This window comes from Amphiura filiformis, chromosome 9, assembly GCF_039555335.1.
Source record: "Amphiura filiformis chromosome 9, Afil_fr2py, whole genome shotgun sequence".
In the NCBI taxonomy this organism is placed as follows: domain Eukaryota; kingdom Metazoa; phylum Echinodermata; class Ophiuroidea; order Amphilepidida; family Amphiuridae; genus Amphiura; species Amphiura filiformis.
Genome location: NC_092636.1, coordinates 60,760,490 through 61,288,620, shown reverse-complemented (window position 1 = coordinate 61,288,620; position 528,131 = coordinate 60,760,490). Strand labels below are relative to the sequence as shown.

Genomic DNA, 528,131 nt, shown 5'->3' with positions numbered 1-528,131 from the left:
CATCAATCTATCTATATATCAATGTACCCCAATTAATTTATCTGATTATATTTATTCCACATATGAATTGGGTTCTGTCTTCTAGGTTCAATATCTTTATTGGGCTATTCCATTTAAAATCCACACTACCACTGTGTATCTTCCACATCGGGAATATGAATTTATGAATGCATTAGGCAGCTCCATTTGAATTACATACACCCTCTGAGAAATATTCAACCTGAATCTTCCACAGAGGGAGGACGAGTTTCAAATAAGAGTTTGTTAATGTACTAATTCCACTTGAAATGCATACTCCCCCTGTAGAAAATATTACCAAAATTCTCCACAGGAGTGTGGACTGTAAATGAATTAGCCAAGTTTATCTTACTGTGTGCTGAGAGAAAGGCGAGTACTTTCCACGAACACTTGTATATCGATCACTTACGTAGACCTTGGTGAAAAGAAGTGCTGTGAAAAATAATGTAGCATTAGTTTGGTAGAATCATACTGTATGGTAGTGTCTAAATTGTTAACAAAGCTCTGGTCCTGTGTCTTTTATGTGTTATGAAGTATTGTATTTGGACACCAACTATGAGCTATGAGAATAGTTAAGACACTGCAGAGTAACAGTGACTGATTGTATCATTATAATGCTTATAATACTATCAATCATGAAATGGGAGGTTATTTTTAAATCCAAGGCTCATAAAATGAACTGTTTACATTGAGCTCAACAATATTCGTTGGAGAAAAAGTGAGGTTTTCCCGAAAATGCATTCTATAAAGGGTAAGCCCGGTACAGCACTTCTTTGAACCAAGACATTCATTTCTTAACTATTCTTCTTGTGTGTGATTGTGTTCGAACGTGTATTCCACCTACCTTTAAATTGTACAAAATTTACCAGATTAAAAAAAATGATAGAAAAGTGATATTGGTAACCACCAGCTTTTAATGTATAGAAATAAAAAAAAAAGTATTGTAGTTATACAGAGCAGATATCTAGCTTATGCCAAGATGTTAAATGAGGTTTAATAAGTTGATTCAGTTTTCATGTCAACATCACAGGTATTCAATAGTGACCATCCTTTATTTACTGGAGTCATTTGTTAAAGAGGGTACGGTGGGGAAAATGCTTCTTAATTCTGGGAATTTACCAATAGATTCATAATTATCTCATTACTAGCAACTCATGATGTTTGTTAGTCAGTGTCAAGTTAATTCAACTTTCCAAACAGCAATCTTAGACAAGAACTTAATGAACTTGATTTTGAACACAAAATTTGATCTTAACTTGGTTTTAACTGATTGTGATAGAAGTTTCCATAAATGTGCAACTTTGAACAGTTTTGAATATCTGTACAAGAAGTGTCATCTGACGAAGTGCAAAGTGCAAACATTTGGATTAAGCATGGCAATGCTACCTATCGGAGTATGTTAACTGCCCAGGCACTTTATAAGTCTCAGAACATGAAAATTAAAGTGGGTTTTGAAGTTTAAGTGCAAGTTTTTGAGGATTTGGGTTACAAATCTAGCAAATGACTCAATCAAGAATGGTCACACATCACATTTTGGGAAAAGAAAGATTTGAGTGATTAAAATAGTAAAGTGTCATCAATATTTTTATTACAGTAAATTAATTTGAGCACAAAACTTATCAGCATCATCATCAACAATTATTTCATCTACTGTAATAGAATTTGAAATGGGTAAACAAATACTGGAATTATGTCTGGAATTACTTAGAACTTCATTTGGCATCTTTAAACTTTAGAATAGGAAAACAACAAACTGTTTCTATCCATTTTGTTAATAGAAAATAAAAAACTTGATGTTTGACGATTATGAGTAAAATATTTATCTGTAACTTACAATGTTGTATATACATATGGTATTTAATGTTGTACTATTAGTCTGTAATGCAAGCTGCATCTTGTTTGTTTCAGCAGTGATGCAGCTTATAATCTAAAGTTTACGGTACTATTTCAAAACGTATGCATGGTTATTTCTCATGTTTTCTGGTAATACTGTTACTCTCTACGTGCAAAAGGATCTGTTTGAACGAATGATTATCTGAGAAAAATAATTGTGACTCAATTTGTGCACCAACGTAAAGCTAAAACTTATTTGTAATTGATATCGTGTGGTGGGTACAGTTTGTGACTAAAACGTAGTGGTTTTAAAAAAAACGGTGCTGTAAGAAAACAATGGCCAACTCGTGCAACGAAAGATATTTGTAACCATGCAATATCTGGATTGTATGCAACTACAATATTGGATAGAATCAGTGATGTTGTCATTTTCCTTTTGCTTATCTTGCATTTATTGTGTCACTATCAGTGTACAGTCAGAAGTGTTATAACGCCAATAAATGTTGCCAGTCAATCCGCACATATATAAAATCTATCAGTTGTGTGTGTGATTTATTTTGTGTCGTCTTCAGGAATACTTTTTTGTCAATAACTGACCTGACATTTGCTGTGGGAACTTCTTAGGTTATAGCCAAAGAAGTTCATTTGGCAAGTTTAAAAAGCTTGCAACCAACATATTTTTGTCATGTTAAATTTGTCTGCCAAGCTGTTCAACCCTCCAACCAAAAATGTTCCTATAGAATATGTAGGGGGCAAAAATTAAACAACTTCCAAATTCACTCAAACATTAATATTCCTCTAAGGATCACAAAATGTAAAATTTGTGCATATTATGTAGTTCCCAAATTATGAGGCTCAACAGGTCCAAGGTCAGAGTGTTGATGTTGTACAGGAGTTCTAAATCAAAGTTGCTCTGATTTTCATAAAATTCCAGGCAAATTATTCCTAAAGTTTAAGGATTCAGGAAAAGAATAGTTTGTACTATCTGTAATGTAAAGATAAACGATAAATAAAAACAAAGGCCACTGAATCCTACTAAATCCTACTGACCTTTTGCAGTGTAGCATACTAACCAGCCATCGCAGAGAGTGCAAACCTCTGAAACCTAAGCTAGATGAACAATTGCCTCAATTTTATGAATATTAGAGCAACTTGACTTTTGACCCCTGTACAACAAGCAGATTAACCTTGGACCTTTTTCTTATCTATAGGTGATACGCTCACAAATTTTACATTTTTACATTTCTGTGGGACCAGACAAATAATGTGACATGTTTGAAAGTTTAAATAAAGTTGAAAGTTTAAATAAATTTTAGCCCCTGTACCATCATGTAGGGGGTCTTTTTTTAGGGTCCGAATCTCAAAATACTGCTTGGCAGACAACAGATTCAAATTCAACATACCCAATATAACAAAAATAAGCTGCTTGTCTGCTTTTACGCAAACTTGCAAGAGTATGCTAAAAAAAATTTGATGTAGGGAAAACCAAGTCCTTTAACAATTTACAAACAAGATGAAAATTGCTAACTCTTAAAGTTTGTTTGGCTAATAATTGGCGAAAATTGTTCTTTTTATTACTGCACGCTTCAATTAAGTCCCAACTTCTGCGTGCATAAATTCACATAAGAGTGCCCAAGCCACGCATTAGACAACATGCAAGTGCTGCACCCAACTTTGCACATCATTCTATATCAATACATGATGTCACGAGTCTCATTTTGTCTGCCAATTATAAACCTAACAAACTTTAGCTGCATCAATCAGTGAGATCACAAACTTATTATTTCATTTGAGAAACAATATTTATTGCTATCAATTGTGGTGTAAAAAATCCATGTTGCTTACAAAATATTTAGCTCATTTACAAGTTACAATTTGAAATCTTTGGGTTACCACTGATACTGATCCTTATTATTTTACTGCAAGGAACTTTAAAATACATACAAAGAGAACTCTGTACATGTTACTATTATGCCACTAAACTTGAAAAATTATGTTTACAAACGTGCATCTTTCTATTTTTCCAACTTCAAACTAGCATAAGTGCCAATGTTCTCTTATATTTTGTACACAGTTGTTCAAGGTTTGTTCTAGCATGCTGAAACTTCCTTACAATGCATTATCATAGTTTATACAATCATTTTTTATTTTGCAATACCTTTTCAATCTATGATTTACCTGCATGGATTTGAAAAGGCTTTTTATAAGTTCATCTTATAAAAACATTTTACTTGTATATTAACCTTTTCCTATTTTTGGAATTTTTTGAATTCTGTGATACAATCCTCAGATAAAAAAGAAGCTCAATTTAGGCAAGTATAAAGTATAAATTTTTTTTTTTTTTTTTTAACTTAAAAGTATAGCACAATATAGAAGAATGGACGGATCATATTTTTGTAACAAGAAGGCCTCTGTGGTCTATTCAAATCAGACTATATACAATGTACTACAGCTTTATATCTACAGTCTGTTGTGAATGAACAAGTCGGTACATAGTTCAACCCGGGGGTTACATATTACTTTTTGATGGGTGTGCCCTACCCCATTTCTGCTGTTACGGATGATGATTTTCTGTGAAAACCCTGAAACCAATGGAGGTACCCCCTCCTCCCTGGGAGTTCAATGATTTGCCCATAGTTTGCTACTGGTAATAATGCATACATAGTCACAACATACATTTTACATGCACTGGGAGCAAAACACAAATAAAATATCAAGATCTATACACTTGACCTTAACACTTTGAAACATTATACTTCAGAATTTTGCTCAAAGAATTACAGTAAACAAATAATAGCAATTTGATCAACTTTTCTTGTTCACTACAAAATATTAAGGCACATATAATGGACGGAAGATTATATTTAGATACTGTAATCAAATGGACGGAATGCTATTTTGTGGCACATTTACTCTTTGGTCTACTGAAGTTGTTGGCAAATGAGTTCATAAAAAGGCAAAAAATGAGTGAGTCAGAGTTATTACCATGTGTGTATTTCCAATGATATCACCTGCCTTAAATATTAACAATAATTTAGTTTGAATAGCATTAAGGGGGAATAATACCCTGATTTTCATCAGTACCCTCTTCTTTTTTTTCTTGCAAATTTATGAAGTACATAAATATGTTCATCACCTCATGTCCTGAACTTATAAAATATATCTACATACAAAGTGCTTTTAAACCATTTTAGTAAGTCATTTTAGCCCTATATATTTTTTGTTTACTGTATCCTGGTAACTCAGATGTGTGTTTCATAACAAACCATAATTTATTCTATTCAACATGTTCAAGTAGAGTACATGAATAGAATACATTAAATCCTTTGTTATACTCTCTATAGAAAATCTAGTGGTGCATGCAAAATATAACACTGAATAAATTAAATAAACACTTACACAATGGATGCATAGTCATTAGTCAATTTAATACTATAATGTGTTGTTAGGAGAAGAAAAGGCTATTAGGTCACCGTATGTCAGGTTATAGGTCAGTTGGTTCAGGTCAAATTTAAGCATCAATTTTGAATACACATGTGAGAGTCTGTGATATCATAATGAGGCATAATTTTGATATTCTGTCTTTAACTGGATATATATCGAGAAGTGCAAGGTGGATATACTACTAGTAATATACCTTGGGATGTTAATGGTGAGTACAATTTAGAATGCCTAGTTGAGATGGATTTCACAAATAAATATAAAATAGTTACCAAAATCACAAAAGTTAAGCCTACGGAAAACTACCCAATATGGTGGTATAGGTGACAAGAAATACATTTTTTTTTTTTCAACATTGCTGTAGTATGGTTGTGGTAACCTGTTACCTATGGCTTAATTAAGTTTCAGTGAAATAATGTCGCAAGTTAAAAATACAAAATATAGCTCAACATTGAAAATAGAAGCATTTTAACTAGTTCCTTTTTGATAGTTGTGGAGCACCAAGTTCATGAAGTCATAAAAGAAATCAGGAACCACTTATTCCCATTTTACATATCAACTTTATTTCCCTAATGTGTTAGCAACACATATCCAAAATTTTAACGAAATCCGTTGATAGTAAGCTTTCCAAAATGAAGTGAATTTAAATCATCAGTGATGTACCACCTTTTGGCTTCTACCTTTAAAAGCATGTAAGCTACGTTGATACCGATGCCACCAATAAAATGAGAAGATTTGCCCCTTCATTTTGCATACCACTTTGTCCAATTTTGTGTGTGTAATTTCTTCACAAAATGCAAAAAAATGCAAAAAAAAATCAATGGGTGTAGTACCCCCTTAATTTGTTCTTCAATGCTTTTAATATTAAACTGCACCTAACTAGTGTGCAAATTTTAGTTGAACATTCGGTGTATCATTTTGATCCACTTTTTTTTTGTCTTTTTTAAAATTCCAGTTATTGACAAAAAAATTAAATAAATGTTTAAAAATTGAAGACTGTAGTGGAAGAAGTACTAACATGTTAAGAAAGGTCTCCATGAATAAAATGGGGCAACTTTTTTAAATTTGTACATTACAAGAATTGTTAACACAACTTTCAAACAAAAAGAATGATGTGAACATCCTGTTGAAAATTGCCAAAACAAAATGGCCGGTGCCCCCAATCAGGCTTGGTACACCCTTAATTGAATGACTCACGCTATGCCATTGAACTACATGTTTAGACTTAGGCACTTCTTCTACTATGGTCTTCAATATGTCTAATTCATAATACTGTGGTTTAAAATCAAACCTAGTGTGAAAATATTTGAAATATCAACACTACCTACAACTATAGAGTACCGTATTCATTCCAATAAGTGCCCAGAGTGCTTAACAAAGTCATTTTGGGTGGGCGCTTATTTTTTACCTCGTTTACCTAATTTTTTGTAAGGGGCGTTTATTAGAGACAAATTTACGTATGTTATACAAGTGTACTGAGACGTTCTAATAGCTATTCTGATGCAGAAAATGTTTTGCAAGTTTACGCAGGACTTGTAGTCCTGCAGCTATTTCACTGTATCGACATCTATCTGTAACTTCAACATGAATGGTACCCTTGCAAATTGAAAATACCCTAGGTGGGCGCTTATTGGGACATGGGCGCTTATTGGAACGAATACGGTACCTAAATACTGATTTAAGCTGTTACCCACATAGCCCAAAATTAGTTAACATGTTAGCAAACCTCTTGTAAAGCATTTTGATTTGGCAAGCAGTTTTAACTGATTACATTTGACCAAAAAAACTTTGCTATGTACACTCCTCACAGATGACTTACACCCATCTCTCTGACAGCATAATGCCTAACAAAAAAAAACCCACTTAAACAAACTTATAACATTACACCTTATGGCTCATATCACAAAAGATGGCTAACTTAAGTTCTGAAGTATAGAATTTTAGATCATGGCATAAAATGCATGTCAGGAGTTTTCCCTGCTAAGGCTAGATCCCAAATTGGTTTTGCATTATTATGTTACCCAGGAAGTTGGTGATGAAAAGTTTCAGCAAGCTTTTGTGGAGCTTTTTTCATTATTATTCACAGGGTTGTTTTCTTTTTCATTAAAAATATTAAATTGGTTCCAGCTTTAAATCCTCAGCAGGAACAGTGGGTGTAAGTCTTGTGAGGTAGGACCATCTATTCATTCAATTTAGATTTTTAGAAATAAAAGTTGAGCTACAACTGTGATACAATTGTGAAATACCCCACAACTGTAATGATTATCCTATCTATAATATTTACATGAGATTCAAATAAAATGGAGTAATAAATGAAAACCCTATCAGTGGACTAATTCTATGCACAATATAAATGTAAGGACTATACTAATTAACAACTTGTGTGGATCTCAACCATTCAATATTTATCTTATTGATACATTTCAGCCTGGAATATTACTATGGCCACCTCTGGACTCTCTTAAAGAGATTCTACTTGTGAGGAATTAAGGCACAAAAAGTGTGATATAGGCCATTGCTGCCCTGTGAATTTTTGGATCAATTTTGTTATTGATAATGTGGAGCTATTACCGAATAGGGCTCAAGTCTAGCAAGTTGCATCCTATTCAGTAATTGTACCGATAATGTCACATTACTCATTTTAGTGTGCATATTTATTTTGTGAATGGCTGTTAACTTTTGATATAATTATTTACCCTATGATTGCAAAAGTATCTCAATACAATAATTAACATTATTATGTTTTGAGGAATCCATGTGTGTGAAAATTATTGGCTCCAAAACATAATAATGATGCATTACGAACAATATTTTTTGGTCTCGCTATGAGTCTTGTCCAATATTTTAAAACTCAAAGCTCAACCATTAAATATGGGCTCCATTGATTCAATTTTATATCAAAATTAAGACAAAAAATATACATGGCAGTACTGGGATAGATCGCATGTTGCATCTGATCTCTTCATATATGTACCCATCATGTAATAATTGTGTTATATTTACATCTACAAGGAATTGGACAAGAAAACAAGGGGGGAAGCCAGATCATAAGATGATTTCGCTTTACAAAAAGCTTCTTACCACTGGGGGACAAGATTCATCTTATATTGGATGCAATTCTAACAGGTGCAACACCCTCATCAGCCTACATATAGAATAACCATGTCACCCATTTATTACAATAACACCAACATGTTAATATCATCAAACTTGGAAAGCTATTAAAATAAAATAAAAAATCTTTATAAAACCCACTTTTTTCTCAACATGAACATTTTGTAATTTAACAAAATAATGCAATGATTAAATTCAGTAACTATTAACATTTGTACACAATTGCAGTTACCATTGAGGTAAAGCAATTTCTCACAAATAAGCATGTGTGCGCTCAATGCACTGCAGTGTCAAAGGAATATACAGTCATTTTGCCTGCAATCTCAATTTTAACATCCTTAAAATGTTCAGTGCTTGTGGACTTGTGGAGTGATCCTAACCATGCTCTGACCGTTTTATGTGTTATCAACCAAAGTGGGAAAAGTGCCAAATTTGATTTTCTATGCCAATTTGTTTTCTTCCACCATAACCACTTACCCTAAACTTCCAAATCGATGAAAATTGCATATTTAATTTCTAAAGACACAAACTAGTAAAGATTTAAAAATTTGAGTCAAGAAGGATCAAAATTTGACTTTCTTTTCAATTTTCGATTTTTTACGGTATATTTTTAGTTGCAACTTACGTTAAAAATTCTTTCAAAATATCAATAAATGGTCTAACACTTCGGATGCCCAAATCAAATGACTGTAAAATCCCTTTAAGATCCAAACTCACAAGAAGTCCAATCACTGCAAATATATAATAGGTTCAAGACTTCTGTTGGGGTTGGGTTTTATGTACATAATGTCTGCCCTCAACCAGGCCTATAATATTAAAAGTTTGTTCATTTACAATAATAGTCTTTGGTCTGATTAGGAAGATGACAAATCAAAAGCACCAATTTCATATTTTTAATTTAATAAAATTATTTTCTTACAATTTTTTTGTAATAAAAGTTCATATACTGTACATACTCAACTTTATAACAACACTTTTAAGAAAATATTTTTCATGAAACGTAATACTTGAGTAGAAAGCCTTATTAAAATGACAGTAAGGAGCTGTGTTCTTTGCTCTTCATTATAAGAATGGTTTTGGTTGCTGAGTTTGTGAGTTGTCCTTGCGTACTTGTTTGGTTGCGTTCATGCGTGATATGGTAGCTTGCGTGAGGGGTACTCCATATGGTTGTAGGTCTGGTTGTGCTGGTTTGTCAGAGCTGAAGTGATGTGCGAACATCTGACCTGTTTTGCAAGAAGCAAAAAGAAACATCCACAACATAAGTTCATCAGGATTGTCAATTTACACTAATATGGAACAACAAATTCTTGTACACGGATTGAATACAAGTACCGTATTCATTCCATTAACCGCCCATGCCTCTATAAGTGCCCAACCAGCGACTTAACTACACATGATCCTCTATCATTATGTGCAGGATCCATGCATGCAACTACTTGTGTATCAAACACAGCCATCTGCACACAAAGTCCATATCCTGAACCATTTTTTACATATATAATTATGTAAACAATATAAAAAATAAGGGCCCACCCAAAACGACTTTATTAAGCACCCTGGCCGGTTAATGGAATGAATACGGTAGTTGATGTTACGTATTTCAATGATAGTTTCTCAAATTGGAATGACCAAATTTCTGATTGAGCTTGGCATTGATAGCGCTGTCTGTTGTTTAGGAGCTGATCATCATGTGGAATATCAAATGCACTCTAACAGCAAGCAGCGGACAATGAACAGAAGAATTGGTTACTCAATTTGAGGAAATGCTAAGCGTGAAACTATAATTCAGGTAGGTGACCATCAGCTATTGTAAAAAAAACACTTTTTGAGCTAAAAAGAAAGTTATTATACTGAAGCAAAAGAAACCTCTTGTTAGCTTACTGTACAGATGTGCAGCAGTTGACACAGCATCATGCAAGGATGTTAATATGGAGGATATGTTTGTATTTGGCACATAGATGATTAACCTAAAGATGCCTTAGTTATCCCCATTATGATAACCTGCCTCAACCATGGATGTGTTAATTAGTATCTCATTCTAATAATGGATTAGGGCTGTAAAAAAATAGTCCCCCAAAATTGCTTGCCTCCCTCCCTCCTTTGGCTGTGCCAACAAATCTTTGCCCCCCCATTTGATGTGCCAACCCCACCCCCTTGACATGACAAAAATCTTTGGCCCCTCCCCTTACACATGACAGATATCGAAAAACCCACATTTTAAACTTAAATTGTCTTATCATATCATGTGAGCGCAGTGAGTAGGAAATTTTGAATGGGTTCCTAACATTTTCCCACATCTCATCAGGGCATAATGTAGAAACGGTGACCAAAACATCTGTGCCAAAAATTGCTCGCCTCCCTTCTTTCTTGACCTGCCAAAAAACTCTTGTCCCCCCTTTTCAAGCTGCCAAGAAATGCTTGCCCACCCCACTTCTTGGCCTTCCAATATAAATCTTTGCCCCCCCTATAATTCACCACCTCATGGGTACACATAATTATTCCACCACCCCTTATGAATCAAACACTTCAGCTGTATTTGATACTGTTAAAAGTAAAAAATCCCCACATGCAAAATCAGGGTTGATGATCAGGCCCATAGAACAGGGTTTTTTTTTGTTGCCTATAACTTGCACTTCTCCAGTTTCATATCAACATAATATTACATGTTATATTTAGTATAGTTGCTAAGCAACAAGTACATGTGAGTGTCACAAAACAAATTCACTCACCTGGGGAAAGTCAAATTAGGGAGTGAATTATGTAGCAATGTCATGCCATGGAATGTTAACCAACAATGTATATGAACCAAAATGCTCCCATTTCCAATGGTAGGTCATTAACCCCCATTTAAATCATTGCTCAAAATTTGACCTCAAATATGAGATCCTGTACTTAAAACACATGCAAATGTCATTCATGAGTGTATAATCGTATTGGGGTTAAAGAACTGTGTCATGACAGATGAGCATGTTTGCGATGCCATTGGAATCACATCTGTGATGGAATGTAGACATAGCCATGAAAGTATTAATAAAACCCATGTACACCCTAATGTCAAAGTCAAACTGTACAATCTCATGTTCCTTGTGAAATGTAAGGAATGATGTGTATTTTATTCAAGGGGCATTGCATGATTCAGCATCTCGCTGTGTTAAACATAATCTACTAGAGCCCTTTTCATATACATTGGGAATCCTTGTAAGATAACCTGTTATTTTATATAACTATGCAAGATCAGGGCAAATATTCACTGTTTCAATTGCTTTTTGTTCAAATCACTTGCAGGGCTATTATTTTATAGATTTTGTAAATTCAGTGTTCTGCCAGTCTTATTCAAAAATCTTTTACATTTTGTTAAAAATGGCTTCAAACTTCAGCTCATAAAGCTTGTAAAACAGGGGGATCTGGGGGAAAACTAACCCCCACCCAAAAAAAAATCAGTGATAAAATGACTAAAAATGGGACAAAAATTGACAAACGGGTCCTTCACGAAAATTTGGCTTTGCCCCCTCCCAATAATATCTTGGCTAAGCTACTGCTGTAAAATTTGACACATAGCAACATGAAGTAAAGAGACCTTGCATGTTCTGTTACTAATATCCTCAAAAAGCAGGTACTACATGTTGTTGACAATTTTCTAAATTAGAATTGTTTCAAAATAGTCCGCCAAGTAACTTCCCGGTCATGAATTGAATTGATTTGAATATGGAACATTACCCGAACAAGCCCTAAAAGAGAGCATGCATGAGTGAAGTGGATAAACTCTATACACTGTATACCTGTTCCTACTTTGAGCCCTTGATCGAGTCTTTCTTGCTGAATGTCCTTTTGGAGCTTGAATTATTGAAAAAGAAAATCAACATTCTTTTGACCTCAATTATTGAAAACCAACTTATAATTTTAACAAATTCTACAAAAAAACATGCAAGCTTTACAGATATGAATATTGATCAGTAAGAGAACAAACCTTTGTTTTCAAACTATTAGTATTAGAGAATTAAAAGTTCCACATTATGCAGAAGAAGGAGAGGACATGGTCATTGGTAAAGTTTTCTGGTGTTATGAGTTACAGAAACACACAGAGGAAAACTGACATGTCCAGAATGATTGATCACTTCACATTGGATGCTATTTGCCAAACATCAACCACAGAAAATGACAAGTATCACATCCTGAAGGAGGAAGATAGGACAGGGACTGGTATTGGATTGTAATCGGGTCATAATTACGAGTTATATGAACACACTGAGGAAAGCGGATAAGTCCAAAAAGAATTGTCACTTCAAATTGGATGCTATTTGCAAAACATCAACCCAAGATAATGACAAGTATCACATCATAGGGAGGAAGACCGGAGAGGCGCTGGTGAGGGATTAGAATCTGATTGAAACAGGTCTTATGAGTTATATGAACACACTGAAAGCGGATAAAACTCAAAACTTCAATTTGGATGCTATTGGCATTGCCAAACATCAACCCAAAGAATACACAGAGGGAAATAGATAAAACACTTGAAAAATCATCATTTCAAATTGGATGCTAATTTTGTCAAACATCAACCCAATAATATGAGAATCTTAACATCTGGAAGGAGAGGAACTGGACAGGCAAACATCAACCACAGATAATGACAAACATATCACATCATGAAGGAGAGGAGCAAGTTAGGCATTTGTAAGGGTTTTTTATTTGACTGGAAACAGGTCTATGAACACACAGGAAAACTTATGTAATCAGGAAAAAACCAGAACTTTAAATTGACTGCTATATATGCGAAACAGATACAGGTAATGTACAGTGGGATAGGTATTGGTAGGGCATTGGAATCTGATTGGAATGTCTTAAGAATTACACCAACACACATAGGGAGATTAACAGAAAGATCCTGAGAGCATCATCACTTCAAATCAAATATTATTTGACCAAACCTCAACAATTATAATGCTCGGGAGGATAACATGCTTCACATCCTGAATGTGGAGTGTCTCGAAGATACCCTGTGGTAAAATTTGAATAATGTTGTTAATTTTACCCACATAATTCTCCAATAACATGACACATATTTAATGTTATCCAATGAGACCATTACCAACAGTGAAATGCAAGACAACCTCAACAGTTTAGAAGATATTAAGTAAGAGCACAGCATTTTAATTAGTGGGTTAAATCCAAATGACACACAAATAAGTTTATCATCTTCTTAGTAAATTAGCTAGCTTTACACTACAAGTAGAAACAAGGTTTTTTGGGGAAGTGTAAGAATGTTCGTTAATTGGGTGTATTTAATTCAGATGGAACTTCAGCACCTAGGATCAGAATTAAGAGTAAGAATAATATATTCAAACTTAGAGAGCTAGTAGTTCTTGATTAATAAAGTAATAAAATAATAATGGTTTACATGCCAAGGGCTGAGTCTGAATAGCCTGCTTTCATATGGCTTCTGAACCCCAAATGTTTTCATTTTGATATCTTAAGGCTTTTATTATTTGTCCTATTTAGGAGGACATGGCTTTAATAATGTTCTTTGTAGAACTGATGATAGTAATACATTCCTGGTTTTTGAGAAAGAAAGTTTGGTTATATGAAGCTACATGTTTATGTTGTTGTGGGTTAGTCATGCACTAAATAGTATGAAATGCAGTTTTAGACCTACCACCAAAGAATGGATAAAACTAAAAAACATCAAACACCACAGTACTGTTTTCAAATTAAACTTTGGTTGGTAAAGTTGTTAGCGTCCATATTACCATGCATCCAATTAAACACATCAAACTAAAGAGCATGCAAGCTAAGCACACTGCACACCAATACTCACAGAATTGATTATATTCATGCAACACAATGGATGCGGATTAAAACGGTTTAGTGCGCATCAGCAGGCTGTGACTTGCGCTGATTTGGGCCCAGGAATCATGCTTTGTCTTCACTTTTGGCCCCGCTGACGATACCGTTTGTTTAGCAGGGGAGGACTTAGGTTTGAGTTTGGGTTTGGGCTTAGGTTTAAGTTTGGTTTCGGTTTCTGGAAAAAAATGAGGGTGGAATTTAAGGATGGAAAGTATTGTTAATACTCAGAATAATATGAAATGTTGATTATGGGATAAGGTCATACAGAAATGAAATAATATTTGGTAAAATTCATGAAATAGGACAAAGAAACTTAAAAGGAGAAAGAAAATAATTGTTCTTGTTACTTTCAAGCATTACTCCTGTTTTGTATAACTTGCTTGTCTAGTCATATGTGGAATACTTGTTTGGGTACACAAAATATCATAAAACATGCACCAATTTTATACCAACATTTACACGTACATGGCGAATTACACCACACAGGGTGCATGCTGCATTGGGTTAACAAAAAACACCTACCGCCCTCAAATTAAGTTGGAACGTATAGCTGAAAAAATATGTGTAATCCAGAAATCAACTTGACATATTCATCAGGAGCACATCAAGGATTTATTGCAAAGATGATATGGGCTATTACTGAAATCCTGACAGAGGTACCACTTAGCACACAGCTTCCTTGTACATGCCTGTGTGTAAACAATGGATTGCATTATAATTCAATAAGATCCATAATTAGCTTGGACCAAACTATGAAAAAACTTAACTGAATTTTGAAAAATAACCATATTAATTAATAGTAATACAATGAGCAATGCGAAAAGAGAGATGAAGAGGGAAAGGAGAGTAGTGGCCTAACTAGAGTTTGTTCAGCTTATAATTGGCGTACAAAATGAGACTTTTAACATTGTGTATTGATATAGAATGGCACGTATGCTTGGTGCAGCATAGTTGCGCAATACGTGACTGGCACATGCTTATGTGAATTTACGCGAGAGTAAGTTAGCAAGTAAGTAACATAAAAACATATTTTTGACATTTATAAGGCGAACAAACTATAGATGAAATGAGGGGAGGGGGAATGGAGTATCAATGGTGTGGACTCTGCCTCTGGATCCTCTCCCCTTGAACCCTCCACTTCACTGGAGGGTTCCACTTCACTGGAGGGTTCCAGGGGGCTATGTTATAATAGCAGGAACTCAAGACCATCTGCCCCCTGAAGCCACTGTATGAGAGGTAAGATGTACAAGAAGAGGGATATGGAAAAGAGAAAACGAAAGGACAAGTGAAAGAACTGGGCTCCAGTATTAGTTATTTGGAACAAAACATTATTATCTCACTTATTAATATTGGGATTCAAACCAACTATAGTTGACTGTTAAATTGTTATCAATCAAAAGTTACAACCAACTGACCAAGTGCACCACTACTGAGAGTAGCTATCATATTAAAACATGCACACTTTTAAGAACGGTGCTGTTCACTATACTCTCAGGGTGAATTTGGTCAATAGTTGATCATCTGTTAATTAGTTGACACACTAAAGAAAGAATGCAATTTACAAATTTCAAAATTGTTATATAGTTTCTTTGAAGCAAATAAGAAGCATGTAATAATCATATTAATATATACCAACAATTGCATCATTTACTACTTAAACACAGTGGCGGCACTATGGGTGGTGGGGGGCAAGGGGGCATTTGCATATTTTAAACGATTCTCTGAGTACTGACTAATTATCATATTGGTAAACTGTGATGTAATACCAAATTTCACAGGAGGGAAAACACTTTATAAAATGAAGCTGGAATTTTACAATCCTATTTCAATTAATATCTTTTGGATGTTGTTATTTACAGGTCATCTCCATGCAAAGTTATAACAATTCCTGAATGTTAAAACCATAGTCATTCATCTCTACCTATGTTTAGATCATAGAAAATTGACACACTCTATGAGGGACTAAGTCCAATGTAAATACTAAAAATTACTTGTAGTGAGGAAGTAACTCTTGAGCAGTATCTTAAATAGATCTTGAGGCTTGCCCATCAAGGTTTAACCTTACAAATATGAACAAGCTTAAGCAGACAAGGGGTTAAAATTCAAATACATGCGTTACAATTACTATGGGCTTATTTTGCCTGTACCAAGAGCAACCCCTCCCTGTTCCAAATGGTGAGTTGATGGATGGCTAGATAACATCCTGCTCTAGAGGCCCCTGATTCAAACCTTACTTGAGCTTGATTTCCTTTATACTCTCAGCCCTGTGTTACACTTCCACGAGGAGGTCTACGGGGAGAATTTCCAAGGTACAAGGTAATCATGTTTGAGGCCTTAACAGGATGTTGACATGTTAAATACAGCATAATTTATACAAATATCAGTGCACTTACTTGCAGTCCTAACAGGCTTGACTTTCTTCTGCTGACCACTGCTACTTGATTTGACCACCACCTTTTCTGCACTACCCTGACCACCCTTGTAACCTTTGAGATATCTGGCTGACACAGATTTCTTGGCCGTAGGGTATCCTCGAGGTGTTGTGCGGCTACTTTTCTTCTTCAGTTTTGATGATTCTGTAGTTTCTTCTGTGTCATCATCATCATCTTTCTTACTTGCTGGGCCATCACAGAGCCCTTTAGCTGCTGCACGGGCAATGATGTCTGCTGCACTCAGTGCCTCATCCTGCAAGACACAATTGGAGAAGTAAATACAAATGTGTGTATTAGTCATGGTGTGTGGGGGAATGGGTCGGGTGTGTATGGGGTAGGGTGTGTGTTTGTGTGACAGTGTTACATTGGGGTGTGGGTGTATCATAATAGTATGATAGGTAGGGGTACCAGGGTGTTTGCCTGTAAACAAGGATACACACAAGACTTTTCACATTTAAACAGTGGATCTAACTGCATACAACCACCATCCTTGGTTCACAGGGGTATGTAGTAGTGTTCATGTGGTAGGATATCTGTATGTTTCTGTATAAATTTATTTCCATTTGTAGTAATCAAACCATTAAACATCATTCATGTTAGCAACATTAATATCCCAATGCACACTCACAACTTAAATCACAACAGAGAACAATGACATGGGTGGAGTCCAGTAATTCAATGTTTTTGACCAAAAATCACAGAAATCACATCAAAATTTGTAAAAGTAGATTAGTAAATTACACAGTGCATATAATGTGCCCCCACCAGAATGGTAGGGTCGGTCAAAGAATAAACCAGACTCTAGTGCGTGAGTGCTTACTAGTATAAGATCGTAACCACACTGCACCTGTATACTTGGTAGAGCTGCATCTCTGACTGATGCTAAATATAAGGTGTATCTTGAGCTATAAATAATAGCAGTAGATGACTTCCTGTACAGCGCAAGGGTCTACCGTTGCACCCTATATAAATCTGTGGTATTTGTTTTTGGTAAATCGATCAGTAGAAGATTTGAAGCAATATTCAGATGACTTAATTGATCACAATGAAATAGTCATAGTCAATTTGCATCTATAGATGGCACTCACTCTTGCAAATCAATTACTGATGGTTTTATCAACAGGTGGGTGGGCCATATAGATTATTCATCAATGAAAAAGCTGCCATGTTAGAAACATGTGCACATTCTTGCATTCTCAAAATGATATGTACTGAAAAGATTACTGCATTATCTTGAAGCAGCTATTATATTTTATCTATAGAGATTACTTTTACCCGCTCATTAAGTAAATAATTTTGTACTGGAAGTAGTAGCAATGTAAATCTGCTTGAGGCAATTGTGACCAGATAAAATCAATACATGGAAGCTGATTACATTTGTTCTCTCTTTCCTCGTTCTGTCAAGTGACACAGAAAAGTAGGGTCTTCAGCAAATATGATTTACTGAATTAACAGTGATCATGACCATAATATGTGACCGTTGTGGGCTGTAATGTTGGCATTTTCACTTCTTTATATATTGAACATGTAGCTAGGCAGTAAAAAAACCACTAAAAGCAATGTTTGGCTTTTATGTGGAAAAACACGATTTCGCAACCTACATGACCGAACCTTGATCTTGCCTAGCGATGACCGTATTCAAAACTGGGATTGGTCAATTCTCAACAGCTGTATTTGTGCCGTAAGTGTATGGTCTTTGCGTAGTACACTTGATGCAAATATCTGTACGTACCTAAGTTGGCTCTCATGATCGAGATATTTTGCCTACAACAACATTTCTAAGGGTCATTTGCAATGAAAAAAGCACCCATTACTACAGATTTTGCTCTAACTGTTGGCCAAATTTTCTGGATTTTTTGGCCCTTGCCCTCAAATACAGACCCAATGTCTATTAAAGGAAAGATTTTTCAGCACGTGCAGAGCATCTTTTAAGCCTATGTGACCCTCGCTCCATTTAAGACCCATAACATATATTCATTTCCTTGAAAATAAGTAACACAATAGTGAACATTAGTATTCTCAGTAGCACCAAATTAGTACAAGTGTTAAAGAAGGTTCATCATTCTCATCAACAAACACTTCCATAAACAATATTTGAAAATACCTTGACAGTATAGCAAAACACAATAAAATGCATACATGTAAGTAATCCAAGGGGGTCTAGTTTGTTGTTAAGTGCAATTCACAACAAGAAATCAAGTTAGTATCAAACAACATCACAAAAATCTTACCAATCTTTTTCCCTATAATGAAATAAAATAAAATATAAGCATGCAGTATGAAATATGACATACAAACAAAAACATAAGCTCAGATACATGCTAGGAAACATTGCACACTTTTGCAAACTACATCCAGAGTTGAAAATATTTTGAGATATAAACAATGGATTGCATTTCTAAGTATCATGTAAAATTGTTAGGCTGATATTTTTGCCTCTAATTTACTTATTTAAAATTACAAACTTGCATACTATTACTAGCATTACTATTAACTCATTCATTCACTCTAGTTTACTCATTCACTCACCCCACCCCCTCACAATCCTCACTATTTCTAACTCCATCCCTGCCTCACTCAATATATCAATCACTCACAACCCCTACCTAACCCATTCCTTACTCAATAAATCAATCACATTCCTACCCTCACCCATTCTCACTCACTCGCTTGCTGACTCACTCATCCACTTCACTCAATCAATAACTTTCTCACTAATCAAACTCACTCAATCATCAACCTCATTCATCCACCTACAATAGAATAATTAAGCAGCCTACCTCTCTACTTAACACTGCCACAAAGCATCCACCCATAACCTCCGAAGGCTCAATGGTCAGAAACTTAGTAGACTTCTGTGTGTCTAAATCCCTTGGTGTAAGTGGTATAAGAGGCGGTATCATCCTGAAAGGCATCTTGCTGGGCAGTCTGGCATTATTGCTATAATCCATCACTTTAGTCACCACATTCTCATTTTCTTCTGAGAACACTGAACAGGTTGTGTAGACCACTGCTTGCACCTTGGGAACTGGAGAAGAAACAGGGGTGAATTGTCAAACAAGCCGGCTACTAACCTTTGTAGAAAAACAATCTTTTTTATTCATTACACTTTCTGCATTTTCAATCTAAACCATGCGATCAAGCAAAATCAGTCGGAACTCAGAAATATTAACTTTTCAGTTTCTTATAGGAGAGTAAAAATCTTTTACAGAGCTGGATTTTGCAGAAAACCCCATTTAAATTGAACAACCAGTTCCAAAGATATGAGCAATTAAAGAGATTTCAAAACAAGAAGAAACAAAAAGAAATAGTTCCTTTGTTTGGCTATATCTCAAAATCAATCCGGATTCCGACTGATTTTGCTTGATCGCATCACATATGCAATTATTGCTGTTATTGATGATATTTCAGTTAAAATTTACTTCCATTTACTTGTTGCTGTTATTGTTGTCTTCACAGAATTCAATGATGAATCAATTTTAGCAGCAACTGTAGTTGACAACTTACATTTCATAACATGCTTGAGTAGGTCCATGTGCTTGGATACTAATTCATCTAATTTTTCTGCATCAACATTGTCTCGTGAAAGCTCCTTGAGTAGACTTGCATCTGCAAATGAGTAATAGAAACAACAGAACTTGTGACAAAAGGCTCATTATAAAACTGTAGAAGTATAGTAGATTACACAGTGCTTGAAATAAGCAACAACAATGTCTGTGGGCTGCTTAGGCCCTTGGCTATATATTTTGGTGGGCCCTCACAATTTTTGCTATCCAGAATAAAAGGTTTTTTAATGGTTTAATTGAAAAGTTATTGGATTTTCAAAAGGATATCTGTCAGAGATTACAAAGATATGCTTAAGTATAGGCTAGAAAATAATAAGCAAAACAACTGATAAAGTGCACTACAATTTTGTGCTTTATGCTATCATCTATGCTTCCATGAAATAACAGTGAAATGTCCAGTCCACAGCCTCATTTGACTGATGTTAAGTACTTCTAAACTAAAGTGACACATTTTCCATGTTCTAAAAGGTCAAAATTCAATTTTCTATTCCATTTTCTACAAATCCCTACAATTCTCCAATTCTATGGAATTTGGTCAATTTCCAGAAATGCTTGCTACGCCAAGAAGTAAATAAACAAATTTGGGCCTGAGATGTCTCTGCATATTGGAGATCCAAAAAATAGTTTATTTCAATGGATTTTAAGAGTACTATGGGCCTAAAGGCAAGTAAATAAAGGATTTGAAGAAAATATCAGTAAAAGATGGGGTTTGCTTGGGCCTTTCACTGAATGTACATTCAAAATAGGTGGAAATAAGCTTTATTTTGTTTTCTATTCCAATTCTGTAATTATTTTTTTGTTTCTTGCGCCTTACCGTCTCCTTCCTGTAGCATATACTCCACTGGATTTGTAATACCGGATCTAGAATCTTGAGGTGTGACAAGTACAACTTTGACATTCTTGAATCGTGGATCTGTATGTTGCACATCAAATATACTATCTTGTATTAATTTCACATCTGTGAGGTGGGGTTAAGGATTCAACATTTTTGAAATAAATAAAAAATGCATAATAATAATGTGAACATTGTGAAGAAGAAATGCAATATTCAGCTTACATAAGCTACAAGTTTTTATTGTATTTCTGTGACCAATTTTGAATTATTGTCCTGCAACTTTAAAATAGCCAACACAATTTCATGGCTTTATAGAGCAAAGTAAGATCTTGAGTAGAAAAACACAAGCTCTGCCCTCTTTCAACAGATCATTTTCAAGAAAAAATAACAGATATGAATTTTTTGAAATGTTCTTTAGACTCAATTCACAAAAAATCATAATTTTAATAAAAAATTAACTCAAAATATCTTTTTCAAATATTGCGCCCACAAAATTGTTTGGCGACACCTGCCTGTAATACTGAATGAATCTGGCTGAATGAAGTGCCCAGAATGAGCACACAGGGCAAGACAGTGACTTTATTTTACTGGTATTTCAACTGCTGTTTTGTTTACAACGTGTTTGAAGTGACTTTCATGACTGTCTCAAGTACACAATGACACAGCCTCTTACATTCTCTAATATTTTGAATAATCACTTCAGTGATAGGTACATGTGTTGTAAAATGTGTATTTTACATATTATGGCCTGCTTGAGGGGACTGAACATCCAAAGCTCTATATACTTACATGAAGTATACAACAAAGTAACATAAACATTTCCTAAGTAAAATATTGGAATACTAAGTATAAAAATTGTACTATTAGTATTATATTGACTTATTTTATAGGCATAATATGACTTACTATATACAACTGCCATGGGTTTCATAGGACCCTGCATACTACTACTACTAGTGTCTTAACAACAACTGAACTAAAGGATACTTTCTATTTCTAGTTTTCTCATCTGTCCATTGACCTGATCCACTCTCGATTGACCTTTAACCCCAAATCCATAGACAGTGCACTGATCTTGAGTGGTAAGCGATGCCACATGTGCTGTCGTCCAGCCAGACCCTACATTGGTATGAATGATATCGTCTCCTTCATTGAGCAGCTGCTTCACAGAATGTGGTCCCAGACAAGTAGTTTTGTCCTGCAGGGGAAAACGTAATTAATAGTTGAAATAATAAGACAATGTAAGGTTTCAAATGTGAGTGAGTGCCCTTGCATACGATGTAACAGGGGAAAATATTTTTTTAGCATGGTGGAGGGGAGTAATGTTATTCACTCCAGAAAATTGATTTCAATTAGAATCCAATTCAATTCTTCAATGCTCATAATTATTTCAATTCCAATTCAATTCATGCCCAAGACAAGTCATTTTTATTTAATTCCAATTCAATTCCAATGCATTCATTGGGCTATTATAGTTGAAATCCACACTACACCTGTGGAAGATTTTGGAAATATCTTCCATAGAGGGGGTATGTTTTTCAAATGTAACTGGTCAGGGTTAATTATTTTGAAACCCATACCCCCTGTATTATGCCTTTACCTATATCTTCCACAAATGGAGTGAGTGTTTCAAATGAAAGTTACCCAATTGTCTATTTGAGTCAAAACTTATACTCCCTCTGTGGATGACTTTTGCTAAATCTTCCCTAGAGGTAGTGTGGATTTTAAATGGAATAGCCCATTGAAATGAAAATCACCCAAAATTCATTTAAATTAAATTTTAATTTTAATGCATTGAATTAACATTACTCAAATTTCCAATCCAATCCAATTCTTTATTGCTCACAATTATTTCAATTCCAATCCAGTTTAATTCATGCCCAAACTTAGTCCAATTCAAATTCCAATGCGTTGAAATAAAAATTACCCAAAATTCATTTCAATTAAATTCAATTTCAATGCATTGAATTAACATGAGGGAGGGACAAGGAGTTTTTGTCAAGCTAAAAGGGAGAAGGGCTAGATATTTTTGACAGACTGTGTTAAGAATTCATCACCCTCCCCCATAGGGATTAAATATAATGATTGTGTAGCCCTAAAAGAATTCTTATTGAATGCTTGTCTTCAGTGTTCAAAACACCACATCAAAGATTAAGATGACTGCTAAAGAGATTGATTACATACAATTGTGTCCTACATTCTTGTGACCAATGTTTTCACACATTGGGACATAAGCAGGACACACAGCACCATGATATAACAGTTTGCACAGACAGATAAGATTCATTTGCTTTAGAGATTTTAATCGTGAAAGCAACTGATTTCGTGTAGATTATCACCATAAACACACTTTTGTGGCTCCGTAATAGTACTATCAAAATTGATCGTGGCTGGCTCAAGGAGCCTTTTTATCATCTGATGTTGTTGTTTCTGGTTTGTTGTCTTTTGATCATGATATGTGACCTAAATAACTAACCTTATTAATCATTCTAGATTTCACCGAGCAAATTATAACTATATCTAAAATTAACAGGCACATAAATGACCCATTAATACCATGTTTTTTGAAAATATAAAAAGATTAAAACTGTTTAATCACAGGAGCTTTCTGTCTGATGTCAAAAATATGAGACACTGTATTTGGTTTCATAATTTCCTCAGAAGACTATGTCCAGAGGCCTGCCAGCTGAAACTGAAATACCTTCAATCCCTTTGCTACATGTATCTATGTACATCTGTTCCTTTTGCTTTTTACAAAAGGTGATTGGCACTGGTTTTCAAAATCGACTTTCAAAACCAATCAAGTTTGATTGAGCTTTTGCACTTTTTAATGCTGTCAGGAAGAAGCTGAGAGAGTATCAAAATCAAAATTTGGTATTTTCATCAACATATAGATTCTTTTCACCATGTTTGGTCCTATTAACCTTTCTACCACCAAATCTAACACCCTGCATGCCTCAGCTGTGACAAATGGGGGAAACACAGGGCGCACATCTACCATTGTGGGGTTAGGATTAAATTTCATTGTATGCATTGGTGTCAATCCCAGGGGATGTGTCCCTCCCCACCTTTTGGCCAAATTACCAATTTTTTGTTCTTTTCAGCCAATTTTGACCGGGTGTCCCCCCCACACACATTTCAAGCTGGATTAGCGTTAATGGTATGAGCATGGCAATCCAAGCAAGACCCCCACACACACCTAGTAATACACCTATCTCCTCCTACCTGTAATACAAGCTTTCCTTCTTGTACCAGCTCATGTGATGTGAGATCCTCCTTGCAACCTGAATGGAATACTAGTACATTAGGACAATGACCATCCAAGGCAAATGTATTCTCCATATCTTGAATACCATCCCATGTCTTAGACATGCTGAATCCTTCTTCCCGCAGGGCTTCTGTTACCTCAGATACACTGAAAGATAGATATCAGAATGGAAAATATGCATAATTTATTTCTATAAACCAAGCATTACAAACAACAACAAAACACAAAACAAAATAAAAACAAAAATACATTTCTGAAGGCCAGAAAGTTGTAGAAATAATATGAAATTTCAAAATTATCAAGCTTCTCTAGCTCTGTAAGGTCCACTGTCACCTGAAGAATCCATGTGGGTTTTTTTTGTCTCTAATAAATGTATTTAGCATTTGTCACCCAAAGACCCCTTTGTTGTTAAATCATATCTCTCATTGACCACATGTTTCAAAGGTTTCAAAATACATCACCGAAACACACTATTGAAGGGTATGTCATCAAAAGATCCCTATTTTTTACAGTGTAACCAGTCAGAATTAATAGGTAAATTTTCACGGGAAAATTTTCTGGACATGTGACACCCATGGGCGCAGACATATCAGCATTATGGAATGTGACCCCGAGCACAGCGGGTATTCTTCCAATGTATTTGAATAGGAAGAATTCGTCCTTTGATGCAAATTAAGTTACTTGTCGCAAGTTAATAATGTTATGGTAAGAGTTTCCGTAGATAAATATTTTTTTCCGTAGATAGATATTTTTGAAATTACGTTTTGATGATATTGTGAAAAAATTAAGATAACATAATATTCAATAAATTTGCAATGCACAAATTTCTATCAAAATTGCAGTCAAAAATACTATTCCAATTCAAAATTACTAAGACTTGAATAGCGAGGTCACCGCCGGGGGTCAGAGATCAGGCTCGAGGTTACACTCACATTGATACGGATTGGTCATGTGTCCAGAAAATTTTCCCGTGAAAATTTACCTATTAATGTTGACTGGTAACCTATCATCAAAAAACTCCTACTTCAGAGGTGCCCAAGCTAGGCATTCTTTTGTCACTTTCATAAAGAGCCTACCATTTTCTAAATCACATACAATCTACTGTTAGAAACATCATCACTTTTGGGAAAGGTCAACAAGAAGTTTCGCGAAAAAGCAGTGGACCAAGTCACTTGTGATCATGCTACCAGCATACAGTAAAAGCTAAAGTCGTGATTACTTTTTCAATGGTTTTGTCAAGCCAAATTAATATCTCATGTTCTGCGTCATTATCCACTTGTCTTACGTCAATTTATATCAGATTAATCAATAGTCACGATGCTTGTTAAACATTCATGTTTCCTCAATACTGCATTGAGCACACACAACTACCATATCATACATGTGTGCAGACATGTATCCCTTATATTACAGTAATTCATCGTTTATTCCAGGTAGAGTAACTAGACTTAATGAGAAATCTGAACACAGCAATATTAGTTATTAGTGAACAGTTTGTGAAAACATCCCCAGTGACAGGATGTGAAAGGTCACTGCTATAAAAATAGTCAAGTTTTGAAATTGAAATGAGTACTTTTACTAATTAGTTAAATTATCACATTCAACCTAATCAGCGGCCCAGGCTCATAAGTCAGTCGGTTTTGGGGGCTATTATTTAAAAACAAAGAAGTCAAAAGACAGTGTAATGAAGTCAAAATCAGTCATAATCCGCAGTCATGAGGTGTAATTTAGATATTTGATCTATTTGACTGTTCACATCAAAAAGGGGCCAATTAGACATGATATTTTTGTAGGGGGCGCTTATATGGGGAGGGTTGTTAAATAGATTGAGTACAGAAACGCAAGCTAAAAAACTCATTAACAATTTTATCTATTGACTTATTTACCATTTATCATTTGATTTTCATTTCACTCCAAAAATTTAACCTTGTGATAATGAAGCTTAAATTACATATTGATTTCCAATGTTTTCTGTTCCTGTTATACCGTAAAATGATTTCCAATATTTTTTGTCAGTATCTTTTTCTTCTTTGAAAGCACACATACAGCAAGTTGACTTGGCACAAGAATTTCATGGAAATCAGTCCGCATGTGGATTGTAATTGATTGGCAGGTGATCTGTGACCCCCATTGTTATTTGCTATTATTACTATGTGCAAAAATATTTTAAATACATGCTCTCTGTGTTTTAATACCAGTGATGAAGTCTAGTAAATAATAAATCTATTAAGGGGGTACTACACCCCTGCCTAATTTTGTGCCTATTTTTGCATTTTTCTCAAAAATTATAGTGCATTGAGGACAAGTAAGATATGTATATTATAGGGGCAAGGACTACAACTACTGCACTGGAAATTTTATTTCAGCACAGTCAACAGTTGTGGAGTAACAGTCAAAAATGAGGGAAACCCAATATTTGATCAATAAATCAATAACTACATGCTTTGAGTTGCTGAATTTTCAGTACAGTAGTTGTAGTCCTTGCCCCTATAATATACATATCTTACTTGTCACCAATGTGCTATAATTTTGAGAAAAATGTAAAAATAGGCACACAATTGGCCATGGGTGTAGTACCCCCTTAAAATGCATTTTTTGTACAATGTAAATATTGCAGATTTGCCATATTATTGTACTGAATATGGACTAACTTATCTACAAAAACAGTAATGATACAATGAACAAGTAATTGCAAGAAATCCTGAAATCCATTTTATCTGACACGATGTACACATTGCTTGACATAAATGACAATTTGTGTGATTCAATGAACTCACCTAGTTTTGAGTTGATTAACCCATGCATAAGTCGGCATATTTGATCCTTTCTCATCCCTCTGTCTTATATTCTCTGGCAACAAACACTCTATACTCGAAGCTTGAAACTTGATACGATTTCTTGCCAATGAGGCATTTAACTTTGTGCTAAAAGAAAGCAAGTCTTCTTCCAGTTCTTGCACGTATGGTATACATGCTTCGCCCTTCTTGTACGGACGTTTTACAAATTTCCTATTCAACATGTCACACAGAATTACCATAATGATGGAGTGGTTCTCATCAATCTGTTGGTAGATATGCAGAACAGTGTGCATCATTCATTAGTTTGCATTTTTTCACAATTTACAAAAAAGATATAAAATAAAGGTACAAAACCATTGTCTACATCACATACTATACCTGGGGTACTATACTGCCAATATTAACTCAATTAATCTACAATCATAGGAAAAAATGTTGGCCCACGTTGACTGTCTTTTGTACCTCAAATTGGGGAAGGGTGAGATACAGGGGAATTCTCTGTGCATCACATGTAAACACTGCGTGCATGTTTCAATCACCTCTCCAATATTGATAGTGCACACATTTCAATTGTTTAGAACAACTGTGCCAGCTATTTTTTCCAAGATTATAGATTCTAAATTTTGACAGAAAGGAAAAGGCTCTACTTCAGGGTTCGCAGGTTTTTGCCGCAGGTGGAAAAAACCGCGGTTTTAACCGCGGTTAAAACCACTTGGCAAAAACAGTTTTTGCCAGTTTTTGCCAGCAAAATGGCAAAAACTAAAAAAGTGATCTATAGTTCATTTTTTTTCATCTCAAAACAAATTATTAACTTACAAAAATTATTTCCTGAGTGTAACAAGGTCAGATTTTGTAATTATAAATAACATATTAAGAAATTAAAGGTATGGGTTTTCATTGCTCAAGTGCATTTAACCGATATGTGGCAAAAATCAAATTTAAAACTTGTTCCTTTTAAGGACTTGATAAGACAAAAAACTATTTAATGATTCACTAAAAGTTTTGTGATACTGTTTATGAGCTTAATATTTGAGTGACTATATGTGAGTTTTTGCCATTTTTTGCCACTTTGCCGGCAAAAACAGGTTTTTGCCGGCAAAAACCGAACCCTGCTCTACTTTGCAGCGGTGGAGGTACATAAAACAATTATACAACAAATTTTGAACAAAAAGCAAGTCTTTGGCACAATCAATATTCCCGACATCCGACTCAAAAAAAAAAGGTTTCCACTGAAGCAGAAGCGAAACACTAGAATATGAAACATAATTATTAACCCTAACACTGAACCCTGCTTTTTGATATCAGAAGTCAAAGAAGATACAAAAAAGAGAGAAGAAGAATTTTCACTTGGCACCCCGGATTCAACCTTTGACCCCCCACCGCATGCCAACCACACGATCACGGACCGGTAGCTACGGGTTATCGCTGCCCGCCAGCAATTCCGTGAGCATATAACACTTAGGGTGATTGCGTCATCGCAGACCCTGGGATTCATGCATGCGCAGAATTTTTCATCGTGGTATTTTTGGGTGTTAGGGTTAAGGATGCAAAGTAACTTACGAACTATTTAAGGCAGCATTACCGTAATTACACTTAATCCCAAGACTTGTTAAGGATTTTTCAAATGCAACATTAAACATTGATTACATATTTTTATCTTTGCAACATGTAAGCAACCAGGGACTACAAATAAGTTATCCAGACAAGAGTATATTTACATAACTGTTGCAGGTATTCTATTGATTACCTTGTTCTGTCTGTATGTTGCACATTGTACATGTGTCAAACAGGAAAAAGGAACAAAAGTACTATCATTGATTTTAGTCAGCAACAAATATGCCCTACAGTATACAAGCATACTTTCAAAAATCAAAGACAAAGAGTCAGAACTACAAATTCTAATTCTAAGGTTGGTTTTTCTTCACTGTAACAGAAATGTGCTGTTATCTTGTAATTAACAGATAAAATAAGATATTTCAATCAGTGCAGTCATTCTTGGTATTGTTGCCCAGTAGAGTTTGATTAGATAGGCCTACATGATTATTATGCACCTATATTGTTCCTATTTTATATTTTAGCAATGCATGTGGTATAATAGTAAACACAATGTATTGTGTTTTAAGCCACATACATGTTCATAGTCACATACGCCTTTATTTCATCAAATTCAAAAATAGTACCTTTCATCAGGTTGGCAACATTGCAATGGCTACCTTATTTTATACCAAAATCACAATTGTATCAGATGAATCTTCGGCGACAAAGAAAACAAAACATCCTGTTAGAACAACTACAAGCCCGACCGACCCAGAATTTGCATTTTGGAGATTTTTTGCTGTTGTTAATTTTGCTAAAATCATGTAAAATTGGCCTTGAAAGGTCCATCTGCCCGTAGAATATGATTTTTTTTTGACGCCTTAGCACTACTTTTGGGCTTTGTTGCTTTAGTATATACTGCTATTCAGAAAGGTTGTGTCAGGAACACGCTTCGTGCTGCTACGTGTCGCTAAGACTGTGAGGGCCACATCAGACTGCGACTGGTTGAATCTATGCTCTCCTTTTTATGTATTGCCATTCTTCTTAAAATGTGCATGTGTGTGTGGGGGGTGGGGGTGGAGGTGTGTGGTATGTTTTCAGTCTTTGCATGTTTGCATGTGTTTATAAGAAGTGACTAAAGTTTAACATTCTTCCACCTACCACAGCATCATAGCTATAATACCCACTTTCTGACAGCATGTCTTCTAATAAGCCTTGATCTACAAAGAAACAAACAAAACGTAATAATATCAATTCATAGTATTAAAATTTACATATTCTGAGGTTATTAGCACAAAAAGAAAAGGGAAATTTGATTGCTTAACAATAATTGTTTTAAAACTTAACGAGGTATTCAAACCGTTATACATACATGCTAATTGTAAGTAAAATTAATGACGCATTACTGACACAATCATTCAGGAAATTTATTCCCATTGAGAGGCTTCCTTCGACATCCATCATATTCATCAACACTAATACACATGTCACTTGTATGACCCACCCTAGGACCCCCGGGGGATGTGCGTCATGGTTGGGTCATTTACCAACCAATTAGTGGCGCGGGTACGGTCATTTACTCAATATATGCGTCACAACATACCCCGAGAGGTGCGTCAGTGTCAGTCACTTTACCTAGGTGCGTCAATGGTTAGGTGCATCAGTGTCAGTCAAAATACCTAAATGGTGAGTCAAATTTGCGTCATGAGGACAGTCATAATCCTTAACATGTGCGTCACAATTTTGACGAGGGGCTCAGTCATTGTCGGCAAATGTCTGTCATTGTTTAGACGCACATGTGGGTCATGGTATAGTTAAATCCGACGCACCTTTGTAAAGTGACTCACCATCCCCAGGGGGTCATGGGGTGGGTCATACAAGTGACATGTGTATAAGCTAGCAATGATTGGTTTACATTGAAGCTGGCTTACATTGTAGCTCTACTGTAGACAATCTGCATACTCAAGTAAGAAACAGGTACCATAGTTCATTTTCTTGTATTAAACCTTCGTTCATAGTCAATATCATTTTGTGTTTTAAAATTCTCTACAATTTATTTTTAAAACAAATCTCTACATTTATTGAAAGATACTGAAAAAATAATTACTTATCAACAATACAAGAAAGACACAATTTCCATTTTTGCAAATTTCCCTCCAAACAGGCTTTGTTGCAATTTTAAAGATTATTGACAAAAAACTCAAAAATACTCCTTTAAGAAGGATTGGTCTTTATATCCATCAATCACTACCAAAATCCACTTATAATTGACTTCAAATGATAATTTATTTTTCTTTCAAGTTGCCACATGATGTAATTGATATTGCATGCATAACTTGATTTGTAATTGTTACAAGTTGTACTAATTGTCAAGTCATGATGCATACATTATTCCGACAGTACATCTACATGTATGATGTAATATTATTGACCAGGAACTTATTAATTATTTGATTTTGGATACTGAAGACTCAAGAGATGACCCTGATCAATGACCAAAACAAATAGTAATTCAAAAACAAAATCATTATTCACAATGTAAAAGCTTTCACCATATCAATTTTCTAATGAATTTTATTGTTTTTGCAACATATTTTGCCTGTATATTCTTCGTTTCACAATTGGCCCCCTTGGCATGGTTGGATCTGACCACATTTCTTGATCAGCAGGGTATAGATAGGACTTGAAAAGTGCCCATCATTTTCAACATTTCTCCCTGTCCAAAATTTGACCCTAAAAACATAACTCTGCCCCATCGGGGGGTGGGGGTGGGGGGATCCGTTCAAATAGTTAAATTCCTATACACATGTATTAGCCTTGATTTATTAATCTTGTTTGGAGTTCATAGAAATTATTTAAACATTATTTTTTGAGTTTAGCATTATGTTGCAGGCAATCTGCTCGTCCAGAATGACAGTTTGACTGGTGGCTAGCTAACACCCTGCTTATCACTAAAATATCAGTGACGGAAATTAATTTGTCTTCAAATGAACAATGACAGTTTACCAAAAAGCAAACAAAATAGTTCATTTTGATTTTGCTTCACAAGCTTTCTGACAAAATGAAGAATTGAAAGTATTTTTTATTCCCAATTTCCCATACACCTAGATAAGTAGCATCAGGGGTATGGACCCCGGGGCCGGGGTATGGACAATTTCTGGCAGGAGGAAAGATAAAGTTCTTCTGCCAAGTACCTAGTCCCCTTCACTCAATTTTACAGAGCCCTACAATTTCACAGAGCCCTACGAAATCAACCTTACATTAAATTCAATAAAATACACCATCACAAAGGGTAAAGTCAGTACAGCAAAAACACTTTAGTCCAAAAACCAAACACAGTATTGATTACGAAAACTACTCCATTCCAAACCAAAGCAAAACAAACAAAACGTAGTGGAAATATTGGGATTTGGTTGAGAGCAATGTGGGCAAACATCTACTACAAGTCAGGTGTTATCCATCCTATTTGTTCTTATTTTTGATATTGACAAAAAAAAATTAATTAAAAAGCTAATAATTATGTGATCCTTTCAACCAAAGTATACCTCAAGTTGAGGGGACAGTTGATTTAAAGATAAAACCCAAGTTAGGTTTTAAACATTTTCCAAGAAATGATGCAAAATAATGTTCAAAATCTTAATTTTATCATTGAACTGAAAATGAATACAGGTTTTACTAAGAAATTATTCTTTCATCCATAGTGTGGTTAAATTGTGCTTTCTGCACTTACATCTAGAAGAATTCAGAAAAGAAGCTTTGATCAAATGACACTTTTGTCAAGCCATTGTAATTCATTCATCATTATAATCTCACATTTTGTCATAAAATTAACTGAAGCTTTAAAAAAAGGGTTTCCCTGATTTAATTGCTTTTGTTGAAAGTTTTCTTTCATAAAATTGTTAATCATGTGTATTCTTGATGAAGCTGTTTGAAGCTCCCCGCTCCATGTGAAAATGTAAACCCCAAGGCAACACTAAGGGTGTGAGTGAGTCCCGGAAATTCGAGTCCCGCCCGAGAATCCTAATACCCGGGCAGGAAATTCCCTGCCCGGGTGCTAGGATCATTCATGGGGTACCGGGCACAAAATTACCTGAAAATCACAACCCTAGGCAACACCTGTGAAATACAATCTTCAATCAAGACAAAAAATATGGGTCAAAAAGGGTGTCTCCTCCAATTTTTTTTTTAATCATAACAAATTTGTAATACAATCCATTTTTACATTTCCACATACCGTACATAAAACCAAAAAACATTTAATGTTGAATTCTCATTTGTGCTAATTACTTGTAAGTCTCAGGTGTTCTCCATGACACATTCAGGCAGCCACAAAGGCCTATAGGTTGCTATGGATCACGACGCAAGAGAGGAAACCACATACATGAGAAGTGCCTCCAGGATCACTACAATTATTTTCCTAGTATCATTTTGCCATTTGGAATGTCACCACGATGTGAAGTCTTGATTTTTTTTCACAACACTGTCTAGTATTATAATGCCGACTCATAAATGAAGTCCTTATTCAACAACCTTTCACCTTCCATATGGAAGCCAGGTGAAGAAAATATTTTGCATTAAAGGAGGATGATACAAAACTGTCTCTGCAATGATTCACTTTATCAAAGTTTTAGACATGTAATGCCTATATGATGTTTGATGTTGACTTGGCTATGTTTGGGTTTTACAATGACTGCATTATTGATTGTCCTACATGTAAAGGTACTATTTAAAAAGACCAGTTTTAGCCAAACTGCAGTGGGTACTCTTTTAGAATGATTAAAATCATTTACACTGATCTTAAAGGAAATGGTCAAGGAAGCCAATAATATTTTGGGTGTTGCGGTTCTTGAGTTATTAAAGGCTAATAAAATGAAAATGTAAGTTTTGAGTTGGAAATGACACCCCATAAATCAAGCCTTGGGAATGGGATCTACTTTATCATTCCTCTTGTGTGTCAGCTTTATTTGTCATCAGATTTTAGTACAGAGCCATCCATATACCAAACTTGGCCTAGAAAAAGGGGACTGTAAATAGCTGAAATGTGCCCCCATCTGTATGGTCATTTGTACTTCAGGAGCACCCCCTCCCCTGCCCAGAAAAATATTAAGTCCTATCAATCATACCCAGAACCCACTTGACATGCTTGTGGTGGCTTGGTTGGAGGTGCACCATATTTGTGTACCCCCCCCCTCCCATACAACCTGGGTAAAGGGTTTTGTATGGTTTAGTAGGGTTAGGTTAGGGTTTGAGGAGGTGATATTTCATAAATGGTTGCCAAATAATTGCTTGCTACCCCCTTTCAACCTGCTCCCTTGACCCCCCCCAATATTCTCTCATGATATAGTAATGGTTGAGTCAGCAAAGACATTGATGTTTGCATCAACTACATAATACAAGGTACATTTATTATAAAAGCATTATGCGCTACCCTGTTTTGTGTAGCTCCTAGAAAAAGAAGCTGTCCCTTCCTCAGCTCTGGAATAAAAAAAATAATTTAAAAAAAATATATATATTATAGGTGTTGTAGTACTCACATTTCAAAGTTGAAAATGCCAAATCATAAATTTTCCTCTTCACTTTCTCCTCCATTTCTGGTAAATTGGGAGGGTCCGGATTTGGCTCAACCTTCCGGGTCAACACCTCTACCTTACTCGGCTGTCGTAGACTCGCAAACACCTGACTTGCATAGTGGTAAATCGGGTGATACACATCAGTACTATCTCCATCTATGTGCATGGAGAAGATGCACTCCGATAAGTTCTTGCGCTCAACGTCCATGTTCTTGCTGGGGCTTGAATCTCCAGCCGTAAAGACGCTGATAGCTCGTCTTGGTGGCCGAGCTCGAGGCACTCTGCCATAAGCCTGGCTGAGTAATGCCATTATCTCTACTGCTGATGGCTATTTATAGGAGAAGTCAGCACTGATTGGTTGTGGAGTGTTGCCTATTGTTTGCTTTACATACAATTCATGATTAGGTACTCCTTGGCTTTTGCTCTTTGTTAGCTTAAGACTACTGGTATGGATGACCATTTGTTAGTTGCCTTTGGTTACCGCAAGCTCCTGGATAGGTGTGAGATTAGCCCGGTTGGTTGTGCTGTAATGCTAGGATCTGTGGATATGGAGAAGACAGATTGAGTGGTGAATGAAGTATAGAGGGGGCTATGATAGGTATTATGTGAATTAAGAACTTGGCAAATAATTATGATGTGGTTACATGATGATTTACCAACATTAACATGTATTCTGATAGGGTTATTGATCATGACAATGTCATCAGGGACTGTCTAAACATTTGCGAGTTTTTGCGGAAAAGGTTTTCACTACAAAAAAACCACAAAAAAACCCAATAAATTATACTATATATCAGAAAGGGAGAAACAAGTATTTTGCTAAATACATTTAAGTGAACTTCCTGACATAATATTAAAAAATTTCTCGGAAAGGTGTCAATTTTTCATTGTTTTTTTAGCAAAATTTGCTAAAATTTTCCAAAAATTGATTTAATTTGGGGTCTGTTTTTCCATTCAATAAAAGTTGAGTCATTTTTCGGAGTCAAAGCTGCACATCCCATCCAAACCAAAGTTGAGAACCCCAATTGGAAGAATTGTAAATGTTTTGCTATGATTTGTTGAATGGAGACTAATGAACTCCACCACTTACACAAATTAGATGTCTCATACATGTGAATTGTCTTTCTCAGAATCAATGGTCATCTTTGTCCAAAGCTATAGAATTACTCTCATTACCATTAAATGGCATTTAGCTTGGATCAGGTACATTGCTCTCATTACAGCAATATAAGATAACCTGAAGGAGGTATTGGTTGGTTGCCATGGCTACTATGTAATCAAGCTGTCAAAGTTGTTGGTCATTGTTGTTGCAAAATAATCACTCTTGTTTTGCTTTGTTTTTAGGTAAGCTGACTCGGACTTTCATCAGAAACAAAATAGTGTGGATATGGTATCCACATACCTTTCCTCTTTTTAGTCAATGAAGGAAGTCTTACAAAAGTATACAAACTTGTGTTTGTTTTATTCTCTGATACCATACTCTTTACTAGCTCAGGCATTTTTGGATAATTTTGTACCCAGGTACCCGACGCATTTTTCGAGCGGGGTAATCGGGAACCCAAAATTGCAAAACAATTTCCATTTTTTGCTAACTGCTAGGATCATTCATGGTTGACTTATTAAAAAAAAAGTCAACCATGAATGATCCTAGCATTTAGCTAAAGCTTTTTTTTAAATTCGAGTATAATCCCACCCAATTTTGAAATATTTTCACCTAAAAACCGGGGTGGGACTATACTCGGACGAATACAGTATTTTTTCAGGTTTAGACCTTGACCTAAAGCTAAATACTACAGGATCATTCATGGTTGACCTACAAAAAAAGTTTTAACTTAAAGTGTTTTTAATATATGCAAAGTGATAATTTGTGTTCATGTCATACTAATTAATGATTTTAAAATGGATACAAATTCAATGCATTTTGATATCATTAAAAGAGTTTGACATGAACACAAATTATCACTTTGATATATTAAAAACACTAAAAAAAATTTTAATTTTTTTTATTTTCAGGTAACCTGATGCTAGCTCTCTTAAATGGGTAGTGAAATCTCGGTTGGGTACCCCAAAACGCGACCGAAAATGCCTGCCTTGCTCTTTAATCATATTCTTCATATTCAAATTAAATAAAATCAGTGATTATCAGTATAAGTATATCAGTATTATTGTATAAATAAAATGTCAATTAGGCCTTAAAAAATGTTTGTCTCAGGCTTTTCAAATTTGATTTTAACACAATAATGTTTTCCTCTGGATATTTTTTGATACTTGCTTTTTGTTTGTTTTTACATTCGGGAAAAACATTGAAAAAGAAATTGACACAACAAAGTGGTATAACATACAATAAAAAAAACCAGGAGGAATCAGCATTTTTGTAACAAGCAGTGTTCAGAAAATACTTAAAATGCAAACAATTTGCTATTTTAGTGGGACTGAACAAATACTTGAATATACACCAATCCATACTTTCAGTGAGAAAACACAATTCACTCAACATGATCATTCATGCTCATTTTTTAATATTTGTGTGTCTGATTTGATATGGCTAAAAAATTGCAAATTGTAAATTTTAAAGAATTTCTCATTCCTTAAATATTGATAGGGGGTGTAATTTCTAGGGTCTATTGAATTACCTAATTAATACTATCCTGTGTCGCTATCAGCTATCTGCCGATGCTATAAAATGTACACAAAATGTATACTGTGTTGCAGTCTACTGGCCAGACCACAGCACAGCACAGCCCAGCACAGTTCAGTGCACTGCTTTTGCTTTGGTAAGACTGCAAATACAGACAAAACTTAATGAGGTGATCCCTGAATGATGATTCTTGATATTTTTAATAGCACTTAAATTTCACATCCACTGAATACTCTCTAGGTTGGGCTCTACATGTAGGTATGGGGACTCGGCGAGTATTATTTTATTATTGATTAGTCCTTTTTCCATAGGGAAAAATGGGAAGAGAGAACTAAGAGAGGCTGTAGAGTTTCCTATAAAAAATATGTGAGAGGGACATGACTATTAATTTTCATGATTAAAATAACTTTGATAAATTTTGTATGAATAAATCACTTGAGTATTTGCCCCCTGAAGAGATTCAGTAAATTTAAAACCAGGATTTAAAGGCTCACTGTTTGAACCAGTGAAGGAAGTTCAAACGTTTTCAGTGCGGGGCAGTGGCGATGCCAGGATTTGTCTGGGGGGGGGGCATTGAAGGGGCAATTTCAAGGGGCAACATCTACAAATTTTGCGCAAAATTGCCGCAAAAAGTGGAAATTTTGGTAATTTTGAGTTTGTTTGTTTATTTATTTATTTATTTATTTATTTATTTATTTATTTATTTATTTATTTATTTATTTATTTATTTATTTATTTATTTATTTATTTATTTATTTATTTATTTATTTATTTATTTATTTATTTATTTATTTATTTATTTATTTATTTATTTATTTATTTATTTATTTATTTATTTATTTATTTATTTATTTATTTATTTATTTATTTATGCTTCATCACTGGCTCATATACAATTACAAAATATATTATATAAATATTGCACATACTAATCAAGACAAGGTAAAATAGAATAAAATGCCAGCGAAAAGAATGGGACAAACAGGTGCAAAATCACCTCTAGGACCATCCCACCTTTCGATTTTTGAAAACAAATTATGGGAAAAAAAAACAGAAAAAAAAACCCATCACAGCCCCATCCCAAATTAAATAAGCCTGCAATTTGAGCATCTGCAGTAGGAGCTCCAAGAGCATGTTTTCTACTGGGGGGGAAACAGGGGGGAAACAGGGGGGAAAGAGTTCTGACTTGTTGGGCACTTGCCCCCTTTCAGGTTTGTAGATATGCAGCAAGAAATATTTCTTTTAAAGGGAGTCTCCAGCAATCATAATAACATAATTACCAAGCATGAATCACATGGTTTAGACGAAACAAACTCATATTGACTATAAAACGAATAAAAACAGTCGGCTCTCAACAGTGACGTAATGGTTATTTGTGCTCAATTGTCGTCAGCCTTCATTGTATTACTGGGACGTCAGTGCACTCGACAATTTTAGCGCCCAGGCATTTTGAATATCGCTTATTGAGAGACAGATGTTTTTATTTGTTCTTATGGTTACTATGAGTTTGTTTTAATTAAATAAAACTATGAAATTTGTGCTTGATAATTATTTTTCTTACATATAAGGCATAATGTTGTGATTGCCGTAGACTTCCTTTAAACAAATTTTCTTCTTTTTTTTCAATTTTTGTTAAAAAATGCACTTACGGGTGTAATTTTGATGTATTTACCACGAAAATGATATTTTCCATGGGCGTCGCCATAACACTATATTAGTAGAGTCGTAAATCCCTCCTCTCTACAGGAACACCATTGGGAAATTTAACCGGATTTCAGGTGGTGAGCACCATGTATTCTCTAAATTCAGTAAATTTCTTTTGTCGGCCGTGTAATTGAATGGGATTATTTTGAAATTTTAAAACGCTTAAGGTGGTACTACACCCTTGATCAATTTGTGACTATTTTTGCATTTTTCTCAAAAAATAATAACACACTGGTATCAAAAGTTTTGTATATTATAGGGGCAAGGAATCCAGTTACTACACTGGCATTTCAGTGACTCAAGACAAACGGTACGTTATTTATGATAAGAAAAGAGGTACCGCTAGAATGTACCTCATTTCTTAACATAATGAACCCGGGGGCCACTCAAATATGACAGTGTATGCATGTGTGACCAATTTTTTTTCGAACATCCCCTAAACAAGTTTTCCTCTGTGAGCAAAATGACCCCCCAAGCGCGCTTTCCCCCCAAATTTGACCCCCAGAAACAAGTTTTTGTCTAATTTTGACCCCCTAAACAAGTTTTTGTCTAATTTCGAACCCCTAAACAAGTTTTTGTCTAAATTTGACCCACTTTTCAAGTTTTGATGGATTTTGACAACTTGAACAATCTTTTGTCCGCCTACTAACATGTCATCATCATCATCATCAGTCGGCTGCGGAGCAGGCGACTACAAGCTTTCTCCAACTAATGCGATCTTGGGCAAGCGAAACAATTTTGTTTGGCTGCAGCATCCCTTCAGTGTCTCCCAGGAGGTGCTGGACATACTGTAAGTACAGTGTCGTCCGTCCCGGTTTCCTCTTCCCATGTGGTGGAATATAAAGCGCATATTCTTTCACAGGCTCGCCATCTTCAAGGCGCAGTATATGGCGAGAAATTTGAGTTGATGAATCTTGACTCTGGCAACCAGTGGAGTGGTGTTGGTCAGGTTGTAGATGGTTTCATTTGGAATCCGATCCACACGCTTGATGTTTAACATGACTCTGTAGCAAGATGTTGCAAATGCATTGATCTTGTTTTCCATTGAACACTAAAGTCTACCCCTCCTAGATATACCCTCCCCGTAGGGCCCCTATACCATAGTACCATACCACTTTATATTTAATAATGAAACAATGAATTCAGAGTGTACCATGAGGCCTTCAGATTAGTAGCTTGTTACATGAATCCGATTGGATTCTCGTAAAGTAGTTTTGTAAGAATATAAAATACCAATATACAGCGTAATTTATCCAGAGGCAACGTTATGAAGTATTCACATCGTATTTGGTTCCGAATTCGGCACCTAAAGTTGATTATTGTGTCCTGGTATTGTGTGCCCTTTTCATGCTTTCTACCGCAAATTTAATTTCCTGAAATAATCCAGAGAAGGGGAAACTCACAAATCTACCAGCAGGAGCAGTAAATAATGTGAGGAATCTATAAAAGTCCTGAAAATCTTTTTGAAATACATATTTTCTTCTACCCGTCTATCCGCTGAACTATATACCCATCATAATTCAAGCAACATTTATATGACGTCATTAATTATGCACATTTTTAATCTAAACGGTATTTTACGAGGCCATGGTTAAATATACATCATGAAATATATTTGCATAACACAGTGACACTCTAAGTTTGGAGTATGCTGTAAACATTTCTACGAACGGGGAATTCCGGCACTGGAATAAACTTTTTTCGGGATCGGAGTTTCAGCAGATTTGAAAAGTGGATTAAAATGGTACCCTAAATGTGTTACAAACGATTTTAAAACTACCCCTTTTCATGAAAATCACTGTTTTTTGCCCCCTTAACGCGACACGCACGTAACATGCTCAACCAAGAAAAAACACCCCTTTTCACACATTTTTTTTTGGTCACGCATGCTTACGAGAGCGCACCACCAATGATTGCGCCATTGGATAACACAGGGAAATACGCACGTTTGGATGGCGTTTTGTCACTGCAAAAACGTAATATAGATAAAAAGTTTGGTATCAAATTAAAGCTTATCACGTGTAGAATATTATTCTTTTAACAGAATATATTGGTGACCATCTACTTTTTTTGCTATTTGGCGCAAAAGAAAAAAAAGCGTGCAAATTTAACCCTAAAAATCACTCAATTTTGAAACCGGACGTTGTTCAAATTCGCCAAAACTTCACCTCTGAAATAAAATATTGGGATTTTTTCTCAGATTCCTTCATGTAGACACTTGTCGGAAGCAAATGAGCTGAAAAAGTGCAAATTTTGACATTATCTTTAGAAAATAAAGCCGCAACAAGCTGAAATAAGCGGTGGACTATTTTAACCGAATTTCACTGGTACATAAATCGTGGAGTGATTTGGTGGTGCGCCCTCTTACATCATTAAATTTGAGTGCCACCCCGATAATGAACCATTTGTCTTGAATCACTGAAATTTCAGTGGAGTAATTGGATTCCTTGCCCCTATAATTAATATACATAACTTTTTTTACCAGTGTGTAGATATTTTTTGAGAAAAATGCAAAAGTAGTCACAAAATTTACCAGGGGGTGTAGTACCACCTTAAAATATCACAAACAGGTAGGCCAATGTTAATAAATAATATTAATACAAGCTAAAACCGTTGGGGTTCGATAATTAACCCCACAAAACTAACCTTCAAATAAATACAGTAAAATTTGATTAGTACTGGGTGAGAGTCGCTGTGACGGTTTTAAATTCGCCATGTTGGTTAGGCTCCGATCACTCAGTGTGCAAATTGAACGGTGCATACCAGTATTCACGGTAGCTGCGAAATTCAGTCCTGATTTACTTCCGTGTTCCGCTTGTATGGAAAGTGACAAGTGCCATACGGCTGAGCAGTTTTGCAGTCTCTCTCTGTATTATGCCACTCGCCGCCTGCCCGATTTTAAAGTTTTTTCACTGACAATTCACCTTCAATAAACGCCCCCCTTTTGGAAAAATGCAATGCCCCCGGGGCATTTATTACAAACAATATGGTATGTACTACTTCCAAGCTCTTGCGTGCTCTAGGGTTCATACCACTAAATCCGCCTGTGAAGCGGTTTCCGGCAAAAGTTTATCACGCCTATAGTCCCAACTTTGCATACAAATTGTGCAAAATCGGTGCAATATTAACAATTTTAGTGTTGAAAATCGTGTTTTACTAGAACTTGTGAATGTGATCTCTACTAATTTGAAAAGAAAACGCAAAAATTTGAGTGATGTTTACGATAATGAGCGCATGAACACACAAGGTCAAAACGTGGTTAGCAGTCGGACGTAAACACGGGAAAATCGGGCCTTTTTATATAGCGCTAATTTTCTCAAAAAGTAGACCTAAAATGTTGGGTCATTTTCAGATATGTTATGCAGAATTTTGTTCTGATTAAAATGATATCAAATATATTCAAAGCTAGAGGTAACTCAACTTATGGCCTAAAATGTGACCCCTATTTTGCACGTAAAGTATATGGAAAGCTATTTAGTGTTATGTACCCTTTAGGAGCAATTCCATGCGTTTTCTGCGCGTCTTTATCTATTTAAAATGCACGCGAAGAAAAAAGGGGGGGACATCAACAAGCGCGTACACGGACGCCGCCAGGTTTTTCGCTGTACGTGAATTTGCAGCGAATAGGCCTGCTTTTATTTCCAATTTAATAAAAGTTCCGATTTTGGTAGAAGTTTGAAATCTTTTGATATGAATAAAGAAGAGTTTCAAAATATTGAAAACATTGTTTATTGGTGTTTAAAGTACAAAGAAGTTTTTGAATTTCATTGTTCTTTTTTAACTAAATATTTTGTCATTTATACTTAAGTTTTGGCCTTCAATTTTAATAAAATTGCATAAAAAAATAGATTTAATATTTAAGTTTCTAGTTTGCTTTATTTATACCACTGTCCAGTATTGTAAATTGTTATAACATTCAAAGTTAAATTTATAGAAATGTTTAATTTCAAATAGCCATTCATTACATTTGCCTTTTGGACAAAACGGGTTAAAATTGACGCTGGGGGGGGGTAGGCCTACTTGATTGACATTTCTCGTCTTTCTAAATATTCTGCACGTAGTGAGAATGTTTTAATTTTGAAGTTATGCACTTGTAAAAGATGTTCAAAGAATGTTTACTCTTAACATTAATTAATATCTTCATGAAAATGGCAAATCGGCAACCATTGTGCGTTCACGTGCATCAAAATGACGAAAAATGGCAATTGTCGGCTATCATGCTTGTGTTTGAAATCGACATCCTGTCTAAAGTATAAAAGAAAATAACCCAAAATTTCTTTAAATTAATTCAAAATATAGTGAAAAAGACCTAAAAACAATGTTTTGGCCTCTTCAAGGGTTCATACCACTAAATCCGCCTGTGAAGCGGTTTCCGGCAAAAGTTTATCACGCCTATAGTCCCAACTTTGCATACAAATTGTGCAAAATTGGTGCAATATTAACAATTTTAGTGTTGAAAATCGTGTTTTACTAGAACTTGTGAATGTGATCTCTACTAATTTGAAAAGAAAACGCAAAAATTTGAGTGATGTTTACGACAATGAGCGCATGAACACACGAGGTCAAAACACGGTTAGCAGTCGGACGTAAACACAGGAAAATCGGGCCTTTTTATGTAGCGCTAATTTTCTCAAAAAGTAGACCTAAAATATGGTGTCATTTTCAGATATGTTATGCAGAATTTTGTTCTGATTAAGATGATATCAAATATATATTTCAAAGTAAGACGTAACTTCGACTTATATAGCCTAAAACGTGACCCTTATTTTGCACGTAAAGTCTATGGAAAGCTATTTTGTGGCATGTACCCTTAATGGGTATTTTTCCAGCTTTTGGCGGCCATTTTGATTACGTCACAGTTGGATCCCTCGCCCAAGTTCAATTTTTCTAAACTTTTGATATATTATTTATTAGACCTGATACTGCAAAAAAATACCAAAAAAGCTTCTGTTGCAATTTTTTTAGGGTTAGGGTAGCTGTGTCATATTTTGACCCTATTACTAATCTATTTTTACAGAAATGTTATAATATGGCTTTAAGTAAAGAAAAATACCATCTTCCAACTTCCAGTACCGTATAGTAACGTGTCAACTTCCAGTATAATAGTCCCTGGTGGACTCTTCGGGAGTGATTTCTGTAAGGTACCCTGCTAGAGCAGATACGAAACAACCCGTGTAATTCAGACGTCAGAGCAGGGAAAGTACTATTTTTAGCCTATGTCCCATCCTACTATCACTCAAACAAGGAAATCTCTTCACAAATTCACTCACCTTAATTTCTTTGCGATCCTACATCATCAGTTCAAACAAACATCTAAGTTTCCAAAAACAACTCTTGTCATTCCTCAAAACTACATGTAACTTCATTGATAAAAAAAATGAAATCCTACTATTACCCGTTATTGAAAATTTTGTTCGATTTATGTCAACCAAAAGAATGCACGAGTCGAGTTCAGTTGACCAAAGTGGTAGCTCCTGGTCACCTCAGATTCATATCACGCATGGCGTAATGACGTCAGTATCAAGCTTCTCATTAAATATTCATGAAACCGACCACGTGGTCACAATCGGTGGATCGGAGTGGTTGGAATTAACGCGACGTGCTTGACCTTGTACAGGGGGTCAGAGATATCGAGATATGCATATTCATGTATGAATGGCTGCTGCTGGCTAAACAGCGATGCGGATATAGTATTCATCACCGGGACTGAGAAATGCGACATTTTCGATGTTTGTACCGGGAATTTCAGACACGGAGACTTCTACAAATTCGTCCAAAAGGTAAGGTTGGGGATCACATTTTTAACTATCACTAAATGTTTCGGAATTGAGGTAGACTAAAAAGTAGACCATTTCGGGGACTGTAATTGGTGTAGATGTCACATTTTGAACAGTGAGCGATAAGTGACCAACTTGGCTTTCAGCACAAGTATTGGGCCTTGCCCTTGCTCAGTGTGGTACCCTGCATAAATCAAGCATGCAAGACATTTTTAGGTGCTGCGCACCCTTACCGTCTGAACATAACGGTTTAATATTACGACTGAAATATTACTAGTCATTACGATGTTCGTAACACAGTACGTATATGACACGCGAGATGGTCATACACACATCAAAGGATCATATTCATACCGTAGCACAACCGACGGAGCAACACGAACCTGTCATTGCGGTGTATTGCTGGGCTGCCTTGGCAACATCGCGTCGCCCGGCACTAGAAAATTCCCAATTGTTTGCTTTTATTTTAGTAGTTCAGCTCAAAAAATATATAATAAGGGGACATATCTCACAGTAAATGCTTACATTTTATGGAAACAAAATACTAATCTATTTTTATGGAAATATTTCAATATGGCTCTCAGTTTGAAATTAAACGTCAACTTAAACTTTAGCCATGCAGCGGTGATCGACTGGTAAGCTTATAAAAACTTTCACTTGTCCGACTTGGCTTGGGGCCTAAATTCACAGAAATATAATAATGAAGTCGCTATAGACTCACCGTCATCAGGTCAGATGGATGAGGTATTTACTGAACTCATCCGTTCAGGTTCAAATCAGTCAATAGCAAAACGACTGAGAATGGATTTAAAACGGAATCCCCGTGAAGACACATTCGCAAAACTTCTTTTATCCTCCATCGATTTGACAAAATGACGTCATAATTTCCCATTATAACCTCATCTCTGTTGAGCAAATATCGAACTTTCTCACATGCAGAGTGCTGGTGCACAGTATGGGGTTGAGATTGTTGATGGTTACTGGTGTAAACAAAGATTTCCGTTTTGAAGTCGTGAAGTTGTGTCAAAAGTTTCTTCTTTTGGCAAAACATGGCTGGGGCAACTGAAAAATGAACCACAAAAATGAAAGTAGATCAGTAGATGTACATGTAGACCCTTTTAAAGCCTAAAAAAATAGAGTAAGAGTAGAGTAGAGTAGAGTTCCGGAGTAGATAGAGTATAGTAAAAAAAAAAAAAGGCCTATAGTAGAGTAGAGTAGAGTAGAGGAGTAGAGTAGAGTAGGGTATAGAGTAGAGTAGAGTAGAGTAGAGTAGAGTAGAGACGGTGGAGTAGAGTAGAGTGGAGTAGAATCAGGGATCCTTGGTAGAATAGACTACCCGTTAGTAGTCCACTTGCCCATTGTGCATAAGGCCAAATAAAAAAATAAACATGTTTCACGTCCCCTCCCGCTTCCTTTTTTTGAGGTTTCCTCAAATATATTTTTATTTTTTGAAATTCAGTAATAACTTTTCAAAAAATATGTCTAGGAAGTTGGGATGCATTCTATAGCCTTGTTAAGATACAAGAAACACTTTAGGAAGGTTTTGTGATCATTAGAGGGGGTGTAACTCTCAGAACAACAAATAAAAAAGGGCCTCCTCCTTTTTCCAGGCATTATTGTATACTAGCGGGATACCCGCGCTTCGCGCGGGTCCCCGCTAGATGAGTAATCAGTAAATGGGGGCGTTCACTATAACAGGAAGAATTTCTGAACAGGTAGAATCATTGAAAAGGTACATTTTATTTATCTAAATCTGTCTCTCCTTACATTTTCTTTTTTAGTTTCTTCTGCTCAGCTTTATTTATTTAACCCATTTAACCCCGTTCCCATTATTTTCTAAATCTATTCTTTCTTACATTTCACTTTTAGCTTCTTTTTTTATTTGCTGCTTGTGATTTCCCGTTTCCATGTTTTTTATTTAATTCTGTTCTCATTATTTTGGCTTCCTTTTTTCTTACATTTCCTGATTAGTTTCTTTCCTTCTTTGTTTCGTTCCCGTTTAATTTAGTTACTTTCACCCCTTATCATAATCACGTGAGTGACCCGTCCATGTACCTTTTTGTCCTTTATTTTTCCTTCTTTCCGTATTATCATGTCCACTGGTCTCTGGCTCGCAGTCGCGTGGCTCTGCGCCGTTTACGCGCCCATTGGCGTAGTGCGCATTACGCACGAGGCGCCGACGCGCTGCCGGCCAGCTGCAGTGACGCGTAGGCTGACAACCTATTTTCATAACAAAAACCCGTTTTACCCATATTTTCACTGTTTTTGCAGCCAATTCTTGACCGTTTTCAACCAAATAAAGTTTAAACACGTTCCCGTATATTCATCGATCTCCCGTATGAATTTGGCGACATTTGGATCGAAACTGGCGGAGCTTTTGCGTGGACACACATACAACATTCCCCTATTTATAGTAAGACTAGCGGGACACCCGCGCTACGCGCGGGTCCCCGCTAGGTGAGTAAATGGGAGCGTTCACTAAAACGGAGGAATTACTGAACAGGTAGAATCATTGAAAAGGCAAATTTCATTTATCTGAGTCTGACCCTCGTTAAGCCTAAGTTTCCATTTTAGCTTCTTTCTTTCTTTTTAGTTTCTTCTACATGGGCCAATTTTGTTCCATTTTTTAAAAACATTTTGCTGCTAAGCTTGCAAATTTCCGTTAGCATGTTTTTTATTTACTCAATCCCGTTCCCATTATTTTCTAAATCTGTCCTTTCTTACATTTCCCTGTTGACTTCATTTTTTATTTGCTGCTTAGCTTGTGATTTCCCGTTTTCATGTTTTTTTCATTTATTTAGTTCTGTCCTCAGTTTAATAGCTTTATTTAAATCATCTAATTTTATTAGATTTTATTATTCTTTCCTTCTGTAGCCTATTTTATTCCCGTTTTCATTTTCTTACTGTGACTATAACTATAGGCTAACCCACATACTCGTAGGCCTACCTGTTTGTCCTCATTTTGTTTTCTTTTTTAATTACAGTAGGCCTACCTCTTCATGTTGTTTGTACTTTTTAACACACATCTTTTCCCCGTATTTATTACGCCTACGGTCGGTCGTTCACCCGTATTATCATTCATTGCGCGACTCTGCGTCGTTTACGCGCGACATGGCGTAGTGCTGCGTTACCCGCGCGCTATCGCTGCGCTACGCGAGCGGCTTGGCATTAGATACGCCCGTACGACGCGCATGGGCTAGCTTGACAACTGACTCCCTTTTTTGTTTACCCAGCATAGCAACGTACCACATTTTCACTGATTTTGAGGCCAATTCGTGACCGTTTTCAACCAAATAAAGTTTAAACACGTTCCCGTATATTCATCGATCTCCCGTATGAATTTGGCGACATTTGGATCGAAACTGACGGATCCTTTATAGCATACATAGATAGATAGATACATACATACAACATTTCCCTATTTATAGTAAGACTAGGCGGGACACCGCGCTACGCGCAGGTCCCCGCTAGGTGAGTAAATGGGAGCGTTCACTAAAACGGGAGGAATTACTGAACAGGTAGAATCATTGAAAAGGTAAATTTCATTTATCTGAGTCTGACCCTCGTTAAGCCTAAGTTTCCATTTTAGCTTCTTTCTTTCTTTTTAGTTTCTTCTACATGGGCCAATTTTGTTCCATTTTTTAAAAACATTTTGCTGCTAAGCTTGCAAATTTCCGTTACCATGTTTTTTATTTACTCAATCCCGTTCCCATTATTTTCTAAATCTGTCCTTTCTTACATTTCCTGTTGACTTCATTTTTTATTTGCTGCTTAGCTTGTGATTTCCCGTTTTCATGTTATTTATTTAGTTCTGTCCTCAGTTTAATAGCTTTTTTTTATTTAAATCATCTAATTTTATTAGATTTTATTATTCTTTCCTTCTTTAGCCTATTTTATTCCTGTTTTCATTTTCTTACTGGGACTATCTATAGGCTAACCCACATACTCGTAGGCCTACCTGTTTGTCCTCATTTTGTTTTCTTTTTTAATTACAGTAGGCCTACCTCTTTGTACTTTTTAACACACATCTTTTCCCCGTATTTATTACGCCTACGGTCGGTCGTTCACCCGTATTATCATTCATTGCGCGACTCTGCGTCGTTTACGCGCGACATGGCGTAGTGCTGCGTTACCCGCGCGCTATCGCTGCGCTACGCGAGCGGCTTGGCATTAGATACGCCCGTACGACGCGCACGGGCTAGCTTGACAACTGACTCCTTTTTGTTTACCCAGCATAGCAACGTACCACATTTTCACTGATTTTGAGGCCAATTCTTGACCGTTTTCAACCAAATAAAGTTTAAACACGTTCCCGTATATTCATCGATCTCCCGTATGAATTTGGCGACATTTGGATCGAAACTGACGGAGCCTTTATAGCATACATAGATAGATACATAGATACATAGATACATACAACATTTCCCTATTTATAGTAAGACTAGCGGGACACCCGTTAGATGAGTAAATGGGAGCGTTCATTAAAACAGGAGGAATTACTGAACAGGTAGAATCATTGAAAAGGTAAATTTTATTTATCTGAACCTGACCATCTTTAAGCCTACGTTTCCATTTTAACTTCTTTCTTTCTTTTTAGTTTTTTTTCTACATGGGCCAATTTTGTTCCATTAAAAAAAAAAATTCTGCTGCTAAGCTTCCGATTTTCCGTTACCATGTTTTTTTATTTATTCAACCCCGTTCCCGTTATTTTCTAAATCTGTCCTTTCTTACATTTCCATTTTAGCTTCTATTTTATTTGCTGCATAGCTTGTGATTTCCCGTTTTCATGTTACCGGTATTTATTTAATTCTGTCCTCAGTTTAATAGCTTTTTTATTTAAACTTCCTGATTTTATTATAGCTTTTTTCCCCTTACATTTCCTGAAGAGTTTCTTTCTTTCCTTCTTTAGCCTATTTTATTCCCGGTTTCATTTTGTGACTAAGTATAACCCACATACTCGTACAGCCTGTTTGTCCTCATTTTGTTTTCTTTTTTATTTGTAGTAGGCCTACCTCTTCATGTTGTTTGTACTTTTTAACACACATCTGTTTCCCGTATTTATTACACTACGGTCGTTCACCCGTAATATCATTCATTACGTGACTCTGCGTCGTTTACGCGTGCCATGGCGTAGTGCTGCGTTACCCGCGCGGTATCGCTGCGCTACGCGAGCGGCTTGGCATTAGATACGCCCGTGCGACGCGCAGGCCTAGCTTAGTAACTGACTCGTTTTTGTGTTTACCTTGGATAGCAACGGACCACATTTTCACTGATTTTGAGGCCAATTCTTGACCGTTTTCAACCAAATAAAGTTTAAACACGTCCCCGTATATTCCTCGATCTCCCGTATGAATTTGGCGACATTTGGATCGAAACTGACGGAGCCTTTATAGCGATACATACATAGATAGATACATAGATACATACAACATTCCCCTATTTATAGTAAGATGCTAAAATAGCTTTAAGTATGGGTATTTACACCAATTTTGCAATAAAAAATAGAAAATAAAAAGCCCCCTCTTCCTCCTTTTTTTCGAAAACCCGGACGTGAAACATGTTTTATTTTTTACTTGGCCTAACTACTCTGGATATTGTATTTAAGCTTAAAACTCTGATTTTAATTAATGTGTGCACAGTTGATAGATTTTCACATCTGATCTTTTCAGTCACCCTACTCCCTCTGTTTGTTAGCTTCCCAAGTGGATTTTTAACCTGGAATTTCGCGATTAATAAGGGACCATTCACAAACACTTGTAAGGGGGGGCCTGATGCAAAAAGGGGGGGGGGGCTGAAAAATTTTGACCCTTCTAAGGGGGGCCCTGAAAAAAAATGGCCACAATTTTTTCTGGGAAAATTGAGTTTATATGCTTTTCTATGGGGTTGAGCGATAATTTTCATGTCAAAAAGGGGGGCCCTGAAATGTTCGAGGTCTGTAAAGGGGGGGCCCCGAAAAATTTTCGCGATAAAAGTTTTTTGCATCAGGCCCCCCCCTTACAAGTGTTTGTGAACGGTCCCTAAACTGGCAGATTCTAAAATCAGAATTGTTCAGTATTGATTGAAGTGCCAATACAATTATTATGACATTGTGATATGTTGCGTTCAATAATAATACGTACACTTTACTTTTACTGTCACTAATATAATTATATAAACTTTTTCATAACAATTTTATACTAGTATTTTGATGTAATAAATGTCAGTACAATTTCGAGTTCAACTGAATGCTTTCATCATGATTAACATTAATAACATGCTTTTATTTATCAAAAATCGACTATGGCATAGTCTATTGGTAGAATGGAGTAGGGTGGAGTGGAGCATATATGGAAAGGTTTGTATACAAAAACGATTCTCTTATAAACCATCTATGCACAGTTTCCATCTCGATACACCTGAGCACACATTTTCGTCTAAGAGCAGTGAATTGTCTCTCTGTTGAGCAAATATCGAACTTTCTCACATGCAGAGTGCTGGTGCACAGTATGGGGTTGAGATTGTTGATGGTTACTGGTGTTTAAAACAAAGATTTCCGTTTTGAAGTTGTGAAGTTGTGTCAAAAGTTTCTGAAAAATGAAAAATGAACCACAACTGAAAAATGAACCACAAGTCAAGAATGAATGTAGATGTAGACCCTTTTAAAGCCTACAAAAATAGAGTAAGAGTAGAGTAGAGTAGAGTAGAGTCCCGGAGTAGATAGAGTGTAGAGTAGAGTATGTCTATAGTAGAGTAGAGTATAGTAGAGTAGAGGAGTAGAGTAGAGTAGAGTAGAGTAGAGTAGAGTAGAGTAGAGTAGAGTAGAGTAGAGTAGAGTAGAGTAGAGTAGAGTAGAGTGGAGTAGAGTGGAGTAGAGTGGAGTAGAGTGGAGTAGAGTGGAGTAGAGTGGAGTAGAGTGGAGTAGAGTGGAGTAGAGTAGAGTGGAGTGGAGTGGAATCAGGGATCCTTGGTAGAACATGGTGTATGGAGTGGAGCATATAAGGTTTGTATACAAAAACGATTCTCTTATAAACCATCTATGCACAGTTTCCACCTCGATACACCTGAGCACACATTTTCGTCTATTAGTAGTGAATTGTCTCTACACAGTACTACACGGTTGAGTGCATAACTGTTTTATGCAAAATGTAACTAATGATAATTGTATTTTTATCATAACTTTGTTTATGTCTTATAATGATACCTATAACTAAGGTTCACTTTTCTCAATACAAAATCAAAATGGAAAATGCATACTAAACTTTGATCATACATGTACGTAGACTAGACCCTTGGCTACTATTTTTCTGGAACGTAAACTTTGGTTTTGAGTTTTGTAGATGATCCCTCAAAGAGATGGCGCTATGCAATTTCCGCAGTTTGCTCTCCAAGTCAACAGAGGGCGCTAATCACTTCATCGCAGAGCTCTGAAAATGGCGGAGAACAAGCAATCCACACCAACCAAAATGAAGAATTCGGATGAAAATCCGGCATCTGAAGCAAATGCTGACCAAGGGGCGTTTAAACTCGGAGACCTTGTTTGGTAAGCTAACTCAACATGTTAAATTTAAGGTGATCAACTATGTAGATTTTGTGAAATTTGTGCTCAAAACTGACGCACTGTTCTTCTCTTTTTTTTCCAGGGCAAAATTGAGCAGCTTCGCACCGTGGCCTGGCCGTGTAAGTTTACATGTGAACGAAATCCGTGTTTTTAATTTACTTCCTATCACGACTTAAACTAAATTTCAATTAAAAATAGTACGCTAAACACTTTCTGTGATATATAAGGATCGTTTCTATGTATTTCACGAGTAGATTAGAGTATCGAGATCGCCACAGTGAAGTGATAAATGTGTTCATAATTCGGCAATATTGCACGATGTTCGTGCGGAGGTCCGCGTCCCCACGCTTTTTCAATGGCACTCAATTATTGGCAGGTCGGCCATAACTGTGTGTGAGACTGGTGGAAGTCGAGGCGGGCCTTTGGCTTTGTTGTTTACTTTCAAAGCAGAATTTTGAAAGTCAATTTGGTTGACTTACCAATTGGCAAGGAGTGCTTATAAAGTTGTAATTGGCCAAATTGTAAACTAATTGAGCTATTTATTCATGATTTAGGGCTAGTTATTGTCATATTGAAAAAATGTATGTTTCTCTGAGACTGAGTCAAGCAATACATTTTGAAATGGAATCTCAAAAAAAAAATTCAGGGTTTAATTTTGAACTCACAAATCAGAACTTTTTATCTGTATCACAGCCTTATAAGTTGTTGATTTAATAAAATGTAAAAACTAAAATCCATAAATTAATTTTTGTATTTTGTTATGGCGTCCTTGAGGTAGGTCCACACTCCAAATCTGAACTTCTTTATTTTTATTTATTTTTATTTTTTTAAATTTCTGGAATTTTTTGAGAAATTGGGGGTGGAACTTTACTCGCGTCAGTATGCTAACATGGCTAATGGCCATTGATTGGCCAGGTAAGACCAAATAAATACCTTTAGCTGACATTTTGTTTCAAACTATTGGAAAACTGATAGACCTTCAAATGGCTTTAAATTTGAAAGTCTTAAAATCCAGGTGCTTTCGGTGCCACTTTGAAAACCCAGACGAGAAACATGTTTGTATTTTTTCCTTAAAATTTTACATTTTTCTCTCTCTCGTGCCTGTATTCAATGTTGATTGGATAGCCCAGCCTAGATATGTGTATTACAAACATGTAGGCCTAATTTTTTCTCAATGAAACTGGTCAAATTCAAAACCTGATCAATATGCCTCACCTGGCACTCTTGGTTTTTACTGGCAAAATATTGCTACTACACCATCAAGAGTTTGGAAAGCTTGTGTTGTATCGTTTTGTTATTTTATTTTTTATTATTTATTGATCATTTATATATCAAGTTATTTTTTTATTAATAATATTATTAAATTTAGCCATGTTTTTTTTAGCCTGCATTGTTCAACCTGCATATTCAGCATCATTTCAATTTCTCACAGATTGTCAAGCCATGGAAGCATGTCAAGAAACCACAGGGAAAGAAGTCGCAGTTCTTTGTTTACTTTTACGGCACAGAAGATCAGTAAGTTTGTACCCGTAGTTCATGTTGTAAGGAATTTACTGCTGTGTAAATTCTAAGAAAAGTTGTTTACCTGGATATTAAAAAATTTACGATGAAAGCAGAGATGCAATTTCAGCGAAAATCAGGTAATCAATTTTTGCAATGATTCTCAATCAAATTTGTGAACTTGCGGGGTATTGGAAGTATACGTAACATAATTCATGTCAAGCGACATTTGGCCTACAGTGGTGGGCAATGGTGGCCCATCCGTGCCATAACTGACAACTATAATATGTTTCTAAGTACCCTGATGTGGCAGTGACGTCAACGTGTTGAGGCAGCCGTTTCCCGCCCGCATATATGTGGCGTGTGCGTACGTCACAGTCATCGCTTTAAGCATCCACTAGCTGTGCCTAATGAAATGCGCACTGACGTCACTGCCACATCAGGGTGAACATGGTATAGCAATCTTGCCCTGACCCACAACGCTTCCCGGTCCCCATCAACATGTCTGCCATACACAAACCCTTCTCTCTTTTGCCCTTTGCCACACCCAAGCCGCATGCACATATATATATACCGTATTTCGTCAAATAAACGCCCCGGGGGCGTTACATTTTCCCAGGGGGGGGCGTTTATTCAAGGTCAATTTTAGAATGATAATTTCCGTTAAAATCATTAGGTAAACTAAAAACACGCGCTAAAATGACTAACTATGAACTAGAAACACTGACTTCTGGCTCACTTCCGGGTTTCTGATCCAGATTTTCGCCAATTATTGACGCTATTATGGACCTACACAAGATAGCATGGAAATATCAGCATTTTTAAACATCTTGGTTGAAAAAAGTGGTGGGGGCGTTTATTTGAGGGGGGCAACTATTTGACGAAATACGGTACCGTAAACATTTCTAACCCACCCTAATATTACAAAATAGCCCCTCTTCAGCGAGGTGGAGGTAGACAGCACAGGGCACCTCCAATCAAACCCAATAGTGCTAGGCAGTGTTGCCAAAACTTTTCAGCGTCAAGGCGCGCGCATTGACTCGCCAGGCATGATAAAGGATTCTCAAGTAGCCCAATTTTTAAGCTTCAAAAGAGCGCCTAATAACGGATTATTTGGGCGGATTTACCCAATTTAGAACGCATAAAACACCCAATTGGGCGGAAAAGCACTTGACTTTAAAACTTCCGGTACTTGTTGGGAAATTACTGACCGATCAATAAAGGGTCACAAAACCCACTGTAATTGCAATTTGGAGCTGTCAGAGACTCAAAAACTTTATAAATCGGCTAAATTGAAAGGAAAATACATCAAATTACTGCCGCGGCCTGAGATTGGCAAAAGTAGCCCAATTTTAGACAAGTAGCGGCATGCTTTTTTGAGTAGCGGCAAGTGATCGCCAAGTAGCCCAATTGTGCGCCTAAGGCGCGGCGTTGGCATCACTGGTGCTAGGGTTCATTAACTTTACAGTAGAACTTGAAGTAAAAAATAGTTGGTTATTATTCTTTGCAGTGCTTGGGTGAAGGAGGATAACTTGAAGCATTATGCAGAGCATAAGGAAGCCATGTCTAAAGCCCACAAAGGGGTCAAGTTTAACAAGGCTATCACCGCCATCGAGGAAGCCATCACCGAGGAGAAAGAGAAGAACAAAGTGAGCGTGAGTCATCCCTCCCTCCTAGTTATTTTTTGTTTTTGAGTTTGTTTTGTTAAATTGTGATTAATTTATTCGAGTCAACCTGGAAAACTTGCTTTTGGATTACACCTGTAGGATTAACTTGTCGCATGGGATCTGATCATCAAGTAACCTCCTCATCGAGATTTTCTGGTTGACCAGATTAAATTAGTCACAATTTGAAATTTCTCCCATATGATTCAGAGTATACATTGTTTCTGTTATAGTCTTAACATTATTTATGTGATATTTTATTTATAGTTAATGTTATGAGCCTCAAGTAAATGGACAATTTTAGCATTTAATTTGGAATTTTAGTGCCAATGACAGTACACTGTACTAGGATTTTCACTACCTTACATTGAATTGATTTGTAAATTTATTTTACTTATTTTAATCCAAAGAGAACCAGACAAAATCAACTGGGCAAGCCCATGTAATGGTGGTGAACAATAGGCCCATTCAATCACCAATCAATAAAATACAGTAGGCCTATGCAGTCACTCAAATCACTTGTCATCAAGTACATTTGTTACATTGTCATCACTCAGTTCATTTTGTCTCGTATTTTTTCACAAATATTGGTAGAATGAATATTTTGTTCCTCAAAACCTGATCATTTTGGTACATCAAATTAAATTACATTTCAACCGCCACTACATTGAAGCTAGCTGCAACATGTGCGTATTTATTGCCTGTGTGTGGCACCAAGTACTGGAATTACTTTGTTGTGTGGTGGATATGAGCAGGGCTCACAAAATACGGTGGTGAGGGAGGGTTGATCCACCCCCCCTTCTGTTCTAAAACGGCTTCTGTAAAATGAGAAACACGCAATTAACTGAATAAAATAGCTGTAATAGCCTCCATAAAAGTATTAATGAAATCCTGGTCACTTTCAAAAATGCTTCAGTTGCAGAGTTTATGTAAAATAAGCCCGTCAACAAGAGGGCAAATTATGTGCTACAATTAAAAAGAAACTGATAAAAACAGCAGCAATTTTGCTACCAGTGTTTTTCTGCTACTGCAAAAATATACATTGGCAACAAAACAACAAGAAAATTGTAGCTTGGAGGACTGAAAATTGCAGATAAAATGGGGGAACCCACAAAAAAGTAAGACTTCCTGGAGCAATTCTTCGTTCAGGTTGACCATCCCCAAATATTGTATTTGAACTCTTCCTTCTTTCAAATCCCAAACACTAACACATCTCACTGTTGTGTTTAAACATACTAACATCCCACTTGCTAAACATCGTTACTGCACTTTTTTTTTGCGTTGGCTTGCGTTTTTTGCTTTGACAGAAAGCTGCGACGGTATCCCCTTACCACCCAGAAGATGATGATGAGATCTTCCCTCCCAAATCCAAACCGATGAAGGATTACTCCAGGGAACCATTGTCAGGAGGGGGCAAACTCAAGGTAGTGTGGTATAGCTGCTTCAAGTCTTGTGTTCATTGATTTGTCGCTATGCATGGTGTATGCCAAGTTGGGTCTTGTATTCTTTGATGTTTTTAATGTAATGCATTTCACATTATATGCTGCACATTGATTTTGATACATTTTGCTTTTAAAGTATGAGTCAAAGTTGTTGGAACAATTTGTCTGATTTGCAAAAGTAGAGTTGTGTTAATATGCATGCCTAAAAATGAGCAAAAAGTTTCTAGAATTTTGCTTCAGCCTACACTACATTACTACGATTCCTCAAGTAACATTTTACTTCCACACTGTGTTGACAAATTGAAATAGGATGTTATGATGTTTAAGTTGAGAACTGTTTAAATGTCATAATTTATGAATCTATTTGAATGTTTTATTGTGTATGGCTCTGTCTCAACCCAATTTGTCCAAATTGGGAAGGATGCATTCCAGAGGAGAGAAAAAAGGAGAGAAATTCAGAATTTAGAATTCAATATGAAAGCTTTAGGATTTGAGTGAAACAATATACATGTGATTACCAGTTCTGGGCACCACTATGGGGTCATTATTTCTCAAATCACCCAAAAAAAATATGATTTTACACCTCACCCCCTTCAAATTTGTTCAAAATTGGTATACAGGGTGATTTTGGCTGTAAAGCTCAAATTTCAAATTTTAGCTTAATCGGACGTCACAGGTTTTAAGCGCTATGCCCGCCCATTTTGGCGATTTGGCGAAAAATGGCGCGCCCATCAATATTGTTGCGACCATATCTCCGTAACTGTAGGTCCTACTGAGCTGAAATTGGTGTCATTTTTTAGCTAATCTCTCAAAGAATCCAAATCTACTATCATTTAGTGTGTAGGAGGAAGCGAAAAAATATGACCTTTTTTCTTGTATTTTGACCTTGAATTTGACCTTGTTGCCCACGTGTGGCGAGGTGAATTTGCGTTGGAATTACACCTCCATATGTTGTCTACATAATATCAAAAAATTGGAGGGTAATATTTTTGTTTTCTTGCTAGGCTTTCATAAAGCAAGCATGTGGTTGAAAAACTGTAATTTTGTATGTAGGCTCAGTATATTGTACACATGATACTATTATAATTATGCCAATTGTATATAGGCCTATAATGTACATGCATTAAATACATATGTTTTCACCTGCATGCTTGCTTTGTGAAAGCCTAGCAAAAAAGCAAAAAATATTACCCCTCCAATTTTTTGATATTTTGTAGACAACATAGGGGGGTATAATTCCAACCCAAATTTGCCTCGCGGTCACGTGGGCAACAAGGTCAAATTCAAGGTCAAAGTGCAGAAAAAAAGGTCACAAATTTTCTCTTACTCCTACATACTAAATGATAGCAGTTTTGGATTCTTTGAGAGATTAGCTAAATAATGACACCAATTTCAGCTCAGTAGGACCTACAGTTACGGAGATATGGTCGCATAATATTGATGGGCGCTACCATTTTTCGTCCAAATCGCAAAAAAATGGGCGGCATAGCGAAAACCGTGACGTCCGATTAAGCTAAAATTTGAAATTTGAGCTTTACAGCCAAAATCACCCTGTATACCAATTTTGAACAAATTTGAAGGGGGTGAGGTGTTTCCCATTGGGTGAATTGAGAAATAATGACCCTATGGGGTTATCATTCCCAGAGTGCAGTTATCATTCAGGCATGAATAGATTCTCAAAACATTTCTGGAAGTGAGGTATTTCAGCATGAAAAGAACAAAAATATTTTTAGGGGTCGTTGTCTAAGTCTATTCTCCGGACGAGTCCCATAAAGTTTTATTGCCACACACAAGGGCTTTGATTTTCAGTGTTGTGTTTATTGCCACTTTTCATGCCTGCATTATTCAGCCTGTAAAACTACTGTGCGTTCCATATGACAACCATATAAGACCAGTGTATCCACTCCACAAATGTCATAAATATGTGCATTGCAAGTGTATGTTATGCGTATGCAATGACTTGTTACCATATTTCCTATATTAAACGCCCCTCTCTATTAAAAAACCCTTAAATATCCTTGCCATATCAAAACGTCAACGTCGTGAAATAGCATGGACATAATATTCATTGCCAAATTATGGTAGAATTTTCATTTGAAGAACTAAATCAATTTTTGCACTTAGAAATGCAATTTAGTAGTGACAATTACATCATGATAGGCCGACTAGAGACAAAAAGAGCTGTTAAATGATCAAATCATTCATCAATTCTGGGAGGGAGCAGTTAGGAACAGCTTCGTGTTCACTTGTACACCTGCAATGTCTGCAACCTCAATGTTAATTTATCCATTTCTGTCCATGTATTTAAGTGTTTGTGTATGTTTGTTATAAGTTAAATAGTTTGGCTCAAATTCTTGAAGTTGAAAGTTGATAACAGGGTTGTAGCTACAGTGGGTGGCCCGCCCGGGACTGATACTTGCCGCCCGGTGCAAAAAAAATCTCTTTTTTTTAAACAAATGATTTTTTTTCATCATAAAATTAAAAGAGCAAAAAAAAATATTCAGGAGGGTTGATGCCCTCTGAGCTTATTTCCTGATCTCTCGTGTTCTCTAAAAAGATTGTGCCTGAGCCAGCACCCTATAATTGGATAGTAAAATTACCCGGCACTCAACTTATGCTAGCTACAACCCTGGTAGACAGTTAAGTTGTGAAGTGACCAAATAATATATATATCCATGATTATGAACAAGGGTACGATGAGTCAAGGTTGTAAGGGATTAGGGAAATGACTGTCTATTATTAAGGGTATACGATGTATTGTTGGTCGAAGCAGCAAAAAAATGTAGTTCACAGCATCTTGCGAATGGTAGTGGGCTTTAGCAAAAATTGCATTGCTCAATTCATAGCGAGCGTGTAGAAGAATTCATATATCACTGATATACTTTTGTAGATCCTGTGGTTCTTGAGTTATGTTGTAAAGAGGGCTGAAACAACACCTTACATAACTCATTAACAACAATAAATTAAGCAAGTTTTCAAACTATAGATTTGTAGAATGAACTTTTGCAAAACACCACAAAGTGTTCTTTTTCAATAATATATTGATTCAGATAATGAAAACCAATTTTTTGGCTGCTTCGACCAACAATACCTCGTATACCATTAAACATGTAGTTTCTCCTTATTAGCTGAATGGTCATGTTGGTTAGAAGCCTGCAAGAATTATTGTAACCAAACTGTTGTCCATAATTCTTTGGTTTTAATAAAGTGTACTTGACAAGGGTGACAATCGTAGTTGAATGGAATGTTTGTATAACACCAATGAAGGCAAAGTGCAATATGTAAAATAGAATTTCATTTAAAAAAAATTAAAAGTGTAAGTTGAATATCATCTACTTTATGCATAGTTAATGAGTTCAAGTTTACCAAAGACTGTGAACAGCAGTTTAGGTGCAAGCAAGGCAAAAGAATATTAGCCAGGTAGTTATCCATCACAGTAATTTCAGGCCACAAAGGAAAGGATCATGTAATATTTCTGCTACTGAGTGATCACGTTCATAGTATAAATATCAATTGCATGGACCGGTTGCAGAATTCAATGCCTTGTGTTCTAGTGCTTACTTTCATGTAAAAGTTGTCACTGATGATGGATGCATTACTGGCTAATATTAAGATGCATTTTGTTTTCAAAGCTGTTATGTTGTGGCAACCCCCTGCATGTTTACTGCATTTGTCAGTTTGGTGATTGCGATTGTGGTGACGCTTGAACATTATTCACATACAATTATGCCCAAGTTCTGTGCAGGCACATAAACACTGACAACCATTGGACATCGACACACCCTATTGAGTTTACTATCCAACAGCAGACACATGTTTTTGAGTTTTTGCCAGTTTAGTTTTTACTATCCAAATACTGACTGACCTTACACTCCCAACAGAGGTCAGTGCTTTAATTTGTTTTATGATCTAGAAACACTGTTCAGGAACCACAGACATCCACACCTGTAGAGATTTCTTGTGTGTGTCTCATTTGCCGGTGCTTGCAAAAACATACATTCCTGTTTCCACTGGTATAAATGGAAGAGATCTAAATTAAGTAATAAACAGCAAAAATTTGACAAAAGATGAGCATAACAGGAGAGGCAACCTGTCTTGCAGTGCACACCTCCTAAGATAAGATCTACAACATAATACATTGACATACATGTGCAAACACTCACACACATTAATGCATGCATAAGCATACAACATGCACAGCACCTTGAGCGCAACCCAAACACATGTACACAATCTGCCAGCTGAATGGAAAGGCAGACATGATGAGGGGTCCACATGATAACATCTTGGGCCTTGCCTTAATCTGTCTAGCTTCGCTTACAGAGTGATGAGAAAGACAACAAGAGAAAACACAAGGAAGTGGAGAAGGAAGAAGACTCTGATCCAGAAAATGAAAGAGAATTCAGGAGTACGCCGAGGAAAAGAGGTCGAGGTGGGAGACCACCAAAGACAAGTACAGATGGAACCTCTGCTGCCCCTAGACCCTTTGCTACACCAAAGAAGAGGGTAAGTATATCAAGACTGTTGAGTAGACATTTGTAGATAATATTATTTCATCCTAAAATAAGACCCCATTTCATATGTAAATACCCAATTTTCACTTTCATTTCATCGTTAATTAGACTTTATTTATTAATAGTACACCTCCCGACTAAATTGTTTTTTCTCATTTGTGTGTCTTGTTTACTACTGTAAATGTACACCATTTATCAGAGCTGTTTTGGCACTTTTTGTTGATGAAGTGTGCATACTGTGTAAATACCGAAGTGGGGAGCTGATTAGGCAATTTTATTGGCCTCATGAAATATTAGCACCCTGGCATGAGCCGCATTACCAGTTCTTGTCACACAACAAACATGGTGTGCGTATTGGCGTTTGCAAAAGAACACATACTCACACACACATTTAAATTGAATTCTTAAATGACCAATAAATTTTGTAATGTTTCCAATTTCTGTTGCAGGCTACTACAGGCACAGGTACACACACACCAGGCAGGAAATCTAAAGCAGAGAGTCTGTCATATCTTGCACTTAGTCTGTATAATAGTTATCAGAAACACTTGCCAGATAATGAAGAGAAGCCAGAAATCAAGGCCACCGAGAAAAAGTAAGTATTCTAAGGTTGGGTTCTCACTATAGATATGTGGGCTCAGACCTACAATCTTGGAAAAAAGTCCTTGGAACGCTTGGTACACTCTGTCGAAATTCTGTGCAGAATTTCATATGATCATGGAAATGATGTATATTTTGCCTGGGAACAAGCATGACATCTACAACAATGATTTACCCTTCCCCTCTCCCCATCAATCAATGTTGGAACACATTGGGAAACCGCTGAAGACATTGGCATTTCTCAACATTGAACGGTGGAGAGGGGGTGAGAGTTTTCCGTTATTTACACGCAAGCGTTCCAAGACTTTTTTCGATGATTGTAGGTCCTAGTCCACATACAAGTGGACCGAGTCTACATTGATTTTGCATACTCACTGAGCGATAAATACACCAAACCGCTGTAGTAGTAGTGATAGGCTGTACTGCCCAAAAAAAGGGGTGATGTTTCAAAAAGCTTAGGGTACCAGCTGAATTGAAGCAGCTAATCCTCCTGAGCATTTTGACACCTTTTAAAAAAAATCGGTTGAAAAATGAGACAGTGCCGGCCAAAAAACTACGCATAAGGGGGATTTCTTGGGACCCCCCCTATTTTTCACTATTTTGACAATTATGGGCATTTTCTTTGCTGTTTGTTGGATTCTAATGATTATTTACATGATTTTGATATATTTATGCAATTTTTACACAAATCGTATGTTTTGATGCAAGTTTAAGAGCCAATTTGGGATGTGAGGGCGCTGTTCAGCCTAATAGCTGTTACGTATCCCCCCTACTAAAATTTTATCATTTCTTATTATCAAATCAAAGTTACTGATAAATAACATCTTCTGTCCAAATTTGAACTCTCAAACTTATTTCACTTGTGCGTGGTACCCATTTGAATATGTGTAGAGACGCTTCCATTGACTTACATGTGATACAAAGTTCGTTGACCCTGTATATTGCTATGGGCAGGTTACCCTGTATTAAAAATTAGTGCCACGGCCACACCAAATGTGATAAATGGCTGAAAATTTCAGAATATGGACGATTGATGATTATCTCTAGTATGATTAACTTAAAAATCAAAAATGGTTGCGAAATGGGTCGCTAAAAGGTAAAGCGCCCTCACGGCCTAATTTTACCCAAAATCGTTAGTTTTAAGGACACTAAAAAGTTTCATTTGACACAAAGTGCATAAATGACCTTCCTGGACCTAAAACTATGTAAGTAGATACCAAAAATGCATTACATAATCCTTAATGTGATAAAATTCCCTTAAAACTAGAAAATAAGGGACAAATCTGCCCCCCCCTTGTGTGTCGTTATTTGGCGGCACTGTCTCAATTTTGGCCGATTTCAATAAAATTGGTGTCAAATTACTCAGAACAACAAGCCGCATCAAATAAGCTGGTACCCTAAGCTGTTTGCAACTACACCCTTATACAGCCTATCACTAGTAGTAGTGACTTTTGATGCATTTTGTGAATTGTACAGGGATGCACAGTTGTATCCTATTTCCACATAAACTTATGATTTCTTGACTTAAAAATGTAAAACTTTTGAAGATTTGTGCGAGCGACATATGAAAAATAACGAGTGGCAACTTTTCATGTTTATTCTTCTGAATTTTGCACTGTCATTAAGCCAGGGATAATTTTTTTTTGGTTTTGTAGTGTCCCTGAACCTAGACCTAAATGCTAGGATCATTCATGGTTGACCTAAAAAAAAAAATGCATGATGTTTTGTGTTCTTTATGAAAATAGATAATTTGTATTCATGTCATACTCTATTAAGGGCTGGGGTATGAGCGTTTGGACAGTATTTATTTTGGGACATTAGAGCACATCAGACATATCGAATTGCATTCTGAATACTGAAGAATGTCATTCTGATATCAAATAATTTTGGTTTTTGAAATTACGCAATTAAATGGCAAATCATTAAAAATTGATATTTTTGATATTTAACAGTACTCGAAGTAAACTTTATAAATCTGATGATTTATACTTAACGTGTATGTAGGTGGGATGAAATGCCGACGATCAATTGAAAATTTTGACCTTTTCGTATTGAAGATATGGATTTTTTTCCCAAAACACCAAAAAAAATGAGGTCTTTTTGGGAAAAAATCTATATCTTCAATATGAAAGGTCAAAATTTTCAATTGACCGTCGACTTTTCCTCCTGCTACATACACTTTAAAATATATCATTAGATTTATATAATTTACTTCGAGGACTGTTATATATCAAAAATTTGAAAAATATCAAATTTTTATAATTTGTCATAAAATTTATATTATATTGTGATTTTCAATAAATGAAAATTATTTGATATCAGAAAGACATGCTTCGTATTCAGAATAATTCGATAGGTCTGAGGTGCTCTCATGTCCCACAAAAATACTGTCGAAACGCAATAAACGCTCATTTTAGATCCTTAATGATATCAAAATGCATTCAAATTCAATGCATTTTGATATCATTAATAGAGTATGACATGAATACAAATTATCTATTCTCATAAAGAACACAAAACATCATGCAATTTTTTTTTTTTTTTGTTAATCATGAATGATCCTAGGATTTAGGTCTAGGTCCAGGGACACTACAAAACTGGGGAAAAAAATACCCGCCCGAAAAATGTGCCGTGTACCCGGGCACAAAATTACCCGAAAATCACACCTCTACTGTGCATGTTGCTGCAATAGCTTCGTCGGAAATATATTTTCGCGATCCTATTTTGAATTATTGATTAATTCTAGTTGATATGTATACATTGCTCCTACCTATGTGAACATAACTATTGGCCATTTGAACAGTTGAAAACAAAAAAACTTGCCCAATATTGTTGACCTATAAGGGAGATGAGTAAGTAAACAGGGAAATGAAGTTCCATTCCCATTTTAGAATAAGGGGAGTTTGGTTGAGTAATTATTAAAATAATATTTATGATTAAGAATGTTGATTCTTTACTGTGTGATAGCTGACAGGCAGGTCCAATATATTGAGTAGTGGATGCCTGTGCAGCAAGAATGTTGCAAAGGGGGCTGGGAAAATGCTAGCCATCCGTGTGTGTGTCTGTCCGTGCGCCCCTCCATTTGTGCACCCAATAACTCAAGTGATATATTTTGATCTAAGCGCATTTGTTCTGATTTTTGTGTTCAAAAGTCCAAAAATCAAAGCAGTCCGATTTCCCCAAAAATGCATTCTTTTTTCTTTTCTTTTTTTTTACAAAAATTGAAGGCAAAAAGAAAATATAGACCCTAAATTACTTGTCATTCAAGGTTGGAAACCGGAGAAATACTGCTAGTATAAAAAGATATTTTTTCAAAGCTGGGTACATTCTAATGACTTTTGCTTCTATTGAACCCTGTCTGTCCAATAGAAGCAACAGCAACTTCATCCAGCCTAAAAAAACCTTTTTTTTGTTTTTTTGTAGCAGTATTTCTCAGGTTTCCAACCCTAACCCAACCAGGTCTCACTAAAGCTCACTATTAAAACTACTGCTTGTGCGACAACGTGCATACATATTCCATGTGATGCGATGACACAATCAGCCTAAATCATTTTCCCCCAGGAAATCACTGGCCGGGTCTGGGTAACCCCCGTGGCTACAGGAAGGTGAGCTTGGCATGCGAGGGGTCTGAGGTTCGAATCCGGGGTACCAAGTGACTGCTGTGTTCATCTTCTCTCCTTTTTCGTTTCTTCTTTCCCTTCCGATAGCTAAAAAAACATGGGTACGGTTAGGGTTAGATAACAAGTAATTTAGGCTCTGCAGCTTCTTTTTTCCTTTCAATTTTTATGCCTCCACCGCGAGGCACCCCGGCGAGGCATTTGGTCTCATATGAACAGTTCAAATCCTATTGCAACCATTATTATGTTTTGATGAGTCCAAGTGTGTGAAAATATTGGATCCAAAACATAATAATGATAAAATTGGATGCTTTTCGCCCAATATTTATTGGTCTCGCTATGAATTTTAAAATATTGGACTCGACTCCGTCTCGTCCAATATTTTAAAACTCATAGCTCGACCAATAAATATGGGCTCAATCGATCCAATTTTATATCAAACGTGGGTCATAGAGCTCTGCACTATGGGAACCCTTATCTATTGGTGGTGATTAAAGGTCAAATATACATACTGAGGTTATTTGAGGTCAACTTGTAAAATACCATTATTTATTTACTTTTGGTTTAAAAATTTGGTCTCATATGAACAGTTTAAATCCTATTGCAACCATTATTTATGTTTTGGTGAATCCAAGTGTGTGAAAATATTGGAAACCCAAACATAATAATGATAAAATTGGATGCTTTACGCCTGATGCTTTACGCCCGATCCATATTGTCAATGGATCGATTATTGTCAATGGATCGATTTCCAATCCCCACCCTCTTTTGTATGCAGGGGTCCCTCAAGGCTCCATTACTCGGTCCAATTTTATTTACATTATATTCTCAACCACTTTCCGGCGTCATCATCCAGCACAACTGCTCTTTTCATAAGTGCGGATGACACGAAATATCACAATGTGGCATGCCTCAGGACTTTGTGTCAACTAAGCTGTCCATTCAAGAGTGTATTAAAGCTGTTTTGTGTTGGATGGATAGTAATAAGCTCATGCTCAATACAGATAAGACAGAGGTTATCACCGTTGGTACGGCTTCTCGTGTTAGCCAGATTGAAGATAATACTATACAAATTCTGGACTCTGATATCACCTTTCAAAAATCTGTTAAGTACCTCGGTGTGCGTTTAGATCAAACTTTGTCTATGTCTGAACATATCAGCGATATTTGCCGTTCCTCATTTCTATCTCTGAGACGTATTGGCTGCATTCGACCTTACTTGTCTGATAAAGCAACATCATGTCTGGTTAATTCAATAATTCTGTCGCGGCTTGATTTCTGCAATTCCATCTTGACAGGTATCACTGCTGATCAACTTAACCGTCTCCAACGCATTCAAAATTGTGCGGCCCGTCTCATTGTCAAAAAAAAAACATGAGCATATTACACCAATCCTCATCGAGCTTCACTGGCTGCCCGTCAATTGCCCATCCAATTTAAACTTGCTATTCTGGCTTTCCGTCACTTCGATGGCACTTTACCACCATACCTGTCATCGGCGCTTTGTACTTATCAAACTTCCCGCTCCCTTTGATCATCCTCTGAAAAATTACTCAAAACTCCTCGGGTTAACCTCAAATCAGCCGGTGAACGCTCATTTCATTTTGCTGCTCCAACTGTTTGGAACTCGCTTCCAAACAACCTTCGTAACATCCCCACACTTTCTCAATTTAAACGTCAGCTTAAAACCCATTCCTTTCGTCAAGCTTTTCCGGATTCACAGAATTAATTGCTTCTTTGTTTGTTTGTTTTTCATGTGTTTGCGCGCTCTGAGTTCCACGGAAGATTTTGCGCCTTAAAAGAACCATTCATTATTATTATTATTTGATATTTATTGGTCTCGCTCAGGGGTCGCATTTAAGGAGTTTGCGCGTCCAGGGACTCATTATTTTTTTATTTTGGCCATTTTGGACTCCTTAAATCACAAGTTGAATGTGACCAAAGGGTCCAATAAAAACTGTATGGACTCCTTAGTTTTACGATGCACATAGGCGTAAATCAGTATAAGAATCGTCGATCAAAAGTAAAAAAATAAAAAGATCAGTAAATCTTCCAAATCACCATAGGCCAACGATACTAATAATTTCACTGGAATATTTGACAAGTTCCAAAGTTTAGAATTTCGGACAGGTTGACTCCTTAAATTCTCATTGGACCCCTTAAATATTGGTTTTGCAGGTACCAAAGGGTCCAGAAAAATTAAATTGGACCCGTTTATTATTTGTGCTTGCGCTACCCCTGGTCTCGCTACACCTATACGAAACAGTGCTGTATCGAATGATGGTTTAAATACCAAGATTCACTACATTTAAATATATTTCTGCTCCTTTTTAGTTGAGCACTTTATCTGTAGTGATGGTTTCATCCAAGTTTACTCTTGTTATATATTATACATACATACATACATACATATTTTATTTATTTCCATATCAAAATACATGCATGCAAATTTAACAAAACGGCAAAATAGAATTTAAAAAAGATGGCGGAGATGTAACAAAAGGCAAAAGCCTGAATTGAGCATTACACCACCGTTACACCATATTAGGCTAATTAATATAATACTAGAATTACAGAAATTAAGAATTACACTCAAATACATATACATACATTTACACACACACCCCAACAGATGTCTCAAGCAACAAAAGCAAGGTAATGTAGGAAAATAACTCACAAAAATAAATCATTTGATCAATAAGTCAGAATTACGGATGTGATAAGAAAAATAGTTTCAACAAATCCTAAACCAATTATATACATGTACCAAATACTGATACATAATTTACAACAAAGATATATTATATGCTTAGATTTTTCTCCATGAGAAAAGACGACAAACGCTTTTTAAAAGAATTTAAATTTCGAGCCGCTTTAATATCATGGGGGAACGAGTTCCAAAGTTTCGGTCCCAAAGTTAATACAGATTTAATTTTGTGTATTTCGAGTCTGTAATCAGTCTTGTTTCTCGTATCATATTTATGAATACTTTCCAATTCTGTAAATAAATTATCAAATGATTGAGGAAGTAAACCAGTTTTATACTTATACATAAATATACCCAGTTCTTTGTTGTACAATTCGAAAATATTTAAGGTATTGTAGTTTTCAAACAAAGGCTTTGTATGGCATAGATAAGAGCTATAACTCATAGCTCGACCAATAAATATGGGCTCAATCGATCCACTTTTATATCAAACTTGGGTCATAGCTGCACTATGGGAACCCTCATCTATTGGTGGTGTTCAAGGTCATATACTGAGGCCAAAGGTCATTTGAGGTCAACTTGTAAAATATCAATAAATATGGGCTCAATCGATCCAATTTTATATCATTGGGTGGTAGCTGCATTATGGGTACCGTCAAGTGCTGGTAGTATCCAAGGTCACAAAGATGTCAAAGGTCATGTGAGGTTGTTTGTTTGCCACTCATACAGTATGACATTCAGCTATTATAATATATTTCCGAAATTAAATTGCCCCATAGTGGAGGTATCCCAGTCAACGCCTTGCATCGATAACTGTGACATTTCTAGTTTTAAAAAATAGAATCAGTTTAAAAGGGTTGGCAAAATGTATTTTATTGCAACCACTAATGGTAGAATGTCCAGTGCTTCAAGGACAACCTTGTATTTCCATCTACCCTCCCTATGCCCGTAAAGGGCAGGGGATCTTGTTTTCTAATTCGCTTACAAATCAGATAAGAACGATGAAAACAAATTTTGTCCTTGTCTTGTACAAACAAATATTGACAGACTAATGGAGTTCTTATTAAAACAACTTTTACATCTCATTCTACAAGATTTTATGACATAGGATATATCTTGCATTATCCATTGCAGAATTGGTTTTATTGGGCTTGGCATTATGGGTACAGGAATGGCTATGAATCTCATCAAAGCAGGTCACAAGGTCACCGTATGGAACAGGACAGCATCAAAGGTAAGTCAGTGATTATTTTCAATGTTGACTGGCAAATAAACAAATTTCAAATGATGATGTTGTTGTCAGGTGTGGCACTACAAAAACGGGATCCCAAACCTCCCATCCCATGGTTATCAGAATTGGGGTCTGAGAGAATTTTATGGGGTTCATTGGACCCCAAATCTCTCCAAATTCAAAACATAGTGTCCAATATGAATACGTATGTGTAGGGTGTCCAGCTGCAGCTCATACAGTAATGACTGCCACCTAGCATCTGCGGATTTGCAGGCCATCAAATTTGGTGGAGTATTCTTTGCATTTAAAAGGAAATCCTCACATCACTCACTTGTATTGTGGAGGAAATTATGAATATAAGGCATGTCTTGCTTACATAATACTTCTTACAAAATGGGAAATATTATTTACCATAAGCATTTGAAAATTTAACTCCATTCATACTCTGACTACATATACCATATTTGTTCCAATAGGCGCCCATACCCCAATAAGTGTCCACCCAGGGTATTTTCAAGTTCAGAGATGCCAGTCTTCCGTTTTTTTTTTGTTTTTTAATTTTCAAAACATTTTTGCCCAAAAAAGCAAGTTACAGGCCCTAAATTACTTGTTATTGAAGGTCGGAAACCGTAGAAATTTGCCAATTTTTTTTACAAAGTTGGATAAAGTTTTACATTTTGATTACTTTTGCTGCTATTCAGCATCGAGTGGTTACGTAATTCTCTTGGTTACCGGATCACGCTACTTTGGTATGCCTTCGAGTGCCATATACTTTATGTGGTTATCATTTCGATCGTGGTTCATTACTCTAGCGCGTGATCCCGTTGACATAGTAACATTACGTAACTTCGATACTGAATTGAACAGTCAGGGACACATTGAATTAGTATGTGTTGCTAGCTGTTCAATAGAAGCAAAAGTAATTAAAATGTACAACTTAATCCAACTTTGTAAAAAAAAATTGGCAATTTTTTGGGTTTTTTTAGTAGCAGTATTGCTCAGGTTTTCAAACTTCAATAACAAGTAACTTAGGGCTTATAACTTGCTTTTTTTGGGCAAAAATTGTTTTTGAAAAGAAAAAAAAGGGGGTTGGGGGTCAAAAATGTGATGAATCATCATTTTCATATTGCGCATTATATATATATCAATTTCAGCCAATTAAGGGTAGAGACAATAGAAATTTTTACCAAAGGAACATATTCTTGTTTATACCATGATATTGTTGTATCTCAATACTATCACAAGTTCAGCTGTGTAACTTACCTAAAAAGTGGTTCTTTTAATTAAAAATGCAATAAATAAAATCACTCTGCGCTTTTAGTACTGACCAGACTATAGTAATATTTTTAAATCACTCTGCGCTTTTAGTACTGACCAGACTATATTTTTCCGATAGAAAACGCTTTACAATATTATGCAATACTAGCAGCTATTAATCATGCTTCAGTGGGCAAGTACCTCGAGCTTTAAATGGTATTGAAATTTGTCTTGTCCGGGGGGAATTCCATAATAGCTCAGTGGCGTTATTTTCTAGGATGGCGAAGGTGACTGATGCGTAGTAGGCCTATGTAGGGCTGTAAAAAGCCTGTTCAGTAATTTCATCCGGAGAATGTAGAAATCCATGAATCAGCCAAATTTAGATTTTAGCACCTTGCCCAGCACCTTTGTTAGTTTCGATGTGCAAACATTAAGCCCTGTATTAAAGACAAAATAAGTTATTTTACATGAATCTGTAATTTCTGTACATAGTATGTAAAGAAATCAGATATTATTATTATATTCGGTATTTTATTTTTCACATATCGTGGCCAAACGGCCAAATTACATGTAAAATTACTTATTTGAACATACATATAAATATTAAAATATTAAACACTTTAAGAAATTTTAAAATACATCAAAAATTGCATCTATAGGGAAAAAAAGTATTAGATCAGAAAAGCATCATATTGCACGCAAATATTCATTTGACCAAAATACTATTGCACTATGAAAAACATCAAAATATACTAAAATCCAAAATATGTCAAACCTATTATAACAGTACTGTTGTACCAGACTATAAAAAGCAATCATGGCATTGGCAATGAAGAACAATCCCAAGAGGAGATAACTGATTTAAAAGATTAACAAAATATAGGACAGGGCTCAGCATTTGAGCGGGCTTAAACTTTATCAATACTGCTGCTTTCCTCGGTTCTTGCCAAAACGTTTTAAAATATCTAATGACAATTTTAATGATTTATCCTTCACTTTTAGGCATTTTATATACAATTTAAATTTGTTTTACCATTTTATACTTTCGCTGGGATCACTGAATTAAGACCCCCCCTTTCGCTATCACCCAGATCACATGGTTTGTCATCCACCCCCCCACCCCACCCCCACACACACACACACTTGTTTCCCATTGGATCTATCGTCATCCTGATTCAGACGCTTTTATTGTTTCATTTACAACTTTTATTATATTTATCACTGATTATGTTGCCGAATAGTCTTTTGAAATTAGTAGGCGTCATTAGTAGATCTCATATAATTGAAGTGCTCCCCCGAATAGCAAGATAATGACAGGCTTATGCTTAGTTTTGACATGTAAGAATACAAAATGATTTCCAGAGTTCTTAATGGGGAGTTATAAGCTCCATTGCAAAGTGAAAGCAGAGCGAGGTGTGTGGATGTGAGGGGCATGCATGTGTTGTGTTTATGGCCCGGGTTTTATGGGGGAGGGGTGGGTTAGGCAATTAACATCTGCCTGGTATCATTCAACATTTCTGATACTGTTACGGCTTGAAATTTGAAGGCAGCGGGACTTAAGATGCTCTCAGGAACAACTTTTACCACCTGATGAACAATCTCAAATGCTCTACTTTGCACCAACATGACAGTATAGATTAGGCCCATGAAAGTCAATTCCGAGTTTATCGTCCTTTTTTCCAGGTGAGGTGACTTTTTCATTTTTTACTATTTCATCAGATTTCATTATTGACCTATAAAATGCCTGTTGATTTAAAGCCAAACTCATACATGTGATTTATAAACATGTTTTTATATGGGTAAGGACTAGGAAAGTTAGAAAAGAGCCTGGTTTTGCTTCCAAGTTATGAATATATGTTTTACAAACAAAATATATGTTTCCAATTGCTAAAACTGGTGAAAACACTGATACTTTGGAAATAATGAATTATTTTGGCATTTTTGAAAATTTGACACGGGCATTTTTGGTTTCCAAAAAGTGACGCGGCGGGGGACGATAAACTCGGAATCGACTTTCACGCGCCTTATAGGAAATATATTCCATAAGTTAATGGTTTTATAGTTTATTATTTCGGTTTACCAAAAGTCAAGAAATAATATCAGTAATAACTGTAAAAAATGGTTTTATGTCCATTTGACGCCAAAATAATGGGATGAATTAAAAAAAATAAAACGCACTATATATTACATCTTGGAGCTGTGCATAGTGATAAACTAAACCAAAAAACATATATAGAACTCACGATAATAAACTCTCTTTATTTCCCAATCATTTATCTAATGTAAATAACAAAGAGTCGCTTATTATTATTACTGAGCACAGCTGTTGCACAATTGATCAAGATCCATAAACTTCTGAACACATTACAGTAGAATCAAGGACGTTGGTTCGAATCAATTGTTTCAAATCAATAGGACAGAATATGAATTCCAATACGCCACGGCATTCTGTCAAAATCGGAAAGGACAGCATGACACGTTGTAACTAGATGTTAAAGTATGGCTGGTGGAGTAGACAGTTTTGCAATATTTTCGCCATTTTACAAAATACAAATATGCTCATAAGTTTGCCAATAGCAAAGATCAAGGATCTGGAATAAGTCATAGTCGAACCGGAATATATTTGCCAACTATGTTCTACGTTTGAGGTAAGTTCATAATGTTCTTCATAGCAAGAACAGAATAATCACTGGCAAAATGCAACTTTTTACTAAAACGCCATATTTCGCGATAGTCCATATTTACATGACTTTGGCGAACACTTTTGATTCTAGTTTAAATTCTACCGATAGCACAGTCGATCTAATGTTATCTGCGGTTAGAGGACAGTTTAGAGAACTCTTTTTGCTGGTTGTTTGGTTAAAAAACCATAATTTTTAAAATATCGGGATTCAAGCAGGCGACCCGCATGGTGTGCAAAAGACGTTGCAAATTGTCAATGAAAGAGCTTATAAATTAAAATCACGGACATTAAGCTCCACAATAGGCATCTACATTCCAAGCGGAAACGCTTTTCAGAAATATACCCGTCTTTTTTCAGCAATCGCTAAAACCTAAATATGCAATTCCAGGCGATTTGTAAAAAATAGCGTCAGCATATTTTACTATGAATTTGGGACACGAAACAAATGCTTGCATTGGTGCCAGACCTATTATAATGATACGATAATTAGGCCCCCAATAATGGCTTTCATTTTAACCGTTATTTATTAAACTGAGATTTTTACTTTTTGAGAAATTAATGAATTTATCGAAAAACTTTTCGGAGAACGCTACTTTAATGAACCCATCCCTTAAGCCATGTTATTAGGCAAAAAAATAACTTTGAAGAATGCCTCTTATGTACAAAAGTATAGGAAACTGAACATTTAAAACCACTTTTTTAGGATGAAGGAAGCATTTTTTCAAAAAAGTCTAAAACAAGTTTTTATGTCAAAAATGGCCTTTTGGGGTGCTAAATCTGCTAACATTGCCTGGGCTTAGGTATAATTTTGAGAAAACAAGCCAAGATAACAGCCTTGAAGAAGATTGCATGTATAATAGATATTTTTCAAGGCTGTTATCTAGGCTTGTTTTCTCAAAAATAACCTTATATTTTAATCCATTTAAATGTAATTTTCCCCTCAGAAATGTCTCCTGTAGTGTAAAATGTGTAGAAACCCTCTGGCTTCACCCCACCGCGGCCCTTGAATGGACCCCGGCCGTATTACGCGAGCGCTACACTCGCTTCGCTCGTTACGCTTCGCCAATTTTCAGGTTTTTTGGCAATGAGTCACTGGCATCTCTGCAATTTGCTAAAGGGTACCATTCATGTTGAAGTGACTGATAGATGTTGATACAGTGAAATAGCTTGAATTCATGTGTAAACTTGCAATACATTTACTGCATCAGAAAAGCTACTAGAACGTCTCGGGACCCTATAACATAGTAAATTTGTCTCGAATAAAAATTAGGTAAACCAAGTAAAAAACAAGTACCCACCCAAGCTTATTGGAATGAATATGGTATTTGTAATGACCTTTTGCATCACCCGATTTGGCATGAACATGAAATCCGGTTCTGATTGGCTATTTGAATCACATCATCATCACATTAGTGCCTCATTCACAGGTCCGTCTGCTTAGCATTGTGAGATACAGGTGTAATTTTACGCAATTGGTCGGCCAGTGCGATAGATCTTTGTAGTAAGTAAAAACAAGAAACGTGTCAAGTCAGCCACATGAACATGGCCATTAGACCCACCCCCATTTGGTATTTAATTTCACCAGTAAAATATGGAGGAAGGAAATAGCCTTTAGCTTGAGAAGGATGAAATATAACAAAGTGCGGGTAAGACTATTTACATTGTATGTCAGTGACTATGTCCTGATATGTGATATGTACTGTCTTGATAATTATATGGTGTCAAATACCCAAAATTGATGACAGTGTGCTAATGTCATTGCAAGTTTCCAAGAAATCTGTATCGTCTCGCAAAACAAAAGTGACAAATATGACAAGCTTCATGCCCTGAATGCACATTGTTGATTCATGCAAGCCAAGCAAATAACAACCTGGAAATAAAAACACTAATATCGCTAGTGAAATAAATTGCCGTTTCCCAATTTCAACATGAAATCACAGTCTAGAATGCTGTTTGTAGCACAAGAGTAATGTGTAAGAAGAGATCAGAACAGCTCAACTTGGTACAAAAACAAGCAATAATCGATCAAGATTCTTGAATTTTCTAGGTATATTAAGCTCTGCTTATTTTCTTGTGCGTAGAGTGGGACCCCATAAAGTGTTTTTTATGTATCCAGGGCTACAAATATGATGGGATCCAGTGCAAACCCTATTATTATTTCTTATACGGTTTAATGTTTTGTGAAAATATGGTGTGCACTTTGCAAATTTATTGTGCAATTTTTTAATAATTTCAAATTGTTTTGAAAGTGTCCGGCCTTTGTTGTCAACCATTCTTGACATGTAATGGTTGACATGTTTTGGACATCCAATAGAACTTTTTTGTGGCCAAATTTGTTATTTTCTTAATGTTCGAATGGCCAATTTATTTACCGTTAAAACGTTTTGCCCATAAAAACGGAAATCGACAGCTTTACATTATTTAATGCTTTTGTTTTTCTTGCTTTTTTACGTTTACACATTTAACAATTGTTCTAAATGTTTCAACAACTTCCAGACGTTTATTATATAAGGACAAATGAAATGAATGATACACCCCTAACTCATTCCATTGCAAGGATATTTAACCATTTACACCTTTTGAAATTGAACATTGTGTAAAACCTGTGGTATTCACACATACTTGATTGACTGTGAAAAGTATTTGTATTCTTTTATTTTTCACTTCCCCCACTGCTGAGTCATTGTCAATGCAATAAGTTACAGAGGGTTTTCACAAAAATACTGATGATGACCTAGAAGTGTTCCATGGTCAACAAGTCTGTGATTGCTATTGTACATTTTGAGAACGAGTAGTACCACTGCAGAAAGCATAATATTGCCAAACTATCCAGTTACCATGATAGAATTGCTTTATTTTGTGTGGTTAGTAATTGCAAGATTCATGTTGCTGCAGTTGGCTAATGCAAACATTTAAGATTTTCTTTCAATTATATATATTAAAGCTCTTGACTTGTAGATTACAAAACTGAAAATTTGGTTTCAATCAGACATTAGGTTATCCAGATATGGCCTGTCAAAATGGCATAAAACCAACAAATTGGCAACAACTTTCTTTTTTTTTTTTTTTTTTCTTTTTTTCTTCTTTTTTTTGACAAGTCCAGTTGCCAGGTAATTTTCTAATTATATACATGCATGAATTATGAACTCCCCATTCAAGAAAAATACTGCACTAATTTTTTGGGATTAAAAAAATATCCTGTTTTGCCAAGTGAAACATAGCTAAATCCTAATTAGTTATCTTTTAGTTAGTCCTAACTAGCAATAAAAGTCAAACTTTAATATTTGGCAATTTTTGGAAATAAGGGCCAAAACCATGCTGTGACAATCAAGCCCAAAGACTTGTACTAAGACTAATTTCAGTTTATGTGCATTGTAATCACAGTGCATTGTAATTTTTGGAAAAGACATGAATCATGAAATTAAAGTAACACAAAAAAGTGAAAATTAGAGCAAATTTTTGGCATATACTCTAGATTTTGAATGCTTGATATATACGCTGTTCGTGTGCGTGCTACCAGTACCACGTGGTGTGATGATGCAATCGCCCTAAGTGATATATATAGGCACGCTCTAGGCCAGCCCAAGACCCGTGGCAAAGTGTCGCCGACCCAGTGCTTAGGATGCGAGGGGTCTCTGGTTTGAATCCCACCCAGAACCTTCAACTTCTTTCTTTGTTTTCTCTCTTTATTCTTTCCTTCTTTCCCTTCCCATCGCCAAAAAACCCTTGGGGCGTTAGGGTTAAAAAGTTAAAAGTTTGAAGAAAAAATCTGACTTACTTACCCTATTTTTTTATGTTACGCCAATCAAACAATTTATTTTTTGAGGCCTAATACCATTGTTATATTATTTTAGAATCAGGTTACACTGCATGAAAGTAGTTCTGAATATGTTAAATATTTTATCCAGATTGTTATCAAAATACATATCATGTCTAGACATAATACATACAGTATAGGCCTACAGGTATCACTCATAATACATACATTCTAGGTCATTGGTTGAGTGCCATTCAGTATGTATTACCATCAGCTTTGCTTTTATCAAACAAAAGATTTTCACAATGCTTATGCCATGCAATACATACACCATTTTCACCCCGATGTGGCAGTGACGACAATGTTATTTTGCTCACACATCTATGCAGCGTCTTTGAGGGAACGCTAGCGATTTGAGGCTGCGCCCAATGAAATGCACGCTGATGTCACTGCCTCATCAGGGTGAAAAATGGTATAGTAAACATTGGCCAAAACACGGTCCGGTGACAGTTTACAGGGTCCAGACAGCATCTTCAAGAAATCATTGTGGGCAAGAAATCCTGTGTGTTTCTACTGTTACCCATTTGGCAAATACGGAATCTTGCTATAAATAGCGAAATGTCGGGTGTTTGTTTGTATGTCCATGAAAGGCTCCATCAGTTTAGATCCAAATGTCGCCAAATTCCTACAGGAGAACGAGGAATATACAGAAAGAGTAATAAACTTTATTTGGTTGAAAACGTTTAAGAATTGGCCTTAAAAACAGTGAAAATGTATATCTTCAATACGAAAGGTAAAAAAAAGGACTGTTAAATGTCAATTTTTAATAATTTGCCATAAAATTTGTATTCGCAAATGTCAAAAAATCAAAATTATATGATATCAGAAGGACATTCCCCGTATTCAGAATACAATTTGATGTGTCTCATGTGCTCTCGGGTCCCACAAAAAATGCTGTGCAAACATTGCTATTGTATTCTTCAGGTTTTGTCCATGCAATTTAGCGATCATGACAACTACCACTGATGCCATTATGGGGAGGGGGCATTTATTAGAGAGAGAGCATCTATTACAGACAATAAGGTAGATTACCATTTCATTACATGCTGTTTTTACCTAGCCTGGGTCCTACCAAATATTTTGTGGCTCCTTTGTCACCTGAATTAGCTGTGTAGCTAGATCAGTCAATTGAGCAGTTTAACATGCTCATATTTGACACTTTCCCTCTTACTTTTGAGATGTAAACAATGGCAGGGAGTGATGAGTCATGCCCACAACATGCCCCTTTTGGTATGTGCGCAATCATAGTCTCAAGCTGAATCAAAGCCAACGATTTCATTAAGAGGCCGACCAATCAAACAACTTACCTTAACGAGGCCCCAGAATGTTTTTGTGTGATGGAAGCCACAGACCATTGAGCTTGGAAGTTGTATGATTGACCTTCACCCCACTTTGTATGGATGATTTGTTCATGTTGGTCATTAACCTTAACGAGCATGGTGTTTTAATTAATGTGTTTTTAACCACAAGCTAGACATGCCTTTGTTTCTTTTATCAATGTAACATATACCTTATTGCCCTGGGACTATTAGGCCAAATAAAAAATAAAACATGTTTCACGTCCCCTCTCGCTTCCTTTTTTGAGGTTTCTTCAATTTTAGTTTTATTTTTTGAAATTTAGGTATAACTTTTCAAAAAATATGTCTAGGAAGTAGATATGCCTTGCTAATATACAAGAAACACTTTTATAAGGTTTTGTGATAGTTAGAGGGGGCCTATCTCTCAGAACAGCAAATAAAAAGAGGCCTCCTCCCTTTTCCAGGCATTATTGTACACGCTAAAACAGCTCTAATTATGGGTATTTACACCGATTTTGCGATAAAAAGTCAAAAATAAAAAGCCCCCTCTTCCTCCTTTTTTTCAAAAACCTGGACGTGAAGCATGTTTTTTATTTTACTTGGCCTTGCATCACATGCACTTTCAATTCAAGTTTGCCAGCTGGCTGGCGGCCCCACTGGCGGCATGGCAAAATATCTAGATGAACAGTTTTGTCCTGCACCAGTGCAGTGATACACAAATGTGCAGACTTAGGATTCTCTAATAAATAGTCAATCTATTTGGGTTTGGAAATTCCTCTGGAATTATTGTCATTTTTAATAGAAAAATACTGCTGATCAAAAGATCCCTTTGTCCTCCCTTCCCCTATGACTATGCAGTGGCAAACATGAATATACTGGGGGTGAATGTGCATAGCAATGTACTGACATTGAGGATTTACAGGCAATAATCACAGACCTCCAAACACATCTAATTAACCAGAGAACAATAACATGAAACATGACTGGGTCAGGATCAATGTCAGATATGGTCTAGGCAATCTGAACACAGCTGAACTTTGAACATAATTGCCAACTTGCTGCTTGTATGGTTTGGGTACTGTTCTCATAATTCTAAAAAAATATGTTTCTCATTATTATGGGATTGAAAAAATGTTATTCTGAATTTCAAATAAAACATAGCTCAATTCTAAAGTTTGTTCGGCTTATAATTGGCGAAAAATGTTGTTGTTTTTGTTAACTTGTGCTTACATAACTGGTGCGCGCCAGTCAGGCATTTAATACGTAAACAAGAAATGTCTTTAAAAAGACAATGCCACGGATGAAGACCATGTTTCATAATTTGCATTGATAGTCCATGATACAGGCTGAATCAAAAAGAAGTAAACTCATGTTTGATGGGCCGTAACTCGAGATCTGCAAGGAATCTGCTAAAAATAAAAATATCACTGGAAAGAGCAAATTCTACACGTCTAAATCAAGAAAAGAATTATTGAAATTGCTCACAGCAAACTAAAGTTATACTCATTTGAATACAACCACCCATTTTTGTAGCTGCACATGGCTGATTGACTTTCATCCATTTCAATTTCGACGAATCAGCAAAGTGCTAACAGGATGCTGCACCTAACTGCGTCCATGGTTTGAGTCTCATTTTTTCGCCAAATTTAAGCCGAACAAACTTAATTGCAACTAATTTCCAAATATAAAAATTTATTGCTAGTTCAAACAGAAGCAGGGGCTATGTTTCATTTGGCAAAACAGGATATTTTTTAATCCCATATAATTAGTGGTGTATTTTCTGGAATCAGTAAGACTGGTATCTGCCAAATTTTAGTTGTGAGGTTATCTACTCCACTTATTAAGTAAGGTTCAAAATATTATCAAGGGAGTTCAAAGTCAAAAGTCATTATCTGAAGTATTCTGACTTGGTTTGTTCCAAATAGATTTATCATGTGGGGCAAAGTGCACCAACTAATAGCATAATCTTGCATACATTTTTCATAAAACATCAGTCTGCTAGTATACAAATATTAACTGTCTATGAGTGTGATGGTCAAAATATAATCCATCTTACCAGCGAGTCTAATGGAACAATTCATCTTTCACCGAGTGATTATATTTCGACCATTACACAAATTTAAGACCTATATTTGTTTTATATCACTCATACATAAATTCTGTTGCTCAAAAATACTATTTAAGATAGGGAATATATTTTTTCATCAACATAACACCATTGTGGTGTCTACCCCATAACTTAATCGGTGAGTCTAAGAGTCAGTTCACGGTTTGGCGCTGCATGCGCTACGGCGCAGCACTATGATGGTAAAAACTATCACATGGAGAGGCTGATGGTAAAAATGAAAAATGGCTATCAACCAATAAACTGTCTAGAATTTATGTATGAGTGATATACCGTACTGACGCGAGTATAGTTCCACCTTAGAGTAAAGTCCCACCCCCAAATTTTCGAAAAAATTTCAAAAATTCAAATTCAATGCATTTTGATATCATTAATAGAGTATGACATGAAAACAAAGTATCAATTTTCATATTAAAAACACAAAACACTGCAAAATTCAAAAAAAAATTTAAATTTTTTTAATTATTTTTTTTAGGTCAACCATGAATGATCCTAGCATTTAGGTTGAAATTTTTTTGAAATTCGAGTATAGTCCCACCCCCAATTTTGAAAAATGTTCACCCCAAAGCGGGTGGGGACTATACTCAGCGTCAGTACGGTAATAGCTTCTTAAATTTCTTTGTACTGATTGCTCGGTGACTGCCCAACTTAATGAGCTATATTTATGAAAGGTATTTTCTGCTCAGAATTCACAGAATCTGCAAAAGATGGATTGTCTGTGGTATAATATGGGCCCAAAATAGAGTTGTGAACACTAACGTCTACTTCAGTTAATATTTCTTTGTTTCAGAAACTATTCAATGCATAAGAAAGAGAATTTCATAACAATCACTTGGTGTGAAAATAAGCTTGATTGATTCATTGAGCTTCTTTATTAATATTTGTTTTAAGAAATATTAAAATGCAAAAGAAAGAAAATGCATACATGTAGGGTCTATAAAAATTAAAATACATTCATAACCTCATGAATTAACATGAAGCCTGTGATCCAATCAAAAGAAATTGATTGCCTGATCGCGCACTTATTTCGCGGCCATTAATAACTCGCAATGACTCCTGGAACACAGTGATATGCGCTACAACGACATATGCACGTGCGTGTGTGTATACGCTAAGCGTTATGGCAACACACACCCCTACCCGTTTACACCGCCAAACGAGGACAGTGGGACACCTAGCTTTTCACTGTGGTCATGTGTCTTATGGTGGGACCCCAAAATACCTGGTGACGTTACATTTTTCTCTCTTTCTGATTTAACTTGTTGTCACAGGGCTATTCTTGGTCCAATTGCATCAAGTTTGGGCTCATTATACAGCCTGATTATTCTAATTTTCAAATATGTTTCTCAATTTGGAATGCCAATTTGTTTAATTAGTGAAAAATACCAAAATGTTAACGAAGATAAACCTGGTGGATAAGCGGTGGAGGATAAGCGGTGGAGGAGTATGTGCATTCTCTATGGGAGACATGGCATCTTTTTTAATTTTAAATTATATCATTGCCAAATTGTGTGCTATACTTGCAAATCATACCTCAAATGAAAGCTTGATCATTCATTATATTCAGCTATTAATTTGATCTAATCGTGTTTACAAGTATTCACTGAGAACCGCAAGTCACAAGAACCTCAATTTTTTCTATTCACTTACACACAAATGTCAAGATTTTCAGTCACAACATGCGTTTTGGCTTTCAATTGTTGTATCTTGAGAATTATACACCCTAAGATAGGAAATGTATACATTTTTGGAAAGCTTTTTACCCCAGGAATCCAAATATGCAGTTAAAATAAATGTAGGATACACTCTAAAGAAAATATTTTCAAAAATGTAATCAACATTTTGTGTGTCAAGTTGCGTATATTTCCACACCCTGTATCACCACTTTGGTCATTCATAACATAGCAAAAGTATAAATTTTATTCAAGCTCATAGTGTTGCCTGCCACAAAATTAGATTACATTTGAGGTATTCCATATCAGTAGCAAATGCAATAAATTATAAATTTACTAGTAAAATTAATTTTTTTCATGATATCACCATATATATTTTCTTACACACCCTGTATACCAACTTCATTTTTGCATAGTTGGATTCCTTGGAACATAAGCTTTCCAAAAATGTATAGTTTTGTTGGTGTGAGATGTATAGTTTTAGACATGTAACAATTTAAGTGAAAAGGAGGACAAATGATCAAAATCAGTGCTTTTAACGCAAATGTGCCCCACCATATGACACATGACCCTGTACAACCGAGGACCTTATACATTTGACTTTTTGTATTCTAATCGTGGACATTCGTGTGAAAACCTGACAATTAATCGACTAACCGAGGACCTCGACACATTATCGGCATTGGGGGACCTACCCCCCGTGCAATTTTGAGCTGTATAGCGCCCTCTGCAAGCGTTAAAATAATGAGGACGTCCTTGTTTTTGTGTGTGTCTGTAGTTTATAAGTGAAATGTCAAGTGGGTGTCCGCACGCACGCACACCCACACATTGCCTTTGTGCTTCTGTGATTGGTAGCTCTTGTTGTTGGCGCTAATGTCAAGTTTGCCCGGTCGATTTTTTTGTTAGGTAGGTTACAACAATAATTAAAACTGTTTATATTTGACAGCAATTTGTGGCATAAAATGCCATTTTGATTTGTTCAAAATATCAGTTACGACGGTAATGAATGACAATAATAACTTTGCACCATCTATTTTTGAGTTCATACAAGTGTGAAATTGTTGGGTTTTATTTTGGGCCTCTGTATTTTTCGGACGGCTCCAGACAAAACCTTCTAATTTTACATGATTACATCAAAATAGATGGTGCGTACTGCGCAGTTATTATTGCCTACATCAATCAACAGGTTCTTATTTAAAAAAGTCCAATTGCACCAGTGTTTATGCATATTACATTGTACTGTTTTATGCTGTAATACTAGCATTTTCTATGAATCGATTTTTTGAAAAGTAACTCTTACTGGTAGTTACAATTTAATTACTATTGTTTGCCCAATGTGTGCAAAATTTACTTACAGAAATGTGATGATGTCACTGGCTATATCATGTATAGTAAACTAGAAAAGTGCACACAAAATCATCAACATTTTAACATGTACCAGCATGTCAAACCTACAAATGAGGGTAGAGTGTAACCTTAAATCTCAGATAAAAATATCACATTTCAACCTATTACTATGTGACCTACATACAAATGAGATGTGTATTGATCGTTCTGCAGTGTAAATGATAAACGCCTCCTTTAAAAAGTACCTGGGCCGCAATGAGGCTAAGTAGTAAGTACCCATGTAGAATGACACCAGCACTCATCAACGTAACTACAATCAGGCATGAGAATTTTCAGTTTAAAAACTGAATTCAGTTTTTTTTATAGTCAAAATTTCCGCAACTTTATTTAATTTCAGCCTGTTTTTGGTACTTTTTGCCCAATTTCACGCGCATTTTCAGTTTTTTCAGGTTTTTTTAGGAAAGTGCAGTCTCATGCCTGTACAATACAATTTGATGACGATGTAGTTCAATATAAATTCATTACTATACATTATTATTGATAATATCTTGGTCTTCATTTTAATCAATACATTTCACATTGAGAATGTCATTAAAATAAATCAAATGCCTTCCGTGTTTCGGATGCTTACTACAAACATTGCACAAATAAAAGTAGGGTGGGCTAATATTGCATTTTATCATAAGTTACTTTCACCTCCTACTCCTGACGAGTTATTACCAGCAATCTGATGATGTCCATTGCTGGTGGTCTGACTTGGGTTAATTTGTGGAAATGGTACACTGTGTCCAGACATAACAGACACTGCCTCCTCATACGAAGGTAAAGTTGGCGTATTGGGTGGAGCAGTCGGAGCAAGGGGACTGCTTGGCTGCGTTTGCATTTCACTCGCATCCGTAATGCATATTGTGGGTACCTCATTAGGCATCACCACTGCGAGTCTCATATTATTGTCATTCATGTCACTTGTTGAGGTGGTTTGTATGGCAGCTGGCGTACTTGAGGTGTCGCGAGAAGCTTGTAGACGCTTGCGATAAAGAACGGTAACTATAACTATTGCAACGGCACAAATAGCTATTGCTATACCGAACACCAGCATGCCATATTTGTGAAAGTTTGATTGTTTGTTATCTTGATAAGTTTTTTTGTCCACAGGTTTGTTAGGTGGTGGTGGTCTTGGTTTAGGTCTCCCCATCTCATCATTTGCCAATGTTATACTATCAGTGCATTTTTTATCAGTCATGTGCTGATCTTCGATTATCACCTGAACGCAAATGTTGTATTTAGTTTCTGGTTGTAATCTTTGGATGGTGTACGATCTGGTCCCGGGTTGAACTGTTTCAGATTGAGACATGTACATCTGGGGATCACTAGACGCTCTATATGTAATCTTAAAGCTGGTAGTTCTATCAAGAGGGAATTCCCACATGACATTTATAGATGTGGACGTGACTGGTGATGCATGAACGACCAGATGCCTATCCCGCATAGTTGCCCGCCTCTCACAATTGATCCCTATATAACCTCTCATACATGTGCATTGATAACCAAATTTACTTGTAAGTGGAATACATGTACCTCCGTTTTGACATGGAAAGCTATCACATGCATCACGTCCATCTCGCTTCCTTCGATGACTTGGACATCCCAATTCAGTCAAAGCTACAGAAACGCTCTTCCCACGCTCTGAGATGGGTGAATGGCAAGCGAGGCGACCGGATCTAATTGATTAAAAATTTGCCATGCCCGTGCCAGTTAATTTTGTGAGCTAACTTGCAATCACAATGTAGTGGAGAAGTAATTAAATCATCTTCTCCCACATGCAACTTGTCATTGCCATCAGTTTTAGTGTGTGCTCTGTTGCTATGGTGACGCAACTCAGTCTGTTCTTGTATTGTGTAGTCGGCAAATAAACTTGCCTCATTATCACCGCTCTGTACCGCTTTTTGCATTAAAGGGCAATTCCACATTAAGTTCCAAGCCATTACATATGACTGTGTCCATTGATAAGCAAGTGCAGCCATCAGGACAAGGATGTGTTGGCTTTACCGGTGAGGGGACATAGCGACTTACAACACCGGTGATGAAAGTTAGCTGCAGGATGGTGAAGCAGCACCCAACTAGTCGCATCATTTTTGGAGTGGCAGTAAAGATCATCATTCATGTAGTTCAGTCAATCATCTTTTCATAAGTCTGCAAGATATAAACAAAAATAAGTTGTCAGAGAAATAGACATTTTACATAGGAGTAGGGCATGATTATCAAAAACAGTGATATAAAAGATCCCATTCATTGAACTTCAAATTGTTCAATGCATAACATATGCTGGAGCAAGAGGGAATTTTAAACTTGTTAGTTTCGTGTGTTAATCAAGTTTTAAAAGAAAAGAAGGGAAAAAGCAAGAAGCTTTCCAAATTGAAGGGAAATGAAATGAGTACCAAAATGAGAGGTTAATTGAAGAGGTGATGTGGAGGGTGACCCAAATTTGGTCTTTATTCCAAACTTACCTAGATGTCAACAAAATCCCATATCCATGCCAATGCTACATATTACCAATACAGTACAACCACACCCCAACCAAAATTCTGTTGATTTCTCCAATAATCTGGAGTTTGAATTCAACCGTACATTTCAATACATTCCAAGCTATGTTTGAAGCATGGTCAATAATGCATCAGCATGGTCTGAAATCAGGGATGTGTTTGCCATATCAGAGTCAGATACCTGATGCCTATGGTGCCTCATAAACAAATAGACATGCTTTGTCAAGTCGACAATTTTCATGCAAATTAATTTTTGTGTGCAAAATTAATGAAACTGCAATATTTTTGTAAAGGACACTGACATTTTATTTGAACTTGTTTAGATAGGCCTAATAAATCATTCAGCAAACATATGATGTATAGTTATAAAAGTTATTAAATAAGTTAAAGAATATACTTAACTCAACAATCGTAAAAATGTTTGTCATGTGAAAAAATACTACTCAAGGAACATGATTTGTATTCAGTCACATGTTGAGTTAAGCAAATTCTACATAGAGAAAGCAAATAAAATGTTTGGTCATAACATAAGAATTGTCAGTAGATGGTATTACCCTGCATAGATATGGTGCTAGCCTGTGCCTGGTCTGCAGCTTCACAAATCCATTACTGCTAAATAGCAGATGTATTTGCACAAAGCGGTGTTATTTACCTGACGTAGTGTCACGGTATTAAATTATTGCATCAATACAATGGCAACAATTTGTACCCGAGGGAAATTGAAACTAGAATGAAACTTGAATAATTATAGACAAATCTGAGACAAAATCAAGTGTTCAATTGTTATAGGCCCTAGCTACATAGTCTATTTTTTATTTTTACATCAGAATCTTGTTAACACAAAATTGTTTGTTTGAAAAATTTATGATATAAACACAAAATGCTTTGCAAGTATTTTAAACATTATAAAGACCTGATGACACAAAATCCTAAAACACAAACCGAAAATTCACTTTAAAACATTTTACATTATGACCCAGTTCAAACAGGACCCTTCCAAGGCCTCCTTTATGTTTGGACAAAATAATATGAACCCCAAATAATGGAAAGTGGGGAACTCTACATAATTACATGTTGACCAGTTCCGAGGCTTTCCATGAATACTCCACACTGGTGTATGGGAAATGATTTGATCTTGCTGGAGAAGATCTTGCTGTAGATTAAATTCAGACTTCGCTCTCCCCATGGTTCATTTAGAACTGGGTAAATGAATCATGAAAGTACTCCGTCCTTCGGAGGGGACGTTAAGCCGTCTGTACCGTGTGCAGAGAGCCTTGCCTGTACATGTATTTCGCAGCCAGTTTCGAAAAGAGTAGGGTGTTAACCCCTGACTGTTCCCAACCCGTCCCGGTGTTCAACTGGACCCCAATGGAAATAAGCTTCAATAGGCTTTCTTGGGTCATCCAGGGTTGTCAAACCCGAACAAATCAACTCAAATCAAAAAAATCTGTGGACATGTGTCAGTATTGAATTGTTTTTGACATAGGATGTTTGGAAGAACAGATGCCCCCATTCAGTGCACAGTATTTCCTCCAGATAACATCCCACTTGGATCATGGAATAAAGTTTGAATTGAAACTCAAAAGTAAATAATGTGATGTCCTTGACTAGGAGTGTATGTTTTTACTGGGGTTTGTGTAAAGATTGTTTTTGTGCCCCAATATTTGTTATATGCTGTGTTTTTATATAGACCCTACATACTAGGCACTTGTCCACTATTCAAAGTGACCCAAATAAGACAAGCCATGCCATTTCAGCCAGGACATGTTGGAAAACCTTCTCACTCTTGTTTATGTCAGAAATTACAGATTGTTCTTTTGGGGATTTCTAGGACTAGGAGTGCTCTTCAATAGAACATTACATCTTTTGCATACAGGTTGTTTGCAACAAGAAGAATTGATAAACTTGACCTATACACGCCTGATCGGACGGAACATAGCCGAATACCGAATAGCGTATACCATATACTCCTATGTGAACTCGGCCTATTGCATAATATTTTGTAATATTATGGGCCAAAGACCTGAATGTATTAAATAAACTTGATGAATAATCAAGTTTCCCTGACCTTTCATGAATATTCAGCTTTTCATAGTTGCATGTAATTCATTGGAATATTATTAGTGTTACAAAATGAGCTTGATGCAATTCCCAAATGATACTGCTTGATATATTAGCAAATCCTTTTGCATGTTTGTATGATTTTTGTGACTCTACAATGAATGAAATAGTGAATGGCAGCTGTTAGGGCCGCATATTCAACTTCTTACCCTTCCTGAAAAAAAGGTTTGTTTTGTTACCCTTCCTGCTTCAGATGCTAGTCAAAACAGAAAGGGTCAAAAGATCTGTTCCCATGGATACGTACCTGACTTACCGGAGGATTTTACTTGGTAGCCTCATCATCCCCAACTTGTCTCATATTGATACCAGTTAGAAAACCCTTGTATTTTTTAAGCAAAAATATACTCCACATAATAGACATTGACCAGGTATCAAATTAGGCCCTTTGAATTTAATTCTGAATTATTTTTTTACTGATAATGAAACTCCAAAAAATAATGAATAATGAAAAAGTTACAATATTTGCCTATTTGGTTTCTGAAAATATTTAACGGGGAACTTAGAATCAAGTATGAAGGGCCTTACAATATGTAATACGTTTGCAATCAAGATTTCTAGATGTGGAGTGTTAATTTAATTCTACCTGATTCAAGGCATGGAAATAAATATTAAAGTGGTGTGTACTGTATTTACAGTCTGTAAACCAAGAGGCTTGTGAATAAAAATGATTAATTGCATCAATGAAGACATGTTTTCCTGTACCATGTTGTACCAGCCTGCCAGCCAGTCACTATACTGTTTGCAGTTGGGTGACAAATCAAGTTCATTTCTTACACGCTCTGGTTACCATGGTTGTAACTCCCTATTATTATGTAATTGACTAGATTAGCATTGAAATTTTCACACTGCAAGCTGCTAAAGAACCAAAGTGGGAAGGGAATCCTTTTGTGTACAGGTGTATAATGTAGCTTGTACGGAAGCTTGAAATCACAAATTATTTAAAACAAGTAGAAGACCAGTCAATCTAAACAGATTAGTGGTGTCACCCACCACTATTTTTTTTTCACTTTTATACATGAAAAAAAGATGTCCCCTGAACATCATACCAAAAGTACACTAAAATATAATGCCTTCCATGGGTGAAGAAAACTGAAACTGGGAATCACAACATTAACATTGAGCTGGAATGTTGGGTCATACTCATATCTTACAGGCTGTCATTGAATGTATACAATAACCATGGTATAATCCCATATTCTACCTGGCTACCACTTAGTACCTGTCCCCAAAGGTCAGATGGAATCATGGTAAATAAATACTGTAAAACCACTTAATTTTGGTAGGGATTTAATTTTCGCTAATTTTGCCTTAATTCACTAAATTAAATACCTGTTAATTTGACAGAACAGTTTCCGAATTCATACTTCAACTTGCAGGGTATTTTCTCTTGTTTTGGGGTAGAATTTTCATCTTACCTTTCCCAACAGAATGTTGCAATTAATTTATGAACGAAATATGTCTGTTTTAATCTCGGAACTTTAATGCAAAATATGAAGAAAATTATTTTTATTTGCGAACTTTGATAAACACGTTTTGCAATGGGCGCGGCCATCTTGGATATCCCACCATGCCCTTGTACATTTGTTTTGTTTTAAAACTTTATTTTTTCATCCTACAACACTAAAAAATAATATTTTATTATTAAAAAAGACATTTAAAAATATTCAGAAGTTATTTTGACACAAATAATGCGAAGGAAAGGAAACTTGTGTCAAAATAGTCAATGTCACTATTTTCTATGCATTGAATGTATCAACACTTGAAGCAAATCAATCCCCCAGCAAGTTGTACGTGAAAGTTTAAGGATTTTGGAATTTATATGATCCTTGTCATGATAAACGAAGTATGTTAATGATGTTAAAAGGTAACAAATAACAATTTATGCCATAATATTATGATATAGTTAAATTTAGTAATATTCAAGATTTAATTTGTTGAGTTACACTGTACTAAGGGTTGTCGAATTTGGCACTAGTTACAAGTGTATTTTCACAAATGTAATTTCGCGGCAATTTAATTTCGCGAATCTGAGGTGATCATGAAATTAAATTGCTCATAAAATAAACTTGTTTACAGTACTTAAAAGCTACCTTCTAGAACATCCTTGGCAAACACCAAGAAGCATGCAATCAAGTGTTGATAATGAATGAAAACTGATATTTTGAATATATACATGTATGTATTCAATTCTGCTGCCCAGATTCTACTTTAAATGTACCTCTATCTTACATAATGTACCTGAAAGCAGTATGTAGTAGCGACATGCTTATTATTTATACCAAAGCTTTCCCGTTCCTAACCAACCAACTAACCTGTCAAGTTTGGGGTCAAAGTCCATGCTATTTCAGGCACAGGTAGGCATCATATAATATCAGCAGGCAGTGAGATATCACATTCAATCACAAATCAACTCTTATCTCACTGGTGGATTTCGGCTAGATATTTTCAAAAATTTAAATTAGCTGTTATAACAGACCCTACGGTCTATGGTTGTAGTGATAAAATAAAATGGTACCTACTTGTTCCAAGTTCTTGAAGCTCATGTGGAGATGACAAAGCATGGTCCATGGCATATACAAAAGAATTGGTGACACACATTGCACTGATTCTAAAGTTGAACCATTCAGTGTGCTCAGTCTTGGTTATGAATGGGTTCATAGTTGTGGTCGGGATATTCTATTATTGACAAAGGGGTGGCAGTATTTGGGAGTATTTCTGAATATTCTGATTTGGTATTTGCACAAACTTTGTACAATTGAAAAACCAGGATATAACTATGTAATGTTTGTTCAAGCGATTGTGAAAAAAATGTATTTGTTTGCTTTTATTTAATTCATCCCTGAGTATAGATGGTTGCACCAAAACAAACTTTCAACTCAATAGCATGATGGGGCCATGCAGTACCAGTCTCCTACTGTAATAGGATCTGTGATTAAAAATTAATTGACATGCTGTACACACCTGAACAAAAGGAACCACTTTCATGGGGCATGACAAGTCACAGTATTTGACATGCATCATAGACCCTGAAAAAAAGTAGATGCATGCATCAATTATTTCATGTATAAAGTATAGGTCTAATTACATCTTAGGAAAGTCAAGTAGTTGGAGGAGAGCATACAGTATGCATAGTGACTTGGGTTAATGAAATGCAGTAGGCCTACAATGTAGTAATTTTGACATAAGAAATGGAAAATTCAAAAATATTCAATGGGAAAACACTGGTGGCCCAATAGACCTTTTCAAAGAAGGACCTTTTCAAGAAGGACCTTTTTTGTTTGTTTTTAAGTAGTTTGTTGGACAAGGGTCATGCATGGAAGGCAATAAAGAAATTAGTTTTGGCTCAATAAGCAATTGGATACAGGTGTCAGTGAAATTGGACTTGCTTAAATGTCATAGGTCATTATTATTACTTGCTCCAAATTAGGGTTGGCGATTTAAAAAAAAAAATCAATTTATTTGATTTAAATCAGATTTTTTTTATTTGTATCGATTTTGTTTATTTCAAGAAATACTATGAATACCAAAAGAGACCTGTGGAATGCGATTCATTTGATTTAAATCGGATTCTTTTTTATTTAAATGGAGATTTTTTTATTTCAAGAAATGCTATAAACCTTAACCGGTATAAAGCCAAAAGAGTTCAGTGGAATGCTAGACATATGCACAATCCTATCAGATATTTACAACAACAAAAAAATCAAAATGCGTTTTCAGATGTGTAAGTTTCAAAGAAAAAATTTGGTAAAATAATGGGAAAAAACCTGTTGAATTCTGCACCTTGAAAATGATTTTTTAGCAACATCATAGATCTAGGTATTTGATTGTAGAAGCATTACCAATGAAGTAAAACGTCAATTCAAGAAAGAAATTGACTTAAATCAAAAATGGTAAAAACTGTTGATTTAAGGTTACACGAAGAAACGTATAAAAAACGTATAAAAGACGTATAAAGTTGTTCTCTAAAACAGAGTTTTCTCAGTAATCAAATATCGCAGCGAGTGAAATGTTGGTGCATTGGATGTAGTTTAACATTTTTGTGTGTGTTATATGCAAATTTTTAGAATAAGTTTGAAAATCCTTCGTTTAAAGCATTTTTACGCACCATGTTCACAAGATCAAAACACGTTCCATAACGTTTTTTTTCAAATGTGCGCCCGTATAAATCCACGCCGAGTGATTGTTTTCTTCTTTTTCGTATTGTACTACAAATCGATCAAAGAAATAATGTTGCCATGGGGAAGAACCAAATACAGTACCGATTAAATTTTAAAAGCCCTTTTGGGGGAAAAAATTTGGAGAATTTGCTTGAGAAAAAGCTGGTTTGTGAAATTATCGATATCTTGATTACGGGACCATAATTTAGACATCTGAATACCTACATTATTTCTCATCATTCTGCCAATTGCTATTCCATTTGATTTTCACTCCAAATTGAAGCTAGTTTTGCAAAAACGAGTTTTTCTCCATCGGGTTCGTCCAAAATTTCAGCGCCGACATGCGTGTTTATTCTAAGAGCCATTATGCGGACGCAATTGTAATCAGTCAAATTATAATTATATATCCCCTGCGAGGACAGTCAATTGTGTAAGCTGATGTGTGGCCGAGCGGATAGAGCGTTAGACTTTGAATCTATTATGATTAATTTTTGTGGGTTCGAGTCCCCGTGTGGCTAAAATTTGTTTGTTTTTTCTCTTTTCTCATTTTTACTTCTGTTCTTCCCTCTCTTCTTTCTCCTTTTCTTTTTTCATTTCTATTTTTTCTTTCTTTCTTTCTTTTTTATTCACTATTTCTTTATTCTTTCCTGCTCCTGTCGCTTTTATAGTTTTTGTAGGCCTATCATACTTGGCAGTCGGGTTTGACCCCACCCTTTTTATTTTACCCCACCCTTTTTACTGAGGCACCCTTTATACTGAAAATTCCTGACCCCCACCCTTTTTACTGAGGCACCCTTTATACTGAAAATCCCTGACCCCCACCCTTGATTGATTCGCTGACTACAGTGATTGATTGTTTTTCACTTTATTAATTCAGAAATTTGTAGGCCCGCTAAGTCTGTTTTGTTGAATATTCCCAAATTCAATTTACAAATTCTTGATGTTATTTATTTATTTCATCAAAGATATCAAGGCTCTATAAATTTAATATCAACACGCTTTTCTAGACGGTGGCGTATCTTCATGGGCGGGCATAGGGCCAGAGGAAGTGCCCCCAATCGATTTTAAAATTTATGAAATCCTCATGAAAATTGCGAACGGCTTGTGCCCCCGCCGCATCACGAGCTCCGGGCACGAGCAGAGCCAAGTTTCATGTCTTGACCGTGGATCGATATTCTATTATAATTATTAAAGTAGGCTTACCTCCCGCACGCTTGTTCATTTTCTGCATGGCTGTTTCTGTTATGAACTTACGCCCCTCTGAAATCAAGCGCATGAAAAACCTTTCGGCTAACCTTAACATATTGAATTAACATGCATTGCTAGAGTGTTCAATAGAACATGTAGAAGCAAAAGTATTTAAAATGTGCAACTTTACCAAGCTTTGAATAAAGTTTTTTGGTTTTTTTAAATAGCAGTTTTTCTCTAGTTCCAACCTTGAATAACAAGAAATTTAGGGTCTATAACTTAAAAAATAAAAATAAAATGCAATTGCCCCCAAAAAACACAATCGCTGCTGTGAATACCGCAATCGTGTTTTCCGCCGGTGCTTATCCTATTGCAACCAAACTTGGGTCATAGCTGTACTATGGGAACCCTCATCTGTTGGTGCTGATTAAAGGTCATATACTGAGGTCAGAGGTAATTTGAGGTCAACTTGTAAAATGCCATTATTTTGAGACTCTTGGTTAAAATTTGGTCTCATATGAACAGTTTTAATCCCAATCAGCTGCACAATGGGAACCCTCAGTTGGTCATATACTGGGGTCAAAGGTCATTTGAGGTCAACTTGTAAATTCTTAAACCCACTACCTTGTAGACATGGGCACAATTCGTACCATTTCTCCATAAATGTGTTAACATTTGCCTAATCCTAATTCTGAGATTTCTTTTCAAAGATTCAAATAATCCATGCGGATGTTGTACTGGAAAAAAGGGATTTCATTGTTAGTACACTGTAAACCATTAGGGTTACATGACTAAGTCAAACGTATAGTCAACTATGGCCTGGTGATAGTCGTCTATTGTGTTCGCAAAAAACATAAATAAGGGAAATATTTATATAAAGCTAGATTCACAAAATCATTTTCCATCTGTAAATTGGTTTACATTATATCGATTAAAGTTTATTTGTTAGCAGAATTTAACAATGTTTTGTGTTTTGGGTGCTTGTGTTATGTGTTATTATGTGTTATTAGTGCATTTTGGGCATTATAACTGCACACTTTTATTCAGATTTTGAAATAAGTCATCACAGCCGCGGCTATTTGTTGTAGGCTACTAAAAAGGTGAAGTTTAACATTGTATGATTGTGATTTCTGGCATTGGTATGAGATACTGGACTCATAATTATTTGATTCATCTTTCATGGCTTGATTAGTGATAATTTGAAAGTATCTTTAACAACTAGATATCTTTTTGTGTGTTTCCTCTCCCTCTGCAGTGTGAAGACTTTGTGAAGGCCGGTGCATCACAGGCAGAAAGTGTGTCCGATCTAGTCAAACAAACAGATATTGTTATATCCATGTTATCAGATTCAGAAGCACTCAGAGCGGTAAGTTTGTTTGTTCATTTACAAGCTCATTCTTGAAGGGACAAATCCATCATTTGTAGGAAATAATACAGAAATGAGGTTTCACAAGACTAGAAGAGTCCATACTATTCTTTGGCAAAGGCCTAAAATCAAATATTTCATTATTAAGCATGTGTGTTTATGTATTTAGTACACATAATCAACACAACTCATTGCCTGCATATCGCAAACAAGCGGTACACTATTTCCCTTCTAGAGTGAAACGTAACAAGCCTGGTAGAGTATGCTGCTCTAGCTATTTCTGTATATTCTAACCCAATGTCCAAAATCAATCTTGTATCATGCTTCTTGGCCAGCAATTGAAGACAAAAATCAGTGAGTTATCAAACAGCAGTAGTGAAGGTGCAAAGGTTACCAGTCATTTTCTCCCTGATGAGCAGAGGAGATATCTTACACTTCCCATAATGTATTATCAAATTTCAAATTTCTGTACTGATTTGCTGTCTAGTGCAACATGGGTCATAGTGACAAATGTACCTTAATGAACAGAGCACATCCAGATGTTTATTTCTTGACTATTGACCCATGTTTAGTCAGTCTATTCTCGCAGGGATGTATCATGTGGCAAAATGATTCTAGGAAGGGTAAGATGTCTTCTGAGTTTTGACCATTTAAATTGCCATCCTATCCAGTTGACACACACACACCCCTACTTGCATTTACCCTCATGCCCCCTCCCACACACACACTCTCCTGCAAACGAAAATGTTACATATTTTTGAGGAAACTGAATTTATCATAAATTTGTTTTCTTTGTTTTCTAGGTTGTATTTGGAGAGAATGGTATATTGGATGCCATGCAAGCAGACAAAGCCTTTGTAGATATGACAACAGTAGATATTGGCACAATAACAGGTGTATCAGAAGTAAGTACTCACATGCTTGTCAACATTGCTGGATATTAAAGTTTGTTTGGCTTATCATTGGTGAAAAACATGACTTGTAACATCGTGTATTGATATAGAATGGCGTGTATGAAGTTGGCGTAGCACTTACGCCAGTTGCGCATTGCCTAATTTGTGACTGCCACACGCTTGTGTGAGTATACGCGAGCATAATTTGGGACTTTATTGACACCTGCAGTAACAAAAACCGAATAATTTTCACCAATTAAAAGCCAAACAATCTATAGCAGATTCGACCCATCGTGGGACGTTTTTCCAACAAATCCAGGCTGCTGGTCAATCATCTACCAGTCATGCATAGCGTGATATGCATGATCGCCCGGCAGCCTGAATTTGTTTGAAAGACGTCCCATCTGTTGAATCTGCTATAGTAACATGATCTGATCTGATCACACTAATTGGCAGTACAAAAATTAAGTTATAGGCAAAAATAGGAAGCAAAAATACAATGAAATTATAAAAAGTTCATAACTTTCTTGCCCTACCTTGACCTATGGCGTTCACTCCAACTTGGGGTTGAGTGGTGCCGTCTGCTTCATGATGTCCTGTAACTTTGCAACCAAGTATATATCAGGGACATCATCAGTATGCTTAAGTACTGTACAAATTTGTAATGGCATTTTCAAAATTCAAAATTTTTGTCGCGTATAGATGATGCGGCATCTGTTTACATTTGAAAATAAAAACAGCACATTTGAGTATATGGGCTTGTATTTCACATTGTTGCATCACTTGTCACCATCTATATTGCCAATTCAATTTGAAATTGAAAATTATGGAAAGCCTTGCCACTAACTTTTAAACAAAACATGTGTTTTGTTATGATAAAGTAGTGGGAGACCCACCATTTAGAAGTTTGGTAAATCCCCCTCCCTACCTTCCTACCAAAAGAAGGGACAATTTCTCATCTAATCCACAAGTTCCACACTTCCCTTCTATTAACCAAAATTGGCCAATTCCGTTCCCCCTCCTATTGGACGATTAATGAGAGCAACTAATTAACAGCGTAGCCCTTTAAGCTCTTTATCAAAAGTATCTTTTGGTACGCAGACATTTTGCAATAAAAGTGAGACTCACAAGTATGAAAGTAGTACTTTACTCCTGGATCTGGTAAGAAACCTGACATAATTTGAGCAAAATGCAGTTGCCTGAGATTTTTTTTTTAATTTAAAATTTATTTAGCTTTGCCAGTCATAACTTGCCATTGTAAATGTTCATCTGGACTGGTAAGATGCAAATAATGCAACCTTAATGATAGAAATTGGGGTGGTGAACGCAAGATGTTAGATAATAACATTCACTGCTCTTCACCATCCAACTAATTAGCTCAGTTGGTAAAGCATCGGTCTGGTGATTCAAAGGCCCCAGGTTCAAATCCTGGATGGTCAGTGAATTGTTTCACTGGCTGTCATTTATGTAGTAAGCCATTTCTCATAAATGAATGTTTTTAGTGTTTGTTTGTATTCTGATATTTTCTTTTAACTCACTTTGCTATGTTACTAATTAATGTTTGCAGGCTATCACAGGTAAAGACGGTAGATTCTTAGAAGCTCCCTTGGTAGGCAGTGTACAGCAAGCTATGGAAGGATCATTGGTGGTGCTAGGTGCTGGTGATAAAACACTTTATGATGATTTACAGTCATGCTTTGAAGCTCTTGGAAAGAAATCATTTTATCTTGGTAAGTTACAAGCTCAGAGTTGGTGCAAGAGGATTTTTTTGAAGTTTGTGTATGTGTGTGCCTATATGGCCTAGCTTGGATACACACATTCAAAATGAAGTTATGTTTTTATAGTACTGCACCTATATGGTCCACTTTAAATGAAAGATATATGGGGGAATTAGAGGCAAATGTCTTGGATTTGAAGGAGTGAAACGTTTTGGCCCACATAGGCACATTGCCATGTGTGTCTTACTTTCTCACTTACGTGTGTGTGTCAGTTATTGACTGATGTCCAACTGTAGATAGTCTCCAAAAATGCATGTGAACCCTATGTCCACCCATAGTAGACCCTTGCTTGTGTACTTGATGAGGATGAAGAGGGAATAAAGGACACGGCTGGTACTTGATCCTTAAAGGAAGTGTCCGGCAATCACAACATTAGGTCTTATATGTTAGAAAAATAATTATCAAGCACGAATCGCATGGTTTTATTTAAGTCAAACTCATATTAACCATAAAAACGAATAAAAACAGCCGTCTCTCAACACGCGATATTCAAAATTACCGCGCCGAAATGTTCTAGAGCAGTGACGTCATGGTTATTTGTGCTCAATTGTCGACAGGCTTCATTGAACTATTGGGACGTCACTGCTCTAGAGAATTTCGGCGCGGGAATTTTGAATATCGCGTGTTGAGAGACGGCTGTTTTTATTCGTTTTTATGGTTAATATGAGCTTGTTTGAAATAAAACCATGTGATTCATGCTTGATAATTATTTTTCTAACATATAAGACTTAATGTTGTGATTACCGGACACTTCCTTTAACCTTGACAGTTTTCAAGATAGCTTGAAATGTGTCATGAATATCACTTGAGCTCTCTATCATAAGATTGCTTAGATTAGAAAATGCAGCGCAATGTCCATCACAGTAAGGGTTGTAAGTGTATAATACACATCACTGATTATGTGACAAATTCTGCCACAGTAGTAGAAAATTATGTGTTTGGCTGCTTCAAAGTGTTAATGCACAATGTGACTAGATTATATAAACAGTAACAAATAACATGTTTAACATGGCTGTGTCATTTGTATAGTAATTAAATTAATTGTGGCCATTGTGGAATGCACCTGCACTAAGCCTATACCATGTTGTACACAGTGCCACATGTACAGTGCAGTAGTATGCCTGTGTGGTGTTGTTTCGGAGTTTCATGCGAACCAGGTGTTCCACAATGGCCACAATAAAAAGGACTTTAGTTTGAAATTACACTATTAAAGGGATACTGTGAAGGGGAACATCAGCCATGGACCCACACTATGTCCATACTTCTATAATTAGTTGCATGTTTCTAATCCTGTTTATGGTGTCTCACCCCCCCTGCAGTAAATAAACTGGATAAGGTATTTTCATGTTGAAATAAGAGATAAAGGGTTGTGCAATTATGAGCCCGGGGGATTTACAAATATCGTACCAAAATTGCTTCCCCCCTTGGCCTGCCAAAAATTGCTCCCTCCCCCTCGGTCTACCCAAAATTCTTTGTCTCCCCCTCCCTGTTTACACATTTGCAAATGTGCTTAAATTGTCTACATATATGATGCAAGCGTAGCAATCAGGACATTTGGCATATTGTAACGTTTTTGTACCGTCTTTCCTATGCCTTTTTAGAGCATGTAATTTAAAAGGTGTCCCATAAATGTGTGCCAAAAATTGCTCCCCCCCTCCCAGCCTGCCAAAAATTGCTTGCCCCTCCCCTCTTGGCTGGCCAAAAAATCTTTGCCCCAATTTTACCATATCCCCCAGGGCTCTTATCTCTGTGTCTCCTTAAGAAACCATCCATCCATCCAGAAGTGTTGCAAATATAACTATCCTCCAATACTTGTCTAATGTTGTTGCTATCTATCTATCTATCCCTCCCCATACAGGTGATGTTGGTAATGGTGCCAGAATGAAGCTTATTAATAACATGATTACAGGCAGTATGATGTGTTGTTTTGGTGAGGGCATGTCACTGGCAGAGAAGGCAGGTCTTAATCAGAGCAATCTTCTTGACATTCTTAATCTCAGTATGTTATCTAGTCCATTGATTGCAGGAAAAGGAAGAGGTAAGAGAAATCCTCGGGTAGCGCATGAAAGTAACGTCACACAGTGGTTCATATGACTTTCTTGCACTACCCGGGAAAATCACAATGGCGATACAATTTTTTTTTGCTTTACAAAGCTAAGTTTGGAATTAAAATGGAGGAGGACGATACAAGTTAAACGCCGGTGGGATCTGGTTCCTCTGACAGCTCGGTAAACCAAGCACTCAGCCATCTGGCCCTTGAATGTAAATTTCTAGGAATGGATCTGTACATGTAATTTGTTATTTCTCTCTTTATTTGAGAGGTGGGTTTTCGTTTATGGTATTGGTAAACTTTACAAGTATAGAAAATTGCCCCTTAACCAAATTAACACCATGATTGTTGCAAGAATCTTGGGTCAAATGCCTGCCTGTTGTGAATAAGGGACTAAACCAAAAGTTTGATAAGAGTCCTTTCGTGAGGGGATCAAATTATCTGATTACATTGTAAAAAAAAACTAGTTAAATTATTGATTATTCATAAAAGTTGGCCTTTTGGGTTGGAATTTGAAACTAAAAAAAACTCCTCAGCTTCCTAATGAAAACACCTGAAGGCACCTTCATTCATATTTATGAGTTGATTTGCTTGAAATATCATAATATTACATTACAAGTTTTTGAACCCAAGTTTGCCAAGTTTTTGATCACTTTTATTCGGAAAAGTGAAGATGAACATATGTTATGACTTGCACATATAACACTATCTACAAAAACTCTTTGTGCTGTAACTTTAAAAGGCGGAAATTGAAATAAAATGAGTAAAATATTTAGTGGTATTTATTACTTTGTATTTTTCCATTGTTCTTGCAGCTATATTAGCCGGTGTATTTCCTCCAGCATTCCCATTAAAGTTCCAACAGAAAGACATGAGGCAAGCCTTATCACTTGCTGAACAAGTAGATCAACCATTACCAATCACAGCAGCTGTAAATGAGGTAGGTATCAGTAAGACGTGAGACAAGTTTTATCACTTGCTGAACATATAGATCAACCATTATCAATCACAGCAGCTGTAAATGAGGTAGGTATCAGTAAGACATGAGGCAAGCCTTATCGACATGAGGGAAGCCTTATCACTTGCTGAACAAGTGGATCAACCATTACCAATCAGAGCAGCTGTAAATGAGGTAGGTATCTATAAGATGTGAGACAAGTTTTATCACTTGCTGAACATATAGATCAACCATTATCAATCACAGCAGCTGTAAATGAGGTAGGTATCAGTAAGACATGAGGCAAGCCTTATCACTTGCTGAACAAGTAGATCAACCATTACCAATCACAGCAGCTGTAAATGAGGTAGGTATCAAAAAGACAACGAGGCATGCCTTATCACTTGCTTTAAGGTGGTACTACACTACACCCCCTGATCAATTTTGTGACTAATTTTGCATTTTTCTCAAAAAGTAACTACACTCTGGTAACAAAAGTTATGTATATTATAGGGGCAAGGAATCCAATTACTTCACTGAAATTTCAGTGATTCAAGACAAGTGGTTCATTATATATGTTTTTCTTATCATAAATATTGTACCGCTTTTTAAAATGCAAAAATAGTCACAAATTTATCAAGGGGTGTAGTACCACCTTAAACGAAATTGGTGTAACAAAGGCAGGTCACATAGACAGTGGCGTATTTGGGCCCCCGCCCCCTAGTGCAAGGAAAAAGGAGGGAGAAAGGAAAAAAGAGAGGGAGAGGAGGGGCAGAGAGATGGGGATTCCATACGATATGCAATACCATACGATTATTATCAATAAGCCTGGCAAAAATTGTCTATTTGGGCCCCCGCCCCCCCAAGTGCAGGGAAATTTGGTGGGTTTGGGCCTCCGCCCCATACAGGCTTGCCCCCCTGGAAAAAATCCCAGCTACGCCGCTGCACATTGAGAGCAATTATTGCCTATCACAGGTGCTGTATATGAGATTACAATATTTGATTGTATTTGACTATTATGACGGATCTTGCGCTGCCGTTGTCATTACCTAATCTGAAGACCTTGAATGATAACTGACAAATCATTGATAAAGGTGAAGGATATTACTTACTTACTCTTACTCCGTCGACTCTTGCTGTCGGGCATCAATGATGGCTCGCCATAACCGCCTGTCCTGCATGCTGGTCTCAATTTCTGCCACTGTGTATCCTGTGTCTTGTTGAAGCAGGTCCACAAAGGTCTTCTTGGGACGTCCTTTGGTTCGTTTTCCTTGGGTGGGCTTCCATGTTACCAGATCAGATGTAATCCTCCCTTTGGCTCTCTTACAGTGTCCCGCAAACCGTAGCCGTCTTGTGCTGATTTTTGAGGTCACAGGTGGAATGTCCCCATACAATTCCTTATTGGTCATATGCATTTTCCAGCTCACATTTAGTGCTGATCTTAACATTCTTGTATAGCAGCCATCCATTGCTTTGCCAATTTTCTTGGTAATGGTCCAGGTTTCACAACCATACAGCAGGACGCTTTCTACAGTAGCTTGGAATAGGTGTGTTTTGAGGTGTCTGGGTAGAGACGATTTCCAAATATTATTGAGCTTGTTACATGCTTTCCATGCCATTGCCTTTCTTACTCTGATGTCTTGCTCAGTACTCCTGACCCACGACCCCAAGTACTTGAAGTCTTTTACTTCTTCCAGGAAGCTGCCATCCTCGGTTTGGATTTCAACATCTGTTGAATGGTTGTACACCATGAATTGTGTTTTCTTCGCATTCATGTGTAATCCCACACCTGAAGTGCAGCGTTTTCTACGCTTTTGAGCAGTTCCTGTGCTTGGTTGGCAGTATCAGATAGTAGCGCAATGTCGCTCTGCGAAGTCAAGGTCAGTTATGTTCAGTGGACCAACTCGTCGGCTTTTTCTAGGTTTTATAGTGAAGCCTAATCTCTCCTCCCTGCCGTCTATTGCAGATCTGAGGCAATAGTCTAGGACGATGATGAACAGATATGGTGCCAGCGTATCACCTTGTAACACACCTGCTAAAATTTCAAATTCATCTGTGTCACCATCTGGGGTCGTCACTTTAGCCTCTGTACCCTGGTAGGTGTCTTCAATTGCATTCACAATGATATCTGGGATGCCATAAGCTTTCAAGATCTTGATCATTTTCCCTCTGTGGACGGTATCGAAAGCTTTTTGAAATCAATAAATGTTACCACTGCAGAGAGGTTCTTTTCTTCAATGCCCTCAATAATCCTTCTCAAGGCAAGAATCTGCTCAGTGGTCGATCTCTTTTCTCTAAAGCCACATTGATTCTGTCTGAGCTTATCATCAAGGTGTGGTCTGATCCTGTTCAAGAGCATCCTGTTGAATGTTTTAGCAACTATTGAGCTTAGGCTGATTCCCCTGTAGTTGGCTGTTAGGCTGAGATCGCCGCTCTTAGGTACTGGGATGAGGTTCAAGATGGACCACTGGTTAGGTTTCTGTCGGTTTAGTAGTACTTGATTGCAAAAATCAAGTATGATTATGTCAATATTGCATCTCTTGATCACCTCTGGTGGAATACCATCTTCTCCATAACTATTGCCTTCCTTAATAGCCATCTTTGCTTTCTGGTATTCCTCCATATCAAAAGCATCTGTTCTGATGGGTAGTTCATGAAATATAGTTGGTATATCCTCATTTTCCATTGTCACTTGTGGTGGATTCCCTAGTAGGTTCTTGAAATGGTCATGCCATTTCTTCAGTCTTTCTTCTTTGTTGTCATCCTTTAGTCTTCCACTCCTTGCCTTTTTCCTACCACTAACACAATTGATAATACCCCATGCTAGTTTATGTCTGTGGTTCAGATTGGCCTCTTCATATTCCTTCAACTTGTTCTCTATGAACTCCCTATTTGCTCTTTCATATGCCTGGTCTAGTTCATCCTTGCTCTGCTCAAATTCTAAATGAGTATCTTTGGTATTCTCTTTGACGTGTCTCTTGTTGACTTCTGTTAGGTGTTGTCTAGCTTGTTCTACTCTTGAGTCAAAGCAAAGTGCTTTTCTTTGCTTCTTTGGTAGTTTAGGCATTACTTTTCAGCAGCCTCCTTGTTGGCCTGAATCAGGTAATTATATTTTTGTGTTTGGTCTGCACAATTATCATCAGATAAAACAGAATATCTGTTTTTAATCTCCAGAGTATACCTGTCCTGAAGTTCAGGGTCTGTTGCTAGTTTGGCCCAATCATATTTCACTCTCTTTGAAGGTGATTTGTTGTTGGCTCTTAGACTGAGTCGGATGTTTGCAGTCACTATCCTATGATCTGAACCTGTGCTTGCAAAAGAGTTGTAGGCTTGTGTGTTAATTACACAATTTGTCCACTTCTTCCTGATTAAAACATAATCCAGTTGTGCTCTGAATCCACTCGGCAGCACACATGTCCAAAGTTTTGACTTCTTCTTCTGAAATGTGGTATTGGTGATGATAAGGTTGTTCTCCTGTGCAAACTCAAGTAGGAAGTCTCCGCTTCTGTTTGTGTTTTGGTGGTATGCAAATTTTGCATCATCAAGTCCAATTCTTGCATTAAAATCTCCTGCAATTATCAATACGCTATGAGCAGGTACAGATTTTGTAGCTGCATTCAGCTGTTTGTAGTGTTCTTCAACATCTTCTTCATCCGAGACGTTCGTTGGTGAGTAGGTAGTAATTATGGTAGTCTTTGGATTTCCACCCAGTGTAACTTGTAAAATTCTTGATGTTATGAATCTGACAGATAACATGGTTCTCTTAGCAGATGAACTAAGAAGAATGCCCACTCCACCTATTGATGCTCCTATCTTGTTTCTGTAGGCAGAGGCTGTTATCAGTTGGAAACCTTCTGGGAGATCTTCAAATTGGAGTTCACTGTTGTCGCTGTGAACTATCCTGTGCTCCTGGATAGCAAGTACTTCAATTCTGTATTTCTTGGCTAATGCACATAGTTCAAGTTGTTTGTGCGGGTTTTTCAATGTCCTTGTATTCATTGTAGCAATATTAATTGGTTTCTTACATTTCAGAAATTGGGCTCCCCTGCTGATTCCGCCATCAGTTGCCACCCTTCCAGTTGGATTTGAGGTACCAACGTCATGACTTCCACAATTGATGTGAAGGGCTTCACCAGCAGGAAGATTTGCAGGGGCTTTAACCCTGGTGCTTTTAGTTTTCGCCATCATAATGTCTTTCATTTGCTAAATACTGTTGATGGTCGCAACTCCTATCAACAGGTGTCCAGTGGCCGTTGAGAATGAAAGCAAAGATTCCTTCTTCATCCGCCCTCAGCACTTGCTGCTTCTGTCTCCAACCAAAAGCGTCAAGTTGTTGCTCAGGTCTCAGGACTCCCTGATTTTGTTCACTGGCTGTTCGATGAATTACCTTCAAAGCACCCTTTTGCCGTTGTAGAGATTTATATCTCTAATCCGCCTAAGGTAGTGGACTACCTTAACTATTTAACCCATAGCTGGGACAAGCGTTGGTGAGCACCAGAGCGTATCCACACGCCGGTGGGTCATGCATACTGCACCTCTAGGGCCGCTTGTTGCTCCGAGATCCCCTACATATCTGCCTGGGGTCGCAAGATCCCAGTTACCGGTAGTGACCGGCGTGGAGGTTATGTAGAAGTCTTGAGATAGGAGAGGCTATGTACTGGCAGGAGAAGACTTACTCAATCTGCTTCTCTTTTCACCTTTCGGCTAGCCAGCGGCAAGTTGGGTTCATCCATAGTATAGGAGTGTTTCAAGCAAGCAAGCAAGAATCAAAGCGAAGCAAGGAGACGGAGAAGGTAAAGGATAGGTAAAGGATAGGAAGGGAAGGAATGAAGGATAGGGAAACAGCAACTACAACTACTTCTACAACTACAACTATATGCACTAGACGCATCACTAACTCCTGTGGCAATTTGCCACCCACCACCATATATGAATAGTTTATAATCAGGCATGTCTAGCAGTGTGCCAAAAATATATTTTACCTCTCCTTGAAGAGCTGATAGATTTTAAATGATCTCTTACATAAATCTTGCAGTTGAATGAATTTTAATTGACCATTTTCGTTTCCCTTATTGTTGCAGCTTTACAAACGAGCCAAAAATATGGGTCTTGGTGACAGTGATATGTCGGCAGTTTACAAATCGATGTCCAAGTGAGCCCTGTGTAAAATGAAGGAAAACAGAAAGTGACTGTTTTTGGAGTCTACTCCTTGTGAATACCCCTTGTGTTGGGGGAGGGAGTGGTATGATGGATGGGACCTCCCTAGGGTTGTCAGCTCTCATTTCTATATTGCAAAGTATGAAAAAAGACAGACTAAATTGTATTTATTCCTGTGAACTGCCAATCCTGGGTAGCGGTCTCGTATTCATCGTCATCGGACAAGGTCCGTCTACAGAGTGGCACCAGCGAAGTCATCCAGAGTGTACCACAGGTATCCATTTGTAGAACCAAGTTTTAACAATGACACTAAGTGATGAAAATATTTTTAAAAATTAGTAAGTGATTTTGCTGTCATTGTAGATACTGTTTTTTAATCGCAACTTTCTGTTTTTCAAGAAGTGTTAATGTCCTCCATCTTGTACGAGTAGTTGTGATTGTATTGTAGAGATATGTCAGTCAGTCTCTCATACACCAATGTCTGAGCCTGAATTCTTTACCAATAGTCTGTTTCCCCAAAGTGTATGTGCGTGCCAGTATTTTTATGGTTGATGATAAAGAGTTTGGGCTAGCACAGTTTGTCCCCCAATCTGGCATGGGGAATTTCTGTATAATTTTGTTGAACTGGTAAATTTCTGAGATACCAACTATCAAGGAAGAGAAAGGTGGCAAGACTCATGCTGAAGAAAGCTTTTGCTGGAGATATATTACAAGGATAAGTGGTAGTTTATTTTTGTGAATTTCACGAATAGCGGTTAGATTACCAATTTGACCACACATAATACAATATAATAACATTGTTAACTTATTAATTTCACAAAAATACCACTACACACAAAGGTCCACTTTATCGAAAATCATGTTATTTTGCCTTCAGTTATTTTGAACCCTGCTGCTTACTGTTTAAGAGGAAGAAAGCCAAAGAAATACATGCAACCAAAATAAAGCATCTGTTATATAATTGTATTCCTTCATGGCAAATATTCCTTCGATGCCAAATATGGAAAGTTAGACTTGACTTTTGCTGTACAGCAGCATGTTGTGATCTAATGGGGAACTGTACACATCAAGAAATCACATTTCTATCTCCCGCAGTAAAGGATATGGCACATAAATATACTGATGTGCATACCTTGGCTGACCTTGTGGATTTCCTGTTTCATATAACCATATGGGGGGAGAATGGGATATAATGAGATTAACTCAGTGCAGACATTGTCCTAAGGAGATATTATTATGCAATACTCATGTTCCATGATTGGCATTATCAGGCATGAAAATTGTCAGCGTTTTAGCTGATTTCAGTGTTTTTATGCCTCCACCGGAGATGTTATTTGTTATTGTTTTCAGTGTTTTTCAACCTATTTCTGAAAAAAGTAAAAATCATGGTTTTCAGTGTTTATTTCAAGACCAGTTTTCATGCCTGCGTTATTCTGGACTGCAAATGAAATTTGGTTACATAATGATCATAGTTGACAACCTCCCCAAATACTACCTATTTCAGTGATTTGATGACAAAGCTATATTCTACTCAGTTATGATTATTGAATCCAATCTACCAATATTCAGTCAAATTGCTTGTAATTGTGCAAAAAGGTTAGCATGGATACATGTTTATTAGACACAGTGGTCCGTATGCACAAAAGATACATAGACCTGGTCTAAGTGGAATTTAGTCCCAGGAGAAAGGACATTTTACTTTACATTTTAAGTTATTTTGTATTATTTTTGAAGTTTGTATTTAAATCTTTAGAAATTGCTAGCTACTCGAGGAAGGAAATAAGAGTAAAGGACAATTCCTGATGGGACTAAATTCCACTTAGACCGGGTCTAATTTAAGACTCGGTCTAACTCTTGTGCTTTCGGCCCAGTGTGTCTTAGTTGAAATAAAAGGGATCTTGGGGTTGATTGATAGAAGTATGTCAAAATGTTTTATGTGACTCTGTGCTCTCATTACTTGATGAGACAATGTATACACCATTCAATTTGCCGTTCATTTATGGTAATAGGATATACAATTCACAGATAACATCAAATCACCAGAAAACAAGACAATCTCATATTTTGTTTTGAAAATGCACATTTTTAGTCTGTTCTCATTTGTCTGTTTTTGGTACCATGAATATGAACCAACATATGTTTAGAGTGGGGATACAATTAATCGTCTATTTCACATATTGATGTATCATCTATGTAATTGTAAAGAGCTTTATGATATGTCGTTATGTGATGTGAAATAGACTTAATTGATGTGTGTGAATTGGGCTGGTGAAGCAGTTTTCTATTCCCCATTGTGTGCAGGGATTAGCCACCCATAGTCCACTTTATGAGTTTGAGTCATTTCTGATCATTTTATTCTTATCAAACCTGTATTTCAGTTTTGGAGATCCCTGCAATAATGTTATGTCCTTGCTACAGCCCTGTATTTCCCTTGCAAATCTAGGGAAACATTGTTTCCATATGGTTAGCAATTCTGTTTATGGCAACTATATTCTTACTTTAAATCAACATCATTTTACAAAAGGATACTAAATAGAATGTGTTTTAATATTTACATCAACAAACCAACCAACTGTTGTTAAATGTAAGACATAAACTTGGAAAATAGGCAGGATTTCATTTTATAAAACAATTGTTATAAACTGCTGGGATTAACGTTTGTTGACTTTATGAACACAAGCCTATGAAACTTGGCAAGTATATAGAAAGGCTTGGTTATGGACTCAACAAGTATTCGCAATGTATCCACACTTTTATTTTATCATCATTATGATTGAGTGTAATGATCTTACCATGAGTGTTTTTAATTTGTTCTTAAATATTACTTAAATTGTTTTAAATCCACGATGTTAAGTTTGATAGGATATACTTGAATCAGTACCAAAATGAGGAGAAATGGGCACTGGGCAGTCCTGGAAAAATAAGACAGCCGCATTTCCCTCAAGTTTATATATTTAGTTTGGGAAAGCAAAATGTTGTGTCCAATTGGCAAAATTCCCCGGAAGCAGTTTTATGGATTCACACACACACACCCCAGGTGTATTGCAATACATATAATTTACTTGCGGAGTGACTCTGTGAGCCAAAATAGTATCATTTCCAGTGGCATAACTTTGAACCTTTATAGGTCGGAGGTTGACATCAAGTTGTAGAGTATGAGGTTATGTACCAAATATATTCAAAGGTCATTCATTGAGTGGACAAGCCTATAAAGAACTGTCTTTATGACTGGCATATTGGACATGATTTGATCCACTCAGGCCAATGTGAGACATTACCAGGGACAGGCGATTTGCGCGGAAAAAAATAGCAAATTGCGCGGAACTTTTTTTCAGTGCAAATCATGTATCTCTGCCCACAGGAAAAAAATAGCCAAATTGCGCGGAATAAAAGTTCTGCGCAAATCGCCTGTCTCTGGACATTACTAACTCAGAACCTAAGCGCATTGATGCTGAAATTGCCAAGTCCTTGGCATACTTAGTTGCACAGTTATAACCTTTTTTTATATGTCTATTTTTTATGTTTTTAAAATAATTTTTGCACCTTTTGTCTATATCTCAAGTTCATTATTGCCAACTTTGGTATGATTGGATCAGATCATGTCACATATTGTAGACCATCATGCAATCAGATGGGTACAAGGTAGAAATGAATTGCCTTAATACAAGGATAAAGATTAACCAGTTAAGTACTGATTCTAGTATATATTACTAGTACTACTGGGTATATCAAACAGATGTTTTATCCATTAGTGTTTTGTTCATTTGCTTGTTTTCTATTTTTCCTCAGTTACTATTTTCAGTATTAATGGTTTTAATGATGAACAATTCTGATAAAAAGCATACAACGAACACCTGTGGGATGCAAACTAATTATGCGTACAAAAGCATTTTTTCATCCATAACCATCGCTCTCTGTCCTATCCGTTCCCAGGGCATTTTGACATATTACATAAGAAATCATCCTTACGGATATAGCATAGATATCAGTATACAAAGTTCAGTTGTGAAGTCATTGATAAGTAGATTATATAAGGAAGCTATATTATAAATAACAGGTTGCACACACAGTTAAAAGGCAGTATGAGCATTGCCAATTACACGCAGGTATTGCATTTCACTTAGGGACCAGACTGATTCATATCAGCCTCCCAAATCAAAATACAGTAGCTTTGTTATTTACTTGTTGCCAATGAAGAGTGTATTGAGAATATGCATCAAAGGTACACTGCATGTACCAGATTCTATTGCTGCCGACCCCAGAGGTCTGGTAGTTAAGTGCCGTTGACCAGTTTTAAATCTACTTTTCATAGTTCATGATTTACTAGTTAATACTGCATGTTTACTTTCTGAAGTAGATCAATTTAAAACCCCTGCCAAGTGAAAAGTAGTATCTATTATGTTCATTATATGCAGATATTACATTAATACATGTTGAGTGTGTAGAACTACTGATCATTACACAAAATTGTTTGCTGTATTTAGGCTGCGATCACATAGAAGTATCGCTATACGATATATGCTCATTCGATCTGGCTGAGTTCACAGGAGTGTACTATGTGAACTCAGCCTGATCGAATGAGCGTATATCGTATAGCGAATACTGTAAACAGTATACTTCTATATGATTGCAGCCTTGGGGATCCAGAAATATTGCATGCATAGCAGTATTATTCTATCCTTTCACTTCTATGTAGAAACATGCTCATTTAAAATGGGTAATGATTAGAGAAATACAGTGCACCCACCCAAATGAGATGATAACACCAGAATTATGCAGGATCATGATGGGATATGCCTAATGTATAGAATTTAGCCGGTATGTAATATGTGGCATCAAAACATGACCAAGGATGCTTTGGCTTAGTTGCACTGAAACTTCTGCATAACTGACCATTCATGCTGCTGGATATCATTATTAAGTAGACTGCGTCTTGCGCTGTGTATACGATCATTGCGATGGTTGTGTTCCATGATGTTATGATGTACGCACATTTTTTTGGAAGACCTGTAAACCAAATTATTTCCACCTATTGCATACTGATCAAGGTAGAGAATAGTGATTAAGACCATCTTAAAATAAGGTTTCAAAGCTGACCTACTCATTAATTATCAAAACCATTTGCATTATGCTCTGATCTTTTACCATTCGTTTTCTTTTTAAATGCAAAATACCAAGCAAAATTCAGTTTTATTGCACTCAACTGTCCATTTCCTTTGTTCAAAACTTGTGTGATCAATCTCTTGTATGTCTGTCTTTTGTTTTTATATATTTTATCAATCATTTGACATTCAGAGGCTTTTATTTGAAATGATGGGGTCCAAAAACGTGACTAAAACCATGCAGTAATACTTCAAATATGTAATTTAACCAAAAAGACCAAAATCACATTCCACTATGGGTTTATATATAAAGTTAGAGACATACTTTTAAGATGGTTTGAAAACAAAATGCAACTTTATTTTTATGTAAGAAATCAAATTATGCAATTTGTGAAAACTTCATCCATATTCAGGGATGTCAATCTTCGGAATTCCTGAAATCCCCCCCCCCAAAAAAAGGTAAATGTACAAAAAAATGGAAATGTAAAAAAAAGGGGTTTTTTTGGGGGGGGGGCGGCATTTGCGGACATGGGTGATGAAAATTCATCAAAAATGGAGCCAAAAAAACTTTTAGGAAGGGAATGATGCCCTGCAGCTTTACCCCAGGACAAACCCCCTAAATGTTGCCACATGCATGCCCTCGGCCACCTGTCCATGGATCAGATAAGATTTTCAGGAAATTGATATGTTGGCCATTTAGGTGCTATTGTGAGTGTAAGGTTGAAGTCAAGAAAAGTATTGGGGGAATTCTAAACAACCTTTGACATAGAGTGTAGCACAGCCATTATTTATTTGTTCTTTAGCCTATCTGTGATTTATCAACATTGTGAGGATGATTAAGTGCTAATTCAAACATGCGTTTTGTTGGTGAAGGCCAGGTCACAAATAATAGCACACACAGTACAATTGACATTGTTATAATCTGTTATGTGGATTACCAAACAATTGATTCACTCAAATATGTCTTTTGTATGCTGTAGAATTGTTACAAAACAGTCATTTCATAAGTTCTGAATTTGACAAGCAATTTGAGTTGGCTGCAAAACTGAATTTTAGGGAAAAAATCTGAACAAATAGTTTGCATTCTTAAAGTTGTTGTGTGATAATGAGGTTGATCTACAGCACAATTTTGAAAGGGAAAATAACAATTGGGCTATTCCAGTTTGGATGCATACACCCCTATGGATACACAGGGGTGCAAATTTCAAATAGTCTCCCATTCAGGTAACCCCATATGAAATTGGCACTCCCTGTATGGAATATTAAGGTTGTGTCTTCCATAGGGGGTGTATAGATTTTAACTGAAATAGCCCTGATTTGAATGACGTATTTACATGCTGCAGGCAGTAGTGTTTAACACAATCATGTAGAATTAGTTTTGATCATCAAAAAATTGTCGCTTCAATTATTTCAAAATTGTTATAATTAAATTGAATGTAAAATGTTGACATTTGTGTCAGACGAAATAGTTTTTTTGTGCAAAGCACAAGCAGTATCTTTATAATTGAATGTAAACATTAATCATTTCCTGCAATGCGTAAAAATAATTAGATCATGATTTAAATTATTTATTTCAATTCATACTTTGTGTCCCATGCTAATGCATGCATGTGTGACAAAATAAGTCTTGTAATTAATGTTAGACGCCTTGCGTCAAAAACTGCAACGTTTCTAGTTTTTCATTGAACATTCTTATTGCTCATTTAAGTAGTCTGTCAAAGACTACTCAAGATTGAGGGGGACTAGGGGATCTAGAACTAGCCCATCAAATAGTGAGCGAAGCAAGAGTATGCAAAATAAAATCATCAAATTGGAGTGTCAATTCCTGAGTTGGTTGCTGGAAGCAGACTTGCAGAAGAATATTTACAATTCTTTGAATTTTGCTTGATTGCATCACATATTGTGACCATCTCTTAGGAGGTTAGGCTAGCTAGCCCCAAACTTGCTCTATCATATCATGGATGTGTTCATGTCATTCATGTTATTTGTGCAGCCTGGTATATGCCCATAGTGTCCAAAATGTATCAAATTTTATAAAAAGGGATACAGAGATAACAAGTTTAGACATTTGTCAGATTTCAGGCATTCTCTTTGGATCTTCCCTGTACAAAAGTATATATAGGGAAATACACTTTTTTTTCAGGCAATGTTGGAACAGTTTCAGGCATTTCTGTCAGTACTTGCTTTCATCCTTGGCCAGATAACATGGCAGTAATTTTTGCCAGTATTCACCGTAGAAGTGATGATGTAACAAGATTAGCAAAGTATTCTAGGCAATTCAAACCATTCCTTATTTGGTTTATTTGAGACTAGTTTTGTTAAAATCAGAGAATATTTCCATTTTTGGTCCCTGTGGATCCAAAAATTGATCACATCCACTACGTAAACCTAACCTGGTAGTGGTTAGTATAAAGTAAAGAAAGGCTGGGAGTCAACTGTGGTGTATCTTAAATATTGGAAATGGAATTTGTTGGAAGAAGTTTTAAAGTCTGTGATTGTGTAAGAAGCATGTAATGGACTTGTTTTGTACTTTATTTTCAGTGTATTTTAGCTGCAATCTGATCATGTGAATATCAAAAATGTAAAAATATGATTATGCCCCTATTTTGTCGAAAAGTGTCATTGAGCAGTGGCGGCCATTTTGAATTGGTATTTGTACTTTATCATCATCATCACTGTAAATTTATTTGTGTACTTTGTAGATCTGATCACTGCGACTACTTGTTTTATTGTCGCCTTGTACTATATATAATAGCCCTTTTTTATTTTTTAGTGCGTGTGGTTATACTAATGTGTTTGATTTTTTTGTCTAGTCGGATAAGTCCGAAACTTGTGATCATTTTGTGAATGAAAGACAGAAATGATTCAAATGAATAAAACTGCAAATTTCTTGTATAAAAATGATATATTTTTGTCTTGTTTGTTTGATATTTATGCTCAGCAGATTTGTGTACCAACGTGAGTAAATTTAAATGAGATGGATCATGCATAGTTAGTGCATGTTGAGGCCAAAATGTGTACGATGGGTGTTTACTGTTATGCTTAATTTATACTCCATTACTTTGACAAGAAAGTGAATTGCTTTCAGTTATCGTTTTGCGCACTGACCACTAGCCCTGCTATAGACGAATCCAACGAGCCAAGTCATGGTCAGGATTTTGTCGGCCATTTTCGGGTCCCCGCATGCACCAAACAGGTGTTGTGAGTGCCCAATTGGGTGGATTAAACCCGCTTAAAATTCGATGTTAGATTCTTTCGTGTTGTAAACTGTCATCATTCTTTTGTCTACGTGTAACATGGGTGATAGAATGCAGTTTAAAATACCCTTCATGGCCGCATCATTTCACATTTTAGGTGAGATACTAGTAGTTGGGTCCCCATTGCAGCTATGGCTGCCATTGAGGTGCAGGAATGCGTGAAATTGGATTCGAAATGTTGATCATGGCAATAAAAAAAAACCCTGTTTTAAATCCAGAGAACTGCTAAACCACTGAACACCCCCTCCGCGACAAAAAGGCCCTATAAATCTTCCCAAGATTCGTAAAGGGCCTTTTTTCTCAGGTGGAATGATCACTGCATTTTGGCAGTTCTGGTAGTGAGAAAAATATGACATTTCTTCTGATATCATAATCTCAACATTTCTTCTGATATTAAAAGTGGGTGGGGCAAGAGGCTGTCGATCTGGTCACATAGGCCTACACTGAATACCAGAGTTTTACTTCAGTTGCATGCATCTAACACAATTTTTACATCAAAGATCTTCCAAGTTTGTCTTATTGTTTATTTGGAATTGCCTTATGGGATTGGTATAGGACAGCATTGATTTGATTTTTGAAATACTCAGTCCTACTATTATTGTTGCATGTTCAGTATTTCAAAATCGGGGGAAAGGAAGGAACATATGCAGGAAGGATATATACAGTGGTGTAAGGTCACTTGGTATTTCCTGAATGAAGTCAAATTGGGAATTGGTGAAACCTTATAGTCCAATAATTGTTCACAACTGTATTAAAAGGTAATTGACGATTTTAATTTTAACGATGCAAAAACTAGAATGATTTGAAGGTGCACGCAGAAATTTTAGACATTGTTTTGTATTATATCTTTCAAAGTAATGATGATACCGGCACGATGATGACCAACTAGCACAGCAGAAATTTCTTCGTTTTAGAACTTAATAATGTGTAAAAAAAATGATCAAAAATTTGCCTTTTTCTTTTAATTTTGTCCAAAATTTGGAATATTTAAAGGTATTAATACATCAAAACATACTGTCTGTTCAATTAGCTTAGATTCTTGTATTTTTAAGATATTTGAAAAAATAACAAATTTTGGTCTAAGTCATCAAAGAAAAGTGTTAGCACAGCCTTAGACCCAATGTGATTTTAACTTTTCAAATTCCAAAGTTCAATTTAAAACCCCATTTCTTTTCAATTTTGCCTCATTTTAGGCAGTTACTTGGGTCCACCAAAAGGGTTCGCGACCTTTTCACAAATCGAGTGGGATGGTCCATTCTCAACTTAGGGCATAGACCCTATCCAATTCAGCAAAACAATCTGTCCTGCCATTTCAATTGTTATGTCGTTCCGGTTATTGGATAGGGTCTATAGGTGACGATTGTCCACATGTTTTTGTTGCACGAAATTATATGCGCGAATACGTTTTATGCATAACATTATGTTGAGCATTATCTTTTTCCTAAACAATGACATTAAAATTATGGATTTCGTTCTTATTTCAACTGGTTTACAATGTAAATTGAGTTTTGTTTAACACCATCATTTCTTTCCAATAATAAATATAAATACGCAAGGAATGTATTTATATAAGCTGGGCCTATTCTGGAAAACCTTAGTTCATATTCACATTTTTATAATAACGTAATGATTCAACGGTTTCAACATAAAAAAAGTTAGGCCTACTGGCAAATATATCTATTTAGCTGGACCTGGGGTAGCGCTAAGTTGCTTTTTGGGGTCCCGGACCCACCAAAATAGAGTTGGGACCCCCTGTTTTAAAATTTTCTGCAAGTTCAGGGGTCCCTGCAGACCCCCAGTTTTTCAATCTAGCGCTATTACAGACATACTATTTATGCTGCATTTGTGAAACTCGGACTCACCAAACTCTACTCCGGACCCCCTACTTTTTAATTTTCTGCCAGTTCGGGGGTCCGTGCGGACACTCGAGTGTTTAGTTCTAGCGCTACCCCTGAGCTGGACAATACTTACTGATGCGGATGGTCGAATACTATATCTCAGCGCATCTAATTATTATGACATTCGTCCCCATTGCACTAAATGGATTGATTCAAAAAAGTTTATGGTACCTGACGTTCTACGGCTTTTTATAAAAATATCGCGGGAAAAGACCAAAATTGAAAAGAAATGGGGTTTCAAATTGAACTTTGGAATTTGAAAAGTATAAATCACGTTGGGTCTAAGGCTGAGCTAACACTTTTCTTTGATGACTTTGACCACAGTGTTTTAGTTTTTCAAATATCTTAAAAATACAAGAATCTAAGCTAATTGAACAGACAGTAGGAACCCCTTGACCAAGTTTCAAGGCAATAAAAGTACAATGAAAAATGCATTGATTTTTAGCAAAATATTGGTAAAACTTAATGAGGCTTTTCACTGATTTTAGCTCATTAACTATGTTGATTATTGATAAAAACAAAAGGATATAAAGAAAATATAAACTTCGATGTACTATGGAAAGTGTATGTCCGATTTGCTTCAAACAAACGGCATATTACAACGTGCTCAGAGCATTTACTAATTTCTAGAATATGCCTTAAATACTACCTTAAGAGGTGGGGTATGAGCGTTTGGGCAGTTGTGGGACATGAGAGCACATCAGACATCGAATTGCGTTCTGAATACGAAGAATGTCCTAATACTATTAAGGGTAGACGAGGTATTGTTGGTCGAAGCAACCTAATAAATCGATTTTCATTATCTATATCAATATATTATTAAAAATTAACACCTTGATGTTTTGCAAACGTTCATTCTACAAATCGTATACTCTGCAAACTTGCTTAATTTATTGTTGTTAATTAGTTATGTACGTTTTACAAAAGTGTTGTTGTTTCAGTCCTCTTCACAACGTAACTCAAGAACCGCAGCACCTATACAAGTATATCTGTGATATTTTAATTCTTCTACACGCTCGCTATGAATTGATCAATGCAATATTTGCCAAAGCTCACTACCATTCGTAAGATGCTGTGAACTACCAAATCACAACAGTTTAAAATAATTAATAACCTTAAATAATGTTAGTACGTGTAGCCTACCAGTGGTTAAGCTCATGTACAAAAATTAGCTAATTATGTATTTGAATGGGGTTTTAACTTAGTCAATATTGATGTTTTACCCCGCAAATGCCCCTATTGTGGCACCGTACTTCGGAGCACCCTCGTGGAGGGAGGCTCAGGATCCGCAAACCTAGCTGTTAAACTGCTAATATCTAAATTTCTAACTCAAATTTCTTTAAAATGTCACGACTTTACTTCTATTTCTATAACATGCCCTTTTCATTTTGGTGTCTTGCATTTTCCTTGAAGATTATATTTGTCTTGAAGTCGAATTTTCATAGTTCAAATCTAAAATGTTCTAATTTTGGCTTGCTTGCGACACCCACTTGATGCACAAAACGCTTCATCCAGTCAATTGCGCTAAAAATAGTCCCAATTTCGTCTCTTGCTATACCTATAATAATACAGGATTGTTCCGATTGTACCTTTACAAAATAATCTTGAAAGTCATGTTCCGTGCTTTGGTTTTCTGTCTGATCGCACGTATGACGTCACACGGTGACTTCTGACGTAAAAACTGTCTCTTAATGCAGCAGAAGATTCAGCTGTATTTGAGATTTGGGCAATTTTCACACATTATTTTTTTCTACGTAATTTATCAATACTGATGGCGTATGAGCTGACAGACAACGTCATTAGATTATAAATTAAACATTTAAAGAACAAAAACCTACTTTATAATATAATGGATGTCTACAAGTCGGCTAAAATGTGATAAATGACTTTTCTTCTCTTTTTGCATGCACTCAATTCTATAATGAACTTCTTGATTAATGGACGATTAAAACACACCAGGCTATTCAATAACATAGGCGACTTGATCAACCATATCCAAATACTAAAATGAATTGCAAGTATAGATTTCCTACAATTTTTATCAACATGATCAACTTTATTCCACTTCAATCGGTGCTTCAACAGTTACGCTTCATCCACCAAAGGGGTCAAATCCGACATGAGGAAATTTAACCACAAATTCATATGTTTGACCTTATTTTGTCAATAATCATGATAATTAAATAAAATCAGGCCAATATGCAACAAAATAGAATAATAATAAAAAGAAACAGACAAAAATGTCAAATTTTGGATTTTTCGTTTTTCTGTAATGTGTTCCAAAAATTTGGGGCTTTTTTTTTGTGGGGTGTGATTTTCTCCCAAATTCCCTTGGTTTTACACCAAATCTGTGTTTATATTTAGATTCCTTGACTAATTTCCTTTCCAAAATTCTATACTTTCATATCTTGCACGGATATTTAACATGATTTTGAGATGTTTCTGAGAGTGCACATTAGCCTCACATTCCCCATGCATGATAAATCTAACATGTCTCCTGTCGATCTAAAGTCGATTTTTGAAATACCACTTTAAATAAACAACAACAATTCCAATACTCTACATAGAATAGTGTTCATGAAATTCTTCAAAATACGCATCATAATTCATATTTTGACCCATGCACATCTTTACACATCTTGGTGATAATCTTTGCTTGGAAATTACCTTGAACAGGTTGAAATCGACATTCCCTTTTAAAGGAAATTTGTTTATTTTCTTATTTAGGTAGAGAGCTAAGGGAGTGTTCAGGAATACCTTGGCGTGGGCTGATAAAAGGGGAGGGGCCAAAAAGTTTTAGGTCTCAAAAGGGGTTGACCAAAATGTTTTGTGCTCCCTGTAAGGGGATCAAAAAGTTTTGCACACAAAAAGTGCTGATAAAAATAATAATAATCTTTTTAAAGTAATAGAGAAATCATAACATGATGACTAGGCCTACTATTTTTATTGTTATTATGCACTGGTTTTAATTACTTTATACAGATTGATAACAGTTAGTGCTAAAAAAAGTTTAAAATGACTGAGGAGAATTTTGAAAATACCAACAAAAAATTCGAATTCCTGAATTTTGTAATTTTTTTCTCTCGAGTGCAAGAGCTTCTTCTTTGAATGGTGCAAGAGTTTTTTTTTCTTGCATGCTTGAAATATACATACGTCCAAACGTTAGTTGTGTACATGATAATCTATTTATTAAACTAGAGTACCTGTAGCTGTAAGAGCACCTGTAGCCGTGCACCGTGATAGTGCTCCCGTGTGCATATGGAGAATTACTTTCACCAAGTTTAAGCCAAATCAGACGAAGTTTGAAATGTAGCTCCTGGATGACCTTTGACCTTGGATGACCTTGATTTTAAGTTTGGCGTGTTCCCCTCATATAAAGGATTACACCCACCAAATTTGAGCCCGATCGGACAATTGAAATTTGAACCCTCTGTGATGACCTTTGACCTTGGTTGACCTCAATTGTATTTTGGGCATGTATTCCCCTCGTATCAAGGATTCCACCCACCAAGTTTGGGCCCGATCGCACAAAGTTTGAAATGTGACCCCCTCTGTAATGACCTTTGACCTCGGTTGACCTCAATTGTATCTCGGGCATGTATTCCCCTCGTATCAAGGATTCCACCCACCAAATTTGAGCCTGATCGGACAAAGTTTGAATTTTGACCCCTCCGTAATGACCTTTGACCTCTGTTGACCTCGATTTTATGTCAGGCATATATTCGCCTTGTCTCAAGGATTCCACCCACCAAATTTGAGCCTGATCGGACAAAGTTTGAATTTTGACCCCTACGTAATGACCTTTGACCTCGATTCTATTTCAGGCATATATTCGCCTTGTATCAAGGATTACACCCACCAAATTTGAGCCCGATCGGACAAAGTTTGAAATTTTGACCTTGACCTCCGATGACCTTTAAAACTACCCCATAAACGTGGAATGCCCGATACCTATCTATATCCGAAATATGGGAACGACACCCACCAAATTTGAGCCCGATCGGACAAAGTTTGAAATTTTGACCTTGACCTCCGATGACCTTTAAAACTACCCCATAAACGTGGAATGCCCGATACCTATCTATATCCGAAATATGGGAACGATGCGTCGAAGCGCGGCGAAACGCATAGCCGGATAGACAGACAGACAGAGCTCATTATTTTATTAGTACTAGTGCACCTGCGGCTATGAGAGCCCAGATGCTGTGAGAGCACTGGCATGATAGCGATACTATTTGACCCCAGATGACCTTTGAACTTGGATGACCTTGGTGCAATTTTTTTCATGCTCCCCTCAGTCATACGAAGGATTCCACCTATCAAGTTTAAGCCCAATAGGGCAAAGTTGAAATTTAGCCCCTACATGACCTTTGACCCCGGTTGACCTCAATTGTGTTTTGCGCATATATTCCCCTCGTATCAAGGATTGCACCCACCAAGTTTGAACCCGATAGGACAAAGTTTGAAATCCATGACCTTTGACCTTTGACCTCGGATGACCTCCATATAATGTTTTTCATGCTCCCCTCATACGAAAGTTTGAGCCCGGTCGGACAAAGTTTGAAATTTGACCCCTCCCTAATGACCTTTGACCTCGATTTTAGTTCGCGCATTATATTCCCCTCCTATCAAGGATTCCACCCACCAAGTTTGGGCCCGATCGGACAAAGTTTGAAATTTTGACCTTTGACCTTGACCTCCGATGACCTTCAAAACCACATGGCCAACATGCTTTTCCCGATACCTACCTATATGCGAAATTTCAGCGCGATGCGTCGAAGCACGGCGAAACGCATAGCCGGACAGACAGATAGATACAGCCCGCTTATTATTTTACTAGTGCACCTGTAGCTTTGCAGCAATGCATTCTGGGTAGACATTACAGTGCATTTCAAATTGGGCAGACAGCCAAAAGCTGAATGAAACTTGTCCATAGTTGCCCATTACACATCTTTGTATCCACTTGCTGCTGCTTTTGCTATCCAGTTGGGGTATTTTGCCCCTAGATGACCTTTGACCTCGAGGGGCCCTTCGAAAACCACCCAGTCAACATGCTTTCCCGTCACCTACCCATATCCGAAATTTCGGCTCGATGCGTCAAAGCGCGGCGGAACGCATAGCCGGACAGACAGATAGACAGACAGATAGACAGATACAGCCCGCTTATTATTTTATTAGTAAAGATTAGTATAGATAGATTTCTAACACACAAGCAAAAGCTCTGATACGCAATAAAAAAGCTCTTGTCATGCAAGGAAAACCATTCAAATATGAAAGTTGTTTATAGGAATAGTTCCAAAATTCTTTGAAATGTTATCCTTTATTTTATTAGTAACAACAATAGCAATTTTGATGCAAAAAGAAATTAGGGTTATGATTAGGTCGCTTATAGGGTTAGGATTATGCTATTACTTCCATGATTAGGCAGTGGCATAGGCCTAGCAAGGATTTTAGTGTGTGGGGGTGTTTCAAAGCCAACTTTTCGTCCCCGTTTGTGAGGATTTTTTGTCCCATTTTTAGTTATTTTAATTTAAACCTGAGGTTTAAGAAAGTTAAGTAAATATTAGTAACACATTCATTAAAAAAAATGTACAATAACACAAAAGTAACTCTGGAAACGGTAACATTTTTAAAACGTGTGTATCCCTCCTCCGAGATTTACAGCAAGAGTCTGCAAGACCAGTAATAAAATACATTTTAACTTTGAAAAATTAAACCAGCATCAAATGTTACTGTAAAGTATGCGAATCTGCTGGGGGACCATATATGAAATGATTTCTAAGTTCTCTTATTGAGCTAAGAGTTGAAAATAAAGACACCCAACCACTTTTGTCACTTAGGGCCTATTTTCAAAATTGAGGCTTAGTGTTCAGTTGTCATAGGATCATAGCATATGCAGGTTTAAAATGCTTCCAGTTAGCAGTTTTTCTTATGCAAGCAATTTCTTTTGGGCATTTTAAAGAAAAACATTCAAGGGGCATTTCGTGATCCACAGCCTCATCCCTCACTTTTCGCCAAAAAGTTGAGATTTTTATACCCGGTACCAATAAAACCTCTGGCTACATGATGTTTATGTCCAAAAATATTCTTGCAGATTCGTTTAGCAAAAATATCGCCAATTGCGTTCTGGTACACCAGAACGAAATTACAACACGGTGGCCTATGGAGCACGTGTATTGACACATAGATATAGATGCATAACTCGCAAACGCAAAATCGGAATCAACTGAAATTTGGGGATACGATTTTTTTGTGTGGATATCTACTGAAAAAGTAAAAAGAGAATGATAGAATCACGAAATACTCCTTTGAATTTGAGTACATCACTGAAAACGAAACTTGGGGTGACTAACTAAGGAAAAGTTAGTTAAAACAATGTCAAGTACGACTAACCTGTAACTAATACGGCTGGACTGGACTAAACTATATGTTAGTAGGTCAGGATACACTAGGGACTTAACTATCAAAATACTAGTTCAACCTTGACCTACTAATATAATAAATTAGTTCAACTAGACCTACTAGAGCTTACTAGGGACTCTACTAATATATTGGGGTGTTCTACTAATGGGCTCTACTATCAAAAACGATGTCAAGTACGACTATTTTTTTAATAGGGCATTCTGTACTAATGTTCGACTAGTTCAGCTAACTGAACTAGTCTGTGGAACTAGCCCAATTCTAGCCCGGTAGAAGTGGTCGAAGATATGGAAACTTACGTTTTATTGACCTTTTTTCCCAACCTTGTATTTTTCAATAACTTACAAACCGTTTTAGCATGGTTAGAATTTGAAAAACAGATTTGGCCCCGTTTTTTGAGCCCTGTTTTCTACACACGGCATGATGAAGGTTTCCACGAATTCGGCAGCCATGGCAGCCTCAACCATGCATGTACAAACCCACGGTCCATGATCATGACATTTGTGTTCCGATTTACAATCTCATTTCAAATTCTAACGGTTTTAAGTTATTCAAAAACAAGCTTGGGAAAAATGTCAATAAAACATACCTTTCCATTTCTTCGACCATTTCTAACGGGCTAGAATCGGGGCTAAAATGTCCATCTCAAGACGCTAGATGTGCTATGTCTACAGCTGCATGTGTGAAATGTCGTCTATAAGCTAGTAGAGACTAGCTCTACTAGCTTAATTTGTCATAAGAGTCATGTCATGTGATAAAAAGGGCGGTAAATTCAAGTTTAGTACAACCCTTGGTACGGCCCACAAGCATGATTCGTTCTACCAATTCGTAAAGCCAGAAAAGTTAGTTGGACCAACTTTTGCGGTGCAACTAATTTTCACTTATTAGTAAAGTACCATCATTTGGCATAGTTCGGCATGTCCGTACTAACAATTTCCCTCACTGCATGCTGTACTAGCCAAGCATACTAGATGGACGTTTAGTCCGACATTAAAAACTAGTTTACCAGGGGAAACTAGTGGTCCTACTAAACAAAAGCTTAGTTCAGCTTACATAATACGAGTTTTTGTTTTCAGTGCAGTTCTTATCTGCACCGATCTTTTCTTTGCTAAAGAGCACTTTTTGTGTTGGAATGGAAGCAGCTTTTTTGTCAATTTAAATAAGCAATATTTGTCTTTATGTCAATTTCAACTGAAGTGACCAAATGGTATGTTTTATGGTCATTTTTATCAGCAACAACTGTTCTTGAATAATTACGCGGTCATTTTGACAATGAAGTTTCAAATTACAGTCTGTGTAGTAATAGATCCCACTTCACGTCAAAAAGAAATATACGCCACTGAGAGATAGAGTTGAGGCAGAACTTTTTGAATGACCCTCGTATACAGGGAAACACCCCTTCCGCTGTTGGTCACGCCCATGTCAGGGTTAAGTTTTAGGCCTGTACCGTCTCATGTAGAAAGAATTGCCAAAACATCGAGCATGGAGAAATAAATAAACTTGAATTTCTTGATGGATAAAGACATTCAGAAGTGAATTTATATAAAAGTAAATCCATAATATTATAATTCAAAACGACTTAGGCCTACTGGCCTTAAGTTATAGTAGGCCTATATTAGGGTAGTATCCCAGCTAACCAAATAACGTTCTCTGAACGTTTTGAGAGCGTATCGTTGACGTTTTCTAGACGTTTCGATAAAACGTTTTTAAAACGCAATTTTGTTGAAGGTTTTTGACGTTCTAAAAACGTTATTTGAGACGTTCTTAAAACGTTTTCACAGCGTAAACAACGTTTTAAAAACCTTTCTTTCTGTCACTCAGGACGTATCCAGGACCTACAGAAAACGTATCGGACGTTGTAGTACGCAACGGACGTACTACAAACGTTGTAGAAACGTCCAAAACGTCCTGAAAACGTTATAGGAACGTAAAAAACATATTGCATATTTTGTTTTTTTATTGTAGGACGCACTTGTCACCATCAGAAAACATATGTTACGTTTCTACAACATTTTTAGAACATTTTAATGACGTATAGACAACTTTTACTAGTACACTTTACAAAAGTACCAAAAATACTATACATAATACAAAACTATAGGTTCGGCTTCTGGAAAAAAAATACACGCGGTCCATGGCAGTTTTACAGTGACCAATTGACGAAAACTCCGGACGAAAACTCTGTAGTATAAACACGAGAACCGTGTGTAGTGATACGTCTACCATGACGATAGTATAATGTTTCACACCAAGGTAATACGTATGACCTCAACAGTTCCATGTTCGACAGCAGCAGCATCAGCTTCTGTATTTTGCCGGCAGGAATATCCGCATGATCCCGGGTAAAATAAACACGATAAGCAGAAACACACCATTGTATGCCTATACCTGTTTGGGATAATTAATATTATGTTGGTACCTTGATATTACATGTATACAGTATATTACCGCCAATACATGTACCAACAAGACACTCGCATCACAAAGACTACACCACGCTTTCCGTTTTCACAGGGAAGTGGTATAGTCGGTAACACAAATCAAGGAAAAAAAACTTCACTATAGGCCTACCTGAAGTCCTGAAATGTCATTCCTTGGAAAATGTTGATGTTTTGATAATATAGCATACTTAGAGGAATTATTCCCGGAGCCATGTGTCACCGTGAGAGCCCAGCATACATAATAGCACAGTTTATATCATACATACATGTAGGCCTACACGTTGTACTGTACACAGTACTGTGTTTTGGTGAGTAACGGTTAAGGTCAAGTTCAACCTGTGACATTCATTCATTCATTCATTCATTCATTTATTTCCATATATAAAAATATACAACTACATCAAAAATAAAAAAACACAATATGGCGGAAAAGGCAGGAAGGCCAATAAGGCCTGAGAATTGCCTTTCCCTTACGAAAAAAACAAAACAAAGATTATGAAATCAACAAAAATAAATAAAAATGACTAACAGACATGACAAATTACAGTGCTCGAGAATGGCCTAATTGTACTTAGAGATAAGTTTTTGTTTAAGGTGTTTGCGGAAATGTTTTATGGACTTTGAGTCTTTAATTTTTTATCTAGAGAGTTCCAAAGTATGGGCCCGCTCGTTCGAATGGAATGGTCGGAAAAAACTCTTTTATTTTTTGTTAACTGGAGATCATTATTTCGTCTTGTCTGGTAGTCATGGATGTCAGAACGTTTTGTAAAATACTCATTAAATGAATTGGGTAACTCATGTATGGAATTCTTGTACATAAATACACCAAGTTCAAGAGAATACATATCTTCTATATTTAAAATGTTGTATTTGGCAAATAAAGGTCTGGTATGACTTCTATAATGACTATTAGAAATTGTTCTTATTGCCCATTTTGGAGTTTGGTCAGTTTATCTAAATAAAGTTTACATGTATTCCCCAGATTAGAATTCCATAATTGAGGTACGGCAAAATAAAAGTACAATATAAGGTATATAATATTCGATCAGGAATAAAGTGTTTTAATTTGTTCATGATACCAATATTTCTCGACAAAGTTTTGGAAACGCAGTCAATATGACATTTCCAGGTGAGGTTTTCATCTATTAAGACACCTAAAAATTTGGTATGTTTCACTCGGTCCAATAGTGTGTTGTTTAGGACGATGTTTAAATCTTGCTGCACTTTGACTGATGTCATATGAGGCGTTCCTAATAACATATAATTTGTTTTGCTTGCATTTACTGATAACTTGTTTGCTCTAAACCAATTGCTTACTTCTTTCAATTCAGCATTCACGACATTTGTTTGATTCTCAATATTTTCATGCGAGTAAAGGATAGTGGTATCATCAGCAAATAGTATAAAATCCAGAATATTAGAGGTACTAGTGATATCATTAACATATAATATAAAAAATAGTGGACCTAATATTGATCCTTGCGGAACACCACATACAATATCTTTAAGTTGTGAGTCACACGTGTTGTAGGATACATATTGCTTTCTATTACTTAGATAATTTGTAAACCATTCCAATACCACACCACGAAATCCATAATGCTCTAATTTATGAAGAAGTATTTTGTGGTCAATTGTATCAAACGCTTTTGATAAGTCTAAGAAAATTCCAATAGTTGCTTTATTTTTGTCTACTGCTGTATTAATTTTATCCACCAGCTGTAATATAGCCATATAGGTAGAGTGGTTGGATCGAAATCCAAATTGTTTGTCATTAAGGATTTCATGAGTATCTATGTAGTTAACACATTTATCAAATACAAGTCTTTCTAAAATCTTTGAAAAACATGGTAAAAGTGACACTGGTCTATAATTGGAGAAGACTTCAGCTTCTTGTTTTTTGTATATTGGTATAACCTTAGCTATTTTTAGTTTTTCAGGAACAATACCTGTTGAGATTGACATATTAAATATGCTTGTAAGAGGTTTTACGATTTCCTTAGCTACTCTTTTTATAATGAAATTTCCTATGTTATCATTACCAGCACTTTTATTTTGGTTAAATTTATCAATAATTTTTATAATATCCATTTCCACAATTGGGCTCATGTACATGCTACTAAATCTTGGATCATGAAGGTAATCATAATATTTTTGTCGGAATCTTGAATACTGGATGCAAGTTCCGGGCCTACATTACAAAAAAATCATTAAATTGATTTGATATATCGTCAGAGTTTGTATATATGTTGCCATGACCATCCTTAAATTTATTCTGGGAAGATTTCTGCTTTCCTCGTCCAAGAATATTATTTATTGTATTCCATGTTTGCTTCATATTATTCTTGCTATGTTCGAATTTCAAGAAATAATATTTTCTTTTAGCTTTACGTATAAGCATGTTTAATACATTTTTATAAGTTTTAAATTTTTGAAGTCCATTTTGACTTGGGGAGTGAAGATATTGTTTGTATAATTTATTTTTCTTATTGATACTTTTTAGTAGGCCTTTTGTTATCCAGGGAGACATTGGTTCCTTCTTTCTATTGTTAGTGCATTTCTTAAGTGGTACGCATTCGTTATATAACTTATCAAAAGTTTCTAGGAACTTATTGTAATCATCATCTACATTGTTGTTATCAAGAACTTCCTGCCACTTAACTTCTGATAACCTCTTTTTAAATTTTGCAATATTATCGTCAGTGTGATTCCTTTTGTAAGAAATTCTTTTAGAATTATTAGATGGACTAGTTTGGGTATTACGAGTTGTTAACACAGTTGGTAAATGATCAGTTATATCGGTAACTATTATGGAGGATTTAATAATATTTTCATCATTGGTTAAAATATTATCAATTATTGTTGCAGTAGTTTCAGTAATCCGTGTTGGTTTGTATATCGTAGGTAATAAGGAATAGGAATAAATGAGTTCAAGATAATCATGAGTAGGTCTATGGGTATCTACCTTTAAAAGGTCAATGTTAAAATCTCCCATGATATAAACTGATTTTTCTCTGTATTCAGTTTCTTAAAGACGGGCTCAATATCTGTCATGAAGTCATCAATAGACGTATGTGCTCTATATACAACTCCGACTACAATGTTCTTAGCATTATTACATTCAATTTCAATAAAACAGGATTCGTAATTACAGTTTGCAATACAAAGATCTTTTCGTAGTTTATAATTAATTTTGTCAGATACATACATGCATACGCCACCTTTCTCTCTAGCAATTCTATTTGTATATTCTACTTTATACCCAGATATGTTATAAAAGTCATTTGGTTTGTCTTTAAGGTGAGTTTCTGATATCCCAATTACACTAAAGTCATTTTTCAATATATTAATGCATTCTTTGAGCTTTTCGAAATTTTTGATAGGCTTCTAATATTAACATTTAGGAAACTAAATTTGCCAATACTAGAATTAGAATCTAAGGAAAAATGTTCAGGGGTAACATATGAGCATTCATGACTCCTTTCCGTATCATCATTTACTACATCGTTATATCTTTTTTCCGTTGAATTACAATCAAATCGTATAGGATTAAAAACCATTTTATCATATTTTTTAGGTCTACCTCAGTAACATTAAATTGAGGATTCTCGTTTAAGTCATTTGCATCTTCTTCAAAATCAAAATCACGAATAGTGTTGTTTGAGCACTTTGAGCACACCCACTCCTTAGGATTTAGACATTTTAGTTGTTTTGGCTTGAGTTTTGTACATTTTTTGTGCACATATCCCGTACACATTTGGCATGATATATCTTTGTGGCATTTTTTACTATTTTCGAGCACACAACACAGACATCACGAGTATTTAAATTAGAAACAGACATAGAAAAAATTATATAAATATACACAAATATAAATAGATTAAAAAATCAAAGGTTTATATAAAATGAAATAATGAGGATTGCTAGTGTGCGGATAAGGTTAAGCCGATTTTGAGGCGTTGCCACCGCAGCCATTATATTTAACATATTCAAGTAGTAAATTGTATGAAGTTTTTAACGGGTTACTTGAGCTTCTTCTACTATTGATTTTGCTTCACGAAGTTGTAGATCACTTTTATTGAAATAAGCGCAAAGCTTGTCAACAAATTATTAACGAATCGAACATGTATCGATATATAATCAAGTTAACAATTACATTTGTGAGACATATTTTATTATACAGTTCTACATGCATGATGATTGTATTGCTTTTCAAATATGAAAACAAAATGGCGTGCTTGCCAGTTTTCCAATCTGAAAATAATATGATGTACAGAGTTCATTTGAAAAAAAGAACTATGTACAACTTTAAATCACTCTCTCATTATAAATACATTAACATAAGCATAGTTTAAGTTTTTACATGAAACCTCTGTATGTACGTATACTATGAGTCAATTAGACCTCATAAATCACGAATGGATTTTTTTACTGAACAATTTAATATATACATCAACAAGAGTATCTATATAAGATATTTTTCTGTTAAAGTTTCATTTCTAATTCAGACATAATTATAAGTGCCTGTCAGCTATCTTCCTGATCTCCTCGACAGTTGAAACTTTGTATTTGATTTTCTTGCCCCCGTCTTCCACCAGAATTGTGCATACCCCATTCCATGTCCACACTGATTTAGCTTTTTCAACGTGTTTTGCCATGTCTCTGGCCTCATTGTATATTGTTTGGTTTGTTTTTGTGAGGATTTCATGTATTCCAATTCCTGTGCCCTTCAGTGATTTTCGTGATGAGATAACCTTTTGCCTAATGACATTTCTTGTGAACTTGACCTCAACTGGTCTCGGGGCTGCTGTGTTTTGCTGTTGTTTAGGTTTTGCAATCTCCTGGCATAGTCTATATCTTCTTCACGTACTTCTACTCCCGTTTTTTGGGCTATGTTTTTGACTACTTCCTACATTCCATTCCAATGCGTGGGCGCTATTATAGTCTTGAGGTCAAGACACAAAGTGAGAGTGTGCGTATAATTATAGGCACATCATCTTTTTCCCGGGACCATTTTAAATCTTTGATCGAGGCTAACTTCCCTTTTTTACTATTTGAAATGTTTGGCATATATAGGCATAGAACTTTTTATGCAAATAAATATATGACTAAAACTAACTGAATCGCAATAATTATTAGTTTTAATTTATATTGACTCCATAGGCCTATGCAAAATGCAAATAAACGCGTCATCTTCATGTACACCGTTTTATAAATAAATTAAAATCAAGTTTCTACTTGTAGAAGTTAAAATTCTTCTTTAAGACCTACATTCAATAAAATTATTGTACATTTCCAATTAATATTCTATCGATAAAACTTACGAAACGTTTAACAGACGTCGGCGCAAAACGTTTGGCGAATGTTGCAGGCGAATGTTTTATAAACGTCATGAAATAACTTAACAATTTATTAAGTTCATAAAACGTCCTGTGAACGTCCTAATAATACGAAATTAAAGCGTCAACATTATAACCAAATCACGATGTTTTAAAAACGTTTTAAAAACGTTTTGGGAAGACGAAGACGTAAAAGACCTAACCAGAACCTATTAAAAACGTTTTGTAAACGTTTTGTGTTTGCTGGGATATGGAAAGTTGTATACTGTTTCGGATAAAATTGTTTATTTAGTCTGATTTTTCTCGAAATGCAACTTTTGACAAGTGCACCGCGTGATCGTGATGGCCATATAGGATTCAACATAAACAGATAAAAAGTTGATCAGCTAGCTCATCGTAAAATTATTAGGCATTAGCCACTGCGCCGAAAAGTAGACCCACGTTAAGAGTGATATAGTTGATCTGTCTGGTCTATATTTTGTGTGCTAAAGAACATAGACATAGTAGACATAGTATAGGACTTCAATTAATAATTTGTGATGCTTCTGGCGAGATGTCACAAGAGAATTCTCGAAATACAAAATATAAATATTAATCCGCGATTACGAGCTGATCAACCTATAGACGAATCCAAATCCACGCATTCCTACACCTGACTAGCAGCCTTTAGTTTGGTAGTCGGCTACAATGCACCCAAAATGTGAAATGATTCGGCCTTGGCGGAAATTTTAAACTGCATTCCATCACCCGTTTTACACCTTCCGCGAAAACACAGGTAGACAAAAGAATGATTAAAGTTTACAACACAATAGGCGCTATAGTTCCCTTCGGCAAAACACACAGCTTCTACATGGTCTATTCGCTGTTGAAGCGACAAAATAATGAACTTGCGAACAAAAGGACTCCTCGTCCTTGCATCTTCTCTAGGTGTTAGGCGGCTTTTATTTGCACAATGGGGCGCTCAAAACACCAGGTTGGTGCTAGCGGCTACCCAACTATGGCCGACCAAATCCTGACCATGACTTGGCTCGTTGGATTCGTCTATAGGAGGCTCGTTCTCGAATCTTGCTGCCATGCACTATTACTATTAGGCCAGTCAAAATATGAAATCACCCCGGCTCACATAAAAACATATAAAAAGTCCAAGTATAGTGGAACAGTGCCTAATTTGCATGAATCCAAGATGTCCGGCATTGTCCACTTATGAGGGGGGGGGGGGGTAATTTTCAGTGGTCAGATAGGCCTACTAATGTATTCCTCTCGTTATAATAAAAAAAAAAAGTCTCAGATTGCTCCGTTTGCAACAACATTAAAAAAAAAAAGAATAGTTTGCCAAATCTCAGGTGGTTTGTTACTTTAGTAACATGACCAAAAGGATCAAAATCCATTGAGCCCTGTTGACCTTGATCTATTTTATGATGTTATCCTCCCGGGTTATCCTATGTAACAAAACATCCAAGAATGAAACTGTTCTCATTTTAATTCATTTTTAACAAAGGAACCATTTAATGAGACCGATTGGATGAAAATTGGAACATTTTTCAATAATGGACACATGCGGACCCCAAAATTTGACTTTCGACCTTCTTCCATATAACTTAAGAACTGTATGTCGGAGACGTCCCTATACTTTTCTGAATCCTTATGATGAGAGCAATGGGCTATTCCAGAAAATAGGTGCACACCCCCTATTGAGGAGTAGCTTTCATCCAATCAAAGAAATGTCCGGATTTCCAAGTCTGCTTTCTGAAAGCGACCGGAATTCCAGTTGCCAATGTCACTTGAAAAGGCTTGGAAATCCAATTAAATGAAGGAAAAATCACGGAAATGTTTAAAATGAACTCTAAAATTGAAGATTTCTGATTTTTAACTATTTTTCTGCCGGATTTTTTTGCCTTTGGACACTTTAAAAGCCTAGATTTCCAACAATCACGACTGGACAAAAAGTCCGGAAATCCGAACTCCTCTATAGGGGGTGTGCATCTGTTTTCTGGAATAGCTCAATACATTGATATTGTTTGACCAACTTCTAAATTCCACCCCGGCCCCCGCATAAGCGGCCATTTTTGATTTATGCAAATTAGGCACTGTACTTGGAATTTCGGAAACTTTTGATGTGTTATTTAAGGTAGTATGATTATATGAACGGCTACAGTGTCATGCACAGATTTGCTTGAAAATAATTCAGAATGTAAAATGGATAAGAAAAACTCACCTGCCAATTTTTTTTCCAAAAGAGCGTTTTTGACTTACGTAATTTTTTGTGATTGGAAAATTCCATAGACTTTGCACATGGAGTGTTTTTGGCATGTTGCCAAGTTCATCAAATCCGCTCAATTTATGAATATAATTTGTTTAAATGTGATTTTTTTCCTCCTTTATACCTACTGCATAAATCTGTTTCTTTATTTATGTTATTGCAAAAATGCTACTTAATAAAGACAGTCATTTTTCCCAAGATTTTAGTCTTAACAAAGGAGATATTTAATGGTAATGTTAGTACTTTTTTCAATTTTCTTGATTTTCTCTAGAAACATTAAATTACTTAAATTCTAGAATGTTTTTTGAGCTAACTATAGGTCCAATTTCAACAAACAATGTGTCTTATGAAAGGTAATCAAATTCGCCAGCTTTTTAAAATTAAATGTTTCTATGTCAAGTTAAATGTGTTTTTAAATTTCCCTAAAATAAAAAATTAAAAAAAGATTTTTTCTAAGAAATTAAGCACTTTATCAAAAAAAGCTGTGGAGAGAATTTAGATATTAAGATTATATACCATCCTGAAACTTTGGAAACCATAGCACACTCCATGTAGGCTAAAAAAAAAAGAAAAGAAAAGAAAAGAAAAGAAAAGAAAAGAAAAGAAAAGAAAAGAAAAGAAAAGAAAAGAAAAGAAAAGAAAAGAAAAGAAAAGAAAAGAAAAGAAAAGAAAAGAAAAGAAAAGAAAAGAAAAGAAAAGAAAAGAAAAGAAAAGAAAAGAAAAGAAAAGAAAAGAAAAGAAAGAAAAAGAAAAGAAAAGAAAAGAAAAGAAAAGAAAAAAAAAGAAAAAAAAAGAAAAGAAAATTAAAGGAAAGAAAAAGAAAGGAAAGAAAAGAAAAGAAAGGAATGGGAAAGATAGGAAGTCAAAGAAAAATGAAAGAAAGGTAGAAAAAAGAAAGAAAAAGAAAACAGAGAAGAGAAGAGCAATAAAAAAAAATATATACATGATACATAATCTCTTTTTTCTGGTCTGATGTGATGCAATTTTTGTGTGGATTAATTATTTTTTATTTTTTGTATTGAGGTGTAGATTTTTTGTTGTTGACCAGATGGCGAGACAATTTTTCCCAAAAAATACCCCCACCTTACATCAAGTGGTGCATCCCTTATATTGAAATATTTGCTTATTTATTTATTTATTTATTTATTTATTTATTTATTTATTTATTTATTTATTTATTTATTTATTTATCTATTAATTCCTTTATTTTATTATTAATTTTTATTTATTCATCCCTGATGATTTTATTTGATCCTGGGGATTTGATCATAGAGTGATTTGATGCTACTTTTGATAAATTGGAATATAAATTACATAAATGTGGGAAATTCCAATACTTCAGCTTATATTCTGGCACCCTGAAATTTGTCTAAGATCATTAGAACCAGAACTAAACTTTCATTGAAAGAGAAAATATTTGCTGAAAGTTGTGAGTTTTGTACAATAAATCAGTGAGTTTGTTGATCTGCCATCCAAAGCTCACACAATGTTTACAATGTTTACAAATTTTACGAGCAGCTGCAGTGAAGTGTCTCTAGAATGTAAATCACAAATTTACCTAGTTGTTGATAAATATTTCTAATATTGATTAATGAGAACTTTAAATGCCTTAAAATGCTTTTTCTGGAATGATATATTTGCTCAAAATATTTTAAAATTGAAAAAAGAGAAAAACTTTAGTATAAAATCATGAAATTGATATAAATTTAGAGAAAAACGTTCTCCCATTTATGCTGGACCATTTTATCATGTAAATGAGCCTCGGTTTCGGGTCAGACTTCAGTAATGGCGACTGAGTTATCGCTGTCTTTCGGTAGCACTTAGTTTCTTCTCGTAACTGGTTTAACCTATTCTTCAAAGCTTATTTGAAGCTTTTCTTCGTAGATCTCTTCATATCTGGTAAAGTGTTCGCCTGCCCGTCCAAGAAGTTCTTCGTGTGTGGTACAAGTTGTGTAGCACCATGTAAATCCTAAATGTTTTCGCCTACCCTTTCATTCAAAGGGGTCGGGCTAGTTTTCTTACAAGTGTTGAACAATCAACTTCGTTGATGAACTGATCAGATCAGCTGATTTTGGTAATTAATTATTGACTGAAAACATTTAACTTTTTGGTTGAACTGAAAGATACAACAGGAGGAGGTTGCTATTTGTATAGGAGATTGGTTTTATTTGAGGTAAGAAATTCGGTAAATGTACAAATCAAAATGTCAGTCACAATCTTTGAATTGATTTCATTCATTCAACAATATTATTATGACATGTCTGTGCATGAGACTTCATTAAGTGCATTGTGTGCACAGTCATACTGACACAGTTATGATAAATAATCAATATCATCTGTATTATGTTGTAGCTATCTCAGAATTACATGGTTTTTGAGTATGCGCCCTTGACCTTGCAGCAGATATTTCCTGCCGTCATTTTAGAATACATGTAAAGACCCATTCATTCAGTGATACCAGCGCAAGTGTAAAATAAAAAATTCAAAGTAAAAATATATTGCTCAAAAGTGAAGGATAAGTCATTTGGTAGTTGAAGCCCATATAATTTAGGGCAATGGGATTGGGAATGAACGTTTTAGTCTAGATTTGTGTCTTGTCACTTTTTCAAATCAAATGCAGCCGTTTTTCATTATTCATTATTACGGTACTTTTTAAAGTGAATGCATTGAATGGGGGTATCGTTCATGACTGCCCAGATCGAAGCTATAGGTCGGTTTATTCGAGAACTGTAGCTTTTAATTTGCACACAATAGTTATACGCATTCTATGCTAGAGTCCTTTGCTATCAATTTTCTGTCGGACAGCGGTGCAATTTTGTGCACCGGAGGATATTTTATACGGTTAATGTTGAAATTTGGATGAAAGTTATTTCGATGAGTCAACTGAAGTCAACTGTATCTTTTGAGCAAGATTTGCCTATTTTCTAAAATTTTGCTGAAGTGTAATTTTAGCAACATTTTTGATGCAATCACCTGTCATGATCGCCTCTGTTTACTTCTGAACTTGTTGCTTTACACGGTGTCATGCTTAAATAGCGAATCCGACTAGATTTTGAATGCAATGGTCTCTAGCCTAGAATGTGAAGCTATCGGTGAGCAAATTCTTGGCTAGACTTTACAGATCCGATCCGAGTAGGGAGACCCTACATGTAGGTGCCAATTATTGTGTACCGTATAAAGCGTTCCTACATACACGCTATATAACAGCACGCGTGATTGGTCGAGAGTGTCCCAGATGTGAGATTGGGTAGGGAAAATGAAAGAAAATCATTGTAAATGTTGGTTGTAATTTTTTGTTATTATTTTGATGAAATAAGTATGCCCTTGTGCCGCAAGCGGCCCCTCGGGCATAAACAACCGTTTAGTCATGAAAATATATGAATTCAACCCGTAATTCACAAGCATCTTGTTAATCCAGAACTGAATGAAAATTTCATGCGGTACACGACTACACGTAGGTTTTGAAGCATGCGGGATTGCGGGTGGTGGATGCAAATCTTTAATTCCCATGGCCTTATATACTGTCAGTACCGGTATATAAATTACAGATTCGTGTAAATGCTTATTTTGTCTTAAATACACAGCTTTCGTTTCGGCTAACGCTAGTGGCTCCGCGATAAACACACAACATGCGCAGATAGCGCAGTAAGAAAGCATACACACGCCTTACATTGTGTACACGCTTCGTACGCTACATGGACGTAATGTGCATGTTCTATCTTGGCCAAGAATTACTTTTAACCTATAGTTCATACACTGCAATCATGGCAGGGCACCTTTCATGGAATAACACAATCGTGACCTAGCCTCCTAGCCTAGTGATGTGATGGCTGTATTTGAAAACTGTTATTGGTCACTTTCTCAAACGGTCACGCAACCAAACTACAGCTTTCTAAATGATAAGTTACTCCATCATAGGCTTATGCATATATTGTATCAATATCATTATTTACATGTTAAATTGGTAAGTCTTGAGTACCGTATGGCAAAATGCGTTGTATGCGCGACACAAATATGTCACTAATTAGTCCGAAGATTCAGTCCCAGAACAAAATATTCACTTACTGACATGATCGTGTTCTGGGCCTGTATAATTGTTTCTAATTCTAATCTGATTGTTGATGGCAAACTGGACAAAAGAATTACATGGGAACACTTCACAGCTTTTTAATCCCTATTCATATGGTAAAGGATTCCCTCACAAATTTTAAATGGTGAACCACTAAAGGGTAGTGTTGAAGAAAATTGTTTAAAGTTTTATAGTCATACTCGTGTACCAACATGGAGTACACAAATGTATACCATTACCACACAAAATTTTAAAAAGGAAGGAAAAGTGGGAGGAAAAGAAAAAAATAAGGAAGGAAGGAAAGAGGAATGAAGGGAGGGAGCATGGGAGAATATATAGAATAATAGAATATAGAAAGCAAGCAAGAAAAAGAAAAAAAATGAGACAATAAAGCAAGCAGGCAAGATAGTTCTAAAGAAGAGAGCGAAAGAAGTGAGCAAAAGAAGTAAGCAAAAGGAAAGAAGGAAGGAAGATGCCATTATGTGTCGCCAATGTTGCTTTGAGGCCATAGTTACTTTCAACTTTGAATGTACACCAGTCCTTCTCAAATTCTTGGCTGAGCGAGTACATCTACTACAATGTATATACCGTAAACCAAATGCACACAAAGTCATCTTGGAATGGTTGGGAATCAAACCCAGGACCTCAGTGGAACCAAGTGAGGACAGTCTAACGTTAAAAATCTTTCTCTTGCAATGTTCATGTAGGTCAAACCTTGCATTGACTAAACTACGGTTCACTAATTTTTTTTTTTTTCAATTAAAAAATATTATCTTGTATAAAGAGTTCACAGTTTGCTCTCAAATAACCGGGTCCACTTTTTTATGCTGGTGCTGGCAGCTGGACCCATAGATCCCATTTAGTTGAAATTTGCGGGTCCCAAATTGATTTTTGTGGGTCCAAATTGCACTTATGTACAGAACTTCAGAAACACCCGGAAATGTTAGTTTATTTTTTTTTTAAAGTTAAGTTATGTATTTTCAGTACTGGTGCAAATAATAAATATTAAAGTTTGCCGAATTTGGCACCCAAAACTGACCAAAGTCGAGTCAAATTACTGGGTAAAAGACGACTTACATGATTGGCATACCTTTCTCATAAAGAACTATTACTACGGTACCTAATAACATGCACTACTTAAATCATCTAATTATTTGGTTATTTTGTTATATTTGCTCGGTTGAAAATACAACTACCGTGAAAACATGTTTTCACGATGTCACCAGGAATTGGCTATGTTTTGTTGACATTAATATTGTAACATAATATTTGCACGATCCGAAAAAAATTGCAAGTCAACCTCTTCCATAGTTCCCCTCGTATCGCTGATCAAATATCTAGACTGTGCATGAAATAGCGATAGGGTGTATATTATGTTGCAGTGATTTTAGTAATTGTATGTAATGTAATTTATGAATGAAAAGTTGTTAAAAAAATGTGCGGTGAGCCGATTGAGCTGGGTGTCGACTGTCGCACAATGACGATCTATGATGATATTTTCTATTTCTTGGAGTTGATTTTTTCCAGGTCCAAGCACAGCCTGCTGGACCCATTCAGGTTATATAATCTTACTTTTTCCGGGTCCAGTGAGTTCAAAAAGCGTCCTGGATGCAAAAATGTGAAAAACTGTGAACCCTGCTTGTATATAATATAGTTCTAAAATGGGAATAAAAGTTATAATTCCATATTCACCACATTGGGAAAAGGCTTAAAGGCATGTTTTCTTTACAATTAACTGTCACTAAATTCACAGACTTGGCCCAATTCTTTGACTCTAACCGAACCAAAGAACCAAACCGAACCAAAGCAAAATTCACAAATGGGCACGGAAAGCTTTGCCAGCCAAGGGACATTGGCAAGCGATTCCTGCGCGTGTGTTTGGCACCCAAGGAGTCCGTGTTCCAAAACTGGATGCAAGAAAAAAGTTTTCTGTTCTTCTTGTTTCTTTCTTCCTTCTTTCCTTCCCAAGCACCAAAAGGCCCTGTTTTGGGTTAGGGTTTAAAAGCTTTCAAAATCATGCGTACATGTATAGACTAAAATATCACTCCTAATTTCACTCCTTTGTCTTAAAAGTAATTATAAAGATGAATATGAAGCACAGTTTGAAAAACAGCTGAATGCAATGATGGAATTTTTTTCACTTACAAAGACAAAAAAAATGGAAAAATAGTAAAATGCCTTTACGATGATGCTTGTATTAAATTTGCAAAACCAAGCCCATGTGTGTGAATTGTACATCATTTGTGTCAGTATTGCATTGAACGGAATCCGCCCAATACTCCACTGCCGGCTGAAAAGCATGTGCCAGCGGTGTGCTGTTGTTATGAAAAGTTTTAGTTTATTTTTTTTCTTCATTTTTTTGCACGAACAGCACAGAGATCAGAGCTAGATTGCAATGACATATATGATATCAGTGTGTATTTGTGTGTGTTGGAAAGACCTCTAATTCCCATTCCAATTCTCCAGAATTGGCCAAGTATAGACAACCAACAGGCTAATTTTGAACTAGATAATATTTTTTTATTCCAAACAATTATCGTTTTTTTGGAAATTGGTAGTTTTGGCAATTTATCATAGCTAGGGGATATATGCAAGATGTGTTATTCCACCACTCTAATGTAATTATTATAAACAGTTTATCATAACTCTCATAGCATGCTGGTAACACTTACAAATGGGTCCAGGCAGCTGGTTGAAGTGTATGGTGATGACCACCAATTTATCAATCACTTGAGACACACTTTGGGTAGGCTAATTCAATCAGGTCAATCAGGTCATGATAACTATGCCTCATTATGTAAAGCCAACCTAACACTATTTTTAGACAGGTATCCTGTAAATACTTAGTGTACTTCATGGACAGCCAGGAAGCAGTACGTTTCAGACCATCCAAAAGGCCTCACACAGCCAGCTTTGAAAAACAAAATCCTTGCAGGATGATAAACCAAATCGCTCACAGAATTGGCAACATTTACTACAATTATGTACGTATGCATATTTCTGTTTAGGGAAAGTAAAATGGCCCAAATTTCTCTGTTAAATTAAGGAATTCCTCATCCTTTCATAGCTCTATTGTGTTTGTCCGAAGTAGCCGGATGTTTTAACATTGTTGGGGTGGGGGAAATGATAAGAAATAGCTGAAAAAGTTAGGATCAGGAATTTATTTCAACAAGATAATGTTAACTGTATCTTGACCCATCTTGTACCTCGCATGGATCTACAATTGATGTATTGAATGGTCACATTCAATGTATTGTACATGTACTGTATTTTGTGTGATCTTAATAATTAGCATTGCTAGAGGGGAAAATGACCAGAACAGCATCACCTTCATCATGGTTTAAAATGTAATATTATGCATACCTGTATTGATTACGAAATGAGAAAGGAGAATGAATTTATAGGTGTGAATAGACCTGTGAATTATTTGATCTTCTTTGATTATTCTTTATTGCCTGTTGGGAATAAAGATGTTTGTAATATTAATGTTAAGGATTCTTAGCCTATTTTCTTTGGGTATAGTTTGCTTGAATGACTTTATGCCCTGGGAATGACCTATTACCTTCATCTTGGGGACTTCCAGAGTTCAAGTCATGTGATGCTCTATGTGTTGATGTTTTATATGATGTTCTATGTGATGCAGTAGGTTGCATTCGATGGACATGAAAGGTTAGATTTGTTGCTTTCTTTCTTCCAGCCCAGGGGTTCTCAAAAGGCAGCCTGTGGACCAGATCCTTATTATGCTGACCAATTGTGGTTCTGAATTATACAGTAAACATAGCTAAACAAGATGCATTTGGCAGCTCTAAAATATACAGTAAACATAGCAAAACAAGATGTATTTGGCAGCTCTGAAATATACAGTAAACATAGTAAAACAAAGTGAATTGGGCAGCTCTGAAATATACAGTAAATATAGCAAAACAAGATTTATTTGGCAGCTCTGAAATATACAGTAAACAGCAAAACAAGATGTATTTGGCAGCTCTGAAATATACAGTAAACATAGCAAAACAAGACAAGATATATTAGCAAAACAATATGTATTTGGCAGCTCTGAAATATACAGTAAACATAGCAAAACAAGATGTATTTGCCAGCTTTGAAATATACAGTAAACAGCAAAACAAGATGAATTGGGCAGCTCTGAAATATACAGTAAACATAGCAAAACAAGATGTATTTGGCATTACTGAAATATACAGCAAACATAGCAAAACAAGATTTGGCAGCTCTGAAATATACAGTAAACATAACAAAACACAATGTATTTGGCAGTTCTGAAATATACAGTAAACATAGCAAAACAAGATGAATTATTCAGCTCTGAAATATACAGTAAACAGCAAAACAAGATGTATTTGGCAGCTCTGAAATATACAGTAAACATAGCAAAACAAGATGTATTTGGCAGCTCTGAAATATACAGTAAACACACCAAAAACAAGATGTATTTGGCAGCTCTGAAATATACAGTAAACATAGCAAAACAAGATGTATTTGGCATTACTGAAATATACAGTAAACATAGCAAAACAAGATGTATTTGGCAGCTCTGAAATATACAGTAAACACAGCAAAACAAGATGTATTTGGCAGCTCTGAAATATGTAGTAAACAGCAAAATAAGATGTATTGGCAACTCTGAAATAAGTAGTAAACATAGCAAAACAAGATGTATTTGGCAGCTCTGAAAAATACAGTAAACATAGCAAAACAAGATGTATTTGGCAGCTGTGAAATATACAGTAAACATAGCAAAACAAGATGTATTTTGCAGCTCTGAAATATACAGTAAACATAGCAAAACATGATGTATTTGGCAGCTCTAAAATATACAGTAAACATAGCAAAACAAGTTGTATTTGGCAGCTCTGAAATATACAGTAAACATAGCAAAACAAGTGGTATTTGGCAGCACTGTAATATGCAGTAAACAGCAAAATAATATATATTTGGCAGCTCTGAAATATGCAGTAAATATAGCAAAACAAGATGTATTTGGCAGCTGTGAAAGATACAGTAAACATAGCAAAACAAGATGTATTTGGCAGCTCTGAAATATACAGTAAACATAGCAAAACAAGATGTATTTAGCAGCTCTGAAATATACAGTAAACATAGCAATTAGCAAAACAAGATGTATTTGGCAGCTCTAAAATATACAGTAAACAAAGCAAAACAAGATGTATTTGGCAGCTCTAAAATATACAGTAAACATAGCAAAACAAGATGTATTTGGCAGCTCTAAAATATACAGTAAACATAGCAAAACAAGATGTATTTGGCAGCTCTAAAATATACAGTAAACATAGCAAAAAAAGATGTATTTTGCAGCTCTGAAATATACAGTAAACATAGCAAAACATGATGTATTTGGCAGCTCTAAAATATACAGTAAACATAGCAAAACAAGTTGTATTTGGCAGCTCTGAAATATACAGTAAACATAGCAAAACAAGTGGTATTTGGCAGCACTGTAATATGCAGTAAACAGCAAAATAAGATATATTTGGCAGCTCTGAAATATGCAGTAAATAAAGCAAAACAAGATGTATTTGGCAGCTGTGAAGGATACAGTAAACATAGCAAAACAAGATGTATTTGGCAGCTCTGAAATATACAGTAAACATAGCAAAACAAGATGTATTTGGCAGCTCTGAAATATACAGTAAACATAGCAATTAGCAAAACAAGATGTATTTGGCAGCTCTAAAATATACAGTAAACATAGCAATTAGCAAAACAAGATGTATTTGGCAGCTCTAAAATATACAGTAAACAAAGCAAAACAAGATGTATTTGGCAGCTCTAAAATATACAGTAAACATAGCAAAACAAGATATATTTGGCAGTTCTAAAATATACAGTAAACATAGCAAAACAAGATGTATTTGGCAGCTCTAAAATATATGGTAAACATAGCAAAACAAGATGTATTTGGCAGCTCTGAAATATACAGTAAACATAGCAAAACAAGATGTATTTGGCAGCTCTGAAATACACAGTAAACAAAGCAAAACAAGATGTATTTTGCAGCTGTGAAATATACAGTAAACAGCAAAACAAGATGTATTTGGCAGCTCTGAAACATACAGTAAACGTAGCAAAACAAGATGTATTTGGCAGCTGTGAAATATACAGTAAACATAGCAAAACAAGATATATTTGGCAGCTCTGAAATATATAGCAAACATAGCAAAACAAGATGTATTTGGCATGGCAGCTCTGAAATATACAGCAAACATAGCAAAACAAGATGTATTTGGCAGCTCTGAAATATACAGTAAACATATCAAAGCAATATGTATTTGGCAGCTCTGAAATATACAGTAAACATAGCAAAACAAAATGTATTTCGCAGCTTTGATATATACAGTAAACATAGCAATACAAGATGTACTTGGCAGCCCGGAAATATACAGTAAACATAGCAAAACAAGATGTATTTGGCAGCTCTGAAATATACAGTAAACATAGCAAAACAAGATGTATTTGGCAGCTCTAAAATATACAGTAAACATAGCAAAATAAGATATATTTGGCAGCTCTGAAATATACAGTAAACAAAGCAAAACAAGATGTATTTGGCAGCTCTGAAATATACAGTAAACAACAAAATAGGTTGTAAATGTTGCCCTCAAACACAAATCTTTGATATTATTTTGGCCATCCGTGGTCCTTGAGTAAATATAATTGAGAACCCCTTATTATTGCCACTGACATGTACGGTATCTACACTTGCTACCATTTAGTTTGGCACTAGCTAAAGTGTGTGGCTTGTTTATCATCTTTACATTAACAGGATGAGGCCAGGATCTTGTGATGTTATCCCTTAGTTTGCAATGAGATGTCAATGTTCTATAGCTTTTCATGATGTAATTCAATCAGCCATTCAGAACCCCACTGTTCACACAGTGTAGGCACAAATGCACAACAAAAAAGTAATTTTCTTTTAATCTATGTTGTTAAAAATAAATTGAATCCTAAAACACATTTTATAAGAATATGAAATATATATGGCAATTGTGTGGTAGCGCTTTAAGATACCATCACAATAGAACCTCCTTACATGTCTACTTATTATGCAGCAGACATCATCTCACATGCAAACAGGATGTTATAAACCAAGGTGTATGCACCACATTAAGCGTTCTGGATTGTCAAGAGTTGTCATTTTTGTCTGGATATTACCGTATACATATCAAGGGATTAGTGCCAGAAAGCCTTAACTGCAATAGCTGCCCCATTATACATTCTGATAATTTCTGTATTCTGTATTGTACGCATCTAAAAAATTGATACCTGGCAGCTATTTCAGATAGGGCCTTCTTGCCCTAAACCCTTGATATATCAAGTTGCTGAGCACTGTATTCCGAGTTGTTAACCAATTTCTTTTATTATATATTATGCTGTCACTTGTCACAACACAATGACAAGGCTTCCTCTTATACTTGGTGTGTAGTAACATAACATGTACCTCGTAGGGTCACACAGCTCCAGCTTTTTGATTGGTTGACTAGTTGGCACAAATTAGTTGCGACTATGCCAACTATGATGACTATCCTGCCATCCCATGGCAAAAGGGCATAACTTACGTATTGATCTTTTTGAGATAATGGACAAAATCTGTTGATTGCTCCCATAGACTTGTACGTAAACCATATCAAAATGTGATAACGCCTATTATACATAAAATGAACATTGAATAGGCACAAATAAAGTACTGGGAACCTTGGTCATGGATGGGCTGTCAGTGAAGTTATTGTGATCATGTGGCAACAATTTCCATTTTTAAAAGCGGTGATTTGTTGAATTTACATGTTTTTTAACAATATTTCAAACCAGGTTACTTCTTTATCCATTTTCTACTCCTGATTCCGTTATTTTTGTCTGCTTTCCAAATTACAGATGTTTTAGTATATATCTCCTGAGTCTGAATTTTAGTAAGTTAGTGTAGCCTTTATTTTAAACTACATTGTATCAGTTGCACCTTTGATAATTGCCTGGCATCACAGATACTTAAACACACATTTGAACAGGCTCTCTACATGTGGTCGCATGTCATGAATTGGTCATCTTTTGTGTAACATATTGTTTTATGATAAAAATATCACCAATCTTGATTCACTTCAACACAACTTTTAATGAATACATTTTAGACCATTAAAAGTATACATTTCTGGAAGGCTTATATTACAAGGATGCCAAATCAACAAAGTATAATATCATAATACAGGGTGGGTAAGAAATATACAGGGTGGAACATCAACAAAATTAACATCTTTCGAGTCATGGTAAACCCCATAGTTTCTTTTTTCTGAAAGCTATGTAGCTCAAAATAAATATGGATTCAGAAAGACATTGCATGGGCCCTTCCAACAAATTAGGAAGAAAGAGTTTGGTATCCCTTGCGTTAAACATACAGTGTGGTCAAAAATTGAAAAAATAATTTTACAATTTGTATGACATTATCAATCAAAACTTTTTTCCTCCATGTCTGGCACTAAAACTAATAGCATAATTGAATTCCTCATCAAATTTCCTTAAAAATATGTGTACTTTTGAATAAGCAGGGTGACTCGGGCAAGAGATAGGCTATTTAGAAATGTCGGAGCATTACGTACACACTTTGTACAGTAACATATAGGGAAAACTGTCTTAATTAGTATTTAATTAGGCAATTAATTAGTTACATCTTTTGTTACAGTTGATCTACTATGAGGTAGATTAACAATCCAGGATGATATATGTGCAATTTGGTGTCCATGCTAGTTGTACTTTTTAAGATACAAAGGTTTGAAGTTTGCCATATTTTCACAATTTTGTGTACAACAGTAGGTGGCTCACCCGCCCCTGTTCCTCCATTGACACATCGTACATATTGAAGTATAAATCTCAAAGTAGTTGTCTAATTGACTTGGGGTTTTTGCATTTGACAAAGAACATAATTATCTACAAAATGACACCAAACTTTCTAAAATAGGTATCATACTTTTAGAATAAACTAAACTTGAAGTGGGAAGAAAGCATTTTCATGTTACGGCTCCTCCATTTTTGGGTGACCTATTTGTGACATGCGACCATGTGCATGTTTGTATATTAGCCAGTAAAGATTAAATTAAAGAAAAGGTCAATTTACTATATGTTTATAACTTGCATATATTCACCTTGATTAAGATAGTGAAAGAAGATTGAAATATTTCAGTCTATTACATTATATTTTGGTATTCTTATCTATTTTGAAACATGAAATGAGTTAGTTTTCTCATCAATACCTTAGAGCCATACATGTATGCATTATGCATGTACTTAGGTGAAAGTTGTTATCTAATATTAAGCGGAACTTGAACAGGAAAAACTAGCAATGCATGGAGTAGGGTTTGATGAGCTACAATGTATGAATATTACCATCATCATATGTATAGCGAAGGTAAACTTGCACGTATTATCTGTAACACAAAATTATTCATGCATTTCACATGGACTTGACCAGTTTCTACTTGCTAGTAATTCAGCCACATGGTGCACTGGAATTCCCTGTAGTTGTCAAATGATCTAATAATACTATAGGAGGACACTGGGAAGGAGGAAATCCAGGAATTTGATTCCTTTTGATTAGAATAATTATTATCCCAGGTAGTTGATATGCCGGCGGGCAAGTTCAATTCACTTGTTTTTTTTGTGTTAGGACCTCATTGGAAATATGTCTGTAAACATGGCTTTCAAGAGGTATCCTGATTTTTATCACTTCAAGTACTCATTTTGAATGAAGCTTTACATTTTCAGAATGTTTTAAATAATTGTATTTAATTTAACAATTATCATATTGTATGTTGTTGATAAAAATCTAATAAAATCAATCCAGTTTAAATCAACCAATCAAATCAGCACCAACAAGCTAGTTAATATCAAAGTTTTTACAAAAATGTAAGTATGATGAGCACTGGTCATAAAAATTGTCTGTCCTACGCTTTGTTTAACGTACAGATATTACAGATGAAGGCCTTTAAACATTATACACATATTGTAAAATAACATAAAAACTTGTATAATAATGAAATTAATGTAAAGCAGCCCATTGAAAATCAAATTGATTTTGTGAACTTTTAAGCTTCCCCAATATCTGAAGAGATTTGAGTTTGTATAAAATTTTACAAAAATAATACCTTTAGGGTAGAAAGCTTTGATAAATCTGCAAAAGTATCATGTTACTAAAGACGACAATTTTGTATTCATGAAATAAATGTAACAATGAATAAATAATGTTTATGTTTTACATTGTGATTTGTCTTGCTACTATTAGGTGACAAAGTCATATCTGATGGAGCTGTGTCTTGATACTTGAATTCAGCATAACATTGATTATAAAGAAAAGCATTTAAAGTGACATTTTATAACTTTGGAACTGAGAGGGAAAATGCTATGTCTGATAGTGGCAAAATGGGCCTTCCACCATAAGCACTTCTACTGTTACTACAAGGGGTGCTTAGTGGGGGTTTGGGTCCTGACTAAAGGGGCTTTAAACCCTTGCTCCCCCCTCCTGCATCAAACTAACCCTTTTGGGGGCAAACTAGCCATTTTTACTTGCACCATTTTTCTTGGGACATGCTGTATATACAGTGTGATGGTTTCGTTTGCGTAAAATTATTCTTTCGTGTAGGATATGCGTTAACAGTAATGTACTGCGCAACATATCTCTGTGGCGTGTAAATCACTAGCAGAGGTGAAATGATATCAGGCATGATCCCGTTATCCATCTGATCAGATCACTGTAACACACAGGTTATGTGACGTGATCTAACAAATGAGTAGCTCAAACCGATTTTGAGATAACTGTCAATGTGGACATTTTGGCTCCACATTTATTTTGGTGCACTACATATTATTCTAAGCAGCTACATGTATCATGAAAATAACATACGAGAATATATTCATAGGGCAATGTTTAGAACATCCAGACCGACCCCCAAGTATGGTACTTGAAAAATGTGTCCGGCCTTAAATTAAAGGTTTTTTTTGTTGCATTATGGCACTTACTTAATGAGGAATGAAAACAACAGAGGGTTGAGAACCAGGAAGAGGTAACTCATAAAATGGCATTTTAAGAAACAGGACTTTTTATAAATCTTTTACGGTTCATAACCAGATAACCGTAACTCATGAGTTAGCGCCCACTAGCGGGTAACAACCATGCTGTTGTGTTGCTAGTTAGTGCCAGAAAGCTGTAACTTGTGAGATATGACTTTCTGGTTCTAACTGAAAACTGCCACTTTGAGATACAGCCATAATGGAATTAGTGCTTTAGTTTCTATAGGGCCAAGGCTTGTGATTCTGAAAATCTGTGACCGAGTGGTAAGGTACCAAATCCTCAAAATCACCAAAATGTGAGTAAAGGCTTTTTATGATTCTCAACTCTCATCAGTTGTTTTGTTCATTCATATTATGTGCAGTATTTTTTAACCACCAGGTGGCACAAAAAATGCAAGAATTGTTAGCATCCCTTAGTAAGCACTCAGGGAATGGTATTGGTTGAGCAGTGACAAAGTGCAAGGTTACAGAACGATACCGGTAAAGATAGCTAACATACTAGAGAGCTAGAGACGACTATACCAGCCAGCATATGGATGGATGTATCTATTTACTTGCTATGATAGACATGATAGACAGAGGCGAGGAAATGTCAGCAGCTTTTATTTCTGTAAGGAGTCAAGCAGAGTTTAATGAAACTAGTGATAGTTAGTGTGTGGGATAAACCCATATACCTGTAATCATCCTTATGTAATTCTCCAAATGGCTTCAAATTTATTCCTATATTTTTGATGAACTGAAACAAGTAGGTATTTAAATAAATGTACACAATCTGATCTGATTGTACATTGTAGAGTTACATGTACTTGTATCCTGCAATGAATATGTCAGAACCAGTTTTTTTAAACAACTTATATATTTCGGGGCTTGCATGAAAAGAAAGCTGAATTTGGAAGCCATACTAAATATACTAGCAACCAGAGAGCACATATCGCTCCTGCACGTGTCCGTAATCCTAACTGCCCCAGGGGTTACAAAAGGCTACACACAAAGCGTCTGAAAGCACAAGTATCCCACATGATCCAATTGCATAATCATCCGAACGATGCATCAAAAATGTTACCTGGCCAAAATACACATGCATGGCTTGCTATCCCTTGTCTTGTGCTCCGCATCCGATTGGTCTGTGGTTCAAACCTGGACAGGAGAAAGCAACATTTCTCCTTGTCTTCTTCCTTCTTTCCTTCCTTCTTTCCTTCCGCTTCGACAAAAAGCCTCTAGGGCGTTATGGTTGAAAGATGTATTGATTTCAACTTCAATCTTAGTTGATTATTCATTCATGGTAAACATGCTAGGATATTAACTAGTCTTTCTCTAACACTATCCCATACATTGATACCAACCCATACCCCAACCTAATTTAGAAATGTTTGCTTCTCTTCCTTTTACGAAAAAGAAAATCATTTTCTGAATTTACTACCAATTCTGACAGAGTAATTCACCCGTACTTCACTCAGTACCAAGAGCCCTTATCAGTACTATACAGCAGGTTAAGTTCATTACGCCAGGTTGATAAATGAGTTCTTGCATTTAGGCCTTTACTGTTTCACATTATGAGTAGGCCCCAGGAGTAGGCCTACATATAGACTCATTTCACCAAACTGATGATGTCAACATAGTATCTTTACACAGTGACAGTAGGTCTCTGGAAACTTGGATTTGGAAGTTTGATCCTACTTCTAATTGACAATTATATGCTGTCATACAACATGTTTGTAATAATGTCCTTCCCTTAGTACTAGGCAAGTGATGTACATGTCTGACAGGCCAGCGTTCCAGTTTGTGTGTATTGTGTAATACTATAGGTAGGTCCTATACCTTGAAATGGCCGCCAGACAAAAATATGAATCATATTGGTCTTAATATTTTCTATACTTGTTGTTCTTGATGAAAGACATACTAGTTTCTTCTTGTTATAAATGCAAATTGCCAGTAGGGTATGTTAAGTTTATTTTGTATGACGTACATTGTTGATGTCAATGACAAACCCCTTGATGATATATGCATTGACCAAGGAAAATTATATCATAATTTTGAGAATGATATTATATTTTCATTGCGTTTCTCATTAGGATTTCTCATTACAGCGAGTTAGAGCAGTGCCTGACCTAGCGGTGTTTGCACTCAAACATTGAGAAAATAAAGCCCACACTCACAGGGAAAGGTATGGGTTCAATATTTGAGATCCCAAGGCTCATTGTCATGGGTTTTATTCCCCCCCCCCCCCATGTGCATGATTTTTCCTGGGAGGGGGGAAATCTTTTGTTTTGGCCTATTATTATTCATAACTCAATAACTGCAATACACATGGAAATATAAATGTGACCAAAATATAAATGTTTCAAGTTTGCTTGGGGTTCTGAGAGTCAAAATCCAAATTGTCTTCATTTTTCTTTTGGGTTACACAGTTATGACAGGATCTTGGGTCACATGAAGTTGCACTGAAGTTAAAATGAAGCAAACCATCACATGTCAAAAATATCATCATAATACCATAAGATCAATGTGTTACCCTGCACAAATAAAAACTGTATTTTTGAAGCAAAATTACCAAAACTGGTCAAATATGGCCTGAAGGCTCTGACCTGCCTTAATGATACAATGAGTTTGCTAATGTTGTAAATGGAAATCTTTGAATTCAAGGGGAACGTGGTATTAGTAGTTAGTATGGTTTGTTGTGGTAACAGGGAGTATTTTCTCTCTGTAAAAAGGAGAAAAACATTATAAATAGCAGAGCTGGAAAGCAATTTCATGCTACTAATGTATAAAAGCATTATTCAGTCAGTTTGATTTGTCACAACCTTGACAATAAATCTCTTTTGTATTTAAGGCAGAATTGAGTCTTTATATGATGCAACTACGCAAGTTGAGTCGTACATCGCCAAAATCAATTTTGAGATAAATTTGCTCAAGTGTTGAATTTCTGTTGTGTTTTATTATTGTCTATTGTGTGAAAATATTATATAATATCCTCATGAATGGAAAGGTCGTGTTTGGCATATTGTTACATGTTAGATGGGGGAGACACATGAAATAAATAAGTGAAAATTGATATTGACTGACAAGTGACTTGTTTAGCTTAATTAATCACATCACATATTATTTATTAGTACAAGGGAACAATGCAATTTACAATTTGAATTTCTGATCTTATTGTTCCACAATAGGAAGATCACATAAGGCTGACAAGTGGCAGGGACAAATGGATTGGTCCTATGTGATGTAATCTTTGTCAAGACTCTTCGCGATCGAGGGGGGGGGATGAAGCGGCAAAGGTGCATTGAGCCACAAAGTGATGAAGAACCACTTTGGTTTTTGAGAGTGTGTGGTACCTTTTCCTATGCACAGACTTAATGCAAAAGTGAGATTTGCTCCGGGATCTTTATGGAATAAATTCCATGATAGAGGGTTGGCAAACATGCTATGCTCCTGGAGCTCTTGTGCAAGATATCTCAAATATTTGATAATGGTTAATACAATGTATATCTGAAGGCGCCAATTTTTTTCCTGACAGTGCAGATATTTGTATGCACAGAGATAGTAGTGCTTATTTCTTTTGCCAAAGGAAATTCGAAAATGTGGTTTTGCTACCCATTGTTCTCATTCTTGTCACTAGTTTTCTGTAACATTACTTGCATTCCATTGACATGGCAACATAAATTGGCTGAAGTGTGATGTATGTGTATTGTTTACAAAAAGAACAAATTGTACATGTAAGTATAAACGAGATCTGATTGCGTTCGCCTGCGACCGCGAGGATGCACAGCCAGCAGTGACAAATGAGTTATGACCCCGAATCTGTGAGAACCGGAAGTGATCCCTTAATTACCTTTGATAAAATAGGATGTCATAAGGAATATTCCTGGTGAATTTCAGCTTAATCGGAACTTATACATGGATTTTGATTTTTTAAATTTATGATTGACCTTTTGACCCCTTAATGACCTTTGACCTCAATGAAAATAACAACACATGTACACCGACAAAATGCATTGTTCCAATTTTAATTAAAAAATTCTACTTTGTTTATTTGTCGAGATAAAAATTCTTACAGTTATTTAGCTAAAAACAGGAAGTGACCCCTTAATGACCTTTGACCCCAAAATATTATATTACTCTGGTCTGTTTACATTTTGAGATAAAAATTGTTTAAACTTTTTTGATAATTTTGGTTTTGACCGAAGTAACCCCTTAATGACCTTTGACCCCAAAACTGTAGACATCCTAAAGACCTTGGCTAGTAGCGATGCATGTGTGCTAATGGCGACTCTCTGCTATGTAATTTGTAAACACAGTGATTTTTTGAATATTTTTTACAAAATTTTCAGACTTTTACCGGAGTGACCCCTTAATGACCTTTGATTCCAATTTTGTGGTATAACTTTTAGACACTGGCTATAGGTGATATATGTGTGCAAGTGCCGTCCCGGTGCTATGTAATCTGTGGAAGGAGTAGCATTTTTAGTGAAAATCACGGTTTTGGCCACTGACCGAAGTGGATGACATTTGATCGGAAGTTGATCATGTGACATCTGTGGCACCACCCAATAGTCCTAGTGACCAACTATGATCAACATGGCTGAAAGCATGTGGCTACGATGGCTGATTTAATGATGTTGACAGAAAGAAGAAAGAAGAAGAAGAAAGAAGAAGAACGCGGAAAAAAGAATGCACAGCGCCGATGGCGGCTGTGCAATTGGTATACATATGTAGGCCTATACATATGTACACACAATTGCTTTTGAGGCTTATTATTTTTCTAAACATAATTATTATTATGATTTTGTTTCACACACACACAAACACTTAGCAATTCCTTCTACACCTTGATGAAGTCAATTATTGCCACCACATTACTTGGAATTTGAATGCAATCTTTCTATGAACACTGGTATAATTCATAGCCCCTTTTGGAAATTCAAACTTCAATATTAACATGTTCAATAGAGTTCAACAAGAGCTGCTCCCATCCAAAAAACCGTGACGCTAAAGGGCAGATCGGTGATCATCGGTCACTGGGGATGTGTTGTGTTTAATGGAATTGCAATTGTTTATCAAAAAGGGAATACAAAGCAGTCTGAACACTGATATTAAAGTGAAAGTAGATATTATTCTACAGCACAGGCCAGTGCTAAACCAACCCTGCAGTAGCTCAGATACCTGTATGGTTTGTAAGTTTGGCTTAGTTCCGGATGCTTGTAGTTGTATTTATTAGGTCAGCTGGTGAACCATGAATTAGCAAACAATTAGTATGTATCTGTACGTGCAAGTAAGTTGTGCAGGGTAGATATGGGTTCCAAGTTATGTGCATTTCTTGATATGTTTTTAAAATGCACCAGTAGTAGGCAGTGTTATTGTCAATTTACTATATGGAGAAATTTTTATCATAATGCTCTTTTTGGAGTAATAAAACAATTTTAATATATACCGTATTTAGTGTCTGACCGATCAGGTCCTTATCTGAATCGGCCGATTGACCGATCAATTCCCTCTTTGATCTGCCGATTCGATCACTGATCACCGATTACCAATTCCCCAATTGTAAACAATGGCTGCCATCGCCGTGAGTAAATTTCACCCGTATGTTGAAAGGTACTTGAGTCTTGTACATGTACGATACGCAAAGTATTACCATATAATTATGTAGGCTATGCTCTGAGCACAAAAACACACTCCCGTATTCATTTAAAATACTTAATTTGACCATGATTATTATCAGTTCAATTTACCTTTTCCCCCTGATGTCCGAGTCCGTCGAATCATTCGATCGATCGCCCCATTTTAATATTGTGTTTACGTTCAAGTCAATGTGAGTTTTGCACTGCGGCCGTAGCTCTCTCAATCTGACATGCACGTGTTTAACCGGAAGCACAGCACTGTGACCGGAAGTAAGAACTACGTAGTTCTTACTTCGGGTCACAGTGCTGTGCTTCCGGTTAAACACGCGTGCATGTCAGATTGAGAGAGCTACGGCCGTGTGCAAAAACTCACACTGACTTGAACGGTATGATTATAGGTTTATCGCCTACAAAGCTTGTTCTTTTGCTAAATTTACGCTTGATTTAACTAGTTTATTTGAAGAAATATACCAATAAATGAATACTTGTTTAAAAAAGCTTCAACAATTACTTTCATGATATTGGGTGATCGGTGCATTACATCGGCGGATGAAGGAAAAATCGGCCGATGCAGATCACTACCGATAAGCTAATAATCGGCCCGATTCGGAAGCTACCGATCAGATCGGTCAGTCTCTAACCGTATTCATTCCATTAACCGCCCATACCCCTACAAATGCTCACCCAGTGACTTCTAACCAGCAAACTGTTAGGCCCCTATATTATGAACCATAGTCTGAATCATACATATTGATGCAGTTGTTGACCTGGTGTTTGGCACAAGAGGTCTCGAGTTTGAATCCCGATTAAAACAAACAATTTCTTTATTCACCTTCTCTCTGTTCCTTCCTTATTTCCTTTCCATTTCCCCAAAAGTATTTTAGGGTGGACTGTTAGGGTTAATAAAATGCCACTTGTGTTCATTTGTTTAGGGGCAGTAAGTAAGTGAAAATGGTGAAAATTATGGACGGCCCCTAAGATGACTCCAAGTTTGAAACCTTCAATAATTAAAATTAAAATTTTATTGCAAATAGGACATTGTGTCCATAAATATTCCCAGTGTTTGCAGGATTTATGAAGGAATTTTCACTGAATCCATCTGACTGAAATCGGATCTAATGCGGTTCTTGAAAACTTTTAGATTAATTATTTATCACATTTAAAAGATGTTGAATAAAAACCATGTTGAGATAACATTTAATCATGTTCACATGGAGAGTAAGAACGTGACATAACATGTAAATTAATAACATCATTTACATCAGAACTAAGTGCAAGCTGATAAAAACATCCGGTGTTTTAGAGGCCTAGCGTGACATGATAGGAACATTGAACACGCAACATATTTGGATTCACTGACAGTGAGTGTTATGTTTCGCGTCAAATGCAAATTATATGAAATTTAAAGGAGCACATTTGGATCAGAGTTCACACTTAAAGTTATTGATAATTTTGATGACTGCTCTAATATTGGACTGCTGATGTTGTTTAAAAAGTGGTCTGCTAACTTTTCATCCTCCCCCGCTCATTTTTTTTTCAAATATATTTTGCAGAGTGGCTAATGATTCAAATTTTGATCCTAGCATCCTAATTTTATGACATTTTTTCAGCAGATATCCACAAACAAAAACTTGTTTCCAAAATTTCAGTTCATGCATTCTGAATGGCCAATGTGTTTCACAATGCATGTTTCATATAAGTAGGCCTTGTACCCACAGAGAGAAAAAACATCTGAATTGATTGCAAGACTGTATGTATCTAAAAAATGAACATATCAAGCATATGTTTATTTAGAGAATACTCATATAACATCACTACATACATGATGATCCTGTATCAAAAGAAAAAATGGCACAATTTTGCAAGTTATTCAACTCACAGCTGTTGGATTCTGATGTACAGAAAGCCATCAAAAATATATAACTCAACAGCATTACATATTGGCAATAAAATTATATCACTTCCGTACATGTAATGCAAAGTTGCATAGGCAAGAGTTTGGACATAAAAATTGTGCATTATTATTTAAGTATCTGTTTGCAATATTACCATATTACTTCGTTTATTAAAAACCTTGAATGATGGTTAAAGGTGTGTGTTTTCAACATTTTTTGTCATAAAAACTGAGATTTTGGTATCAGAAGAAAACTGAATATTTTTCTCATTACCCGAATAAAATATAACGCCTGCTGCAATACATTTCATTTAGATGGTGTGAGCACAAACATGGTAGAAAGTGGTATCCATCATTAGAAGTATTCAAGCATATGGAGCATTGTTATGGTACATATTTCTCATGTTTCTCATATCATAACTCATATGGAGCAATACAACTCAGATTGTTTAATGTTAGACCTGTAAGATAGAAAACAGATAATGAAAAATTATTATTATGCAAAGTACAATAAAAAGAGATTCATCAGGATTTAGGGTTTAGGGTTAGCGAGCCTTATTCTATATTTGGACTAGAGAACCTTATTTCTTATTCGGACTAGCGAACCCTCGGACTAGAGAACCCGATATTCAGACTAGCAAATCTTTTTTTAGAATTCAGACTAGTGAATGGTAAATTAGTGTTCAGGCTAGCGAACCTTCAGACTAAGGAGCCTTCGGACTAGGGAACCTGTGGACTAGAGAGTTGTCACCCTTTGTTCATTGGTACATTTTGTCATTATCGACCCATGTTGCACTAGATCAGTACAGAAAATTGAAATGGAAGAAATGCATTGTGGGAAGTGAAAGATATCTTCTGATCTTTACATAATGAACACCTGTATAATTATGCCAACCCGCCCCGGCTACCGGCATTTTAACAAATTGAAAAGGCATTTTCTAATAGCGAACAGGGTCCGACTCTTAGGCATGTATTAATGAAAAAGTTGTCATTTACAGTAATAATACCTGAAAAATAAAATTATACAAATGATACATTAGCGCATGCATGATAGGTCACTAATACTTTGGACTATTAAAACTGTGAATCAGATTATTATGATACAGGTTTATGTGATTAGGTAATAGATCTTCACAATACTGATTGTAGGCAAGATCCTTGTCAGAAGATTGGTGTGAAAATGGACATCTGTTGGATCACAGACCATTGGAGGACTATGGTTGGATGTGATACTTGCATTTCATATTGCCAAGTCATCTTTCTTTGACTTATTCATAGCCATGTTCATTGTAGATGATTGTAGGTAACTACTAACTTGTAGCCAAGCTTGAAGCTTGTAGTTTTAGTGCTTGTGTAGATCGCTCATTGTTTATGAGCTACCTACAAGTTACCTGCGATGATTTAACTACAAGATTTTTCTACCTGACTGATTGTCATTGGTAGTCATGGTAGTAGCCATGTGGTCAAGATTATCATCACATCAATATCGAAGGTAGGGGTGAACTTGTTAGTGTTACATGCATTTATGTTGATGACCGCTATGATGGCAATGTTTAACAACCAGGTTTTTACATGTCATTTTCTGCGATACTTGTAGGGTCACCACAAGATGTGCTACACTTCCCGCAAATGTTCATATATTTACCATTGTTAGTGCAAGCTCCCTCGAAGGCAAAATGGGTTACGGTCGAAGATAATTACCGTGTGGACGTGCATCGTTGTTTAAGTGTAAAAATTTGTTCATCGTAGGTAAATTTACCATATTTAATTTTATGAGGAGAGAAAGACAACAGCTGACAAAATGTTAACCACATTGCCAGGTATGTGCCCACTCTGCTACGATAAGCAACTTGTAGCAGTGCTAAAAGGAAACTAGGGGTACAAGTCATTGATCTTAGGTGCTATAGTGACTAAAGTATATTAGTCATTGACAATTATTTTCTGATGATGAGTCACTTGAAGGATTCAACAGTGTTGATGTAAAGTGTAAGGTCATGATCAATTTTAAAGTGATTTAGTTATCATGTTAAAGATTTGCAATATGTGTGCTAAATTTAATGAAGTGTTGGAGCAAATCAGCTGTATTTTTATACACAGTATTTATGGATTTCGCAGGTCAAAAACTGAATCTTTTACAAGTACCTTCAGAGGCTCCAGAAGATTTTGAATATGGTGGGGGGGGGGAAATGGCACCTGGCCCAATTTATTGGGAGGGCAATGGTACTTTTCCAGAGCCACCAAAATTATTCGGGGAAGGGGGCTGGGCCCCTTGTTCAGGAGCCACTTACCTTTCAGATGAACATGATAGTAAGAAAGTGGAAGTAGTCAAAAGTATTGCATATATATCTACTACATGTATGAGCATATCTGTCATGAAGTAGGCATTTGCATTTTTGTTTATTTCTGGTTGGACGCAATATACTATGTTACGCTACATTTGGTCTGTTTGTGAAATTTGATCAACTTCATTATTTGACATAAATTTTCTTCACATTACTATACTACTGGCCTTGCATTTTTTCTCCCATCATATGTAATGGCTGATGGCAAATGATTAAACTTACCATTTCGGAGTGTAATCTGCAATCTTTCAATTTGCATAATTCCTTTTCATGTAAGATGGTTTGCAATGTCGATAAAGACGATAAAGCAGAAAAAATGGTTTGTCGTTATTTAGCAGCAGAAAATGGAAAAACCCTATGTGGTATATTTGTTCAGTTATATGAGCTATGCAGGTTTTCTTTTGTAATTTAATATTTGGTCAATTTTCCCCTTCAACCCTCCCCCAATTTTTTATGACATTTGAAAGCAAGAATAATAATCTCAAATTTTAGATTTTTGCATTATTAGTTGGTCAAATGTTTAAAAATAAGCTATGCGAGCTGTGTCAGACCCCTCATCGGTGGTCAGACAAACCTGTTCTTTGTAGCCTAATGGATTGACACACCCCTTTGAGTATGTAGTAGTCATTGTGTACTGCCCTCTGTGAGATATGCTAGGTGTATCCCTCTGCTCTTGCTCAAGTGTCCCAATGACCTTGAGGAAGTTGCAGGAAGTTTCTTGTAAATCATGGAATTTGAGGGTAAAACTCTGTAAGTTATTTTTTTAAAAATTTATACTTGAATGTCTCTTGGATTATTTTAAATTCATCATTGTGATGTTATCAGAGTCATAGAAATATGCTTTTTTTATTACTCAAGTAATTATTTATTTGTTTATTCACTTCATTTACATTTTAATTTTTATACATATCATTTTTGATGACAATTGTTCATATCTTACCCCTTAGACAGAGAATATAGAAAACAAGCAGCATAAAAGGTCCATAAAGTAAGAAATTGCCATTATTTTGTTAAACTTACATATGAGCATTTGATTAGATAACAACAACATCTCAAATGACCCACACCCCCACTTGTGATAATATGACGCACTTTAATTCTCCAATCACCACCTAACCTCAATAATTTTTCTTGCCTGTTGTTCCAATCTATTCATATCCTTAAGCTTTGACCACAATTTATGATTAGATTCAACAAACAAAAACAAAAATCCATGGATTTATATAGTGCAGTTTGTAGTTTACACAGAAGTTGATTTACAAGAATCAACTGAGATCAGAAGGATACAGCTCTATCTATACAGGTCCGGACCCTAATCAACCTACTCACATAATAACCATCACAGCCAGGATCAGCTCCCAGAGTTTTGTAAGAGTAGTCCAGAACAATTACAATGTAGCTGTAGGTTCCTTGTCCAGTGGAATTTAAAGCTAGCATATAAGTTTTTCCTCAAGAACAGAAATGGGACATTTCATGGACTCAAACTTGTTCCTTCAAGTACTCATGATGCACCAGAATCTAGCACTTCTATAGAGTGAGTTAAATGCATTATTGGATGAAAATAAAGTAGATAATTGTGTGGATGAGTGTGATCTCATATTTTGGTGAAATGCAATGAATACTGAATGTGAAAGAAAGACCTATAAAAGTATGATGGAAATATTTTGTCTTATTTCTTATGCATTGTGTTGGGCATAATATGTACATTTCAGTGAATTCATCTCAAGTTTACTGCATCAATTTTGGATGAAAATGATTATTGATACAATAAAAACATACTATAAACTCATTCAATTGTGAAGAAGGTATTTCAGGTGTCCCCAAACGAATGAAATATTGATGAGTGTACTTAACCCCACCTGATTAACCTACTTAGTACATGACTAGAGCATGTAATTTGAGTTAATGCATTTGGTCTCCCTTGCCAGGCTTGTAAGTTGTAATGATTTGGTTTGAAAAAAGGCCTCTAAACAAGAATTTTGAGCAAAATATTGCTCCAAATTTGACCCCCCTACTGGTACTACAAGTTGATCTAAAATATAACCTAAAACAGGTTTACACATTCAAATAACTTAAAAAAGAGATCCCTAAACTCATTATTTCACAAAAAGACCCCTTTTCACTCATTTTTTGGCACATATGTGTACACTAAAATACCTAAGTGCCCCCCCCAGTTAAGGAACTGTAGTTATTTTACTAAGGAAAATCCTGGTTCATCATACTACAGATCCTGGAGAGATTTCCTTTCTAGGATCTGTGATTGCACTGCTGATGCAAAATATTTCAACTGACCTGGGAACTGACCATGCAATGACCTGTGTATCAGAGCATTGCACATCATTATGTCCAAAGGAGAGGAAATGCAGGAGATATGCAGATTTCCATCTTCTCGCCCTCTAAAAACCAGTCACTGGTCATTTGCCAGCATCATTATCATGTGGTTTGGTTGCTAATTCCAGTCCCAGAACTCAGTCACCACACATGTGGCGAAATCTTTATTTTTCGCTGGTTAGGACTGCAAAAATGATAGAGCTGATACCTGATAGGCTTATTATAGCTGTGTTAATTTTCATAATTTTACTTTTCAATTCATTTTAAGTCCGGCGATGTATTTTTGCACAATATTTACAAATTCAATGTGCATTTATAATATTAATAAGAATATATATTCTGTTAGTGTAAGTAAATATATTTTCTAATGCATGGTGCAATATGTACTTATACCCTCCTACACATACTTGTGTCTTTGTATTAAAAAGTCCATACTACTAAGGACGCCCACATTTGCCATAAATGGAATAAGTACTCTTTTGTGATATAATAAATCCTTATGATTTTAAATTTCCTTATATAATAATTCCCACAAAGACATCAATATTGGAATGTAAAGTTTCATAAATATGGGTGATTACAGATACATAACAACACCCCCACCCCTTCTTGAAATCGCCTCCAAATAGGGACACTGTTATGAACTGGGAACTGATTGATCATCAGCAGGGAAGGTCCATTCTTTGGAATGTACACAATGCCCCCCCCCATTTAGCATGTTTGGAGGCTATATCCTCTTCTACACTTGTTGGCAAACACACATCACATTACTAGTACCTGCATATATTTTTGTATTCTAGGCCAATATAATAGCTGACATGATATAGGTCAAAATTAGGTTACTGTTTACTTATTCATAGTACATTTGCTGTTACTTTTCTTCATGTTTAAAGTCGATCTCCTCAATTTCCAATAAATTAATATAATAATTTCAAAGTATAATCTGCTCTCAGGCACTCTCATTTTCCACATCGCAGAATCTCAATGAGTATCGCATCTGGCTTATAAATCATTTGCTACATACATGACGTAAAAATATGGAATTGGTTCTTAAAGCGTAGGCTTCTATCGTCATTATTTATTACACAAGTGTAAGGTACCATCATTGTTTACTCTTAAGTTATTAATCATAAGTATCAGTTTTCCAATCGCTAGTATCTCTAACACGCTCACTCATCTGTCAGGACACAGTTCTTTATCATGTTGAATCACAATACGTTTGTGCATGCATAGAATGACCTTTGAATGTGTTGGGTATTAAAACTCATACTCCATGACTTGAGGTCAAGTATTGAGATATGAGTGTCGAATGTAGGTTAATGAACTGTGTCACTGGAATGAGACCGTTAATGGCCCGTAGTGAATTTTGTGTTTAATAATAAGCCTGGTTTTGCTATTCAGCAAAATCCAATAATATAAGAAAAAGATAATAGTACATGTAACAGTTTTATTTTTTTGTTTAAATTCATTTAGAAAAAAAACCAATCAACTGTGAATACAATAATAGTTGACATTTTCATATCCATATTAATAAAATCTAAAAAAAAAGTAAAAAAAATCATATGTGACACTTTAATATCCATAAAAAAAAAAAGTGTCACTTATCCATATGGTTTGATGTAACCACCACATCCATTACAATTTTAGATGAAGAGAAATACATTGTATGCATCAACCATCAATTTTATTATTTACTGCCAGACAAGCGGTGTTATTTGCATTTAACTCAATTCATTTCCGATTTTTAGCAGTCTCAGCAATTTCTATGAGATAAAGATAAGCATATGGTTGGTTCTGTTGGGAATGACAGATGTATGCACAAGATAATAATTAGTGAGGCGAAACAATATGTACAAAGCAGAATTATGATATTGTTACCAATTTAAAATTTATGATCAGAAATATGACATGGTATCTCAATGCTACATCAGAAATGGGTTTAAATGTCTTTATTTGATTTGTTTTGATTTAATTCAGTCTTTCAAGGGTAGTCAAAAAGAAGAAAAAAATGTTTGCATGTACAAATCCAGTTCAGCAGAGTGGACTCATTTCTTATATCAGTATCTAGGACCCTTCAATATTTGATATTGTCCGAGGAAATGCTCTGGAGTGCTTCTATGGCAAGGGGTCTGATACAGGGTATCCAAAAATAATTCACATGTGTAAAGGAACTATATTGACATATTATGACAAAACTAGACATTGATTTACAAGAGACAAATCCATGCTTTCATTACATTCCTCTTACATCTGCCACAGATTCTTCACAAGTGTGTGATGTAAAATGCTATGAGGAAGCATTATAGCTAAATGACCACAGTTGCCAGTATAGGGTGAGTCCACACTTGGAAAGTAAAACTTAACAACGGACACGGTAAGGTGTAAAAAACTCAAACATGAGTGTCCACGGTTGGTTGCATGCTGGGGTGTGTCCATATGTCAATGTGTATGTTAGAGACGCACCGATCATGATCGGCAGTTCTGAATCGGGGCCGATATTTGCCTAACTGGTTCTGAATCGGGACCGGCAAAAAAGTAAACATTACCGATTATTGCTACCAATCACACCAGCAGCTGCACCAGCCTGCTTTTTAAGCTTTCAAGCTCACAAATCAACTTACGTTGTACAGATGGATATAATTCCTTACCCTGGGTCCATAAAATTTAAGTTATTTAACAAAAACAAAGGTGAATTCCGGGGTGAATTACATGCACATCACAATGCGCGAGCCAGTTCTCACGCTTGTGTTGGTTTGTTGCTGTTTTGGTCGCTGTTTTGCTGACATGACCTTGGGCCCGGACCTGGGGAAACCCCAACCAACTTCGGCGCTCCTGTCATAGTACTATGTGTGGCGATCGCTCCAATTTAATTGAGAATGGCTTACAGCGCAAAAGACCCCGGAAACCAGCACACCCATGTGGCCTCGACGTTTTGCCATGAATGGAAATAAGGGCTGTACCATTGGGAGGGTAGGGGTGTTTTGAAGAAAAAGAAACGACAGCAGTATTAAATATAATTATTTGAACAGAAATGTGAAAAATAAATAAATGAGATTGAATTATGGGTATAAATGGTCATCGCTGATGCAAGTATGACTTGATGTGTTCGTATCGACACAAGAACAATACTAAATCAGTCTACCGAAAGGCCGAAGTAACCAACACAGTGGCATGCATGCCTCCGAATTCGGAAGTCATGCACGTAATTGTACTAATCTGGTTCTGGTTCTGAATCGGCCGATCACTTAGCAACATAATCGGTAATCGGGCAACAGAGGCTGATCGATGCTTCCCTAGTGTATGTTGAATTCATTGTTGTGTTTGTTGAAGACCTATGGTTTGTGCAAAATGTATGTCAGGGGGTCTAAATAGCTAGCCACCTTTCCACCTGTCATTTTAGAGGGGTAGTTTGCTCCTGGGACAGGCAACATTAATGCCTGTGACATTGCTAAGTTCTAAAAATAATGATCAAATAAGTTCTGTGAACTCAAAACATGACCAGACTAATGCAAGGTCCATTAATTAGTGGGTGAGGTATGTGCCTGCCTACTGACAACAACACTTTCACCTGTACTCTTCATTCACATTAATTACTTAGCATAAGATTGCATACAACATCTTTGAAAGTAACATGTCTTTTCTTTTTAACATCTTGCTTGGAGTTTCAATTTCACCTTGCAAAACCAAAATACATGGTGCATTTCAGTTGCAAGGTGCTCTGTGGTTTTCTGCAACAGGCGGTTGCTTGGGAAATTGCAATTGTTTGGGAAATTGCATGTGTATATGGCCATGATAAATCAGGCTATAGCAATATTTGAAATGGCACAACCCCCAGAAGGTGCAGGCCTGGTTTATGTTTTCAGGATCTAAAATTGGACAGGCAGTTTCTGTGAAAATGACAGGCACTTGTCAAATCCTAGCTAAGCTCCTGACCAATACATTTAAACTGTATGTATGTTGAACATGTTTTCTACAACTGTTAGGTCCATATGGACTAAAATGTGCTAGGGCAATTTGACAACCAATGTCAATAGAAATCAGTGACGTAAACAAGTAACATCTGAACATTGAACAGTGACATCAACCTTACCTATGCATGCTCTATGGCTATCCCACATGTTAAATTAGTCTTGACCAAGACCTTGATATTTAAACCACTATAAAACAACCTGTTCTTCCCCAATCAAATATTTTGTGCCATAAGTGATATAGATTCTTGAAATTGCTCACAAATATTTTGTTCCTATATACTTGAAAAAAAAGTATCAATATCGCAAAAATTACATACCACAAAAATGATGGTTCTTTCAAATCACAAAAATTTTGTGCTACAAAATTATTATGCTCTACTTTACAGTATAGTATTCAATGTCATTGGCAAAACAAATGCATTTGGAAGTCTTAAAAGGGATGTGACTGACAGCTTCATGTCCCATTTTCTTCATCAAAACTGATATTTTGGTATCAGAAGAAAGCTCATATTTTTCTCACTTCCCCAGTAAATGTAACACTTGAAATAATATAATAATGTTATTATTGTTTAGATGGTGTGAACAAAAACATAGAGAATTGTGGTAACCACGCCGGATGTGTATGTGGCATGTGATATCCTATGTGGCATTGTTAATATATTCATGTTTTTGCTTCTCATATCAAAACCGCTGAAGCAATACAGATGAAAATTTGAAAACATTGTTTTTAATGGTAGACCTCAAAAATATAAGATAAAAAACAGAACATGAAAAGATTGGACCACACCTCTTTACAGAAAATATTTGATGACTTTTCTCTGTTCAGTTTTGCATTAAAGTCATATTGTAACATTTCCATAAATATAGATTACAGTAGTATTTATTTTCCATAAAATGTTAGCTTTTACCGTCAGATATGTCCCCTTTTTATTTTGAGCCGAACAACTGAGGTAATTTACTTCCAGCACCGATGTCACCAATGTATGTCACTCCTTCGGTCGTGTTACGGCACGGTCCTTTGATGTGTGTGTGACAGTCCCGCATGCCATGTATGCGTACTGTGTTATGAACATTGTGTATGCTTTCGACAAATATTTCCATTGTAATAATAATTAAACAACGGTTCCTGTGAATGAAAGAAAAGTTAAACCAATTTCTCACGACTTACTTGTTTAGCTGTGGTGGCCTGCGGCCGACATCCATCGACCTGTGTTTTATTAAAAATCTCAGATTTTGACAAAACTACAACACGAGAGTCTTGATTTTTGCAGGGTATGCTGGTCTAATGAAGTACATAATAATCGTGTAAAAAAAGATTTTTGAAAAATATTGAGGGCATGCTCCTTCAGCAAATGTTACAATATGGCTTTAAAGAGGCAGCTAGGGGTGGTGGTGCACACTTTTCCATACTGCTAGAATAAGGCCATGGTCAATGGTGTATTTTACAATGTTTTTATAACATCCCTAATGCAACAGATTGGGTATTTTGAAAACAGAATAAGGCCATGGTCAATGGTGTATTTTACAATGTTGTTATAACATTTGTAATGCAACAGATTGTGTATTTAAAAAAAAGAAAAACATGTTTGCGCAGCATGATTGCATGCTCCCTCCAGGTAAGCAACTCATTTTGAAAACAATGATACCAAATCATTTTGCTGTTGGGTTTACCATGTTTACTGCTGCTGTCACCGAAACTAACCTTGAACCTACAGGTCACAATGTTCCATTTACCATTATCTGGTTTGATTGACATGCCTAATTATTAATACTTTATGTAGGCCTGTCAGTAACTTCTATATACTTAAGGTGGTATTGGATGCATTTTCTAGAAATAAGAAAATGCTTTGAGCATGTTTTAAACAGATTAATTGAGTAGGGTAAAGTACACCGATCAATATGCCTTTTGTTTGGAGCAAATAGGACATACGGTTTCCATAATACATCAATTTATATTTTCTTTGTATCCTATTGTTTTTGTCAATAATCAATATAGTTAATGAGCTAAAAGGACTGGAAAGGCTCATTAATATGTAATTTTGCCAATATTTTGCTAAAATCAATGCATAAATGTTCAGGGTACTTTTATTTTGCATACTTTTGCCCTGAAACTTGGTCAAAGTGTTTCTAATATGTTCTAATGTATCATATTCTGAACCCGCCCTCTAATTAGCATATTTGCATAATTAATGAGCTAATTTGCATAAATGCTAATTAATTATGCAAATATGCAAATTAGTGGGCGGCTTCACTATATAATACATTAGAACATATTAGAAACACTTTGACCAAGTCTCAGGGCAAAATTATGCATAATAAAAGTACCCTGAACATTTATGCATGGATTTTTAGCAAAAAAAAAGAAAAAATTATATGTAAATGAGCTTCTCCAGTCATTTTAGCTCATTAACTTTATTGATTATTGATAAAAACAATAAGATACAAAGAAAATATAAATTGATATATTTTGAAAACCGTATGTCCGATTGACTCAAACAAAAGGCATATTGATCAGTGTACTTTGCTCTACTCAATTAATATGTTTAAAACATGCTTAGAGCACTTTTATAATGCCTCCATAACTACCTTAAGGGGGTACTACACCCCTCGATAAATTTGTGTCTATTTTTGCATTTTTCTCAAGAACTAATAACACACTGGTAACAAAAGTTATGTATATTATTGGGACAAGGAATCCAATTACTACACTGGAATTTCAGTGACCTAAGATAAGCGGTTCGTTTTGTATGATAAGAAATAAGGTACCGCAAGGATGTACCTCATTTTCTATCATATATACTGAACCGCTTGTCTTGAGTCACTGAAATTTCAGTGTAGTAATTGGATTCCTTGCCCCAATAATATCCATAACTTTTTTTACCAGTGTGTTATTAGTTTTTGAGAAAAATGCAAAAATAGTCACAAATTTACCACAGGGGTGTAGTACCCCTTAACCCTTCAGTCATGCTCTGGTGATTTTCCTAGGTGAGCATGTTAATTCATGCTTTGCCAATTTTTAAGCATTTTACCTGTTTATAAAATTTGTGATGTGATTATAAAGCTTCTTTGCATAAGCCTATGCACAAGAGGAATATATATAAAAAGCATAACAATAATACGGTGTGAAAATTTCCACTTTTACCAAAGTACCCATGAATCATGAATATTGTGATTGTATTCTACTGGTAGGCCTTACTCTGCTGTGGTGTGATAGTTGTGGTGGATATGTGTTCAAGTCTATACATATGGAAAGACTGTGGACTTGGTATAAGTCTAGTAGAGTGGATTCCCTAATTCCCAGTGTTTTCTTCATGAATGGGCAGTTAGCCATACATAACTGAATGGAGTGGGTAACCAGCCTGTGACTTCGCTGTGTGTTGTTCATGGTTCATACAGCATACACAGAGAGCAACCAGCTGGTTGTATGGCAAGTGCATAAGGCATAAGGGGTATGCCCGACCTGATTCATTGAATGACTGACAAGGAAATTCCTTTCCTAAACCTACTTCCTGGAAGTTTAGATAAACACTGACAGCTATTAAAACCAGCAATTTTAACTTTGAATACATGTACTGTAGTGCCTGTGTCTTCATTCGTCAGCTTGTGATAGGACATTTCTACACCTTTCCAGTTTAGGATCTTCAGGAGTGATAATATTTTGGAAATGCCAGTAAAATTGGAGAATTTGCTGATACAGGTAGATTTGCGGTGTTGCTGGGTACTGCCTGGATATAGATAGGGACGAAGAAGCTGTCATCAATACTTAACAAGTTAGCCAAACCATGACTTGGGGAATTCTGTGTTTACTGTTACAGGGGACATTCCACTGAACAGAACTGCTGTTTGGTTTGACATACTTGGTGCATGGGATGATTGTGGCTTTGTGGAATGCACCTTAAAGAATATGTTTTGAACATACCACACTATGTTGTCAAATGAATATGACATCTATAAATGGTGAAATAGTGGTCTAGTTGATTTGAAGAACTCTTGTGACAACTATTATAATCAATATAATTACCAACAAAACCATGAAAACCTTGGGAATAAAACTAATCAAAAGTCCTTGATAAATTGCATCTATTCTATGTTCTACTTTATATGTTTATACGGATAAATGTAGTGCATTTGGATTCTACAAACTGTAACTTGCTATGTACACATGAACATGATTAAAATAATTCCAAGAATTGCAGAGGAGGTGGCCTTGAGCAGGTATTTGGCAGTCATGAAAAAAAGTTTGCTTGGATTTAACTTATGATATGGAATAAACAGGATGTATTTCTGTGTGTGACAGTTTCTTGTTACAGTAGTTCATGTAGGAGCACAGACATAAAATTGTTACCCTTGAATTTCCTATCACTATTCAACCATAATTGGCAATATCTCGTCAATTTATCATGATGGGGAACTATATCAAGTTGTGATATTATCTTTTGATAACACAAGAGGTCATCTGCATAAGAAGCGATATAAGACACTGATTAACAATAATGAACTTTGAACATGTAATGGAGGAATAAACCTATAGTTGGCATCCAGTATTCCCTACATGATCATGTTGTATTTGGCATTGCTTTGACACTTACTGACCTTATTGTATGTGCAACATATGGATTTGACTGTTTACAGCTAGGGCAGGGCCAAGTGTAAAGGAGATTTTCATTACCCATTAGAATTACAAATGACTGGCAACTAATCATCACTTTACTCATCTTGAATGTTTAGTTGAACTTAGCTGTGTCCTCATGTAAACTTGACATGCATATGTGATGTTCTGGTTGACGCCAGCATCTGTACAAGCCACGTGTGATCTGTGTAAGTTGTATACACACTGTCTGAGTACTGCTATACAGTTGAAATGGTCAAGCTCATCACTACTATATTACTAGTTAAACTTCAAGGAGAAGATTGTCGGACTTCTTGTCTCACTATATGTCTTTTATCATTGAAAATTCAATTTGGAACCAGAAATAGTCATTGATTTGACATAAAAAAGCATTCAATGATGCAGAGAATTTGTGGATTTGTGATATGATCTGTGATGCATGGACAACTTGCAGGGAAGCAATATTTAAATTATCATTTAAAAAAGCTGATTTCGATTTGGAATAAGGGATAATAAATCAACCATGTTCAGTCCAGAGTTTTTACACTACCCTGGTAGCCATGAGTTGCCTAGAGATTTTATGGCATTATTTCACGACAGGTAAGTCCAATATGAATATTTTGTAGGTCTAGATTTTATCAGGGAAGTGATTTTATGCATATCGTTAAATTACAATACTTGCTATTTCAGTTCAATATGTCGTACTATTTATTGCTCCTCACAGTACCAGTAGGCCAAATGTCTAGAGGTGGCCGGCAAAGCCTATTGATCCATGTGACATTCATGTTTAGGCCATGCACTTGTGATTCTGACTGCATGGATACAGTTTTGGCCATCCAGGCAGTAGGACCATAGCCAGTGTGTTTTAACATTAGCCATAGGCTAGTATATTAACAAACCATATCATCTATAATTTGGTTCACCTCAAGTTCAGTTGTGACGCACATGCGTATTTTACTCGCCGCAGTATCGAATCATGCGCATAAAGATGAACGCGCTGAGTGTATACGCACACGTACAGGGGTGGTTTATGAGCACACAAGCGGCGCAACCGCGAAAAAGCATTGACGTCACTACCGAACTTGAGGTGAACCAAATTCTAGGTGCGCAAATGAGCCTGTGAGTTCTACTTGGTACACCTATCATTATTATGAAAGAATAAATGAACAAACAAACAAATGAATGTAGAAACAACAAAATCTGAATTAATCCATCAAGGTCACAGGGTCTGTGATCTGATAATGCTTTTATATATTTGGGTGTTGTTATTAACTTTGCATTGGAAAATTGCTAATTCAGCAATGGTAGTATCTCTAATCTATCAATATATTGTGCTTGATTTGGACTGTAATATCACACCAGACATTTTGCACATATTGCATTTTCTAATAATAGTAATATGTCTGACCGTCTGATTACACCATATGGTTTAGGCCTACATGGTTTGTCCTTTTACTAGTCAATAGCTAGCTGTTCTATGATCTGATGTAGATATATTTGTTTCAATATGAATTTCCTACATACAGAGTAATGAATTGGACCTGTGTCATCAAGATTGGTGCTAAATAATAACATTGACAATTGAAGTTTGGTAAATAGATGCTGGGAACAGTTTGTTTTTGCAATAGTTCTTTTCAATAGAAAGTTAGGTTCACATGGGAATATCAAACAATTTCTTTTTGCAGTAGTTCTATTCAATAGAAAGTTAGGTTTGGTCATTTGTTTCAAGGTTCGGATATGGTTGATTGGTCATTTGAGACCAATGGCCACAAAGTTTCACCTTTTGAGCGTAGACCCTGGATGATGCTTTGAGATAGTAGACAAGAAAATCCTCAAAATATTAAATCTTTACAATGACATATTTATAATGGTGTTGCTTGTAAGATGGTAAATAATCAGTAAAATAGCTGGGAAATCTTGTTTTCTATTGTTTGTTGAGAGTTTCAACGGGCCACATTTCAAAATAAGCTCTTCTGACATTTGTGGTGGATTTTGAAATATGCCACACATTGTGTTACAGTTGCATTGAAAAGTGAATGAGGCTATATGGCTATGTTTATGCCTACTTGTAAAATTGTGTTGAATCCCAATATTACCATTCTAAAATTTTGCCTCAAGAAGTTGTCAAGATATCAGTAGGCCTCAGACTGGCAAGTTGCAAAGTATGGATAAAACAGCAGTTTAATAATACAGATGTATACATACTAAATAAATGGTGACTGCAGCTATGCTGCAAGCACAGATCCTGGAATGGAAAGCTATTAGAACCAGGATCTGTGCTGCAAGGCAGTCTAGCAATCAGCTGATTATTTGACCTCTTAAGGTCATGGTAATGCTGCATAACATTTATCACCAGATGACAACATGGGACATATGGTAGATGTATAGGGCTGATTTATGGGACACTTCTACTGCAGGAAATGTGTGTGGAACCATTTTCATTTATAGTTATACCATAGATTCTATATAGAAGTAGAGTCCATGGTTCATACGTGGAGTCTGTGGTTCATATCATATTATTTGAAATTTGGGGACTACTATATTTGGATAAAATCCACAAATGAATTGATGCTTCTGAACAAATGTTACTGTCATTCCAAGAGCTTTGTCTAACTCCAACCAAAAACCTAATTGTAATCCTAACCAAGTTGACCCTATCCCTAACCTAGAAAAATATCCTAACTCTAAACCTAATCACAACTAGACAGTCATAATCTCAAAAGTGTCATTCAGGGATGCAAATTCAGCAAGAATCAATCATGCCTATTTCACATGCATTGTAAGTCTCACTTGATTCTCACCAGATGAGTTTGTGCGTGGATGTTTGTGAAAATCAATGTCAACGAAATGGCCATTTGGATTCAGAATTTTTGTTATTCACTGTCATATTGCATGTTAGTAACTACATGTTCGTAACCATTGGTTACTGCTCCAAGCCTGGGCTCATACATCTGTTCAATTTTGATATGCCATAGGCTTTGTGTTGTGATCATTTCGATTAGTGGTTCGTAACAAAGAAAGGGCGAGCCAGTTGGCCTAGCAACGGTCATATTCTAATGTGCACTACGACAGCGAATATCTTGGTGTTTTTTTAAAGCTTCCCTTCATTTCTGCTATGTTATTAATTATAATCTGCTTCAGCATTGTTCAGTCAACTTCAGGGAAGTGATATTCAATTATATTTTAGGAATGTGTTTTGGTCTGGTTTTAAAAAAAATATAAACAATACAAGTCTGAGTTGTACATGTATCACTGACATAATAATAGTCTTTTTTTTTCATAATTACTGTCCAGACCACTGTCTGGCCAACACCTGTTGCTTTATGTTGTTAAGCTATGTTTACAAACATACTGAGGTCATGGTTGTGTTCTACAAGTACACACCCCCATGAAGTATAATCTATGTTTACAAACCTACTGAGGTCATGGTTATGTCCTATGTTATGTCTGGACATGGTCTGGAGTAGGCCCACTCTCTGGGTGGGTCTGTTTATTTTTAAAGTTATGTACTAAAAGGGTGTGACAAGTGATCTCCCATGTGACTTGTTATGTCTGGAGTGAAACATGGGAGTGATACATGGGTTTTGACTCCACTCCTCAGGAGTGGTACTAGGCAGTAAAATTACCAGGTATGGTACAAAATAAATGGTGACTGCAGCTATGCTGCAAGCACAGATCCTGGAATGGAAAGCTATTAGAACCAGGATCTGTGCTGCAAGGCAGTCTAGCAATCAGCTGATTATTTGACCTCTTAAGGTCATGGTAATGCTGCATAACATTTATCACCAGATGACAACATGGGACATATGGTAGATGTATAGGGCTGATTTATGGGACACTTCTACTGCAGGAAATGTGTGTGGAACCATTTTCATTTATAGTTATACCATAGATTCTATATAGAAGTAGAGTCCATGGTTCATACGTGGAGTCTGTGGTTCATATCATATTATTTGAAATTTGGGGACTACTATATTTGGATAAAATCCACAAATGAATTGATGCTTCTGAACAAATGTTACTGTCATTCCAAGAGCTTTGTCTAACTCCAACCAAAAACCTAATTGTAATCCTAACCAAGTTGACCCTATCCCTAACCTAGAAAAATATCCTAACTCTAAACCTAATCACAACTAGACAGTCATAATCTCAAAAGTGTCATTCAGGGATGCAAATTCAGCAAGAATCAATCATGCCTATTTCACATGCATTGTAAGTCTCACTTGATTCTCACCAGATGAGTTTGTGCGTGGATGTTTGTGAAAATCAATGTCAACGAAATGGCCATTTGGATTCAGAATTTTTGTTATTCACTGTCATATTGCATGTTAGTAACTACATGTTCGTAACCATTGGTTACTGCTCCAAGCCTGGGCTCATACATCTGTTCCGAATTTTGATATGCCATAGGCTTTGTGTTGTGATCATTTCGATTAGTGGTTCGTAACAAAGAAAGGGCGAGCCAGTTGGCCTAGCAACGGTCATATTCTAATGTGCACTACGACAGCGAATATCTTGGTGTTTTTTTAAAGCTTCCCTTCATTTCTGCTATGTTATTAATTATTTATTAATAGGCTAAAATAATCAAAAGTAGGCCTACACTACTAATAGAAAGACCCCTAATGTAAACACTCTTTATTTTGTAATGTTGTTGGTAATGTAGTAGACAGGGCTATCAACCATATGCAAACTGTTATGGAGCAGTTTTAATTGACACATATCCCATTGTTATTACATAAATATGCGTTTAATGCTTGTATGTCATTCAAATTATTATTAAAGACCTGGCTCCATTGACGCATTTCACAGTGATGCGTGGACTAATTTACATCATAGTATCCGAGTATGGATGAAGGGACAACACAATGATTAATTGTGCAGATAGTAATTACTCCATGGGAAAGTAGCCATTGATGTCATTGGTGTGTACCTCCACATTAATATAGTGTGCTCAACAACAAATACTTGCATTTATAGGTGACTTGATATTGCTGAAATCATGGAAATACTATAAATTAATTATTATCAATACTTCAAATATTTATGCCTCCACCGCGAGGCATACTGTGTTTGCAATGTCCGTGCTTCCGTCCGGATGCTGTATCTCGGGCATGGATGGGCGGATTGACTTTTTTTGGGTGGGTTTGAAGGTCATATACTGAGGTCAAAGGTCATTTCAGGTCAACTTATAAATTTAGTCTCATATGAACAGTTCAAATCCTATGGGCATGAAACTTGGTGGGTACAGTCAACATTTAGAGCCAAATTTTTAGAAGGTCGTTTTGGGGTCATCTGGGGTCACCCAGGGGTCATCTGAGGTCAAATTAGTAAAAACTGTTGTATGGGCATGGAACTTGGTGGGTACAGTCAACATTCAGGGCCAAATTTTTGGAAGGTCATTTCAGGGTCATCAGAGGTCATCCAGGGGTCATCTGAGGTCAAATTAGTACAAACTATCATATGGGCAGGAAACTTAGTGGATACAGTCAACATTTAGAGCCAAATTTTTGGAAGGTCATTTTGGGGTCATCTTGGGTCACCCAGGGGTCATCTGAGGTCAAATTAGTGAAACCTATCATATGGGCAGGAAACTTGGTGGATACAGTCAACATTTAGAGCCAAATTTTTGGAAGGTCATTTTGGGGTCATCTGAGGTCACCCAGGGTCATCTGAGGTCAAAGTATGAACAGTTTAATTCCTAATGCAACCAAACTTGGGTCAATGCTGCATTATGTGTACCCTCATGTATTGGTGGTATTCAAGGATTTAATAACTGTTATAATAAATTTAAATCGCCCCATGGTGGAGGTATCCCAGTCGGCCTTGCGCCGAAAACCGCTGACGTTCTAGTTATATTTTGGTAATATTAACTCTAATAAATTAGGGGTTCATTAAATAGAAGTGAGGGCATGATTGATTGTTTATACCAGAGGCAGCAACTCTGATCATCACTATAAACAGACAGGTAGTCCCCTACTCTGTTTCCTTTCTGTTAATTATATAGGCCTTGATCTTTTTGGTAAATTTTTTTTTATCTTCAATACCTAATGTCAAAATTTTGAAATGATCGTCGGCTTTTCCTCCCAGCTACTTTTACTTTGAGAACTGTTAAAATATGAAAAATAAAAAGATATCAACTTGTGTATTATAATAATAAAATGTGTATTATTTCGCAAATTTCAAAGAAACAAAATTATTTGGTATCAGAATGACATTCCTCATTTTCAAATTGCAATTTGATATGTCTGATGTGCTCTCATCAGGTCCAAAAAAAACCTATGAAACCGGGTGAAAACGTCGCTACTCAACAGCCCTCGAATTAAGGATCTGAAGGGGCACAGCAACTTTTTTAGGGCAAGTTGATAATTGCCTTGGATTTTCACTGAAAAGGCAAGGCAGCACGGCAATTTGTAATATTTCAAAAGGGCATCATGCAGGGGTGTGATTTTTCCGGTTTCCGGATTTTTGGGATTAAAAAAATTCGGATTTTCAAAAAAAAAAAAAAAAAATCAATTTTTTTTTGTCGCTTTTGGAGTGGCCCTGGACCAAGAGCTAAATGCTTAACAGAGATGTCACATTTCCGGAATTTTCAGTTTCCAGATATGAGAAAATCTCCCAATTTTAAAATGAAAATTCCTTAGAACCCTGACTGGATGATTTATAGACACTGTACTGTGCAAAAATGGTGATGCAATTTCTCATGTGTATGTGAATGATATGATACTGGAAGTATGTATTCACAGATAATAAATGTTTTTATACTATAAAGTGAAGTATTTTAACAGTTTCTCATTTTTGCATTTTACCCCATGAAATTGCATCTCCAGTGGTGCTCAAGTGTGTAAAACCCTCTGGCTTCCCGGGGCTTCGCCCCTCGATCCTCACCAGGGCGTTGCCCCTGGACCCCACCAGGGGCCCTTAAGCAGGCCCCTGGACCCCCGGCCGGAACATGCGAAAGCTCCACTCGCTTCGCTCGCTCCGCTTCGCAATTTCATTGCCTTGGGGGGTTTTATCAAAAGCACCAATCACACCCCTGATCATGGCAACTGTTGAAAATTTGAGAAGGGCACCAAGGCAATTTTTCAAAAGCGAATAGACGCATTGCTGTCAGCTGAATTCGACACCAAAGTAAAATTTGACTCTCAACTTTACACTATGACTAAAACTAACCTGATTGCTCAAAAAACCTGCTTAAATAATACAAAGCAATCAAAAATCAACAGTTTAATTTACTTAAATTTTGCGATCCCTAGTTCTGAGCTGCAAAACTGTCTCAAAACAGCGATGAAACAGCTGTAACCGGTAATAATATTGATCAAATTCGCGGGATAAAAACTATTTCGTTCAAAATATATCAAGAGATGGGCTCACATGTACAAGATAAGACAATACCGGAAGGGTATCGCCGTCGGTTTGCAATTTTGAAGTCAATGTTGCCCAGCGCTCGGATTTTGTTCACGACACAAGGAAGCTTAGTTACTAACAGCGTTTCTGATTGGTCGAAAGTACGCTGAAGGTATTTCTCTGAAAAATGAAGTCGGATTTCTAGCAACCAGATAATGTATAAAAGCCGATGTGATTGGCTGAATATGTAAGCTTCTTAGCTTACGTAGGGGTAATGAATATTAATTCACAACAAACTATTCTGTATACTGTGATTGATAGCTGGGTTGCGATGCTCAAAATAACGAGCGTGTTCTAGATTTTCGATTTAATTTTCCACAATTTTTCGGGTTTTAACCAGTACTTGTTAATGATTTATAATGAAGGGGCAGGGCTGGGGCACCGACGGCAACTTCATTAGAGGGCACGGCAAGTGACTGCCGTCGGTAAAGAACATATTTTGAGGGCATTACGGTAGTGGGTTGGGTACCCACGGCAATACTCAAGCCCTATGTAAATACATCAGTTAATTTTTGTGCAAGAATAAAGCAACAAGCACAATTGCTACTGTATCATATGAAATGTAATTCATTGAATATTATTCCAATTTTATTTTCCGAACTCCTAAAGCGGCATGGGCCGATGAGGGAATTCCCAAGGTGTGTTATTTTTTCCTCCACAAGCCTGTTGTGCAACGATTCTGTGGATAAAGCACTCATCTATTTCACCTGTTCAGCAGGTACAGCAAATTGATAAGTAGATCACTAACATACTCCATCTTCAAAATCAACACAGAATACGATCATTCATAGGATTCCAAACATGATAATCGACAAGGACACAGTTCTTTAGCCTCATTATGTTTGCATATTCATAGAATGACCTTCTTTATGTTGGATGCAAAAACTCCTACTCCACAACTCAAGGTCAAATTCTGAGCTGTGATAATGAATAGAGGTTCATGAACTGTGCCACTGAGAGTGAGACTATTATTGCTTGCAGTATTACGTGGATGCCCCTTCTATTAAGCCAGTACTGAGCATGTAACATATGAAATAGAATGCCTGAAGGTGATACAGGCAGCCCTGTTTATCTGAAATTGTGGTGTTCCATTTTGGGGTTGTGCTCCGGGGTCACTCCCATTGTGGCCTGTACACCATCCGCGATAATGAAAACGCGTAAAAGGGTCGTTTTTAGTGGGTAGGCACGATCCAAGCAGATCGCGGTTAGGGTGTCAAAAACATGAAAAATTGGAAAAAAGGGTAGCAAAATTGCAATTTCTAAATACGCGGAAATGAAATTTAGGGTATGAAATTTGATGTTAGGCATGAAATCCCTGTTTAGGGTGTCGTTTTAGCCAAGGGTTAAATCCTTGTTTAGGGTGCTTTTCAAAAGTTGATTATCGCGGATGGTGTACAGGCCACAATGGGAGTGACCCCCGGTTGTGCTATCCTCGCCTTATATACCTTTCGGATAAAAAAAAGACCTACGTGTTATAACTTGTTGTCTCCTTGCAACGGTTCATCTTTTTGTGTCTGTTAGAAGTGACGGTATTCTTGTAAACTAGGATGCTCGCAGGCTCACATCGTTACGCTATTCAAGTTGAAATCCATACACCCTCTGTGGAAGACATGGCCACAATCGCAATCTCCCATACAGGGGGTGTAGATTTCAAATGGAGTCACCCATTCAGGTAAACCCATTTGTAATTCACACTCCAGTTGTGGAAGATTAAGGTCATGTCTTCCATAGGGGGTGTATGACATGAATTTCAAATGGAATATAGCCCAATTTTTTACCTGGCGTAAAGAGATATATGTTAGTTGAAGTAATGACCTGTATTTTGATGTACTTTTAGAATGTGACTCTTTTGCATTTTATGCATTGAAAGTCGAGTCTGGATGTCACTAGTTAAGATTTGAGGACACTGTGCGAGGCTAGCAAAGTTTATACAGTAATTGTTTTAATTGTAGGAATATTACTTTTGTCATTTATTATGGACCAAGTCATCATTTTATCTATTTCTTGATTTATTTGAAGTATTACTTGCATAAGCTTGAGGGATGTTTTGAAATATAATTTGCAAACATACAAAATACATCTAACAACAAACAAAAACATTCAAGTAGATTTGAATCATTCAGTATTAAAGAAACAACAGAATATAAATGCTTAAAATGGATCTTGAGCTGAGACTAGCTAGCCATGACAAGAATGACTGCTGTCTTCATAAGACATTTCAGATGCACGTCATTAATAATTATTGTGAGGATTCAGAGGAAATGGGAGACCCCGTAGATGTGCACCTTTTTCATCAAAAGGTTTCTATTTGTTCCATTTGTTGATAAATAGTGCATTTATCTTATATACTTGTACCTTTTTATGGCTTCTTGCTATATTTTTAAATTCTCATGCACAGCTTCTTGTAATTCCTAATGCTTATTTATTTAATTGGTTTGAGGTGTTGTAAGGATGCAGTAGATTTGTTTTGAAGCATTAATCTTAAGCAAAAGTAAATATTTTCAAAGCAATATATAATAGGCCTTAGAGTATTTATTTTTACAATTTTGATAATAACAGCTAAATTCAATATTATTTCCTTATATTACTCAGAAATTATTTTTGAATGAACAGGATTTTTAGGTGTGTGAACATTTATTGCAACTACGAAATTGAAAGCATTTCCTTTTTACTGTGAATTCAATAAATGCAAACTTCCAAGTCGCTTTGATATTTTTTGTATATTTATTGCTTAGGTAGCCTAGTGGATTTATAAGTTGCCATATCTGTACAGTTGTATTATTATGTTTTTTTGTCTTTGATATAACTTTATGTGGTTGTGTATGTGTGCATATATTGGTGAGGTGGTGCAGGGTGGAGAGGGGTGGGGGTGGGGATGGGTGTGTGTGTGGGTGGAGGGGGTATATTGCGTGTCCTTTTCAAAATTCATAATTCTTTTAGATACACAAATTTATATTGTATTGAATCTTGTAGTTAGTCCTCTGTATTTACCCCAGGTTATTATTGTACATTCAGGTGGTGTTTGAATGACGTGCTTGATGCATTCTCAGAAATCATTCAAAACTTGACCTTGTACATCTGTACTAATAAAACAGAGCTCTCGGTCTATGGGTCTGTGGATATCTCTGTCTTTACTCTAGGGGAGTGAGTTGGCAGAAATATGGCTAAGTGGGTTATAAGGTCAGGGGAGTGAAAACAATTATGTTCAACTGCAGTAGTAGTGGAAACATACCTCTAGCAGTCACTAGAGAATAGTTCAAGTAACACATGCATGCACCGTAATGTCTACCCAGAATTCATTGCTGCAAATTATTTTTGAATTTCAAACTTTGTCCGAATGGTCTACAAATGGTACAGATTTGTCATTTCTGTCTGTTGGTAAGGGTATGGAAGTGGTTGTGTAAGCCTACCCATAATGCAATGTGAAGTGGTTGTTTACCCATAATGCAATTTGTAAAGTTGCTCCAATCGGGTTGTAACTCGGGGATAGACACCCCGGGAGTATAAAACCGCAAAGGTCATCTAAGGTCAAAGGTCAGGTCAAATTTAAAGTTCCTCTGATTGGGCTTTAACTCGGGGAAAATAATCCCTACCACACTGCAAAGGTCATCCGAGGTCAAAGGTCAGGTCAAATTTGAAGCTACTCCAATTGGGCTGTAACTCGGGAAAATGATCATCCTCAACACTTTCGGGAGTCTAAAACCGCAAAGGTCATCCGATGTCAAAGATCAGGTCAAATTTGAAGTTGTTCCGATTGGGCTGTAACTTGCGGAAAATAATCCCTGACTCCCGGAGATTATAAACCCGCAAAGGTCATCCCAGGTCAAAGGTCAAGTCAAAGTCTAATTTTAAGTTGCTCCGATCTACAAAGCTCATCACCAGGGAACAGTTTGGAACATTTAGCAGGAGTTGTGTCAAAGGTCAAGGGTCCACCTCCCCCAACTTCATTTATGGTCTATCAGTAGACTATCACCAGGATGTGGCTCTAGTTATATATGTTTAGCTGGACATATTGCAGAGAAGAAGAAAAAAATCCCACTATTACTTTCTCAGAAAGAAATAATTCTCATTTTCTGTTTATACACATTTGCATGTGTAGAGTACTGTCATTGGCACCTGGTTGTAAGTATTTGACAGAGGAAGTCCGTTTTTAAGTTACTTGACAACGTGCCAACAAATGATAGCGTTTTTCTCTCGTTGAACCTGTACAGCCTGGAGGTCAACAGTTGATCGGTTTCCTTATAAGGCAATGTTGCATTAGTATGCATACTCAGTCTGTGTCGGTTTATTTACATAAGAAGTGAATACTAAATGTTTTAGATTGTGTATAATAATTACCTGGTGAATTTATGTTAACTGTAGCTATTTTGGCAGGTTGTTGGTTGGGTATCATAGTCATAGGTTAGGTTAATATCATCATGATCTAATGTAGCATTTTAAAAAGTAATTAAAAAAAAAAGCATTTTAAATTGCAAACACTTCATCAACTTGTTTATATGCTCCACTTTATATTCAACCTAAATTTGTTTATGTAAACAAGATTCAGTAAACAGTGATGATATTAATTGATGATTTAATTTGCAGTGCTCAACTTTCTACTGTCTTTATTTTTTATTTTTGTTGGTTTAAAGGTAGGATTTTATAGAGAACTAGATTTCGCGGTTCTCGGGTTGGGCGGTTCTCGTGATAGGCCTATCTCTAATTACCCAACACCCATTACCCATATAACCCCGTAGCTGTGAACCGTCCATGTTCTTTTTTGTCCTCCTTTCTTTTCCTTTCCGTATTATCATGTCCACTGGTCTCTGGGACGTAAGTACGTGGCTCTGCGTCGTTTACGCGCGCGATGGCGTAGTGTGAATTACACACGTGGCACCGATGCGCGCGGACAGACGGACAAACTCTCTATCATTAGTATTATGATGGGAAGTAAAGGTTTGAAGGCAACATTTGTTTTACATGCTTTACTTTGTAATTGTATTGCTGGGCCAAAATTGGGACCATAGATGTTAAATAACTGTATTCGGAGATGGGAATGGTGAACTTGGTGAAGGACAGGAGAAAAAGGTCTTGTCACATTCCAGTATTGTAATTCAGTGCTGACCTGACCAGGATGTGGGGTGCAGTGCATTGGGGGCTAAAATGTGCACCCCCCTCATCTTAGTGAAAATTTGGAAATATCCTGTTGAAAATTGCAGAAAAATGACAGATTTCCCTCAATCAAAGTCTCTCTCCCCCAAGCTATGCCACTGAAGAGGAAAGGGGCCTGTCATGTTGTATCATAATTTTGTTTTGCAGAGCAATCACACACATAGAATTCCATATTTATAGTAATCAGCATCATAGATATGCCACTTGAATGCAAACTATGATCTTTATTTCAGTTGACGTGCAAGGCACTTAAAATTCTAATCTTGGTAATGGAAATAAATATAGTGACAATGTTATTGACACAAACAACAGGGAATCAGATTCCATCAATAGGAAATATTTTGCACAAACAGCGCAAGTGACTTGTGATGTTTACATATTTGTAGGATATTATAAATATCCAGAATATGACATTATAGCCCACAAGGCATAACAAACTTATTAAATAATGTTAAATGGTCAGAGAAACTATGTGAGTTGTTTTTCAGGGTCTGTGGAGAAGTCAGATAGTATTGCTACCATTGATATTGATTGTAACAGAAGAGATACAGTGTACCCTAAATAATGATGTCAAGTTTGCAAAAATTTATCAGAATTGTGGGTCTGAAAGTGACATATCTGTTTCTTTTGACAAGATATAAAGATAATTTGGTCTTTTAAGAGTATACTTAAAAGTATGTTGATTTATTTAAAAGTGTGTGTTTTACAGTGTGAGATGTGCAGTGAGGTTTTAAGAATTGTGAGGCATAGGCTAAGTACCAACAGGGTCTTGACCCTCTGGTAACACTATTTACATAGTAAAATATTGTTTTCTGATTGGGCTTGTAGCCAGTCCAAAAAATAAAAAAATTTAAGGAGCAATTTGTTTCTATATAGTATTGACGACAGAACTTTTCTTGAGTTAACCTAAACCTACATGAAACCATATTTTAAATTTTAATGCCTCCATATCCCAACAGCATGATAGCTCATACATTTGAGAAGTTGAACAAAATAACCAAATAATAATAATTTTGTGGGAATAAGTTATGCTTTCAAGGATTGCTAGTACATGCTGTTTTGTTTGAGTTCAGCTACAAGTGGAAAAGGGGATTCCCCAAAGATGACTCAATATTACTTTGTAGGGGCAGCCCTGGTACAATTGTAAATATGAAGGAATTTCCTTTCTCCCCAGGTCCTTAGTAGTACAGTATTCCATATGTTGATGTACACAGTGAAAGAGGAAATTGATTACACAATCACCCACCATTTAGCATTGTTAATTGTCCTGATTGATCAACACTGCTTTATCAGCTTGCTCTGTAATAGGTAGGCTAATGTGTAACCATAGACAGTAGAAGGTGTAACACAGTTTATAAAATAGGAAGTAGGACCCGGTTGCTTTCCCTCCCTTAAGTTAATAGCTCTTGTATTTCCTCCGACTTTTCCCTATTACATGATGATGAACATGAAAATAATGAATTACATGTTTGAATCGGTGATCGGTGGGTGTATGTTATTTGTTGTGTGGGTATAGGATGCCATTTATGTGTAATTTATGCTTCATGACTGTATTGTGATGAAACTCAGTTACTATGATGAGGAAATTGTGTGCATTGTATGAAGATTGAGGATGAGATGTTTTATCATGGGTATGTAATATGATGTCTAGTGTTGAAAGGTTCATTCTGTTGGTTTATAATGTTAAAAAGCTTGTTCTTTGTAATTCATCTGGAACTAGGCTTAGTCTGCTATCACATTTAGCTACACAGACAGTCTCATGAGAAAGAAGATGGCCAAGAATTTCTTGTTCAATCTAGGTCTGTCAATCTCTTGATGTGTTATGAAATAATGAATCTGCAAAGTGCTTACTGCTTCATGTTATATAAAGACCTATAACACAGCTTAAATCCAAGACAGGTTTCTGACTGATTTTGGCTCGTAATTATAATTGGATTTTCAATATTTACTTGCAGTAGGTTTGACACCTAGAATACTTGAAAGGCCGCCTTGCAAAACAAGTCCTCTGGATTATATTCTACGCATCAGATTTGAATTCTTATTTATTCATTGTATTGTGATCTTTTTGTATTTTCCAGTATAATGGCTGAGCGAGAAGGGGAAAGAGAGATGGAACGACGGAAACGTCAGGCTCAGCTGGAGAGGAAGCAACAAGCAGAGAAACTAGAAGCTGCAGAGCAACATTTTGTTCCTATCTTTTCCGCACCTGTCAGGGTAAGAAACAGAAAATAAGAGTGAGAGAAAAGCCAAATAAAGCGGAATTTTTTTAGGGTGGGTGGGGGAGATATTGGACTGTCAATCTCTACCCTCAAGAAAATACAGACTTAGATTGTTTTGTTGTTGTTGAATTGTTTCAATCAAGAAAGAAGACCTTATGAGAATCCCCCCCCCCCCCAAAAAAACACAACCCAGATGTGTGCAAAAGAGTAAACCTTTTGGTGGACTTGGGTTCAAGGTGTGTTGCACTGCCTTCAACCAGCCAGTGCACCCTGTGTAACTGGTATTCTTGGCTACAGGCCTGAAGGCATTGAGGCAGTGGATAAGGATGTGCTACTGAAAATTTGAAAGAGGATCCATCGATATACATGTACCAATTTTGCAGGAAATTTGGACCTATCGCTAATACCAATAGTCAAAATTTTGACCAAATTTAATGCAAAGTGCCAAACTTTTTTCATAATTTTGGCAATTTTCAAAAATTTTGGCTACAGTTCTAAGGCAAAATTGGTATATTTTTAGGAGGAAATTAGGAAAATAAAAAAAGGGGATATACCAGATGGCCAAAATGTGACCCATCTCTGCAGCACATCCCCATGGTCATTCACACTTACTATTAGTACCCCCTGCCCTGGGATATGATCAAATGAAATGAATCCCTGAATGCTAAACTATATAAAAAAATATACCTGTCACTGTTTTATCTGAACAAAATAAATCAGATGGTTTTAAAAACCATTACATCAAATATTTTACCAAAGCACATTAGCTTGAGTGCATTAATCGACCAATTAACCCAATTACCTTTGAAAATTTTGAAGTACCCTATAAATCAGCACATCAGGCTAATAAAATAATTTGTCTGTCACATTTGTTTGTTGACACTATTGATATATGAGGGTACAAAGTGCAACTTAGTATTGCAATTTAGTTATTTGGGGAACCCTTTGCTTTGATGGTTTTATCTATTCCTACCTTTCCTAGTCGTCCAAATACAGGCTATTAGATATACTTGTTTTTCTTTTTGGGGCGCCCTCTACGGAGGCGTCCCACAATATTGGCATGTACTTGTGAGTAGCTTCTAATTTCAGTCTTACTAGATTTACTCCGCAATTGTTGTGCTATTTTGCTAAAATTATGCCCTTGCTCAGAAATAAATCCACAATATGCTTGGATTTGATTTTATTATTGTTTTCTGTTATGCACAGGATAAAATGGTGTGCGTATATTCTTTGTTTAAAAGACCAAATTAATGGATTTGTAAAAACACCAAATAAACCGTGACCTTTGTACCTTTGTAAGGCTTTTAAACTGGTTTAAAAACCAGTTTACCGCCTCTTAGAACCCGATAGACAGTGACCAACACTATGGACCACAATAGCCTAATCTCAATGACATAGTCCAATAACCTCAATTAAAGGCCCTTTCAGTGATTTCACAGGAACATTAAAAAAAATGGAAATTTGTCAGAATTGCTTAGAAATAAAGAATAAGTCTACAGAATTTCATTAAACCACTTTTCCCCTGAATACATCGACAAGTTAGTCAAAAACAGAAGTTTTAGAAAGGTTTTCTACTTCAACTCAGATCGACTCGAGAAAATCGAGATTTTCGTACAGTCGCCACCAATCGACTGGAAAAACTTCCTAGTCCAGTGTTTCTAACACGGGGAAGTAGAGTCTAAATTCATGAATTGATTTAAAACAGGCGCTTCATTTTTGTAGTAGAAAACAAAATAAGCAGTTAAAGGTCACGAGGCAAACTAACGGTCAATTCAAATATGAAAAACAGTTAAAATTGTGTATTTTGTTTAAAATAGTAGCTACTGATGTAATAAGTAGTAGAAACAATACATAGCAACGTGTTAGTGCAGTGGAGAGTGAGCTTCTTTTCGATCTCGTCGGACTTCTTGTACTGTCAGTATCAAAAGTCCAGATTCATGTAAATGCTTTATTTTGTCTAAAATACACGGCTTTCGACCGAACCACTAGCAGGCTATGTTAGCACATCTATGCCAATTACAAAGGTACCAAAATCTGAATTTTGATGATTTTTACGATCGTCCGGATGAGCAAATCACTGAATGGGCCTTTAAACAATCATAGTGCAAAATTTGACCTAAGTTGCAGAGTATGAGTTTTTGTACCCAAAGTTTCAAAGTCATTCAATGAATGTACAAATGTATTGGGGTTAAACCGATGGCCTTTGTTTGTTAATTACCATAAAATCCATATTGTGGTTATTCTCAAACTACAGTTGCCAAACTTACAATATGGTGACCCAATAATATGACTTTATTTGTGGATGAATTTTGCTGTAATCAACGGAATCTGGCGAATGATTCAATTCCAGTCCAGATTGATACCAAACACATTAAAAGTTGGTACATTTTGATGAAAATGTGATATTTTCTTTTGAAATAATGCTGGGCTTTTCTTCTTACCAACAAGAAATCGTCACCATTGCCTATCACTAGGATCCACAACATGCTCATCTATCAGGGCACATTTCTTTAACCCCAATACAGTTGCATATTCATTGAATGACCTTTGGAAATTTGGGTACACAAACTCATACTCCGCAACTTTCGAGGTCAAATTTTGCTCTCTGATTGTTTAATTGAGGTTATTGAACTATGACATTGGGATGAGGCCATTGTGGTCCATAGTGTATGCATTATTTTTGTGATGACCTTCAAGATATGATGGCTGGCTATCAGAAACAGAGATAAGGTTGTTTATTCTACCAGAAGAATTTAGGCAGATATGAAATATACTGGATATGTTTTTTATTTAGTCAATAGTCGTTATCAGGTGTTAATTCCAATGATATACATTTACAGACATGCTGCAGCCACAGCATGGGATATGTTTGATCAGGGAATAGATCCATTGTCCACAGGGGAAGTCTTATAGATAATATTATATCCTGAATTTAAATGCTATGAATGATATAATTAAGATCTTAGACATCAATATTGTCTTTTCAACAGAAACAAGAACTACTTTTAAACAAGAATTTGTCTTTAAAAAGACAAGTTCACGGATCAGGTGTATAGTACATGTGCTTTGAGCTACTTTGGTCTAACATTTAATATTCATATCTAACCTACTCTGCACTTATTCGACAATAAATAAGTGATATGAGGCTTAATAATGATACCTGCATCTTGACTCTAGAAAACAATATTTTTAAAACCTCATTTTGCATTTAGTTTTTAAGCCCCTCGAGCCAATGTACCTACAGGATCTCATTTTGCATTTAAGTTTTTATTGTGTTGCAAAGTAGCAAAACTTTCTTTATAGGCCTATATGGCGCAATTTGTGCCTGGAAAAGGCTATCCCTCTTACAACCTATCAACAGGTCTGATTTCTATAATGAGGTGTCACCGGGTTTGCAAGAGATAATAATACCAAATCTAAACACCATGAAATTCACCACATCACGATCAAGCTCACATTGGGCGCCCCATTCCTTTTTTAAAGGAATTTTTATGTTGTTATTACGTCAGTTCAAATTTTATGACGTCTTCTCTTAAAGTAACATGTAGTGCTGTGTTGAAAGTTAAATTTTAAATGCGGATTTGATAAACATCTTTCTGATTTAGTTGTTGGTCACTGGGCAGTAAGTACTTACCAGTATTCAAATTATGTTATTTCACATAAATTTTGTGCTTTAAATTTGCTGATACTAAGTGAATTGCATAGACTAACACTGTCACATACATAGTATCATGATAATGCTTTATTTATAGAGAAAATGCAGAAAGCATGCACTTTTCCACTTAACAATGTTCAGGATCCAATAAGCCAGATTCCTGCATAAAGCTATTTCATAGTATAGGCAGAATATCTGCATGGTAGTGTAAGAATCCTGTTTCAATGTATATTTGAATGTAAGCATTGAATCAATCTAATCAGTCAGTGGAAATCTCTTGTTTACCTGTTCTTTGAACTGTGAAACTTGATACCTCATAAAGAATAAAACTAGTTTTGTTTTGATACTGTTTTAAAATGAAACTTGCATGATAGATACTATATGTAGACATCATAACATGAAAATGTTGTATGTTTTGATGCAGGAAATTACCAAAATGTACTGACAAAAGATAAAAGCAGTTACAATGTCCAGTCTTATTAAAGTCCAAAGTTAACAGGAATGAGGTCAAATAGAATGGGATCATTGAAAATCTATTGAAGTATCTGGAACATTTTTGTTTTGAATACAGTTCAGTATCCGAAATTTTGGCTGGAAAATATAACTTTCTGAATGATGAATAGAAATTATGCATAAACCTAGATTTGCATGACCCTATTTCTTTCCTGTCTTTATGAAAGCAGATCTGGATGACAAATGATAATTGAAAATTTTCTAGTGAATTTGAATACTACTAGTTGTATAGTGAAATTTGTTGATGATATGTCAATTATTAAAATACATCCCCTGCTTTAATTGTTCTGGAGAAGATATGTCAAAATCAATGAATATGATTGGCTGCAATAGAGCCACTATAGACATTTGGCAATTTCTGCATAAATCAGAGATGTCACATTTCCGGATTTATCCGGATTTTGGGGATTAAATTTTTTTTTTTAATTGTTTTTTTTTTTTTTTAATTTCTTTTTTTTCGCTTTTGGAGTGGCCCTATTGTCTTATCTTTCTGCTTCACATATATCAACATCAGCCATATTGTCCATGTAATAAAGCCAAAAACTTTTTTAAGAGTGTCTCTTGTACATAAAAGTATAGGAAACTGAAAACTTTAAAGCATGTTTTCTGGAAGAAGGAAGCACTTTTATTAAAAGTGTAGAACAAGCCAGGAGCTTTGAACTGTTCTTTTTACCCTCTGAAATGGCCTTTACTGTGGTGCTAAATGTGCAGAAACCATCTGGCTTCGGGGGGCTTCGCCCCCTCAACCCCTACCGGGGCTTCGCCCCATGGACCCCACCGGGGGCCCTTAAGCATATTGCAAATATAATGCCTTTTTTTCTCATTGGTACGTCGTAGAACTTACCACAGTCTATGCATGCAAGAGTCAAATTACACGCACAGTGAGTGGAAAGTGACCAAGCACACAGGCAACGCACACTGGAATACCAAAGTCGATCTAATTCAGAAATTTAACTTTTGCTTCTCCTAAATGATGATTGATCACCAAAGTTCTGTGTTATTCCCAAAGCTAACATCTTATATCTGTAAATACAAACCGAACCAGGTCAATACCCCATTTCTTTGCCAAGTTCTGACCTTGTAAAGAGTGAAAAATGAGAAAAATTATGACTTTTGACTCCTTCCTCCATAGAAAGTATTTCACACATGTTGTGTTTAAATCCAAATTTGCTACTCTTGAACTTTTGAGTATTTTTATCTAGCTAAAAGTACTGAATGTAAACATAACAAATTATCATTTATCGAGCAAACCAGATTGTTACCTCAAGATTTAAGAAAGATACGGCAGTTTTGGCACAGTATGAACGCTGCTTTTGGAGTGTCTGGTACCGTGCTAAGTAGGCGCTGGAAAAAGTCTAAGAGGCAAATGAGAAGGTATTTGCAATATGGGGCCCCCGGACCCCCCGGCCGTGTTGCGCGAGAGCTGCGCTTCGCAAGTTCAGGATTTTTTGGGTCAGCCTGTGACATCTCTGATAAATATATAGTACACAATCTTATAAATATGACACCTGCCAGGGATATGGCAGCTACTGCAGAAAGGGCCTTCTTTGCCCCCTAAACCCTTGAAATATACGCATTGTGAAGCTGAGTAAGGATGGTCTTTCAATTAGTTGTATAAATACCACCACCACAAGCAATCAAGTTTTGGACAGAATTCATTACCAACTATTAAAACTAATGTCTGGCAGCAATTTGATATGTCATCTTTAAAAGAGGTGTCTAACTTTATTAAAATGTACAGGCAATTAAATAAAAAAGTTGCAACTGTCTGAATATCATATTAACCAAATATGTTTTTGTGTTCTCTTTCTCCAGACTCATAATGTGGACGATATAACCACAAGGGTTTTCAACACACTAGGCGAGTTCAGCAATGTGCGCAACAACTTGGTAGATGCTTCCACCCAGAGACATCTGTTGGGAATCCCTAAAGGGCCAATGACACCGGTTGACAATAAAACGCAGGCTAGATTCCCACCTGCTCTGGGGTTGAATGGTAAAGTCAATAACTTGTGTCCGACTGGTGTCACCAAGCAGCCGAACGAGATGCAAACATGGCGTAATGCAGCAGGGGTGGGACAATCCAGACCTGGTCCTGCAGGTGCATCAAATCGGCCTGCTAATTCAGCCTCGGCAGGGCATAAGACTACTGATGGAAATAAAAGTAATGATAACTCTCCGTTCAAAACTCAAAATGCGTCATCTCATACAGCATCTAAACAAGGAGGTAATGATAGACAGAATACAAAAACCTCAGACAAAACAAAGCCAAGCAATCGTGGGCAGTCCAAATCTAGGACTGCAAAGTCAAGTGCGGCTGATGCAAAATCAAGTGAGTCTCATTCCGGGCCGCCAAATGGTGCCGTATATACTAAAATAAAGAAAGAATTTGGCCCAAGAGACTCTTCTCAGCATCAGAAGTATGATGCCAAAAAACAGGACTCAAGGAGAATAGGACAAGATGAACCTGACGGGATGCAGAAGAAAGTTGAATCCAAACCATTGAAGAGTATCTTTGATGATGATGAGTTTGAGAGACCCATTAAGCAGGAGAAACCCAGGCCTAGACTGGACATCCCAAGGATCATGGTTTGTATACATTTATATATGAATTTAGTCTCCTCTGCTGCCAGTTTGATTCCATTCACTCCACACAAACTGTCTGTCAATTGAAACATATGTCATTTCTGATTGGCTATTGGATCTAACATGAAACAGTTAGGTCCGGGAACTTTTCCTTTGTACGTCAAGAGTTCAATGAAGTCACGACTCGTGAATATTAAGTGGCCAATTAACATATTGTTGTGCTTGATGACGTATGACGGGGTGGGAAAGATTTGAGCTAATCAAGAATGGCTTATTATGTTGTCACTGGCAGACGGTTATGCAGAGAGCAAATGGAATCAAACTGGCATCGGAGTAGACAAATGTAGATCAGGTTTAGTTTGTGGACCGCAATCCGATGCCCCTCAAAGAACAAGCAGAAAGCATGCGGTTGCGAAGTGGCCAGTGAACTTTGCTGCTCTATTCCAGCTATCTCTGAGGGTATCAGGCTGGCACTTGATTGCAAGAAGGTCATAAATGCTTTGTTATCATAATGCACTTAGATCCTTCTTGCATTCAACCTGTTAGTCTGGCTTTTGAGCTGGTGCTATCTCAGAGTAAAAGATCTACATATGTGACAAGAATCTATCTTGATAAGAAAGGATTTCTTTCTTGGAAGAGCTGACAAGCATACACAATTATCACACTGCCAGGTGAACCTCAATGATCAAAACTCTATCTACCTATGCTTATCAATAAATTTTCTTAACACATTGAAATATGGCTTATACCAGAATGTAGTTCAGTGTTTTGTGTGTGTTATGCTGCAGCATTTTCTGCAACGACAAAAAATTGCATTGCATTTTCTGCATCGATAATAAAACATGGAGAAGAACAAAGCCTCAAAGAAAGCTAATCACTTGAGCTGAGTGAGAAACGCAACCAAGAAACAAAATTGCAGCAGAGAGCTGAAAATTACTGCCGATAACCGAAAATGTAATATACTTCTTTTCAGAAAAACATTGTACGATTAAACTAGTCTTTACGGCAACAAATTATTTGGTTGAAATCAGTTGATAGCAAACTGATTTCAAAGGAATAGTTTGGGGTAAAACATAAGCCATGTTGAGAAAAAGTAGTTTCAAAAAGACAGTTGATGTTTTTAGATTGCTTACTATAGTATTCATAAAGGACCGTACATAAACTGGAGAATCTTGAACTCTGGTTTAGTTCCAAGTTGGATCAATTTCTGACAATCAATTACAGACAGCAGAAACGTGAAGTGTATGAAAATAACTGTCCAGAAGACACTTGTGTGATGGGAAATGGCAGGCAATTCTTGACTGCAGCCATTGTCATAGAATTTATTGTCTCGTCTTAGCTGCCTCCATGTTCTGTAATATCACGCCCTAGGTGAAAATTGATTTGTATGTAGAACATGTCAAAGAGCCTAATATTTATATTTGCATGAATGCACTGCAAAGTATGATAGAATACATAGGGCTTTTTGCAATATTATTGACAGCAAAGATGTCATTTTCATGTGTATTCTTCATAATAATGTTATTTTCAGTGACAAGGCCTGACATAGCAGGTTCCTGTAGCATTTTACTAGTGCGTTTAATTGAGAATTTACAGTTGAGTATACACAAATAATGTTGTGAGATTCATGTGTTACATGGCCAAGGATACAGTAGACACTTGCAGGTCAGTGACTTTAACTAGAAAGGCGCTGAGGCAGTAGGCTTGTTCAGACGATCGCTTGTAAAGTCGCTTGTAACTATATTCAAATGTAAACTTGTATGTAGTGCCTGTCTAAACACACTCGCATGTAGCTACATGCAAGTTACAAGTGACAATTTTACATGTAAGATATCTTACATGTAGCGAGTAACATTCAAATGTAAGGCCAGTGTGAACAAGACTTGCATGTTAGCTCGCTTGTAAGCATGACCTTGATGACCCAATCCTATTCTGATTGTGTATAATCATGGCATAATTTACCAGTGAAGGTCATTCTTACAAGTGAGTTGGCTTACAAGTAAGTCCTGTGTGGACACACACTCACTTGTAGCATAATTTAATTGCTGGCTCGCTTGTAAGTAACATTCAAATGTAGGCTACCGTCTAAACACACCTAGTGTGGATTTAACACAGTGCACTATACGCAACATAAATCACTGCAGTTAGGCACGTTGTCCGGCTGCCAGTTCAGTAATTATGCACAAGCTTCTAGGAAATATATGTTGGCTTTTATCAGGTTTGATTTGCACTCTAAGTCAGAGCACCCTATGTCTAAATGTAATATAACATTTTTCAGAGCAGTCTTATATGAACACTTGACATAATTACATATTTACCCTCTACATGCTGCACCCTGTGTTTTAGGCTTGGGGTTAGCTTTTATAGTTAGTTTTTGGAAGCTGTTAGTCTTGTAAACAAATTGATGAACTGGGGCTATGATAGAGGATTTATATATGAAAACTAATATGTTATTCAAACCTGCTCAATTCACATGGGCATTTATCCTAAACATGTTTCATGTTTTCATGTTTCCAATTTGATATAGAAGTTGTGATAAGTTTATGGATTTGCAACCTGGTTTTGGCACTTATGATAAATGTCTGTGTGATATTGGCTCTTTTCAAAGGAGTGCTTTAAAGAGGAAGCCCCGCAAGAGCAGTTCTTCTAGGGTGAATCAAACTTGCCTGGTTATCAAATTAATCAATGACAAGGTTATCTCTGAATGTAAAAGGTGCTAATTGATGTTTTAATTAATGTTATTGCATCAATTAGCACCTGTCAAATTCAGAGATAACCTTTTAATATTGATAACCAGGCAGGTTTGGTTCACCCCAGAAGAACTGCTATGACGGGGCTTCCTCTTTAAAATGGGTTAGCTAGACAATGACTTGTCAGCAATGAACTCTTAAAATAAAGAAGAATGACAAGTTTAATTAACACTACAGACGGAGAGACTTCATTATCATGATTATGTAATGAGGGTTATTAATGCCACTTCAGGACATACTGGTCAGTCTGCGGTGTGACCATCGCTTCCCTGTTAGGTCATGACCTGCAGGGTCACTTGGCCAACCAGGACATAGACCTCATGCAAGCTGTCAAAAAACTATTCTGGTTCTTTATGTGTTGAATGTATTTTGCATTGTAAGGAACAAATTTGCAATGTTGTATTTTAACCACTGTTATGTTTCTAAATTTGAGTAGTATTGCTTTATCAGTTTTGATATGAGACACAAAAACATGTATAACAATGTTCCACATACAAGTCATACATTGATACATACTTCCGGTGATGGTTGGTTACCACTTTATCACATTGTTGTTCGCACCATCTAAACGAAACATATCACAGGTGTTAAATTTTACTGCAGTAATGAGAAAAATGTGAGCTTTCTTCTGATACCAAAATATCAGTTTTGATGAGGAAAAAAGGGAGGGGGTGAATGAAGATGTGAGCCTGTTGATCTGGTCACACACCTTTAAGATGAACAAGAAATTTGTCATGATATCATATCCACACACATTTCACCACAATTCTTGGAATATTAATCAATATTAATCAAGACTCAAGAAGAGAAGAGAATACCCTAAGGTATATTCTTCAGTAGTATTAGTTCGCATCAGGATAAGTGTTTCATTGCAATTTCACCTTTGCTTACTCCGATCAGAAGCATGACCCCTAGAGTAAGTTTGTTGGAGTAGCAACGGTGTGCTGCGGACACATGGTCAGAGTTGGGAAATATGTGCAGACTTTTTATTTTAGGCCTAGAGGTTACTGCCGTGTGAATGCGACTTTAAGGCCACATTGCGTCTGTTTTTATCACTGTTGGGCAGTGTTAGCATAAGTTTAGGCCTAGGAGAAATTGCCATGTGAACATGACTTATAGAGGTCAGACTGGGCCTGTTTGTACTTAGTATAAAGAAAAGTACTCATGCCCTATGTTATAGTGTACAGGAAGACAATCTGATAACAATACAGGATTTGTGGATGAAAATAGGCAATGATTATGACACTGATAAGTGTAATGCTGGTTTAATTTTAGTAGAGCGGTGATAAAAATAACTTTGGTAATCTTCGCTAAAAATAACATAATTATTTGCATGACAACTTAAAGTAAGAGAAGAGAAGATAGGACTGAAGAGAAAGTCCAAAATGTTAGTATGAATGGGAGATGTAATGTTTAATTATATGACGGGAGTGTGTGTTTCCTGCACCATTTAATATTGTAATTGAAGGAAAATGTGTCTTTGATAAAATATTGCAGTAAACCTTAGACGAGAGCGTATTTTAACGTACATCCGTATTTACTGTGTTGAAACACACTTGTCTCTGATTGGCTGCTGAGGCGATCTGCTGTTGCCGAGCGGAAATGTATGAATGAACTTTGCGCCGTACGCGTTGTTAGCTCTGACGTTGCAACATCATGGTAGTAAGCGCTCGTCAAAGATTTACTGCAAAATATTATAATTATAATATCTTTGTGGCCTGCCAAAAATTACACCCTCTATGGCTTTCCTCCTTTGGTAGGGGATAATGCTGCTCCCCTTACTTGTATAAGGCTATATGCTTTATGTTTTGCAAACACAGTGAAATAGTTTGTGTGAGAGTTTGCTAGAGGTAAATCGTATAAATTTATATACTGTAGTAAATGATTAAATGTGACACACATGTGAAGAACATTCTTCCAATCTAAATCTGATATTAATGTGCAATGTTAGAGCGTGCCGGTGTCGGAGGTCAGACAAGTTGCTGCTAGGAATTATGTAGGTCTTGGCTTCTCTAGGTGAACATGAAGGATCACATCAAAATTCACCAAAGGGTTGTCATAGGCAAGGCATTCTTGGGAGTTCAAGTCTGAGTCTGGATACATAAATACGGTAGTTGGTTTACCTTGTTTTTGTTTTGTTTGATGCTGTTGTTTGTAGTACAAGTTTCCCCAGGGTAGAAGGCTCACATAAACATGGGAAAAACCAATAACCCATGCAATTGGCCGGATTCGAACGGGTGACATGGATCTTTAGACTCGTTGCTCTAGACCTGTTTGTTTGTTTGTTTGTTTGATGGTCATTCCTTAGACGTCACATACTTGAGTTAACTTTTGTGTATGACATACATCATGTACTCAATACAATTTGTGACTGTAAGGCTTTAAAATGTTTGATATTGCCAACAAAATCTACAAAAGGTTGATTGAAGAAAAACAAGATACAGCAAAGTCTGAATAAAAGATCAGAATCAGATCATATGACATGTAGCCTACCTTTGAGCAACATTTACCTCTTGACAGTATCTTATCTAATTTATAACTTAAGTTCAAGCTTCTACATGTAACTCTAAATGTTCTTAAAGAATTCCATTTTGACCATAATACCGTAGAGGCAGTGCATCATAAATGCATAGAGAGACATTTCAAATGCTCTTTGCATGTTTTGCTAGAAATTTGAAGCTCGGTTTAGCCTGGCTGATCAATGAAATTAAAAATAGCCGTAGCATTAGCATCGGAAGCTTGTCGCTGCATAGTAATTTCACTGAAGATCGGATATCTACTTGTAAAACAAAAGCCATTAATGACAAGTATTGACAAGCATTGGCATCTATTTGCCTGAGGTCCCGATTATAAAGGTATGTCATGTAAAAGGTAATATCTGCTTAGTTACAATTAGTTACCAATAGATACTTTGTTTAAAGCAGAATATACACTTGTTTTTGTGATGCATTGCTTTTTAATTTGCACTATCTGCGATTGATATTGCAGACAATTGAAATATTCAAACTGCCCTAAAAATACATTTTTAAGACATCCATTGATGTTGATATATTGTTTTGAAAATCCATAGGTAGGCTATGATTGGTAAAACAAGCAACATCACATATGAATTAAACTTTTTTGCAAAACCTTGTTGACAAAGTAAACACAGAACATTTGTGCAATTTGCTTTGCTACAAAAGTATAAATTCAACTTTACTTTTGGAAAGCAGACAGATTCAAAGACATTATCTGCTCTGTTATTTACTTGTAGATACACCAATTTTACAATGGAAATGTCTTGTATTTAAAAAATCATTCCGTGTACATTATTTAGTATGTTATTTACATGACACTGTCATTTTACATTGGAAGTAGCTTTACATGCAAAATCACATTAGACATACATGTTGTTGTGAGGTTAATTATGTGGCTTTGAAGGAGACTGGCCATAAGTGTACTGTCTGCAGGTTTTTTCCTGTCATGCATATAGAGCAGGTAAAATAACATGTTGGGCCTATATCAAATATTGTCAAGAAATATTGCTTTATAGTTCATGTTGTGTGCCATATTAAAGTTCATCTGTTTTTTAGCATGTCAAATTGTCATGGATTATGAGAACATGGGTTATGAAAGAGTAATACAAAATGATATTGGCAGTGATGGTTTTTGATGTGGCTTTTAATACAGTATGTATTATACACACAGCTAATTATACATGTACATATACATGTATAGTTTGTATACTTATGGTAAGGCTATAAAGAGTAAGCTCTTACTAGTCTTAGCGGAAGTGAACTTTTAAACGTCTTTTTCACAAATTCGCAGTATAGTGTGAAAAGTAATAATACATTGCTTGTTGTAGATATTCCAAGGTATTCAAATGTTGCTGTCTCAGTTGGACTTGTCATCTGTTTAGTGGTTAATATTCAGATATATGTCAAAACAAAACAAAAAGTAATGTTGTAAAAAGCTGCGGAAGTGGAAGTGAAATAAATGAATTCCCTGGAAGTGGAAGTGAAATAAATGAATTCCGTCAAAGATGCACACATAAAATCACAGATTTCCTAAAAGTAAAAATCTTCATGCTTCTTAGAATATTGTCATCATAAGCTTTCAGAAGGTTTGTTAAACTGAGGAAATTATAAATAAAAAGTTCATTTTCTTGTCATAAATTATGAATGCACATTTAGTTGATAATAGTATTATTATTATTATAGGTACATGCTTGTAAGGAAATTGACTGAGTAATAGGCTATGGGTTATGACAGCGCCGTAAGGGTCATGAATGATAGCTTGAAAATCTAGATAAACATCACCCAAAAAGAACGAAGAGAGAGGAAAAACAAAATATTCACAGCTGTGCTTCCCAGTTAAGCGATAAAGATGGTAAATTAGTAAGAAAGTAGGCCCGGAAAGTAGGCCACGGTAATTCTTTGTAGACATATTCTTAACAAGTGTGAAGCTATGCGTCATCAGTACTAGGATCAAAAATATGCTCATCTGTCCCGACACAGTTCTTTAAACCCAATATGTTTGTACACTCATAGAATGACCTTTGAAGGTGTTGGGGACAAAAACTCATTCTCTACAACTTTGAGGTCAAATGTTGAGAGATGATTGTTGTATTGAGATTACCGAATTGTGCCGCTGGAAATGAGTTTATAGTTCAGTCAGGTGTTTTTCTGAGACCTAATGCTTACAGTAGGCTGAACCATAGCTGAACTAACAACCCAGTTGCATAATGAAAAGGGTTTTTTAAATGGTTGCAAGAGTTTCTTCATATGAAGAATTTATTGTTAGGCTAAAGTGCATTACGGGATTTTAGAGGGGTTGACAAGAACGATTCGGTTACAATTATTTCCCTTTCTTGAAATTTTTTCCAAGGGAGTAACCCTATAGCCAGATTGCCATCTTATGTTTGTTGATTCAACATACATTGTAGAGACATTCTAATAAACATCTACAAATGCAATTTATTATACAACTAGGTTTTCAGTTCAGTTTATGGTCTGGGCATAAATAAGCCAAAAAACAACAAATGCCACAATAGAGGCAGGAATTTGTATTTTTAGAGAGGTTTTATGAAAGTGTTGACTCTTTACACGGTTCCACCATCTTGCTTCCAAATTCACCAGCGAAATGGTTACATAACTCCCTGGTAACTGGATCACACACCTTTTGACTTTGGTAGTACATGCCATAGACTTTGTGTTGCGATCATTTCGATCATGGTGCAGAACTCAAAAGCGTGATCCAGTTGACATAGTGATACGGTAATTGGATTAGACGTAACACTTTGCTGGCGAATAATGCATTATGAAGCATGCATAGGAAAGATGTAAGCAACACTATGAACTTTGCATGTAGAACCTTTTTTTGAAATGACCATGCAAAACCATGACCATGTTCTTGGTGTGCAAATACACGGCCATAAATGTATGCAATGCACCAGAATGCTTTATAAAGTATGCATTGGAAAGATGTCAGCAACACAACATGCACTTGACAGGTAGAACCTCATTTTGAAATGACCGAACAATATGAGGTACTGTGCAAACTTGTCACAAAAGTGCATACAAAAACAGCACCAGAATGCTTTATCAGCAATACAACATGCCCTTGACAGGTAGAACCTCATTTTGAAATGACCGGGCAAAATGAGGTTCTCTGTGCAAACTTATACACAAAATGCATACAATTTACCAGAATGCTCCATAAAGCATGCATAAGAAAGATGTCAGCAACACAACATGCACTTGACAGGTAGAAGCTCATTTTGAAATGACTGGGCAAAATGAGGTTCTCTGTGCAAACTTGTCACAAAAGTGCATACAAAGCACCAAAATGCTTTATAAAGCATTCATTGGAAAGATGGAACCTCATTTTGAAATGACTGTGCAAAGGGTTAATTCAGAAGCAAAGGTTACTTCTCTGCATTTGCCTTCAAGTTCAAGTCCTTCAATATGCACATGTACCTTTTAAGTTTTAGAACATTGTACCATAGGTCAATGTCATATTAATTGCTTTGCATTTATTGTTATTTGATTGAACAGTGTACTAATGAGGTCATTAAATGCATTTAATCATTCTATCTCACAACAAGGTCTTGAATATGTTTTAATGTACATGTACATATCATAATTTACTTTGTTGGAATGATTAAGATGTACTTTCTGTTTTGGTTGGTTCTTTGAGTGGCCATGCAGTCTACTTGGAAAAGAAGGGCACTAATTGACATGCCGTAGAATTCCATTTACAAGCATGCTTCTAAATGAGGTTTTTGACGAAAGAGGCGAAAAGTTGACACCCTCCACAAAAACATTACAATAGATTGTCTTACATGTTTGTACAGACACCAAATAATGTTTTGTGGATGGTTTCTAGTCTGCCTTTCATCTCTCTCATCAAAAACCTCATTTAGAAGCTCGTAGATGGAATTCTACATGGTATTTGCTGAATGTAGGCAGCGTTTTCTTTAAGCATTTTGCTGAAGGGGTATTTTCAAATTTTTTGGACCCTTTCAATTGTGAATTTTTGCTCTGAAGCGGTCCAAAACATAATTTGCCCAAGGGGTATATTTATTTTGGAAGACATTTTTTAACAATATGTCTGTTTTGGAGTACCTGATCTGAGTGATCTCATCTGCGCACCCCGGCTGTGCACTCTATATCACGAGTTTCACTTGCATCTTCATTGGCATCTTTGGTAGTTTCTCCGATTGGTTTCAGAAACCGAAAAAGTGCCATTACGATACAAACGCACCTGTTTGACAGGCCTACATACAGTAGACCATGAAGGTAGTAGATGAGTTAACTTTGTGTGGCAACCATTTGGATTGTGGTTCAGGACTCGAAATTTGATCCAGTTGACATATAGATTTATATGGGATAATCAATGACAAATATGTTTTTCCGAAGCAGCCTTAATAAACATAATGCCATTGTATGAAAAGCCCATCACTATATTTACAGGAGTAATTTCAGGAATAACATTGCTGAGACAAAAGAATATTTGCATACAATAGTAACAATACAAATCTGCCAATACATTTGGTTACCTGCAACCCATCATGTTGTTTTACTATTGTCTTTGAACTCTGACCTCAAGAGATTTGAGTCACCATGGTAACTGACAGCTGATACTAGAAGCAATGAATTAATGTAATCTTATTTTCATTTTGGCATGAATCCATATTGATACTTGCTTACCTCACTAAAACCTGTCACAACAGTGTTGGAATAATGTTAGGAGGTATGGTGATTTGTGTGTACCATCCTGTGGAAAGGGGGAGGGGTGCAAGCATAAATAAGACTGGGTAAGATTTCTTTCAGGTCAAAAATCGGCAAAGGCACACATTTTGGGATCACTTTTTCAATAGAAAAACAATGCAACAATGCTTGCATATTCATAATTTTCTGCTTGCTACACACACATCACATTCAAATGTAAGGTACAAATTTAGGTTCACCATTTGGCATGTTCAAAATGGGTAAAGCTTTTTTGGCACATCAAAGTTGGGGGGGAGGTTACAATATTAATTAGCAAGTGGAAAGGCATCATCATTTGTTTATCTATTTTGTCAAATTCAAATAGATCTAAAAACAAGGCTAATGCATTGGTCAGATTAGTTATAAATCCATGTGTGAGCTTGTACCAAGTATGATTCAAGACAATCGTTGGTATAAAATATTTGAAATATTTAATTTGTTATACCTAGGATTTTCAGCAACATAAGATAGTCAAGATATCAATGGGAATGATCAATGGCAAGATTTGATTTGATGAGACAAATGGAATGTGTAGTATTTTTGTCTTTCTGATAAAATTGAATTAAAGGTGTCAATACAAAATGAAAGGTAACATGTGCACATGATGTAGTACTGGGTAAGGATGGCAAGCTACCCATCTGTCATTGCCTCTTTTGAAATCTATTATTAAATACAATTGTTTGTAAAATGAAATCATACAATGTACTAGTATAAAATGCTATCATACGGACATATGTTGTACCAATTTGTGTGGGATTATATATGCAAACAGACTAGACTAGTCGGAAAAAGAAGTTTGATGATTAGCTCAAATCCGGGGGTCACTCCCATTGTGGCCTGTACACCATCCGCGATAATCAACTTTTGAAAAGCACCCTAAACAAGGATTTAACCCTTGGCTAAAACGACACCCTAAACAAGGATTTCATTCCTAACATCAAATTTCATACCCTAAATTTCATTTCACAGTATTTAGAAATTGCAATTTTGCTACCCTTTTTCCAATTTTTCATGTTTTTGACACCCTAAACGCGATACGCCAGATCGCGTGCCTACCCACCTGCAAATACGACCCTTTTACGCGTTTTCATTATCGCGATGGTGTACAGGCCACAATGGGAGTGACCCCGGGGTTCAAATTTACATGAAGATAGTTACCCGAAAATACTATAATTTCTAATGTGTTTCTTCATGTGGGAAAGCACCATCCCCCTCCAAATGACAAAAAAACCCAGTAAGATGCTTACTCGATTCCAAACCATTTTTTCAGAGCAGTCCAACTAATGGTTAAATCAGTTTTTTTAGGGTCGCATTTTATTATTCACACTAACATTAGTTGTTGGTACTGAAGGGACTCTACAGGTTGTATCAAAATGATTGGTACCCATCTGTTTCCAGTGATTATGGACATGACTGACACATCAAAATGCATATAATATGTTGATTAATGTCATAAACAGTCATAACTATAAATTATGGTCAATGAAGAAAACCTTATGTTGCATGTGGAAGAAGTAGGCTTTTCAATAAACCATCCAAACTGATGGGTACCAATCATTTTGATACAGCCTGCAAAAAAAACACTTTCAGCTCCAGAGGTATTGCCTTTTTTGAGGTACATTTTGTTGACATGCATTTAGACTGTTCAGAATCTTTGTTTATCCTCCAATGCTTACAAATTTCTTCGTTCTTGAAGTGTTATCAAATGAATATTTGAAACTCAATCTTAGTGCTGTTGTCTCTGCAAGATGCAGTGTGCATACAGAAATTGTAAGATGGGAGATGATATCCCCAGGTATTTCTTGATGTTCAAGCAGTGGGCTATTCCAGTTGAAATCCCTCCCCCCTCCATATGGAAGACATGACCTTAATCTTCCACACAGGTAGTGTGAATTTCAAATGGGTTCAGTGTCATCTGCTCCAAAATGGATTATTCCAGTTGAAATCCATACTCCCAATATGGAAGACATGACATTTAATCTCTCATACAGGGGGCGCAGCTTTGAAATGAAGTCACCCATTCAGGTAACCCCATTTGAAATTCACATTCCCTGTGTGGAAGATTTAGGTCATATCTTCCATAGAGATGTACGGATTTTAACTGTAATAGCCCATCTGTCCCCAAATACGAGAGGATTTGTAATTAAATTTAAATTATAAATCAATAGTCTGCATGCTTCAACCACAACTTGAAAGAAAAATCGCCAACCTTTAATCCCACCACTGATATTAATTTCTATGTTCAAATGAATGTTTCGATATTGAACAAATGAATTCTATTGGACTTGAACCGATATGTCTAATTTGTTTACCTCAATAAAAAGTAGCAGTGTCACCATGAGTGAAGCTTTCATTGTAGGAATCCTTGCCTAATGCAATATACCAATAATGCCCATTGTGAGCACTCATTGCCTTTTAGCGTCGGTGAATAGCGCTTCTTCCGCTTGCTTTTTCCACACCACCTGCTGAGAATGTCATTCACAACATAAGCGTGAAGTAATAGATTTGACATAATATGAGATCAATTAAGCAAACAACATATTACCAGACCAGAGCTGACAACATGTCGCTGCCATTATTTGACTACGGAATGGTGGGGGACCTCGTAGGGGAGTAAAAACCAATGTGTACATTAATGTTACTTTTTATTTAATGTTATCATTTTATCAAATGTCTAAATAAAATCCCACCAGCTTAGGATTGTGATGATTTTGACTCTAAATACACTGTATTTTATTATTTACTAATTGTGTCAACTCCCAATTTTGACTTTCATCTCATCAGTTTTAATATGCACCCAAGAAAGCCAAGGACTTTTAAGTATATGTAAGTGTCGGGGCAATAATTATTTTGAATACAGCACAATTAAGAAAACACAATTAAACAATTATATATAATTTATTTTGAATCATAATAAATTAACATTATACTTGTAATGCCTGAACAAATTCATGGCTTCAGAATGTTTTATGTTTTTATATGAATGAAAAAGCTATGTAACTACATGTATCCACTATACTATATAAACACACTGTACTTACTGAACATGTGGTGATTTAAATATAATGCTACATGTACATGATCAAGCAACAAAAATAAGAAAAAAGGTGCTTATTAATACAAATAATTAAATTTGAATATAGCAAAAGAACAGTGTTCAAAGCAGCTTGAAAAATAAACTTGTCTAGCAATGGAATTTTAAGATAATTGGGGTAAGGGTCCTAATTATTACCGTATTGTCTCTAATAAATGCTCTGGGAGCATTGCATATTTTCCAGACATAAGTACAGGGGTTGTGAAGGTTCTACAGTAACCCAACATCGGGGAATATTGATAAAGGTATAAGGGGGCATTTATTAGAGGGGGAGCGTTTATCAGAGACAATACGGTATATAGCTTTTACAGTGGAATACCCCGTGCACGACCCTAACCCGACTCTAATCTAACTCACAGTATGCAGAATTAACCAGAATTATGCCAAAAATGGAAATAATTCTTGGAATAATTCAAAATGACAATTTATTTTACCTGACAAATAACTAAATTTGTCAGACAGATCACACATCATAGCTTGTCATAGCTATTCGCCCTTTGCACAGATCCGCCATCTTGCTACCAAAATGAGGTCCTCCCTACAAAAGCATGTGCCAAAAGTGCATTTGATTCTCGCTCTTTTCTATCAACGCTCAAGAAGGCTTTTGCAAAGCGTTTGCAGCAATTAAAGCACACATTTGACATGCGAACGCTCACGCAACACACACTTTGCGGGTCGAATCTTGTTTTGAGATGACCATGCGATTGGCCAATAGCTAGCTATCCACCCTTCATTTTGTGACATGTAGTTTGATCCTGAGACAGACAGGCAATAAATTAAAACAGTTATATTATAGTGTTGAAAAGTTTTATTGTACTCTGAAATCTTGGTCCAAATCCTAAATGAGGGTGATATAATTGAAGACAGAATAAAGAAGAGTAGTTTGCATCTGACGTCAGGGCAAAGACGCGATGTGATTGGTTGCTGACCTGTGCAACACAGCATATTTGGTCTGGTTGACAGGACATCAGATGCAAACTAGTCTTTTTAATTCGGTCTTCAATTATAGCAACACACATTTGAACTCATGTGCACTGAGCTCCCTGTAGGCTTCAAAAGACTGGTTAATGTAAATTATAAAAGGTAGGCTAAACGTTAGGATGTGTAAATTTTATGCACACATTATTTTATTCTAACTTTATTCTGGTAAACTCTTTCAACACATAGACAAATGATGGACTCACTTTATAGGCAAGACTTTGATCTCACTTAAAAAAAACATTGGCTTCATATCAAAAGTAGAAATTGGACCCGGTAAGAATATTGATTTGATAGTCTTTAGAAAACATATCTCTTCATTTACCTACAAGGCACAGTACAAATATTTGTCTTATGTTTAGGTTTCATGTTCACATCACTAGCCAAGGCAAAAGAGACAGTAAGCATAGATTTGTTCTTACCATGGTAGATTGATATTTTATCATAGTGGCTACACTTTGCTAGGTGACTATTTTTAGATGGTGTTATTTACTGGATGCATCTCCAGCGGGATTTTGCTTGTGGTGCGCATTTTCGTTATCGAATGTAACATGGGAATGGTAGAAGATGATTGGTCTTATAATTAGTGACATTGCATGAGAGCTGCGGTTATTTGCTTGAAAGAGAATGTTTAATTGCGTACGTCCTTGTAGAATGAAATGAAATGAAACATTTGTGAGAATGTAATTGCAGCACAAAATGAATTGAATTGCAAGAAGACGGAAATGATATAAACAAGAGTGGGGTTTTTTTCAATGAAGTGTGTAATAGCTCCATGGCCATGGTTTGTAGAAAATACATTAAATCCAAGTCTAGTATCAATGACATGGGAAACAAATTTGTAGATAAAATCTCATTTTCAGCAATAAGTTATGTAACATTATGGAGAGGAGAAGGAAGTGGTATATATCTTTAAAATGATGTCTATCGCTTTTCCAGGATCTGTGGTAATAGGGTTGCAAGACTTAGTGGACTAAAGTGGTGGCTAGTAGCGGTAGTCACAACTTTTGATTATGCCCAGGTGACAGTCGCCTATCTATTGTGTCCTCATAAGGCATTATTATGGATGGAAGTATATGCATCTCATTGACTTAATTTACACTAACCATGTGGCCATAAAAAGCGCCACCATTATAACAATATTCACAGTAAATTAGTCAGGTTTAATTATTCACAGAATATCTTTTGTTTGTTTCTGTTCACAGGAGCCTAATACTGAAAAAGTGGAAAGCATTTTGAATGTAAGTATATACAAATACCATCATACAGAGTTTTTGCTTACTGAAGGCAGTGATATCATAGTCCGGTACCCAGCATTGAAGCTGCAAATTGTGTTGGGAAATACAAGATGTGTATAATAATGATGTGAACAAGGATATATTTGTATTAAATCAGTGATATCATTGAGTCTGTAAGCAAAAGCACTGTCAAGTTTTCCTTTCAGCATTCCTGTGAGGTGGACGGATGTCATTCCCAACCAATGCTCCCATGAAAGGTTGATAGGGGATGTGGTTTGGTTTGGAGTAGTGGTACTGGTTCAAGTGTTCTCGTACTACTAGTCTACTAGTACCGGCCCGAGTACGGTACTAGGAACATATTTTAAATGTGAGGTTCCCAACCTATACTACATAGAAAGGTTGATAGGGGAATGGGATGTGGTTTGGTTTTGAGTAGTGTTACTAATTCAAGTGTTCTTGTACTACTGGTCTACTATTACCGGTACTAGGAACACATTTTGGGTCAGCCACATCATGATGTAGATCAGGTGGTATGATATACATCATTTGAAGCACAATCAGTGTGATGTTTAGTGGGTGCACTGCAAGTTCAGTGAACTGTTGAGCTACCCAAACTGGTTACCAACAGGTTTCAAGGACTTCCAGTACAAACTGAAGAGTAATATCAGTATTTCCGATACACACCGCAACTCCTATTTTGAGCTTCATTACACTATTTTGCAAAGACTTCCACACTGGCCGACTGATGGCAAAAGAACTAGACCACACCTGCATCACATGATGCTATGTAGATTGATTGGAGAATGAAGTGCTGATGTGATAATGATGCGATTTAATTAGCCAATCAGAACCCTGACTTCATGTTTACACCATAAACTGCACCAAATCGGTCAGTGTGTAAGGTCTTTGCAAATTAGTATAGAAATGTGATGATTGTGACTGAATTGGGTTGTTAGTGGGCTGGTAATGCTGGGTAACAAATTGGAGTATGCAGTATAAACATGCAGCAAATGTAAATGAAACTGAAGAGGTGCATGATCCTGCATGTTCACTTGGCTCCTTTGCACACCAACTGATCTGATATCACACGGAAATACAGTATCTGTGAATACATTACTATAGAATTTGGCAAGGTCCTTATCGTGTGATTATCACATAAAAACAACTAGGTCATATCGGCTACGTAGCTTGATTTTTATGCAGTAAATAGGGCCAAATCGGCAGATTTCTAAAGAACTTTGCCGAAAAGCAGGTACTACTTTTTTAATGGGGAGTTAAACTGCCCACAGAAAGTAGTGTTACACAAGAGCCAATTTTTTGATGAAATTATGACCAAATGAGAAATTCAATGGGTGGAAAAATTTGTTCTGCACATACATTTTGATACATCACTCAATTCCATATGATTTGATTTGACCAAGATTTTACAAATGATAAATTGAGCTATTCACAACTCGAATGTACATTTCCGCCACATTTGAAATTGTTCATTGCTGCATGACAGATTAGAGACTTCATGCTGTGTTCATAATTGAGTGCTTTTCGAGAAAAATTACAAAGAAGATAGATATAGATGGCTATGTCCATGAAGTTTCAATGCATGGTGGTGGGTATACCCATGCAGTTTCAATGCTCTACCACATTATTTCACTATGAAACTTGCACAGATGGTGTATAAATCAGGCCTTCTCAAAGGGTGCCACGGGCCGGATTTGGGCCCCTGGACCCCACCCGCTAAGACGCTCCGCTCGCTACGCTCAATTGATTTTTTTTGGCCCTTCAGCATTATTGTTCAACACAATTTGGCCCTTAAAACAAATTAATTGAGAACCCCTGGTGTAGATAAACCCTAAATAGAAAATCTTCAACTTAGTCTTTATCATCCATTGTATGATAGTTGCATTTGGTGATGGACTAATACTTATAGTAAAATTGTCTTGAGATGCCAAGCTATTTTTATAAATGTTAATAACATTTTCCTCAGTTGCCCCACAGTGCCATTAGCTTTAGAGCAAATGAAAAGAAAACTGATTTGTCTTTGGTCTGTTGGGAGATGAGTTTAGGCAATATAATACCGTCCTGTATCAGGCCAGTGTGTATTTTCAGATGTAGGCTTAACACCCGGCTTAACATTGCCAAGTTCTACTAACGCAATTTAAGAACATTATGCTTGAGCTATTCCTGTATAGATAGATGTCAACACTTAGAAAATAAATGCCACCACCCCAATAATTTAGGATTAGCACTATGATTAGGGTTAGGTTTTAGTGTTACGTTGAAGTTAGCTTTTAGTTTAAGGTTAGGGTTACTTATGATTATGGTTAGGGATTACGAGTGACTTACAACCACTATTGGTAGTTGTTAAAAAGTGAAAACAAAATTGTTTATCAAATTTGTTGGTGATTTTTTATAGTGTAGACCTACTTTGAAAAGCCTACAGGACCTTGCCCATTTTATCAGTAAAATGTAAGGTGTACAGGTACCTCTTTTGAAGTAGACATAACACTTTTCCAATTTGGTATGAAATCACTTTTGGATAGGGCGAGACCGTAAATGCCCAATATCCGTGTGCCTAGTTATATGTGATTGTTTCATATCTAATTAGTTACCTCCCGTAACATTATGCTATTGCTTTCAAACAAGATATGAGGTTATATTTCTAGTACATTTACAACTTCAAAATTTATTAAGATTTATATTGGCATTGAATTTCCAAATAGACACAATTTAACGATTGCATCACAGGAAACAGGTGGATAAATATTATCCAAAATATATGATGTATTCATATTGAAGGAGTAGTTGGTTAGAATAAAACTACATGTTTAGGACTCTATTATGCACTTATCAATTGTAACCCCGGCCTGAGTACCCTGCATATATGGGGCATTCGTTAGGGCATAGTGAAGACCTGATCAGAAAAAAACGTCCACCCCCAGGTGAGAATTTGTATGGGGCTATGGCGATGACTCAACAATGGCCATTTAGGCCAGGAACATGATCTGTGATCTTGTTGGGGACTTCAACATTCCCTCTAGAATCGGTGAGATGGGGCTCACCATTCATAGATCTCCATCTATACATACGGGAGAAATGTATGGATTAAGATAACAGGTCACCCCACACAAACCACTGTACTCAAATCTCTACTCCATCTTCATGGCAGATGTCACACACTTTATGTGTAGGTATCCAGGCAAGATGGTGACGATTTCTGATGGATGAAAATCGTACAATATTTCCACAATCCACTGAAAAAATTGTGTCCAAAAGCAACCAACATGCAGATTAAAGGTTTATGATGTTATTTAAACCTTGATTTTGTGGGGAAATTAGCTCAAAAAGATGGTATTTTTAAGCTCGGTAGACGCAGTGATCTCAAAACACGTCCGACCAGTTCTACCCACAATGCACCAGTTATAAATGGAAGTTGATGGACAGCGATTAAAAGGTTCCCTGTGGGTATGGGGGCCAGGACTTGGTCGGGACTCACACTCTTCAAAGATGCCATGCCCTATATCTAAAATAAAGTCCCTGTCCAGATCCCGTGGGTGACGGGGCACCCAGGGGCAGTATTACAATTCATAGGTGCATTATCTTATCAAAATACTTTAGTCATGTATTAGATGTGGAACTAAAAATCACTGTCTCTGTATGTTCATCACAAAAATTTTATTTTAAAAAGCAGTGCATGTCTCAAAGATTTGTCATGATTGTGGTTACAGTTATATCCTGAGAAGATTGACTTGTCCTACTTAAAGCTTAAATACCTTGGACAATTCTCAGTCATCACATTTGAAAACTTCCCTCTCATTTTGTCTGTCTTCTTCACTTATCTTAGCTTTCTGACAGTTTCTCACCTCACTGGTTCATGACACCAGAAGTTGTAATTTATTCTGGCTGGGATCAATCCTCGCAAGAAATACAAATGTCACTATTTATTAGTAAGTGTAAAAGGGATACATGTGAATGTTACTGGAGGGCATATCACAAGAAATATTTGAAATTAAACCTTATTTATTGGCATTATTTTTGTACAAATTTGTTGAAATGTTGGAGATGTTGTCAGTTATAAGGACATAACCTTGATATTTTTATACAGCGGGCAATTATAGGTGTATTGAACTCTGTGAAGGAATAGTAAGTTTGTGATATTCCTCAAGGATAGCCTAAAAAAAAGAAGATTGATCCTAATAGAATATTATTATAGTGCAGATGTTTTATTCTGATAACTTACTTTGTTTTGATCTACTGTTTGCAATGAGATGTTCTTGTCTGCATAGATATTATGTTCAAGTTGTCTGAAGTTAAAGCCATATTGTAACATTTGCTGGAAAGGACACTCTCAATATTTTTCAAAATTCTGTTTTTAACACAATTGTAATGTAAACTAACATACCCTGCAAAAATCAAGACTTAAAGTGCCGTAATTTTGTCAAAATCCTAGATTTTGAATAAACCGTTTGAACAGCAAAGTTTATTATTACAATGAAAATATTAGTCGATGTTCATAACACAATACGTACATGGCGTGCAAGATGGTCATACACACATATCAAAGGACTAGCACTGCCGATGGAGCAACACCTGCGCTGGTAGTAAATCCCCCTTTTTTTTGCTTTACCTCACTTGTTCGGCTCAAAATTAAAACGGGACATATCTGACAGTAAAAGCTAACATTTTATGGAAAAGAAACACTAATCTATTTTTTATAGAAATGTTACAATATGGCTTTAACCATTTATGAGAATTCATATACATTACAAGTTAAGGTACCAAGTGTTTATTTGTTTGTATCAGATGACTTTCACATCAATTTTAGCATGTGCATGATTTGTTAGTCAGCCAACATGTTTGTATCCTTGTTCCAAAAAATGGCAAAATCGAAAGTTGTAGTGTACTCAGACAAGTTATGCTGTGTGCCTTTAAAGATCAGAAAATTGTGTGATTAGGAAATGCAAACATTGTATCTTTTAGGAACAGGGGTTACAATTTTTTTATATTTTAGGTCTCTTGTGTAGGATTATGTGTGCATCTCTTTCCAGTTTTGTGTCTGCAAAGGAGTGGAGATTGACAGGTTCTGTAAACTGAGCGTAATATATGCTGCACAGCGTTTGATTCATTTTAAAGCTACGCACAGTAATTCTGTCAAAAATGTAGCCTGGTAAATTTGTTTCTGCTGCAGCTTATAGCAAAGTCATTGAAGTAATGAAGGCGCACTAGGATCTTGAACATGCTCATCTATCAGAGCACAGTCCTTTAACCCTAATATATATATGAACATGTTGAGAATGACCTTTGAATGTTTTGGTACTTGAATGGGGTTATTATTTAAGCATAAACCGTGAAGACATGGACGTCATCTGGATCGTAATTTTATAGAAATTACACATTATGCTGAGATCATGTAGGTCTTGTTCACACCTGTTGGATAAGCGTGTTTGAAAGAAGCGCATTCAATTGAAGCATCACTTTGTCTCTGACACAGTTACGACTGTTATTGCAAACCAATTATAGTTACAAGAAATGCCACGGTAAAAACCTGATTGATTTTAAAAGTTTGATGTTAATTAAATTAATACATATATTCACTGTTGCGAATTATCTAACAATATCTGTTACTCGGACATTGAATGGGTTTAACTTGCGTTATCTAAGACGTGGTCTCAATCAACGTCATGCATGCAGGGAGGCTCATAGCACAACATTCCATTGGTTTGTGACTGATAATGCAATTGAGTGGACGAGACTTGAGTTACTGACATTTTCTCACGATAAATCGATTCGATGGTAGGTGTGTAGACTATCTTGTCTTTGTGTTCAGGTGAGCATGGTGAGACGATAATAGCTTCAAAGGATACGCCACTGATGACCGTCCGTGTCTTCACGGTCTATGATTAAACAAAGTGTTGGGAAAGAGACCATTTTGCCTATAGTGTCTCTTCAAAATTAACCTTCTTTTCCAAGATCCAGTGAAATTCAGAATACTCCATATTGTCATTTAGGATTAGCTTAGGGGTACTACACCCCTGCCCAATTTTGTGCCTATTTTTGCATTTTTCTCAAAAATTATAGCGCATTGGGGACAAGTAAGATATGTATATTATAGGGGCAAGGACTACAACTACTGCACTGGAAATTTTACTTCAGCACAGACAACAGTTGTGGAGTTACAGTCAAAAATGAGGGAAAACCAATATTTGATCAATAAATCAATAACTACTTGCTTTGAGTTGCTGTATTTTCAGTACAGTAGTTGTAGTCCTTATCTTACTTGTCACCAATGTGCTATAATTTTTGAGAAAAATGCAAAAATAGGCACAAAATTGGCCAGGGGTGTAGTACCCCCTTAAGGACTGGGTTTAGGATTAGGATTAGGTATTTAAATCAACACTGAGGCATTCTTGAAATTTAGAAGCAAATTTACAAAAGTGTTAGCCATTTAAACCATAACTGTAATCCCAATCAAAACCCTAATGTCCTAATCCTAACCCTAATCTTAATCTCTTCAGGTAGCCATGGTAGCAGCATTTATTCTTAAGTCTTTTGCCGAAAATCATTATAGTCAATTTCAGTGTCTGGACACATTTTCATTAACTACATCAGTCAGTTTACAAATGAAAGTTTGCAAATCAGTTATGATGCATGATATCAATGTTATTGTTTGGATAGGTAAAAAGTTTGTTGTTCATGTGGTATCATCATTCAATCATTGGATAGAGACTCATGTTGTGGAACGTGTGTGACCTAGCCACTATGAGTCAGCGAGTTAGGGTTTGAAGAAAGACGTCAGCAGTTGAAGGGTGTGTTTTCCTGCTGTGTTATAAAGCCAGACTCTTCACTTGCTTGATTCGGCTGGACTTCAAATGAGGGGTGTATTGTGGGTGTCACAGTGTCACTTGTTACACAAAGATTGCAAATGGATTAGATGTCTGCCATATTTAGCCATAATGTAACAATATGTCTTCTTAAAAGTAAAAGATTGAGAGCTAAATCAAACAATGAAGTGTCCCTGTGCAACAGGTGGATGTGTATCTGACAACCTTACCTTCATCCTAATTATAGTCTCAAACCGTTACATGATTTCTTATTCTGAAATTAACCCAATCCTAGATCATCCTAAACCTTCATCCTAAGCCCAATTCTAGTTCATCCTAAACCATACCAATCAGGTTATCCAAAATCTAATCTTTGTTCACCATAAACCTAATCCTAGTTCATTCTAAACATAATTTAAGTTCATCCTAAACCTAATACTAGGTTTTCCTAAATCCAATCCTAGTTCATTCTAAACCGAATCCTAGCTCACCCGTACCCAATCCTAGTTTATCCTAAATCCATTCCCAGCTCATCCTAAACCTAATCATAGTTCATCCTAAACCTAAACCTAGTTCATCTTAAATTAAACCTAATCCTAGTTAAATCCAATCCTAAAGTTTGTTTGGCTTATAAAGCGAAAATTATTCAACTTTTGTTACAGCAGGCATTACAAAAGTCCCAACTTACACTCGCGTAAATTCAAGCGTGCTCCAGTGCGCCCAACTGTGTGCAGAGTGGATAAATGAATTTGCTTCCTCCCGGATTCTACATAGTCCTCATCAATTCCCAATACAATCCTTGATAATCCTAGCCCTAATCCTAACCATATCCACAATAATTGTTTATTCTAACCCAAACTCCAATCAGGTAAACATAAATCTTGAAAATTTTTGTTTTTACTATTATTGGGTCTTTCAGTTATTCAAATGATGCTCAATGAATACCAAAACAGGATGTTTTTTCACATTTTATCTCCCATTTATTGTCACATACCACATACTGCATTGTCAAGAAACAGGTCAGTTTTGTCCACTCCTCTTTAAGCTGATTGTCGTGTAATCTACACCTGTGCTGCCAGTCTAGGACCTTAGGAGGAAACAGGAAGTTGTAGGTAGAGTTTAGACTAGCAAAAAGTGTTTGGATTAGGGTATAGGGTAGGTTGGTTTGGGAGTTTTAAGGCTCCGGTATAATAACTAGAGCTTAATAGTTATCCCTGATCTCAGCTTGTGTCTGAACCAAGGTAGCCATGTACATGATGTACAGCTTTCGCCACAAATGCAAAGTCATTTTCAGGAGTGTTTAAAATTTTGTGCAAAGTCTTTGAATAATGCAAGTAAATTTGGGTTTTTAATGGGGACAAGCGTTCTGGCGGTGGGGGGGGGGGTCCCCATGCCCCCCTGGCACCACCACTGTTTATTATTGCTTACAAATTTATTGATGAATTGTGCTTTTGTGACACAAACGTGTATTAGTCTCATCATGGTCTCATCTAACTGAGATTTCTCAGATCCATATCAAAGATCCTGTCAACTGTAACTGACTAGACTTCTAACTTGGTAGGGTGATAGAGTATAATGATCGCTAATGCTGTATAGTTTTGTTGTGTCAGGGTATTCACATATTTATAAAAAACCTAATGCGCATATTTGCATATTTTGTTTGAAAAATGGTGTCTTCCAATTAATTTGTCAGACCGGCTCGTGAAATGGAACGACCCAGCTAGCTAGCCTTAACCTTATGATTTTATTTCAACAATTGAATACATGAATACAAAAGCCACCTAAGTCCATAGGAAGTGATTTTGAGAGAAAAACCTGTGTATCATTTTAATTCCTTCAGTTAGATTTACGTGCAAATGAGTGGATTAACCTGTATTGGGTATGACGATTAGCATTTCAGGGACTTCATGGGGTTCATTTTAAATTTTGGACTTAGGTGGTTTTTTGAATCATATACAAAGACAACAATGTTAGAATGAGATTACCACTAGTAAGATAATACAAAATAAAGCACACAGGTATGTATACTGTTGATAAGCATTCTGCCATGTAATATAAATCACACACTTTCCTTTATTAAACCCATTTTTTGTTCAAAAGTCACTCTCTAGCAATGAATGTGTTACAAGTGGACTTTTATACATAATGGATTTCAATCAATGTGTTACAAGACTCAAATCATGGAATTGGGTGATTCTTTCATACATGCTATTTTTCACATGCTTAATAGACACAGAGAATGAATTTGAGTTGTTCTTTCATACATATGACAGGCCTATGTATAGCAACAATTTCCCATGCTTAACTCAATTTGGCCAAAGTATGGACTTAGGTGGCTTTTGTATTCATATATTCAATTACATGTATAGGCTGTAAATATTTAGTATAATATCTCATGTTTGCAGATGATGCATTTCTAATAGTTTTCATATATTTTGGTACATTAATTGTAAGTAAGTTAGATAGAACAGAGTACGGTATATAAGCTCACTGGTTTGCCAGCTGTAATGATATTTGGATGTTATATGCATGTAATAAAAGTATCAATAAAAAAAAAAAATTAATTACATGAAATGAAACTGCAAATGCAGCTGGGGAATGGCGATGGTAATGGGCTGGTTGGATCAATTGGATTGTGTACATAGTATATTTTTTTCAGGTCTTGAAAGTATTATTCAATGATTTAACTGTACAAATATTATTCCTGCATGTTCCAGAAATTGATTTCTGAGCATAAATGGGTCAATTTGGTCATATACTAGAGGATGCTTACTTCATAAACATCATGTTGCTCATGTTCATTATGTGATGCATCATATATGTGGAGCAGCCTTGCTAAGGAAAAAATTAAATGTGTGTAATTCTTTTCAAATGTTGAAATTATTCATAAAAGAAAAACTCTGAAATTTGTTTTTTGTTTTACCTTTTAAACGTAAATAGATAGGGTAAAATATTTCCACTTAATTTTAAATGTCATTTTATTAGATTTTTATTTCTGATTTCACAAAATTTCAAAATTGTCAACCATTTAATGATTTTTCGACCACACTGTTCTCTGCTTTAATTAGCTGGATGTGATATGTACCTAAATCAAGATTACTGAATTTCCCTCCAAATACCCGCAGATTTGAGTTCCGAACACTTATTTTTGAGAAATATTCGCTCAAAATGGCAAAACATGACCCTACTTTATTTCATTTTATGTCCTCAAAACCTATTCAAGAGCCCTCATTTTTAGTAAACTGGGGGGGCTCTTACCTACCATAATTATGTTTCAGAACACCCCCCCCACCATTCAGCCCATGTCAAAACCTATTTGATAAATGAAATTACCCAAATAGGTTGACATGTTTCTGCAGACAACATATCGATCATTACTCTAGTATGCTTCAGGCATATAAATTGAGCAAGAAAAAGACATGAGGAAAATGAAAAATAAACCTATTTGCCTCTTGTTGCTACATAACATTGTGTTAGATTTTGTTTATTGTTTTGTGGCTTAACATATATTAATCATTTGCCGTTTACTCGTATGTATGTTGCTTTTGTATCTGTAAACATAATTTGTTAATCATGCTTAATTTCCTGTATGTTGTTTTGTCGTTGCAGTTCATGACAGATATCAAGTCTCCAGTGACGGCTATCCAAACACCCATCAAAGGAGACGCATCCTCTAAATTCCCATTCAGCCTTGTCGATAAGGTAAGGTGCTGGCTGCCAAATATAAAAATGATTAAACAGTTATACACTTTGCCACTCTTTATTATGGGTTTGGGAGAAAAAAATAGGGTGTAAAAGCACCAAAATTGTTAATATTTTTTGCATTTTGAAAAATGATTGGAAATTGTACCATAAATTACGTTTTTTTGGTTTTTTTGGGAAAGAAAATGTATAAAAAACCATTCAATCTCTTGACCTACCCTATTTTTTTCAGCCATTACACCAATATAACACTATTTTAGGCCTTATTGTAAAACAGTTCAGGTGCTTTTGTGTGCTTGACATAGAGATTAGTCTGGGAGAGTGCGGACTCAGCCATGTTTATGGGTCGCTTGCGGAGAGGAAAATGGATACCTATGGATTATTTGCCGTGTCCGATTGTCCATGATAATCTTCAATCTTACATGCATTAGTGTTTCTAATATGTGTGCAATGCGTTGCGCTGATCAAGCGCCCTAAGCGCTATACACACCATATAATACTCATGCTGTAAGATGAAAGTTTGTTATTTGATTTGGGACATTTGCCATAAAATGTCAGAAGTACACAGTTTTGGTATCCATACATGACAATCCAGTATGGCAGATTGACCATAGAGTTATGCAACATGGGGCTTTTCAGAGGGAGTCAAGCTTGGTTATTTTTGTGTTTTGCAATTGTATAATTTAGATGTATTGTACAGTGAATTACCATGAATATTGGTTGTGCCATATGAAGCTGTTTATTTCCAAATTTGCCCAATTTTGGCTTAAAAATTCCCATATTGACTTATTGAAATACAGAATTGCAAATTATTGTGCTTCAAATCTATTTGTCATTACGCCAAAATTGCAACATATGGCTTCTGAGTAAGCAGTGATTGCATTGAACTTTTCTCTTTAATTGTATTTGATTCCCAGGGGTTTACTGTAATGATTGTAATGAAGAAGAATTAAATGGTATCCTGATCCTTTCAACAAGGAATAAATACGTGATAATATTTTTATGGATTCCATACATAGTTTTGTTTTCATTTTATGATGTCATGAAATCTGAATGATATTTTTCAGGCAGCTGGGCAATCCTCATTTGTACTCCTCTATAGCATCTTTCACATATTTCCCTCTAGAGAGAAAAATGATTCCTAAAAATTAGTCGCTACAAGAATGAATGAATGAATAACAGATCATTAAAAAAAGAGAAACATACAAATTAAATTTTATTATTCATTCCTGATACTATAAATAAATTCCGAAATAAATTTATACATGAATAGGTGAATAACAGATCATTTAGAAAAAGAGAAACAACATACAAATTAAATTTGATTATTCATTCTGGATACTAATAAAATATTACAATTCAAAGTGCATTATGGTTGTCAACCAGCTTCATGACATTGACACAAGTGATGACCTATTCAGCTGGCCTGATATTGCCAATAGAGGGCAGTCTAACATAACTTCACTGTCCTATCTGCTCAACTCGGCAATACTAATTAGAGATTCATGAAATGCTCATAGCTCATGTTCAACCTATGTGCTGTGCATGGACCATGTTCATGGAATCGACAATGTGCCAACGGTACAGATATCACATACATTAACCACATACTTCTGAACATGCTTTAGCACTCCGAGTCTATTTGCATTTTATGCAGAGCGGATGTTCAGGTCAAAGAGGTGGCACCCAAAAGCCATCTGAGAAAATTGATTTTTTTTTTGCGTAACCTGATCTTAACGCACCATGTCTGTGATGAATTAGTGCGATATATGATATAGTTGTTGTACATACCATAAATGATATGAAGTTAATCATATTATTGACTCTGATTATCTCCACACTATTATTCCACCAATGCAGATATTGAATGTTTTCTCCTCGGAGGCTTTTAATCACTTCAAACAAAAAAGCATTCCTTCGTTTTTATTAGGATAAACCAATTGATCAACTCCCATTGTTTTTTAATATATCTTCATTGTTTGCATACATAGGATTGGAGTCTGTCTCTATATTTTTTTCATCATCAGTTTAGTTGTGGCAAGGAAAATGAAGCTCGGATTTCAGGAGTTACCGCTCGCTAAATTACTGTGTGAAACCTAAGTCACATGTAGGCTATTCTCTCTCTCCCATACTGTTTTTTTGCCTGAATGTGGTGCACAAACAATCTCAAGGCAGTTTGAATTCAAATATCCCCACTATCATGTTGTCCCAATTCCCTTACATTGTGTTGGGATCAATTTGAGGTATAATCTTTGTACTCTACACTGCTCTAAAACGCATAATCCTCAATGTATTTCATCAGAGAATTTTCTTGTCTCATAAGACGCAATTCTAATGCTATTGATTACTTTAGTAGTATGTACCAAAATAAATAAACTGCCTGATTATTAAAACTTTAGTGTTTACACTTGAGGCAATCAAAGTGCAATATTGAATACATTCTTGATTTAATTTCTGCTGGTAACACAAGTTTTCCAGTTAAAGCTTACAACAAATTAGAATTTCCAATCCCTTTAATTTTACAAATAATATCTACAGATTGATGTTTGGTTTTTATGATAATTTTTTCCCAATCATCAGTCTGTCTTTCAATAATGAGACTAGACTGAATTCATTACCCTCAGGTATTCCTGGCTCACAATTTCTGTACTTCTAAGTTACAACAAATTGCATAATAGTTTCTGTATTGTGCAAGGAGGAAAGAATATTGTAGAGCTCTTACTTAGTACAACCAAGAAAGAAATCTGCTATTGAGATTAGCAACTTCATTAGCGTATCTGGCATTGAATATTGTGTTATTTTTTACCTATCGCGAAGTGGTTATACACAAAGGTACTATTTGATGCACATAAAGCAACACTGACAGTCGGGATTTCTATTAAATATTCAGGGCTATGTGCTTCATTTTTATGGCCTGCTCTGTTCAATTATTCTGTAAGAAGAGCAGGTTTTATCGTGTTTATGGATGTCACATACAAGAAAATTATTTGTTTAAATGACCATTTGAAGAGCTTTGTTGCAAACCCCCTTACATCCACTTGAGCAAATCATCAAAAAATCACTGATATAAGGTGGTTTTCAACAAAAGCAGTTTTTGGCGGGATGCTCATCCTACCAAAAACTGCTTTTGTTGAAAACCCCCATATATCAGTACTGTTTTTGATGATTTTTTGATGTTTTCTCAAAATTGCGCAAGATAGCAGGGAAATTTCAGCATTGTATGGCGAAAATTGATATATTTTTGCTGGAAGATTGATGGGGGCGTTTAATAGAGTAAATACGGTATTAAACTTTCAATTTGACCGCTTTTGTTGTGGCCCAGGTTCAATTCCCTGCAATGCCATAAAAGTGAATGTGGTTGCCGATCCATGACTCTACTTGCAGGTTTTTCACCGGGTTCTCTGGTTTTCCTCCTGCATTCTAAAATCGGACCTCTTTCCATATTTGTGTCCCATCTTTTCTGGTTCAACTTGTTGGGTTATAACTGTCGTGAATTATCTCTGTATTTCTTTCCTTTTCTGCAACTAATAATAATAATATCAAACAGAAGCAAGCAAAATATTGCCATCTGCTTCAAATTATCATTCATACATTTAAGTATATTTGTGTTAGAGAATAAATTGGTGTAATTTACCAGGAAATGCATGCACTTTGGGTTAGTTACTGTAAGCCGGAAATTTTTGCAATGTTTTTATTTTTGTGCTCTTCGCCGGAAAATACCTATCGGCTTTAATGTGAAATTGTTTGTATCGCGGACATAAGGAACTTCAAAACTGTTCCAAACAGTTCAAAAGGCGAAAAATTAATACGGCAAAGATATTATGTTTTACAGTACTTCATTAGTCAATATTCTAAAAGTGTAACACATAGTTTGGGATTGATGGGTTTCTGAATGTCCCTTTAATGAGTGATCAAAATATGCCATTAGTCTCAAGTCTTTGATCTGATCTTATTCGAAAGAAGGCATTACGGTGGACAATGTCACAGCATATCAAGTTTCCTTATATCCTTGTTCAGAGAGGTTGAAGTCTCTGACTCTTATCTTTTGATTCAAGTCATCTCACTACTCTTATAAATCTCTATACATGAAAGGACATGATTCAATCAAATTGCATGCTTTCTACATCAATGCTTTGGGGATTTCTAACAAGGCTCTTTGTGGGGAATTAATAAGATCCTTTTGTTTTAAAGGGAAACTAGAAAGCCTCTTGACCATTTTTTATGAATATTTTTTATGCCTGATTGGTGCAGTTACCTGTGAATTTGGCAATCTTAGCAAAAAACATCACATTTTGCTCTCTCTCAAATGACTCAATTGTTAAATTGCAATGATGTTAGAGATGGTGACGGATGTGTACGTTTGAAATATTGTTTGTGTGACATTTGATATTATCTACAATGTATAATGTAATTTTGGGACTAAATTTAAAAGTGCACACATATTTTTAACCCATAGGCTTTAGTATATATGGTGTAGAGTTGTGTGTAGAACAGTTAATACTGCTAAGATATCCAGCTATATACAGTAATTTATTGAGAGTATCAGGCCCATAACCAGGGGGGCTGGGGTGGACGCAAATCACCAAAGGCCCAAAAAGTCCCATTTGCGAGCATACCGGTGATCGAAAAATAGGGGTGTTTGTGCCTTTGCAATGGCATGCATTGGGTACAATATCTCATACACCACAACTTCAGGTCAATTTTCAGGGTATGATTGGTGAATGGAGGTTATTGAACAATGTCATTGGAGATGAGAGTATTTAGGTCATTTTAGTGGTATCCAATCAGTCACATCAGGTTCTCTAACATTCCCATTTGTCAGGACATGGTTCTTTGACCCCAATATGTTTATACATTCGTAGAATGACCTTTCAATGGTTTAGGTACAAAAACTGATTAATAAATAGGGGTTGTGGAATGATTCTGGTTCATAATGTCTCTCACTCAGCTTCTGTAATTATCAACCTGTGACTACATGTACAAGTGATTGGTTTAACATATTTAGTTGCTTTGCTTGATTTCCTGTGTGGCACCATCCAAGCAGGTCTACCAGGCATGTCCCGGTCTTGTTACGTTCATTACCGATACGCCGCGATGTGGTTAGCTAGGCGAAGAGTTGTCGGCTTGTTGAGGAAATGCATCAACTGCATTAATTAGTCATTGAACATTTCCCATCAGCGTAATGAATGAGTAAGAAGGAATAAGCTGGTTAAAGAATGTGACTGACCTGAAAAGGGAAATTCCCACTTCACATGATTTGTTGACATTTCTTTGACATGTAAAATGGTTTGCCTCTTTTTAAAGCGTTAGTCCTCGGTTTAATTTGTAAAAGGAATTTGACCGTAAAGGAGCTAGAAGGTCACAAAAAATGTTTTCTGGACTTACGCCCTCCCCACTGAATACATGAGTAGTTAATCGTTACCCTGCATTCGCAGCACAAAAATGCAGGGGAATAATTTAAGTGTGGTAATTTGAGGTGTTCTGTATAAACAGGCTCTATGAAATGTAAGAAACGAATTACATATTTGTATAGCTGTCCTGCTTTTGTGCAGCAAGAGTGGGGAGTGGATTCAAGGCCATTCAATCAAGGTGATGTGATGAAATCAGACTGTTCTCCTTTAATGATCATTCGATGACAGCACTAAGAAACAGTTGGCTCAGAGAAGATATCTTACCCTTCCCAGAATCCTTTGCAACATGACGCATCACCTCATTACATCCAATGACACTATTACTTTGTACAGGTTCCCTTTGTTTTCTTAAACATGGGTTGATAGTCAAGAAACAAACATATTTTGCAAGATCTGGATGTGCTCTGTTCATTGAGGAACTTTTTGTCACTATCGACCCTTGTTGCACTAGATAGCAAAATTGAAATTGAAGAAATGCATTGTGGGAAGTGTTTGATATCTTCTCTCTGCATTTTATCTCATGTTGTCTAACCCTCATCTACCGGTATTGCCTAGAAATATATAGTATTACATAAGTAGAATAGTCAGAAGAGGAAATCCTAAATGCAGCTCGGTAACATTGAAATCAATGATTCACCCCCATATTACTATGAATGTTCACTGGTCTGTACTTTTTAGAAAGAGGAAATGTTGAATATTTGATGACAACAAAATGCTCACATTTGTTTCACAAATAAACAAAAACATGTGCCCAACAAGACCGCTGGTCATAACTGTATTATGGTGATTTGCATTTGCCTAACGAATCAGTGGAATCTCACCTGATGTGATGTGAAATAAAGATATGAGTGAAATTCTATTTGTGTAAGGATACACTCAGTCAGGTTAAGTCACCTGAAGACAGGAAGGGACAGTTTGTGTTATACCATGATTCAACATTTGTCAATTGTTTTTACTTCATAGTCCTGGAAAATAAGCTTTACTAATTTAGGTACACAGTGTTTGATAAGAGAATAAATTGAACCAGACAGTTTAGAAATCTCTATCTCGCAAGCTACAAATTCAAGCAGCAATATGCGTCACTGTTTTTTAACTTTTATGCAAATTCAAGTCCATTTCTGACTGCACATCGCAGCACGATACAAAAACGGAAATCCGCACTGCAAAAACAAGTGTTTATATTTAAACACCATATTGTGTTTATCAGAGCAACACTTAATAAACACATAATTCATGTTAATGGTCTAACACTAATGTTCATAAATTAACACTTGGTGTTATATGTTTGTAATATAACACCAAGTGTTAATTTATGAACATTAGTGTTAGACCATTAACATGAATTATGTGTTTATTAAGTGTTGCTCTGATAAACACAATATGGTGTTTAAATATAAACACTTGTTTTTGCAGTGCGAGCCAGGTTTTTACAAGCTCGGTAATGAAAATTCTCATCGCGCGGTAGAAATTTTGGTCCGCGATGGAGTTGGATTTTGTTCAACTTTATAGCATCACGCTAATATCGCAGCCGTGCATGCTTGTGATTGGCTCCTAAAATATCAAGGTCGATAGAATGACCATAAAAGGAGATTTAAAACATTCTTCCCACGATGCTATGATGTTTTAAAAGCATCGCATTGAACTGCGATGTGGAGTCAGAATCAGACTTTTGGAAGAAATTGTGATTAAGTCTACCTGATGGTGATTTAAAAAATATGTACTTCAAGGGTTTGGGGCAATAAGGCAGTATCTGTAATAGCTGCCAGGTGTTATGACATTGAGATATATACAATATAGAATACAGAAATTGTCAAATGGCTGTAGGGCAGCTATTGCAGAAAGCTGGCACTAATCTCACCACTTGTAAGTGTGGGTACGTGCAAAATGAAACGTTAAATGCAATGTGTTGTTGATAATATACCTGGGAAGCAAATAGGCCTAAATACGATAAGCAATATTGACTCTTCAAAAAAAGAAACTGGAAAGATGAGATTTAAAAGGAGGCTGCGGAAATAGTGGGCTACATTTGTAAACATGACTGTCTAATAATAATAAGTTATATTGTACATCAGAAAAGGTGAAGGTTTGTTTCAGAACCACCGATTTTAATAAGGCTGCAAAAATATTTTTAACACACAGGGTGTAAAGTGTCTTTGAAACTGCTGATTAAACAAATGAGAACAAAAATGCTCCAAATTGCAAAGTTCAAGAAAAATAAATACGTTAAAATCCCACTTTACAGTAATTCAGGTGTGATGTTTCTCTTGCAAGAATTAAGAATGAAAATGAAAGTATCATATTAATTTGCATGAAAATTAATTCATTTGACAGATCATATTGAGTGTTTAGTAATAAAGGTATTGACAACTTGATGATTGGTAGCTTTCTATATGATGCATTCTCATCTATCACTGGAATAGACTCATAGAAGATGATATATTGGTGCACTTAAATCAAGAGTTCAAAGAAACCAATAGTATCTGGGATGCAGGCAAAGATGTACAATGAAGATGCAAATGGCGTCTTATTTCTCAGCAGTGGGTAGACCAAGTGACATATTTCTGAATGAATTTTGTCAGATGGATGTAATGTGTCAAGTTTGGTGGCTCTGTTGATTCCAAATGACACAGTATTGTGGCATGTGTTAAAACATGTTGAATTGTGGAATTCTGTTCTTCTTGTGATGATGCAAGAGGAGAGTTTCTTGAGAGTGATGGGGAAAAAGAGCAAAGAGATTGTTTCATATATTAAGTGTAGGTGCTGCTTTTGCCAGTCATAAGGGAAAAAGGGATGTAATGTGTCAAGTTTGGTGGCTCTGTTGATTCCAAATGACACAGTATTGTGGCATGTGTTAAAACATGTTGAATTGTGGAATTCTGTTCTTCTTGTGATGCAAGAGGAGAGTTTCTTGAGAGTGATGGGGAAAAAGAGCAAAGAGATTGTTTCATATATTAAGTGTAGGTGCTGCTTTTGCCAGTCATAGGGAAAAAGGGAGAATGAATGACAAACGAATAGACATTGAAATGTTTCTCTTGGCCGGATTCTTCAAAATGTGTAGTGTTGGTTTGTTTAGAGGTGTTTTTTTGGGGGGAGTGGAGGGGGTTAAGTAACCCTAATTGAAGCATATTGCTGTCCCGGGGTTGCTGTCCCTTTCTTTCATGTGAAGCAGAATGTCCTAATCCATTCTCTAGCAAAGCCCACTCCCTGGGTACCTCCCATGGATCACTTAGGGTACCCTCACCAAATTAATCCGCCACTGTTGGGGTTCAAATAATCCAAAAATTTTATGTTTTAAGAAACATTCTAATTTTAATATTTTATTTTAGTATAAAAATCATCTGTGATGTCAGTTTATAGAGATGGCCTAATTCATTGTCCTTGAGACAATGACACATCTGTCCTGCTGATCAGTCTTAACTGCCATATTAATTGCAGCTCAGTGAAATGAGTAATTAATAAATTATCCTTGGACATTTTCTCCTTTAATAGTTTTTGTTGACTCATTGATTTGTATTTGTGTTTTTGTTTGGCAGATCAAAGGACAGCGGTCAGGACTCAAACCTATCCTGGGTAAGTAGTTTCCATTGCATAGTTTCTTGCCACTTAAAGAGGAAACCCTGTCACAGCAGTTCTTCTGGGGTGAACCAAACCTGCCGTTATCAAATTAATCAGTGACAGAGTTATCTCTGAATTTGACAGGTGCTAATTGATACAATAACATGAAAACATCAATTAGCACCTGACAAATTCAGAGATAACCTTGTCAGTCACTGATTAATTTGATAACTAGGATGGTTTGGTTCACCCCAGAACTCTGGCGGGGCTATCAGTGATTTGCTGAATCAGAATCTTGTCTGTATTAGGCGAATCTTTACAGTACCGTACTCTAAAAGAGTGTTACCACACCTATACATTTTACCACAATATACTCTGAAACGTCTGATAGATCAAAAGTGTCTTAAGGGGGTACTACACCCCTCAATAAATTTGTGTCTATTTTTGCGTTTTTCTCAAAAACTAATCACACACTGGTAACAAAAGTTATATATATTATTGAGGCAAGGAATCCAAATACTACACGGGAATTTCAGTAACCCAAGGCAAGCGATTCGTTATTTATGATATGAAATAAGGTACCGCTAGGATGTACCTCATTTCCTATCATATATACCGAACCGCTTGTCTTGAGTCACTGAAATTTCAGTGTAGTAATTGGATCCCATGCCCCAATAATATACATAAATTTTGTTACCAGTGTGTTATTATTTTTTGAGAAAAATGCAAAAATAGTCAAAAATTTACCATAGGGGTGTAGTACCCCCTTAATAAGAATAGAACTCAAAAATATTTGTCAATTTGGTCTATGCGGACACCTACAGCAACATGCAATTAGATAGAACTTAACATTATTTTCAGCACTGCTATTTTATCAGCAAAAAGAGTGTTACCACACCTATACTTTTTACCACAATATACTCATAATAATATATGAAAATGTCTGATAGACCAAAAGCATCTTAATAAGGATAGAACTCGTAATAATTTCTACAGCAACAGGCAATTAGATGTCAGCACTGCTGTCAAATTTTATCAGAAAATGACCTAATGAGAATGTAATAGGCTTAACCTTTACTTTTAGGTTTTAGGCGCAACCTACAAATTAAGATATTTTTACATTTTCACCGATAATGCCTTTAAGACAGGGGTTGCTAAATCATGCTGCCGGCATGGTATCGATTACGCTATAGAAAGTGTTCTATGAATTGATATTGCACTATCTCTGATCGAATGGAAGTGAAAATAAAACCTATTGGTCTCTGAACTTCTCAGTGTCAAGCCTGCACAACAAAATATACTCAACATTTTCTGTTTGAAAATCGATGTTGTGCACATGAAAATAAAAGGTAAAGTAATGTCAACACTATCCAAAAATTGATAGTTGTGATTGAGAAAAGGTAGAAAGTCAACACTAGCACTGCCCTTTTATACAAAATATTGTTGTATTAATGGTTAGAATAGGTGGCAAAGAAGAAGAGATCATATCAGCTGGGGGAGGGAGAACTGAGAGATGTCACAACAAAAGGGAACTTAAACTGACATAATATAATGGACAAAGTCTCTGTCTAGTTTGTATTAACTTACCATTTTGAAATGGCTTGGGATTTATTAACCCTAACACTGGACCCTGCTTTTTGGGATCGGAAGTCAAAGAAGATCCGAAAAAGTCAAGGAGAAGAAGAATTTTGACTTGGCACCCCGGGATTCAACCTTTGACCCTCGCATGCCAACCGCACGATCACGGTCCGGTAGCTACACGGGTTATTGCTGCCCGGCCAGCAATTCCGTGCGCATATAACACTTAGGCTGATTGCGTCATCGCAGACCCTGGGATTCATGCATGCGCAGATTTTTTCATCGTAAGATTTTGTAAGATTTTTGGGTGTTAGGGTTAATGGTGGGGGCTTGAAATTGTGACATTTGATAAAAATAAAAAAGGTACATAGTCATAGTTATAATCTAGGCCCCATATTTGTTTTATGTTCAGAATTTACTATCCCTGTTTTGCGAGTATATTGATAAAAAATAAAGTAATATGTGATAAAAGTATAAATATTTTCCTGGCCTTGCTTGGTTTTTAGATTTAATTGTATGGGCTGTATGTAATTCTTGTATTAGAGAACATTATTGCAACTGATTTACAGAAGTAACTATTTACAAAATGCAGGTGAAAACGACATCAAAATATTTGATTTGTGGGGCTCTGATTTAGAATAGCTGTCAATCAAATCAATAGTGTGAGTTCTATTTACATAATATCTCATTATAGCAGAGATTGAAGTGTGTTCCTGTTTAGTAAATCAATACAAAATACATCAGGTCTTCAAGTGCATGTGTGACTGTTATTTTGTTAGGGAGCCCTCATTTGACAACAAGTCACCCACCCACAATCATCAGCATGCTAGTGAGAAAAAATGTCCGAGTTATTTCTAGATCAGGAGTTTTTAGAGTTGATAAATGAGAAAGCAATTGAGTTCTTTGAATTATATTTATGTATTAGTGCATAATTTTGATAATGTGGCAGATTCTTATAGTGCAAGTGTATTGCATATATCTCAATATTTGCATCATTTTGGCATTGTTATAATAAAAATGCAATTTGTACCTGTTAGAGTTCTAACAGGTTTGATTTGGGCTATTAAGGTGTAGGCCTATATTAGGGTTAGGATGGGAGTTGAGGGGGATTATGAAAGATATAGTGTAGTCCTTGTGGCAAACATGTGAATGACTGCTGCTACTCTTAAGATATTAGATTAGGGTTAGAGTTGGGTTCAATTTTAGGATTAGGATTACGAAGATTGTTGGGATTAAGAGATTATGTGACCGGTATTCTAAAGTTGCTCACATACAGTAAAGATTCGCCTAATGGCGCAATTGAGCTCCTTTGCTTTGGGGTAAATTTCATGTGCAAATAGAGAGCTCCCTCCTCTAAAATCCAAACAAGAATTAAGGTTCTGTGTCCTTATTTGCTGGTGGGAATTTTACAGGAGGGCGCTTTTAGGTTGTACCTAAAATTCCACTTATGTTAGGGGAGCCCATGAGCGCCATTAGGCAAACCTTTACGGTATTATTTCTAAATGATTATGGAAATTAAAGCCCAAAATTTTAAAAGGAAATATTGAAATATAATAAATTCTCTGCGGTGAGGTAATACTAGGATTATGACTCAACCGCCAGTTTGTAAGGATATGCATGCTACTAAATGGAAATCAATTTATATACAAGTATGAGGGTTCAGTTAATGTCTTCAAGGGCTTGGATAAAAATTGTACTTAGTTGTTGAATCCTAACTGTCATATACTTCTAGGGAGAGAAGGAGGCAAAAATCTAGGGGATATTTTCTTTCAATCATATTTCAGGTGAAATGTGAATTGTAGATCAATGTTTTTGTTATATTGGAATATGTAGTGAAGCTGACATGAATGTCATACACATATGCATAGTAAGAAAGAAATGTGCATAGTAATTAAATTTTCACAAATTTGACATGGATTTGCACAATTGTTTTTTTTGTTGCAAATATTTATATTTTATATTTATTTTATTACCCTCACAACCCATTATTCAAAATGGCACGCTGTGATTTGTTAAAACACATCAAACCACATCGGCAATTAAAAATGTTTAAATAATGGGTTCGGCTGCGCCTCGCCCATCATAAACGTTGTGGTATTTCATGCCATATGTAGCCCAGATATGTGGGACGTGGGTTCCTTTACATTATAGCAAAAATGTCCTGTTAGAGCAGTAATTATCACTCATGTTATTTTCATGCTTTGCTAACATTGAACTACTTTGCTCATTCTTAAATTCATGATTTTTGAGTTTTTGTTCATAGAGAATGTGTACAAAAGAACATATTTGCACATTTTTATTTGCGATCGCGTAAATGGAACTCTGGTCACGTCTGCATTATGCAGCGCAGATTGATCAGCGAATGAGGTGCTGATGTGATGATGACTTGATTCAATTAGCCAATGAGAATCCGATTTCATATTGCATGTAATATGTTCCCAAATTTGCAATGTTCTTTACAAATGGGTGTAAAGATAGTTGATGCATTTAATTTGTTCCCAATTAAAGACATTGGTATACAAGTGAGTGTGTCCTCCGAAGATTATAATTGGTGGACGTATGCGTTTACACATACAAATTACTTGGTAACAGTATGTGGAGTTTGCATTTTAAGTAAATATTGAAAGGTATATGCAAAAGCAGGTCTTGCGAAAACGATCCTTATTAGGTAGTATTTGCGAAGCGTGCTCGGCACATTCGATTAATCCCGCTACAAACAAGCAATCAAACATTGCAGGGGAAAAATGCAGACTTAAAATTGTATCAATGTGTATCAGTGAGATAGGAAGGAAGGTTGCTGTTGCATACATCAGTTTGTATGCCATATTGCCTCAGATATTGGATCTGTTCTATTGAATGCCATTGATGCAGCGCCTCCTAAGCTCTGTCATTTGATTCGAGGTTGCGACATGAATTTATCGCGGCCCTGTGTATTGACACACCAGATCTACATGTGTTTGAAACAGAAGAGAGATACAATGGGGTAATCTCAATAGGATCCACATTGGTTCGCATCAATGTGGTATTGTGGTACAGCCATGGCCTGCATTGCGTCAACAAGGGCGTATCGCTCTTGTTGATTTGAAATGCAGCACTTGAGACATGCTTCCATCAGCCATTGCATATATTGTGCATTTATGCAACAATTGTTTTTCAGTGTATAACCGGGGTGTATAAACACAGTTTAGTTACTGTTTCAAATTTGCACAATGTACATGCTGTATCACAAAGATTGTAACCCATTAGTTTTGATGATTATTGAAATACTTCCATTTGCAGCATTTTGTTCCCTTGAAATAACCAGAATATGTAGTTTACTTTGATAACCTCTTATTCTTATGTAACACATCTAAGTCTACAAATTAGGTGGATCTTATGTTGCATTTTGATGTAACAGTCCTGTCCATATTAAATCACTAGACACTACATGAGTAACAATCATTTTGATACAGCCTGTAGAACAAGGATTTAAGCACCATATTGAATATTGATGCAGATTAAAGTATTGTGTGTGATGTAGACTCATTTGCTTGTGGATGGTTCAATCTCACCAGCTAGCGCTTGAGGCGATATAAGGAACTTTGCCCCATGCTATATGAGTCGATTTTGCTTGCAGCTAGAGTCAAACATGTTCAAGTATCAGATGAAATCATTTGCTGCTATCAGGAAATCAAACGCACCTTGTTATGTATTAGGCCATCTTAATTTAATAGTTTGTCTCAAAGCCCTTCCCAAGTTAAAAACCTAATGCGGAATGCAGGTTTTTTAGAGGGTTTTTTTTTCACTTAAATTGACAAGAATAGATCACCTTTAGGTGTCACTGTGGTCAAGATGAAGAATGAAGAATTTGATTGAGATTTACAATTTCAGATGCCGATGTCAGATGTGTGATTTTTGTGTGGTGGATTTTTAAAAAAATAAAAAGGTGACAAAAAAACCAGAATAACATGCAAAAATTAGGTTATTTTACTTAGAGACAAACTATTAAATTAAGATTGCCTTATATGAGATAATTGTAAGATAATGTCTGTGAGGATTAATAGGAACTGATAAACCCTTTTCCTGTTTCAAGATTCCTGCTGGACCAAATTTGAATAATTTATTAATCGGGTATTCTTAAGCATTTGGGACCAATCAATATATATGCCATGGTGCATTTAGGGGGAAACAGTTTTTGTATTTTCTTCACAAAAACAAACATTAACACATAGTTTTCAGGTAAAAAGAAGGGAATGCAGCGTTTTAAATGAAGAAACTTGAGAAATATTGCAATAACCCAATCTTTTTGAGTGAGTGCGAGGGGGAATCACTGGGCTCGAATTTCAGGGAGGCCACCATTGCCTGCCCTTTTTCAGTTGTAGCCTTGGTGCCCCAGATCTTTGTCAACTTCAAGGCATTCTTCATCACTTGTTGTCTCAGGTGCCATTCTTTATCTTTGCTAAAGGCCTTGAAAATTGGGTGCCCTAAAAAATAAAATTTGAGGCTGGTGGGGGGATGCAAGTTTTTTTGTCCACACTATTCAAGGGCATTGTGATCAGAGGAACAGTCAGCCAGTTCAATCTTCCCCATACCATAAATATTGATTGGTCTCAAATGTAGCATGTTTTTGGACAGCAAAATATTAAATTAACATTGTCATGTTTCTAAATCAAGGAAAACTAAGTTATAGGGAACAAGGTAGGCCTAACTACAACAAAGCAGTCTTTGGCCCGGTCCACATGGCTTTTTTTTCCCTGTTGATTATGATCGGGTTACAATCGTTTTACGAAAATAAATATTATGTGTCCAATCAATGTCATTGGCATACTACAATATTGTGTCATCATTCGCGAATGATGAACATTTCCATCTATGGAATTTTGAACTGGTTCGTCGCATGATTGTGTCATTATTCCGATGAAAAGTACAGGCCTGTGTGTGCAGATTTTGTTGTTGATCATGTTTACTCAATTAACTTCGTAATTGCTGTGGCCTGTATATAAACAGAAGTGATTACGACTTACAACACGATGATGAGATGCTGACCGTGTGAAGTCACTCATCATTCATTTATTATAATCGTGTCATAATCAGGAAACTACGATATAATGAGGAAAAAATACTACATGTAGTGTGGACTGGGCCTCAAACAGCCTCCATATTAATGGGTATTTATTAAGTAAATAATGATCTGTGTAGAATTCAACTTTTCCAACTCCTCAAGGATGTTCTTTTTGCAGCAGGCTACTTACACTTGAGCACGATATCAAGCAATTTGACCGACCGACCAACCACTGCATTATTTACAAAAGATGTATTCACCTCCTTTGAGGGGTCATCATATCCAGAATCCATCACAAGAAGATTTATCCCTGGGATTTGTTTTCCAGTGTAACTCAATTCAATGTTATGTGGCCCAGTGTTCGCTGGAACTTAAAACAAATTCATGTTAAAATTGTCACCATGAATATTATTATAATTTATTTGTAAATTATTACCTTGTATTATTATTTTAACCAATTTTGGGCCATATAGTTTTTAATTTTTAGCAGGAGCAAACACTAAGTCACAATTTCTGAATCAATAGTAAGATTGTGATTTTTTTAGTAAAATGTAGGGAATATATTTTGTCGCAAACTGTTAAGATTAGAAGGATTTTTGATATTTTCTTGCGTCATTCATTCGGTAGAATTGAATTATTCCCGAAGCAAGTCAGTCTCCTGAGGGCTATTGACATCACAATAAGCAACTTAAATGAAACAACAAGCTTATAATAACACATTGTGTGCAGTGCTATGTGCCAGGTAATATTGCTTTTAAACATTAAGTGTGTTCTGAACAATTCGTTTACCAAATTTTCTTTGAATTTGTACGGTAAAAGGGAATGTTCATAATATTACAAATAAATTAGCTGTGGTTGGATATTTCTTTAATCAGAAATAGATGGGAATTCAGTAGAAGCAGTTATGAAACATATGGTCGATAAACAAGTAGAGCTTGTTTCAAATTCAAAAATGAATTTTAGAAAAGGAAGGGATTGTTTTTGGAAAATAAGTAAATTACCCTCTATATGTGTTAGTCCTATGAGATTGTAACCCAAGTTTATCTTTATATCCATCAATATCCATGGAACACAAGAAAGCAAAATTGCTAATGTATAAACAATGAGAACCTCAGTAGCCAAAGCAAAATAAATCCACAGGGTGATTTACCATGATTTTCATTATTTATTTGAATTTTAATACTAAAGAATAGAGGATTTTTTTATAAAGAAAATTGATTTTAAAAAGTGAAGAGGAAGGAACTAGTGGAAAATAAGCAAAATGCCCTCCAGATTTTTTCTTTAATAAATTTTTTAAAAGAAGTATGATTGTTTGATACTTAAATTTACGGAAACAAGATATTGGGAAATATAAAGTGTGTGTGGGTGTGTATGGATTTATGGATTTAATTGAGCAAATAAGTTGTTAGGTGGGCTGATTGTCTAGCGTTTTTCCTCTTTAAAACCATATGAAAATAAATTTTATTATAAATTCACTCCACAATATTCGTAATTGATAAAAATAATGCACTTTAAGTCGTCATATTTTAAAGATTGCACCATTATTCCCCCATGCAGCTTCTTTTCTGCAACTTGTCATATTTAAATGATTCTGTTCGTTACTTTAATTGTATCTTCAATTTGATTTTGTCTTCATCAGATTGCTTTCATGTTTACAATTTGTCAGATTCAGTAGCACATATGTGACCATCCACGTCGAAACGCTCGTAAAGTCGGCCCAGGTCAATTTTGTTTTCTTCCGTGTTTAGAAAATATATATCATAAGCTTTACAATGATATATCATTTGACTTCAAACAATATCCCGAAGCGGAGTTATGGCTTGTTAAACTTTGCTCCTTCAGTAAAAGGGTTCATTGTTTTGGTGCTACACTATTTCTCTTTTCTACATTGCTGGCATTAAATATCAAATGGTCATAATTGGCGGTCACTTCAAATCATCCCCAAGTCAACGAGGCTCAGGAATGTCCTCTCATTGAACAATTGTTGGTTAACCCACCACTTGAACAGGATTTAGGCAAAGCAAACAAAGATTAAAGCTATTTACTATAAGTATAAGCTTATTATCCTCTTCAACAATAGGATTAAAGATTGGTGTTTGACTGGACTAAAATGAGAAACATGTAGGACAATTATTACTAGGTACATTATGAATACAAGCTTCATGCACATTTTGCACTGTAACTTAAAATACAATTTGCCGACTTTACGAGCGGTTTGAGATGGATGGTCACATATGCATATAAAAATATATAAATGTAAATTTTGATCAATTTTACAGTGTTTAGTCTGATTTGGCAATACTCACTGATTATCACTTTAAGGATTATGTTTATTTATTAACATTTTTCAAAAACATAATTTATTAATAACATTGTAAATTAGATGAGTGTCATTTCTTACAGTAATGTTCAGGCACCTTAAACTATGCATCCCATGACACTAAAAACACTGATCAGCACCATGAGAACAGAAAAAAGCCGAATGTAAATTAGGATTGTTATTTAATATGATCCTTTGATTTTTCTATGTTATGTCATCTCATATAATCTCATATAACATGGCCAGGAATCAATAGAATCACATTCTCAAGTGTTTATTAATGGTGGATTTCCATATACAAATGTACATTTCTATCAATTCAGCAAATATACATAATTGCTTGTTTGCTTCAAGTAATAAATCAATTTGTAATCCTTGGAAAAGGAAACCAGCAAAGCGTGATCCAAATGATGATATGTCTCAATGCTCTCAAACATTCGGAAGGAAAATGTTGTTAAAAGGAAGCCGCACAAAATGATTTACAATTTGAGGTTAATTAGCAGTATAAATTTCAGTGATATTTTTGGGTTTTTATATCGACTTCATAGTTCAATGATATAGAGAGAGGTTTCATCATTATTGGGCTGTTCCAGTTGAAATCCATACACCCCCTAAGGAAGACGTGGCCTTAATCTCACACACAGGGAGTGTAGATTTCAAATGAAGTTACCCATATAGGTAACTCCATTTGAAATTTACACTCCCTGTGTGGAAGATAACTTTAGATCAAGGCTTTCATAGGGGGTTTGGATTTCAACTGGAATAGCCCGATGAGTATAGTTAAAACCAATGTAGGAAGTGACAGCCTGTTTGTCCATCAGAGTGTGATTTGTACAATTTCTAATATATATTAGGAATCCACACATTGATGGAAAGCGGCTTGCCCGCCGCACCCTAGAGGCTCTTTGTATTGTTTATAGAGTGGTAATGTTAAAGACAGTGCCAAGCAGTGCTGATTCCCATGCTGGGTGTACTCTCAAATGACTTCATTTCATGAGGATTCTAATTTTACAGAATTAAACAAGTACAGTGAAGTGAATTTTAGGATTCATGGAATTTGATATCACAAAAATGAGGCTCATTGACGATTCCTAAAACAAATTTTCCATGACAAGGGGGCTTTGGAGTCAACCCCCCCTGCAATGGGGTGTTTATGCCATGAAACTTGAATAATGAGCCAATTTTGGTCACATTCATAATCCACTCACTCAGCAATCTCCCCCTGTTTGGTCAGCTAAGCACTCGGCAATCGCCCCTTTCTGGTCAGCTCCATGCCATGGTTCAGGTATCTACAGTCCGTAAACATGCAGTATAATCACGTAAAAAATCATGATTTTAGTATGAAAATATATGCTTTGATCATCTTCGCCGTAGTACCTCTATAGAGGGCGTACTCATGATTAAAATACGAAATTACGTACTTTAATCATCACGATATCGTCGTGATCAAAGTATGGATTTATGTGCTTTGATCATCCATGTCACGGTACATTATATAGAGGGCGCTTGCTGATCAAAATGTGAAATTTCATAATTTGATCATAGCTACTTTTAGTATTTTATTTTATTATAAGCATATTTTTAGGCCTATTTTTTAACTCAAAGTTTCTTGAAAATAATGGGCTACATAGCTCCATGGTTAAACGTTTCTAGGCAAGTCCGTGGCAAGATGTGAATCTCATTTTTTGCATTCAACCATATAGGCCTACAGTGACACCCTGAATACCGTTCTGTAGAATTCCATCTTCCTCCAAATGAGTGTTTTTTTAACAAAAGAGATGAAAGGCAGACACCTCCACAAAAACATTACAAGAGATTGGTCTTTCAATAATTCATGTTTTATACAGCTGCTTGCCTGAATCGGTATAAATGTAGTTGTTCAAACTAATACGGTATGAAAAAATGTCCCCGTAATCACAGATTTTTCTTAACCAATGACTTATCATTTAACACACCCATTACACAACCATGCAGGCTTAATTATTTTGTGATCTCCTACCAAGAAATACGCAAAGCAGCATGGAAGTATCTCTCAATTATTTGTTATTTCTTCGTTAAAGAATTAAAGAAGAAGAAAATAACGATCCAGATGAAGAGGTCATAACTTGAAGTGATGTCAAAGCATTAGCCCATGGCAATTTATGCTATATTATGCACATATCAACACAAATGACTGGCTTGCAAATCACTACTTATGACCGATATGCTTCACCAGTGTGGCTGAAATATTGCCGGCAAGATTTCTAAATGCATCCTCATCTCCAGATGCCAAAGTTCAATCAATCAGTGTAGGTTTATGCACAACTTGCTAGAGGGGATGTGAGGTATGATAATAGTGTGTTGAAACAACATCCCCATTCAACCCGAGTAAACCTTTCATTTATTATCTTTTAAAACAAAGTATAATGATTAGCTAAAGTAAGATTCACTTGTGAGAAGACAAAATGAGCTATTCTAGTTAAAATCCATACACCCCCTATGGAAGACATGACCTTAATTTTCCACACACTGGGATTGCGTATTTCAAATGGGGTTACCTATGGTTTGAAATCTACATCCCCTGTGTGTGAGATTTAGATCATGTTTTCCATGGAGTGCATATATTTCAACTAGAATAGCCTAATAGATCACAATTCTCAGTTGAGTTGTTTCTAATCAAATGCACTTGAATTTCACTTGTAAGGCAACAGATTTTTATCATTTTCTGTTCATATGTAGCTGCTTAGGTTACACAGCTAACTTAGTTTTTTTTTTTTTTAAGCTTTTGGATCAAACCAAAGGATTGACAATGTCCTATAAATGAAACTAGTTTAGTTTCTCGGCCGACCCCTTCCCTTCCAGCCAGAAATGTTACGTAATCCTGAAATGTTGAAAATTGCCTTAAATTCTTAAAAACCGATGTTTCTTTTAACAAGAAATCAAGACCCCCAACAATATGGTTTAATTTAAAAGACATCAATTAGACCCATAGACTAATACAGTCAAAGTGCCTATGCTTTGTATGCTGTGAATTCTCGCATATTCATGAAGGCCGATTTAGATGTATCACTTTAGTCCATAACTAGACCATATATATAAAACAATGCAGCACAAAGTGACTGCAAGCCCAGTCCCGGGCCCAGGCATCCAGTGTGATCCAACACAAAATTGTTGGCGGAACAATGGTCACACTTGTGGCATGCTATCCCCAGTCTAGATGTTGGTCCCTAAGGGGTCGGTGGTTCAAAACCGGGGTGGAGAAAACAACTTTTTTCTTCATCTCCTTCCTTCCTTTCTTCCTTCCTTCCTTCCTTTACTTGTTTATTAGCTTTGCCCGATGCCAGGCAAAACCTAATAATGCATTCAAAACACTAAATTAAAGGGAAGCCCTAACATCATAGTAGAAGTTTGGATCTATAATATCATGAACATTGGGAGCAGAATTACGACAAACAAGCAAGAATTTTGAAAAGCTGAAATTTAATGCCTCTAAACATATAAAAAATAAAGGACCTGGTTGTTTGCTTTGATTATGTCATAAAATCCATTTTGCGATATTCACCTCAGTTTATTAGTTCGCATTTTACGATAAAAATATTTATTATAGCGATCCGATTGATTTTTACCAACCACACGCAAAAAAACAAAACAAAAATCACAAAGTGAAAATAACAAGATCATGTAAACAAATTTTGCTGATACCCTTTAGGATCAGTTTGTGATTTGTTATTGGATTGGCCTGTATAAGAGACAGTAGAACTAAAATTAACTAAGATATGGATTGGGGCTACAAACAAAAGGGGCTCATCTGCAATAGCTGCCAGGTGTCATATTGACAGATGACTGTTCAATATAGAATGCAAAAATTATCAAATTGCATAGGGCAGCTATTGCAGATAGTTCCTTCTGGCACTTCCTCTTTGATATTAGTTACACCAGAATACTTGGGTTACAATTAATACTTAGGTTACACTTACTTGTATGCTGACAGTTTCACCCTTTTATTTCTTCAGGTACATTAAATAAAGCAGTAAAATAACATTTGCATAGAAGTGTAATAAAAGATGCAAGTGTCTATAATATAGTTTGATATAAGGGCATAACCTATATATACATATACCTATATTTTTGATCGGAAGGATGCCAAATCAAGTCTGAATTAAATTTGCAATTACTAGCAATGATAGATGACAAGTTGCTTATAGAAAGAGAGAGACTCCGTAATGTTGATTTAATGCCGCGATCATTGCTGGATAAAGTACAGGAGACACGCTGGCTCCCTGTTCAAATTAATGTCATGTTTTATTTAAAATTTATAATATCCTAGCTTTTGTAAATTGTTGAAATTCTGACAGGCTGAAATGAATGCATCGCTATTGATTATGCATAGATTTCTCCCAATATTAAAATAAGTAATAAATTCATTGGGGAGGACTTTATATTTATTTTAGCATAAAAGATATTGCTTCAAGGAGGAGAGGGGAGCATTTATTTAAGGTGATGAATGGAGGCACTCAGTTTTAACATATTTTGGGATCTTTAAATTCTTGGCAGCAGGGAGAAGGGTGAGCTTACACTTGGAGATCTTTGCCCCTCTCCCCTCCCCCATGACTTGACCGCTTGTACAATTGCCCTGGATTGCATAAGTCTAGTTATGCAACTGGACAGTAGCAATGTGAAGAAGAATATAGACATTGCTGTGACAAGTCGGATATTGCACTTTCAAATCCACAGGGCTTAAGGTTTTTGAGGTATTCATTATTTTTTTAAAGGCTCTATCCCAAGTCCTATGCAAATGTAAGTGCAATATCTGAATTTCTTCAGAGATTGCATTTAAAATTGACCGGATAAGTGAAAAATCTGGATACCTTTTTTTGCATCAAAAGTCACGAAGTACAAAAAATGGGACAAAACATTACTCAATATGGGGTTAGAACACTGATAGTGATATTTGAGTTTCATGCAACATAAAAGATGTCTTTAATGCTTCAGAGTATGAAAATTAAGGTGTCAAAGCGTTAAAAATATGTTGTCTAATGAAGATGACAAGGCCAGATAATAGAGAGATCTGGGCCAGATAATAGAGAGATCTGAGCCAGATAATAGAGAGATCTGGGCCAGATAATAGAGAGATCTGGGCCAGATAATAGAGAGATCTGGGCCAGATAATAGAGAGATCTGGGCCAGATAATAGAGAGATCTGAGCCAGATAATAGAGAGATCTGAGCCAGATAATAGAGAGATCTGGGCCAGATAATAGAGAGATCTGCATAAAAGGTATGTATAAGAGAGGCTAGACTGTACTCTTTTTAATATGTCAGAAACCTTTTTACAAGATGCATTTGTAGACTTTAAAATAACTGCTTCTGAGGTTGGAAATGACATGAAAAATATCTCTCACCGATGACAGGTTTGACATTCTTCATGTAGCTTGTATAAGAAGTCAATTATTTGATCATATCAGATCTAAATATATCTCTCTCTGTTTTTGTAATAATTTCTTGCAGAAGTGAAGGCCATTACACCGTTGGATTCTGGAAACAAATTACACGGAAAAACGTAAGTTACCTTATTTCATGTGGCACATAATATGCAGAATACACCACATAGTGGCTTGATGCAGATTGTTGTAAAAACATGGGGTCTGAGTATGACAGTGGACTCAAAATAATGGGTCTTATTTGTTGTTCACAGCTCAAGTCTTCATGAACACAGCAATTAGATAATGTTTGCTAATTTATGTGCAGCTATGAGACAAATAGTCTGCGATTTTATGTTTCCAGGGCTTCATGTGGCCTTTTACCACAACAACTAACTATCCATTGGATTGATCAGGTGGAACCTAATTTTGAGGCACTTTAAAGAAGAAACTCATTTTGTCGCTTCCAGCAATATATGATACATCAAAGATCTTAAACTTCATGTTACATATTGTAGCCAGTGTGAATGTTAAACAATCTTTAATTTAAAGAAAGCTTATTTCCCAGATTTTCATGTTGAGCATGTTGTATGTATAAAACAAAATAAAATTTCTAATCCAATTTTCCCACCTACGATCACTTCATGAATGATTCACTTTTTTGGTCTGTTGATATACGGTGGCTGATTGCAAGATTGGTGTCACTTTCCATTGATAAGGTATTCACTGCCACAGTAGATGGATCATTCCTTGGTTCATGCTTGATTTGCGGACCTGTTAGCAACCCATTGGGTTTGTGTTGAGATCGTTTTGATTATGGTTCGGAATGTACCGTGAACCAGTTGGAAATGGCTGGGTTGTAATGGGCACTACGGCAGCGAATGGTGCATAGGATAAATGATTATAACCAGTCAGTCTTGCAAATTCAACCAAGATGTGGCAGGCATGGGGAATGTACCCTAGTTCTGCCAAATTTATATTTGAAATCATCAAAAGCAGCCTATTTGGGGTGTTAAATGATAGACATTGGCAACATTGAGATGATGCCATACTTCGGTTGCTTGGTTAGTTTGGAAATTATGGCAACCCATTGTGTAGCTTGCACCTTCTTCAAATCAGCCTATTTTGGTGATAGATGATAAACCTTGGCAACATTGAGAGGATGTCTTACTGGTCTGCATGGTTAGTTTGGAAATTATCGCAATAGGTTGTCATCAAATCAAGATTCTTGCTCAATCAGATGGCAAAGTTATTTGTAAGCTTATGCGCCATCATGCACACTGATATGGCAAGTGATGCATTCAAGGTCGCTGCAGAGAGCTTCATCTTCGCAAAGTACTGTTCAATTTGTGAGCGCAACTATTATATAAGCTGATTTACTGCTTTGGATATATTCTCGTATCTTTCATTTGCTTGATCTAAAATAAAGCTAAATACTTATCAAGATATTAAGTTGGCACACCACTTTTAACAGCAACTTCAAAGTAATTTACGAGTTTTAAGGCCCTTCACAATTAATTCTTAGTTTACTCTTTAAGATTTTTAGAAAGGCAGGAGGTAACTTTTGATTATTAATTACTAATTATTATTTTCTTTTTTTTTTTCAAACGAGTGGTCACAGCCCAATATTAACAGTACATTTTGGCACTAGGGATTTATATTGTAATTATAGATAATTTTATACATTGATAATTATGCAGCTGTTCTTTGTTTGTTCAAGATGATCAAAGTAAAAAATAAGAAAATTATTGTAATTAATATGCCATTTAATAGAGAAAATGTAAGATATAATTGAAATTATTAAATATTTAGAAATTAATTCTCAATTTCGGATGCGGGTGGGAAACAGTAAACTCAATTTTTTTTAAATCAGTTTTGTAACAAATGTCATTTTAAACTATTGTTAATTTAAAATTAATTTCAGCATTTATTTTTATATGAAACACGAGACTACCAAACAACTGACAGTTATTGAAAAATATATATTCCATACTATGGATAGCATTGCATTGTGAAATAATATTCTATGCAGTTGTATAACAAAATTATACCCAAGAAAGCTTATGGCATGTTCTGTGTACCCTATTGAATACAAAATATATTGCCGATATTTGATTTAATAGGGACCCCTCAAGTTCAAGTGTTAACGCACAGAATTTGACACAGACTTTTGGTTGTCAGATCGGATAAATCTTTGGGCTTATGGCTTGACGTTATCCCCAGTCTTTATTCAGTAGATGTACACATTTTAGTTATAAATTGGCTGGTGTATACAATCTATGAGTGACATCTAAATCCCTATTTGAAATATGTGTCAGGAAATTAATTTAACATATTTTGCAGCAATGAAATGAAACACGAGGAACCAATCAGTTTGTACAGTTTGCATGTGACGAGTGACCAGCTGTGATTGCAGAGATTAGTTGGAGAAAGAGGAAAAGCTCTAATAGGCTGACAAATTTTCTTAAATTAATGTATTTATATTCATATGAATATATAGAAGATCATTCTTCCAGTAGTTCAAACATTAATTTGAAATTTGAATCAAATACTGGAAATTAAAATGACCACATAACAATCATAACCCAAACACCTAAGCATATGATCTTTACCCTAAAATCCAACCTAAACCTAAATATTGTAGGGTTCCAGCAGTTTCGTCTTAACATTAATATTCTAGGTCAGGTCATGGGCCATATCAGGTCCACACACTGATATATCCCCTCCCCCTACCTCTGTGGAAACTGATTACTACAACATGAATGTGTTTTTCTTCCTCTCCTCTCCTTTCCTTTTTTTTTGTACCAGTGCTGTCAGTAATATATTTTAAGCTCTTGAAAAAGTAGTTTGAGGGCATGTGTAACAAATGTAGCATTTTTAGTGACATTTTAGACAGCTTGTGTGATTTACGGATTTTAGTTTATCCGATTCAAGAAAACCTAGATTTAAATGACTAGCGTATGTAGGTTAGTGGATGAGGATTGTTAATGGGAACAGATAAAAAGTAACTCAATCTATACGCGTGCCATTTTTCAGGTTTAGCCGAAATTCAGGTTTTCTTAGTTTCCTATGTGTATGTTGTACCGTTTTTACTCGAAATCGATCAGTTTCAGATATTTTGAAGGGGGAATGTATGAATAATAAACGTTCAATGTTTCGATGTTTTTTGGGGTCCTTTTAATGTTTTTAAAAAGCATTAGGATCTTAGTGTCATTTTGTACCCTCATAAAATGAGCTGGATGCTTTGGGTACAAAAAATCATACTCCAAAGCTTGAGGACATTTCGTGAAGCTGTAGCTGCTCAATGGATGCTTTTGAACTTCTCCACAAGACATGATGCTATTTTGGTACATATCGTATTAAATAATTTTGTGATGAAGGTTTTTTGTTGCATTTCTAGCAGACGACTTCTTGCGAGATAAAATAGCATTGATCCGTGTAACATTTTAAGGTCACTGACTAAATTAAGATGTAAATTGCTTGATGCAATCACTGCTGGAATCTTGTATTATACAGTTGCGCTGTTTGGCTATAAGTGCCATTTAAATAATAACAAAATTCTAGATGGGAAATTTAGCAATACTGTAAAGAGTGATATTTTCGTGGTATTAATTGTTCACAATTTGAACTGTTTGAAAAACATTTTTTTACAGAAATCAACAACCAGTCACACCTTTAATGATGATTTCTTCGACATCCTAAGAATTTTTTTAAAAAAGGAGAGTAATTTATTGTGATTTGATAATGATGATATATTATTCTGTAACAGTTGGTTTTACATTTCCAATTCAGTAAACTGAGATTGGGAAGATTGATCATTTAATTTTTGAAGCAGTGAGATATTACTGTTTATTATGAGCGATGGGTGTATAGGTAACATAAGATTGCTGTATAATGATCATGTTGTTATTTTGTTTCTCTAAGCTACATCTGCTCGATACGGAGTAAGTGAGCATAAGCCGGCTGATCAGTCGACATAAAAAGGCGCTGGATGTCAAGCGCAGGTGTTTTAGCGATGGGTGAAACACATCATGGCATTCAAAATAATTGAATTTAGTAGAGTAACCATTCTCTGTGCTCTATTTAAAAGATGGCGAGACATCTCAAGAGTCTTTTCAAGTATGCTGATGTTGAGAGAAAAAAAGATGAAAAAAAATGAAGCAAAAGTGTATTGCCAGTATTGTACCCTGTTAAAAATGAAGGACTATGATATTTCAACTGTCAGTTTTCAATATTACTTCTGTGATTTTCAATGATTTTGACGTTAAAATTATATGAGATATTGTTGGATGATTTTCAATTCTGGGTCAGGCTTCAATATGGAATATTTGAAATATTAATAAGCACAAGAAATTTCAATAAGCTCATCCTGTAGCAGTGAAATGAAAATGATTTAAGCAGATGTGAATTCAAAAGTGTAGGTAATAGCTAAAATATACTACAATTTTAGCCCATATGGTTCAACTGTACTCAAAGAATATTGAATACCCTTAATTAGAAGGGGAGTCTGCCATGTCTTCTTTTATCACATAATATGCCTATATATATATATTATCCCATTATCACATGTTCATAATTCAGTCATCCTAGATGAGTTACTTGCATAGTCTTTGGAAGGGGCTAGCAGGGACCTCTTCCAAATAATTCAGTGGTTGCAGGCTCAAATACACTTCAGCCCCAATAATTCCAGGTAAACTAAAAAATGTGATCAGGTACTCGAAAATTACAGTTTTTGACCTATTTTTTGCCAAATTTACTGACCTCTCTCAGGCACCCCCCTCCCCACCGAACACATCACCAGCAAAATTTGGTTTTGTTAGCCACCCCCATGTTGAATATCTTCTGAAGTCACTGTCTTTTGACCAGCATGCTGTGGTTTGGATCCACTGTCTTTTAGGCGTCAGTGATTTCCTTCACTTTTGATGTTGTTAATTTTGGCTGCCAAAGTGTTAATAAATAAATAATTAAATAAGATGAAGACTTTATATTGACCCTTTAAATGTTATCCATGCATTGAGCTGTGAATATAGCAAGCTAACTGAACATATGAGTACCTAGTACCATTAAGTTTCAAGCTGACAGAACTATTTAACCGTACTCTATTTACAGTAATGTCTGTGTTGACAGCCCTTGTTGGCCAAAATTGCCGATAAATTGACCTCGGGTAAAACTAGCCACTCGCGACGCGACACACAGACGGGGGACTAGGATGAACTAGTAACAACAAAGGATATGTGGACTAAGCATTACAATGTGTAGCTAATTTGTTTGCTGGGGATTTAAAGCCACTTGCAATGTTAGCTGGGCATTTTCCCCCATTGGCAAAAGTATACGGATCTTGAATTAAAGGGGTCAAGCAAGGTACGGGGCAAGGTGACCGATTGCCACGCTCACTTTTAAAGGTCATTAATCATTAATGCAGAGGATATAGTACAGTTTCCTCTTCTGGTTTTCAGTACGTATGTAATTATTGATGAAAGGCTAACTCTGAATCTAGATGTCTAATGCAGGTAATTATCTGTGTACATAATGCGTAAAACATCAGGCTGATTAACTTACAACTGACAATTAGGTGCAAATTTCCCAGGGTCACTTCTTAAAATTTTGTGCACAGAATCAAATGAAAATGCCCATGTGAAGTTTGTCATATGATAATTGATATGTTACGTCGTTTAACTGTTTCAAATCCACTCCCTCCCTCTTCCACCCAACTAAATTTTGGACTCCGAGCAGAGATGTAGCACATTTGAAAATGGAGGCATTTCATAATTACAAAATAGTGAATTAGGCAGTGGCGGCACCAGAAACTTTTCTCCAGGGGGTGAGGGGGTGGGGAGATCTATGACCTGAAGGCATTTGCCTCCCTCTCCATTGGGCCACCACTGCATAACAGGATGGGGAGGGTTGTCAACTGTTAAGAGTCCAACAGTTTTGCATTTGATACTAGGTAAGATTCTGACACCACACAAGTACTATAAGAATGTACCCAGGACTTCCTTATATCAAGAAGGGACAAGAGCAGTGTTGAGGAGGTGAAATCCACACCCTCTCCATACACATAGGCATAAACTGTCACAGACACAGTCCTGACTGAGGGGCTGAAACACTCCATCCCCCAGTCATCAGAGGTAAAAAAAAGGGAAGGGTAAATGGTAGATTGATATCAACATAGCAAGCAAGGTTATAATACATGACATGGCTAGACTGATCTCAAGAGATTGAAGTGTAATTGTGATGGGGTGATATCAAATGATATCCTGATGATGTAGCATCTCAGCATCTCATCCTAGCAAAACAGGTGCTTACTGTCAACTGCAGTTCATTCTATCTATCTCCAGTCATACTATGAGCCAAAACCTCATTTCCAATGGCAAAGTTCAGTAACCTCCATTCAATACTAATAGTTCAATATTTGACCTCAACTTGCAGAGTATGAGTTTTTGTACCCAATACATTCATAGGTCATTCCATGAGTGTACAAGCATATTGAGGTTAAAGAACTGTGTCATGACAGATGAGAAATGTTTGCGATTCTAAAGTCTCCATTCAATATCAGATTGTAATGTTATATAGTGTCATAACTTGTGTAGCTGTATATGGACCAGTATAATACTCGCATGCCTTTTGTGTATTCTCAGTTGTGACAATTGTCTCATTTGATGCCGTCGGTCCTCTCCATTTTCAATTCATATGATCACCTGTACATTTTAGGTTTTGTTACTCATCTCACATTTTTGTCACACCAACTGTAAATTTTGCATTATTCTTCTGTGCTTTAATTTTCTTGACAATTTCATGCTAAAAATGCACTGAAAAGGTGTGCTAAACAGGTGCAAAATTAAATAATGGGTGATGAATAAGGAAGTAGGGCTTATTAGTATTATAACAGAACAGTATTTTATTTGTTATGATTATAGAAATCATAACCTTGATATTTTTAGTTACAGTCACCAGGAAAAAGCCATCCTTTTCAGGTCATCTACTGTAGATAGCAAGCAAGCATAAGAATTACCTGATTGCCAACCATCACATCTTCAACCTTGAGGCCTCGGCTCTATCTAAATTTCTTTATCAAAACAATTTGCTCACTAAATTGACTTTGCCTGGCTGGCTACCATGCTTACAAACATAAAGCAGAAGTACATTTGAATTTGTAAAAGGAAACAAAATAGCAATCGGTTGTTTTGGTGGGAGGCTGATTACAATTATGCAGGGGAAAGAAAGCGCTGTGTGAATAGAGTTTGGCAGGTATTCAGAATCCATTAGAGTGTCTTCATGAACGTAAATGGATTCAGTCATTGAGTTAATTGCCATTCTTTTGTTTAACCCAGAATCTTGACTGCATGCTTACATGCATCATCGGCTTTTATCTTGTCTCTTTTGTTTAGACTCATTTGCATGTCATTTCAAGCTGCATGTATGCACCAATCATGGTGTGTTACTACAGGCAGACTTTCACATATTTGAATTACAAAGAAATTATATATCCAACAGGGCTATCTTAATAGTATGACGTTTATATATTTTTATGTGAGGGCATTAGGAACACTCAAGATTTACCAAAATTCTAAATTATGTTTTACAAGCCTAGAATGTTATTGAGAATTTAGACGTTTCATCTTCCATGCGGAAGATTTCATGAGGTACTATGTCCATCTAGTTGCTGCCCCTCATCAGATAATCCTTCTAGGAGGGTCAGCGGCTAGATCAACGCATGAAATATCTAAATTGTGTGCAACATTCTGCACTTGTAAAACATAATTGTAAAACAGTAATAACAGTCTTGATGAACTTATTCAAAGATCTCAAGATTTGCTATGACAATTGCTAGGATGGATGAACATCTTGGATATTCTGATCACCCATAGACAGTAATTATGTTTTAGGAGAGTTTTAGTATCACACTTTGAAATACTATAGGATCGAATGACATTCCTCAAAATGTGTCCAAAGTGGGTTAATCCATTCATAATAGAGAGATTGCGATTTCCAAACGTAACATCGAACGTACATGGAATCTATTCAAAATCCTGTCACAGGAGAGTGATTTTGAATAGATTCCACATACGTTCGATGCGTACGTTTGGAAATCACAATCTCTCTAATCACAATGAGCCTTCAAATTCACATTTGCTCTCATGCCCAAGTTCAAATGCTGCAAAACTCTTTTTTATAGTATGGCTCAAGGTCATTCGTCCAACATGGAAATAGCATGGGATGAAATCAAGCTATCAGCAATAACAGTGAACCATTATCTTTTAACTCATTCCAATGCAGTAGAAAGTATAGCATTTTAAAGAGAAATCACATACGGCCTTTCACTTCAGATATCATCAACAATCTGGATGAGAGAGTCATGAAGGACTATTCAAAACCTGTAAAAGATACTTTAGTTTATAACAAGTACTCAAATAATAAGCACTGTCATCACATATACTTCCGGGGATCTGTTACACAATACTGTATTGAAAGAAATCCTATAGCTACATGTATATTTTCATATTTTGTTGACCTACATGCACTTTGAGGGGAAATCCCTGAAATCTGTATGAATTTGATGCTGAGAACCAAGGGGATCTCAAACATAATCATCTATCAAGGCACAGTTCTTAAACCCTAATATTGTATACAGTCATACAATGACCTTTCCATGAGGTGGGTACATAAATTCATCCTCCCAAACTTGAGGTCAACTTTTGAGCTGTGAACCTTTTGTATATAGAGATGAGATCATTGTGGTTCATATCGCTTGAATACTGAATAGGCTGAGGGGATTTTGGAAATGCTATTTTGTTTCACTTTGTGCAAATATTCACATATCATTTTCCAAACAGGTAAGCTGTTGGAACTAGAAGTTATTATTTCAGTTATGAGAAAAATACAATTTGTCATATGTATCAAGAGATATAAGCAAATTGAATGTCTTAGACTGTAATGTGTTCTGAGAATATTTCTTTCCTATCTGAAACCTAATTGAGCTGTGTAGAGACAAGCAAATTGTAGATTTCCACTTTAATTTTCAGATGTTTTTCTGACGAGCAGTGCACACTTTGCAGTGTTTACTATAGATTCCGTTTCAAATTAGAGTGAGTCGTGTAGTCGTGTCAGCCGGCTCAAATGGAAGGTTAACAGCGGATTTTTGGACAATCTTATTTGCTTACCTTCTGATTGTGGATTTCAAAGTCATTTATTATGATGTGGTCAGCGACTCCAAGTCATGAGGAGGTTTTTTGATTGGATTTTGAAGTTTATTATCAGAAAATTATTACATTGGACTTGGTGTTGTTGTTTTTTTGCTAGCGATAAGCTTCAACATAAAAAGTTAGAAGATATTTTCTCAAAATATCAAGAGCTATCTCAAAAACCACTAAACCAATACCAGGCTTATTTGTACTCATTTTAATGCATTTTTTATGCTGATTCCAAATATGGTCATGAATGAAAATTTACAAAAAATAAAACTTGTCAACTGCATTCGACACCTGCATTGAAGGTTTGGGTTATTATGTTTAGTGGGGATTAGTGGCAAAGGTAGGAAGGGTTGGGAGGTCAGGCAAGGATGTCAGAGAGGTTTATTGATGTTTTAATTGTAACCTTGACTTGCTGATCTGCTAGCTTTAATGATTTGGTGTGGATCTGAAAAGAGCTGTTTACTGGAAAGAATACTGTAAAAGTGTAATAAAATGTGTTCTTGTTTCTTTAAGAATCTTTCCATTGATTCATGAAAGTCGCTACATTCAGTTTTGTCAGTATTAATGATAGCATTCGGAATGTGATTATGTGAAAAATATCATCTTGGATATGGGTTTAATGTTCAATGTTGACCTATTAAAACTTCTCAAACTTGTTGATATACTCTAGGAATTGTAGCAATGTTATACCCTTCTCTCTAGGATCTGTGTTTGTCGCCATTTGGTGTAAATTAAAATTGCTCCGTTGCCAACAAGTCTGAATCTGTTTCAGAATATCTGAATAAACTGGAGAATTGTAGTTGATAGAAAATATCCCGTAACATACATACATATATTAATGGCCTTTGCATTGAACATTGCCTTCAATTCTGTAGTGTGCTGAGTTGTGTCAGGAAATCCCCTGGTTGAAAGCAAAAAACATAGCTAATTCTGATTCCCAATAAATGTCAAAATCCCTTGTGATATTGGAGCCGTGGGCATCATCATTTATTTTTCATATGTCATCAGTACCAAATAGAGGCAAGTTTAAGAGAAGATGCTTCTGTATAGCAGAATATTTTAAGAGTATTAATTTTGTGTCATTTTAACTGTTCTGAACAGAAGTGTGTTTTATTTATTCAACGTTTCAAGACAGTTACACATTAACACATATCAGTAAGTCAGAATTATTTTCACAGGTTTCTTAAAAGCCCAAAAATGAAATCTCATGAAATTTCCCCACTATACAGCATGGTAGTAAATATTTGAATCGCATTCATTTTGAAAAATAACGTCAATGACAGAAAGAAGAGGGATTTCATTTGGATTGCCCAATTTTAAATCAGTATCAGAACATGTATCCTGAGGGTTTGTGAATCAAGGCATTGTAATCAAATGTTGAAATGAAACGATAATCAGCTTAGAATTTGTTTTTATGTACAAGTACAAATGACATAAAAAAATAGAGTCAACTTTGTGATAATGACAAATTATATGATAATGATTAAAAAAAATGATTTTGCTGTAAGTCTATTCTTGGGTAAAAAAATTAAGAAGATAAAACATAAAATATTAAATGAAGTTGAACTGAAGGTCTGAGATGATGTCAAGATTTTCTGTCTTGATTACCTGCAATCTCTAATGGTTCATGTGTGTTAAGTAGCGAGAAGAAAATTACTATGCATGAATCGCTTAGTTGGCTAAGTATCAGGCTACTTTGAAAATCTTTATTGAGTGTGGCCAATTTTATGTGTTCGTATTTATTTGTATAATTCCGTGGAGTTGATTAAACCCACTTATAGACTGGCTTCAGGGACAATTGAAAGCATAATCTGGGTCAAATTGGACTCCACTTGTACAAATCAGTGCTTTTGTAAGCTTCTAACTATACTTGCCTGATCGACAATCCAAACAAATTTGGTTAAAAACTAGAGCAAATTTTCCGATCAGCGAAATTGTCATATTTGTCGGTGTGTCAGCGTCTTTTTCCTGTATACAGTGAGTGCAACATTGCCTGAGGGTAGAACACGAGAGCCACCACCACATTAGCGCAGAAAACCTAGCTATGTCTTACGCAGAAAAATGTTGCCGTGGTAATGTCGTTGCCTAGCAACCCTCATGTAATCCAGGTGCCTACACATTTTCGCTCTTCACACTTTTAAACTGCCTTGGACAAAGTCATAGACGGAATTTGCGGTGCTATTAATTTCAGTGCTTGGTGTCAGGGCTTATATAATTGGTTTGTGGGGTATTAAACTTAATGAATAGTAGATTGATATCAAGTTGTTTAAGTGGAAATAAACCATAATGAATGTGATACGCAAGGTTAATCTAATAGTTACCAGCTGTGTGCGATGTAAAAATGAAAAATGCAGTCCTTCCATCGGAGAGGAAAGTAATATGATAGGTGTTTGTAAGTGAAAATGTGCGCAAATTCTTTTACGTCAGTGCTCTGAATTGACATCAAACGAGTCCCATATTTTACAGGTTGTGTTTCCAGCAATAGCATTTGTGCATTGAATTTCCTTACAAATTAAGAGAGTTGTTGACTGTTAGGTTTCATTATACAGGTTATTGAACGTGGTATTGGGAATGATAGGCCTACAAGTGTTTATTGGGTTTGTTCTGCTTCCATCAAGTAGTAGATAGGACCGTTCTTCCTCATTGTCACACTTAAAACAATAATATGGTTACTGTAGCCTGCCTGCCAGAGAATCTTGAGATCTTGGGCGGGTAGTTTTCAGGTGATAATGGTTTTCAGAGGTCATATAAAAGCAAAGGGACCTTTGTAGCTATCAAGTGGTGAGTAAGACAATTATGAGAAAATTATACCATTTTTAGGTCCAAAATTGTATTTACGAAACTAGTAGTAAATTAAAGAGGAGAGTCTTGTTTATTGTGAGTTCCATATTGAGCCTCACTATTAATATTATCTCAAACCTATTTCCTCAGTTTTCTCTGTGTCTTCCGGTGTGACAGACAGTTGGTAATGTGCAGGTGTCTGTGCAATGTTCTTCTTGTGTATTGATCCATGGGCACAAACCATTATTTTTTGGGGGGTGTTATAAGTTGTGCTCAGACAGACGTAGAATTCTCAAGAATCGGCGTACTCGAGAATTGTGATTCTGTAGTAAATTCCCAAGTGTGTGTCCACACGCGACAACTGAAGCTTGGAATTCTTGAGTTTCACAATGCCTGATGACATCAGCTCTGGAATTAGAATCGGAAGCTTACTGTGACCTATCTACATGTAATGGTGCACTGAGGTTAAGCTTAGCACTCAAGAATCACAAAATGTATCGTTCACACGGCGGTAATACTTGAGGACCACTCCAGGAAATCGTGAAATGGGCAAATTTAGGGATTGGAATCCTCAAGATATTTCACACGTTTTTGCGCGAGTGTGGACGTGCCTATTAGGCCAAGTAAAATAAAAAACATGTTTCACGTCCGGGTTTTTGAAAAAAAGGAGGAAGAGGGGGCTTTTTATTTTGTATTTTTTATCGCAAAATCGGTGTAAATACCCATAATTAGAGCTGTTTTAGCATATACAATAACGCCTGGAAAAAGGAGGAGGCCTCTTTTTATTTGTTGTTCTGAGAGATAGGCCCACTCTAACTATATCACAAAACCTTATAAAAGTGTTTCTTGTATATTAGCAAGGCTATAGAAAGCATCTCTACTTCCTAGACATATGTTTTGAAAAGTTATAACTGAATTTCAAAAAATAAAAATAAAAATGAAGAAACCTCAAAAAAGGAAGCGGGAGGGGACGTGAAACATGTTTTATTTTTTATTTGGCCTTATAGGCATGAATATTTTCTATCTTTTGTATGTGGTTGTCATTGTAGTGCTCTGTATGCACTTCCTTTCAAATATTGTTGACACCTTTATATTATTGCACAAATAAAAGGTAAGCTTGAAGTGCAAGGTAAATGTTATTACAGTCTGTGGGTGCAATCCCATTGGGTATGTACAATCTAGTACAACTGACTTGATCGCTACATTAAATTGTGAGTGCGCGCATCACAAGCATTGAGCGTATCAGCGCAAACCTATATGTTAGCATAGGTTCCCTCCTTTTGCAACATCCAAATGGAGCCCATGGCTTTTCCGGCTTCACTGCCTCTGTGAATTTCAAGGCCAAGCATGTTTTCTGTAAATAATTCCAGCAAGAAGTTGGAAACATTTCTTATGATTTGATGCCATTATATCACCAGCAGCAATTACAGCCTGAAATAGTGGCATGTTAATATGACCATTGACATTTGTTGAGTACCCTTACTAAGAGAAGAGATCGTGACTATCCCTGCATACAGCACGTGAACGCTACAGCAAGATGTATGACGTCATGGCATCAGATTACATCCTATCTTTTAGCGTGTGTCCCCGCTCAGATACTCCAACTTTGAGGTCCTGAACGAGAGGGGCTAAACATGGGTCGTTAGTGATTTTATGAGAAGATCCCTGTATTATGGGTTTTCCCTGTCCCCGGTATCTTTTTTTCACTAACGACCCAGAAATAACAACAGGAAGAGCAAATGAAATCGTGCTACTGAAACATGCAATAATGGAAGCCAGCGAAAATTTCTGATCAACGAACTGACGAATCGATCGATCGATTTGACCTGGCGCAGATGATAAACAAACCACAGTCAGCTGTTTGTCGGACGTCGCCGTGATATTTTATGCATGTATTTTGCAAGGAAATACCCAGTTCAAATCAAAATTTCCCATTTTTCGGTGAGTAAATCATATGTACAATGGATGTTTTTAGTAAAATGAGCTTGACACGTTCGTTCTTACAGTATTTTTTGCACGTGAAAACTGGTTTGGAAAGTGTTACGATCCCACGTGTGTTGTAATACAATGTACATGATGTGATGTGTATCGAGTGTTCAGTAATATTTCCAAGCAAACGAGACATCATAATATTTCTTCTTCAAGGAAGATTTTCCGAAGAAATATTTGAATTGGGGGTTGGTTTTTAATTCTGAAGAGGGAGGGATGTTTGATAATATAACTTTTACAGCTTCTGAGATGTCGACATGTGAGATGTCACCCCAGTAAAAAACATGATCAAAAAGCTAAGCTGCATGGCTGATTGCACGTAAACAGTACGTGTGATATTCAGGCTTTTGTATTTGAGTTTTTACAAACATGCATGTTGATCGTAATATTTTTTCAAGGAAAGATTTTCCGAATTAGAAATTGGTAAGTGGTTTGGTTTTTGATTCTGAAGAGGGAGGTATGCTTGACAAATCACTTTTACAGGTTTTGACTCTGAGATGATCTCATGATGATGTCCCAACAAAATATTATAATGTGAATTTATACATGTATGTAGGCTACATTCAGGGATCGTTTTTGACTCGGACTTTGGGGTTCTGCAATGATTGTGAGCCGGGGGGGGGTTCAAACGGCTCGCCAAAAATTGCTTGGCCCTCCTCTCGACCCGCCAAAAATCGCTAGCCCCCCTCTCGGCCTGCCAAAAATTCTTTGCCCTTGCGCATATTTTTCGGGATTCCAAAACAAACCATAGGCCTATGTGTTACGAGTGCAGCACGCAGGAAAATTAAATTCATATTTAAGCGATTCAGTACTGTTTTCCTAAGCCTTTTTAGAGCGTTTTATTTAACAGGTGCCCCATGAATGTGTGCCAAAAATTGCTTCCCCCCCCCAATAGCTTGCCAAAAATTGCTTGCCCCCAATTTTATCCTCCCCCAGGGCTCATGTTATTCAGAGATGATGTTCCGAAATAAATAATAATGTGAATTATGTAGGCTACATTCAGGGCCTGTTCACAACCACTTGTTAGAGGTGGGCCTGATGTAAAAAGAAAAAAAATCACATACTTTTTTCAGGGCCCCCTTTCGGACCTAAAATTATTTTCAGCAACCCCCCCTTTTGGCCGTGAAAAATGTATGTCAACCCATAGAAAATAGTGTGAACCTAAGTTCTACGAGAAAAATTAAGGTGATATTTTTAAAGGCCACGTACCCCTTCAGAGGGATAAAAAAGTTTCATTCAGGCCCCCCCCTTTTTGCATCAGCTCCCCCCTTACAAGTGTTTGTGAATGGTCCCCATCTCATGTCATCATAAATAAGGGACCGCTTCAAAAACACTGTAAAGGGGACAAGATGCAAAAAAGGGGGCTTGAAATTTTGTATCCCTCTGAACAGGGGGGTGGTTTTTCTCGTAGAACTTGGGTTCATACTATTTTCTAAGGAGTTGACGGACATTTTCACGGTCAAAAGAGGGGGGGTGAGGGGTGGCCCTGAAAATAATTTTGGATCCAAAATGGGCTCTAAAAATGTGAATTTTTCTTTTTACATCAGGATTCTGATTTAAAATTATACTTTTAACAAGCCTAATTTTTGTTCTTTGTTTATTTTTGCTCTATATAAACAGATAATCAAGATTCGAGAAGATGACCCAACCATGAAACGACGCGACCTAAAGAGGTTTCAGATGAGCCCCGAAAACCGAAGAATGGATACATCCAGTTCTATGCCCTCAGCTTGCAAACTATCTTACCTTCAACAATGTTAATACCAGAAATCACAATCCACTCTCCCTCGAAAGTACCATATACCAGAATGAATTGCTTCCAGTAGGTATTCTTCTCGAAGACTGCACTGCACAACTGGAACTTGCTCTCTTATACATTTTAACTTCCATGGAAAACTGCTGCATTCCATCACAAGCTTAAGCCAAGTGATTTAAACCTAGTTTCTCGTCCACCCTTCTTTGAAAAAGGAAGGAAGCCCTTCTTTTAAGATGACAGATTTTTCCAAGATGGCCAAGTTTCAAGACAGTATAGATGAGTTGAGTGACCTCAATGTTTATCAACAAAGGCAAGGGACTGGTATACCTATATGCTTGAGTGAACCCCATGCAACCACTACACTGTTCAATAGCCTTACAAAATGTATTGTGATGTGTCAGGAGTTTTAAAAAACACAAGCAAGCCTGAACAAAAATTATAAAAAAAAAAAAAAAAAGGAGACAGGTGGGAAAAAGAAACGGGTGGGGACGAGAAACTAGCATTTTTTTACTTGGCATTATCAACTTTAAAATCAAATTTTCAAAGTTTTGCATCTTGCATTTAATGGCAGAGCTTAAAATACCGTCAACAACCCTGAAATTTCACAGAATAGCCTTGTTACAAATATTTATTAAGGCGCCAAACAACAACGTACCATGCTGTGCATGTAGATGGAACATTGAATAGGTAAAAATATTGTTTTGTTGCCCTCCACGACTTGTACTGGTAAAACATCCCAGTGCAAAGGAATACTGGGCTGGAAGTTGGGGTCGGGCAGATTCTTTTTTTTTTTTTTTTTTTTTGCACTTGGATTTTTTTTTTAAATTTTCATGTATTATTTGTACACTCTAAGAAGTAAAGGTTCTAAAAAGGTTCTAAAGTTGTCCTCTCACGAGAACCCTTTGAGGTTCTTTAAAGAACCAAAATGGTTCCAAACCCTTCGAAAATGGCTCCAAAAATGTGATACAGAACCGTTTTCGGTTCTTTAGAGAACCTTTAAAAATTAAAGAACCCTTTTGAGAGGGTTTTTCTAAGAGGACAAAATTTATTTTATTCTATTTAGAACCTTTATTTCTTAGAGTGTATAAAATGTATACACAGGTGGGGAAGGGAAAGTTTAGAAAGTTCAGAAAGAATCCCTAAAATATTGAGCCTATTTTGCAATTTCTAGGAACAAACTCTCTTTTAAATACGGTACTGATTTGCTCAATTTTGTATTTTAACACTTCTTACAAAATTATTCATTGTAAACATTGTTGAATAAAACACACACTCATGTACATTTGCAAAAAAAAAATGCTATTGAATCATTGTGTCTTTCTGTGTGGTGCAATTAGTAGTGTAGCTGCAGCTTGTCAATCGGAAGACCCGTAGTTAGAAGACCCACTATTCAGAAAACCCATTATTCAGAAGGCCCGCTAGCGGGCTGTATCCAACCCTAACCCTGCAAAGGGCCCGGTAATCAGAAGGCCCACAACTCAGAAAATAACAGCTATACTCAGAAAATATTTTCAGAGTAGCGGGCCTTCTGATGAATGGGTTTTCTGATTAGCTGGTCTTCTAGTTAGCGGGTCATTTTAAATGAAAACAAGCCCGCTATTTAGAATTTGACGGGTTTTCTGAGTGACTGTTGCCCCCCCTCCTGGTCGTGTAGCTTGAGTTTTTTTAGAGGGGGGCAAGACAACTTTCAAGGGAGAAAATGATTAAAAATGGGGAAAATGAGAACTTAGTGGGGGGGGGGGGGGGTTAAGGGAGTACCAACGTGGGTGGGGTGGGTAGACTATTTGGCAAACCATTTTGAGAATTATCCTCCTCACCCATACAAATAAGTATATTGCACAGCCCTGTAACTAACTATTTTGGGAATTTTACTTAACATGTTACAGTCTTGGCTAAGACCTGGCAGGACGGGACACTATTCTCTTGTACAATCCCCCCCCCAGTTTTCGTCCCTAACCCCGGTAACTGCCGGAAAGATCACAAAGCATGCATAATCGACTTCTCAGATCGAACCTGGATTTCTTTGGTACTGTGCTCCCCCCGCATATGACCTGACACTGTTGAGATTAACTGTTTTGTAACATCTCGTGTAGATCTCGGTTTTGAGGTGCATTACTTCCCCGCAACAGTCCCGGCTATAACCAGGCAGTGGGGGTGGGGGGCACATTGAGCGGCTACACAGGGCTGTCAATGTCATACATTGTCAAAATAAATATTGTCCACACCCCCTACACACAGGGCCGGATTTACCATAGGGCCAGATGGCCCGGGCCTAGGGCCCCCAAATTTTGGGGCCCCCAAAATTGATCTGTGCAGTGTGCTTCTTCCATTTTAGCCGGAAAACACCAGTATTTGGCCAAAATATTGTACAAAAATTGCAAAATTGTGCGCGCTTTGCGCCCACTAGGATATGAAACTTGAGTGTACATGCCTTCTTCGCAGTGCGTTTGGGACCCTCCAAATTTTGGCCTGGCCCAAGGCTCCAAAAAGGTAAATCCGGTCCACTTTTTTTCTAAGATTTTTGAGCACCGTAACGGGTAAAAATAATCAACCGTCAAAATCAAATTTATTTGACGAACAATAATTTCGTCCCAGTACTAGGCCTTTTCTAAAAGTTGACAGCCAAACCAGGTCCCCGCTATTGCCCGGTGGCGTGGGGGAGGCAGGGTTACAATTTACAGCTGCATTAATACCATAAATGGGAGGAGGTCTGGGCAACAATTATCCACCTGGGGAGGGTATACTAAGTAATTTCCCATGCAATCATGTTGATAGTCAGTTGATGGGACCACTTTGCTTGTATTCATGTGTTTTGATGCTATATCATATCCAGAAGATTTGTTTACATAATTTTCAATCAGAAACGTGCATAGCCTGCATTTTTCAAGTAGGTCCCTACTTCTGTCTGAGATATGAAATATTATTGCATGTATCGTGTACTTGTTTGTGCCACTGTGAGATTCGTAAGTAATGCATGGCGATACGGTAGTGGAATTCGGCAGGCATCGCGGACGGAATCAAAACTTCAGATGGCAATTTTGCTTTATTGTGCAACATTTGGACCTTGCATACCGTGGAATATTTATTGGTATGTTGTTTGCTATTGAAAAATGAGCACATTTCGTGGTCCTTCGCTCATGATGTTTTCAGATTGCTATCCCGGCCGGCCGTGAACTGAACACTGCACAAGTCAGTACAGTCAGGGCCGTGACACTCGTATTCAATCCCTGTATAAAAATTGAAGTCACTTCACGGCAGTTTGAGTGACGGTTGCTAGGGAGTTTGGTACCATCGGAATGTTGATTGACCGTTTTGGGTAGTTTGGTACCATGATTGACAGTTTTGGGTAGTTTGGTACCCAAGATGGCGCCCATCGACTGCCAATTATTCGGACCCGCTCCAGCAAAAAATACAGCTTATTTAGCCAGTCTCGTCATAGGGTCATCGAAGAGAATATTTTCCTAGCATATTGAGCTAACTCCTCAGCTATTTGGTTTTTCACGATATGATAGTAATGGAAAGATTCAACCAAATGTTCGACGGTTTTCGCCATTTAATTTTTTTGGAAACGATGACGTAAACATTGCATCATCTCTTCCACAGGTTATACACTCATACACGCACAGGGGTACTATGCCATCACATGCATTATATCGCGCATAGGCTAAATGACTGACTTCATTTGCGCAAACGAGTGGCTTATCCTATAGTATATTAGTACTCGAGAATCCTTGGTACAGTAGTACTGTTTACGGCACCAGAGATTGCATGCACTGATCAATCGATACCCGATAACAAGTGAACAACGTATCACGTGTGTATCATGTGATTTCACAACTCAAGAGTAGCGACCGCAAAGGCCCACGCAAAGGGTCACGGGATAGGCACGATCTCTTCTCTTACCCTTACTGAAGCAATTTGCTTTAATTTCCTTTAGTTTAATCAATCCGTAGCATCTCGTATTTGTGTAGAGTCAGGGCACCTTGAAACAATTAAGATTGGAAAGTGACAATCCCTGGTGTAATCCACACTGTTCCCTAGTGATAAAAACTTAATCTGTGGATGAATAAGTGTTCTAATGGGCTAGCGAAACCTTTAAAATTGACTACATGATGAGCTTACATAATCACAGTAATATGTTTTAATGAGCTTTAAAATTGGTTGCATGATATGATGATAAGCTTGCGTAATCACCAGACTAAAAAAGAAGGACAAGAACACTTAATTGCTTTTATTTTGATATTAATATTGTTTATTGAGTCATCACATGAGTTATCATCTGAGTTGTAAGCAATGAGAGAGTAGTTCATCATCTGCATTCAACCTTACTAATTGTAATGACACTTTGCTTGAAATGTCCTACTCCAGATTTACCCCGCAGGTGGAAATTTATGTGTATCTTTTATACAGTGCATCAAATATTTTAATTTACAAAGTGAAAAAAAACTTCCTTAAATTATACGTAATCGTATATTATTTGATTGTATCACTAATTAATTGAATGAGTTGTATGTCACTAATATTGCTTTTGAGATATGTTTGGCGTAACTCCGGAATACCCTTCACACCCTATATGTTATTATGCGCTTTATTCCATAACTTATTCCATATGTTTTTAATATATTGTATATGCTTGTTTTTCTCTCGGTGATTGCTGTGTCACATTTGCTTATTGAGGTCTTTACTTCTTGAGATGTGACCCAGAAAAATGGCAAATGTTTTCGTAATTCATTACTTATTACAACATGAAATTAGATTAAATCTGTGGAATTGAAATTAAATTTTGTAACCATTGCTGTAGCCATTAGTAAATGAAAATATAGCAATTGATTTTGCTTTACTTCACATATTTTAATATTGAACTTCAAGGTATTTGTGATTTTACTAAAAAATAATCCACGCATGAAATTGTAGCTCTCATGGACATGAATTTGTCACTTACACATGAACCACAGCATATAAGAAAATTACAATTGACCTTATGAACATTGATACCAACGTTGTCACTTGGGCACTGAATTGGGCTATACTTAGATAAAGATAGCTTTCCAGTCTAAAATGTGCTACTATTTGCAAATATTTGGCTACTTTTGCAAGTATTAAATGTTGATTTTCCTTTTATAAAAAATAGCCAAATTTTAAAGGAATTAGAGTCTCTGACATTCTGAATTGCAATAACAATGGCTTTTGTGACCATTCAGTCAATAAGTACCAAAAGTTTATCAGTCAGGTGTTCTTCTGCCCAATTGGGTGGTTTATGTTATAAATTCAGATAAAATAGCAGGTATTGGGTGCTTTTTTGGAGTTGTTAAAAAATTGCACCACGGCCTGGCAAACCAATTCATGGTGCCTTCGCATTAAAAGGTTTTAGCAACACTGCTTTACATGTATATGAAACCTAGTATATTGGGATATTCTCTCTCTCTTGCAACAAGCCCACCCTAATTGTCCCAGTTCACAAAATCACTTCCATCTGTTTGCAGCCATGCAAGGAGAAAATCTTGACTCTGGAACATTAGTGGTTTCTCTGTTGAACATTTTGCTGACTCCTGTTGAGGGTTATCTTTCAGCTTTCATTGCAATTATAATAGTGAGCACGTTTTAAGAGATCCTGCCTGCAGTTTATTGCAAACCAGAAAGCAACACATTGGTAAGGCAAAATGAATATAGCTTTTGGTATTAACACATTATTTTTGCCACTGGTGTCATTACTATTAGGTTGATAATGAAAACAATGTGTTGCTTTGGTTTTTCAAAAGCAACATGTTGCCCAAGCTCTATTCATATTGGCTATATCTGAACATTGTGTTGCTTTCTTGAAAGCAATGTGTTGCTTTTGAAAGCAACATGTTGTCATAATGGCTTGCGATAACCATTGTCTTCATGAGGGTTCTAAACTGATTGGGGAAGATTGCAGAGTGTAGTACAGAGATGTTCAAGTTCTCCCTCTACAGAGGCAAGCCTGAATTTGTTCAACAGGAGCCAAAAAGGTTTGATTTTCAAATACAGTTTATTTTGATAACCTATTTGTCTCAAACATGTTCTTATTGCCACACACAGAATATTGGTACAAATTACCTGGAGAAATTGATTTCTTGAAGAACAAAAATAGTATTATAATATTGTGATAATTGTCACTTTTTGTACAAATTTATGACAATTTTCTGTACACTTGTGTTGACTTGTGACTGTATCAATCAGATAAGCCGTAAGCCATATTTCCTGTGTAGAAGATAGAAACTTAAGATCTTCTTATAAAAATTAAATAACAATGTCATAAGTGATCTTGCTCATGATATTAATCTCTGACCCCTGTTTCTGACCCTCTTTACAACTATTAATTCCAAGATATTGGTCACTGATGGGTATCTTTGTATTCTGGAACACATTTTTCAGTTCGCAGTGCCAGTGGTCAGCACTTAATTATTCATCCATGAAAAATTCATGTAGAAATCAAATCTGTGGAATTTGGTAGGCTGGCCTTAGGTGAGAGAATATGTGTCATCAAGTATTTTGTACATAATTTACAAGTGGTGACTAAAAAGTGGTCAAGTTTTTTGATCGAAGGTGAACAATTGCTTTCTTACAAGATGGCCTGGAGGTTATCATTGGCTAGGATCTAAAACAACCCCATTTGGCAGGACATAGTTCTGTATCCCCAATATGTTTGTACAAGTATAGAATAACCTTTGAATTTTTTTGGGTATTAAAACTCATACTCTACAACTCGAGGTCAAATTTTGAGCTTTGCTTGTTGTATAGAGGTTATGGAACTCTGCCACTGGCATGAGACCATCTTGGCTCAAAGTGTCACAGAACTTGTCAAATCTGAGACCGGGGAAGATGAATCTGATAAGCTGCGGTTTGACGGATTTTCTGACGCATGTACGCACTGCCAAGCTGTGTGACTTGCATGGCTAGCCTTGGGTGATGCTTGATGAGATCGGCGTTTTCCCTCATCTTTTCTGCAAGTCTGTGGCGCTATAATCACAACATTTACAGCTGTGTGTATGGATTTACTGCTAACATATACAAAGAAGGGTTTAAGGCGATGATGATTGTATAGATTTCTTGTAAGGATTAATTTTCACCTCAACATCTGAAATTATTTACGATAGATATAAGGAAATGTAATTCTTATTGTAAAAGTCCAATCAGCCTTCCTTAAGAATGGCATAATTTGTGGGAGAAAAAAATTGTATGGGCATGATTTGTTGAAATCGTATTCTAATACTATTCTTGAATTCACTTCAAAGTGTACCAATATAATACTTGAATCACATATATAATCACCTCATATGGGGGGTAAATGTACTGTTACATTTCACAATATTTATGTAAAACTTAAAAAAGAGAAAATAAAAATGAAATACTTGGCAGTGCCACCTTAATTGATGCACTGAGGCTTCTGAAATTGAGGGAATATGCACCTGTAGGGCAAACACATTCATGTAGAGTTCAGTGATTTCAACAAGTGTTTAACTCCTTCAGGTGAGATGGGCAGACTTCTGTTCAACTCTGGGAGAACTAAACTAGGAGATTGCAGTATTATTATCACCTGTAGGGCATAGGAGAGGGAAGGGGAGTCATGACCTTGAACAGCAATGGGTGAAAATAGCTTTGGAGGCAAACCCATTCATGTAGAGCAGTGATTTCAACAACTCCTTCAGGTGAGATGGGCAGACTTCTGTTCAACTCACATGGAATTAAACTAGGAGATGGGAGTATTATTATCACCTATAGGGCATCGAAGCAAAGGAAGGGGAAGGTCATGACATGAACCGCAATGGGTGAGAATAACATAGAAAAGTTTGGTAAGGCATAAAAATATAAGCTTGTTTACCGTAGCCAGAGCGACCCTAAAAATCTGTCAACCCAAAAGTTGTTTTTTCCCAATCAATTGTTATTTTTTCACACAAAAGAAACAAATTTCCCATCAAATTGCAAGTGACCCAAATTAAATATTACTCCACAGTGGAACAATATTTCTCTTTTTTTGTGTGTGCTTTTTGTACTTTTTGTGTTTCTTTTCCATTTTCCAATAGCACAAACTACATTATTAGTAATTGCAGAAACAACAGACAACAAGACACGAAACAAAAAACGACTGATTAACCCATATCTTTTCATCGTTAGGGGACGCAACAATACTTTTTGTATTAAATAACAAGCAGAAACGGTGTGATGTCAGTTTCAAACAATATCAACTATCATGTCTTTCTCTTGGAAGTTTAGGAAAGTTCAATCTTAGATATAAACCTATGTAATAGTCGCCACTTTACTGTTTTCTCTTAAGTTGTGGCTCAAATTAAAAATATGGAATAACCTGACAGGAAATTAGTAGTAAATTGTCATGGTTGCAAGGGGAAGGAGTTAGTTATTTGAAACATGGCAAATATTGGACAAATTGTGATGCGGAGGTGTTAAGTCTGTTAAATGTTATCCTATTTATATGGATTTGGGACAGTATGGAGTCCCGCTTCTTGGTGCCAAGTAAACTTGAGTTTGTTTTGATAAGAAAAAACATTCATGTCATGGTGGTTAAAGCAGACATGGCCCTTAAACTTTCTTAGAAAGTGAATTGTCTGTCAATATCTGGTGAATATATATAGGTCAGAAAATGTCAGAATATGTACCGAGAAGACAGGAATATGAAGAATGCAAATCAGAGGTTGTTTACTGTTGAGGGCGCCAGCAAAACACCCCATTGTATTATTATTGATTACTGGTATAGGCACGTAGGCCTAGAACAATTGCATAAACTTATAGGCTATGAAATGGAAGCATTCAGTTCAGAAATTTGTCTTTTGGTTTTGTCTTTTTATGCCTATGGGGTGGCAGGCAGTTGTCTGATAAAATGAAGAATTTCAAAGATAGAGGTGTCACTTTGAATGTTAATGCAATTGCAAAGACCCATGAGGAGGAGGACTTGATGCTTTTCCGTGGGCTACACAGGCCATATAGAAACAGCTAAACTGTGCAGCAACCTGAGCCTTTTTTAAGTGTTTAACCTTTTCACTTCTTTCCTGTAGCTTTGAATGTATAAGAAGGGGTGGGAGGGGAAAATCAGATTGTACTTTGTTGAAACTACATGAACATTAAACTAAAAGTAGGTGATCAATCAGCGGCTCTCATTTGGTCTCTGTTTGTAAAAGGTATGAGGACTACGGAATACATGTGCAAGTGTCAGGGGTGACTTGGATAGGCACACATGATGGTATGTCTACAGAAATGTAAGTGGCTCCTGTAGTATCACTTTATGTAGGCGCTGTTGTTTAGACAAGCATGGGTCAACCCTATAAGATGTCGTTTTTATGCTATGGGTGATCTTCTCTGTGTCTTTTGAGTAAGGTGAGATGTGTTTTGATATTTTGTGGTAGCAGTATTGTAATCAGATTACTCTTCTGCAGTGTGTGGGGTGTAAATATGAAAGTTACAAGCATTTACCCGACCTCCTTTTACATGTATGTGTAGGCCTACTCAATTGTTATCTGTACTTGTCTTTATCTGAATATCATTCAGGGTACAAATTTAGTCAAGCAGTTAAATAATCAATCGCAATTCTGTCAATTGAATTATGTGGAAATTTGATTCTAATTCTTGCAAATATACTTTGAAAAGTTATGAGAATCAACTTTTGCTTACTCATGATTTTCTTATCAATATTACTTTGATTTCCAATCCTCGCATGTGTGAATAATTGTTGATCACATTGTCTTATGCGCTGCCAGGTGAAGCTTATTTATGGGGCACCTTCTTACTTTGTTATTTAGAATCAACTTTTGATTTTAAAATCTTTGTGTGAATCGATTTACAGGTTAGATTTGTCCAAATTCTAACTACGCCTTCCTGTTTTGGCACAACAAAAAAGTATTTCAGTAACAAAAATTGATTTGTGAATATAGTGATTTATTCATAAGCATCTGACAAGTATACAGAAAAAAGGCTCATCCATGATAGGAAAAATTACTTTAAAGTAGGATTCAATTTGAAACATCACATTATATTAAGAGTCATAGCTAGTGATTGTAACTATATCATTATCATTACTAGATGTATTGTGGTAAGATTTCATCATTATTATTTGGTATTAATGTAGTAAATATACTCAATTATTGATGTCATTCATATAAGCCATCAATTATTAGTATTAATTATTTACCACAAGTGGGAGGGAGTCCTCCTATATCCATTAGAAGCATAAGTGACATTTTCCAGTAGGACTGTATACAATTAATTTTCTACTAACAAAGAGTTAGTACTATTTTAAGGCGTTGACATTTCAGGGTGCTCCCACTCATTTAGAAGTCTATAAGCGCCAAATTACCCATACACAGCATGACCATAGTGAAGAAATACGATAAATTATTAATGGCGATACAATATCTTCATTTTGATACGGCAACGAACATGTCTACAATAACTGTTAAAATGATTATTTTTGTAGGATTAATTTTTAAAGCTGAATATAAAAAAAACAGATTTTTGTTTCTCTTTATTTTAATTACATATTTTTTACATAGATTTACAAAGAAAATATACATTTTTCTGCCGTTTTAATTTTGCGCAAGCTTAGAAGAGTGTAATAATGTGAAAAATAATGCAGTGAAAAACGTCTATTTGTACAATGCCTTTGCCAGTGATGGCTCAGATGCCCCATCTGCTGGGCATGACACCTTGATGTTAACTAACACGTGCTATATTACCAATGCAATGATTTGAGACATGATTCTCTTGATGCCACACTTTTAAGGGATATAGATACGCTGTTATACTAATAGCCATGCAATGCTTTGAATTACGATGCTAGGTTAGATTAAAGGAACATTGTATTGGTAATGAACCTGATCGAACAAAATGACCAGGTGGGGCAGTTTTCAGTTTTTGTTCTTTCTTTATTTCTGAAGGCATTAAAAACATACAAACAAACATTCAGTAAAAAAACAATAATAATAGTATTGAAACAATTTATGGGCAAGGGTCAAGCAAAAGTGAAACCATATTTATTTTCCTGCAGGAAAAAAAGGCTGTTTCCAATAAAGGAATACCTGCCCTTAATTTCATAAAAGGAATAGACCTATTTTATTGGCTGCAGTTAGATATCAAATATTTTCAGTGCCAATTTATGATGCCAAATATTGGTAAAAACAAAAATGATTAAAAAAAAATATTTATAACAGCATTGCACTAATTTGGCTTTGGAATTTATTTGATTCTGAACAGGGAAGTATCACTAGGTATTTTCAGTATGCATAATTTAGTCATAATTATAGAAGTATTAATTTTGAGCTTTTTAGTTTGGTTTTTGCAATTGAGCATTTGAATTCAATTTTCTGTACAAGAGTCAATGCTGAATATGATGTTTCGTAACTAGTGCCATAAGTTCTGAGATGCTCTGACTTAATCCACTTGATTTTGCTGTAACTTCAAATATCCCCACAGGCTGTTTCTTTAATTGGCATTTTGTCGATTAAGGAGGAAAATATAGAGAGAATGCAGTGAATTATTTCCACCCATATAGTGTTATAATCAGTAGTAAGTGAAAGAAAAAGATAGTGTACTTGATGTTTGTATAAGGCCAAAACAATTAAATCAAAAATCTCATTTTACCTTACATCTTTTCAGTGTAAATAGGCAGCATTGTTATTGTCATTGTGTCAGCAATTTATTTTAAATCTGTCAAGTGAAGGGGACACAATAAATATCAATCTAGATTCAAAAAGCCATTAAGTCAACTACCATAACTCAACACTTTTCATTTTAATAAATAAGTTATGATTTGATTATGAAGTTATGCTAACAATTCCTGGTTATTTATAGCATTGTAGTATTCTTTGCATTCAGTTAGTTACAAAGGCATTATATTGATGAAGATTGCACCAAGGAATATTGTGTGTGCCTCGAGGGTCTGATCTGGGCCCTTGACCCTTCTTCCATTAGATTTGCTGTGTAGTTACAACTACATGTATTTCTTTTGGTTAGTATTATTTTAAGCACATTTATGTTCACAGTGGTGTGTTGTCAATCAGTATGTACTCAGGGTGCTTTATATTTCACTCTGTTACAATGTGCTGAGTTTCCATCAAGTTCAGTGTATGAAATGTGTATAAATTTGCTTGATTTTATTATAAATGTAATGAATACAAATGACATCCAGTTGTTTGAAGAAGCTGAGCTCTTATTTGTAGGCATATTTACAATTAAATGCTGCAAGGACACTGTTTTTTACTAAAACTAAATCTCAATTTCATCTTTTTATTATTACTTTTTGTAGCATAACGTTCCGACAGCTTTTGAGTTTTCCTATCAAATCATCCTTAATCTTTCAATTTCATTCTGCACTCATTAAACCCTCAATCACATTATGTGCATCTGTATGAAGAGAGTAGTCCTCCATATGTGTATTGTCAATCATAGCACTTCCTCCCCTTAGACTATTTATGATAAATCTTTATTATATTTGTAAGGCAAGAATTTCTGTTCAATGTTGCCTGATAGTAATTCTGTATTTACTATACCAGGACACAAGTGAAGAAATCTTTATGCTCATCTGTCAGGACAAAGTTCCTAAACCCCAATATGTTTGTACATTCATTAAATGACCTTTTAATATACTGGGTACTAAAACTCATACTCCATAATTTGAGTGAACTTTTGATTTCTGATTGTTGATTAGAGGTTATTGAACTTGGTAATGGAACATGATGTTATTTTGGCTTGTAGTGAATATCTGCAGGTGATGAAAGCATGCAACGCATCGGTATTGACTTTTCTCACATAGTAGAGAAAGAAAATGGCATCGGTTAGCGGCAAATTTGCCAGGAATAGACAACTCAAATCAATGCCTGCACTGAATGGACTTGTAAAAAAAAGAGGAAGGAAAAAAGTTGTGCAGATCTTTTTATCTAATTGCCAGGGCTTTTTGTTGAAGCTTTAGAACCATCTAAGTGGGTCCTGATACCTCTCTTCTTTTAAGCTTAATAGTATCTTGCATAAAATGTTCTCCATGTTCAATGGATAAGTGTCTGTACGATTTGACAGGTTTTTAAAGTGGAGCTGTAAATTTTGACGCTGTTTTGAAATAGCTGGTTGGCAAAATACTTTCAGTGTGTTTGATTTTGATGAGTTCAGAATAGGACCGATATTAAGCATTAAGCAGTGCAAATAATAATGGTTCTTACCAAGATTAGATGAAACAAGATCCTCTTTACTTGCTCATCGCTGTTTAGAGCTAGTAATTGATAGCTGCATAATTGGCCTATATCATAAAAGGTGTTATTTTGATTAAGATGCTCATTTGTAGCAAGCGTCTGCAATTACCGCACTCATCACATGTATCCTGTAAAAGTCTTGAGGCTGTGAAATAATTGCAAATTCATCAGTAGCATCATATCTGGAGGCACAGTTTAGTGACCTACATTAAAAATTGAGGTTTAAACAATAACCCCAGGTGTCTTGGGTATTCTTGACCAATAGTGCTGGTCATTTTGTGGAGAGAGCTGCTTGTGAGTCGGTCAGAGATGATCAATGGGCTATTCCAGAAATTAATGGCACCCCCCCTAAAGAAGACATGTGAATTTGTACCATAAATTTTTGGGAATTCCCAGAACAAAATTTTATCCCAAAAATTGGGAATTCCCATTTTGATAAAAAAATGCTTAAAAATATTGGGAATTCCCAGTGACCCTAAAGAAGACATGCAAATTTTTGCCAAAATTTTTGGGAATTCCCATACCAAAATTTTAGCAAAAAAAATTGGGAATTCCCATTTTGATAAAAGAAATGCTCAAAAAACTTGGGAATTCCCAGTGACCCTAAAGAAGACATACAAATTCCCCAAGCCTAAAAAAAGGGGCACTTTTCTTGGGAATTCCCATGTCTTCTTTAGGGTTTCATCAATATGCTGTCCCTTTTTTTGGGAATTCCCACTGTCAGAAAAAAAATGCTTTAAAAAATTGGGAATTCCCGGTGTCCCTAAAGAAGACAAGCAAATTTTAGCCAAAATTTTGGGAATTCCCAAGCCTTAAAATTTAGACACAAAATTTGTTCTGCCCTGCCCTTTATTCAGAGGTGTAACGACCGGGGAGTGTTTCCCGAGAGTGTTTCCCGGGAGTGTTTCATGGTGGAAAATGGGAAATCACACTGAAGCAATTTTTCTTTTTAATTATTTCAAAATGTTTTTCATTTTGTTATTATAAACATATTTGACATATTTCCACTTTCATTTTTCTAAATGCGTTGCGATTTTATATTTTTTCCAGTGATTTTACTTTTGTTTTAAATATTGTTAAAGCGATTTTTGAATATTTCCCAATTTCAATCTTTTTTTAATTGTTGAAGCCATTTTTGTGATTTTACTTATATTTTACCCATTTTGAAATATTTACTGTGTTTTCGCAATTTTGGGACATTGTAAAAATATATCCTGGAATTCTACAAATGTTAGGATGTTTTCAGATTATTTCCTGTGATTTACAATTGTTTGCATTTTTTTTTAAATATTTCCTACGATTTTAATAACAACTTTTTTGGCATTTTTGTAAATTTATATTAACAATTGTATAATTATTTGGGAAGTTTTCAAATAGGCCTATTCCTTGGTGTTTTACCATTTTTATAAATATTTTATGCGATTTAACCATATCTTTGGGATTTAAAAAATTCTTACAATTGTTTTTTTTTTTGGGGGGGGGGCAGTTTTAATCATTTCCTGCACTGTAGGCCCTAACTCTATATCGCCTACCCCATGGAAGAAACACAAAACAAAACAAAATGTGTTAGGTCCTTTTTTCATCAACTTATTTTTTCCCAAAAATATAAATATTATTATGTTAGTTGTTTAAAGTTCTGGAAACTTCATCTCTTTATTGTGTGGTATTGAAATATCAAGTATGACTTTGTGTCCATTGCCCAACATTTAAAAAGACTTCAAGGGGCAAGGAAATTATATTTGTCTGCATTGTGGAACTTTTTGTTTCAAAAACAGACTTTTGCAAAAATATAAATGCTACATAAATTTAAGACAGTATAAACATGATAAACACAGATATCAGAGAACACAAACCCTTGTGTTTGTAGCAACTACCAATATTACATAATTATGACCTTGACCCTTGCTAAGACTCAATGCATAGTCTGCATTGGTCTGTGCAGTATGTGTTCCAATATCTGTGGGTCTTTACATTATGCTTGATGCCTGCAGCATTACCAGAGCATGAGCAGCATTACCATGATTACTATAGTTTCAAAGTTTGATTCAGTGCAGATGCTATTTACATGTTTGAATTTTTATAATGGTTTACTGGTTTTATGCTGTACCGTACATTTCTCTTTTATGTGAATTAATTGAAGTGTTATATCTAGTCTGCTATATTAAAGCATGGAAATAGTAGATCTACTACTATTTCCATGATTAAAGTTAACTTTGTTCAAGTCATTATAAAACTTGTAGCCTAAACCTTTGTCAACCAATTTAACGGCATTTTTGGGGCGCCCTCTACGGAGGCGTCCCACAATATTGGCATGTACTTGTGAGTAGCTTCTAATTTCAGTCTTACTAGATTTACTCCGCAATTGTTGTGCTATTTTGCTAAAATTATGCCCTTGCTCAGAAATAAATCCACAATATGCTTGGATTTTATTTTATTATTGTTTTCTGTTATGCACAGGATAAAATGGTGTGCGTATATTCTTTGTTTAAAAGACAAAATTAATGGATTTGTAAAAACACCAAATAAATCGAGACCTTTGACCTTTGTAACCACTTTGACCTTTGTAACCAGTTTACCGCCTCTTAGAACCCGATAGACGGTGACCAACACTTTGGATTACAATAGCCTAATCTGAATGGCATAGTCCAATAAGCTCAAATAAACAATCATAGTGCAAAATTTGACCTAACTTGCAGAGTATGAGTTTTTGTACCCAAAGTTTCAAAGTCAGGCATCTTATCAAGATCAAGATAGTGATAGTGACATAACAATTAACACGCTTATCTTACCAAGGTCTTATCTATCTGCATGGGGTAATTGGAAATTATGGTGTAGCCTATTTGTTTTAAGGATGAAACAACTGGCTCCTTTTGCATGGAAATTAGAACAAATTACTATACAAGCTGTATCAAAAAGTTTGGTACCCAGCAGTTTTGATAGTAATTGAAAAGCCTGGTTCTTCCAAATGCAATATCGGGTCCCCTTAAAATGATAAAATGATCAGACCATAAATCTTTTGTGACTGTTTATGACATTAATCAACAAATTATGCGGATCCTAGATGTGTCGAGGATGTTATGTTTATGAACAAAACGTTACGTTTGTATTTTCAACATTGTTAATCATTGCTACGTGTATGTTAACAAATGAAAGTTCTGTAATTATTTTAATTCTTCAATGCTAAGTTAGTAAGTATTCTTTTGGATATCATCAAATTGTAAATCTCTAGTCAGATTTTCAGTGTGTTAACAACTATGTATCAAAGATGTTACGTTCATGTACAAAACATTAACGTTCTTATCTTGTAAACATTGTATACCCATATAGCTACTTTTGAAGAATGAATGTTCTGTAATTGTCTTTTATCCTTCATCTCTATTAGATTTTCAGTGTATTAGCAAGTAGATGATGTATATGTATCACAGACGTTATGATGTATATGTATCACAGACGTTATACATTCATAAAAACTTTTCTTTTGGTCAACATAGGGGTAGATCCTCTTCTATACTATCCATCATATACCCCCTGCATAACGAAATTCAACAATATTCAATATCCAAAGCAATATCATCACTACAATATGCCCCAAAATTGAACTCCCCCGCCCCACATAATCGCAAATTGACACGACAGCTTCATTCCAATTCAATTTATTTCATCCAAAACGGTCCTGTGATACACCTTCCCCAATCAAACACATTTGTCTTGCATTTGATCATCTTCTACTCTTCCCTAGAAAAAATCATTATGATACCAAATCCCCGGGACCAAATCTAAACACCATGCCATGGAATTCACCATATCACGTCCAAGCTCACATAATTTGGGCGCCCCATTCCTTTTTTAAAGGAATTTTTATTAAGGAGATGGTTTGGCTATAGAGGTGAAATGTCAAGCATGTCGGAGAACACTTGATGGACAATTTGAAGATCCCGGCTGAATAATTATTATAAAAAATACTTTTGAATTGAGTTCTACCTCAGCAAAAGCCTCAAATTCAAATGTAAAACAATTGTTGAAATATATGAAAAAAATGAACACTTAAAATTCCACACCATATATCATGGTGAAATAATTTGCAGGTTTTTTCTCAAAATGACTTGTACGATATTAAGAAACAAAATTAAATGTTATCATTTATTTCCAGTCAAGAAAATTAGATATAGGCTGTGGAATTGTGCAATTTCTCTAGTAGGTATAAAAAAATATCACTTTTTTTTTTGTTTGACACGTTAAATTTAATGATGTTGGACGGAATTGTATTAAACAATGCCCTGAAAAAATTACCATACTAGTGGTTATTAATTGTTCCACCTTTGAATGATATCAGAAAGTTTAGTGTATAAAAAACACATTAGGCCTACATGTTCATAAAATGGTAACTAAAATGACCAAATAAGTCTTACTAGGGCCCGGCCTATATGTTGGGACTTTGGGGGGCACATGTCATTGTCCCAAGGAGAGCGATATTATTAAGGTGTTTAAAAATATTTTACATTATTTCATGCGATTTTACATTTCATGCGATTTTATATATTTTTCAGTGACTCAGAAATTTTGGCTAATTTTTACAATAATTTACAAACATTTTTTCTGTTATTTCACATTTATAATTTCCTGCGATTACATATCTTTCCTTGTGATTATATATTTTTCATGTAATTTTAAATTTTTTTCTTGTGATATTTTTGGTCAATATGCATTTTTCCCCAAAAGACCTCAATTTTCAGGTGCTTTTGGAAAACAAATATTATTTTAATACGAAAGGACAAAATTTTCAAATGATGGACGGCTTTTTATCCCAGCTACATACACTTAACATATCATTAAATTAATATTTCCAGGACTGTTAAATTTCAAAAATATTTTATGTGATTTTGAGTGATTTCACTTAATTTTATCATTTGTACGAGTTTTTACCAATACTTTACAAAAACATTTTTGTTAAAATGTGTCAATATTTTAAAATTGTTTGTCATTTTAATGCGATTTTCCATTTTCACTCATGTGACATGTCAAATTTGTATTTGTTTACAGCCTATATGGGTATAATCAGAAATAATGGCACCAAAGTGTGACAAAGGGGTCAAAATTACAAACAGTGTTCAGAGATGTAATTGTTGTCTTATTTAAGCAAATTTAACATATCTAATTCAAGAACAAATTTAAAAATTACTTCAGTAATGTTACTAAATATATTTTTTCAACTGGTTTATTGGCAAAAGTAGTCCAAAATCTTCAGAAACATAACACAAAAGATCCATGTCATTCCTTGTTATATTTTGACAAAATTATGCAAATATGTTTTATTTAATTACTTAGACACTAAACTAAAATTGTCATGTAGAATTTTTCACATGGAAACAAAGTTTTGGAAAAAAAATTATAATTTTCATTAAAACACCTAAAAATTTGTGGAAATCATGAACAAAAGTTTTTATTTGTCAACAGAAACATCTTAAATTATTTTCTGTTTAAGTTTGTATAATGCAATATGATGTGCAAAAACTGTGTTGAAGTTTTTAGCATCACATTGTTCTTCAAATTGACGTGAGGATCCATCAAAGTAGTGCTAATGTGTAACACTTCTGACACTGTATATAGTATCTGTATGGCCTGAAATATTTTATAAACTACATTTTCTAAAACAGTCTTTGGAATTTTTTGTTGACAACACATCTATGGCCCTCTCAAAAAAGGCACAGAATTTAGGTGATATACATTCAATTATATTTTTTAAACCCAGCTTGCATGTTTTTGTAACACTCCTGACACTTTGCTACAGTAACTGTATAGCCTCAAATATATTAATTTGCAAATCACATTTTCTAAAGTAGTTTTTGTAATTTTTGGTGACACTATCTATGGCTATCTCAAAAAGGGGCAAAAAATTGAATTACATTAGTTCAATTTTATTGTTGAGCCTATATTATTTACAATTGATTGTCAGGAGTGTAACATTTTGGTCGAGCTATGAAAACCATGTTTTTATGTACATATTTCTTGGAATATGTAAAAGAGTCCAAGAGCAGAAATATTTGGTGTCAAACCACATTTGTATAGATTTATTTGCGTAGCAAAATTAAACACGAATTCATATTCTTGGAATATGAAGGTTTTTACATCATGATTGCAGCAGTTTGGCTTCAGGAATATATTTTCAGGGCTAAAAGAATACCAACAATGCTAAATGCTAATTTCGTCAGAAATTTGAATTATTGCCAATTAATTAATTATGTGTAACACTCCTGATATTGACTATTTAGATAGCTGTAGCAAACATGTTCAAGCAATGGCAAATATTTTTCTTGCTTTTGAGTTCCTATCGCAATGCAAAATAAAATATGAATATTGCCACCTTGGTGTATGAAAAAATCAAGTTGAATTCTGATGTAACACTCCTGACGAGACAGGATTTCTCATTTCAACCCGCTCTAAAAAAACCACTTTGATATCATGCAAGTTTAATTTTTTCCAAGTTTGGCCCAAATGTTGTTTTTACTCAAAACAGACTGAAATGGATTATTACTGTCATCATTACCTTACAATCCTACACAATCTGGCGACAAGTGATTTTTTGGAACATATTTTATTTTTCGCACCATGTAGTCTTCACATGTTCATGAGCGTTTGGACAGTATTTATTGTGGGACATTAGAGCACATCTGACATATCGAATTGCATTCTGGATACGAAGAATGTCCTTCTGATATCAAATAATTTTGATTTTTTGAAATTCGCAATGTAATACACATTTTATGGCAAATCATTAAAAATTGATATTTTTGATATTTAACAGTACTTGAAGTTAACTTTATAAATCTGATGATTTATACTTAAAGTGTATGTAGGTGGGATGAAAAGCTGACGATCAATTGAAAATTTTGACCTTTCGTATTGAAGATATGGATTTTTTTTCCAAAACACCAAAAAAAAAATAGGTCTTTTTGGGAAAAAATCCATATCTTCAATATAAAAGGTCAAAATTTTCAATTGATCGTCGGCTTTTCCTCCCAGCTATACACTTTAAGAATATATCATTAGATTTATAAAATTTATTTCGAGGACTGTTATATATCAAAATTTGAAAAATATCAAATTTTAATAATTTGTCATAAAATTTGTATTATATCGTGAATTTCAAAAATGAAAATTATTTGATATCAGAAAGACATGCTTCAGATTCAGAATGCAATTGACACGCCTGAGGTGCTCTCATGTCCCACAAAAATACTGTCAAAACGCCATAAACGCTCATTCTAGATCCCTTAATCGACTAATACGAAATAATTTGGTACTTAATAATAGCAGATACTTCACAAAATGCCATGAAAACCAATGCAAACTTTAAAATACAAGTACCTATTTTCTTGTCACGCTAACATGTAACACTGCTGACCATATGGGGAAGAAAATTGAGCATATTATTTTTTACATGACAGCTATATGACACTACAAATTGCTATGGTTAAAGGGCCAATCATAGCACACTTTTTGAAAGATGAATTTCTTTGCTGGTCTTTTTCATTTGCATAGCAGACATCAAAAACCAAACGGTGCCATTATTTTTTACTTTACCCATATGTAATACATATAAATCATGCATAACTCACAAACGAAAAATTGGAATCAACTAAAATTTGGGGAATACGGGCTTTTTGTGGATATCTACTGAAACATACCCAAAGTTATAAATAGCTGAAATGCAAATCTGCTGCACATCGCAGTAACACCTTTCGAATAGGGGTGTTACAGTGAAAAAATAAAAAAAGGGGTAATTCCATGAGACTGTAGAAAAAAATAAAAAAAGGGGGTCTTTCCGTGAGACTAGGACAAATTTGGGGTCAAAGTATTAAAATAGGTATAAAAAACGGGGTCATTCGGTGAGAAATTTTCAGAAATTTTGAAACAATGGAGTCTGTTGGTGACAGGTAAACAAAAATGGGGTCATTGGGTGAGAAGCAGTTCAGTTAAACGATACGGGGTCACTTGGGTGAGAGGGAGTTGAAAAATGGGGGTCAATGGGGGTTTTTTGGGGGGCATTACTCTGGGCCATAATTTAATTTGTTTCTTGAGGTGCATGTGGTGTTTCCAATTTTCTTTAAATCTAAAAAATTCTTTATTGCTTTTTGTTTGGCAAATTTTGTGCAAATTTGTCCATGCAGGGTTTACTTGAATGCACAAAACACGAGTATTTACACGTTCAGGCACTTTGTGGACCCATTCAAATCCAAAGTCCCAAAGTCCAACGCGTACAGAATCTTGAAAACGTACGCATTCAAATAATATTGCAAGATTTGAAAAAGAGAAACACCCGATATTGTGTATTTATTCTCTGCTTTTGGCATTTAGGACCTACTCCCAATGTGAAGGGCCCGTCACATTTTGTCACATGTTTTAGTAATTGTGAGTCTCAAGACTTTTTTAGGCCTAGTTTCAGTGGACCGGTGTAACATTTTAATTTTTGCCAATTGAGTTCGGGTCCTTATTTCTGTTTAAAGCAATGATTTAAATAGTGTAAAAACGTTGCACCAAATGGCTTCAATTGGCCTATCATTTTGAAAAATTTTCCATCTCAGGTGAAACATCCCCCTTAAACACCCCTCCTGTGTAGTGGATAAACAAGTGGCCATTTTCGCTTCTGCTTCGACATTTGCAATTTAGGCCCAAAGTTTAACACAATTTATAGGCCAACAATAATCGGTAAAACGTTTTCGACTTTTTTAACTGCTCAATATTATACACAGTAATAATGACAAAATGGTCCACCAAATTCCAAGTTCTGAGGAACATTCCCCTGCGCAGTGGATAAACATATGGCCATTTTCACTTCTGCTTTTGACATTTGCCAAATTATGTTTAACACAATTTATAGGCCTAACATAATAGGGAAAACTTGCCATCCACAAAAGGTTTCATGGACTGCTCATTTCACACATTTTCAGCTTTTTTAAACTAAAATTTTACACATGAATAGTGCCAAAATGGTCCACCAAACCACTTCATCCAAAGGTCTTCATCTTGCAAAAGTTTCTTACTTCTCAGGGGGCATTTTTTACATTTTATTATTTTCTTCTAAAATTGGACCCCCCCCCCCTCTTCTGACTGCTCTAGATCCGCCACTGCTCCAAAAACACACATATTGTTAAAAATGTCTTCAAAAATAATATTATAAAAATACCTCTTGGGTAATGTTTTGGACCCCTTCAGAGAAAAAAATCACAATTGAAAGGGTCAAAAAAATTTGAAAATTACCCTTCAGCAAAATGTTTAAAGAAAACCCTGCATACTACTACTATCAATAGTTGGGTAAATTTGCCATAATTTTAAACAGAAATAATCAAAAAAATGTTGGTCTCCTACCCAAATCAAAATCAAGAACTTCCCACCCCTTTTGTAAATACTAACTAGTATTTTAATTTAATTTATTGATTTTTCTTTATTCTTGTGAAGTTTACAGAGTTTCCTTATAACAAGTCAAGTCTTGGGATATCTTTTATAGAACCTATACATTATACATCTTTATTTGTTCTGAGCTTAGTATTTGAATGCAAACACCGCTAGGTCATGCTCCCCGCCCACAATATTTTTTTTTTCCGTAGTTAACAGTTGCATCGCATACCGTATATAATGTACATTAGTATTATGAGGCTAGATTCCACATTAAATGCCATTATTATTTCCTCTTAACAAAAAGAAACAAAATCAGTGCCGCCGACAAGGGGTTAATGGGGTGTGTTACCCCCGGATCAAGGGTCCTAGGGGGCCGTAAAAATAAAGAAAACATACATTAATGGGCCCATAAAAGCAAAGAAAAGAGACCCCGGGTCCGTAACGGCTCACGGCGGCACTGAACGAAATATATAAAATTCTACCAAGGAATGACCGGGGTTCGGAATCAACAACCTATGGATATACCATAGCTATACCACTATGCTGTGAGTCATTCTGCCAGAAAGGTGTCTGTTTATCATACTTATTGATTACGGAATAAAGCGTATACACAGCGATATATTACTAGTTTTTGAGAAAATTGTGTGGATGAGGCTGTGGATCACAAAGTACCCCTTTAATTTCACCTATTTTAATAGATGTACTGGAGGAATAGCTATTAAAATAGCTATTCCTCCAGTATATCTATTTAACTTTTGACTCCTAATAAAATCACAAACATCGGCAGCTTTTAATCATGTTAATAGATTGGGCATTCCATGTTCGATGGCCAAATATGACCAATTCCAGAACCCACAGCAGTGTCAAGTAAACAGTACAATGGAACAAGTGAAGAAAATCACTGTGTGTGCACAGAAGCAGACAAACAAATCAGAATTGACTAATTCTGTGAATGTTGCTATCTTCAGTAGATAGCAGATGCCTGTCCCAACGCTAGCGCTGCATGGGGTTGCTAAAGCTAAACGCTTTCCACAAAATGTCAACAGTACCCCACAGATTATGGAAAATTAGCTTTTCAAGTTTCCAAGATTTGTCTTGGCACTTCAGAGCCACACCACGCCTAAAATAGAGAAATATGGCAGACAACACAAGTCCTGTTGAAATGACAGCAGTGGTTTTTTTTTCAGTTCTTCAATTGAAGAAAAAAATGTACCTGCCTGCAAATTCTGAAATATTTTGTTCTCATCATATCATTAAATTAAAGGTCATATATATTGCTTGGACAACATCATATCATTGGCAATCTAATATTATGAAGACAATGAAAAATTAAAATTATTTGATATCAGAAAGACATTCTTCGTCTTGGCCTTTGCCTTGGTTGTGTTTGTGTGTGTGTGTGGGGTGGTGGGGGGGGGGTGTACGAAGAACGCATTTGGCTTGATGAATAGGAGCTATTGATATGGTTTGGGCTTATCGTTAGATTACCCCCCAAATAGTACATCAACTCCCATTCCACGCCTATACCAGAATGACTTCAATGTCTTGAGACAATTAGGACAACCACCAACAAGACAGAAAGACCACATGTTGCACTATTCAGGAATGTCTATAGGTGGCCAAAAAGTCCAGTCATTAAGCACGCTGGAAATGGACAAGAATGACTGGAAAGAGAGCGAGGGGACCCAGGTTAATGATCAGGTAGGAGCCAGTATATGAGATGAGCATGCTCCCTCCTAATATTATTTAATTGCCTTGCTTGAAACAAGAAAGTAGCAACTGCTTAAATTTGTCTGTGATCATGGTGGACATTGGTGGCAGGCCTCTAAATGATACCAATTAGGTTGCTCTTCCGCGACTATCAAACTTATTCATTGCATGGCAGGAGAGGCAAGAGTGGGGGAGCTTCAAACTCCAACATCAATTCTGTAGGGTTATTTTTACTCCATTTCTAGGGGTAAGTTTTACTAAAAATAAACCCAGCAAAATGTTTTGAAATTATAGTCCCACGTTGTCTAAAGATTCTTTGAAAGTACCCTGTTTTTGGACTATTTTACCCCTACTTGAAAATTGACACTCCCTCATCAGGATTAGGATTATGGTTTAATTAGGGTTAGGCATCAGTGTTAGGGTTAGGATTTTGTTTAGGGTTAGGGCCATTGTTAGGGTTAGTATTTGGGCGATATTATTAAAGGACAGTCACTACTCAGAAGGTATGCATTGGTAGGCCTACTGAGATACTGGCTATTAAAACACTTACTGACTATATCTATTAAAACCTTATTCTCAGCTACATAATGAGGTTTAATTGGAAGATTTCACCAGCAATTTAATATAACTAGAGATATTAGGCTGTTTTAGGCTGTGGATTAGGCCTACATAGACAAGAAAGATTTGCTGCATTATAGGCCTATAATGCCCCATACTAGTATGACATAATTTTACATGATGTCAATGTGGATATTTGTCCAGTTGGACATGTGCTCACACAATGATAAATTTGGTTGGAATTCCGAAATCTTACATACCATGAAGATGGTTTGATTAGAAAATGGCTCATAGTTTTGATTGAGCAAGTCATAAAAAAATATTAAAATTCCGTATGATTTTTGAACACACTGTATCCACAGATCCTGATTTCCAGGATCTGTGCTGTATCTCAGCAAGGCAACATTACTCATTATTACAAGTTTGAATTTTTAAAGACTACATGTACAATGTTCTTAGCACATTGGTTTTAATACAAGAAGTTTTGATGGTGGTAAATAAGAGAAGAACAAAATTGTGTACTTTTTGAACCAAATCATAACTTTTCCACCCTATATGACATTTGCAAGAATAGTTTTCTTGGGAATTCCCACTCCTAAAAAAAAGTCTTTTTATTGGGAATTCTAGAGAATCCACTTTACGGAATGTCCACTCCTAAAAAGAAACAAGTGGTCTTTTTCTTGAATTGTTGTGTCTTCTTTAGGGTTTTAAGAATTTTTAAGAATAATGACCCGGGGATTCCTCTCCTAATAAAAAGGGCTCTTTTTTTCTTAGGAATTCCCATGTCTTATTAAGCTTTTGAGAATAATGACCCTTTTGGAGGAATCCCACACCTAAAAAAGAGACTTTTTCTTGGGAATTCCCATGTCTTCTTTAGGGTTTTAAGAAATATAAAACAATGACCGGTATGTAGAATTTTCACTTCTAAAAATGGGTCTTTTTCTTGGGAATTCCCATGTCTTCTTTAGGGTTCCCAGAGTAATGACAACCACTTTTGGGGTAAAATTTGCACTCCTAAAAAGGGGAAAAGGGGACTAAAGAAGACATGCACATTTTTACCATAAATGTTTGGGAATTCCCAGACCAAAATTTTATCCAAAAAAAAATGGGAATTCCCATTTTGAGAAAAAAAATGCTTAAAAAATCGGGAATTCCCAGTGACCCTAAAGAAGACAGGCAAATTTTTGCCAAAATTTTTGGGAATTCCCAAGCCTAAAAAGACATCTTTTTCTTGGGAATTCCCATGTCTTCTTTAGGGTTGTGAGAATAATGGCCACTTTTTTTGGGAATTCCCAGAGCAAAAAATGGTGAAAATTTTTGGGAATCCCATGTCTTCTTTAGGGGGTGTGCCTTTAATTTCTGGAATAGCCCAATAGGTGCAGCCCTAGTGCTATCTTCAGTAGATGTAAATGATTGTAAAGCAGTCTGATTACATTGAAGTGACAAGTAATTGCACATTGGCTAAAGATTAAATGAATCCTGCGCCTCTGGGCTGCAAGTTCAACGGGAATCTCACAACAATTGCACCCCTGGTAGGCTACAATATGTGTTATCACCAACAGACAGCAGTATGCTATCCGACCTCGTTAGACTAGCAGTAGTTGCTCAGTTTTCATTTGTTATGTTATCATATGTAGTGTGTATTTGTTGAAACAAGTAAAGCAATAGAAATAAAAGCTTGGTCGAACTGCTAGGTTAAAGCATCTAGGGCTTTTCTAGGCAGTCTTCCTAATTTAATAATAAGGCAATATTTGCCAACTATAGACATACATTTTGTTGTTGTCTTTATTTCATGGCAGTCTTGAATAGGAAATATTTTGTTAGCTTGCACAAATGTGCTATCTTCAGTAGATAGCATTTGTTTTGAAATAATATGGGTTTCTTCGATGTATGTATTTCGCTTCCTTCATGAACTAGTAAGGTCAAGTTGTTTAAAACTATCTTCAGTAGACAGCAATATTTGTTTACTAGTAATGTTTGTTGGTTTGTATGTAACATATTGAGGTATCTTCAATAGATAGTAATCTTTTTGGTCTAAAATTTGTTTATGTTCCATAATATCTGTAGATAGCAATTTTGCTTATTTTTGTGTAATATACTATCTTCAGTAGATAGCAATCTTTTTGATCTAAGATTTGTTTGTGTGTTCCATGCTATCTGTAGATAGCAATTTTGCTTATTTGTGTGTAGTATACTATCTTCAGTAGATAGCAATCTTTTTGATCTAAGATTTGTTTGTGTGTTCCATCCTATCTGTAGATAGCAATTTTGCTCATTTGTGTGTAGTATACTATCTTCAGTAGATAGCAATCTTTTTGATCTAAGATTTGTTTGTGTGTTCCATGCTATCTGTAGATAGCAATTTTGCTCATTTGTGTGTAGTATACTATCTTCAGTAGATAGCAATCTTTTTGATCTAAGATTTGTTTGTGTGTTCCATGCTATCTGTAGAAAGCAATTTTGCTAATTTATGTGTAGTATACTATCTTAAGTAGATAGCAATCTTTTTGATCTAAGATTTGTTTGTGTGAGCAATTTTGCTCATTTGTGTGTAGTATACCATCTTCAGTGGATAGCTATCTTTTTAAACATTTCATATTTCAGTAGATAGTAGCCTTGGTAAACTGGTGATATGTGTAATTTTATGTGTTTTGTTATCATCAATAAATAACAACCACTAGCGGATAGTGATTTCCTTTCTCAAGAAGAAGTAGTGAATAAGAGAACAATAATAGTTAATTTACTTGTAATGTTCAATAACCAAGTAGTTTGTTACAACATAGATGTCATTTGATGGCTTTGCAAATTAAATATCCCACCAATAATTTTAGATTTAATTCAGGCAAGAAAGTACAGCTGTCAACGCACTGCGACCTATCAAAGTATTCTCTTTTGCTATTAAATTACATTAACTCTTGTTTATAGCTACAAATATCTGTTTTAGTAAATCTGCTACAAACTCTTTTGTTTCTTTTAAGCTCATATACTTACAAGAATATCAGTTCCTTTTAGTTACCTAGCTGGGGGGTTTACACCCCCCCAGCTAGGTACTGTAATGCTATCCATTCTTTCTTCTGGCAACAAATTGCACATTTTTTGCTCTAGCTCAGACATGCTTTGACCGATTTTGACCTAACTTGATCACAACCATCATTGACCACGACCATACACGCCACCTGACTTTTAGTAGGTTAAAGGTTACAGAGGGGTCAAATAGGCTAAAAATGTGATTTCAGCTAAAAATTCTTCTTCTCCTACATGTAACATTCTACAATGACGTCACTTGACCATAAGCATCGGCTATACCCAGTGCCCATAGTGTGTAAACAGAATTGGGTTCAAAGGTCATTAAGGGGGCATTACAGGTATATAACCAAATACCTTCAAAATGCTTCTTCTACCACAAATTACATAGCACAATGAGGTCACTTGCACATATGCATCGACTATACCCAGTGCCTATAACTTGTACACAGAATTGGGGTCAAAGGTCATTAAAGGGTAAAATCTTACAATTGCATTATCTGGACATATGTAAGGGATATGTGGCTCAAACTCATTAACAACAAATCTCATGACCAGGGGAAATTTTACAGGGGTCGGGTCATAGGTCACGCAGAGGTCAAATCTTAGAAATGCATTTTCTGGAAATCTGTAAGGGGTATGGGGCTCAAACTTAGTGACAACCAACTTCATGACCTGGGGAAAATTTTGATACATTTGCAGGGGTCAGGTCAAAGGTCATCTTAGGTCAAATCTTAGAAGAATTTCATTATCTGGACATCTGTAAGGGGTTCAAAGCTCAAACTCAGTGACAACAAACCTCGTGACCAGGGGAACAATTTGAAGGGGTTAGGTCAAAGGTCATCTGGGGCTAAATCTTAGAGTTGCGTTATTTGGATATCTGTAAGAGGTATAGGACTCACTCTCGGTGACAACAAACCTCATGACCAGGGGAACATTATTGAACATCTTGCAGGGGTCATGTCAAAGGTCATCTGGGGTCAAATCTTAGAATTGCATGACAACAAACTTGATGACCAGGGGAAAATTTTTGGAACATTTTGCAGGGGTCAGGTCAAAGGTCATCTGGCGTCAAATCTTAGAATTGCATTTTCTGGACATCTGTAAGGAGCACGGGACTCAAACTCGGTGACAACAAACCTCATGACCAGGGAAATATTTTTGGAACATTTTGCAGGGGTCAGATACCTCCACAACACCAACAAGCCCCAGCTAGGTTTGTGGTCTATGACCACCATTTGCCACTAGTTGACTCTGTTTCCTGCTATTACACTGAATTACCTCTTAAGGGAATATTGTCCTTACAGAATATGCTTTTAGTCCAGTAATGTAATTTTTGTTCTTTTTTTCTCACTTTAATACTTTGCAAGTGGGTAGAAGATATAGGATATGAGCGATTTATGTCTAACCAAACACATGGGAAAGACATTATCCACCTCATTATAAACCAACTCCTATGCAACAACTAAATATTACTTTGCTTGTAGGTTGTGCTGTAATCCGTCAGATATTCTGAAATGCATCTCAAGAACTATTCCAACTAATGCTAAGCATGTTTGCCTTCATTAAAATGCAATTTCACATACACTTTAAGAAAGTATTGTTTTGTAATGGTGATGCTGATAAATTTGGTGAAATTTCTTAATAGTACCTGATTGTATTATTATATAGGGTTGTGACATGTTTCATGAGATTGTTTTTGGATGGATGTTGTGAACCATCATCCCAAATATTCCAATCATTGAATGTGTACAAAAACTCATCTCCACAACCTGAAGTCAATATTGACTATGCTTGTGAAATAGATGCTATTGAACTATGCCATTGGAAATGAGGCCATCATAACTAATAGGGATACTACTTGTAGGGTAATGTCAGCCCGAATGTCAGGTGCCTTTAAAGAAGTCAGAGTCATGAGTGAACATATTTTTGATTTTTATCGTTGCAGAAGCCACTTGCGTGGGCGTTTGTGTGTTCGTCCTTGTCTTGTTAGAAAATAAAAATGTCATGTTTTCTTGCATGTTGTGAACTGCTTCAATCTGATAGGAATTACATTTCATGAATGTTCAAAAAGGTGGTAATTTCTACTCATCCACCTGATCAGCTATTGTTGTCAATTAAATTTGAAGCCTTGTATGACAGGTATTTTGAAAAATAATATGTGAGGTGCGTTTCTTTTTATAGGAAAGTTAAATTAGAAATCAGTTGTGTTGAAAGGAGATCTAGAGCAAAATGGTTGAGTGGGTGGTGAATTTCACTCACCAACTACTCGGCAAAAATCTTGTAACTATTTGTAAGAAATCTGCACGTCACCATTTGAGCTATCCCATGGCCTGTAACTTGGTTGAAGCGGCCTTGTTCTCTATAGTATAATGCTGAATGTGGCAGGAATTCAACATTATTTAACAGCCGCAAATGGCAAGAAAACAGTGGTTTATTTATAAAGCGCCAATTATCAAAGCAGTGTTTCTGTTCTCAGTTTTGTTTATCATTCCGACATTTCCAAATGTTAGAAGAAACAGGAAATGTTAGTGGGCTACTGGATAGTGCAAGTTGACTTGCATAATTGTTTTTCAGTCCAGTTGTTAGAAGCAACATTTTTGACTTGTAAAAATATGTTAAAAACCATTTCTCATAAAAATGTCAACTCGGCAAACAGAAAATGTTTTTAAAACAGTGTCTTGGTTTTGGTCAAAATGTCATATTATTTGAAGGTCATGGAAACAAAAATGGTTTGTGAAAAATATTACAGGAACATATCAAAATGTTATTGTGAAATATTTTCTGGCATACATTATAGCAAAATATTTTGTCAACACTTGAATATTTAACATTATGTTAGAATGTTCTTTAATAGGTTTTCACAAATAATTTTGAATGTTATTAAAATGTTTCATACCCTTTATATAACCCGACATTCAATATATTCTGTAAAACGTTTGTGTTTGCTGGGAAATGGTGACTAATTATGAATACAATAATTTTTTATGTTATGTAATTAATTTGATGGTATCCGGAAGGAACATGATGATGTAATAAAACAAGATGTTAGACTTGTGATAATTTGATTCCACCTGTTCTCTCCATTAGCAAAAGTATTGCACCGTTGTGGGGCAGAAGATGCAACATGCCCTCCTCAATCCAAATTTTAATAATTCATTGGAGTACGTTGAAAATTGCAAAATTCCCTTCTCTCTTTAAAAGAAAACAGATGTAATAAAAAGATACCTATGCTTACTATGGTTTTTTGTTTCATTTAAATTATATTTTGTAAATGTGATTAAGAATATGCAAAGAGTTCAGATGTAAAATGCAATAAATGCCTTTTTCAAATGTTTTGAGATAAATAAAGGCTACCAACACATGCCCTTTAATGATGACTTTAAAAGAATTTGTATCTCAATTTGAAAATTAAAATGTCTCATAATCACAACCCCACCCCATCCAGTGACTAAGGCTTCTTTTATAATAAATCAGCCATGTTTACAGCTGATTACGTTTTAGATTTGAGTCTTTTTATTCAGCATACAGGATACCATTAAAGTTGTATGAGGATATCAATAATAACTGGTCACCGCTTATAAACCTAAAGTCATCCAGACTCCGCCAGGCCAGACCTTCCGTATACAAATATGCTCAAAGAGTTGAATTCATTTGATCATTTGCTTGCAGGTACTCAATGAGCCAATATTTTCACATACTGGTATTTTTGTGGTTGCTATATAGCTTCACTAACATTTACGCAGGTTGATGATTCGCAGTTGTAGATTACTTAGTGTTAGTAATTAAACATCATTATCAAGCACATAAGCAGCCTGTTGAATTCGCAGACCTGTGTCAAACTGCAAAATGCGCAAAAATAAAACCACTGTGAACATTTTTGCTTTATACAGTATTTCACAATAAAGCTAACCTATAAGTAGAATTTGTTTGAACTTAAAGACTGTGTTCATTTTGATTTTCTATTAGATTAACAGTACCAGCATTGCTGGTAAATTTACACTGTGTGTTTATATTGAATACGTCAATCAATAGTCATCATGATAATATCATCTCTACTCTTCCTCAAAGTCTATTGCATCTACCTGTATTTCTAAGCCAACTAACAAGAATTTGTATGGTGGGATGAGGCAGCATAGCTAGATCATGTAATGACGTGGTCAATCAATTCTTTGGGTGGTTCAGATTTCTTGCTTTCACCATTCCTTTCAGTTGCTGCATACGTTGCTTGCATTATTGCTATACACAATGCGCCATAATTATTGATTTTCAACCCGTTAGATTAATCTAAAGCCTGCCTTTAGTGTTGAAATATGTCAGAACAGGTTGGTTTACCTGGATGAATGTACTGTATCTGTTTTAATTATCAATTGTCTTGTACGTCACAACAGGTTGATTTACCTTTAATATGGATGAACGTGCTTATATGTTATATTATCAATTGTCTTGTATTGTGATACTGACATTTCTGACAATGCACAGCTATAGTGAGAAAATAAAATGATCAAGCAAAATTATTAATGTTGTGAAATTGATTTGAGACAGTCAAAATCAAAAATACAAGTTGTCTTTTGTTTGTGGCTAGCCTGTTTCCTTAATGTATGCATGGCACTAAGACTAAGACCAAATTGTACAGAATTTGGATAAAAATTACAAAAACTGACAGTATGACCTCATTTAAGTCTAGGAAAGGCTAAGTTTGACCTATTAATGATTTAAAGATGTAGGACCTATTTTCATTTATAAGGAGGAGGAAAGAGCTAAGGCAGAAACAACTAAACAGTCATTCATTCTTGAGCTCACTGGGTGGAAACAACTGTCATTGAGTAGTTCTCAATTTGCAATATACAATGCATTAATTTGATATGCTTTTTGCCGCTGTCTCCCAATGATTTATTGTTTTATTATAAGAACACTGATGTATGCATGGAGATAGACTAGACAGATGTTGAAATCTTCACTTCATCAGTATTACTTGGAAGCTTACAAAATTACTTCAAGTAATGATTTCCACAATTTAAGCGACAATCTCAACACTTACAATATTGTTGAAAAAGAAACACAAATTAGCCTTCCTCTTGAGATAAGTAAATATTCATACATACATACATACATACATACATACATAAAGATATTTATAAAGCGCCTTTAAAATTTATCAAATCGCTGAACAAGGAGAGAAAGGATGGAAAAAAGAAACACAGAAGGAACAAGAAAGAAGCTAATTCATCTGCATTTAATTTACAGAGAGTGACATCCATGTTAAATGTTGGATTTTTCTGGGTGAATACAGGCTGCATCCATGGACCAGATCGTGTCACATAGTTTACACCTCTCACAACATTTATACAAATTTAAGTGGATCTTATGTTTCATTTCTTATTCATAATCACTAGAAACTGATGGGTACCATTTTGATGATACATGTGGTTTATTGTTATATGCACATAATCCCTTCACAAAGAAATATAAAATGAAATAAAAATGGGTCAGATTGTGTGAATTGAAACTAAGAAATCATTAAGGGATCTAAAATGGCGCTTATTATGCGTTTCGACAGTATTTTTTGTGGGACATGAGAGCACCTCAGACCTGTCGAATTGCATTCTGAATCGAAGCATGTCTTTCTGATATCAAATAATTTTCATTTTTTGAAAATCACAATATAATACAAATTTTATGACAAATTATAAAAATTTGATATTTTTCAAATTTTTGATATATAACAGTCCTCGAAGTAAATTATCTAAATCTAATGATATATTCTTAAAGTGTATGTAGCAGGAGGAAAAGCCGACGGTCAATTGAAAATTTTGACCTTTCATATTGAAGATATGGATTTTTTCCCAAAAAGACCTAATTTTTTTTGGTGTTTTGGAAAAAAATCCATATCTTCAATACGAAAGGTCAAAATTTTCAATTGGTCGTCGACTTTTCATCCCACCTACATACACTTTAAGTATAAATCATCAGATTTATAAAGTTTACTTCAAGTACTGTTAAATATCAAAATATCAATTTTAATGATTTGCCATAAAATGTGTATTAAATTGCGAATTTCAAAAAATCAAAATTATTTGTTATCAGAATGACATTCTTCGTATTCAGAATGCAATTCGATATGTCTGATGTGCTCTAATGTCCCAAAATAAATACTGTCCAAACGTTCATACCCCAGCCCTTAAGAGATCTTAAAATTGTTATTTTGTGCTAATGTGTAGGAGTTGCTCAGTCTTGCCACAATCACAAGACAAAATGACGGAATAAGAAAACAGATGACTGCAAACACTTGCATTACACTTAATTATGAAGCTGTCAGCATAGCCACGTCTAATTCTAAGGGAATATATGCTGGGCTGTTATACAATAATGACTAGAATATATTGGACCTGTCAAGCAGTGTTTAATCTATACAATCCCCAAAAGCACCCTTGGCCCTCGTATTGTTTTTCCAAAATGATTACGACGAAGAGCGTGTGCGGCACGTAAACAGTGATGCGCTACAGTTTGGCAAGGTATAAAAAATTGAATTGCCTATGACACCTCGGAAATAATAATGACGCCGAGTGTATGCGGCCAAGTGATTTGGCCCACTTTTTCAGTGGCTGAAATATCAAATTAGGCCACGGTTTACTGCCACTTAAGGACTTATTTTACAAATGAAATTTAGCAGTAAACGACATTGTAACTCTGGCAAGATTATGCATGTGGAAGTGTGTTTTAGGTTAGGACTTATTGCCAAAGTGTTCTCTTAGTTAGAGCTTCTTAGTAAAAAGCGTGGGAGTTAACGCTAGCAAATTGTGCAAATTGCAATTATAAAATGTTGTGGGCAGGTCTACAGGTCCGGGTGTGTGTTGTGGAGGAGTGATGAAAAGTAGCGTGATGTGCTTGGGGTCGGATCTCATCTTATTGTGTTACCAACATTTTTTTTTTAATATCTTTGTAAAACAACAGGTTGAAGCAGTGACTGGTTAAATCTTAATAATTTTACTCACTATGAGTGGAAGTCAAGTAATTATTTGATCAGATCTTGAATTATAAATGTATACGCTGTAAAAATGCAATCATATGTTTGAATATGTGTAAATTGGTTTTTAATGGGAATAAATCAGTTTGTAGTACCATAATATATTCACAGAGCAATATGGTGAGTTTATTTTATTTCTTCAGGTAGCTTGTAATTCTTTTCTGTGATACTATTTTTTTCTTGATTGTCACAGCTAAATATGATGTTGCAGGTGTCAATTTGATGGGTTACCTGACATTTTATTGTTTTAATAATGTAGGTTACTAATAATATTATTGTCATTATTTTGTCATTGGAGCAACCATGCAGATGAACAGTCTAATAAATATCTCCAATTTCTTTGCTAGAACAAAGTGAGCAGGAAACGGGAGGAAATATAGAAAATGGAACATAGACCTAATTTCTGTCAATTAGGGCATAAAAATAGCCATTGGAATAACCAAGCTCAATAAAGGATAGAGAGCCACATGTTTTCATTTGCCATGCATAAGTGGGACACCTTGAATCGTAAATGAAATACTACACCAACAAGTGTAGCTATAAACTAAAACAGATATACCCAAAGCAGGCAAGGAAAAAACTCCTTTCCTGTTTTTGTCCTTTAAAAAAAAGTGGAATAAAAAAAGTATTATATTAACACTGAGCCAGAATTGAATTTGAGTGATTGTAGGGATTCTGTTTAATCCCTGAATTACTGCTGCTTAATAAGCTAACATAGGAGAATTTAGTGAAGCGAACAGAACGTGCCGTGGAATATTTATTGGATTTTGAATAACATGAAAGAATTGATGGTGAAGTAGCCGTGAGCCACTTGAGAAGACATGGCAGAGTAGATAGTAATATACCTGTGCATGTAATAACAATTGGCCATTTCAGTTTAGTTTGGACCAAATTAATTTTGACAACTATGTTAGAGCTCTTTTGCCACATTAGTCATTCATAAGGTGCGCAATAAAATAAGAAATATAAAGGTAATTAATATACTTTAAAGCAAATGTACTTTAAACCATATGGTCTATTTTATGGATCAATTAAAGATGAAGAAAATGCTATGGTTACCATGGTTATAAGTCATGATTGAATAATAATATCACAATCTGGAGACTGGTACAGAGATGTTCGTAGAATTTAATAAGAAAATGTAAAAACAAATAAAAATGTATATTTAAAAAAAATGCTGTCAGCATTAAGTACATTAAAGTAATCAGATCTAATTCAGAAAAATAAGTCAATAACATGATTAGAGTAATAATTAATGACGTTCTATGGCATTGTATTGTGCTTAATTCACAGGGAGACAATATACATTGTACTGGGAGACAATATGCATTGTGATCATTACCATTGAAAAGCAGATGTCCTTTATATCAGTGGAGGTGATTTTCCCATGACAATGTACATTGTTAACTAATTTATTTCCTTAAAGCTAGTAAATTACAAATTATTAATCCAACTTACTTGAACAATGAGATGCAATTAAAACCCAATATTGGATAATATTAGCTATTGAATGATGATGTCATTCCTATCTTATAAATCAAGAAAATAATCATGCTTGATTGGTTTAAGTGGGTAAAGTGTGTGTTTGGAGGTATATCCTATGAAAAGTGGCCTCTGTGTGTATGTTCCTACCTTTAACAAATATTTTTGTCATAGGGGCTATTTTGTGAAATATTGGGGGAATTCACTAATAGCCAACATGTATTTTAAACTCTGTATTTAATATTTACTTAAAAACACAGAGTTATTACCATGAAAATGAAATAATTTTTTGTGCTTATTTACCCAATTTTCCTGAGGGCAATCTTCCGCACTATCTGTCATCCGTCACTGCCTATGTTACTGTATAAGATGAGCTTAAGTTGGTGTCTTTTTCTCTACAGTTCCTCTGTCATAAATCTTTCAATGCAAGATTTTTTTTATAAATGTCAGATTTTTTCTTTAAAGTGTTTGAGGCATCTGTACAAGCAAAATGCATTATAGAGCAGGCTTCTTTTGGCTCCTTAGGGTCAATGTTCAGCACAAGGACAGACAGACAGGGAGGGAGGGAGTTATCCATGACATTGGGCTGTTCCAGTTGAAATCCAGTCACCCCTATGGAAGACATGACCTTAATCTTCCACACTGGGAGTGTGAATTTCAAATGGAATTACCTGAATGGGGGACTCTATTTCAAATCTACACCCCTGAGATTAAGGTTATGTCTTTCATAGGGTGTATGGATTTCAACTGGAATGCTCATTGCTCACTCATATTGATATTTTAATTACTTTGGCTGCTGGAAATCTTCATGTCAAAGAAATGTTTGTGATATTGACAATTGCTTTTCATTAAAGGACAGGTTGATTGTCAGGAGTATGTTCTTAGACAGCTAGTTATTTATTTCATTAGTAAAAGAGTTAGGTGGAGGTATGTTTGGGAATTCATGAAAATATAGAATATAGAAAATATCAGATCTTCCTCTTCCTTATGTGTGGGTGGGTGGATGTACAGTGTCACAGTGTATTTTTTTCTGTAGAGAAATTTGAAATCCTATCGTATATTTGAAATCCTATCGCATATCGTATGCAAGTTGCATGAATAAAAAATGATAATATCAGGTTACAAATTGTACCTTTAAAATAAAGATAATTTGTGTAACATATGGAGGTTAGAGGAATGAGTGAGTGGTGATATGCAAACAAAATTGTACCAAATATTAAAATATGAAATTTGAATTTAAACCATATATTGACTTGAATATCATAGATTGTATCAAGTGGTTTACTAAATTGTGTTATTGAAAATTTGAAAATGGATTTTTATTTATGAATACCAGTATTTTATTATGAACGTTTTGCATTACAGTTGCATAATTGACCTTGTTGTTTGCTGGTGTAATAATTTCAAAATAGTAACAGTGCCCTATTTTCAGCTGATTTTATTTTTGATGTCAGTAGCAATCCACCGTATATTAATATTCATCACACTCACATTCAACCATGCTGTGGATGTATAATGATGACATTAAAGAAAATTCTTGCTTGTTTGAATTACCTTTGTGCATCTGGAGTGCAGTTTGCAATGCTAACATGTAAAATCATAATTTGTTCCTTGGGGGAGTACTTTAGATGATGTAGTCCAACTACAAGGGATCAACGTTTCTTCTTATGTTTTCGTAACATAATGTCTGTGTGCTTCTTTGTAGTTTAATAAAGGTTCTTTGTCGTTAGTTGAGAGCGTTAGTAGCTCTCCTAATCAGAGCCCTTGTGAGTTGCTGCTAGTCAAGTATGTCCATTCCAGTATGTGGCCCCTTTCCAGTGACCATTTGCCCAAGTCCAGTACAAGCTCCTTTCCAGCACAGATCCTGGAAATCTTTCCAGGATCTGTGTTTCCAGTTCAATCTTCAAAAGTCCTATTATGTGCGAAGTCCCCTAATTGATCACGAAAGTCCAGTAACCATGGTATAAGTCCATTTTCACAAATAATCCAGCTGTTCACTGGTCTAGTGAACACATCCCTGAGAGGGGGTAGGTCATTCTTTTGTGATAACAACTTTTTGGACTCATTTGGACGTACGTAGAACCTGAGCTACATGTTGTTAGTGGTGCTACTTCTTTCATGTTGTATAGTTTTATGGACAAGAGAGGTGGAGAATTTAGTCCTCTGTTGAATAGAACAGCTCTATATGGTACAGTGCCATGTTAGGTTGTCTTTGTAGATGGAGGATGAGAAATAATTGCATCTTAAAAATGCAAATTGCCAAGTTGGATTAGGATTATATCAGAAGATGATTTTTACATTTGAAGATGAAGATAAGTCTTCTATCCAGACTAGGATGATAGTAGATATTTACAGGTTTGGCAGGCTGAGATGAAAAGATGAAGATGATTTATATACAAAGATTGACTGCATGATACAGGTGTCATTCTACATGCCCTGTAGTGTCTTCATGTTTGAGGAAGGAAATTTGCATCCTCCAAGGTGGACAAGGATGATGTATTTAAAGATGTAGCTTGTAGGTGTTTGGAGATTCAAATGATTTATACGCAAAGATTTAGTACAGTTGCATCCTCCCTGCCATTCTAATATCTTATACTTTGAGGAAGGGAAATATTTGCATGCTCTAAGTTGGACTAGGATGATGGTAGATATATTTACAAAGCTGACTAGCAGATCTACTACTATTAAGAGATGAAGATGATTTATAAACAACTGTTAACCAGGTGAGTGAATTACTGTACTACTACCAAAATGGCATGTGTTTTCAAATCAAACAACATCTATGTATATCTCCAGATATGTTTGGGGAAATATCTTATTTCTATGACACAATTGATGCTTTCAAAAGAGTGTAGTATTTGGGGAACAAGTACATCATCAGTTATTGATATCTGCCTACTTAGCTAAACTAGTGCTTCTGACATTTCATACTAAGATTTTTAAATGAAAAGGTGGCATTTTGAGTGATGACATATTGCGATCTACTTTTATACAAATATTTCACATTTTTATTCAGAAGTAATTCATTTATTTTTTCTTTTATCACTTCAAAATAGTACGCTATGTAATAATATTTCTTAATGAGAATGATGGTCCAATTTCATTGTTTTGCTCTTCTATATCAGCTAATCATCCACACCTAAAATGTGAAGTGCTTGTATCAATGCTACTGATCCACTTTTAGTAGTAAACCATTGTACATCTGAAATACAAACAGCCCATAGATTATTATATGTTTGTATTTGGTAACCTTTATAAAGTTATGTACATATCACCCAACTCTAACTTTTTGGCTTAATTTTAATTAAAATCAAAATCTTTAATTTTGATTTAGAAACATTTGGGTGAGACAGAAGTAGCCTTTAATTTAGCGTTTAGAACTAGTGGGTCTTTGCTGGGCCTCTTTGCTGGGCCTCTTTGCCAATCTGTAGCCTATATAAATAAATAAGTGAATAAATAAATAAATGAATAAATAAAAGTAATGCTGTGGCTGGTGATTGAACCATGGTGGAAAGTCTTGTTCTTCAATAATCATCTCCTATTGTTTTGATTACATCAGGCCTGATACTTCACCCAGACAAGAGCAGACAGTTACTTATCAATATTGAATTAACTTGAAAGAAAAAGAGCAAGACGGTTTTTGGATTAAATATCTTACTAAATACATTGGCATTAGATAAGATAAAGCCCCGGTTTATTCCACACGGTGAGAATTTGATGCTATCCATCCATCAATGTGAAATATGACTCGTTTGCTTGCCTTGATAGGTACAACTTAAAAATTAAATAATTTTATGCAGAAAATCCTATCAAAATTATAATCCGGAAAAAGCAATTTTTAATTGTGATTTTATTTTATGCCCAATTTTTCCAGTCTGACCTAATTGTACTTGATTTATCATTTTGTCAAACCATGTACTGTCTGTATTGGACCTAATTACTGCCCTTCCTAATTAGAGCCCTTATGGACTGATTTACACTTAGTGTTACAAGTCATCCCTTATGTGCACTTAATTCAAGCAAGCAATTTTGGTTTTAAAATCTCACTAAAACTGATAGTCTGTCATGAGTTGAGAATATTTGATTGCACATTTGGCTCAATAAGAAATAGGATGTAAATTTGATTTGGGTTTTAAAAAGTTTCAAATGTTATAAATTAGTGATTCAGTGAATTTGACATATCCAAAGAACAAGGTGTAGAGAACTTGAATGCAAAGGATTTATTGGTCAGGAAAGTTTATATCCAATATGTCATCACAGGAGAAACCAGCGACATTATCTTGGCATCAACTTTACTTACACCGTGACAGGCTTTTTTTTGCGGTAATATAGTTCCAAGAACAGATTTTGTTTTTACCAAAATATCAAGTTTAGTATTGTGATCAAAAAAAAGTTTTGAAAAATATATAAAAGAAAGTAGTAAGCAAAAAACCAAATACATCAATTAATAATGAATCAATCAATGAAAAATGGAGCAGTGAAATAAATCTAGTTTTGAGAATATGTGTGAAATAAAAAACACTTGGAAATATCGCATAACATGGTAGGAAGCCAGCGCCATGGTTACCAGTTGCCATGAGACAATCAAGATGGTAGCTTTAACATGCCTTATATAATTACCTGTATTCAAAAGAGACTTTCATCCGTTTATACAAAGAAATCTAAGCAGTTTGGTCGGCTCTTGAATCTCATTTGGGGGATATCAGTATACCACATGAGTACATGATTTAAATACATCTGACAATCATGGTGCGAAGAAAGGATATGAAAGAGCTTTTTAATTTTGATGTTTTGATAAGAATAGTTAATCGTCTACTTATGTAGCACAAAATGATCTGCATAAATTGAACATGATTTGATGTAATTACAACTTAGTGCATTAAACTGTATAGAATAATAAATGAGAGTGCATTATCAAGTTCATGGCCAGTACAGATAGCATTAACAAATGACATGAATGGATTTATGTTCTGAAAATGTTGAAATATTCAAAATAGAATGTGGCACATGGCTTATATGAATTGAGGTTTTACAGATAATACAGATTGCTGGTGGATTGTGAAAAGTACTTTGGGAATGGTGAGATGTTTCGGTGCAACTTTTCAAAACGGATGCCACATTAATCCTTATGCACTTATTAAGTTGCTGTACTAGCCCTTGGGTACCCAGATATTTAGACCCAAGTTTTGTCCCTACAGGCCCGGGCTTATGCTGGGCAAATGAATGGCTAGGGTACTTGGGGGGGGGGGCAGGACACCAACAATAAGTGCTAAGGCCCGGGATGAGAGGGGAAGAACTCAACTTAAATTTTGTTGGGTGTGTGCAGTGCAGAGGACCAAACTTACGGAATTAAAAACTGATTTTCGGGCAAAATTTGATGAACTGATATTTCAACATTTTGAGGGGGGGTCTAGTGAATTAAAATTTGAGGCTAAAGAACGTACTGTAGCACGATCCAAACATGGGTCTTAAGGAACTGCTGCATGGAGAGCCTGAAAAAGAGACTCTTGACTGCTGCACATATACCGGTACCACCTTTACATGTGAGTTCCTCCTCCTAGGTCTCTAGGACTCGAACCTACAGCCTTATGATTATGAGTCCTATGCTCTACCACTAGACTGGCATACCACCCTGTGTGAAAGTCTTGAGAATATTGAAAAATCCTAGTGAGTAGTACATTAAGTTAACAGTATCATTAAATCAATGTATCTTAATATCTAGGCTACAGACTGTAAAACCTGTAGCGTTAATAGCGTTTTAATCAATTCATGTGTGGTGCCTAGCTGTTCTTCCAACCAGACAGGTTGGTTTTAGTATATCATGCAGATTAAAAGAAGCTTACTTTCTAGCACTGACATTTCTGCCAACAGATGTGACAAAAAGTGCAAAATTCTCAGCCTGATTTCATGACCTGAAACGATAAGTGAACTTAGCAAAATCTCAAAGTGATACAGTATTGAAGCAGCAGGATAAAGCGCCTAGTTGTACACTTTGCAGGTTAAAATGGGCACGCTTCCTGTTGCTTTTTGTTGGGATTTTGATTACTAGTAGTAGGGTATGTAGGGGCTTTACTTACTACGCAGCTAAAATACAGGAAACCAACTCAGAGGCTTTTCACTTCCGATTTTGGCATCTGCCTACATCGTCACAGAGAGAACTTGGCCATAAAAAGGAATGTTTAGTTTGCTGTATTGTATTAGTACTTTGTATTGTTAATGTGTTGGTATTGTAGATGAATGATAGTATTGCTGTTTACATGAAACAAATTTTTTGAGCTGCTCAAGAGACTGAAGGATGGTAAAACCAACTTGTTTGTAAGTTATGAATTATGCACATAATATTAAGAAGTAAGCACCTTCATGTAGAGTTTATATAATCCACTCCCTTCATTGTTGTAAAAAGCTCTCGATTTAAATGTCAGAATGCAAATGCCAGGTCAATAAAATGCAATTACATTGCTTCAAAATTGTACTTGTTTGCTCAACAAATCTCGATATCCGAGGGTATTGTAACCTCTAAGCACACAAAGCATAAGATATTCCTTACACTAGATCCAATTTTCCTGACTGGAAAACAAAAGAGGGAGGGGGTTTGTAGGGGCATGGGGGAGGGGGCAAAATATCATGGGGTCTGTCAGCAACAACCTTAATGGTTGTTAAATATGCCACTGTGTCATCTGGGAAGCATTTGATTGGAGAAGAGATAGTCACACCTGACCCATGCATGCCAGAGGATCAATTACTAGCTGTCGGAAGTCTGTATAAAGCTTCGCTTAATTGATTTGTTAACTCTCTGTAAATCTAGCCTACACCATCAACAAGTATAGCAATTTATTTTCATGATCGAGTTTATTTTGCAAGGAGTTATAATCCTTCCTGGCACCTATCGGTTATTCATGATTTTGTATGTTTGGTGGATGACTGGATATTCTATTGCAGATTGCTTTAATTGGTGAAGATTAATTGCTGTAACTCACAATTTTAAGAAAATAATCAGAGTAAAAAATATTTGTTTCGTAATTTCTGACGATATTCAGCAATAGTATAGATTGTATAGATACTATCAGTTGCTAGCAACCAGGGTTTTTCATTCGACATTGTTATCAATTACACTGGTCAAGTCCACATTGACAGATCAATGAAGAAATTAACCTTTGCTCAACCATGCTAAGATGCTCAAAGCTGCTGTATGGATTCATTGTTACTCAAGGAGTCACATGATGTTGATTTTGGTCCTTACCAGATCTATGGCCAGTGGCTCTTGAAATGTTTTATTAACATTTTAATTACACAACATGACTCATGTCATTTATGAATCAAAAGAGCAATAATTTAAGAGTTTTTTTGATGTAATTTACACAAAAAGGCAGCTATACTTGAGAATTTGTGATTGGTTACAGTAATCAATTACAACCTATTTGGAAGGGATTAATTGGCAAGGCTAATCAATTTCCTAGTATATCAGTTTGTGTTTCAACCTTTATCAGCGAGGTCTATTGACTTGAATCTCTGTTTGCAGCTCTTTGTAACAAGTTGTTGTTTCTTCGGCTGTCCTGGTTGTGGTTGTGGGGTGGATTGGGGTGTGGTGTGTGTGTGCCCCGGGTGTGTGCATGGTCTAATTGATGTTTATATTAAATTTATGTACTATAGAAAAAGGCCAATGTATTTTAGTCACTTTATCAACATAAATCTATTTTATTCATTTTGATATCTGATGTGTTTGTTTAGTCCTATTCAATATTTATTTGTAAGTTATTTACATGTGAATCAATTCTAGTATCTACTTCCCTTCATATAGTTTATTGCATATTTACATGAGAATATATCAGGTGGCTAATGCAACACCTGATATAATAAGTACATGATGAAATAAGCTCTTAATTTATCAAATTACTATCTAGTTTATTTTTCATGACACTTATCAAGTGAGGGCAGTATATCATGGGTACCATTCATTGAAGCAAGTATGTCAGGAGATAGCACTTGGCACAATATTTACTACCTAGCCTGTCTGACTGCTGCATGCCAAACCAGTATCAGCAAGACTTGGGATTTGATAATTCTACCTTCTACACATTGCTGCTGTGTCAAATCTAGCTGCAGCTGCGCCATGTTATGTACAAGCTACTTGAGGACTATTGGATAAATACACGAGGTGGCAAATCACTGTGGGTAAAGGATTTAACTCCAGGGCAACTAATTTGGCCACATTTTGATCTAAAGATTGTTTATCTGCAAGGAGTATAGCCGGCCAGGCATTGTATTGTACACTGAAGCAGGACTTCCCTGCTGTTGTCAATGGAATGTACCATAGTAGCTTTGACTTCCTATGTTGTAAGGTCATAGTTGGATATTATATACAGTCAGTCATTGAGTGAGGGTACACTATCTGACTATTGTATCCCTGCTGTCTGATGTTCTAAATCTACTTTCATCTCTGGTGTAGTTGTCCTACATGTAGCAGCCAGAGATCAGGATATTACACTATTGGATTTTTAGCAACACCCACTGGATATTCTTATGACATACAGTATGCCTCGGATTTTTCACAGGATATAAAACTTGCCTTGGGATTTATTCAAGGTCAAAGGTCATGCTGTGAAGGTAGGGTCTAGGTTGGTGCATGGTTGGTGGTCCTTGATTAAAGCTGTTGGGTTGGGAAGTTTAATAATAGTATACAGTGTTTGGGAGTGTATCATATATGTACAATGTATATCCTGCGCATAGCGCATGTTTACACGTTAGGAACTCTGTCTTAGTCAATACGCATGGGGGGGGTGCATGTGTGTGTGTGCACACACACATGCACCCCAGGGAACCGATACAGATATAATGTGGGCTCAGTCAGTGCTTGATTTGGCTAGGGTTGCAATGTTGTAATTCTCTATGAGAATTCCTTGTAAATTTGATGTTTTGTGACCTTGGTGTATGCTTATTTTGCACACAAAAAGGAAAGAAAAGCATAAAAAAGATGTATGTTGAAAAATTCCACTGAACTGACCCTTTTATAAAGACCAGAGTTCTATATAGGTCATCCCCACACACAAGGTGTGGACAAATTATAGTAGGAAATAATAGCTCCCTGGCTGGTGACTTGACATCAGTTGACAAGCTATTTAATATAGGCCAATGAAGGGCCAAGGCCATGGCATGTGAGGTCATGGTCAGGTCTGGGGAGGTAGAAAGTGAAACAAGGTCATGAGCTCTTATATAAGGGGCAGTCTTTTGATGATAGTGGATTATAAGTTGGTAGTTTAAGGCTGGTGTCAACTTGTCAAGCCTGTATGGGCAGTAATGACATGATGAAGGGGCAAGGATGACACCCAAGATCATGATCAGAGCTCAGGACAGGTCTAGGAAGTGAAATAAGGAGATCCCCTGTTCTAGGCATTACAGTGATTTGGGGATGATTGACTTGTTGATAGTTAAATATTGAAGGGGTAAGGATGATGTGAGGTCATGGTCAGGGTGGGACAGGTATAGGAAGTGAAATAAGGACATCATAATGTTCTCAAAGAGGCATAGGCCTACATACAGTGATTTGGGGGAATGGTGGATTATAATATAGGGGGCCTAGTTAATTGGTTCACTTGTTACTAATATTATAAACCATCAATTGACAGATATGAAGGGGCATTGATGGTAGTGAGGTCAGGGCGGGACAGTTATAGGAAGTGAAACAAGGGGATCATGTGCTCTAAAATCCGAGTCAGACTCCATCGCAATTGTGATAAAAATACAAGCTCAGCAGGTAAAATTCTCATCGTGCAATGGAATTTTCATTGGTGATGAGAGTTTAATTTTGTTCAACTTTTTTCGCTCTCTCTCTCTCGCTTGCGATAGCAGAGCCGTACACGCTTGCGATTGTCTGCAGGAAAATCAAAGTCATCATTCACTATAGAAGAATGAAAACAGGACAGCAACACTTTCATCGCGATTGTGATATATCGTTGCAGTACATTTAAATTTCATCACACAATGCTGCGATATGGAGTCTGAATTACACTTTAAATAAGCATCTAGTGATTTTGGAGGTGGTGGATTATATTTGAGTTGTTGATAGATAATATATGCCACTGATGGAAATGAAGGGACATGGGTTTTGATGTGAGGTCATGGTCAGGGTGGGACAGGTAGGGCCTACATAGGAAACAAGATAGAGCTATTATAAACCCTAACACCAAATCTTATAAAATCTTATGTTTAAAAACAGTACAAAGTGACTGCATGGTGTATGTGCATGCTTAAGCATTAAGGGTGGGCGTTTGAATTGATTCGTACGTATTCAAAAGTGTAGCGCATTTTGCTATGCAACTCCAGGAAACTACAATCCCGGACATAAATAGTTCGAACACTTGTGTCAAAGTAGAACCGTATTTCTGATATACTTGACATATTAAAATTCGCTTTCTTTGACGTAAAGTCTGAACCATTTCCTACTACTACAACCCCCCTGCCCCACCAATCAATGTTGGATGTTTCTAGGGGTGCATGACAAAAAAAACAAAACAAAAAACATTGATCGGGGGAATGGGGACATATTTGAAGTACCCATGTTAAAGTGTTCGAACAATTATGACCGGGATTGTAGAACACTGTCCACGTTCAGGAATTAGGTACATCGCAAATACTTCATTAAATTTAGAAAGATAAAATCAGACTTATTTCATTTTCATTGCGATAATTTATATTATCTCTCAATATTTGTGCCTAGCGCGCGATATCACACACTCATAGTTAAGCATCCCACATGGTTCAATTGCGCAATCATCCGAGGGTACATATACACACGAAAACACTGACAGGGCTTGCTTATCCCCGGTCTTGTCCATAGCACCTGTGGGATGTGGGATTTGTGGTTCTTAACTGGACCGGAAGTTTCTCTTCATCTTCCATCTTTCTTCCTTCTTTCTTTCCTCTAACTCCACCCAAAGCCAGGAACAGTAAAGGGGCAGTGTCAGGGATTTTGTCGAATGGTCAACTCATTTTGACTTGTTGATGGAGCACATGTTGTTTTCACCAAATTATGTACGTTATTATGGCAATCTGTTTGTCATCAAAAACAAAATGGAAACAAGTTATAAATGATCAACAAAATGCTTTATTATGCCAATTTTTCAGCACATATTTTGATCAATATAAGAAAACGGGAAATTATATGAAGCTGTAGCAGTGTTTTTGTAGCTAGTGATGTTATAAAAAATGTCTAAGTGCATTAAGCTAGTCACCATGATATTGCAAAAATAGTTGAAAAGAGTAGCAAAGTGTGCAACAAATTTGAGATTAGACAGCGATTGTGTTCATGTCAGCTTAATTGGCTAATTGTTTTGTTGGATCATCAGGTGGAGAGTGAGGAGTTCATGACTTTACACATTCATTTGTTTCACAACTTTCAAACACATAAGAAATGATCACAACATGTATTATAAGTGCATACAAACATAGAGTATTTGCTCAAGAATCTTTGATATTAGGCCAAAATGTAACCTTTAAATGCAGCTATCAGTTGCAGTCTCCGCCCCCCCCCCCCCCCCCGGGCTAGCAGGGGCTCAGGCAGGAGGTAATTTTGGAAACTGTAACAAACATGTAACAGTACCGGCTAAGTCCTGGTAGGGCAATATTTTCTTGTACATCCCTGGGCAAGGTCCTGCCCTAACCCCGGGGCAATCGCCACAGAGATCAGTGGTTCTTCAGTAGATGTGAAGCATTTCTATCCTTGTCTTGAGTGTATACATTCTTGCATGAAACTTGAGAAATGGTTTATAAGTTGCGATAAATATGCAGACATCCGTGCACACACCCAAGAGAAGATTTACAGCTTCACTTGTGGGATGATCGGTGAATATTCCGAATAAACTTTGTGAAGAATATATTTTAGTCACAAATTTAATTTGTTCATATTTTGTCTGTTTGTTTTTGTTCCCTTATGAATGCAGGTTAACGGATGTGAATAATAGGCAAGCTTCCGGTGAGGAGAGTGAGGATAGCGACAACGAAGATGTAAATAAAAATAGAGAAGAACAAAAAGAGGTAGGCCAGTTATCATTTTCTTATCATAAATAAGGGATGAAATCAAAACTCGACCGGCGGTTGACCAGTGGTTCCGTAGAACAATAGCAACCAGACGGAACCGGCAGTCAACCGCCGGTCAAGTTTTGATTTCATCCCTAAACACAATCTTTTTTGTTACTTAATGTTAAGCACAACATTTTTGCAGCACACAATTTTGGTGATATGAAAAGAACCATCATTTAATATTTTGTGTGTTGTTTGAATTATGAAAACTAACCTCTATTTACAATATTCACAGAAATGGTGCTGCGGTTTATTGTATATTTGATCAACCATAGACTATGAAATGACTACAATCTATAACAATTGCAATATTTGACAATAAAAAATTTAAAAAAATCAGTAATAATTATGTGAAATTCAATTTGGACAGCTGTATATAGGGGAAATGTACCATGAACAGTCAAGCAATTTGTCATAAAAATGAAATAATTTAAGTATTTTGAAGGAGGTTTGTCCCAAATTTTTCATAAAAAATGCCAGCAAAATAGAAGGAATATGAAATTAAAAGCACTCCAATACTTATCACAGAAAATGTGTTAGGAAAGGGCACATTTGTTTGATATTAGAATGGTCTCTCTCAGCACCCAAGTTGAAATAGAATACAATTTTACAATTTTAACATATGTACCGATTCTGCAAAATCTGGTTTGTGTTTAAATCAAAATTCATGAATTTGATTGTTTCCTGTACATTTCATGGTATGTGCAATTATAAGATAAGAGCTGCATTGTTTTGGGATCTGAATAGTTTTGTGTGTGTGTGGGGGGGGGGTATTACCGGTCATATTTAGTATTGCACAAATAGAAGGTTTTGAAAATCAATCTAGCTCATTGTATGGGACTTCGTCAACTTTGAATGATTATAAAAGAAGTAAAGCAACAACAACACCAAGAAACAAAAACAAGACAAAAAAGTAAAAAAGAATTTTAAAAAAATGTCCAGAAAATGAAATAGCAAGAAAAATTAAGATAACAATGCACTAATAATAATACTTACACTAATAATAAAACTTACACACAAAATAAATTGCTGAAAAATGTATGATTAATGTAAGATGGAATATCCGAATTTAGTAGATTCATATAGTTGACATTTCTTCCTATTTCTAAATATAAAACATAAGGAAGTGAGTTCACTAGCAGACACCGGGTCATTGATTTGACAAGATGAAAACTTATCTTTATCTTTTCCTTTTCTTTTATTTCTTTTCTTTTTTTATTATTATTTATTTTTGTGGGTGGATGCTGGTTAGATTCATTTTCATATTAATGATGAACATAATGGGAACTGATCTATTGAAGATAATTTGTTTTGCTATTTAGAGTGAGCAGTAACACCCTTCAAAATGAAAGTGAGCTGTGTCATGCCAGCGGCTAGCAAGCATCAGTGATTTGAAGTGAATGAGTTTAAATGCTAATTTACTGATCACAAATTGCATTGTCACTTCAATAATGTTAACAAAAAAACAGGAAAAAGATAAAAAATTTCTTATATTGTGTTAAGTTGTGGTAAAAATCAGAAAGAAACTATTACAATTTGTACTTTATGAAGAATAAAATGAGTTTAATATTATGAAGTTGAAATTGAAAGATCGTGGTCCAATGGCTGTACAACTATTGAAATGATATTGTTTGCACAAATAGCAATATTTGTATTTATTTACGCACAGGAAACATGAGCTGAGGGTTTATTATTTTTTGATGGTCAAATATGTGTTGAAATCTAATTGAGTCAACACAATTATTCAATAAACACAATATGAGAAGTGCAAAGGAAAAGTTCATCTGTGAGGTCAAATTTTGGCCAAAATGCCATTTTTGGTCCAAAATCCCAAAAATAAAGTTTTTTGGCCCACTTCTTATTCGTGCAACATAACAACAAAAAAAAAAAAATTTTTATTAATTTTTAAAAACTAGATAAAAATATCTAGGAGCTATTTTTTAATTATTTTTTTTGCGCCATTTTGACAGGCCATAATCTCGAGAACTGAATGTCCGATTAAAATGAAATTTTCAGTTTTGTAATCAAGAGAGCACAGACTTTCACATATTTAAATTAGAAAAAAATCTATATCCGATAGCGCTACCTTAATATGTCAGTTTTAGCATGATTTAAGTCAGGATCAAAGCTAATGGGTCAAAGCAAATTAGAAATTGGATAAAACTGAAGAAAATTGTGACTTTTCCTAATTAGTGAGTCAGTGTGTTATTCCGATTTCAATCTGAACATTTCGTTAAATATATCTCTATAGTGACAATGCTGATGTAAAGCAAGATGCTTAAGGTAGCTATTGATTTCAGTCCAACAGGAGTTGTAGTGCCCTATACTGATGGTAATTGATATATGATCATTGTTAGACAACCTCTGCCTTTTACAACTAATTAATGTAAGAGATATTGTATTCCGTATCCGTTAGTATGGATTTAATAATGCAATACTTGACGCAGATGGAGATGATATTATCGCCAAGGTTACCTGCGACATAATTGACCTGTACTTTTATATCTTGTTTGTTTTAAATCAGTTTATCAAATGATTTTCAGTGACCCTGTGTGACATATAAAATTTCCAATAAATGTCGCAAGTAAGCTGAAATATCAAGATCTTAAACATGCTCATCGCCAGAATGCAGTTCCCAAACCCCAATATGTTTGTATATGCAGATTATGCACATATGCACAGAATGACCATTGAATGCGTTGGATTCAAGGAAACCCCGCCAGAGCTGTTCTTCTGGAGTGAACCAAACCTGCCTGGTTATCAAATTAATCAAGGTTAATATCTTTGAATTTGGCAGGTGCTAATTGATGCAATACCATTAAAACATTAATTAGCACCTGTAAAATTCAGAGATAACATTGTCACTGATTAATTTGATAACCAGGCAGGTTTGGTGCACCCCAGAAGTACTGCTCTGGCGGGGCTGCTTCTTTAAGCCCAGTTCACAAACAGTGACACCCCTCAAATAGCGTAAGCGATTCGTTACCTTTCTTTTGGCTGCTCTATTGGGCTTTGAGTATCAGAAAGTACTGAGTCAGTCCAAGTTTAGTACAAGAACTTCTGCTCCCAAAGTTGAGGTAAATTTTGAGCTACAATTGAGGGGAGGGGGTTATAAAATTGAACTGCACCATCCATAATGGGCAAATTTAGCTTATAACTTAGGAAATTGATTTTTTTATCAGATTTTAATAATGTTCAAGAACATTTATGCAGACCATGCCTCTGTTTCCATGGTAATGCACATTCCCATTAGACAATTGCTAGTCATGATCGCCTTCTTTTTGCATTCTTTCATGTTCCTAAATAACCACATGTAGTGGTTTTCCAGCATAATTTATCATTAATGTACATAGCCAAGAAGCATTTGGGAAAAAATGTACAAGATGTCATGTACAGTATTTCAGTCAACAAATCGGTAAAGTGTTTGTTATTGGTAGAAGGTGTTAAAGATCATCATTTTGATTAGCTTTTGCTGTTAAACAAATCAATGAATTTGAACTCCACTTCGTTTGTGTATAAATAATGTTGGCGCATTCTGAACTCGAAGCCGACTTCTAATGACGGCCAGGAACAACATTTGTCAAATTCAAACTCCACTTCAAAACTTGATTTTTGCAGTTTTAACGAACATGCAATTAGAAATCGTTCATGTTATTTTGATAAGCAATGAGCAAGTGATGGCATAAAAATCAAATTCACTATTTCTTTTGAAGTTGCCTACTGTGTAAACATGCGGTCAATAAATAATTTACGAGGTAATTTTTAGTCGCAATCTGAATTTGATGTCGCAATTGAATACCTGAGTGGAAGAAGGGCCCAACTCCATCAAAACTGTTTTTGAGATATTAAGAAAAAACTTAATATTTGGAAAAGTTAAATAGACAGAATGTTTTCATCTTCAGGGGACCTTTAAGACATGAACATACAATATTACATACATTCGAAATTACATATGATGTTTCCATGGCCACTGTACAGGTCTTAATGTGAGCTGGAGTTGGGCCCTTCTTCCACTAGTATACTGCAAGTGCTAGTTCCATAAGCAAGAGTGTTATAAATAGCTACAGAAATTTGATAATTATCCATTAATTGCACAAGTAGAAGCATGTAATATGTTAACAAGTAAGTTTATTGTAGTGAAAAGCAGATTTAATGGATGACCAAAATTCTAATATTTGTGGAAGAAGGGCCCAACTCCATGGAGTTGGGCCTTTCTTCCATGAAAACCATGATTAAGTGTACGTGGAAGACTATTTAGAGAGTGGATTTTGGCTCATCTTTCACACACAAGGAAGAACAGTCTGCTGGCAATAAAATGCTGGGTCTAACTCATTTTTGTAAAAATTGGAGTTGGGTCCTTCTTCCACTCAGGTATTCAATTGAAGTCAACTTCTCTGTGTAAATGGGGTTTTCGCTAAATCCCATTGTATACTCCATTATCACAGCATCACCTGCTTTCTATCGCTGCAGCATGTATGAAATTAAAATGCTTTATGCTTTATGCTGATGTTGAAATCCAACATTATAGCAAAAATATCAACACTAACAGCAAAAATGTTGGAAAATATATTAAGCACACAAAATGGTATTCATTTGCTTACTAAAACTAGGTTATGTTCTGATCCAATCGTAAATAGCAAAATATCCAAACAATTATGCAGCACAGAAAATTAGTATTCACTTTGTTGTGTGCAATAAACATAAAATAACATTAATTTGGTTTTCCAATTATTCTGATCCAGCATATAGTGGGAAGACAAAATTATCAGAAAAACCTGCAAAAGTGTAAAGCACAGAAAATTAGTATTCATATGCATACTAAGTTAGCTGTTTCATAAACTGAATTAATAATAATAAGTTGAGTGTTTTGATTGCTATAGGCCAAGTCAAACGTATCAGCAGAAAGGAATAGGTAGAGGTTGTTGACACAAGAAGCACTTCAAAATCATTATAAAATAATAAATCTGTACAATTTGATTGTCAAAATACCAACGGTAACTCACCGCACTCAGATTAATATGTTGGCAATTTATCAGAGAATTGGATTTAATATTGGCAGAGAAAATGTAAAGAGGAAATGGAGGCTTTGTGCATGCTTTACAGCAATTTGTTGCATTTCTTGGATCACATGACTGCTTGGGCATATGACTTAATTTCGTCCACAACTAGTGGAACAGGGCCACAATTATTCATCGTTTTTTAAACAAAATTTGCAAAATGTGAGTCCCAGCTGTACATCCCCAACTATAAAACCAAAGTTGAGAACCTCCTCCTCCCTGGGATTATTTCTCCGCAGACAGGCTCCATAACCTAACCCTATGCATCTTTTATATAAACAAATACAAATCAAATCATGAGGTTTATGCTGAGATTTGAACCAGACATGTAGGGACTTAGACCACTAGCCCATGCAACTGAGCTGGCAGAAGGTGTTTTGTTGTATACAGTACTGAAATGGATATCGGTGACAGAATAGCACTGATCGGTGATGAGGCCGTTCTGTTCACCAAGTTGGGGACATATTATATGTCACATGCAGTTTGTATCATATGTGGGATCAATTATGATTAGCCTACTCTAGTGAGGTCAGATTAAACCAATGTGTTGAGTGTTACTCATTGGATTTGGTTTAATTACTAACGCTCGTTAATAGGTTCCCAATTAAATGTGCCTTTAATATTTCAACGAGCCTCTGTGTATCAGTTTTTGGATATTTAGTAACTTGTTGGTGTAGGTGGTTGAAAATTAAATTGTATGAAAATTGTTGATGCAGCAGCTCAGGTTGCATGCCAATAGGGGGTGATTGCGCATTTCCTGTACTGCTCTGATGGATGGATGGATGCATGCGAGATTGCAGCAAATCAATGTTGATAATCCTCGGCTCAGTTCAGTATGGTGGCATATTCTATTAATTTTTTGTGATTTTCACTGTTCTGACCAGTTGTGGGGTTTCTTGTATCAAACATCCACACATATAAAATAAAATAAAACCTATGTGTCAAAAATATTTTTGCAGGTTTTTAAATTTGCTGTTCTGAAATCAACCATGAAAAATGCGAAAATGAAAATCCCTCCATACAGTATACAGCAATGCCAAGGTCCAAGCTCATTGCTATTTTCTGTCTTGTCTCAGGTTGAGAGTAACGCCATGTTGGACTTTGTAGTGGTAAATTCAAATTGTGCATGCCAGCCTAATTCTGTGTGTGATTTGTCCGTATGCTGGTGACGCAACCACGTAAATGCATTGATTCGAATCGGCCACTGCAAAATTTGGCATTATTCTCAACTTGAGACAAGACACACTGTTCTGTTGTAAAGCAACTTATTTTAGCTTATTTTTGTGGCATGTTTTCTTAATTTGTAGAGAAACCCTTGTCAAGTATAAAGAAGCATGCTTCTTTGCTAATATTACACACTAATTTGAAGACCCACAAAAATGTTTGTAAGTAAGCATGACATTTTGTGATGTGCTGTTGCGTGCAAAAGCAGCAATTAAATTAGAATACTGTCACAACAATAGATGTTTACAATAAAAGGAATCCTATATTTGTAGCATGAAAGTTTTCACAAATTTACAAAAATGTTAATTGCCTAATTAACTTCAAATGCTTGCATAAATTTTGCAAATCCTTGCTATGCACTTCCAAAATTCTGTAAATATCATTCATATTTCTCTTTCTGTCATAAATTTATTTCTGGTAATATTACTGTTCTTATAAATTTCCATTAATTTATAGTTCACTAATCGTTTCCAAGATTTAGATGAAATATATTGCGGCAGAGCAAAGAAGGAATGATCTATCATCTATGTGGGCATTTACAGGTGTTCGAACATAATGGGCAATAAGAAAGTAATCAAGGGTGTGTTTATGAGGAAAATTAGTAGTGAGATCATTGACAAGCAGTGTAACATGTTATATTGACTCATTGAGTCATTTTACGGTTAATACAGTGATTTAATCAGGCAATTTATTGGCTGAATTGATTACGGCCAGACCAGGGAATCTGAGTGGCTCAATGAGTGTTATCCTGTCTGATACGAAGTAGGGCATTCCACTAACATGGGCTACTAAAGGGCAATGTAGTGGTTCTGGTCAGATTTGGGGTAGCTTTAATAAAGAGCAGCGATAATACACATAATATTTGAGAAGTGTTTAAGAAATAATGGGATAAAATCATGATTATAGGATCAAAAATAGGAACTAGGGATACAATTGAATAAACTGGACAAGCAGTTGTTTGTGTGTGTAAGCTCCTATATTGTGTTTAAAAGACTAAGAGGGCTTTAAATTGGGTCTATGGAACCATGAAATATTATGCCCATATGCTGGACTGCATATAACTAGCAGGCTTTAGTGTTGTATCTTTTGTTTGTTTGTTTGTTTGTTTGTTTGCTTGTTTTCCGTTTGTTTGTTTTATTTTATAATCTTTGCTAAAACCTATTATTCATTATACCTTCATTTGTGCCTTCAAACTCGCATACTTCCTTTTTATAAGCATCTTTATTATTTGATGCAACAATTATATTAGAGATATCTTTTGTTCTTAATGCAACACTTAAGCATATATGAGGTAGACTGTTAAATGTCTTATTTATTAGCTTGGCAGATTATATCTACACAACAAATGCACTTATGTAAGAAATTTACCAAAATGCACAAATTTGTAATTAATTACAGCAAGAGGATGATAAGCATATGATATTAATAATTTTTGAACAAACATTGCAATGTGTTCATTTTGTTTCTCCCAGGCTCAAATTACATGCAAGTGGTTTCTATAGGACAATGGCATCAGTTTTGATATTTGCACATGTATTTATAAATAGCCTGTTATTATTTGCAAAATACATTGAATTCTTCTTGCTATTTAAATACAAAGATGGGGGAAGGAGATATGTGTTGATAAAGATATTCTATGACAGAAGGAAAACTATTTATATGTAATGCAACTTATAAATAGAATATACTGCTTTGAGGTGACCATGTATTGGTGATATGTCCCCGTTTTCAAATGTTGAGATTTTGATTATTTTTGACATAACATACAAATTACATTAACAAAGATAGGCAAATAGTATGAGATGCTTCAAGTTGAGTACATTAACCCACAGTGACATAGTAATATCATTACTAATGATTTCCCACAGGACGGGGAAAAGGAGACAAAGGCAACTTTCAGGAGGGGATTTTGACGAAAAAGAAATTTGCAAAATATGCCTTAAAATGTAGAATATCACTGATAGGGGAGTACCCCCGGGTCTATATCACTGCTACCTGATGATATACATGGAAGTGGGGATGTGAAATGGATTTTAGCCAGAAATAAAGAAATTAGTCTGCGTCCGATGATCATGTCAAATAGACAATTAAATTTGAAATTCCGCATAACTAACCAATTACATGCATTGCTATACTAACCAATCACAAGCCATGCTGAAGTTTGATTGACAGAATCATAAGGCACAAACTATTTTCCCCAACCTTTATTATAGTTGGTTGCATGCTACCTCTAACCCTAACCCATGTTTTAAGTATACAATTTTTCAGAATGCCTCGAAACACAGAACAAACTTGGATTGTATTGGAAAGTTAAATTTTTCAACAGAAAGTCCCAGAGAGGCCTAAAAAACCCTAGAAATGGGTTACGCCTTCCTATAAAATTACCCTTGGAAATTTGTAAGGATCTATGGCCCTGCACCAGTGCCTGCATTTCTTTTTAACACAAATATCTAATAGTACCAAACTCTAGAATGTAGGATACAACCTTAAAAATTGGTTCAAATGCTTTAGTGAAAAGCATTGATTTGACAAATGACTTCTCAGGGTTAAGAAAGTGATGAATTGAAAAGAAAAGAAATGTGACCTGGTTTATTATAATCCAGGTAATTTAAGATCGGTCAAGCGGCAGGTTTATATGATATTGACAATAATATTACCTACATAGTAACATTGAAAACAGAAAAAGAAGATATCTTTTTCAAATATTGTTATACCAAATATTTCCCCTGTCACAAATATTACCTTCATCACCTACTTCATGATTTGAAGTATTGAATGCAATGCATTATGAAGCACTAAAAAACTGGAGCAGTCATCAAATATTTAAATTGATCAATTGAAGTGTGTCATACAGTTTCTTATATTTCACACTCTGGCCAGCACCAGGATGAATGATATTATAAATGATGTTTAAATATTGAAGCACAAACCTAAGTTATGCTTAAATATTGAAGCACAGACCCTAAAGTTTCTAGGGTCTGTACATGTCAGTGATACATGTATGGCTAACACTACATCATGTAATCATGTAACCATACAAGTATAGATTGACATTAACACAATTGGTGATTTTTAACAGCCTAATCTAGTGATAAATGGCGTAAAGAGAACAGTCAACACTATTAAACAACAGAGTCCCAGCTCGTGTACACATCAGTCTCTTTCACTCATTACAATCCTCTAGCCCCATGTGTCCATGGTTGTTTCCATATTGAATGTCAACAAGGCAAAGTAGACGACTTTGCCTCATGGGGGAGAGGCTGATACTTCGTAATCTGATATCTCTGTGGGGTGTTTTGTCATGCACAGAACAACACTGGCCAAAGGCTAACATCATCAGCATGGCGATTTCAGATACACTAGAATGCCAGAGTGTGTGTACAGTATGGATAATACAAGCTCCTGAATGAGGTAGACAATAATCAGAACTGATAAGGATGATAATTGATAATGCCATCAGGGGGAATATATGTTTATCACCTTGATACATTTGCACTTGACAAAGCCATTTATCTATCTGGGATGCTTACTATATGCACATGGAGATTCCCTAGTCAGTCAGCAGGCAGGGTAATCTGTTCATGACATTATACACAAGGTCATTGGATATGATTATGGTTCATTAAAGCACAGTGATTAAAGCTGCTACCTACTTCATCACCTGATCTCATCTACCTCCATGTTCCAATCACATACAAACAAATTAGCATGCCTGCATATTGTTGAGTATCTGTGATATTTAACTGTGTTGATCAATATATTAACGCATTGACAGTGACTAGCTTGTTAATTGGATTTATGTTAACCCGGATTTTCATTTGTTTGTTATTCAGTCCATGACAACAACGACAATTGGGAAGACGTCGAGTAACGCCGCCAACGAAGGGGAACTGGAGGGGGAGGCAAGGTAAGATGATATCAGAGATATATATATGTAAAGTGATGCTTTCATGCAAAATGATAAAATTACAAGTTGTAGTTTTGGCTGAAAACCTGTAATAAAAGGTAGACTTCCATTAGGACAATTTGCCTTTAGCTTTCAGGTCACTGAAAATGTTCAGTGATATCATTTTTATTGATCGGTCATTTATCAAATTCAGTGCCCTGTAGCTACAGGTGATTCATTTTGCATGATCATGGCAAATTTTGATCATGATGATTAGAATATGCATTTATATTTATTTCACCTTGAGTTTGGTAGTGATGCAGGCCATATATCGCTGGTTGCAGTAACAAATAGTGTTGTGTACACCAACCTAATCTCACAGAGCATTTATACATGCACACAAGGGCAGGTTGTTGGCATGTTTGTGGTATAAAAGCATTGACATCACTTCCAAACTCAAAAACGAAGTGTATCAATGAAAATGAGTACCAACCAATACCATACTAGTATAGGTCTATATCATACGGACATTTGAATGCAGCAAGGTTGAAAGTGTTATACTATGTCAAAAGATAAAAAAAGGTTGAAAGTGTTATAAATATACAGTCCAACCTCTCTTATCCGGCCATGATGGGACCAAGCATTGACCGGATAAGTGAAAAATCCGGATAAGTGAATTTTATGTAATTGAAGTTTGAAGTCCAACATGATTGAGACATCGAAAGGTTACTTACACAAATTGGATTTGAGTGCTGTATTCCTCATAGTTACATGTATGTCCTAACTGTTTCAGAGCATTAAATCAATGTCTCAAAGTATTAAAAATTTGTTTTTGTATGAAGATAACATATGCGGATAACAGAGATCCAGATAAAGAGGTGGGATAAGAGAGGTTGGACTTCAGTTGAATAGCACATGCCTTCTTGCATTCAATCAACGATGGGACATCACAGGATATTCCTAATTCTGTATGTAACCCATGAACTGATTAATATAATACTACAGGTCAGTTAATTATTAAGAAAATGGAGACAGTTTTGTATCTAGAAATCTCATAGAAACTTGCTTTTGTTTCCTAATCTGATGTGTAATGATTTATTAGGTACAGGTTACAGGGTCAATTCCTCATTCAATAAAGACTATTTTAAAAGTGTAGATTATACTGTACTAACCCTATGGGTGTTGTAGGAAATGCTTCCTTCCTGTAAATAGTGCAAGATAGATTGTTCTTTTCCATTTTAGGCAGCTGAATAGTCCTGGATAAAAGAACCTGATTTTCCCCTGTCTACAATATGTTCTACTTATGTAAATGGCAATGTAGGGTGAAAATATAGGCCTTTTATATTGGACTATGCCTTCAAATGAGCGTCAGATGGATCCTGCAAACCATGTCTGGGTGGTTAGTAAAGTATCATGGATAACACTAATATTGCATTAATTTGATCAGGGGCTGAATTGACAAGCTTCCTATAAATGCTCACGGCCATTTGAACTAAAACCAACCAAGTTTTTGAAAATGATGCGCAGTTGTAAGAAATTGAGGCTAATTATTACTGCTGGCTCTTTACCTACCAGTCAGAGAAAATAAATTGGTCAGGAGAGAGGGCCCATGAGCGTTATCACACCAGTCAGGTGTGGTAGAGAAGAGTAATCGCTACCCATTGTAGGTGATCATACTCGCTTCGGCTTCCGCAATTACTATAATTGATTTCTATCTTAGGCTTGCAACAGTTAAAGCAGCAATATGGGGGGAAAAGTTAAATATTTGCAGCAAAAATGGCAAAGATTATCTATCCCCAGACAAAATAATCATGTGATGTAGGCCTATCAAATTGGTACTGGAAGTTCCTAATGATGTTGACAGGAATGTTGATTGAGTTATCATAGTTCATTGCCACCCAAAAAACAAGCATGTATAAAGTGAAAATTGCAGCATAAATGGTTCAACAAAATCACATCAGGGACTATCATGCATCAAATTGGGTGCTGGAACTTCCTAAAGCCTGTTGTATACTCTTATTTTCACAGTATATTTACATCACATCATTGTGCGATGAAATCAAAATATACTCTTGAGCGATGTAGGCCTATCATTAGAATGTGTGCCTACATCATGACATTGATAGCTCATGCTTTTTTTTGGGAAGTAGCTGATAACCTGACCTTGATTCACTTGGCGCTGTTAATATATGGTGAAGAGCTGTAAAGAAATTTAACAAAGTAAAACTGTCACTGATTGCCAGAACTCCATCCTCAGTGTGGATTAGGAGTATACATTAGACTTAATGATGTTGATGGGTATGTTGATGGCATCATCATAGTTCATTGCTATTCCTCCTGGTTGTGAAATCAGGGTGAAACCTGTTAACCCTGTTATGTAGCAAGTTGGAAGAACCCAAACCACTAAGCCATGTTGTCAGGGTATGTTACATACATCCAAATGCAAAATCTTGATGAGAAATAGTCTGATGAAGCAGAGGATTCTCAGATTTCTAAACAAGACCTCACCCCCAGGTGGCTTACACACAGGGTCTCTGCATGTTGCTTGACCTCAACTACTGACTTGTACTATATGCTAAGTGCTATTCAAAGATTCGTGGAGAAGTCTAGCATATCCCCTGGGTCATTTAGCATAAAATGACCTGGTTTAAACACTGACCAATTTCCTCTAGACAAAATGCTCAGTTTCTAGCTTTTATTGTTTGCAGTCATTTCTACAATGGAGACTTCTCTTATTCATGATATTTTCATATCACAGCTCAACTTCTTTTAAAACTCAGGTGGATTTATTTTATAGTAACATTGCAACAACATGCATTTTTTTCTGCATGAATATTCTCAAATGATTACTCTTCAAACATAGGCCCTGCGAGGGTATTTTCCAGTTCAATCACAGATTGGTGCATGGAATTTTGATAGTTATTCCAAAATCTCACTTTTTTGCCCAAATTTGAATTATTAAATCATGGTAGAGCATGTATGCATATCCACATTGCTAGTGACAGCTTGTAGCCTAGAATGTTTTTGACTGACCCTTGTAAATATTGGGTGATATGTCAATAAAATTTATTGATAGGATGACAAGTGTTATTCTGATTTGTGGCTAGCCTAGTGGTTAGAGGTCAATCAGAGCATGGCAGCACTATTTCATAAATAGTTGACTGCTGCATGCTTCGGACAAAATATTTTTCTGCTGCAGACAAATATTTTTCTGCTGCAGACAAATATTTTTCTGCTGCAGACAAATATTTTTCTGCTACAGACAAATATTTTTCTGCCATCTTGATCATCAGCTGTTGTTTGTTAATTTCGGCTGGATTAAATTATTATTGTGACAGCAAAACATTAAAATATGTGGAATTTTTTTCTATTATTTTATTTTATGGAGGTATTTTTGCTGTTTGTATCAACAATTGTCATGTTTTGCACTGTTTTTAAGGGAAGGATAGAAATGAATTAGAAAACTAGGCGTAGAAAGAATGTTTCCCTACAGTTGGATTTTAATCGTGTTTGTGTGTATCTCATCTGCATGCCATAACACAGTACACAACTTCTGTGTGATAACCACCAAAATACTGTTTGTTCATACCGCTGCAACAAACCATATTCCAAGCCTAAAATTTCCCTGGAGTTCTGAGAAGAAAATAAGCCTGGAAAATAAGATCTTTTGCTGGATACCCACTTTTGCATTTTGAATGGGGGTAAAGTGTGGGGCCGGGATGAGACTGTCAATCTGCTCACACACCTTTAAAATCAATTAATTTGGCAAGTGCATTTATTCCTATCCCATGTATCAATTACTCAAATTTAATTGCACTGTCAGCAAAATGTAACATTGACGGTGTACAATGTCATAGTGAAAGTGGGAAGTATTTTTGGTTTTGAGCATAAATAGTCCCTACTTAGGCTGATTGCATTTAAATAATTCATTTAGCTTCAGTGGTAAAAGAATCATGGTTGTCTACAATTCTTCATATCCCCATTGAACAATTCATCTGTTGTAGATGTTTACAGAAGTGCAATGAACCATTCAGGGATTGGCTAATGGCTATGACAAAAAATGTGAAGGATATTCCTGAAAGGGAACTAAAGCATGTGATCATACAACTTCATAGAGCAAACATAACATTACTTTCTGGCTATGTTGCGTCGCTTTGGCTGCTCGCACTCACGATCTGCACTACGCGCTCCTTAAGTCTGTGAGGGGCACAGACTGCGGCTAAGTAAACATTGAAGCCAGGATCTGTGATTGAAGCAAGGAATAAAGTTTGTAAACAGGGAGAAATATTTGGTGGCCTAGGGAATGTGTGGAATGTTTAGATGAGTGCTAAACTGGGGACATGCTTGAATTTGTCACATAAACTTGAACTTGAACATCAATGTTTTACAGTAATCAATTTAGGGAAATATTTTTCATAAGTTTGGTGCAAATTATTTTCTTAAAATATATTAAATTTGCTAGTGAGACTAAATTGCTTGCTAAGTTACACTGCAATTTGGAAAATTTTTTTTTCACATCACAGCATGCACCCTGACTACCCTCGCTAGTAAGTAGTATCCTATGTGAGATTGTTTCGTAGAATTTTGGGACACATAATACTGTTTTGAACTAGAGTATGAGCACGAGTGTCATACTAATTTGACATAGAATACATTTGAGGCATACCCAATTCTCTCAAAGACTTGTGCTGTCAACAACTTAAAGGTACATACCCAGGTTCATAGTCCCATTCCATCAACAAAAGGAGCACAACAAATCTTTGTTTAACCTTAGCAGTTATACTTTTTATTCTCCAAGCATGAATAGCAGTTAACATCTTTGTGCTCCTAGCAGTAGATGTGGAACAAATTGTCATGAAACTGCTGTGAAGCATGGTCCTCTTGGTGAACTTGTACTAGGCAGACATGACAGGCAGGAGATAATATGATGTGTCCATTTGACAGATGTGACCAATCTGTTAGAGATAGATAGAGACCTATCAAGGGTGACATTCTAAGAACATTATTTTTGAATAGGAAATATGAGAGGTATTCCAGTCCTGTACATGTGTAAAAGGGGGCTGTAAAAGTGCACATTTCGCACTATATTTATTTTCGTGATTTTCGCGTTACAAGCAGCTAGCACAAAAATAACAACACGCTTACACGCAAATATATGCCTTTTGTGTTTATTGTAAGGAAGCTTACAATTGTGAATTAAAAAATTAGTGAAAAAGCTCCAAATTTGCAGAGTACGTAAATTAATCACACCCAATTTTTCGAGTTTATGAACATTTTTTGTTGCATGCACGAACTTGAATCATGGCTGAGTGGAAAATGTGTCTGTTTGTAAATTGAAGGTGAAAATAATAGGAGTGAGAGAATCTTCATCTTGAATTTCAAGAATTAAATCCAAAATGCGCATAATATGCTGTTGATTTCCATGGGGGTAGATTTGTCCAAAAGCTGCATAAAATAAAATAAATACAGAGATTCATATGATAAGTCGTGACTTATCATCCACCAAGTGGATCTCCAAGTGATGTTGTGTAGCGCAATTGAATCGCAGCTACACAATGAGGGATTAATTTTGACAGAATACTGACTGTCTTGCAATATGATTTTGTTTTTATCAAGAGACACATGGGAATATGGCAGAGGTCCAATTTTAGACTTGATAAACTTGACACTGAACTGGACCTCTTGCTGACACCAAAATATTCCACATTAATACATGTATGATGTACAGAGGTCTAGCAGTTAGTAGCAATTTGAATATTTTAGAGGTGGCATGTAGTAATGGCCATGATGATGGCACACAACCCTGACTGCTTGCTTGCACTTGGTAATAAGTTCCATGTGTTACCTATATAATGCGCTGTTTCCTCGCTAGGAAGTTCACCATATCAAATGGCTCGCCAATATCCATCACTTGTTATTAAATTGTTGGTTTTAAAACATTGTATATTTCATAAATAATTTATCAGTCCAACAAGAAGTTTTTTGGTAAAGTTGTGAGAGAAAGCTACATAAGTTGTAGCAATTATAGGCCTCTTTCTTTTCAAAGAATAAATTTTAGTTGCATTCCATATAAATGTTGTATGGTCATAAATATTTCAAAAGTTCATCTCAGGAAAAGAAAATTGCATAGGATGGACAATTTAGGCATATTTTAACGATTATCCCAGAGACGATAAATTTTCATACCAAATGTCCATCACAAATTTTTTAATAGCAGTGACTTTTGTCCGTTGTGCAATTATTTTATTTCAGGAAAAGAAGCACAATTGAGTCAAACTGGTAATTGAGAGATCTGAAATTATCCTACATGTATGATGCTATACATAGTTCTCAATGGGTGATTTGAAACAGGAATCCAGGCATGAACGTGAACTTGAGCTAGGGTGTAAGTCATAGGGGTTGCTTCTAGGTGATAAGTGCCATTGCATCTTGTAGTGGGATGGAAGTCTAATTAAATCTTAACTTGGAAAATCTTCAGTAGAAGATTTATTGGCAAAATATCATTCAATTAACTGGAGGTTTATAATTAAATTTACATTCTCCATCATAATGACCTTGATCTTGCAAGTTCAGTTCTATAGCTACGCCTGGCAACCATTTATGTTTGATCAATTTAGCCATAGAAATTGTATATAGGCCTACAGGGTGCCTCAAAATGATAGGAGCGATAAATATCACACAACTTTGCAGAGACATCACATCATTAGTCAATGTTGAGTAACATTTCTGCGATAAATAAATTAATATATACATTTGTATCGGGTTCTAATCAAAAAGGTGTTGCTATCTTGGCCCTACAAATTGTCCGGTAGATTGTTACAATAACACAGTGTTACGGATGGGTACAAACCATTTTGGAACACCCTGTAAGTGTGTGTATAGTATTCACTATATTGGTATTAAACTACTCTTGATATGTTTGCCTGGAAGTCTCTTTATAAATGGAGACACACCTATAAACCACATGTACAAACACTTGAACACACCCAAACACAAACTCAAATTCAATCAGAGCATGCAGAAAACCAGACAAAATTGTGCAAGACTGGGGCGCAAGTGGGGGGGTTTCAGATTATGTCACAAAAAGTTTGGTAGGAAGGAAGAGGTGGGTACTAAAATAATGTACTTAAAAGGAAAAGAATTCCAGATTTTGCTAGTTGTGTACTTTATTGGCCTAACTGTGTGATTTTAGCTCAGCAAACAATTGTTTAGGTTTAGGCATTTGATTACTGTGCACATTGCCCTCACCATAAACTGCCATTCCACTACCATACCCTACCAATCCTGGATGTCATGATGCAGCACCATCTATACCTCTGAAAAAATGTAGGCCTAAAGTGCAATTTTCTGAGTGATTGATTCTGAGAAATGCAGCCAGAAATCAATATAAAATCAAATATGGGCCACTCAACATGCTCAAGCTTAATATTAACACATGAAGTATATTTAGTTCCTCTTCCACGTAGGGTCTATGCCCGCCACTACCTGTGCCCCCTGGAAATGTGTGATTTTCTTTTTGTGTCTTTACTCTGGATGATTCTGATTTGAATTTAATGAAATCAATAGAAAATATACATTATGAAGTGTATTTTGGTACATCCCATATCTATCTTTGCCCCTGAACCACACATGACCCAGGAAAATATTATTTTCTTTTAATGCCTTTACCAAGGATGATTTGAAATTTGAAATCAATAAAAAATTCAAATATGTGCAAATCAAGCTTCCTTTTAAATTACGTATGAAGTGTATCTGGAGACAAAAGCGGGACCTAGTTCATCACTTCTATTCCATTTCCACTTTAGATGAGAAAACCTGTGCTTGTTACACTCAGCATAAAATTGAACTTGAATGATGTAACTCTTTACAGTTTTCAACAAATATACCTATTGACATCTCTTCAGGTGTGACGCTTCATGAGTCTAAAACATACAGTGATGAGCTGGTACGCTCAACTGCACATAAAGCGTTAAATGTTTGCATTCAAAAGTGTCAAGGTTTTCTTTATTTGTCAGAATTATATAAAAGACTTAGCAATGCAATCATTGGTGAGTGAAAAGGTCAATAAATTGAACATGAATAGCTTGAAATTGCAGCAAGCAAGCTCCATTATACATTCATACAAGCTAGGCGGGCTTTAACATGGCTGTAAGCATTTAAGAGACTGCTTGAGGGCTGTGTTGGTTGGTTTGATGGAAGACTGAATAGTGTTATTATATGGATCCAGGGCAACTGAGACACACATCTAGAGCAAGGGAAATTTGTACAGTACAGAGTAAATCTTGTGTTATTTTTGTATCCAGATTTGTCTTGGTTTATACTCTAGCGACCAGAAAGTATTATTGTAAAGTTCCTTACCTCTGATCATGTGATTTTCCCAATGGGATTATCAAGAAGTTCATTGAGTACATAGGATAGAATTTAAATGTTACAACATCCTAGTCAAGATTATCAAGATTAGGGCTTTGGACATTATACAATGCTCACTTGACTGTGGAAGGAATATTCAAGTATCCTAAGGAGCAAGATTGGAGGGGCTGATTTTATCTGAGGGTTCCTCTCCTCAGCAGGTGCAGAACAGCTTGACCTACGTATAACATCCATCCAACAGTCTCTGTGATCAAGTTGCTCATTATTTATCAGGTCTAGAGATTTTCAAAATATTGGGGAAATCTGCTTGAAAAATTTGTTTATGCAACACTTTCAGATTGATAGAAATTACAGTTTACTGCTTTGTGCACCTTAAATGCTAAATCTGCTATCATCAACTGCCTCCCAAGTTACCCAACAGCAATCCTATCGTCTGCTCAGGAAATTTGGGAAAGGCATAAATTCATTGGATTTTCCGGAGGCTCTTTCCTCTGCTTGCTTTCCTTTGTACAACCACTGAGCTAGGCATGTAGGATGACACTCTTGATGATCCTGTTGGCTTGGAGTGCATGCGGAATGGATATTATTGATCTGCAAAAAGGAAATAAGTGCTAATTGAGGGGAGCTAGTTTTTGTGTAGCAAAGTTCCCATGCCTACAAGGAAAGGAAGATGAGAGTCAACTTGGTTATCTTGTAGGTCTGGTTTCAATTTGTTGTTATATATTGCCACTAGATCTGGAACATGACAATATCTGAAGTCACAGGTTTTTTAACCCCAATATGCTTGCACACCATGACCTTTGAATGCAAAAGGATTTAATATCTAAAATGTAAGTTTAAAATGGACAATACTAGACAAGCTCTAATCTCGTATACCATGGATTAAGATTAGGATATAAAGGTGTTATAAGTAATAAATTGTAACAACAAATAGTCTAATAATAATCATTCTGAAAAGCATCAAAATTTAATATAAATCTTATTATCAAATTTAAAGTTATTCTTTTAGCAGATTAGTCATTATTAGTGCATGTCCTCATGTAAACTGTACATTGTATAATGATGGAATCAATTCTGCCACAGCCTCACAGGTGTGTTTGTACTGGCCACTTCAGGGATACTAAATCAGCACAGGTTTCCTACTAAATGTAGCAACATAATTTGTGTGAAAAGAACATCTCTTGAATCCTGCAGTTTCAGGGGTTCTCAAAGACACCTGGTGGCCAGATCAAGCTCCCTCCAATCAATTGTGGTAGTCCCTTGAACAGCTATGAAATGGTCAGTAAACAGAGCAAAACAAGGTGTATTTGGCCCTTAAATAAAGATAGCAGTTGAACTGAGCTGAGACACTGATAGAGGCTGTGAGAAAAATGCAATGATAAGTTGTTTGTTGCTTAGACACTCATTGTATTTCTATCAGGTTCATGTTGAATTATTCTATTTTATGAGGTGACAAAGCACGAAGGTTACAAAAACATTCACTTATGTGACATGATGCAGTCTGCAAAACAAACGGCACTTAATTTCAACCAGTGAAGTGCTTCAACATCAGCAAGCAATACCATCTAAATATATTTCTGGTGCCAGAGCCTTCTACTATTGCCACTTATATATTGAGCCTGGCAAATTTGTAGATCCTCTCAGTTTTGGGAGTTATCAATTGGGGAGTTTGATCAGAACTGGAGTGTCCGAAAGTGAGTTTTTGAGTGATGTGTTCGGTGAAACTGTGTACCAAGGCATCAATAAGTTTCAATACTAAGAAACTATGAATAAAAATACTTGTGAAAAAATAAAGTTTGAAGTAAATCTTCAGATTCTAGTCTTTGATATGATCTAGGAATACTTCTTTTAAGTGAATGAGAAAAGTGGATGTTTGTGGAAGTTGATTGTCACCACTAGTGACGAGCAACTCGTGAAAATCTCCGCCTCCAAACGTGCACATCGTTGTAATTTCCCGCAAGGTTCCCTACTAAGGGGCATACTCCAACCTGATCCTGAAAGCTGCTAAACCAACATTGAATCCTGCTGTTCCCATTTATAAAACTCTCTGCAAAATGTTGACACTAGTTTAACATGACAAATCTCAAGTGCATCTCAAACAGTGGAGGGAAATTTTCTCTTGCTTGGATGTTACATGGTACTTCACTGGCAGTGTCGGCAAAGCTAAATTACAAGTAGAAAGCCTCAACCTCTATTTTATTAGATTTCGGTAGTTAATATGCATGCAATCAAACTGGCAATGTAAAAATTTAATCGATTAAGTGACTGAATATGTTCGCTTGATTGATATGATAAAAAGGAGTAACAACTAGAGCTAATTGCGCATACACATATACGCGACCTTAGCAATAGCTAATTAACTAGGCCTATAGCTAATTAGCCCAACTATATAGCATGGATAGATGTAAGCAGTAGTATATTGCTGATTTTACTGAGAGAGGTCTTTTTTTGAAATGCACTATAACTTTGGAATTTGGCTAGAGACCAAGGTTAATTTGTTAGCTCACCTATAGCATATGCAAGTTCAAAAGGTCCAGCATATGTATAATTCATTGGAATATACATGTATGAACAGATGTTTGTAGTATTATTATTATAATCATAAATTATGTTACATGATTATTTTCCATAATATTACAGTATGTGAAATCATTTTGATAAGGCCAAGTAAAATAAAAAACATGTTTCAAAAAGGAGGAAGAGGGGCTTTTTATTTTTATCGTAAAATTGGTGCAAATACCCATAATTAGAACTGAACTGTTTTAGCGCACACAATAATGCCCGGAAAAGGAGGAGGCCTCTATTTATATCTTGTTCAACGAGATAGGCCTCCTCTAATTATCACAAAACCTTCCAAAAGTGTTTCTTGTATATTAGCAAGGCTATAGAAAGCATCTTTACTCCCTAGACATATTTTTTTTAAAGTTATAACTGAATTTCAAAAATAAAAATATAAATTGAAGAAACCTCAAAAAGGAAGCGGAGAAGACGCGAAACATGATTATTTTTTATTCGCCTAACCAAAAATTATTCAATATTCATGTATTAAAATATTTCTGTGCAACTTTGGTCATGCGCTATTATAGTGCGACTTCCTAAGGTATTTTGCTACATACTGGAAGTAATACCTACATGACCTTTGACCCCAATGACCTTTGACCCAATGACCTTTGACCCCAATGGATGTATGCAAGTAATGTCATGCTATATTATAATTTGTGGAATGACTTAGAATTTTTAGTAACAGAACAGAAAATCACATCAGCCATAATGACCTTCGTATGACCTTTGACCTCAAGGCTAATGCATGTGTCAAGTGACGTCATCTTGCTGTGTAATTCGTGTAAGGAGTAGCAGTTTTAGTAAAAATAATAGGAAATAACATTTTTTTTTTTTTTTTCCTTTCCATGACCTTTGACCTTGAGTTGGTCATGTGACATTTGTGCCACCAGCTATTGGTCCTGATGACCAAGTAACATTGTTGTACTATATATATTTGCGACAGCATCAGCATTTTAGGGTATTTGGTCATATACCGGAGTATCCCCTTAATGACCTTTGACCCCGATTCTGGACATTAACTTTTAGACACTGGGTATAGCTGATGCATGTACCAAAGTGCCATCATCGTGCTGTGTAATTTGTGGAAGGAGTAGCATTTTTAGTGAAATCACGCTTTTGGCCATTGGCCGGAAGTGGATGACCTTTGACCTGAAGTTGATCATGTTTCATTTGTCCCCCCACCCAATGGTCCTAATGACCAACTTTGGTCAACATGGCTCAAAGCATATGGCTACGGTGGCTCATTATAAGATTGACAGAAAGAAAGAAAGAAAGAAACAAAGAAAGAAACAAAGAACTTGACAGAAACAGACCTTAGCAATTTTGCAAATTGCTAAGGAATTGATTTGAGGAATAGTTTCTGTTTTGATTGTAAATCTAAAGCAATTGCCAACTTACATGAGTATTAGATGGATTATATTAACATTTCTAAACTGCTTATTCACTCAATTAACATAAATAGATAGATGGGATACCACGATATTCATTTATAGTGATAAAATAATATCATCTGTATGTGTTGTCTCGCTGCAATGTGTCGCCTTAAAATGAACCAATATGACAAAGAGGAATTTCACAATTTGCAATTCAGATTGACTGACATGATTGATATGCAACTTGAGTAGTCTGGTGTAGAAGTATGTTCTTGTTGATTAGGCGGAGGCAAATGATCAGTTTGTATCTTCATATAGAATGCATTTGCATGGTAGTCTGATAATGTTAATACTCAAGTTTGTGATTCAAGGGAATGTTTATGTGTTTGTAGATTTAAACAACAATTAAAGTTTCTTCACAGCATACAAATGTGTGACCTCATATTGAAATATTGAGACCAGTAAAGCGAAAAAAAAAAAAACCACTGTTCTTCAGTTGGATGGACCTTTCAGGCTTTTTTTGGCAAATGACCTTAAAAATCATAATTTTGTAAATATTTTGCAATATTTTGAAATACAAAAAAAATGTTTCCTTAAGTTTTTGAAATTTGGGTCTGCATTCAGTTGAACAAGAAATTTTCCCCCAAATTTCTTAAAATCTGGGTTGGTCGGTCGGGTCCTGTAGAACATTTCTTTTGTTTGTTTTTTTGGTTGCCCAATTCTCAATTTATTAATGTTGAATGACTGTTTAACTTTGATTGAAGTGCAAGATTGTTAATATTGATGCGCATATCCGGGTCGCATATAGAGAAAAAGGTATCATAATTTATCACAAGAGAGCAGAAATAAATGGGGTATTTCTTTGCTCTCACCTCACTTGATATTCAATTTTTTATATAGTTGATAAAATTGGTAACATGGTTAAGGGATCTAGAATGAGCGTTTTTGAGCGCGTTTCGACAGTATTTTTTGTGGGACATGAGAGCACATCAGACATATCAATTGCATTCTGAATACGAAGAATGTCTTTCTGATATCAAATAATTTTCATTTTTGAAATTCACGATATAATACAAATTTTATGACAAATTATAAAAATTGATATTTTTCACATTTATGATATATAACAGTCCTCGAAGTAAGTTTTATAAATCTAATGACATATTATTAAAGTATATGTAGCTGGGGGGAAAAGCCGACGATCAATTGAAAATTTTGACATTTCATATTGAAGATATGGACTTTTTTCCAAAAGACTTAATTTTTTTTGGTGTTTTGGGGAAAAAATTCATATCTTCAATACGAAAGGTCAAAATTTTCAATTGATCGTCGGCTTTTCATCCCACCTAAATACACTTTAAGTATAAATCATCAGATTTATAAGTTTTACTTCGGGTACTGTTAAATATCAAAAATATCAATTTTTAATCATTCGCTATAAAATGTGTATTACATTGCGAATTTCAAAAAATCAAAATTATTTGTTATCAGAAGGACATTCTTCGTATTCAGAATGCAATTCGATATGTCTGATGTGCTCTAATGTCCCACAATAAATACTGTCCAAACGTTCATACCCCACCCCTTAATGCACTGGCACATTTTACCCAACTGATAATACTACTTCATTGACATAAATTATGGGCTATGATTCTATGCAAATTGGGCATATGTATCAGAATAAGGCCTATCAGCCAAACACAATTCAAATTTAAAATTTATTATCAGATACTGGCCTAGTTAAATCACTTCCTTTCCTATAGCTGTAGTCCTATGAAAGTATAATGAGATATTTAGATCAATTCCATTCTTATCCTAAATCAATAATAAGGGTTTTATTTGCTTTATTTTAGTAAGATTAGAGTACCATTTAAAACACTCCACTTGTTGCTTTTGTTTTAAACATTAACCTAATTTTAGTTTGAGAACAGGCTACTGCTGTATATCTTTATCTTTGTAGGAGACATCAACAAATATTAGAACAGGTCTTATTATGATTTATTTGCTGAACTGTTTCCAACACATCCCAATGTAAGTCATTGACATGAACGAATGTAGGACATAGGTGTTATAGACATATGATCAACATTCAGACTGTTGAAAGAGCACATTAAATGTATTGTAATCATGTGCATTGGGCAAATTGTTATCATAACTCACTTTTACACCTATACTGCTGTTACTTACTTGTGCATATGTGTTAAAATAGCATCAAGGCAGGCACATGTTAAAAAAAATCTGTGTGTGCTCTTCAAATATTTTTTTCTTCTTTTGGCAGCAGCGTTTGAAATTTTGGTTGTCCGGTTGCCCGGGACAACTAAAAAAGTAGCCAGACAACCAAAAATACTGATTCGGTTGTCCGCCGGACAACCATAAATCTAGCTAAAAGTCACATTTGTAGGCCTACGGACAACCAAAAACTTAGACGGACAACCAGAAATTGTAATCTGGTTGTCTGTGGGACAACCATTTATTTTTCCTAAATTCGAACACTGTTTGGCAGTCATTTTGAGAAATGTTGTCTTATTTCAAAGCATTTTCATATCAATATTCTGTTGATCAGATATGAATTGTGTTTATTGGTGTAAAATATATCTCAAAACTGAAAGTAAATTATTATACGATTATCAGTAAATAAGCTAAAACTGATTGGAAAACAAACCATAAACACTCAATTTTCTGTGGCAATTTACCAATACATTTGTTGTAAATATCTTCATTTTCAAGCAATAAATACCTTGACAATCTATAATTGTTTCTTCTGTCAATAACCATGGATAGTATTTGGGAGACATTGTTTACTTCCCAACAATTATTGGTAGGTGAACTAGACTGCCACCTTATCATGACATATTATTATTGTAATGATTTATGAATCATATTACCATTTTGACACCATTTTACCACATTCCAGAGTGAATTATATGCCTCAGTTTAGTCAACAACATTGTTACCTTTTGGAAACTTTTGACCCTTGCAATGCCCTTTGTGCAATCTCCTGGAGGGTGTTAGGAAAAGTGTGGAGACTACATCAATATGTACAAACATGGTGAAGGGTGCATCAGCAGTAGTAAAAAAGTAGCCCCTTTCCTTCGGACATTGACAAGCCTGTAACCTGCCTGAAGGGCTGGACTGAGCAAAACGAGTTTTCCAACACTCCACTCCCTCTCTGCAATTACGTATAGCCAGAAAGAAGTGCTGCAACAGTACATTGGATGGTGGTTGTATTGCCCAGTTATTGAATGTATCATTAAATTTTCAAATAAGATATCATGAATTTCCCAACTCCAATCCAATCTATGCTTTTCCAGCTATGGTTTATTATTGTTACAGGTCGTTAAAGTTCAAGCAATGTTACCAGGGTTAAATACACTTTTGAGGTAATCACCCTGATCTTGAGAGGTTGAACCAGGGCCAAATTGAATGTGCTGAGTCTCCTTACTCAACTTGACTTTGCTAACTGTCACCAATGTAAGGGGCATGATTATTTATGGGCTTGATAAGGAAGGGGAAGGAAGAATGATTTTCTGCTGGGATTTGTGTAGTTATAGCAATGGAGTAAGGAAATGTTCAAACCTTTCCTTTCTTTAATAGGGTAAACATGGTTGATGCATAATGATTCATTTCAGAGCAGGCTGTTGCCTTAAAAACTTGACCAATTTTTAATGTTACCATATTAATACATCTGAAAGAAATAGTGCTATGAATCCCAGAAGACAATGACTACATAATGTAACAGTACATGATGCAACTTTGAACGAAGGAAAGCAGAACAGGGATTCGTATCAATGGATATTCAACTTTCAAGCAAGATTTTTTGTTTAGTAATTTTTAGTAAATGTAAATGTGTCACACAATTTTGAAATCTTTTCCTATATCATAAGTTGCAATACATTAGGCATAGGCCTACATGATGTGTGTATTTCCACATAGCATGCATGTGATGTTGAAACTCTCATTGAAAAAACTTCTTTGTGAGATACAAAATGTACATAATTATCTTGCATTTAAAGAAATTCACTTCTGCCCTGAACAAACCATCTTGCAAGATCATCATGCAATTCTAAAGTTCCCAGAAAATGCGGCCAAATTTCAAATTTATTTTGACATGATCATCAGTCATAGTGTCACCTAAACATGAAATGAAGATTGCGTTGACTGTCATGGTGGAGTCAATTTCTTGGAAACTGTCAAATTATGAGTTCATACTGATTAAAGTAGAGCAAAACAAAATCCATGTTTATCAATTCCGCCCCAAACATCCTCAGTAAATTGGTAAATCCATTTCCGGAGTGGAGTGAAATTTCATTTTCTTGGAATTTTTTGCATTTGTTATGACTTTACAGTAACATACTAGGCATTTGAATGTTAAAATGTTTGTATTTTCCTCAGCAGAACTGATACTAGTGATAGCTGTGAAACAGTTTTTTGTGCCACATTATTTGTCATGTTTGTGGTACTCTGTTAAAACATGTTTATTTAGTCTGTAAATGTTGAAATTATAAATAAATGTAAAAGCAAAATTTTTGTGATTTCTCCTGTTTCAAATCTAATTATGCGCATATTTTCACTTATTACATTAACCAGGTGTGTGGTTATAGGCCTACATGTTTTATGATCATGAGAAATAAGGAAATTGTTTGTCATGAGTTTTGTGACTTTTCATCACCAACAATTTAGTGTGACATAGACTTTATAGAAGGGAGACTTTTATGCTGTATCATTATAGAGTAACACTGTACAGTGTAATACATGTACAATAATGAACCAAATGTGTGTTTTTCTTTAACATGATTTTAATTTCATGATTTGGTTCAAAAATTATCTCAGCATTATCGATTGCTAGCAGTGTCATCATTTCAAGCATAATACAAATGTCTTCATCTTATTATGATATAAGGGATTGCGATTGTGGTTGACTGTGTTTATCCTGGTTACCATAATTGATGAGTTGAATGTACTTCATTGTGACTGCCTCATCACATGCCTAATCAATTAATGTGTTATGTAATTAAAGTGTGAGAGAGAGAGACTAGACAGACATCTAGGCATATAGCCTGACAGTGAACTTGTTGTGACATTTAAGTATTGGTACATGTAGTCATGTACTGCTTCAAAACAGTTGCATGTACAGGCCTGTGCTAAATTGAGATCCATTGCCACATAATCCATTTTGTCTGACATACAACGGTTTCCACTTGCATTTCTGTGGATACATTTTACTAGTTAAAGGGGCTTCGTCTACGTCAGATATTTAAGGGAGAGAAAATATTGCCTTATTTTCATAGATTTTCATCATTTGATACTCTTGAGGGTCTATTGAACAGTATTTTACAGACACAAATAAAATGAAAAGTGAACCTTTGTCCCATCCCCCCCCCCCCCACCAATGAGTTGACCGTTTGTACATGCTTCAATGGAGAATCTGTATTTCGGTCCCTTGTAGCAGATCTGCAGAATTATGTTAGTACCAGAGACTTTTTGCATTATTGTAGCATGCATGGAGATTCAGCGGGTACATATGAGTATTTAATGTCAATACACCCTCTACCTTCAAGATGGATATAACACTTTCATGCCTCTTGCTGGATACATTCCTGAGGGAATTAATTTTGTTGATGGGGTTTGCCGCTGGAGAAAACAACCTACCCCATGTCTATGAATTTAGAGGCCATGTCCCTCTATACATTGAAGTAAACATGGAAGTAACACCCCTTTACCCCTCCCCACACACACCCCCACCCTGGGTTATTTGGGGAGTAAGAATTTTCCCTGAACAATTATTATCTTGTGCTATACATGTTAGTGTTCTATGAAATAAGCCCTACTTGAATATCACCATTACAATACTTGATTTGTTTGAACTTGAAACCTAATAGAACATTGCACCTGAGTATTCATGAATATTCAATGAAGCTTAGGAATGTTCTAGTGCACTGCATCGATTAAAGCACAAAGAGGAGAATGTTCTCTCTGTTGGTTTCACATACAACATACTCTTGAGAAGGTGAAGGTAAGGTCTTGCTAGAGCAATGTTCACAAGCTGACAAGCCAACCCTTTTCCATCATATTCAGTATGGACTGCATTCTCATTCATCAGGAAGTTTAGCCCAAATATTGTATAGTCACCGGATGACATTTGAAAGTGTTGGGTACAAAAAATATATATGGACCGTATAGGGATTTATAATGCACAATTTAGACTAGATTTGATTAAAATTGTATATACATTCTTTAACACCCAAAACAAAATAATGTAGGGGTGCCTGCCTAAAAGATGTATCACCTTTACATTTTACATTCTGTGAAATGCAATAGCAATAAATATTGAGTTGCAAGTTACATTTGATCTCATATTTTGCACTTGTGAAACATGATGATGTTCAGTGTGATGTGTTTTGCAGACATGAATGTGGAATATTCTGAACATGGTATTAAAGGGACAGATATGTTATGTGATAAAATTATTGCTGCACCAAATGATTCAATAAACCTGAACCCCATCAATCTGTTCATGAATAAAAGTATGCACATAGGCACCATACCTTTTATTCTGAGTGTGTGATTTGTCTACATTACTAGATGCACTCAGTTTGCCATTTGCAATATTTATTAACACTAATATCATACTTGTTCTTATTTATCCAAATTATGATCAATCATATTGGAGGACGTTTTGGTTTTCCAAATCATTTAGCTATCTGAAATCATATCAGCTTTGTAGCAGCTGCTAGCTTCCCATCTCGGTCAACAAATATTACACAAACCCACAAAGTATCCAGATAATGCACATTGTGTTTCATTCAGTTTGATTTTGATAACAACTAATGTTATTGGAATATACTAATTTATCGCCAAACATGTGTTTCAAACTTCTTTTTTTTTGCTGTTTTGTGATGGGAATAATTACTTTCACAATGAAGAATGTGAAAATATTTGGTTCAAAGCTGTATAAATGTTGTTACCAGTTTTAAATCTACTGTTGATACTGAATTGTCTTTAATTAATCAAATTAAAAAAATAATGATTTAAATCAGTGATTTGTTTGAAAATAAATCATATGAATTAAATCAAACAACCCTGTATTTTTGCAATGTTTGCCAAAATGGAATACATTTTACCAATTATAACTTAAAAATAGCAATTGTAGTTGAAAACGAAATTCAAAATGATAATGAATAAACTTGTTTCAAAAATATTTTTTTTTTAAATACAAATGTGACATCCAAAAGACAAGGTGATTACATCATCAAAATGGAAGGTTCACCTACTGTGCAAATTTGCAAGAAACAAATCAGTGTAACTATCAATTGTATAACGCATTTTAAAAATAGTATTAACGAAATTGCTGCGACGCTGTGATGAGTGTCAGAAATAACTGAGTGGATGCTATTTTGGTTGCAATATGACGTCAGGTAGACTAATAGACGAGTACACTAAATAATGTACTGTAAATACATTGTGTTAGGCAAATTGAATGGCACTCAGAATGCTGGCAACACGTGGGTGGTTGGTTAGATGGTTAACATAGTTAGATAACCATGGTTTCCTAAATGTATAGTCTTTATCTTGTTTACAACAATAAACACATCAAATCCTGAATAAAAATGTCAATGTTTTACGGAAGTGTAAATTTTATTCACAACTTGGAGTGCTTCTGCTGGATCAAGCAGTAGTTGGTAGCATTGCATGTGTTGATTTTGTTGGGGACTTGTCTTTAGCCCCCCATATGAATTAAGTGTGCCTGAAAATTACAGGAGCGACATGGATTTGCACATTTTTTCCTATGAAGGTATATCAATTTTGCAAAAATTGCATGCTGCAAAAGTTATGGGTTTTTTTCAATTGTGAAATTAATAGTATATTTGAAATTATGCTCCAAACCAAAATAGTAAATGATGCAAGAAGCAACCTGTTATTTATTGTGTATTTGATGCATACAACAATATTCAACTCTAGATCAAGATTGTCCTGATGATAGTCCTTCATTTAAGGTAAAAAACACCATCTGAATAAATGAACCACCCACGATTTTAAGTTCACTTTGTATTATTTTGAATTGTTTTACTATTTGTGAGATTTCTTGGAAATTAATATTACTATTTATGGGGGAAAGGAATCATTTAATTTGATCCTTGCAAGGATATTATCAATCTATACTGATCCCGTAAACCAGATGTTGTTCCTCACTATTTCTAAGAAGTAGGATACAATATACATACAATACGTCAGCGACGTCAGTGTGCAATACGTTGCCATTAAAACAATCAATGAACAAATCAACTTTCCCATTTCTAAATCAATCCTAGATTGTATACATCACACATGTTTGAGAAATTCAAATTTGGATTGCAGTGATTCAGTGTGTACTCAATACACATTATTCTTAGCAACTACTTAAAAGAAGAAGTGATGGAATAATTTGATTTCAGGCTGATTGCTGGTTTTTCATTACTTTTGAAGGTATTTTTTGTTCATGGATAATATTATTTTAGGACAAAAACATGAAAATAGTTGTACAATTTTGTTAATTGTTGTTATTTTTTCATAACTTGATCTTTATTTCCGATAACTGCAACATTATTTTGATGGGCTGTAGTACATTATATACCATTCACCATGGGGATACATGAAAGTATACAATGTTCTCCTTAACATACTATAAATAGATCAGTTTCCAGTAAAGTAGCTGTTAGGCTGACAGTTAACCTAAGTCAATCACAATATGGGTTGGTAAACTTGGGGTTGTTATTTTATCCCGATTACATGTGGAGTACCAAGAACAGACAGATATTAAACATAATTATATAAGGTTATATCAAATATTAAATGTGCTCATGATTTGTACGTGACCTGTCAATGTTCTTTCATTGTGTAATCAATTTTTATCATGGAGTCAGAATTTTGAAGGAGTCACATGTATTCAAAGATTCTAAATTGATCCTTTCTGGGATCAAAAATAAGTAAAATATTTTGACTGAACTTTCTGTAAATGCTTTTCTATATGTACCAACAGGTTGGTATAACTCATTTTTCATGTTTTTATATTTTACTTATCATACTAATATTATTATTTTTTCTTCTCTTTCATATAATGCTTCATCTGTTTGCTGCTACAACAATTGTATACATCTAGGTAAGTCAATTTTATACAGTAATAATAGGTTAAGTTGTATGTTGAACATCGTAAACTTGAAAGTTTGATGTCAAGTGAATTTAAATTTGCATAGTCTTTGTGCAGTGGTTCTTGAGATCATCTGAACGATTGGGTGACCCCATCAATACAGGTATTCAGGTTTATATCTTGCAAGCTGAAATTGCTTCATCAGCTACTTAAATTTAACATTTTTTTAAAATTCAGTTATCAACATACGATGAGTGTGCATAGTCTGGAATACTAACAGTGTTAATATTATCTTACTAGAAATAATCAGCATTTCATATTGGCATTTAATCTGCAGTATGAAATGGGAATACTACTGATAGAAAGTATGGATAGGGTGTCGGTACCATGTGGTACACTTGTCCGATGTGACTAGCATGTATTATAGATGTCATGTTATCATTGACTCCATTTATGTATCACAGCCAATTGGTTAATAAAACAAATCTTTAAAAACCCGCAACAACACATATTTGAAATAAAAGTATGGTATTTGAAATCTTCTAGACCTATGCATTCAATTGAGTACAAGTATGCCTAGTTTGGGCACAGTGGTTGAAGAATAAGACTTGAAGAATATATCCATGTGGATCATAGACTACAATCCTGGTCAAAATTGTTAGAACACTTGGGTGCTTCAAACGTGTCCCCTGTTCAGTGTTGAAACCAGGTGATTTGCTCAGTCACCCAACATTGATTGGTGGGGAAGGGAGAGGATGGGAATAGTAGGAAAGGGTTTACACTTCACACCAAAGTAAGCACACTTTTAGAGTGTCCGATATTTTGGAAATCCAGTTTATGACACCTGGAGGCTGGGGTCCATTTCACTACACTTTGTACCCCTTTGTATCTCAAGTAACAGTTCACAAGTTACAAGTACTCTTTTACTAGACGTAGCTTTATGAAGGGTCCCTGTAGTAAACCCCTATTTCTTACGAAGGGTACCAATCGCAAGTCATTTTAGTGAAATGGATTTTACAGTGTGTCGTAAGGTATGATTGATTTTGAGACTTATGAATCTATAGACGCCTGGTTTGCTGGTCATCCAATTAATGAAAAAAGCAAGTACATTTGAACATAGAGGTTTTTGACACGCCTTAACATAGATGCCACACAAGGCATTCCTTCCTTGTACGTGTTGATCATGTGGGGATGCTCATTAATTAACAACATGTTTCACATGATTGAATGTTAGAAGTGTTTTTGTCTGTGCGATGAAGACAACCGAGAGGGAAATAAGATGAAGACAACCGAGAGGGAAATAACCGTGGGTGTCGTATATCTCAATTTCAGTGGCATAGTTCTATCATTCCCATTTAGCTCAAACGTTGATCTCAAGTTAATGGGTATGAGTTTTTGTACCATACTCATTCAAAGGTCATTCTATAAATGTACAAGCATAGGGTCATAGGACTGTGTATGGATAGATGAGCATAATTGATTGCTGGGCCAAGTATTGGTACCCTCAAAGTGAAAGTCAAGTACTATGTGGTTCTCACCAGTCTTCAGAGTGCACAGTTATGTAATAGACTTGCATTACACATATAGCATGGTTGTGACCTCTAGTAATTGTATTTTATCAGATATCTTTTATGCTTTTAAGGCCTTCAAATCCATGCTAGTCATTAGAGGACACATTTTAGTATTTAGCAAAGGTGAATAATGTTTTCGATAAGCTTCCGGTTTAAGTCTATATTTCAGTTGTCAGAGTATATAGTTCTGTAATGTAGTAGGTTTAAGTAGGAACAGGCTCAATCTTAGTATACTCTGCATATCACATCATTCCACACGAAAAACACTTGAGAGTGATTTAGCCTGCGGCGATGAGACTATACTTTCATTATTGCTTTGTGTTAAGTATTAGCAGCTTTATTTACATGGTGTACTTACCTCTATATAGCCGCTCCGCATCTCGGTAAGCTTTAGTTATATAAAAGAGATAAATTTCCCATTCATGTTGCTATTTTTGGTTAGTTTGATGTCATTTGTGTCTAGTTATCATTCAATGGTAGATGTACAAAGGATGGTCAGTGTGAGGACTGTAATTTGTATTCTGTGTACCAATTGTATTGATTACAACTACCAAGTACAATTGATAAACCAGGAGTTAATTTGCACGAGGCAGATCTGAAATGAAATCAATCAATAGGAAGTCTTTCCATTATCATGATTATGATGTGTATCAATCAAATATGTCATTTTAAAGGAACAAAGATTTTATTTTACAAACATTGGATTGTGTCATCTTCAGTAGATAGCATGTATGTGGTTACCATTGATCAGAGGTGCATTATCGAAGTGACCTTCAGTAGACATTGCTACAGTAAATGCATTGTATGATATTGATATTGATATCATAATTTTGTTATCTTCAGTAAATAGCAGTTATAAAGCATGCGGGCATTTACGATGCCAGTAACTAAGACCATGATTATGTCTTCTTCAGTAGACAACATATGCCTGAATGCATTGTATGTTGGTAGTACCATCATGATTATGTCATCTTCAGTAGATAGCATTTATATGGCTACCATTGATGCATTGTTGGCAGTGAGGTCATCATGATTGTGCTATCTGCAGTAGATATCATTTATATCGCTACCATTGATGCATTGCATGTTGGTAGTGACATCATCATGATTGTGCTATCTTCAGTAGATAACATTTATATGGCTGCCATTGATGACTTGTATGTTGATAGTGACATCATCATGATTGTGCTATCTTCAGTAGATAGCATTTATTATGGCTACCATTGATGTATTGTATGTTGGCAGTGAGGTCATTATGATTGCTATCTTCAGTAGATAGCATTTATATGGCTACCATTGATGCATTGTATGTTGGCAGTGAGGTCATCATGATTGTGCTATCTTCAGTAGATAGCATTTATATGGCTACCATTGATGTATTGTATGTTGGCACTGAGGTCATCATGATTGTGCTATCTTCAGTAGATAACATTTATATGGCTGCCATTGATGCATTGTATGTTGATAGTGACATCATCATGATTGTGTTATCTTCAGTAGATAATGATTTATATAGCTACCATTGATGCATTGTATGTTGATAGTGACATCATCATGATTGTGTTATCTTCAGTAGATAATGATTTATATAGCTACCATTGATGCATTGTATGTTGATAGTGACATCATCATGATTGTGCTATCTTCAGTAGATAGCATTTATATGGCTACCATTGATGTATTGTATGTTGGCAGTGAGGCCATCATGATTGCTATCTTCAGTAGATAGCATTTATATGGCTACCATTGATGCATTGTATGTTGGCAGTGAGGTCATCATGATTGTGCTATCTTCAGTAGATAGCATTTATATGGCTACCATCGATGTATTGTATGTTGGCACTGAGGTCATCATGATTGTGCTATCTTCAGTAGATAGCATTTATATGGCTGCCACTGTTGACTTGTAGTCTTGTATGTTGGTATTGACATCATCATGATTGTGTTAACTTCAGTAGATAGCATTTATGCGGCTACCATAGATGCAATGTATACTGCTACATGTAGTGACATCATTGTGCTATCTTCAGTAGATAGCATTTATATGGATACCAGTGATGCATTGTATGTGGGCAGTGACATTATCATGATTGTGCTATCTTCAGGAGATACATTAGGTACATTATTTTTTTTCCTTTTCTTGAAGTAAACATCAAAGCAAAAAGGCAAACTGTATTACACTTTATTATGCTCAGTTATCCACATAGAGTTATTATCTTGGCTTCCCATAGATATTTATCAGACCCTGGATTATTCTTATCAACAAAAATATGAGAATACTTGTGATATTGACTCTAGGTTTTGCACCACTATGTTTGTACTTGACCTAGTCGTCATTTTGCCTGCCATAATAGATATATGATAAGGACTTGTTGTCATAGATTTATTACCACAGCATCTCAACAGTGCATCGGAAAAATTAATTTGTAAATGACAGATTCTTGTCAACATAAATGAAAATACTTTTGAAATTGACTGTTATGTACTACAATGTTTGCACTTGACCTAGTCGGTCATTTTGCCTGCCTGCCATAGTAGATATATGATAAGGAGTTGTTGTCATAGATCCATTACCACAGCATCTCATAGCCATTTAATACACCTGTACTTTATGTCAGTATTCATCGTCCTCATCAATGTGTGATGATACAGCATTGGTTGGTAGCTAGGTAGGCTGTATCTTGATGCCTTCAAGGCATTCTCCTCCTCAATGTACAACCAAAAAATGACTCATATCTATGGCAGGCAGGCATCTATGAGATGGTGAGGAGATGATTGTGTGGGATGACTGGTTAAATGCTGTCAATGCTAAATGTTCAGTTACAGGTGTTAATGTACTGTCCAAGCATTTAATAAGGTTCCTCTGTAAGGTTTTAATATTTGCCCAGGTCAATTTCAAACCGGACAATAAATCATGTCAAGTTGTACAGTATCAAAGTGATTAATTTCAGCATCTGCCATTGTGTGTTTTGTCTTTTAATTTATGTCTTCAAAATGGTCAGGATTAAATTTCATGAAATTGAATTATATATAAAAGGTAGAAGGATAGAATATTATCTAGTAGAGTTTAAAATTAGCAAAATGCTGACAATTGTGAAATAATTTTTAAAATCTGTGATGAATTTTTTTTCATTACAGAATATAATTTTATAACTGATGTCTCAATATTTTACATGCTAAATTCAGTGCACTAAATGAAAACAATCTCTTCCGTAAAAAAACAAATGTGTATTAATAAATTTGTCACTTCACGGTGACATTGCTTATGAATGACAAAGATACTAAACGCAGAGGACTGGGTATGATATATATTTAATTAGGAAGTGCAGGTGTGTTTTCATTAGTAATTGAAAATCAACCAGTAACTGTAGCAATACAATCACTGTAGGGTCTCAGCATTCTCATCTGTCACTACACAGTTCTGTAACTCCAATATGTTTATACAGCCATAGAATGACCTTTGAATGTGTTGGGTACTACATAAACTCATACTCTACAACTTGAGGTCACATTTTAAGTTGCTATTGTTAAAATTGAATGTGATGAACTGTGCACTGAAAATGAGACTATTTTGGATCTGATGTGTCCGCACGGCAGCCATTTTTGTTTTGTTCTGTTACTTCAAATGCTCCATAAACTGCATTTTGCAGGTAGTAGTAAAAGAGAACAGTAAACATCTTTGGGCCAGTTTTTAAGGAACATTGAGTGGCTTGAAACAGCTCACTGTAGAAAAACAAGGCCGGTCCGCTGGGAGTTCACCAACTACACCATCAGACAGGCCAAGTGCTTGACCAATTCAAGTAAATTCACAATCTCAATTTATTTGATTCTTGACAACTATTTGCATCAAATTTGAAACCTAATGGAAAACAAGTTAGATTAAAGTTGTATTGTAATTGTAGATCAGATTTGTTGTAATGAGAGTTTTCGCAGGGGCGTTGAGTCTCTGTTGATTACTTGTTCACACATGTTGGTGTGTATTACATCGTCACGCAGGGTTAGGGTTAGTATATACCAGGGTAGTTAACGGATTCTTCTCATATTCCAACTGGACTAGTTCAGGGTCTCTACAGAGCGTTAAGGTTGTGTCAACGGTCTATATTATATTTTCACACACATCTCAGCCAGTCTCATCCTCTGATATTGTTTTCGTTTAGCCGTCTTTGTATTTGGAGCAACTTATTTACATTGCAGACATGGCTCTGATTCTTTTTAAGTGCAACAGAAGTGCCGCTAGTTTTTGGCCGTCCGACCTACTAATCAAGTGCAATTACTAGGGAGAAAATGACAGGTTTTTACCACTAGCTGTGAGGATGCTAATGAAGTCTCACAGAATGGGTTAATCCATTTAGATTTCACACTCCCCTTGTGGAAGATTTTGAATATATCTTCGGGGGAGTATGAATTTCAAATGGAATTAGCACATTAACAACTCTATTTGAAACTTACCCAAGACTTACCCTCCCTATGTGGAAGATTCAGGTTAAATCTTTCTCAGAGTGTGCATGAAATTCAAGTTCATTCCTTTTAAAATACATACTCCCTGTGGAAGATATTTCTAACATCTTCCGTAGGGGTAGCATGGTCTTAAATGGAATAGCCCGATGCCAGTCTGTAAGCCAGCTAGCCAGCCAAGTTCTCCAAGTGATGAAGATTAGTTGTTAGCTTAAGTGGTTTTTCATAGGAGTAGTATTAGACTACTATCATGTCATAAAGGGTATTGCTTAGGCAAGGCACTGATAGAGATACAATCCCTTTGTAACACGAGTGTTTAAGAGATTTGTTAATATTTGGCTGACATGTTTGAGGCTGTCAATTTGTAGCTAGTACTGGTTGGGGTTGTTTGTGAATGCATGGACTGATATCTAGGAAACACAGTAGTACTGCTCTGGATGATGTACCTATAGATGAAACATCTGTTACATTATGCTAATGTGTCTGCTGCTAAGAACAATATGGTTGTTATAGGTAATTGGAATGTGTGAAAATGTACTTTTATACAATGTAAGGTGGCTACAGTTTGGTTCAAATTTAAATGAATGGTTATTTTATGATATGATTTTTAAAACATGTTGAAGAAAATACATGTACACATCCGTACACACCCCTGTGTGTGTTTGCCGCCAACCGAGGACAGTGTGTATTGCTGTCTAACGGCGGACGTGTGTATCATGTTTTCATCGCCTAACAGAATTTTAGCTATCAACTGCTGACTGTAGTTTTTACACGTATGGTCCGCGGTTTTGAGCAAATAGGACCTATCACTATAATGCATTTAGCATGCATTTGAGGTCTTTTGCAGCAGTTTGAGACTAAGGACTGTCCTCGGTTGGAGGTAAGTCCGCAGTTTAGGGTGAAAAATCTTGTGTGGGTCCTCATTTGCCTGCAAACACGTACACTTACATACACACACCCAACAAGAATTCATACAAATTAACATGATGCAATGCATTAACTGTTGACACAATGAAATGCAAAAGGTATTCCCCTTGTAATTTGTATGTTTATATTCAAAATATGGAAAGTTTACACTGTAGCCATGGTCATGCCCTAAAGTTAGTATTAGCATGGATGGTTCATTTTATCAATGCATATTTTGGTTATCAGCAAACCATGGACATCCACAATATGTAGTGTGTCCATTGTCACAATATTTGTATCAGGAATATATCCACATTACCAATGAGCACACACAAACATCCCATACACACCCGTCTCACAAGTAGCCATTTACACCTCCACTTAAAGTCAAACACCCACATTTGATACATTAAAAGTGCATATAGACCTGAAAAGTCTGAGAAGAAAACATTTGTACCAGTATACAATATCCATTGAACGTGGTAGAATTGGAAACGAAAATTGATCAGGAGGAGGCGGTGTTAGATTACACAGATTATGTGTCCGCGTAAAAGGAAGCGGCTTTCAGCTTAGGCTATTTGGTGGTGGCCGGCCGCCACTGTGTCTCATAATAAGACAGCGGGGTATAGGTAAACCGACCACATAGTAAAGGCAATTATGAGACGGGGTTGTTCTGAACTAGGAAATCATTTATATGTTGGACTGTCGACCCCTATTAAGAGTCTTGTTGTTTCACTGGAGTTGAATCAGCTGTTGTGATTGGGAATGAATGAATGGTTAACATGATCTGTTTTAGCATGTTTACGCATATTACCTTTATAAAGCCAGTTTGGGGAATTTCAATACAAGCAGCTACAATGTATACTGGGATGTGCTGCATCCAGCCATCTGGTGCAAGGATGACACTTTTTGGTGTGAAAATTGGTATATAGGGTAGATCATTTTGTTCAAAAAATGTTCAAAACAGAAAGAGAGAAGAGAAGTGTAGTCAAGTTTGGTTTAAATTTGCCCATAGTCTGGGCACTTCCAGTCTCTCTGAGGCATGTCCCCACACAACTTGGATACCCCATCCTGCATTTTGTTCGTTAAAGCATAGGAACCTGAATAAATCCAAGACCCATCATCCCAGTGTGTCTAATTCCAGTTAAATGCTTCCATTCAACAGCATTGTAACCTTTTTTCAAAGTCAAATTGATTTAATCAAACTTATCCGCTTTCAACCAGTCAAAACTCAGCTTTGTGTGTGATTTGCTTTGTTTTTCTAACTTCAAATGAACAGTATCAATTTACATCATAATATCTGAAACAACAGAATAAGTCTCAAACTGAACATATGCCTATGCATACATACTCAAGTCCTAATCTACCCTAGATAGCCTACTTGAACATGCTGCAATATTAGTTACATTATTTTATGTGTAGATTATATTCCTGCAGAATGGTAAGATGTTATAATATTTGATTCCACACAATCAGTGCGTGGTTTGGCCGCCAGAGTCAAAACAAAATTAGGTCATTCCTTGTTTTTTGTTTATCACCTCGATATGATTTTAAATATCAACTGAATAATTAACCCATTTTTGCACACACTGTTTGTTTGTTCGTTCCTGGGTATGAATTTGTTAATACAGATGGCATAAAAACCTTAAATATTAGTGCAGCCAGCATCCCATAGAAATTGCATAACATATTTCATAATATTTAGGCCCTACATGATTAGAAAATTGTTTATTTTCCAAAATGCCTGTTCTAGGAATCATTTTGTGAAGGTAAATGGTTGTTGATGTGTAGACTGCATGTGACCAGTGATTTTGTTATGTGTTCATACACTCTTAGATAGCGGGAACCAATCAGAGCAATCGTTAGAAAAATGCATTGATTGTGTATATTGTGCTTGCACACACGTTCATGTCGCATAGACTTGATTCATTTTTGGGCGGGTTGATGCATTTATATTTGGTTCAGTTTTCCAATATTTATAGTGATAATTTTGTTATCAAAACAGAAAAAAATCATGTGTTTTTCTTCTTCTCTTGTATGAAATAGGTTAATGAACGCGTATTACTTGTTGCTCGAGAAATTAGATAAAATAATGCACTTGCGCTGATGTTGATGCGTCTAATGCACTCCCCCCCCTTCGGGGCTCGTGCATTAGATGCATCAACATCAGCACGCGTGCATTATTTTGTCTAATTTATCTCCCAACAAGTAATACGTGTTCATTAACCTATAAATCAAGATCATGAGTAGCATGCTTACAAGGTCCACTGTAATTTCCAAGTTCTCTTTGCTGCACACAGCTCTTTTCCTGGTCTACTATTCCTGGTTGTGAGTGCCATGTATTTGCCACATACTGGTGGCAAGGGTCTAAACATTCTTTCGGCCATGCTATTGGGCTTTCTCCTGTGGCACTGAGTCAGTGCTAAATGGAGAGGTCTACTCATCTCTGGAACACCTTACAAAGCTACTGCACACAATGGGGATCCCCCACCCTCCCTCCATCCCTTGATCGAGAAAAAAATGGTGCATACATGTATTTTTCAACTCTGGAATGGAGGAAGGATGTCATATTACATCATTTGTGAACTGTACAACATGTTAACACATTCAGGATCAATTCTGATACTTACAATATTTTTAGAGATATAAGAAGTCAAGACAAGACATGGATGGAAGGTGAGGAAGAGGGCATGCCAGCAGGAAGGATATTCACATCACATATGTTGTCATAGATGAGATATCATGAGCACATTCAAGTTCAATTCCCTATAGCTCCATCAATCCTGAAGGAATAGGCTCATTTCCTCAACAGACTTATAATGTTTACATGCCTCTATGTTATCATAGTTACTATGTTTTATAGGATTTCTGATTCATTACATGAATTTATATCAGACAGGTATGATATATAAGTCATGTTACCTGCAGAGTAATGTGTGCCAGGCTATGATAAAAGTCAAAATGTTTGAAAAATAGTTCGCGTCTGGTGATTATGTCAATCGAACTCCAGCACAGCCTGTGATTGGTTAGTATCGTGTAAATCAGGGCCATTTGATTGACACTATCAAACTGCGGAAGGCGGGCATGTTGCCTATGGGAGTCGACGATAAGTAAGGGGTGTGTGAGTGAACTCGCAAATAGCATGAGCGCAAACATAAGAGAGTTCACGCGTAAGCGCTGACAAATTGAGCGCTCTGTGTACACTCAGATGGGTGATGTCGCCAGGTCCGAACACTGTACAGGCATTAGTGGGCACAGACATGGAATATTCTAAACTATGTGTTATTAATCTATGGACAGGATCATGAGACCTGAACTAGTTTCTTTATTTCAAGTTTTTATGATGTATATTGGGAACTCCAAGTCCAATTTAGATTAATTATTCAGCGCATTGTATATAACCTGCTGAATTGATAAGTATGGAAAATCCAATAATTTTATTCTTGTTCAACAATCGATCGCTTTATTTTATAGCCCTTTATTGTGGTTTCGGTTTTTTTTCCAATTCCTTTCATTTGGCCTTCTTTATATGTTAATGCATAATGAGAACCTATTGGTTGGGAAATTACTGATGTCTACAGTCGTTCTTTATGTGGGTGTGCAAGTCAATATCAAATTAGGCCAGAATTGTTGAAAAATACTCGCCTGAAGTAGTATTTTGATAACAAAAAGAAAATAGTATGTGTTAGACTTCCGTTCACCCATCACATAGTAACCTTTAGGTGGATATATATCATGGCGCTGCAGGTGGGTGATGTTTTCATTGTGTGATGTAGCCTATCATATGCCCCAGAAATTTGGAAGTCAACTAAGTTATCAATTTGACCAAATTAAGCATTAAAGGTATGTGACCCGATTGACAGCCTCATACCCCACTTAACCCCGTCAAAATGCAGATTTCTGTATCAGGTGAAAGTCTAATACCACAGTGAAATGTTTAGACCTGGAATATGTTTTGTTTAGGCGGTATAAACGAAAACATGGAAGTTTGGAGGTATGCCAACCCTGAAGTTATGTATTGTTCTATGGGACACTGTGATACACATTATTTTACTCCTAGCATCTAAACCGCTGGAGCAATTTAACTAAAAACTTGAGATACAAATGTTTGGGCGATGGGCCTCAATGTGAAGTAAAAACCATCGCCCACCTTTATACATCTTTGTAATTGTTTGCAGACACATTCCAAATGACCCATTTCATATATTGGAAGGCCTAAACGTGTACTATAATAATGCATGTCTGCTGCACATGTAACCTTTACATAGTGTGGCGCTCTGACAGATATTAACATAATTGAGTCAAGTGTGCAACAAATATTGACACAACACAACACACGAGCAGACGTTAAATGCATTTTCATGATTTCTATCTCATTAAAAGGAATGAAAGGCCTAAAGGTGCACTGATATATGTCTGCTGCACGTAACCTTTACATTGTATGCCAAAGGTGGCGCTTTCACTCATCAACATAGAGTCAACTTCAGTCAAGTGCGCAACAAATGTTGATACATTATCAATGTGGCAGACATTAATGCATTTTTAAGGAGTTCTTTCCCATAAGACCTATTGAAAGGCCTAAAAGGTGAACAATCGTACTACTGCGCATGCTTTATGTACTTTGGATGTTAAAGGTGGCGCTCTGACAGGTATTAACATTTTGTTCAAGTTCAAGTGTGAATGAAACATGACTAGACACATATTTTAGCAAGGATACTAAGTATTTGTCAAAAGCCTGTTGAGTTTGATGTTGCATGTTGAATGCGATGCATTGACAGCTAACATGCATTGCAAATGCACATCAAAAAGCAATGACTTTGTGCATTTTGAGCAAAAGCGGTTGTCAGTACTTGTGTGGAAGATTTTCAAGTTTTTGTCAGTGAAGAACGGCACTAGTTTACATTTTGAGAGCATGCAGAGCGTAAACATGGAAGTGGGGTTCTGATTGGCTGAATCAATTGTCTGACAATCATAGCAACAGACCAATAATCAGATTGGCCGATTTTGCATGAAATCGTTGGTCGGCGCAGACTGCGCCCTTAAAGTGAACACAAAGCTCCGCGTATGTCGCTCATTAACAGGGCGCTCACGTCAACCTGAGCAAGGGAGTGCCGTCCTTCTCTGAAACATAGTGTGGTTCAACAGTTTTGCACATTTGCACGCTACAAAAGCTCACAAGCGAACAAAATTTGTCTGGCAATATCAGAACAGTCTTCAAATAGACCATATGAAAAAAAACTTGTATACAAAACATTGGAATTGCCAACCTTAATCAACACCCTCATTCAACCTTATACAATGCCCTCATTCAACCAAAAGTTGCCAATGGTCAACAAAAGGGCAATTCCATCACAACATCTCAGGACTTCTTCTGATGAAGATGTGTATCATATCACACATTGAAAATTCAAGGTTAGTGAATTTTTGTGCTGAAAGTCAGTTTAAACTTTTGGAAATTATTGATCATATCTTATTCACTGACAGAACATGGAGGAAACTTTTTATTTTGTTTTAAATTGCATGAACTCAAGCATCATGGTACTTAACTTGTGAAAGGTGCAATGGGGATATTAACATATCATGACTCTGCATGTAATGGGCAGGACTATTTATATTTTTTCGGTATCTGTAGCAACACTTTGGCTTGTTTATACCAGAAGTTGACAAACTTCTTATGGTATTTGACTAATGTTGGCTGACGAATGTTTGTTTTGATGATTCATAATCAAATATGATTCAGATAAGGTATATTACAAAGGTCACATATTAGGTCACACCATGCATAAGTCAATGGCATAGCCAAATATCATAGAAACGGCTGTGGTTGTATGTAAACCACTGGAGTGATGCTGAGGTGGAACCGCATAATTATAGCTGTCAAAGGGTAGGTCTAATTATAGGGAAATATAGTTGTTTATGTAAAATTCCATGTTTGTTGTTGAAAAGTTCAACAATCTTTGCATGTCGGCTATTAAAATAAGTATTTTACTAGTCAATTCTAGCAAAAGATTTTAATATTTCAGATCTTTGCCTTGGCTCACATTTTATCATGAATTTTGAACTGGTGTGAAATATTTTGATGTGGAAATAGGCCTAGAGTGTTTCTGGGTCACCAACAAAAAAGTAGTTCATGTGGTCAAAAAGTCAGACAGTGATTAGACATTGGAGCATCAAATAAAGAATTCAGCAGCAAGCATTACAAGGCGTGATGGGTGTTAACTTAATACTATGCTGACCAAGTGATATACATATACCAACAGGTAACACTTGAGGATATCATACATCCTCATCTGACAGGACAAAGTTTTATAACCCCAATATGCTGATATGCTCATAGAATGAAGTTTAGATGAGTTGTGTACAAAAACTCATACTCCACAATATTAGGTCAAAATTTGATCCATGCTTGTTAATTAAGGTTTTTGAGCTTTGCCATTGGGAATTTGAATGATATTATGGCTCATTGCTCATAGCGTAAAGGCATTGCTTGTATACTAATAAGTTGAATGTTAGTGATGCTGAGAGACCTTTGAAAAATTAAAATCTGTTCAAAATTTCACCATATCATTATGAACAATTTACACTAGTGCAGTGTACTGATACTAGTCTATCAGGATGCTTACAACTAAAAATAACCAAAATAATAACTATGTTATGTAGCAGCAACGTGTAATTAATCAATTATGGACTAAATTTGCCACTAGATTAATCACTCTATTATATTGTAATAAGTATTGTATGATGTCACTTTTTGTCTGACAGCTACAAGTAGGCAGGGCATTTTTACGCCATGCAATTCCAATTCCATCCATGGCCAAACAAAATAGACAAATTAGTCTAGCTATTGGTTCTGTGCCTTTTAAATTTGATCAATGAAGGTGGGAAGTGATCATTGTCCACATTCAACTGACCACAATTCAATTTCAGATATAGGACGCAGGTTGCAAGATGTGATATGATCGCTGATATGTCTCGGTCCAATGTGGAAATAGCTCAGTGTTAAAAGCTAGAATAGTTGTCTAGCTCCGGCTTAGCAAAACAGTGAGATTTAAAGCTACTCCAAATTTGCATTTTATCTACTATCCATGAAGAAATGAGTTTCTCAGGGGTCCAATCATATGGCATCAAATGTCCTCTGTACTTCAGTGCATATGTTGAATCCAATCCAAAATTAAAAAGACTGGTCAACAACATGCATAAAATTGTTACCAACAAATACGTCCATGTAAGAATTATATCTTTATTCTTGAAAAAGATATTCATCCCCCCATCTTTTTTCAAAGTAGAAGTGACCAAAATGCAGAAATTCCCATGCCATTGCATGTAAGCATGGAGCTTAAAACTGACATGTCATGCAGATTGTGAAATGCATGGATGAATCCTTTATGCTAACATACATTTCCATCCAGAATGTTCGTATTTTACTAAATAAATTGCATTCTTGCAAAAAAAATGCTTTTTGTCATTTTTCCGATAATACACAGTATAATGGACCTTTGATTATGACGCATCACAAATTAACTAAGAGCATTTCCTAATTTCAAGAAATTTACTTTCAATCAAAAGTAAACCAACAGAGAAATGTTTATACATATCTGTGGATTTAAACATCGCTCTGCATGAACTTCTGCAACCCACTATTCCAATTTTATCCAGCCATTTTCCCCATTCTGTTTTTTATCCAATTGTGACTGTGCATTTATTGCCATAACATTGTCCTAGATTTGAAGGAGTGAATGTGCTTTTGAGGTTTTCTGTTAATATAAAAGGAAAGTATGGAAAGATGTTATCTCAAAGCCCCTGTACTTTGTAATGTTTAGGTTACAGACATAGCTATAATGTGTGTTTCCTGACTGCAATTGGTCATAGGGGTATAACAACAAACATTACACAGGTCAGAGTCCAGGTTCCTCTATGTCCTTAAATACCCTTTTAATGTTCAATAGCCATGTTAAGGACCTTTTTATGTTGTCAGTTATTGGACCAGTTGACTGAAGCATCTGGTTAATGATGTCTTTATGGTACATTCTGGTCAGGCCTGTTGTTAATAGTTATCTGTTAATGACCATGTGAGTGTGGTACTGACAGCAAAGGTGAGATTGAAGTGTGCCAAATTTGATGATGATACCACATTACTAGGATTGATGGATCAACTTTGTGGAAATTATGTGACAGGAACATTTTATGTCTTGCTTGCTTTATTATTTTTGCCTCACAATGTCGAATTAGAACTTTGAAGTCATATGACTAGCTATATGCGGTACCTTCAACAATCAACATTTACGTGTGCATGTTTGTTTGCTTTTTTGTTTTATTTTTTTAATCCCCATGGATTGGAAACCTGCATTAGTCTGTAGTCAGTTTCTTGGAGATTTGTACAAATATTATAATGTATTATCTTTATCAAGAGCAGGTACCCTAGTACAAAAGCAGAGTTTAACACTCTTCCCCCAATGTGATGTTTTAATACATACTTTCATTACACAAATTTACATAATTATTATACTACTATAACTGATCAGTTTATTAATATCAACAGCAAATATTGAACATTGGCGAATGAATACAATTCAATTTGTTATATATATTATATAATGAATGACTGTCGTTGTAGGTTATATCCTACTGTTCATGTCTACAGGTTATAGAAGCATTCAGGCATGATGTTGTGATATGAGTAAACAGGAGGCTGTCCGGCCGACATACCCACAAGTCAGCCAGGAAATATCTGATTAGCCTCTCATTCAAATGCCAATTAAGTAGACATCACTGCTCTATGGCCTGGTAAAATTAGACCAGTTTCCAAAAAGAGTAATATCGCCACATATATTGACTTTACATTTACAAACATGTACACTTTTTATTGATACACCTAAATCTAATGTACGAAAAAAACAAAAACAAGCTGTAACATGTGGACTCTGAAGCAGAATACATAAGTTTGGCATTTCCTAGCACAAAATATTTGCTTAGTGCAGATTTATAGAGCATCTTCATATATATTTACTTTTTGAGCAAGTAATTTTTGTGCTGCTTTACAGTTGCAAGAAACAAATCACTTGCCATTAATAGTAATAACTTTGTTACGGACCATATTTATTCGCAATATTTCATAAAGTGCCCCTTATTTATTCACATCATTTTTGATGCTGTTGAACTTGTATTGTAAATATTGCTTTATTTTATAAGCAAACGAGTGAATTAAAGGGTAATTTAGGTGAATGGAATAGCCATTAAGTAAAACAAAATGTCATTACTAATTTACTATAATTCCATTAGCTAGGTGTACTATTCTGTTAATGATAGAGTTCTTCCTTTCTAGGTCAATAAAGTATGGTTTGACTAATTTTGCATTTAGGGTTGATTTTCACCTGTTTGTGTAAATGGAATGAATTGAAGAGTTGAAAAAAATATGTGACAATATTGTAAAATTGTTTTATGATGAATTTTATTGTTAACAAGATAAATGAAATTGATGTGTGCAGTCAGAGCTATATGTGTGATTTCCAATGGTCGCTGTAATAAATTGTGTGTTGACTTGTATATATGCGCACACCCAAAGGCGTTATCTATTTGTGTGTTTGTCACAGGTGTGTATAAAGCAAGCATTGGCATCTTGTGTCTGGACTGAGCTGGAGCCTATTCTGTACCTGGATATTAACATGTTTCATTATTTTTGCTCTATTTGCTCGTCTAGTTTTGCTTTAAAATATTTTTAAACGTGCAAAACTAGCTAAAACTGTTTATTATTAAGTATTTAGTATTGCAGAAGACTTGAAATAAGTGAAATTCATAATACAAAATGTTTTATTTGTTGGTTGGTTTGTTTGTTTGTCTATTTGTTTGTTTGTTTGTTTGTTTTACCAGTAAATGTTGTAGCATGAAATAATGAATCGCATGACAATTCACACTTTCACAATCACAGTTGATTTAGTCCCACTTATCAAAGAATGCTAACCATTATAATTTATAATGTGATATTTTAGAGGACATTGCATGCTACAATGTATCCATTAGGGGCCATTAATTTATAATGTGATTTGATGACATTGAACTTTAATAATTTTCAGTTTGATCATTCAGGTAGAAAATCATTATTATCATCATGGAATTAAAGATGAAGCTGAACTTGATAGTTGGAAGTAACATGATTATAGGATGATATGAAATTTTCCAATGAGTAGACTCACCTGATAATGTATTGTGAAAGTTGATTATCTTGTTCATTAAGAAGTCATATCAATTAGATAATGAGTGCTCTGTGTGATAAGTCAATGACTTGTTTTGTCATAGATATACCAAATAGTAGCAATATGAATATAAGCTGAAGTTGATAGTTATCGGAAGTAAAATGATTATAGGTTGAAATTAAATTTTCCAATGAGTAGACTTACCTGATAATGTATTGTGAAAGTTGATTATCTTGTTCATTAGGAAGTCATATCAATTAGATAATAAGTGCTCTCTGTGATAAGTCAGTGACTTGTTTTGTCATAGATATACCAAGTAGTAGCAATATGAATATATTTGCTTGTTTATTCTTTTATAATTATTATTTTATTTCTATTTATTGGGCTTTTTTTACTTACTATCATTTACATTCATACATATCAAATAAACATAAGTGTACAGTGATTATATCAAAACACACAGCATTGTTACAAAATACAGGTTTGGTTATTTGTGGAATGGGTCAATACTTATGATGTCAGAAAAATAATAAGGTATCTGTTTTATGAGGTTTTTGCTTCACAATATATATTGAACTTACATAATTCAGGCTATTCATACATGCTGCACATGCTGCTAACTGATAAATTATCGACAAAATATATTACAAAATATGTAGAAAGATCTGATAGTCTATCTTGAAATATTTGTTTTTCTCATCATTTCCTGTTCTTATAATAATATCAAAAGCCCGCTTTTGCTGAGGAATTCAAACTTGTAATATCCTGAATGTTTTATCAAGAGATTCCCGTCATCAGATTAAATCAATAGTCATGATAAAAAGTGTCCGATATAGGTATACCTGCGTGCATACTATCTGCTCCATTTGATCATCAGGCTCAACATGCATAGAACGTAGTATTGACGTCAACACATCAGCGTTGAAGATGTGCGCACGTCACTATGAGATCCAGTCCTATCTGGACTAGTTTAGTTATCTGATCCAGATTAGGTAAACGGATGCATTGGGTGAAAAAACACCTAGTATGTGCCATGGGATATTATCAGATAGTGGTTGGTTACCAGCATCACTTAATGTGCATATGAATTGTGATATTGATGGCACAATTAAACCAGGATGATTCGGAATGAATCCAGATTTTAAATTCGCAATGAAGTAGCTGCGCTGTCAACCTGTTTGAGGGCCGATGTTAACTCTCAATAGACCCGAATGTGTAAATCGTTGCTTGGCATTTGTGGATTATTAAGACTAGGAAGCTGCCTCTGAATTCATGTGTATGTACTTATCACACTTGTGGTTCAATTAACTCATTTAGTATGTCAGCCACCGCGGTGAGTTGGAAAGACTTGAGAGCACTTGCTTGTTGACTCTAGGTCTTCTGTGGCTCAGATATTTTCTGCTGAGGGAGATGGAAAAAGGGGAGTGCAAAGTGTAACAAAATAATGCAGTTTGAAGTGAAAGGAGATAGGGCTGAGTTGATGTGCATAAATGCAGGTACAGAAAGCTAACGGGTGATTGAGTGAGTGAATGAATGACTGAATGAGCCAGTGAGCGAGATCGAGTGATTGAGCGAGTACTTCAGTGATTAGCAACTGAAGAGTTCAGATACAAAAGCTGATGTCATTTTCAAACTTAGTGAGTTAAGTCACAGATCCTGGAACTTTCCAGGATCTGTGGTTAAGTAAGACCACCAACATCTGTCCTTTATTACCCCCTACTTAAATTGTTAAAACCGATCAAAAATATCACATATTTTGTTTCTAATATGGATGTACCGGTTGTTGCATTTTCTTTAAATGACAATCAAAAAACAAGCAAGATGTATATAATAGATCTGTGTTTAATACCTTTGGTATTAAGATTTTATCATTGAAAGTTGATTTAAATTACCAACTACAGTTTGTTCAATCACAGTACCTTTTGGTTCAAAACAATTGACACTAGAGGGCAGTAGATAGGATTTAAAGTAGGATTTTGTCCTAATAATGAGAGAAATGATCATAAAAATGCATCATTGCAAAGATTTTATAAAGTGTGGTTGTATTTCTTTACCAGCTATCAAGATGTTTATTCAACATTAAAAATTCTATCAAGACAAGATACAGTTGATAGATTTCTTCAAAAAATAATGCATGAGGTCCATAGTTAAGTCATAGACAGTTGACAATATAAGACACTGTGTGATCTATAGAATACAGAATATAAAATGTTTTTCTGGTGCTTCGTTTAATTATTAAAGTTAACCTACATTTTGTACTTTTCAACCGTACTCAACTATTAATAGGTAAGATACTTTTCTATCAAAAGTGATATAAAACAAAATGTATATGGATTCTTGTATTTTTATAACAGACAAAACAGGTAATTGACCCACCCTGTATGATACATCCACACATCGGAGAGCTCATCATTCATTTTGAGATCATTTTACGCAGTTGTTAAATTGTTTGAAACCCGAGATACAGAGAGCATGTGTTGTCAGACCATGAGCAGACATGTCGATATCGTCACGTTGCAGTAACGTTTTGTTTATTTGCTCCTTCCATTGCGATACCCTCGATTCCGTCAATTCGCTACAGAGACTGCCTTAAATGATATTGCCAGTGTCAATCTGCAGCAGAGACTGTCTCAAATTACTTCAAAGTGGTGTCAGGCATCTGCCTAATTATTTATTTTTACCAATTTTCTCATCATGAATTCAGCCGTGGAAATTAGACAAATGAGATGAGCAAAAGACCCAGGGACTGCAAGAAGTGGATATTGAATAACATTTGCCTGGAAGCATAGGTGTAAATCCTGGGGGTATGGGGGATAAATCCCCCAATAATTTGATAAGGGGGGATGGTTCATACAGTCATCCCCCATGTTGACACCTGTATGTGGGTTTCTGACCAAATTTATCATATTCGGTCATTTTAGCCAAAAAAAGTGCACATTTTTGGGCTCTTGGCACGAATGTGTTCCATTCTTGCACCATATTTCACCATTTCAGCTTCAATATGGCAAAATTTTGAGGGTGCTTCGCACACATTTGTACCTTGAACTTATTCGGTCACCAAAATGTGGAGATTATTATTCTTAAAAGAAATGTTTTCCAACCCCCCCAACCTCATTTCAAAATGAAATTTACACCACTGGTGAGAACACCTCGCCATGGAAAATATCTTATGTATGTACCAAATAATAATAATTTTGAAAATAATGATAGCAATAATTATACCCACAAGGGTCCAAGTTAGATAGAAGTATTAACAGAGGGACCACTTTTGCATGAAGTTAAAAAATGCAGAATTTATGAACTTGTTCACATATCAGATAACAAGCTTGAATGTAACTATATAGAAAAAAAATGTATTTATTCTTGTTTGTTTGTTTGCTTGCCCACCTTTTAGGTGAGAGATTAAAGAAGTAGTGGATCACACAGTGTCTTGTAAAATTATTATGTCAATCAAAAAGTCTTTGATTTTCCTATTGAAAATGGTAACATACTTGAGGGACTTCCCTGCGTGCTTTCTTCAAGGTATATACATAAGAATTGTCTCAATGTGTTAATATTTATTTTGGAAAAAAATCAGACTTCTCAAATCAGGAAACGCAAGGTGCAGAGCTGAAAGAGAAAAATATTTGACAAAGGTTGAATACTTGACTCTCCCAAGTGTGTTTTGAGGAAACAGTACCCTAAGGGTATTTGTTCACTCACAAAGCACAGGGCAGGCAGGCACAAATATCTACATCCAATTCAACATGTCAAAATTATATATATCTGTGAGATGTTTGCTATGGAACTGCTCTACAATTTTCATCTATCTGAGCAACCTTACCTACATTGTCTAAGTAAATATTGCTGAGGATTTATAAGTAAATTTTTAACAGTAACATCTCCAGACAAATCTTCAAGCAAGGCTGTCAAACTGTGCACCACATTTTGTCCTTTCTTGTGTGTCAACTCACCATCCAGCCAGAGATTTGTATTGCACTCGCCCCCAAGGGCGGCATAGACGCATGAATGCAGCAGCAGGCATGAACCGGCCTCCCCTGTTTGTGTATGTACAATATGTGTGCGTAATAGTAGAATGTACAGTCAGTCAGTCAGTCGGGCGGAAACAACACTAGTGTTTTGCTATTCAAAACAGATCCACACGCAGTGGGTAAAAAGCCGTGGGTCGTCTAAGTCGGATTCTTACGTGCAGCACTCTATTGCTTGTATTGAGACATACGGGGAGTTCAACAGTGTAATTCATCATCCTGATCTGTGAGCTACTTCTTGGATACATTAATACTTGGAAAATTAACTGCTCTTTGCCAATCTTACATGGATATATACTTCTTGGTGTTTGGAATTTAGTTGTGTGCTATTGATATGAGACTCATGGATTAATAACTCGTACGCGCCATTGATGTCGGGGATGTCCGTGTGTTTATTAACACAAGCATGGACTGCACCTAACCACAGGTTTGTGTGTTAGACTTGGCCCAAGGCCTAGCTTTGTTAATGCAATGATTACTTTCACATGTGTATCAATAATGAAGCAGTTCTTGTTAATGAGTAGTAACTATGGTGGGATTTGTTTAATTAATTAATGCTGTATATCGTTCCAAGCCATTATGGACGTCAGCATGTTTATCTTACACCACGATCAATGCAATTATACTTGAGTTTTGAGGTCAAAATGCTTGCATTGATTTTCATCGAAAGTAATATGAATACTGATAATTTGAATTGATTGCTTGAACAAGATCTGTATTTTGAATTTATTTTTACAGATTCATTCAATATAATTTGATTTTTATTACAAAACATGCATAAATGGCTTCTAAGGTGATATACTTATGATTAATACTATATATAATCCTATTAACAAAAACATTGCCTACTATAACACAAAAATGCAAGATTATCACCTTTTGCAAACCAGTTCATAATTTTCCTGTGAATTATTGAAATATGGACTTTACACTCTGGGGAGGTAAATATTATTATTGCTATCTACACAAGTGCAAGTTCATTGTGATTGAGCAGAAGTAATGTGGGAAGTGAACTGTACATGAGGGTTGAGTGAATGATAGTAGTCGACATTGCACTATTACCCTGTCGTTGACAATCATTCCGCTCGGCTTATTACATTAAGCAAATGGAGAGAAACCCTTTTATGCATCGCTAAGCCAGCAGAGCAAATTCTCCAATTTCACGTCAACGACGAAAAAAATCCTTTGGGTCAGGGACGACTGAGCAAAAATACTGCTTGGAGCAGGAAGACATGGCTGATGACAAATGATGGTTATTAACTATGAAAGGCATTGATATTGTTGTGTTATTGATGCTCCTTGTAAATCCTGAGAGCTTTGTTATTGTTTGGCTTTATGTTTGTATGAATTATCAAAACATTTAGGGAGTATCAAATGGGATTTATAAATATCATGATACACTTTAATGGTTATGTTTACAAATTAACTTGATTTCACTATATTTTATGATCTTTAATTGCATTCTTAGGAAAATTTATAGGAAAAAAATATGATATATATGATACTTTGCTATTCAATATTCCTCATTTGAAAATTAGGATTAAATAGTTATAACAGGCCTGTGAAATCTCCGCTACAGAGCGGAAATCCGCTTTTTTCATTTTTCCGACCGATTTCAATTTCAGCTTTTTTAAAACATCAAAAATCAAAATAGTGTCTGTGCACTTCTGATAGCATTATGTGTTGCAATAAAACGACTGGAAATAAGATTAACGATGCTTGAAAGGTCATGAATCAGGGTCATGAAACGCAGGTCATATATAACATCATCGCGATATTCTTTGATTCCTCGTCCATACTCATTGTGTAATACGTTTGTTTTGGAACTGCGCCCATCGGATGATGTTAAAATGGCGCCGTGGTCGCTGTGGGGAAATACTGAAATAGTGATTTACAATCCAAACCATCCATCGGAAGTTTCACATTGGATTTCATAAAAAGCATATGGAATTAAGAGAAGATACATCATGGCTACCATAAAATGTAATTTTGTCGAGCGACACTCACATTTAGGCCATGAAATGGAAGCTTATAATCTTCAATTTATTGCTGGTGAAATACGCGCGGAATAGCATTGAATTTGTACTGTAGTTTGGTAGGTAAATTTTCCGATTTTTTTCGAAACCCACTGGTTGGTAAATTTTCCGCTTTTTTTTTAAAAGCCATTTCACACCCCTGTTATAATGAATGGGTACAAATTGTTCATGGTGAATCAAATAAACATGTTGTCAATAAGTACATCAGTTTACCCAACAAAGAATGCTGAGCTTAACGTATGACCTTGGTTTAACTATTTTTCATATTTGATGCGCCATTATTTTGTGCGCCATTAATAGATGGGGGACCTAAGCTTCCGGTTGTATTCCAAAGCAGGCATTGCAAAACTCAAGGATTCCATTCCATTCCATGGAATATTGGACTTGTAGTTGCAGATTGAGGAATCCTAATTCTCGAGTATGCCGCTCTTCGAGAAGTATATGACCGTGTGAAGGCAGCTAGTATGAATTACAAACAAGGTCTTCTAATTAGTGAGATTTATCTATTATTACAGGCAGTAGTAATTACTGCCAGCAGATTCTAGGACTCCATTGGTAATTGTTGCTCAAGTTTTGTTTTTCCACAGACTCTAGAAAGTCTGTGGTTTTCATACCTGATGGTAGACTTTGTTTTCATTATTTCTGCAACACGTGAAGAAAGTGAATGGATTGTGGATGATTATGATCATTATTACCCACCAGGTTTCTTTCTAACATTTTTAATGTAAAAATTGTCCCTTGTATTATTATTATTAGCTTCAACAAAATGTGGAAATGAATTTTTGCTGTATTTAGGCAAATAAATAGGTCTGAGGACAGAGACTGTTCACATGTAATGCATATTTGCTTGTGAAAAATTGTCTGGGCACTAATCGTTGCTAGCTTGCTGACAATCAACCCATGCATGATGTTAGAGTGGATAACAATACAATATCACATAGTTTGTGCAATTGATTTCATAATGGTTACATGCATAATGATTTTAGTAATTACATTTCATGGTTATGTGATCAGTGATGCCGAATTAGGCTATTCATTGCTAAGACAACTGACGCCAAAAGTATGTCCAAAGAAGAAAATTTCAAAAAAGGGCAACATACAATAAAAAGGATACCATCAAATTAATTGTTGACACGATTATGTGTAAAACACATGAAATTATACGGATAATATGTTTTACTTACCAAGTTTTGAAGAAGTAAGTAGTAAAAGTACTGCAAAGAGGTGATTTTTCACAGGCATACACACATTTTGAAGGTATTTCCTCACCTCTTTCAAACTTGAGTACTCAAAGGTCGCATTTGACATTATATTTTGATTCCTTAGGTATATCACAATGCTTTTTGAGCAGTTTGAGTATCAAAATTGTTCAATGGGAAACCATCATTGGTAATGCTTAACTACCAATTTATATCAATTTTTGACAAAAATGTATCTTCATTGTGGTTTATATTCAAAACTTTAATAATTATAATAGTATTGTGATTGACTGGTATGTTTTTATTACGTAAAAGTATTATGAACTTTGCTGTTTTAGATTCCAGACTTCCTTTTCTGATGATAATATCATCTCTGTAGAAAAAGAATCTGGACATTTCCAGGGTTTTTATGGTCATTTTGTGTTTCACATCTCAGATTACATATCTGAGCATTATTAGTCCAAATCTCAGCCAGAAATGAAGACATGACCATCTCAGATAATTGCGTATCAAGGGTTTTAGGTTAGTCTTAACTTAGCCAGAAATGAAGACACCATCTCAGATAATTGTATATCAAGGGTCTTCAGGTTAGGCTAATCAAATGAAGACAGGTCTTTGTCAGCAGGATAATAACGTACTAAGGGTCTTTTGGTTAGTCTAATATCAACTATAGTAGGCTATATTATATGCCCAGCAGAGATCTTAGCGTCAAGTCGTGTTATACCCTCTATCATAGACAATCACAGGTGTTTAACACTTAACACAATAACACAAGCCACAAGGCGGTTATACTAGTTACAAACCTAAGCCATTTGGTCATTTTCTCTCTCACAGCACTAAGATTCGATCTTATCGTACATAATGTACGTATTTCAATTTGGAAATTATGATAAAACAGCTAACCTTTAAATTTAGGCTAATGTTTATATATGTGTTATAGTTCAAGTTGCTATTGCAGCTTAAGTTGAATCTATACATGAGGTATATCATGTGTGCGGGCTAGTTTGAGGTAGTTGGGTGGACTTGAGGATCATGTCGAGTCAATTGGCCTTCTTTGTCGGTATAAAATAGCTTTTGTTATTCACCCAGCCAGCAGTCAAGGGGAAGTGCAATGCTACAGCCAAGTATACATGTCTGGAGGGCGCAACAGATGACATACTCAACAACAACAAAAGTGTTTTTGTCCATAACGCGTGCAAAATGTTAATGGGTCTTGGCATGTGATTCCTGCTTAGAAGTAATGGCTATTGAATGGCATTTGATTAGGCTCCAGAATTGTTTTGATTAGGTTTTTTTCGTAAGTTCAAGTTCATTGGTTTTGTAATCGGTTTAATTGGGTGAATATATGTGAGGGTTACCTCCTAGAGTTAACAAATGTGTTTATATGGCATAATTTGGTAGAAGTATTACAATTATAATTATATTGCTATTATGATACTTTTGCTTACTAAATATTTACATAAATTAATCGGCCTGTTTTTGTGAGAGAAAAGTGGTAAACAATCATGTTTATGGAATGTTGAAAATATGGCATGCTTTCTAAAAAGGCACATTTTTACCATTTCTTCCAAGAACACTTCTTTGTAGTGGAATAAAGCTGTTGGGTCAACATTATTTTCACAAATCACAGCCGCAATAACATATTCAAGATTGTTCTTGCAATCTGATATGCAGTTTTGTATCCGTACCTTTTTACCAGTATTGGGCCATTGATTCATGATACAACACTATTTCTAAAGAATGTCACAATTCAAATACAAATTGTGACATGTATGCCCATATGAGCATTGCAGAATGCATTATTTGCAAGTTCAACTATCCATTACTTGATGACAAACCAGCATTGTGTTTTGTAGCACAGGATATGTGAAGAAGGACATTTCCTGGCTGGCAATAATGCCCATTTTCACCCGCCCGTACATCTTGTATGACCGAGTTCTCTCAAGTGCCAGTCATAGCCCAAGGTTAGATAGATCCATTGAACATTGACGGGCACGTTTCTTATCCGTAACATGGATGGGTGGCCATTGATAACGATAGGCTGGGTACTTGTGACACGTTCTTGATTTGTGTAGACTAGGATAATCAAGGAAATAGAGTGTTTCTTTTGGTCAGTATGGTCAGAAAGGTATGGGACATAAATAAGGTGGACACACATACCCCTGTGGATATGGCCACTTTATCTAATCCAATTGTTACATTTGTTACATCTTCATCAGTTGCATTGTGCATATAAAGTTACTTGCAATGAAATATGTTCAATAAGTGTCACTTTTCAGATTTGACCAATTTATCAATTTTGTCCTTCATTGATTGCAGTTGGGGAAATTGAGTCAAAGGTTGTAAAAGAATGAATAGTTCATCAAAGACTGAATAGAAGTCTAGAAGCCCAATTTGGTATGAAGCCTTGTCATGCAGTACAATGTGTCATTAGATGTAAAGGTACTCAATTGCAGTATAATGTGATTATATCAATCCTTCAAAGGTGAGAATCACCAAAAAAGGGCAGACCTTTATAAAAAATAGTGAATATTTTATACAAGCTGGTATTATATAGTCCATTGATTGTTTCTGATTTAATTAAAAAGTAGAGTTGTCAAAGAATAGTCAACAAGGATGACATCAATTACTGCACCCAAAACTAAGTACTAACAATGAAGATTTAATCAAAGAATGGGTTTCTTAATTGATTGGCAGCATTTGTTCATCATTGGGAAGAATAAATAATTGATGATACTCAATATTTTATTTGTCCTTATTGTAATCCTAGTAATTGATCAGTGACCTACTTTGGCTGCAGATTTCAATCTCAATATCAATCTATAGAGTAATAATCTGTGATATAATATAGATATAAAATTTACAAGTTCTTGTTATTATAATTTGCTTGCAGTCATGATATGCCAAATCAAATTTATCACATCGTTGTATCACTCTATCTCTGTAAATTAACATAAACGTAATGCTTCATTTATCATAACCATGGCCGATTGTGCCCGGTGAAAACCAACACCTTGCACAGAACCGTTATTAATGACAAGCCATATTTTTTTTGCCTGGGTTTGCTTTCTGTATTACGCACAGTTGAATATGATTGTGAGTCACAAGTGGGCACAATTGGGTTATATTGACAAAATTTATTTCTCCATTCAATATGGGGCCCAAATATGGGCAAATTAAAAGCATACAAGATCATTTGATTGGTCTTAAATAGTACAATAAGGCTTTCTAAGAGCATACATTGCCAATATTTTTGAATTGTTGGCCAAATTTCACACTGCACTTGGCAACGGAGTAGAATACAGAATGATCGTAACCTACTTATTTAAATCAGATGTGGCTTGGTAAATGAAAACAAAGTCACTTAAAAATAAATTTCCTAGTTCTTCAGAATCACTGGATGGTGGTCATCAAGTACGTAGAAGAGGCAAGTTTTATGCGCTTGATGTCCAATGGGTCAATCGTCTTGTTATGATTGTTGATCAGCCAATCACAGTGATTGTTTATCACTTCTGCGTTCATCCTCGTATATGCTCAATGCACATCTTTGCATGGTATATAACTCCGAACATTAAGGAAATTTAGTTTAGGTACATGAAATATGAAAAATAAAAAGTATGTAATAAAACATTTGGGCTGGTTTGTACACAGGTTTGTACAAAATGGTATGTCACCTGAGCTGTGCTTTATGCTGTGTATGATGCACCATTCTTTAAAGAATCGGAGGATGTCTGACAGAAGCTATGTATATCATATTGTACAAGTGCTCCAGCATTTAATTATGGATATGTCTGCATCCTTCCTTTCCTGACAATATATACCAAAACATTTGCATTTTTAAAAGCAATAAGCGCAGAAACATGCTTTTTTTTCCATAAGGAAGAGTTTCATCCCCATGGAAATCGATAGAAATTAGGTAAAAAATCTCCCATTTCATGGTGCGTAACCTCTGGTGACTCACTCATCCTGCGTATTATGAGCATCAACACCACAGGGCTTATCACAAACATGACTTTACAGTACTAGGATATAAATCCTGTGATAGATATGGACAGAAGGGGGAAAGTGCCAATTGTCCTATATAGAAAACGATGAGCACAATATGAATGGATATAACATCACTCCTCATGACAAAGTCCTTAACCTTCATACAACAGTGTCATCTCAAAATTTGACCTCATTTTGTACTATTTGTAAAATTGTACACTGTGCATTCATAGGTAAAAAGGACTATACGAGCATGTTTAGCTTCAAGAATTATGTTTTTTGAGGTTAGCATGTACATGAGGTTCAAACAAAGAAAATAACTTTATTATGCCGATTTGGTCTGTTCAAAATAGGGTTCATGTTCATGGATTTACAGGTGCAGCCGGTCCCTGATGAAGTCCGAGACACATCTGATGAAAGCTCAACCACTCTCACAGGGACCTGCTGCACTGATATTGTGATAACCGACAGCGTACTTGTAGAAATACCATTATGAATTCCTATCAAGTGAGCTTCTGCTTACTATCAATATCATTTAATACCATTACAAGTCCAGCGAGTAATACTTGTCTGAAGTTCAAACAGTTGTCATATCAAACAAGCATTCATTGGTCTCACACCCTATCGATTCTGTTTACAACAATGCATTATTATCCAGGTGTCTCAGACCAATGCCATAATATTGCTATGTATTCATATTATCTCATCTTCTATAGACAGGTGCGCAATGGCTGTGCTCTAATCGCCATTCATCTATGAACCATTTCTATTGGTGTGTAATCTATTGTATTGCAGTCAATATTGTGAAGTCAATCCCGCTAGTTTGATCAAAGCGGCAATGAGGCGTTATTGTCTGCATTGTATGTATTCCAGGTCAGGTTGGATGATGTAGTTGCTGTGTCGGATAAATGAGTTGAATTATTGGTGTGCAACAAAGTGTTTGATTTTCACATGTTTGTTTGTTTGCTCAATTAATAGATATGGTTGGATAACCATTAGTGTATATCATTGAACATTTCCTACATTGTAATACCTACTATTAATGGTGGTATTTGTTCTTAATAGTTTTGTAATTGTATGAACTGCTTTATTTGTAGTTTTGTAGTTGGATATGAAAATAAGAATTCCCTTAAATGGCTGGCTCCTGTTATATAGAGAGAATTTGAATTTTATACACTCATAAACAACATTTGTATTTCACAGTATTTGTAAATCGTGTTTGACATAGTTTAAAGTTGAAAATTATAGACAAGGCATTTTTATTGCAAATATGCTAGCATGATCATTCTTATCATGGGTTTTGACTATAATAATAAGCTAAAGAAGAGAGTATGCAACAAAATGGGTCCCTAACCTGCTGATTAAGTGCCCCTTTTATTTATGTCCACAAAGCATTGGTTTGCATCTTAGCATTGGTTAGCATCTCCAATACAAACTGGCAAGTTGTGTTTGGGGACCTACTATAGCTGACAGTTTGGTCCTAAGTCCTTCATTGGAGAACTGAAATTGCAGAGACCTGTTTCTGAAGTTTGGTCAAGTCAGGGACCCCACATCATCACAATACCATGAAGTTCTATACCTTTAAATGACTGCCCTTTTACCATGTCAGCATCATTTGTGCTATGTTAGTATGTCAGCCTATATACCATGAATAAATACTTACAACTTCTTAAACAGGATTATGCCTAGTACAAATTATTCAGGAAAAAGCTAATACTAACTTCCATCTGATTTTTTAATGCCTGGAAAAAGCTAATACTAACTACCATGTGATTTAGTTGTAATGTATTTGACCTGCATTGTAAGTGGGTTTACTAGTGTAATTTGTCAGTTGTCGTACATTTGTAATTTGTAAAATCATTTCGTATTTCAAAAAGATATGTTCTACATCTTATGAAGGTAATCTCAAGAATCAGAAGCCAAAGACTATGCATGTTTGAATTTGTCAATATACACTATGGAAATGTATCTTTGGGTCACAGTCCAAAGGGTTTGAATTTAAAAGCAAAATCAGAAACAGCAAGTCTTTGTTTCAGAATTTAATGAAAATGAGAAATTGCCATTGATTAAAGAAATGATATGCTTATGTTTGTGATGTCTTTTGTTGATTTACAGTGGAACCACTGCCAACATGGATATAAACAGTAGAGTATCAGACAGCTCCAGTGAGAGCTCCTCCAGTGAATCGGAAGGAAGCGGATCAGAGGAAAGTGAAACTGAAAGTGAAGGGAGTGCACCAGAATCTGAAGAAGATGTAAGCTTTTTAGTAAATGATAAATAAATGCATGATAACTAGAAAACAGGCTGATTTTATGTAGCCTAAATCCAACATACATTATGCGGGGGAGGGAGATTCTTGTGTAATTCTCTTAGCTGTTTATCAACCTCCAACAAAAAACCACCAGACAGATTCAAATTTGCATAAGATTAAGACAGCCACTGAGGTATCATACAGTAAAACCTCATTATAACGAAATCTGATACAAGAAAAACCCTGTTATAAAGAAGTATTTTTCCAGAATCAAGATACAAAATTCTTTTGCTATTCATTGTTTTTATAACCCTGATATAACGAAATTTGGATATAAAGAACTAATTTCTCTGTCCCTGGCAACTTCGTTATATTGAGTTTCCACTGTATATAGATATAAGAGCATCCACCTCCATGACCAGTGTATCCAGGGTGTTCATCAACCTCATCCCATGTGGCTGCGGTCACAGCCCCATGCTTTAAAACAAAGGCAAAGCAGCTGAATAATACAGGGAGGTTGATACAGCCTGTTTAAGATAATCTGGGATATTGTAAGGAGCATCTGAGCCCAAGCTCTTAAACTGTGATGGGTTTTAGAATGTTAAATAGTCTGTAAGTTTGCTCTGTGTGACCTATCACACATTTATCCCTGGATGCTCTCTGGAGTAGTGATAAAATGCTTCAGTTCTACCGCACCGTGTTATGCAAGCAAGAACCTAGACTGTTATCAGATTTTGCATTCATATAAGTATTTGAACTTCACTGATGTCTAAATGTGCAGTTGTGTAAAACTAGCAAATACAAAACTAAGACAAAACTATTGTGATCATTTAGATATCAGTAACACTCTAGTTCTTTGATTGCAAAATGCAGATGCTTGTTCTGATTGACTGTTAATCATTACAATCGCAAATTTCCAATTTGCGAGTGTTCTGTTTTTGGTCAGTTCTTCTTTCTTTCTTTCTTCTGTCAAACTTTTAACGAGCCATCGTAGCCATATGCTTTAAGCCAATGTGACCATATTTGGTCACAAGGACCATTGGGCGGGGGGACAAATGTTACATGACCAACTCGGGGTCAAAGGTCATCCAAAGGTCATTATGGCCAAAATGTGATTTTCACTAAAAATGCTTCTTCTTCCACAAATTACATAACACAATGTCATCACTTGCATACCTGCATCGCTTTTTAGCCAGTGTCTAAAAAGTTGTACAACTAATTGGGGTCAAAGGTCATTAAGGGGTAAAATCTTACAATTGGGGTAAAATCTTACAATTGCATTATCTCAACATCCGTAAGGGGTATGGGGCTCAAACTCAGTGACAACAAATCTCATGACCAGGGGAACATTTTACAGGGGTCAGGTCAAAGTTCATGCAGAGGTCAAATTTAAGAAATGCATTTTCTGTACATCTGTAATGGGTATGCGGGACTCAAACTCTGTGACAACAAACTTAAAGACCAGGGAATATTTTGGAACACTTTGCAGGGTCGGGTCAAAGGTTATCTTGGGTCAAATCTTACAATTTCCTTTTCTGGACATCTGTAAGGGATATGGGGCTCAAACTCAGTGACAACAAATCTCATGACCAGGGGAACATTTTGTAGGGGTCAGGTCAAAGGTCAAATTTTAGAAATGCATTTTTGGGACATCTGTAAGGGGTACGAGACTCAAACTCGGTGACAACAAACTTAATGACCAGGGAGAATATGTTTGCAGGGTCAGGTCAAAGGTTATCTGGGGTCAAATCTTATACCGTAATTTCATTGTATGTAAGGGGTATGGGGGCTTAATTTCGGTGACAACAAACCTCGTGACCCGGGAAACATTAAGGTCAAAGGTCAGGTCAAACGGCCATTAAAGGATTACATGCCTTGCGATTGTCTGCGCTCTGTGAGCGCAAATTATCTCTAGTTTTCTTTGTGTTATTGTACTCAGAATTAATGCATAATCAACATTTGTCAACGTAGATACTCTCTACCATGACCAAAATGTAGGGATGCAGGGTGCTCAACAATCATGTCATCATCTGATACAATTTAATTTTGTTTTTCTAAATTGTTTCCCTTTCACCAGGAGCAGCCTGTCAAACAGCCTGCAAAGTTTGGTCTTTTAAATGTGATTGAGAAGGTCAAGACGCAGGCAAAGTCTCCTGCAACTCTAGGAGGAAAGCCGCAGTTCATGTCGAACAGTTCTGCTCCTGGAAATAGTCCATTGTCATCCAGGACATCTTCAAATGGCGACTCCTTCCCGTCCAAGATGCCCAACATCAAGTTGGGATCCAAACATGGTGAAAACCGTAGTGGATTCGGCATGGATCCAATCAGTTTTACCGCCAGTAAATACAGCGGTAATTTTGACAAGTATGCAAGTGATGCAAATGAAAATGATATGGCGAATTTTAATCAGCATAGCAAGGAATCCAAGATTGAAAGAGCGTCTGTTAATAATCCTGCGGTGAAAGCCAAGGGGCCAAAGAAAGTACCTGTAAAAAACAACTCGCTGAAATCAACTAGTGCAAAGGGTGAGACAAAGGGGGACTCCAAGAAAGAAAAAGTAACTAAAACCAAAATCAGCAGACAGTCAAGTAGCAATGGCCCAGTGGAGGGCAAGCCAAAGAATAGTGCAAAATCAACTCCAAAGTCGGACAAGAAATCCAAAATGCCTTCTGATGGAAGAGGTAGAAAGAAAAAGGGATTACCATTGTTACCCAAATCCCGAGAATTTATTGAGAGTGATAGTAGTGACTCGGAAGCGGAGAGTGTGTCAAGGAGTCCGACCAAATCACCATGCAAGGTGAACGGAACCAGTGTGACAGATTCAACACACAGCAGCCTGTCTCCCAAATTGAGTGCCTGTAGTAAGTCCAGTGTTTCAAAAGGAGGAAAGAACAAAATCAAATTGGAGAGAAACGCTGTGTATTCTGTGTCATCATTAGATGATGTTTTTGACGAACCATTACTATCGCCTCTGAAATCTCCCGACTTGATGTCGGAAATCACATACAAATCTGGCATTCCATCCCTCATTGTGAGGTTTGATCTAAGTGATATTTCCAATTTGCCTCACAAAAATGATGGCAGAACTCATAGTAGAACTTCCTCCTCTCCTGTATCTAAGAGAGATGTTTCAGATGGTTTGGATGAGAGGCTGCCACCACTTGTCAAGTCCAAGAGGAAAACGGAGGACATGGATCCTGAGGTGAGTTCAATATCTTAACTTGTTTTTACCTTGTTCTATTTCATTTATGAACAGCCCTTATCTCTCTATATTTTGTATATAAAATAGGCCACCCACATGCATTGAAAGGCTGCCGCTTGGAGGAAGTGATCCTGAAATTCACCATAAACAGTGGCGTTATATGCTTTGTAGAGCCTCATATAAATACATGTTATAAATAAATAGAATAAATAAATAAAACAATTGTCATTTTAGGAATGTATAATTTTGTTGTAAATTGAGCTTAATTAAAACTCTCTTCAGACTACACACCTGTCTTTCACGCATAATCTAATAAGGCACTTTGCTAAATTTGATAACAGGTTTGATAGGATTTAGCTCAAAGTGTGGGATTCCTCAAGGGCACATTGTGGGTCCCATTAAGATAGATTAGCAATATCCAAAATTTACACTTTGCACTTCAAATTAGCTGAGAAGTAGCATTGTTAGTGCAAAACAAAAATGCTTAGTCATTGAATATGACACTATTGATATTAATTATGGTTTGAATTAGTTTCAACTGAACACATTAGTACTCCACTTGAGTCTTACGAACAATTCTCTTAATGACCATTGATAAACTGACTTCAAGAGGAAGATGAATATCATTGCAAATGCAATCTAATCTGCGATGAAACAATATTCAAGGAGTAATAGCCAGAAGGCCTATCTGCAACAGCTGCCCTATAGACATTTTGGACATTTTACCCTTTCTGCATTCTATAATTGTATGTATAATGCCACCTGGCAGCTATTATAGTAAAAACCTTCTTGCACAAACTCCTCTTTATTCGTTCCATCAAGTCCTAGAAACATAATTTAGTCAAATCAGTCCTTGCCATAAAAACCAGATCTGTCTTTTTGCAATAATATCTCACCTCATCCAGTGCCATTCACCTTGTTTCTTGCCTTGCATAATAGTCATTAATTCATGCGATGCCTGCCTGCCTGGCAGTGGTTTTCATCTCCATCTCATAAAACATTGTCACTAAAATATCCAAAAACCAAAGGCAACATTCTTCTCATAAATCTTTTTATCCCATTTTGATTCTGACATAGCATGATAGTTTTGATTACCAAAAAAGATAACAGATTGATTAGTATCGCGAGTAGCCTGAAGAAATCACAACGAATAAGATGCAGAGGCTTAACGGAGTAGGGACTTCAAAATGCCGCATATGTGCGTAAGGCACGCTGTGTTTTTTTCTTCACATAAATTTTAGTTAGAATAACATTAGCGCCCTTAATATCCCCTATAGCTTATGAAGGGTTTGATTACTTTGTGTTAAATGATTGCCGAAGTGGTTACTGTGTTACCTTAAGTGTGTGGTATTATCCATGCATAGGAGGATAGGTAAATAGGGAGTTAAAAAAGAGTGAGTTTGAAAAAAGGTGAGTTCAAAAAAATGAGTGTTTCCAGTGTTTCAAGCAATTTTACATAAGTCCATTGGGTTAGTAATAAAATTCCATGTGACGATTTGGATATTTCTAGGCGAGTCCTTGTGGAGAGTTTGATATTTCCTCTCTGATATTTGAAGAAGATTAGGACTTGTGACTTCCTAGCATTTAATAAATTTAACTCCCCAGTGAGACTTGCTCATGCTTTAGTAACTCGCCATTGGGACTAATCACTTACTAGTCCTAATGACAAGTTACAGAAGCATGGGGCTAGCAAGTTCTAATTACAAATTACAGAAGCATGAGCAATTGGGACTTGTTAGTATTTTTGTAACTACTTGGATATCTCAGCATTTTTGTAACTTGCCGAAGAAACAAACATAGAACTCCATGGGGGCTAATTGACAACAACCTAATTTGTGAGAGGTAACTCGCCATTTTAACTCACTGTTTTTCTAACTCGCCTCTTTATTAACTCACCTATAATCTGCTCTCCATGCATAGGTACAAAAAAATGTGATGATGGTGAAGAAGATGTTGCGCCCTGGGTTGGGAGAATGTTTGTAATTTTTGTAAGCGCTTCAGGTGACATTTTCCTTTCCATACTTGAAGCATACCACTTAATGGATGTTCTCATTTTCTCAATTTTCAAAGTACCAAAAATATTATCATGCGACGGTAGACTAATGTAACTTTCAAATGATCATGTATAAAGGGGAACATGATTTGGTGTAATATGTGGCAGAAATTATAAACAATTTTAATTACGGTAAACAGAAGTGCAAGCAATTGTCCTTTTTGTACAACTGTTCAAAGCAGGTATGTGTCTGAAGTATTAATAGCTTTCTCTGGTTGAAATTAGTATCAGAACTGACTATTGTGTAAAAAACTCATTGAAAGGAAATGGAGTTAAGACAGATCAATGAACTCATTCACTCACTTGGATCTGTAGCTTTTATTTTCTAGTTTGCTTGCTTTTTTGTACTGCAGCCAGTAGCTACCTTAAATACCATTTTTGGAGTTCTGCAAAGCTAAAAGTACCAGAAAGAAGTGCTCTGGATGATAAATAGTATTACAAGAATTGCACAAATTTGTATCTTCCTTTTTTTGTTGTCAATATGCTACAATTGGCTCTATTTTGTGAAATACTATTAGTTGGTGCCCCGATACCTTTCAAAGCTTAACACAAGTCATATATGGCAAACCCTGTTTTGATTCTCTCAAGTAACAGGCCGATTGGGATTACAACATTTGTCATACCTTCTACTTCATGTGTGTCAATAACATGCTTTGTGTGTGTCACATTTGTTTACATTTAACACCAACATTTAGGGCTATGTCAGTGCAAAGTCAAGTCACATTGCAAAGGTCTTGATAGTATTGGGGCTATGTCAATATCAATAATGGATTTCTTGTTTTTATGTGCTCTTTGAGTGGGTAGGACTCAGTGAAAATTAAAGGAAAGAAGTTGGGTAGATTTACTTGGGATCATGTGATATATAGCGCATTGATCTTTTTGTAATAGCGCTTTATAAGCTATTATATTTATGTATGTAGGCCTATATATAATGCATCTAGTAAAATGCTTATTTTTGTTTGTTTTATTTTATTTGTTATGTGCTTGTTTGTTTATGATTTAGAAATAACTAGAATATAATTCTTGGAGAAATTTTGAATTGTTCCCCCTACCCTAAATAATATTCTATCCTTTGACAGAAAGAAATTACCTGCAATACATGTAGAACCCCATCATCAAGAAATCAATTTGAAGTGCTCAGTAGAGTCCTATTTGAAATGGTATGTCGCGCATAATTTGCAAAATTTATGTGTTCACAAAAGCTGTTTTGCAGTATCTGTTTCTTGAGTTATCTCCCTAAAGGAGATGCTGAAAGATTAATAGTTTCTTGATTGTAAAAGGGAACATGGGTGCTATTTTCGACCTATTTTCGGTAGTTTCACGGGTTAAGTGCTTTAATAATGATTGCAAGCAAGAATTGAGGAAAGCTGGCGGGCTTCTCACATGCCTACTGCTGCTTCGTAATTCCAAATGAAGTCACACAATACTGATTCATACATACTAAATGGCAAAGTTTTCAATTAATTACTACTCAATTATCTGGTGTCAAATGTCGTAACAAAAGCCAAGTAGAGCTGTGATTGATGAGGGATTTGTCAAACTTTAGTTACTGTGCATTAAAGCCAGGTTCATACTTGTATTCGACATCAAATAATCAATACATCAGATTTGTTTATAGTCGATCTATTTCCACTCCAGCCGTGTTGAAATGTTAACGAATGTTTGTTGACATTATAATTAATTATATATTTCCACCAGATATTGAACATCAACTATAATTTAATTTTCATCATCAAACATATCGTCGGTCGCAACACATAGTGACATACGTGAAGGACAAAATAATGTTTCCAAGGAAGAAAATGTGTTGGAAGGATATGTTACTAATAACAGAGTCGATACTCCCCCACTGTTATCTCTCAGTGGCCCAATTCCATTTGAAATTGCAGTTTACGATTCAAACTATTAAACTGTATCTTTAATAGTTAAAAGGAATAACTATTATAGGATATTGTGAGCTCTAACTTAAATGTCACTATGTGAAACAGAAAATTTGGAAAAATCACTCTATGCCACTATTTGCGACTGACGATATATGGAGTATGAATCCCTTTAGCATGTTATTTGCAATATAGTGAAGCATCTGAAGTTGGTTCAATTGATTTTGAGATGTGGGTTCTGGGTAGGTGAAGTAATCTTGTAATCATTCATGGGAAGATTATTATCAATCTCAAATGTCACATCATGGAAGTAGAAAACCCAAAATTATTCTAAGGTCTGATAAATGATGTGTGGCCGCACCGGCTGTAGAGAATAGAGATGGTCAGTCCACTGGAAGTAAAAACTCTGTAAGATAATGGTATTATGATGAGGAAAATTGTATAAAAATCGCCCACTTGGGAAACTCTTCGACTGAAGCTGCACTATTTTAGACATAAGATCAGTAATGAAATCTGCTTCATTGTAAGGCCAAAGTATCTCAATGTTAATGTTATGCACTAAAATAGTCTCATTTCCAACACCATAGTTCTAGTATCCCTATTCAACATTCATAGCTTAAAGGTTGACCTCAAATTGCGGAGAATGAGTTTTTGTACAAAAGCATTGACAGGTCATTTTATGAATATACAAGCATATTGGAGGTTATTGGAGGTTAAGAACTGTGTACTGGCAGATGGGGATATTGAGATCTTAACTACATTGTAGCACGTTTGAACACAAAGAAGCTTCCTCAACTGTGTCATGGGAACCCAACTTTCTGTTTGTTCTGTATTTTCTACAGAAGCAGAGGGACCCTCTTATACTAAGATTACAAATGACCGTGGGTTTCATGTCGTGTACAGACATTTTCTTTTATAAGCCGGTGCGATGCTCTCTAATGCTACTGGCAACTATCCATAGAGGAAAGAAAGAATATAAGATAACAAGATATTTTCAGGATACTCAGGTGTTAGGAGAGTACTTGTTATAAGCTTTGCTTTTATCCCAAAAGGAAAGTTGAGTAGGATAACCTGGGGTTGTCATTGTAGTATTGCAGTGTCACAAGTCACCTTGAATTTAACCAAAATATAAGATATCCTGATCTCAATCAATACATCTTAAAATACCCAAAGTTACTTTATTACAAAGGACAAAAAGGACATTGTCAACATGTAGATACACTAGAGAATCATCTGTCAGTCTACCAACAGTATTACACCACTGATGACAAAGAATGGTTTCTATGAAATATTCGGTTCAAAGAGCGAGTGTTGATGACCAGTTTTAAATACTCTCTATTGGAATCCAAATATATGTATATGGTTGATTTTGTTACAACAAATTTGTCATGCTATGTCAGGCTGTGTTCATTCAATTGAAATTTGTAGTATAGCTCTCTCAACTTTGCATGATTATGAGGTGAAACTTAACATTGTCTTACAATGTTTTCTTTTCAGATTTTGACAAGTAGAGGTGAATCAAACAAGAAACCAAAGAACGAAAGCAGCTCCAAGTCTCCAAGAACATTACACATTAAGGAGGAACCACAACACAATGAGTAGGTCACAGTGTTTATCTACCTTCCTCATAGTACTGTAAAAGTGCATATTTTCACACTACATTTCCATGCTTTTTTGCAATTCAAGCAGCAACTGACATGTGAATATATTCCTCTTGTGTACATGTCAATGTAAGGAAGCTTAGTACTAGTAGTAGCAAGAGTGTGAGTGGATTCCTACAAACTAGTAGCATACACAAATATGCTACAATAATATAACATCCTGTCAACCAGACCGAAAATGCCATATTGCGTAGGTCTGTAACCAATCACGCTGCGCCTTTGCCGTGACGTCAGGAACAGGCTAGTCTTTTTAACATGGTGGTGGATTTTACAGCATACATTTTTGATCAGTCCAGGAATCAATTTAAGAAATGTCATCCAGATTTGTAGGCAGCAAGTGCATATGATGCGCATCAGTGAAATATTCATATCTCTCAGAAAGTTGATTTCTTCTGTTGAAAATAGTCATGTTTGTGAGCTTTCAAATGTTACAGTATGTTTTTGTTTACAGAAAATGATTGAATCACAAATGAAAAAGAAATAGTGTCAATTTGTTAAACTTACAAAAGTAACCAGCACATAAACTATGCCAAAACATTACAAGGCTCTCTTTATACTTGAAACAACCTGAAAACCTTATTGCCTTACTTCTCAGCAGATCTCTCATTCCTGAAAGCGACACAGTCCTGGACAGGAGGCGGCCTTACGAACGTCGCAGCAGCATCACCAGTGTGTCCAGCCATCATAGCAGTAGCGGAAGAAGTAGCAAAAGTGACAAAGATCATCCGCCCAATAAGAGGCGGAAGCGAGATCACGCCCCTGCTGAAGTTTCGGCCATCAGTGAAACAAACTTAGTAAACCATAATAAGCATCAGTCTATAGACTGGTTGCATAATGAGGAGAGAACTGAATCAAGAGACTCCTCCAATGAAGTATTAAATGACACTGAGTGCCATAGAAATGGACACAAAAATAGTGCTGATGAATGGGGTGCTGAAGTAGAGGGCGCTTTTCAGCCTCATATGAAACGATTCTTGCCAGACAGTAGACACAGACCTAATTTTGCTGATGAAAGGTGAGTGTTTTTTCTTTGTTCTTACTATTTGCTTGCTTTTATTCTTCAGGCAAGTCAAATGTGTACCTCAAAAGTGAACCAGAATGACATGTCACAGAAATATTGGACAATTGTGACAGTCAGGGCCAGTGTTCCTGCTGAGGATGTATGAGGTGCAGTGAAGTTGACACAGGGGTTGGCCAGAATTGGTGCAAAATCTTCCAGGAAGATAAAGGAAAACAAGATTTTCACTCCCATGTCCAATTTGACCATCTTTTGAGAGTTTTGGCCCAAAAATCTGAATAAATGGTCAAATTGACCCAACAATAAATTGCTTGTAGGGAACACTGGTCAGGGCTATAGCAACATATAGGCAAGTGAGACAGTTACCTCAATCATTTTTGACAGTAATTATATAAAAAATAGGACAACAAAGCAAATAAAATAGAAGCTGTAAATCCAATTATTATTACTACAAAGCATCAACTTATTTTTGTTTCAGATCTGAAAAATGTCGATTACGTTGCTTTACCCCAAAATTAAACTAGCATTTAGCCTCTTTTTGAATGACTGTAGCATACACAATAATATTGAAAGTTGAGATTATTTCCTTTGTGTACTTAGTTATACAATGTACTGAAGTCGGAAACAAGAGCTGGGCATTTGTCCATTTTTTGAGGCAGGTGTAACAATAATTGCCTCAGGTAGGGCTAGGCAAAATCTAGGTGATGGCTGATGCTTATGTTCACATTCTACAAAATTGTTCAAGTATCTAAAAATCTTAAGATGTTACATAGTATTGTGGCTATGAAACACACTTTGGATAAAGCTGATCGTATGTGTTTACCACTAGAAGAATGGTTTGATGATTTTCTCAGTTATATCATTTATTTGTGATGAGAAATAACGATGATAGCTTGAAATTTTCATATTACATCATTCAGGTAACCCTATTTGAAACTCACACTCCCTGTGTGGAAGATGAAGGTTATGTCTTCCATACGGGGTGTATGGATTTCAACTGGAATAGCTCCTTCTCCTTTTCAACCAAGTGTAGTACAAAATGTCAGTAAAATGTCCACAATTTCATGACCATATGAACATGACAATGGACATTATGAATAAATAGACACAGGCCGACCAGCTGCTATTGACTGATACATCATGCATGACTAGGTAACTTAGATATAGGCCAACAAAAGGGGTGCTTTCTCCCTTTCCCTCCCACCCTATATAAGTCCATAGAATGTAGAACACTTAAGGGGTACTACACCCCTGGCCAATTTTGTGCCTATTTTTGCAATTTTCTCAAAAATTATAGCGCATTGGTGACAAGTAAGATATGTATATTATAGGGGCAAGGACTACAACTACTGCATTGAAATTTCAGCAACTCAAGGTAAGTAGTTATTGATTTATTGATCAAATATTGGTTTTCCCTCATTTTTGACTGTAACTCCACAGCTGTTGTCTGTGCTGAGATAAAATTTCCAGTGCAGTAGTTGTAGTCCTTGCCCCTATAATATACATATCTTACTTGTCACCAATGCGCTATAATTTTTGAGAAAAATGCAAAAATAGGCACAAAATTGGGCAGGGTGTAGTACCCCTTAATGAACACCAATGTTTTGTCCAATGTTATGACATATATGAATAACAGCAATCGGATCCTAATCATAACACTAATCTGACATAATTTTTTCAGTACCCAGCTCATTTTGTTCCTCCAAGTTTCTGAAATCTTGTTTGTAATTTCTGCAATTCATATATATCTGTGTGAAAATTGAAGTAATATGAAACAAAGGATTGTCAACTGTTTCAGTCAACGAGCATACACAATTTGATCGTATTATACCATAATTTGTAAAAATAGAAATCACCCTTTGATATGCCTGCTGTGGAACGAAACAAGCTAACCTTCAAGTATAGCTGTGACTCAGCTGGAATATATGTGTGAAAGGCAATTGTATATGTATAGTTGACTGATCAGAATCCGACAATTGCCAAAATAAAATTATGTTTGAGGCAATTGTACGTTTGATTGATTACAACACAGCAATTATACCAAACGAGCAAGAGGTTATTAACAGTAAAATGATATTAAAATATTTGGCAGTATTACAATTTCACCAAAGTATTTCTTCTATTTTGATTAATAATTTTTAAAGTGCCACTTGGGTAGATAAAGACCGATTCAAATTTCCCTTACCTTACGTCAATATCAATATTGGTGTGGGGGTAACTCGGTACAACTGACCATACAGGATATGCTGCGAACATGAGTCTCATTTTCAGTCATTTGAACCTTTTTTCTGGACCAGTTTTGGTATATGGATGTGTTATATTTTCCCCAAACTTTGGCAATTTAGACTTTTGGTATAGCGATGGGTCCAAATATCTTGAAAAAATGGTGTATGGATGGGTCCACTTTCAAATTCTCAGTGGCACATATTTACCCACCCAAACTTGAGTGCCACCTGGCTATGACATTCCATTTATTTCTGGAATAGAGACAGACGGACAGACAACAAAATATGTTTATCCAACAATAGTATTCTGTGTCAGTAAATTGAAGATGAACAAAAGAAATGCCTGAAACTGATGTATTTTGAGACATGGTAAGCTCGTTTGCGATATATTCATTCAGGTCGTACTCCGATTAAATGCCAATAATGCAGAATGTGCCTCGAGGCGGTCCCAAATACTGCATTGCTTATGACTAAAGCTCTCCAACAAATTAAAATCTGAATTAGCTTGTCTGTGAGCTTTTCCTCTCTATTTCTTACCATAGCACTATGTTAACATACATGCCATTGACGTCACCATTCTCTTCTTGTAATGGTAATGCTGCCTATTTGGCAAAACTGCAAGGTGACACTCTTGTGTGGGGGTGTGTGCACGCGTATTTATGTGTGTATGCAATGCGTGTGTATATTTAGTAACTAGAACATAATGAGGCTTGTTGAATAATGACAACAGAGCGATGTGGGACTCACTTGATGTTTCGGTACTTAGCATTTGATAAAGGAAGGAAATGCATTTTTACATATGCCTGTTCGCTACCCGTTCAATTGCCCTAGATGAGAATTTCTCTCGCACGGTTTACTGCTAGCCTAACATCCTATTGGTTTCATTACACAATCTTAGTAACTGTAAACCAGTGGCTTAGGGTGCTCCATAAGTTTGATTTACAATAAACATACACAAAAAATAGCATGATGAATACAATCAAATGTGCTGTTTTTGTTAAGGAACAGAAGTAGAATAGTGTGTTTATATTGTGTTGTATGCATTGGGCAGCTTGTCATTATTTGCAGACTATTTAATCATTTTAGTAACGTTAGGTGACGATTGTAAGCACCAACAATTTGATATGGAGGAGTAGTCAGCATTGAAGTGCTGCTTTAAATGGACATTTTGCTGTAATTAATTTTTCACACATCTACGATTTTGAACTGTTTCACGTCAATTTTACAGCTTCCATACATAGAGCTATAGCAATTTAATGGAATGGGACTTATGTTCGCACATTAATAATTTTAGGGTAGCTGTTTGGAGAATTAAAACCCACAAAAATAAACATTGCACAAAATTTCTTCTTTTACAGTACTGTAGTTTGGAGCTGGTGATTTTGTAGCATATAAAGAATCATCTGTGTTGGCCTAAGGGAATGTCAAGTGCATAAGTAAGGACACTCCAACACCAACAAAAGATGGAGGGGTCATTGACAAAAAACTAACATTGTATTGCCCTTTATTAGTATTCAAGTGTGAAGTAACACCACACTTTCCGGTTCAATATATTCCATCGATCACAGTGAACATAGTTTTCATGGCGTCATTTGTGGATTTGAAAGTCTACTTATTTGTGACAGGAAGGTTTTGGTTTCCGGTACAAATAATACAATCATCAATATAATAAATGACACATGAAATTAAAATGCTGGGGAAATTAGTTTGTTTCACAGAAATGTCAACCAGGTTAAATTGACAGTTGATGCTGTAAAATCAAGCATGCACACCTGAATTCAAAGAAACAAACAATCTGATGTGTTTAAAATTAGATAAATAGAACTAAGATGTTGATTTAGCAGAGTGTCGGGTGGGACATTTCATTTGCTGGAATTTTAGGTATGTTCCTGCAGCCAAATTCTGCCAAATGTTGTTGAACCCACTCTAAAAATATAATTACAAATACCAAAGGTAATATGTTGATGTATAAATTTAGCCGGCTCCCAGTTGATGATTATTTACCATTTTACTTCTTGAATCTTGCACTTCTCTAAATCACACTCATCTCCTGTGGACTTGTAATTCAAACATGAATTCCATCAGTGCCGCGGTGAAAAAGAGGATTTACTGGAGAGAATCTTAGAATCCCACATTTGTATTCTGAGCACATACTTGTTTGAAATTAACATACCATGTTTAGTGCGGGACCAAAAAAGATGTTGAATAATTTATTCAGCTGTCTCTGTTGTATGTTGTCAACCTAACATAGGTAGAGGGGCTATGACTACCGTGACAGTAGCTACATGTACGATGATGTCCCACCAGAGCCAGCCAGTCTGACTGGCAGGGGAAGTAGTGCCATTGCACTTGGTAACACATACTGTGTACCTCTTATTTTTTGTGAGTTTTATTTTCGCGAATGAATAACGAAATTCAAAGGTACATATATGGATAGAAAAATAGAGTTATGTTAAACTTCATGCAGATTCCAACTACACCAATTAAACAACTTGCAAAATTTCGCAAAACATGAAAATCTCAAACAATTCTGTATGCCAAAATATAGTGTTTAAAGTACATGTGTATTTCGGCTGTCTGGTACAGCACAAGGGTGACCCCTAGTCGTATCCGACAATTACAAGGTTAAGCCGGACACCTACACAGGAGAAGAATCTGGAGGTAGGAGTGTCTGGCTGACTGGGGAGGATGTCTGGTGTTAACACAAATAAATACTGTCATTTCTTGTGTATTTGATGGCTTTGTTTGCTCAAGTTGCAAGAATTTCTGAAATTGTCATAATTTTTGACAAGGCAGCGATATTCATATTCCGTGGAGAGGCAATCATTTGAATATTTTGGTCTTATATTGAATATGAATACTAATCTTTCAGCAAAAACGCATGCAATGTTCCTGTAATATGAGTGTAGGTCAATAGGGATACAAAAGAAATATTTCAAATTTGGGTCAAGAGGAAGCATTATTAGTAAGGAAAGGAGAAGGCAAAATATAAAGGCATGTAAAAAAGGCAAATTTTCTTACTGCTTTATCATTACCTTTTCTTTTCAAATCTTGTATGCGACCTTGGTTGCCTGTCGTTGTTACAAAACAAAAACCTTGACTCGTTTAAGTTGTTTTCCCTTTACGTGATGTGACAACATGATGCGTAACAAGCGAGAGAGAAAACGACTTTGAACAATGCAATGATGGAGCCCAGATAGCGATGGCTTAGCATAGAGTGATTGATCACTTAGCAGAGACAGAGTGAAAGGTGCTAATGGTGCCCTGGCGGACCAACCATTATAGCCACTTTGCTGTGCAATAGTTTGTGTATAGGCTACTATGAAGTCTTGTTGAAATGGAATTACAACTGCTCTTGGGCCGTTTGAAAGACCTAGGCCAGACACTTGGGAGGCTGCTGTGTACCACTTTGATACTTTATTTACTATTTTATTATGATGGCCTGCTTTTGATAAATCAGATAATATTGTATATTTCAACTTGTTATTGTTGATGTGTTGTAAGGCTATTCAATAAGCTTTTGTGTTGGGTGTGGTATCAATACTGTGGATTTCAGAGTATTGATACTATATGGGTCAGTGATAGTAAACTTCCAAGGGAATGGGAGAATTGTATAGATGACACAGATATGGAGTAGACAGATAGTACAAGTGATACACAAACAGATAGACAGACCCTGGGGAGGGAGGTAAAAGGGAAAAAACCTCAGCCTCAGCACACCTTACAGCACACTTATATTGGTTTGAGTAGGGAGGTGCAGCTGAGAATCTAAAAGTGTGGACCCATCAATATACCAATTTTCCAAGATATTTGGACCCTTTTGGACCATTGAAGTACTAAAATTACACATTTTCGACCAAATTTAACACATTGCCATTTTCCCCAAATTCATTAGGCTATTTTCCATTTTAAAATACCAAAATACCAAAACTTGCCCACAAATGGCCAAAAATGTGACCATTGTTTGCAGCCATCCCCATGTGGTCTTTTGTTTGTTCTGGTACTGCCAGGTAGATACAGTATGAATTTGGAGATATTTGCGGAGTTTTTAATTTTAGCAAAATAGTTGAGTTTGCTGGTATTGTTACACCATTTTTCCAATGACGGGAGAAACAAAGAATGAATGCAAAACTGTGGAACAAAATGATATAGAATTATCTTGTTAAAATTTAAATGCAATATGATAAAGTGTGCTTCAATTTGATACTTCCGGAGCAAAAGTAGATAAGCCTATATTGGAGAAGAGAACTACTAACCTACTATTTAACTGAAATACAGGGTGCCTCCTTCTTTGCAATGTATTTTGATTAATCCCTGTATCTTTTTTGTATTCTTTTTCAGGCAATTAACGGCAGACGATTATCTAAATGAAGGAAAGAAATTGAAAAGACTGGCTGATGCACAGGTGAGTTGATGGTTGCCATGGCAACAGATGTGTGTAAGAAGTGCTTATCGTCGTCAATAGCACTATTACCATCAAACACAATTTTCAGGCTCATTTGATGATATTATCTCCTCTTAACTATCACTAGTGTTTCTTGACTACCTCCTTAGAGTCAGATAAATTGACTGATTAATGACGGGTGGGCACTTGTGAGATTCAATGGTTCATCAATGTTGATGTGAGATTTTGATCAAAGAAATAGTATATAGGAGTGTTATGATGCAAATACAAGGTATCAGATTATACTAATTGTGACACGATCCAATCCAATGAGACCAAAGGATACCATTTTGGAAATGAAACCTACCATTTTTGAGGTATGCTTACTTACATAACCGCAGTCTGTGGCTCTCATGGATTTAGTAACGTCAGGCCAAAGGGATAGACTGACATAGGCTTCTCTGGAAAGTATACTATAAAGCAACAGAGCCTGGAACTAGTGCTAACTTTTTTATATGAAAATGAAAACAAAATAAAAATAATTTGAACACTTCTGTTTTTAGTACAACTTGTGACAAAATGAATTTGAGTAGAAATGGTCCATTTTGATTAACATTTATCGCCTAATTCTGTAGTAAAATTATGGTTCTTGATGTGGGTCTTTTGTATCTTCTGAAAGCGAATTCTAAAACACGCCACATAAAGCATCAATTGGTTTGTTGTACCTTTAAGGTTCCATTGAAAGCCCGGGATTGAAAGGGTCCATTGACTTTTCCTATTTGAATAGTGGAAAATCGGTGCGGTAATGTTACATTTACATAACCTTGAGTTAGGATAGACCATGAAAGGAAATAGTAGAATTAATTACTGACACCTGATACAACTAAGCACTGTAGTGAAAACAAGCTGATTTTTGTGCGCAGTTTATTTTCATAATCATATTAGGTTCCAAATTGTACAATCAATTTACCACATAATTATGTTTTTACAATAATTATTGTACAACAGCGGATAAATTAAATTCACAAACATTGTTTTCACTATGATATGAATGACGTCCATTATGTGAAAATTAATTTCTGTGAAAAATAGTGTTTTGCAGCGGTTTGTGCATGGATTCTATGGAATAAAAGGCTTGTTAGCAAGTTAATATATCGTCCTCCTACTCTATTGTAGTTGGTAATTTGTAATCATACATGAATTTGTATGTGTGTGGGATACAATACAATCGTTTGGGTATTTGTTGAGTTGCACAATACATTCATTTAAGCATACCAAAGTGAAAGCCTATTACAAGCATTAGATATTTGTTTGTGAATTGTGATAGATGTTTAAAGCAATACTATTCAATTTTTGTATAGTTTTTCATAAAGTGAGAAAAAATATTAGTACAAACTGTCTGAATGATTTCCTGTACATTTGGGTCAAAATGATGATGACAAAGTTGACATGCTGCTCTGCTGTAACTTCTCAGTCATGAAAAGTCATATTTTGTCTTGAATTTTTTCCAAGCAAATCAATGGCAATGTTCCGTTCACTAATATCAGATCTCCGTATTTTGTATTGGTGAATTAATATCCGAATTCAGGGAATAAATTATAGAGTCACTCTAATTGTAACTCTCTCTTGCCTTTTCAAAATATTCCCTCGTCGGATATTGTATCGAAAGATTTGGTTTCCATAACCATGAAGCCAGCCCATCTATTAATCATATTGAATTTCATTATTAGCAACCATCTGCATAATACTGCATTAAAACAAAGAACCAGGCTAACCGTAGTATCCAGCCGAGCTAAAAAGTGCAAGATTTCCCGCATCCAAATCAATTTACGGCAGTGTGAATCGATATCCAAAGTGGCCATGGTGATACTGTGAGCTGCAATTATCTCATTCTCATTGCCATAGTTCATTAACTTCCATTGAACAATCATAGTTCAAAATTTGACCTGTCATTGCGAAGTATGAGTTTTAGTCCTCAACATACCCAAAGGTCATTGTATGATTGTACAAGTATACAGGGGTTAAAGAACCTTGTCGTGAAAGATGAGGATGTTGCAGCGTGCATCCAGCCATCCAGCGTTAACAATACCACCAGTGTGCCTAATTAGTTTAACATGGCACATGACTAGATAATTACTTTATTACTAGCTATTGAAAGACAGAGTTGCACAAAATTAAAAGCCTGAAATGCAGGTCATATCATCAAAAACTCTCCCAATTTATTTCTGAACCATCAGTTAGTATGAAACTGCCAAAAGTCACGGGTACCAGTGTTGATAAGTCACCCAATTTGTTTTTATAAACCATTGGTTTCTATGGGACAGGAAATAAGTTGTGGGGGATATCTTCATCAGCCACCCAATTGGGCTACAAAAACGTGGTTTTGGCAACCTTGTTAAAAGAAGAGAAAAAATGTGTTTTGGTTGAATGCCTTTTAAATCATTTATGAATGCAACAATTTATGCCCTTATTGTCATAAACCAAATTTCCCCTGAAATATTTTTAAAATAAAATCTGTTTCCAATTTTGTAATGGTGATATTCATAAAATTTCTGGATTTTATTTGCTGGTGGAATGTTGTAGAAAAAAGACAGCTTGTGTCTGCTCGCTTGTGATGGTATCATCATTAGCATAAGATAGATGAGAGTAGGTATTATGAAATGGATGTACCGATACAGATGTTAAAGCGGAATTAATTCTCATCAATCACAACGAGTTTAATCACAATAGGTTTAGCATAATTAGTTCAGTTGAAGGTTTTTGTCAAGTTTTATGATATTGATTCAGGTATTTTCAGACTATTTGTGCTTCCTGGTTAATCAGCCTAAGAGTTTGGTAAACATAGGTTGTCAATATTTCTGCGAATTGTGTTTGAGTCATTTCAAATTTAAAGTTACTGCCTTTAAATTCCTCAAAATGAAACAAAAAATAAAAAGGAGAGAGAAACAAGATTAGTATCTAATATTTAAAATCTACCTAAATTTATTCATAGAGAATAATATTTTCAACAAATGTACCAAATGTTGTTCAAAATAAATCCTCTATTTTCTGACACAGTCACACAGCTGTACAATGAGTGGGCACTAATTTCTACCCAAAACATCACCTTGACGACACCTCATCTCTTACATGCTGTCCATTTGTATTACATCTTATCATCGTCATTTGTGGTTTATTTCTTGTGTTCTCCCCACAGGCTGATAAGAACGTAAAGGCTCTGACGTACTTTGACGCAGTGTTGTCCTTCATACTCTGTGGGCACACCATGGAGAATGACCCTCACATACCCGGCGAGAAAGCAGTAACCATGTACAACGAAACCTGTGAAATCATCAAGTAAGTCCTGCTTTGACGTCATACCATTTTAGCTAGCCACGCTTTCCCCGACTCGCACACCCCTACTATTACTAATGCATCAGTCCTATAGTGTTATTTTTAACATTGATTGTACAGCATTATTTGTGATGGATAGATTTTTTATGGGGATGGATAGTGTATTCAGTGAATTATTTACTTGCGGATTTAATACACTTGATCATTTCCTAGTAGCAATGGGCTAGGTCGGTAATTCTGCGAGCAGACGAAACATATGTTGAGATGACAATATTAAGGTTTATATGCGGGTATGCATACTGTGTGTTACACTAACAGATTATTACTCAGTATCCATTATAATAAATGAAGTGTATAAATAGATAGACATGAACCACCTGTCTTAGGTTGAGCCTGGTGCCTTGTTATATATCCCTCAGGAAGGGTTTTTCTGTTTGTTTAGCTAGGTCAGTTGTACCCTATGAATTTTAATGAGTGAGTTAAGTGAGAAACAAACAGCATCCCTGTGAATTGAGATTTGAGGTTGAAGTGTAGAAACACTGTGGGTTTATAACATGGTGGAAATGAATGTGTTGCAATAAGGTTGAAGTCTAAATTAGTGATTCAACATATGGTGTGAAAGTTGATGGTTATTTAGTATGCAGAATTCTCCAATATCATGCTGATACTACAGGTATGACCCATATTGGCATATTCCAGCTGAAATACATACACCCCAAGAAGACATGACAAGCTTAATTGTCAATACATTGAGTGTGACTCCATTTAAAGTGTACACCCCCTTTGTATAATGTCATGTCATGTCTTTCATAGGGGGTGTATGGATTTCAGCTGGAATAGCCCATTGGTCTCAATTCCAGTGGCACACTGTTGAAAGGTCATTCTATGAATGTATAATTATATTGAGGCTAAAGAACCGTGTAATGACAGATGAGGATGTTTGACATTCTAGTGTGTAACAACTTAATCCAATCCCAATCATTTCAAAATTGTTATGGTAAAAAGAAAATTCTCCCCCCCCCCAACTGCTCCCTTTCCCCTTCACCAGACGCGAATATTGATTGCACCCTATAATTTGTGTATTTGTGCAGCTTCGTGCATGCGTATGTAAACAAATTGTGTTTTATGCCAGAGTGGTGCGTATGGGCAAGTTAAAACATGAAAGAACTGGTGAGGTATGATAATTATGATGTTTCAATTTATATAATGTGGAGAGTATCTGAGATAGACAGATATGATAACTCTATCCCAGAGTACATAATACTATACTCACATACTTACTCTAGGGTCTCAAACAATCTCACTGTAAGTACACAGTTCTTTAACCTCAATATGTTTGTTCACTCGTAATAATGACCTTTGTATATGTTGGATACATAAACTCATACTCCAGAACTTTGCTTTAGTTTTGGGCTGTGAAGGTTGTTGAATGCTGCCATTGTAAATTGAGAGTGTTAGGTTAAGCAAAAATAAAAGTTTGTTTCCTGTTGGTGGCCTGTGCCTGGGGCCTGCATTTTGTTTTAAATATTTTATTTTTAGAGTCAGGATGTACAATTGTACATATGCCTCAATGGCTTGTCAAATCAGTGTAGAGTAGGTTAGATGTGAAAATTGATGGTTTTAGAGAAATGATAAATTGATTTTCATATTTTAGTGATTTCATATTGCTTGTAAACATGTATGAAAAAGAATCTTCAGCAAAAAACTGTTATAATTTTTTGATTGCAACATAATTGTTTGCTAGCTATCTTAATAAAAAAAGCAGAAATATGGCAAAATCGCCCCCACTAACAAAATGCGCATAATGTACAGGAAACAAAACTTTTTTAGCCATATAGAACCTTGCGCAAAGCGTGGATGATGTTGTCTCTGTGAGTTTATCATAGGATACGGTCAGTCACCGTGTTAGCAATGTAATTTAATGAATGATTGGTATGGTTTATAATGTCCTTCCAGCAACCATGCTGTATTAAATAGGCCAGGTATGTGTGACTTGTCATATGTATTACAGATGAATGCTCTAGTAATGCATAGAGGCCAGCCGGCTTGTCCGACAGCTAACTCCCAGTGGGGGTTACCCAGTACAAATGACCATACAATAACGTGCTGCAGATATGGATCTCATTTTAGGTACTTTGGTATGATAATTTTGGTATAAAAATAGGTAATTTTTTCACATTAAAAAAAAAAAAGCAATTCTCACCTTACTGGAATCCAAATTTTAAAAAAATAATAATTGACATTTTGTAAAAGTTTCTTGAAATTGTGTTAAATTTGGCCAAATTGGGCTTCAGGTGTAAAAATGAGTGAAATTTTCTTGGAAAATTTGTATAAAATATGAGGTCCAATTTCAGATTCTACAAGGCCCATCCTTACCCAAACTAAACTTGAGTAGCTCCCCAGGGAGCTAACTAGTCAGTCCAGCTCAAATGAAGCAAGCCAATACGTGCATGGTTCACTCATCTATCAAGTGCTTCTATATTAGCCATTAGTATTCTGTTTCAGTTATATGTGTTTGTATGTTCACTTGTTTTTTGGTTAGTTTCCATAAGTGGTTTGACTTGTAATGGACATTGTATCTGATGAGTAAGACAGAGATTTACAGAAATGCCATAGCTGCCTTCAGATATTACAGGAATGTACTCACTGATAATTGCCCTCTATTGCAAATCCACCATCTTGGAGTATCATGCATAGAGGGTAAAACAGTGTACCTCCAGCATTTGTTGTCAAAGCATGTAATCGGACGATAATTTGCATCTTTACATAAAGCTTGCGTCACAAATGTATGTCCGCGTAGCAATAAGGCACATGGCGAAATAATAAGGTACACTATTTTGTCATCCATGAGTGACACAAAAACATAGCAGTGGTGTTACTCCTTGGTTCTGTCTCATTGAAGCTATTTGATGGCAAGTCACAAAATGACATATTAAGCAAAAAAGTAGGCATCAAAATCTTTGTCAGAAACACAACAGAAACAGACTAAGTTAGTTGAATGCAACATGGTTGTAAGTGCTTTGGTAAATCGACATTTTGTGACTTCAACATCTTTTTTCAGTACGGATCAATATATATCAACGACAAAACCTTCTTTCAAATATTACAGTTGATGCCACATTTGGGTTTGCAAGCTATGCATAATTACATGTATTATACCGCTAAATAGGCCACTGTGTTGTAATTACTGTCTGTCGACAGACAGAGACAAACAGGAGAATTTCTTTGGCAATAACCGAATCTGCAAGAAATGTTATGTATGCATACATTATGTATACATCATGTAGTCAACGGTTTCTTGTGGTATAAATAGCTCAACTTATTTGGTTGAAGTGGGGGGATGCGGTTGTAGATCTCAAAATGCCCTTTTAATAATGCACTTGCAACTTGTGCTAGAGATATGCTTATATAGCAGCTATTATGTTTTACGCAGATACAACCCTTTAAACTATCATGACAATTTGGGCTATAGTTGCTAGACACTCTCAACAGGAAAGAGCTTCCCCTGCCCTTTTATCAGCAGGTCATATTCCTATATGCAGAGCTAACATGTGCTATTGATGCTTACACACTCCCAGATCAATACATTTCCCAGGAATCTGTGATATAGAACTAGGGTTCATTTAACTGTTCTTGGAATATTGCTGCCCTGGTATTATGAGTTGTCTCATCAAATCAGGTGTTGTTTGTAAGAACACATTAGGAACTAGTGTGTTAACCTCCACTACTTAGTAATCCTTAATCAAGCCACATGTGTTTATGCCCGAAATGTCTTCTGAGACATTTGATAGCAATAAGTCAAGAAGTGATGTCACCACTATTAAAAAAAAGTCAATACTTTAAATGTAGAATCTGTTTTAGTTTTTTTTTTTTTTTTTTACTTCTTGTACTGTTCTTTCGACTCATTTCACTCTTGTTAAGCACCTGTCTGTTTTCAAATAGAGCTGCAATTTTCAAGAAATTAGAACACATATTTTTTATAGAAAATTTCTGTAGACATGATCTGGGGAGCACCACAGTTTGATGTACATAGAACATGATTCTTAAACTATTTGTAAAACTTGGCTGGCTATGTTGCCAACAATTCTTCTCCATGATGATTTTATTAACCAATTGTATCTCTTTTCCAACGTTTTTATTGACAGATTTATATTGAAATTCAAGGGAACACATCAAGATGCAACCTATAACACCGACAAAAAATTGGCAGTATTATGGTGAGTGTGGATTTTACAGTATTTCTGTTATTTACATCTGGTATAGATGAGGTGATGTGAGAGATCAAACAGTTGGCTGGCAGTTGTCATTGTTCTTTGCTCAGTAGCATGCGTATGCATCGTGTTTGGTTGAGGGCCTGTGCATTAAAAACTCACTCAACTCAGGTAAAGAGCAATTGTAATGCTATTGAACAGAGCAGTGATCATTTGCTATTCTCCAATAGACCAGTTGCTAATAATAAACGTTGTGGTCACCTCATCTATAATCTACCCTGAAGTAACTAGTAATTCTACTCCATCATTGCTTCTATTATTTATTAACATGCAACATGCATTTACTCTGGGCTAGGCCTCCAGCCAAGAAGTGCTCTGATTTAGTTTATAAACATTGCGGTCACCTCATCTATAATGTATCCTGAACCAGGGATCCCTGCCTGAACATGGTTCAATGTTTTGTTAACAGTTTGCCCCTAGTGCATGTAAACTGCATATTGCATTCTGTATAATGCATTCTATACTGGACTCTTCCATGTACAGCAAAGGATGTAGGATGCATACAGTTTTAATGAGAATTCAATATCAGATTTTGACAGAGCTCTTATATGTTACTATATAAAAAGCTTTAATGTTTTCTTAACGATGGGTGCAGGATATTGATTATGGATTTACTATCAGATATGATGTGTTAAATTACCCTTGCAATACCGGTATTGAATTTTAATTCCATGGAAACCAGCCTTTAACATATCATACCACATTCATGTTGAATTTTTATAGTAATCATAAGAGAAACTGAATGATGATTTTATTTAGCCAAAGTACATCTTACAAATTCATACATCCCCTATCTTGTTTTATACAGAACCTTTAACCCTTTATAAATTTGATTATTATTTCATCAGTTTGAAGTACCTGTGCATGACCCAGTATAAGGTCAGACCCTTCCTTTGTCAGCTAGGTCTCAGAAGACCATGACTTTGGTTACATTAACCTATGTTAACTCTCTCATATGCATTATCAAGTGAACAGTGCATGCAGGCTGTTCATCTAGTTGTAAAGAGCTACTATCTTGTTAATGTGTACTGTGATTGAGCCAACAAATATGCATTTGTCTTTCCTAGTGTGAACTATCCTTCAATTCAAGTCCAGGTTTTCACAAGCTCAAATATAGAATATTCTTATTGCTAGGTTTCATTGATAGCATCATTCTTATCTGTATATGGCATATTGCGTAGTTGTTTAACATGGCATATTTCCTCTCCACAGTCATCGGTGTCAGGCTCTCCTGTACACACGGATGTTCAAGCTTAAGAAACCAACTGCCATGAAGATGTCACGAGCCCTGGGTGAACACTTCAAGAGTCAGAACAAATGTCAAGGTGCCCAGGCACCGTCACCATGGAATTCTACAAAGTGAGTACAAAGTTACAATCATAGAGATTGCACAGGGAGAGCTCAGATTTTGTGTGTGGAGAGAATTTCCAGATTGTTTGGCCATTCTTGTTGGGTCATTGTTTAGTAGTGTTAAGTATAGATTTCATTAAAAAAAACTGTCATGATAACACATCTTGGTCATATAAAGTTAGATGGTCAGATTTTTCATATTGTGGTTTGTACCTCACATTGAGTCCTGTACCAAAATAATCTTGATTCACAAGTTTTGAGGTAAATTGCATGAGCAGTTTTGATTGTAAAAGCAAAAAAAACATGTTTCACAATGGCCCATACCAATAGAACAGTATGGGTGGTGAACTTTTCCATTCACATCATCTAAATATAACACATTTCAGGCCTAAAATTTCACTGGTACTATGAGAAAGTACAAGGTTTCTTCTGGTGCCAAAATCTCTTTTATAGGATAAAAGAGGGGAATGAGGCTGTCAATCTGGCCATGTCACACACTAACACATCAGAAGTACCTGTAACCTTAAAACTTGATTAGCACTTAAATTGTAGTTATTAAACTTCATTTCATTTCTCCCTTTGCAGATACACGGGTACTCCTTCCCCCATGTCGCCAACGCCGTCCCCTGCAGGCAGCGTGGGATCAGTGGGCAGCCTGGGCTCACAAGGTAGCAACAATTGCAGCGATCTGTCCTCCAGTCAGAATCTCTCCCAGAACAAACTGACCAATGGCGTGGCTGGACCCATGTCATCACCGGCTGCCATCACACTACCACAGAGAATCATGGATATGATGTCCAGGTTTCTTGTCTTTTCAAATTACAGTCTCTATGGATTAGACTTTTGGGAACAAAGCGAGTTAATGGCTCAAGAACACCCTGGTAAGTGATTGCAGAGACTTATGAATGGTAGTCACTACTACCAACCATATATAATAATCCCGCTTGTACTTTTCTGCATTCTGCTAGCGGAACGGCACGCTGCAGAGCGGCAAGCTGCTGAGCAGCAGTGGCATAACTATGAAGCCAATGTTACTGCTCAGCACCGCCAAAAACTTTCCTGTTCTCATAGGTCAGAGTGGTGCCGCTCCCAAGCTGACTTGAATTCAACTCCCAGCTTGCCACTGGTCACCGTTAGTGTTCTGGTGCGACTGCGTAGTGGAGCAAAATCATCGTCAAACGACTGTAAAGTATGAAACCAGCATTAATCATAGCCCTAAACCTACCCTCATCTTCTCTTGAGAAGGTGGTTGTCATCCAAAAGTCTAGACTGCTTTGCAGTCCCTTTTGATAAACAATTCTCCCCAGCTATGCCCTTCCATAAAATGCAGCACATCTTAGTGACCGCTCTCCTCACGGGGCATCACTGTTTTTGGATGGGATGTATGGTGGAATATGCTATAATAGGCAAGAATGGATATTTTGATGGTGAAAGTTCTATAATCTGGGACTGGTGGCATACGTGGCCAGCAAGTAATCATTTATCTCACCATTCTGACAAAATAGTGTTGCTAGTTTTTAATCCCAACCTGTCCAATTTGTACAAAAATCAGTTACGTTGTTATTTAGACTTGCAATTTCTTTCTACTTTTTCTCTTTGACAGAGTTCTTCCAGGAATTGGACCAACAATGCGGCCCTCTAACACTTCACAGCAGTACTCTAGAACTGGTACGCTACGCTCGTAATGGCCTTCATAGATTAAAGAAATCATGACTGACTTGACAAACGCTACCATAATAACGTGCCGGAAATGTGTAAAATTCAAATATACTTGTCTTCTAAAAAATGTAGAAAATTTAAAATACTACCGAAGCCATACAAGTCTGCCCTGCGCTCAATAGATTGATATCATCAACATTTAGGACCGAGGAAAAGAGCCGCTAGTCCGTACAGCTCATGTCGTCTCGTCTTGATTGTTTTGTGTGTTCATCCAATGATTGTATCTTAACAGTATTCAGTGTCTTAGATTGACCAAGCCAACCAACAGCATCGCAGAGAGAATGCCATCTCATCGTCATATAGTCTGTCCTATTCTATCTGATTATTTTACAGATGCTTATTTTTATCAGTTTTTTAACAATGTTTTAGGTTTCATGTAAGCATATTTGTTGCTCATGTCAAGTTTGATGTTACTGCCAGAGAAAATTCCAATCATTTAATGTGCCATAATATCTTTTTAACCAAATGCACATGACTGTGTCCTTCTATTGGTCAAATCTTGGATTAAGTATTGTGTCTTATGTCGTCATTGCCAGGTAAACTGCATTACAATGCTTTATCCTGAACCACGATCAAAGTGATCGCAACACAAAGTCTATGACATAGTGATTTGGCGCCATTATTAGACCAGTCATAACAAGTCTATATTAATATGCCATATTTGGACATTTTGATTAAACACCTCATTTTAAAAGTATTTATATTTGGGAAAAAGATATTTTTTCACAAGGTAAACAAGAAGTGAAAGTGATGCAAATACAAACCTCCATCAACTATTATTAAACTTAAGTAACAATTTTATTTATAGAACAAAACAATGAAAGTAATTATTTGTGATTATTGTGATAACAAAACAAGCAACTGATGAAAGTATTTTAGAGGTCTTCCATAGCAAGTGTAACAATATTTAAGATGAAATTGCTTTTGTGTGTAACAGTGTGATTTGGCTCTGCAAAATATCATTTTTTGAGTGAGAAGATGGAGGAAAATGTATTTGTTCACTTCAGGTATCAGGAAGGGATTTGAATGGAATTTTAATGTGCAGTAAAAATCATACATTTGTTCTTGCAAACATGAGTTGATTTTGCACAATTGTACTGTTCTGTATCCTCTCTTGACTGCAATTACCTCTTATCCGACCATTAACTCCATGAGAACTACCTGCCGATTGGCCAAAATGAATATTGTGTCCAATTTTGAACCAATCAAGGAGGGTTTTTATAAGATCATCTGCAAATACAAGTTTGACCACAAATACTTTAAAGCCTAGTCATAATTGGCAATTGAAATGAGCATTTCAAGTTATCAACCAATCAGAAATGCTGTTAGATGACCAGTAGTGTCCAGGGGCCATCTGGATAAGCGAAATGTGTGTACAATTCTGTATTAAATAGCACTTTTGACAACAAAAGAATACTAATTCAGGATAATAGCAAATGGTATTTCAGTACTGTATGCAATATATGTCTTGAGATTTAGGTGTCCAAGCATTCAAACATGTTTTCCTGTGATATCACACAACCAGATGACAGAGATTTGGTCTGGATAAGGGAGATTGAGTTATTGATGAGGCCTATCAATCTGAATATTACTCAAAGTGCATATCTTCTGATTCCAGCATTATTGTTGTTGTCATGCCTTACAATTTATTGGTATGTAAAGGGACGTATGTATCACCCTATGTGTAACCAATTATTGATACCAGGTGACGTGTGTAACACCCTGTATGTTGCTTTTTGTTTGAAAAGGGAAGCTGGCTTATCAGAAGATAATTGCACAAGTGCATAATAGTTTTAGGAAAGACATGAAAAAAATTATCCTTAAGAATGGCAATTTTTTTGCGCCAAATTGGTAACATACAATCTGAGAGTGAAAGCTGATTGGCTCATTTCATAAGACATTCTCATGTCTTAATCTGGAAATCGGTGTCCAGTTTGTTTGACTTGTTTCATGGGTATTGTATCTAATACATATATTCATAACATGGGTATTGTATCTAATACATATTCATAAGATGGTAATTGTATTTAATACATATTCATAAGAAACATGCAGGTGTCCTCCATACATAGTTGATTATTGTATGTTATTATATTTATAATGAAAGCGGTGCATTATGGGGTATCATGTCAAAGATACTTGATGTTGATCTGTACCATAATACTGTCTGAAATATTTGCATTTTTCCAGGTCAAAGTTCAATATTCCATATATAGTATGCAAGAAATATCATGGTTATTTTAAGGTGCCCTAGATTATGCAAATGAGTGGGGAATGCTGGCCTGTAAATATACAGGTTCTGTAGAAAAACCTCAAAGGTAGCACTGGTGCTTTGAAGTTATCTAAATAACTCCAATATGTTAAAATGGTGCATAAACCTATTGAACTTTGCCCAAGAAATATGTTTGTTGGTATGTACAGTATTGTGAAGACATGATATTCCACTAGAGAAAGGGTTCCCAACCACTGGGTCACAATCCATGGCTACTCCATTTGAAATACACATTGTGAAAGATTCTTTGAATTCCAGAACATCAGTGAGAACCATTCCAGATCCAACAATTTGTATCTAAAATGGTGGAAAAGGTTGGGTCACAAGCTCAAACATGGGTTAGCAAGAAGAACTTGCAAAAATTGGCACAATTTTGGCACAGGGTTACGATTAGTAATATTTTCAAAAAACTTGGGCTATTCCAGTTGACATACACACACTCTCTATGGAAGACATGACCATCATCGTTCACACAGGGAGTGTGAATTTCATTATGGGTATGGTTACCTGAATAGGTGAATCCATTTGAAATCTACACCCCCCTGTATGGGAGATTATGGTAATGTCTTCCATATAGGAGGTGGAATAGCCCAATGGGGATTTGTTGCAGAAATGGTTGGGAACTTTGCGATGACGTAGAGGCTAGATATTTCAGGTGAATTGATCATCCAACACTACTTCCACTTTACAATGTGTGTGTTTGTGTGTGTATCAGAAACGACAGGTGAAACAGATGCAGAATTAATATGGCATTATCATATGACATGATCTGAATCATCAAATCCACTCAGTCCAATGTGTTTGTATAGACTTGAGTGGATACAGACCGTGTCACTATGTGACCTGTTACAGCAAAATTTGGAAGTAAAGATTTCATGTTAATTTGGCAAACGATAAGATAAGTTTTAAAAGAGATGAAGAAAACACAAGTGAATTTACTTATTATTTTCTTTATAGTTTGCAAGCGTTTAATTACCAGAATCTTATCTGGTTAGCTTCTGGTAGATTTTGCTTTAACAGGTTACAAATGGCATCAAGTCATGTCGCATGGAATACACCTTTGATTAATATTGTTTGTGGGTTTGATCAACATGTAGTCAATGGCTGTCCATTCATTCACTCATCAGGATTAAACCTGTAATTATTTGGAGTATCATGTAATCTGTATTAGTTATATTCACTACAAAATGGTTGCTGATGGCGCCATGCCACAGTCAAGTATGTTGTTATAGTGGCGCTACTTAATATGATGACACTAGGTGGAATAACACCAGCTCTATTAAAGAAAACAAATTAGGCTGATTATCTTGCAAATACAACCCAAAAAAGACTTGCAGTATAGCTGGAATATTCACATAGTATTATATTATTTTCATTTCAGTGTGAAACTGTGAATTTAAAAGCTTGTGAATTTGTTGACACATACATGGGCTGGTTGGATTACAAAAAGTCAACTACATGGGCTGCCTGGTGCACAAAAGAGTTAACTGCCAAGGTTAAACATATGCAGCTAACAGTTTTGTGCTCGAGGCAGCCAATGCAGTTAACTTTTACGTGCTCCAAGCATTCCATATGTAGGAATAAATAAAATGCCACCAAAACCGTTCAGAATTCCAAAACTGGCAAAAAAAGAATGATACCACTAGAATATTGTGCTATGCATTTCACAAGTTGGGTTGATTATTATGAAAGTACTTCCATGCATGTGTAATAGGCTAAGAGTACAATGTTCCAGGTGCTGGCCCAAGAAATTAGAAACAAAAATTATTTATTTATTATGTAAAAGAAATATGTCGCTGCTTTGTTGCATTGACGTTTTTAAAGAACAAAGATGTGACTGATTTTAGCAACTTGAAAACGATTTAATACCTTATGTACGTAGATCTGATGAAGGTGTAATGAGAGAAAGAGAGAGGGCGCTTGTTCTGCTGTTGATTGGTTGAAAAAGTAGCCCTTCTAAAAAGTTGAAAAACAATACGATCATGATGTTTTACCTAACAGATCAAAAATTGACAACAAAATATTATTATAGAGAGAGTAAAATGACAAATTCGTAAGTGCTTTGAACTGACAACTCACAAGTGACTTCCTTAATATATAAAATTGTGATTGTTCTTATAGCTGAAAGTGTGTTATTTATTCTGCTCCATTCAGTCTGGAAAAGGATTTATTCTTGGCCATATGTGTACAAAAACACTAAACTTCCATATCTCCATGTTCGTATATGGGATATTAATTGTTACAATTTCATAGAAATTACAATGCTATTGAGGTCCCTTGCCATAAATTTTTAATGATATAGTGACTTTGAGTCACATTTTTGAATGGATCTGTGCCTTGTGTTAAAAGAGAAAAACAATTGAATGATAATAAAAAGAAAAACATTGCCTTCATATTTATAAGTTTGCACAAAGTTGTATCAAAATACCAGATGTTTTTCCACCAAAATGAAAAATTGGTCTCCCCTCCTTTAACTTATTACTAAAATGTATCAATTGGATTAAGTGTCTCATAAGTGTCCAATAAAAATTCAAACCCTATATTTATTGAAAAGAAAACCTTTCAACCACTGGTGAACATCTTGTATTGTTTGAACTGAACCGAGGTCCCAATTTTGGACTTGATTCTGGAGGGTAGTTTATGTGTAATGTTGCATCCATGTTGGATTAAGAATTGTACTATTTTACAAATTGCTGGGTTAGGTGTTATCCTGCATTATTGAGCTAATGGAGAAAAGTAAAACAAAGCAAAAATTATATTTCTGAAATTTGTAATATATTTAAGTGAGAGAGCAAGTGAGAGTTATAAAAATTTTGAAGACTGTAATTTTTGAGTGTACAGAGTGTACAGAGTGTACATACTGCTTTTCCACAGGTGTGCATACGGATGTATTCTATTCATACCCTTGATTCAAGTCATTGTAATTAATCAAGTTTGATCAGAATGGCTGCGTATGCAGAGAGAATTATTTGATGTTGTTGGCATTGTCAGTTCATTATCAGTTGACCATAATATGGTGCAATGTATGGGAAGGGTAGGGACCAATGAGGTTGAACCGAAGAGTACTGACTTGCCATTTTTGTGTGTCGCTCATGTAGGGCAAAATAGTGTACCTCCAGAAACTTGGATTTACAGTGTGTGCTTGGTTGCATTTTACATGTGACGTGTTGTACCAAAAACTCATGCTACAATTATGTGGTGTGATCAAGCAAAATCAGTCTCAAGTCGGTCATATTCAATTTTCCGTTTCTTATAGATTGTGAGCAGCATTTGCAAAGCTACATTTTGCAGAAAACCCCATTGAATTTGGATAATCAGTTCAAAAGATATGAGCAGTTAAAGAGTTTTCCAAAACAATAGGAAACAAAAGGAACTAAATACTTTGTTTGATCAATATTTCCGACTTTGACTGATTTTGCTTGATCACATCACATATGCAAACCATTGTAAGGCTAAAGCTTAAAGACGCCAATAATCATTCCACTTCAGACTTACGCAGATAAATGAGCGAGGTACACTATTTGTCCTCCATGCGCGACAAACCTAAATGGTGGATATATTATAGCGTAGTAGCATAACACACATTTGAGTCTGTACTCTCTGGGTCTAATCTGTTCAGTTCAAGCTCATTATAAGATGGCAAATATAGGGCTTAGGTTGGTCAGATATGATGAACTGAGCTTTTAGTTCAAGCCAAAATTGTTATTGGGGCAAGAATTTGTGTTTGTTTATCAGCATTTTCATAATTTGTAACATTGGATGTGTCAATGATGTATTCCATGTTGTTCACTATGATGTAAACAAAGAAATACATCATATTCAATAGGATATACATGTATGTATTCATCATACTACTGTTTGTAATTCATGAAAACATGGTAAGTTTTTATCATAATGAAGTGACAATGCATCCATTGTTTTCAAACTGAATAATTACCTGTACATAATCTATTGTTGATGACATACTGCACATATTTCATATATGTATTGAACTGGCGAATGTATTTTCATCTTTACCCACAATTCACTATTATATCCCACAATGCTTCAGTTGTAATCCCTTCCATGCTGAAAATCACAAATGCTAGTATTTACCCATAGTGCATTATGGGTACATTGCATTGTGGGTACATCACAAGATTTTATTCCACAAAAAAATGAATGTTCGCTCTGAAAGAACAACCTCACCATAAGCCAAATGTCTCATTATGCATAAGATGTTTTATTTTAAAGTGAACTTGGGTTTGGGTGTTACACTACTGGTGCTGACATAACATGGACAAACTTCCATTATACTGATCAACTGTAAAGAATATTCAAATCCAGATTTAAAGAAAACAATAAATAGACCAGGTTGGTCATAAATCTCCATTTATGCAAGAAATCTTTTTAATGCAAACAATGAAATCTGAATGCAAATTGTATTTATAGATAAGAATCTCAAGAAACAAATGGTTTTAATTATGCATTATTATTGTACAAGGATTGGCAGATGTAACTATTACTGCTGAGAACATAACTGTGTCGGACACAGGTCTACCTGTTTTACAGTTGAGTGGAAACACCCCATACCAGTATTTCTAATTGAGGTAGCATGCCTGAATACCATATTGCATGGTGCTAAGCATACAGCATACTAGTAAAGTGCTATCAGTAGAAACAGCCTGGATACCGGTAAAGCATACTAGTAAAGTGTTATCAGTAGAAACAGCCTGATACCGGTTAAAGATATGTTGGTAATAGTACTGCAAAAGTGGTGTTCTGCCGTGTTGTAAGTAGAAACTTGCTATATGATAAGGCACCACATCCAATTTGGTCCTATAGAATTATCAGTGCCCGATTAGGTACCGGTAACTCTTGTACATCACTCCCTGGAGATAAAATAATTTGTATCAAGCATAATAATTAACAGTTGCATAGTGTTGTTTTTCATTTAAATAAAAAACAAATGCACTGTACAAATGTTCAGGGTACGATAAAAAGACTCGTCGGTACTTCTTCGGGCACCGATAGCGCTATAGGACCAAAAAAGATATTGTGCCTAAATAATACACAAGGTGTTTGTGATGAGTTGATGTGTGTCATATAATACTGTGATGATGGTTGCTCACCTAAAAGCATCTCACATAACAATGATTTCAACAGGTTTTACTTGGCCTTGTATCCCATGGTGAAAATATAACAGTTCTCCCAATTTTTGCTGCCAAAGCTTGGCTTCCATGTGAATTACTTTTGATAGGTTTTATCTTGTTCGATTATAGTGTGCTTCCCAATTTATTTTTATTCCATTTAATATTTACTTTCATATTCATTTTGATTCCAGATCACATTTTTGAAGTAAATCACTACTTCAATGATAATGTTATATAGTATTTTTAATTTCGGCAAGTCATTGTCGCCAGCCCTTTGAGCCAATACTCGTAATGTGAAACTGCACCCAATGAAATATGCACCGACTGGCTAAGACTATAAATATACAGTATTGTGAATTTGCTTCCCTGACATCAGACAACCCATATGCACATATGCAAGGAGTACAACTAAACTAACTTTGCTCAAAGTGCCCGATTTTGCCCCTTACAAGGACATGTAATTAGTAAAATACTGTCCGACATGTATGTAGTACATTGGCAAATCAACCCATTGTGGTTAATATGCAGCCACTTAAAAATTATGAATTTAACTTTGCAGAAGGGTTTAGAACTTACGAATGCTAAATTCATACCTACCACAATAGGCCCAGGATGCCATGCAAAAGCTAAAATAGCAACTTGCCATGTGTGTGTGGATGAAAGATTGATATTTAAAGTCACAGAAATGCATGTTGCATTGCAATCAAAGCATGATGCATTTGAAATTTGTCATTCTTCATGTGGACAGAGTATACAAAAGGGAAGACTAGGTAGCAACCATTTCATTGGTATTGTTTTATCAAGGACTGAAATACAGGGTGATCAAATTGGACTGATGTATGCAAATTGGAAAGATATATTGTTATTTATTTTTTATTACGGAGGAATAAGAGTAAAACATACATGGTATCATTCTGACTGATTGGACAAGAACATTCCATAGAATGTAGTCACAAATTTACAAGGTAGAGTAAGGGATTGTTCTCAGAAATGCATTTCAAGTCCCTTAAACCAGTACAAGTCATGGGACCTATTGTATGATTATGTTGTATCCAACTTCAATGTGTACTCTACAAGTTTGGGTGCAGTGTTATTTTGAAAGAATAAGAAGATTGAGGAAACAAATTCTTGTGACAATATCCTTAAGTTGTATCTTAGAGGGTGTTTATAGCTGTGTATCACCATCTGTGTACTGCATGGCTGCGTTTTAGTTGTGTGGAACTACAGTGCATACCTGTGACCAAGGCCAATAGCCAGATACAAATACATCTACGGAGGTGTTGCAGGTGGTCAATGGAACTAAGCAAATCTCTAGCTGGTCATGGTAGTAGCCTTATGGTTTGACACACAGTACAGGGAGGGTGATACAGTCTGTTTTATATCTTAGGATATTGTTATGAGAATTTGGGCCCTGGTCAGTAGATGCACACCAAATGTGCACCCACTTAAAGTTGTCTCACACAGTGAAATTTTGATTTCAAATTATGATGTAATACAATTTAAATTGAGTTGTTGGATCTGGAAACTTTTCCGAGGCCTTGCAGGTCACAGTTAACTCAGGTCCTAGAATCTGAAGGAGTGTTTTCTCTCTTCCAGTGCTGTCTTCTTTACACTGCCATCCACTTAAAGATATTCATTCAAATGTTATAACTGGAAGATAATGCAGCTAGAAATATAACCGCCAACTCAATCTAAGTATGGATATACTAAAATCATGTACTTAACTCGCATACATGTGTGGAGCCTACGTTAATCTCAGTATGCTTAATCGACTGACAAATTGCAGGTATTTATTGAAAAGCAGCTGCGAGTCCAGGCAATCCCATGAATATTCAGAGAAGTATACATATGTGTTCATGGTGACATGGAGCCATTTGACGCTAATCAATAAATTGGTTTGCAGGGTCATTTCATGTTTTTCTGTTTTGTTTTTTAATATGGTGTACTAATAAACAGCGAAATAATACAGCAGTGTTATCCTGGCTGACAACCTGGCCATTAGCAGAATACCTCTTAAACCAAGCTGTATTATACACAATTGAAAAACGACTTGTTTGTGGATTTTTTTGTGCTTTTAAAGTGACAGGTACCTTACAGTACTGGAAAACACAATAAGCCACCTGTCCTATGTTTCAATCAGTAATTGTTTTACTTCTACTTTGAACAATATATCAAACTACAGGTTTAATTGTCTTCAGTTTGAGGGTGTTATGGCTAAGTGTGTGCTTACTATCCAATCTTAAAATGTGTAAATATATCAAATCAGGGAAAAAACACTTTTATAAGTGAAATCTTGGAATTGAAATATTGACTGACACTTGTGGTGTGTTGATGTTTTCCAGTCTGTTAGAAAATGGGATTCAGGTGCCTGTCACAGCAGCTGTGTATGTTATTTGCCATGAGATCCATTTAATTCTGGTGTTTTTATGGCAGAAATAGTGTGTTATATTACATTAATAAACTGTTGTTGATTAAGACATCGATACTGGTATGACAAAGCACTCTTTATCACAGCACAATCCCTCCCTAAAGGATAAAGTTCACACAGTTCTGCATGGCTATTTATACTTGTGGACTCTTCATCTAATCCTGCAAACTGAGCCTATGGGGTTGAGACAATTACATGTTTATGTATAGATTCTTGCCACTCCTTTTTTTTGTACAGTTACCAAAATGGTTTGTATAAAGTTGGACATTCCGTCACACTATTCTTGTTAATATAATGTGTAATAGACAATGGTGAGAATGACAAACAAAGAAACAAACGAAGAATAATAAATTATTGTACTCCTGCTTCTTTCTAGTGTAGAAGCCAGCTTTACAGCTTTGTGAAAATAAAAAAAGATATTTTTCTATCAAATTATTGTATGGTATTAGTGTTCATAATAATATCTTGGAAGCGGTTTTCAACTCATCTGACGGAGTTAACACATTGTAGTAATATTGTTTTAAATAGCCAGCCCAGCTTGTTTATTAGATAAGAAGTAGGAGTATGTGGTTTCTATGGACAAGCAACATCAAATATTTGTAAAAGCTGAAAAGCAAAAAATAGAACAATTTACTTTTGTACTCAAACGATGGCTGTCTCTGTGTACCCATGTATTTCTTTTTTATACAAAAAAACGAGAAAATATCTATCACTAAGTGGATGCTTGAAAATCAGTATTTTTTATTTCCATACATCGTTTTATTGCTTTGACTTGTTCATACCCATAGATGACACTTACTTACATCATGTCTGAAGGCAAAGTTCACTAGTTTATATATGTGCTAATGTAAACTACAGAACCTTGTATTATGGTAACTAATATACAAGGGTCATTCAAAATATTCAGCTTCAGAACTAGTGTTGAGGTGGAACTTTTTTGAATGACCCTCGTAATATCCAAACCACAGTGTCAAAGGTCATGCTTGAACATTGTCATGGATGTGATGCAATGTGTTTGTATGAAGTGAGCTCTGAAATTAATCAAATATCACAGCTCATTCAGATGCACAATTCTGTAAGGTTCTTATTTTCAATGTGCTGTATTTGCTGCCTGTGAGCAGTTATACTTTTTATTGATGCTATATTATAAAATAAATGTTTGATATTAAAGTTGATCTGTAACATGATTTTAAAGAGTAGGTCTGAGCAACAGAACAAGATGACCAATGATATGGGCAGTTTGTACATAACAAGCAAGTACATTGTTTGAACAAAAGTCACTTGTTCGTTGCTAAGGCTTGAATAAAACCATGCTAACAATTCAGTTTTATACTTTCAAGAACCATCAAGATTTTTTTGATTGAATTTAACTGAAATATATATACGAATCAATCATCTATGGTAATTCAAACAGAGTTGCTGTTTTTTAATTGGTGAAATTCTTTTCACTTAATTCATTTATCATGTTGGAATTTTGTTTTATTATAATAATGGCCTTTTCAAATAATGAGTTTCAATGAAATCAATAACTTTGAAACTGAGTTTCATAAGTTAAACTATTTTGTTTTTCCTGTTCATGAACAGTTTATATTTTTGCTATCCGTGATAGATGAGTGGGTTTATTTTCTGGTCTTATATTATCCCGTGTTTTGCTGGTTTTGGGCATTACTATGTTGATAACAAAATTACAATTCAGTAGTTTTTTCATAAAAAGTGTCTTTGTCATTAAATCATGGCTCAAAAAAACATTACCAATGCGTTCTCTCCTGAAAATTGTGTTATTCCAGTTGCAATCCATACACCCTGCATGGAAGACATGACATCTTCCACACAGTGTGTGTTGATTTTAAATGGAGTTGCCGATTCAAGTAACCCCATTTGAAATTCAAACTCCCTGTGTGGAAAATGCAAGTCATGTCTTCCATAGGGGGCGTATGTGTTTCAACTAGAATATCCAATTCTATGTCAATGTGCCATATGCCGTCTTAACAGGAGGGACAAAACTTGAAAGAATGTTGCAAATAAAAACCCAAGCTCTCATAGCATACGGCACAGTTCAATAAACAATATTTCTATAAGCAAGCCATGTGTGTTCTGGTGATGAATTCTCATACCCAAACAACAAGAGGTCAATTGCTTCACTACACAATGCAATGCAGCTTATTGAACTGTGCCGAGTGAAATAGAAACAAATTGACACCTTTTTAATGAGTAGACCAACCTTGTTTGTTACTTACCATTTTTTGCTGCTGCCTTACTGTTGAACCAATAAAGAAAAAGAAAGAAAGAATATATACTTTTTTCCACATATAACTGAACCAAGTTATATGTTGTGAACTATTATCTATATTATATTATTACATAAGGCATTGTTTTTGTCCTTGTTTTCATAGTGTGTTTTCGTGTGTACAGTTATATTATTATTGTATTATTATTATTAATATTAATATTATTGTGTGCCCTTCCAAAAGGACAAGCAAGAAGGGATGTTTTATGAGAACAAGATTAATACATACAACGTTAAATGTCCTTGATGAATAAATATTCAAATGTGTGCAAGTTAAACAAATGTCTCTGAATTGTCATTATTTCATTGTGAACCTAAGATCTTCCATGGGATGGAGAAATTATATACATGTAGACTATTTTTATATAATGATGAATAATTAGTACAATTTAACGACTGGAATAGAATTTTTTTGCAATGTTATATAAAACAAATATTGCCTGCTTATGGTTGTGCAATTGACATTGTGCTGTATTTTTTACCATTGTACGAATACCGTAAAATTCCGTCTACAAGCATATATATGCCTCTAAACGAGGTTTTTTTGACACAAGAGACAAGAGGCAGACACTCTCAACAAAAACGTTATTTGGAGTTTGAACAACTATATTACTGATAAAGGCGGCTGTACAAACATGTATATTTGTAAGACCAATCTATTGCATTGTTTTTGAGAAGGGTATTGGCCTTTCATATCTTTCGTTAAAAAAAACCCCTCGTTTAGAGGCATATATGCTTCTAGACGGAATTCTACGGTATTTGCATAAATAACATTACTTGAGGTGATAATAACAACATCCAGTGGCAAGAGAAACGATATATTTGTACCGAGTAGGTGCTTTATAGCTGGTCAAAAGAATGGGATAGGATATTGTGTTGCTCTCAGTAATACATTCCCAAATATCAGTGAAAATGGTCTGGAATTGTTTAGCCGCAGTGTGCGGCCCTCACAGATTTATTGAGTATATAGCGCAACCTCTCTCTGTGAATTTTATTTAAATGGGATAGCCCAATTCCCACCAATTGTGAGCTGATCAAACTATATACTAAAATCAGCAGAAGATAGCTAGTTTCTTCTGTGATGCAATATAGCTACTTGCGTACTAAAATCGGCTTTATCGGGGGGTCTACGTCCCTTATCTGGAGTTACGGCGCATTATCTGGGGTTTAGATGCCTTATCTGGGTTTAGACTGCGATATGTTAAGGTTAAGACATCTTAGCCACAGGTAAGGAATGTAAACACAGGATATGGCCGTCTAAACCACAGATAAGGCGCCTTATCCCTAGATACGGGATGTAAACTCAAGTTAAGGCAGTTTAAACCCCATGTAGGGGACATGAACCCCAAATAAGGCGGAAATGACACACTTATGCTTCTTCTCTCATTCAAAAATCACATTTACGCTCTACCAAATGGGGGCCATCTTGGATTTCTGGGAAAACATTATGTTATAACGTCAGTTTAATGTACCCGAAAAAGTGTCTTTGTACACGATTTTGGGTACTCTGGTTCAAAACTTATTTTTTCAAGATGGCGCCGGCGGCCACCATCTTGGATTTCTGGGTAAAAATGAGGTCATAATGTCAAAGTATGTCAAATTTGAAATCCTTGTGGTCGACTTATCCAAAAAAAGTGTCTTTGTACACGATTTTAGGTCCTCTGGTTCAAAACTCAATTTTTCAAGATGGTGCCGGCCACCATCTTGGATTTCTGGGTGAAAATGATGCCGTAATGTCAAACTAATGTCAGAATCGGAATCCTTGTACTCGACATCCGAAAAAGTGTCTTTGTGCATGATTATAGGTGCTCTGGTTCAAAACTCAAACTTAATGTATAGGTACAAGCAGAATTGTCTATAGAATAGTTCTGAAAATTTTCAGATTAATGCAATATACCATTCTTGAGATATCTTGTTTCAAAATTTAAAATTTTGGAAATTTGACATTTTAAGATAGTCGTTTTAAGATTTGATATGCAAATTTAACGTCAATTTTGCATTTTATATGCAAATTAAACGTCATTTGTGCATATTTTCTTGACAATAAACATCACAAATAATTACAAGATTTAATTTCATCACTTAAATTGTGTTTCTAGACACTAATTTAGCAATAATTTATTTTTAACCAAAAATATGCTAAATATCGCCACTTGAAAAACAATGTTATACATAAGAAATGCAATTGTTATGTATTATGTTGTTTTCAACTGGTGATATTGATACTTTGCAAAAACTTCGCGAAATGACTTCGCTTCAATCAAGTGTAACTTTTGAATGCCATGTCACATTTGCATGAAATAAAAAGCAAATTAAAGCTGGCAATATCGGCTAACTGTTGATAAAGAACTTCCATTTTAACCAAATCAGCAGATTTTTCGTAGGTCTATCGGGTAGATTCTACCAGTTTTCTTGTATAGACGTTCCGCTATGTTTTTTCCATCAATATAAAAAAAATCCACATTATACCGCAAAGTTTATTTCAGAAAATAATTTCAATACCATAAAAACGAAACAGTAATCTTTGGTGGGGTCGACGTGTAATGTATTTTTATGCCTCCACCGCGAGGCATACTGTTTTTGCAATGTCCGAGCTTCCGAGCTTCCGTGCTTCCGTCCGGATGCTGTATCTCGGGCGTGGATGGGCGGATTGACTTCAGATTTTCAGGAATTTTTTGGAAGGTCATGTTGGGGTCATCCAGGGTCATGCAGGGGTCATCTAAGGTCAAATTGATAAAATTGGTCGTATGGGCATGAAACTTGGTAGGTACAGTCAACATTTAGAGCCAAATTTTTGGAAGGTCATTTCGGGGTCATCCTTCAAATTACTAAAAATAGTCATATGGGCATGAAACTTGGTAGGTACATTCACATTTTTGGATGGTCATTTCGGGGTCACCCAGGGGTCATCTAAGGTCAAATTAATAAAATTGGTCGTATGGGTATGAAACTTGGTGGGTACAGTCAACATTTAGAGCCAAATTTTTGGCATGTCATTTTGGGGTCATCCAGGGTCACCCAAGGGTCATCTGAGGTCAAATGACTAAAAATGGATTTGTACACATTTAAATCGCCCCATGGTGGAGGCATCCCATTCGACGCTTTGCGTCGAAAACCGCGACGTTTCTAGTTTACATAGAATTTTCACCATACTCTCAGCCTTCATTTTCACTCAATTCAAAAGACATTTTGGCGTATATAAAATTAAAATTAAATTCCGTGGCTCCTAAACCACATAAACTGTAGCACGCATGGGTATCTCGGATCGTTATAAACACCACAAAAAAGTAACTAACCCCCCTTAAAAATGGCCATTATTCAAAAAGGGACTATTGTATTACAAATCTGTAAAATGCGTTGGAAGCAGAATTTATTTCTGCGCAATTTGACACCTCATTTGATACGATAGCCCAGAAAACAATAAAACACCGGTCAATTTAATGTAGTGAGGTCCAGATTTGAAAGTTGCACTTACATACAATACAAAAACACTAAGATATCATTACACAGATTTCCTTCCATTATACTGAATACAAAATCAATACAATTTACTGCAACTTTCAAATCTTGGGTTACATTGATTTAAATGTACGCTGTGACGTCAATATTTAGTCAATTGCTACAAATGAGGTGTCAAAATATGTGGAAATAAATTCTGCTTCAAACGGATTTTACAGATTTGTAATATAATCGCCCGTTTTTGAATAATGGTAATTATTTAAGGGGGGGGGGGGGTTAGTTACTAAGTTACATTATACCCCAAAGTTTATTTCAGAACATTTCTTCATTTTCACTCGCTTCAAAAAATATTTCGGCGTATATAAAATTAAAATTAAATTCTGTGGCTCCTAAACCACATAAACTGTAGCACGCATGGGTATCCCGGATCGTCATATATATGATGTACAGTTGACTATTCATAATTTCATATTATTCTTTTAGGCCTATAGGGCGAGATGGCCGAGTGGTTAAGGCGTTGCGCTGCTGGCCGGGAGGTACGATAGACGAGGGTTCGAGCCTTGGGCTAAAAGTGTCAGAGCTATTCGGAAAGAGTAGGGGATCACCCCCCGGTTCTGGTATCTGTACCCCCTTCCCCTAGGTTCCAGGGCAGTAGTAGTTGTGTATTCAGTGATGGTAATAGATTAGTTGTGTTTATGTAATGTTGTGAAATGGTGATATAGATTATACATGTAAAAATCGAAATTGAAAATTACACTGCCGCTGCAGTGACGCTGTGAATTGTCGAATTTACACTGCCGTTGCAGTGGTGCGCCTGAAAAAAATAGGCGGGATTTCCTTGAATTATTATTATTATTATTATTATAGGCTACATTACAGCGGATGCTTCAGTTTTGACACAAAGAAATATTTCATTGAAAACTCGCCAGCAGCATTGTGCAATAAATTAGCATTAATATGAAGTTGGTTTTTTATAACGCATTTTAAAAAACACTTGGCCGATGGGGTAAGCTGGGGTATGCTGCAGCTGCTGTAGTGCTGTGTAGAAAAACTATCTTACTCTCATGTATATTTATGTGTATTTCAATGGGACGTTATTTAGTGGTGTGCGCCCTTGGTAGTATAATGGCACACGAGCTGTGTAGAAGTTAAAACCGCGAATTTGTGAAATAGTGCAGAGCCTACTCACCTGCTGAGAGCGAGCATACATTTCTTTAGTTTTAACAGTCTTCTCTCGTTTATCGTCTTTATCAGTCATCAAGATCAAGAATAGTATCCATCCTCCTGAGGACGATCCGTATTGTAAGTTGTTGTGTCAAACTGTCATTATGATTTATAGGCCAACTAAAAAAATAATTCGTTGGCGAGTCTGTGTTATGTCAGTTCCAATAATTGGAACTCATACTCCCGCGTGTGAGTTCCAACAGGTATAGTGCACATGCTAGTATTCGTTTATTACGACATTCGCCATATTCACTGATTTTTGCAAATTACAAATTTTGCCAACAGTACCTGTGACTTCCCAAACGGTCAGTACTCGCCAACACTGGCATGGAACGATACTTAAAAGGGCATTTCGTGATCCACAGCATCATCCCCCACTTTTCTCAAAAAAAGTTGAGATTTTTATATCACTGGAAACCTCTGGCTACATAATGTGTATGTACAAAAAAATTTCTTACAAATTAATTTGTTTAGCAAAAATATCGTGAAATTCGAATTTCGCTCTGGTATACCAGAACGAAATTACAACACATTGTCTATGGAGCAGTGTACACATAAGACAAAAAAAAAAGGTTTGTCTCAAAGCTTGCGCGCGCGTTTGTAAAATTGCACGATTTGACAAAAAAGAAATGCGGAAATTTTTTTTTTTTTTTCAAAATTTATTTTTTAAATTTTTTTCCAGAAAAAAATCTGTAAAAATCAGACTTTTTTCTCAAAATACCATGAAAAAGTCAGGAATAAAAAAAAATTTTTAAATCCCATTTCGCATTTGTTTTTAAATTTCTCGTGAGCTTTGAGACAAACCTTTTTTTTTTGCCTTACAAAGTAAAATTTTGTCTTTTTCAGAGTGACGTATCCACAATTATTCCACTTTTTGTACACATTTTATAATAATAAATAAACTAAGAAATATCGGCAAAATGAAAAACATTGCACTGCATACTGGCATATTACCTAATGCTACAATGAAATGACGCCGATGTAAAGTGACGCCATATGGATTACATTGCTGCAGTGGCGTAGCCAGCACTTTCTCAGAGGGGGGGCAAAGAAGACAAATTTTAAGGGGGGCACCTTTTGGCAGCAAAATCAGTTAATGTTACAAATGCGCGAGAAGTGCGCGAAAAATTTTGCCATATTGAAGCTAAACTGGTGAAATATGGTATAGAAGTGAATAAATGCGCGCGAAGCGCGCACAAATGGGCGCTTTTTAGGTTAAAATGGCAAAATATAATGTAAATTTGGTCAGAAACACAAAAAAGTCTTAAATGTCGGGCGGCCACCATCCCACAGGGGGGCAAAAGGGGGGAAAGACTTTTCACAGGGGGCAGCTGTCCCCCCTTGCTCCCCCTTGGCTATGCCACTGCATTGCTGCAAGGATAAAATCTATTTATTTTACTACAGTAATTACAGATCAATTATAAAAAGTAACATCCATATGGATTACACTGTGGCCGAGGGGGTGTAAGGTTAGGGACACATGTTTTGTGTGATTCTGATGAACTTAATGTTTTCAATTTGCCAGTAAATATGTCCTTTTCTTTTGAAAGTTACACAAGGATGAAATCTATTTATTTTACTACAGTAATTACACATCAAGTATAAAATATAATGAATGTCTGATTTACACAACTCGATTTTATATTGGCATTTCTTCAAACCTGATTTTCTCCAAAAGTTGTTTATTCGCGGCGACACACCTTACACCACTATGGAATGAAGCTGACGAATTGTCTCACACAGATTGTATGAGGATATTCAAGGATCTTTACAATTTAATGGATCCAAAAAATATGACACAAATCTTAACATTTTCAACACATTTGTTTTTCAGATACAATGGCTAAAAGTACACCGGGCCATGCAGGGGCAGCAGGAGAAAGGCCGCATGAATGCAGCTACTGCAACAAATCTTTCACTTGTGTAAGAGGAAAGAAGCGACATGAATTGACCCATACAGGAGAAAAACCTCACAAATGCAGCTACTGCAACAAAACCTTTGCTCTGTTAGAAACTAAGAAGCGACATGAATTGATCCATACAGGAGAAAAACCTCACAAATGTAGGTACTGCAACAAATCTTTCACTCTGTTAGAATATAAGAAGCAACATGAATTGATTCATACAGGAGAAAAACCTCACAAATGCAGCTACTGCAACAAATCTTTCACTTGTGTAAGAGGAAGGAAGCGACATGAATTGACCCATACAGGAGAAAAACCTCACAAATGCAGCTACTGCAACAAATCTTTCACTTGTGTAAGAGGAAGGAAGCGACATGAATTGACCCATACAGGAAAAAAACCTCACAAATGCAGCTACTGCAACAAAACTTTCACTCTGTTAGAATATAAAAAGCGACATGAATTGACCCATACAGGAGAAAAACCACACAAATGTAGCTACTGCAACAAAACTTTCACTCGGTTAGAAACCAAGAAGGGACATGAATTGATCCATACAGGAGAAAAACCTCACAAATGTAGCTACTGCAACAAAACTTTCACTCTGTTAGAATATAAGAAGCAACATGAATTGATTCATACAGGAGAAAAACCTCACAAATGCAGCTACTGCAACAAATCTTTCTTTTGTGTAAGAGGAAAGAAGCGACATGAATTGACCCATACAGGAGAAAAACCTCACAAATGCAGCTACTGCAACAAAACTTTCACTCAGTTAGGAAACAAGAAGCAACATGAATTGACTCATACAGGAGAAAAACCTCACAAATGTAGGTACTGCAACAAAACTTTCACTGGGTTAGAATCCAAGAAGCGACATGAATTGATCCATACAGGAGAAAAACCTCACAAATGCAGCTACTGCAACAAATCTTTCACTCAGTTAGGAGACAGGAAGCAACATGAATTGACTCATACAAGAGAAAAACCTCACAAATGTAGCTACTGCAACAAATCTTTCACTCGGTTAGAAACCAAAAAGCAACATGAATTGATCCATACAAGAGAAAAACCTCACAAATGCAGCTACTGCAACAAATCTTTCACTCGATTAGGAGACAAGAAGCAACATGAATTGATCCATACAGGAGAAAAACCTCACAAATGCAGCTACTGCAACAAAACTTTCACTTGGTTAAAAACCAAGAAGCGACATGAATTGACTCATACAGGAGAAAAACCTCACAAATGCAGCTACTGCAACAAATCTTTCACTCGGTTAGAAACCAAGAAGCAACATGAATTGATCCATACAGGAGAAAAACCTCACAAATGTAGGTACTGCAACAAAACTTTCACTTGGTTAGGAGACAAGAAGCAACATGAATTGCCTCATTCAGGACAAAAACCTCACAAATGCAGCTTCTGCAACAAAACTTTCACTCGGTTAGAAACCAGGAAGCGACATGAATTGATTCATACAGGAGAAAAATCTCACAAATGCAGTTTCTCTACAACAAAACTTTCACTCGGTTAGGAACCAGGAAGCAACATGAATTGATTCATACAGGAGAAGAAATTCTTGTGCATCTATGCAACGAAAGTTTTAGTCACTCAAGGTGTCACAAATTTAAATAAAAAGGAACTTTGGGAAATCAGAAACAACATGAAAAAATCCATAAAAACACCTCATAAATGACTGCTGTTGTTCATACATACCTACATTTGAGTATGTAATAGTACTTAACAATTTAAAAGCAACTGGTCCAAAGTATGCATCTTATGGTGTTTTTTGTATCAATTTATCCAAAAGACTTGTACAAAGACTAATTTTAGTTTGTTTAACTTTCATCATTCCCAGTTGGGTTGAATCAAAGGATTATTATTGAGTTATGTTTCATCTGGCAAAACATAACAATTTTTTTTAAATTAAAAACAATGTGGCTCTGATCTGGGTGGTCAATCAGTTACCCAGGGTATGTGATCGGATCTGGGTGGTCAATAGGCTACCAGGACATGGCTCTGACTTGGGTGGACAATGGGTTACCTAGTGTGAGCTCTGACTTGGGTGGTCAATTGGTTACTCAGGGTATGTGATCTGATCTGGGTAGTCAATTGGCTACCCAGAACATGTCTCTGATCTAGGTTATCAATTGGCTGCCCAGGATATGACTCTGACTTGGGTGGTCAATTGGTTACCTAGTGTGAGCTCTGACTTGGGTGGTCAATTGGTTACTCAGGGTATGTGGTCTGATCTGGGTGGTCAATTGGCTACTCAGGACATGGCCCTGACTTTGGTGGACAATGGGTTACCTATTGTGAGCTCTGATCTGGTTGGTCAATTGGCTACCCAGGACATGCCTCTGACTTGGGTGGTCAATTGATTACCCAATACATGGCTCTATCTTGGGTGGACAATGGGTTACCTAATGTGAGCTCTGACTTGGGTGGTCAATTGGTTACCCAGGGTATGTGATCTGAGCTGGGTTTGTAGTTGGTTACTGAAGGTGCAGCTCTGACTTGGGTGGTCATTGGTTACCCAGGGTATGTGATCCGAGCTGGGTTTGTAGTTGGTTACCTAAGGTGCAGCTCTGACTTTGGTAGTCAATTGGTTACCCAGGGTATGTGATCTGAGCTGGGTTTGTAGTTGGTTATCTAAGGTGCAGCTCTGACTTGGGGAGTCAATTGGATACCCAGGGTATGTGATCTGAGCTGGGTTTAGTTGGTTATCTAAGGTGCAGCTCTGACTTGGGTAGTAAATTTGTTACCCAGGGTATGTGATCTGAGCTGGGTTTGTAGTTGGTTACCTAAGGTGCCGCTCTGACTTGGGTAGTGAATTGGTTACCCAGGGTACATGTATGCTCTAATCTGGGTGGTCAATTGGCTACCCAGAACAAGGCTATGATCTGGGTGGTCAGTTGGTTACCCAGGATGTGGCTCTGACTTGGGTGGACAATGGGTTACCTAGTGTGAGCTCTGACTTGGGTGGTCAATTGGTTACTCAGGGTATGTGATCTGATCTGGGTAGTCAATTGGCTACCCAGAACATGGCTCTGATCTAGGTTATCAATTGGCTGCCCAGGATATGACTCTGACTTGGGTGGTCAATTGGATACCCAGGGTATGTGATCTGAGCTGGATTTGTAGTTGGTTACTTAAGGTGAAGCTCTGACTTGGGTGGTCAATTGGCTACCCAGGGTATGTGGTCTGATCTGGGTGGTCAATTGGCTACCCAGGACATGGCCCTGACTTTGGTGGACAATGGGTTACCTAATGTGAGCTCTGACTTGGGTGGTCAATTGGTCACCCAGTATGCCTCTGACTTGGGTGGTCAATTGGTCACCCAGTATGCCTCTGACTTGGGTGGTCAATTGGTTACTTTGTATATACGTTTCTAAGTATCATTTGTAATTATTTTGTAGTTGTAGTTAATGAATAACTAAGTAATGAAACGTTATTGGGTTTTTTTGTTAGTTTTGTGATGTAGTATTAGGTTTTTATTTCTAAGATGTTCTTGTATGTTAATTAAACAGTATTTAAACATGTAAAAACTAATTATTTTCTGCAAACGTTATTTTTCGGCGCTCTCATTATTTGTCGAAGATTGTAATGCCATAAAAATTAATTTACAGACAAATTATTTTGATATTAATCCGCGATGTTATAAGGCCCGCCGATTAGGTGTTGATCAAAGTATACCCGGTAGTAAATAATGAATTATCAAAATATTTAATTTTTTTGTGTCTGCATGATGCAGGGGAAGTTCAAAATAAGAACAAAATACTCACTTTTTATTTGGTTTGTTTTGTATTATTTTGTGATGAAAACATCACTTTATAAATTTTATGATATTTTATGTTTTTGATTATTTTGTGGGGAAAAAATAAACACATTGTCATCCCTTTATTGAAAATGTTTGATTTGTGTTTTTTATCACTTTGTGCGAAAAAGCGAGGATTTATTTATCCCTTTAGAAATTGTTCATTTGTCATGTTTAAAAAATGTATTTTTTTATCACTTTGAATATTTGTTATTTCTTATGTTTTCTCTCATTTTGTGATAAAAAAAATCAAGATTATTCTTCATCACTTCGCAAATTGTTCATTTGTTATGTTTCCATTAATTTGTATATCTGGGTGGTCAGTTGGTTACCCAGGATGTGCCTCTGACTTGGGTGGTCAATTGGTCACCCAGTATGCCTCTTGACTTGGGTGGTCAATTGGTCACCCAGTATGCCTCTTGACTTTGGTGGTCAGTCGGGAACCCAGGTGGCCACCTGGCTGGGTAATCAGTTGGTGCATGAGTTGGCTACAAACTTAAATGTCTGCTTATAACCCTGTGAGAACTACATTTTTAATTGGCCAAAAAGAAGTTTTCTTTATCAATTGGCCCAATTAGCAACATTGTTAGCATAATAAATTTCACCATGCAAATAAATTGGGCGAATTATTTGCAAAGCTCCATTCTAATTGGTGATTAAAGTGAAGATATCATGTAATTGACCAATCAGAGGCAATGTTAGATTGACAGGTAGTGCTCAGGGGGTTAACCTACTTTTGACAATGCAAAAACATGGTTTGTAAAGGAGGTTGTCAACTACCGTAAAACCCCGTCTACAAGCATATATAGTGTTTTTTATGAAAGCTAAATTAATTTGAAGCATATGCCTTCAAACACATGAAGGCCTATGTTCAAGCAAGCGTAAATATACCAATACAATATATTGGTCTTAAAATAATACTTGTTTGTATATGCTTGGATTCGTAATTTATTTGCTCAAACTCCATAATGGCGCCTGGATTAATGTAGCTTTCATCAGATGCACTCTATATGCTTGTAGACGGGTTTTACGGTAATTCAGGATTAATGGTATTAACCAAACCAAATACTTTGTATATACGTTTCTAAGTATCATTTGTAATTATTTTGTAGTTGTAGTTAATGAATAACTAAATAATGAAACGTTATTGGGGTTTTGTTGGTTTTGTGATGTAGTATTAGGTTTTTATTTCTAATATGTTTTTGTTTGTTAATTAAACAGTATTTGAACATATAAAAACTAATTATTTTCTGGCTGTCTCATTATATGTCCAAGATTGTTATGCCATAAACATTAATTTACAGGCCGTTTCAATCATGTGCATGGTTTAAACAAAGACACAAGTTTCTCCATCTCATAATTTCAAAACAATCTTGTTTTTTAATAGAAACTTTTTCCATCTCTAAATTAAGCATACAAGCCTAACCAGTCCTTCTAAAAAGAAGGATTTAGTAAATAATGAAATCAAAATATTTAATTTGTTTGACATGTATGATGCATGGTGCAGGGGAAGTTCTAAATAAGAAAAAAAATCCTCACTTTTTTAAATAAATTTTATGATATTTTATGTTTTTGATTATTTTGTGGGAAAAAAGTGAGGATTTTTTTTATCACTTTGGAAATTGTTCATTTGTAATGTTTAAAAAAATTAGGTTTTCATTTATATTTTCTCTCATTTTGTGATGAAATAAATTCAAGATTACTTTTCTTCACTTCACAAATTGTTCATTTGTTATGCTTCCCATTAATTTATATGAAGATACAAAAAAACATCATTCCCTGGAAAAGTTGATAATACATTCTGTGTGACTTCTTCATTAAGTGAACGAATTTAACGAATCAAATGTGAAAAGAAGCAAATTACATATGAACTTGCTATCTGCAGTAGACCTAGATAGCAAATTACATAATATGAACTTGCTATCTGCAGTAGATAGCAAATTACATATGAACTTGCTATCTGCAGTAAAATTAAAAACAGGGAAAATATGACACAACATCCAATGGGGGAGTAACACAAGACATATAAACAAAGTGAAATATGTCTTATGTTACTCCCCCATTGGATGTTGTGTCATATTTACCCTGTTTTTAATTTTATCCATTGCTAGTGTGACACTGCTGTATCCTTTTGGATCCATCCTTTGGTTCCCCGCTGGTCAGTTGGAACAGATTTTCCCTGTTTTTATATCTGCAGTAGATAGCAAATTACATATGAAAACTTGCTATCTGCAGTAGATAGCAAATTACATATGAAAACTTGCTATCTGCAGTAGATAGCAAATTATGAACTTGCTATCTGAAGTAGGATAGCAAGTTACATATGAAAACTTGTTATCTGCACTAGATAGCAAATTACATAATGAAAACTTGCTATCTGTAGTAGATAGCAAGTTGAGTCTTGCTATCTGCAGTAGATAGTAAAATACATATGAAAACTTGTTATCTGTGGTAGATAGCAAATTACATAAAGAAGACTTGCTATCTGCAGTAGATAACTTGCTATCCGATTATTACATCACTTCGCCAGCGTATTATCAAAATGATTAATGAATAATGCAAATTGCACAGAGTTGTCACAGCTAGTGGCGTGCGCAGCACATTGAAAGTGGGGGAGGGGGGGGGCAGGTTGTTCAGTTCCCCGAATGGAGTCTGATTAGGAGCGAATTTTGACTATTTTAACGTTTTTCCCCCGAATGACCAACATAAGTGTGGGGGCATGCAGGGCCGTCGCCATGGGGGGGGGGGGGGCGACACCCCCCTGGCGATCCCAAAACAGGAGAAAGTAAGAAAGAAAGGGAGAGAGAAGGGGAAGAGAGAAAGGGACAAGAGAGGGGAGGGAGAGAGATAAGAGAGGGGATAAAACTACATTCAGTTTATTATATCCTATTGGGCCGGTATGGGGCCTACAATGATGTTGGTCAGGAGCGTTGAGGTGATGTGGACATAGAACTAATGATTTTGCAAGATCTACAAAATATGTGCGCATTACATCACCCCTCTTCATCGCGCCCTTCATGCATCAGCACCAATTGAGATTAGCCAAGGGCATAGGCGTAGATGGATGGGGGATAAATCCCTCCCATATATTGATGGGGGATGGTCCATATATACCCTGCACTTTGCTACCACACTTCACCAGTTTAGCTTCAATATGGTAAATTTTTCGCATTTGTACCATAGACTGATTTTGTCACCAAAAGATGCTGGATTCACTGTCCTTCAAGAAATATTTCCAACCCCACTGATCCCCAATGTTAAAAAGAAATTTACGCCACTGGCCATAGAGCATGGTGGCAAGTCAGTCCCCTCTCCTGCTCAGTCGGCAGAAATGTTGTGACAAAATTTACGATTTGCATCCTCCTTTTGCTCTAGACCCAAAATTAAGCCCATTTTGGAACATTTCGTATTAAAATGACAAATTACCGCATTTATCTCAGGAAACCCATTCTAGTAGATCTGCAAAACACCCCATTGGAAATTTCTCTTTTTTTAAATCTCAAACTTGAACATGATAACGAATCTCAAAAATGAGAGTTCTAATTCCATCCTTTCTATTTATACGTGCTAGGGCAACTCTTCTGTATGGCACGCCACACCGGACAAAAAACGGCCAGACTTAATATATTTAATAAAGATTGACTATATAAATAATAGAACAAAAGCTATCACTAATAGGTAATATTGAAAGTTAGACATTTAATTAGGGTCAACAGATTGTAATTTCCTTCCATTTTAGTTCAAATAAAAGCATTGCTATAAGTCAACATTTAGGCCTAATCATGTTTCTTAATTATCACATTGTTTAAATTTGTGCAAAATTCCAGTTACAATTTTGTTTTGAATTATCTTGCATTTACACCCCAAACAAAAATGTGTCACAGGGAAAAAACACGAGTGTGCTATAGTCTTGTCATGATAGTACCCGAAATCTACGGTACTGTACTATTAACTTGCCCTGTTCTCTGATCAATGAACCTTTGTGAATGTATTAGTTTATGAATGGTCTTTTGATCAGATTAGTGAAGACAAATCTATATTTTGTTGTGTTTGTAATTGAGTGGATACTAAAGCCTTGTTCACACAGTCGGACTTAAACCACTTAATACCGGACTTAAATTACGTCGGTAATAGTATCGGGTATAAGTGGCAGTGTGAATGAGCGTCGGATATAACTATATCCGACGTAATGTGGTTTAAATCCGACAATTTAAATCCGAAGATGACCAGGGTTAAGAGCTGTTAAGACCGATCGAAACGTTACGATCGGTAATAGTAATTACGTGTGAACACTGAACAGCGCTTTTGGTGTGGGGCTGTCGGATATAACTGTGACCTTTCACCTTTCTGCGTGATTCAGCGTGAAGAACACTTCCGGGTTAAATTAAATCACTCGCGCAACTGATTTGAAGCAGAGTATAAATATTGTGACCAGTGAGAGATAAAACAAAATCATCATGGATGCAGGTGCGAATATCAAACGCAATAGAGGAATGAACTGGCAAGAGAAGGAGACATTAGCTCTGCTGACCATTTCCGGTTAGTTATGACCGGTAATAGCTCGGATATAAACACGTCGGACATAGAGCTATTGCCGACTCGTCGTGTTCACACAGTCGGACTATTACCGGACTTAAATTACGTCGGTAATAGTATCGGATATAAGTGGCAGTGTGAATGAGCGTCGGATATAAAAAAAATACTATATCCGACGTAATGTGCTTTAAATCCGACAATTTAAGGCTGAAGATGACCAGAGTTAAGGCTGCGTTCACATAGAAGTATACTATTCGGGTATACGGTGCACGTTTTGCAGGTGCACGCGTATAGCTTAAAATCGAGCAAGGCAATTTCATAGTACCGGGTCACATAAGGCTACGATCCCATAGAAGTATACTATTCGGGTATACGATGCACGTTTTGCAGATGCACGCGTATAGCTTAAATCGAGCAAGGTAATTTAATAGTACCGGGTCACATAAGAGCTATTCGAAAAGGCCGTATACCTGCGTATAGTATAGTGTAGTGGGAATCGTGCGTGTTCGATTTTAGTGCAACGTATACCGTCCTAATTTTAAAAACCTAAACCATATGTGGGCAAATTAATTTGTTTAATAGATGCACTATCTAATTCTGCACATTATGACACCTCATTGAATGCAATGTGACCTCAAGAAGTAAAGTTACAAGCATTTGATAAGACGAAGAAAGTGGGTAATTGACATACTCGCCATTCGCTATACAAAATACGCTCATTCGATCAGGCTGAGTTCACATATAGTATACTCCTATATGAACTCAGCCTGATCGAATGAGCGTATTTCGTACAGCGAATACCGTATACCGTATACTTCTATGTGAACTCAGCCTAAGAGCTGTTAAGACCGATCGAAACGTTACGTCCGGTAATAGTAATTACGTGTGGACACGCAGCACTATTGGGCTGTCGGATATAATTGTGAGTAGGCCTATATCACTCGCGGAAAATTTTAAGCAGAGTAATTTATGGCTGCAGGTGCAAATATTAATATAAACTAGCGGGATGCAGGCCTTGCCGTTTAGAGTTTAAAGGCGAGTGGTTAATCACTCGCTAGCATGATTGTAGGCGAGTGGTCGAATTTTCACAAATATCACTTATTTAGGAAATAATCAAGTAGAGTTTCTGTCTTGACACGGTATTTATGTACATTTATGTTGAAATGCGCGCGAAGCGCGCTAACATTTTTCACTTTCTACGCTTGGAGGAGTACAGCATCGATTAAATACTGAAATGGCTGATTCAGTGGCTGATTTTGGGAGATTCGCAGCGAGTGATATTTAGTGTCTATGGCGAGTGGAAAATCGCTCACTAAAAATCGAGTTTGGGCGAGCGGCGGCGAGCGAGAGCGATCGCTCGTCTCAAACGGCAAGGCCTGGGGATGCGATTATTTTTTTCGGACATCACCGTTTGATGAGTAAATGGGAGCGTTCACTATAACAGGAAGAATTACTGAACAGGTAGAATCATTGAAAATGAACATTAAAATCTGTTCTTTCTTACATTTCCCTTTTAGCTTCTTTTTTTATTTGCTGCTTGTGATTTCCCGTTTCCATAGAGGGGTCAATTGGAATGACAAGGAAACATTGGCTATACTCAAAATTTGGAGAGACACGGAAAGTATTTCTGGGATAAAAAAAAGCTTTGGGAGGAGCAATTGACCATCCTTATTGGGATAACCTACACGAGTTTCGGGGGGGTAGCAAATGTTAACCCCAGAGGGTTCAGTGGGGGGGCAGTATGGCCCTGGATGTAGATGGAGATGAAATTTATAAAGCCATAAGCATGATAACAGAAAGGCATGCAATTGCATTTTATAAGATGATTAGGGGGGTCCCAAATATATACGGAAAGAAAAATAGGGGGTGTCATAAAATATTTTTGATGACCAAAATGTAGGGAGTCAAAACACAGCATGACTACAGATAGTGTGTTTATTTTATTCAAAAGACTGATGCCTGGTTTTTTTTGGGGGGTGTAAACGGTGGGGGAGTCATAAAATATTTGCTGCCGAAATAGGGGAGGTCGCAATTTTATTGGGGCAAAAGAAGAAAGAAGGGATTTATGACCGGTAATAGGCTTTGTTAACGGACATAACACGTCGGGCATACGCTGGCGAAGTTACGTCATTTATCGGATTAATTACCATAGCAATAGGTGAAAACAATTTTGAACATTTCGCGCTGTACTACAAGCAGGTTGCACTCATCACCTGTATGTCTGCAATCATAGATTGAATACAATACCGCACACCGTCATCATCCCTATATCTTCGTGTTAAAAATTGCCGTGATAGTACGATGAATCCTCACGTTTTTCAACAACTACGCATGGTGATTTTCTTCGAGATAGGCCGTGCAACTGAGGCTAAGCATACAATTTGAGATTTTGAGAGCCTGCCACACTGTTTCTATTCTATGTTTTACGATTTTCGCATGATCAATATATGGCTGGCCGTAACCGCCACAACGTGGAGCTGCTACGCGTAGCTTACTTTTCGCTTCGCGGAGCTAAATTGACCAATCATGTTAGATCTTTTCATTACGCGGAGCCAGTGGATGCATCCTCGTTCCAGAGAGAGAAAACTCTTGCCAAAATTAATGTTTACTATGGGGTTTTAAATGAATCGATTGTAAATAAACCACGACCAGTTGTACAGGATCAATACCATTGTTTGATTAGTGTATAGTCAATGTTACCTTGCATGCATGTGTCATGTGTGTGGCGTGTTTGTTTGTTTGTTTGTTTGTTTGTCTACTGTGTCAGGCCAGGATCACTGACACCCACGGTACTGATACTCTCATACTATCACGGTGATCATATTGTTGAATGTTGTTGACTTTAAAATAATCACGATGCTGTCATGTCTACAGTAGAACTCACCACGACCTTTGAAGGACTTAAACCCTATTAAAAGCTATTAAACCAAGATAACACTCAATGAAAACAGCTCAACTATGTTACATCAGATCTTCTCTGGTTAAATACACACTGCACTTGTGTCTGTTTTACCTGTGCAATGAGCAATGAGCTGGTATTATAGTTTCAGTTGGGTGAACGATTATAAAGCGAACGTAAGGTAACAATACTGTGGGCTTTTGTTTACGAAATGAGACAATAGTCTGCTTATTGTTAACCAGCGTTCTTGAAAATGAGAAGCATAATGACTTAACACGGTTTAGAAATAATTTCGTCATATTTTTTTTACAAAAGTACCAATATTTCCAAACACCTAAATTAGCTAAAAATTTAGGACATGTTACAAAACTATATTTTTTAGAATTTCAGAGAATACTTTAAATATTGGCCGGTTATTTTTTACACAGTGACGTCAACTAGGCAATGGCCTATACTTCTAACATACACTATTTTGTAGAGGTCACGCGTCAATGGTGAGCGCACTGAGTATTGTGTATATATAGGAAAACGGACAGTAACTACAGTATGTATGGCCTACTACTGTAGTATATAAAGTAAATCCGAACTGGTTTGCAGTTTGCTGAAGGTCGAATTCCGCAGGGACACCGCGCAAGTTATACAAATTAGCTCCCGGCAATACACTGCAGATCGCAGAACTGTGTGCATAGTTTACCACCACTCTGCCTAGCTATATAGTTATGTACAATACTGTATGAGTTTCTTATGAGTGCATGTCCATCTTAATAATAAGTCAGCTCGTACTTTTCATAAACTACTTTTTGAATCATAACTTTCGTGACCGAGGATATCTTGCAACTACGTGACGCTCGTCTGGCAAATTCTTAATGAATAAATTCGCTTCACGTAATGAGTAAGTCGTACTTAATTGGTCAGTTTTACCTCCGAGTAATGAAAAACTCTAACATGATCATGATTGGTCAATTTGGCTCCACGGAGCAAAATGTCAGCTACGCGTAGCAGCTTCACGTTGTGGCGGTTGCGGCCTACCATATCAGTATCCCATATGATATTTCTATTGCAAGAAAATTTTATTTGTTGTCAGGTTTTATCTTAAATACACTAACTGGAAATTAAATACACTAATTAGTGAGGACCGGTATTTTGCTGTGGATATGTTTAACTGCAATTTGCGGGTAAAAAATTTGAAATCCTGGGTAAAAACTGTGATCATATTCAACTCTTTGAGAAATAATAATATAAAGGAATGCATGTGAAATCCATCTGCGATACAATGTACATTATTGACACACTATCACTCTCTTTATCTACGGCAATAATAGAATATCGATTTCAATACATTGCTCAGTTTTGAGTTTGTAGTTGACTACTAAGCGACCTAAGCGATCGATTGCTAGCCAATCAGATAGAACTCCTTTTCTTGCGTTCGGTAAAATACCACTCGCCCGTCGCTCACCAACGGAGTATTAAATTTATATTTATCGTATAGGAAGTCGACACTGTGTACCGGTCTTTTCAAAGATACTAATCTTACAGGTGTAACTAATCAGCATGATTCACCTATTGCTATGGTAGTTAATCCGATTATTACGTAACTTCGCCAGCGTATAGCGCTATTACCGACAAATGTGGACGCACTAAGGGATTAGCGGAAATATTTAATTCGATCGGACATAAGCCTAGATTAAAAACTTCGGTCGAAGTTTTACCACAAGTTTAAAAAAAACGGTTAGTTCATGAAAAAGAAGAAGTGAAATTTAGCAAAACGCGACGAGGTTTATTTGCCCGTAAGAGAGCTCTATTGTTCCGCTATTGTATCCGCTATTGTATCCACTATTGTATTCTATTCATAAAAGCTACTGCAAGAATCGCGGCAATCCCTGATATTGCTGATGTCTACCGCCGGCGTTTCGCATTTATTAACAATCAAAATTATCCCATACTCTTACATTTATAGTCTTATTCTCACCTTTTATATAATATTCAGAAATTGCAATTCGGAAAACTACTAACTTTTCAAGTGAAAATATATATTCCATCGAAAATATATCAGACTTAATTGTATACATAGAAATCTATTATACCCAACCCATATGACTTGTTCACAAGTTGATGCTTTACAAATTACCCTCACTTGACCAAACACGCATAATACATGATCGAAACACCCAGCAGAGTTTTACATAAGATTACGTGGCTTGTCTTAACGACTCAAAAGATGCCACTTTCTTACCCACTGACACTAGCTAATTTGCATGGCAGAAATCTATAGTGCGGACACTCTTCAGTCGCAAACCAACAAAATTCGTGCTATTTTGGCGTTCTTGCAAAAGAAATCTCGTGAATCGAGTGCCCTCTCAACAATATCCCTAGATGTTTGCCAATAATGACACACTCTAGAAACGCCAACATAAATCACCCAACCCCGGGGGCACTCAACACAAATGACCATACGGGTATGCTCCCCGGAAAGACCCCCCTTTTGGGTTTCGCAGCTCCGAAAGACCCCTATATTTGACCAAAATAACGCTCCGAAAGACCCTTGATTTTGATAATTTCAGCTCTAAAAGACCCCAAAATTGCTCATTCCTCATATTTCTTGTTTTTTCAGGCGATTTTCAACCAAAAAGCCAAGAAAGACCCTTGATTTTGACTTTTCGCAGCTCCAAAAGACCCCATTTTACTTGTTCACAGCCCGGTTCGCAGCTCCGAAAGACCCCCTTTACCGGTACGCCGTCAGCTCCCAAAGACCCACCACCTCAAAATTCCGGGGAGCATACCCACCAAAAATTTTGATGTGCCCCCCCCGGGCACCCAACAGCTTCATTTTAAGAATTATTTCAGTATCCAAATCAATAGGAACAGAAAGAGTATGGTCTACACATTCCAGGAAAATGTTTTATTTGTTTCTTCCGCCATTCTGTATTTCCCTAAAATTATCACCTTTTTTCTCCAAAATCCTATGTAAATGATTCTCCACGCTACGCAGAAATTATGTGCGATAAATCATACAAATTTGCCACAATTTTACATCACTTTAGACAGTATTGCAATATCTTGATGATTTTTAGGCATTTTGAACGGCAACTTGAGTATTTTCAGAAATCAAATATCGCGCCAAGGGGATGACACTCTTATTCACGCATTCATTTACAACGCAAACTTGTATCGAATCCCGGTGGTTTGCGACCAATGAAATGTCCGCACCCCTGGATTTATTAATCCCTGGTATGAATTATGTATTAGATTTGTCAAGGCAATAACCACGATCCGTTTTGTAATAATATAAAAGCACTTGCAATAGAATCCCGCTGAGTTCAATGAACTGCGCCCTGAAACCGATGGAGAAGTGCCCCATAAAGAAGCTATCCCATTGACCTCTACACATATGGAAAAGTAGTCTCTTTTGCTCAAATAAAAGGGTCCCACAGTTAAGCAATGGGAGAAAATTGTCTTTTTTCACTTTCAACTTCAATTATTATAAAGGGAAAGTCTTTTATTTTTTGGCTCACTCTTAATTGTCTCATGTATATATTAAACTCTACTTTCCCCGATTTTCAAGGAAATCTGATGAAAGACCTCGTCGTACAGGAGCACTAAACACCGCAAGGTATTCCCAAAATCTCACTCAATTTACTGCGAAATACACTGACATGCAGCCCGTGTTATTAAAGTAGCGTGCTATAGACGGCCCTCACTTGATAATAGTCAGTCCGATTGATTTGGCTCACACGATATTTCCTAGAAATACTTTGCCAGATTCTACTCTCTAAAAAGGAATCTGATTGGTTACAAAATGCAGTCGTACAGTAAGCAAAACCATACCCTCTTCCGTACAGCCCTGCTTAGTGTGCTGTGTGGTAATGTATGCATTGTGCATTGACCTCGAACGCTTCTGTACACACAGCGTGCACACACTGGAGTCGAGTATAATTTATTTAAAGAGACTTTCATAGGAAAACTTTTCCATTCAACACAAAGTGAACGATGTTATAACTTGGAGGGCTAACAAACCAACACCGCCAAATTCGACTGACGTGTGTACAACGTGGGATGCTATGAGGAAATTGAATACTCGTTGTCTGATCATGCATGTGTGTTTATGGTTCGGATAGCGGTTACTTAGCAACTCTCATTCCGCCTTGGGTTTATTGAATACACTCTATATAAAGTCATCAATATGTCGTTTCCAGTCCTTGGCTGAACTATTGGGTTCAGCTATTTTTTTTAAATAATTCTGTTACCCCATAGCATTAAAAAACTAGTATTTTGATAATTAAAATAGCTGGATGCGGTATGCAGCTGACTGGGGTGGTTACGGGTCGTTAAAACCACTAGAACCACAAACCGCGAAATATGGATATCCAACTAGTTTGCCCCGCAGGGCTACAAAGAACCGCTAACCGCGAAATATGGATATCCAACTAGTTTGCCCCGCAGGGCTACAAAGAACCGCTAACCGCGAAATATGGATATCCAACTAGTTTGCCCCTCGGAGCTTCAAAAAACCACTCACCCCAAAATATGGATATCCAACTAGTTTGCCCCGCAGGGTTACAAAGCACCATTAACCGCGAAATATGGATATCCAACTAGTTCACCTCGCATGGCTACAAAGAACCACTTTTTTATTTCCTCAAAAAGAATTAATATCTACCAAAAACGTTTCAAAACGTAAAAAAGCGGCCAAAGTTTAAAAAATCTTTCCTGTGTGGCTTTTCACCCTTTTTTAAACTTGGTCCCATTTATGAAAGTTTTAAAGACCCATGCGAAGTCATCTATAGGCTACTTGTTGATTTTCTTAGTTGTCAATGTTTATTTTGTAGAGCAAATGAATTAATGTTCGTGCGTAATTGAAGTTTTTTTTTTCCGTATAGACGTTATAATGTATTTTGTAGCAAATACTCACTTTGTTAAATTCTTCATGGTCATGTGCAATTCTGTGCCTTATGTACAGATGTAGGGCCTATATGTAGCAGGTTGACACACAGTCAATTTGCTAAGTATATATAATACTCTACTACTCTTTATGATCACGCAATATAATAAAACATAAATCTTGAAATGTTTTTGATAATACATACGGTAGCCTACGTCATATTGCACCGCTTTCGAACAGTCTTAAACCTATAAGAGTACATTGTTGCATGTAAAAATTAGGACTCATTCTTCATGTTAATACTACTTTACTAAATGGGACCAAGTTTAAAAAAGGGTGAAAAGCCACACAGGAAAGATTTTTTAAACTTTGGCCGCTTTTTACGTTTTGAAACGTTTTTTGGTAGATAAAATATTACCGGTAATAAGTGCATGTGTGAACACAGCTTAAAATACAGAAATACATTAGTTGTATTTTAGAGGCCCTGCATGAAATTATCGACTGGCTCCAAACAAAGGATTTGAACCGGTGTCCTTCACCGTAGTTATGGCGGAGTGCAGTCCATTCAATCAAATGTTGTCATCAACCTTGATCATAGTGCAGGGTTATGTGTGTGAGACGAACTGTCACGGTAGATTGCAATCATGCTTTTGTTGAATGCATTTGAGTAGTCCGCCATATTTACGTGATGATACGTCACATGCCAGGCCTCTATATGCCCGGCCTATAATTTATGTTATCACATTGGTTTATAAAATGAATAAACAGATGTTAAAAATATGTTATGCATATTCTGCGTGATTAAATCTATGCCAGTCTGTACAGCTCAACTGATCATACTTTTCCTACATTCGACCTTGCATGATTTTTGAGTTGACACAGTCATGAAAATAACTATAGATACTTGACAAGACCATTAGTAGCCCAGTTCTGAACCTTTTCATTGATCATTCATAACAATAGGTATCTGATGGATCAGTGAAGATAAGAAAGGATTATAATATATCCGTAACCTTGATATTATAGTACATCTCGAGGAAAAAGTGCAATGGACATGTTTTCATTTTATGTTTCAAATATCCCGCGCATGAAAATTGAGTATTTAACCCAAAAATGAAAATGGAACAATTTATTGGAAATCTGTTTTAACAGATTTTTTTGACATCTTTTTCTGCACATGTATTTTACCTAAATTAAGAAATTTGATAAATATTTAAAGAAAATATAGGTCATCCAAAAAATTGTGATTTTTACACATTTTGGGGCAAAAAAGGAAAAATAAGCAAAAATATCAAAATCTGTCTAACAGTTTCATTCATCGAGTCATAACAAACGGCCTACATGCTTAATTTCTAATAAAATATTGAAATTGTGAAAAATATAGGTATTTATTGATTTTCATGTTTTTTCTTGCAAATATGCTAATAATATGCAAATTATGAAATTGCAAAATAAAGTTTCTACATAGCATACATCTTTCAAGTATGATGTTCAAAATGACAGACATCAAAAAGAGATTCGATGAAATGTAAAGATGTAGTATCAATTTTGGCATGGACTGTCTGGTTAGGCAAAGTACGGTAAGTTGAGCTGTAAGTCTCAGATATAACAATATATAGGCCTACTATCCCGGGATCCATCCATAGACCTTGAAAAATCCATGGCATGCGGAACGTGTTATCCAAACTCAAACATTAAAGCAATATTATAACATTTTCAAACAAAATAGATTAGCATTTCTTTGCCATAAAATGTTAGCTTTTACTGTCAGATATATCCCTTTTATTTTTGAGCCGAACAACTACGGCAAAGCAACGAAAATTGGAATTTACTACCAGCGCACATGTCGCCAATGCGTACCACTCCTTCGGTCATGTTGTGGTACGACCCTTTGTTGTGTATATCACCGTCCCGCACGCCGTGTACGTACTGTGTGTTATGAACATCGTGTATGCGTTCGATTAATAATTCCATCGTAATAATAAAGCGCCGGTTCCGGCGTTTTATTCAAAATCTCGTATTTTGACAAAACTACAGCACCTAGAGTCTTGATTTTTGCCCATTTTTGCAGGGTATATTGGTTTAATAAAGTTCAATTTAATCGTGTAAAAAAGGAATTTTAAAAATTCAGTGAGGGCGTCTTCCTCAGCAAATGTTATAATATGGCTTTAAGTTAAAATCAAGGTTGGAGGAAATTTGCTAAGTAGGCCTATGCCTTGATATAGCCTATAACTTTCTTTATATGGCCACGTTCGCGCCTGGTGGACAGTTCTATTGATTTTATCAAGCAAAAGGCTATACCTATCCCCTCTAACAACCTATCGACAGGTCTAATTTCTATAATGAGGTGTCACCGGGCTTGGAAAGTATATGGCTGGAGAGAATGTGGTGTCCTTAGGCTGCGATCACATAGAAGTATACTATTCGGGTATACGGTGCACGTTTGAAGAGATGCAACCTAGATGACATTGTGTTAGGGTTCTGCAATGACGCACTTCTCAAAGGGAAGAAACCGGATCAATGGTCCATACTTAATATTATTCCTATCCCTAAAACAGGAGATCTTAGTTCCGGAAACAACTACCGCGGTATCAGTCTAACCTCCATCGTAGCCAAAACCTACAACAGAATGATACTTAACAGGATCAGACCTGAAATTGACCAGCATCTGAGAACAAATCAGAATGGATTTAGAGTTGGTAGAACAACTGTTGGACACATCCTTGCACTGCGTAGGCTGATTGAAGAGGTAAAGGCGCATAACCTGCCAGCGATAATAACATTCATCGACTTCAAGAAAGCTTTCGACACCATCCATAGAGGCAAGATGTTAAAGATACTCCGTGCCTACGGTATTCCGGAACTCATTGTTGAAGCTATTGGCAACATGTACCAAAACACAAAAGCCAAAGTAATATCACCAGATGGCGAGACAGAATTGTTTGAAATCTTAGCAGGAGTACTTCAGGGGGATACCCTCGCCCCATACCTGTTCGTGATTGTCCTCGACTTTGCATTGAGAATAGCTATTGAAGGAAACGAAGAGGAGCTAGGATTCCATCTGGAAAAGAGACGAAGTAGGAGAGTTGGCCCAGTCGTGGTGACAGACTTTGATTTTGCTGACGATATCGCACTGTTGTCTGAGGAAATACACCAAGCACAAGAACTCCTTCATAGAGTGGAGACTTCAGCTGCTAAAGTGGGCCTGAAGATGAATGGAAGCAAAACAAAGTATATGTCCTACAATAACAGGAGAGAAAACATCACAACGAATGAGGGTGTAGTACTAGAGGAGGTAGATGACTTCAAGTACCTAGGCGCTTGGATGAAAAGCACTGAAAGGGATGTAAAGTTACGTAAAGCAGCAGCATGGAGGGCGTGCAGTAAACTTAAGAAAATCTGGAGGTCAACTCTTACCAGGAGTTTCAAACTCCGAATCTTTGCTGCAACAGTGGAGTCGGTGCTGCTTTATGGTTGCGAAGCATGGACCATCCACCCCTAAACTTGCAAAGGGTCTGGCTGGCTGTTACACCCGCATGCTAAGAACTGTTCTGAATGTACATTGGAAGGAACATATGTCAAATGCAAACCTATATGGAGATATTCCCAAAATAAGCCACAAGATCAGGGAAAGAAGAACCCGGTTTGCTGGCCACTGTTCCAGAAGCGAGGAACCCGCATCAAAAATGGTTCATTGGATACCCAAGCATGGGAGGCGGAAACCTGGAAGACCTGCTCTGACCTACATTGACATTCTGGAAAATGACACTGGACTGGAGGCAACAGACTTCAAGACAGCAATGGAGGACAGGAAGTTGTGGAAAGCCATCACAGTTCGAGGACACCACTCGAATTAAGCAAGTAAGCAAGTGCACGTTTTGCAGGTGCACGCGTATAGCTTAAGTCGAGCAAGGCAATTTCATATAGTACCGGGTCACATAAGGCTACGATCACATAGAAGTATACTATTCGGGTATATGGTGCACAGTGTCATCGCCCCAATATCCATGGTAGAAATCGCCATGGTAGGTTGAATCCACAGCCACGCATGGCCATTTTATTCCACCTTTAATATGAGCCAAGTGACCTGACTAAGGCTACTGACAATAGCCGGGGTAATAATATGAGGGGCATGGTTAAGATTATAGGCCCAAGGTGATCTCAAAACCATGCTGTGACCCCGGCTGTGACCCGAGCTAATTTTAAAATTAAACCATATGTGGGCAAATTCATTTTTTTTTAATAGATGCACTATCTAATTCTGCACATTTATATGACACCTCGTTGAATGCAATGTGACCTCAAGAAGTAAAGTTACAAGCATTTGATTATATAGACGAAGAAAATTGGTAAACTGACCTATACTCGCTATTCGCTATACGAAATACGCTCATTCGATCAGGCTGAGTTCACATAGTATACTCCTATATGAACTCAGCCTGATCGTATTTCGTATAGCGAATACCGTATACTTCTATGTGATCGCAGCCTTAGGGACCATGTTCTTCGTGAGGTTGGTATCCCGGGGGGGCACTCGAATTTTTTTTTGGTAGGGGTGTGCCACCGCCAGTTTCGCACTCGAGGTCTAAGGAACTGATCGGCCGGCCAAAAAGGGGTCTAGGGAACTGATTGGCCGGCCAAGGGGGGGGACGTGGGAACTAATTAGCGGGCCATAAGGGGGGGTCTTGGGAACTGATCAGCCGCCAAAATCTGAAAATGGGGTCTCGGAACTAAACCATGCAGGCCAAACCAGGGCTCAATTTGGTTACGTTTTTGCCACAGATTTTTGAAGGAATCGATTTCACTTTGATCAAGAAAATCATTATTGTAAAATTGGTCTGGGGTGGCCTACGATGGAAATCTCAGCAAAGCAAAACAGCATTCGGATCAAAATTACTAGACCCTGCAGACCTACCTATAGCCTACTGATAATTATAGCAGCAGCGAGCAGCATTACATATTAAGCCCACCATAAAAACAAACCCACAAAAATATTTTTTCAGTGCCGTAATTACTAAAGAAAAACATTTAGGCTACATTGAACTGTCATGCATACATGAGACGATTGAGTGAAGTGTGCAGAATTTGACAACCATTCCGGCACTAAACCAGTAGATCGTAAATTACCTTTTAATTCACTGTTATGGCCAGCTGCACGGACGTGTACATAATTATTTGAGGTACTTTTCCTTATATTTGGCAATTTTATTCCCAAAAGAGATCTCAAAATCATTTATTTCCAGCAAAATGTTTATCAGCTGAAGGCCTCGGCACTCGCCGGCCGGCAGTGCTGCAATCACTGTTTACAATCAACCAACCAGTGTTGCCACTACTACAAAGTACAAGGAGCCCAAAATCCCGCCCAAAATCCACCTTATTCATTACAATGTGTTTCAATGCTATTCGCTACTTGCACGGTTCCGTCATTATGCACTATGTGCGGGGAGAGCCTCGAACTGGCAGCATACATGAAAGGAAGAATTATGTAACCTTACACAGAACGTTATGACTAGTTCAATTCCCATTCATGTATGCTCACCCCCGGGGCTCACCCCCAGTTCGAGGCTCTCCCCGCACATAGTGCATAATGGCGGAACCGTGCAAGTAGCGACATGGCTTTTGGGCTCGAAATAGTAGGACAGAAAACACGCCAATCAAAATGCCAATGAGAGCGGAGATCGGTGATCTGAGAGTCTATGGAATGGCTAGAAAAATTTTTGGGCTTCAAGAGCGGCAATCAATGACTTTAGTGGGTCTAAGGAACGGCCGTGTGAGGAACGGCTAGCGGCTCTGAAAAAGGGGGTCGTCGCCGCGGCACATACCCGTATAGCTGGGGAATGCGAGTGCCCCCCCCCCCCCCGGGGTTGGTATATTCTGATTTAAATGAAAGATACTTATTAATGACCCGGGTTAATGACTAAAATAGATATGAAATAATACAACTTCGATTTCACAAGAAAAGTAGGCCCTGTCCGAATGACCGAATTACTGCTAACAGAACAAGTTTTAATGCTCTAGTAGTTTTGACGTTGAAATAGCGACGTTGCTTTTCAACATTTTTTAATAAAAAACTGAATCTGTAAAGTTCTCCAAAATTGAAGCTTAAATGAAATTTCAGTCCTTAATTACCAATACAGGGATGACGTCAAAAGAGAAAAATAGACCTATTGTCACGCAAAGTTGATTTTTACGTGCTTTTGATGGAGAAGTTATTTGGTGGTCTACGCCCTGAAGACCAAAACTGCTGACTGCTCCAAACAGGCGGCATAGAAGAAAGCGCAACACGTGACCTACGAGGCTGGCGAAGCCCAGGGCCGAGTCAAAATACACGGTTAGCAATTACAAATGGAAAATTAACATACTTGCAGTGGGGTACTTTGTCGAACCCCGACGGTTTTAGAGTAATATAATTTTGCTTTGACACCACATAACAAATTTAGAATTGTTTGTGAAAATTTCATGATTATGTGTTAATCCAATGGCGACCTCAAAATTGGCGATATCGCTTCCATCACCGCCTGGCTCCAAAAATCCACCTCCGCGCCCTCACTTGTCAGCACACGGTTAGGGAATTCCCTTAGCAACGTGAAGCTTTACATGGATACCACCGCGCCTCACCTGTCGTGAACTCGATCCAATTAGCAGTCGTGTGTCTTCCGGGTTCGCGTTCGCAACCAATGGACAGTTAACTTATTCTGTGGACTAAATACGTAACAATGGCGGGGACCTCCGCATCAAGACGCGAAGGCTGGACAACCCCAGTCCCGGATAGGGGAGAACAGGGGGATGGGGTACATTTTATAACCGACGTAAGTAGCCCATATTTATCTCATTTATGAGCTTTTATGGGACATTTCCGTATATTTATAAGTAATTTAGTTTATTGTCATTGAGATAACACATCTTGTAATCTTTACAGGTTGCTGATGACACGATAACACCGGGATTCACACAGGAATTGGAACAATTTTATCAACACGCCAGTGAGCCGGACCAGCGGCGATGTCTGGAGCTTCTGGCTTCGCTTTCATTAGGCGACGAACTCAACGCTAAAATACAGAAACTTCAAGCTGAGAAAGCAAGGAAAAGAAGACCATCATCGTCAGGCAGGAGCCACAGGCCTAAAACAGCCATGGCCACCGTGGGTAAGTTACCGATCCGATAAATGTAAACACAGTCGCCGACTTATTGATTCCACCATAGCCAACATCCACTCCACGGGTCCAATGTCTTTCCATTGTTGTTCGTTTTTCGATTTCTTTACACACTTGATTAAAATAAATACACACAAAATTGTTCAAGTTGTTGTCCTTTTCTGGGTTTTTTTTTCGTGTTTTTAGGTGATGTCACAACTTACTTTTTTTCTTACTTGCTTTTGTATTTCTTCCGAAAACAATTAGGCCTAAATATGACACTACACCACGTCAAAGAAATAACACACAAAATCACAAATATGAAATTAATGAGTCCAAATTGTTTTAAAAAGCCACTCCCAAAGCTCCAAGTTTTGGACTTAACTTAATATCGATGATTAAAAAAAACACCGCATTGCACGCTCATCAAGCCAACATACAAGCACACATCACAAGGAAATTATTATTTTTTAAATGTTCTGTTGATAACAATAACATTTACATCTCTGACATTCTTTGCCATCATATTAGCTGATAAAGAATATCACGATCACTTATATTATTTATAATCAAATCTGTGTCAAACCTTAAGAGAAAGAGACAAGAATCACAAGTCTGTGATGGTGGTATTGTTGAGTTGATCCTCACTTCCTAAGGTACACTTTCCGTGCTCAAGACCTCCTCGCTAAATGAATTTTCTTTCTTTCTTATCAATCACGTGTCTTTCGTGATAGCATGATTTGTGATGTTTTTTTATTGGTGAAATTTTCCACACTGGATAGAATCTTGGTCTAGGTCCTAAATAACTTGTGGCCAATTAAGCATGTTACATTATAAGCTATAAACTTTATCAAAATTATTAAAATTAAACATAATTTGACGATTCTAATATTGGAAGGATGGGTGTGTTTTCTTTGTTCAAATGTTTATTTGATTTTGATTGATATTTTATTGTTGTCTATATAAACACTATACTACTGAGTCCAAGGCGTTGGCCTCACGCACCTGTTTTAATTACGATTAACATTTTATGCTATAGATTTTTTTGCGATGTATTTAGCCATGGGCTTTTGCTATCCCAAACATTTTTTTCGTCCTCACAGACTAACAAAAATATTTAATTAAAAGAAAAAGCTCCACAGGAATGACAGTTTTTAATAATATAGGAAGTTAGGAACATGCAAAATTTAGACTGTTTATCTGTTGTTTTATTTTATTTTTATTTCAAAATTTTATTGTTTTAGGACGTCCGGGTTTTGCTCGTTCTGTAGAACGAACTGAAACAAGTTATCGCCGGGATTTCCCACAACGACCGGCTCCACCTGCTTCTCAAGCTAGGTAAGTCTGCTGTTTTACTTGTTTGTTTTTGTTGGTCGTGATTTAGGTTTGTTTGTTTGTGGTAGGGATATGTTTTCACTCTATCAAAAACAGTTATTTTTGGTCGGATATAAGGTTATCAGATTATTAGGCCTATGCGGTTTCTTCAAATCTTTTGTAAAACGTAAAGCTCCAATATTTTTTGAAATATCTTTTTTTTTTTCAAAGTTTGTTTGGTGTTTAGCATCAATAGCTTATACTTTTGTGAACTGACATCCACATAGTAAAAATGCATTTACCTTACATGTACTATTGCAATGGATATACATTATTCTTCCTTTATTATTATTTTGTGATATGTTTATTTCCTTAATTTCAGACCTAAATCAACACAAGGATTTTATCACTCCAAATATAAACTAAGTGGACCTATAGGAGAGGCTACGTATACAAAGCAATATTATGATAAAGGATTTTGTAGGCCAGATGTTATACGATCAGGATCATCCTCAGGTAGCAGGAGAAATAACCCACATCCATTCGAGGTGAGCGGATTTATTATTTTCAGTCTTTTGTACGCCAAGTTGTGCGTCTTTCTTCTGCTCCTCTCTCTCTCTCTCTCTCTTGCCCCCTCCCCACCTCGCCAAACCGTAAAAGTGGGGAATAGCTATGGTTCTAAAATATGTTGATGACTAGTCGATATAGCACCCCCTATTTCTATTTGTCATACCCCCTCTCTCATCTCGATCGCGATATAAATGCTTCGAATTCCTTAAAAATTGAGAGTGCAAATTCTCTCATAAATTGTGTGGACTGCCTTTCAGGCTTTCACCTACTTTTATTCTATGGGCCATATTGGATTGTCCCCACATTTTTTAAAACTCTCCTATGTCCTTGTCATGTGGGGCGGCAGGATTAGATAAAGGGATACAAACCTGGGTATGAGACATTAGGAAATATTTCCTAGCCTCTTACCACAGGGTTGATGGGCTATTCAAGACACAGTGTATGTAAGGGATAAACTGTGCATATGAGATATGGGTTCAAGTGGATGAAATGTTCACTCCGTGAACAAAAAGTCATAACAATATTAAATATTGTTTAAAACAATCCAGACTGGACTTTTTTCTTATATCAGAAGAGCTTACAACTTATTATTTAAATTCAGAGATTGAACCTGGATATCGAACAGATCACTCTCTTATTAGTATTTTCGCTTGACATGTCATCTATCAAATATGGAAAAGGATTTTGGAAATTTAACAATTTACTGTTAAGAGATCTCGAGTTTTCAGCTAGGGTAAAAGAAAAAATTAAGGAAGTTAAAATTCAATATGCTGCTTCAACTTAAATAGTATAAGTCAAATTCCCCCAAGTGAACTTGAGCTGACTATAAATGATCAATTATTTATGGAAGTATTACTTATGGAAATTAGGGGGGAAACAATTAAATATGCTTCAGAAAGGAATAAAAGGAAAAAAAGCAAGGAAAAGTCTCTAGAAAATGATATAAATAAGTTAGAAGAAGAGCTCGCTAGGTCAAATGATCCTGTTGTTCTTGAAAATATTGATACCAAAAAGTTGGAGTTAGAAGAAATAAGAAGGGAACAAATGGAGGGAGTTATGATGAGATCAAAAGCAAGATGGGTAGAACACGGAGAAAAACCGTCAAAGTATTTTCTGAACTTAGAAAAAAGAAATCATGTTAATAAGGCAATTGCCCACTTACAAAACCCAAACGGTGATAATATAAATCAAGAACAAATAATGGAAGAAATTCTGAAGTTTTATTCAACATTATATGCATCTAAAGATAATGATTTAAATTTGGAGGAATTTGAACAACATTTATCTAGATCAGATTTTCCGCTGTTAACTGATGATCAGATCCAAAAACTTGAGGGGCGTCTGACTTATCAAGAGCTATTATTTGCTATTAAAAAAATGCCAAATAACAAAAGTCCTGGTTCCGATGGATTCACTTCTGAATTTTGGAAGTTCTTTTTTCAAGATCTAGGTGAGTTTCTATTACGTTCTCTTAATTACGCTTATGAATCAGGGGAGCTGTCAGTGACACAGAGATTGGGAATTATTACACTCCTTCCAAAAGGAAATAAAGCAAAACAGTTTTTAAAAAAATGGCGCCCAATTAGTCTCTTAAATATAACTTATAAATTAGCTTCTTCATGTATTGCTGAAAGATTGAAACATATCCTACCGAATTTAATAAATGATGACCAAAAAGGCTTTATGAAGGGGCGGTATATTGGGGAAAATATAAGGTTACTTTATGATTTAATTCTGTATTATGTATACCGAGTTGCACGACAAGCCAGGTATGTTACTCTTAATAGATTTTGAAAAGGCTTTTGATTCTGTTTCTCACAAATTTATATTTAAAACATTAGATTTTCTCAATTTTGGAACTTCTTTTAAAAAATGGATTAAACTCTTCTACAACAATAGTCAATCTTCAGTTCTGGTAAATGGCAACGCTTCAAAGCAATTTAATTTGGGTCGAGGCTGTAGACAGGGTGACCCTTTATCCCCGTACATCTTTTTAATCTGTGCGGAGATTTTGGGCTGCCTTATTAGAAAAAAATTATTATATTACTGGTATTGAAGTCGAAAATATTCATTGTAAAATTTCTCAATATGCTGATGATTCCACAGTTATTTTAAATGGAAGCGATGAGAGTTTGGTACAAACATTGAATACTTTGGATTTGTTTGAGAGATTATCCGGTTTGAAAATAAATGAAGACAAAACCAATGTTGTTTACATCGGTTCACTTCGAGGTAAAAATCCAAACCCCGAACTAACAAAAAAAAAATTGAATTGGGTGAAAAATGGTAAATTTTCTGTTCTGGGTGTTGATTTTTCAACAAATTTAATGGACATGCCAGAGATTAACTACGAAAAAATTATGGAGTCGGTGACAGGTTTAATAAAACACTGGTCTAAAAGAAATATAACTGTATTGGGAAGAATAACTGTTGTTAAATCTATTTTGATGCCAAAACCACCTTGTTCTTTCTATTCCAAATCCATCTAAAGAATTTATCAAGGCCCTGCAAAAGCAATTTTATGATTTTATTTGGAGGGGAAAGAGAGATAAAATAAGTAGAGATCAATTGTCAAATGATTACTCTGATGGTGGTTTAAGATTGGTAAAAGTAGATTTGTTTTTTGAAGCACTTAAAAGTACTTGGATCAGACGAATTGCAAATGGTAATATTGATGAAAAAGGATTGATGTTTTTTAATAAGCTTACCGGCATGAACATTGATGATCTGGAAAAAGTAGCAAATCATACTTTAACAGTTGCGAAAAGGATACAAAATATTTTCTGGAAAGAGGTTCTTTTATCGTGGTCCCATATAAAAAGAATCATACTCCTCAAAAACTTGATGACGTTTTAAAATCATGTTTGTGGGACAACGAGCTATTCAAAATTGGTGGAAAAGAAATTAATTACAAGAAATGGCGCACATCGGGAATTTGTTTCATTTCGGATCTGGTTCATGCCGATAGTAGTCGTTTTCTTTTCTTGAATGAAATTGAAGCTAAATATGATTTGAAAATGAATCCTTTAGAATATAATGGTGTACTTCGTGCAATTAAAAGCAATTAAGCATATATTCCAGGAAAATATTCAAATGTACCCGATCCCAAAACCTTTTATTCCTTTTCATTTGAGTCTGATCCTTCAGGATAAAAAAGGTTGCAAATCACTTTGTAATCAACTAATGAATATAAAGGTTCCAAAAGCAAAACAAAATTGGAGCGAAAAATTGGGCTTCCCTTTTCAAGATGATGCATGGAAGATGCACTGTTTGATACCTTTTAAATGCACAATAGACGTAAAATTGCGGTGGTTTCAGTATAGAATTCTAAATAGAATCTTAACCACCAATACCTTCATGTATAAAATCAACCAAAGAAATAACAATTTGTGCACATTTTGTAATGAGGAATCTGAAACAATTAAGCATATCTTCACAGAATGTAAAAAGGTGAAACCAATTTGGGTTCAGCTACAAAACCTGGTTTTTACAAAAGTTGGTATTCCTGTTACCTTAAATCAAAACCATATTCTTTTTGGAACAGACATAAAAAGAGTAATCATGCTGTAAATTTGATTATTATCTTAACCAAATTTTATATTTATAGAAGAAGATGTCAAAATTCGTCACTCTCCTTTTACCTCTTCAAAAGAAATTGAAAATTATCACATTCTGGAAAGATTTATTTATTTAAAAGACTTAAATTACCAAATATATCAACGTAAATGGCAGGTTTGGAGGGGCTTATTTAATTAACTAGCGGGATACCCGCGCTTCGCGCGGGTCCCCGCTAGATGAGTAAATGGGAGCGTTCACTATAACAGGAAGAATTACTGGACAGGTAGAATCATCGAAAAGATACATTTTGATTTTCCGTTTCCATGTTATTTATTTATTTAAACCCGTTCCCATTTTTTTTCTAAATCTGTTATTTGTTACATTTCCCTTTTAGCTTCATTTTTTCTTTGCTGCTTGTGATTTCCCGTTTCCATGTTTTTTTATTTAATTCTGTTATCATTATTATTATAGCTTCTTTTTTTTCCTTACATTTCCTGATTAGTTTCTTTCCTTCTTTGTTTCGTTCCCGTTTCATTTAGTTAATTTAACCCGTTGGCCTAATTACTCGTACCTCTTTTGTCATTTTAATTTAATTTTTCTTTATAGTAGGTCTACCGCTTCATTTTGTTTATGCAACACACATATTTTTCCCGTATACGTCCTCTCATAGCGTGTATGCGAACGTGTTCATCTTTATCATAATCCCGTGACCCGTCCATGTACCTTTTTGTCCTTTAATTTTTATTTATTTTTCCTTCTTTCTGTATTATCATGTCCACTGGTCTCTGGCTCGCAAGTCGCGTGGCTCTGCGCCGTTTACGCGCGCATTGGCGTAGTGCGCATTACGCTCGCGCGCCGACGCGCTGCCTGCCAGCTGCAGTGACGCGCAGGCTGGTAACTGATTTTCATAACAAAACCCCGTTTTTACCCATATTTTCACTGTTTTTGCAGCCAATTCTTGACCGATTTCAACCAAATAAAGTCGAGGCAATTTCCCGTATATTCCTCGATCTCCCGTATGAATTTGGCGACATGGGGATCGAAACTGACGGAGCCTTTTACATAAACCACATACATACACACATACATACATACAACATTCCCCTATTTATAGTAAGATGCATGCGATGATTTTTGTCTACACTATTATATTTGAGAATTGTGCTGTGAAAAATTGTTCTGTCTATTTGTTTTGTATTGTTGTTGTTTTGTGTTGTATTAAAAACCCGGTAGAGTAAGATATGTAATATGTTTAAGGAATGAAAATTTGATTTGCCGGAGCAAAAAATAATAATAATAAAAAAAATAAAAAAAATAAAATATCGGGGCGACCACCGTCCCTCAGGGAGGGGGCAAGACTTTACAGGGGGGGGGGGGGCTTTATGATTAGGCCTAAACATTTTTTTCATACTAGTGGATATATTCACACGTTGAGTTCGAATCAAATAGGCTAATTAAATTATCAAGCAGTTGTTCACCATTTCGTGATCCTAGCATACTCTTTTTGTGACATTTTTCAATAGATATCCACGAAAAAACCTTATTCCCAAAATTTCAGTTGATTCCGATTTTGCGTTTGCGTGTTATGTATGATTATGTGTATTACACTATTCAATAGACCACTGTTGTAATTTCGTTCTGGTATACCAGAAGTCCAGAACATAATTCAAAATTGACAATATTTTTGCTAAACGAATTAATCTACGAGAAATATTTTGTACATAAACATTTATGTAGCCAGAGGTTTCCAGTGGTATAAAAATCTCAACTTTTTTTGAGAAGTGGATGAGGCTGGCATATCACGAAATGCCCTTTTATTATAAATACATAGGCCTACTCATAATAGCTTTTATCAGGAGAATGAAGCTGGATAAAAATAACGAATACTATAAATAGCCCATTGGATTCAGTAGGCAATGTGTAGGCATAGAATCATTTTCGATTGTAATAGCATGGTTAGCACTAGCAGCCGACAGTTTTGTACAACATTTCCATATTGTGAAATATTATAGTCAGTAAAATGGCATTCAAAGATGAGTACGGTAGCCTATCGTTTATTTCAAAAACTATCATTTAATATTAATAGTAATTTTTCTCAAGTACTGTTATTAGAATTAAGGATTAAGTAGATTTCACACGTAAAATTGATAATTTTCGCCAAGCTATAACTAGCGATCCCGCTAGCAATACACCTGTTGCAATATGCTAATTGATACAGGGGAATACACTATTTTACAATACATGGATTTACGTACGAGAATAATGAATGTGCCTGATGCTTTCAATTGTTCATATTTTGCATGGAACGTTGAAAAGCTAAACTGAAATTTTTTCCAACCTTTAACAAGATATCTAATTTGGTACCCTTTCATATAGATTGATAATAAACGCATATTTACATACCCGTGATAAGTACCCATTTATCATATTGAGCGAACTTCCCCGAAGAGGATTTATGCGAGGGCGCTATTGATGCAATGCATGTTTTATATACCATTGATTGACTCGCTCAGCAGCCAACAAGCTGTGATGGCCGAGTGGTTAAGGCGTTGGACTTGAAATCCAATGGGATCTTCCCGCGCAGGTTCGAACCCTGCTCGCAGCGATATGTGGTGGCTAAATTTTTTTCATTATTTTTTTTTCTTCTTTCACTGAAATTACTTTCAGCTCTAGTTGTTTTGCCACAGTTTTTTCTTATTTTTTGTATGTTTTGCGCTCTTTTTTCCCACTCCAAAAATTTTAAGAGTTTAATTTTGAACTTTGAATGTTTCAATCTCCATAGACTATTTTAATAAGGCCGTGTAAAATTAATATTTTGGTTCTCGTCCCTCCCTCCTCAATTTCTGGGATTTGTCAGATTTTTTTTTTTTTTTTTAGATTTTTCAATTTTTTAGACTTTGGAATGATTTATGAAATCTTCATACATATAAATAAGTTTATTAGAGAACAAGCATCACTTCCAAGTCTTATTATGTTATTATTGAGTATTTATACCACAAAAAAACAAAATAAAAAAAAAAAAAAGGGCCTCATCGTTTCCTCGAGCACTGTTGGAGAAGACCGAAAACTACTGACAATGCTAATTTTACATTGGAAAAAAAAAAAAAAAAACACCTCCCTCCCTCATCAATTCATGAAAATCCTCTGGACGAGAACCAAAACATTAATTTTATACGGCCTAATATTAAAAGCTTTATTTTAATAATATTTTAAAGATATTAAAATATCTTTATATATATTATTTATATTTATTTATTTATTTATTTATTTAATTATTTATTTATTTATTTATTTATTTATTTATTTATTTATTTATTTATTTATTTATTTATTTATTTATTTATTTATTATTTATTATTTCAAATTTATTTCTTTTAATTTTTACTACTTTTTCTAAAAATATTTTATTATTCAAAATAAAGTAAAGGAAACATTAATTAAAATTAGTTGCTTCAACTGTTCTTTGTTCTCTCTTTTCCTTTTCCTATATATTTCTCTCTTGATGTGATTAATAAATATGATTCAACTAACCAGTTAGAGTAGTCAACGGTCTACTCTTACGCAGTATAGACGCCAGAAATGAAAAAAAAAACATTGCTTGTCTGCATAACCAATTTTTGTAAATGTTAATGTCTTATTATATTAATAATAAAATAAAATAAATTAATTGATTTCATTCACACAACCACATGGACATAATGAGGACTCATCGCTATTCAGATGTAGGCTTAGAAATGAGAGATAACAAATAATTATTTCATTCACATTGACAAAATTGTATTATTAGAATATTAAGGGATCTAAAATGAGCGTTTATTGCGTTTCGACAGTATTTTTGTGGGACATGAGAGCACCTCAGACCTATCGAATTGCATTCTGAATACGAAGCATGTCTTTCTGATATCAAATAATTTTCATTTTTGAAAATCACAATATAATACAAATTTTATGACAAATTATAAAATTTGATATTTTTCAAATTTTTGATATATAACAGTCCTCGAAGTAAATTATATAAATCTAATGATATATTCTTAAAGTGTATGTAGCAGGGAGGAAAAGCCGACGGTCAATTGAAAATTTTGACCTTTCATATTGAAGATATAGATTTTTTCCCAAAAGACCTAATTTTTTTTGGTGTTTTGGGGAAAAAATCCATATCTTCAATACGAAAGGTCAAAATTTTCAATTGATCGTCGGCATTTCATCCCACCTACATACACGTTAAGTATAAATCATCAGATTTATAAAGTTTACTTCGAGTACTGTTAAATATCAAAAATATCAATTTTTAATGATTTGACATAAAATGTGTATTAAATTGCGAATTTAAAAAATTAAAATTATTTGATATCAGAATGACATTCTTAGTATTCAGAATGCAATTCGATATGTCTGATGTGCTCTAATGTCCTAAAATAAATACTGTCCAAACGTTCATACCCCAGCCCTTAGGCCAAGTAAAATAAAATACAAGTTTCTCGTCCCCGCCCGCCTCCTTTTTGGCCGCCGCCTCCTTTTGTTTACTATTTACTATTTAAAAAAAATTATTTAAAAAAAAAAAAAAAAAAAAAAAAAATCGATTTTTTTTTTTTTTGAAAAAGTTTTAAACTGTTTTTCCTACCCTTGCACAAACTCTAACCCACCCCCAAACCTTACTACATGTATACAAGCCCAACTAGCCAAACACCCTTGACCAAACCCCCAAAAGGGAATTAGGGGTGACCTTGATTTCACCCCAAAATCGGACCTATATTTAACTTTTAAACTATTTAGCCTCATCTCATCTCATGGCAATTTTTTATGGTTAATTAGGAAGGAGAAACCTTTCACATAATTTCTAAAAATACTCGAAAAATACATTCAAGTGGAAAAGATTTTTTCTTCGGGGTAAGAATTTTTTTCTTACGTGCAACAGCTTTTTTCTTGCAGGTTAGAAATTTGATAAATAGGCCCATGCATGCATTTTGTATATGATGACCTATCTATATAAATAAAAGGAAGTCGCTAAATCTTGTCCAGAAGCAGGCTCCGAGATGCTTTCACTTTCAGCTCTGATTTTTCGTACATTGATCGGGTACATATTGCCATTAAACCATCTGACGTTCATTTTTGCAAAACTATTCAATCACTATGGAAATAACAAAAAAAATGGTAGGTTGCTAGGCCGTTGAGGTCAATAACCTTACGGCTCAGGTCATGACCAAAAACGCGTCAAATGCACGCGCGCGATTAGTGGCGTGTCACGCACCCTGACACGTACTGCGTCTAGGTTTATAGGTCGCTCGCCGTAGATAGGTCGCTCGCTGCAGATGGTTGTCTGAGGGGGGGGGTTGTGTCCACTCAGAATTGGACACTTGATCAAAATAAAGGCCTAGGCCTAATTGAAGCCATTTCGGGGGCCGTTTTTGTTGTTATCATTGCTTTAAAGTGTACAGGTGTCCAAAACAGAAGCCAAAACGGACACCTCTTTATCCATACGCAGTGGTTGTCTGGGGGGGCTGAGTATTTGAAAAGAAAATCAAAATAAAGGCTCAATTGAAGTACCATTTTGACACTAATGTTGTTATCATCGTTTAAAACGTAAGTGTATCTGAGGGGGAGGGGATGTGGCCCCTTAGTAGGCCCTATAAGGACAAAATAAAGACCCAATTGAAGCCATTTCGCGAGTTTGATTATTGTTATCGGATGTCCCAAAGTGACACTTCTTATCTATACGCGGAGGGAGGGTGTCTGATGGAGGGTGCACCCGGGGGGAGGACACTCGATTTGGTGTAAATTTCTATTAAAAAAGGAGGTAATTAGGTGTAAGCTGGTGAAAAAAAGGGGTCATTGCGTGACAGAATTTGCAAAATAAATGTGACGGTGATTGAGTGAGTAACAACATTATCATGCACAGATCTGGATATTCATTTAAATAAACGTTTAGCTTCTATACATGACAGGAGCTAACATGTGGGCTAACATGATTATCAACATCTGATTATTACTGGATGAATAATCTACACCAAGAGAGCATAATTATCATCACCGTTTACCATGTTTACTAACCAGTCCCGTTTACTAACCAATCCCGTTTACTAACCGCTCCCGTTTACTCAACTAGCGGGGACCCGCGCGAAGCGCGGGTCTCCCGCTAGTTTATCAAATTTCTAACGTGCAATAAAAAAGCTGTTGCATGTAAGAAAAAAATTCTTACCCAGAAGAAAAAAGCTTTTGCGCTCGAATGTATTTTTTTGGTATTTTTAAAATTTTAGAAAAAAAATCCAAAATAATATGAAAGGTTTCTCTTTTATTTTGTTAGTGATAAAAATAACAATTTCGATGAATTGAGGCAAAATAAAAGTAATTATAAATTTAACACATTCATGCATTTTAAAACATTAAATATAGGTCTGATTTTCAGGTGAAATCAACTTCTCCCTAATTCCCTTTTGGGGGTAAGGGCAAGGGTTTTGGAATAGGTTAAAGGTTAGTTTGGCTTGGGTGGGTGTATATGTAGGGATGGGTTAGAGTTTGTGTAAGGGTAGGAAAACTTGCATTTAAAAAAATGTTTAAAAATTAAAAACAATATTCGGTATCGGTTTAAGTTCGGTATTGATTTCAAACCGATATAAACCAGGAAATTGAGTATATCGAATATGCATATTGCCAAGCTGAACAAATGTACATTTTCACTGTTTCTGAATTTTGAAACATGCTTACCAAGTGGACTAAAAATGATACAAATCATTTGTTTTGTCATACATTGCATCAGTATACTCAAATAGCACAATATCGGTGATAAAATATACATTGAACAGCCATATTTAGCATGGTGGCCATCTTGGTAAAAATAGCAAAAAATTGAAAAATAGTAAATAGTAAAGCCCTGCCTCCTCCTTTTTTGAAAAAGTCCGGACGAGAAACTTGTTTCTTTTTTTACTTGGCCTTAAATTAACTTAATTTTATATGAATCCTATTGCACAGATAATAAAATTGCGCTACCTAGCTCTGCCTATCTTTTAATGTTTTTTATCTATTTTGTTTCAAGTCTTTTATGGTTTGGAGATTTCCTAAACATCTACGCAAGGACCAGAACATTTACTCAGGATCTCCTTTACTAACCGACCAAATAATGCAGGAGATATTACGTGATAAGGGTAAATCTACATATCAGTCGGATTATCTCGGTATACCACAGGGTAGGTACACCTTAAATATATTTTTATGTTTGTCTTTTTTGTTTCTGTGTCTGACCTTTTCTGCTATGCTTCTGTATGTATTGCCTGTCTCTGTGTTACGATCCGGGGTTACGATGTATGTGATGATTCATTTGTCGATCCAAATTATTTGTTTTTGTTTTGTTTTTTGTTTATCCAGCATGTGCAACAATGCTGAAATTCCACTCAAATCGGACTCGACTTTGAACTCCTTGAGAGATATGATTATTTACAGAAAACGGTGGGAAAAGAAATTGATCTGGAAATTGAAGACATATCGATTTAAACTTTTAAGATCCATTCAGTGATCACATCGAAAGTTGAAATTGTGTATGCATTATTATTAGGCGGGAGAAAAAGACATAAAAAGTTGTCAGAAACCGTTTGAATGTCGGGATTTAAAATACAGCCTTTAAAAGATTTTGTAAACATTTCCAAAGTTGCTGCAACACATAACGTACTGTTATTTTTAGTGTTGAGAAAATATTTTGGTTGGTACAAACACTTGCAAAAACGATAACTATTACATTTTAAAACGTTTTTGTAGTGTTGTTTTCAAAATATCTTCAAACGTTTTCATGTACATAAACCGACATTTATGGTATTAAAACATTTTGACCTAAAACAACACCCAAAACACGGTTGTTTTAAAAGTATTTCCATGTTTGCTGAAATCCTGCTATCATGTACAAATATTTTTTATAATTCAGTATTGATTTTTCATGTTTGCATCGTGGGTGTAATATTATACCAGCACATTGTTTCCTTTGTATTGGAATGAATGAATTCAACCAAGTCAAACAAAAATGTGCCTCACTGTGTTTGTACCGATCATTATCTTCAGTATGTAGCGACGTTTGATTTGCAATAACATTATAATGTCCTTATTAAATTTTATGAGAGCTTTGACAACTCACAGAATATATAATTTTTAAATTCAATTTTCTAGTATTAGAATGTGCATTAAAAGACAAAAAAGACAAAATGATTTGATGTGTATGGCTAAATAAGAATATAATTATCTTAATGTCCGTTATAATTATAGGTCATCAGATGAGCTCAGCGTTTGATAAATATCGTGACTGGCGTGAAGCTATTCCACACACCCTCAACTCAACCATGAGATTCTCATATCAGTATCCAAAGCAACCAGCTGAGATCCTCAAGAATAATACAACTAGATTTGGATGCAATAGTGGTATACATGTACCGGCAAGTGGTATTGGTGAGTTGAAATATTATTTTTTGAGTTATTATTAATCATCATCACCATCAGTTTATAGACCTACACAGACACTTGAAAGAAGACGCAGCCCAAACTTCATGGTGTACCCCTGCAGCAATAATGAAAAACAGTTAATCATTAATTGTTCTGGTTTCTTACTTTCACCAAAATTGATTCAAACTTAATTAAAGGGTCCCCCTTGTCATAATTGGCAACATTTTCACAGCATCTTTGACTAACTTGAATAGGGTACTAGGGGGCAATATAAGCAAGGAAAGCCATTTTATCATATTATTCCACACAATGCATGAACAACTAAAATTCGTCTATTATCTCAAATAGTAGCATGAAATGAAAAATATTTCGACATTAAATTGATTTAACAGATATAACAGAGCATGTCACCATTGAAAAGCAAATGTGATTTTTTTTTTCAGTTCCAACATCTCAGCGACATCAGATGAAAATCCGTCGGAATACAACGTACGACAGATTCTTCAACCAACCATTTAGACCAGGAACAGTAGAACTCAACAAGGCAATTCAAAGTGGAAAGCTAGATGAATATCTAAGACTTGCAAATGAAAAAGGTATGTGTAAAGGGGTCGTCTTTTTTTTGTCCTATTTCAAAATTCAGATTTTGGCACCTTTGTTCGTCAGTGGTTATAGATGTGCTGACATAGCTCGCTAGCGGTTAAACCGAAAGCCGCGAAAAGACAAAATCAGACATTTTACATGAAATTGTAATTTATTTCTCTACTTTTAGAAAATTAGCTAGGCCTACATGTAATAGTATTTTAATGTGGCTTCAACTTTGTCAATACTGCTGTTGGCAACTTTTTCACCAAAAAATACTTCACTTTTAGGCAATTTTACAAGTTTGCCCTTTCTGACCTTTTTAACATTTATTTAAAATCTTTATGCTCAAATTTATTGTGTTGGGGTGATTTTATCAAAACACATCAATCATTATTTACAATTTATTTAACTTTTCTCATACAGAACGTGATGTGTTACTGAAAATGTTATCTGATATGAACCATACTGACCATCTCGAAAGGTGTCGTACCCCTCAACGGCAGGAAGACCTTTATCAGCTAGCGTCCCCAAACCACCGCCACCAAGGAATACAGGAGTATCTCGATGGAATGGACCCTCTTAAAATCCGTATCGTCCATTATAATCTGTACTACGTAAATAAATGAGCAAATTGTAGACAATAAATCTAATAAAAATAGTAAGTTGGATGTAAAAATTGCCCGTGCTTGACAGTGTTTAAAATGCTGCACAAATTCAAGTGCCCAAACCCGGGGTGCCCAAATTCGGCACTTAGGCCAATAATTATGAGAAGCCTGATGAAATACTCGGCATTGTAGCCCTTATTTTTAAGGAATATATTTGTACATTTGAGGTAGATATTAGCAGAAAAGGAAGTCGTGGTGTGCATATTTTGAGTTGAGTCGGTAACTTCAGTTACCAACCCAAATCATGTTTATGCACAATAGGGTCTAATTGTTGATTTGACTTCAATAATATCATCCATTAATCATCAATCTTACTATAAATAGGCTAATGTTGTGTGTATGTATGTGTGTCCACGCAAAAGCTCTGTCAGTTTCGATCCAAATGTCGCCAAATTCATACGGGAGATCGGGGAATATACGACAATGTGTTTAAAATTTATTTGGTTGAAAACGGTCAAGAATTGGCCTCAAAATCAGTAAAAATTGGGGTTTTCGGGAAAATTTATAGCGGTTGTTTCTTTACGGCCTATGCCAACCAACGCGTCCACATGTCTCAGCATAAACCGCGCCGTTAGCGCGTCGGCGTACACGACTCGCGCCACTTGACTTGCACGCACGGGTGCGGCGTGCGCATAGCCAACTTGCGCTCAGGGTTATGGTGTACGGGATATGGGATAACGGGATTAGGCCTACGAAGACATAAGGGTACGGGAGGGGGAAAGAAAAGACATAAAAAGGTAGGCCTACTTTGGATGGATTACGGGTACGGGGTTGTGGTTTAACGGGATGGGGTTACGAGATTACCAAGATGATAAAAATCATAAGGATTCGGAAGGAATGAGGAATTTTCAATGAGTCTACCTGTACAGTAATTCCTCCTGTTTGAGTGAACGCTTCCGTTTACTCATCTAGCGGGGACCCGCGCGAAGCGCGGGTGTCCCGCTAGTCATGTTAATTGGTCATGTATACCTATCACGAAGTGTCTACAGCGACCAATCCACCCAGCCCTAAACTTCATGGTATTTTCTTTCCTATATATCCTCATGGCCTTTCCTTTTATATCCTCGGAGGGAGATGTCAGTGGAAATCGTAGTGAAGAAGACAGAGTGTCTCGGGCTAATCCACCCCATGAATCTTTTTATTTCATTTCATTCTAGTGGTTTTATCACTATGTGCACTTTTTAGCTCTTTTTTAGAGTCATATAGACAATTTCGTTATCCTAATATCCAAAAAATATGCTTGACTTAGTCAATTAATTGTGTTGAATAATGGTGCCCGGTTTTGGTCCGGCTACACCACGTAGTCCGCAGATGTGTCTCACGATGAAGAGCGGATTTAGGTAAAAATCTCAAATTGGTCATCACTTATATGCGATATTTTATGAGGGTGACGACGGTGATATGCAGCATATTGTTGCATAATTACCCAGCACACGTTTATCTTTTCAAATGTTTTAATGTATAGTTATTAAAAGAGTGTAACAATAATATTTTTCCAAACCCAGCATTTAAACGTTTTCTGACATTCTTTATGCACCCTTTTGAAAACCCACCAAGTTGGTCATTTATGAGATTTAAGTCTAAAGCTGAAAATATTGCTTTTTGTAGTACGTACTACATAATTGAGCATCCTTTTGAAACAACTCTTTCGCTTGTTAAGGGATCCGATATCAAGTTGATATTAACGTTTGCACATTATTTTTGACACGAGTGCACATCAGACATATCGAATTGCATTCTGAATACGAGGAATGTCCTTCTGATATCAAGTAATATTGATTTTTTGAAATTGGTGATATAAAACACATTTTATGGCAAATTATTAAAAATTGATATTTTATTTTTTACAGTCCTCGAAGTAAAAATTAATAAATCTACTCATGTACTTAAAGTGTATGTAGGTGGGAGGAAAAGCCGACGATCATTTGAACATTTTTACCTATAGTATCGAAGACACACATTTTTCCCCCAAAATTAAAATTATTTGATATCAGAAGGACATTCTTCGTATTTAGAATGCAATTCGATATGTCTCGTGTGCTCTCAGGCCCCACAAAAAATACTGTTTAGGGGAAGAACCGCTTAGCGTTTTCCTTAGGACTTGGGGGAGTACGAAATTAATAAAAATTCCCTTTAAAAGGGAAAGCCAGCCTCAATGTAGAAGAGGTCTTGTAATTAGTTTTGGTCAATGTGAAAGGCATTTTTAGGATCACGCTTACATCTACATGACAGTCCACCAAACCATCAACGATGAGAACATGCACACTGAAACAGCAGAAAACATTAATTCCTAATCTCATGTCAACTCTTTTAATTCATTACATGTACTCCAAATTGTTCTGGTCTGTTTGTTTTGTTGTTGTTGTTGTTGTTGTTGTTGTTGTCGTTGGTTTTTTTTGTCTTTTCAGCTTTTTACCCACGATATCTCAATTTCCAATTTTGTAATACCAGAACTTACGAACTCAATATCTTCGCTTAGGAATGTCCGATTTCACTGCTTTCGATATATACACTGCCGGTTTGAGTTAACTTACATGTACATTTTATTTTAAAATAACTTAATTAATTCGCAATGTATAGTTTAAGCCTACTATATTATAATAGATAGTGGCCAGCACATTTATAAAGGACTGGTTACTCACTACAATCTTCACTCTTAAACTGTGTTTTTCTGAATGTGCTGATCATGTTGATTGCTAGTCGGAAACTCCTGCGAAGCTATGGACATGGCATCTTACATACTCCATTCTATAACAGTCTGCCTAGTGCCTTGTGTGTTTTCTCTTCAATCATTTTGTTGAATGTAATTTTATGAATCAAATAGTTATGTGTCATTTTATTTATAATAAAGAAGTTATTAAATTAATAAAGTAAGACAATTTATTTATCTATAAGTGCATGTCAAATGGTGTACATTGTTCAATACTATATGCATAAATTATGCCCATATTATAGCTAGGCCCTAAAAACTTTATTTTGCATCGGATTTTTCCCGTTGAAAAGACAAAACTGATGTTTATGATAGCAACCATTTCATCAATAACATTTTGAGTCATTTTTATCCATAAAACGACACAGGATATGATAGATAACTACTTTCACATCAATATGGTCCATATGATCACAGATTGTTGAGAATCTGTGATATGATCCGGGGATATGCTATATATCTTAATACTAATTATGGCGTGTCCGTCCGTCCCTCTGTCCGCGCGCTATCTCGTGCGCGTGGCTCGCTAACGCGTGCACGCGGTGCGTATAACGCGAGCTCGCGGTGCGTATCGCGTGTGCGCGGTGCGCTATCGCGTAGCGCGCGGAGTACCGACGAGCGCAGTGCGAGCATCGGAAAGCATTACAGTGACTAACAGGTGCATCTCATCGGACCAATAGGCCTATTTTAAAGACATGATTAACATAAAAATCATCAGTTATGGTAAGGCCTATGTAACCCGTTTGCGTTCACATTTCTCCCGATTGAATTGACGGCCTACATCCAGACACTACTAAAATTTCGGGGTATTTTTGGGTCCTCCGATGTGGTTGCAGGACTGGGTTTGGAAGAGGCGAACGATGGGTTTTCAGATTATAGGTTCCGAAGTAAGCGTCACAGCTACAAAACTGAGTTGTGTCTTAATCATTGAGAGACGTATATCGTATAGTAGTTTGAAAGGTCAGTATTATGGGTAACGGTGTTGGGTAATTAGAGATAGGCCTATCACGAGAACCGCCCAACCCGAGAACCGCGAAATCTAGTATTAACTATTATTGTTACATTTAGGCCTTTAAACTTTTAAAGTCATAATTAATTAGTTCAAACATAACTTTGGTAATACTCACTCGTTTTCGTTCGTTGAAACGGCAAAACATACTTACTTTTCCTAACAAATCGAATTAAAATATTTAAAAAAAATTTAACCACAAAAAGTAAAAAAAAAAATCATTCCAATACCACTAAAATATAATCTCTTGAGTAAACTGACCCCAAACCTGAAACAGGTACCAGCCCCGAATGGGCTGGCGAAAAGATGGGAATTTGAGGGGCCCAGGTAGGAAGGGTTGGAAAGGTAGGGGTAAAATAATGGGAACACGTATTTTTTCAGCGAACGCGAAGGTTGAACACGAGATTTTTTACGAAAAAAATTCTCCACCCCGTTCACTTTGGGAAACGAATTTGGAGAAAACCTTCTGTTAATAAAATACTATGCTGAGCCACCAGCCTGGGTGGCTCACGCTCCAGTAATTTCAGATGATTGAGCTCAGTAATTCATCAAAGAATGTCTTCCAATTCATGAAAACAAATAGATAATCAGCTTATCGGATTAAAAGCTTAGAGGGAAGGTCTTGCTGCTCAGCAAGTGTTTGTAATTATCAGAAGGTTTTCCCCAATTTCATTCTCTAATGAATAATGATTGGGGCCTTAAGGTTAGTGTGTTTACCATTCAGTATCATTAAAAAAAGCTATAAGTGCAGTAATATATCTGTATTATAAAGCATTTGTAATATTTAATTCTTGATAATAGTCATTTTGATATTAAATTTTGAAGAAAAAAAGTGTCTGTCTATTATGTCGCACGGTCTTGACGCAGTGTGTCCAAAAAAGTTTGAAAAATTAGTAAGCCATTTATAATTCTCCAACATAAATATATAGGTTATTCCTTCATGTAATTTTACACGAAATTAGGGTTAGGGCTAAGGTTATAGGGTTATGATTAGGGTTATGATTAGGGTTATGATTAGAGTTAGGAATAGGGTTAGGATTAGGGTTATGATTAGGGTTAGGGTTAGGATTAGCTTACACGAAATAATTACATGAAGGATCGACCCATAAATAGTAACAACGTGCTCTAGTATATTCCGCAGTGTTTTGTTCCAAAGCGTTTTTGCTCCAAAGGCCTTTATTCCCGTCTTTGATCCGGACGGTCATTTATTCGAGAGGTCTTTATTCCGACAGGTTTTTACTCCAAAAGGTTATAACTTTGATCATTGTTCCGAAAATAACAAACGAGTTTTTTCTCCGAAAGGTTTTTGCTCCGAAGGGTCATTCTCCGGCAAAAATTACTATTTTGGGATTAATGTCAATTAGGAATAAATATCTTTCAAAGAAATGACCCTAATATCATTTTTGGAACAAGACCATTTGGAGTAATGGCCTATAATTTTAGACAAACGATCCATCGAACTAAATACTTTTCGAACTTAACCGTCATAGAAAATCGACATCATCACCATCGTCATTGTCATCGTCGTCATCATCGAATCAATCAAAATACTCAAGAGAGTTTTCAAAACACCATCTCTTCCAAATCAATGTAGTTTTACCGCTTCCTGGATGTAATATAATATTGAACATAAAATTTTGCAGCAACTTTCGAATAGTGCAGTTAATATGTTAATCGTAACTCTTATACACTAACCTTGAATCCTAACCCTAAAACCTAATCCTGACCCACAGACATAATCTCATGGGTTCGATCGCGGCATCAGTTATAGAATTATCAATAATAATATTACATTAAATATAAAGTCTTCAGTTTTGATAATTTGAACATTTCATTCAGAATTTCGGTTACTCCTTCATGTAATTATACACGAAATTAGGGTTAGTTTAGGGTTAGGATTAGGGTAAGGGTTAGGATTAGCTTACACGAAATAATTACATGAAGGATCGACCCTGATTTCATTCTGATTTCAAACTCACCCAAAGTAAGATAATTGTGTACTAAAAATTTCCCCTTTTTATACCTGCCAAAAATAGATTGTCCCTCTTGCCTGGCCAAAATCGACAAAACATCCCCCACATACCAAATTTGCATACTGTAAAGTGATGGTATTGGGCAATTCCCTAGTATATCATCTGTTAGTGATTGCCGAAAATCGCGATAAATTTCCAAACCATTGTCACAGCTGATTGTTTGAATTCCTGTATACTTATAAGCTAGCTATCACTTAAATGGGCGATAATTTGTTTATTATTTACATTATTGTGTGTTATACATTTGTTTTTTTACCACGAATGGCGCCAAGGCAACCATTAGTTCAGTATCGGCTTGTCAAGTATTTTTGGATACAACCATTTTGAACACGATTTATGTGCAGCTATTAGTGACAAAACAAGTCGTAAACGTTTCGGAATTCGAAGTGCCGGTAAATATGAATAAAAAGTGGTTTCGAATGGTTACAAAAACACGATTTGGTTTGCCAATTTTTGCCCACCTAGCTGCAAATAGAATGTCTTCTATGGCGATAATAACAAACTAGAGCCGCTGTGGCTCTCGAGCTACATATATCGTAGGTTTTTTCTGTGATGGCTGTTGTAACTCTGGATGGGGGCGGGGGATGAGGTGGGGTTGGGGCTTGGTTGTTAGGATGTTGGTGGTTAGTTGTGCCTAATGCCCTACCAAAGGCTGATATCCTTCCCAAAACCTTTCCTATTGCACCACCAACTGCAAATTAGGTGTGTTTAGACGGTAGCCTACTTACAAGCAAGCCGGCAATTAAATTATGCCAGGAAGTGAGACAAGGCTGCAAGGGAGTGTGTGTCCACATGGGACTTACTTGTAAGCCAAAGTGGTCTATGAGCCAACTCAAAAGTAAGAGTGACCTTCACTGGTATGATTATGCACAATCAGAATAGAATTGGGTCATCAAGGTCATGCTTACATGCGAGTTTACAAGCAAGTCTTGTTCACACTGGCCTTACATTCGAATGTACTTCGCTACCCCGGGGGGGAGGGGTACTTCAATATGAAATGGATATAGGTGTAGGGCTGGCACTTTCGCAGTAAGGGGCATTCGGTGAGAGCAAAATGTAAACAATATGGGGTCATTGGGTGAGAACATGACTTTTGGAACCTTTGGGTGAGAGCCGAAACAGTGTCAAAAAACCTCAAAAATCAAAAAGGCTTCAAATTTCTTTGTTTTGTCAAATAATAGGTAACAAAATCAGTGATAAATGAAAATTGCTGTTCAAATTGAAAAATAAGGGTCTTTGGGTGACAGATCAAATGTAAAAATAAGGGGTCTTCGGGTGACAGAACATGTGTTCGTAAAAAAAAAATGGGGGCTTGGGGTAGAGCGACGCTGAAAAAGGGGGGTCTTAACAGCCCTACATACGCGTGACCTCCAAAGTGGGAGTGCCCCCCGGGCTCGCTACATGTAAGATATCTTACATGTAAAATCGTCACTTGTAACTTGCATGTAGCCACATGCGAGTGCGTTTAGACGGGCACTACATGCAAGTTTACATTATTTTGAATGTAGTTACAAGCGACTTTACAAGCGATCGTCTGAACAAGCATATAGATGGGCAGTCGAGTGCCACAATAGCTTTGTTATTATATGGTTTACTTGGGGGCCAGAAACCAATCACTCCAGTGATGACCTATTATTAGGCATGTCCACTAAAAATTGAAGTACTTTTAAATTGATTCAGACCTAACTTATTGGATGGGAATTGATGAAAGAAACATTTTGGCGTTTAAATAATCTTAATCGGACGTTTCATTCCAGAGATATGGCCTTTCGAGTGTCACGGTTTTATATAGGGCTGCTAGAACATGTTAAAAAGTTAAAGTCCAAAAAGGAATACTAACAGAAAGTGCAACTTTAAGGTACTTTTTCTTAATGTATTTATTAACTATCTTATCTGGAACATTATATTTGCTTATAACAACATGAAAATAAGATCATCCTGAAAATTTAATCGATTTTGTTGACATACAACAAAAACTATAAGACCTCAAAACCCATGGTTTGTTTGTTGAAACCTCAAGCATGATCATAGATGGCCGCCATGGAAAATATCTCCATAGAGGAGATGAACAATAAGTGCATTATTTCAAATGAAAAGCGGTAGTCTTAAACATTGTTCAATCTTTTAAGGTCAGCACATTTTATCTTCAAAAATTATTATATTTCATCATGGCATAAGTTTGGTAACATTAATCACTACCAATTTTGAGAAATTTGCTCCAACTCAAAGGTTATCTTTACTACATTGAGCAATACACTGTGTGCATGGAAGCCATGATGGTCCCCGGTTTTTATACTCCCTATGAAATGGACATGGTAGTGAGAAGTGCACGGGGAAGTGCATGATTTGAGATGGGCCGCAGTAGGCTTAAACATTCTTAAATTTCTTAACATCCTACACATTTTGTCTTCATAAATAGTTAAATTTTATGAGTATGTAAGTTTGCTTGTCTGATTCACTCCAAATTCGGAGATAATTGCGTTTGAACACCTGATGCACGGAATGGTGTCACTTCAACCTGTTGTAGTTCTCATCTCATTAAATTTTTCATTAAAAAAAGTTGATCTCTTCATGCAGGAAGGTCCTCTCTATTTACTGACCAAACAGGAAAAAGTTTGGTGAATGTTTTCTGGTGGAATCAGGAATTTTTTTAAACACCCTGATATAGGCCTACATTTGGATCAAAACAAGTATGTACGCCATTTAACATGCCTGGGATTTCGTGTATCGATCAGTTTCTCCATAGACAATACGTGTGTGAGTGCACGCACACAGTAAATGAAAAATCGTTCTAGTGGAAACTGTATTGAGAGTGGGCATCCCTACTATTATTAACTTGTTGCTTGTTTATAAATACCATTTTTTTTGTGGCTATATGCCCAAACCTGGGATATTTTCCCCAATATTCAGAACTTATGACTCTTATGAGTTTGTTCTGTCAATAAGAACTAGCGATCTTGATTGTACTTATCATTTCCCCCATTTCATTCTGACCAATAGGCCTACTGCTGGAAATTCTGATCAATTGACAATTTTTAGAATGATTCCCTCAATTCATACTACATGTTGCATTGGCATTCATCAGTTCAAACTTGGTTCAGAAGCTTACCTTTTCCACCAACACAACTCAAAATACACATCACGAATAGCAAAAATTACAAACACAAATCACCCAACAAATCTGTCCAAATCCATCAAAATATTATCCAGTTCGGATGTGAAGACATATTAACATTGTTGCAATACCTCTTTATCTCAAACAAAGGTTAAGTTGTTACATCAACTTACATCATAAAACTGGTTTCAAAAAGACTTTTGACTGTTTGATACAATCAAGATAATTGCACTATGATCATTTTGTTCAGATATCTCCCTTTCGCACTGAAACAATACCATAATATGTTTTGACAGAGAAAGTCACTGACCTGGTCAAGTTCATATTCATATATACCACAGTCCCTATAATCTGTGGGTATGTACAGTGACACCATCTCCGTAAAGGCTATCGTTCACCAGCATAATACCAATCATTGCTCAAATTTGACCTCATCTTTTGGAATATGAGTTTTTGTACCTAGCACATTCAAAGGTCATTCAATTATTGTACAGAAATATTGGGCAAAAGAACTGGTGCGATGGGGATTGATGTTAGTGTTACTACTGAATATTAAACAGACTCTCCCAATGGTCACCCATTCTTACAGGGCCTTCTCCTCTAAGGTTTACTATCTCCCGGGTACTATCTATACCCTGATGAGGCAAGCAAATGGTTAGTGACATATTCCTCAAGTACTAGTAATATCTGTCTTTAAAGCTCTTAAACAAACGTTTTGTAATGAGTCAATGGGGGTAAGCCTACAGTACCATACGCTTTACTCGAGGTATAAATACCCAGTTTACTTGAGTTAAATACCCCTCTCGCAATACAGCTAGTGTGAAAGTACCTTCGCATACTTACAACTGAACACCCCTTAGCTAGTGTGAACACCACTCCCTTCATTACAAAACAGCCACACCAATCCTGCCACTAATATAACAGCTCCTTTAAAACAAACGTCCCATATTACGCACAATTAAGAATAACACAAACAGCACCCACTCACCTTACAGCAGCTATCACACAAGTCATCTACAAAACTTTCTGAGTTCAAAGTAACTAAATTATTTGGTTACAACTTCCTACAACCTTGAACTTGGTTCAAGTCCATTCAATCAATATCACATTACTTAATGCACTTACAACTCCTAAAATCCCTACTGGTATTTCACTTCTGGTAAACACCTTTCACTACTCCCTAGGGATCATTGTGCATTCACAACCTTATCAATCCATATGTTAATACTCTCTCCATTAATCTCCATCAACTGAAAACAAACAATTTGGCCAAGTTCAACTAAACAAACTTACCAATTCCCACTGCAAATTCCAATTAATATTAACCCTTGAAACTCCACAAAACCAGTCCAAACATTCATTAACACCACATTCATTAAATCATCAACTCCTCCCAAAACACATTTTTCTACCCTGTCACGCTCCACTACACAAATCGCAATTGAAAAAACAATTCAATATCCATTAATTACTACACCACCATTTATCGAAACCTAATACCATGTACCCAAGCACTCACACTATTTCACTGACAATGAAGTAAGCTCGTGGCCACGTACAAACTCAAGAATCGTAGGAGGATAGCCTCCCTACGATATAATTATCTCACCGTTCTTCTTTCACTTTATTGAATGGTCAACAATATAAATTATGACTTGACCGAATTTAGACATTCGGATATCAGTCAATCCTAAACTACACTATCCCCAACATGTCATTTTGAGTAGTTTAAAAATCGACAAATTATAAGAATTCTGAAAGTAAACGTCTTTGGGATTGCATTATATTTTTTGTGTCCGGGAATAAACATGCATGATCTCTGAAAAACCATGAAGATTACACAGCTTGCAATCCTTTTTGTGTGTGTGTGGGGTGGGTGTGTGTGTAATTTTGAGAACAAAGTATTTATAATGTGGTTCAATCATGCATTTAAACATAATTATTCACCAATCTTTGCACAAGAACAAAATCACACCAAATGATAATGAGAAATTAAAGAGAGTAATCAAATAATTAGGGTGAACGTAACTGAGATAAATTATATTGAAAGTGCCATTACTTCTAAATTGATGTTAAATCAGGGCCCTGGTAAAATTGTTTTAAGAAATAGACCTATACGAATCCTTTCGACGGGCCTTTCGATATGGCTACCTTTTTTCGGGCAAATTACAGTTTAATTAATTGCATGTTTACAGCTCCAGTCGCACAATAATTATTGCACACCGTCGAGAAATGAGTATTATATGTTATAACATTTTGTTTGGGGAATTTTCCTTGCAGACAAAACAACATAGGAGACATATGAGATATAAAATATGAAAAATTAACTTTACTCCTCGCAAATCTTACAATTTATTCCTTCGTTAAAATTAGTTGACAGATGAAACGCAACGTAACACATGGGTGTCGCAGTCGACGGTCCGTTATAACAGTGATGATGGAATTACACCCCATCCTTTTCTACATGTTTGACAGTAAATACTTAGCGATTTGAGTCCTTAGGGATAGAATACCTATTCATTGCCCCAGCTTTTGTGAAAGGTTACGTGAAGGGAAACTAGCTATAGGTGTATAGTGGGAGGGGAATTGATAGTGTCTATACAAGTTTTTGGTATGATTGATTAGAAGGCCGAACTTCGATCTTTGTCACGTTTAGCGAAATTTCTTTATTTTTAAAAATAATATTGTTTATATATTTTAACATGTTTAATTTAGAAATATTGGTTTGGGACACAAAAGGAGAGGTTTCAAGCTTACTACAGAATGAGATGATGAAACGGATCATGAAACATAATTTTATAAAAGGCTAAAAATGTAGAAAGAAATCATTTAATTACGAAGGAAATGCTCAATATTTTCACAACACTTGAATCCCAGTCATGTGATGTAGTATTGAATAGATTTTATGATATAAACAATAATTTACCATCTTCCCCTGCATGCAGGTCCAGGCTACAGGATATAAGTTATTATTTTAAATATAGAAAAAATGACATATTTTTGCAACCAACAGAGTTTTTAAGTCCCATTACCCAGGTGTAAATAACTCCCAATTCCTATAAGCAAAAGGTACTGCATCAAGTCAGCAGAATCAATCGCTTTTACCCCCCTCTTCGTCTAATCTTCAGCAGCGTCACAGGCTCCAAGAAGACAATTTATCAACTTTTATCTTTACGTTGCTTATTCTTGCCAATATAAACATGAAGCTGAGGTTATCTGTGGGACAGGCAATTCAACAAGCCATACATCATAGTCTAGTACCCACCCCTCTTTGCCCCCTTCTCACGGTTCGCGTAAACCAAAGTGCCGCTTTGGGAAACCATGACCGATTTATGTCAACAAAACTAAGGCGCTAATCAATGCATTACGAATTATAGTTGTAGTTGGCTGGGGAAACATACTGCACATTTTTTTATAGCAAAATGGAAAAGTTAATGTTAAATAATACATGTAAATGTGAGGGGCGTTGATTTATGTTTTTGCTTTCACCAGTTGTTGAGGAAACGCCAATTTTACAGTAAGACCAAAGTATAGACTAGGTTTACACACAGTTTTACACGATATGACGCGTGATGAAATGCTTCTAACATTTAAAATGCATTTTTTTATGTTTCAGTGCACGAGTTTTTTTACAAGAAATTACACAAAAAAGAATTACATTTGATGTATACACAGTGTTACATTTGATGAACTAATCCAAAGCCTTAACCCTAAACCTAACCCTAATTCTAAAGTACTCAAACTATGCAGTTGAATAGGCAGTATCATGGCTATTATAGTTTATCAAATTGACGATAGGTCCCCTGAGTTAGTAATAGTATGCCTAAACTTTGACGGTGTTACCGAAAGGTGTTACAAAAAAGTCAAGATGTTGCATGGAACTTAGTTTTTAACGGATTCATATGAATGGTGCTAGTGGCCATCAATGACAGATTTCTTGGCAAAAAACTGCTGAGGTAAACAAAAAATGTAGCGACATTCAGTTAATAAACAATGTATGCACATTCGAAATGCCCTATCAGTATTAAAACGCCGTGCAATATTTCGCTTGTATTTTTTGATGATTTGGTGGATTTTATCTAAATAAGAAAATATGTTGAAAAACCTACTTCAAAAGAAATGGTCATTTACGGCCTCAAAAACTGACGTATTCGTAAGTATTGAAAAGGTATTCATAGTTACGTGCTACGTGAGGAGCCGCCAGCAGGAAAGCGCACATTGTTATCGGCGATTTTCCAAGACCGTTTTCCGGTCCGATTTGGACCTTGCATTGTGTGCTGTGACATTCATTTTGACAAAAAATGGTCCATTGCTAGAATGTTGTTTACTTTTTATGCGAGACTCCTCCCAGCTATTTTTAGAATTGTTAGAAACGAATAAAACACAATGTTGGAATTCTTCGTTTTCGATCCTCGGTTTTAGGGACAATTTTACATGTTTTAGGGCACTATAATAACTGCTGGCTGCTGGTTATTTCCTATGTCATGTATACCCAGAGATGTAGGCTATACCAAATCCAATGATCTGGGAAATTTGGAAGATTCATGGTCAAGGATAATCTTGAATAGGCGGAAGCTTTGACATGCATCAGTTCCAAATATCTGAAGAGGAGAAAAAATATCAAAATAAGTCATAAACTTTAGTCTAGACCCAATGTCCACTCTCTAGATCTTCATTTTATACCCTCTATGGCTGCCGTCGGCACCTGTTGAATTGGGGTTGTGCAGGATATCATTTCAAATGGCACAGTTCAGTTACTCCATGCAACATTCACAGGTCAAAATTTGACCTGAAGTTGTTGAGTGTCACACACATTCAAAGATCATTCAATGAAGGTACAAATCTATTGGGGTTGCAGAACTGCGTCCCGATCCCGACAGAACAAGCGTTTGAGATCCTGTGTGTTGAAGTAATAATTTTCTACCAACATTGTTTATAAAATGTTCCTGTTTTTATTAGTCCCCATTTTGTCAAGGATGCTGAGGCTAAATTAGGTTCCTCCAACTTTGGTATAATCGGTAGATGGGAAACAATCACTTCCTAATTTCTTTTAATCGACCTTGATCCTCAGCCAAATTCACAAAATTAGGCCTATATATTTGCTAAATATTTTTGTCTTAACATTCATGTTAAATAAAAATATGGGTATAGGCCTACTTATTTTGAGGATCTGTTCTAGGATCTATTCTTTTGAAATTAAGAGACATCAGTCATGACCATACAACATCCAAAAATGGATCAAAATTAGTACATGTTGAAATTTGTGCTAATAATAAGCGAGCAAATAACAAACGTCAAAACAATTTGGCCAAGATTTTGAAATTTGAAAGTCGGAATTTAGTTTTACATGACTTTCGATAAATAAAACAATTAATATAGACATATTTATCCGTATGTTGCTTCAAATCACAAATACATATGCGTAATTAAAAAATAAACTTGGTCCATATACAAATTCTAAATCTGAGTGTTAAGGGATCGGATATCAACGTTTGCACAGATTTTTTGTGGGACACCCGGGGTGGGACATTTTTAAAAACCAAAATTAATTGACATCAGAAGGATTGCAGAATGCAATTTCGATATGTCTGATGTACTCTCATGTCCCACAAAAATACTGTGAAACGTTGCTATTCGATTCCCTAAAACAACGCTGATAAACACACGTTAAAAATACTGCGTCCTTAATTTTAATTTTAGAGTCCGATTAAACAATTTAGAGCCCGACTTTCACTCGGGCTCTATATTGTTCACATAATTGGCGAGTACTAAATGACATAAACAGTCATGTTCAGAAATCACATTAATGTTTGCTCATGTGATGTTAATACCATTGTTATAGGTGCCTAATTCGGACCACCCTGTTTATTAGATATTTTGTTGACCATTTAACGAGCCCTGATTTATTCCTACGGATCAACGTCGGAATCTCTAAAGTGTCCGTCCGTCGCCGACTGGTCATCTTCGTAATCGGTATAATCGCTATGTTTTGATCCTCAGCGATACCATATTTATCAAAGGGGTGATATCTGCAATTGGGGTTGAAGTTGAAGAAAACTGAGAAATTCTAGAAAGAAAATTTTGTTCTGTTTCTTGTAAAATCCAATATACATGTACATGCCAACTGCATCACCTTTGACGTTTTGACCAAACGAATAAACGAAGGGGTGTTGGCTTATTATTCTATTCTTGCCCAAAGACATGACACATGATGCAGCACTCTCACAATCTCTTGAATAAGGGGCGCACCATTAGATTTCCAGGGGGGGCATGGGAGTTTTTTTCGCCCACTAGTGAGATAAAAAAAAACTTTGCCCACTAGTGAGACGAAAAAAAATAATTTTGCCTTACTGATAAGCAAAAAAAAAATTTCCCCACCCAACTTTGTATAAAATGTACATTAAAATTGAAAAAAAAATACTTCGCCGCCGAAGGCGGCGAAAAAAAAAAAATTTGGTGCTCTCGGAGGCACAAAAAAAAAAAATTCCGCCGCCTTCGGCGGCGAAAAAAAATTCTGCCTGACCCAAACTCCCATGCCCCCCCCTGAGAATCTAATGGTGCGTCCCTATAAACTGAGAATTGAACTACATGGTTTTATACATAAATAACTATAAATGATATTATGTTCAAGTACAGTAAGTTCCATGGAAAGAAAGAGGAAACAAAATGACATGCCATTGGTTAAGTTCTGGTTGTCTAGGTTTATTCTGCATGCAATAACCTCGTTAACATTATGGTTAACCACCATTCCGGTCATTGAGTTGATTGGCAGCAGGATATGAACTGTCACCCCTGAAAACTCGAATGCTACTATTTTAGGAAATAGGTGACTGGCTAAGTTTACTTCTCAATAACTCATATCTCCACCCCCTGATTAAAAGTGGTTCATTCCTATATTACGTCTCTAAACTTTGCTATCATAAATATTACACGCAAGAACAGCACGGAGGTGGCGAAGCAGGACCACCTTTTCCCATAATTGGGGCATTTGATTTTCAGTAAGCCATGCAGATGGACTTGTAGAGATATGTAGTCGGGAGAATCTAATAATAAGTTGTAATTTTTGCTTTATTTTATTTTGCTTTCTTCTTTGCATCATTTTGACAACGCTTCAAGACATTAAATTTTGAATGATTCTGTTCTTATTCATGCCGAAAATTGGCACGGCTCCGACACAATACGACGATTAATTGGGATTACGCTCCATCTCTCACTATTTTGCTTGTGGATTTTGAAGTGACACTGTTGCAGACATGATGAGCGTAATAGGGGAGTACCCATCGGTACCAATTCTACAACGACATCAGGAAGAATATGGATACCGCAATGGCTCAAATCATCATCATCCCTACTACCATCCCATGTTGAGTCCCATCACATGCGACATGCCTCCAGACTGCAGCTCCGTCCAACCCGGCCCACAAGCTACCGAACAAATACAGCGTGGCAGTCCCACTGGTTCTGGGGGATTCATGGACTGCAGTCCCCACAGTTCATGTGGTACTGATGGTCAAGGAAGTCCACCGTGTCATCCGCAACAACAAACGCCTGTTGCGAGAGGTCGATTCTTAAAACGTCCTAAACCGACCACGAACAATCGCAAAGAACGGCGTCGAACACAAAGTATAAATTCGGCGTTTTCCGAACTTCGAGACTGTATTCCAAATGTACCCGCCGATACAAAACTGTCTAAAATCAAGACTCTAAGACTAGCTACAAGTTATATTGCTTATCTATCGGAAATATTGACAAAAGATGAAATAACCATTGGTAGCAATGGGTCTGTTGGAGGAGGTTTCAAAGCCGAGCTTAAGAGGATGGACGACCGTGATAGGAAGCGTAAAGATCTCATGGTAAGAGCAACCTCTTATTGTTATGGTCACATTTTTTCATTTATACATAGATACTAGCTCATTAAAGGTAAAATCACACCCTTAGTACTTATACTTCTAAGTTAGCCCTAGAATGTATTCTCATGATAGGAAGTTTTCATTGTGCGTCAAAATCGTGAAAATAGTGTAGATGGTCAATCGTCAACATAGCATAATTGCAACCACACATTTAAAACCTCGCTCCTCTCAATTGAATTGTCTCTTCAATTTCTTCATCATATTACGAGCAGCTAATGTCACCTAAAACGTGTCAAATGTTGAGATTGTATAGATATGATAAAATGATGATTAAAGCGTTTCAAACGTTCAAATGTTCATCATTTTTCGTGCTACTCATTTTTCCATCCAACCGGACACACATGATAGGCGTGTGAGCATGGTGATGGTGAGCATGGCGGTTTTGTTTGTACCGGGTACGATCACATTTCGCTTATGCCTTTCCTCACATCATAATGTCATAATGTCACACGCCTTGTTAGTTTCAAATGACCACTGATGATGGGTTTACAACAAGCATCATCACTACAACAAATTGTACAGACAATTGTGGATGGAAGAGTGCAATGTGTAGGGTATATAAAAATATTTAAAAAAGGAAGTTGTAAAGATGGCAAGTAAACTGTGTTACCATATCGACATCACTCCAGAAACACCATCCGATATAATGTGCGCCTCACTTGGGCCTTCGCAAAACATATAAAGCAAAATTCATTCTACATTGTCCTCATAAAAATAAATAGTACGTAAAGAAAGTTAAGGGGGTACTACACCCCTGCCCAATTTTGTGCCTATTTTTGCAATTTTCTCAAAAATTATAGCGCATTGGGGACAAGTAAGATGTATATTATATAGGGGCAAAGACTACAACTACTGCACTGGAAATTTTATTTCAGCACAGACAACAGTTGTGGAGTATACAGTCAAAAATGAGGGAAAACCAATATTTGATCAATAAATCAATAACTACTTGCTTTGAGTTGCTGAATTTTCAGTACAGTAGTTGTAGTCCTTACCCCTATAACATTATAATATATACATATCTTACTTGTCACCAATGTGCTATAACTTTTGAGAAAAATGCAAAAATAGGCACAAAATTGGCCAGGGGTGTAGTACCCCCTTAACATGCCATAAAATTGCGACTTAACCTTAAGGTCGCTTAATCAGAATCAGAAAATCTAAATCATCACGAATCATCATCAGATATTGGCATTTGTTTGCCATTTTTATGAAGAGAACGAGCATGGCTTTAACCCGGGGGGCACTCCAACTTTGGAGGTGACGCGTATCTAGGGCTGTTAAGCCCCCCTTTTTCAGCATCGCTGTCACCCAAAGACCCCATATTTTTTTACGAACACATGCTCGCTCCGCGCTCTGTCACCCAAAGACCCGCTATTTTTCCATTTGATCTGTCACCCAAAGACCCTTACAAGTTCAATTTGAACAGCAACTTTCATTTATCACTGATTTTGTTACTTATTTTGAAAAAATAAAGAAATTTGAAGCCATTTAGAACTAGAAATTCAATTTTCGAGGTTTTTGTGGTGCTGTTTCGGTTCTCACCCAAAGATTCCATTTAAAAAAGGTCATGTTCTCACCCAATGACCCCATATTTTTTACATTTTGCTCTCACCGAATGCCAAAAATCATGCTCTCACCCAATGACCCCATATTTTTTACATGTTGCTCTCACCGAATGCCCCTTAGTGCGAAAGCGCCAGCCCTACACCTATATCCATTTCAAATTGAAGTGCCCCCCCCCCCCGGGGCTTTAACAACCTGCATGTCACAATTTGGTCAATGTTTGGGGAGTTTGTTCGTATCTGACCACTTGTCAGAGTTACAACCGAACTGCACTGAGCAGAGCTTCGTATAATATCGACACTGCTAACTTCTATCTTTTATTTGCCATGACAAAAATACCTTATAACAATTTTATTGACTTTATCCTTCACCAATGTCAATGTTCACTTTTCAGATATTCCTACAAATTTTCAATTTTTACATTATCACTGGGATCACCGAAAGTGCCTTTATTACAGTATATAAATTGTGACGTGCACTCATAACAGACCCTTACATAGGTGTGTGTAATTTTGTCTTGTCTGTGTCCGTCACATTTTGACAACAAGCAGGCCATATCTCATTCTATAATTCGTCATCCATGTTTTTTGGGATGTCCAGTTCCCGCTACAGCATCTACGCGTGGTTCGCCTGTCAGGCAGGAACTTCCTGAAAAATTAAACTGATATAACAGATAAATAAGATGGACCTCTAATTACCATGATTTTTTCATGCGCCAGATATATGACCAGTGACAATTCCAGGAGTACACTAAAAATAAAAGGAATCAAATAAACCGTGTCTGTTCGCATAGATTTTTAGGCCAAAATTGTATATGACATGATACAAGAACACAAGGCGACATAGCAGAAAAGTAAAGTGCAGAGACACACGATATATTCCCGGATTGAAGCAGAATGAAGGCTGAGATGTAGGCCTACATGTATGCCAAAGAATTTCCCCACTTATATATCTGCTTATTTATGATATAAAATGGTTTAACCTTTGCCTATATGACACTGCAAAGAGATAATGCCAGCCACAAGTCTATCGGTGGAAGTTCAATTGAACAATGGTTGGAGATTTTTTTACATAGGGCATTATAATTATACCACCATGCATCTCTCTGCAAAGATCTATCTATCTCTCTCTGCAAAAAAAAAAAAAAAATCAGATCGTTATTCCAAAAGACCGTAATATTCCGTAAAGGGTCATTACTCCGAATTTACAACAAAGTTCGTTATTCCGAAGGGTTAATACTCCGAAGGCTCGTGACCCTTCGGACAAGTTCGGAGTAAAGAACCGTGTTGTAAATTCCGAGCCTTCGGAATAACGAACCTTGTAGTAAATCGGGAGTAATGACCCTTCGGAGTAACGAACCTTGTAGTAAATTCGGAGTACCCTTCGGAGTAACAAATCTTGTTGTAAATTCGGAGTATGCCCTAATGGCCCTTCGGAATTACGAAGCGTAAGTGTGTAACCCGCTAAAACAAGGAGCAGGGGCATTGGAGCATCATGCAGGGGGTGTAATACAAAATAATGAAGCAAAAGTTCGGCAAGGAGTAAACATTTAGTACATTCAGTAAAACAAGATAGCTCTTGCTCTTTTCGTGATCACGTAGCCCGAGTCTCTCGGCCGCGATCTCGAGACTTTTAATAGACATGGCAGAGCAAAATGACCGTGCGTAGCAGTTGAAGGAGTGGTGGATTAATATAGTATAGTGATAGTGATCACGTAAATCGACTCGATTTTGTTTTGGTCTACTGTAACAGGCATGCATGGGAACTACTTAGGTAATCCCAAGTGCGACCATTATTCTGATTTAGTTGTCAGAAATGATCCAACGAACCAATAATTATTTTTGACTGAATATCGACGAATGGAACACCCACATTCAAATAGTCTTGACTTTAGGGGTGGGTGACCCATCTAAATGCACGCAATTTTCGTTGGGAACATCAGAACCACCGTTTACCTTTAATGACCAACCTATTGTTTATGACAATTTTTGATATGCCACTTGCTGTAATAAATACACGCCTAACTTGCCAAGCTGACAGATTGACCTAAAACGCAAATTATGACTTTGAAGACAAATAAAGGGTCCATATAATTTGCATACACATTTCGTCTTCATGTTCATGTTCTTGACTCTTGACGATTTTCGATTCATGTGGCATATTGATTGATAAAGCACGAATGATACGAACTTAGTGCTATTGTTTCAACGTTTGAACAATTTACACATGTTAGACATATCACTAACAATAGAACAATAGAAAGAATATGAAATGGAAATATGTGTCTTGTCTGATGACAGAGTCTATAAGACATGTCCGGTGAAGCCGGTGTCCAGCTACTTCTCACGCCGCTATGAGATGATGCAAAACAGTCACTCAGATTCATCTTCGTGATGTTGTGCAAAATACAAGTCAACTGCGGAGACACACTTGGGTCCTGATGGGACTTTGTTCAAGTTACGTGACGTTTCATTACTCGTTGGGCCCTTTATCATGATTATAATGTGAGTGAATTCGTCAAATTGGGGAACAAAAATCATATATACCAATACAATTTTTATTAGTATTGATAGTTGACTACAATTTATTTTCATGAATAACAAAAGGTATACATTGTCAGCCACACGGCCTAGACATGACCAATGTGACATAATTTAATAAAAGGAATTTTGATTAAATTATTCCTACCATCATCATGAGATAAAACAGTAGAATGATAATCCATGCATGAGATCATCCCAAGACCTTCCACTCAATCAGACCTGTCTGTGATCCACACTGTGTACAAGGATCCGTCTTAATTTCTGATGAATTTCATTTGTCTCCGTGTGACCTCGTCCTTAGATCATATCACCGCATCCTATGCGCATCATCATGTACGCCTCATTAGCGTTGAATTAACGCTCATCATTATCACATGAATGTAATCTAATTAGGCATAGGTGTGAAATTAATTTATAAATTACACAACAATTAATATGATAGGCGACAATTGCCTAAACATTAGAGCTAATTAATTAGGTTACGCTTCTCATAATATTGCGGGTTTTCTGCATTGTGCATTTGGTCCATCAGTGGTGTAAAGTGCAGTGAGGTCGTCCGAGGGGATGCATGCACAAAAATGACAATAAAAATTCCTTTAAAAAGGAAATGGGAGTGCAAAGAAAAGTGCCCATCATGATGCAGTAGGGTAGATGCTGAGCAGAGAGCGTGAATGTGAATTTAAATCGCCTGTGTTTTAAAATATTTCTTAAAACATACGATACCAAACAAAATGCAGCTAGAAGTCTTACATAAATATTTCAATGCAGCGGCTTTTAAATAGCAATTTCGACATCTTAATTGTATCATTCAAAATTCAAAAACTTCTGTTTGAGACTTTTTTTTATGATGACACACATCATTAAAACCACTACAGTTTGATATTTTAGGGTAGGTAGCCTATATGCAGAAGTTGTGCCTCTTTTTTCTTAGCATGAGTGAACATTTTTATATTAAGTTTTAAATAGTTCCTCAATCATGCATCGTCGATATCAGTTGTGACCAAGAAGTGCACATAGGGCCTATACAAGTTACTTTTACATGCAATATTTCAACATTATGATCAGTACATGTATTCCTATCTGCGCAACATGACATGATGTTCACAGTTGAACCAGCGTTGGATACAACATGTACAAAGATTGCCAAATTTTAACAGTGTATAGCACAGTTTAGGTGTATATTTATGAGACATAAATAGGCCTTAAGCTTATTAAAAATTGTGAATAATTATTCTAATAAAATTTCAATCCCTTTTCACCATGTGTCTTACATTTCTAGTAACTTGTTAATACTTGCATATTTGGCAATAGTGGATATAGACGATGGATGACTCCTGGTGCAGCCTATATCATATGAACATAGGCCCTATGTCAAATAATTACGTATTTGAAATTTTAATAAACTTTCTTTCTCTCTTTGTTTCTTCTCTTATTCCAGTGTGAAATTGTTGCTTCAGAAAACAAAAGAAGTAAAGGAAGAACTGGGTGGCCTCAACATGTCTGGGCTTTGGAGCTTCAGCGGTGAGTCCCGGCTACCGACATCACAAGACATCGCCTCGTGATCCCCTTATCTCACAGAGCTATACTGAAATGCTTGCAAGACATTTTGGACACATAATGCAATAGATAGTGGTGGGTTGAGTCTTCTTGTGGTAAACTTTTATGAGACATTGAAGCAGTTGGTAAATTTTACATCTACGGATACTTTATGCAAAAGATGAAGAACTAAAAGCAAGCAAAATACATTGATAATATTGTAAACCTGAAGACGAACCGGGAGAGGAACATTTTGGTTAAGAGGACTGAGAACTTGAAATGCAAAACTATACCGAACGGAACGCGCGGCGGCAGTCAGGTTACAGGACAGAGGGGCACAATGCACATAATGAAACGTCATTCACTGTGATTTCATCGCCTTTTTGGAAACACCGTTCTTAATTTTTCTTTTCATCTGTTCATACGTATTCAGAAATGATCGGTATAAAGCACACATTTTTTTCAGTATATACATGTTAACTTTGTTCATACATGTACATGAGCATGAGGAGGAAGACCTATTATGAAGACAATCTTTACAACTTCACCATTCATTTATAACTCAATCAAAGTTTTGCAATGTTTTGTACTTTTGACTTTTGCCAGTTTCATGTAACAAAGAAACGTTTATCTTTGAGACATTATGTTCATTGGAGACACACTGACACACAATAAAAACGTGTTTCTCTAAGCATACCTGCAATTTCTTTTGATTTTCATGGGGCATGCATGCATGTGAACGAGCTTTTACGTTACCGCATTTCAGAATGGGTGATTATTGATTCAAATGCATCCTTCATAACCCCGTCATTGCAGGTATATGAAATCACATTATCATAAGCAGTGATAAGTGACGTTCATTATGTTGAAGGTGTTGTTGCAGAACATTCATAGAACAATATGCATCAAAACTGCAATAACAGCAGAGCAACACTTAATAAACACTTTATATAAAACATATTTTAAACACTATATCTTGTGTTAAAAAACATAAACATCTTCATTTTCTAAACGTGTTTGTTGTTTATAGCTTAACATCCCTGTACAAACAAGTGTTTATGAAGTGTTAAAGTGTTTATTAAGTGTTAATTACTCTGCTGTTTTTGCAGTGAATATATAGTTCAAACTGAAAAAGAAGATAATTTGAACTCGATTCGGTATTCATGCACTTGAACATGTTCCAGAATTATGTTTAACTCTTGTCTTCACAATTCTACGACATTTTTATATTGACCTGAACAACCCTGGTATAAATCAAAGAAACATGTTCTGTGAACAAATAGACTTTAATTTTCCAAACTTTCAGGGTGATGACTTTCTTTATGTCTGTGAATGGAATGTATCCATTCAATTTATATGTAGGATTTATGCAAGCAAACATAACACTTCAGCAATAATTGTCTTATAGGTGTTTGGTTGAATATTGCACGTCAGCTTTAAATAATAATAGCAAATTATGCAAATGATTAGAACACATATTTTTAATAACAATACAGTATAACACAGCTTTATCAACCGAACTATCATAGCCTAAGTCTTCAAAAAGCGCGTTTATACAAGTTTTTTTAACATTAATAGTTATACGCGATACCTAAAATGTATCGTTGTCTTCTCCTACTAGAAAATAGAACTCTTATGATATCTTATTATTGTGCATAAATTGAGTCATATAGACATGACAGAATGGAAATGATTGGGACAACTTTACCAAGAATTTTAATGAATTCCGATTGGGCATTACTCAATGTTGCCAAAGACCACATGTAAAAAATTATTCCCTTGAATATGTGACTTTTACTTTAAATGTTGATAATGACTAAAATATCCATGTTGAATCGATTCTTAATGAGATTGGATTTGACATTAGTTAGTCTCACGGGATATTGAAGTGGGAAATGGTAGGGACGAAAATGGGAACTCTCCGATTAACTATGACCCTCATCTTCGAGTCTAATCGAATTAGAGAATTATAGAACGAACGGATATGCTTGTAAAATATCCAAGATGTTTTCATCAAAATAAGCACAATAATGCCAAGATTGCTGGTCTATTGTATGAATAGGTACCGAAAACGTATATGTTTTTATAATTGGTAACAGATAAATTATGAAACCATCGCACAATGAATTCGTGAAATTGACCACTTTCCACCAATGGCATTATTCATAGATACCTGTCCTGAACTTAGATACTGAACATTATGTCCTTTTCATTAGGAAATGAATTTGGAGAAAACCTTCTGTTAATAAAATACTATGCTGAGCCACCAGCCTGGGTGGCTCACGCTCCAGTAATTTCAGATGATTGAGCTCAGTAATACATCAAAGAATGTCTTCCAATTCATGAAAACAAATAGATAATCAGCTTATCGGATTAAAAGCTTAGAGGGAAGCTCATGCTGCTCAGCGAGCGTTTGTAATTATCAGGTTTTCTCCAAATTCATTCTCTAATGTATCTTTTCCGTATCTAACCTCATGATTCAAATCTTGCTGAGCATCTCAATTGATTTCTTTAGTCGATGACATCACATCTAATCAAAGAAAGAATTTGACTTAGGAAACACCGAGAAACGAATACGCCTATGTTGCGCATTCTGGAACTACGAATATAGTCAATAGGATATCATTATAGCCGACCAAACATTGGAAGTAACAGGAGATCAGGAAATTGAAACTATTGTTATGCAATACAAAAAAGATAAAACGACCCATTGGCTATATTTATCAATTTAACAAGTTTACTTTACAAGTGACTAACTTTGGAATTTAGAGTGCTCAAACCCATTACAGGTGAGCTATAGAAACAAATTCAAAGTATAGACCTCTGGCAAGGCAACCGTTACTTAAAGTTTCACGGAATACCCTACATATTTATAGCAAAAGTCATGAGACAAAATTACGACAATAAAGAGTGCAAATTTTAGACTTATATTTATAAGGTGTGCATTTTTCAACTACCTTTGTTAATCCTGGCAGAGGAATGCTTTGGTTCCTTTCTTTGTATTCTTTTTATTCTTAGTATTTGTGTCTTCCACACATCAATAAACACAAGGGTAGAATATCTCAAATTCACAATTGTAAAGTAAATTTGATAATTAATATTTTTCAGACTTACTGCTCTTTTATTTCGAGTGAAAGGCTGATCTGAGATGAAGTGTAATATTAAAATGACGTTTAACTCGCAGTAATCACTATTTCTCAAAAGTGCTTTAAAAGTGATTTATCCAAAATACAAAAATGGTTAGGGATGAAATCAAAACCGGCCGGTGGTTGACCGCCGGTAACCGCCGCGGCGCGCCGGTTACCGGCGGTCAACCATCGGCCGAGTTTTGATTTCATCCTTATTTACAATTCATTTATTTTCCCATTTTTTTTTTTTTATTTTTTAAGTGATCCCTGTTTTGTGATATTTTCGGGCTTATTTTCACACCATTGAAGAATTTTGTGATTGTCTTTGTGAGTTTCACAACGTTTTGATTTTGTTCTTAAATCTCAGTATCTAAGCCTTCTAAAATATAGACTCTATTGCAAATATGCTCATGCATCAGGGCGGAGTTCTTTCCAACATGCTGATACACATTCGTAGAATGACCATGAATTTTTGAATTTCTCATATTTGGCAACTTGAGGTCAAATCTGTAGAGCTGGGTTGTTTAAATGAGGGTTATTGAACTGTGCATGCCATTGGATGTAGTGAGGCCATTTTGGTTCATAGTGAGACAAATTATGGATACTATGACGTCATTCTTTTGAAACGTTTATCTTTGAGACATTATGTTCATTGGAGACACACTGACACACAATAAAAACGTGTTTCTCTAAGCAATTTTTTTCAGTATATACATGTTAACTTTGTTCATACATGTACATGAGCATGAGGAGGAAGACCTATTATGAAGACAATCTTTACAACTTCACCATTCATTTATAACTCAATCAAAGTTTTGCAATGTTTTGTACTTTTGACTTTTGCCAGTTTCATGTAACAAAGAAACGTTTATCTTTGAGACATTATGTTCATTGGAGACACACTGACACACAATAAAAACGTGTTTCTCTAAGCATACCTGCAATTTCTTTTGATTTTCATGGGGCATGCATGCATGTGAACGAGCTTTTACGTTACCGCATTTCAGAATGGGTGATTATTGATTCAAATGCATCCTTCATAACCCCGTCATTGCAGGTATATGAAATCACATTATCATAAGCAGTGATAAGTGACGTTCATTATGTTGAAGGTGTTGTTGCAGAACATTCATAGAACAATATGCATCAAAACTGCAATAACAGCAGAGCAACACTTAATAAACACTTTATATAAAACATATTTTAAACACTATATCTTGTGTTAAAAAACATAAACATCTTCATTTTCTAAACGTGTTTGTTGTTTATAGCTTAACATCCCTGTACAAACAAGTGTTTATGAAGTGTTAAAGTGTTTATTAAGTGTTAATTACTCTGCTGTTTTTGCAGTGAATATATAGTTCAAACTGAAAAAAGAAGATAATTTGAACTCGATTCGGTATTCATGCACTTGAACATGTTCCAGAATTATGTTTAACTCTTGTCTTCACAATTCTACGACATTTTTATATTGACCTGAACAACCCTGGTATAAATCAAAGAAACATGTTCTGTGAACAAATAGACTTTAATTTTCCAAACTTTCAGGGTGATGACTTTCTTTATGTCTGTGAATGGAATGTATCCATTCAATTTATATGTAGGATTTATGCAAGCAAACATAACACTTCAGCAATAATTGTCTTATAGGTGTTTGGTTGAATATTGCACGTCAGCTTTAAATAATAATAGCAAATTATGCAAATGATTAGAACACATATTTTTAATAACAATACAGTATAACACAGCTTTATCAACCGAACTATCATAGCCTAAGTCTTCAAAAAGGGCGTTTATACAAGTTTTTTAACATTAATAGTTATACGCGATACCTAAAATGTATCGTTGTCTTCTCCTACTAGAAAATAGAACTCTTATGATATCTTATTATTGTGCATAAATTGAGTCATATAGACATGACAGAATGGAAATGATTGGGACAACTTTACCAAGAATTTTAATGAATTCCGATTGGGCATTACTCAATGTTGCCAAAGACCACATGTAAAAAATTATTCCCTTGAATATGTGACTTTTACTTTAAATGTTGATAATGACTAAAATATCCATGTTGAATCGATTCTTAATGAGATTGGATTTGACATTAGTTAGTCTCACGGGATATTGAAGTGGGAAATGGTAGGGACGAAAATGGGAACTCTCCGATTAACTATGACCCTCATCTTCGAGTCTAATCGAATTAGAGAATTATAGAACGAACGGATATGCTTGTAAAATATCCAAGATGTTTTCATCAAAATAAGCACAATAATGCCAAGATTGCTGGTCTATTGTATGAATAGGTACCGAAAACGTATATGTTTTTATAATTGGTAACAGATAAATTATGAAACCATCGCACAATGAATTCGTGAAATTGACCACTTTCCACCAATGGCATTATTCATAGATACCTGTCCTGAACTTAGATACTGAACATTATGTCCTTTTCATTAGGAAATGAATTTGGAGAAAACCTTCTGTTAATAAAATACTATGCTGAGCCACCAGCCTGGGTGGCTCACGCTCCAGTAATTTCAGATGATTGAGCTCAGTAATACATCAAAGAATGTCTTCCAATTCATGAAAACAAATAGATAATCAGCTTATCGGATTAAAAGCTTAGAGGGAATGTCTTGCTGCTCAGCGAGCGTTTGTAATTATCAGGTTTTCTCCAAATTCATTCTCTAATGTATCTTTTCCGTATCTAACCTCATGATTCAAATCTTGCTGAGCATCTCAATTGATTTCTTTAGTCGATGACATCACATCTAATCAAAGAAAGAATTTGACTTAGGAAACACCGAGAAACGAATACGCCTATGTTGCGCATTCTGGAACTACGAATATAGTCAATAGGATATCATTATAGCCGACCAAACATTGGAAGTAACAGGAGATCAGGAAATTGAAACTATTGTTATGCAATACAAAAAAGATAAAACGACCCATTGGCTATATTTATCAATTTAACAAGTTTACTTTACAAGTGACTAACTTTGGAATTTAGAGTGCTCAAACCCATTACAGGTGAGCTATAGAAACAAATTCAAAGTATAGACCTCTGGCAAGGCAACCGTTACTTAAAGTTTCACGGAATACCCTACATATTTATAGCAAAAGTCATGAGACAAAATTACGACAATAAAGAGTGCAAATTTTAGACTTATATTTATAAGGTGTGCATTTTTCAACTACCTTTGTTAATCCTGGCAGAGGAATGCTTTGGTTCCTTTCTTTGTATTCTTTTTATTCTTAGTATTTGTGTCTTCCACACATCAATAAACACAAGGGTAGAATATCTCAAATTCACAATTGTAAAGTAAATTTGATAATTAATATTTTTCAGACTTACTGCTCTTTTATTTCGAGTGAAAGGCTGATCTGAGATGAAGTGTAATATTAAAATGACGTTTAACTCGCAGTAATCACTATTTCTCAAAAGTGCTTTAAAAGTGATTTATCCAAAATACAAAAATGGTTAGGGATGAAATCAAAACTCGGCCGGTGGTTGACCGCCGGTAACCGCCGCGGCGCGCCGGTTACCGGCGGTCAACCATCGGCCGAGTTTTGATTTCATCCCTTATTTACAATTCATTTATTTTCCCATTTTTTTGTCAAGATATTTTAAGTGATCCCTGTTTTGTGATATTTTCGGGCTTATTTTCACACCATTGAAGAATTTTGTGATTGTCTTTGTGAGTTTCACAACGTTTTGATTTTGTTCTTAAATCTCAGTATCTAAGCCTTCTAAAATATAGACTCTATTGCAAATATGCTCATGCATCAGGGCGGAGTTCTTTCCAACATGCTGATACACATTCGTAGAATGACCATGAATTTTTGAAATACTCATATTTGGCAACTTGAGGTCAAATCTGTAGAGCTGGGTTGTTTAAATGAGGGTTATTGAACTGTGCATGCCATTGGATGTAGTGAGGCCATTTTGGTTCATAGTGAGACAAATTATGGATACTATGACGTCATTCTTTTGAAACGTTTATCTTTGAGACATTATGTTCATTGGAGACACACTGACACACAATAAAAACGTGTTTCTCTAAGCATACCTGCAATTTCTTTTGATTTTCATGGGGCATGCATGCATGTGAACGAGCTTTTACGTTACCGCATTTCAGAATGGGTGATTATTGATTCAAATGCATCCTTCATAACCCCGTCATTGCAGGTATATGAAATCACATTATCATAAGCAGTGATAAGTGACGTTCATTATGTTGAAGGTGTTGTTGCAGAACATTCATAGAACAATATGCATCAAAACTGCAATAACAGCAGAGCAACACTTAATAAACACTTTATATAAAACATATTTTAAACACTATATTTGTGGGATGTTAAGCTATAAACATCTTCATTTTCTAAACGTGTTTGTTGTTTATAGCTTAACATCCCTGTACAAACAAGTGTTTATGAAGTGTTAAAGTGTTTATTAAGTGTTAATTACTCTGCTGTTTTTTGCAGTGAATATATAGTTCAAACTGAAAAAAGAAGATAATTTGAACTCGATTCGGTATTCATGCACTTGAACATGTTCCAGAATTATGTTTAACTCTTGTCTTCACAATTCTACGACATTTTTATATTGACCTGAACAACCCTGGTATAAATCAAAGAAACATGTTCTGTGAACAAATAGACTTTAATTTTCCAAACTTTCAGGGTGATGACTTTCTTTATGTCTGTGAATGGAATGTATCCATTCAATTTATATGTAGGATTTATGCAAGCAAACATAACACTTCAGCAATAATTGTCTTATAGGTGTTTGGTTGAATATTGCACGTCAGCTTTAAATAATAATAGCAAATTATGCAAATGATTAGAACACATATTTTTAATAACAATACAGTATAACACAGCTTTATCAACCGAACTATCATAGCCTAAGTCTTCAAAAAGGGCGTTTATACAAGTTTTTTTAACATTAATAGTTATACGCGATACCTAAAATGTATCGTTGTCTTCTCCTACTAGAAAATAGAACTCTTATGATATCTTATTATTGTGCATAAATTGAGTCATATAGACATGACAGAATGGAAATGATTGGGACAACTTTACCAAGAATTTTAATGAATTCCGATTGGGCATTACTCAATGTTGCCAAAGACCACATGTAAAAAATTATTCCCTTGAATATGTGACTTTTACTTTAAATGTTGATAATGACTAAAATATCCATGTTGAATCGATTCTTAATGAGATTGGATTTGACATTAGTTAGTCTCACGGGATATTGAAGTGGGAAATGGTAGGGACGAAAATGGGAACTCTCCGATTAACTATGACCCTCATCTTCGAGTCTAATCGAATTAGAGAATTATAGAACGAACGGATATGCTTGTAAAATATCCAAGATGTTTTCATCAAAATAAGCACAATAATGCCAAGATTGCTGGTCTATTGTATGAATAGGTACCGAAAACGTATATGTTTTTATAATTGGTAACAGATAAATTATGAAACCATCGCACAATGAATTCGTGAAATTGACCACTTTCCACCAATGGCATTATTCATAGATACCTGTCCTGAACTTAGATACTGAACATTATGTCCTTTTCATTAGGAAATGAATTTGGAGAAAACCTTCTGTTAATAAAATACTATGCTGAGCCACCAGCCTGGGTGGCTCACGCTCCAGTAATTTCAGATGATTGAGCTCAGTAATACATCAAAGAATGTCTTCCAATTCATGAAAACAAATAGATAATCAGCTTATCGGATTAAAAGCTTAGAGGGCAGGTCTTGCTGCTCAGCGAGCGTTTGTAATTATCAGGTTTTCTCCAAATTCATTCTCTAATGTATCTTTTCCGTATCTAACCTCATGATTCAAATCTTGCTGAGCATCTCAATTGATTTCTTTAGTCGATGACATCACATCTAATCAAAGAAAGAATTTGACTTAGGAAACACCGAGAAACGAATACGCCTATGTTGCGCATTCTGGAACTACGAATATAGTCAATAGGATATCATTATAGCCGACCAAACATTGGAAGTAACAGGAGATCAGGAAATTGAAACTATTGTTATGCAATACAAAAAAGATAAAACGACCCATAGTGGCTATATTTATCAATTTAACAAGTTTACTTTACAACTGACTAACTTTGGAATTTAGAGTGCTCAAACCCATTACAGGTGAGCTATAGAAACAAATTCAAAGTATAGACCTCTGGCAAGGCAACCGTTACTTAAAGTTTCACGGAATACCCTACATATTTATAGCAAAAGTCATGAGACAAAATTACGACAATAAAGAGTGCAAATTTTAGACTTATATTTATAAGGTGTGCATTTTTCAACTACCTTTGTTAATCCTGGCAGAGGAATGCTTTGGTTCCTTTCTTTGTATTCTTTTTATTCTTAGTATTTGTGTCTTCCACACATCAATAAACACAAGGGTAGAATATCTCAAATTCACAATTGTAAAGTAAATTTGATAATTAATATTTTTCAGACTTACTGCTCTTTTATTTCGAGTGAAAGGCTGATCTGAGATGAAGTGTAATATTAAAATGACGTTTAACTCGCAGTAATCACTATTTCTCAAAAGTGCTTTAAAAGTGATTTATCCAAAATACAAAAATGGTTAGGGATGAAATCAAAACTCGGCCGGTGGTTGACCGCCGGTAACCGCCGCGGCGCGCCGGTTACCGGCGGTCAACCATCGGCCGAGTTTTGATTTCATCCCTTATTTACAATTCATTTATTTTCCCATTTTTTTGTCAAGATATTTTAAGTGATCCCTGTTTTGTGATATTTTCGGGCTTATTTTCACACCATTGAAGAATTTTGTGATTGTCTTTGTGAGTTTCACAACGTTTTGATTTTGTTCTTAAATCTCAGTATCTAAGCCTTCTAAAATATAGACTCTATTGCAAATATGCTCATGCATCAGGGCGGAGTTCTTTCCAACATGCTGATACACATTCGTAGAATGACCATGAATTTTTGAAATACTCATATTTGGCAACTTGAGGTCAAATCTGTAGAGCTGGGTTGTTTAAATGAGGGTTATTGAACTGTGCATGCCATTGGATGTAGTGAGGCCATTTTGGTTCATAGTGAGACAAATTATGGATACTATGACGTCATTCTTTGAATTACAGTCCAATAGAGTGAAATGGGCAGTGAAAATGTAGTGACATTTGCTCAAAAAGAATGGGAATAAAGTAAAATTATTTGGTTATTAAGAGGACTAAATCACAGACTATAATTTCAATCTATTGGATTGACTGCTGTATCGGTACTGTATTGTGTTTTGGGTTTACAATAATCGAGGGCAGTGTTGCTGAGAAAATATGTCAGCCAGCCATGCGAGGCCCAGGTTCAAAACTTCAACAACTGCACGTTCACTCAAGATGATTGCGACCAATACCAATGACCGATTCATATAGATTTAGAAAACCTTTCTTTTTTGATACCTCAGCGTGTCCAATTGTATTGGTCGCAGCATCGAGAAGTATTATTTTAAAAGTTTATGTGGTGGAATGAGTCTTCTTTTTTACTTTTAAGTATAACATACGTATAAATTGAGAAGATGAAGTAACATTGTATTTTTGATACTTTCTTCGTTTGCCTTAATCAAATAATGTTCATCGTGATTTAGTTTGTATGTGACTGTGAAGAAAGGGTGGAGAAAACACAATCTTGATAATCAAATCACTTGATATTTCGGAATATTATTAATCACATTTCAAAGGGAACAGTGTGACCTTCTTAGTCAATGTGTATCCGCCCTTATTACAATATTTTCTCTTATCTCATTATCATGATTATACTTATGAAATTGTGTGACATATCATTATTAAATTGATGGATTGACATCATAAAGCTGGAAATATGATTATGACAATTATACAACTCTATGATTGGCATAGATTTATGTGATTAAACTTTGGCAGTATTTCGATTAAGCCTATAATTTTGAAGACCGAATCAAAAAGACTAGTTTGCGTATGACGTCCTGTCAACCAGACCAAAAACGGGACCAAAAATGCCACATTGTGGAGGTCAGCAACCACATCGCGTCTTTGCCCTGACGTTAGACGCAAACTATTTTTTTTTTTAAATTTGGTCTTCAATTATAGTGGGTAAACGTAGAATCAACAATTACAAACGTGGACTGCCTTAGTATTTCGGAGAAAAAAAACCAGTGGTATCAATATCTTTTAGTATCAGTTTATATTAATTGTAATGAATTGCAAACATGGCGGACACAATAGGATGGCGCTGCACGCAGTGGGTAAAGGCTTTTGAATTTGCCGGGGTTTATCCAGATTGAATACTGCCCTGCTATTGTGTACGCTATACTTCTAAAAAGCTAATAGCAATGCTTTGATACCAAACACTTCATCCAAATCTCCGTGGCAATATATTAGATGCCCTATGTATACACCCCGAATTCTCGGGTATGTCTACCGAAATGTTACAGCAGCCCATTTTTTGTAATGAACTATTCATAAAACATGAAAGAATCAATATTTGAAACATGCAGATAGCTGCACTTGTAAAATGTTCATGCATGAAACTGTACTTAATTGTATTGTAAGTGCTGAAAGCTGGAAATCATATGGGATAAAACAATAATTTAGAATTAATTAGTATCTTTGTAAAATTTAATTGGAGTATAACATTTCTTCCTCTGAAAATAATAATACAATTAATAGGCCTATACCTTATTTCAACTGTTACATTTAAAACATATATATTTCATGCCATTTGGATTAAGCACAGTTCTTTCAGTTTGCAGATAAAAGGTCCAATTAAACTTCAAAACAACAATATTCATAATGTAAGTGGCATCAAATTATTGGCAAACCAAGTTAATACCCAACACAGGAGTTTAGGAGACGTTGTGGGAGTTATTTTTGATCGTTTATCCTTTTCAGTATATTTAAACCATTTTACAAGTTACAGCTGTTAAAATCTTAATGTTGATTTGAGTAATGATATGACACAAGGAAACATTCATTTTATAAAGAGGAAACATAAATGGTATTTGTGAATGGATGTCGTGGTGACCGCGTCAGTGCCAGATATGATATTATTTGCTATCCATTATCAATTGTTTGTTAACATACATATTAATGTATATTTTATCATTTATTTTAATAAAGACAGAAAAAGATGAGATTGACTACCTATTCTTGATTATTTTTATTATTATGTATACTCTATCTACATTCATGTTGTGACAATCAGTCATCCCATATCACAAATATTTGGTGGGTATGCTCCCCCGGAATTTTGAGTTGGTGGGTCTTTGGGAGCTGACGGATTATCGGTAAAAGTGGGTCTTATGGAGCTGCGAACAAGTAAAAGTGGGTCTTTTGAAGCTGCGAACAGACAAAATCAAGGGTCTTTCTTGAATTTCTGGTTGAAAATCGCCTAAAAAACCCAGAAATGTGAGGAATGAGCAATTTAGGGCCGAGTCTTTTGGAGCTGAAATGATCAAAATCGAGGGTCTTTTGGAGTTTTGGTCAAATTTAGGGGTCTTTCGGAGCTGCAAAAACAACAACAACAACAACAACAAAAAACCCACAGGCCTTTCCCGGGGAACATACCTGTATGGTTATTTGTGTTTGGTCCCCCTACCATTGGTTTCCCCAGTCCGAACTTGACCAAAATATCATTGAAAACCTATTTTCAGATCCCACCCAGTTCACTTCCACTATCGCTTGCCCCACCCCGGACAAAATCTTGGTGCCGTCGCTGTTGATTCCCTGCACAATTAGAAACAACTTCTACGACTAGGCGGTTACCCGTATTTAGCGGTTATCGGATGGGCGCGATTACCTGCTGATGGTGATTGTACCCATGAGTTTCATCACTTTCATGCCCATCCGACAGTTTTTACTAATTTGACCTCAGATGACCCCTGGTGACCCCTAAATGACCTTCACAAAATTTGGCTCTAAACGGTGACTGTACCCAAGTTTCATGCCCCCAACAGTGACTTCAGATGACCCCTGGTGACCCCGAAATGACCTTCCAAAAATGTGTCTCTATTAAAATGTTGAGTGTACCCACCAAGTTTCGTGCCCATACGACAGTTTTACTAATTTGACCTCAGCTGACCCCTGGATGACCTCGGATGACCTCTTATACCAACTGCGGTCTCCTATCCAAAATAAAAGATCTGAAGCGGGTTCCTGTAGAGAAAAACTAGTTCTGAGTCATCTTATCTTTTAGGATATTTTGAAATAGGGTTAATTTTTGGATTTAAAAAATGGAGGACAAAAGGATGCATTAACTTTCGGATGTCCTGGGAATCATTGGAAAACAACAAGTAAGTGAAAGCCGAAAGCCACTGTGCAATACAACTGCAAACCGGCCCTCTCGAATTGACGTGTTCACTAGTGATGTCTACATCATATCGTGCTTAAAACCGTGCAGTAAAATGTTCCCAAACAGATAATGCTTTAATAGCTTTTTTTCCTTTTTGAAATGTTAAAGTGTTAGGGACGCACCATTTGACTTCAAGGGGGGGGGCTGGAAATTTTAAACAAAATTCATTAAAAAAACCCCTAAAACAACAACAACAACAACAAACATTTCCTTATCAATAAAAAAAATCACCACCAAACTCCGGTATCGTTCCGTACAATATCTTTGAATGCCCCTTTAAACTTAGTTTAATTTGATAATATTTAGCTAACCATTTTGGAAGGCGTAATTGTGGGTTAACATCATAACATACAATATATAATTATTATGGTCAAATATGATTGATTTATGAGGCGCGCTTCATGGAATGAGGGAGCACTAGTTCAGATTTGGGGATATTATTAATTTTCTTCTGTCTTCGGATTAGGCAGTCTTAATAATGATATTTTTCATTGAATTATTGTTGTAATCTTCATTTTTTGTTTTTGCAACCATACAGGTCACCAGGTTGTCTTTTCATCTATTGTACGATGGCAGCAAAATCTATTAAAATGACGGAAATGTTAAAAGAAGTGCTTTTGAAAATCTTAAAGAACACGTTCTTCTGTAAAAGTGAAACTTGTGCAAGTGATAAACGTAACGTCATTTTCCTTAAATACCATTAAATTATGGAATTAATTCCTTGAATCAGCAAGCGTGATATTTAAGCCCTTAATTCCAGGTTTGCATCAAGTGATTTTGGCAACCAAAATGGTGTAAATTGGAACAAATCTGTACTACTATATTAACCCTCGGACTCTAACGTGAATCTGCTGCATATAATAGCTTGTCAAAATGAGGTTAAACATGTGCATGTAATGATTAGGGTTGAAGGAAATATATAACAGCATAGATTCAATGATGTCCATTGATGGTGACTATCATTATTATGGCACACTTATATGGACACTTTGAGTGTCAATCAGGCAAGGGACAATGAGGTCAGTTTTCTTGTACAACACTTGACGAGAACCTGTGTCCATATCATCCGTAGTTGTGGACGTATAATACATTCAGAAGACTTTGAGGACCTAGAACTTCTAAATTATTGAGGCTTTTGGATTTTGAATTCTTGTATATTTGAAGTACATCTGATAGAAGTGCAACTCTGAAAATTCAATTCCAATCCCATTCTCAGTTGGCATGACAGGTCACAAAAACACTCCGTTGCGGACGTATTCACAGAAAGTGACTTTTTGAGTTACTTGTGTTGCAGATACAATTGCTCTGCAGTGTACAGATATTTGATGGAAACTGATACAGTTTTGTTTGCAAGAGGGACAAAGCTAAAGAAAACTAGCAAGAAAAAATCAGAGTCTTTATCTTTAGGTCAAAATTTCTCAATGTCCTCCGTTGCGGACGTGTATTTTTTTCTCTACGGACGTACAAATTGAAATATTTTCAATTTGTACGTCCGCAACGATGACATCCTAGTAAACACAAAACGTTTTAAAAACGTTTTAAATAAGTTATATTTTGGCTTTTGGTTTAGGTAAAAACGTTTTAATAACATTAAAATGTCGAGTTATATAAAGGTCATGATAATGTTTTAAAACGTTTTGTATGAAAACACACTACAACAATATTTTGAAATGTTTTCAAAAAATGTTACTGTAAACTATTTTTGCAAACATTTTTGCCAAATATTGTGTCAATACTTAAATAACATTATGTTGAAATATTTGAACCCAGCAAACACAGAAATGTTCTTAAAATGTTTTTTTCAAAACATTTTAATAACATTTAAATGTCGGTTTATATAAAGGTCATGAAAACGTTTTTAAAACGTTTGAAAATATTCTGGGCAAACATTTTTCGCAAAATATTTCTTCAACCCAAAAATAACATTATGTTTAGAAAGTTTTGTATCAAGTTTTCAAGAATGTTTTTTGGAATGTTATTAAAACGTTTTTATACCATTTATATAACCCGACATTTAAACGTTTTCTGTAAAACATTTTTGTTTGCTGAGCAGTAGATTATCAAAAAATGTTTTTTATTTTTTTTTACACGTTTTATACTCTTAATATATCCTTTATATAACCCGACATTTAAACGTTTTCTGACAACCTTTTATAACCTTTTGCGAATGATGTCGAAAACGTTTTGTGTTTGCTGGGATGACATCATTTCTTAATACTGAACAGAGATGCAAAATCAAGACACCTCAAACAGAGAAAGTCAGCTATCAACTTTCAAAATATGCAACTGACTTTATTTGTTTGAAACCAAAAGACACTTTAAACAATTAGGTGGTTAAAGATGGCAGTTTTAGGAGTTAACGTCCGCAACAGAGGTCAACTTTCACATTTGTACAGGGTAAAAAATAAACTTGCTCTGAAATTGGCAGCAAATTGTTCATCTATTTGTGGGGATTCAGAAAAAGAATAGTTTGCACTATCTGCAGTGTCAAATTACTGAGATATGAGATAAAAACGAGTTTCAAATTTTGACCATTCGATTGAACTGCCCAACTATTAAATAACGTCAGTGCAATACAATTATTTCTACGGGGTTGACAAGCAAAATTCAAGCGAATTCCTCAATAAAATAAAAAGCGAAGAGATTTTCGATTACCTTTCTAGATTTCTCCCTAATATTACGAACCTCATCGCCCTTAACTTTTGCCATTAATTAGTTCAACCTTTCTACTGGCATTGTTTGTTGTTGGTTGTCTGTCTTCTTCTAAAAACCTAAATGGACGAAAGTATTGCAGCACTAAAAGTGTTCGTTACGAAAATTACTAATATGCACCATGGTCGAACACTTCTTCCTCAACTTGGGTAAAAATGTACAATTTTAATTCCAAATTTCTACATGTTTAGGGGTCTGAAAGCCACACGAAAGTTGGTACTAATTAAGGACACAATTAAGGGAGTTGTGACGTTCCTCAGGATGAAATGAAAAAGAAGTGAAGAAAATTACATTATCATTACTGAAAGCTAGGGGAGTACGACGAAGTTCCTTACGGGAGAATGCTAAGTGAGTGCTGCTACTCAATTCAGTAAGTGATTCACTTACTTACATTATGCCTGATATAATCAATAGAAATAATTGAGAAAACAACATTTCGTCCAAAAATAATTGGTCCAAAGTAGTTTAGTACAACTGAGTTTCGGTCATCTATATTTTGTCCCTCTTTATTTTGGTCCAAAGCTTCCTTTGTTATGTTTGTCCCATACATGCAACACAACAATAAGTTCTATGACTAGACAAAAAAAATCAGGCCAAAATGAATGAATGAATGAGTGATGAATGAATGAAACTCACTTTGATAAAGTGCAAAATACAATTAATTAAGTCCCAATTATGCACTAAAAATGGACATGAATGATTGAGAGACAAGGCTTTTTTTTGCCGTATGACCCAAAAATGTGTATTGTCTTCGCAACGACAAAAAGCTATTATTTAGTTATAATATACTCTAGTTCTGAACTCGTGACTGATGCAAATAGCTCATTGCCGCCATGTATACAATAATTAATTTCTCTTAATTAGAAAATAATTGATTGCATAATAGAAGTACAAATATTTGATTTGTTCTATTTCTAGGTAAATTACTGAAACCGGTGATTGAATAAAAGCATTAAATATGATGTATCCCTTCTGCTATGTTTTGCTCCACGAACTAACACTTGCCTTCACATCACTGAATAGAAAATGAAATGCTAATTTGCAATTGTCAGCTCAGATTGTATCATTTTCCACTGCATTTTCATATAATTATGTGATAGTATTACTTCAAATTTGACAATTGCATTGCCACACTGGAATAATATTTCACAGAATAACACCCACTTGTGCTATACATTGTGCTATTAATGCAATTTTACTCGCTAGTTGTGTGCTGCTAGACCTATTTATTTTGAACAGAATAGCACCCCATGTGATACAATGAGCCATGCAATTTCATTTCAGATAATGCAGTGTGTGCTGTTCATGCTATATAGAATAATGTGCGTATAGTTATGAAATTAGCAATCATTGATATTGATGATGTCATAGCAATTTTCTGGCTCTGGACTATTATTGCACGGAAAAGCAACTCTTGCGCGCTACATTGGGTTATGAGATTTATACAACGATTTCAACAATACATTTCAGATTGTCATCATGTAACGCCTTACGCTCCTTACAAGGTCTCCCGTTTGTCCACATTTGCCTGATTGCATCATCGACTCCCTGAAAAGAATGTTTCTGATATTGGTGATTTGCTCATTGACGACTGACGAGGAAACCCTGGCATCACTACACTGCAAAGACAGGATGCACCCATCACACATGCCATCATCTCTCCACCAAGAGCTACCAAGATTATGGGAATGATCCAGTTGACACTAGGCTCCCGAGTAGGCTATTATTATCCCCCATCAGCAATCAAAATAAAGATGTCGGTATTATTGGCATGAGAAACCAGGTATCAACTAAATTGATGTAAACATGGTAAAGGGCGTTGGATCTTATTAAAGTTGTTCCTTGTTATGTTATGCAAATGAGACAGTTTACACTAAGCTTTTACACTTAGATTTCGGGACTTAAATTGCTCTTTGTTATAATAATACCTTACCCTATTTCATGTGCGGCTCAAGGCTGTTTCTTTACAGGTGAACGAGCATGAAAAGAGTCTATCACACGACAATTTGGTGCGGAGTAAATATCACAGTAGAAACCCCTTTTATGTTTATTATATGTGACGTGTCATGTCAAAAGGAGACACTTTTGGGCAGGATCGTAAATGGAGAAATAGCCAAAAATCTACCTGGGGTGATTTTTTCACAATTTGGGGTTGTTGCGAATTTGTGATGTTAATAATGTTTAAATTATTGTCTGATAGTTTCAGACCGGAATATAACTGGCATCTTCTATTTTTTGAGACATTTTTCAAGGTAATTCCTACTCTCAACACTGTCAATAATATTTTTAAAGGCCGATATCTCAATTTCCCATTTTATAATACCATAACTTACGAACTCAATATCTTCGCTTAGGAATGTCTGATTTCATTGGGGAAAACGGCATTATGGAGCAAAATATCTCTCTATCTAAGATATGTAAAAACCTCAAAATTGATAACATGCCTAAAAGTGTCTCCTTTTGACATGACACGTCACATATTTACATAATATTTTGAAGAGGGGTAGACAACTCTCTAAATACAAACGACTCAATGTTGAGCTGAGTAAAAAGAGAACAGCGCAACTATTTTATAGAGATTGAACATTCTGTTGCTTGAAACGACATCGTCAGTAGCATTGGGATTTTCAAAGCTTGCCATATTAGACTATGTTAAATTAGAATAAACACGTTACAGGGTATACCGTATATCATTATAATGCTATTTGTAATAATGTTTAATTGATGGTTACACCAAAATGGAGCTCCATTTTATACTGCTGGAAGCATGATCATGATCAAAGAAGCTGCGGCATGCATTGCAAACCCGAGAGTCAAACAATAATTTGTAATCATCGGATGGATTTTATTACGCCTTTTCCACCATTTTAATAACCTAATAACTTTACTAAATGCGCGTAAATGTATATAGATACTATGAAATCAGATGTATCGCAGTATTGCTTAGCTTTCTTTTAATCTATTAATCTATTTTGGTGTTTTGATATAATTTGCAGTTCATTTTCGGCAGTATCGATGGCCGAGAATGGGTCAATGTCCATGTCCACTAGCATCAATTACACGGACTCTCCCTTTCGGTTGCACAACTTCGCAGAGATCGTGTTTTAGGACACCTATCATAATCATGATCAATATTGATCATGGCTTTAAACATGTAGTCATGAATAATTGGTTACATGACTTAAATGGGTTTGTTATGTTCTAGTACTTCAGGTTTCATTCGGAAAATGCTTGTTAGAGGAAACACACTATAATAAAATCGGACATATCCTGCCCTGCGCCGGTGATGCTTTAGAATTCTATATAGCTGTAGTGTTAATGCATTCGTTCCTTAATTCGTTACAGATTGAAGAAGACACAATTAAACACAACATTACCACAGATTTCAAAGCATTTTATACAAAAATATTTATAATAAAAGATAAAAGAGACAGCTATGAATCGTTGTACTGTCATTCATGATATGACTTGCACATTTCATAACGAAGATTGCTAACCTTATTCATTTTATTATTGACATTTTACCCTCCGTGAACTCAATGTTTCGATGGCTCAGGCTCGGATCATTCTGCTCACAGCGAATTGGATTTCCTGAACCTACTGAAGCACCTGGTCATATCTTCATCATAAACTTGACGGGCTTCGTCCGTTGCATGTCTGAGCCTAACTGGGCTGTGCGTGACACGCCGAGTTAAGACGGGCGTACCGTAAAGGATGTATAGCGAAGTTCATTCTTTCATGAAACATCAAATAAAAACAATAGGCAGACTTTAATTCAATATTATAATCACTTAAATTCAATCACTATTATTTTAGGAAAGCCCTTTTCTCTAAAATGTATGAGATATTGAGCCACTATAATGGAAAGTAAGAGCCCTGTCCAAATGACAGATGCATGGCTATTGTTAAGCTTATTAGCAGGGAAATCCCGCCTATTCCACACTACATGATTCCATGTCAAACATAACGCGCCAAAAACTTCGTGCCAGCTAAAACAAAATACAGATGCCCGCCCTAAATCCCCGCTTCAAATCTATTACAAGTCTCATGTTTGGGTTCATCAACTTTCAAAGCAAAATGATTTGTCAAAATAACAAAAATGTGAAATAATCAAGCTGTCAGAAAATAATATGCCGATAAACATGATCAGTGATGATGAAGGATTTCTGAAACTTTGCAATCCGTTGTTCATTGGTTTTTTTTAATTGTCAGCTTACGTTCAAATCTTGCACAAACGTGCTGGAGTTGCACAAGTGGAAATGAGGTTACACAAAATTAACGAAATCGTCGCACTATAGTTTTAGTAAGTTTGACCAAATCCTTACTGCCCTGGGTTGCAGAATGCACGTAATGACCTTGAATATCTACAATGAGACACAATTAATTTGGACTGAAACATGACAAAGATAGTGTTAACAAAATAATGCTTCAAAACTCGTCGTTGGATGAAGAACTAGGCTATAAAGGGAATAAAAGTTGCCTATTGCATTGTCCTTTTAATACAATATGATAGGCTATGCAGTTCGATTCGATTAGCTAACATTAATTTGAATTTTTTGACTGTCATTGCTGAGAAAGGGAATATCCCATGACTAAATGCTAATACAACCACACCTCTCATCCACATCAGAACAGTAATCTCACTTAATTTATATGCATTGCCCAGATTCACTCAATCTGTTACAAAACCCCTACGCTCTAATTAGTAAGCAAAAATGTTTTCTATTTTAGCTGGTTGTTGAACCTGTCACATTGTGCAATGGTTAGGATAACACATACCACCGGAAAGTCGACGAGGAAAGCGTAAATTCTGAGGGAATTTTTGAAATCTTATTGAATAAATTTTATTACAACAAGAGGAAAAAGGAAATTGCTCAGTTACTTCATCACACGGGCGTATCTCTGTTAACTTTGAACTTGCAACATTGTCATGATTGTTGAAACACCTTACCGAATCCACTACCAGCAGGCCACTACCTTTCTACTCACACGATTGTGCCAAAGATGTCACAAATGTTGGTCAATTGTCACAACTTCGACAATCCAAGGTAAAAGTAATGTTATTTTGCATTATCATCTCAGTTGATGCGGTGACCCCATTTTCCGATCCTATTGTCCTCTCCAACTCCATACAATCTGACTGTACAGTTTGTATCAAAATATTGGAACCCATCAGCTCAGTTTCCAGTGATTATGACTGAAGACTGCTACATGTAAGAAAAGGTCCATCTTACTATTTTATGGTATAAATATAAAAAGTCATTAAACTATAAATTCTTGCCAATTGAGAAAAAACCCGTCGGACGTTGCCTTTGCAAGAAGCTGCAGGTTTTTTGATAATCATCGCCAATCATTATAATACAATCATAGTAAAAACTACTATTTCTATTCCAACTGACCAGCAGGGAACCAAATGGTGGACCCAAATGTGTCACACGGGTGTCACACTGACAAAGGGTAAATTTAAAAACAGCAAATAATTTGGGATAGGGTAATACAATACACAAGAGGTTGTGATTTCCAAACGTACGTGTCGCACACCCCTGTTTCTATTCAAAATCACTCTCCTGTGACGGAGTTTTGAATAGATATACGGGCGTAGCCTACGATACGCACGTGTTTGGAAATCGCAACCTCTTTAAGTTAAAAACCCAACGTTTCAAGAAGACAAAATGTTTCTTTTATATAGAGTCTGTTTTCTACCAATATAATGCTGCAACACTTTTCGCGTTGCTCCTTTTGTCATGTTTGTTAAGGTATTATGTTTCAACTTCTTGTGAATTTAGGAGCTTTTCACATCTGTGACCTTGAAAATAGATCCATTGTCATTATCTTGTATTTACCAATTGCTTTTCATCTAAACAGCTTCACCGTTTTTACCGTCCACATCCATAAACGGTATGAACATAAATTTGACACTTAATGTTCATACGACCATGTTCGTGACAATTTTTCGTGACAAATGCCAAAAATAATTACTATCGTTAGCTTTTGTAGCAGCAACGGCGTCTTATTGGGTTGAATGGTTTCCTTAATAGCATGAAGCATAATTGAAGGTAATGGGAGATGGTACAAGAGGCTGCCAAAGATAAGATATTTTAATTGCTGAACGGTATTGCATAACAATAATATGCCACCGTGCAAAAGTGGACGACTGGCCACTATTGTGGAAGATCTGACACGGACATGATCTGACCTCTTGCCGAATCCATCGCAAACGTTCAGCCAGTGTAAAATGTGAATGGTAAAGGCGGAGTATCATCAGTATGGATGTTGCACTTCGAGAAATCCAGTGACGTAAACTAATTTAGTGTCAAGTTCCAAAATTGTCGAAACATTAAAATTATTTTATACTTCAGGTAGACGTCCCACAAACCTGAAACGTGGGTTCTTTTCAAGGTCACGAAATCTCTTACATTTGCCTAAAGCAACAGAACCTTCCTTATATTATTATTTCCATGGAAAAAGACGACTGTCACCGGTTTTTTTATAATTAGGCTAATCAATGGTTGGATAAATATATAGGATAAGTGTTCTTAATAGGTGATGGTGATTGTCCCTTGAGCAACTCTGGAATGTACAAGAAACCTATCAAAACAAGGGAAGGTGTAATTGTCCCTCAAACACAGATTTGGACATTTGTTTGCTTTGGCCCTCCAAGATATGACCTGCGAGCAAATGATATAATGGAGAACCCTGCTATAGGAAAATAACGCAGCCACAACTTTTCCAATCATCTGACAATAGCCCAACGACCTCTCGGTTATACTTGCCTGCCTGCCTGCCTGCCGAGGTGCATAGCTAGCTCTGATTTGCCGTGCGTACTTCCCGCGCTTGTCCCCCTGGAGTCTCCATCCATCAGATAACTGTATTTAACTTTTAGGTTAACGGAACTCAACTGTCATACAATTCATAACATTATGATTAGATATAGTCGATTTTTCTAGTTATCGAATAATCACATAAAATGCCCCTTCCCTAATGGTATGCCCAGGAGTAATTCATAACATACCAATTTGAGTCCTGTGTACAAAGTCAATGGCCGTAAAGCTTCCGCATTTTATTACGTATGTGAATAAGAGCGCTTAAATAAATGCACCTGAGAGGCTACTCTTATTATTTTACTTCTAAGAAGACGTGAAAATTGGGTTATTTAAAATGAAATAGACATATGGATGTAATTACTGACAACTTTTGAATCTAAGTTAATTAAAACCCGATGTATACATTACTGATATTATTAACATTGCCTAAACTATAATCCTCAGATGCCAATTATGGTTAGTATTCATTTATTGCAGGTAATTCATACTTGCGAGAATCCGTGTTAAGATAATCTGGTATTTAGCGTTTTGGTGTCACTGGCAACATAACACGAATGTATGAAATCTTTAGAAAATATGTTTTTTAATTGACATTACTGATTGGAAAAATCTCCACTCTCCGTGTCCTCAATAAAAGTTTTCAAACTGTACTCACAATATATTTGAATTCAGACAATGTTTCAAATCGTCTAAAATAAAAGAGCATTTGCATGATACGTAAGTGACACATCAACATGTGCCACTTGGCCATCAAGCAAATCATTGGATGATTAAACAAGTCACGTGTGAGATATATAAGTTGCAGATCGATATTCATGATCTGGACAGTGCGCACTACACAATTGATAACACTCATTTAATGTGACACCTCTGTTACTTTGGGTATCTTTGAATTGCGATTATCTTTTTCAAAGACACAAACCGTCATGATGTCCTCAATTTACTGCGATATCATATCGTATATGTACAATCAGATAATCGAGAATACATGCAGATTCAATTTACTTATTGAGTTTGTATGACTTAATCAAACGAAAATAAAAGGTTTAAAAAAGATATTAAACAGGTAAAACACAAACAAAATTGCGCTGAAAATGTGACCTTGGATACAATATGAGATGGATATAACGTCAGGTCATTAACCAGCTATAGAAACAAGAAATTATGTTTCCAATTGATCTATTTATTCATTTTCCTGATATAAATTGATGTCATTTTAATTTTTCATTTCTTTTTCATCTTGTCATTTTGTCTTATTTGACAAGGTCTCAATCCACAAGGGAACCTATCAATTCTCTTCCGAGTATAAAATGTGAACCATCAGTTTCACAAAAACACCAACATGTCGATATTTTGATATGGCGGTAAAGAGTAGTATCAGGCATTGGCTCATTTCAAATCTCTGATTTGGTTTTTCGTTTTGTAACCTCTTTGTCAACATCCATTGTATCCATCTGGGTTTTCTGTGTCTGATCAATATCTGCTCATCTTTTGTAACTCAAACAAAAGATAAGACCCCGCACCATCATTTTGCCATGTGGCAGTGACGTCAATGCGTATGAGGTAGCTGTTTCGCTCGCACATCTATGCGGTGTTTTTAAGTGCGTGTGTACGTCAGTGCTTTAACGCTTAAAACATGTAAAGCGCTGCTAGCGATTTCAGACTGCGCCCAATGAACTTGCGCATTGACGTCACTACCACATAATGCCGGTTAAAAATGATATACTGAGTGAGTAGCCATCATCGTTATTTGTCAATAAGCAAGACATGCTCAACTCAACAATAGCTGTCAATCAATCCTTGTGACTGGACAGTAGGCATTTACGAAAATTTTGGATTAGTCATTGTTATGCATTATAAAATATTTGAACCAACCAATTGTATATACTTTCATAATACATTTGTGTTACTGGAAAATGAAATGCAATTCTAGAAATAAAGCACGACATTCAAAGGAGATTGATAATTGTCAACGGGCAATTATTGATTCAAAAAACTCTTCTGCAATGTTTCTTTGCAATGGCATAATATGTGGCACAATGTATAACTCTCTATGAAAGGTAAGACAATGCTTACAGTAAGCATCATTTGAAGGTATTTTATCACAATTAAGTCTGGCGACTTGTTCCTGATTCTTTTTGAACTGGTAGCCTTAAGTAAGGAGAAGCATCGATTTCCTGAGTTTCAAAATGTGGCGGTAGTTCTCTCTTATCTACTTAAGTTTATTTTGATATAACACAGCTTCGACTTAACGGATTATATAGGGAGATTTTAAAATAAATCAAGATGAGTCTTGTGGTTATTAAGCGTAGAATATTATGCTAACTAGCTTGATAATCACTGATAATAGATCCTATTATTTGATCTTCTCAATCACCAATACGTAACATATGTCGTGGATGCCCAGGGTATTCATAATGCTCGTTTTAGAAAGAAGCATGCAGTTGCAGAAAATTCACTTAAAAAGATCGTTTATTATCGTACTTTGCCATGTGCCATCGAAGTGTTACGTGCAATTCGATTATCATTATGTGAACTGGATCAAGCTTTTGAGTCCTGAACCACGATCAAGATCATCGCCACACAAAGTCTACCGTATGTTCTATCATTCAAAAAGGTGCATGTTCCAGTTACCTGGGAGTTATGTAACCACTACGCTGTCGAATTTCGTTACATTGTGTCAAACATTATTAGGTCTTTCAAGTTATGGGTTTCTCATTGCCGGGTCTCATTGTTGAGCTTTTCGAGCTTTTTAGCTCTCACATTGTTGTCTCATGAGTCATGCCTTAATCACCATGGAGCTATCAACAATGGAGACACAATAGATTACGTAACGCATTGTTCCTTTGTGCCGATTTGATTTGCCGACAAGCTGTTCATCGAGAGGTACCTTTTGTTCAGGACAAATCGGTAATTGACCTGACAGCGTATTAACGCTTTACCAGGCAGGGTACTGTCAATAAGTGATCAAAAGAAAGTCATGTGAAAGCGCCCACTTGAGTGAGAGGTACCCTTTGTTCTCATATAGCCCACAGGTGTCATTGAGTCTTTGCCAGCACACATAAGCACACTTTACCGCTCACCTTAATTTAGGTGCCTCATTTAAATACATTGAATAGAGTTGTTGATCGAGTACCCGTAACAACACGGAGTGGCTGCCAGCTATATAGGTCCGTGGCTATCTGTGTTACTTTCTATTAATTAACTAAGTTCGCAGTATATGTTGTTTTCATAGTTATCATGGTTATATACCTATATTCAGCAAAGTCAAGTGGGTTTTCTAATATCACGAATATCCATTTTAAAAGCCGGGGGTAAGTGAGGGAGTGAAGGAGGGGTCGAGGGGTGAAAAGAGGATGAGCGGATGGGCTATTGAGATTGGAGGGGAGGGGAGGAAGATAAAAAGAAAAAGAAAGGAAGAGAGGAGAGAAGTGAAGAGAGGGAGAAGGAGAGCGAAGGAATGATAGGGCCCTGTGGGCATAAGTGCAAAGAAAGGAAAAGAAGGGAATGAATAAAGAAAATAATAATAATTATTATAGAAACAAAACACATATAACAACACTAGGCAGCAATTCAATGATGCCCAAACCTGTAGGCGTTACGTAATTAAAACACCCAGTCATATGTATTTCACACCTGCCAACACAAGTCACCTAATTTCAAAAGCTGGACGTTGAATGTACACTCTCATGAATATTGATTGGCGACATTTACCAATTATGTCAGCGCTCTAATCGGACACAATAGAACAATAAACCCTGCGGTAGTGCATTGTTTATCACTGTCTGAAACATTGTGTTACGTAATCGTCTGACGTCATACCTTCATGGATGGAAGACCGCTGATCAAAGTAGACGAAAGAGGTGTGTAAATTTTGCGAAGTACAGTTACATTTTGCTAGTTGTATGTTTAAAAAATGCGTTTTTGCTCTGCAATAATGTATTAAATCTGCCATAGATTAATTAACTTAAAACAGGTGAACAGAGAAGAGGGGACAAGTTCTTTATGAGTCACATATTTACCCTCTGCTCCATTAGACCAACCCTGGTGTTCTGCTTCCGGTGAAACCAATGGTTTATTGAAAATGGATTTTTAACCTATTTAAAACAACAACAAAACAGCTATCCCTTTTACAACAACAAAAACGAGGAACTTGCTTATAGTTTTGATTTTCCTCTTCAAATTTGACAATTTTGCGATTCTGTTCGAACTGCTTATAGTAGGAAACCACCACACTGCCGCTGGGTTGGTTGCAAAGTGATTGAATTGATATTTCAGCAATAATTTTGGTGCACTCCTCCTCATTGTCCGAGGTTCCTCGCCTCGTCAACGATAACCAAACATAAAAACAGCAAAACAACACTCAAATTTCAAAAAGAGGAAGCGTGGTTTTCCAGTTGAGCTAACCGATCATACACATTTCCCCGGTACGAACCCAAGAAAAGAGACACCGTGTGACGCGTCTCACGCGTGTGTATTTGCTGGTAAAAATCATGGCTTGTGTCGGTTGAAAAAAATGGGGAACTCTGAATGTCTGGATAATGGTGGAATTAATTGGAAGACGAAAAGGTGAAGTACAATTGTATTTAGTGATATAAACCATTATACTAGTCACTGTCCCTTAGGGCCTTGGGTTTGTTGGGCTATCTGTCTCACACTTGACAATGCCTCAGGTTCAAGGGTAGCATACTGTGGTAACAACTTGTTAAAGGTTGTGGAAGGGGCGTTACTATACAAGACAGTTGTAGGACCCGTGTGTTTATGACCATAGACTGACATCCTGTATAAGCTTGTATACTGTTTTGTTTTATCCTATTGATGCGTTAATAATATATTAACAAATAAACAAAATGTTCAAATGTTTAGTTGTAAGAAATGGAAAAAGGGCAATGGGGTTTTTGCTTCCGTTTAGTTTAGTAAAAACGTAAGACGATACACGGAATCGGAATAAGCCTTAGGTATAACCGACACTCCATCATTACTATGTGTATTTTACTGTACACAATAATACAAGTTGTTTCAACATCATTTTTCCCACAATTAACACCGTAATGTACACATTATCTTTCCCGTCGAATATTCTGAATTACACTTTAGCCTATTATTCCGTTTAAGAGTTTAAGGTAGATGGAATAGGTGCACATAATTATGAATATGTTAAATTGGTCCTGTAGATTATGTTGACTATGATTATGTCTTATCACATCCTATAAAATCTACATGAATAACCCCTAAAAGTGTTAAATCAAAACTATATTATTATTTAACATTATATGAAAAATTTCCCTCTTATATTTTGAGCAAAACTCTCGACAGCTTTTGCATGTCAAGTGACAAGTTGACAAGCCCAAAACATATCGCTATTTTCCGGATCTGTTTACCGGTCATGACGACGCGGGCCACAAAACCATCAGGGAAATATTCCACTCAAAAATAAATACATTTTGAGTGCTTTCGTTCTGACTCCATAATCAATTTGACTCTTTCTCATGGGATATCTGTGTGAAAACAACAACAACGTGCGACACCATATCACAAAACATATACTGCTTCAACTTGATCAACATCATCATTGGTATACTAGCTAGGCTACCATCAGTGGAGCAAATTTAAATTAGTGGCCGCCACCTAAATCATTATAGATCATTATCCAAGTGATATCCCTAAGCTATGAACAGATGTATCCAGTATATACGCCCTATCCTTCACTGTTGGAGCTATCTGCTTTAATTTCAAAAGGACATAGTCAATATTCTAAAGCTTTATCGAGGGCAACTCCAAAATGTGGAACCAAATTATATTCACCTCAGTGCTTTGGTAAAACAGAACCTTTCCCGTCTCTTCCCTCTCCTATATTCATTCCTGAAGGACCAAATAGGTCTAGCCTTGATCATTTGAGTACAAAGAAAGGTTAACCGAGCTAACTCTTCTTCCATTAAGTTTTAGAAGAGAATATGTTGATCTCAATATATTTTTCAAGTGCAATCTGGGATTATATGACATCAATCTAGATGATTATGTAGTTTTTAATGGTATTAACAAAGACCGTCCCACCACCAGATTTTCCTCTGATCCTTTGTTGCTGGTAAATCATTTAAGCAACAAGTTTTGGAGTTTTACCAGTCCAAATTTGCTCGCACCTTTGATGCAACTTCTGTTTGTACTTGGACCTCTTTTTGTAATTGTCCAAATTGCAGGCAAATGTAAATAACCTGCATTTTCCACCAGTCTAATTTATATTTCCCTTCCCTTCTTTTTTGTTTTGGTGGGGCGGTCTTAGAGGTGCCTGGCACCTGTTCGCTCCAGCCATTCACTGGACTTTTTAAAACAAATATTGTTCCTTTCATAATATTGTGTAATTTATGATGTAACTTATGTGCAATATTTATATATTTTTTGTGTAATTCTGTGCCAGTGATAAAGTGTAATAAATAAAATAAATAAATTAATTAATTTGATCATGACCAAAATGTAACGCAAGGTCATGGATTCATGGTAAAGCTGAATGCCGGGGATGAATGGTCCTTCCCCTGAAATGGCCTGGATGCTATCATGCCAAGGATCTCTCACTCATACTGGACATGATTGGACATGATAGAGCAGGAGCTTGATCATGTTGATCAGATCAAAATTGCAGAATAGGTCCCAACTGAGAGTATTTGTATAGTTTCCCATATCCCATTGAAGTAGCATGTTAACTATCCAAAATGGAAGTCTCGGGAGGGCATCAATTATATTATTTTTAATCACATCAAATCAGATATGAAAATTATTAATATTTCGATTAAGTGACCTTTTTTTCAAGGACGTAAGAGCAAAATTTGGCTTTTAATGACGTGGTTCTATCCCGCGACTGACCAGGCCAACAATCACATGCACAAATTTTGTGTTTTTTGATGGAATACACCAGGAAAAGTTACCGGCTGAGACAGTTAGTGAGGTTTGTTGGCCTTGTCATACATGGCCGTGCGTATGTCTGTGATGGATGATTCCTTCCTCCGCTAATTCCCATGATTCCCTAATCACGGGAGGGAACCTTGACATTGATAATGGAGTCTGAATGAGTGCAAAGTGGAAAACATCCATCTTTTTGTTGACGAGTTTAAGGGTGCAAAGTGGAAAACATCCATCTTTTTCATTGCCACAGACATTCATTAAAGACATTGGTGTCAATGTGACAAATAAGATGCAAAAAGGGCATGTGTTCGGCTCGACACAATTTTGTTTTTGTTGGGTTATATCATTCCGCAAATCATAGGTGAAATTTCAAGTTAGCGGACAGTGCGGAAGGGGGCTGATATTCTCGTCGAGCCAAGATATCCAAATAAAATATGTGTGATATTTTCCTCGACAGCTCAAAATAGCTCGAACCCAATTTACAATAATTATTACTGTATAATGTGCGACGTATGAAATACTTGTTAAAGAAATAAAAAATGTAGGTTTATTCAAATAAAACTACAATTAAATGGTCAAAATGGCGTCTTGTTTCGACAACAGACGGAAGCCAAAGTGAGACGCTGGGCGGTTGGAGATTGTACAATTCCGCCAATTTCAATTAGGTAACCTGTTCCCAATGGGTTCATAAATGTAAAGGAAACTTAACAACAAATTCAATCACACAAGTATCTGAAGTTAACCATTCCTTCCAACGTGTAGGTAAGCAAGCTACCGAGAGAGTTGGCCTGGGCCCGGAATTCGGAAATAGATGAAGAAGGGACCATAGAGAAATGTTGAAAGGGGCATGCATCTTTTAGGATATGCGCGTGAAGACTGATAGTTTTCACACCATAGGAAATTAGATTAAATTCAGTCAAGAGGCATTGTTTTGCTTCTTCTGACTCTCTGCGTGTTCTTGGACCCCCTTAATAGATTATGACGGGTGTAAATTATGATAACAAGGATTTATATTCATCAATCACAAAGTGGCCTGTTGAAGGACAGACTACAAATCAAGTGACCTGTAGCAGGACAGTCCACAAAACCAAGTGGCCTGTTGGCGGACATCCCACGAAATCATGTGGCCTGTTGGAGGACAGTCCCCAAAACTAAGTGAACTGTAGCAGGGCAGTCCACAAAACTAAGTGGCCTGTTGGAGGACAGCCCACAAATTCAAGTGGCCTGTTGGAGGACAGCCCACAAAATCATGTGACCTGTTGGAGGACAGTCCACAAAACAAAGCGACCTGTTGGAGGACAGACCACAAAATCAAGTGGCCTGTTGGAGGAGAGTCCACAAACCAAGAGACCTGCTGGAGAACAGTCCACATAACCAAGTGGTTTGTTGGAGGACAGTCCATTAAACCAAGTGGCCTGTTAGAGGACAGTGTACAAAATCAAGCGGCCTGATGGAGGAGAGTGCGCAACCCAAATTGGCCTGTTGGAGTTGGAGGTGAGTCCATAAAACCACTAAGTAGCCTGTTGGAGGACAATCTACAAAACCAAGCGAGCTGTTGGAGTACAGTTCACAAAATCATGTGGCCTGTTTGACGACAGTCCACGAACCAAGTTGGCCTGTTGGAGGACAGTCTTCATAATCAAACGGCCTGTTGGATGACTGGGAGGATAGTCCACAAACAAATTTGTCCTGTTGGAGGAAAGTCCACAAATTCAAGTGGCTAGTTGGATGACAGTCCACAAATTCAAGTGGCTAGTTGGATGACAGTCCACAAAACCAAGTGGCCTGTTGGAGGACAGTGTACAAAATCAAGCGGCCTGGTGGAGAAGATTCCACGACCCAAATTGGCCTGTTGGAGGACAATCTACAAAATCAACTGACCTGTTGCAGGAAAGTCCACAATACCATGTGGCCTGTTGGAGAACAGTCCCCCAAACCACCGTGCGTGGCCTGTTGGAAGAGAGTCCACAAAACTATGTGGCCTGTTGGAGGACAGTCCACAAAACTATGTGGCCTGTTGGAGGACAGTCCACAAAACTATGTGGCCTGTTGGAGGCCAGTCCATAAAACCACATGGCCTGTTGGAGGAGAGTCCACAAACCAAGTGACCTGTTGGAGGACAGTGCACAAAACGATGTGGCCTGTTGGAGGACTGTCCATGAGGTTCACCTGTTTCACTGCGGCATACCCTACTATTGAGATAATTCTTGTTGATTGATACCACACCAAAACAAGTAAATAAAATAGGATAAACAAAAACAACAATATTATCAGCAGTAGCAACAAACAGCAGCAGCAATAATAAGAATTACAGCATTAGTATTCATGAACAGCAAAAGCAAACACAGGTTCATTGGCTCTTTAAGAATTCTGATAATAAGATTTTTGTGTAATCGTCGTTGTCAAGGTTGTTGTTGCAATCATGATCATGATATCTGCAGACACTGACAGAGAGAATGCCAGTTGCATGCAATGACAAATTGAGATGTCAAACTGACAATTTAATCTCGTCGCTTCTATAAGCGGTTCCCGTGTAATGGTTAAGCCGTTAGTTCGTGCTCATGTTCCACATATTTCCCAATGTCTTCATTTGACTCAATCTTACGATGAATTATTACTTTTATTTTACAAACCTGTCTACAACTGATCCCTATTTCCATGTTATGTCGGATTTCAAGTTTCACGTATACATGTCACTTGTTAAAGAGCTTCGATTCTCTCAATAAGACATGCTACAAGGAAATATGCCATGTATCTTGCTTATTGTGACTTACATTTAAGCCTCCCGAGCTTATCTTTAACATGTTAAAAGTCCTCATGCTTCAAGGTCGTGATACAACCGGAGTTATCTTTTGCTCGTCACGAATGCAATATTGGTTGCATTCTTTGAATGAGTGAATATATAGATAGTATACATGGTATACATGTATTGCTTTCACTTTTTCGTGAACAGATAAAAGCATTTTGAAACTTTATGGTTTTAAAGATTGTAGTAAATTTCTCTTTCTATATAGGCTACCTGACGATATTGTTCTTTATTGTTCTTTATTCCTCTGTACAAGATCTTGCAAAGCCTTGCATTTGTGAGATTTAACAGTGACCATGCACACATATGTCGACCGAGAATAGTATTTTTCATGTTTCATATAACTAAAATAAGATCGGTCCTTCCTATTCCATTCCTAACTTTAAACATAATTTTAATTTTAACTCTAGTAATTCTGATTCCAATTATCCTGTAAAAATCGTTAGCATTATTTATAGTTCCTGCTGGGCTCTCTGATTGATCATGCATGACAACCAGTGAATATTCTCTCTTTTTCTAGCACTACCGGATGACTCGCGTAAGGGCGTTGGTATCACATTAAACATGTTTTTGATTGTTCGGGTTTGACACCGTTGTCTGACAACACTCGAAAACCTAACCTGGAAGCTAATTTCCACCGAGGCCCTTTAGAACCCACGGGTCGCAGTGGCGTATCGTCATAGGGGCACATGCCCCCAAATCGATGTGAAAATTAAAAAAATCCCATAGGAAAATTGCCGAAAAACGGCTTGTGCCCCCCCCATCAGACCCGGTTGCAAGTCAACACCATAATGCTTCTCGAGCTATTTGTACAAATGTTGTACAGGTATGGCTCCACAAAACCAAGTGGCTTGTTTGAGGACATGTTTGAGGACACAGTCAAGTCAAGTGACCTGTTGGAGTACAGTCCACAAAACCAAGTGGCCTGTTGGAGGACAGTCCACGAACCAAGTTGGCCTGTTGGAGGACAGTCCAAAAACCAAGTGGCCTGTTAGAGGACAATCCTCAAATCAAGTGACCTGTTGGAGGACAGTCCACAAAACTAAGTGGTGTGTTGAAGGACAGTGTACAAACTCAAATTGGTCTGTTGGAGGACAGTCCACAAAATCAAGATCATTTTGTCATATATGTTGAACCGGGATGTCTTTGGCATCGGTCCGCTATTTTAGCATTCTTTTGAAAATCGCGCATCGTTTAAATGGACACGACAGTCTGAACTCTTGCATGTTGAATGGAACAAAATGGAATATTACAAAAGTCCGTTCCCTCTTTATTTTAATGAAAATGATCATGATCTCAAATTAATGGATGCATGGATGAGATGATTTGACAAAATGATAGACAGAATAGAAAGATGATACTCAGTCATTGATGTAATGACATTAACCTGAAATCACGACAAAAAAGTGTCAGCTCATCATTCATAGGTTAATCACGGGCCTTGACACTTATACACTTCATGACAAAAGAAGAAATAATAAGATCTAGGCAAGAACAGGTACATCTCAACATATCAAGTCAGTCATAACAAATCAACACAACTCTTCCTAATAAACCCCAGTGTAGTACATTCCGGAAGACTGGAGAAACTACAAGCTATAACCCAAACGTTCAAAGTGACTGTGAAGTTTGTCCAATTCAGTGATTCAGTGTTTCCTCTCCATATAATATACATGCAAAGTAAATGAAGCAATAGGTTTTTGGGGGGTGAAAAGTGATAAAATGACGAGTTTTCACTGGGGGAGTTCAAGTTGGGCCGGTGTTTTTTGAAAGCTCCTGATTCATTACTATTTTGATAACGAGGTGAATCAGCAAAATATAGAGCATTGTGGTATCTTGCTGTCATCTAAATTTTCTACGCTGTTTTAACCCATGGTGGCCAACTGTGGTACGGCCTCTGACTCATAATCGGAAGGTTGTGGGTTCAAGCCCCAGCGGTGGTGCTATCGAATATTTTGAGCCCTTAGACTAGTTGTCTCTCTCCACCCAGCTATACATTAGGTACCGGGTCTAACCATTATGCCTGGAAGGTAAAACAGACTCGTTGGGCCAAGGAATAAAAGGTGGGCACTTCGGGCTGTGAACATTTGCTCCGACACGACTTTATCCTTCACCTTTTCAGAGACAGTTTTTGATGAGATGGTCAGTGGTATTGATTAATTGCCTTTCAAGAAAGATAACAGATAGAGTGATCTGCAAAAACCTGGCAAAGTTTAATATCCCTGCATGCCAAAGTTACCCCCATTTTATGGCACTACTTAATTCTATACGTTGACCTTGGTCAAATTCTTGTAGCGAGTTAAATAAAAAGGTAACTTTGTGCTGTGTAGCTGTGGAATACTTTCTTAGATTATGATCGGTGATAAACTTAACCTGATATTTGAATATTAAATCTAATAGATTAGAATCCAATCTCATTCGATTTCAAGGTTAAATGTAATTTTGGATTTGTCTCGTGTAAGGTAACTCGCCATATTGCAACTCCTCACTACTCATTGGTCCATTTTGTGCCACAGCAGTAACCTCATGCAGCATTGATGCGATCAGGAAATCTGCATGTCAGATGTTGTCATAACTCTCGACACTGTGCACGCAACGACCTGATTAAAACCTCTTTCTAGGATCTATGATCAACACCATATCAAAAGAATAATACACAAGTCAATCAAAATTAATGCTAAATTTTAGTAATAAATCTTAAAGGGGTATTTCGTGATTCTGTATAGCACCCTCTTTTTAGGGTATATGGTTCAATGGATATCCACAAAATTTTCAAATTGTCAGTTGATTCCGACATTGAATTGGCAAGTTGTATACCGTAAAAGTTCGCCTAATGGCGCTTTGGGGTCACTTGACATAAGTGAAATTTTAGGCACAACCTAAAAGTGCCCACCCATAAAATTTCCACCAGCCTTAATTCTTATTGGGATATCTTAGGAGGGATCTCTCTATATTTGCTCTCTATTTGCACATGAAATGTACCCCAAGGCAAATGAGCCTAAGTGCGCGGCCATTAGGCGATTACAGTTCACCATGTATAGGTCAATGTGTTATAATTTTTGACTATCAACAGACAGAAAATACGACTTGGACGATATCTTTGTCAAAGGACCGAATCTGCAAGAAAGGTTAGACACACAGACATAATATGGTTTCTGATGGTAAAAATCTAAAACACTTTTGGAGTAAGTGGGGGATGAGGCTGTAGATCACGAAGTGCTCCTTTAAACGACAAGAATATAAGTTACCAAGAAAAAAAAATGATGTTTGACCTTTGCAAAAAGACGACATTAAATTACGAGGCAATGGAACCAAATTTGAAACAGTTTATAATAATAATAATGAGGTTACCATTTGGCCATATCTAGAAATAAATGTGTCAAAGGGGATGCCGTTAACCCCTTTTCCCCATTTTGCACCATTTTTATTTTTTCCGTAATCATGGTAATGTGTTGAACTGTTCCAGATTTGTGTCCCCTTTTGTTTTTATTAATGTTTTTTCTACGCAGATACTGTATTTATTTTATGCAATGCAATTACAAAAATGGACACGAGACAAATATATTATACATGTACATACATCTGTTAGATCATAATACACAAGCTTTATGATTGATTCATTTCCACAAAGTATGATAATTAGAGAATTTTTCTTAAAGGCCCAAATTGGAAATGCTTGTTTCCCAGGAAAGCAGCATACAGTAGGCCAGCAGACTATAGTCTCCACAGCAGCCAGTTTGGTTCCGCTCCCTCCCCACAAACAGTCTGCCAATGATCACGAACTGGTCCTTTTTGATTCGCTAACGGTTTTCTGCCGACGTCATCCAGCTTGACGTCAAACAAAGCTTTCAATTGGTCGATCGGCTAGACGGCTACTTTATTATTCATGAGCAATTTTGACCTGCCATCTCGCCAGCTGAGTGAGGTCAATCAAGTTCCCGTATGTACAGCTCTACGGCTACAATCGTGTAGCCAATCAGAAACGGCGTTATAAGTGGCAATTGGCAGACTGTTTGTGTGGAGGGAGCGTAACCAAACTGGCTGCGGAGGAGACTAAGCAGACTATGGCCACACGGTAACACGAGTAGGTTTATTTCACCTTGAAGATGTGGATATAGTCATGCAAATATGGGTTAACTTTTCCCTATGCTATCCAATATGCCATAAGTAGTAGGACTAGAACTGGTATCCACTGTACACTGGTCAGTATTTCCACATCTGTTGTTTAATTCTGAGTCTTTAACGTATGTGTTACAAAAAAGACCGGTCAGTTACGCTTTAAATGTAGGGCACTCGAAAACCCCGTCCATATGTTGAGTACATTTGATGACATGTTTGATGCGACCTTGTTTTGACGCAACAAAATTCCCCAATTCGGGACACATTTTCCCATTAAAGTGAACCATATTTAGCATCCTATAAGTGAGGAATCTCTGTATCTTAATAAGAAGCATATATTTGTGCAGGTGTTCCTGATTGTAATAACATGATTGGAATAATTCAACGATTGCTGGGAGGAAATGAAGTGCCGTGTGACGCCTCCATTTTGAATATTCTTTGGAGATTTGATATTCAGTTAGATCATCGACTTGTTGAAACATTTGAAATGGATGCTTTGCAGCATTTTATGCATGCCTCGATATCGTTGTAAAGTGTCCTGATACAATATTCTGGTTTACCCTGTTTTAAGGATTAGGATTAGGTTAGGGTTAGGGTTAAGGTTAAGGATAGGATTAGGGATACCTCGTCTAACTTGTTGTACCCAGTGCGCAGGGTATATCAGAATTATTCCCAGTACCCTCATTCTAGTAGTAAAAGGTCATTGAGCTTTGCACAGAGGGTCAAGTTCAAAACCAAGTCCGAGCAATTTTGAACTTGAACTCTCTGTAAAAGTTCAACAACCTTTTCCCACCAAATAAAGGTGCTGTTGAAATGCCTCCATTTGATATCCTCAACAATGATTAGGTCAAGGCGGCCGTGCACGAGACTAGTAAAGAGCACACTCCGACACCGAAGATTGAAATTTAGGAATTCTTCTCTGCTGAGATATTCTTAATTATATATTAACAGTCTATATAGTGACATCTCATTTTGGTTTCTAAAATAAAATAATTTATACTTCACCAAACTCATACTTTTTGGTTTATAATATTCAAAACTGTGAATATCTGAGCAAAATGATTATCATATTGGTATTTTTGTCAAGTTTGGTGGCTCTGAAAAGAGCCGTTCATTCTGCGGTTTGGTGGCTCTGAAAAGAGCTGTTTAATAATAATAATAATAATAATAATAATAATAATAATAATAATAATAATAATAATAATAATAATGTGAATTTCTAATGCGCACATCTCCACCAAATTAATGGCGCTCAAGGCGCGATACATAGATTAACTTAAACTACAAAATAAAAATTAATTTTCATTACAACTTAATCTACACATGAACAACAATCAATAGGTGAACAAAATATGGTGATGCACATCAGTAAAATGCTTCTTTCATTAAGTGAGTTTAGTATTATGGTTAAAAATATTATGTTAACCTTATTTATGATTGAGACTGCGAGTCCTTTCTTGGACTCGACTTAGAAATGAACATTTAGTCCAACATTTACAGTGGTTAAAGAGTTTTGCTTTGACCCTCTTCATGCTCTTGGTGAAAATTTGGTACAAAAAATGCCAGAAGTACTAAGCCGTTCATTTGGCCAAGAATTTCGAGCATGTTCGGTATAAACTTTATGTTTGTTGCTTTTTCAATTTAATATATATGTTGCAGTGTTTTGACCAAAACTGGGTATAAACGGATTGTAATCAACACCGCAAATACGTTTAGCAGGATTGTCAGTAAATCCAAAGAAATGTTGGGTAAAATGATGATAAATATACCTCAATAATGTTTCGTGCTGCATCGTACCGGAACATCGTAGCACTTTCTCAAATTGAAATTGAAAAAACAGTGAATTGAAATCAGAGTTTTATGGCTAATAACAATAGGTCACATACCAATTTGAGTGTCAGGCTGCAACGTTCATTGTTCTATTGTGTCTTATTAGAATGTTGCCAATCAATATTCATGAGAGTGTACATTCAACGTCCAGTTTTCGAAATTGGGTGACTTGTGCTTGGCAGGTGCGAAACACATCTGTCTGGGCTCTTTAATTACGTAACGCACAACAGCAATGATGTCATCGAATGGCTGCTTAGTGCTGTTATGTGTTAAGTTTTATAATAATTATTATTACATTTATTTTCCTTTCTTTTCTTTCTCTGTACTTATTCTTTCCTAGGCCTACACTAACTTTATCACTCCCTGGCTATCCTTCTCTCTCTTGCCTTCTTCCCCCTCTTTCTTTTCTTTTTGTCCTCTCTCACTCTCCCTTTCATTCCAATATAAATATGTCCTTATCTTTCTATTATTTTATTTACTTCTCATTATTTCTTTCTCTTCATTTGTCCTCTTTCTCCCTTCCTGCAGGCCCCCTCATTCTCCATATCCATCCTCCCCCTTTCCTCCCTCATATCCCCTCTTAAGACTTCTCACAGGGGAGAATCTGCCCCCACCCCCTTCCACCGCCGCTATGTCTATGCCAATCTCCTTCTTAAAATAAAAATAAATGGACATTTGTGAAAAAAACCTTTATAGCCTATACTTATACTTACATGTATACGCAGCGATTACCTTTATAGAATACTATAGAAATGTGGACCTGGCAGCTAATATATTCTGATGTGTAGTCGATCAGCAGGGGCATTCAATTTATTTAAATGAAGCGCCTAAAGTCAGGTGGGTGATAAAAAGGATTATATCGACAACTAAAGCCTCCTTTATAGACTTCAGACCCGCACAAGCGCACATTTGGGATACGTGAGAACAATGGTACCACTTTACACATGACTGCCCTTACACATGACTGTATTGTGGTCACTTATTTATACTCGCCTATTGGGTAAAGCATTAATATGATGCCGGATCAGTGACCAATTTAATGGCGGAACCCCTTTGTTCGAAACAATGGTACCACTTTTATGAATAGCCTGTCGCAATCTCTAATCGGCATCAAAGGAACAAAGCATTACGAAATCTATTGCTTCTCCTTTCTAACTATCCTCCTTGGGTACGATATTCGCTGATATTCTTTGTACCCGCTTCCGACTCTCGGCTATCGATCGGTCTTAAGAGGATTACATGGTATTCGCCGTAGCAGTGATGATGTAACAGGATTAACTACCATAGCAATATGTTTAAACAATTTTTGATCCTGCCTGACCTAGCCTAGACCAATACAAAACATTTAAACCGGACTATTGTGTAGTTAATAATATATTTTTTCGTAATAAATGTGGCCAAAGATTGCAACCGACTCATAAACATTACACTTGTTGTTAAATTGGTTCAAATGTATGAAGCAAAATAACCAAATTCTTGAGTAATCATGGCAACAAGACACGTCTGTTGTGTTAAACATAAGAGAAGCGGAAAGAAAACCTGGCAATTTATGTCGTGCAGCATGTATAAACGTTTTCCCCATTCCATGTTATATTGTTCCGTTTGCTGTAATGTCCTAAATGTGACAAAGTTAAGCAGGTGACAAAGACTAATTTACTTGCTCTAAAATGTTCTTTTTACTCCCTGACTTTCCCCGAGAGAACTTGACGACTGGGTCGCAAATAAAATTTACACCCTGTGTTTATTTGGTGTTCTAGATTTTTAACCCAGTTTTGTGAAACAGTTGTCAGGTAGGTGTTCCCGTTTCCACCCCTTTCTACAACTTATTGCCCCCAGTATCCGCAGAGAATTCCTGCTGACAATAATTAGGTACCACAAATGCAAAAGACTTTGTACAAGTGCACACGCAGGCTCATGTGTTGCGTGATCGTGGTGATGTAGTGAACAACTGCTATCTGAATTTTGCTCATCTGTATTTTGTATTCAAGTTCATCTTTTCAATCAAATTAATTCGATTGAACCTTCTGTATCAGTTCAATTCGTCAGATATTTGACTGATTGCGCAAGATAAAATAGGACAAGATTCTATGTTTGTATTTGTTCATCGTCAATCACTTTTTGGTGTTACTAATACATACTAAGCAATTGCGTGGACATTTGCACGTATAGATGAAAACAAAATAATAGTCTCCGATTTGTCCGCTTCCAAAAACATTCAAAACCACAGTTTTGCTTATAATTCGGAGATAAGTCAAACTATACTTTTTCTGCATCCTTGTGATGAGAGGAATGCATTTGACTTAACTTATACTTTTAAATTTCACCCCTGAATACTACCATGTTGGATTTATACAAGTTAGTCCCTGACTACTTAGAATGTCGTAGACTTTTGATATGTTTTTTGTGAGCCCATTTGCATGAATGTGAGAAATGGATTCTGCTGCAATATAGTGGTGGGTTTGCTCAGGTTTTCATGATAACTTAAACTATTTTGCATAGGCTTAGATTATTTTGCATAGGCTTTACGATAAGCATGATAAGCGTTGATGGTGCGAATTATTGCTTACCGTCCCATAAGCAGCTAGCCAAAGCTCTTCATTTTCAAAACTTGACTAAAAGGAGGTGTACCAGCTTCTCATCTCATCTTTCTTTCAATTTTAAAGTATGCTACATATTATATTGGGAAGTGATAACTAAGATTTGACACAAGTCACCGTAATGATGAAATCTGCTAAAATCATGAAAATATATTGAATTTCAATGCATTGCGATGTATTTATGATGCTTTGGGTTCAAGTACAATGGGGGCTGAGAGAGTTGTATACATCACACTTACATTAGCTACATTCTTTAATGCAGACGAAATGTATACTTTATTTTGGACCTATAAATTCTACATGTCTTCCTACCCTATTTAGGAGGATTTAAGCAGTGAATTTTATGAAACGTTATGTCAGTTGTTTAAGGAGACAGAGCTACAAATTGCATTAGAACTTAACAACTTGATTTCAACATTCATGCGAAAATCAGCTTATTTGCAAAGCTATTGCTAAATATGCTAAACCGAGCTGTGTTGTTGCTCAATACATTATAAAGATATTTGTCAGAAAAGTAGACAAAACTATCATAGCCGGTTTGAAACAAAGAACAGATAAGTGACCAATGCAGACATCTAGAGAAGAACAAAATGTGACTGCAAGAAATAATTAAAAGTCTTGCACCTCAAACTGTCATTTAGTTTTATCTCAACTTCTTCCATGCCATGTGAGCACATGAGAGATGACATTTTGCTCCAGGAGATTGTACCAAACTAAAGCTGTGAAAACAATGGACTTTGGAATGCTGCGATTGATGGAAAGATAAAGAGAATAGCAGGAACTTCACCTGAAACATGTGGAACGGAGGCATGTGTATGTGGGGTGTGCAAGAGAGAGAGAGATAGAAAGATCACTTACGCAATAAAACAATTTAACGTAATGTGGTAAACAAAATCGAGGGCAAATAAGGAAGGGACATTGATGAGAGGTTCCAAATCGACAGGAGACAAAATTCAACTTGGCGCACACCTGCCCATGCATACAGTTGAATGGAATGGAAAATTGCAATAAATATTGGCACTTACGAGTTACCAATGAATAGATAAGAGCAAACATTTGCAAATACGACTATTGTCAGAGAGCAAAGTACATTCTATCATCAAGAAGTCAGAGGGTTGAAACGAAACTTATGATCGTCACATATTCTCCTTTGTTGGACCGACGAAGGATGATAAGACTGTGCTGAAATGTCAAATATGCCCCAAAACAGTCAGATTTCTTGAATTGTTATGGAACTGATATGAGCTGATCAAGACAAATTGGATGAGATCAAAACACCTGGACTAAACATTTAGATCCCTGATCCTACCACCTTGTAGGAAAGGGTGAGAATAAGGATGAATGAACCACACTCACGAGAACATGGGATTACGGTGAGCATTTTCAGAAGAGTAGGGTGATAAAGTGTTAGATGATGTTCAAATTGACCTGCTGATGAGATCACATCATACAGGAAGATGTCATGGTATTATATTCTTTATTCTTGGAAATAGGAGAAAAACATGAGTAAAAGACATCAATAGCTAGGAGAATTGTAAAGGTGTCTTAATAGCATAATAGTCAGTGAACTTCAGTGATGCAGTGTCTTGCCATAGACACATCTCCCACAACAGAAAACGTAAAAGAAAAACAACATTGTCTTGCTTCTTGGTCCAATCTCCTTTGTTGGTTTTGAGACTCTGCCTCTGTATTAAAACACCTCACACAGAGGCATGTTTCCACGTGAGACTGTCAATGTCTGAAATGTAAACTTACACGAAGGCATGCCTCAATTAAGCAACAGTGTCTTAGATTACTCGTGTGTGTTCACCAAAACACATGATCAATAATATGTTTCTGTTGCATGGTCTTCCATATTTGCAAGGCAGTGGCGGTTAATTCGTATCTTTTGTTGACTTACTGATTAGTGGTGAAAGATCCACTACTGCCAAAAGCTTGCAAAAACAGCGGTATAATCACTAGCCCGGCTTACAATTTCGGATTAACCATTGTTATGCATCTTACAAATGATTTGAATCGACCCAATGGCTAGGTTTTAATCTGTCTTGATCAGAGTTTTTGTAACATATCTCGTTTAACTCCTCAGTATTGTTATGTTCCAGATTGCTATAGACAATGCCCATTGAAGTGCTTAGATGTGCAAGCCATCCAAATTATGAAAACGGAATATATTACAATAGGTTTGATATATTTTGTTAAATTCCGAATTTCATTGATAGCTTTCTATTGTGGACAGAATAATTTACTAAAAGTTGTTTTTCAATGAGTCAAATTACCAAGGCTTGAACCGACCCACTGCATTGAGATCACATAAATGACTGTATTTTGCTTGTTGATAAAGTTATTCAAGTTCGTAATGATAGTTCATACTACTGCACATGATAAGCTTTTGAATAAAACGAATCTCACATTAAACATTTATAAAAGTCTTGCGGAAGAATTCATGTCAATACCTTTGAGATCTTGCATGATACTGATAGACTAAAATTCAGAAATAAATTTCATCTTTATTTTAAATCAAATGTTAATTCAATTGATTAATTCACGTGCCCTTAATGCCTTAAATGGAGTATGTACAAGTAGGACAAAGCAATTGACTATAAGACAAACATAGACATTAATGTTTGGTTGGCTATTAACTTGCTACTACAAATCTACACTATGTTTTATGATCATCACATCATAATTTTGCTCATCCTTTACAATGGCCGCTACGAATGTTTACATCATCAAATGTTATCGAACTGTATCTAGTCAACACCGTGAGAGTATGATGATATCATAAATTTATTCAATGTCATCATCTAAACAAGATTTACAAGGACTGCTGTTCCATTTTTTGCGTGGTTTATTTTGAGTGTTCCAGATAATGGTTACCGCCTGAACCTCCCCTGAGCTCACGCATTAACACACTTGTATGGTCTAGATATGTGTTCTCAATTTCTGACGCGAGTTAGATATTAGTGATTGATAGTGCGGTTGGCGAAAAGTTCATTTGCTACATTACATTTTGATCAATTTATCAAAATCGTACGAAGAATTTTTTATCAACTTCTCATTTTAATGGAGATAAAATAGGGTGTTTTTTTTCTAAGAATGCAATGATGATCAACCAGCAGAGTATGCACGGTATTCAAAACAAGAAATGGTATCAGCAGTTTGCTAAATAAGATAATCTAAAAGAATATAATCAAAATTCAGATTTGTGGACTTTGTATTATTTTGATTTATAGGAGTGCTAACACACAAGGGTTAATGTTAGCTTCCAATATTAAAATTGTTAATGTTGACTTCATTGGCTTCCAATACGCCAAAGGATCATTTTCAAATTACTTTCTCACAACCAAGGACCAACATATTTGTTATTAAATTGCTTATCATTGTATGTTCCAAAGAGACAACTCCGATCTTGCAATGATTATCTTCGTCTTGACTATAGGGGCCCTATCCCATGACTATAGTCTTAGCTGGTGATAGAACTTCCATCACAGTTTTTGCATCAAAAGAGCGGAATAAGCTAGTACCTGTCTATATTAGACGATCTTCATCTACAAATATATTCAAAAAAGCTCTCAAAACTTATCTGCTTCCTTAACCTGTACTTTGTATTTTAAGATGCACCTTCGAATGTAAGTGGTATAGTAATTAGTATTGGGTATTTTGTAAGTGCTCTGAGCCTTATGGAAATGGCGCAAATGCCGGGCGCAAATGCTCTTTGTATTGTATTGTATTGTATTGTATTTGTGTTCCTACTGACAGCTCTAAGTGTAACACGCAATCGAATGGAGCTCTTTTCTTCTCTTCTGACAATTTTTCATTAAGAAAATAAAATCACAATATGAAATATTGATCTCCTTCGGTGAAAACATCATGGAATATGTTGTGACTATGGACATGATGGATGTGATTTAGGCATCCTGCATGTGAAAAATGATTGAATACACACTTGCATTCCAATATCTGTGATGTAACTTGCTGAACGGAACGTGTTTGCCTTTATAATAGTTACCGTGTTCATGACAAAAGAATCAGAATTATCTGAAGTCTATTTAAAGTTCTCGTCTCATTTGTTAATAATTTGATGCTATTTATCAGCTTTGGGTAAAGTAGTATCTACATCAAAATATGGATTTAATTTGCAATATCCTTGTAACAAGTACTCAATTGGGTCCTCATCCACACCTAACCAACCACTATTGACGTTTACATTTCACCTGATGATCGTGACGAGCAAATTGATATTGGCAGCGACGAGTCTGCGTAACATCAAGTCACTTACAATCAGCTAATATACGCATCCTTCGCGACAATCACTTGTTAGGTGACTGACTGACCGGCCAAAATATATTACCCGTGGGGTGGGGATGAGAGGGGTCTGGAGGGACTGGAATGGGGGAAGGGATTTGGTTAGAAGCGTCATCTTTCTTCTATAAAGTATTACTGACCCTTAAATATTTTCCTGGTGTTATGGTATAAAATATTCCTGGTGTTATTGTAGTAATCAGATCATTATGCAGTTACTGTCCGTTTTTCCTATTCAGTGCACACACAGCGCTCCAATTGATGATTGACCTCTAGCTCACTCACTGTATTGTAAGTATAGGCAACAAACTAGTTAGTGAGCTGGTGGGAAAACCCTTCACCCAATATTAGCCATAGAGGCTCACATGTGAATTATAATATGCATCCATAACATACTACAATTTGAAGTAAAAAATGTCACGGGAAAGCTGTTGCTGTTGTCGAGCTATATTTCCGAAGAGAGAATTTCAAAATTTCATAGCAGTCGGACGTGTAATTTCAATGGCAAATTGTGCTCAACAGCTGACTTGTGATAGCTCCAACTTCGAAGGGACACCGTCGGGTGATCGGTTTGATCAATTTTCGCCATAGAAGCTGTAAAAAAATTTCAATTCCTTCCCTCTATGGTCATCTAAATATTATTAAAATGCGATTTTGGGAAGATTGTTGTCGAGCCCTCCCAAATATAGAGTTCTGACTGCCCTAAAAATTAAAAAACCTATTCCAAACCGTGTTAAGTCTAAAACGACATGTTTCTCATTTACTTGGTGTGATAAAATCACAATAGAGAGTTCCCGTGTTTTGGGTTACCCGCCATCTTGGAGGGAAACCTAAACTCCGTTTACAATTTTCAGAATACCAACACTCGCGCAATAATTAGCAACTGTTATTTTGTAGAATGTAGCACCAATAGGGTCATTGACCAATTAAAAGGAATGAGGAATACGGCGGTGCGAATCACGTTATAAACACTATTGTAGTCCGTTCCGCTTGAAAACACGGGAACTCTCTATTACTCTGACAAGTTTGACATGGAAATAGTAGCCATGGTTGTACCATCAACAAGCCTGGTTAACAATACGCAGACTATTGTTCTCATTTGGGAAACAAAGGCCATGCATAGTATTGTTCTGTGCGTTTGCTTTGTAATGGTGCATCCGACTGAAATCATGATACCTATTTCACTACAGCCCATTGCAATATAATACAGGTAAATCAGAAACATGTATTTGTGGATTTAATCATGGATATGAGACACATCACTGATTTAGCATAGTTGAGCTGTTTTCAATGAGGTTTATCTTGGTTTAATGGGGTTTAAGTCTTGCAAAGGTCGTGGTGAATTCTGCTGTAGACATGACTGCATAATGTGGCTTCCTACAATGTATACATACATAAGTCACACACAGTCGTTTCATGTCTTTTGTCATGTTTTTAGTATTGCATCAGTAAGATGTAACATTGTAATTTAGTTCGGTTAGAGCTGTACTTTTGTGCTTTAGAGAGATTGCGTCAGTCCCCGCGCCGATGCCTCGGTTGCTCGGGCGTCGAGCTTCAATGTCATACTGCAGTTACTGTCCGTTTTTCTATACACAATACACAGTGCTCTCACCATTGACGCGTGACCTCTACAAATAGTGTATGTTAGAAGTATAGGATATTGCCTAGTTAACATCACTGTGTGAAAAATAACCGGCCAATATTCAAAGTATTCTCTGAAATTCTAGAAAATATTGTTTTTTAACATGTCCTAAATTTTTAGCTAATTTAGATGTTTGGAAATATTCGTACTTTGGTGTTTTAGTTAATGTTATAGGTAATAGGACATTGCCTATAGTTAACGTCGCTGTGTGAAAAAATAACCGGCCAATATTTAAAGTATTCTCTGAAATTCTAGAAAATGTAGTTTTGTAACATGTCCTAAATTTTTTAGCTAATTTAAGTGTTTGGAAATATTCGCACTTTTGTGATTTAGGAAGGATATGCAAACGACAGATAACACCAAAAAATATGAAGAAATTATTTCCAAACCGTGTTAAGTCAACAACCATTATGTTTCTCATTTTCAAGAATGCTGGTTAACAATAAGCAGACTATTGTCTCATTTCGTGAACAAAGGCTCACTTGGTATTGTTACCTTGCGTTTGCTTTATAATCGGTTAATACCCAACTGAAACTATAATACCAGCTCATTGCAATACCGCGCAGGTAAAACAGAAACATGTGTAGTGTGGATTTAACCAGAGAAGATCTGATTTAATCAGTTGAGCTGTTTTCAATGAGTGTTATCTTGGTTTAATAGCTTTTAATGGGGTTTAAGTCCTGCAAAGGTCGTGGTGAATTCTACTGTAGACATGACTGCATCATGTACGAAACACTTGAACCTGGCTATTGTTCATATAAAAGAAACGGTCATCTTAAAAAGTCTAGCATATCCATTTCTAGTATTATGCAACAATTATGCTTGGAAGTTAATAATTTTTGAGTCAAACGTCCGGGATTATTACCGTTCACGCAGCTAAGAAACGAAAGATATGCGTATCAAGTTCAAAAGACAATTTGACATCCCTAAAAGAGCCAGATATGAAATGCACTGTTCTTTTTAAGAAGTTGGACAATTAAATAAAGAAGTGAAGCTCAGGCAAACGGACACTGCGAGAAAAACAATCAGAACTGTTCGGATTCGAACCAGCGCGCACTGCATGTCGTTGAGTTCGTGCACAACCAAAAGCCACAACAGCTTATGGCGAATTTAATATAATGATTTTATTCTAAACGACATGTAATGGTGCCACGGAGTGCGCGCTGGTTCGAATCCGAACGGTTTTGATTTTTCCTCTCCTTATAGTGAGAGTTAGCCTGAGCTTCACTTCTTTATTTGTTATATATTTTTCAGGTATGTATCCTCTGTGATCTTCGCATTTAATATTCTAATATTCAATGTCTCACTTCAACTGTTGTCCTGCTAAGACACGGCAGATAATACTATAGGACAGCCCGTAAGTTGAACAATTATTGTTGAATTGAATGCAACAGTCAAGTGCTTGCAGAATTTCATTTAGAGTATTCGTTTGAATTCAATCTAATTAAAAGTTGAACCCTTGACCCGAAATCATAGACTGTCTCGAAAATCTACGATGAAACAAACAGAAAAGTTTTAAAATTGTGAACTTGAAGGGAAGAACCCCGAAGAACCCACGTTTCACATGTTTGTTGCCAAGCACTCACACGCAAGGCCGAATGTAAGTAGGTAAAGCTAATGCCTTTTACCGGCTTACCGCGCTTACGTTATCTGTTCAATATCGGCAAAGCTTGTTTTTGGCTTAATACTACACACAATTTGGCTATTAAATACCACCAAAGAGCTTTAGTTCCCAGACGTTGTGGCGAACGAAAGCGGCAAATTCATTTCTTGTAAGATTTGGAACAACTTTCCCATCGTATAAATGCTTATTTTTCTTCAGGGTTGTCTCCTTAAAGTAGCCCACCCATCAAAATGGGAATCAGATTATAACTATAATAATTTTAAATACTTTTATTATTATGCTTGCCTTTATTTTATGTTATTTTTCATGTCAGAATATAAAAAAACAAAAAACAAAACAAATATGGGCCTATTGCGGCCAAATAAAATCATTTGCAAATTGTGTAAGTTAGACGTGGCTGAGCTTGGAGGGAATAGTATCCAATATTATTAATTTCACAAATTCATGGTTTCAAACAAAATCCATAATTTGAAAACTGATATTCTTATATGATTTAGGCATGCATTAATGTAATTTGTCTTGATTTTTCTTGTGTCTATACCCTGTTTAACAATGTTCAACAATATCCCTCTTTTCATGGGACAAGGACCTTCGATTTCCTCACCTTTATCATCATGATTTGCAAATTTTGCACAAACCAAGAATGAACCACGTGAAGTCCATATCCAATCATCGGTAGAGTTCGAGTCTTCTCTGGTCACTTTCAGGAAATTAAGAGCAGCATGTTATGTACACAGATATTATAGCGGCTATGTGTGTAGTATACACACCTGCATTTAAGTTTAACAGAAAATGAAAATTGGCTGACAATTTGCAGACTGGTCAACATTTTGACAAGAATAATTTGTTACATTAACTTTGGTGTTAAGCTATGTTTGCATGAGTAAGTCGTATACAGACGTGATTCGTAACAGAATGCCATTGACCAGTGTTACCACAGCAGACGTCACAGTGAATTTGTACCTGTTCGCTAGAAGATTAAACATTACAATAGTCAACCACACCCTATGAATTTTGCACTGTCCTGATGCATGTGTGTAAACGAAGGGTAGTACGACTGAAAATATTTGAGGCCTAGAAACGAATTCCGAAAAAAATAGTTTCCAAACTCGAGAGGAGACCAGTGTTAATATTACTGATATTTCGCCAATGCAATGAGATTTATGAGACTATTTTAAATAACCTTATTTAGGCCTCTTTCCGACTTTTTAAAAAACAATTTTGCTCGGTCAAAATTACATCCTCCCTTTGTCCACGTTTGTTGCTATCCTAACCATAAACAGCATCACGCAACGCTAAAACAAAAGTGATTCAAGATGATCTGATAGAGCCTTGTACAGGTAATCAACGCGGACTCTTCAAATTAGTCTAAATTAGTCTCGCCACGCCCGATCATCCCCCTGTCTGACATTGAGAAGGATGAATGGCCCGGCGCCAGGACGGACCACAACCATAGACCTTGATTAAACTTGACGTGCCCATACCTTTACCTTGTACGTGAACGTCGGTTTTGTGGAGGCCAATGTAAAAGGGGTTCTAAATAGAACCTAAAAAGCTAGGTTCTTAAGCTGAGGCTATGAAGAACATAATTATTTTTGTGGCAATATGAAGTACCGAAAAGGGTTCTTCCAGAAAGAACCATTTTAGACTTAAAAGGGTTATGGAAAGACTAGCAAAAACCCATGTTGAGGTTCTTTCTGTTGAAGAACTTTTACTCTTCTGAGGTTTTACAGGACAGCCTGGAACTCTCTTTTCTATAACTTAGCATGCTTAGTGCGCAGTTATAAAGTTTATCTGCTACGTAATTAGGGATATCTGGCTACTTTCGTTACAGAAGAGATTGGCCTCAGTCCCCAACAAAACGCTTCTCCAATGAAACTTTTAATTAAGGGTGTTTGGGCACTACTATACTTTCGTTGGGAGGGTCATTATGCCCCAACCCCAACTTTATAGCCCAACGAAATAATGTGTGTTCGATTAAGTTTTAGATCAAGTTTTCTCATTTAAATTTTCTTGAGGGTTACGTTATTGCTGGGAGAGTCATTGTGTCCCACCCCAGCCACAACAGCAAATATAGCAATGAACATTTACATTGCTAAATTGTGAATTGAAAGCATTTGATCAGAGCTCAGAGAAAGTAAAGTAGCATACTTTTAGGGTATACGATGTATTGTTGGTCGAAGCAGCAGAAAAAAAGTAGTTCACAGCATCTTGTGAATGGTAGTGAGCTTTAGCAAATATTGCATAGCTCAATTCATAGCGAGCGTGTAGAAGAATTCAAATATCAGATATACTTTTGTAGGTCCTGTGGTTCTTGAGTTATGTTGTAAAGAGGGCTGAAACAACAACACTTTTGTAAAACGTACATAACTCATTAACAACAATAAATTAAGCAAGTTTTCAAAGTATATGATTTGTAGAATGAACTTTTGCAAAACACCAAAGTGTTATTTTTCAATAATATATTGATTCAGATAATGAAAATCGATTTTTTTTTTGGCTGCTTCAACCAACAATACCTCGTATTAACTGAATATCGTAATGCTATATGAAACAAACTTCTCAATCAACAAATTAAAAACCACTTCAATTAGCTGTTTATTGTCGGATTCTTCCTGCCCTCATTATTAAACGCATGCTATATCGAACTACATGATTTCATAGCATATCAAATCAGAAGCATAATTACGTCCGGGACTTACGCACCGACAATCCAAAATTCAGTGGCGGCGTAATCATGTAAATTCAGGGGCAATTCACTTCCTTGGCCTGCCTCGATCTCACTGCCTCGTCTATCGGCTACAATTCTACAGTGTAGAGTTGGTATGTTTAAACAGGTTTATGATTAGTATGAAGTTGAAAAATATTCCTAAATATTTCTAAAACCCTTTGTTGGGGCTTCTTTTTAAATTTTTATCAAACGCCCCCCAACGAAATAATTTCTTTATCAGCGTCATCCAGAAAACAAATGTATGATTTTTTGCCTAAAAACACTATTTTCTCTGAAAATAGTGAAATTTTATGTTTTTATATTACACACTATCATCCCTTGAATATTTGTTTTTGATGAAAGTATCAGAAATATTTAAATTAAGGTAAATATAATTTAGGCCTACTTTATTCAGCTTTTTATCCATGTCCCCCAATTCAGAAGTAAACATTAACAACCGGTTGCCAATCAAATTGAAGGGGTCTTTGGGGAGCTGCGCGGTCCAAAACAGGGTCTTTGGGGGGGGGGGGAGCATACCTGTAGGGTCATTTATGTTGAGTGCCCCCGGTAAGCGTCTTGCTCAAGAACACAAGCCACAATATGTTCATTATGTTGGCAGCGATGTGACTCGAACCTGCGACCGGGTTACGGGTCCGATCACCTAACCGCTTAAAGTCACCGTGTGTGTTTTAAAAAAAATTCCCTTTAAAAGGGAAGGCCAGCCTCAATGCAGAAGAGGTCTTGTAAATAGTTTGGGTCACCGTGAAAGGCATTTTTTAGGATCACGCTTACATCCATGTTACATGACAGTTCACCAAACCATCAATGGTGAGAACATGCACACTGAAACAGCAAAAACATTAACTCCTATAACTCCTGTCAACTCTTTAATATTACTCCAAATTGTTTTGTCTTTACTGCTTTTTACCCATGCTTATTATTAAAATCAAAAAATACACTGCAGTTGTTAGTTAATTCGCTATGTAAACTCAACTTACATGCACATTTTATTTTAAAATGATTTTATATTATTTCGCAATGTATATAGTTTACTATAAAGTAGATAGTGGCAAGCACATGATAAAGGACTGATCATTCACTACATTCTTCACTTTTCAACTGTATTTTTGAATGTGTTGATTGTTAGTCCGAAACTCCTGCAAAGCTATGGACATGGTATCTTACCTACTCCATTCTGTAATAGTCTGCATCGTGTGTCTTCTGTTAAAGATAGCAATAATATCATCAATAACATTTTGAGTCAATTTTATCCATAAAACGATACAGGATAGGATAGATAATTACTTTGACTTCAATGTGGTCCATATGATGAAGATTTTGATTCTACAACATTATTAGATCTGTTATCAACATACCAATTATGCACTCACAGGCAACCAAACATCATGCTATGCTCAGTAGTCCACTGATATGACCTTGTTCCAGTGATCATTCCCCGCTAATTACTAATTGTTGACCATGTCATTTTTTGGATATGCTGATTGCTGAACAAGTTTATGTTTATATGTGTAGGTGTTGTGGCGGCAAAAGTTCATTGACCTGTGAAACGGATGTTGTAGTATCACAGGTCACCACCTTTGAGTTCAACCTGAGAGGTATCTTCCTGATCGCTGAACTGTAGGCCCCGGCCAAGTTGTGACGTAGGCCGCCTCCCCTGTTAAGTGAAGGCTCCTCCCGTTTCACGTAAATCGCTTCTTTGACCCCTCTCTCAAACCGCCACAACATCAGTAGGGCTGATGATGCGTTCAGGATTGGACGTGAAAATTTCCCACTCAAAAATAGTAAGTCCAGTTGACTAGATTATAGTTTAATATTAATACTGTTTACTACCTGGATGAATGATAATCTTCACAAACGTATATGTGTAGGCCTAACCTATGATAACTTTTTAAGTCATAATTAATTCAAACATAACTTTGGCATTACTCAATCGTTTTCGTTCGTTGAAACGGCAAAACATACTTTCTTTTCCTTGCAAATCGAATTAGCAGGTATCAAAAACATTTCCACCACAAGAAGTAAAAAAAATAATTCATACCAATAGAAGAAGACTATAATCTTAGCTAATCTTTAGTGTACACAAATCCCATCTCAGAATTAGATACCAGCCCTATGGGCTGGCGAAAAGCCGGTTATTATAGGCCTACTGTTATTCTATGTTCAATATGAAATGGTATTGAAATATCGGCATAAAAATCCATAGGTGGTTTGGGCTGAAATCGGACATCAAGTCTCCGCGCAGAAAATTAAAAGGTCACTTCTCATGACTTTCTGAGTAATACAATATTTAAAAGATTCTCTTTAAAAAAAAGGGCACTTCGTGATTTGTTCGTAGATATCTATTGAACCATTGTTTTCAAGATTAGGATTATGAGAAAACTGGGTTTTATAGGCTGAGGGGTATTTTAGGTTTGGATATATTATGGCGAAGAGTAAGGATTATCGATTTACAGTGGCAGATCGAGAATGGTCAAGGGGGGTGGGGCGTGGAGACTATAATTGGCTGAAATGGGCTGATTTGTATCTGCCTCCTTCTGGATCCGCCCCTGATTTAGGATTATGATTATGAATGGAAAAAAGAGCAATGGTTCCGCGCACCCTTCTTTCTTGATCCACCTAATTTAGGATAAATATAGGGCCTAGAGGGCTTCAGCAAATTTCCATTAGTATTTCCCAGTCTGTTTCCAAATAAAGAGCGGCCCAAGTAAATAAGTAACAAATACAAAATGAGTTTTATAACGCGTAATGTGACCCACATGCAAAAGATCTCCACCAGGTAAGTTTTCAGTCACCCGAGTTCCAGTAGCCTATAGGTGGAGGCCTATGCTTCATTTCAAATCAGTTGCTATCTTCAGTAGACAGCTAGATATGCGTTTCAATATATTTCGTTTAGTGATGGTTTATGCGAGCTTTTACATTCAAGTTGTGATATCTTCAGTAGATAGCAACTCCCATAGACGTGTACGTGTGTAAATTTAGAGTGACAAATCTTTAAAATTATAGAAATGTATTTGGTGCTTCTACGGGACTACATGCTTGATCATTATCTCTGCACCAGTTTATTAGTTGGCATACTACAAAACAGTAATAGTACTAACCCTATAAGTATACCAAATTCATAAAGTCCTTGAATTATAATAACAAAATGTTAGTTTCCGCATTGCCACGAAATAACAAAAAATCAACATGTTCAATATCATACTATTTGTCTTACGCAGCAGCGATGACACTCTGCTATCAATTCAGTCATGGTCAAGATAAAGGGGCTACTCAATTGTCATGGGATCAAATCTTTGATATAGGAATGCAAGGAACAGGACGAACAGGACGGATGGGGTAAATTAATCTTTTAATCCCAGACGTTGTTTCAAAGCTTAACGGGTCAGACTTGTCAAGGAGACGTTGTTATGGAGAAATTACACATATAATGACGCTTATCTTGATAGTCATAAGATTAGCGAGGTGTCTGGCCTAATCCTGAAATTAGGCAGATGTTTATTTTGTAATTTTACTGACATTTTCAAACCTTTTGAACTAGAAAAATGAAAGTTTCGTGCTTTACCTGCTTTGTTGTCTTGAATTGACGGATTTGTTTGTATGTCATTGGTCTATTCTTCCATTATGTCTAATCATGTTCGATTTAGGATGAAATCAAAACTTGACCGGCGGTTGACCACCGGTTCCTAGTGTTCTAAACAATGGAAACCGGGCGGAACCGGCGGTCAACCGCCGGACGAGTTTTGATTTCATCCCTTATGAAATTGCAAATAAAATAACAAGTAATAGATAACCCTTTAAAATGCTACTGTAAAGGTTAAGCGAAAGTGTTTTTCACTATACCTTTCTGAGTAGTCTCAACTACCTCACCCCATGTACGTTTTTTAAACTGTCATTTCATCATTCATACGTTTGGATTTCTGAAGAGTTATTTAGTTGAGAAGGCGGATCATCTAAATTCTCTCAAGGAATTCTTCTAATATTTGTTTTTGAAAAGTCCGCTTACAAGAAATGTTTTGAATTTTACTAACATGTGTGTTAAAATCAAAGTGGTTTCTCTAAGAGTGTATAGTCATAGTGGTTACTTTTGAAATGTTCCTCTCTCACACTCCACACCCAACCGGGGTGTGTTCATGTCTAATCATCCACTCCGCCCTCAGCCTAAATGTCGTCATTGCCACACCTCCAACTCATCATTCTGCCTTCATCTTATATGACTCTCACCATGGAAATGTCCATGCTCCCACATAATCTGTTCAAAATTAAATTAAATAACTGACAATTGAATAACATACCACAGTGCAACTCATTTATGTTTTTGTAGAATTTTAATAACATTCCACATTAGCACATTTGTATAGAGAAAGAATATCACACATTACAATATTCAGATCTTCCATGATATATGAAGGGCTTCATTGCAATGAAAGGCAAATATAACAGCAACACATTTCCGAGGTAAAAAATAAAGTTAAAATTAGAAATGTATGTTTTAAAAACAAATAATCATTGTTATCTGAGCTTCATCAAATCATGCAATTAAGCAGTGTGAATAATGAAAAGGGTCACAGCATGCAGCTTGTAAAGACAATGTAAACATATGACCTCATTTTGAAAGTTGAATAAATTATTTGAAATAA

General features: G+C 36.1%; 7 protein-coding genes, 1 long non-coding RNA gene and 1 other non-coding gene across 17 annotated transcripts; 7 read left to right on the top strand and 2 right to left on the bottom strand.

Moving 5' to 3' along the window:
• Positions 1–9,000: 9,000 nt before the first annotated feature.
• Positions 9,001–45,328, bottom strand: LOC140161271 (putative methyltransferase NSUN7). Of its 2 annotated transcripts, XM_072184742.1 has the most exons (12): positions 45,096–45,328; positions 34,220–34,794; positions 29,847–29,905; positions 27,129–27,412; positions 24,309–24,498; positions 22,071–22,281; positions 21,063–21,206; positions 20,190–20,291; positions 19,463–19,710; positions 16,644–16,935; positions 14,222–14,425; positions 9,518–9,629 (listed from the first exon to the last, which is right to left on the bottom strand). In XM_072184742.1, exons 2-11 carry the CDS (start codon positions 34,563–34,565, stop codon positions 14,259–14,261), a joined length of 2,043 nt encoding a protein of 680 aa, XP_072040843.1. In that variant the 5' UTR covers positions 34,566–34,794; positions 45,096–45,328; the 3' UTR covers positions 9,518–9,629; positions 14,222–14,258. The 2 variants fall into 2 exon arrangements, with proteins under 2 accessions (XP_072040844.1, XP_072040843.1); XM_072184743.1 differs by lacking the exon at positions 14,222–14,425 and having other exon boundaries at positions 9,001–9,629; positions 45,096–45,322.
• A 6,418-nt stretch (positions 45,329–51,746) lies between these two features.
• On the top strand, positions 51,747–113,582 carry LOC140161270 (uncharacterized). Of its 5 annotated transcripts, XM_072184741.1 has the most exons (14): positions 51,747–51,893; positions 51,994–52,030; positions 53,344–53,426; positions 54,922–55,060; positions 56,383–56,499; positions 60,829–61,023; positions 61,481–61,626; positions 69,090–69,189; positions 94,651–94,761; positions 95,565–95,666; positions 97,222–97,384; positions 99,291–99,470; positions 100,298–100,422; positions 105,501–113,582. In XM_072184741.1, exons 1-14 carry the CDS (start codon positions 51,784–51,786, stop codon positions 105,573–105,575), a joined length of 1,683 nt encoding a protein of 560 aa, XP_072040842.1. In that variant the 5' UTR covers positions 51,747–51,783; the 3' UTR covers positions 105,576–113,582. The 5 variants fall into 5 exon arrangements, with proteins under 5 accessions (XP_072040842.1, XP_072040840.1, XP_072040839.1 ...); XM_072184739.1 differs by lacking the exon at positions 105,501–113,582 and having other exon boundaries at positions 60,841–61,023; positions 100,298–100,458; XM_072184738.1 differs by lacking the exon at positions 105,501–113,582 and having other exon boundaries at positions 54,922–55,066; positions 60,841–61,023; positions 100,298–100,458.
• Positions 83,886–90,691, bottom strand: LOC140161269 (uncharacterized). 2 transcript variants are annotated; one of them, XM_072184734.1, is made up of 2 exons: positions 90,570–90,691; positions 83,886–85,579 (listed from the first exon to the last, which is right to left on the bottom strand). In XM_072184734.1, the coding sequence occupies exon 2, from the start codon at positions 84,915–84,917 to the stop codon at positions 84,066–84,068; it is 852 nt and encodes a 283-aa protein (XP_072040835.1). In that variant the 5' UTR covers positions 84,918–85,579; positions 90,570–90,691; the 3' UTR covers positions 83,886–84,065. The 2 variants fall into 2 exon arrangements, with proteins under 2 accessions (XP_072040835.1, XP_072040836.1); XM_072184735.1 differs by lacking the exon at positions 90,570–90,691 and adding an exon at positions 90,363–90,541.
• Positions 113,583–134,046: 20,464 nt separating the features above from the next.
• Positions 134,047–394,467, top strand: LOC140161266 (uncharacterized). 3 transcript variants are annotated; one of them, XM_072184733.1, is made up of 19 exons: positions 134,047–134,466; positions 182,852–182,987; positions 188,976–189,749; positions 205,024–205,059; positions 215,484–215,576; positions 224,521–224,557; positions 238,968–239,019; positions 302,941–303,034; positions 313,194–313,267; positions 365,163–365,301; positions 367,376–368,500; positions 373,931–374,031; positions 374,690–375,109; positions 381,679–381,742; positions 384,918–385,057; positions 389,200–389,271; positions 390,538–390,684; positions 391,261–391,556; positions 392,279–394,467. In XM_072184733.1, exons 2-19 carry the CDS (start codon positions 182,856–182,858, stop codon positions 392,386–392,388), a joined length of 3,906 nt encoding a protein of 1,301 aa, XP_072040834.1. In that variant the 5' UTR covers positions 134,047–134,466; positions 182,852–182,855; the 3' UTR covers positions 392,389–394,467. The 3 variants fall into 3 exon arrangements, with proteins under 3 accessions (XP_072040834.1, XP_072040832.1, XP_072040833.1); XM_072184731.1 differs by lacking the exon at positions 134,047–134,466 and adding an exon at positions 168,650–168,818; XM_072184732.1 differs by lacking the exon at positions 134,047–134,466 and adding an exon at positions 168,651–168,818 and having other exon boundaries at positions 374,693–375,109.
• LOC140161268 (uncharacterized) lies at positions 252,668–254,770 on the top strand. The gene is made up of 2 exons (XR_011860085.1): positions 252,668–252,792; positions 254,461–254,770. It is a non-coding gene; the product is annotated as an uncharacterized lncRNA (long non-coding RNA).
• A 14,694-nt stretch (positions 394,468–409,161) lies between the features above and the next one.
• LOC140161265 (uncharacterized) lies at positions 409,162–413,576 on the top strand. The gene is made up of 2 exons (XM_072184730.1): positions 409,162–409,274; positions 411,031–413,576. Exon 2 carries the CDS (start codon positions 411,036–411,038, stop codon positions 412,635–412,637), a length of 1,602 nt encoding a protein of 533 aa, XP_072040831.1. The 5' UTR covers positions 409,162–409,274; positions 411,031–411,035; the 3' UTR covers positions 412,638–413,576.
• Positions 413,577–433,827: 20,251 nt separating this feature from the next.
• Positions 433,828–449,733, top strand: LOC140161264 (testis-expressed protein 26-like). Its single transcript, XM_072184729.1, has 8 exons — positions 433,828–434,043; positions 434,154–434,379; positions 435,612–435,705; positions 436,064–436,229; positions 446,843–446,993; positions 448,057–448,236; positions 448,674–448,826; positions 449,239–449,733. The coding sequence occupies exons 1-8, from the start codon at positions 433,951–433,953 to the stop codon at positions 449,439–449,441; spliced, it is 1,266 nt and encodes a 421-aa protein (XP_072040830.1). The 5' UTR covers positions 433,828–433,950; the 3' UTR covers positions 449,442–449,733.
• On the top strand, positions 442,333–442,414 carry Trnas-uga (transfer RNA serine (anticodon UGA)). Its single transcript has one exon. It is a non-coding gene; the product is annotated as a tRNA-Ser (tRNA).
• A 15,539-nt stretch (positions 449,734–465,272) lies between the features above and the next one.
• Positions 465,273–472,424, top strand: LOC140161263 (heart- and neural crest derivatives-expressed protein 2-like). Its single transcript, XM_072184728.1, has 2 exons — positions 465,273–466,200; positions 471,805–472,424. Exons 1-2 carry the CDS (start codon positions 465,601–465,603, stop codon positions 471,889–471,891), a joined length of 687 nt encoding a protein of 228 aa, XP_072040829.1. The 5' UTR covers positions 465,273–465,600; the 3' UTR covers positions 471,892–472,424.
• The last annotated feature ends 55,707 nt before the right edge of the window (positions 472,425–528,131 follow it).

Coding starts and splice junctions, on each gene's coding strand:
- LOC140161271 (XM_072184742.1), bottom strand. CDS start 34,565: ATGGCATTACTCAGCCAGGCTTATGGCAGAGTGCCTCGAGCTCGGCCA. Junction 22,282..24,308: donor AAGGAAAGCTTGTATTACAG/GTAGGAGGAGAT, acceptor TTTCCCCTGCAG/GACAAAACTACTTGTCTGGG. Junction 19,711..20,189: donor ACTCAAGCATGTTATGAAAT/GTAAGTTGTCAA, acceptor TTTCTTCTCCAG/TTCCCAAGGTGCAAGCAGTG.
- LOC140161270 (XM_072184741.1), top strand. CDS start 51,784: ATGGCGGAGAACAAGCAATCCACACCAACCAAAATGAAGAATTCGGAT. Junction 94,762..95,564: donor ATTCAGAAGCACTCAGAGCG/GTAAGTTTGTTT, acceptor TTTGTTTTCTAG/GTTGTATTTGGAGAGAATGG. Junction 97,385..99,290: donor AAAGAAATCATTTTATCTTG/GTAAGTTACAAG, acceptor CTCCCCATACAG/GTGATGTTGGTAATGGTGCC.
- LOC140161269 (XM_072184734.1), bottom strand. CDS start 84,917: ATGAGAGGTTATATAGGGATCAATTGTGAGAGGCGGGCAACTATGCGG.
- LOC140161266 (XM_072184731.1), top strand. CDS start 168,742: ATGTTCAGTCCAGAGTTTTTACACTACCCTGGTAGCCATGAGTTGCCT. Junction 189,750..205,023: donor TGGACATCCCAAGGATCATG/GTTTGTATACAT, acceptor TTCTGTTCACAG/GAGCCTAATACTGAAAAAGT. Junction 389,272..390,537: donor AAAAAATTGGCAGTATTATG/GTGAGTGTGGAT, acceptor TCCTCTCCACAG/TCATCGGTGTCAGGCTCTCC.
- LOC140161265 (XM_072184730.1), top strand. CDS start 411,036: ATGGCTAAAAGTACACCGGGCCATGCAGGGGCAGCAGGAGAAAGGCCG.
- LOC140161264 (XM_072184729.1), top strand. CDS start 433,951: ATGGCGGGGACCTCCGCATCAAGACGCGAAGGCTGGACAACCCCAGTC. Junction 434,380..435,611: donor AACAGCCATGGCCACCGTGG/GTAAGTTACCGA, acceptor TTATTGTTTTAG/GACGTCCGGGTTTTGCTCGT. Junction 448,237..448,673: donor TGTACCGGCAAGTGGTATTG/GTGAGTTGAAAT, acceptor TTTTTTTTTCAG/TTCCAACATCTCAGCGACAT.
- LOC140161263 (XM_072184728.1), top strand. CDS start 465,601: ATGATGAGCGTAATAGGGGAGTACCCATCGGTACCAATTCTACAACGA. Junction 466,201..471,804: donor GGAAGCGTAAAGATCTCATG/GTAAGAGCAACC, acceptor CTCTTATTCCAG/TGTGAAATTGTTGCTTCAGA.